The 576,716-nt window shown below is 38.7% G+C and overlaps 2 protein-coding genes across 3 annotated transcripts; both read left to right on the plus strand.

Annotated features, from left to right (window-relative positions):
- The first annotated feature begins 37,745 nt into the window (after positions 1-37,745).
- LOC145981492 (uncharacterized) lies at positions 37,746-38,309 on the plus strand. Its single transcript, XM_083114736.1, has one exon. The coding sequence runs from the start codon at positions 37,746-37,748 to the stop codon at positions 38,307-38,309; it is 564 nt and encodes a 187-aa protein (XP_082970862.1).
- Positions 38,310-190,373: 152,064 nt separating this feature from the next.
- On the plus strand, positions 190,374-442,462 carry LOC145984381 (uncharacterized). 2 transcript variants are annotated; one of them, XM_083118042.1, is made up of 4 exons: positions 190,374-190,619; positions 328,819-329,851; positions 362,755-362,875; positions 440,691-442,462. In XM_083118042.1, the coding sequence occupies exons 2-4, from the start codon at positions 328,880-328,882 to the stop codon at positions 440,771-440,773; spliced, it is 1,176 nt and encodes a 391-aa protein (XP_082974168.1). In that variant the 5' UTR covers positions 190,374-190,619; positions 328,819-328,879; the 3' UTR covers positions 440,774-442,462. The 2 variants fall into 2 exon arrangements, with proteins under 2 accessions (XP_082974168.1, XP_082974169.1); XM_083118043.1 differs by lacking the exon at positions 362,755-362,875.
- The last annotated feature ends 134,254 nt before the right edge of the window (positions 442,463-576,716 follow it).

Below are 576,716 nucleotides of genomic sequence, written 5' to 3' on the forward strand. Positions count from 1 at the left end.
TTTTAAGAGTATGATATTGTTTAATAACGGCAATAAGATTCCTCTACACTAAATTTCAAGTTTAAAGTGGTTAAAGTATAATAATGTAGGAACCTAGATGCCTGGATGGGGGGCAAGAATGACCACACCTCCCCCTTAGAAATCGAATGTCAACCTAAAAAGTGTATATTTCACATGTACAATTGGATTTCAGTCACAGTAATTTACATTAATGCGATAGTTTCAAATTCAAGTGGTGTTTTTTTAGGGGGCAACATTATTATCGGGGTAATATGCCCCATGGAAAAATGTCCCTCTGTGGTAAAAATCTGGGGACATCCACGATTAGGGATGGCATTTGCTCCCTGTGTGCATGCCTATGCAAGCGTCAGACCAAACTCTCTCTGGGGCACTTTTGTGTCATCCCTGACCTTTCAAGCAAATACTGTGAGTTTGTATCACATGGATTAGAAAGACCAACTCTACAATGAGATCTTTCATTTTTTTAAACCTCTGAACACACTGGATTGTGCTCCAAGGTGACAGCAGCATGAACTTTTGCCACGTGGCTAATTTCATGGCCGTGCATTTGGTTAATAAATATTTTCAGACAGTCAGAAGTGGGAGAGTAGAAGTTGACTTTATTTTTATTAAACTGTAGGTTCACCTTCATGACAATTTTTTGTCTTGGTGGTGCAACCAAGTGTTGTAAAGTTGTAGATGATGCTAACTGCAAGAAACTGACATTATTAGAGACTAACTTTGCAGTCTTCTGATTTCAGGTTAACACATGAATAGGCAAAGAATTAGTGTGGTTTGAAACGTGTGTGTGTGTGTGTGTGATATTTTCCAGCATGAGTAGACTGTGCATAAGAGTCCACCTGCATCACGTCTAAAGTCTAAGAGGGTTTAGCTTTAGGGGATCGTAGATAGGCTATGACAGACTTTGGCCACCCGCTTGTTAAGCGAGAGGAATGTTCTAAGAGAAAGGGGGTAGCCCTGAGGAGCTACGTCTACACTCAAACTGCTAGGGGACTAGCCCCGTGAGATAAGAACACACGGACATCTATTTAAAAACACTACCTTTGACTGAACAGGCAGAGTGAGGAAAGACTTAAGGAATGTTTGTTTACCTGTAGCGCCATTGGAAATTCTCTTCCTTGGAGGTCCTTGTTTCGATGTGGTCCTACCCTGTAACAAATTGCAACTAGGGAGCTTAACTAGGTTTCTCCCAAAACTGCCCTAACGTAAATGCGATTTCTAAATGATCACTTATTGAACGTAATTCTCTCCTCTTCCTTTAACTTTGATTATTTAAGAGCTCAATTATTACGACTTAACTTCTATGTGAAACAGATAGCAATTCAGGAGCTTACTAGCAATTATTACATTCGCTGAAAATATAAAGGCAACTAAGAAAGAGATTTTCTCACGTGACCTATTTAAATTAAATTCGAACTATCTGTCGTTAAGACAGTTGACTCGATTGCGTCCTTTGGCAACGGCGATTCTGAGGAAAAATGCTGATTTCCCGATTTTCATATTGTACTGGCCTTAATGCAATGTCAGCAGAGTTTTTCCTTCACTGAAGGTCACTGGTGTGAGTAGCTTTTAAGAAGCTCTCTTCCAATGCTTCAGCTGGACCCTTTTTATACCCTATTAGCTTATTTATTTATGATGCCCGGGTCCTAGGTTCGACTCACGCCTACGGCATGATACGATATATTATTCTTATGTTTTAGATTCATTGAAGCAAATGGTATTTAAGCACGACACTTTTCAAATTTTTTTTTGTGTACCACATGAATGTATCAAGTTGCAGCATCCCAGTAAATAACTACAATAGAAATATAAATCTTGAGCTTTTGAATGTTAAGTATTTTGCAAAGCATTCAATGAGAATTGAAATAATGAAACAAATAGTTGTCAGAATGCCATCCCATGGATTGGGGTGACACTGTGGCTGTGCGGTTTGCAATGTCTAAATAAGAGTGCAGGTACAGAAAGACCACAGATACGATATTTTCTTGTGGTCAGCTACCCATGATATAGTGTTGCAGTTCACAAACAGAAACATATTGGAATATCTTGTGAAGGAAGAAGGAAACAACACCCACTGGGCTGCCACAAGTGCAACAAGTACAGTACTGTGTTGGTTTTTGCACCAGAGAATGAAAGGTTCATGTTATTCTCATGTAACCTTTCATTCAATTCTACAATATTTCATAAACCATAAAAATATCTCTGAAGTCGAATTTTCTAGGCTGATCTATTTTACACAATAGTACAAAAGTTCATCAGTCTTCAGTGAACACTGTTTTTTCATCTGTGCTTTTTGATGAGTGACTCCTTTGAATCTCAGCATATCTGGACTTACACCCTTTGTCTTCAATTTCTGCCTAAGTGTGTTTTGGTGGATTCCATACTTTTTCTCCGCAATGTAAAGACTTATTGGTTTAGATCTCAGTTCAGTTCAATTTAATGTTTCTTCACTGTAATTTCTGTATGGGTGGGATCCAACATGCCTATTGTACATGGATGGCATTCTTCAGCCTGTGCAAGAACACAAACTGACTTTAGAAACAGAAGCAGATTCACTGGAATGCCTTTTGTGCTGTATAGAACATGACACAAAGTCACCCGGGTATCAAAATTTGTCAACATCACCTGTGCTATCTACACACCACTTGGCACAGACTTCACATCTACAGCATGTGATTCACTACAGTTTCTGTACCTGCGAAACTTATCCTAGTCTCCCACTTCTTGCTTCATAGCACGTACATGATCAAAACTCACAATGCAGGCAATGAAAAACAGTTGTTTGTTGTGTGCAGCAAAGCAGCTGAAAGTTCAGATTTGCACATGCTGATTGCTGCACATGTCAGGCACACACTGACGTGTTCATCAACAGAATGAACAGTATTAGCATGGAATTTGAGAATCGGAAGAACATACCATCTGTCACAAAGTCTGTCACTCGCAAAGTCACTCCAGTTCACGTTATGTATTTTGAATCGACTGTGATGTCTTTCATAAGTGTGTTTATAATTTCTTATTTATTCTTTGTTGTCTTTCCTTCAATCCAAGTTTCCAGTTTTTCGTAAGGAAAAAGACAGTAGCTTATATTGTTTATAAGATTATTCCTCAGGGATGTGTGTATATTTTGACACATATTGTGTTATTAAAGTTGTATTATTTCTATCAAGCTTGTGCTTTCTTTTTTAATTATAATGCTAAGAAAATGCAGCTTTATAGATCTCACTTGTCACTTTCTTTTTATGTGGTGTGTATATTCTTGATTAAAGTGCAATGTCATACATAGTAGGATGTATTTTTAGTGCAGCTGCTTAAAAAATAGTAGTCTTCCAATGAATGAGTGATTCTATTTCACAGTTATTATAGGTAACATCATTTCCAAGATAATGAAAAGTTTTAAGGTATTCAATTTTTTGTTTCAACTTCTAGTCACATCATGAAGTTCTAATAGCTGGGCGTAATAAAAGTAGTTGGAAGCATATTGTCAGTATGTCTTGTGCATTTGTTTTTAATTTGATGAATAAGTATAAATATTTTGTTGCATTTCTTACAATCCTGTGTATAGGTTGAATTGAGTAATGTACATGCTTATATATATATATATATATATATATATATATAATGATAATTTTATTCTGTTTATACTAGAATTTAGTAGACATAAGTGGACATAATTGGATATATTTTAATGACAGTCAACAATTGAATATGATAGATTATGTACTTGTATATTTTTACAATGGGACAAATTGATAATATTTTAATTTTAACATGTTTAACGTTTTTAGAGTTAAGATTATTATGCATTTCGTTATCATTATTGTGAGAGAAAGTCAGAAAGTAAGGTTTCTAACACATTACTGTCAAAGAGATATTTCTGCATTCGAAACAGGTACATTTTTATACTATTTTCCCCACATAGTTTCCATCTCTGTGAAAACACAGTCATTTTTTTTTCATGACAGTTTTGATATCGTCAGAAATGACACAGTTGCTGAATCATAACATTCAGATAATAAGTGCTGCAAGTTCTAAAAAAAAATCAATTGGTGCAGACTTTTGACCATAAGATGTAATACTAAAACAACATCTGTCTTGGCCATCCTCCAATAGTTGTCCCAGCCACCTGCTAAAAGTTGGTTGCATCAATCAAATGGTCAAACTAGAGTCACATTTTCCCTCATATCTGTGCAACTGTATTCAACTGTGTAGTTAATTTAGAGAGAACTCTGTGTAGAACTATTCTTATCTGTAGTTAATATGAGGGATATAAAAGAAATACTGTTGACAGAACCACAGTTAAGCTTTTAGAATAACAACATGTTGCTCTCCTGTATATATATATATGTACATAGTATTAGGGATGAAATGCCTTCATCGGATCATGAAGCAAACAAGGCATAGTAAATTTACTGACAATGTTACCAATGAGATATTTATATAAAGAGTCTATTGCTTGTTGCTACTTGTGAAAGTTATAAAATATAACACTTTTTGATTGTTATGATGAAACAAAAAGAACAACATAAAACTGACAGAACTTTCCTTAAGATATTCAATGGAAATTATGTCTAGCAGACTGAGAATAGAAAGAAAAATTGTGTTAGAGACTTCTGGCCTGAGGAAAGTTATATCACTGGCAGTGTAAACCAATGGTCATAGCTTCACATACTGTTCTAGTAACAATATTTCCAGTACTCAACCAATTTCAAATTTAAAAAGCACGATTTTTTTTTATTATTTATTATTTATAATGTTAAGTGTTCCAGCATGTTTCCTTAATTAAAATTGCATAATGAACTGCTTATGTTCAAGCTGTGTAAGAACCACATTCTTTCTGCAAGACTGAATACAGTACTGCCACGTATTTTGAATATCTTGCAATGTGTTAAATATTTTTTCCTCAAGAATGCAGTTCTTATATTGTGCCAATTCTGTACAAATTCATTTTTATGCTGAGATGGGTTAGTTGAAAGAGTTGTTAAAATCCACTTCATGCTCAGATAGGCTATTCTGCACTGGACCTAAAGTTTAAAGAGGGTTCAATTAAATTTAACTTTGTTTTATGCACAGATAGGCTAATTGGGATGATTTAAAGTTTAAAGTGGGATCCAAGCCACCATGTGCCTGCACTTGGTATCGAACCCGAGACCCCTTGATTACAAGGAGATGATGCCCTGTTTAAAGAGGGATTCAAACCACTGTGCAATGTGCCTCCACTGGGGGCCCTTGATTGTAGAGGAGGCCCATGGGCGAGTCAAAACTGAACCTCCAGTTTAAAGTGGAATGTTAAACCACTGCACAGTGCCTCCACCAGGAAACTAACTCAGGAGCTCTTAATTAGCAGGGAACAGTATTAGCCACTGTATTATTGGGGATGCCCAAATTGGTTATCAGGATTTGGATTATTTTATCAGTCAAAATGTTCATATTGACCCATCCATAACATATAGACAGTGTACTTCTATATATAAAGTTCATGTCTTTCCCCCCCACTTGATTTCTTTGTTTCCTTCTGTTAACTTGTTATCTTTGTACACTGCATGCTGAATTCAGGATGTAGATTTGATGCCAAATATTTCTACAATATTTGCTACTAGTAACAAGTGGATAGTTAGCAGTGCCAAGATGCATCATTTCAGCATTGACTTCAGCAACTTTTGTAGAACATCTATGGTTGTTTAGCCAAAATTTTATATTCTGAGCAAAATTTTAATCACAGTTTTTGAGATGCACAAATAGGCTAATTGGGATTGGGCCTACAATTTAAAGTGGGATCCCAATCACTATGGGGCCTCCCGATGGCGCAGTGGTAGCGTCGTCGCCTTGTAATCAAGGGGTCCCGGGTTCGATACCCGGTGGAGGCACAAGTGGTTCGGATCCCACTTTAAACTGTAGGTCCAGTCCCGATTAGCCTTACTGTGCATAAAGTGGACTTAAAACACCAAATCAACCAACCCAATCACTATGTGCCACCACTGGGTATTGAACCCAGGCCTCCTTGATTACAAGGTAATGATGTTACCATTATATCATCGGGAGGCACCACAGTAATTGAATACTTCAGTGAGAAAGTAGAAAAGTAAAAGATCGCTTATTTTCTGTTTTGGAACACAAAATTGGAAGTTTCTGTTATTTGTGTTAAATGGTATCAGCTATTAAAATCGTGATACAAGGTAAGTGGAATGAGTATACCACTTTACATTAATTTATAATGATGTTCTGTCTGTAATTTTACTTGTGTATTTTGTAATTCGTGAGACGTAAGAATAAAAGCACTAAATGGATTTTTTTTTGTATTTTAATTTTAACTGTAGTTTTATGCAAATTGTGTGCGTGTGTGTTTTTGAGGAAGTACTAGGCTTCCGCATGTGCTTTGGAGAGTTAATAATTATTGTCTTCAGAATTGACAATATATTTCAAAATCATAAAAACATGGCATTTTAACCAGGAAGAAAGCTTTGAGTTTTTAGTTTCATTTTAAGTCCACTTTATGCACAGATATGCTAATTGGGACTGAACGTACAGTTTAAAGTGGGATCTGAAACACTATGTGCAGAAGACTTTGAAATGAAACGTGTGGTTACTGAAACTTGGCTTCTATGTAGGGGCTACAATTGTAGTGGAATTTTTCGATGCTAGCCATTTGGAATAGCATGTTCTGCTTCACTCCACCCACTCACTTTCTCCTGTTTTCTTCAGTTATGTAAGACCTTGCTCCAGAGATTCCTAGGATAGAGTATAGTTACTTCATGAGAGGAGCAAACTACAGTGTGCAAACACATCCCAAGCACTAGGAAGCATAGTTGATTTGAAGGTACCGAGAGATCCTCTCCTTTACTACCACTGCAATGACATTTTTAAGGTTGTGTTATAAGTAGACCTCGGATTTTAGATTTTTTACGTATTTTTTTCTTTTACGGGTATGTAAGAAATAATAAGTTATGTCAGCGTTTCATTAAAAAATGCAACGAAGTTTTATAGTGCCTAAGAAAACATATTTTGCTTGTTAGAACCTATTTTAGGTTTATGGGCCTAAATCAAGCCTTTTTTTAGATTTTTATATATTTTTTAAGGTTTTACAGGATTTTTATGTCACACAGAGGCATTTTTTTTGTTTGGTCATGAAAAAATTCAATGACGAACGTCTTTGAAATGTACTCTCTGTCGATTTCCCTTCCTCCAGGGTGATTTTCCAAAGCTCTTAACAAAGCAAAATGTCTGGTGCCACTGTTACCTGTATGATCCAAAGTGGTCTGATCTGTGTGGTCTTACTTTCACGTCACTTCGTTGCTTTGTGGCATTCACGCCTTGCAAACTAACATTTCAGCATTGAAGTTTACACCAATGACTAGGTTTTTGTTGAAAGATTATTTTCAGCATATAAGATGATCCTCACAGACAAAATTGCTGAGTTTGACTGTGGATAACATAAAAAAAGAAAAAATGTTGTCAAACTATATGGCAAATAGTGGATTTTAATAGCAAATTTCCAATGGTAAGTTCTGTCATCGCTGTAAGGTTAGGCAACACACACAACATTATGCAAGATAGTGCGTATTTCAGGATATTCACTGCCGGTGACTACACCTAATCAGCATTTTTAGTTCTAAGTAGACCTCGGATTTTTATGTTCTAAAAAGTGTGCTTTTAGGTTCCTAAAATAGGCTCTAAAAATCCCAAAATACACTGGTCAAAAAAATTAGAGGAGCAAGCAAGAAATCCCAAAACCAAAGTTGGTAAGTCAAAAGTAGCAATGTATTTTGATTAGGTGAGTGTGTCCTCAACCAGTACAATGTACATGTCTATTGAGTCATTAGCACAACAGAGTTCTAGGGGTGATTTCTGCAAGGTACTGCACAAAATCAGGAGAACAGCACGGTGATATGACAACAGAAATGGACAGATACGCAACAGATCCATACCTCTAATAAGGCATGTGGTCGCCATGAACTGCTATGACAGCTGCACATCTGTTTTGCATGGAACCAATAAGGTTATCAACGACAGCCTGCGGGATATTCACCCATTCCTCCAGAAGGGCCATTTCCAACTGTTGCAGAGTTGTAGGCGGTGCTGGCCGAGCAGCAATGCATCTTCCGAGTGTGTCCCACACATGTTGAATGGGATTCAAGTCTAGGGAGGATGCTGGCCATACCATTCGTTCGATACCCTCATCCCGTAGCATGGCGTCAACCAGACGTGCTCGGTGAGGTCGGGCATTATCGTCCACAAAAATGAAACGATCACCGATATCTGCAGCCATTGGGACAACATGAGGCCTGAGGATCTCATCCCGGTACCGTAAGGCTGTCAAAGTACCGTTCCGGATAATGTGCAGGGGGGTACGTCGACCAACACTGATCCTTGCCCATACCATTAAGCCACCACCACCATACTGAGACACTTCGCGCACATGTGCGGGATAATTGGGAGTGCCACGTTCCCTCCAGATGAGAATGCGTCGATTATCTGACTGGAAACTGAAACGCGACTCATCCGCGAAGAGAACTGAACTCCACTCTCCATGTCCCCACTCACGATGTTCCACAGCCCACTGTCTGCAGGGCCCTATGGTGTTGGGCATTCAGAGGGACACACACCATTTGTCTTCTTGCATAAAGACCCCTTTCCTGCAGGCGATTTCGTACAGTTTGGCCCGAGACTCTTTGTCCTGTTGCCAAAACAAGGCCGCGTTGCAAGTCAGTTGCAGTTTGCTGCCTATTCCTGCGAGCCGACAATGCTAAGTACCGGTCTTCCCTAACTGTTGTTGACCGTGGGCGACCTTGCCCAGGCCTCCTTCGTACTGTACCTGTCTGTTGAAATCGTGTCCACAACCTGGAAATGACACTGCGTGACACACCAAGGGCTGCAGCCACCTCACGTTGTGTTTGCCCTGCTTCCATCCTCTCAATGGCTCTCCATGTGCTAGATTCCCCTAAATCGTGTTGTTCTGCCATCGTTCCTATTCAACACTACTCAACTGAATCCCACCTGCACTTATGGTCTGCCAGCACCACACAACCAGTGTTCCCAAGTGACCTCGTGATTGCTCCTCATATCACAAATTCTGCCACGTGCCTTATGGTGTCACTAGAGAGCTCTTCATGCTGATGATTCATCACAGATGAATTGTACTGGTTGAGGACACACTCACTTCATCAACATACATTGCTACTTTCGACTTTACAACTTTGGTTTTGCGATTTCTTACTTGCTCCCCTAATTGTTTTGACCAGTGTAGGTTCTAAAAATCCTAAAATAGGTTCTAAAAATCTTAAATTAGGCACGAGAAATCCTGAAGTAGGTTTCAAAAGAAACTTAAAATGCTTCAAAATTGCTGAAAAATAGTGATTTGGTACATGTTCAAAAACAAAATTTGAAAAGAACCATAAGAAATTTTAATATCTATACGTAACAACCAAATATTAATTTTCTAAACAAATTTTAATATGCATAAATATTTTCAAAATTATTCACAAATTATTGTAATCCTAGATTTGTGTTGTTAGCAAAAGTTACTTGTTGATCTGAAGAATGAATTGAGTATGATTTGCTGCACAATACTAGGGTGGCTAGTCACTGGGAATTTCGGAAATTGTCCGTGGTTTATTGTCTCCAGGAATTCTGCGTGAATTTTTCTGCATAGACGTGAAAATTTGCAACTTTTATTAATCCAAGTCTCATTGAATTTATACATATTTATAAATGGCCCGACACATTTCACAGTTTAGCTTTTATTTTTATCGAAGAAGGAAAGGAAAAGAAAGCTGCGTTTCAAACATGTTAGTCATTAATTTTTTTTGGTATCAAACCGAGCAAATACCTCTGTGTGACATAAAAATACTGAAAAACCTTAATATATATATAAAAACCTAAAAAAAAAGGTTTGATTTAGGTGCATAAACCTAAAATAGGTTGTAACAAGCAAAATAGGTTATTTTAGGCACTTCATCAGTTGATTCGTTTTTTAATGAAATGCTGACGTAACTTGTTATTTCTTATTTACCTGCAAAGGGAAAAAATAGGTTAAAAACCTAAAATCAGAAGTCTAGTTATAAGTCACAAGGTTAATGAACTTGCAAACATGGTAAACCTCTGTTGGCTTGTAGAGTAGGTTAAATATATAAAGAAGAAGGGAACGAGACAATGGATCAACAACAATATAAATGTGTTATGTCGAATTCTTAATAGCCGGCCCCTATGGTGGACTGGTTAGCACATCGTGCTACGATGCCAGGGGTCCCAGGTTCAAATCCTGGCCTGAGCATGGATGCTTGTAAGGGTCCATTCATCATATCATCCCCATCTTCACAAATTAGCCAAAAGTGGCACAAGAAGCAAAGTAAAATAAAGCAAATCAATCGAATTCTTAATAAAAAATACAATAAAATTAATTATTTGAATGGGTAGTATGTAGTGACAAATTGCTTTCTGTAAACTAGTTTTTTTTTTCTGTGGAAAATATTTAAATGATGTTTAAATTTAATCATTTCATGTTGTCACCAGTTTATTCCTGCTGCTGTTGTCCATTATTGGTCAACGTTTTCCCTTTGCTTTTTAGAGCTGACAGCACTTTACCCACATTCATGGCTGTCAAAAATAATAAATGAAGTAAAGATGAGGAACCTTCCCCAGGAAAAATGATTGTCAGCTTAAATTATGTGTTACACATAATTTCACAGTCACAGTCATTTGCGTTAATTACAAACAAAACTAGTACAAATTGCTGTAGGAACATGATAACTAAAAACAGAATCAGGGTCTTCACTATTTAGGAGAAATAGAATACCTTGCTTGTCCCCCTCTAGAGAAATTTCTGCAGAAGTCTGCGGCTGTAACCAGGGCCGGCGTCCTAAGTAAAACATCAAGCTATAAAATAATAAATAAAATAAATAATGTTACAGTATTGAACAAACGGGTATCTCTACCACATCAAAACTTTAAAAAATGCGACACTAAATTACAATTTCCTTATACGTCCTATCTCAAATGTAACAACCTAACAAGTATTAGGAAAGAAATGCCTTGAAGACTTGGGCTCATATTTTTACCATTGAAGGCCTATGATATGATTGGATTTTTTTTTAAAAAAAATACATGTAATGTTATTTTTCGTATGGTCTCCTTTGGTGCACTGTTCTGTTTTATGACAGCCTAAATACTTTCAGTTCATCTTCTAAATCAGTAGGGTAAATATATTTGGAGCCTTCATGTGTTAATATACAGGCAAGTTTTGTACACTTTTGAGACAAAAGATCAGATGCATGGGCGTCGCCAAAAATTTTTATAGGGGCGGTCAGGCCATTGATAAAACTTGAATAGTAGAAATAACAATAATAATTATTATTATTATCATTGTCTTGATTATTATGATATAATACCTATTATAAACCAATGAAAATGAACCCACTTTTTTCCAAATTTGTTAGTATTATATCGTTGGGGAGACTTCTAATCGATCCACCGAATTAGTGAAAATCGGCGGCGGCGCCAGGATTAATCATCTAGGGGTACTGAGGGTGTGCGGAAAGAAATTTAGGGGGTCCGATGCTAAAATAAAGAAAACATGAGACACGCATGCAAGCTTTCAGAACCGGGGGAGCAAGGTGCCAAAACGGGAGGGGTTGCCTTAACCCACTTGCCCTCCCCCTGGACGTCCATGATGATATGTATTAAGTCTTACTCTCCAAGAAAGTGGTCGTACAGTGTAAACATTCAGATAAACGTTGCAGTCTTATTGAACTACATATGTATTGAAATACAAAATGAAATTACCCTTGCATTTAAAAATACAATTTTTGAACCTTTTCAATGTAACCAATGCAGGTACAAAATACATAGTACATGGAATGAGCGTGCTCACGAAGGAAAGAGGGGCAATCCCCACCCTAATCATGGACATTTGCAGATTTTTTCCACAGAGGGGTAAGCAAGGTTATTTTCGGAGAGGTAAGTAAACTAGGCATATTACCCCGATAATAGTGATGCTCCTTAATAAAACACCACTTGAATTTGTAATTATTGTGTTTCTGCATTCCCATTATAATAATTAATGTAAATTACTGTGACTGAAATCAAATTACACGTCAGAAATATGTACTTTTACGTTGACATTCGTTTTCTAAAGGAAAGGTGTGGCTGTCCTTGCCCCCTTACTAAGCTAGTGTTGCCCACGAGACGAGACTTTGGCCTGTCTCGTCTCGTGGAAGTCTCGTGGAAATGCTGTCTCGTCTCGAAAATATTCGTTTGTCTCGGGACACATGATCAATCTCGTCTCGTCTCGAATTTTTAAAAGCCTGTCCCGTCTCGTCCCGTGGGCAACACTACTTACAGCCCCTATATTATTATGCTTTCTCCTAGAAATTGAGTGTAGAGAAATCTTATCGTCGTTATTAAACGATATTTTGCTCTTAAAGAAAGTGAAGCATTTTCAATCTGATAAAAGTTCAAAGGAACTAGGGGGGAGGGGTTCATTATTTCCTATGAAATTGAAGTACTATACTTCGTGGGTCGCCACACACGCCCCTGTTTCATACCCATCGGTACAATAAAATAGTGAGATGAAATGATGTTTTCTTACCCAACTGAACTTTCATAAAGACTCGCCCTCACCCCCTTCCCTAATCAGAGTGTCTGCGCACGCCTATGGTACATAGTAAGTACATAATATGTACCTTCCGTCTGCTACTTCAGGACAAAACGCGAAGAGCACAGCAAGTTCGCCTTCGTTAAAATCCCTTCTGCCGCACTATCCCAGACCCCAACAACGAACTGTAAAATTTATTCGTGAACACTGGGCCTCTTCTTACAGTTTTTGAAAAATCCTGAAATGGTTCGTTTACCAGACATGTTACGAGGAACAAACACACAGAACATATTAACAAGAAAACTACTCTTCACGTTACAACTTGCATTAAATAATTTCCTGAGACCAACTTGGTGATACCTTGAAAGCAGCTGCAATTTTTGCTCCAGTGTGAGGAAGAACACGAAGGTTTATACATAATGCAAAAAAGAAAAAGAAAAAGGAAACAAGATAACTCACATTAAGCTATACGCAATTATCGAAAACCACAAACAGACCACTTGAAGAAACAAAAGAAGAAAAAATCATAACAAAAATGCTGACCAAAGAAGAAAAAACGGCCGCTGATTTTTAGAGGGGCTTCCGCTAGTACAGGAAAGTATGTATATCGTATCGGCATCTCTTTCAGTACTTGCCTGTTGAAATCACTTTTTGAAATCACCATAATTAACCCACTAAAATTTAACAGAAATGCATAATTTTTGGTAATACCTTTTGCCTTGTGATGTGTTTATCTCCCTTATTGTTAAATTATTTGTTGTACACTACAAAATAAAAAAAACAATGCCTAATATCGGATAGGAATTTAACATTATATATAATATATATATATTAACATTATATTTGAAATAAAATTACATCTCGTGATAGAAGCAACCTATTATTTACTTTCAAACTAGTGTCAGATTGCTCTTGACATGTTTTGTGCCGCAATTTGGGATTGGGGAATGTCAATTTGACCAATTTGATATCAGATATTTGGCAGGCCTCCCTATCCGATATTAGGCCGAACGCGACCTCTAGTGTTGTCCACGGGACGAGACGGGACAGTCTTTTAAAAATTCGAGACGAGACGAGATTGACCATGTGTCATGAGACAAACGAATATTTTCGAGACGAGACAGCATTTCCACGAGACTCCCACGAGACGAGACAGGCCAAAGTCTCGTCTCGTGGCCAACACTAGCGACCTCGTGGGAAATGTAACCTTAATATCAACAAAGACATTTACCCGAATAGGACTAGCATAACAACATACTCTAATATTCCATCTTTCTACGAAATATAAGTAAGCTATAATTTCTCCTTACCTTCAATGTGAAAACCTTTGATCATGAAATGCTTCCAAAAACTCAGAAACTGAAAATTTCTGTTTTCGTCGATCGTGCACGCGCAGTGTGCTTAACAGCGTTCCCACTCACAATGAAATATTGGCGGCAATCGACGAACGTAGTTCAGTGAATTGTTGCATATGGCAGCACCCACGAGCCGAGAAATGATGGTATCCGATATTGGGCGGGTATCCGATATTATGGCATACTTCAAGTACATACTTGAAGTATGGTTTTGACGGAAGTGACGTCACCTAGTACAGTTCGAAAGCGCCAAGAACAGAAGCAATCAAGTACGCAGCTTCAGCACAGATGCTTGGTGACTAGGTCGCGTGATATCCACACTCGTTGTTCATTTGTTTTGAATCGCGGAGAGAAAACCAGCGACACGGGTTAAATATGCGTTATGGGTCAGCAAGTTGTTGGTTAAAGTTCTTGTAATGTGTGGAAATGTATGTGTACGAACATTTGAAAATGCTATGTGATTTCTATGGTTATAAAAAAGTCTTTAAAACGCGAGGGAAACAACGTGTCCTCAGATCTATCTACTGATCGCATTTGGCGCTGCAGTCGAAGTGCAATTCGAAAGACTTTCACTTCCAGTCCACGACTTGAAGACCGCACTCCAAGACCATACTCTGAGGATGCTCGCTTCAAGTACGGTCTTGCATCTTTTGGACACGGCCACTATCTTCCTCCCCACCAGTTTTGGTACCTTACCCCCCTGTTTTTGGAACCCAGTCGCCGCCACCGACTACGTAACTGGAATTTTTCATCACTTCTTCTTAATTCCAAGTGCTCTTATATATTTGCAAGAAATCTAACAGCATCTATCACATCGAGATTAATGTTAGATATTTGCTCACTACATTTATGTGGAGTAAAATTGAGCCTATTTCGAACAAGTTTTATCAGTAATATTATAACTTCCAAGTTTTCAATAGGCTTATTTTTTCTTCTTTTCCAATTTTGCCGCTCTGGGTGGCGGCACGGTTCGCCCCCCCCTTTCCGCCGGCCCTGGCTGTAACCTTATTAATACCTAGCATTTCAAGCCACTTGTTTATATACTTTGCCCGGGAACCACTGGAGCAAGAGAACGAAATCAAATCAAGCCCTCTGTGCAAGTTGGACTCGAGAATGCTCTACCAATGAACGCGTGAGAGGGGAAATGAGTGCATGGAAGGGAAAACGCGGTTGCAGCTACCAGCCTTTTGCAGCAGAGTGCGCCGATTTACCCCGCCCACTCGTTTTCTCCCTTTCTCTACTGCTATGCGTGGCCTTGCTCCACATGTTCCAGAGAGAGTGAACCAGCTGTTCGCTTCCTCCCATTCTCTACCGTTATGCGCGATCTTGCTCCACAGATTCCCGGGACAGAGTATGAGCGATTTTTAATTGAGTTGAAACCAGGAGCCACGTGTTACATATGACCTTGGTACTACAAAATCACGTTTTCCTCGTTAATCTAGCGGCGGAAATTAGCGACGCGAAATAATTGTCCTCCGACGTAAGCTCAAGAAGAAAGGTTGGGACTTGCTTGGGTTTCCATTCTGTGGAAGCCACTTTTGTTAACTCTGCTACTAAATTTTGTGGTTACCTCCTGAAAGCTTGATCTGATTATGGTTGACGGCACTCTCTCCATTAAGGTCGATGGACATTTTTGGTTCTGCGAATATTTCGCCTCAGTTGACGCAGCAGTCAGACCCGGTAGCTTTCCTCTGTAATTAAAACGCCTGGCCAGACAAAGAGATGATCAGCCAGAACATAAAAAATGTTAGTTCGCTGTAGGGAACCGCTCTCTAAAAGCATTTTGAAACCTCTACTGTTAATGCACCCAGGTGAGAAAGGAAAAAAGAAAGCATTGGGTGTGCACACGTGCGTGTAGATGTGTGAATGTATTTCAGTGGGTGTGTAAAACGGACGTTGGAACGTTTCCAAAGAGGGGAGGGAAAGGATTTCAAGGATTGATCATTAACACAACTTTTCCAAACCTAGTATATCCTTTTTTGTTTCATATGTTATGTGTATGATGGGGGAAGGAACGATTTCCTACTGGATCCTATTGCAGTAGTTCGGTTCGACTCACTGTCCTGATTAACGTACCCGAGCATATATTGTGTTAAATCAATATTTTCAGAGAAAAACTTTGAGCGCATTGGCCTAACTTGTTCATATATCTGATTGATTTGGTTTATTTTACTTCGCTTTTCTGCCACTTTTGGCTAATTTGCGAAGATGGGGATGAGTGATGAAATTGATGAATTGACACGCGCAAACATCCATGCCCAGGCCAGGATTCGAACCCGGGACCCCTGGCGTCGTAGTGCGATGCGCTAACCAATCTTTCACGAGGGCCGGTTCCATATATTTCGTCCATCAATTCAGAGACTGCCGTGCATAACCTGGCCATGGACGGCCGGGAGAAGAGGCAATGGGGGACCACGACCTCCCCGGAAAATGAATATCAACCTAAAGTATATATTTCACCCATATAATTTCATTTCAGTCACAATAATTTATGTTAATTATTATAAGGGCGTTGCAGGAACATAGTAACTTCGAACTGAAGGAGTTCTTTTTAGGAGGTAACGCTTTGGGGGGTATACTTCCTTTGCCCCCCCTACTGGAAAAAATCCTTGCTTGCCCCTCCCTGGAAAAAAAATATGCGGACGCCATGCACCTACTGGAAATCTATGGAGCGAGCGAACAAAAACAAGTCTCTGCACAGTCTCTAGGGTTACCAGATCACTACAAGGGAAAAGTATGACATAATGTTCCAAAATGTAGGACTTTCAAGTCAAAATGTAGGACAAAAACATTCACAATAAGTAATACACATTTCCAGAACAAGAAAGTAATTTCAAATTTATGCTTTTCAGATTTTCAAAAATATGATTTCTTAATAAATTCTTAAATGCAAAATTTCCAAACTTGTTATTAATACTACACAATATACACTTCTTACTACTTGTTTTAACTGACACTTCTCAGAGGAGCCAATTTTTATCAACATTTCAGATTGTCAAAATATATTTATGAGACTGAACAGTCAAACTCTTTGAAATTATACTGAACCCCAGTACAAACCTTTTTACAGACTTTTTGAAATAAATATTTCTCTCATGACTCCGTTGTGCTGATGGTAATGAAAGTACTCTCTCATTATGACCTTAATGGCAAACAAATATTCAGCAATTACCGTTACTTGAAATTGTTCCAGAAGTTTCATCTAGGGTAGTTTTTAGTTTAATAACTTTGTTCTCTATACCGTCTGCTTTGCAATCAAAATATTGAATAAGAATGGGAAACGCCTTGTTCCATGTGTATAAATCCCAAGGCAAGATATTTTACTCAGGCATTGAACAGTGACATCATCAGAATGTGGCCCCAAAACTTTGTTCATTAATTGCTTCTGTTCTTGTTCTAGCTGAAACCTTTATTTTCTTTTTGGGCAATGACTGAATAAAAATGAATTTCACTCTTGAGTTTGGGATTGCAGTCAATAGACTTGCATGATTTCTCTTTGACTGAAACACGTATTTTCCTAATTAATATTATGTGATGCTCAAAATGTAGGACATTTATGATATTTTTCAAATTCCTCCCGGACGCCGGACATAAGGCAAAAATGTAGGACATGTCCGGGAAAAACCGGACGTCTGGTAACCCTACTTTCTCCCCTTCCATTCCGTTACGCGCGGCCTCGTTCCACAGATTCCAGAGACAGACATTCGTCGCAAGTCGAGTGCCATAACATGCTCTCCAGTGGGAACGGGTCGCGTAACAATGAGCTGTAACAAAATCAATTCAGTGCTCGTCTCGGAAGCCGATGGCCCCAGAAGCATCTCAAGATGCTTCCTGGCAACGTTCAGGAAGACTGTGGCTCGACTTGAGGATAAAGCGGAGGTCAGAAGTACATTCGAGCAACAAAGATAGCTGGAATCGAACAGGTCGAACAGGCCCTTGCTGCTCTGTGCTCTGTTCGGGGAAATTCTAGGCAATCTAAACGTACCGTAACAAGACCATGAAGTAACTCTTCCTTTCATGTCCCCACCCTTCTCCACCTGCACTTTGTGTGGTTGGGTCTCGCTTATCGCACACCGTATTGAGCACCTTCGTCAGACGTCAGCGCGGATTGCTTTCGTTGTTAGGTTAGTCATAGGTATTTCTCGTCAAATTCTTGCCCATTCTGATGGACCACTTTTTCATTTAAGAAAATGAAGTTGACTCCAAGATGGCGGCCATTTTGGTAACATGACGTATATGGTTTTCCTCCATCACCTACATCATGTTTCAGACATTGGATTGGTGTGTGTTAACCAGTTTGTTTTTAGGGGTGTTTCATACTTTTGGCCCATCCTGTGTGTGTGTGTGTGTGTACATATATACATACATTATATATATATATATATATATATATATATATATATTAATTTATTTATTTATTCAAATTTGCCCGCACAAACACACTGGCCTATCTATATCCCTGGCTAAAGCTAAAAATCAACCCTTCTAATGAATATAAAGTATGGTGCTTTAAAAACAACAACAGAAAAAACATATGTTTCCTCTCTCTCTAAAACGTTAATGGTTTATCCGCGGTTATATCTGACCTGGAATCTGTTCTAACTTCGAGTTTATTGCTTTTATTTAGTTGGTTCGATTTATTTTACTTCGCTTTTCTGTCACTTTTGGCTAATCGAGAATATGTGGATGAGCGATGATATGATTAAATTGATGATGGAACACTCACAAAGAACATCCAGGACCCCTGGCGTTGTAGCGTACCGTGCTAATCACTCCGCCACAGAGGTCGGCTAACCTAGAGTTCAATTGTTTAATATGAACAATACACAAGAACCAAGTTGGCCGGTATGGCGTTCTGGGATCGAATCCTAGTTCTAATACTTTTGTTTTTTTCTTTAATCATTCTAACTTATGTCAAGCAAGGAAAATGCATCCCCACGCACCCACTTGAGTTGCTACACTCTGTCCCGGATATCTCTGGAGCAAGCGACCGAGAACAAGTCTCTGCGCAAGTAGTGACGCGAGACGGCTCCACCAATGAACACGTGAGAGGGAACGGGATTGCGCGAAGGGGGAAAGCGGCTGCAATTACGAGCCTTCGCAGCAGAGTGTACTTCTTCGCTCTACCCACTCCTTCGCTACCTCTTTGCGCGGTCTTGCTCCACAGATTCCGGGGCTAGAGTATAGTAATAAAGTTAAACATCAACATGTACGCAAAAACAGTCTTGACAGTTCGGAAGGGCCATCACCCCCATCCCGCTTGCGTCCGCACCTGAACTAACGGTCATAATTGATCTGCTGACACAGATTTTTTGATGGACCTTAGCACGTGTTAATGAACACACGTCTGTTGCATTGTGAGTGCCCTGGCGGTCAGCGTTGCAGTTCCCAGGGCAGTCAATAGGCCCCTGAATAATGGCAGTGCAATCGAGGCAATTTGTACCCGCGTCGTCTTTGATGCTGTAATTCATTGGAAATTCGATTAGCACATCGTGTACAAAACCTCTATTGACGGACGGTGAATATTTTTGAAGGTATTGCAAGGGAAATGAGATTTGACAGAAGAAAATTGAATGAGTTTGGTAGTTAATTAGATTGTGTAATTTAGGCTGTTTTTTCTTTTAATGTTGGACTTTTCGATACGTTGGAAAATATTATCTGCAGAATATTTTACGTGCATTCAATATGCAGCGTTTTCCAAATCCATAAGGTGCATGTTGCAAGCATAATGAAACAGATTGTTGCGTATGTGTTAGTGTGCTAGTTAACAATCGATATTGTAAGATCGAATGGGATATCTCGATAGCAATTGTAGTAACACGACAGAATTGGAATTAAAAACCTACTAGAAACTATTATGATTTACTGATCCCTTTTTCTGCGTAACAATAATAGTCGATACCACGACTCAGAAAAAAAAACATTTAAAAGAATGGTGGACAGAAAAAATTAACCAAGCAGTCTATCAGATTAGCGTAGACGAAGTTATACAAGTTATACTCGTATTAATTTGTTCACTTTACAGTAAGAGTGATCTATCGATACTTATGACTAAATTAAGGGGTTTCGGGTTCGATTCTAGGTGGAGGCATGGTGTACAGTGATTCAGATCCGGCCTCCGTAGCGTAGTGGTTAGCACATAGCGCTACGATTCCAGGGGTCCCGGGTTCGAATTCCGGTCTGAGAATGCATGTTCTTGTGAGTGTCCCTTCATCAACTTCATCATCATTTTCGCGATTGGCCAGAGAGTGGCAGGAAGGCGAAGTAAAATAACCAAATCAATCAATCAATCAATCAGATCCCACATTAAACTGTAGGCCTAGTCCCGATCAGCATATTTCAGCTTGCAGTGGACTTAAAACACACTTTGATTTTTTGTTCTACATGTCTTGTGTCCTAATTAGAAGTTAGTAATTAGTTATTAAGTATAGAAACAGATATCTGGTTTCGAATCATTCGATTTTTCCATGCTACTAGAGAGCATATAAAGAGATAATTTGTTAGCAATTCTAAAACGAGCTCACCAAGGAAATGCCAGAAAATTTTAATCTAAAAATTTATTGAGAAATACGATGCAGTCTTTTTTTGTTTGTCAGATTTCAAACCTTGATACCTACGAAGGATTCTATCTTTGACTAATTTGGCAGCGACATATCGAATTAGGGATAGTTGAATGATCTAAGCGTTTTAAGACCTGTTTACATATATTATATACCAACCTTTGTGAAATTCCTTGACGCACGCTGGAAATCACAATTACAAAACAAAATGCAATTCTGTGACAAGTACGTGAATTTTTACCGATACAAGAAAAGTGGGATATGTTTTTATTTTATCTTGCACGTAATGTCCGGCTTAAAAGTCTTTATTAGTTATTAGCAATTGTTTAGATGCGACATTCATCCACACATTATTATAATCGATCGATGATTTCAGAAAGCACCCGAGTCACATTTTCTACGAAATTGAGTTATGCATAGAATGTGAATCTCTGGATATATGCCATGGGTGTCGCCAGAAATTTTTGTGCGAGTGATCAAGCCGTTGACAAAAATTTAAAAGTAAAAAATAATAATATACTACTATTATTATATTTTGTTATTAACTTTTACATACATTCATGAAAAAAAATAATTGAAAGTTATAGGAAAACTTTCATCATAAAGTTGTGTGACCTATTTGTTGCAATTTTGAAAAACCATGGAAACATTTCTTCCTTTGATTATATAATAAAATATGAAATTGTGACTTGTGTCCTTCATTTTACACTCAACGCAGTCGAACGCATTTTTCTTTAGTTACTCCATTGGAATACCAATTAATTGAACTTTACTTCTGTTGTAAATTTAAAAAAAAAAACTTCTTTCGCCTTTTGTAGTTTGAAATAAACGATGCCAATTTCCAAGTGGTGTCGACTGACTGGTGCGATCTGGCCTTCCAAACCCGATGGTATATGCATCTTTCTGGTAGGAGGAACCCGCAATTACGGATATTTAAAGTTACAAGCACGGGAGTGAAGGATGTGTTGAGTGTAGAAATGGCCGGAGTCCAGGACTGTGGTCCTTCCTGCGATCAACAGCTGGCTCCATGTCCTGCTCTTCTCCATACGAAGTCATCATTCATTTTTTCTCTAACTGGGAGCTTTGTGTCAGAAAAATAAGTTCGAGAAGAACAGTACGAGTTTTATCGCTGTCTTGATGGCCGAGCACGTTAAGTGGTCGATACGCGATCTTGCCACCCTAAGTTCTGGATTCGAATCCCTAAGGTCATGGGTGTTTCTTTGTGAGTGTTCCCAGTCATCAATTTCACCTCATCATCATTCATTCTCTTCGTCACGATTAGCCTAAGCCACGTAAAATATGAGAAATGTCAAAATAGAGAACGGGTTTACAATACGTACGACTATATTGCAATCATAGTGTGTTGATTTCATGCTACAGTAAGTGCAAATAATGGCGACGATCATTGTAAGGTAAGGCAAAGTTTCCTGTGCATATAACATCATGCCATGAATACACATTAGGGGATGTGGGGGTAGGGCTCCACACATTCTTGATCTTGGCTACTTTGTAGGTTATATGATCAGCACCATGCTTGACGATCATTGTAAAAGAAAAAAAGTCTGAAGACTAGTTTGCCTATGAAAGTGAAAAGGTAGAGTTGTTACTGCATACAATTATATCGCTGGCTTAATAATAAATTTGGAATAAATGAATAGTTTATTATTACTTTACAATAATTATTATTTGATTATTATTATTTCTACTATTAAATTTTAAGCCAACGATCTGATTCCCCGTACAAAGATTTTTGGCGACGTCCACGGTTCAGATGTTGCAAATTTTCAGCTTTGTATTCGATAGGAGTGAAAGTGGATGCCCTCAGATTTGAAACCATTCTTCAGTAGAACGAGATATGGCGAGAAAGAAATCAGGAAAGCTTCATTCACGAGCAGTGTTCAAAAATCGATATGACGTGTTGCACATTCAGTTATTCACTGTCACGCCATCATTCATGAACGGATGAGCTTGCTGGCATTCAAGATCAAACTTCTGCACACGAAACCAAACGACCTTCGGCATAGAGAAGTATTTGCTTGCATAGTGCTTTTGACTGAGCAACTTTTCATCTGAGCGGAAGATCAACAGGCTTAACTGGCACATGTAGGGCCCGTCGATGTTCCCACGTCCCCTCTATGGCATGTTAAGCGTTAATGATTGACTGGGTGTAATGAAGCCTTGGCCTCTTTTTTGTCCTCTCGAAGCTGCATTATCATGAGCGACGTTCTTCTAATCTCTCCTAATGAAGCACAGGCGCCTCTCTCATTTGTATGGTCTCCCAGGTAGCCTGATTTCACTCCGGTTGCTTTTTATTAGGAGAATTGCCATGAAACAAGAAGAGTTTGAAATGTTCACTTTCATGTGTCATTGATAGGGAAATTACGAACATGTTTCAAACCAATTGGCAAAGAAAGCATGTGAGATCGGATATTTCGTAGATCACATGTGCCGACAATTACATTGGCAATTCATATTTCGAGCTCTTGCGTTAGACCCGGTTAGCCTCGGTTCATAAACGTACTTAACAATACAAAATACTGAGCTATAATGCTGAATGCATGGAAAACTTTGGAAGAAAATCTATCCTGTCCAAGAAATAAATCATCTTTCTCTTCAAATATAGTGTATTTAAACATGTTTACAACCTAGAAAACTAAAAATTCCTGCATTTATGTTGAGAAAATACTTGTCAGCTCCGTATAATGGAAATTCTGTATTGCTATCTGATAAAATCAAATCGAATATTTGATTTAATTTTTGTTATTTAGCATCGTTGTTCTGCCGCTTTTTGCTAATCGCGACGATGAGGATGAGTGATATGATGAAACCAATGAAGGCACACTCACAAAATCACCCATGACGAAGCCGGGATTCGAACCCGGGACATGTGGCATTGTAGCACGTTGTGATAACCATTCCGCCACGGAGGTCAGCAGAAAAAATAAAATAAACTGAATTCTTAATTGTAGCAGAACAAACTTTAAGGATAATTTTCACAGCGTAAACTTTTAAATATGATGAATGGCATTTAGAATATATACGATTTTGAAAGAAGAAAATAAAGAGGAAATTGAATTTCGGTGCATAGGAGATAATATATAAGTTACCTCTGTTTACTGTAATTCGAAACAATATTATTACTTACGATTTTCTGCCATCTAATTTCATAAAGGCAATGAGAAAATAAGAGTGTCAATGGTTTACTTATATCGCGGCCTTGTAAATAAGTTTAAGGGATTCAAAATTTGAAACTCGCATTTGCCACACTCTGGAAACAGGTGTTCATTGTTTGACCCAGCAGGATCTGCGAAAAAATATCACAAACTCTAATCCTGATGTATTTGATTCGCTAACAGTAGGGGAGAACAAAAGAAATATATTTCTGTTTCTGTTGACGTCACTTTTTTACCTCTTGGGCTGACAAACTGATCAGGGCTCGACCCTGGAACATCGGACCCCGTAGTACGTTACGCTGACCACTCACAGACGCCGGCAAAATAACAAAAATATCAATACGCATACATTCACATCTCTTGCCAATTTCATATAAAAGAACTTCCATGCAAAGGCCTAAATTTGAACCTGGCCCTCTGGTTTCGTAACGTGCTGTGATAACCACTCCGCCACGGAGGTTGGATATATTTTTAGAGGAATAAGTAAGGAAGATGGATCAAGGGAGAAGAAGACAATAAAGTCCTTAAGCAACTCGTTTAATTCTGCCAAAACTGATCGAAAACTCGTATTTTTTTTAGCCATTAATGGCCTCCATCCTTCCAGCAACGCTTCTGGTCGAGTTTTTACATCGAGGGTTTTTGAAACAGTGAGGAATCATTTTAATTTTGATCGGCAAGGCCCACAGTCCGTGCGGGATAGTATTTGCTAAGGCAGAACCTATCAGCAAATCTACATTCATCCTTTAACCAAATGCTGCACAATTTTTTAAAAATCGTACGTGTAGGTGTGTGCATAATTATAAAATTTAAGAATAGATGATCCAGTACTGTCCAATACGAACGGGTCATCTTAAATATAAATTTAATCGGATACTTGTATACATCATAGCAGTATTGTATTTTAATTTGCATATGCTTTGTGAGTCAAGCGTAGAGTAGCCACAAGCTGAACTTCGCCCGCGCTACAAATAAAGAATGTACAATTTTAAACCACCTACAGGAAGCATTTTTTGTATTTGTTGAAGGTACAGTACCACTATGACCTTTGTTTGAAAAGCATCACGAATATACTCTTAGGATGTGTGGTTACAAGTTTATGAATATGAAGAAATCATTAATTGGTCCATTGTTTCGTTATCAAGTCAAACATAACACACTTAGCGTCGCTTTTCTGCCACTTTTGGCTAATCGCGAAGATGAGGACGATATGATGAAATTCATGAAGGGGCACTCACCATGAACACCCATGCCCAGGTCGGGATTCGAACCCAGGATCTCTGGTGTTATTGCGCGGTATGCTAACCACTCCGCCGCGGAGGTGGGCCATGTGCACGAAGGCAGGAACTACTTAACAAATAAAAAGCAGAACGTGACGCGATCGAAGTGACCTCCAAACTTTTGGAAACATTTATTCTTTTGTAATTATTATTTTTAAATCAGACAATACCATCTGGATTCGAAGTACCTACTTAGTTGTAAGGTAAACTACATAGCATCGGTACATACAGTGAACTTAAAATTTTAACGCAAGCTTCTTGTGCAGGTGAAAATCAAATACAGCAAAGGCTGAAACGCCTCACGCGTATGCAACCGAAACAACTCTAGAGTTCTACAGGTTGCCTAACGGCCAGGATTGACGATTCTGTGAGCACATTTAATGAAAAATCTCTCTCGACCTATTCAGACACACTCCTTACTTCCTACGCATTACCTGACGGGTTTCCCCGATGGCCCATCGCTTAGTAATCAACGGGTCCCTGATTCAATACTTGGTGGAGGCACATAGCAGTTCGGATCTCACTTTAAACTGTAGGTCCAGTCCCGATTAGACTATCTACACACAAAATAGACTTAAACGTCATATATTTCTACTGATGAAAGACTAAATCGGTTAGAATATTTAGGGAGGGGTGAGGAGGGGAAGAAAGCTCTGTGCATTTCGCGCCAAAACTGCAGACGTCGTAATAAATTAAGACAACAAATCAGGCATCATAGCTGCTACAGCTTGCCGAACCACCCTTTGACAGAGACACTGACAGCTACATGTGCATGGTTGGTCTTCCCCCAGCTGAAAAGAGAATGACTCGACGTTTGTGCGTAGTGGATGAGCTGTTTCAACTGTTCTGTTAGTCTCCTGCGTACTGATTGTAGCAGGTAAATTTGCGATTTGAAGAACAGTGCTGAATGTATACGAACACTGAGGTTAACATAGTAAAAACAAGTAGGCACACCATCGTATGAAGAATCCCTGCTCCGGCTACCACACGAGGCACATCATTAAGAGCGTTCAAGTGGCATCGGCTCCAGGGACTGGAGCAGCAAACAAATTCATCAAACACCGTGACATTTTTAATTGAAGCACGATTTTTCATCACACGCTTCCCATTTTACAGGAATATATTTAATATTTCTGTGTATATTGAATCAACAAATTCCAAGTTTACAGATGGTTTGTCAAATTTATTGTATAATTATATTTCTTTTAAACTCCCCTTCTAAAATATGCTTCCGCGTTTCAATCAAGTACCCGAAGAAAAGTTGCAAGTAAACCGAGAAGTGTCGCAATTCTAATCAAAATAACTACAATTGTTATTCGACTTTCAATTTCTCTTTGGTGTTAGATAATTGTTTTTCTATATTTTTCCGTCATTGCAATTTTCGCTTTTAATTTTTTTAAAAAATTCTTAAACAACTGGAAAAGATATTAAAAATATGTCACAGGTAATTCAGAGGAGTCAGGATAACTTACTAACTACGGATATTTACTTATTAAAGACGGCCTCCGTGGCGGATTAATGAACACAGCGCGCTACGATGCCAGGGGTCCCGAGTTTGAATTCAGGCCTGGGCATGGGTGTTCTTTGTACCCATCCTCATATTCGGGATTAGCCAAAAATGGCAGAAAATAAAAGTAAAATAATCAAAATCAACCAATCAATCATTACTCGTAAAGGTTTCAGAGTCAGATTCCTTGTGCACTGTTTCTAAATCACGTCATAAATGTATTAAGTAAGATTTAATTACCTGGTTCAGACCCAATGTTCTAAAGTACTTAAAATCGCAAGGCAATAGTTTAGTTTGCTGACTGGTAAAATATTATGTACAAATTTACACACCCTAAAAATCTACTTCCCCAAATGAAATCACAAGTACGCTGTTAAGTGGGCCAACGGCGGGGAGGGGGGAGGCACTTGCCCTCCGAGATATCTGATAAAAATTCATGTAATTGGAATGGTGAAATTTTAGCGATATTTTATTACAAAGGATATTGTTACATTAGAATCATGTTAACTGCCGTAACTAGAGGTGTGCAGGACGAAAAAAAATGATCGGGATGGAATTGGCAAGGAAATATTAATAATTCTGACGTTCGGGACTGAAAAAAATCTCCATTTCCCGATCAGGCCGGAAAATATTTGGGGCGGGAAATTTTCGAAAAATGATGCGGTTTAAATCTCTAGTTGTACACACTATTTCCTCTTCAAGTGATTGTTTTTGCACTTCTTGAATAAAAACTGTTAATTTCGAGTAATTTCAGACACTTATAGTGCAGAAAATATCAAGAATTAGTCTCTTTTAAATAAGATATGTTGGAATTTATCTGCTGTTCGGGATTACGAAAAGTCGGAATCTGACCTCAATAATTCACACCCCGTCATTTTCAATTATACTTATTTTTACAGTAGCCTTTGGCATATAAAGACATGGATCAGTGGTACCATGAAGGACAGTAGATTAAGTGGTATCTTATTGATATCTGTGCTTTGTGAAAAAGTACAAGAATACAATGAACTGTTCATCAACAAAGTGATAGATGTTTATGGAAAGGAAGTAAGGCGGATCCAGTTTCTATATATATAGCAAACTGGAGTCTGAACATGTATACAGCGCCAAAGCATTTTAAATTCAAATTGAATTTTATGATTTGTGATTTAATAATAATAATATCATAGCAATAATAATAACAAAAACAACAACAATAGAAGTTTTTATGACTGAAGTATATGAAATCTTACTATGCCCCCCTGAGGGAAAAAATCCTGCAGGCGGCCTTAGGCATCCCCCAAAGAAGGAAGTTTAATTCGTACAGTGCTGTAGCGTATTACAGTACATGGTTCCTATCGGATGTTCCCAGTAAATACATCAAATAACCTTCGATACTTAAAAGTAGTGCACGTTTGGTGTACTCTATGACCTCTCTCTTATGAAATATAATGTGATACTTATTTGAGGTACAATCCCGGCCTGGGCATGTTCTTTGTGAGTGTCCCTTCATGACTTCCATCACTCATCCTCATCTTCGCTATTAGACAGAAGTGGCAGAAAAGCCATGTAAAAAAACAAAAACAAATCAATCAATTATTTGAGGTGCAGAGGAACTTTGAAGACACTGGACTGTTTCCAGACATGTTACTATTACATTCAAAGTTGTGAATGCGAGAAACAAATGATATTGCCTTTATAATGCCTTGTATTTACTTGATCAGAAAAAGTATGTACAAATATTACAGGCAAACTGTACTGGTGACATCTGACACAAACCAATAATAATTGGAGAAGACATTTGGGAAACGATATAAAAGACTACAATGTAAAAAGATGAAAATAAATAGGAAAAAAATGCAACGATTATGAGCTATTGAGAGCTAGGTCAAAATAAACTTTTATATTTTATAAATTATAAACAAGAATTTCAAGTCTCAAATCGAAAGTCTGCCTCATGCTAAGGATTGTTTAGAAGGAAGCAACCTAAGCTGTGGGTTGGTTTGTGATCGGCGTGCGTGGACTCTGCAGCGGCATTTCAGGCACGGAATCATGTCTTTCTTCTGAACTGTATCATATAAGAAGCAAAAAGAAATGCGCTCTTCATTGGTCTAGAGAATGCCTTTTGTCTTTTATATATTTCCTCTTTTCTCTCTCATAAGACAGTTCGAGTCGACGTTTGTATGGACAGATAGTAATGAGAATCCCCTTGTGTGCTCTTCCTCGCCTTTTTTGCTCTATTGTTTGTCTTGGACTTGTTGCCAGGCTCTGCAAAAGGGGAATCTATAGAACAGTCGTTGCAAAGGCTTCCTTATCTTATCAGTTGGGTTACAAAATATTCATCCTTAGCACTGTCCTTTGTAGTTGGTGGTGTCTACATTGGTTTTCCTCAATTTTGAGTTGTAGAGGCTGGACAGCTACAGACGGCAGTGGTGATCTTGTTACGATTTTCGAAATAGCTGTGAATATTTCCAGCAGTAATTTGTTGACCTGACGTACCCTTTGATGTGTCCCCCAAGAGGGAAAACATATAAAACACATTGTTTAGTATGTTTTGAAACAACCAGAATGAATCGAGTTGTTTTACAGAGTATACAACCTAGTTAAGGGAAATACAAACAATGAATCAATCCAGTGAGGACAATCTATTTATTGATTTAATTTATTTTACTTCGCTTTTGTGCCACTGTTGGCTAATTGCGAAGATTGGGATGAGTGATGAAATTGATGAATGGACACTCACAAACACCTATGCTGGGATTCGAACACTGGAGCGTATTTACAAACCCTATAGTGCTGCCGTACTAGAGGTATATAACGCTTTCTTATTGGCTGTGTGCACCGGAAGTGTTTATGTTCTGTGTCCATTGTTCCTTGCTTCTTCATTTACAGCAAAAGTATGGAAAAATAAGCCTTGTGATTATATAGTAATAAAGTTTGTAAACAGATTGTCGAAATTATGTTAAGAAATATACGTTTATATAATTAAATATGATGTTTAAAATGCTATACGTTGGATATACATAATTTTCTCAAGTCATTGGTAGTTTCAATGTTTGCACTGATGTGACTTTAAATAGAAAAATCATTCACTTCAAGAAGAGTTCTGATTTCTGTCTTCTAAAACATTAATTTACATAATTTTGCTAAAAATATGAACCTTAGTGTAAATGGGTTTCTTATCTAGTTGGGATGGATATCTGAAATTTACACTGTTAATTTGAACCCTGCCATCTAGCGTTAACTTGAAGGAACGCTGCATCAACTTCCGGAATAGCAGCCAATCAGTAGCCAAATATCGTTGGAGGTTCTGCAGTACTATAGGGTTTGTAAATACGCAACCCGGGACCCCTGGCGTCGTAGCGCGATGTGCTAACCACTCCTCCACGGGAGCCGGCGATGCTTAGAATGGCTCTAATGCCTCAACCTTCCTTGCCTCTTACAAACCCTCACGGTACACAAAGGTTGAGGTACCATTAAAATTGTGTATAATGTTAGACAGCATAAATCGCAGTTATTTCCGTAGTGAAAGAATATGTGTGCCATTTTCTTTCCATCTGATTTATACATGGATGCATATTTATAAAACAGTAAGTTATGCCAAATAACAGAATGAAATAGCCACCGTACTTACTACACAAACCATCTTTAGGTGTATAAAGGTCGGCTATTATACCAGGAACCTCCCGAATGCAAGTCTCTAGTAAATCATTCAATTAATTTGTTTGGTGATAATTGATAATTCGTAAATTTTAAAGGTTCCTTAAAAATTGTGGTACGGTTTTCTTCGATATTTATACAGCAAGGAAAACCCAATCTGGTTCTGATGCAAGGAGAGGAAAACTTAATTTTAAAATTCTACAGAAAGCTTCTTGTCGTTCCCTACAACACATTGCTCAAACTTGTCGATACTAGTAACAGGTGCAGCTTTCAAAAAAGCCAAATTGCGACGTCAAGGGGAGGTGGGGGAACCATTTTTATTTTTCGCGTTGCGGAGGAAAGAGCGAGTGAATGAGTTCTAAACTGGGGGTAACAGAGTGGAGGAACCTTGGCGCAAACGCCATACGCGCCTAGATTCGAGAGATCGATAACGCAGGGGTTGTAACTTCGTCTCTTCATAGAACAAAAGTGGTTGGTATACAAACAAGTTTCCCTTTCGATGCAAGCTTGCCTGATGTTGTTAATGAGTACAGTAACAAGAGAATTCAGAACAAAAATTATGCACATTATTATACATGCGCAAAAGTAAAATTGCTTATCTTGCAAAACCATACTATTTTATTTGCTTCCGGTACAATATTAAATGGATTACGTTTGCCTTATAACTTCGAAAGTTGAATCGTTTTTTTAGGTTAATTCCTACTGCTGGGCAAATTACCACAACTAAACATAGTAATTTGCACATATGTAATTATTGTAAATCTGAACGAGATCAACAGTGAAACTGCCTAATTATTTGAGAACGGTGGATCGAATTGCACCGAATCTGCATTTCTTTATTACTCTTTGATCTAATTGTAAGTAACAAATTCTAGAGACATTTTTTTGGGACCGACTTAGAATCTGGCTGGAGGGAAGCAATATGGACATTTTTCTAATTTTTTTTTTCGAAGTTTCTTGGAAGTGTAAATTGCTTCCTTTTAACCCTTTCAAAAAGAGAGAAAGAAAAAAAACGCCACTACCCACTCCAATTCCAAGCGACTTCTGTCTTGGGTTTCAAGTTCATTCACGAAAGAAGCTGCCGTTGAATCAAACTTCAAGACCATTCACGAAGGGAGCAGCGCCATTAAGCCTGGGACCGGCAGTTTTCATTCAGCTGGGAGGAGGCGGGAAGTTTGCCAATACTCTCTCCTCTTCTAACTCTCTAGCCCTGTTCCATTTAACCATGAATGGGAGCTGGGCAACGCCCATAAGGAAAGGATCAGAGCCCATATTCCACGAAATTTACAACGAAGTGTTCAGCCCACTGCTCTCGCTCTGTAACGAGAAAAATGCAGCCTGCTTCTTTTATTTTTCGGTTTTTTATTACTGGAAGCCATCTTTCGCCCATGTGGATGGGGATTTTTCACCTTGGTGAATTTCAGGTTCGATACACAACCACACAAACCCGAAACACTGAAGTTCGGAGTAGACTATCTTGCAGTAAAATAACATATAAGATCTAACCAATGCCGGAGAGAAGTTTCATTATTACTACTGATATCCTTCCATTTGTGCTGTTCTCTACAAGTGTTCTATATATTCGTTGCATGTATTTGGAAAGGATCATGAGACTTCTCATCTATTCCAGATAAATTACTAGCAAGCAATTTGCAATTTGTCTGCTTTACGTCGCTTTTGAACTTATCTACGTTAAGAGGGGCTGAATATGAATGATAACATGTATGAAGGTTCATTTTTAAGGAGGACCCCCGAAAAATGTCCTCCTCCACCCGCATACATTCTTAGGTATGCGTTATTGTCCCGGTGCCTTAAATCATACCGGAACGTGTGATACGCGAAAATGTTTACCGGATTCCCCCGTTCATCTTTGTTCTTTATCCTTAATTTGTAATTTCCATTTTTTTACATGATGGTATGATTTAATATCATACCAGAACAAGAACCAATTATTCTGTACCTAGAATAATAATTGGTTTACACAGAAAAGTGTGAGTTATTCTTGGTTACATTGTAACCGTGGCTAAAGCTTGGGTGTGTTAGGTCTACAATTATTAATCTTTAGATCTTAAAGTTAGAGAGAAAAAATTAGTAAAAGAAAGTTTAATTGAGTAGAGTGTACATATTAATATAAAAGTTATTATGTTAAGGGTTCAAGGTTGACAAAGATACTAATTGGATGTTGTAGGAAGTTTATAAGCCTCTATTAGTTGTTAATTTATAACTATTAAAAGTTGTTCATCACCATGAATTTGTAAAGGGCTAGTAAAAAGTCTAGAGATTAGTAAATACGAGACGAATAAAGGGAAAAGAAAGGAAGAAGTTGTCTTACTTGTATCTCAGTAGGAGAAGTGGGTACTGGAGGACATCAGTACGAGAAGGACCTCCTGGAGGCCAGAGAAGAAGCAAATAGAATGAAACCTCCGTGATTTATCAAGGATTTGAACCTACGATCCCTGGCTTCGTTGTGCAGCTAAGGTAACGTGACACGTGATGAGCACTAGGAAGCAATGTGAGGGGGTTAATTTGTTTGTGTATCAATGGCAAGTTTAACCTTCATCTATTGAAGTTGAATTAGGTTATTTTACGTCGCTTTTCTTCCACTTTTAGCTAATCACGACTATGAGGATGTTGCGTTTCGTTTGAATATGTAGTCGAAATATTGGTATCTTTCAACATCACCCCCTCACTGGTACAAGTATGCACTGCTTGGGCAAGCTTATTGCCAATAAGAATCTACAAACAATCTGAATAAATAACAAAATGAAGCAAAAACATCTTATTTTTATTATTTTCCTTATTTGGCGTCGCTTTTCTGCCACTTTTGGCTAAGCTCGGCGATCAAGATAAGTGATGATATAATGAAATTGATGAAGGGACACTTACAAAGAACACCCATGCCTGGTTTCGAATCCGGTGCTCCTGGCTTTGTAGCACGCTGTTAACCACTCCGCCACGCCCCTCTCCACCTTATCTATAATCGTGAGTACAATATTTTTAGAAAGGCAATTTATTCGGACAGCCGGAACGTTGAAGGGATTGAGGATACCACAGAAGATATGGGTTTCCGGGGGTGGTTAGCACAGCGTGCTGCGACGCCAGGGGTCCCGGGTTCGAATCCTGGTCTGGGCATGGGTGTCCCTTCAGCAACTGCATTATATCATCACTCATCTTCATGTAGATTCTTATTGGCAATAAGCTTGCCCATAGCAGTACATACTTGTAACAACAGTGAGAGGATGATGTTGAAATATACTAATATTTCGACTACATATTCGGACGAAACGCAACAATATCTCCATTGTTGGGTCCAAAACATAGCCACATCTTTACCTCCCTTCCCCATATAAATAAAATTCATCCCATCGAAAATGGACGGAACATGACATGACACCTCGGATAATTTACGTGTTAATAAAGGCCTCTTTAAACCTTTTTCGTAATATTTGATGATTGTTCCAACGAATGCAACTGCCAGATAATGTGAAAAGACATGCTTACGGCTGAGATGTAGCCTACGATTGAGGAAAATAGCTTCGTTACTATTCCGCAGACCACTGAGTCACGCCAGAGAGTAGGGCGAAACAATCTCTCATGAGGGAAGGGATCAGAGATGACAAGTTTCCTCGCCTTCAGGACAGATCGCTTGCCCCATTAGTCTTCCCCGGCAGATGCAGGAATGGGAGAAGCGAAAGAATGCTGGAGGTTGCTGAAATGCAAGGGTGTCGACGCATTTGGAAGGAATGTGAAGCTTCTCTCTTTTACACGTTCTGAATAAAATTCTGGACATTTTCAAACGTATTTCCTGAAAACGAAATATAAAATAATATCATATTACAGGGGCTACTAATCTGTTAGTTAGGTCAACAATCCAAACCTCATAATTTTAAACATAATGTAATGGATTATAAATAAAAAATAAATTATGTGTAACAGTAAACAAAATTTATGAAGAGACAGCGAAGCCACTTTTCTAATACATCTTGATAAGTTTGTTTTACTTTTGTTCTTGTTAATCAATTCGTTCTCCCGATGCAAGTTAAATGATAACTAAAACGCTTTAATTCACGTAATCATTTTTTGATAGAAGAAAAGAGTCATGTGTTTCCACAACATCCAAGTATATCAAAGTTCATTTAAAACTAAATTGATGCTGATAAAAGCCAATCGGAACCCATCAATGACAATTTCATGGCGATAGAGAGATTTTAAAATTCAGAAATTTGTATTTTAAAAAATCATTAAGAAAACTGAAACAAGTTTACAATCGACATGAAATTAATTTCAGTCATTACTGCATATAAACTGTTTTGAATACACAATGATTAAATTTCACAATGAAAAATGTTTTTAAAAAAACAAATTTTACTTTTTTTCGAAGTAATTTCCAAATTTTAGGCTGATAGTTCAGACTGAAGACATAATAATTTACAGTTATTATACAAACTTGAACTTGATACACATACTACCCTTAGTCTTTGCTATAAAGTTGCCTATTTTACACCCCAATCTGATGTATATCAGGGTGGCTACAAACAAGCAGAAATGAAATTCCATGACTTTTCCAGGTTTTCCAGGACAAAATTTAAATTTTTCCCTGACAATTACAAACTAAACTAAATCGATGCTTTTGCAAATGAAAATAATAAACTCATACAGATCCAGGTATGGATTTGTTAAGTACAAATATTATCTTCTATGAAATTGACTTTATTTCTCTATTCTCTATGATCTGAATTCGAACTGCAAAATAGTGAATTTGGAAAATTATTACAATTCACAAGCTAGGGAAGTATTACGGAATTTTATCATACGCAGTAAGTTTAAAATAAAGTACTTGATTATTTTTAAAGTTCGACTAAATGAGATTAGAGTGAAGAGTGATTGATTAAGAAATACATTTTGTAATTTATCAATCTCCTTAGCCATTCTTGGTATTATATGTTGATATTCCCACTTAGGTTTGAAACATCTGCTTGCAAGAACCATGAGTGCGGACTCATTTTTCGATGCATAAAGCTACTTCTCTTCTCTGTAAAGCAAACAACTTAACTTTTACATATAAGTGAAACAATTGAATTGTACAAAAGAAAGTGTCATATTTCCTTACATTATCAATGGGATTTCTGCTTCAGTACAGTATATCCAAGTGAAGTACTGTGAAGCTGACAACATGCATTATACCATTATTGCTGACGAAAAGGTATGTAGGTATTAGAAATTTAACGCAAGCAATTTATAGATTTGCATTTATACATAGGTACCCGAGTTAGCTAATCAAACGTTAAAACAGGAACACACTGTTAATAACAGCTTGTGAAAGTTCATATACGAGGGGCGTCCTGAAAAAAGCTCCAATGGTGCCTGTTCGCAACACTAGTTCCCGGAGAGCGACACACACATGCGGGCAGGAAGAAGTGGCATGTAGCTGTAATCTGGTACAGTCGCAATGCAGCTGTTTTAGGACAGTTCTAAGCCCCGCGACAGGTTAAGTTTGCAGCAAATTTTAGCATATATAGACCCAAACGTGCGCGCAGAATATAGTTCCGCTGCAATACTGTTGATTTTCTCACAGTCTGTGATATGAACAGTTCGGCGGTTGAGGCAAGACTGGCACTGGAGATGCTGAGCGCAGTTCTTGCGTGGATTAATACATAAAACCCACTCCCTGTACAGCCCTGGCCTTGCATGTACCGACTTTCATCTCTTTCTTCAACTGAAGACGTTTCTGGCAGGACAAGGATTTGACAGCTTCACTGCGGTAGAGATAGTTCCAGTCTTTGCTGTCACACACAGATGCCATGGGGATACAAAATACAGTGTCATGCTACGACAAATGCCAGAATAACGGTGGTGATTATGCCGAAAATTAGGTTAGGACTCACTGTAAATAAATTACTACTGATATTCTTGTTTTATTTATGCCTAATCGGTAGGGAACTTGATTTGTTATTTTTTATTGAAATTGGTGTATTTTTTTTATTTCTTATTTTTTATTATTCGGTGTTATTTTTCCAAAAATTCACAATTCCATTTTAGCGCATTTTCTGGCAAATACCTGGAATTATACCTTCATGGTGTTTTTAAACTACTGTATCAAATTGTAGGTCACATGGCCTATGACTCTTCGTGAGAGTTTGATATCTTGGAAGTTATTTTGGGAAAGTTACTTTCCAAACGGGGTCGAGGGGCGACCCAGGGTAAGGTGAACATATAACCTCTCCCTTGCAAAGACCGCAGTGCGTGTTCGATGAACACATCCTTCTCGAGGTGACCCTGATTTTGCTAAACACTGTGGATCTAGACTGGGAAGTCGATAAAAATCCCTGAAGAGGGGCAGCAGCCTCTTCAGTACTGGCCTCGAGTCGATGAGGACATCAGTCCAAAGGAGTCTAGAACCAGACAGTTACAGGCGGAGTTGGAGCAACAGAATGGCTGTGACACTGCGAGGGAGTAAACCCTCCAAACTGGCAGGCCGGAAAGCCATAAGAAGGCAGCCCCTTCATTCGGCTAGACTCACCGTAGGGCTAATAACCCACGTGGCATAGAAATTAATTTTATTCAGAGAAGACATAAGGTAGATGCCGGACAGATCAAGGCAAGAAAAGGAAAATTATTATTGGAACATGGAATATAACCTCTCTCACAGGAAAAGAATGTGAGATAATAGAAGAAATGGATAAATACAAGATTAAAATCTTAGGCATAAGCGAGACCAAAAAGGAAAGGATCAGGAGAGATGCTGATGAATAAGGGATATACGTGTAGGTATAATATTTGAAGAAGAATGTACAAAGAAAATAGTAAATTGTGAACCAATTATATCAAAAATATTAAGAGTAGATATGGAAATGGAGGAGAAGATATCATTTATTCAGATCTATGCACCTACAGAGGATGCAAATGAATGTGAAAAAGATATTTTCTATGTCAACCTACAGGATACCATGAATAAGGCTAAGGACTTTGCTAAGCATGTGATAATCATGGGAGACTGGAATGCCAGAATTTGAAATGAATCAGAGAAGGGGAATGAGTGTATGGGAAAGCATACAGCAGAAACAGTGAAAAATAGCAATGGAGAAAGAATGACTGAATATTGTATAGACAATAATTTACTTATAGTAGATACATTTTTCCACATAAAACAATACATAAAATAACATTTGTATCAGAAAGGAGAAGAGAAAGAAGTGCAATAGGTTATTTCACTTACACAGAAAATACAAGGTATGCAATACAAAATGTCAGAGTGTACAGAAGTGCAGTACTAAGCACCGAGCATAAATTACTAATAATGAAAACAAGATTTCAGGAACCTAAACAAATACAAAAAGCAAAGTACACAAAAATTAAAATAGGAAAACTAAGGACAGAATGCAAGCAAAAGGAATTTAAAAGGCAAGTGAAGGAAGAGTTGAACAAAAGGGAGAGAGAGCTAAGTATCCAGAACCAAGATAAAGAAGAATTAGAAGAAAGATGGAATATTCTAAAAAGAGTATTGATTAAAACAGCTACAGAAGTTTGTGGCTTAACAACTGTAGGAGATCAAAAGAAAAGATCAAGATGGTGGAATAACTTGGTTAAATATATCGTTAAAAGGAAGAAACAAGCATGGAAGAGGTACATGGAAAATAAAACAGAGGAGCAATGGTATGAGTATGTTCAGAGGAGAAATGAAGCAAAAGAAGCAGTCCGACAAGCAAAGAAAGAATCATGGGAAGAGTTTGGGTTAGAAATAGAGAAAAAGTTTCAAGGGAATAGTCGAAAGTTCTGGCAGACAGTAGAAGCAATGAAAGGAAAATATGGGAAGAGAAAAAGAAACATAGAAGGTGAATCAGGAAAGATCCAAACAGAAACTGAAGATATATTGAAGACATGGAGTAAGTATTACAAAAACACAGTTAGAGATGAAAATGGGAAGGTGAATGAAGAAGATGCAATAGAGAGTGTAAATGTAGAAGAGGATGGAAGAGATGAAATAAAAATGCAACATGTGGAGGATGCAATAAAGAGAGTGAAATTAGGAAAAGCAGCAGGAGCAGACGGAGTATACCCAGAACTAATAAAGATGGGAGGAAAGAAAGTTGTAGAATGGTTGTGGAAGATTTGTAATGAAGCATGGAAGAGAATTAAAATACCCAAAGATTGGGAAAGAAACATGATCATCACCAATCCACATAAAGGGTAGCACTGTAAAATGTGAAAACTATAGAGCAATCTGTCTATCTTCAGTAGCTCTAAAAATATACACAAGAATCTTAGGAAGAAGACTAAGAGATGAAGTATAGGAGGAGTTAGAAGAAGAACAAGCAGCTTCCAAAAGAGGAACACAAACGCAAGATCACATTTTCACGCTACGACAAGCCATAGATAAATTTCTTAGCAGAGAAAAAGAACTGTTTGTAGCCTTCCTGGATTTAAAGGCAGCCTTTGATACAGTACCACGACAGCAACTATAGTCAGCGTTACAGAAAATAGGAGTCTCAGAAAAAATAGTAAGAAGAATACAAAGTGTCTACAAGACAGTTAAAGGAATAGTGAGAATAGGAGGCGAGAAATCAAAAGAATTTAAAATTAACAAAGGAGTTAAACAAGGAGATAGCCTCAGCCCCTTACTATTTATAATACTAATGGATCAAGAACACGAACACGAAAATGTAAGGTTGGAAATAGGAAACTGAAACCAGTTTATGTACAATCACTTCTGTATGCTGATGACATAGCATTAATAACATCAACAAAACAGGAACTACAAAATACAGTAATAGAATTGGCCAGCCCAATACAAGATAGAGAAATGATAGTTAACCCAAAGAAGAGTAAAGTAATGCATATATCAAAGCATGGAAATGAAAAGAGATTGGAAATAAAATGGCAAGGAGAACAGCTAGAACAAGTGAATACATATGAATATTTGGGAACAATAATAACAGCCGATGGAAAAGTAGAAGAAGAAAGCAGGGTTCAAAAAACAAATAAAATATATTACCAAATAAGTAATACAATAGTAGGAAAAAAGGAGGTACAAGAAAATACTAAATTAAGGATTTACAAAACCATAATTATACCAACAATGCTGTATGGCATAGAAAGCTTAACGCTCCAAAATAAGCATAAAAGTAGATTAACAGCAACAGAGATGAAATACCTCAGAAGAGTCGTAGGAAAAACCAGACGAGATAGAATCAGGAACACTAAAATCAGGGAACAGCTACAAGTAGAATCAATTGAAGAGATAATAGAGAGAAGAACACTGGGCTGGTATGGTCATGTCATGAGAATGGGAGAAGAAAGAATACCGAAACAAGTAATGGAACCAAGACCAGAAGGAAGGAGAGAAACAGGAAGACCTCGGATAGAATGGGAGCAATACCTGTCAGAGATGGTTACTAAAAGAGGAAAGGCACTAATGGAAGTTAAGAGAATGGCACAACATAGGAAGAGTTTTAGCAGATGGCTGAAGGACCCCGACGCCTAACAGCACGAAGGGGAAGAAGAAGTAAGTAAGTATTTTCCATACCCCCCTTTTAATTTTAAGGTAAGAGTTCTAGATAATGGAATTTTCCCCGTACATACTGAAGGCTGCATAATGACCATAAGTAGCGACGCACCCAAACATTTTAAATCAATCAATCTCACGTGACAGATACCGATATATTATGGCACAAAAAGTGGCATTTTTTTTTGACTTGTTAGTGTTACGTTTCCCAAAATTCGCGTTTTTGTTTTAGAACATTTATCTGCCAAATATACCAAAACTCATACTTCCATAGTGCTTTTAAACTATTATCTTCAATTGTAGGTCACATGGTCTACGTATTTTCATGACAGTTTGACATGTTGGAACAGATTTTTGAGGAAGTAAAAGTAAAGTGCTCCCCTGTGCTTTGCACCAAGCTATGAAGGCGTCTAGGGGGTGTGGAGTTAGGATCCCACACTTTTTTGAACACGGCCAACGGTGGGGGGATGTGATCAGCACTACTCTCCTGGCTGCCTTTACCCCCCAACGTTTCCTCCAGGTACCCTCTTGATACGACGCTGGGTGGGTGCCGGAGCAGTTTGAACGGGTGGAAAATATCCCGGTTCTCCCCCGCCAGGGATCGACCCCGGGTCTCTCGCATGGTAGTCAGACGCCCTAATGACTGAGCTCCATTATTTCTCGCGCGACAAATACTGAAGATACGGCTCCGTTGTGACGGTAGATACGCACTCGATCTCCTGTTAGAACCCTGCCACTTTGCTCTGTGATGCAAATTGTTTTGAAAGAAGTTGAAAAAATCGTGGAAAATACATGATTTAAAGTGGCTGTCGGAAGTATTCCATGTATAACAAGCATTATAATTTACTCTTGTAAAATGTGAAAACTTGCACGTTTTATGTACACAAATATGGCACATTTTGTTTCTTTAAGCCTAGAAAATACAAGACTGTTGGATTTCACTGAATTTTTCGTTGTTTTAGGACATTCTTTTAAAAACATTAAAATGCTGACCAAGGCAAAATTTATAGTATAAAAATATAACATAAAAAACGTAACGCCTCCACCCTCTAACAGGGTCTGTTAGATCTGTTAGAGGGTGGAAATGTTACGCTTTTAGTGTATATATTTTACACTATAAATTTTGCGTTGGTCAGCATTTTAATGTTTTATTAACAGAGAAACAAGGCTTAACAGTGTTGACATTTTTAAAAAAAATCGCTAGAAACGCACACAATTCGCATTATTATTATTATTATTATTATTATTATTATTATTATGCCAAATTCGCGTTATTTCGATATTTCAAACGGGCGAGAAATGTGTCCAGACATCACTGCACATTCACAAACACAACTTTGCAGCAATTAACATTTTTCACGGTTTTCACGTTTGCGAAAAATCAAGGTCCCTACTAATTGCAACTTACTTTCTGGGCACCCCTCGTATAAATCAGTAGATGAAAAGTGAAAATTTAGCAGGGCTGGCAGAGAAAAGTCAATTCTTGAAGAAAGTTATATGCATTTATGATTGAATGATTCGAGTTAATATAATATTAAAATATTTACGTATTTGTTATTAGTATTTTATTTCATAATATTGGACAATAACTTCACTCAGTGAGAGATTAATGACCATATCTCACGAGTTTAAACAGACAGGTCAGAGGGTGGCGTTTTGCAATACTAGTGATGCGTGAAAGAATGTGAAAAAGAAGGCAAAATAAATAGCCTATGGAAACAGCTGGAAAAGAATGGCTATGAGAAGCATGATAGACTGGACATAAACAGGAGAAGTAAGAAAACGGGCAGGGGAGAATTGGAAGAGAAAGAAAAAGAGGAGAGAAGGTTTGGAATAAGGAGTATGGGAAAGACCACAGAAAAGATATGCAAAGTGCTTAGGAAAGCGGGAATTAAAACTTACAGGAAGGGAGGGACAAGCATCTTAGGAATAGCGAAGAATGCAAGAAAGAAAAAGGAGAACAGAGAAGAGGAAGAGGAGGGGATTATCTACGAAGTGAAATGTAAAGAATGTCGGAGTGTGTACATAGGAGAAACGAAAAAAGGCTGAAAGACAGGTTTAAACAACATAGGGATGATGTACGACTTAAGAGAGAGAGAAATGCAATATTTAAACACACGAGAGAAACAGGACATGACATAGAGTGGGATGAGGCTAAGCAGATAGGAAGGGAGAAGAGAATGCTAGTGAGAAAATGGAAGGAAGCCAAGGAAATAGAGAAGAAAGGTGAAGAAGACATAATGAACTGGAATGGGGGACTGAAGTTTAACAAAGAATGGAAGAAGGTGTTAGAAAGAGTGGAAAGGACAAGAGAGAAAGAGGAGAGGAGAAGGGAAAAAATGAAGGAAAAAGAGCGTGAGATAAAAAGTCCAACCACATTCTATATGAATATATATATATATATATATATATATATATATATATATATATATATATATATTCAACCTTTTAGGTGAAAGTACAGTTGGCAAGTGAAAGCCACCTGCTAGAAAGTTCCTAACAAGTTCCTAACAACTTTCTAATAGTCTGGAGGGAGTAATGTTTGTGTATATATAATGCCCTTTTTGTGTATCTTGTTACTTTTGTACTTGATACAGAGTCTGATGAAGACCTTGCTAGAAGGTTGAAACGTTACGTTTAGTTTATGTTTTTAATAAAATAAATTACTGCCTTGGTGAGGATATTTAGTTTTTAGTAACGGTTTATGTAACAGTCAGCGAAGCCTGGTGACCCCCCTCCTACAATTAGCTGGATTTATAGTGAATACCTTTCAACTAGAAGCATCATCTGAAGAAAAAACAAACAAAAAAAACTGCATTGTGAACTTAATCCAAGGTAAGTACCTGTGATAACATGGTAAGGAGATGATTCAAAACTGAAGGGGAATATTTGTATTCACCCACATTTTCCTAAGCCATTTCAATTTTCGGAATCAGCCGCTATTTTTATTCTGCGCACCTCCTCAGAGCTTTTCCCCCTCATCAGCAGTCTTTCTGCCAACCCTCTACCCTCCACGTGCCGGGAACAACTGATCCATTTCCACCCTATCCGTCACCGAAGTAATTGGAACTTTCCAGCGAGGATGAATGGAGGTGAGTTAAGGAAGTTTAGGAAGGTATGTCACGTGAGTCGAACATACGTCAATGTTTCTCTCAGTTCAACAGCTCAGAGACTATTCAGAAATCTATTCGGTTGAAGCGTAACCAACAAATAGAACACAGCATAAATTCCTAAAATTTGTCCCAAGTCAATAGGTCACACTGAAAATGTTTCTCAGAGGAAAATATTAAATTTTTCACAGAGAGAGTAAATATAACTGTTCTCGGAGTGGGTTTTGCATTTTTGTTGCATTTCTATTTGTAGATCATTGTGTCCAGACGAGACATTTCTGAAAAATGCTTGTAAGTGTGTTGTAGGAGCAGGTACAAATACTTAACAGTTAAGCATTTTTTTACATTTCCTGAAACTTGATCTCATGAGTGCAATTGTTCGCGATATCATTTTGCCACGAAAATTCATTTAAGTTAAACAAAAAATATTTTCTGAAGTAAATCATCTTGATGTTTTTTATTGATTGATTGAGTTGGTGTTTTAAGTCCACTTTATGCACAGTAACCTTGAAGTTTTTGACGTCATATAGATTTTGTCATTAGTAAAGTGTACTATAAATGTATGAATCAAGGCAGCATGATATATGTATGTGTGTGTGTGTATATATATATATATATATATATATATATATATATATATATATATATATAGCGAGGTACCCAAGAATAAATAGAGACCACCCCAATGGCGGAATGGTAACATGTCGCCTTGAAATCAAGGGGTTCCGGGTTCAATAATACCCTGTGGAGAAAGATATTTGTCCGAATCCCACTTTAACCGTAAGGATAGTCCTGATTGGCCTTTCTATGCATAAATTTGATTGAGAAACCGAACTGAAAACAAACAAACGTACATCAGGAAATGGATAATTAGCAGCGGCCTGCCTAGGAATTTTGTAAGGGAGATATGATTGGAAAGAGAACGTTAGGTTTTCTTTTTTATAGTAGCCAGTTCTCTTGTATATTTTACCATCATTACGTGCACTTGGCATTCCTTTTTAAAGACCAAAAGGGAGGGGGTTATGATCCCCACCACCCACTCCTTGGGCATCACGGTTTTTTGTGATTTTTTTAAAAAGAAACCATTAAAATACATATAGAGAACCCCCAACTGTTCGATCATGTATGTAAAATACAGAAACAGGCGACATGAAAATTTTTATTGCTGGTAAGATAGTAAGAAGCTCCAATAATTGAGGAGATTTAGGAAAATTTCACTTTCGAATACCAAACTGTTAATGCTTTAATTTCTATCAGTCCAAACTATGTTACCGCATCAAAACAATTTTAGTAATTGTTGAGGTTTGACGTTCATTCGTGCAGCTTCCTAAATGGCCGACGGTACTGAGCGATTTCCTTACGATAGTTCCAGACTACGAGGTTCGAGTTCTGGTGTGGGACTGTGAGTGTCCTTTCATGAATTTCATGTAGTCACCATTTCATCCTCATCGCCGCGATTACCCAAATGTAGCAAAAAAATGGTGTTATGTAAGAGAAATTAATAGATTTTTATGTCACGTGCGTTACGATACAAACATTACATGGCCACGTAAGAGATACGTGGCATGCAAACACATGGATGACTTTCCGTTTTGCCTAATCCCGTTTCGCCTAATGGTTTATCAACATAGATAATCAAATTTAACAGATGTCCACCATTTTTTACGAAATGGCATTCCAGCCACCTCTAATTCGTATTTCGTAAAAGGATATATTTTAAATGAGGGAAATTCCTGGTAAGTAACATTGGGGATATTTTGTTATGACGACATTTTAAAATTTCTATATTTTTATCAATATAATTCTTAAATTTATGTTTGACATATACATGAATGAATAAGTTTCAAAACCAGTTAAAGGAACCCAGTTTTCCCTAACATATCACAAATGTTCACTTCTGCTTATAACCTACACAGCTCTTTTAAAATTGATTTTCAATCCCACATCTGAAGTTTCTAGGTTCACGCATTGAATAATACGCGTATCCCTGTACGAGACAAATATGTCGTACTAGAAACACAACATAGCATTGAGAAACTGCATGATTTTTAATCACCTCTGCGGGTACACAAAAAAATATAGACTGGTTACTTAATGTTGACAATGTTCGCTTTTCCACCTCTTTATTCTTGGGTACAATATTCGAATCTTGGACTCCTATGTTAGTAATGTACGTTCACCTCAATAATGACACCTTAAATTATTTTTGTAATAGTTATTGCTAAAAGCAAGAAAAACAATAACTTGCACAGAAGAGCCTAGTCCGATACAATGCGGAGGCGATAAATTTACCTTTGCTTTTATGTTTTATGATCTCTAGCCAAATCTGCTCATAAGTACAAAGCATAAGTATAAATATGTTATTAATACTTAAGTAAAACATATGTTCCAACAGAAGTCGTAAGATATTATTGTGTGTCAAGCACACACAAATTTAACAATAATATTGAGAGAAAGGATTATTACAATAGTATCATTACAAAATATTTTATTTATATTCCCTATCATTGATCAGAATGTTGTTCATTTAAACATATTTACCTTTAAAATGCATTAGGTGAAACGCGAATTTCCGTTTCAAGACAATATAATATTTTACCATATTCCTATCAGTAAAGTAGCCTAGAACTTTGGGCGAAACTTGCCTGGAAATCCTACCCCACCCCACCCTCGAATAAAAATGCTCCAACATATTTGTCATTCATGGTACTAGAAACCACAAAGCAAATTACTATATACTTAAAAATACATAACAAGAATTTTCGACAGATTTTGATTGATTGATATGCTTAATTTTACTTCGCTTTTCTGTCACTTTTGGCTAATCGCGAAGATGAGGATGAATGGTGATAAAATAAATGGATGAAAGGACAATCACAAACTCAAAAGGACAGCACACGACACGAGCCCAACGGAGGATTATACCGGCCATGCGTCCAGACGCCAGAGCCTTGTTAGTCATGCAGTCCAGGGTGTACTAAGTGGAAGAAAGGTTGACATTTGTGTGTCTTCGAAAAGGGTCACCCGAACTTTCAACAGATAAGAGATAATATCTTATGGAATAAAATGTTAAAATGCATTCTTAATCGCGTCTCTTTTCTGCAAACAATTTAACAAATAAAAATTGATCCCCAGATTTTTCCCTTGTTGCACCCACTAATCACGATGAACACAATAGCTTGTCAAATGGTAACTGAAGTGCGAAAAAGCTTTGTATTATGTGCATGAATAATTAATGAATAGCTAGACGTGTTGAATATGTAAGTACCTTTCGCCATTGGATTCATCAGGCGGTAATGATTGGTGTTGGAGGGGATTTGATTAATGAAGTCTTGGTTGCTGAACCAGGTTATTGAGCATGACTGGTGGAATCCTCTCAGATGGAAACTGCCACATTATCTATGCTTTAGCGGCCTGTCGGATAAAATAAATCAAGTACAAATTTGTTCATCAATACAGCGAATGGTTAGATATAATCTTCTAAAACGTTAAATTAAATCGTTCTTACTTACTTTTTTAGTGCTATTATGATATCAAGTGCTGAGATGATATCTGCGAGATGATATCAAATGAAGACATCTTGTTTACAATATAACGATATTACTCAGACTGCCCATAGCCTAAAATATTATTAAATTTCGTGGTAAGAAGCTTCGTTGAGTGATTTATCCGTTTACACACAGGTTAAAGTGGGATCCCTCCGATTACAAGGCGATGACGTTACAATGCCACTATGCCATGTCAGTTGCTAGTAAATTGATCTCCATATAATTCTGCATGTGAGGGATTAAGATTAAGAGCCTATTTCCCCAAGCATCTCAGCGACCAGCTCCTGTGTAGGTACACGTCAATTATGTCAACTACATATTAAAAACAAATTGAAGAACAAAAAATATAATCCTTCTCATATCGAAATTTTTCATCCAGGCACCGTTAATAACCACCTCATCCTTGTCTCGTCTTTTTCTTTTCAGTTTCTTTTGCACCTCTTAGCTTAATCGCAACGATGAGCGATGAATGAATGATGAGACAGACACAAAATACATTCATGCCCTAACCAGGGTTGAACCTGGTACTACCTCTGGCTTCGTAACTCGTTACGATGACCACCCCACCGTGGAGGTCGCCATCAAAGTTCCCAGATTCGAATCCCGGCTTATAAGTGGATTTTTCTTTAGCGTCCCTTCATCTATTTCATCTGATCACTCAATTCTCATCGATGATATCAGCCAAAAGTGGCAGAAAAGCGAAACTAAATAACAAAATTACAAAAAATAGAAAGCCAGCACCTTGTTCTTGTGAATCAAGTTTCAATGCTATTATATTCTCAAAAGCGCATAAATAATAAACTCTGTGGTGGGTATTTGCTATCTGGCATCTTGTTTTCATGTCAGAGGCTGAGGACAACGTTATGGCCACATTGAATTAAACTTCATTCATTCATTGATTGAATTGGTGTTTTAAGTCCACTTTATGCACAGTAAGGCTAATCGTGACTTGGCCTACAGTTTAAAGTGGGATCCGAACCACTATGTGGTTCACCAGGTATCGAACCCGCGACCCCTTGATTACAAGGCAATGACGTTAGCACTGCGCCATCGGGGAGGCCCTTAAACTTCATTCACTTTTTAACAAGTAACTCCGAATTTCTAATACAGTTACAAACTTAGAAATTCATTTCTGTTTCAGAATTTATAATTAGTAGCTGCACAAATATAGTTCACCGGTATAAAAAATATATTTTTCTATTATTGAACTTTTGAACTGCTATTTGAACAACGAGTATCAGTTTCAACATTCATATACATTTCACTTTTCCGTAGAAATATTATTAACATTCATATGATCAATATTAATCAAAGAGAGAATATTTATTAAAGAAAAATTATGAAACTAAAATGAATAGCATTCCTTGTATTTCATACAACAGTGTCATTTGATTTGTTATTCAGAAAGTGCGTGTTGTTAATACATCTGGCTTTTATTGATGTATCCATCAAGCGACGAACATTCTCCTAAATTAGAACAGACAGTCTATGCTTTCATTTATTTGCTTTGAGGGATTAAAAATAACACATGGAATTTGAAAAAATGTGGTTTGCATTGTGCACAAATGAATGATATGCTTAAAGTATTAAATACGAGTACGATGAGATTTTTCACCATGGCTACAAAAGTAAAAATTACATCTATATCCTGTCCCAACTATCTTTGGACCAAGGCCACGCATAGTGTCAAACAAGCGGGGGGAATCTAGTGGCCAGAACGAAGCAGTACACGCTGCTCGAAGGCTGGTAACTGCAGTCGCTTCCCCCTCCACGCAAACCCGCTCCCTCTCACGTGTTCATTGGTGGAGCCGTTTCGCGCCACTACTTGCGCAGAGACTTGTTTCCGTTCGCCTGCTCCAGAGATAGATGGGACGGAGTATAGCCTGCTCATCTTCTATACCCTGTCCCAGCAAAAAGTACGTGACAGAAAGATCCATGTGCAGTAGGGTGTATCGAAAAAAACTTTTTTTCGAAATGTTAAGGTGGCTAGTGCGGAAAAGTGGCCATTTGTGACCAAAAACACGTCTGATTTTTTTCAGATTTTTTGGAGGTCGTTTACGCATCGACCTTGAAGTTTTGATAGTGATTTGGTTATGCAACACGCACAACAATTTCACAAAAATGTCATTATTTGGCTATTTCATGTGTTTTTTCTGCATTATAGTCGTTTATTGTTTTGTTTATGGCAAATATGTTACATTCGTGCCTTAGGGGTGGTTTCCTATGCTGTTTACGTATGCTTTTGGTAAAAAATTGTCAATTTGAGGCTAAAAACTCCATATTTTTCTATTGATGGTTTCCAATTGGTTTCGACTGTGTTTTATTCGAAAGTTTTCCGATATAAAAGACTAAATAAAATATTTTGGCTTTCTAATTGCTAACAGTTTCTCAATTACTGTCCAGCGCTTCGCTTATTTTCATAACTTATTATGATTTGAAAATAACCCAGAGCTCACCACGAGGAGGGGCTGGACTGCGAGCTCCACCCACCCAAATGATGTTGGCAAACATAATTTTACTAAGGGGCAGGCCAAGATTTTCTTCTAGTTTTCTCCTTGAACTTTATAGTTACTTTTTGTTCGAAATGTCGGCATATGTTCTCTAGATTCCAATTTCGCTTTGATGTAACCATCACGTGCACTGGCACCGAAAACTGAAGAAGCAGCCTCTGTGATAATTTTCACAAGTCCTTTCTCCTTGTGTGTGGCAGGGGAAGTCTTGAATTTCCGCTATATTTTTGTTCTTAATGTAGTCATCTACTTCTTCATTTGTAATATTATTGGCCAACGTAGGCTCGTGGAGGGAGCATGAAGCCCAATCAACCATGTGATAGTATTGGTCTGCATTAAAATTGATGGTTGGTAAAACAAAAGTGCGAATTCTTTTGCCTTTTTTCAATCCTCTTGCTTTCTTAATTCTTTGCCAACCAAAACTTCTTATTTCTGGGATTTTGTCGGTTATTAAAGCCAGCAGGAGATTTTCAGGATGGGCCAAGAATGCGTTTTGTTGAATGACCCTATTAATCAGATCTCTCGAAGCGAAGCGCTGGACAGTAATTGAGAAACTGTTAGCAATTACAAAGCCAAAATATTTTATTTAGTCTTTTATATCGGAAAACCTTCGAATAAAACACAGTCGAAACCAATTGGAAACCATCAATAGAAAAATATGGAGTTTTTAGCCTCAAATTGACAATTTTTTACCAAAAGCATACGTAAACAGCATAGGAAACCACCCCTAAGGCACGAATGTAACATATTTGCCATAAACAAAACAATAAATGACCATAATGCAGAAAAAAAAACACATGAAATAGCCAAATAATGACATTTTTGTGAAATTGTTGTGCGTGTTGCATAACCAAATCACTATCAAAACTTCAAGGTCGATGCGCGCCACCTAAACGACCTCCAAAAAATCTGAAAAAAATCAGACGTGTTTTTGGTCACAAATGGCCACTTTTCCGCACTAGCCACCTTAACATTTCGAAAAAAAGTTTTTTTCGATACACCCTAATGTGCAGATAAGAATCACAGCCACGTCTCCGCAAATCAAGAAGGTGGAATTATCCCCTTAGGAATTCGCCCCTTCGATTTTACGTACAGATGCTGTCGGTGCGAAACAACCCAGCGTAACCCGATGGGAAGGGGTCAGACAGCAGCCTAATTTTAAATCTCTTCTTTTCCATCTGCAACTACGGATGCAATGACTCCTCTCCGAACCGAAAAGGGGGGGGGGGGCAGATGAAGCTTGAGCCTTCTAGGTAAAAAGTTGAAGGTGGGAAAGAATTCGAGACGACGCGGTGGTCTAGTCGGTAGGGTTCGATTCCCGTGGTGGGTGACCTAAGGTCGTAATTTTCCGGCCTTGTCCCGGCATAAAGCGGTTCCGGGGCTCATCCAGCCTCAAATGAATGTTGTTACCTCTCTCTGAGGTGTAAAACTAAGCCATCAGCCCTGAACATGACGGTTGAAACAAACAGTAAACTTTTAATAAATCTAAATGGCAAAGAAATGGAAGTTCCTCCCTTGGTTATTGCACCTCTACCCACAAGTGCTATCAGTATTGCCTGATGTGAAGAAGCCACAGAGGAGGGGCAAGATTGTATTTTTGCTCCCCCTCCCCCCAGTCACGCCCTAAGAAATGAGACTATATCAATTTCAACTTATCTTGGTTGTGAAGAATATTTGGAAAAATATTTTTGCACTAGATTTGCGAACGTGTACTCAAGTTTCCGTTAACAGCAAGAAGCACGTGACATCGCAGTCAGGTCTCCGCAAAATCAAGTATCCCCTTAGGAATTCGCTGCTTCTGTTTCCAGCTTTGCTTTGAAGCCTCCCGTATTTTGTACATACAAGTGCGCTCACATATAACAATACACCGGGGAGGGGTACAGAGGACAGCTTAACTTTAAATCTTCCGGTGCACTTTCCGAACACTCCTTATGGACAGGCCTCTTGCTGTCAAAAAGGTTATCAGCCATGAGAAAAGGTGAACCTTGTAAGTTCTTGGAATTTCAAGTCTAGGCCCCCTTCCCTTTCCAAATTTAGACTTGGTCAGACGACACAGTCATTGTTCAGAGTAGAATAACTACAGAAGGCGTGTTTCGGCATTTACTCTGCAAATTGTAGTGATGAGTTTGGATTTCCTTCCGCACCAAGCGATATAACTGAATATATAGTTTATATACATTTAAATCATTTGGAGAAAGTAGACAGACTGCAATATCGCGTCACTGCACTGCAATTAGTCGCCTGATATAGAATCAAGAGACTGATAAGTTTTACTTCTCTCCTTACGCTTTCTTTACTAATTTATATTTTCTATGCGAAAGGACAGAAAAATACGCTACTAGAGACAGACAAGTATCGTCCCGATACACCATCAGTTCTCTGCCATTTCGAGTTTTAACGGTGCGAGCTTTGGAGTGTATGAACCATCTCCTCCCGTGGGAAGGGAGGAACGTTTATTTCTTGGCCACTTAGATTTATTAAAAGTTTACTGTATGTTTTTAAACGTTGTGTTCAGGGCTGATGGCTTAGTTTTAGACCTCAGAGAAAGGTAACACCGTTCATTCTTATGTTCGCAAGTGATTTATTTTTACGTTGGAGGTTAGTTTTAGGTGGCAAGGTCGAGGCATGATGGATATTTCAGACTTCTCGGAGAGGGGGGAAGTGAGGAGGATAGCCCCTCTCGCCTTCAGTCTTAATTTCTACTATCAAATCTGAAACATCTAAGAAGGACCATTGATCTGAAAAGACATGTAAAATTCAGACTGATTTCATTCAAATGAAATACCAGGTATCTAGCTGCTATGATAATTACAAATCAAAGTATCTAATTTTAAAGCTGTTGGCGTAGCGTGGCGACTTGCCCCATATTGACACCTCGGCTCTCTCCAACCACGCACTATATTTGAAAGCCTAGAAATGCTCTAAAATTACTGATAGATTCATTTCTTAATCTTAATCTCTGAATAGCAGTCTGGGATTTGAAAATATCAGTAAAAGGTAAAAGAATCGTTTTTGTAAGCAATTTCAGAAGCATAAATGTTTTATACAGGGTGCATCATAAGTAATCGTTTGGATTAAACTGGAGAGGGAGGAAAACGACGTAAAAATATACACAAATACAGAATAGAGCAAACTGACACAGTTGAAAGTACACGATAATAGAAGCAAAAAAGTCTCAGTAAACATGGGTCTGCAAACAAGCCGTTTTCGAGATAATTGCGAATGTGTGGTTACAAGCCGCCACCGACTTCATTGTTTGTAAACGTCGTCCTAGTTGGTAAAATGCTAATAATATAGTTAAAAAAGTCATTGGAGATCTCATTGCTTTTATTGAACATTCTACTTACTTGAATAAGGAATACAGTATACGTTAGTATGTTACATGTTACAATTACTGTACACTCGTACCTGTTAAAGGAGGTGTTCATTCAAACTGTCGTCCTTGCATCTGGATGCAATACTGTACGCGATTCCGCACTGAATTTCGAATTCTTTCGAACACCCCCGGTTCAATTCGGAATTGATCACAAGCATGTACAATTCTCTGATCCAGTTCTTCAACCGTGTCAACGGGAGTGTTGTACACTACGCTTTTGAGGTGACCCCAGACACAAAAAACCAAAGGATGTAGATCCGGTGATCTTGGAGGCCACGGTACAGGCCCGCCTCGGCCTATCCATCTTTGATCATATCTGTGTGTTAGATGTCGTCTCACAGTAGCAGGAAAATGTGCCGGTGCTCCATCATGCATGTAACACATACTCTGACGTGGCTTAAGGGGTAAAGCACTCTGTGTTTACAAAATGCAATCAGTGACGGCTTCTAACCACACATTCGCAATTATCTCGAAAACGGCTCGTTTGCAGACCCATATTTACTGAGACTTTATTGCTTCCATTATCGTGTACTTTCAACTGTGTCAGTTTGCGCTATTCTGTATTTGTGTATATTTTTACGTCGTTTTCCTCCCTCTCCAGTTTAATCCAAACGATAAGAATTTTGTTTACATTTGTATTTATTTTGCATTCCTTGTGCAAGTTGTACGCTATACGCACTACATATATTTTATTATACATACTATAACTTTCTCTGGCAGGGATGCTTATAAAAATACACCGGTTTTTTCAGTGTATCTGCAAGACTTTAACAATGCTTGCAACATTTCAAAAACTTCTTTTTTTGCATCCTCTGGGGGTAAAAAGAAGTTTACATAAAATGTCTCAGGACATTATAAGTTATATAATGTTATATATGAATAATTTGGAGTATTTTATATCATTAATTCTAATGTGCGGTGATGAGTTTTGGACTCAGTAACTAGCCCTTGTTATTTTACTGGAACTATACAAGTATCGGTATCGGCAAATGGTGGTATCGGCTCAGCCCTAATATATATATATATATATATATATATATATATATATATACATACATACAGTAGTGGTATTAATTCTGGACACTTTATGTAAAACGTTATTTTTTAAAATCTCGAATATAAAAATATAAAAACTATATTCTGTATAGAAATATTAAACAAGTTTAAATGACTTTTTGATATCGGAAGACATGGATCGTTCTTTCAGCCACGTTGAGATCATCATCATTCATCCAAACCGCTATGTTAGAACAAATCATGAATATGAAACTCAGTTATTTCTAGTTGCCTTCGTTGCCAAACGCGTTAAGGGGTCAACCCAATATTGATTTTTTTAGTGAATTTTTAAGTCCACTTTATTCACAGAAAGGCTAACTGAGACTGGACCCATAGTTCAAAATGGGAGCCGAACCACTATGCACCTCCACCAGTTATCGTACCGGGACCCATTGATTAGAAGACGACGACGTTACCACTATGCCATCGGGAAGGCCCGTCGACCCAATATCTCACTACCGAAGGTTCCAGATTGCTTCGCTCCGCTCACTGTTATTCTCTCCCTTCTCTACCGTCATGCGCGGCGTTGCTCCACAGACTCATGGGGTGGAGTATAGTTTGCTAAAAGCAGCACAACACGTGCAAGTTCGATTCCTGTGGGGACACAAGGTTCCGAGGTTCGAATCCCACGTTTATCAAAATGGATCTTGATACAAACTTCGTGGAAGTTTATCATTAACTAGCGACATTCCCTTGCCAGAGCTCAAGCACAGTAAGCAGATTCCGAGATTGAAGTGGGAGCAAGGTTCAAGATATTGCTAAGGCACACTTAATAAGAACGGCACTCCATCTTCACTGTCACGACTTCCGCCAGCGTTAGCTATCATGTTATGCAAATATTGCAGACACCAGTGTCGGAACCTCCACCTGCCTGGTCTCAGACGGAGGGTAAACGACAGTCGAGGCACGGCTGGAAATATGGATTTGTTGAGTGGATGCCGCCGCTGTTATCATGCCGACGGCAACGTCGAAGGAAATCCGCCCAACCCTTCAATAATTCGAACCCGATGCTCACTTCATAAATGTAACGATGTGCGATGACCTAGGAAACAGTGGGCAGATTTTGTTTCCAAACTCGACCCACGCAGGGGCCGGGATCCACGCCTTCCCAGCTGTTCATGACGTCACTGCTGTCACCGCGAAAAGTGAATCTCCATCGAAAAGTTTGGAACAACTTGACGCAGGGATATCGAACTTCCCGAGAAAACAATATATCACGATGTAGGATAGCGGTGTGCAGTGTGCGACGAAGAACGCTGCAGCTCTTTATAATATCTCGGAAACCATTATCTACAGCCAGTTTTTGGAAGTCACTTGCTACACTGAATGGCAGGTAAAGTTACTTTGCCAAAAAGAAAAACAGTTACTCGTTTTGGAATGTAAGTTAGTTACTGTTACCAAACCATTACTTTAAAGGGTAACTGCCAGGGACGTAGACACATAATCCCCCTCCCCGTAGACCCAATTATCCCCAGTAATAAGGATACATTTTTATCCCTGCGAGGGATGATTTAGTCCTCCCCCAAAAAACAATATAATAGTCACATTTGTAACAAAAATGTAAACGTTCTCATGAAATAAGTAAATTTTTTGCCGTCAATTGTGCGAAATGTTAGTTCAGTAAGTAATTTCTACTTTGTTGCTGATGGAACTTACGGATACACGATTTGCAGAAGTCTTTCAGAGAGTCCTCCACAATACCGAAGAAATTAGTATTATCTGTAGCTAAATTTATAACACTAAACTCTACTTTCGTCTTCTCTACGCAAAGATTCGTTTGACAGGACTTAATCTTGAAATTGGTTGTTGCACCCTAGAGTTTATTTCATTTTACAGTTACTGAAGTCACTGTGGTCAGGTCGGCTGTTGATTTCCATGGCTAAGACAGGATATTTGTGTTTGAACGTGATGAAAAAATGAAGGGTAAAGTATGAATTGACCAGAAGGACGTGAAGCGGATACAATTTAGAAACACAATATATGTACAAGGGACAGTCAAATTAATTTGTTTTCGTATTTTATCTAGTAGATTTCTGCATGTAGAATTGCACAAGTTTGCTGCATTTTAGTATATATCCATTGCTGATCCACACATATTTTTAAGTCTTGAGTTAGTGCCTGTATATCTCAAGAAGAAGAATCTTTGGGAGGCACGCGCAGTCACTTATGATTATGAGTCATTGCGGAGGTCATTCCACCCATCTGCCTGCGAACTGAAGCCATTGTCGTACTTTTCCCTCCATTCGTAAACTTGCTGGCGTGGTAATCATGCATAGAGATATTGAATTTTCATTTGGCAAGATAATAAGATAATTTATGTACGTTTTAGGCTTCCAGAGGGAAATAAACCATTGCTTTTCACTGACGTAAGTGTGTGAAGGATGTTCCATCTTTAAAAATGACTAAAATGGTGTTGTGAATCTCACTTGATGTGTGTTACACCATTGAGGTGTATTGTAAATAATAATTGATTTGATTGATTGATTTGTTGTTTTAAGTCCACTTTATGTACAGGAAGGCTAATCGGGACTGGACCTACAGTTTAAAGTGGGATCCAAACCACTGTGCCATGTGCCTACACCGGGTACCGAAAAATAACAATTGATGCCTGATGTAAATTTGACCTGTATATAGTCTGTCATGTAATTTTTATCTGACTTTTAAGGATTTCATTTGATATATATATAGCTAATAAATCGGTAGGACAACTGACTATCACGTGGTTCAAACACAAACACTCAGACAAGTGCAGGAGCACATTGCAGATAAAACAAAACTCACTGGGTCCCCATTTACATATAAGACAACAAATAGTGAAATCCAAAGACTGGCCCCAAAGGCACAACACGCATACATTGTCAGAGATGAGCACAATTTGGTCCCAATTCCAACTGCATACTCAACATACCATGTGAAGGCTCCGGACATACGTGGGGGGAGAGAATAGACGAACACAAGACACACACACACATAGGAAGGTCTAAAGTAGCATGAAATGAATACCCAAGAATATAAGAGAAATAATCAGATTGGAAACAAAAGAAATTCAATCCTGCAGAATTCCCAGTACTTTTCAAGAAATTAAAACAGCAACTTATTATACATGCAGAAAAAAACTTACAGAATCCTGAGCGCTTTGGTACAATAGTGGTTAAGACACTTAATCAATGGTAATTCACAAACAAGTCTGTTGTAGGTTTGTTCCTCATTTGAAATGGAATTTGTTCATCCGAAGAAATAGGAGGTGCACTTTCGAAAAGTAATTTTAGAATATGGCAAACTGATTGATAATCCCCTATTAACACTGCAGGCTAATAAAAAAACAATTATCACGAACATTAAGACAAATAACCGAATTCTAATACTGCGCTACATAACATAAAACTTGATTATTTTTTTAAAAAATGAGCCACAATTATCTAACTCCTTTATTCATTCCAGAGACCCTGTGCTTACTCGCGTGGGTAGCCTTCAACCGTAGGAGTTGACTAGAGATCCACTCAGTCATAAAACCACAAACAAATGAACGTCGATAATGCGTAGGTGGGATGGAAAGGCTCTAGAAATTTGTATAAATCGCGCGGTTACTATCTGTTGCATTTAACGAGAAAATGAGCTTTCGGTGGGCAGTTTATTGATCTCGGGATGCCGCCAGCAAGATGATTTCGTATGATACCGATATACATACAAATGCCTTCTTTGTGAATTTCCTTGTAATTTAGGTCCTCTGTTGTAAGTATTATGTTTACCACATATAAGAAGCCTATCTTATGTGGTACTTTTCAGACAAGCATCGGAATAAACTGATTTTAAACATTTTGAAAAGATCGTGTAGACCAGTGTTTCTCAACCTTCGTGAGCCCGCGGACCGGTAAATTCGTCTCTTAAAAGTCGATGCCCCTATCCCAAGAATTTTACTCGTAAGTAGCTTTCTATTTTTTAAAACTTTATACGTTAATTAATATGTACACTTGAAATTTAATAATAATAAATACATTATGGCCTAACCATAGATAGCATTAGTTTTATTGTGTCTAAGCTTGTTGACAAATATAAAATTAAGTTTAAATTATGGTTGACAACCACTGGGTCTAATAGAATATTTTTGTTTTCCCTGACCAATATCATTAATAATTTGGCAAGTGCCGATTTTTATTGGCATGCTCCATTTCGGACACCGGAAAATTTAAATGAATCAGAATATTTTCACATCAATATATTTTTAAATAAAAATTTCTGCGCAAACAAAAATTGGCCATGGTGCCCGTCCGTCACCTCCAAATTTGGAGACGGAAAGAAACGCGCACCCCGGTTGGATTCTTTTATCCATCACCGCTACTGTCGCGAAAGCATTATTGTTATCGCAGTGAAAACCCGTGGACATTTCACTCAATTCAGGTATGTTGCATGTGGAAACATGTGCATATATTTTGAAACTTTTTTTTTATATAACTTGTTCTTTGATCTTTGTTATTTAGCGTCGATTATTTTGCCACTTTTGGCTAATCGCGACGATGAGGTTGACTGACGATATGATGAAATTGATGAGGAGAGACAAAGAACACCCTTGCCCAGGCCGGAATTCGCTCTGAGCTAACCACTCTGCCACGGAGGACTCTTGGTGTTATAACAAAGTTCACTGCAACTGTTTTACGGACTGCTGTTCTCTTCTCAACACAATCCTTGTTTTGTTTTCCTGTCAACAGTAACGAAGAATAGTGTTTCTTTGTTTCGAGAGGTTGCGGATTCTACACTCGTACACATTCGTAAAGAACTTTTCGCGCCGTTCTCTTCCCGAAAATTCGTGGAAACCCGAAGGACGAATTCCAGCTGACTTCGCCAAGGCTACAGCGCAATAATAGGAATCCAAACTGTCACAATATTTTCTCGAGACGCTGCGCTTAAACTCCAGGAATGTTTTTCATTCACCCTCCGAAACGAGATAAGCGAAAACACCGCGAGAAAAATTATTTAACGCAGCTCTTTTTCCGAAACATTTGCACTACTAAGATCTTCCATTTATGAAAACCGAAACACATAAAATTAGATTATCATTTTCATTCTAAATAGAAGCTGACAAATATATTAAGCAATCATGTTTTTTTTAGAGGAATCGTAAACTTTGTAATTTACTGTTAAAGTAAGTGGTGGATGGTACTAGAATTCTTTCCATTGGAAGTTGAAAGGAATTCTGTAGGAATTTTGCAGGGAGAGCAAGCAGATACCCCCCCCCACAAGAAAATATTCCCACCTCGGCTAAAATATGCTTCACTTTAAAATTTTTCAGTTACTGCAACAAACCCGAACCACTATTAACTGTAATTATCAATCCCCTGGGGTATAGGCGGTGACCCTTTTCGAAGACACACAAATGTCAACCTCACTTCCTCGTCGTACACCGTGGACTGCAATTGCAGACTAACGAGGCTCTGGCGTCTGGATCCATAGCCAGTATAATCCTCTATAAACTTTGTTGTGTGTTGTGTGTTGTCCATGTGTGTTTGTGATGGTCTTGATGGTTATGACGCTGTGAATTGATGAAACTGATCATATGATTCAAGGTACAGCTCGGGAGTTGAACTAAGGAAACAGAGGGCCTCCCCAATCGTGCAGTGGTAACGTCTTGGCCTTGTAACCAAGGGATTCCGGGTGAACGTAGGTCCGGTCACGATTAGCCTATCTGTGCACAAAATGGGCTTACAGCATACTTCAAACTTCAGTAGAGATATCCAGAGTCGACCATTAAAAGCACTCGGACACCGAAGCGGCATTTATCATTGAAAGTACAAAAATTGTACGCATCAAATGTGAATTTTCGCCTGACATTCGTATCCCTCCTCTCTTTCCGTACTTTGCTTCCGTGTGGGTAAAGTAAAAAAACAAACATATTTATTTTTCCTTAAGTCGCCTTGTAATCTAGGGGTCCCGGGTTCGATACCCGGTGGTGGCACATGGTGGTTCGGGTCCAACTTTAGACTGTAGGTCCAGTCCCAATTAGCCTTAATGTGCATAAAGTGGACTTAAAACACCAAATCAATCAACAATCATTATGTTTCGTTAAATCGAGCGATGGTTTTTAATTTTGTAAAGCCAACCATAACCATAAGCCTTTTCTACTCTTACGGCGGGCACCCTATATGCTGGCAAGGGAAGTGGGCAACGGGGATTACGCTGCAAACCAACCAGACAACAACGGTGGCGCCGAGAGTTACAAGGTCGTGGAGGGGAAGTGCAGCGGGCACCTCATTCTACAGGCTGCTGCGTTTCTTATCGCGCTCGATTGGTCGCTTCCCCGCTCCCCACTTCCCTTGCCAGCTGATAGGGCGCCCGTCGTAAGACTGGAAAATACCTTTTTATATGACAATTATACCACATTCGCGAATCACAAACTTACTGAGTATAATAGGGAAATATTGAAAACTTCCAAAAGTATCCACAAATTTCTCTGAATGAATTCTAATACAGCTTTGGGAATTGAACGAATTCCGTACCACAAAAATAACAAGGTTCACTCAAACCAGCATTAAAAAAATCAGTTTCTTATGTAAGGTTAGCTTGCACCCTATACGACACTGAAATAAACCTTAATTTCTGACAAAGCAAAAGAAAATGCAATCTTCCGTTCTAGAGTTTTGCATATCTTATCAAGTCAAAGCATTTCTTGCCTCATTTGTAGAAGAATTTCATGGAAACGGGTGTCGTTAACAGATAAATAATTACAAGCTCCTGCATATTTGCGCGACTTAAGCCTTTGCCGGAGCCCAAGTTCGTGCTTAGAATAGGCGCTTCACGATTAGAAGGGAATCTCCATTAAAGCCTCTTTCTTGGGCTAAGCACGAAGAGAGTTCTTCCAAGCGATATAGCCACAACTAAATACAAATACTAATTTATGCGCGGATGCGAGTTTTGGTTAAGAGTAACTGCTCTAAGAGGATTAGCACGTAACATTATGCCTTTTGGAAAATAACCTGAGTGTTTGCGTATCTTATTTGTGCAGAGAGTAACCGAAAAGTTAGGATGAACCAACCAACCAACAAACCCGATCCCCAACTCCTGTTTCTTACGGAGAGTCCTTGCGTAGAAGTTTCTACGCGTACACATTTTTTGACCCTTGTAGAATTTTCGAATGTTACCATACCTTCAATTTAACTGTACTCTGTCCCGCATATCTCTGGAGCAAGCGAACGAAAACAAGTCTCTGCGCAAGTAGTGACGCAAGATGGTTCCACCAATGAACACGTGAGGGGGAACGGTATTGCTTGGAGGGGGCAAACCGACTGCAGTTACCAGCCTTCGCAGCAACGTGTACTGCTTCGCTCTGCCTACTCGATTTCCCTCCTTCACTGCCGCTATGCGTGGCCTTGCTCCACAGATTCCGGGGATAGAGTATAAAGCTTGACGCCAACTGAGATGCGGAGAAACGTGGCAACAGAAAGCAACAGAGCTTCCGTTGTCTGCTTCTATTGAAATCAAATGGTGTTACGCCCACTTCAGGGAAACGCGCGGAACCGAAGCCGGAATTTCCGTGCCAGAAGTCTGCAGGTTATCTTAAAAGTTATCGCCCACTGAGACGCCGGAAACGGGTCTGTTGCGTTTCTGTATCTGAAACGATACAGAAACGATTGTCAATGATCCCGCGTGAAGAGCTCCAACCACTCCATCACGGAGACCAGCTCCTTGTGTTTGTGTGTGCCTGTTTTAAAAATAGAACACATCTTGGTGATAAGTGACGAGAAAGTTATCTCGAGATATCGAGCAGATATATTCCACCTTGACCCAGAACTCATATGACCGATATCCTGGGAAAATATCTTGAATCTTACAGCAATCATTCACATTATGGTTAATTAATAATAGTTTCTTATTTAAGTTTGCTACGTCCCCGGCTAGGAGTATGAGCACTTTTCTACACCCAGGGCTTGCTGGGTTTAAGTAATAGTCTTAATATCGCATAATTAACAATTTATTAACAGCAATAGCTTTACTAGCAACTAATTAACAACACACGTGACTCCACACGTTTAAAAGACACTTCCACGAAGATACTTAGTTTACACAAACCTTACAGAGGCCAATCTTTTAATTACAGTAAATTCCAGCTCTGCTATTTCCAACAGATTATAAGCCATAAAATAGTCACAATATTATCACAGATTAATAAGATCGCTTACTTCCTATCTCTCCTTTGTAATCTGTGCGTATACCAAACCGGACATATGGAGCCACCCTACGGCTGTTTCGAAACGTAAAGCGTTGTCATAGCAACCTCTCCGCCAATCATATCTTACTCTTGGCAGTGACAGTTGAATGCGTCTCAGCGCAATGATCCGCTCACCCCACCCTTCCATTCCTGCTTTTATTTTCTGCTAATAATTCGGGACATATCTCGTAAGGTCGAATTAATTATTTTATATAAGTGCATAAAAATGTTCTACAAGGATAAATACCATTGTTCAGTTAATGCACGTTACGTTTGAATGATTTCTACATCTAAGTTACGAGATATACAGAATAAGTAGCCCAGAAGCACAACATACGAAAATAATTTCAAATTCCTGAAATTCCAGCACGTAAATCATTCCGTTGTGCATGAAAAATGGTCCGTGTATTATCTGTGGTAATAAGTATTTTTATTTCGTATTCTCCCTATTATGCGTTGCTTTTCTGACATTTTTGGCAAATCGCGATTTTATCTTGTGTAAACTCTACGGCGATTACTTTGTTCGTAGATCAATGCTTTTTACCCCTCCCTCGTCGGTGTTTATTTAGCGTCTCGTTTTTCCAATATTACGCTAATCGCCACGATGCCATGAAAAATTGATGACACAAAGAAAACTCTAACAGGGATTCGAATCCAGGACCCCTGCATTAACTGAACAATGGTATTTATCCTTGTAGAACATTTTTATGAACTTAAATAAAATAATACTACGACCTTACGAGATATGTCCGAATTATTAGCAGAAAATAAAAGCAGGAATGGAAGGGTGGGGTGAGCGGATCATTGCGCTACCCAAAGTGTTCTAAAGGGTACTCGAGCCATGTTGCAACATTTCCCAAATTGTCTCTTTCTCTTCACAACAATTGCTGCACAGTTTAACATGGGTGACAATCTGCAGGATACAGCACACTTAATATCAGAAACTGTTTCTGGTGCCGTCACTGATTGTCTAGTATTATAGGGGGATCGGCTGTAATTTTCTCCCTTGTGTACCATATTCAATCGCAAGATGTAGACACTTCTGATTTGCCAACGTAGAAAATTCCATTCATCTGTCTATGGCCTCGTAAAACGAAAGACAAATGCATTCACTTTCTCTGCAATTGATATCAGTGGAGTACCCTGAGGGGGGGGGGGGGGAGATTTGATGCCGAAAATGCCAGGGAAACAAAAGACAGGATTCGAAGGTTTTGTCTCAGGAAATAAGAATAAAACATAAAACGTATTATTAAAAACTACTGATGAAACATTAGCGCTATTAATCTAACGAAACCATTACAATTAGGCTGGGGGCTTGTAGGTATGAAATATACTGAAATAAAAGATATGTACATATAGCTAGTACTTGTTTTCCAAACTTAAAATGTGTATTAACTGGACTTTCATCACACAGTTTTTTCTTATGGGTTTGAGTCCACCTGGGTTCAGTCTCTGGGTCTTCAGCCTGTGTATAGGACTGTTGGCAACCCACCATCCTGAGGAAATTGGGGACCTACAATTGAGTAGCGTAACCCAGTCTGGGAAATCTCCTATAACAGCTGAGGGTTCGATGTGCTGACCCCACGTCACCCCATTACTGGTTGAAGATATCCACACCTCTAGGTAGGGTTGTGGGAGGCAGACTGGCAGTCATGAGATAAGGCAAGGCCCTTCCAGGGCTGTAGAGCAGTGGATATCAACCTTTTTCAGTCGGGGACCCACCTTGAAGGATATTACACTTCATGGGACCCATGAGATGGACACCAGCGGAATTACTTTGTAGGGGTGTGAACCCAGTTTATAATCATGTATTTGCTCTTTATCAACAACACGTCCTGAATTTAAATTGTTAAAACAATATATCTAAGTAATTTAATGTAATAGGTTTTTAAGACCCAGTTAAAGTTTCGAGCCCAACTTCCGAACCCACCAAAAGTCCCCTCAGGACCCAGGAGTTGGTCGCACCCTATAGGCTGAGAAACTATTCTGTAGAACCATGGCTTATGTTATGCTGTAGATGAAAGTAAATATTTTACACTACAGTTAATTTCTATCACAACTTACATTCAGTGTTCTGTAGATGAAATAGTATTTTGGACAATACGACATAGAAACTAGTTCAGTGCCATCTGCCATGAGAGAATAGAATAAAATAATAGTTATGAGTGACACAGCTCATTGGGGAAGTTATCAAACAGAATAATTTCTGGAATAAAATTGTAATTGTTTTAATTCTATCAGTCTATTTCTCTGTAAAAACTACTATGATGGTGATAATGAATAGTTATAGGAAAATAGAGTAAGAAAAGGTCACACCTTACACAAGTTAACCTAGAATGCCTATATAGCAACCACCCCATCTCGAAGTTGTACCTATATGGAGACGCATAGTGGTTCGGATCCCACTTTAGACTGTAGTTCCAGTCCCGAGTGGCCTTACTGTGAATAAAGTTGACTTAAAACACCAAATCAATCAATCAATCGAAGTTGTATAAAATTTCACTTTTCTGGTTTGCATGAGAGTAATTTCAACCCATTTCTAAAAACGTGTGAATGTTTGTAAGATATATTATTAACTAATCACTGCATGCTTTTTCATTTTAGTATTTGTCAAAAATCCCTAATTTTTAATCTAGAATGGGAGTAGGAGTATGTCATACATACATGTTCGAAGTTTCTTACTGGAACCACTCTACATATTGACTACAATTTCATCATATGGCATTACATATATTTCATAGTTACACAAAAATCTGGACTCGAAATATGAATGTCTTAGAATAAAAAACAAAGCAGTCATTGAGTATGTAGGATCAAGCTAGATAAGCACACTCCCAGCCCCCACTCCTAAACACACACACAATGGAATTAAAAATACACCACTGAAAGATCTTATCCTGCACAGATATGTATTTTATATATTCATATACTTAATACAGTACTGAAGATGATACAATCCATGCATTCAGAATAAATATTGCACATGAATTTTTTAAAGCTAATTATAAAACAAAAGAAATTTGCAAATTTCCAGCTGATGACAAAGAAACCAACAGTATTTTTTGCAATTTAGAGAGATTTCACACCAAAGTGACATGTGACATATGCCACTTGGAAATGAACCAATGAACAGCAACATTTCACTCATAGTGAATGCCATATTGACAAAATCCCTGCTACTTCTAAATAATGTCACACATGTTTCTAGTCAGTCTAAAAGAAAGTGAACATAAAGAGTTAATAAATAATCATTCTTTCAAGCTTCACACTATCAGGTCGATCATTGGTGCATGTTTCTCATATCATACCTTCCATCAAGAAGTAAATTTAACTTGGCCTCGTATTGAACATAGGTGTCTCACTCATGATGATTTGCTGCAAGGGCTAGACCATCCAATGTGTCATGTCTAAATGTTAAGTGATTGGCTTATTCCTACCTAATGTGTAGATTATACTTTCCTGAAACTTTTGATCTTACCAATTATTGACCAGGTTGGGAAATAATGAAAGCACTTTAAGAAATGTCATTACCTTTTTGAAAAGAGCTGGGCTCTTATACTGTCTGAGGAAGTTCGTAGTTTTGTGTATATTGTTTGCAAGTCTTTATAACATTTCACTTTCAACCTTTCTCAAGGGGCTCTTCACACCCATTTTTTAACTCAGGTATGGGTTCGATACCCAGTGGAAACCCATAGTGTTTCGGATCCCACTTTAAACTGTAGTTTCAACCAAATTAGCCTTTCTGTGCATAAAGTAGACCTAAGAGAACAGTTCAAACTCACGTGAGGATATTAGATAAGAGGATTCTTCCTCACATACATTGAATGGCCCAATATGGTCATTATGCCTACAAGTCCCAAAATTTATTTCAAGCATCTTACTTCCAATTACACATATAAATTATATTGTTAGCATTAAACATATGGAATATAAAGTAAAAGACTATAAGAAATCCTTAAAACCCTACATCAAATAATTTCCACTGTATTGAATATTATCATAATATTGTTAATGCAATTCCATTAGACAAACCATTGTGTCATACTGATAGGTTTCTTGGTCGGACCCTCACTACGGTGACATGTTATACTTCACCAAGAATGAATTTACATGTTGAAATACTCCAGAAGAAGAGAACAGTTTCAGAGTAAGTACATTACTCTTAATGATTTAATACTCATACTGTGGAAATGTAAAACATTATAGTCTATTGCTAATAACAAATGTAAGGGAAAATAAACAAACACGTTGTTATTCAGGTGTATATATATATTTATTGAATCACTAGTAATTAATATATTTTGCATAATCTCTTTGAGGTCCTACAGACTTTCACTGGAATACAAGTTACTGAAATTATTAAAGCATCATTAACACACTCAACAAACATTTCCATAGTAGGTTCACATATGTACAGTCTCAAACAGAAAAATATGTGCATTTTATTTCCTTTAATCAAACTTTTCAAATATTTTACAGGACTGTTTAGCTGAAAATCATATCTTTTTCATCCATCCTGCTTGGAATATTTAGTGAAACATTAAATACATTTGTTTCTAACATCCTCAAGCAATGTATCGTGTTGTCAGGTGTTATGTACTTTAAGCAAAATTTATCTCTAAAGCATATATTTTTTTAATGCAGAAAAGGGAAAATACAATTTCTTATGCATGAGCCACATAACTGATGACAATGTTATTCCATAAGAAATGCAATATACTTACTTGGTTCTACATCTGGGTATGCATCATGCACTAACTTATTTCTATTAGAATTCATAAACATTTTCTCTGAAAAATTGTCTCCACAAACTCTGTAACTTTTGTATGTTTTGTGCCTCAAGTCCTTTCGCCATATTTTCTCCAACTATATCTCAGCTCTACGAGAAAAATAAAAGACGAAAAATTATTTTAGAAACATATAACTATACAAGACAAAGCATTCTGCATTTTATGTCACTCAAAAAAGATAAATTCCAAGATGCAAGAGTTGTTAGTGAGCTAAGGTCAAAGCGTGTCAACACAAAGAAAAGTTACTGAAAATGAATATGCATTAGATCACTATCTGTATCTGTTGAATAAAGTAGTGTCAAATGTATAAGGGTCCATTCTATGATAGCTCCTTCAACAATTGCGCAAAATCTTATGAGCTTGTCACCATTCAATTGATTTATTTTTACTCAATTTTCACATTATTTCTCATCGTAACTACTTCTTATGGCACCATACAGTGTGTGGTAATGCAAATAAAAAATATTATTGATATTGCACTAAACTTCCTAACATATGAAGCAAAGTTTTACCACATTATCTTTTAGAGAGAGTCCCTGAAGCTTACTGCCTAACCTACAACTGGCTAACAATGCAATTTTTGTCATTAAATGGATCATGGAATCAAGAAAAATGTTATGACACAACATATTTCTGAAGAAGATACCAGGACAGGAAATATGTCAACAAATCAAAATCACCCATACCATCTAGTAGATCAAAGCCAATGACCAACAACAAGAGCTATTACAGCAATAATATAACTACAGGTATAATTAGATGATTCCATCAACAAAATATATTATTATTAATAATAGGAGTAACATCAATAATTCTGTAGGGTTGGATTAAAGCACATAGATTAAAATGCGATTTGAAACACAAAATCTTCCTCCCGTGGCACCAGTGAGAAAGGATTTTTCTTTACAGTAACACATGTGTAAATGTTCGTAAAATATTTTGCATATATTGCACATGTAGGTTAGTTACACTCATTTCGTTTCCAAAACTAGTGATTACTTATGATTTGGTTCAATGTATGCTTTCGTAGTTAGGTTAGGCAGGCCAGGTTTGGTTCTCTTAACATTATAAATAAATTACCTAAATTCATTTTACTAAGGTTCCGATTTACTTCTACATTAATTCCCACTAGTCTACGGTACTTACAGTCCCTTGTCAATGGAAAATACATTGTCCTTGGGAAGCGTGCAAGCTTACGTAAGGTAATTTTTAAGTTGTTTTTTCAACATAAATATTTTTTTAAAAAAAATCCAAAGAGTGCTAATTACTTTAAGAAAGGTTCAAATTTCGTGTGACAATGATTGCTAAAATTCTACGATAATTAGTCTTCCTGCTAAGAGATTTTTTTTAAAAAAATCATAGAACGATAGGAACCGTGACCTTAGGTTTCATTGCTTTAATATTTACACGCTTTTTTCATCTCCTGTACATGTTGACAAAGTTTTAAATGCTAGAAGAAATAAACTTCATGCAGAAGCGAATAGGAGCGCGATAACTTGCAACTTTCTGCATTATAACATGCACAAATGAGCTTTTCCGAACTTCAAACAAACTTCAAGTCATTCCTACTATTCTCATTGGCTTCCTATCCTCCTGTGTAACTTATAAATAACATTAAGTTACAAAATCGAACCTTTAATCTTTCAGACGTTTTTTTTAACACATGTCCTTTTATTTAAATGAAGCAAAATACAGAATACTAAGACATGCTAGGAATTATTCGCCGTGGAAACTAACTTTATGGAAATTATTTTTACATAAAGAACGAACAGAATTCATAAATAACTAACCTTTCAGGATATGACAGGACACACAGCTCTGGATTCCTCTTCTGACAGTTTTTACAATAAAAATCTGCACAATAAGCCATTGTTTTTATTTTTTGTTCTTCTACATCCTTATTAAAATAGTTAGTGTACGTCCATGACAGATCATATGGAACGATGTTACGTCATGTAGAACTAGTGACTTTAAAAATACGATTTTTCTTATACATGTTTAAGAAGGGAAAGGCATTTAATAAAATACAAAATCACGTACAAGTGATCATCATTGATTAATAGATACATAAACTAAATTTTTAATGAGAAAATTAGGATTTAACATCGATGGTGGTGCCGTCTGGTAGCTGGTTAATTCATGCACGAACAAATGAATTCCGAAATTAACCTTGTTCGGATTTTTGCACCAGTGCGGGAGGCCTGATATTATCACAAAAGGACTTGCAATAACACAAACTTAAACTTACATTCATGTCATTTTTCCTTTGTTTTATAACTTCACCCCAAGGAAGAAAAAAAATCTCTAACTTTTCCCATCGTTACCAACTCGCTTAATTTTGCGGAGTTGCCAACCTCGCACATAAAATTATCATATGACCATAAACGCCCTCCTATACGAGTGATAACACTAGAAATCTACTTTGACCATACATGCAGTGTTATACAATGAACGAATAACATTTGGTTAAATGAACATAAACAGAACTAATAAGTATTTTGCTACGACAAAACTTGGGTCGTTGCAAGTTATGATTTATACATGAGACCAAGGTTTCAATCCTGCAGCGTGTCCCGAATTTTCTAAGCCAGTGGTTCCCAAAGTGGCTGGCGTCGTGGCGGCGTCGTGGCTGGCTTACAGGGGCGCAGCGAAATGTTCCAATATTTTCACTGAAATTACACTTACTTGTTAGTCTACACATGGTTTTAGAATTTGACCACCGCTAATTTGCTTATGTATTACTTTTTATGCATAAAATATTTCTGAATTTGAATTGTGTGTTTATTTTTTAACTAAAGCAACCTAACCACACTAACTGAGCGTTCCAAGTGTTAGATAGGCCTACTATCTGACTGGGCGGAGCGGAAAAATCTTGAAACACTAAGGGCGCAGTGGAACGAAAGAGTTTGGGAAACCCTGCTCTAAGCTATTTTTGTACAGTCACGGACACATCTGGGTTGTAACAATACAGTTTGCTTTCAATGGGATCATTACAATCCAGACGTGTCCGTGACTGTACTGGTCGTACTGTGATGAGTATGTGCTACAATACGAGAAGTGACACGCATTAGTTTTCTATTCAGAAAGTTATATTTTTGAGAAACATTTGTATACACAGGACTGACGGTATCCGTGGAAAAAATAGTACAGCAAAGATCACAAGTAAACGTCCATGTAGTTCATCCGTATTTACGCCACTAATGGATTATTGTTATTTAACAAGAGATGAATAGGAGCGGAGCTTTAGTCGTCTTTAATTACATCGAGTAACTTTTCCATCTGCCTTAATTGGAATAGAAACTTAAAAGAAGACACCTGGGAACATGAAGATACGAGTCCACGGAGATCGAATGAAAATTAGTGTCCCTTGCTCTTCCCTCGGAATCTCCAGGGAATATGCAGGTGCAAGAACAAAACGTTATTAAGGTTTATGTTTACTCATCTCCTAAGGCCGTAATGAAACAATTACAAAGTAGTCAACTACGTAGGAGGAAGCACGAGGGGGAAAAAAAAGCAATTTCGTGTATGAAGTCCCTTGATGCGTAGCTCCGACTGTGAGCCGACAGGTTAGTGACCTGTCCCCCCACATACGTAGAGGAAGTGTACCAATGTGGGCCACATTTTATTTTTGACGCATATCACGGAAACCATGAAGGCAAAATAAACGGTACTAAAGCCTGAAATAGTATCTTATGTACTTATTTAGTATGTGTCCTCCCATAGAGAGAAAGAAATGGCTTCATTGTGAAAATCCTATTTTTTCGAAGAGATGCAATTTTAAAGATTGGGTAAAAACGTTCCTAAAGTGGGCCCCCTTATATTTAGAACAATTAAAAGCAGCAACAGCATAAATTATAGTGATATGAGCTTAAATACGATACATGAAAGGCTGTGGAATAAAATAAAACTTTTTCTGAAATGTTAAACAGACAGTATTACAAGCTTTCTTCAAGATCATCGCTTTCTTTCCTATAGAAACTATAGCCATCTTATCTTGATTCCAACGTTCTTAGTATTTCTCCTGCTCTCGTCATATCTATTCTCTTGGAATATGTGCCAGAATTCCATGATTAGAATGTGGACCAAAACACATTCTGTGCTTGTTACACAACACAAGGGTCCCACTTTAGGACCACTAGGGGTTATTCTTTTATGATAAATATTTCTCACGTATTGCCATCCATTACTTACAAATTGCATACAATGATAGCTACTATACTTAGGACTTAGGATTAAGTATGTAGGAGAGTTGACGCATTTGCCTCTCAGATGACCGAAGTACAGCAATTGAACGTGGGAGTAATAAGACTTTCCACTTGTTCAAAATCACTCACGAGCTGATTGGAGAACAACAGATGCAGTAATCAACATGGGCGCAAGCACTGCATACGACAATAACGTAAACTACCAGCTCCATGTATTCCCACCAGGCTACGGCATCATCAAGATCAGAAATGCGGGGGGTCCGCTTTAAGGACGGGGCCTGCATTTGGTACACTTCCTCTATAAGAAACAAATGCATTTACAAAAAATAGAACTGTCATCAGTAAGGTTTTCCTTTGCACAATCCATCTAAATTGTGGAGGACTGTTTTGAACGGGTTTGATATCCCACTTTTAGGCTAATATATATTATCACAAGTTGTGTTTTGTATTTTATGTTGCTCTTAGAATATATCCAGGATGAAGATTAATTACAAAGAAGAGAAAAATTGTACAAACACAACGAGACCCTATTCAGTGACAAATTGTCACTATCAACCTCACTTTACAAAGGATGCAATGCAACACACTTAATGGATGGGAAATAAATGGTTGTATTCAATTGAAAAGTGCAAGTGCTTTTCACAAACAATTTTTACTATTGTGCAAAATAACTTACTTTCTTGTATGGCATCATATTATGACGGTAAGATTTATGACTAACGTGGGTGCAAGAAATCTCTAGTTTATATTTTTTCTACATATGTGAGGTATTAATGAATAAGGTGAAAATGTGTGCAGCTCACTTTCCTTACTACATATTTCTGTAAAAATTCTATCCATTCTGTCAGTGCCCTCCTTTCACATAACGATTAACCTAGGTGCCTTCATATAAAGTGAATATATTGTATAGAATACGAAAGTAGAGAAATTTCTCTCACACACTGTACCTTATCTATTATACTGACGGGACACAAAATTGCGAGCCCAAGGCCATGCGTAGCCAGGGCGCGGTTGCCATGTTGGGTTGAAGCTCTTCCCATTGGATTGCAATATTTTACATTTACATTATTATTTTGTACTTGGTGCTTTTTATACTTTACATTCTTGAAACTAAAAAAAAGAACGACAAATTCCTAACGAATGAATAAAACATTTAAAGTACAGAGGACAACATAAACACGCCGACACAATTTAAGTATCTAACTTGTGGGAACTATCAGATTCATTAAAAGGAAGGAAGCTCGTGCACAAGCGATTTCTCCTCTTTCATCAATGACTCTCGTCTGCCGTTGCACTTCCTATATCTAAACCCCCACACTGCAGAATTCGTAACACGGATTATTTCAACCTCGAAAGTTTAATTTACTGCTAAATCAAGTCTAACTTTTTCAGCACTTAAGACATTCTCCACGATTATAAAAACTAAAAACAGACCTATTCACAACTTCCTTATCCAATTCATTTAAGCCGACTATATCCTTCTCTCTTTTGTAGTGTATCCGTGATGTATGGAAGCGGTCTTCATTTCCTTCAGCATTATCTATGGCCCTTTAAATGCTTTGTACAGTAGTTCTGCCCACGCCACATGAATCTCCAGTCAGCTTTTGAATTTGTTTGAAATTAACAGTATTTTCCATTTTTAGATTATCAGGTAACGTTTGAAAAAAATATATACACGTGTGCAATAATACACTTACTATATTTATTGAGGTTGTGCCCATCGAATGGTTTCCCTCGTTACTGTGGTGTACGAGGAATATTCTCATTGTCATTAGTGTCACTCATGGTAATAATAATAGCCCACTTTGTCGAATCACTGACATCAAAAAACTGCACCCAATTGTGTTGAGACGAAGCTAGAAACGTGACAACGCCACCGGGCGAGGGGCGAAGGTGGGAGCAGGGAGATTGTTGACCTTGAAGCTCGTAATTTCATGTCCCTCAGTATAGTGTAGATTTTGTCGTGCAAAACTCGGGAGATAAGGACTAGGCTCCAAAACTTCGTCATACTGCTTAAATAACTCAAATATAATATAAAAATATTGAATTATGTTTAATTTAACAGAGAGGAAACAAAGTTAAAATATACAAAACTGTAATTTTGCCTGTAGTATTATATGGATGTGAAACTTGGTCACTTACATTAAAATTGGAGCATAATTTAAGAGTATTTAAAAATAAAATCCTTAGAAAAATATTTGGAGTCAAAACGGATAAGGAGACAGGCGAGTGGAAAGGGTTACGTAATTTAGAACTGCATAATTTGTATTCATGTCAAGATATTATTAGAAAAATTAAATCAAGAAGACTAAGGTGGGCAGACCATGTGGCATGAATGGGAGAGGAAAGAAGAGTTTACATGTTTACATGTTTCCTGATGATAAGAGACCTGTAGGAAGGCCAAGATGAAGATGGAGAGAGAACGTTGAGATGGATCTAAAGGAAATCAGCAAGGATGGAAAAGAGTATATAGATCTTGCTCAGGATAGGGACAGATGGAAGACTCATGTTGCTGCAGCGAGCTAGAGGCGGCTCGAGAATTAGTTAGTTAGTTAACTAACTAACTAACTAATACCTCTGTTATCTAACTAGATAACAGAGGTGTTTTCATAACTTTAATGTATATAGAAGTACTGCAATACCTCAATATATACAGCCATTCACTCTTCATACATGTGAAGATTTTTTTAAAGAATGATCTTGTAATCAGGGCGTACCATGCTATATTTTCAGTTAGGGTTCAATAGTTTTTATCCTACTTAAAATCACAGGTTCAGTTTTAAATTTAATCGATGCATATAATGTAATTTAATATAAATCTTGCAGAAGTTTAAATTTGACAATCAGTAATGCTATTACAATTTACATGCAGAAAATGTTGCTTAAATAATTTAAAATAAAAAATAAAGATATTGAATTGTGTTTAATTTAACAGAGAGGTTTTCAAAACGTATGGAAATATGTAAAGGATAAAGTATTGTCTTTGTAATAGAAAGAAGTTTACTGGTAATTACGAGCAAAGTATGTTGGACTTATTTTACATAATGTTTTACTTCTCTCAGTTTATCACGACATGAAATGAAAGAAAAATAAATGCAATGAAATTCCCAACCTACCTAGGATTCGAACGTAGGTTCCCTGGCTTCGTAGCGTAGTCATTCTCTACAATGGCTAAGAGCAAACTGCGGGAAAGATAATTAATAATTATGTCGTGGGTTTTTTGAAATTAACTAATTTGTAAAGACTGAATCAATCGCCTACTGTTGAGAAAATGATCAGATACGTAGGCTTCACAACGTTACTAACACATTGACGTGGCTTTCCAAACGGCGCGTTTGTTTTCCATGACGCTTCATTCATGATCGCATTCCCCAATAAAGTTTATGAAGTTATTAATAGCTGACCTCACAAGTTTCTCGGCTCTCTCAGTTCGTTCACGGCTCGAACGCGAAAAGTTGATCTTGAAAGGACCATTTCTTTTCTTCTTCCTTTCGGTTTGTTCTGTTTCTGAGTTGATGTATGTGAACAGAGGTTCTGCTTGACATTGAGCCGTGTGTCTGATTTACTGCCTCTCTGCCCACATACTAGTGACCAGCGGGTGGAGGGGGCAGAGCGGAGTTTGGCTTAGTTGCTAGCTGTCAGCCGCAAGCGAACGCCAGATGTTGGTGAAGGAAGCGGGCTGGCATCCACTCCCAAGTCCGTGCAATAAGCAAGGGGTTTATCTTCCCTAAACAGGCTCTGCTTATGTCACAATTAAACTTTCCTCTCGACTCCCTCGAAATCAATAAATCGATAGAGTCGGGGGAAGGGATGTGGGGAGATGGAAGCAGGTTAGAGAAACAGGAGGCAAGAACCCTCTACGGAAGTCCTTGGAAAAGCAACGTGTCTGCGGTCGTGACAATTCCGTGGAAATATTTTCCGACCTAGTGACTACGTCTTGGTTCGCTGAAAAGCTCTTTCCCTTCCAAGATTTAGCACCCACGACACCGTAATCTCACCGCAGCCTCGGGCTTTTTCTCCCTTATCCTCTCTCTCTCTGCTCTCGTTGGGTACATCTTGAAATTTGCAAAGAAAGTTGCAGGGAGAAGATATTCGTGGAAATTACTTCTATTTGTTGAAAGTGACAGTGGTTCTCTATCTCGATTTCGATTTCAGGATGATGAAAGAGAGGTTCAAAAATGAAAAGAAAATGAAGAACTGCCGAAAGAAGCAGTTTGCAAAGTTGGTTAATTGAAAATTAAATACTCAATTATTTGTCTCCGGAATTGAACTTTGTAACTTCCAAGGAAATAAGTTAAATATATTTCAAGTAAATTCTTGACATTGAAAGTAACCTTGAGTAATCTGTATTTGCTGCAATGTTGATATGCATTAATGGTAAGTGATGGTAATCGCTGTATTTTCCAATATGCGTTACTGTGTCAATAGAATACATGAAAATAGTTGCCCTATGCATTATCCAATGATATCTTGAGTAGGTGGATCGAATACTTGGGCAGGATAATAAGGTTAACGTATAAATTCCCAATTTGAAGAATCTAAATGATACTGTATCATCAAAGACTGCTAAGGTTACATTAAATTAGAGTAAATTATGTTCATTATTGTCACCAATAATTACGTGCTGACCCCACGTCACCCCATTACCGGTTGAAGATCTCCACACCTCTAGGTAGGATTGTGGGAGGGAGACTGGCAGTCGGGAGATCGGGCTTCAAGGGCTATCGAGCCACGGGTTATTATTATTTCTTATTTTCACTTCGATCAATGCTTCAGTTCTTGACAGACAATAGTTTCAGCAACTAATAGTAATCATCATATTTGTCCATTCTCTGTCTCTCTCTCTCTCTCTCTCTCTCTCTCTCTCACACACACACACACACCCACACACACACACGTGTTCGTGAGAAAATGCTTGGAGGAAAACAAACTTATTATTACCTTATCACACACGCACAAAGAAACAGTAAGCTCTGGTGCGTATATGGAAATTAAGATTTATTCTAACCAAAAGAAAAACATAAAGTTGGATTATACCGAAAGTGAAGTATTCACACTCTTATCGCGTCGTTCCCTCTCGAACAGAGTGAGTGGAAACGTAAATGAAGCAAAATATAAAGTGTAGATTCATTATAAATGAAAAAGTACGAATTTACTTTTTATGGAGGAGAATACACTTTCATAAAGCATATTACTGTTTGCAATATGAAATTATTTAACTTATATTTAAGATGCCTAATAAAAGGTAAAGTGTTCCCCTGTGCATAGCACCACGCCATGATACTTTCCTATTATTATCGTTCATTTCAGAAATGTATAATGTGTTCGTAGCATTCCTGAAATTAGGCCTAACTGTATATGCAACACACCACACCAACACCTTGTGGAAATTGGGTTGTCTAGTATACAATGTCGTTGTCCGAAGACTTCTAGTTACAGCTACAGAAAATTTTAAAAAAAATAATTTGGAAACAAACCACAACTTATGTAAAATCACTTTTACATTTCATTCCCTGGTAATTGATGAAAAATGTAGTCAAATGTAATCACACTATTGCATAATAACTATTTTCGCTTCTCAGAATGTCACGTTGTGTAAGGTCTAGGAGAAATGTACAAGAACAAGAGAAAGTAAGGGGAATATTTTAGAGTGACACATGTAACTAGAACCTACCTTACCATGTAACCAAAACATGGTCAGAATTTCCTAACTATCCGGTAAATGATATCTACATCTAGATGCAGCTACACTTACCTGAAAAAGACAAAAAATATACTATATACAAATTAGACAAATTTTGTATAGTTTTGATCTCATTTTACAATATCGTTATTTCTACAACAATTTCTATGAAATCAGTCATAAGGACAGAAACACCATTAATATAAACTGACTAAACATATAGAAAGAGCAAAATAATATTAAGGGCAAAATATTTCCTTAATTGCTACTTTTAATCACATTTCTATACTAATAATGATACGAATTGCACGCTTTGATCGAGGAAAACTGTTCGACATTGAATATCGTACTGATATGGTAGATCGGAGGAAATCGGGTCACTTTTCCAAAAACAATTGTTTATCTTGGTGAAAATTATATTTTATTGTACAAACAATAGAGTCAAAACAGAAAGCAGACTTTGAAGTATCCAAACAACATATAACACACAACTTTAAATAATTTCTAACCCATTATAACACTGGAATCTGATCTAGTTCTCTGTTTATTATCCTGCTTCCTCCATTTCTTAACGTAGAATAAAATTACTTGGAAAAATACATTTTTACGCAGTTCACAAAATATTTATTTCACACTTTTCAACATAATGATTTTCTCATGTTGGCAACATTGCAGGTAGGGGTCTCTACATTAACTAGGACGACAGGGGTTGAAGTTAGTTTTTTTAAAAAAAATCAATGTAGTAATAAAATATTTTCATCTAAAACAATATTTCGTGTTAAAATGGACTGATAAAAATCTTAAAACACTTGGACAACCACCTACCCTCTTACCATGGGTCAAAACTAACACATACTCTACAGTTCTCGTGGACAAGTGATACACTAATATATTTAAGACGAAAAATATGAAGAAAAAATCTGTAGTGAAAAAATGAATGACCAAATTTACTCCGCTAAAAGGTACCCGAATTACCCCCAAATTACATTGTCAACAAATGCAGTCAATATGTACCGATTCCGTACAAGAGAGACAGATCTATACAATAATCCTATTTTCTTATGTTTACATAAAGATAATAATTCGTTGAACTTTACATATTAATGTAACAAGTGCATTAAAAAGCTTAAGTTTGAACATATAAAACTTACAGATGCTCGTTTTCACAAGCTGTTATAGAATGGCACCAACAAGAAAGACAGACCAACCTCAACTGACGCTCTTCCTGGGATCTTAGCATGTAGTGTTCATTTCTCTAGAGGGGCTGTGAGCCTAATGTTGAAACTGGAATGAATTATTTCCGTTTGGTCTGCCAGGTATAAGCGCGTAAATTCAAAACGACCCGAATTCCCCCGTGATTCTATTTCCCCTAGTCTACCCTAGTCTTAAATTATGCTACCATATCTAAATTTCTACAAACTCCAAGTATGAATTGAAGTGGTCGGGATAAGATAGTGTCAAGCCACATTGATTTTCATGACGCATTTGAAAACATTTCAATGAAATGACGTGAACGTCTGTTACAGGTATTATCAGGATATATTTAATTTTTCGAGTAGCGGGAAGAAAATTTCTGAGTGTAAACGCAGATTTGTGGATGTGTTATTTTCAAGTGTGTTTCTTATATGTACGAACATGTGGCTTGGAACTTACTAGTCCCGTCCTCTTCAATTTTTAATATATGCATTTGCATTATTTATATTTCGGATTCTTTATACGCGGTTAAAAATCCGACTCCTACAGAAGGATTGTAACTTCGAAGGTGACAGCAGTGCGGATAATAATGAAATGATTCAGTTTCCTGGTTTCAGTTATATATTACAATGATTTAGCTACAAGGTCTTGTGTCAAAGATAGTCAATAATACACATGCAAACACATTGCAATATTCTACGTTGAATAGCTAAAAACACCTCCATCGATTTTGCTAGTTTTTGTATATTTTGAGCTTCTACATTCTATTAAAATTGGGTGATGGCGTTTCCTTATATAAAGTAGGAAATGTATTTTTCAAATTACATGCAGCCGTTCATTCTGAAGCGACATTTGGTGCGTGCAAATTTACAAATAACGTCCAAGTAAATCCAACCCCATTTCACCCACTTAATTCGCTATTGTATGATCACTGTCAAGGATATGTCCACAAGCAAAGATATTGCAGTTGCTTACGAGTTTTATTTTCATAAATGTTAAATAATTAATTCATCAGTAGTTTTCCATATCCTCCAAACACCCATAAAATTTTCTAGAATCCACTCTGCGATATATCCACACATCCCCTAACCACCCCTAATTTTTTCACATCTCCCTAAATCTGCATTACAATAGGACAATTTACTGTCATTTTTGACTCAAAATTTACCGTTCCATTCATCTAGAAAAATGAGCGCAACCCTAAATTAAAAATTCTGAATAACCCTATGCCCCTCCCTCATAATTTACCGTGTAAAACCTTATTCAAATATATAAAAGCTGTTTGTTGAAAGCAAGTAAACAACTTTGGGCAAAATAAATAATCTTATTAACTATACAATTGCAAATATGTAACTTCTGAAAAAAAATCCATTCTACTAGTGATTCTCTTGTCTGGCACTACATAATCATCCTGAATGTATTATCAATGCAACTTTTACCATAGGTTATATTGGAAACTATAGGTTAAAATATTCCTGTCTTGCATGGGTTTCAAGTAGTGATCTATTTCAGTCTGCATACTGAACATTCCTGATAGCTTATAGTTTGTTATGTAATCGCTTCTAGGATTCTCTTTGTGGAGCGACATTCTTATTACTATTGAAAGCCCAGAGCTGGTTAGATTATAGGCAATATACAATGGGCCTTACAAACTTTTGAAGTGTTTTTCTGAAGTTGACTGTGATCCATTTTTCGCTGAACTTTTAGATTTTTTCTCCATGTAATTGCGTATGGAACACATAACAAACCAATTTGAACTCCATGGTATAGTTTGGTTCCATAACATGCCTTTGAAATGTTGGTCATAAATTTAGGACTATGTTCTTCAGTAAAGGACAACTTAGGTTCGGAAACGCTTCATTACGGAGGTAATAGGAGTGGGGAGAAGCTGTCTGAAGGGACAAATGCGCAATAGCGAGAAAACGAGAGGATAAAGGAATGTCGAGAGAGCCTAATGCGAAGATATTTGAATGCACGGAAGCCAGAGATGAGAACAGAAGTTAGGAAGAAGAAATGATAAGGAGCATCCACACGAGATGAGAGGAAACCCTCGGAAATGGAGGCTATAAAACAGAGAACCCCGCCATAAAAGAGAAAAAAATCTTTATATCAGCATACATCACTGTAGTCTTCGTATACGATTTCCTTCCCACTATGCTCTTTCCGCGTCCGTATAGTTCCATTCTCTATAGTACGCAGTCTTCCTTTCAGACAGACATCTGTGTCGGTGTAAGAACGCATTTTTGGAAAGTTGTTCTTATTTAAGTGCATATTCACTGTACTTTGCTGCATTGAAAGTAGTATTGAAACAATGAATTAGCGATCAAGACGGTAAGAATACACCAACGGCTCAGTGAAGAAAACATCAAAGAATCGTGTGAAAACAATATGAGAAATGGAAGTGCAAGAGCGGGATGTAACTTGGATATAGATTTATGGAGTAAATTTAGAAGATACGTTTAGAGGTTAAATGCGGATGAGAAAGGACGAAATGTTTCGGAAATGTGAAATATGAAGTTTAGAGCTTCAAATATCTTCTTTTGCTCACCTTTAGGTTACGAGGGCCCAACTGTAAATCGTTCAACGTGCTTCTACGGGGATGGAAGTTGAGTGTAAGGCCTGATTCATAGCGTAAAGAAGACAAAGTGATCACTGGGCGCCGGGTCCTGCTCTCGAGGCAGGGAGAGAAGTGCTGCCAGAGGCGCTGGGGTAGATAGAGGATGGTATTTTCCGTGTGTTTGCAATGGAGCAAGTCAGTTTGTTGCGTTAAATATATATATTTTTCTTTGCTTGAATCATTTTAATTTATTTGGGCTTAGATTTTTCAGCGTTTGGGAATGTGTTGCCAATATTTACTTCATGGAATCATGGCGAAGAGCGCGCTTAGATATTTGTATTTTCTTAGTGTTTCAGTGTCTACCTCTTTAGGCTAGCCATGAAGATGATCAGCTGAATTTGATGAATAAGCCTCAGAAAGGAACACCCTTGCCCAGACCGGGACCCGAATCCGGAACCTTGGTCGGTGCTGCCGTTGAATCGATTACTCAACGAGCTTGGCGCTAGAGTATTGATGTGAAGCGTGGTTATCTGTCCTCCTCTTCCCTCCACCCCCCGCAAATAAAACTTCTGGCCCCTTGTGAAAAAATCGAGACTACTATGACATATACAACATGATGAAATTGATGAAAGGACACTCACAAAGAACACTCATGTCCAGGCCGGGATTCGAACCAAGGACCCTTGGTGTCGAAGCGGGCTCTGATAACCACTCCGCCACAGAGGTCAGCGAATATCTCTGATAAATCACTAGAAGATGAAATTGGAAACATTATATTTTACATCAACGCAGTAACACAGCCCGGATTCTTTCTTGAAAGAAGGGGAAAAAGCAGCGGACAAATATTTGTATCTTGTGCTTGATACAATTTCTATAAACAATTAAAGGGTTTTCCAATAAGAATGATATGATTTTGAAATGAACTGGCAACTATGCTTCAAATGTTATAACTGTCACTAGTTGTCATTTGTGTTTAGTATACTGTGATGATTCATAAATACACGCTTCAAGAACGTTTGGTTATTATCCAAAAATGTTATGAAAATAGACGTTCTATTGAACTTGAAAGGGATCATAATTTTGGGCGAAAAATTATCTTCAGATGAAGCTCATTTCTGGTTAAGTGGTTATGTTAACAAACAAAATTGTCGTTTTTGGTGTGAAAACAATCCACAAGAGATTCACGAGAAACCCTTTCATCCGCAAAAGGTCACTGTATGGTGTGGTTTATGGCATGGTGGCATCATCGGACCATTTTTTTTCCAAAACGAGCAAGGAGATGCAGTTACAGTGACTGGTGAGCGGTACCGATTGATGTTAACAGACTTTTTGTGGCCAAATTTAGATGAAATTGATTTGGAGGACATGTGGTTCCAACAAGATGGTGCCACATGTCACACTACTAATGCCACTATCAACGTATTGCAAGAACAGTTTGGTGAAAGGATAATTTCAAGAAGAAATGCAACTGTTAGTTGGCCTCCAAGAAGTTGTGATTTAACTCCTTTAGATTGCTTTTTGTGGGGTTATTTGAAATCTATAGTCTAAGCAAACAGACCACGAACCCTTGATGCATTAAGATTGAACATCGAACGCTGCATTCGTGACATTTGGCCCGAGTTATTGCACAAAGTCATCGAAAATTGGGTTCATCGAATTCACTCGTGTGCACGAAGTCGAGGTGGACACTTAATTGATGGGTTATTCAAAACATAATGTAATAAACTATGCTTCAAAATAATATAAAAAGTTTGGTTGTATCTGAAATAGTTTTTATTTTATTTCATTGTAAAACCATATCGTTCTTATTGGAAAACCCTATACATATATACAGGGTTTCTATAAATTAGTTATACAAAAGTAACCGTTAATTGTGAAGAAAGTGTATGTGTAACAGAAATGGTTTATACATCAATGAATACAGCATATCTTCAAGTTTATTGTCACATGTGTTAGTTTCAGACGCCGCCACTGGAGGCGTGAGCGTTTGTTTATCTTACACAAGTACCGACTTGGATTGGTCGTGGTGGAACGATTCCGTGGCCACCTCGTTCGCCTGATTGACCCCATGGATTTCTCTATCTGGGGTTACATTAAAGAACGTGTGTTTGTTATCCCTCTTCCCAGCAACGTCGACGAGGTGGCCCCAAACAACCCCATTAACTGCGACAGACCAAGATTCAACAGAAAGTCACTAACATGTGCTGACTAATGCTAATAGTGACTAATATATTCAAGCAAACTTACCATCAGTCCTAGGGGTTGAACTGGAGCTCCAGATTGTCAGTGTTGTCCCAGCGTCAAATTGGAATCTACTTTCTTGAGAGGTATGTAATAACGTGGCGATGGGACTCTATTCACTTACCACGTGTCACTCAATGAAAAATCAATTGGAAGGTTTTGACCCTCAAAAGGTTGTTGCCACACAGACACAGTTTACTTTAAATGTTACTGGACCTCCATATTATAAATCATAATTTTAACGATGCCATTTATATTCGATAGACAATTGAACGCACAGTTCTTAGACATTTTAAAAAGGTAGATCACAAATCATAACACTCACAACGAAGGACCTGGATATTTCTGTTGTTTTTTTTAAAAAAAAAGTGGTGTTATTTTTTTCCGAAATTCGCGTTTACACTTTAGCAAACTTTTCTGCCAAATATACATAAAATTAAACGTTGATTTCGTTTTTAAACTCTCCCCTAGGGTGGCTAAGTTTAGTGACAAGACTTATACGTTTGTCTCTCCCACAAAAACCTTGTAAACAGGAAAAATAAGAGTCATTAACTCTCCATGAGGCCTTCATTCTTTCTTTCCTTTCTCAGGAACTTATGTGTTAACTAGGGACCTAGATTTTTCGGTGCTATTGTCTTTTCAAGATTTTTATTTATTTTTTCACTTTGGTATTATTATTTTTTAATTCGAGTTTTTATTTTATCACAATTTTCTGCAAGATATACATAAATTTAAACATTCATTGTGCCTTTAAATTAATATTTTAATTTGTAGGTCACATGGACTATGCCTCTACCTGACAGTTTCATATATTGGAAATAAGTTTTGAAGATGTTGTTAGGTTTGACTTCCACTTTTCACTAATCGCGAAGATGAGGATGGGTGATGATGATATGATGAGATTAAATTGATGAAGGGACGCTCACGAAGAACACACATGCCCAGGCCGGGATTCGAACCCGCGACCCCCCGGCGTTGTAGCGCGCTGTGCTAACCACTCTGCCACGGTGGTCGGCCATTGAGGAAGTTGCATTCCATTATACCTCGCGTGACAAATACCGATGTCACAGCTCCCGTGTTACGGTAGGTGAGCACTCGAACCCTGCCGACTTTGCTGGATGTCGCAAAACGTTCCGGTATCCAGTACCGAAATCGGGTGAAACATCCATTTACACGTGGTTTCATGTAGCTTTCAGAATTATTCCTTGTACAACACACACAACAGTTTATTTGGGATAAAATTTTGGAAAACGTGCACGTTATGCATTCGTAAATATGGTACATTTTTATTTTGTAAGCCTGAAACACAAGCACGTTCGATTCTCGTGGTATTTTCAGTTTCTTTAAGCACAATGTTTTTAAATTGGTGAAAATGCCACAATTCGCGTTTTTAGTCAAATTCGCGTTATTTCGTGATTTCAAATGCATAAAGAATGTGTTTACAATTTGTAACTGCACATACAAAAAAACTCAAAATGCTGACCAAGGCAGTAATTTATTTTATAATAAAACAAACTAAACCTAACGTTTCAATCTTCTAGTAAGGTCTTCTTCAGACTCTGCATTTGTACTTGGTGCAGAGTCTGAAGAAAACCTTGCTAGAAGATTGAAACGTTAGGTTTAGTTTATGTTTTATAATAAAATAAATTACTGCCTTGGTCAGCATTTTGAGTTTTTCATATCATGGAAACAAGGCTGAATGGTGTTATAATTGCACATACAAAAACACTTTTTTGCAACAATTAACATTTTTCGGTGTTATCGCGTTTGCGAAAAATCAAGGTCTCTACTCATAACACACTAGTAATATCCATTGTCGCGATTAGCTAAATTAGTATCGAAGGCGACGTAAGAAACAAAATAGTAATTTTGTTACTTGTAGGCGATCTGAGCTTTATGTTTATTTCAGATAATGTCACATTCTGTTCAAAGAATACGATATGCTCTCACTAAGGTTAGAAAATATTCTTTGTTGTACATATCTAAGCAGAAAGCTAGTCGAAGTTCTGCAGAGTTTGCCATCTGTGCCGTGGCAGAACACGTGTACAAAATAGAGCAATCACACTTTCTTTTCCGTACGCTATGGTCGGATTGATTTTATTCTCCAATTACTGTTAACATAATAGATGTGCCCTACCAGTCATAGATAAAAAAGAAGATAAAGCCAGATCGCCAAAAGACGAAAGAGCGCCCACTCGACCACAAAGAAAGCTTAAACTAAAGAAACAAAATGAGTGAAGACACTACAATGTGCATCTTCTCTCCCCCCTCTTTCTCCCTCTCCCTCGCACACACACGCACATTATATATAAGTTAGAAATTCCGTCAGTATACGTGGATATTCGGTTAGTATTTTACAAAAACGAAAAAGCTTCTTTACATCAAATATTATCTCAGGTAAATGGTAAACACAAAATGAACAGGGGACATTACTGCCAAAATCTCAATGAAGTTTCCAAAGCAAGAAAACGTTTAGAAATGTGTAGGGATTTATTTACTTTCTTCTATTCAGCGAAATCTGAAAGTCAAAGGGTGCTCAGGTGGCTGAGGTAATTGAAAGCTTATGTAACAGTTACGGTACAAGGATATATCGAGTTCACTTGAATTTTATGAGCTTATCCCATTGATTGATTGACAGTTCTGGAAAATTGAACGGAGAATTCAACTAAGAAGTAAACCGATAACAAAAGACTTGAATCCCTTCTTCAATTTTCAAGTCTTGTTTAGCTCAATAAAGGAGACAGTTCTTATTGATTTCATTGTACCTCATATCCATCGGGTCTGTACTGTTTCCCTGCTTTACCTTCGATAAAATGAAAGAAAGGAAATTATTGCAAGTTGGAAACATAATTATTGCAGGGTAACGAGGCACTGAATAATTCTCTAAAGATAAGTTTTAAAAATCTCAGTTTTTTAAAAAAATATTTCCACTTCGGTTATTTTACGTGCGTCTCTACTTCTTGAGTTAATCGTGACGATAAGGGTGAATGATGAACTGATGAAATAGATGATGGGACGAACAAAATGATTCAAACCTAGGATTTCTTGCATCGTAGCTCTCTGTGCTAACCATCCACCACGGAGGCTAGATATTTTGATTAAGGAGAACTGCACAAGGTTTTACCTCTGTTAAAGGGTGTGTTTTCAGATTAATGGAGGGTGAAAGTAGTCTAAGCAATAGCGCAACTCAGCATAATTTTAATACCACATATTTCTTTCGCATATATTTTCTTCACTTTAGATTCCACATTCTTTTGCATCGCGACCATCCAAGGATTTCTAATATCTTAAAGATGCCCTAAGAGAGTTCGGGACCGACATCTTACCTTTGCCAACAGTTTTTCCCAATATCGGATCACCTTGCGGCAAGCAAGCGGATAATTTCGCTTTATTTTCTACGTCAGGAATGTGTGTGACATTCCTTTCAGATTCCACACCTACTCACGGGTGCCTTGGAATGCAGAGCCGCTGTCTTCAATCCCTTCCTTGAAATGTCAAACGTCTGAAATAACCTCTGCCATTTAGGGGCTCCACACCGTAAGAAAATTGTCCTAAGTAAACAGCGGTTGTCGGCGGCGTCAAGAATCTATTCCCATGAAGAAAAAAAGAATGGGTTATTGATCTAAGGAATTGCAATCACTTTTTTTTCTAATTTAGTTGAAGAAAGTGGAAGCTCTTCTTCATTTGGTCCTTATCAATGTTCTGTTTCCCTTCAGTAATTCTACACAGAGTTCAAACCAATGCTCGAAGTGGGGGCTGGTGAGACGCTGGTGGATGCTTTCCTCCAAGTTAAGGAAATTTTCATAATGCAATATCCCAGCTAGGATGATTTCCATAACACCCCCACCTATTGCATTGTCTCCATGCTGATCCGTACAAGCATCCACCACCTGCCCCCAAACTTCATCAAGCATCCCCCAGCTAGGAATTTCCAATTACGAGCACTGGTTCAAACACTGCAATAAGAATTTCAAAACCGTATTTGTACTTAGCGTTGCTTTTCTCCAATTTTGGCTAATCGTGACAAGGATGAATAAAATTAATAAAGGAACACTCACAAATAGCAGCCATATCCGGGCCAGGACTCGAACCCAAGAACTTCGGAGGCGAGATAGAAAATCGACCACTTAACGTGTTCGGCCACCGAGCTGGCAATTTCAAAACCAGATACAAAGTTCCTAATCTAAATCATTTCGCAGATCCAACAACCCCCTAACACTTGCCCCACAAATTTCCCCTCAACACCCCCTCTAAACCCGATTCATAAATTTTCTCATGTAACCCACTTCGAAAACGCTACTCGTTGTTTGGAAGTTGCTTTGGTCTTCCATAGTAGAGTTTTACAAGCGATAAGACATTGTAAACTAATCTTCTTGGTATTAATACTGTATTCTATATTTTACATACCTGCGTGCAGCGGTAAGCGATAAAACTTGTTATAAATCACGATTTTTCTTGTTTCATTAATTATTATTATTATTATTATTATTGAGCACTTTCATATTGTATAATCAATATTGAGTAATTCTTAGTGTCATACTGCCACTTATGGGGAAACAGCTTTGATTGGAACAAAAATTAGAACAATAAAACATGGTATTTAGTGGAAAGTGTTGAGGAGCAATAAAATATAAATCGTGTCGTTACTAGTGATCTGAAAGTTTGTTTTGTGTTTTGTGAGCCAAATCCATTTCAAAATCCCTCTGCGCTTTTGACAGGCAATTGGATATTGATGACTGGAAAGAGTAGACATTCAAATAGTATTGCTGTTACCACATAATGATCTCTCTTTGTGGGGTGAATTCAATTCCATGCGCAACCATTACTGATGCCTATACGTTAGAGATACCACGGGATCTTCAGAAATGAATCCTTGTACTAACCTCAAGTTGGATGTTGGCATTCGAAATTAAGTGCACTGTACGGGAAAGTAACGAATAGAGTTGACTTCAGTTGTAGACGTATTCATCCTAGTACTTTTGAGTGAGTATAGCTGAAAAAAAAGCCTTCAATGGTGCAAGCTAGCTTGGTGAACGTAAATCAGCCTCGACTTACATAGTCTGGATATCTGGACCTATAGTTAGGGACGTGAAGTTTTCGTTTTAACGATAACACCGAAAAATTGAGGAATGCAAAATAAAGTGTTTAAAATGTATTTTTGTAGGTTAAGGAGGCAAGTTTTCGGTGTTTCGGAATCGCGAAATAACGCGAATTATGTTATTTTCCAGAATAACACCGAATTTTGCACTTTAACGCGAAAAACGGTGCGAAATATGCAATATGTATACACTGGGGACGTGCTTCTTCTGTTCAAAGAGAGTTTACCTGAAGTGTTATGTTTTATTATTATTATTATTATTATTATTATTTCTAGCCTAACTGGTGAGAGTTGCATTCAGAAGAGATTGTCACGCTTCATTTATTGCAGTTTGGCTTGACCTCGTCCTGATATAAAACTTACTGCACCTTCCCAGAAGGAAATTATCGTAAGACATTGTTGTGTTGTGGGAGAGGGGGTGAGTGTATGTGTCTATGTACACAAAATGGTATTTTGGGGTCGCAGAAGGATTTTTTGACATTGTTAGCGAAGACAAGGAGTACGTGGTAGTACTTTGAACTGTGGAAGCCTTTGCTAAAGTAAAAATTTCATTGGAGTCCATGGAAAAAACTGCAATCTATCTGTTTAGAAGAGTGTTTTAAATACACAATTGTATAGGAAGTGTTGTGAGCGAATACTGTGAACAGTTACTATGATATGCGGAAAACCATCAATATTATTGTAAGCTGAAAAGTGATTTTTTTTTTAAAAAATGAAAATTTTATTCTGTGAGAGTGGAAGGTTTATATAACCTTAAGCCGATAAGGTGAAATAGTTTTCCAAATGAAAGAAATTTTGGTCATTTCTTACAAACGTAAGCCTTAAATTATTTTTTTGTCAATAAAACTAAAATTTGTCTCAATTTCCCAGAACTAAAGTAATGTGAAAATCTTAAGCAAAGATGGAACAGTATAAACGCAATAAAAAATAACACGATTTTAAATTAATAACACCGAAATTTGCACTAAACCACGAATAATAACACCGAATTGCAGTAAAAAATAACATCGAAATATGGGAAAAAAATAAAACGGAAACTTCACGTCCCTACCTATAGTTGACTGAATCATTGTCGCGATTACTCAAAAGTAGCCGAAAAGCGACGCAAAATGAGAAAATTACAAAAAAATTGTGACTTAGTTACCAGATCAATGTACATTAAAAAAATTTAAAATGTTAAAATTCTTATTAGCTGCCATCTTCATGAGTGTTGCAAGAATACATGGCGAAAAACGGTATGGAGTTCACTGCTTTCTTAGCAATTAAAAATACTTAGAAACTAAAAAGTTTCTTTTTCCTTAAACAGTGAGAAACGTAAAATTAAATAACACATAACGTCAAGTCATAAGTTAGTTGGTTATACACCAGAACGTGGTTTCCAAAGAATATCACAAAGGCGATGAAGACTTGCTCATGAAAACACAAATCCATAAAACATTGAAGATGATGTAAGACTATGCCTCTCTGCTGTATTACCAACCACGGTAATACATAATAATAAAGCCTGTAGGTTAAATTCATGTAAACAATAATTAAATCTCACCTCAAAAGCTTACAACTTGACAAACCTTCATAGTTGAAAACGAATCAACACAACAACTTATTAAGACATAACATTCGTATGTTCCATAATTCAACTTCTACACTCTCGACATTAAACAAATGACAAAGAGACAGACTCAACTTCGACGCTACGAGTACCCGTGTAGCTGCATTTAGTTAACCTAAATTTGCCTCCCAAATAAAATAAAATCGACAACTCGAAATATATTTTATTTTAAAATATAGATTTCAGCCATGTAAGACAAGACCGTTATGTATACTTATCTACTCATGCCAATATGAGCGAAAAGATACATAGGCACGCATGCATCACAGTTTACTTCATTATGTATTTTCATCAATCATCTCTCTGCATCAGATTATACTCTATCCCGAGAATCTCTGGAGCAAGGTCGCGCATAACGGCAGAGAAGGGGAGAAAGCGAGTGAACGGAGCGAAACAGAACGCGCTTCTTCAAACGGCTGGTAGCTGCAGTCGTTCCCCCCGTCCACGCAATCCGTTCACTCTCAAGCGTTTATTGTTTGACCATTCTCGAGTCACTACTTGCATAGAGAATTGTTTCCTTTCGCTCGCTCCAGAGATTTCAGGGACAGAGTATAACTCAAGGGATAAAACACGACGTGAGATAACGAAAATGGAAATAGAGTGGAATAGTAAGGAAGGGCGGGGGGGGGGGGACGCACGACGGTTCAATTTTTAAAACCACAGAAGACAAATGTTTGCAAATTGTATGTGCTGAAGCCATTGTCAGCTTTTGAACCAATAAACTAAGAACATGAATACAACAAATTAGGACACCAGAAATGTCGGAATTCTGTTTACAAGATAGGAATTTGCTCGCAGTTTTCATGATAGAAAAAAAAGTGATAAACTGTGATCGTGACAGCTTCGAAAATCAAGGACTTAAATTTCATATTTGTCTGAAATGGATGTTGAAAGATGGAAAGGAAAGAAATTCAATCTGTTTTTTGTGTGTTCTGCGACATTTACGGAAGAACCACGTGTTTAGTGATGACTTATGAACGCAATTCAGAGTACGAAAACGTGTGCATAGAATGGTTTTGCTGCGGAAGATAATTTCATGTACCATAAAATAAATTAGAGAGACTTGCAAAGAACGTTTCTTCACAGGAGGAATTTGTGTGCTATTTCCTAATTTTGTAACCGGACGGTGTGGGATGAAGGAAAGACGAACTTTTCTTTCCTTTGAGTGGCACGCCGTGGAATTTGCCACTTTGCAGTTAAGAGAGGGCTCATAGAAAAGAGGGCGACTTTTGTGGAAAATCAATTCCAGAAACCATTGTTGTTTCCAGGTTACCCCAGGTTACAAGGTTCGCTACTTGATACCTCGTCTTGATTGCATTTCCTTGAGTTTCAGATAAACACTTCCTTCCGAGAATAGACGAGGGAATGGAGTTCCATTTCTTTTGTAATCGTACAAATAGTTATAGGCCTATCACGCTTAGCCGTTATAAGCTACTGTTTATCGATCCTGCTTCCATAACAATAATTAGAATTAATGTAAAATCAAACTATGTTGCTAAGAAACTAGAGTGGCTTGAGAAATTCTTTACTCTTTATCAGCGGTGACAAGGACTGAGAAGTGGCATTATTTTATGTACTCCGGCAAGTGATATTATATATCATATTTGTATCAATATTTGATATTACGGAAAGAGAATGAACCCTCAAACAGATAAGTAACAGGATAGAGGACGAACATGCAGTGATATATTGGTTTGTGGTTGGCAAAAAATATTGTTCTAACGCAACATGACTATACTCTGTCCCGGCTATCTCTGCCGCAAGCAAACGGAAACAAGTCTATGCGCAAGTAGTGACGCGAGACGGCTACACCAATGAACACATAATGGCGAATGGGATTGCGTGGAGGGGGTAAAGCGACTGCAGTTACCAGCCTTCTCAGCAGCGTGTACTGCTTCGCTCTTCCCATTCGATTTGCCCCCTTCTCTGCCGCAATACGCGGTCTTGCTCCAGAGATATCCGGAGCAGAGTATAGTGGGATGATATCTAGTTTATCTTATTTTCCGGTACAAAGGGAGTTAGTTGGGTTGAATTACGAAAAAGTACCGTAATCTAAATAAGATCTAACAAAAGATTTCTCAATGTTGTTGTTACCCAATTGATGTTGGGTAACACAAACACGACACAAAGTCTACAAAATTATGGCCACCGAGTGTGGGTTAAAACTTAGTGAATTTCAGTGTCATGATTTGTTTAAACACGAAATGGAACTGTGAACTACGTGGTGATCTGAGTCGAGACTGTGAAACAATTTGGGTGGAACTTAATATTCAGAAAGGTAAAAAGCATCTTCTTGATGCCTACTACCAGCCGCACAAAAACTCTCCCCTGCATATCCTTGAAGCTTGCAGGGATTCGGTGTTGGCAGCCACGAAGTGTGGAAATGTCCTGTTGGGTGGTGACTTCAATCTTTCAATTGACTGGGAAAATCCAACCACAGGAAGTGCAAATTGCTCAAATGACAAATGGTTTATCGACACTTTCATACACGGTATAGGGTTGAAGCACGTATATTTAGACAGCCCCCCACCTTCTCCGATTTGCACCAAAATGGTGCCAAACGTTAGTGCATCGTTTGTGCACGAATGTGCACGCAAAAATTTCGTTTGTGCACAAACGGAAAACACCAAAATTAGCAAGTCAATTTGGGGGGGCTGTCTAAATGCCAGCCCCCCCACCGTCTCTGATTTTCACTAAAATGGTGCCAAACGTTAGTGCATCGTTTGTGCACGAATGTGCACGCAAAAATTTCGTTTGTGCACAAGGGGAAATCCGAGATATTAACACCTTAACTTTTGGGGTCAGCCCCCCCACCTTCTCCGATTTGCACCAAAATGGTGCCAAACGTTAGTGCATCGTTTGTGCACGAATGTGCACGCAAAAATTTCGTTTGTGCACAACGGGAAATCCGAGATATTAACACCTTAACTTTTGGGGTCAGCCCCCCCACCTTCTCCGATTTTCACTAAAATGGTGCCAAACGTTAGTGCATCGTTTGTGCACGAATGTGCACGCAAACATTTCGTTTGTGCACAAGGGGAAATCCGAGATATTAACACCTTAACTTTTGGGGTCAGCCCCCCCACCTTCTCCGATTTTCACTAAAATGGTGCCAAACGTTAGTGCATCGTTTGTGCACGAATGTGCACGCAAAAATTTCGTTTGTGCACAAGGGGAAATCCGAGATATTAACACCTTAACTTTTGGGGTCAGCCCCCCCACCTTCTCCGATTTTCACTAAAATGGTGCCAAACGTTAGTGCATCGTTTGTGCACGAATGTGCACGCAAAAATTTCGTTTGTGCACAACGGGAAATCCGAGATATTAACACCTTAACTTTTGGGGTCAGCCCCCCCACCTTCTCCGATTTTCACTAAAATGGTGCCAAACGTTAGTGCATCGTTTGTGCACGAATGTGCACGCAAAAATTTCGTTTGTGCACAAGGGGAAATCCGAGATATTAACACCTTAACTTTTGGGGTCAGCCCCCCCACCTTCTCCGATTTTCACTAAAATGGTGCCAAACGTTAGTGCATCGTTTGTGCACGAATGTGCACGCAAAAATTTCGTTTGTGCACAAGGGGAAATCCGAGATATTAACACCTTAACTTTTGGGGTCAGCCCCCCCACCTTCTCCGATTTTCACTAAAATGGTGCCAAACGTTAGTGCATCGTTTGTGCACGAATGTGCACGCAAAAATTTCGTTTGTGCACAAGGGGAAATCCGAGATATTAACACCTTAACTTTTGGGGTCAGCCCCCCCACCTTCTCCGATTTTCACTAAAATGGTGCCAAACGTTAGTGCATCGTTTGTGCACGAATGTGCACGCAAAAATTTCGTTTGTGCACAAGGGGAAATCCGAGATTTTAACACCTTAACTTTTGGGGTCAGCCCCCCCACCTTCTCCGATTTTCACTAAAATGGTGCCAAACGTTAGTGCATCGTTTGTGCACGAATGTGCACGCAAAAATTTCGTTTGTGCACAAGGGGAAATCCGAGATATTAACACCTTAACTTTTGGGGTCAGCCCCCCCACCTTCTCCGATTTTCACTAAAATGGTGCCAAACGTTAGTGCATCGTTTGTGCACGAATGTGCACGCAAAAATTTCGTTTGTGCACAACGGGAAATCCGATATATTAACACCTTAACTTTTGGGGTCAGCCCCCCCACCTTCTCCGATTTTCACTAAAATGGTGCCAAACGTTAGTGCATCGTTTGTGCACGAATGTGCACGCAAAAATTTCGTTTGTGCACAAGGGGAAATCCGAGATATTAACACCTTAACTTTTGGGGTCAGCCCCCCCACCTTCTCCGATTTTCACTAAAATGGTGCCAAACGTTAGTGCATCGTTTGTGCACGAATGTGCACGCAAAAATTTCGTTTGTGCACAAGGGGAAATCCGAGATATTAACACCTTAACTTTTGGGGTCAGCCCCCCCACCTTCTCCGATTTTCACTAAAATGGTGCCAAACGTTAGTGCATCGTTTGTGCACGAATGTGCACGCAAAAATTTCGTTTGTGCACAACGGGAAATCCGAGATATTAACACCTTAACTTTTGGGGTCAGCCCCCCCACCTTCTCCGATTTTCACTAAAATGGTGCCAAACGTTAGTGCATCGTTTGTGCACGAATGTGCACGCAAACATTTCGTTTGTGCACAAGGGGAAATCCGAAATATTAACACCTTAACTTTTGGGGTCAGCCCCCCCACCTTCTCCGATTTTCACTAAAATGGTGCCAAACGTTAGTGCATCGTTTGTGCACGAATGTGCACGCAAAAATTTCGTTTGTGCACAAGGGGAAATCCGAGATATTAACACCTTAACTTTTGGGGTCAGCCCCCCCCACCTTCTCCGATTTTCACTAAAATGGTGCCAAACGTTAGTGCATCGTTTGTGCACAAATGTGCACGCAAAAATTTCGTTTGTGCACAAGGGGAAATCCGAGATATTAACACCTTAACTTTTGGGGTCAGCCCCCCCACCTTCTCCGATTTTCACTAAAATGGTGCCAAACGTTAGTGCATCGTTTGTGCACGAATGTGCACGCAAAAATTTCGTTTGTGCACAAGGGGAAATCCGAGATTTTAACACCTTAACTTTTGGGGTCAGCCCCCCCACCTTCTCCGATTTTCACTAAAATGGTGCCAAACGTTAGTGCATCGTTTGTGCACGAATGTGCACGCAAAAACTTCGTTTGTGCACAAGGGGATATCCGAGATATTAACACCTTAACTTTTGGGGTCAGCTCCTTCACCTTTGTGTTTGTGGGGGCGAGGGATGAATGACTTATTTGAATTCCTCCTGGTTAATATTCTTTATTCTACCAAGCTAAAGGTCCCGGGTTCGATCCCCGGTCGGTTCAAATCTCGAAACGTTTCTAACGTTGGAAGCCGCCCCGGCGACCACCCAGCATCGAATGACTTAGGTACCAGGGGAAAACCCTGGGGGTATAGCGGTCAGGGGCGTGATGCTGATCACATCATCCCTAGTCACTACCGGTCAAGAAAGTGAGGTGTTTCCCCCACACCCCCTATAGCTACGCCTTCATGGCGTGGTGCTAAGCACAAGGCGGCACTTTACCTTTTTTTCTTCTTTTTAATATTCTTTATAACTGTGATTTGTAAGTTAACCTATATTGTTTATTTGTTCTATGCGACCTGTTTTGCAGCTACAGGGGACGAATGAAACGGTTGTCGATGTAAGGTGAGCTCAGACCGAGTAAAAAGATAATTTATGTAAGATAGTGTCGATCACTTTGTCTTAGAGCCACTTGATTTTCTTTTGCGCATTATTTTAATAATTTGCAAAGTAGATGAAAGGAAAATCTTGTTCCTTTTGCTCCTGAAGCAGCTGTGTCGTAAGACACCTGTATGCCTAATAACTCCACACCACGGTATCAGTTCTTGATACACACGGTGATTCAAAAGTCCGGTGCAGAAAGCGAAAAATGTAAGGACGGAAAACGTGTCGTTCGGAAATATATTGTTTTCAGTCTAAAGCAGTGGCGGCGATTAGGGGGTTGAGGGGTGCAATTGACTTCCGCCACATTTTGCCACCTTTGCCCCCGCACTGTGCTAAACCTTATCTAAAAAGGGAAATATACTGTCTTTGCCCCCCAGTTTTGTCATCTTGTATCCCGGTTTTGGAATCCAGTCTCCACCACTCGTCTAAAGTGATTGAATTTTCAACTTTGGTTCACCGTGGAGGTTGTATATTTGTACGAGTTTTAATGGAAGCAGAAAATGCCATGTTGCCACATGCTTCGTTCGAAATACCGTGCATCGTCGCAGTAGCGTACTGGATAAATTAAGAATTGGTGACGATTATTATGGGCAAAGTTAAAAATTAAACAACGTGATTACTTGAACTGTTACACGCGCAGATCCTCCACCCCTCCTCCCTGCACCACCGCTATTAGAAAAGGTGGAGTGTGTTTCATGTTGTAATTTTACGAATGCCTGTGGCGTCAACTTTTAGTTTTGCATGACGTCGTATGTCTTTCTCTGCGATTAAGCAGACACTTATGGAGTCAGCCATTTATCACGGGTGTACCCATATTATCACTTGTGCGTGTTTAGTCTTTTCTAGCGTACGAGGGAAGTGGAGGGGGATGCACGTGTCACATGTTTATTTCTCACTTTTTACAGTGCCTGTGCTTATTGTCAATAATTATTAATTTAGCCAGTACAGTATATTGCAATAAATATGATATTCTGGACAAAGCACATGGCAAAAAAGTGAAATAAAAGTAAAGTGCCCCCTCCTGTGTTTTTCACGACGCCGTGAAGACGTATAGGGGGTGTGGATCACGGTCGAACGTGATCAATGTGTTGGTCACTATGGATCATACTGAATTCTCTCCTTAGAATAGCTATTTAGTTATATGATGATTACGCCAGGAGAAGACTTACTTCAAGAGATCAACAGCTGTGAATTGCCAAGTTCTTGTTTATAGCATATAAACTGAAGATAGAGAAACAAGGATAGAAACTTGCATATTTTCATTTTCTTGATGCATATAATTTTTTTTTATTTTGAACTAAATTCTTCAGAAATAGTAATCAATAAAAAGTTTTAATGTAAATTATAAGTGTATTGTATTTACAAATTAAATCTGGTATATAAAAATATGAATCAAGTAGTTAAGGAAAATGTGCTAATTGAAACATAGGCACATATTATGTATAAAACACAATTCAATATTACAATTTTAAGTTAATTGAACATTTATTATTGTTGTTAAAGACGAATAAAATTTATTACATTGATGCAGTGAATTTCTCGTTTTTTGTTAGTGTATCTCATTAAGAAATCTTTCATATCATTCTTCCAGTCATCATCATTATAAAATTATTTCATATTATACTTGCAGTTTGCAAACTAAGTAATGTCAATATATCACACAAGATTTGATATATTTTTTTTTATAACAGCATACGCATATACCTGTGAGTAGATGAAATATTTATGCTACTAAACAAGTAGAAGAATTCTAGGATTATCAGTTTCATCTAGAGTGATCTAGCATGCTAACTGATATGAGTACAGGTTCAATCAAGCAGGAAAATGTATTACTTGCAGGAAGTATGGATATGTAGGTGTACACATGGATAGACGTCATTATTGAAATTGATTTTTCATATTTTTTCCGTAAAGGAAAAAATGATTTAGTGTATTTTACTTCTCTCTTAAGACACTTTCGGCTAATAGAAGGGGATGAGTGATGATATGATGAAACTGATAAATGGACACTCCCAAAAGCCCATGCCCAAGCCAGGATTCGAACCGTAGACCCCTGTAGTCTATCCATGTTCTAACCACTCCAACACTGGGCCCGGCGTAAGAGAAAATATATCGTGGTACAGTGTACCAAGAATATAACCGTGCAAATTGTCCATAACCATCTTCATTAATTTTTATCTTATATCTTATGTGATTTTAAGCAATGAATTATTGTGTGTGCTCGTGCAGAAGTTGTCAACAGTTTGTTTGGACTTTTTTTTAAACATCTTGAAGCTCTTATTGCCTCGAATAAATTGCACCAAAATGGTGATGGACAATTTTCACGGTAATACATATGAATTCCATTGCACATGTATTCCATATCGCACACATGAGATAGAATAGATGTACGCAAATTCACAAACGATGCACGAACGTTTGGCACCATTTTGGTGAAAATCGGAGAAGGTGGGAGGCTGACCCCAAAAGTTAAGGTGTTAATATCTCGGATTTCCCCTTGTGAACAAACGAAATTTTTGCGTGCACATTCGTGCACAAACGATGCACTAACGTTTGGCACCATTTTAGTGAAAATCGGAGAAGGTGGGGGGCTGACCCCAAAAGTTAAGGTGTTAATATCTCGGATTTCCCGTTGTGCACAAACGAAATTTTTGCGTGCACATTCGTGCACAAACGATGCACTAACGTTTGGCACCATTTTAGTGAAAATCGGAGAAGGTGGGGGGGCTGACCCCAAAAGTTAAGGTGTTAATATCTCGGATTTCCCGTTGTGCACAAACGAAATTTTTGCGTGCACATTCGTGCACAAACGATGCGCTAACGTTTGGCACCATTTTGGTGCAAATCGGAGAAGGTGGGGGGGGCTGACCCCAAAAGTTAAGGTGTTAATATCTCGGATTTCCCCTTGTGCACAAACGAAATTTTTGCGTGCACATTCGTGCACAAACGATGCACTAACGTTTGGCATCATTTTGGTGAAAATCGGAGAAGGTGGGTGGGCTGACCTCAAAAGTTAAGGTGTTAATATCTCGGATTTCCCGTTGTGCACAAACGAAATTTTTGCGTGCACATTCGTGCACAAACGATGCACTAACGTTTGGCACTATTTTGGTGAAAATCGGAGAAGGTGGGGGGGCTGACCCCAAAAGTTAAGGTGTTAATATCTCGGATTTCCCCTTGTGCACAAACGAAATTTTTGCGTGCACATTCGTGCACAAACGATGCACTAACGTTTGGCACCATTTTAGTGAAAATCGGAGAAGGTGGGGGGGCTGACCCCAAAAGTTAAGGTGTTAATATCTCGGATTTCCCGTTGTGCACAAACGAAATTTTTGCGTGCACATTCGTGCACAAACGATGCACTAACGTTTGGCACCATTTTAGTGAAAATCAGAGACGGTGGGGGGGCTGGCATTTAGACAGCCCCCCCAAATTGACTTGCTAATATTGGTGTTTTCCGTTTGTGCACAAACGAAATTTTTGCGTGCACATTCGTGCACAAACGATGCACTAACGTTTGGCACCATTTTGGTGCAAATCGGAGAAGGTGGGGGGGCTGTCTAAATATACGTGGTTGACGCAACATAACATGCACAAAACACGAGGATGTGAAAGTAATTTGGATTATGTGCTGGCAACACTGTGTGAAATGGAGATAACTCCACAAAGGAACTTGCTACCCTCAGACCATGCCTCTCTCGACGTCGCTGTGCACCTCCCGTTCGCTGAGAAGGTCAAAAACCTCCACCACCAGAACGGACCGCGCCGTCTGTGGCGAAAAGCCCGCTGGAATGAAATTCGCCGAGCACTAGATGCCTACCCCTGGTTTCTGCTGGAACAGGAAGAGATCAACGACGCCGTGGAGATGTTTGTGAAAGTTCTGCATGCTGCAATAAATGACTTTCTTCCCACCAAGAAAGCGCGCTCTGCGAAATACCCGATTTGGTTTGATAGTGAACTAATTCTTATTTTGAAAAACAAAAAAACAAGCTTGGAGCTTGTGGAAACAGTACCCCAATGAACACACTTATAAAACATTCTGTGATATTCGGAGGCACTCAAAAAACCTATTCAAAAGTAAGTATATTGATTATGTAAATAATTTAACATCAGAGTGTATGACTGACCCAAAGAAGTTCTTTTCGATAGTTAATTCAAGAAAGCAGAACCCGCGGGTGCCGATGGAAATTGTGCATAATTCTACCAACGCTGTAGGAGATGAGAGAGCGCAACTTTTTAATGTGTTTTTGCATGAAAATTCCTCCCCAGAGACAATTTCTGAACCTTTTCCTATAGTCAAGTCTGCCAGTTCACACACTCTCTATTGGATTAAAATCTCCCCTGAAGAAGTAAAATCTCTCCTCTCCTCTTTGCCGTTGCGCCGGTCCTTAGCCCCAGATGGAATCTCGACAATTTTTCTTCGTAAAACTGCTGGCTCCTTGGCTCACCCTCTGTGCCTCTTACTTAATAAGTGTTTTTCTACAGGTGTGTTTCCCGACTTGTTCAAACGTGCCAATATTGTACCTATCTACAAATCTGGAGACAAAAATTCCACAAATTCGTATAGACTGATCTCTCTTTTATCACCTCTCTCCATTATCTGTGAGAAAATAATCAAGGACAGGTTGCTAAAGTTTACATCTCGCCTTATAAATACTGCTCAGCATGGTTTCCTTCCAGGCAGCTCTTGCTTGACCAATCTATCGGTATTACTTTCACATGCTACCCAGTATATCTCAAATAATTCCCAGCTTTACGTTATATATTTGGACATTTCAAAAGCCTTCGATAAAATAAATCATAATCTCCTTCTTCATAAATTACAATCCAGATTTAACATCCATGGGAAATTTCTATCCTTACTACAAGACTATCTGAGTGCACGAGAGCAGCGTGTTATCCTTCCTGGCACCTCTTCCAGCTTTCTTCCTGTTTTGTCTGGAGTTCCCCAAGCGAGCGTCTTAGGCGCACTTTTGTTTCTTCTTTACATGTATGATCTCCCCGACAGACTGTCCTCTCTCCTATAAATATACTTCGGTTTGCCGATGACTGTAAACTCTTCACAGAAATCTCATCAGAACACGATGCTTTAATCTTACAGCAAGCTCTTACAGAACTACTTTTGTGGTGTCGCCAGTGGAAACTTCAATTGAATCCTAAGAAATGTTCCTGCCTAACCATTTCCCTAAAAAGGAACAAACTCTATTCTGGTTATTATCTTGAAAACAATCCCATCAAAAAAGTTTCCTCTCAAAACGATCTCGGAGTTAAAATCGACGAAAAACTAAACTTTAATGAGCATATTACGAACACTACTAAAAGAGCAATGCGTCTTCTTGGTCTTCTGTACAAATTCACTAAAATCCAAAACCAATCATCCATCAGCATATTTTACAAATCTCTTATCTCCCCCATTCTTAAATACTGCTCTCCTATCTCGACCATGGCTTCATAAACAAATCCTTGCCGGATTGATTCTGTCCTCAACTTTTTCCTCGCGATTGATCGCCACAGAATACCTTCTCTGAGGCACCTTCACAAAACAGATATTATGTCTGTCTTCAATATCCAACCACCACACACTCGTCGCGAATTAGCAGACATGAAATGTTTAAACAAAATCATGAATGGTAAAATTAAATGCGAATTTCTGCTCAACAAATTTCATCTACGCGTCCCCACACGGCCAACCCACAAAGTTAAGCTCTTTCACAATCCCACCACAAGATTCTCCCTTCTACAGCGGTCTCTTTTCTACAGGCTTCCTCACTCATATAATAACTTGCCTCCAAATGTGGACATATTCTTGCCAGAACAAAGTTTTAGAAAATTATTAACGATGTATGTATAATTTTGATTTGTTTTCAGTGCCATCTTGTACTCTATTTTGTTGTTGTTACTGTTATTTTCCTGCTGTTACTGTTTCAGTGTAAAATGGTCATTCAGTACTGTATCTGAAAGTTTAGGTAAAATAAATAAATAAATAAAATGGCCCTTGAAAACCAGGAAGTCTCCATAATTTCCATATTATTAGGTGTAGAACAATAATTTGAGATCCTAACCTAGGGTTTGAATGGGTCAAGGAATTCAATAACGCAAATGAAAGTTTAGCTTACAGAATGTGTTAATTCAGGATGACAGCTAAAACATAGAAACAATTTGCTACTCTGCAATTATCGTTATATAATAGTAATTTTGACATTTTGTCAGTATTACTTTTTTACTTTTTATTTCAGGTTTGGAAGAAGGAAGTTTTGATCTCAGCCCATGAAAGATTCCATTCTGCAAAGATGCAAAGATAATTATGCAGATGGAGATGACGTAGATCACGTTTGCCAGAAAGATAATGATGTGAAGACAGCTAGTGTTGGGCGATATATCGTCCAGACGATATATCGCGATATTGAAAAAAATATCGTCCAGCTAATATCAACTAGACGATATATCGTCACGATATTTGGCGATATATATCGTGTTGGCGATATATCGTCACGATATTTGGCGATATATATCGTGTTGGCGATATATCGGTACGATATTTGGCGATATATATCGTGGAGACGATGTATCGCTGATATCACGATACGGAAAAATATTGTATCGTATCGTCTGTGACGATATTTTCTTGACGATATATCGCGATATTAAATTTCCGATATCGTCCATCCAAAGACACGGCAAGTGTTCGGAGAAGTGATAGCAGTGCCGTGACGGCTTCATCTGAGAACGATATTTAAGTGAACGTGACGTGGAGAGAAAGAAATGGAAAAAAGAACTGGCTCCATCAAGAGTGTACGTATTGGTTCCTTCAACGGCAAATTTGATTTCCTTTTGTATGGGATCTCTTGGAGATTTGGGCTACAGTTATATCAAAACAGACGCGTTTGCCAGGAATGCCTTGGAGTGCTGTGAAATTTGCTCAGATGAGTGGATACGTGGTGTGAAAGGGCGGATCGATTTCTGCTGTGGAGATCTTCACCCTGCTGACTGCGGTGTCAATTTCCGAAATGGGTACTCTATTTACCCCTGCAATTATGAAGGGGAAGTGAAAGAATGACGAGAAATTCTGGATGTCCTAAAGATGCAGATCAGGAGCAGGCATTCTTCAAGACGTGTTTACATCTGGAGATGAATGATTAGAAATAGTTGACGATGTCATATTTCCAGGACAAATGAAGGATTATTTTAAAAATCATAACTATTCGCTTTCCTGCGACAATTATTAACTAAATACAAAACTCTGAGAACAATACGGAGACTGCCAGGGCTAGGATTCGAACCCGGGACCCCTGGAGTCGTAGTTCGCTGTGCTAACCACTCCTCCATGGAGGCCGACGCTGTGCAATATGTATCCACCGATAATCACACCAAGAACCCTTTCAAGGTTTTCCAGGTGACAGCCACAAAGCTATCAAGGAAGACCAGTATTACTAATCACTGTGTTAAATGATGATAATGTATATTGAAAGTTAGGAATCTAGATTTAAAACAATCCATCCGACATAATATCACATTTTCGTATTCTCGTGTTATCTTTGGATACTAGTTGATCTTCTTGCGCTTACCCCACATAGTCGTTATATCAGTTCATCCTAAATGTTACTGTTAATCTAGCAGTATAAATATACGAGCTTGGTTCGATTTTCGATATTGCATATTATGTCCCTGTACAGCCCTCCGGTTGACTAAGATATATTACACATTCACAATTAGAATCTGTGCTCCGAACAGGATTTAAATTGGCAATAATATCCGCTTTGAAGTTCAGAAGCCCCACGCAATATTCCCTATAGTTTAATTTGGAAGTACCTCTAGGCGCAGGCTTTTCTGAGAGTGCTTCCCGCACAGACTCTTCGCTGATCGCAGAATTGCCCCAGTCACGGTAAAATCCGACGAAAAACTATCGTTACACCCTTCCAAACCAAAGTACTTGTTGCAAAAAGCACAAAAGCACAACTAATAGGTTATCAAAAGTCAAGGAACTTGCGATTGAACTTGTCAAATGCATGTTAAAGTATGCACATTAAAAAAAAAAACTTCTGGTTTGAACGCAAGGGCATGGGTGTTCTTGTGGGTGTCCGTTCATAAATTTCATCATATCGTCACTCATCCTCATCGTTGCGATTAGCCAAAAAGTTGCAGTAAACCGACGTTAAATAACAAAAATCATATCACAAGTCAGGAAATGTCTTCTCATAATAGTGTTCACAGAATCACTGTGAGCTTACAGCTTCTATTCAGTCACTGATTTTAATTCTATCAGTCATGCTTGGGTTTTTCGCATTTCAAACAATGCTTCATATACCTTAAAGTAGCTTCACGTAGTTCAGATCCAATCTTCCCTATCTAAAAGAGTAACTATATTATATTTGTTTAATCAATAACAGTGGCCTAGGCTCGGTTGATGATGTGGTCTCATTACATTTCAACAGTAAACAGTGTTTCGACTATTTATTTATTTATTTATTTATTTATTTAATAGAAGATTCCAAATACAGCGTTAGCCATTTTACATTGGAACGATTTTATAGAACATGAGGACAAAATAATAACATAATACAACAAAAATAATAACATACAAAAAATTACATGTGGTTACGAGACTTACATACTTTTAGTTACCTTTCTTCTAGCCAATTTATACGTAAAGTTAACTTTAATATGGCGTTCAGGTCTGTCAAAATTCACTTTGAAATCAGAAAAGAAAAAAAAATTCAATACACGGAACAGGTCATATGTTAAAAGCTTCATAGCAATAAGAACTGTAATTATAATATCAACATGATTTTAAAATTTCAAATTTCAAAATCCATTTCCTCGTGTTTACCTGAAATAACTACACTTGTTGTAAAATTAAAAATTCTACAAAAAGGTTTTAATATCAAGTAACTAATTTAATTTGATTTGATTTGCTTTATTTTACTTCGCCTTTTGTGCCACTTTTGGCTAATTTGCGAAGATGGGGATGAGTGATTTTATGATGAAATTGATGAATGGACACTCACAAACATCCATGCCCAGGCCAGGATTCGAACCCGGAACCCCTGACGTGGTAGCGCGAATTAACTAACTGATAATTGTACAGTTAATTATGACAGTTCTCATTTCTTGAGAAAATTATAACGAGCATTTTCAAAATATGATAGCAACTTTCCCGAAAACACCTTTCATCAGAAAACAACACGTATACCCTGTCCCAGTTTTCTTTGGAGCAAGGCCGCACATTGCGCCAGAGAAGGGGAAGAAATCGAGTGGGCAGAGCGAAGCAGTGCACGCTGTTCGAAGGCTGGTAACTGCAATCGCTTTTCTCTCTCCACACAATCCCGTTCCTCTCACGTGCTCATTGGTGGAGTCGTCTCGCGTCATCATTTGCGCAGAGACTTGTTTTCGTTCGCTTGCTCCAGAGATAGCCGGGACAGAGTATAGTCATGTTGCCTTAGAATAATATTTATATTTCATGATAATGGAAAAAGCCAGCATAGCCTATCCATCGTTTTAGTTCTTCGTATAGTTTTGACAGATAATCGAAGTACAAACTTCTGACAAACAGATCAGATAATGATCGATATTCATGCAGATCGATCTACACAATGTCTTACAGAGTTAGATGTATTTTCACCTCTGACCAAGTAGGCAAACAAGATCCTTCTTAAAGTACGTTTTCAATCTATTCTTAACATTATACAGGACTATATCTTACACAGGTTGAGACTCAATGCGTCTTAAATGAAGGCGTTGAATCATTACCCTGCCAACGTTAATGCAGAAATACATACATTCCTAAATGTACGCTCCTTATTTAAATCATTTAGAAAATAGGGTAGAAACAGTTTTCAAGTTCTATTTCAGATCGAACTAAAACATATCCTAATATCATTCGGGAGGCGAATCAAATTAATTCGGATACGCGATTAATAGGACTTGAGCCAGGCAAGTTATCGGTACTACTCGGGGGGGGGGGGGGGCGGGTTCTAATATGATTTTTTTGGTAAGGTCATGGAGTGTGTTCCATCATCATACAGCTTTCAGTCCGTAGAAACTTGGCTGAGGAACATCGCAATTGGGGCCACAACGAATGGGATTGAGCGCTGTTTTCCGGTTCAGCCTCCAGCCTTACAACTGACGTACCTTATCTGGAGGGAATGTGGAACACGATATAACCCTGCTTTTGTGCAAGAAACATTCTAAAATGGAAGTGGTGGACTGATGGTGTGGCCTGAAATCAAAATTGTGGGGCGTACGGACATCCACGTCATCGAAAATTGTAGTTCGACGGCCCTTAGATATGAGGACGAGAACCTGAGATCTCTTGGCATACCGTGCGCAGATGCAATAGGTAATCGTTTCCTGATAATGCTCGTCCTCACAGCGTTCTGTTAGTGCACAACGTGCCCGAGAACGAGGGAATAGAGAGCATGGAGTGGCCAGCGTGATTACTGGACTTAAATCCCACAGAGAATGTCTGGGATGCACTTGGCAGACGCATTCTAGGTAGGATGTCACCTCCCTCAACTCTTCCAGAGCTCAAATTCCCGAAAGTGAAGAGTTTCGAGGAATCCTCCAAGCTCTCATCGATCACCTCATCCAGCCCATGCCACACAGATGTGCAGCGGTGTTGGCCGTTCGTTATCGCACACCATACTAGGGGTGAATTACTGCTGTGACCCTGTCCGTTTCTGAGCTGTTGTATTGATACATACATTGCTCTATAGTGACGCACATCATGTGAGCATTGGTTCAAGTGACTGTAGGGTCTTTCTGTTACCTGTACAAATCCATACTCAACTATATCTCCTCTCTGAATGTTCTTTCAGTAGCACAAACATCGGCCGTATATGGTTTTCGTCTAGTTCTTTCTGTTCCTCTTTTGATCCAAGAAGAAGGCAGTGGATAGTAATGGCAGGTCAATTATCAGACAAGGCACTATTTGGTCGAATTATTGTGCCAGCACAGAATCGGAATCTTCAAATGGGCTTTCTCTTAGAACCATTATCATTGTCATTATTCAATTCAATTCAATTTTCCTTTATTAAAGGGCGAGGTTCAGCCTGCGGCTGTTCTACCTCCTAACCCCAATGGATACATATACATACTAAATACATTCTACCTACTAAATGTTTGTACAATAACAAACAAAGAAGAAAGAGAGAAACATAAAGAAGACACAAAAAGAACAAATACAAAATTGAGAACAAAGGCTCGTCTACACACAAAAAAAATAATAAAAAGATTGAAAACAAATACACAAGGATACACAAATTAATTGACACAATTGTGCTTGGTGTGATATGGTTAAGAATAATACAAATTAATATTAATGTTGTGTAAAAAAAAACATAAATGTTCTTAATATGCGAGAAAGGACAAAATATTGTTAAGGGTTGGCAACATGTAAGGGGAAAAGTGAACAAGCAAAATGAAGATGAAAATACTTGTTATTAAGAAGTTGGTTCAGATATGCGAGCTATTATTCGTGAGTGCTGGAACACAGATATTGTTCATTTAACAATAGAGTTTATAGTTTGTCTTTGAATTTGTTGCGATTAGTGAGGGACGTCATGGAAGGAGGAAGTTCATTCCACGCTCTTGAAGCTGAATACGTAAATGATGATTCGAAAAGCACTAGTGTGTGCTTTGGAAGTTCAAGTTTCGATTTTCCCCTTGTTTTGTAATCATGTATTTCCCTACTAAATTTTAATTTCCGGAATAGGTTTATAGGTGTTTTGGTTTGTAAAAGATTATGAATAAAACAACACAGATGTAATTTTCGGCGTCTGGTCATGTTCAACATTTTGTTTGCGTTTAGGGTTGGGAGGATATGATCGTATTTTCTTATATGGTACACGAAACGGAAACCTGAATTTTGGACTTTCTGGATTTTGGTTTTGTTTCGAACGGATAGATTTGGTCCGAAAATTACGTCCCAGTAGTCCAGTAAAGGAAAAATAAGTGATTGGACTAGTCTCATTTTAATCTCGGTTTTTAGGCATTCTTTAAAGCTGTACAGCGATCTTAGCACGGCGTAAGGTTTTTAAATTTGTTCTCGTACATGAATATCCCAGTTAAGGTGTTCATCGAAAATGACGCCTAGATTTTTCACATTTGTTGAATAAGGGATTATAGATGTGTCTAGTTTGATACATATCTCGTTAGGATTTATCAGAGAGAGACTATTTCGGGAACAAATAAGAGAGAAAGTTGATTTTCGTGGGTTTATTTTTAGACCGTTACTTTTACACCAGGTATTTATGTTGGATAAATCATCATTGAGCAAAGCTAAGGCTGCATCTGGCGATTTCGGTGGAAAAGGAATTTGTAGTTGAGTGTCATCTGCGTAAAAATGAACTTTACTGTCATTGATTACGGTAGGTAAGTCGGCTGTAAAAATGGTATAGAGGAGAGGGGCTAGAATGGATCCCTGTGGGACACCAGTTTCCAATGGCAGGGTGCGAGAAAGAGGGGGCGTGGCAGCGATTATGAATACTCTCTGTTGTCTGTTGTTCAGATACGATCTAAATCATTGGAGAGCGGGAGGTGAAAAATTGTAGTATTTTAATTTGCTCAAGAGCAGGTCATGATGGACACTGTTAGAGACATACTTGCAGAAAAATGTTATCCCCCCTGAGGAAATATCTGGAAATTTAGCACGGCGATTGATGGTATGGCTCATATTCAGAGAGTAAATGAAGAGGAGTCAAACTTTCGTGAGGTCTATCTGCCTTGTCCATTGCTTTGCGGAAGGAAATAGGAGTCCAAGAATCGACGACTGTTTGATACGTACAATGAGCCGTCTGTAAAGTACACCGAAAGAACAAACACGTGGGAAGAACTCGAGCATTAGTCACAGAGCATCTCATCTTCCCAGACTGTCAGAAAGTGAAGGAAATTTCTAAGTCACGTAAGGAATAAAACAACTCTAATTGCATTTCTTGTTAACGAATGTAGGAAACCAGAGCATTTTGTAAGTCTTTTGAATAAAACACTTCGCCAACTGTGGATATAAATTATGCAAAATCACATCTCAAGCTAGTCCCAAAGTGCTCAATCTCAATAGTAAACATAAAAAAGATATGGTAATTTGTTGGTGAATACTGTCGCTGCTAATGAGAGGCTCAGATGACGCAGATGTGTGTATTATGTGTTTCAGATTCCATGAAAGAATCATTGTTAAATTGTTTCTGAAATATAGTACCAAAATACACATGATGGTCCTTGGCATTAAGAAAATAGCTTCAATTCTTATAAAAAATGTTTGTTGAGATATGATAAGTCTCCATATGCATTTGCAGGAAAAGGAAAAGTAAGTGCATTGAAAATCCTTCCTGCCAACAGACAAACACAGGAAATATGTTCGCAGCCTCGGAGATCAATGGGATGGATCTCAATGAAAAAGTAATTGGCAAATTGTAGTTCTCGTTCTTACTGTATGCTCCAAAATCTTCCGTACATTATGTGAATGACATGGCAAAGAAGGGTGAGATAGACATTTATCAACTTGCACCTTGGAGGAACTGTCTCAAGAAACATGCTGAACGTGCGATTATAAAGCCGCTATAAGCAAGAGATGTCTTCTGAATGATCCATGTGCATCTAGTCCACGTGGGAGAAGGTGGACATTGAAAAAACACGATGGAGCAGAGCAGCTGGTAGTGGATTGGATGTAGTGGCAGCCAGCACCTCAAACTGTGTTAGATCTACTACCTTGCAACTCCATTAGAAACTGCCTCACTGATGATGCTGTGGCAGCGTCATCGCCTTGTAATCAAGGGGTCCCAGGTTCAATACCCCGTGGGGGGCACCTAGTGGTTCGGACCCCACTTTAAACTATAGATCCAGTCCCAGTTAGCCTTACTGTGCATAAAGTGGACTTGAAACACCAAATCAATCAACCAACCAATCCATTAGAAACTACAAACTGCGTCTTCTGGCTCAATAAGATCAGGTGCACTGACAAGTGCAGACTACCCACATGTGAAACTCAGTAAGTGATGACACCTATTCAGAAGATGATGATGATGAATGTAAATAAGAAAATTTTGTTTATGTTAAATTATAACATACATGCGTATTTAAAATTTAGCCACTATTATTATTGAAAATTGTAAGTAAAACTTATGACTTTCATCTATGTCAGTATATAAGCAATATAATAAAGTTTTATTATTATTGCACTGATTATATTAATATTATTAAACTTAATAATATAAAATTATTATAAAGTAATATTGAATTTAATAAGTCTGTTGAAATTAAATTTATTTATCCAAATATTGCGATGAATTTATATGCTATATATAAAAAATATGAAAAAACATTATTTTTCGGCTATTGTTACTAATTCAATAATATTAGATAAAAAGCAAAGAGTTATGACATGCTATCACACATTTTCCACCTCCAGGTATCCAGACCTTGCAAAAAAATCATATGAGAATCCGTCCCCTCGAGTGGTACCGATCACCTAAATTTGAGGTCCTGGATCATGGACTATAAGAGTGCAACTGGAATTCACGCAAGACGTTCTTACTTACTCCAAACCAGAGAAGGCAAAACTCAAACTTTTCTTGCAAAGTATTCCGTTTACTCTACTTCACAATCAGTCTTGGGACGAAGCATTTCGGGGTTTTGGTTCGAAGTAACAATCCATACCAGACGAGAGTTGAATTCAAGTGTGGTCCTTCGATTCAAGTGGTATTGGTAAAACTGCCAATGCGCTGTGCGCTGCGATAATGTGAATGCACAGCAGGAGATATCAGCTGATTTACTCAAAACAAAACGCAGGTTGTTTGAGTCCAGAAATGAAATGTTATAAAACCAGAAATGCAGGGTTGCCACTTCGAACTTTAGTTTGAAGCCAAAACATGAAATTCAGCACAAATTACTGTGTGTTAACAAGTGAAATTTTATTAGATAAACAGAAATGAAATGTTGCTAATTTAACTAAAAATGAGCCTCCCCGATGGCATAGCGGTAACGTCGTCGCCTTGTAATGAAAAGGTCCCGGGTTCGATACCCGGTGGTGGCACATAGTGGTTCGCCATATCACGTATATCCAGATGAGCGAAGCGATGGATCCCACATTAAACTGTAGATCCAGTCTCGATTTGCCTGTCTGTGCATAAAGTGAACTTCAACGTCAAACGAATAGCCTGAAGAGAGAATCTACGACAAATAAAATAAAAAACAGACCTTTCTCTTCTTTGAAACGGCAATGGACTTTTTGCTTCCGACGATGAGACTATGATGTCCTCTCTCTTTTTTGGTTAAGTTCTCAGTGGCAAGAGAAAAAAGATTCTGATATGTTACTGCCTTCGAAAAAATAGTACACAATTTTTCACTTCGGAACATATCTATTATCGTTTTCACGACACAAAGTGTGTTTTTAATTTAATTTATACTCAGATGAACTATACTGCTTTCATTTCCAAACTGCGCTTCAAGGTCACGGCATTGTCTTCCCACACAGTCGCCTGTTCCCCTCCAAACACAACCAACACACGCCTTCTGCCCGTTCATTGGGTGCTGCACGGGGAATGCATAGGACTAGGAGTGAGGAAGAGGGAAGCGCGGAGCTGTCCTGCATGTCTTCGGATGTTACATTCCTTTATACAGTGTTGTTTTGTGACAAATGACATCTTTTTAGATACTTTTGTCATTGTTACGAAACTAAGCAAAATGCGAAGGACTACCTACATTTAGTATATCATCGTTTTATTTGTAGCTTGGATCACTGCCTCGAACACTGTAAACGCAACGCTTATCAACTGTGTTTACAACACACTCTGAAACGCTTGCCGGAATCATGGCAGCGGGCGTGATTTCGCGCAATGAATTGTGGGGGAAGTTGTTAGCTGAATATCATTCATTGATGTAAGAGGCCTCCCCGATGGCGCAGTGGTAGCGTCGTCGCCTTGTAATCAAGGGGTCCCGGGTTCGATTCCCGGTGGAGGCACATAGTGGTTCGGATCCCACTTTAAACTGTAGGTCCAGTCCCGATTAGCCTTACTGTGCATAAAGTGGACTTAAAACAACAAATCAATCGAATCCAATCAATCAATCAATTCATTGATGTAACAAGGGATGGACTTTTTTTATCGCAGCAGAAACTAGTAGATTATTGATGGTTCTGGTTCACTTTAAGTCCTAAATCATCAAAAATTTACAAGCAACTTAAGTGTCATGAAGTAACTATAAAAGTAACTGTTGAAACATTACTTCTATCAGTCAAAAGTAACTGTTACATTTACAGCTACTTCATTTTAAAAGTAACTATGTAGTTACAGGTACATTTCTTTAAAAAAAAAGTAAACTGAGTTACTTCCAAACACTGGTTCTCGGTATTGATTTCAGGTTCAAAAGACAAGAAAAGGAACAGAAGAAATCGATGAAATCAGTGACTCTAAATACACACACTGAACAGTATGCGTTCAATAGGGGATGTCATAATTAAGGTTGCATGTGGTGTGACCTAATTCCAATTGGCAACACTGAAGAAATTTCCGGGAAGGTTGGAAGTCATGACTTATTACACCACTTTGGAATGGCTGCACTTTCCTCCACCTTACCTTTTTTCCTTAATGGAGAGGAGGGAATGGTGTAAGAAAGGGTTATTGTACGTCCAGGAACAATCTGTTAGTCGATAGTGAAAAGCACTGATGTCGGTCACCTGCAAGTAAGTACAGAACCGTAATTAAACAGGGACGACCATGTAGTCGAGACAGATAAGTAGAAAACCCTGGTAAGTGCAGACAAACTGATTTGTTCGAACCGGTTCATTTTCCATTCTACTACAATGAAAACCGAACCAAACGCACTGGGTTACATTCCACGAAGATCACCAGTTCATTGTTTCACACCCTGTCCCTGTAATCTCTTGAGCAAGCAAACTAAAGAAAACTAGTTCTCTGCGCAAGTAGGACTGGAGAATGAACGAGTGAGAAGGGAAACGAGTGAATGGAGGGTAAATGCGGCTGCAGCTACCAACCATTTGCAGCAGCGCGCACTGATTTGAACCGCTTCTCTACCGTTATGCGCGGGCTTGCTCCATAGATCCACGAGACAGAGGGTATATCAAAACTCCTTTGCTCACTTCCGCGAGGGGAAAAAAAGTTCTGCATCTGCAATCCTGGGTCGCTTCACTCCAACAGAAACTTCGGAATTAATTTAGTGTTTCGGTTCGGTTACAGTCTTCGTTCCTGGTTGGAAGAAAACAAAATGTTGTACCTCGGGAGAGTTACACCATTGTCCAAGAATAGAGCTACAGAAGCTGCGGATACCTGTGTTGTTTGAGAGACTCAAACTGCTTGTTAACAGCTCCTGTGCAAAGAGCATCTTTATCTTGTACATTTTCATTCATCTCAAGCCGTGCTGTGTGTACACTTCTCATTTACGTGCTCCGATAGATTCTGGGAATGTTGTTTAGAAGTTTCAGATGTTCCAAGGCAGGGAAAAGTGCCACGTTAGCTACAAAGTAGGGAACTCAACTACGCAAGCCAGAAATCGAACCACATTCCTCTCAGCGATTCACCTTGTAACCGCAACGCTGAAACTTCAATGTGACAACAGCTCCTCTGTGTGGAAATGCACCTGAAACGCAACGCTAGCCGTCGTAACTATCTGAAACTAACAAAATATCTTTTTGAGAGAATGAAAGCATACCTTTGACTGCACAGCAAAGCAATCGAAATTCCGGTTTCTTCATTTCTCCAAATAATTTCCAGAGGAAATAGTAACGGCACATATTCTTAATACACTGAATCATCTCTAGCGTGTAGGAGTACTGTACTATTTGCTATTTTTGGCTATCTTATGTTTCTTATCTACCTCAATAAGTTCATCAAGACGACGAGGAAGAATAACAAACTCATGGAATATGATGAATAAACGGTGACATATAAATACCATACACAATTATCCCTTGTGCCCTGATTTCCATTTTTCATAGAATTTGAGTGTTGCTATAATCGCATTGCTAAACGCACAAGAACAGAAGAGAATCGTGGATTTTTAACTACGTGGCAATTGACCCTCAATTTTGTAGTCAAGCAGTCTCGAGTTCAATACAAGCTGGGAAACACATCGGCTCGTCGCATGATACATTAATCTCTAGGTCCGCTTCCAAATAGCTTATTTCTGCATACATCGTAACATTTTCAGCACAAGATTGAACTGAAAACTTTCTTATAAAATCCTGTAGTGAATTTAAGAGGCGCAACACCTATTTTCTAATCAGATATGTAAAGCAAATTAAAATGATTCTCAAAGGAATGAGGTAATAACATTATTAGCAGTTTTAAACTAATTCAAGCAGTGGATGAAAATAATACAAGCAAAAGAACTTTAGAGTAGCAAAATAGCCAAAACGAGTTCTATTTACAAATTGTAACAGCAGACCTAAGATTATTTTTATGCCAATGCTCATGCCTCTGAAATTATCGGGTGTCGTTGACTTCTTGGAACTTTTCATCTGCAAGATGGAATCAAATTATGAACGTCATTGATGTTTTGCATTACCAGGACACGAAGCTTTATTAGATTATCCGAATGAAATTAGGACGCTTGTTCGATTAAAAACAACGGGCAACGGAAAGCTCCAATCAATATAAATTTGAATTTGAGTTTTCTTCCGGACATCTCTCCCCCACTCCCTCTCTTTCTCCGCGTGACAGAAAAATATCCGTTCAAGATAGAACTTCTATGTTAACACACTTGCAATTCTTTTCAGTCTCCTTAACTTAATAACACTACACAAGAAGATTTCCACTACCAGATCGGCAACTTATACGGCCCAGTTGAAGATTGTGACGAATACGTTGCTGTGAATAGGGTACTAAAAACTGGCACACTCTTCTTCGTTATCATGTTAGATTCTAATTATCGTCAAAGTTCTCATATAGCCTGTAAAAATATGTGAAGTCAAACATCGACGTGAAAAGCTGTAACGAGTGCACTCACGGTCCCCGAAATGACGTGTCATTCATACCCCCGCACGGGGCCAAACGTCGTTATGAGTACGGGAAACCGGTCGTGACTCTTACGGTCCAGGTTTTCAAGTTCGGTACTGAGACGGCCGTTTATTGTCGTACTATTGCGAGGCGGAGATAAATACTTTGAAATGTTACCCTGTTTTGTTTACCTTTGATATGTAAATTCGAACAATCATAACACACTAATAGCATAATATCCGATACCTGAAAAACGTCAAATAACACTGACGAACTGTAAAAAGTGAATATATATTGTAACAACAAAAAATATTGCAATCAGCAACTGTTTACATAGCCTCCTCAATCTCTCACTCATTCACTCTATCTCTCTTTCACACATCTAAGGTATTTTTTAAATGTGAAGTATAGATACAAATCATGGGTCTCATTAACATATCATTTCTTTTTAGTTTTTAAACCTTTATGTGAATTTATGGCATTTGTCTGCCAGCTCCTGTGCTCTTTTAAATTAACTTAAGTGCCAGCCCTCGGAAAGCGGTTAACTAAGACAATTGGGTCGGCGTGGTTAAATCTTTCGTTCGAATGAACGTATGCATCCAGTCGTAAGCACGACATTTAACAAGTTTCTCGGACGGGGGTAATACACATAAGCCTCTCTCGTCCAATGAGAACAACTACTCAATTACATAGTGATGCAAAAACTTAATTGGCTCCAGCTGCCGGAATACACTAATCAATCGTCGGCGCGAGCAAAAATTACCTTAAAAACCACTATGCAACAAATAATACTATTTCACGCACACGACCTTGCAATATAAATTTCGCTTTCCACAATTAAAAAGGACTCATCAGTCATGTATTGACAAATTAAATGGCGCGACGGGGCGGTCGGTTACACAAAAATGGAGCACACATTGACAATTTACACTAACAATTAAAGTAATGGAATAGAGCTTCTAACCCTGAATGCGGACAATTAAATTAAAACATCTGGACATGAAATGACCCTTTTTTATATAACAATACCAAAATATTATCAGACACGGAATTTAGGTTCGGGGTTCCTGAGTCACTTTGCAAATAAGTGAGACTTCGCATTAACATTCCGGTGTTGATACTAACAATGCACGTTTACATGGACATAGGCCATCTGAAGAATACTCTACCGGACTCTGCTACATTGCGTGGTCATTCATCTCTCCTGGACGCGGGACTTGCACACGATTCCTTTGTGGCGAAATTGTTCTCCGAGGTCGATCGCGACGAAGGATGATTGCGACGATATGGTGTACTTGCGCCTCCTTAGTACTTCGGGCGTTCCTCTTGTCACTAGCGTCGGGTGTACGTGGTCACGCGCCGGTCCGGAATCTCTCTAGTGTCGGGCATCAATTGAACGTCGATCTAGAATCATCTCTCTCTGGTAACGGGCTTGGGTTGGATGTCGATCTGGAGTCGTCCTTCTCTCTCTCTCTCTCTCTCTCTCTCTCTCTCTCTCTCTCTTTTAACGGGCTTATGTTGGAACGTCGATCTGGAGTCGTCATTCTCTCTCTCTCTCTGGTAACGGGCTTCGGTAGGAACGTCCTTCGGGCTTTGGGCAGTGTTTGGCTTTGGTGTCGTTTTTGGCGTTGGCTGGTTAGCTTCATCGGAAGATGGCGAGGCATCGTTGTGGTGTCAGGGAAGTCGACTGACTCCCTTCTCTATCTCCTTTAGCCGCCCATTATTATGTAGTCCACGCTTGGCAAAAACAAATCACCGCGTAATGCTTCACCAAAATAAGGCGCACACTGGTAACTCTCTATCTGCAATTCGCTCACAGTACGTAAGAAAACGAAGTCCACGGACACAAAACAACAATCACGCGAGAGTGTAGCGCGGAGATGCTCTCTCTATGAAATCCGGGTAAAAACTGCGTCTGGAATCGTAGTACTCTTGTTTCTATATCACTTTCGAATTCGTCCGTTGAGAAGCACGCTAAAGTGGCTTGGCTTCGGTTTCCGAGGAGATGGAAATGACCTCAGTCCATTGTCTTGAAACGCGGTCACCAGCGCGTCCTCGATCCTTGCAGGCTTGGGCTCCAGCTGATTTTCCTGGTCATCCGTGAAAAATGGGTCCGCCCACCCGCTATGACTTCTAGCCCAGTCCCGACGAAAATAATCCTTCCTTTTCTCCGTGTTGGTGCAAATATGTCATTTTCTAAGCTGTCACTCAGGAAAAACCCGTCTCCCAACTCCCGAAGTCTGGCTTGGATACAAATTTATCCACAAAATAAATCAAACCTCACACTTTTATATTTGAACATAAAATGAATCGATAAAAAAAAAAATTATATCGAACTACGTTTCCCATGTCACTAGATACCGTAACAAAGCTATTGTTTTCTCTGTAATTTGTTACTTGAAAACATTTCAACCATAATTATGTAGAAAATCATCATAACCGATGTTCCCAAGAATGGTAGATAACTTAGAAGATTTCCTTTTACAAGGTGGCGCAAAAGTCATCACCTGATTTTCTTAAGTAGGTTTTGTTTTTTTGTGTTAAACTTTTATTGATACTTATAAGTTTTATGTCCTCAATTTTAAAGATAACATCCAATAAATGACCACCATTCGAATTGATGCAAATTTGGGCTCTTTTTTATTGCGTTTTCCACGGTGTTGGACATCTTCGGGGAAATGTTTTCAATTTCATGCTGAATATTGTACTTTAGTTGCTGATGACTTTTGCGCCACCCTTTACATACCTACATATTTTTATTGACCTTTCGCATTGCTAATTTCAACCTGCAATAACTAATTACGAAGCATTATGTACAAAATTGCGTTCCAAAATAAACAGAATGGTGAGGGAGTGGAATGAATTTACTTGTTGACAAAAGAATAAGCCACTGATTTGATTTGATTTGAATTTAAAATTGTGGGTGCGTCAGTACACAGGCTATTTTGCGCCCGTCACATTATACGGGGTCGAGCCCCTTATCGTTACACAAAACAACTGTAACGTTGCAGAACTAAAATCATAAAATATTAAAATCTTCTGACTTTCGTTAAAAGCTGAGTCTGTAAAGGAGCACTCAGCACAAATAATGACAAACACAGGACAACACAAACAAAATTATACTGGTCATGGGGCCAGTCACCAAAGCCTCGTTAGTCTGCAGTCCAGGGTGTACTACGTGGAAGTGAGGTTGACTATTGGGTGCACTACGTGGAAGGAGCACCTCTAATAAGCCACTGAACAAAGCGCCTAATGAGAAAAGATGTATTGATCCAATACCCAAGGCCTAAGAGTGACCCAATATACAGGGTTATCAGTAAATGCGGAATTGGTTCAAAATTCCAATTTAGAACAACGTTCAGCAGCAAGAAAACTAAGAAGCATACTCTCAAACACAAAGCCAGAATTCCAAACAAGTCCGTAAACACTACACGTAAAACATACCTTGAGAATGTGGACGAGCGTATAAAGAAGAATCTGTACGCCTCTAGAGAAGACGCTAGATGAACACAAGAAACTTACACGAGAAAGGTAGAAACATAGCGTCATACATAGCAGAACACGCACGAAACAAGACAAAGAATCAAATCGGAAACTGACAAAAATCAAAGAAGTAGCCTTCGTAGGCTGGAAAAACCCCATAAGCCATTCCAGTGCAAAATTCAAGCAAAACTGTCCCTCCCCGTTCTCAGGAATAAATATTTGAACTTAAATGTTAGTAAAATGTGGTATGGAATTTTGGGAGACGCCGTGGAATGGTTGGTTAGGCCACAGGTCCGTCGTAGATTCGATTCCTGTCATTGGCAAAAGCACAACGAGGTGCATTTTCGAAACGTAGTGACGGTATATCTGGTAAATAGAAAGACAGGTAATGGAAAATGTTAAAATTTTAATAGCCGGCATCCGTGGAGGAGTGGTTATAACAGCGCGCTACGTTGCCAGGGGTCACGGGTTCGAATTCCAGGCTGGGCATCGGTGCTCTTTGTGAGTGTTCCTTCATCGATATAAATATATCACCCATCTTCATGTTCGCGATTAGTGAAAAGTGGAAGAAAAGCGAAGTAAAATAAACCAAATCAATCAATCAAATTTCAATACTTTTAGTTTGCACAATAGCAAAACCAGAATGCTTTGTAGTTGATTATACGTGAGTTAAGTCATAAATCATGGCAACTATTTTTTCTCTCGCGAACAGGGGACAACTCGAAAAATCTAAGATATATGTTTGTTTGAAAGTGTATGGAATGTACCTTCGAATGAAGCCACTAGATGAAGTCTGGATGCAGGAGACTCTCGTAGGGAAGAGGCAGAACACAGGACATTGGACAGCAGTGTTTCATTATGGCATGAACAACACGTAGACAAGACTACACTGTTCAACAACCTTCAAAGTATTGACCAAGGTTATTCACTTGTGTTTTATTATGGCATGCACACCCAGTGCTTCCCGCGCATTTCTGCCGCGGGGAACTGCTATTTTAACTTAAGAACATTACGCCTGCTTCATGACCTCCATTTTCGAACGCAGTCACTCACCGACTGAACTTGGGTGCGTGCTTACTACTCCACCTTTGTTCACATACAACATCTAGTGGCTTCTTTCGAAAGTACATTCCATACACTTTCAATCGTATATCTTAGATTTTTCGTGTTGTCCCCTGTTCGCGAGAAAAAGAATAGTTGCCATGACTTATGACTTAACCCACGTATATTAAAAACAGCAGAGAAAGAATAAAATACGAACGAAACAGGTTGGAAGGAACAAGAACGAAAAGGATTCGGCAAAACATAAAATTAAAATTGAGTAATATACTAACGGAGGAACTACAAAAATGAACACAGATTAGATAATAAACATGAAAAAATAAAGCCGAAAAATATTAGGACAGAGAGAAGGTGGAGAAAGCGAGAGAAACAAGGATTAATTGATTGATTGATTTAGTTTATTTTACTTCGCGGTGGCATCCCCAGTCATTCACCATTTTCTCAACTTTTACACATCAATATTTACAATATTCTCAGTTTTTCTCTGTCTTCGTAGCGCGCTGCGCTGACCACTTTTTTTTCTTAATAAAAGGAATACCCCTACGCGGTGGTATCCCCCATCATTCACACTTTTTCAACTTTTACACTTTTCAATTTTTACAGTGTTCTCAGTTTTTCACGTTTGGACAAACACAAATACCCATGCCTTACTGCCTTACCCGGGACTCGAACCCGGAACCCCTGGCGTTGCAGCGCGCTGTGCTAACCACTCCGCCACGGAGGCCGACACCACTCGGCCACAGGGTCCGGCGAGAGAAACAAGGAGAATGAGCAAATATAAAAGAAGCGAAGCACGGTAAGAAGATATGGCCTTTGACAAATGTTTGCTTGTATATCACTTACATGCTCAGATTAACTAATTCTAATGATATCTGTAAGAACCCTGAAAACATGTCCAGTATACAATTAGATTGTGTCCAAGAATATACAGGGTATCTCCATATTCTCAATGTTAACATCTTTCTTCTTCTAAAGAACATTTCAACGATCAAAATAACACCACTCATAGATTCTTGGTGAAAGTAGGAGCACGGTAATCATCTTTTACTCACAAACTGAGTATTCCTTTAAGTTTGTTTAATTGTCAAAACGGGAAATACCCCTATATTATAGTCAATTGCTCTTGCAATCCCATTAGCATGGTTGCATATAGGCCAGGGGTTTAGGGTAAACTGAAGAATACAGTTTACATTGTATTACTTCACTAATAAATCAGTACATTTGAAAAAAATACCGCTGTGGAATGGCAGAAGTAAAGTTAATATTAAGTCAGTTTGTGTTGTAGGATAATCGGAACTGTGAAAGCACAGTTCAAAGAGGGATCCAAACCATGTATATATGCTCCCACAGAGAATCGAACCCGTAATACCTTGATTATGATACGACATGCGATGCATGCTTGATCGTGTTAACCGTCAGGGTCTCAGAAATTAGTGAAGATATGAAGACGAAATTTGGAGAACTGGCTATGGCAGTTGCACAATTGAATATCACACGCGATTAATGAAACTGACAGAATTGTTTAAAATATAACATCAGTTTTGTCATGTGTGTGTATGCCCATTTGTCGTTCCGGGTTAAAAATGAAATCCTACTTATTGTATTGAGTACAGATGCAAAGACAAAAAATTCTTGAACTGAAAAAAGTACTATGGTCCAACTTAATGACGTATGCCTTGATCAATCTGTCTTTCCAACAGATTCAAATAAGCTGAAACATTTACATCATGACACTCATCTACATCTCAGAAACTAGAAAGAACCTTCCCTGATAATGCAGTGGTTACGCTGTTGCCGTGCAATCATGGGGTCCTGGTTTCGATTCCCGGTGTTTTACTTATAAAATTGCACCATATTAGAGAATGTTCACGGATGCAATATGTTCATCTTCATCATAGCAACAGGGAGATGAGCATTTACGACAGTTGCTGTGAATGCGGTCCCATACGAAAACAAGAAGTGCTATGAGTGACATGTTTTCGCTAAGGAATCACCAGCAGTGGTTGGGGGAATCCAACAAAGTGTGATGCCACAGAGTCGTGCAATGAAATATTGGAACGGAGCACATGTTGCTTACAAACATAGACTTGACGTTTAATCATGGTCTACAAGAGAACAGTGTGATTTTCATCTTCCTGAACGTATGGAGAAGCATATTGTAGGTTTCATAGAAAGCGAGAGAGCTAGCAGGTAGGGAGTGGGCGTGCTCCTGTGACAGAGAGAGAGAGAGAGAGAGAGAGAGAGAGAGAGAGAGAGAGAGAGAGATACAAAGACTTTACTTCCGTATCTATATGCATTCTGCTTGGTTTTGACACTGTTAATCTGAACGAGTAAGATAATTAGGTTCTACAATGATTTAGAAGAAATGGGTGGTAATTTAAGGAGATTGGAGGCAATTCTCCCTGTAAATTCTTTAATACCCCCAATTGTTGAAAATGTTTATCCCCGGGAAAGTTATTTTGGTAGAGCGGAAACTACAAAGTACTGATAGAAATTAATATATTATTTTCCAGCACTGTTGTATCACAATTCGTGGCGAACACAGATGTAGTAGCATCAAGCTCAATTCCATTCTTGGAATTGTCCAAACAAGTAGTAGAAGTCAAGGAAATCATCCCCCTTTATCTGTCCAAGGGCATTGCCGATGAAATGTCACCCCAATTGCAACTCTCCCCAGTATGAGCAGTGTACGTGTATTGCAATAATTATTTAATATTAAAAAGAAATCAACAAATGTCACTTCACATAAGACTGTTTCCATCATTTTACTAAAATCATCATAGTAACCAGTAACAAGACAAAAGAACATCAAGTTTCTGCAACGGAATTTTATTCGTTCTTTACGTATTATACAGTCTCTACCAAAGGTTTAAGACCACCTTGTCATGTGTTTTTCAGACAAACAGAAAAAGTACAAATGCGAGTGCTTTTCTTGAAATAAACACTTTATATTGGAATTATTATGTAATGTTATTGAAAGGTACATCAAGATCAAGAAAGTGTAAGGGTATATTAATGCACTTATAACTAATAGATGCAACTAAAGGTACAATTTGTAAAATCATTAAATCTGAACTTTGAAAATATACTTGGAAACAAACATTTCTCCTGAAATTAGATGAATGAATGAATTAATTAAAATGATTGGGTGCGTCGGCACTTAATGCCATTTTGCACCCTTCAATATAATCTGGGAAATATCCCCTTACCTAAAATTCTAACTTGGATTAAAACAAGGAGTGTAAAAAGCCCCTTGGGAAATATTAAAAGTGCAAGGTTGTAAAAAGACCTACACCAGACAAACACAACACATTAAGGGGGTTCTAAAGCCATGCTAAAGCATAGACCCAAATTTCTACGGGTAACCGTACAACTAATATAGATTCGATAAGGAAGAAATTTTCCGATATAAAAGATTGTTTTATTCACTAGAACATGTGAACCTTATAATTCTGTTACGATTGAAGGGATTTAAGTAAATAACAGAAAATATAAGGTCTCCGTCATGTTCAAACTGCTCCGTACAGATGGCGCTGAAGTGGTAGTTTTGTTAATACCGGTGCATTTTCTTTCTTTTATGACTAGTATGGAAGATTTCGTGGTGAAACAAAGATCACATGTTCTTCCCGCAAGCATCGGAAATACTATGTGAAAAAATGAAAACATTTCGTACCTTCAGAGAGTAGTGCCTATCATTAAAACTTTTGAAGTGGCGTTTCGTCGCAATATACTCCGTGGTGCAGATTTTAGCCAACACTGTTGCCGATATTTCACGCCGTGTTTTCTAACGATATGATCAATACAAGTGCGTCGAAATCGTGAAAGTTGAACCAAGTTACCAGAGAATAACGAATACAGTACATGTTGGAAGAAGGAAACATCGGAAAAAACTGAAAGGTAAGTCTTGTATTTAAATGCTTGTTGCTTAATCCATCAAAAATAAAACGTTTGCAATATGCAAGAGTGATGCACAATGTATGATTTATTTATATGTTGAGGAAATACCTTGCGATATAATTTCTGTGAGAATATCGCTTCAACCTTTACAACGCAGCACGCATTTTTCCTTACAAACGAAGATCATAATTCTTTGCAATTGTAAAATCAGAAGAGAATGTTATATTAAATTAGGCATAATGCAGATACGTATTACAGTTTTGTGATTATTACTAGAGCATGAAATACCTTGATATAGATTATATTCTGGCGTTAAATCGATATTGCACAAAATGCTCTACTATCGTTCTTGGGAGATTATTTTCGTATTTCACTGGTGCTATTCAAATGTACGTACATCGGAATTTGTATTACAAATCAGTCGTTCATTATAGTTTTACTTTGCCCTTGTACAAGGTTGGAACGAGTTGTTTCTGACCTGTTTTGAACAAGATTTTTCTCTTTTATGTTTTGAAACTTGAACACAGTTCATAAAGCTCGCAAATGTTAAATGCAATAAGTAGGTTAAGCTGTTAGGTTGAATTGGAATAGATTTATTGTGAGATCCCCGAATTTTGTGCAAGTTCTGGACAACGTTCTGTTATCTTCTTTCACAGAATCAGGTCAGAAAACCGGTTTTGTAAGCTGTATAAAACATTTGGTTTTCTCGTTCTTTCATAATTTTGAACGCCTTGTAATGGTAGCGCAACATTTCCAATAAGTTCAAGCTTTATGTATTTAAAGTGTAAAAGTACACCCTAACAGCTAAAAGAGTAAAGTCCTAACAGTCTACCAAACAATAGTTTTCGTGTTTACTGAGAATTTACAAATTAGTATAGATTAGTAAATATTAGAAGTTCACATATTTTACAAGTGCAAGGCCAATTATTTATTTGTGGTTTAGATTGAGTGATTTTCAGAGAAATCATAATTTGTCCAGATTATGTTACGAATATTTGATTTAATAACCTACTGAAGTCAAAGTCCTATTCATAGGCGTACGCACGGGGCAGCAAACGGGAGCTCACGGACGTTCACAGATTATTTCCACATAGGGACAAGTAAGATATTTTTCCGTGGGGCATATTACACCTATAATAGTGCTGCCCCCTCAAAAACACCACTTGAATTTGAAATTATCGATATTTGCGTCCCTCCATTACATACGTAATAATTAATGTAAATTACTATGACTGAAATCAAATTATACGTGTGAAATATATACTTTTAGGTAGATATTCGTTTTCGAAGAGGGAGGTGTGGTAATCCTTGCCCCCCCTTCTAGACGTGCCATGCCCCTACATTATTATACTTTCAACTAGAAATTTAGTGTAGAGGAATCTTATGACTTATTAAACAATATTGGTTACAGTGGCGCAACCACAAGGGGGTAGAGGGGCATTGCTTATCACAACCTTGGACGGAAATCAATTCTAGGAGGGCAAACATTGAATTAAGATAAATTAAAACTAGCAGAAATTAAGAGTAGCAGGACAATAGGATACTCAAAATGGAATTAGTTTTCACGTCTTTCTATCATCATTTTTTCCAGACGGCCAGGAGCACTTGTAGGGTGGCACAGAGGGGCAATTGCCCCCTCGACTTCAAATTTTATATACAAACAAAAATACATTTCGTAAAATTTTCTTGCTCGGTTCGCTCGCAATATCTGCTTTTCTTACAGTCTTGTCAAGTTCATAGTCATAGCTAGGGGACGGCGGGAGTTGTTCCTGGACGCTGAACAATCTGAATGAGAAAAATTGTAAAAGAGAACGCCATGGCGTCCCGTGATTTTTTTTCAGTTTTCAGTTTGCAAAAATTTGGATCGTGAAATCTTCTTGCTTGCTTCGCTCGCAATTTATTTTCTGTAGTGCATTGTAAATTAACAGACACAGTGTAAGAACAATTAAGTACTTCAGACAGTAGCTCCTGTAACAGCTTGGTTTGGAGGAAAAGGAGCGCGCATATTTCAGAGACAATTTATAACATTTTTGCTATTGGTTTGTTATGGGGCTGATGAATTGATTATGTAATGTATATAAATAATATGTCATATACACACACACACACATATACCCATCAAAGCAATAGAACTAAAACAGTGAGATAAAGTGAAGTTATTCCAGACTAAACTTTCAAGGCTTTTGCCCCCCCCCCTAATCAGAGGGTCTGCGCACGCCTATGGTCATATTTAACATGCACTGTAAAGATAGATCTGAGTCACTGAAGTGAGCTGATACCGTGAATCAAACCTTTCATAATTCTGTTATAAAAGGACCACTTCGTTAACCATTATGGTGCAGTTTAGATCAGTTATATTCACATCCACTTACACAACATCTCTAATTTGTCTGTGGTTGTAACAATGTAATGAAAATTATTTTTTTCATCTTTGTTAAGTTCATAGTCTCATACACCATATTAACAATATTTTTATTTGCTCCTTTTGCAGATGAACATTTGAGAATCTATTTGATGTGTCTTCTAAGAATACCTTGAAATTTGTAAAAAGGTCAACAGATTTGACTAACAATGGCAACCCAATACCGTTGAAGTTTGTGGATATGCTTGTATGAAATAAAAATCGTCTGTGTGGATTGTTTGAACTGTACACAATTTGCACATACATGGTTGGATGGTGGTGGTTTACAAGATATCAAGAGTCCAAAATATACTCAAGAAATGATGTTGCAAGACTTCTTAATATCTGGTTGCAAGTAGTCAGCAATTGGAAACGGTATATTTGAGAAACTGAAAATAATGGGAATGGTATAATTTGTTTGTCTTGTCTGTCAAGTTATAGCACACATTCCTTGAAATTTTTGCTAGTTCCAATTTTGAAGGGTATTTGCCCAAAATCTTAGGATATTCATTGCTTTCTGAATGGAATGATGATTTCAAAACAGCGAAAAGCATACGCATCTATGAGAGAACCACATAATGTTGCAGGATGGGCAAGAAGGAGAATGTTAATGTGAATTTATACGTATATCCCGAATATGTAGTTTTAGTAGTTCCTTCATGCAATGATTTTTGAATGATTGGAATTTTCTTCTAATGGTAATTATTACCATATTGTATCTTAGAAAACTTCTTTCACAATTCTTATCTGAGTAATGCTGAACTCTAAGATATCGACAGTGTTTGGAAAGTTACTTTTCAAAAGTAATTCAAAGTTAATCACTTGAGAAATTAATTCAGTTATAATTACTGTAGCTTTAAAACGTATTAACTTAGTTACTATTACAATTACTTTATTCTAGATTAGTTATATCTTGTAAGACATGGTTCAGAACATGAAATGCAAGTGCACTATTAATTTCATCACAGATGACCACCAACAACTTAGCATTAAGTTCATATATAATTGACGCCTAAAAGTGGTAAACGTTGTAAGTGGCAAAAGCGAAAGTGTTGGGAAATCGCATCGTTCCGCACGTCAGCCCTTAAGAACGTGCACACTAGTGACCTCTTTTCACGCCCATTGAAGTACTTAGAGGGCTACCAGCCACATTTTACATTTACCACATTATAAAGCATGGCACATTTCACAGTTTAACGTGGAAAACGGTGTTTGAATTATTGTGGCACTTACAGCGTTTACCAATTTTAGTCTTCAATTATAACTGCTGGTGTCCGTGTTGGAGTGGTTAGAACAGCGCGTTACGACGCTAGGTGTCTCTGGTTCGAATCCCGGCATGGGTATGCTTTGTATGTGATCCTTCATAAGTTTCATCATTTATCACTCGTTCTCATCTTCGCGATTAGACAAAAATGGCAGAAAAGCGTAGTAAAATACACTAAATCAACCAATCACATAATTATAACTAAGTTAATATATTTTATATGTAAATACAGAGGTAATATAATCCACATCTTTTACTTAAAGATGAAAAAATAATATTTTATTGTATTTTTGTTGAGCAAACAATATATTATTCAGAATTACTGTTGAACTGTGGTATACCAATGAGGATTGTTGGAAATTATTCTAATTAAAATACACTTGGAATAGATACATTCTGGTTCTTGGCAATAAATAAGATTGTTCTCATGGTCTCACGATTTCAATAATCACTAATTCATCCATTCTTTCAGGCGAGGATATGGTTCAACAAATTGCAAAAATGGAACAGAAGAAAATTCCTTTCTATCCAAAAAAAATAGTAATTGTACACTTCTGTTCACATCAATTGGTACATACTTCAACTGTTCGACCCTATAAAGAGTGACACTTTATGTGAACAGGAGTGTACAACTAACTTCGAAGTTAGTTACTAGTTAGGTGGGAAAATAACTGAATTTCAGGTACTAATTTCATAAAGTAAGTAGTTTACAGTTAATGTTACTCGAAAATGTTACTGTTACTTCCAAAGACAGCTGCAGAACAAACCAGTATAATTCGTGAAGAACTGTGAAACCGGACTTTGGACATTGTGCGGAGGCAACTTGTGTAAAATTGTACTTAAGTATTTTGAAACGAACAAACACTTGCTGCTCGTTTACCTTTATTCCCGGTTTTCAAATAAAGGCCTCCCCGATGGCGTAGTGGTAAAGTCGTCGCCTTGTAGCTACTCAAGAGGTTCGATACATGGTGGAGGCGCATTGCACAGTGGTTCGGATCCCACTTTAAACGGTAGGTCCAGTCCTGATTAGCCTTTCTGTGCGTAAACATGACTTAAAACATCAATTTAAGTTTTTCAAATAAATAATTTTCTTAAAATATAGTAATTTCAGATTTAATTTCCATTGTAACACTGTTAAGTCTTGTTTTCATGTCATTAAAATGTTGACGAAGGAAAGCTTTTATAGTATAAAAAAAATATACAAAAAAAGTAACGTTTCCACCCTCTAACAGGATCTTCTTCAGACGAATATTCACAATTGACAATAAGCAAAGATTATTTGGTCTTATCGTCATCCTGAGAAAATGGAACACTTTTTTGTATCAATTGTAATTCTGCAAGAAAAATACATTAGGAAACTGAAATTTACGGCCTTGTGGAAAAATTAACATTAATACTTTTAAGCATTTTTCAACAATGTTTATAATTGAAAAAATTGAAAATGTGTTTTATCTTTAATTTCATTTTACTAATACAGGGTGCAGAAAATAATATCTTGCGAATGGTATTTCAACAATGAAAGCACGGTGCGTTGCGTTGCGTTCTACCCAAGAATATTTTGAACGGTCGCTCCATACACAAGAAAAGTACTTCGCTGGAGCAAGCGAACGATAGCAAGTCTCTGCGCAAGTAGTGACGCGAGACGGCTCTACCAATGAACACGTGAGAGGGAACGGGATTGCGCGGAACGGCGGAAAGCTGCTGTAGTTACCAGCTTTCGCAGCATCGTGTACTGCTTCGCTCTGCCCACTCGATCCCCTTCTCTGCCGCTATGTGCAGCCTTGCTGCAGCAGAGATAGTTGGGACAGAGTATAAAGTCTCCAATCAAAAGTAGAAAGTACTGTCATACAAAATGAAGTGTATAGTCAACGCAGGCACGTATCCAGAAATTCCTTTCGGGGCGAGGGGGGACAATATATTTTTAAGTGGTATAGATAGAACCTCACAGGTGTATATTTAAGGCCAGTGGTGCCCTTTTGGTGGCAAAGCGGGGAGGGAGGGGGGGGGGCAAGGAAAGTTTACTTTCTCTTGGTAGACAAGGCCTAGCATTAAGAGGCCATAGTGCGGAGGCAAAAAAATGGGGAACAACTGTCCCCTAAATAGTAGCCACCGTTTAAGGCTGCCATTTTTATCACGTGTTTGTCCGTTTCTTCTCATCAGGCATCAAAACATATTTGGTGTCTTTGAGTGTCTTCACGAAGCTGTTACACAATGGATGGACAATCCACTCGACGATGCGAGATTCAAACTGTGGGCTGTGAACTGGATGCACACAGTTCTCGAATATTTCTCCCCGATTCGAGCCTGAACACCACTAATGTGTCTTGTCTTCCCATGTATGCAGCTCTTATCAAAGCTGAAACCCACCAAATTGTTCATATTCAGGCCTAAGCACTCGCAAGTGTTCAAATTGTCCGTCACAGATTCCGCAGTCTTGTCATATATCGGCACGAAACAAAGGAAGTATTCTCGAACACAGCTGGATCGAGAAACAATTAATGCACAGTGAAAACCCTTCCGTTCCCAACACATCTAATGTTTTGACTTCCAATATGATAAAATGCTCACTCATTTATCTCCAGTGACGTGATGGGGGTCATAACCCTCCATTGACTCAGTATTTCTAAAAAAAAAAAAAAAAAAATGAATGTCAAAGGCAGAGAAATATGGCAAAATGAAGACTGACTACCGAGAAAAAGTATACGTAACACTCCCCCCCCCCATCTCTTCGAAAATCCTGGGTATGCCAGTAGAGCAACGGCACGACATGCCAGAGACCCTGGTTCGGGTCCTGGCAGAGCCTGAAAATTCCGCTAAAATATCTACATATGCAACATCTTCCTGCTTTCTCTTCTCGACATTCATATAATTTTCGGCTCTCCCATTGTAGTGGTTAAGTTTTTGAGTGTGGGTCGAACCCAGTTGGCTTAAATAAAAGTCATTTTTATCCCATCAAAGTCTCGGACTGCAGACACGAAATTTGGCCCGGGCACAAATAAAATTACAGTTGATCTGTGCAACTTATTTATGTCTTAATAAACCGCCCCAATATCCGGTACTCCTGAAATATTCACTTTAGACCTTCGATCTCTTCGGCTCATGCCCCAAACTAGCACTACACTGAGGCTCCTAGAGTTCCACAGACGTCAATATTTGCAACTTTGGACACGAACTAGAAGTAGACTTCGGTAGTTTACGGGAAATTGTCTCACTAGTCCTCTTCATTTTCGAATTACTAAAAGGTTCTGTTGTACTGATCAACCGGGAAATTGAAGCCGGGTATTTACGTCTTCATTATATTCTAGAATGTTCCGCAGGTAAAACGTTTCGTTAATATTACCAGTGGTTCGACTCCATCTCTTATTTAAGAACGTTTCCTTTCCCGCTTTCCAAAGAATAAATAATACAAAGAATCGTCCTACTCGTGGCACGCTTTGTTGTGCAGCTTCCAAATGATGACAAATCTTTACACAATGATCGCGCTCGCTGCGACAACAACAATGAAAACGCAAGAATAGTTTACGTGCAATATTGTCAATAAAAGGGTTATAGAACATTATCCGTCTTGCCTCGATAATTACTCTCCTTAAATTATTGTCACATTATTCAAGAAGCCAAAAAACTAATTTATCCAGTGTAAACTGATAAGATTTCCTGCGGAGGCTCGACCACCTGATCTCCAACTTGGATACGTGCTATGATCAATAATATGGTTATGGAACATTCTCTACCTTGCCCCGATAATTATTTCTCTCCTTAAATTATCGTCGCATCTTTCAAGAAACCAAAAACCTAATTTTATGTAGTGTAAACTGAAAGATTTCCCTTGGAAGGGGCTCGACCCCCTTGATCTCCATCTTGGTTACATGCTATTATCAATAACAGGGTTATAGAACATTATCTGTCTTGCCTAGATAATTATTACTCTCCTTAAATTATCGTCACATTATTCAAGAAGCCAAAAACCTACTTTATCTAGTGTAAACTGAAACATTTCCTGGGGGATCGACTCCCCTTATCCCCACATTGGACACGTGCTATCAATTACAGGGTTGTAGAAAAATTTACCTTGCCTCGATAATTATTTCTCTCCTTAAATTTTCGTCACATTATTTTATTTCACACACACAAGAAACCAAAAAGCCTCATTTTATCTTTTGTAAAACGAAAACTTTCGGGGGGGCTCTAGCCCCCTGAGCCCCCCTTGGATACGTGCCGGAGTCAACGCAGCATTTGCTTCAAACTTATTCACAAAATTTTTCAATTATTTCAATTACTGTCCTCACTTGGTCAGTTTCGTGTTTGAATTAACTACACTTATTATTGTATTTTCTTCTCTGCGTTCGGAATATTAAAATAAATACTGAACATAAAACAACGAATTTTATATTAATATTTAACTACACTCATTATTGCATTTTCTTCTCTGCGTTCTAAATATTAAAACAAATACTTAATATGAAACAACGGATTTTATATTAATATTTCGACTATTACTACCCTCCACTGATGATATATTGCTTATTTCTGTATGAAGAACATATAACTAAAATCTCATGATTATCAATTTCCCTGATTTACTACTTTTTTTTTAATTCACTAACTCACCTTTAACCAATATGGCGTCATCTCACATCGAGTACCCTAATCGACCTACCTGTATGTATATACCTTGGTTTATTTACGCGGAGATCTGGCAACATGGCCCTCGGTTGCCATGGCAAATGGTGCTGCCATCTGTTATCGAAAAATTACCACAAAATTGCCTTTAGTACGGCCTTAAAAAAGTCAGAAACAAACTAAAAGCCTCCTCACAGACGGTGGAAGAGACCAGCTCTTCTCAAAAACCTAAAAACATTTGATAAAATATTGCTGCCATCACCCAACAGGGATGACAAACAGCCGGAGGTAAGCAAAATCGACACATTCAACGCAAATGTGTCGAATGCTTAAAACAACATTACAAACAAGACACAACGGAGGGTCCAGCCCTTGCAGTAAGTGACCATGCGTTAGACGGCTGTGTTCTATACGCAGGCAGGTGAGAATGAATAACTTCTTCTCGCAGAGAGGGACGGGACGAAGAACGCCAAGCACCTACGGTGGGCTTAATAGCGTGAAGCTTGTTCCCCGTTTCCGTATCCCACTCGGCCTGGCAAGTTTCAAGTACGGAACAACGGAACACATTCTGCAGGTCGCTAGCTGGCAAAAGATGGACGAGAACGTCGCCATCTGCATCAGCAGACTTGGCGGCAGCATCAGCCGTTTCGTTCTCCTGAATGCCCACGTGGCTAGGGACCAAACAGAAGTGTACATCGGCACTGGCAGATAAGGACACAAGCCGTCTGAATATGCGTTGCGCTACCGGATGCCGGGAATACGGCAAACACGCTGGTCGAAGCACTGCACACAATAACTTTCTTCAGACCATTGGCGTCTGCAAAGTCCAGTGTCTTAAGAATGGCATACAACTCTGCCGTATAGATGGAACAGGCAGGATGTAGTGAGTAACTGGAACTTTGAGTGTCTAGGACGAAGGCGCAACCAACTGATTCGACTGTCTTGCATCCATCCATATACAACACATTAAAATTGGGGTGCTTCGCACGAAGTTCTGAAAACCGTTGCTGGTATACAACCATTGGTGTTTCTGCCTTTGGAAGGGCTGTCAGAGAAAAATCGATGGAAGGTGCAGGAAATTCCTAGGTCGGGAGAGGCGGAATGAGTGGAGAGACGCCAGGAAGATCACTGTCGACACCAAGTGCTGGCCGGATCTCGTCTGCATGAACACCAAATGGTCTAGTGGCTCTAGGGTGGAGCCGATACCTTGCCAGCCTACGCTCGTCTGAAAATGTATGATATGAAGAATGTGAGGGCATCGAGCGAAGATGGAGGAAGTAGTTCACTACCAGCCGCTGTCTTCACAGAGACAGCGACGGCTCAGATGCCTCTACATACAAGCTGGCGACCGAACTGCTGAAAATAGATGAATGATGAATAAGTTTCAAGCACATTTGCACACGTTTTCTCATGCGCCGTGCCAAGGAGACGTTTGGGGTGAGGAGCTCCTGGACCTCCGATGACCGGATTATCATCTAGGGCAGCCACAGCAGGACAAGCATCAACACGGCTCGAGAGTTCGAATCTTTCCTACAGCGCTAAGGTGAAGAAGTAAACCGCAACGACGGAAGAGAAACAAGAGATAACGAAGGACATTTCATAAATCGCCACCAAATGTACTGCGTCTCTTAGTTTATGTACTGTGTTTACTTCTGTGTGTTATTTTATGTTTTCGTACTTAAGTGTGTGTGTGTGTGTGTGTGTGTGCGTGTGTTTCCATCGTAGTTCAAGTGTTTGTGTCGAGTGTGTGTGCGTTCATGTCAAATCTCTGCAAGTGTTAAAAGTAACATGCGGGTGTTCTCCAGTTTATTTTGGTCATCCACTTCAATACATGCAGCAAGAGAATATCCTGGTTTCAGTACTGGTAAGTCCAATAATATATCTTATTTTCTCTCCCGGACCAGCCTAGTTGTTTTTGTAACTATGGCAACACTAAGCCCAACCACGGCCTATTTTCGGCAGCTATGCCAAATGGAAGTCGAGTCCAGCGATAGCCGAACATCTAAGGGCATTCCATGCAGCGAACGTCAACTGTCAAAGTCTTTTGTTCCACTACGACGAATTCCAAACTATTTTTGACCCTCCTTCTTTCGATGCAATTCTTGTGTCGGAGAGCTGGCTTGTTTCATCGATCCCAGATCACCTGTCAGCATGTATGGATACAGGCTTTAACGTTGCGACAGGATAAACAAAAGAGGCGGAGGCTGTGCAATATATGTAAAATAAAACATTCCCGTTAAAATCCTCTCTCGTTCGCAAGGAGAATACTCGAGTAGTTCGGAATATTTGATCCTTGAGCTAAATGTAAGCAACCAAAAAATCCTCCTCAGCGGAGTGTATCGACCCCTGAAAACTGACTTTGAGAATTTCGAAAAGGAAATATCTAATTTTTTACCGATATACGAACATTGTATTATCCTGGGTGACGTAAACTTCGACCTCTTGACTTCCAAACCGGAAGTACGGAATTACAATTATCGTCTCTCAACCTATCAGCTTGTCCGTTAAAAGACACACATCGTTCCTATCAAAGCGAAACGCTTATTGACCATATATTTTCAACCAACCCGCTAAAAATTCTAAATTTCGGACAATTTCCAGGCATATCGAAGCACGATCTTATTTTTCTGTCCTATTCTCTGAAAATGTATAAATATAAACCAAAATTAATCTCATTCAGAGATTTGAAACGGCTTGATATTCAAGCCCTGAATATTGATGCAGGAAACATGCCTTGACACCTCGTGTTCTCTATTCAAACAGTTCATGAAAAAGTGAATCTCATAAACTCCCTCATTTACAACAAGCACGCGCCCATGAAAAGAAAAAAGAGTTTCGAGACCTCCCAGCCCGTGGATCACCCCCGAGATTCTGCAGCTGATGTCCCGCAGGGATGCAGCTTACAGGCGGTATAAGTCCGCACTCAAAGCAAACCTGCAATCAGTGCATGATTTTTTCGAAGAATACCGCATTCTTCGAAATCGGTGCACGCAGGAAATACGAAAGAGAAAGTTTTCCTTTGCGGGACAACTATTAAACTACAGATCGCAGATGAAATCGCTGTGGAATAAACTTAAAATATTCGGCGTTGGGAAAAAATATGATAGTAATGAAATTGTTGGCATCTCCACAGATGAACTAAATGGCCACTTCCAAAACTTATCAGGTATAAATCCTGAAATTAAGAAACGTACAATCGACTCCATAAGTGTTCATAAGAGCAACAACAAAAATACTTTCGATTTCTCTTTTATATCTCATGCAAAGGTCCAAACTACAATTAATAATATCAAATCCAATGCAACCGGAGCAGATGAAATTTCTATTAACATGTTAAAATATATCGCTACCCACATCTCACCCGCAATTGCAGATATTTTCAACACATCCCTGTACAGTGGCACATTCCCAAGCATTTGCAAACTCGCTTACATACGCCCTCTGGCTAAAATCACCAACCCAGTAAGCGCTGAAGATCTTCGACCGATCAGTATTCTTCCCACTTTGTCAAAAGTATTTGAAAACATCGTTCACGAGCACATTTTTAACTATGTGCAATCGAAAAAATTGTTAAACCCCTTCCAGTCCGGTTTCCGCCCAAAATACAGCACCAGCACAGCGCCCATTAAAGTGGTGGATGATGTAAGGTCGGCGATGGATAAGAGATATCTGACAATGCTAGTTCTCCTCGATTACAGCAAAGTATTCCAAACCGTAGACCACGATACGATCCTACTGGCAAACTTATCATTTTATTTTAACTTTTCCCAACCCGCTGTTGACTGGACTCGAACATATTGAGCAGGCAGACAGCAATGCACATTCGTTTCTGGCAATAAGTCGTCGTGGCTGCCGACGAATTGCGGTGTACCCCAAGGTAGCGTTCTGTCACCGCTGCTGTTCTCCATGTACGTAAATGATATATCTGGAACCTTTCAATCAACAAATTACCATCTATACGCTGATGACGTCCAATGTTATTTGTCGTTCCCTAAAACAAGCATTAAGGTAAAGTGCCCGAAATCCGTCCCCTGCCCTAAATTCGTACCCCTCTTTAACTTCCATGGAAAGTGCTGCCATTTTGCGAGAGCAACAGGAAAATCTTCAGAACCATTCGGTTGCGTACTGGCAGTGATGTAGTTGCTTCTTTCTGCTCATTCACGCTTTAATTTTTCAAAAATAGTTTGTCTGAAAGCTTGCTACAGTGTGAAATCAACTTGAAACAGTTATATTGACGCCTCGCTCTAAGTTTTTCATCATTTAGTGATTAATAATTATAGATTAGTACTTGAATATTTCGTTCCAGTTGTCACAGCCATGTAGCTGTAGTCGTTTGGTCAGGAGCAGTCGTCATTGTTGTTATAACTGGAGTCCTAAATCCGTCCCCTTTGAGATTCTCAAATCCGTCCCGGGGACGGATTTAGGACCCACATTATGTATCTATCTTGTGATATATTTTATTGTTTTCCTGACCAATTAGACTAGTTTCGATTGATGCATGATCACTTGTCGACCTTTTTATAATGTGTTTAACACTTGTATGCGTTATTTATTAAAAGAAAATTAATGCTAATTAATAAAAAGTATATATTGAACTTAAAGTTCTATGAAGAAGGTGGCGCCAGGAAGGGGGGGGGGTCCGAGGGGGCACGTGCATTCCTGCTCACTCAACAGACAAGCTACAGCCTTTGGATGTAGCATTTATGTTTCCTCTGAAAACTCTACACGCAAAGGCTATAGAGCAATGGTTGGTCTCTAACCAAACAAAATTGTGAGGAAGCTACAAGTATCCAGTTTGTTCTGTAAGGCGTACCTTCGTGCTGCTATTCTTGAAACTGCCGTCAACGGATTTAGGAAAACTGGAATCCATCCGTTTGATCCCGATGTCTTCTAAGAGCATGACTTCATAGCCAGATTACTCGAAGAGCCAAAGGTGTCTGACAATTGAGGGGATTATGACAACCAGAATGCTCCAGCTCCACCTCAAGTGCTCAGTTCAAGATACATTCAGGAAGTTCCAGTAATCCAGCTTTCCACATCTTCTAGAGCCGGGACCTAATTCTTCGTAACAGGAAGTCCACATACGATGTCTCTAAAAGCCTCCATGAAAAAGAAACAAATGGCGGAAGAGCGTCAGAAGAAACAGTCCCAATCAAAGGCCAAGAAACGTCTCATCATTGAAGATAAAGATCAGCTTGGAACATCATCGACGAAACCTCCCAAAAAGAAAACAAAGAAATATGACTCAAGTTCAAGCGACTCTGAGGATGAAACACAAGTTCCACTGGTGTCCACCGATGATGAGGATAGTTCAAGTGATGAAGAAGTGTTATGTCCTATTGTGGAAAGTGTGGAGACAAGCGAGGAGAGAAATGGGCAAAGTTTTCGAAATATTTCCAGTGGTGCCACGAGATGTGTTCATCTTCAACAAATGTCAAAACCTTTGTTTGCGATTTTTGTCTGAATGGGTAAAAAGATGTAACTTAAGTAGTTTCAAATATATATTCGTTTGTCAAAGGGACACATGATCAATCTCGTCTCGTCTCGAATTTTTAAAAGCCTGTCTCGTCTCGTCCCGTGGGCAACACTAAACTTAAGCAAATTTCCCATAAAATAAATGAGTAGATAAGAACTGGAAAGGGGGAACGGAATTTGGACATCTTTTTTGAAAAATCAAAATTTGCGTTCCTTTGATTATTTACTCTTTTTGGTTAAGATAGAATTATTTAGTAGAATCAGACCAGCAGCACTAGTAGGTATGGAGTTGAGTTGCTTCAATCAGTTGTTGAATTATTTTTAACTTTAAACACATTTTCAGAATTGAAGATTTGGCTTAGGGGGACGGTATTTGGGCACTTTACCCTAATAAGGCCATAACATCCCTAAACGCTGATATTATGAACGTCTGCAAGTGGTCTCAGGCAAACGGTCTGCGAGTAAATGCTGAGAAAACGAAATGTATTTCAATTGGCTCACGTCAGCTCATTTCCACAACAGAGAAGTCCTCTATCCCTGACATTCTTGTCGACGGAAAACCCATTTCATTGTCGCTTTCGGTCAAAGACCTGGGAGTCGTTGTGGACGAAAATCTCACTTGGAGTGACCATGTGAAGGCCATATGCAAAATATCCTACGCAGCATTACACTCGCTGTACCGAATTAAAAACATTTTACCACAAGAGGTAAAGAAAACACTCGTTGAGTCTTTAGTTCTGTCCCAAACAGACTACTGTGACTTGACGTATATTGATCTCAACGGTGAACTAGCAAGACGTCTACAGCGAATACAAAATACATGCGTGCGCTATATTTATAATATCAAATATTTTGACCACCGCCGCCGCTTCCACGCTCTTACAGCGCTCTACAAAATAGTAAACTCACGAGACCCCTCCTGCCTAATTTCTCGATTTCAACCCCTAAGCACAGCACACACTTTTGCCACCCGTTCGCGAGACAACTCTCTGCTGACCATCCCCTCCCACAAGACAACGTTTTATGGAAATTCCTTCACGGTCACTGCCAGCAGAGCGTAGAACGACCTCCCCAATGACATAAGAAACTCTTCTTCTCTCGGCCAATTCAAATCAAAATTAAGAAATCATCTTCTGGAGTCAACTTACCAGTACTGAAATGAAAACAGGGAAATAAAATTAAACCTTCGTGTAAACTTGCAGGACCAACACCCACTGACGTTTTCTGTAATTTGAGTATGTTTGTTATGTGTGTGTTTATGTTTTACGTGTATTTTTTTTACTTTTCTTAGTGTGTATGTATTTTTAGATTTTTATTTTTTGTTTTTCTTGCGTGTTTTTCTTTTATTTTTTCTTGTATTTTTTTTGGTATCTTAATGTTCTTAGTTTTTATACATTTCTTTTTGGTATTTTAATGTTTTTAGTTTTTATATATTTCACAAACAGCTATAAAAATCAATTTATAAAATGTAAAGTAGAGATGGTTAAGTGGAAGAAAAGGCTTGTGCCTTAACTTCGCCATCCAAAACAAGAATTAAACAAATAAATAAATTTCTGGCATTCTTGGGGCGTAATCTCATTCCATACTTTGGAGATCTGTTCACGAAGTTCCTGGACATTCCTTGGCTGGCGTCTAGTTACACGAAGACCAATGGTATTCCATAGGTTTTCTATAGGATTGAGATCCGGACTTCGTGCTGGCCTAGGCAACAATGGGATTTCCCTCGCTTGAATAAAGGCAATGCGGCTGCTGACGTGTGGTAAGTCGCGTTGTCCTGCTGGAAGACGAAGTACCCGTTGTGGAGCTTCTGGGCGGACAGGAGCATGTAATCTTTCATTGTTTCATGTATTCTCGTGAATCCATGGAGCCAGGAATGAATCTCAAAATCCCTGTCCCTGCAGGAGACATGCATCCCCAGATCATGACTGATTGACACCCACCCTGAACAGATTGCACGAGACATTAGGGGAGAAGTTTCTCGGTTGCTGTCCTCCGAACTCTCATTTTCGGTAGCTGTACAGCACGAATCTCGAGTCATCACTGAAAAGGACCTTATCCCAATGTTCCATGGACCAGTTTATTTTATTTTTCCACCACTTCACACGATTTCCCTTATGTACATTGTTGAGCAATGGCTTTTTGAGAGGAGCGTAAGACGCAAGTCCACATTCCCCCAGACGACGCGAAATGGTTATCTTTGAGACCATTTTATTAGTGGAATATTCAAATTCCCTCATTATCGCTGGAAGAGGGGCTTTACGGTTATTCTTTGCCCCTCTCGCGATAATCCGGTCCTCGCGTACAGACGTTACCCTGGGGCGGCCGCAGCGTGGTTTATCAACCACTGTACCTTGCTGCTTGAATTTGTTTATTGTGTTCGCCACGCAGGTTTTACTCACATTCAATGCGACTGCAATTTCTCTATGAGACCTATTCCATCTGTACATACCAATTATTTGCCATTTCACGGCCACGGGCACAGATTTTTTCCCCCATGTTCACGTAGCTTGCGATTCAAACAGCCTGTTTATTATCAAGCGTAAGGAAAACAGGTTTGGACTTGCACAATGCTGCGCCATCTATTGACACATATTTCAACTAATGACTGATAAAATTTGTTCACTCCAGCGCAGTCGCTGAGGAAGATATTGTTATCTGAAAACCTCTCCGTTTTCGTTGTATTATTTTTAATTTGCAAATTTTAGAAAAAAATATAAAACGAGAATTTTTTCTTTATTTTTTTGTGCCAGAACCTTCGTTCATGTTCCACAATACTGGAAAAAAATTCAGTACTGTCATAACGACGTCGGTTACGTGTATACACATTCATCTGTACCTACTTCAAAATGCTGGATTTTTCAGTTAACAAATTTGATTTTCCACTTTCGTATCTCAAGAACTACAAGATGTATACCAATATTTTTCCGCAATATATGCCTCACACATTATATTACTTCCATACAATTTCACTCCATATTTGTACCAAAAACTTAAGGTCAGGATTCATTTATATGAAAATAGTTGGTGGTCTAAAACTTTTGGTAGGGACTGTGTACTTGAGTTTGGTGCTAAGTCCACTATATACACAGAAAGGCTAATCGGGATTGAACCTACAGTATAAAGTGGGATCCAAACTACTATGTGCCTCCACCGGATATCGAACCCGGGACCCTTTGATTACAAGGCGATGATGTTGCCTTTACGAATTATACAAATGAGAAACTAACAATATATAATTGCAAAATGCATTCAATTAGAGCGCAATGAATGTAAAAATTGTAAATTAGTTGTCACGTGGCTCGGGTCTTTTGATCAGCACAGAGCGTTTATATTTGCAAATTTGCATGAGTGGAAGGTAAACATAAAACGAAGCCGTCATGTGCGTTGCTCGATTTCTTTGTGAAGCGCCAGAGCGTTAGCTTTAAAATAGCGAGTGATTTAAGTTCGAGAGACTGAAATTTCTAGAACCCGCCTTCAAAACGATTGAAATGCGATGAAGTGAGTGAGAACCAAAGGAACAACTCTCAACAGGAACATACATCAATTGAAAAAGGCAGTGGTAGCGAAGCACATGGTTGGTGGTTGCCTAAGCCGTGGACAATTTAACAAACTGAAAATTACGTGGTATGGCTTGATGTGTCTAGTGATAGAATTCGTTTCGTATATAAAGGATGTAGTGAGGTAAAGCTGCTAGTAATACATTCAGGAGAAAACATGAGAACTGACGATGTATTAATTGTTGGTGTTTCTGCTGAAAAGCTATATATATTATATATAAATAAAAAAAGGCTTAAATGATAAATTTTTTGATCGTCGTAACATTTCACCTAAAATGTTTAGAATTGCTAGAAGTGGATGTTACTGCTTGTGTCATTTACATGTAGAGTCACGGACACTGCCGGGTTGTAATGAATACATTGACTTTCAATGGATTCGTTACAAGCCGGCAGTGTCCGTGACTGTACATTATGCTCACATGGGCCTCCCCAATAGCGCAGTAGTATCGTCGTTGCCTTGTAATCAAGGGTTCCCGGGTTCGATACCCGGTGAAGACACATAGTGGTTCGGATCCCACTTGAAACTATAGGTCCAGTCCCGATTAGACTTGCTGTGCATGAAGTGAACTTATGCTGTGCATGAAGTGGACTTAGAATGCCAAATCAATCAACCAACCAACTATACTCACACAAGCTAATCGGGACAATGTTTACACTTTATACTCTATTACCAGGGATTGAACACTCGACACCCTTGATTACAAAGCAACAACCTTTCGGGGTACACCTTCGGCGCCATCTGAAAATTAGGTTCATGCATTTCTTGGCATGTTTCATCTTGGATGCACGCGCATATACTCCACACACACACACAGACACACACACACACACTTACACGTGTTAGGTTAGCATACACCAATAAAAAGCGTGAAAGGTCTATTACCCTCTCCATCTTCCACCTCGCCACGGGGCGATTAGACTAATGTTTTCAACGGACACGTCAAAATTTATACTGAGTCATCTAACCACGGATTTCTTCAAGGTCAACGCCAGCCTCCGTGGCGGAGTGGTTAGCACATCGCACTATGACGCAGGGGTCCCGGGTTCGAATCCCGGCCTGTGCATGAATGTTTGAGTGCATATCACTCATCCACATCTTCGCAAATTAGCCAAAAGTGGCACAAAAGGCTAAGTAAAATAAAGCAAATTAAAATAACAAAAATATCAAAGTTCAACGGAGTTCAATTACACCGGATGTGTCAGATTTCTGCTGAGTTGTAGATTTATAGTGCGGCTTTTCTACACAGTAAAATTGTTTTAAATAAAACGTGCATGATTGTGTACGTCAGATTTGCCTACGACGGCATTTGTTCTTTTTCATCGATCTGGGTGAACTATACTCTGTCCCGGGAATCTCTGGAGCAAGCGAACTAAAACAAGTCTATGCGCAAGTATTAACTCGAGAGGGATCGGCCATTGAACGCGTGAGAGGGAAAGTGAGTGCATGGAGGGTAAAACGCGGCTGCAGCTACCAGCAGTTTGCAACAGCGCTTGCTGCTTTTTCCACCTACTCATTTTCTCCCCTTCCGTGCCCAGCCTTGCTCCACAGATTCCAGAGACAGACTATAGGTAGCAAGTCATGAGCGAGAGAGATCTGAAATTCACTGCTCCGAGGGCTTGGCAAACTCTGCATTGATGAAGATCACAGGAGAAGAAAATTGAATCGGAATAGCAACAAGATACGGAGCTGTGAATTTGCAAGGTAGGAAAAAGGGAGCAGAGAAACTTCCGCAGGATAAGTTTGTCACAGAGTTTGTTTTGATTTATTGTACGAGTCACAAATTCGAAATCGCTGAGAGTGATGTTGTACGAAGCACGCTAGTTGTTCTTTAACTGCATTCGTTTATAGATTCCTTTTTTTATTATTTTTATTTTATACAAAGCACTAAAAACCAGCGGGAAGTGATAGCCGGAAATACTTCAACGGTGTTAATGGTTATCTTAAACTGCACTTTCATGAAATGTGAGTTTGGAAATGGTACACACACACACACTTACACAATACATATATACTGAAAAGTGCATGTTGAATGAAAAACGTTCGTTCAAGAATCGGAGACCGGAGTAGTTATCACAGCGCGCTACGACACGAGAGGTCTTGGGAGCGAATACCGGCCTTGGCATGGGTGTTCATTGTGATTCTCCTTTCATCAATTTCATATCATTTCTCATCCTCATCGTCGTGATTAGCCAAAAGTGGCAGAAAAGCGAAGCTAGATAACAAAAATCAAGAATCGGGGGCTCAGCAGACCCATGTAAAGCTGCTTCTTTTTGTTTGAACTTTCCATTGTCAAAGATGCTGTTGATGCCCTCAAATTGTTGCTCCTTTTTCTTAATTGACACCAAGAAAGTTTAAGAGCCACCTCAGGATACATTTCATATGCGGCCGATCCCCGTGGCTGAGTGGTCATCTCAGCGCGCTACGTCTCCAAGCGTTCCGGGATCGAATCTTGTCCTCAGCATGGGTGTTCATTGTGTGTCCTTTGTAACCGTACATATTACCACAAATATATATTATTACTAATTATGTTAAGTAGGTATATGGATATTTATATTATTTATTTAAGATGCATATTGCTCATATCCCCGTTTAAGGAAACTACTTCTCGTGGGAACTAAGCAGATTCTTGTCTCCCAGCTCTGACCTAAATTCCACATCTTCCTTCCAAAAGGGTGAATCTTCTGCCCGCCATCTCCCACCTTTTCAGAACAATAGTAGTGGCTATTCCGGCCCAAACTTTCATCACCACCTACCGTGCTGGGCGACAGCCGCTTGGTGTTTTTCAGCCAAAATAGATCCCTCTTCTCAGATAACGTTCATCAGGTTGGGTATGTCGGTAGCCGATAGTTTCTTGAACCTTGGCCTGCATGACCCCGTGGTTCAAAAGGAAAGGGCCAATCAGAACTTGCCCCTTTATGTGGAAGTTTTAGGAAGAATGGAAGCCCGCGAGAGGAGAGAACAACAGTTTTGGGGACAGTAAAGAACAGGACAGTTCTAGCCAAGTGTTCGTAGAGACCGGTTAATTGGAAGTGCTTTACAGGACAGTTCTAGCCAAGTGTTCGTAGAGACCGGTTAATTGGAAGTGCTTTACAGGACAGTGCTGGACAAGGGTTGGTAGAGAAAAGTTCAGTGGAAGAGTTCGGGCGCGAAAGTTCATTGGATGTGCTTTACAAGACTTTGTGCATAACAGTTCGCAGTGCATTAGTTCAGTGCAGCAGTACTCGTACGCTAAGGGATGCTGAGTGTGATCTAAGTTTCTCGCAAGAGACAATTTGTTTGGAATATTGTTACGTCGCCTGAGTGATATTCGAGTTGCCCGGAGGGACTCAATGTGCATTTGAAGTGTTACGCAAATGACTCATCCTGCGATTAGGCCAGACGCGGAAGCAGCAGTTCTCTGAACTACAAGTTGCGACTGTGGGACAAGCCAGTGTGACGGGTTCGCGTCCCGGCTACCGTACGGAAGTGTGCGGGGAACTTTTCCGGTATACCAGGTTAGAGTCCCGCCAGCGGGCACCGCAGGTAAGCGGAGCAGAACTATATGTGCGCCGTACCCAAAGAGGAGCAGCGAGCAGTGTAAATAAATGTAAATAAAATGTATATAGTGTATACGACGTCTCTCCATAAGAGCCCCTTGATTCTTTCACCGAGATCTGCGGGATTTTGTTGTGTTTTGGTCCCTGCAAACTGATTGGGCCCCGTTGGTGAGAATTATTGTATGTCAGCAATCTTCTCACTCGGCGTGGTCTGGCTACATTGTGGCTTCCAACGGCGAGACGGCAACAATTTGCGTGGCGTCTCGGCTTGGTCGCTTACACCTTTCATCAATGTCATCACATCGTCACCTAACTTCATCGTGATGATTAGCCAAAAGTGGCAGAAATGCGACGTAAAATAACCTAATTCAATCAATCAACAATTCATAACCTGAAACATTTTCAATGTTTTGTTACCATTACCATTACAAGCTTAGATTTGTGTGTGTGCACATGCATCTTTGCTGTGTATTGAATCATCATCTCAGTCTGCCGTTACAATATCCTTCCAACTTGAAATTTCATAAATACCACAGTAGAGAATAGAATACTGCATTGGACCATTTTCGCTCGCTCAAACTCGATCGAATCTCCCACGCTCGAGCGAGATTCGCTCGAATATATAGACCATCAAATATCATTTCAATGTGACAACAATCATACAAATATATGTGTAAAATTCGTGCTGGTAGTTTCAGCCCATACTCATCTATTCATTTTCATATATTGCTATGTATTGGTAAGATAGACTAAATTACATTTTAACATGGAGATGATGACTATGTTCACTTCAGTTTCAATTCCACTGCATCTTTGACTTCACGAAGTACATTTGAAGGCCCACTACCACAGACAAATTACGGTTGTACGTGAACTACTGGGCTTGGAGCGTATACCGATGGTTTGCATGTTCGAGCGTTATTCGCTCGAGCGAAGAAAACAGTCGATTACGTAAGCCATTTAGCGTCATCCGTGCGAACTATTAGACGATCGAGCAAAAAAGCCTCGATGCAGCACTCTAGTAGAGAACTTACTAATTGGACTGGTGTTGAATTGTAATTGCTTCTTTAAGTAAAACATGATCGTAAAGCACTTCCATTTGATGTAGCAGAAAACTGTTATTGATTTCCAAGTTTGTTTTCAAATCATTAGCAAATCATCGATTTATAGTCACAATAGCAGACATATTATTAACACTTATTAAAATCAAATGTTATCTCACATCACGCATTTCACAACAAACCTTGTACAAAGGAAAATAGAGCTACCAAATGTCTTACGAAGCAGACCCTACACATCGTCCCCCTGTGCATAGAACTTGCATCGCAAATTACAAATCACCTCCAAACACAATATTCAACACATTCCTTTGCGACATATTCAATTTGTCTTGTTTACTATAAATGGCAAGCATTTGTAAGCGGAGCTTCAGGATTAATTAATTTGAAATGGAAATCTTAGTCTTCTCTGTTAAAGAGATGAGTAGAAGAGACAAGCATTCGTATTCTGGAACAAGTTCTAAGCTCTGTATTACTTGAGACGCGGGTTTCTTGTCCCTCACTCAGGAGACAAGGACGAGCATATTTTTTTCCTATAGCTCACATATTTCTAAAGAAAGTAAACAGAGCGACAATATATTTTTTAATACAACCACGCCGCTAAAAAAAATAAAAAAATAAAGAAAATTACAAAGTTTTTATTGAATATGTAAGCTCCTTTTCTTCTCTTATTTATTTGACTTTTAATCTGGTTTAAATACAACCTTGCATACAATTATTTTTGAATTCAAATTCACGAGAGAATAATAATAATAAATTACTTTAATAAGTATGAAGCAGGATTTAACATTTTTGCTCCTGCTTAGATTAATCGCAACGACAAGGATGAATGGCAAATTGATTAAACAGAATCAACAAATGAAACGTCTTTGACTTATTTAGGATTCGAACCTAGAGCCCCTGGTCTCTGCCTTAAAGTTAATCATGGAAGATCGGCTAACTTTGTTATTTTTTAAAAGTACACGCTAAGCTCAAATAGGCTAATCTGCATTGGAACTTCAGTTTAAAGTTTAAAGTTTTATTATTAGAGCCCGGAAGTTCAGGCATTTATTTTCGTTAAAATAGGCAGGCAAAAAGGCATTTATAATGTGGTAAATAGGCACTAAAAATGAAAAAAGGCAAAAAAAAACGAAAAAAAGGCACATTTAGAAGTCGCTTACTTTCATCTATAATTTCTGGCAAAATGTTAAAATCTACATTGGGAAGAGCATTTCAATTTTCTCCGTCTTGATTGCACATAACTCCAAGGTGCTTTTTAAGTTCTCAACATTCATTGATAGTCGGCTGTCAGAGAGAATGTTTTTCATAATAGAAAATGATATTTCTACTTCGATAGAAGTTATTGAAGCATACATATAACAAGCTAATGTAGCTGGACTCATTTTGGTAACAGCATTTTCACCTTTTAGAATATCACAAATTGTTTTCAATTGTTTCAAGTCCTCATTTGCACTCACTACCCGTTCGCACTTTTCCGCAACAGCTGACCCCTTTTCTCCTGGCACTTCCATCATCTGCTGCATAGATTCCTCGAAGATTTTCATGGATGCTATAATTGTAATTGTCTCTGGCAATGCACCATAATGTGCAAAACTAAACTTGAATAGCACAGGAGTGTTTTCACTTCACGAATTGAAGCCGCTTCATTTTCTGGAAAAGCATCGATCACCTCACTGATTTTTTGAAGGTTGTTAGCATAATATATAGCTGCTGATATCCAGGTTCCCTATCTCGTCAAGACTGGTTGCTGAGGTAAACTAAGCTCAATCGCAACTTCGTGAAATTTTCTGGTTCGAGAGGGAGATTTCAGAAATATTTTCTTTGTGTTCGAAATCAACCTGTCCACTTCAGCAGTCAATCATGCACAAGAAATGTTAACCGAAAGGCAATATCCTGACTCAGCATGAAATACTTTTTTCTCACACTTTTCTCCTTCAGCAATGTTGAAACATGCGTGAGTTCAATATTACTTAAATAAGGCGAAAATTATTCACATAATAAACGGAAGAAAAATAAATGCCAACAACGATTTTTGGGAGAAAAATAATTTATATATTTTTTTAAAAAAAATGTCAAATTTCATTGAAAAAGGCAAAAAAAGGCATTATAATTAAAAATAGGCAGTGGGGTCCCAAATAGGCAAAATAGGCAAAATGAAAAGGCTTCCAAAACATTCGAAACAACATAAGAAACGTATATCCGGAAAAAAAATTATCAATATATGCAGTAGATAAAAATAGGCATTTTGCCAAACTTCCGGGCTCTATTTATTATTAATTGGCAGCAATTCAAGTATGCCATCGGGAGACAATAAGCTAGCTTTCAAAATAATTTATGATAGAAATAATTATCTACAACCTTAGTGACAATGAAGTTCGACCAGTCACAAATATAGGAGTGCGTTGTGAAAGAAGGAGAACACATGCATATGCTGAACATATTTTATTCAGCAGGCTACATGGAACAAAGGAAAACATACGTTTCCGCTGCAACGCAGCAATGTATGGTGTGCCCACAAAATAAAACATTTTCGTCCATCTACATGTGACATTGAAGTTCGACCACTGTTAGAGGGGATCCTGTTTACCATGGTGTGACGCCGCCCCGTCGGCGAATAACTGTGGCAATGCGTCGGGGCATGCTGGGGTCGAGTCGTTTAAGGTATTCCACATCGATGCGGTGCCATTCCTCCTGCAGGCAGGCGATAAGAGCAGCCACTGTCGTGGGTCCCCTCTGTTGCACACGTCGCTTAAGAACACGCCACACATTCTCAATGGGCGAGAGGTCGGGACTCGATGGTGGCCATGGCAGAGTTCGCACGTGATGGCGAGTCAACCATTCTCTTGTCAGCCGCGCTGCATGAGGCCTGGCATTATCGTGTTGAAAGTTGAGACGCCGCCTGTGGAACAGGTGCCTTCGCGCTGTGGGAAGATGCCGCTCCAGTATGCATGTATAGGCGTGTGCATTCGCAATGCCCTCACAGACGTGTAGTGGGCCAACCCCAGATGCCGTCATGCATCCCCATACCATCACTGACGCAGGTTTCCGTACCCGACGTGCATAACATTTTGCTTCATTCTGTTCCTCCTTCCGACAAATGACTGTTTGCCGTATTTTCCCGTACACAACATTGAAAATGGATTCGTCCGTTCACAAAACCCTGTTCCACTGCCGCAATGTCCATCCCCGGTACATTCGTGCCCACCGTAGTCGATTGCCTTTGTTCAACATGGAAAGGAAGGGTTTACGTTTCGCCTTGTACACTCGGTAACCGCATCGCTGTAGGTAACGGCGAATGGTTCTGGTTGACACTTCAATGTGAAAGCGTTCTCGAGTCCACAGAAACATGATTGTTGGTCTGGATATAGCGCCTAAATATCCGTAGTTCACGCACGCTCAGCAGGCATTTTCGACCGGGGGCCTTACCTGGCTCTGTAGTACCCGTATTTTGGTGGTGTTTGATGATGCAGTGGACGGTTGACTTGGGTAAGTTCAGTTGGCGCCCTATTTCCCGTTCACTGAGTCCATCCCGTTGCAACTCCACCACTCTTCTCCTCACGGTGTTGTCAATAGGTTTGCCCCTGGCCATGGTGATGATGCACTGCGGTTCCTCGGAGCACAGCACGCGCTTATATACGGCTGACTCCCTTATCGTGTCCGTGACGTCATGCTTCCGTCGAATGCGCCACTATCTGGAATTTTGCCGTATGGGTCTGGTGCCTGGTCGAAGTTCAATGTCACGCGTATAGTTCCCCGTTTTCGTTCTTTACGTGACCTTGGGTGCAACATGCTGGAATAACGATTCTTGCCTGCTCACACGCCTCCTCTTACACACATGCGTCACTTCTGCGGGTCACCCATTCCACCGCCTATGCCTCTGTGCTTTTAATCACGTATTCCTTTCTGGTCGAACTTCATTGTCACCAAGGTTGTAATAATTTGGAGAATAAAGTTTCCCGTTAAATTAAGTTGGACAATGTTGATGGATTTTGTACTAGAATATGGTTTACTTCTTTACTTGAATACAGGATTGCAATTAATTTACATAAAAACTGTAAAGACCGTAAATATCAACTGAAAACAGAACCTCAAATTTATAATTAATAGGTGAAGAAATACAAGGAAATTTACAAGTTTTACAATATAATTCACAAAATTATCACAAGATCAATAGTTGCATGTTAGAATTGGTGCAATGTACTTCAGAGAAAGAGAAGATAATAAATTTTTAGAGAAGATCAAGATTAACGTTTATATGATTATTAGTGTAAGCCCATGGTTAATTTGCCCTACAGTTAATCATGGAAGATCGGCTAACTTTTTTTAATTTTTTAAAGTATTATCCATATCAGCTAACTGTAGACCAGACGAACGAGAACAAGTCTCTGCGCAAGTAGTGACGCGAGACGGCTCCACCAATAAACAGTGAGAGAAACAGGATTGTGTAATGGGCGACGGGAATTTTCCCGAATTCCTCGCCATTTCCTCCAGCGTTGCAAACTTTTGAAAAGGATAATACCGAACGCACATGGCAAACGGACCGTATTTTTGTCTCCAGTTCCGTACGATTGGTTTAAGAACTTTTTAGGGAAATCTTACGGATAAAACTGCAACAGCTAATTTTCACAAGCCGTGCATTTACCGTACGGACTAAGGTCGGGACCGTACATCCGTACATGTACGGTCAGGACCGTACGGTTGGCAACGCTGCGCTTTCACCACTCGATTTTCCTCCTCCTCCTCTGCCGATATGCGCGGCCCTGCTCTACAGTTAGCTGGTACAGGGTTTACACGCTAAGCTCAAATAGGCTAGGCGTACCATTAGCAAAAATACATTTGTTCACCTGAAGAGGACAGAAGAGAGCCGCAGTGGTCTAGTGGGTAGAGCGTCTGACCACGCGTGAGACCCGGGTACGATTCCCGGTGTGGATTATATAAGGTCGAGTTTTTCCGGCTTTGTTCTTGCATAACACCGCTCTGGGGCTCACCCAGCCTCAAGTCAATGGGTATTGGGGCAACCCTGGGAGGTAAAGGTGGCCGGAGCGTCACCTCCAAAATGGCAAGAGATCGAGAATGTGTGGAATATATTGCGTAGATTTGTTTGTTCTCAAAGGCGGTAAGTGAATTGATGGAAACAGTTATATTTGTGGACTGATTTGCAGTCACGAAATGGCATTAATTTGGAAGGAAAAGAAAAGAAAAGTAAAATAAAATAAATAAATAAATAGCATGTGTAACACAAGAAGAAACATCGCAATATAATTCCGGACATCAGGTGCTGGATTGTGTAGGAGTTTATTTATCTATGTTATTAGAATATAAATAGTGGCTCCAGCGCCCACTCAGCGTCGTATAAAATGGGTACCTGGAGGAAACTCGGGAGGGGGGTAAAGGCGGCAAGGGGCGTGGTGCTGATCACATCACCCCCACCTTCGGCCGTGATCAAGACAGTCTGGGGGGCGGCATTAACCCCACAGCCCTATACGTCTTCATGGCGTAGTGCAAAGCACAGGGGAGCACTTTACCTTTCTTTTATCCTGAGAGATATTTTATACCGAGGCGACAAACCACAAGTGTCGCTTGGAAGCGAGCAGTCGGTAATCAATGCAGCCTTTCAAACCGTAGGGACACAAGCTCTGACTGCACAGTTTCCTCAAGGAGATTTTAGACCAAAGCGTCACGTGTCAAACGATACAGGGATTTCACACCAAAGCGACACGGGTCCTTCGGTCCAAGGCAGCTTTCGGACCGAAGCGACACGCGACACATGTTTGCTTGGAAACGAGCAACGTTTTAGACCGTAGAGGCATAACGGGCAGCTGAGGCAAGCGTTCTGTTGGTGAAATTCTCAAGCGACAAGTGTCGCGTGCTCATTGTCGCTTCGGTGCGCAATCTCCCTAAAGAAAGACATCATCGTATCGCGCATGCGCGAACAACAAACCACAGCAACACGTAACAAGCTGAGGAATTGGCCCAGTTTGAGCGACACGCAAGCGACAATGTGACACGTGCGGCTTATCGCTTGGTTTGGTTTGAGTTGGTGTTTTAAGTCCACTTTATGCACAGTAAGGCTAATCGGGACTGGACCTACAGTTTAAAGTGGGATCCGAACCACTTGTGCCTCCACCGGGTATCGAACCCGGGACCCCTCGATTACAAGGTAATGACGCTACCACTGCGCCATGGGGGAGGCTGTGCGGCTTATCGCGTCGCCTAGATCTGTTGTTCTCACAATTAGCAGCAAACGCTTGCTAATAGACTGAACTGAAGGCATCAACTCGCTTGTCACTTCGTTGGGAACTCCCCGTGTGGGGCGTCGCTTCGGTCTTGAGTACCCTTCCTTTGAGAAGCTTTTCGACTGAAGTAACAAGCAGCACGCAAATACGACACATGAACGTGTGCTGAACGTGTCGCTTGCTGAACGGTTTGCTGTTTGGACCCTCATGCGCAATGAATGCTATTTTACAGTCTGGAAGTGTCTGTGCCACGAGTCACATCAGTGTGAACATCCCGTATCGCTTGTCCCATTGGTCTGAAAATTTCCTTACACTCATGTTGATGGCACTAAGCGAGTTGTGTGTTTTTTTTTGTCGTTTCATGCAATCATCAGTTATCATCATCGCCGCGATTAGTTTCAAGCGAAAGAAAAGCGACAGTAAATATAAAAAATACAAATGCTTCAGTGTCTCCTTCTTTAAAAGAAGTGATGATGATGAACCTAATTCATACACAAAAATTTAGAGTTACCAAGAGCATTCCATTTACTTCCATTAAAAGCAGACGAATACCACGTAGCAGTGCCGACACCAGCGCCTCTAGCGGATCATAAGTCAGAGGAACCGCCAGAGAGCGCAGAACCGTCCCGTTTTCCACACTACCTACGTATTCAAGGCGCTGTAACCAGGATGACAATGGTGTGGCGACTGACACTTGCTCGCGTATTAAGTCCGACATGCAGAGAAAACCCGATTTTGCGATTTGGTGCTGCTTTCCCGCACACGGCTGCTAACCTCGTGTGGATGTCCGAACCATCCACTCCTTCCCTCCAAAGAAACCACACGGCCCATTGTTAGCCATGATTATCTACTTCCGTGTTTTCTCTGTTTGTCCACAAACGAACTTGCACACCTGCACGAATGAAGCAGCAACGTCAGCTGGTGGTAATATGTGACAATACAGCCTACCTTCAAAATACACCGGGCAGACATTTCAAACTTCTACGTTTCCGAAGTTATTGGGGGGAGTGCCAATCATTTGTGAACGACCTAAATAAAATTCTCCGTCTCTAACATAGAGGTGACATGGTTCACACCGGGCTCCGAAGCAATTGATAGAATGTACAGTAATCGATAAGCTGGGCACATTCTCTCCGGGAATCTCTGGAGCGAGCGAAAGCAGACTCCAGAGTGCTCGACCATTAAACTCGTGAGAGGGAAATGAGTGTATCTACCAGCCGTTTGCAGCAGCGCGTACTGTTTTGCTCCGCCAACTCGCTTTCTCCACTTCTCTTCCGTTATGAGCGGCCTTGCTCCACAGATTACAGAGAACAGTATAGGTTATCGTATCGTCATCTCAGTAATCGTGATTGATTCTTATCCGACTCTAACAATGTGAATCCATGTATGTTCAAAGATATGTGACGAAATTACACGTAACTATTGTGGGATAACGATATTATGGGATGATTTTCTGTTGGTCGTATTAAAAAATATATTTTCTGCTTTCCTGTCGGCTGAGTTTCAATTCAAAAGACGGATTAACAATTAGGGCAGATGTATCTTTGAACTTGACTCTACATACAATCACGAGTAAAAGAATGTTGCAACTAACGATCCACACAATCCTGAATTTCTCTAATCTCACATCTAGAGCTTACAATCTCTGAAGAAGCATCATTATTAACATATTTTTTCACTAATTTTATGATAAAGAAATGAAATGTTGCAAGTTTGGGAAGTTTAGATTCCGATTGCACAAAGAAACAAAAGTTTAATTTTGGAAAGACTGACTCATTGTGGAAAGTTGGAGATGCAGATATTACCTCAGATCAGTTTATATACTATGAAAGGAGATATAATGTATGAAGTTTCCCATAAATGAGACGCAGTAGAAGTCGTGTTCGTCTTTATGGTTTCGAGAAGGAAATCTGCAGCCACAGTTACAAGGAAAAGGAGATAAGAGATGGAACTTGCATTCAGTGAGAAACTGTGCGCCGTTTTGACAAGAGTCGACAAGTTGCCTGGGAATACGTGTTCGTGAACTTAGCTCTCGACGTTTCGAAGTGAAAAGGTGGGCCCTGAGTTTGCGGGAGCTTCAGGAGAAACAGAGTGAGAAGTACAAACCTGGAAGAGGCAGGAGACGTAGTTAAATAAATCGAGCAGTTGTGAATTTACTTTCACGTTTTGACAACTTGCCAACTTAGAAGAAAAGAAGAAAGCCATTCATCCGCAGACAAAAGCAAAGATGATTGAAGATGGCAACTTGACAGAAGAGGAAGTGAAGTTAACTCGTGACATTATGCAATTACAATGCAGTATTGAAGAATATACAGTAGCTTGCTTTACCCATTTTAGAGGATTCAATATATTATCAAAGGGTAAATGTTATCTTTAATTAGATGTGCCTCTTCATGACATTGAATATATAATAGGGTATTACATCTCTCAAACACACTAGGGCAACCCTAAACCTGAATATTGAGTACGCAGAACCATCAGCATATATCCAGAGAAACAATCAGATCTTGACCAGCCTTGCACATTTCTCCAGGCCCATCTCAACACTGTTCATCCCGTTTTGTCTTGGAATTCCTACAGGTTCTCTATCATCAGGTTTCCAAATAAAGATGCTGTAAAAGTTTTCCTATTCCCAATCCGAGCCCTTTTGATTAAATTATATTATTCTAATGACATAATTTCTTGTACGAGTTATTCTATTACAAATCATTAAAGGAAATCACATTGTAATTTCTAACGTTTCACGTATGTTGCTTTTTCATCTCTTTAAGTTACATGAAATTGATGAAGGGCAAGCACAAAGAACACCCTTGTCCAGGTTGGGACTCGAACCCAGAGCCTTTGGTGGAGAGACCATGAGTGTAGCATTCAACTCTCCCGGCTACCGAGGCGGCGTTTTCGATGCAATTACATTCTATTTAGCGATATAAATAAGCATCGAGTGATGTGGAGAATAAAGTTCCCCATTAAATCAAGCTGGATAACGTTATCAAATTTAGTATGATAATAATGTCAGAATTTGACACAACATACTAGTAATTAATCCTCAAGCAATAAGTTTGTAAACTCATCTATGTACCTAAAAATATAGCAGAAAATTAATGAGAAGAGAAATCTTTCTGGTCTAATATTCACTTTAAAATGGTTCACTAAGATGCTTCAGGTTGGAAGATATCGACAATGATATTAATGATCATCTCACAACGAAAGCAAGCCTCATTAATCCAAACAATGTGCTGCTGCAAAGAACCAACTTTCTATACGGAACGCTGTAATTAATTATGCGTGACAACTTGTGATTTCTAGATATTTTGGGTTAGTTGACTAATCTATTAGCGAAGAAAATTACGTTAATACATATGAGGGGATGAGTGCTGAAGAGTTCGAATTTCTATTCACGTCCGCATAATTGAAGACATTTCGCGTTTTTCAGGATAATATTTGTCAAAGACAAGAGTTGGTTTTGTTCTAACAAATCCAGCTGCTCATTCATGGCATTTTAAACTGCGAGAAATTGTAAGCGTCTATCATTAATTTACATTACGATCTTATGACTCCTATAACGTATCTGCCATTAGTCTACAAATCAATCGCTTTATTAGGGTCACATTGATTTCATTAATCTGCACCAATACCAAGAAATTAAATATAAACGTTTCTTCATTGATATTAGCAAAGAATGGCACGTGGTTTCTTAGAATTATAATTTTTTTTAAAAAAAATATAATAAACTCAAATCAAATTTTCGAAATGCTCTTTGAAACTCTTTAAATTGCAGAAGCATTTGGAACACCTCTTTAACAAGTTAATTATATCATTGAAGTATAAAATGTTGAAGGATTGAGAGACAGAGAGAGAGGATATTATCGTTTTTATATTAAATAAAATTTTAATTGATTGATTTGCTTAATGTTACTTCGCTTCTTGTGCCACTTTTGGCTAATTTGTGAAGATGAGGATGAGTGATGATGTGATGAAATTGATGAATGGATAATCCCAAACATCCATGACCAGGCTAGGATTTGAACCCGGGAAAATAAAATTGTAACTAAAATAAAAAAGAAACATCATGAAACTCTAATTTTTGACAAACATGCATACAAGCATAGGAAATTTTTTATATATGTGATGAAGATGAACAAATGAATATGTAGCCGACAATTTTTACACTTTCGTTTACAAAAAGTGAGTTAGACTCTGTTGGTGGAAATATGTAGTGCAAATGTAGTGGTAATCAATTTCCATCATTTCCAAGCCGACAGATATTCTAAACCAGAAAAAAAATCAATACAAATTTTACACTGGTTATTCTCTACTTTGTCCTGATAGTAATTTCCAACTATTAACATTTGAGATTTTGTTATACCCATTCAAATATAATTTCTATTTGTATTTGTGCTCTGCTTCCCGTAATAGTTGAAATTTCTTCTGCTTTAGATTTCCTTCTTATCTGCAAATAAGCGTAAAATTAATACAGTTAAATTCTGCTTCCAGCTCGTATCATAACTACGTTTGAAATTTCACCCTAAAAAGTTTTTAATTCAATCAAGAAACATACCTGCAGTTTTGACGTAATTTCATTTTTTACTTTTCTTAAAGGAGAAATGATATTGAATTCAACTAAATTTGAAATTCGGTCAAAAAGGTCGAAATATCTTCCTTAATTTTCCAATTTTACAGTTGAGTTGGTACCGATTAGATTTAGAAGGCTGGTCTTTCAGATTGAGAACAGAAACCGCAAGCAAGTTTGGCCCATTTCTCCTCCGCCGTAGTTCTATTCTATCATTTTGCAAGAAATTGATTTGCTGGTCTGGCATTGTTTCTATTCTCTGCGGGGTAATTTGTTCTGCAAATATGAAATATTCTGAAGGTAGTTGGAAGTTTAATAAACAAGTAAAACACCCATGTATTTGTCATATGTAGATATGTTAACAGAATTGTGGCTTAAATGATTACTCTAACGAAAGATGAAACCAAAATCAGGTGTCAAATTTTACGTTTGGTTTAATAAATACATCAACAGATTTCCTAACTTCAATTTATTGATACATTTGAGAGAGAGAGAAAGGAAGGAAGATTTCCAACTTTGCTTTACTCCTAATTTTTTTTTTTTACTATAGGATCGGTAAAGAATTTGTTTTTTAAAGAATTATGACCAAGGAAGCCCAGAAGTATCGAAAAAGGGCAATGTAAAACACAGAAAATGCCTAATGATAGGGATTGATTGATTGATTTAGTTTATTTTACTTCGCGTTTTGTGCCTCTTGACTAATTTGCGAAGATTGGGATGAGTAATGAAATGAGAAAATTGATGAATGGACATTTACAAACAACCAAGCCTGAGCGGGATTCGAACCCGGGACCTTTGGTTCGCAGCGCGATGTGCCACTTTTTTTTTTAAACAAACTTTTATTTTATCAACATATATACAAAATAGATCTGCTTTCTTACATAAATTCTGTTAAAAGAATTGTATAGAATCTTTAACATAGTAAGTAATATAGTAAGAGTCCCATTTTCGCTATCTGATACAAGATTTTTGGCGTAAACATGCAGTTGTACCTGTCAAACAAATATAAGTTTCTTCATATATTAAATACCTGTTTACACTTTCACACCACAAGTATACAATTATTGTTGTCTAAACAACACTGAGGTAGTTTCCAAAATACTCATACATTTTTGGATATTGTAACATTTTCCATCTGGTTCTTTTTAAATACTGTGTGAACAAAATGCTATTGCTCTCATACTTTTTACAAAATACATAATAAATATATTGTATTAGCTATTAACCAAATTACTGCATTGTTTTTCTTTTCTGGAAAATATTTGAAATCTGGTCTTGTACACATCGACGGTTGAAAGTACTGGGGTGCTGTTCGACATATTTGTCCTAGATATGTCGTTAGGCATTTCCAAATTCCCTGTACTCCATTACATGTTACTATTCTATGTTCAGTGGTGTCTATCTCTCCACATATGTGGCATTTATTAGTTGTTAGTCTATTGATATTATGTAAGCGTTCATTAGTTGGTATAATATCATGTATTACATTGTACCAAACACTATACACTGATGTATCCAGAAATTTCTTATTTAAATTTTTCCAAATATTTTGCCATCTGTTATTGGGAAAATGTTTTTCAATGCGGTGAGTCGGTATCGGCAACTGTTTGTGAAACAGTGTATATAAGTATTGAGAGAGATTTACGTCTTCACCTTTTGGCGGAAGCCCCACATAACTGAATTCTTGCATCAAACTTTGGAGATATAACGGTCCTTTTTCAATCTGCGTAGATCTGGCGGATTTTGGTGTGGAAATTCCTGTGTCCATAACTGTATCCATAATGATGTAATGGAGTCTTCAATGCCGTAAAGCGTATAGGATCTTGCCAGGAATAGGGATTTGAATTTGATCTCAATATTTGTGAGCTCCAATCCTCCTTTTAGTTTCATTTGCCATAGATTTGATAGTGGTATTCGAAAAAAATGTCCATACCACATACATCAACCAATTGCTGAATTCATTATTCTGAGGTATTTTTGATTGATTGGGATCACTTGGGCCGTATAGTTTAATTTACTAAACATATATGTTTGAAAAAACCACACCCGTTGTATCATGTTCAACTGTCTGCTGCGCATTTGATAACATTGTATGCGAATGTCTCTCGCTATCTTTTGCCAATTGGATTCTAACATTTGTTCCTCGTCCCTGTGAAAAATTATTCCTAATATTTTAATTTCCTGTACATATGGTATCCCTATATCTGGATATTTTTGAGCCCATGTGCCAAAGGGTAGCGCCTTTGATTTTTCCATATTTATTTTGGCCCCACTAGCACGGCAGTATATATGTATCGCTGCCATCATTTTTTGCATTTGCTCGTTTGTGGTGATACAAGCAGATAGATCATGTGCGAAAGCAAACACTTGGTTTTCTTTAAAGGCGTGTATCTCGTCGGCAGTAGTTTTCCTGGTATATTGCAGCAAAGGATCCAGGGTTAAAGCAAACAAGATCATACTTAGTGGACATCCTTGCCGAATTGATCTTGTTATATTTATAGGGGACGACAGGAATCCATTGACCATTATCCGAGATGTTGCCTGTTGATAGAAACCTTTCAAAATATGAATAAATTTATCACTGAATCCATATGCCTTTAGCACCTCAAACAGGTAGTCATGCGACACTAAATCAAATGCTTTTTTTAAAATCAAAAGCAAGCACACATGCATCAAGTTTCTGCACCATATAATAGGATATCAGATCGCGAATCACTCCAACTGCACTGAATATGTTATGCTTTTTACCAATGCATGCATGTTTGTTTCTCGCTGAATATCCGTGGTAAAATTAACTTTAACCTATTTGCTAAGATCTTTGCCATTAATTTATAGTCACAATTTAGTAATGTTATTGGTCTGTAGTCATCTACTTGTTTTGCGTGTGATTTTTTCGGTATCAATATGATGATGCCTTCATTTTGTAAAACTTTTCCATTTTTAAAGGCATCTTGTATGATTTTGATTAGTTCATATTTTATAATCTCAAAAACATGCAAATAAAACTTGTAACCAATACCATCTTTTCCTGGTGCTCCTTTAAGGTTGCATGTTCGTAACGCTTCATATACTTCTTCTATTGTTACTTCAGTATCTAAAAGTTGTCTATCCTCTTCTTTCAAACCATTGTTTAGCGATTTCAGTATTGTCTCTATTTCTTCTGATTCCCCCTCCCCGGTCTGATAAAGCTCCCCATAATAGTCATAAAATGTCCGCATGATTCCTGGCTGACTCACATGCGATTCTCCACATGAATCCACAAGATTGTTGATCATGCGTGTTTTTCGTTGTTTTTGCATCTGTACATAGTGATACATCGAAGTTCTTTCATCTTGAATTAAATTCTTGGAATTGGATGCCTTCCATTTGTTGCCTCTGGAGTGTTAAGATTTTGGATTTATACTGCTGTATGGCTTGATAATTTTTGGTGACATCTCTCCCTTGACATGCCTCGTGTAAACACTGGTAATAAAAGTTGATCAATCCGTTTCTGTCTTTTGCATTTTCTTTTCCATACCAGCAGAAAAAAGTTTTTAATTCTGGTTTTACATATCGAACCCACCAGTCATTATGATTACTGTAATACTTTTGTTGTTTACACCATTCGACCCATTTTTGTGCAAATATTTCATTTATATGTGGAAGCTCTAATAACTGTATATTTAGCTTCCAATATGAAGGACCCCTGACTAGTTTTGTTTCTTCCAGGTTTATTGCCATTTTTACTGCCATATGATCAGTAAAGGGCGCTGGCAATGCGTCTATGGATGTTATATTTTTTATTTGATCTGTATTTGTATATAACCTATCGATTCTCGATCCAGATTTATTATTAAAATATGTAAATATTATATCCTGTCTCTTCTGTAACCAAATATCTTTCAAATGCAATTCTTCACTTAATGTAGCAAGGGCTGGACTCTTTTGATAAGCTCCTAAACAATCGCTGGGATTTAATACCTGATTAAAATCACCCCCAAGTATTATTTTAGATTCATTTAAGGGTAGCAAATATAAAATGTCCTGATTATAAAATTGTTCACGTGACTGTCTATTTTGATTGCCTGATGGGGCATAAATATTCACAAAAGTATAGTTGGTACTTTGAAAGCTATGCCTCTCCCATCTACTAACTTTTTTACATTATTAATGGTTAGGCCGTTTCTAACAAGTGTTGCTGTCCCACGGCTATTGATACCAATATTAACTATGGCTTCGTAACCATATATTGATAGAAAGTTACACATACAAACTTCCTGCAAAAGCAATACGTCTATGGAGTGTACCCGTACAAATTCTTCTAACATTTTACATTTTACAGGCGAAAAGATTCCATTCATATTAATTGTACATATTCTAGTGGTATATACCATTAATAAATGAATAATGTAGCACACAATTAATATTACTTTCCGATCGTCCCTCATAACTTTGAAAAAAAATTATACAAATAACAAATGAAATATCAAATTAAATTTCCCTTTTTAGGGTTTACTTCTTCTGTTCATTACTCTATTCATACCTCCTACCTCTCTCACTGATCTCCTCTTCGCTACTGTGTTCTCGCTATCTTTCGAAGTATTCTTCGTCCGTTTTTTTGCACCCATCTGCTGAGACTTTTTCCATTTTGACACTGAAGTGGCACTTTCGTCACTTTCTTCTTCTGTATTAAATTCACTTTCCAGCTCACAGTCTTTCGAAGGTCCCTTGTCCTTTGCCGCTGGGATGGGAGGAAGATCAACTGAATTTCCTTCGTCCTGCATCTGGGCATCCTGCATTTCTTCACTTCCTTTTTCGTCTTGTTTGTCTAGGTGGGAAGTTCCCGGTTGTTTTATGTCCATCGATAAGATTTTCTGGTTGCGTTCTTCCTTTGTAGTCGCCATATTTACCGGTGGTAACATTTCCACCGAGCGGATGTCACTTGGCACACTCAATATCCCCTTATCTTTCTTTTGTTCTTTTATCACCTTTTGTATACCTTCCGACTTGTTTTGATGATTATCTGGTTGGAACTGATTGTTCACGTTCGAGGAACTCCCCTTTTCCACTATTATATCACTATAATTTTTCTCTCGGTTTTTATTCACACGAAGTGTTGTTATCTGACGACTATCACATTGCCAGCTATCGTGTCCTTCTTTTCCACACGCCCTGCACGTTCTCGGCTGTCCGTCGTATATCACATGGCACTGATGAGATTTTACTGTAATGAACGACGGAATCGGTTTTTTTAGTTCCATTTTCACTATTCTCACCCCGTTGCAAACTTGATATTTAAAGTTTTCTGACCACGTTTCTTTGTCTATACATTCCAACTTCCCAAATTCCGTCATTTTTTCTTTCACACAGTCATCATCTAATTCTAGTGGTAAGATAAAACACTCTTACCGCTTTTCTTTTCCTCCCCGCATCACTCAAAAGCACTTTTACAGTTTCACCATTATCATAACAAAAGTTTGTTTCCGGACCACATTTCTCTAATATTCGCGTCATTATTGCTTCTCTGATACATTTTACAAAAACACATCGAAAATGCGTAGGTATTTGTATTCCCAAGATCTCATCTACGTGGAGTTGAAATTGTCCATGTATAAAGTCATGAATTTCTCGCGCCGACGGCCTCGGTGCCCCGAACGGAAAACGTATCTGGATGGTATTTTGTCTAATGATATTCATCTTTTTACTATTCTAAAGTACTTTTCCAATTCTACTTACTCGCCAGCCAACTGTACCAAACGCCACAAGCAACACGCACACGGCACTCCCGCTCGTTGTTTCCTGAAGGCAACTTTTCACTGACCTTCACGGAGCAACTAGTTTTCGCGTCCGCTCTCTCTGAAGGCTTCCACAGAACTCCAACCAACTAACACCACTCGGCCACAGGGTCCGGCCTTGATGATAGGGAAAACAACAATTGAAACAAGGTTCCTGAACCCAATATGGCCTATTTGCTGTTTCCAAGCAGTTACATGGTTAATTCAACAGATGATGGTAGTATGTTATTTAGACTCCGAATGACGTGATTGAACCTGTTGACTGTACCTATAGTACAGTAACTTGAGGACAATGAAGCGAAATAACTGGATCTCGTGATTGTGTTCTACATGATCTAATATTGCATATGGAAGTTATAACTTACTACATCTTCCAAGTGACAGGTGTTTATATCTCTAGTACATACGATATCTCAAAATTTGTACTTGACAACAATGTACTTAGTTTAGACTATAATGTAAAGTACTGTTTATAACTAAGGAAAAAATAACACTATGTAAGGTAGCCTCAATATGGCCTATACAAAAATATATAGTGAAGGACATGCGCAAATGTGACATTTGTTAGTCTTTTGTTCGCGTAGAGTATGTGAGACTCACTTAGGATGATAATGAACCTTTCATTTGCCCAGACTGGGATGTGTAATCCATATTCTTCTGGCAACAAATTGTGACATGTCACTCCCTTGTTTATTGGTTTATGCAAATATCTTATGTCATTATGTAAATAAAATTTAAGTACATCAATATACTTATTTACTTATAAAAACAACATTCTGGCACTTTTCTTAAAATTTCTTTTGCATATTTTGATGTGAAAGAATAAAATATACAGGGTGTCTCGTAAGTTCGTTTACAACGCTTGGGAGATAATTGTACGAGTGAAAATAAGGTGGAAAGTTCATGTAACGAAATTCCGGAAACGGCTTTGTTGCCGACTTATTGACGTTTGAAAACGTTGGAAAATGATTTTCCGAAGTGAATAATGGCAAGACGGTTGGAGAGAAGTCGTCGGTGTTGGGCGGTCCACTAAGACATTGGGCACGCTCTTGTCAAAAAATCACGCGGCAATGTTGTGCAATGTCGGCGCAAGGGATTTCCCAAAGGACGCGAACGAAGATGTTGACGGGAGTGGGGTGGGTGTGCGTTCTGCGTGAGCTGGTATCGGCGAAAATTGACATGTGTTGAATGGCACCAAAAAGAGCACACAGTATGCTTAATGGAGATGTGAAGGGAACCTCATCACAGACGGTTTTCAAAGTGTCCACCATGTACTTCCAAGCAGAGGCGACAACGGCGAATCAAGGATTGTCTAGTGCGACCCAACAATCCCGGCGTTTCTGGTATCGATGCTGCTGCAGCTACATTGATACGGGCAACGAGTTCCTCGGCTGCCACGACAGGTGTTTCGTAAACGAGGTGTTTCATCTCTCCCCAGAGGAAGAAATCCAGGGGCGTAATATCAGGCGATCGAAGCGGTCATGGCACAGGCCCTCCCCTGCCAATGCACTGGTTGTGGAATACGGTATTGAGGAAATGGCGCACATTCCGATCGAAATGTGGGGGTGCACCGTCATGTTGAAACCACAGTCTTTGTCTCAGTGCCAAGGGCACGTCCTCTAGTAGTTCAGGCAAAACCTCACTGAGAAATACTTGATAAGTGGGTCCACATAGGCGAACAGGGAGAATGTACGGTCCAATCAAATGGTCATGCAGTATCACGCACCACACATTCACTGCAAATCTGTGCTGATGATGTGCCACTAGCAGTGTATGTGAATTTTCATGTTCCCACACATGACTGTTTTTACTATTTAACACACCAATTTTCGTGAAGATAGCCTCATCAGTCCATATTGAGGTATTCTGAAAATTGGGGATAGTTTCAATTTGATGAACAAACCATTGGCAAAAGTCCTCACGTGGGTCAAAGTCCCGAGATAAAAGATCTTGCACTTTCTTCAATTTGTACGGGTGCATCCCCTCTTCTGCAGGACTCGCCACACATTCACATGGGAGGTGTTTCGTTCGTGGGCTAGTGCGCGCGTACTGGTGCCTGGATGATCCATCACGGCAGTTAGCACATCTTCCACAAACCGTCGTGTTCGCACACTTCGCGGTCGTCCAACTTCTAGACGAGGTGGCAATACTGATCCTGTTTCCTGAAATAAGGTGTGCGATGGTAACACCCTATTTGGAAAACGTGCCCCATACAGACGCCTTGTAGCACGGCTATTACCTCCAGCCTCCCCATAAATCAGATTCATGTCCGCCAGCTCTTGGACGTGTATGCAGCCATCCCTTACACCGGGCTACAAGTGTTTATGGCCGTTAACACTAGTACACTTCACAGAACACGATAGGCTGTGGCTAAGAATTAACACGTAACACTGCTAGGTCAAATGTTTGCCCAACACTACTGTCCATGAACCTCACGTCTTTCCATTCAACCGTGAACGTTTAACAACCTGCTGCTGGCACAGCACCTGAAGCACGAATGGCACAGACACGTGCGCTCCTTCATGAGGAAACCTACACTGTTGGCGCCCCTAGCGGGAAATGTGTTACTTAACGTCAGATCACACGGACGCCCATCTGCCCTTCAGGGTATGCAACCTATGACAGTTCATTGTTCTCGTTTATACGTCATGGTGCCCTTCGCTCAGGAAATTTTCTTTGTTTTTTGGTGCCATTCAACACATGCCAATTTTCGTCGATACCAGCTCACGCAGAACGCACGCCCACCCCACTCCCGTCAACATCTTCGTTCGCGTCCTTTGGGGAATCCCTTGCGCCGACATTGCACAACATTGCCGCGTGATTTTTTGACAAGAGCGTGCCTAATTTCTTAGTGGACCGCCCAACACCGACGACTTTTCTCCACCCGTTTTGCCATTATTCACTTCGGAAAATCATTTTCCAACGTTTTCAAACGTCAATAAGTCGGCAACAAAGCCGTTTCCGGAATTTCGTTACATGAACTTTTCACCTTATTTTCACTCGTACAATCACCTCCCAAGCGTTGTAAACGAACTTACGAAACACCCTGTATAAGTAGGCTATATTGGGTACATATGTACCCAATATGGCCTAAACGTAACTTTTTAATACAATCTTCCCTGCACCTATGTTATTATTTAGAATTGGCTCCAATTTTCAGTAAACGTTCAGAAATGTTCCCCCTTTTTAATCTTGCAATTAGTTTTATCTTTCTGGCTTTGTATACCAATCGCAAACCTTAGGTAGGCCATATTGGGTTCAGCTACATTAGGTTATTATACAAGTTGTTTGAAGCCTGTACATCACAAATTTGTTGTTTGTTCGCTAGTATGCAAAAATTGATATACTTTATTCCACGATATGCCAGTGTTTGCTAGCTTTGATCAGTTCATCAAATTTTATGTGATATACATACACTGTTTACTCACAGGGTGGTAGTGGCAGTGTATCTGTGTATGCTTATATTTGGAATGCCTTTCAGTCCAGCAGTTTTATGCCCCGATGCTTATAATCTGTCCCAGGAGACTGTGGATCAAGGGATCGAAAACAATTCCTCTGCGCAAGTGTTGACTGGACCAATGAATGTGTGAGAGGGAAATGCATGGAGAGGGCAACGCGGCTGCAGCTACCAACCTTTTGCAGCAGCGCGCACTGCTTTGCTCCGCTAACTTGCTTTCTCCCCTTCTCTACCGTTACGCATGGAGTTGCTCCACAAACTCTTGGGACAGGCTGTAGTGTCAAGGACCCCGCATACTGAGACGCGGGAAAACACGGACAAATCCGGCAACAGAACTTCTGTGGTCTGCTTCTATTGAAATCAAATGGTGTAACGCTTACTAAAGGGGAACGTGCGGAACTGAAGCATGGAATTTCCGGCTAGAAGTTGAAACGCCCCGGGTTCAACCTGCACACACACACACACACACACCCTCGGCACAACGTTGCAGTTGCGGATTCTCAGAATAGTACTTGACTGCAACGTACCGGGTTCGTCGTTGTGACGGGGAACATTATTCAGTTTTACCCATGATGTTAGCTCTTTTCTAGCCAGAGATATGATGTTCTTATACACTCAGGGTTCGGGTATATATATATAATGAAAGTTAGCGTCGACGTAATCAGTTTATTACATTGGGGTGTAATAAGATATCCGCACAAAACAAAGTCACAATATCTCCTGATAAGATTTCACTGCACTTTTGTCGTTCGTGAAGTTCCAGGTTCGAATCTCCTCTGCAGATGTCTTGAAGAGGGAGGAGAGGGACCATTCAATTTTTCTCCAGTGGGGAATAAGGGATCTTATTTTTCTTTTAGGGTATTGGGTCGCCTCTGTGCTGACTTGGGGACAATAGGACATTAATTAAACGACTCAAGGAACATTTAAATCTGCTTTCCTAGTAAAGAGTAATATCAACAAAGCAACGGAAATTTACTATAAGCTTACAAAGGATAATGCTTAGTTAAACTTTATTTACTTTAATTAATTACTTGAATAATGCTAAGCTGAAGGCAGTAATAAAACACTGCTCATTTTTCCCTTAATGAAAAATTAACTAACGATGAACATCACCCTTCGTATAATCTACCTGGTAGGCCAAGAAATATTGCTATCGCTCGTATAATCTACCACAGTAGGCCAAAAGGTGACGTCATTTCTGCATCGACTGTTGTGAAATGTATAATCTGCTAGTAGGCCAAACAATACGGATACCCTTCTTATAATCTACTAGTAGGCCGTCTCCCAACAGTAAATATGTCCACGTGCTAAACCGTAACCCAATACAATGCGTATAATCTACCTGTAGGCCGTACAAGGAGTACGTTTCCGTTCTACAGGCAGTCCACACTGTAGGAGGTTGAGCTTGAAACAATGCGTATATTCTACCCGGTAGGCCGAGAAATATTGCTGCCTCTCGTATAATCTACCAGAGTAGGCCACACTGTAAGAAGCCCTCTTGTATCCCTAAGCACCCTTGTGCTTGCAATGCTGGGCTATTTGCGGGAGCAGAGCTCGACCATGAGTCGCCGAAGAGTCAACACAGAACTAACTGGCCGGGGCAGCGTCGCTGCTTATATACAATTCCGAGCGCAGCGCCAGCGCCTCTAGTGGATTCTCGTGAACTACGAGAGCGCTGCTTAACATGAGGTGCCATCTATACAGATTAACAATGAACTATTAGAAACAATAACGCTCCCTAGTGAGATATGGTAGAACTACGTTCTCTACCAAGCATAGCAGTGAAATCCTATGCAGAAGCGATAACAAAAATAGATAAGATTACACAATGCTATTCAACAATGACAATAAAAAGAACAAATGCGTAACTTTGTAGCGATCTAGCGGGATCGTTGCAAAGTCTGCAGGTTATCTTGAGGGTTACGACCCACTCAGACGCCGGAAGTGAAACTGTTCCGTTCTGTTGCCGCACTTCCGACATCTCAGTGAGCGTCAAACTTTAAAGTGCACCAAATGTTATTTCTGTAACTTCAGTTGTTTACGAGATATCGATGTAGACTTGAATCTTGCGAAAACATTTCTTCATTTCACACTTGAACCGACTACTACGAACCTGGACTCAGAGTTAGATCTACAGTAAAAATAATACTTCTGCTAAGTAACTTTAACTATTTAAACAAAATATTTTATTGAATGCTGCAAGTTCATCTTTACAATAACCACTTTCTTGCAGCCACTCTACGAATACATTTCTGTTGACCATAATTTTCATTCGCTCACTTCTAAATGCCTAAATTCTGATCCACATGTCATCGTACTCTTTACAATGGCACTGAAAATGTTTTGCGTTTTCTTTGTTGACAATACTACAACACATCATTCATTGGCGGATTTAGCGTGAGGGACACGGGGGCATGTAACCCTCCCACAAGGGAAGACTAAGTATTACAAAAAGGACTGACAGAATTACATTAAGAAAATGGCCAATAAATATTTTTCTAGATAGTAAAGTAATGAAGCAGAGTTTAGCACAAATACATAAATAGGGACTAAATTTATGGGATAGTTATGTTGGATATCGAATCCGGAACTTGCTGGTTGCAAGGCAATAACGCTTACTGATGGACAGATAGCGAGAGCATTTTAGGTCAAATATTTCCCATGTTTGTGACAGTTTTCTCTGAAGGAATGAATTCTCAAGCTTCTCTCCTTCTTTCTGTTATCATTGTTACTAACGTAGAACTACTTCTATTTCATAAATCTAGTGATGCTATCACCTTATAATCAAAGTGTCCTGGGTTTGTTTCCTGATGGAGGTACGTTGTACAGTGGATCGGATTGGAAATTAAAGATGGAGTCCCGATTTCTTTAGCTGAACAAAATTTGGACCTAGAACGAACCCTTGTAATTGTATTTGTGTGAATATATTGTTGAACTGCCTAACTGGCAGTACGGGGATATAGAGGTAGACACACTGGCTTTAATTTCTAACCCAATATTTATTACGACACCCAAACCATACGGGCCCGAATATGGACAGGAAGAAGACACCTCTCACTTCCATGACGCCACTCTCTCTCCCTGGCACCACCTTCTTCCAACGTTCCCCAAACGCAACTCCCCATCAGCCACGACTTCCTCCCGGCCAATGTCTCCCAGTTTCCATTACTCAGCAATGACATTGCTCGATCAGAAGTCGCACCTGCATTCCTATTTCAAAATCTCCTTCTCTGTCCACAATATATATTTTTAATATATCGAAAAATCTGCACATTTTATTTCCAGTGTTGCATCTTATATGTTTACAGCATATTCTGTTCCCTTCCCAGGAAAAAATCTAGATCCGCCCACGACACCATCTAACTACTTAATTTTGATATTGCTGCCCAACACTATTTCATCTTCCTCTCAATGAACTTTATTTACATATTCTGGATAACATCGTCACGATTCCCTTTTCCATTTTCTACTCCTATTTTTTTTTTTTTCACTCTCATCCACTTTGTTGTCTTAAAGTTTATCTTCACATATTCTTCTTTCAATGCTCTTGATTGATAGTTTGAAATGAAAAATTTGGATGCGTCAACACTTTGGCTTCTTGCTTCCGCCACATTATAGGGGGTCAGGTCCCTTACCATAACTAAAATTAACATGTGTCTCCGAGAGCTAAAATCTCGTTACCTAAGCTAAAAGGCAGAGGCTTTAATGAGGCGCTCACTACATATAAGGACAAAACAGGACAACACAGGGTTCTACAGAGGAAGATGATTATACTGACTGTAGGGCAAGACGCCAGATCCTCGTTGGCCTGCAGCATTGCAGTTACCGGGGTGTACTGCATAAAAGTGAAGTTGAATTTTGGGTACCTTCTACGAATGCTCTTGGCATATTCTGTTGTAGTTATCACTGATCATCAATCATATATATATTTTTAAAGCTTTTCGTAGATATATCCTCCACAAAACCTGTGATAAACAGCCTTGCCTTAGTATTTTTGGAACGTCGAATTCATGTTTTACTATCTTGTCTATTTTCATTCTTTCAACGATTCTTCATGCAACTACATTATTGCATAAATTATATTTCTACTTATATTTGTTTCTCTTAGGCTCTCCTATAATGATAAACTATTGAATAAGTCTCCTAAATCAACAAATAGTAAATGTAGTGGTTGACCGAAATATACTTCTTCTATTAATTGCCCTAAACGGTCTGCTCTAAAATTTGCCTGTTGTTCTATCCCTTTCTCAAAATATTATTGTTCCAGGAAATATTTTAATATTTTTCCATATAACAGATTGTATGTCCTAGTTATTGTAATTCCTCCGTAGTATATAATTCATGTATTTCCTTTTACTGTATTTCTCTCTTCGATATATATAATAGAAAAAACATGTTTATAATCTCACTCTCCAACCATATGAAATTCCTTCCTTGTTCAAATATCTCTAAAAATAGATTCCAGCAGTTTATATATTTTCCCTTCCATGTTTGAGAGGTTCCGCTGGTATTCCACTCCAGAAGCTTTCCTCTTTTTTCAGTCTTTATTGCCTTCTTTACCACTTCCAACTTTTTAAGTCAGTGATATTTTCTCTGGGGTTTCTTTCCTTTATTCCTCCAATTTCCTTTCTCAATGAGGTCTCTCGTATAATAATGCCAGGTTAAAATTCTCACACTTTTCATTGCGTTGCTTTAGTTTTCTCGAAAGCAAACATGAGTGGTGGTAGACAAGTGCATTCATTTTCAGTTGGAAAATAAAACAAATACGAAAATGACAGGATGGTGTTTTGCAACAACGTTCAATTGGGATATATTTGTTTTTCTTATTTTACGTCGCTATTTGCCTCTTTTGGCTAATCAGGACGATGAAGATGAATGATGATTAAATTGATGAATAAACACCCACAAAGAAAAACACTCATACGCCAATACTCGAAATTGGGAACGTCCGACCCTGGAAGGGACAGGTTCCAAAATTCTTAAATAATCCGAGTGAAGAATCCATCTACTTACTTACATTATATTTTAAAAATATACATCCAGGAGAGCTCTATACAATCCCCTCATACAGTTCGATAGTGTTCATGTAGGCACTAGAAAACACAGAACAAGTGGATTTTATTTTGCACTTAACGTATAACAACAATGACTGAGTAATTAGTAGTGATAAGATTTTCAAACTATGTATGAAGTTAACCAAGTTACAATTCGTGAAAATGAATGGCAATAGAACATATAATGTTAAATAATTTCGATGGAAAGTGAAGAGACAATTACACACTACAGATACGTTCCAAAAACACACTTCTTCGAGCACTTTGACCACATGACGAACTTGACATTGCCAAGAGTCGCTCGATATTTTTTGTCAGTTTCTTCTTCTTCATTGGAATAAATTTCTTGAGCGCATAATGCGCATGGAATTGTATGGACGTTAAAGAATTCCTTGATTTGGTATGATTCTGCACAAAAGTTTATTTTCGAATAGCAATGGCAAGTCTATCTGAGAATCAATGTCAAACGGAAAAACCAAGCCAATTAAGCCGTGAAAGAGAAGAAAGACTAAGTGAATTCTGCAAACAAACGAACTTTCTAAATACTTTGTTCAAGAACCAAGAGCAGAAGGTACACATGATTGATTCCAGGAGACACAGAAATATACTAAATAGAGTATATGGCACGTATGTACATGGCGAGTATGTGATAGGTGAATAAGGTGTGTGCTCCGATGAAATTCTATTTTTAATACTACAACAGGCAACTGAAGACTATATATTGCTGAGACTTGTTATGTAAGTATACTAAGTTTATTGACATTTACTTAAAAGTCAATATAAGTGCATATTCAATGAGCTAGGAACGTAAAACTTGATTTTTTTCGTTGAACTGTTTTGATAAACAAACATTCACTTGTTATCAGTGTTGCCAATTCATTTGCATCGGAGTTCACAGACTATCACCTCCTTGTGCTTTAGTGGGTGCTCAGTTACTGTCCATATAGACATTTACTGTGCTGTGTGTTTGTTCTAATAATACGTAAAGAATGAGCAATTGTGGTGAGTGTAATAAACCAGTTCCTCGGAATGATGTTAACGCCAAAATAGCATGTACTGACTGTTCCAAGCTATGGCATATTAAATGTGTGAACATTAATGAAACCGATCTGGAGTTTTATAAATCTGAAAATCGACCATGGAGGTGTAAATCATGCAACTCTAAAAAAAGACGATCTATGCATTCTGAAGAACCTTTAGTAGAAGGTGTTCCCTCTTTGCAAAACATTTTCGATTCCGTGAAAGAGTTAAAGGAAGAACTTATTAATGTTAAAAAAACAACTAAGGAGACGGAAATTGAACTTGGTAAATCATTAGAAATGTTACATGTAAAAATGGATGATAATTCTAGTCTAATAAAATCCCAGTCGGACAAAATCAATGCCTGCCTCGCCCACATCGAAGAACTGAAAAAGGAGAATACCGAGTTGAAACAAGAATTAAAAAACACTAAAGTTCAACTTGATGAATTGGAACAATATAGCAGAAGGAATGCATTGGAAATTATTGGTATTCCAGGAAAATCTAACGAAAATGTTTATCAAACTGTTATGGATGTTGGTAGGGCTCTTGATTTGGAAATTAAAGAGGAAATGATAGACGTATGTCATAGGCTTAAGAATTCTAGCAATCATAATTCTCCGGGTATAATTGTAAAGTTTGTAAGAAGAGTGGATAAGGATAAAATGATTGAAAAACGCAAGGTAAAAAGAAATTTAAATACAAATCATCTGGGGTTTACGAATAATCAGCCAATATATATTAATCATAGCCTTACTCCATATAGAAAAACTATTTTCGGCCAAGCTAGGAAATTACAAAGAGAAAAAAACTATGCCTATCTTTGGATTGATAATTCTGGTTCTATTCGTTTAAGAAAGACCCCAAATGACAGGCAAGTTTTTGTAATAAAAACTGAAACAGATATACAAAATATTATGTAATCATGGTGAGTTGAGTCATGGATTATAATGAATCACATAATGAATTGAATTTATACTATCAAAATGTAAGAGGTATTAATACTAAGCTTAATGATGTATATCTAAGTATTCTAAATGAAAACTATGATGTAATTGTTTTTACAGAAACTTGGCTTTCCAATGTTATTAACAACTGTGAATTTATTGATACTCGCTATGCTGTATTTAGGCAAGATCGGTTACATAGAAGAGGTGGTGGCGCATTAATTGCAGTAAAGAGTACTCTGAGGACCAAGAACATTGAAATAACTATAGAAAATATTCAGATTGTTTGTGTTAAGATAATAACTAATGTTTCTTCCATTATAGTGGTTACAGTTTATTTTCCACCTAATACTAAATTACAAATTTACAATATGTTTTTTACCAGAATGGAAGAGCTATGTAATATACATTCTTGTGGTTTGATTATTGTAGGAGATTTTAATATTCCAGAAATTGTAGATTCTAATTACGACTTAGAAAATGGTTGTCCTCTTTCCTTAACATTATTTAGATTTTTAAGTTTACTGGAATTACAAAGTATAAATAATGTAAAAAATAACAACGGAAAAACGTTGGATTTGGTACTGACCAACTTGTCTAACAATGTCGTGGTTAATCATAACTCCTTCCCTCTTCTAAGCTCTGATGCTCATCATCCTCCCTTATTACTTCAAGTCCACCGCTTTTATGACAAAACTATTCATAATGTTAAGTCAAGTTCTATTTATACATATGATTACCGTAATGCCGATTTTTTCAATATATATAGAAATCTTAATCAAACTGATTGGCATCCTTTAACATTATTTAAGAATCCCAACGTAGCATTGGACTACTTTTATGAAATTTTAGATAAAATTATTGATAATAATGTACCCATAAGGAAGCGTAATAAGAGAAAATCGTACCCGCCTTGGTTTACACTGGATATTATAAGATTACTTAAATATAAAGAGTATTATAGACATAGACGTAAATTGTCAGAATATAACCAGAAGAAATTTGTTGAATTACGCAGAAAATCAAAATCTATGATAACCAAAGCTTACAAGATTTACATAAAGAATTCTGAAGAATCCATAAAAAATAATCCTAGGTCTTTTTGGAGTTATATTAAAGGTAAAAAGAAATCAACTAATAATCAGTGTAGTTTAACCTATAATGGAGTATCACTTGACAATAACAAAGATATAGCTAATGGTTTTGCGCAATTCTTTAAGAGCGTTTTTAATGATTCTATTCCAACTTACTCAATTCCCAGTGAAGTACCTATGATAGTAAATCAACCATTAGTATTAGATAGTATTACTGAATCTGAATGTAAAACTTCTATTAGAAAATTGAAATCGAAGAAAGCTAGTGGTCCAGATAGTATACCCGTTTACATATTTAAAGGATGTACTGATTGCTTATTGTTTCCTCTATGCACCATATTTAATCTGATTATAACCACCCAAATTTTCCCCGATAGGTGGAAAATAAGTAAAGTAACTCCTATACCAAAATCTGGTAACGCCAAGGAAATCATCAATTATAGGCCTATATCTTTAATTTCAACACCAGCAAAAATTTTTGAACACATTTTATATAATAGAATTTGTTATCATGTTAAACCGTATATAACTCACCATCAGCATGGTTTTATATCCAAAAGATCAACCTTAACTAATCTTATCTCATTTACCCAATTTTTGGCAGACTCATTTAACAATGGTTACTCTGTTGATACTATTTATACAGATTTTGCTAAAGCTTTTGATAAGTTAGATCATGATATATTAATATATAAGTTAGCAAATTTCGGTTTTTCGTTTCCATTATTAAAATTAATAGCATCGTATTTAAAAAATAGGAAATTCTATGTCACCTACAATTTTGAATCATCCCCTTTATATAATGTTACATCTGGTGTTCCGCAAGGCTCAAACTTGGGTCCCTTACTTTTTATAATATTTATTAATGATTTATCCTCTGTTATAAAAAATTCTAATTATCTGCTATATGCTGATGACCTAAAAATATTTAAATCCATTACAAATATAAGTGATTTAGCGCAATTACAGAAAGATATAAACAATTGCTTTCAGTGGAGTGTCACCAATAGGTTAGATTTTAATATAAGTAAATGCAGAACTATTACGTTTAGCAGACATAACTTATCTTATACTCATAACTATACTATGAATGGAATAGTTTTAAATAGAGTTAAACTTATAAAGGATTTGGGACTTTTACTCGACTCAAGGCTTACTTACAGAGAGCACGTACAAACATTAGTATCGGATGCATTTAGAATTTTAGGCTTTATATTTAGAACTACCAGAGAAATTAATAATATTCAAGCTATTGCTTCAATATACAATTCGATATTAAGAAGTAAGTTAGAGTATGTTAGTGTCATCTGGGATCCTTATTTTCAATGCTACCGTGATTTAATTGAAAATGTTCAGAATAAGTTCGTAAGATATTTATATTACAAAAAATTTAAAAGATCTTCATATTTAGAAAGAATATCCTATAATACTATTTTATCTGAATTTGGGTTCTCTTCATTACAATCAAGAAGAGAACTAGCCAAACATATTTTACTTTATAAATTTATAAATAACTTAATTGATGCTCAAGATTGTCTTCAGTTGATAGGATTCACAATTAAACCTAGAACGTTGCGTTCTTATTTGCCATTTTCTTTGGTTAATTCTAAAAATATTGTACATCAGAATTCAGTAATGGTTCAAATATGTAAAGCTCATAATGTACTAATACAAAATAATGTTAATATTGATTTTGCTATGTCCTACGAGAGATATTTATCTGTTATTAAACAATTTATTCATAATTAGTATTTTGTCTAAAAAATTGTAATTTTATATTTTTAGTTATTTTATCAATGCTAAATATAATTTTATAATACAATATAATATAACACAAACTGAAAATAGGCATTAATATCATTTAATTATTTGTGTATATGCAATTGGTTTATGTGTTTGTATATGTTAATATTTGTGTTTATGTATATGTTAATATTATGTTTATGTATATGGATATTATGTACCATAGTTTATTTACTTGTAAGCCCCCGTTGTAAGTGGAGCAATAGCTCTGTTATGGGGAGTATGTATAAATAAAAAATAAATAAATTATAGTAGTAGGAACCAGATCAAGTATTGTGAAATGTAGATGCTGACAGCAATCATGACTTAGTAATGACAAAAACGCACGAGATTTTAAAGGGTAAAGAGAACAAAGTGTGTGAAATCGAAAGAAGCTTAAGAAGAATAAAACCTTTTCTGCAGTGAAGGGAAAAGTGAACAAAGACAGGGAAGGGATTCGGATTTAAAATAATGAAACTAAATTAAGAAAAGAGTAATAACCACCACAAGGAAATTATTTAGAACGGAGGAGAGATGTAAAGGTATATACAAAATCATCAGTCCACAGAAGAAAATTGGATGGAAGTGTAAATGTAATGATATTGAACAGAAACTGGCACAGGGTAAAATAGATGTAGTATACAAAATGGTAAAGAACAATTGTAACGGGTCAATGATCAAGGGGAATAGTACCGAGGATAGAAAGGGCCCGTGCTGAAAGAAAGTGAGTAGAAAGCAGCCAGATGGAAATAACACTTGGAGGAATTTCGGAAGTTGAAATGCTATGAAACTACTGCGTAGGTAAATATTTCAGGGGTAGGAGAGAGATCCATAAATGAATTGTATTAAACAACATGTGAACTGTATGACATAGACGATGTACCTAAGGAATTCACTGATATTATATTAGTAACAATACTAAAGAAATCAGATGCACAAAATGTAAGGGCCATCGTACTACCAGTCTAACATCCCATGCTTCAAAAATATTATCAACCATTGTATGTGAAAGAATGGAATAAACAGTAGAAGAAATGTTATCAGGATTTAATTGAAGGTAGGATGATAAAAGACGAGGAAACTTTCATAACATCTGTAGAGCTCGAATAAAAAGAAAAACTTTGACAACTTAAATTGGAACAATGGTACGAATATAGAAGAGAAACAGGACTTTTAAGGACAGAAGCATTATTTACATCTTATTTAGACCTAGAAAGCGATAATCAAAGTGGATGAATGGGAAACGAAGCGGCAATAAAGAAATGTGATGTCTGTTACCACTGATTTTCAATTTATGCATTGAGAAAGCAATGAATGTAAACTCCGTACCAGCTAACTGTAGACCAGGCGAACGATAACAAGTCTCTGCTCAAGTATAGTGGCGCGAGCGGCTCCACCAATGAACAGTGAGAGAAACGGGATTGTGAAATGGGCGACGGGAGTTTTCCCGATTTCCACCTTCGCTATGCAGCGTTGCAAACTTTTGAAAAGGATAATACCAAACGTACATGGCAAACGGACCGTATTTTTGTCTCCAGCTCCGTACGATTGGTTTAAGAATTTCTTAGAGAAGTATTAGGGATAAAACTGCAAGAGCAAATTTTGACAAGCTGTGCATTTAGCGTACGGACTAAGGTTTTGGCCGTACGTCCGTACATGTACGGTCAGGACCGTACGGTTGGCAACGCTGCGCTTTCACCACTCGATTTTCCTCCTCTGCCGATATGCGCGGTCCTGCTCTACAGCTAGCTGGGACAGGGTATAGTAAAAGAGTTAAGTTCAAGAAAAAGGCAGGCATGACTATGCTCAGATTTGTAGATGATACTCGTTAGTGTGGGTGAAGCAGTTAATAACAGAATAATAAAACGAAATGGAATAAGTTCTTCAGAGCGGTTACAAAATGCAAATAAATGCAAAGTAAGTAATGATTATAATAGTCTGAAAGGAATCTCATCCTCTAAGAACAATCATAGGACAGAATACAATCGATGAAGTGAAAAAAAAATATTGCTATCTTGGGAATACAATAACGAATGATGTAAGATGAAGGAACTAGATTACAAGTAGGAGAAGACGGGCAAAGAAGAGATTTACCACTCGCTACATAGAGGAATATGTTCCACAATATGGATGCCGAATCTGGACAGTGGATGAAGCTAAAAGGACAAGACAAATTCGTCATGATGTGGTGGTACAGGAGATGGATGCTGCATATCAAATGGGTAGACAAAGTAACAAACGGGTATGTCTTGAGAGGCGAACATGACAAGAGATGGATGTGGAAATGGATCGCCCAAAGAACATTCATAGCCATACCCTGAGATAAGAAGGATAACGAAAACACTAGCTGAAGGAAGAATAGAAGTTTGGAAGGCTCAGGATTCAGAATATGAAGAAATCGCTAATTATTTGAATTCCGAAAGCTACAGGAAAATTAAAGCATTAAAGGAAGGCAGAAATAATTTGAGAACTTTAACAAGTAACAGAAACATAGTTATGACACGCAGACACACACACACACAAACTGACGTTTCACACGAGCCATGTTTGTTGGAAAATCAAAATACATCATGACGCCAATCACTTGTCGAAAATTGTTTATAGCTCTCTTCATAGATTTGTAAATTTCAGAAATAAAATCCACACTAGCTTGCGATTATAATTTGTATATGTTCCTGTACGGTGTTGCCATATTATTTAAAGCATTAAAAATCTCACTGGTTAAGGGTTTAGATTGAAAAGAAAACTTTGTGTGAATATCAATTTTACGTTATGCATTTTGGATATTTTTAAGTCTCTTTCAATCTTATACATCTAGATTTGCTCGCAACGATGACGGATGAAGGGAAAAGCACAATGAAAGGCTCATGTCTAACCCAGGGTTTGCGCTCGTAGCTCTGGCTTCGTAGCATGAAAGCCTCCTGTTATTACGTAAAGTAGAAGTTTATCAAAATTTGATATCCACTTATGCTCAGATAGGCTACTCAGGACTGCAACTACAGGTTAAAGTGGGATCCAAACCACTCTGCAATGAGCCTTTTACGAGATTGAACCCGGGAGCCCTTGGTGACAAGTCGACAGCGTTACCAGTAGGCCTGTTGTTATCGGATTTTTTTTACCTTTTGAATCCGTTTTGAAGAAAGAAGTACAAAAAATTTGAGGAAGCTCATTTATTTTCTTCTACCTAGGTATAGAAATGTATATTCCAGGTTCACATAATAAGCACGAGATATGCTTAAAATATAAGTTGGATATCCTTCATTCCACCTTTCTTTATCCGTTCTCCCCCACTTTTGTTAACGGGATGGAAATCCCACATTCACCCAGACGTTCATTTTGCCCTCCCCTATTCTGTCAGCGGTCGTTAGAATCCAATGCCAATCTGTACGCCACTTCGTTAATCCCGTTGGATTAGAAACATGGCAACCTTCGTGATTGGCAGAAGCAACGAAATAAATTACACCGAATCCAATTTTCTTTTAAATCTCCTTCACCACAAAGCCTATAGAAGCTTCATCCATTGTTAAAGATACCTGAGGGAATTCATAGTGTGTGTGTGTCTGTGTGCGTTCTCCAGTTTTCAAGCATGGAAGACTTATCGAATCTTAACAGGTTGCTCCATCGATTAAATGTTCACTGCTATGAAAACAATGACGAACATGAAATTTCGCCAGTGGTCTGATACTTCTCGGCGTGTTAAAAGTCTATAATTAACTTTATAACATGTGGTCCCTAATTTCACTATTCGCTGTTTACAGTTTTGCGGGCCTTCCCGATGGCGTAGTGGTAACGTCGTCGCCTTGAAATTGTGACTGACCCAAAGATGTTCGTTTATTACATTTATTAAGTTTTGTTTAATTTTGTGCTTAATACACACGATGATATATCTATGTTATCAATTTCTGTTTTGTTATATTTTGGAAAACGTTGTTGCATTAATATGATGTATAATTAATTATAATCACATTCTTCATAATGTAAAATTACGATGTATACATTACTATATTATTTTTGACCATAGCAACGAAAAAGAAAAAAACACAGTAGATCAATAGGTGATAAAATATATGGACATTTTAAATAGTGACGTCCGAGTTTCATTGAAGTTATCAAAATCCTAATTGCTATTTGGTAAAGTGAATACTAGGATGCTTCGTTGAAGTTCAAGTAAAAGGATTGCTTCAAAATCAAGGGATCCCGGTTCTGTACCCGGCGGAGGCTCACAGTGGTTCGGATCCCAGTTTAAACTGTAGATCCAGTCCGGCATAATGTGGACTTAAAACAATAACTGAAACACACTTTCGCAAATCTTTTTGAATTTCATTTTATGTACAAAGAGCCTAATAGGGGCTTATCATACAATTTCAAGAGGATTCAAGTCATGTTATCATGTGTCCCGACGGAAATCAGAAACTCTTTGATTACAGGACAAAAGGTTTATAGTTATTTACAGTTCCAATATTTCTCCAACGAAAACTACTTCTTTTCAAACGCAATTTCCAGATCCGAAAATTTATAAACTGAAATGGTCTCTATACCCTGTCCCAACTATTTCTGGAGCAAGGTCGTGCGTAGCGTCCGAGAAGGGGAGGAAATCGAGTGGGCAGAGTGAAGCAGTACACGCTGATGCGAAGACTGGTAAGTACAGTCGCTTCCCTCTCCACGCTATCCTGTTAGCTCTCATGGTGGAGCCATCTCGCGTCACTACTTGCGCAGAGACTTGTTTTCGCTCGCCTGCTTCACATATAGTGGGACAGGGTATAGTTCACATCTTACAGACAAGTTCCTTGTCTGCAACCGATAGATGGTTTTATTGCCTACATTGCAACGTCTCATCAAAGTTACATCGAAACTCGGTGTCGTGGTTCGCATTGTTGTAATTCACACTACGAAGCAAACAACGCAATTGCCAAGTTGGAAGATTCGTTGGTAGAATACCTAATATCAGGAAGATTGTCTCTAGAGGCGTACCAAGTACGAACTCAAGGTATTGGCAATTTAACCAACATGCTCAGTTGCCAAGAAATGGTTTAATGGAGAGGAACAGAATATAATTAAAATCCAGTCATCACGTTCATGTACTTTGGGTACATACGTTCATCGTTTTTCGTTGTAATTCCTTCTTGCGCTCAATTACAAGTATCGAGTAAATTTCGGCTCATGTTCGTTTAAAACGAAGTCCCTCTGTCATATACTTTCGGCTTTGGAACTTAACACTAGAAGCATTAGATGAGGCAGCGAATGTGCATGTTATATATAGACATTTGCTCAACACATTTGTTAACTTTCTTAAATACAGGAACGTAGTAATATGTTTCCTCACTCACGGAGAACATTTTAAGCCATCAATAAGCATATCTTAGAAGTGAACAAGGTTGTTTACTTTCACCTGCCCGTGTCAACTCGCGTCTATCTCCAGTGTTACCAGACCTAGAAAGGTAAAATGTGATTTAAAGAAGAAATATTCATCAATCTCCGAGAAGAGGTCTCAACCTTCGGGCCAAACCTTTGGTCGTCTCCTAGAGAAGGATTAAATACCAGGAAATCTACTAGGAAAACCATAAAACAAAAAAAATAAGCTACAATTACTTGTCTAGCCGGGAGTAGTAAAACCAGATGACCAGTAGAAGTACATGAAAGCGTAATTTAAGCTGAGATTATACAGAACAATCGAAGTAAGAATATTAATTAGACTTGGCCAAATAATACCTAATAACTCATTTCCTTATGAAAGGGGATCATAATTTGGTTTCTTTTGAACCACTTTCTACCAACTCTTACCACAATAATGTCTAGGAATACATAGATTATCCGCTATGAATTTATGTTACCAGTAACAGTTACTTTTTCAAGTAATAGTAACTAACACAATTACTTTTTAAGAGGAGTAACTGTAAGTCAATTACTTCGCTCAAGTAACTAGTATGGAAATAGTTACTTGGAATAAAATTATCTTAAGCCAGATTTTTGCAATGTCTTGAATGATTTGATGGCCTGAAAATATGAGTGAGCTGAGGATTATTAGAATTGTGAGGAAAATGTTATACTTTTATAGCCACCTATATTGTGCCCCAAAGTATATTTATTTTATAACATCTAGCAGTTGATCCAACAATCATCCTGGACACACCACAGCTTCTTTGTTCAAAAATAATTAATGAATTTATGATTTGTTAAAACAAAAAAATAAAATGTTAATCTTCATTTTCAAGTACAAAGGTTTCCTTCAAATTTTATTGCACCTATCTATTATTATATAGGGAAATTCCGGGAGAGATGGACCAGAGGGTGAGATGGACCAGTTCGTTATTTCTGAAACTAACTGCTAGAATGCACCTGTGGCAATGTTGCCTGATAATGACGGATATTATAGACACGCTGCGTTGTTTTTGTGTTCATTGAGCAAATATTTTAGCCAATATGCCGTCTAAATTGTAATCAGGTTGGTCAAAGTCTTTTCACTATTAACATGGAATGGTATTACGCACGTTATCTGATAATATTTTTGAACCAGGGTCTCATACAAAGTTAAAAGGATGTCATTATTCTGTTTCTTAGTGCTGCTGGCACCAACGACGCCATCCTAGCTGCCTAACCCATCTCTCCCGGACATTCGGGAGAGTTGGAACACGTCGTCACGGGAGAGATGGACCATTTGGTACATGTGTATGAAGTAAGATTTCGGCAAATTATTGATAATTGTATGTTTAAGAATGGTACTTCGGTAATCCAGTCCATCTAAGGTGTTTTCTTTATAAGAGTACCGTAATCGGCTTATATAGGATGCATGTGCGTCTGTGTATGTAATGCACAGACGGAATCAAATTAAATGTACTTCCTTTTTCCTACCAACTCAAAAGCGAATTGGAAACTCTTCATTACTCCTGTATAGATAAGAAAGTGGGGGAGGGCAGTAGCAGACAAGGCCATCACGCAAACTTATTTCCGGCAAGCTTTCTGTTGGAGTCTTGGCAGTTTGTGGAAGGATTTTGTGTTCTGCCTCCTCCCCCCGCCTCTGCCTCTCTCTCTCTCTCTCTCTCTCTCTCGATTGAAAAAACAGGGTGCGACGATTATGCGATGAAATACGGTAATATATAACGATAAAGCTTTATTTGAAGATGATGATAATAATAATAACCCGTGGCGCAACAGTCCGTGAGGGCCAGGTCCTACCTACCAACTGCCGGCCTCACTTCCACCTGCCGAAGTGGGAATTATGGGGTGACGTGTGGTCAACAAGACAAGCCTTCAGTCTTTGTAGGTTTCCGTGGCCGCCTCACGCTACTCATTTGTAGCTCCCCAATTTCCTCAAGACGGTGGATGGCCACCGGCCCCATACACAGGACGAAATCTCAGGACCAGGTGTTCCGGGTTCGAATCCCGGCCTGGGCATGGATGTTTGCGAGTGTCTATTCTTCAATTTCATCATATAACCACTCATCCCCATCTTCGCAAATTAGCCAAAAGTGGCACAAAAAGCGAAGTAAAATAAAAGCAAATCAATCAATCAATTGTTAGGGCAGAACCATATATCACACAATACAGGTGAAATTGTTGTTGGTTGACGTGAATTGTTAATATGCCTAAACTCTTAAAATACTCTTATATCAGGTTTTCTGTTGCAATTATTATTTCAATTTTGAGGGCCTCCATGACGAAGTGCTTTGCATACTGCTCTATGAAACCGGAAACCCTATGATCGATTGATTGATTGATTTGCTTTATTTTAATTCGCTTCTTGTGCAACTTTTGGCTAAACGCGACGATAAGGATGATTGATGAAATAATGAAATTAATGAAGGGACACTCACAATGAACACCGAATGAACACAATGGCAAGGCCGGTGTTTAAGCAAGCTGTGCTAACCACTCTACCACGGAGGCCGAAATCCTTTTTAATGTATAGGAGAAATTGCTTTGACATCGAACTAAGAACAGTTAATATGCGTCACCTTGGAGTTATTATATTTTAAATCTCGAACAATCAATTGAGATTTATTCTTCACCATTCTTTTGCCTACATGAAAACTTCCACACAATAAAATTAATTACACTAAGGACAACAGCGTTAGAGTCTAGGCCTATGCTTTAAAGAATGATTAAGCACACGATGATGACTGAAAATAATTCACATGATTATAGTGATGCATTACATCAGTGAAACAAATTTTCGGTCATGAAGAAAAATTGTAAAACGCAGGGACACAATAACCGATTGATTGATTTATTTTATTTCGCTTTTCTTCCACTTTTGGGTAATCACAAAGATAAGGATGAAAGGTGTGTTAAGATGAAATTTGTGAAAGGACAACTACAAACGTAAATGGATAGGACACAGTACAAACCCCACAGACCATTATACTGACCTTATGTCTAGACGCCAGATCCTCGTTTGTGTGCAAAATGCACTCCATGGTCACAATGACGTAAGCATTCGTAGAATTGATTTGTATATCATTCTTTCTTTTTCAGAAAAACGCGAGCTAAACTATTGACCATTATGTGATATGTTCATTACTTCTCAGGAACACTCGCGGCCTTCAACCAGTTCTATCCTTAAACAAAATAGCGGGTTAGGATGTTAACAGATACTTCCAAGACAATATCCAAAGAATACTGTCACATACGCAGAATGTAAAACATTTTTATTTTCTCGTTTCTACTACATACCTGGGGAGTAAAGACGGCTGGAGCGTGGTGCTGATCATATGACCTCCAAAATGTCCGAACTCGAGAATATGCGGCGCCCTACTGCCACAACCCCTAAATGTGGCTTCATGGCACGGTTCTATACGGACGACGAACTTCACCTTACCTTTACTACTATACTAACTACTCATGCCAGGAATTTTTGTATTTTTGATCCTTCATTATGTCTCCATTGCTAACCTGGTTCATATCCAGTCATGACAGCAATTAGTCGTTGCAATAAAAATACGTCAAACTTAAAATGAAACAGGTGTGTGTGCGCGCGCTCTCTCTCTCTCTCTCTCTTAAGGAGAGAGAGAAAGGCGGGGGGGGGGGACACAAAATCCTTCCACAAACTGCCAAGACTCCAACAGAAAGCTTGCCGGAAACAAGTTTGCATGATGGCCTTGTCTGCTACTGCCCTTCCCCACTTTCTTATCTATACAGGAGTAATGAAGAATTTCCAATTTGCTTCTGAGTGGGTAGGATAAGGGAAGTACATTTCATTTGATCCCTTCTGTACGTGTTTGTTTCTGTGTGCTTAATTACGGGAGGGGGCGTGGGTGGGCAGTTGTCCCCTCACTTTGCAACTTTTACCCCCTCACTATGCTAAACCTTATCTACGAAGGAAAAATAAACTGTCCTTGCCCCTCCCCCAGTTTTGGAACCCAATCGCCTGTGTGTGTTTGTGTATTTATGCAACTACTGGCACTGAAGACTGGATTCGATATATTACGTGTTCGTGTTCCCGTTGGCTACATGAGAACTGCAAAAAATATGATCCCAAATGTGACTTGTGTACGGAGAACGGATCTAAAACTTACAAACTAAAATAATTAACATTTACAGAAAATTGTGATCTGATATTTTATTTTGTCACAAAGATTTATTTTACATGGAAGAAACCTCAAATATACTGTACTGATAATATAGCTTTTAAAACTAAAGTATTGTTCTTTTCCTGCCCTCACTTTTCCGAGTCCCATCTCTCCCATACAGTATGGTCCATCTAACTCGGGGTAATATGGGATAGATGAATCACTGGCATATTTTTTTCTTTATTTTTTTAAAAATATGCTTCTGTTCCTTTCACATTTATATTATTATTTATCGTTAGCATACTAACTAACTAACTCTCTAGCCTTCTTAAACCCGAAAGTTCATGGCTGCAGCAACACAGGCCTTCCATCTGTCCCTATCTTGAGCAAAATCTATATACTCTTTTCCATCTCTACCGATTTCCTTTAGGTCCATCTCAACGTTGTCCCTCCATCTTCGTCTTGGCCTTCCTATAGGTCTCTTACCATCAGGTTTCCCAACAAGAATCCCGTGAACTCCTCTTTCCTCTCCCATTCGTGCCACATGGCCTGCCCACCTAAGTCTTCTTGATTTAATTATTCTAATAATATCTGGACATGAATACAAATTATGTAGTTCTAAATTATGTAACCTTCTCCACTCACCTGTCTCCTCATCCCTTTTAGGTCCAAATATTTTCTTAAGGATCTTATTTTCAAATACTCTCAATTTGTGTTCTTCTTTCAATGTAAGGGACCAAGTTTCACACCCATATAATACTACAGGCAAAATTACTGTTTTGTATATTTTAACTTTTAGTTTCTTAGATATTAAACGAGAAGACAAAAGTTTATGAAGAGAGAAGTAACATGCATTTCCTGAATTAAACCTACTTTTTATTTCCTCTTTAATATAATTTTCATTTGTTAATATTACTCCTAAGTATTTGAATTTGGAAACTGGTTCAAACGAGTTGTTATCAATAATTAGATTTTGATTATTACCTAACACTTGGTTTCGGCCTGTAAGCATATATTTAGTTTTCTCTTTGTTAACTTCCAAACCTATCTCTTTAGTAGTTTTGAAAAATATTTTAGCATTATTCTTAAATTGTATTTATATCATCCCCCAGTAAGTCTACATCATCTGCATATGCTAACAACTGAGTCACACCATTTAATTTTAGTCCTTCTTTAGTTTCTTTTACCTTCCTAACAGCATATTCTAAGGCAAAATTAAAGAGCAATGGAGATAATGCATCTCCTTGTTTTAACCCATCATGAATTGTAAATTTGTCAGACATATTAATACCCACACGAATTTTACTTTCTGTTTCACTGGTGCATACTTTTATCATACTAACAAGCTTCTTAGGTATTCCAAACTCTACTAATATATTATATAATTTATCTCTCTTGACCGAATCATATGCTTTTTTGAAATCAATGAATAGCTGATGGACATTTTGATTATATTCCCACTTTTTTTCAAGTGTCTGTCTGATGTGAAAAATTTGATCTGTAGTTGATCTGTTACGTTTAAATCCACATTGATAATCACCTATAATTTCACTAGCTTATGGGGTTAGTCTTGTTAAAATAATGTTAGATAATATTTTATATGTTGTTGAGAGTAGAGAAATTCCACGGTAATTATTGAAGTTCATTTTATCACCTTTTTTTAAACACAGGAACAATTATGGATTCTTTCCACTGTTGAGGAATTTCTTCTTTATTCCATATTAAACAAATTAATTTATGAATTTGACATATTAATGAATTTCCACCATATTTAATTAACTCAGCTGGTATTAAATCAATGCCAGGTGCTTTGTTATTCTTTAGCCTTTTAATAGCATCTTTGACATCAGTCAAGTTAGGTTCTGGAACTAAAGGTTCTGCTGTGTGCACTTCATTTACTTCTGATTATCTCCTACATGAACATTTAAAAGGTCATTAAAGTAGTTATTTCATCTATTTAGGATATCGCTTGGGTCAGCTAGAAAATCACCGTCTTTATGTTTTATCAAGTTTACTTTATGTTGCCACCCCTTTCTAAATTCATCGTTAGCATATGCCGCCAAAATACTATGATTAAATTATCTCACCAGTATTAACAAAATTATAGCAATTCTTAAAAAGGGATCCATGTCTCCCGGACTTACCCTATTTAAAAATATAAGGTTAATTATAATTATTATTTAATTAAAATTAATGTTACTTTTTTATGTTCATGAGTTGGAGAAAACAATCTACTTGAAATCCAGGCATGAAACTTTCTATACGAGTTATGTCTTATCTAAAGAACAGTAATGTAGATACATTTTTTTAAGTAGCAGGATCTGTAACAGATACTTTCTGAGGTGAGCATCTACAACTATAACTCTGTTACTTTTAAAAACTAACACACAGAAACTGCACGATACTGAAGGGATCTTTTTTCCTTTTACAAAAATGGTTTCAGGATCTAAGAAAAGTGATTGATGATTGAAAATTAATGCCTTTGTGTCTTCGACTGAGAAAATAAAACCTTATCGCTCTCCATACACAGAGCACCGTAAACATTCAACTGACACATGCAATTACGTTGAAAACAAATTCCGAAATTTTGTTCACGCTATTCTATTACAATTAAAAAAAGTTAACAATACGTATGCTTAAAGATAACAGCAGAGAATAGGATTAGTAGGGACACAAATTTATGGTAAATAAAAACTGAGGAGAGCGGTAAATAAAATGATAGATCAGCGGTATATACCAGCGGTGGAAAAAAAATTGGCACACTTTTTCATCATGAGAGGAAACAACATACAAACAACATAGAGCTATAAATTGAGAAACTACTTCAGTTTTATATACTGTACACATACACAAGTACTTAGCTGTCCAACCAAAATGAAAACATCAACATAAAATCACTTCATTTCTAAATTGCATATCTCAAGTGATTTATTCATTGTATGAATTTAAAGAATATCCTTGCTGTCCAACAAATAAAATAATCACTACTGTACGTACACAAACACATGTTGAAAATCACATGATGATAAACAAAATTCATTCATGACTGAATACAAATGACACCATTGTTTCCCTTGATGACAGACTAATCTTATCGCTGCTACAGCTAGCACGTTCAATGAAACTGGAAGTTGAGTAGAAATTCGGGGAAAGAACGGAATGCAGCTTGACAGGGAGCGAAAATTTCGAACTGAGATTATGTGCATGGGAAATCCCAATTTGCAGTGTCTTCCTGATGTGATCGAAGATAAAACGTTTTTCAGGTTCAAGTGGTAGGAAACTTTAGGCAAACGTTTCGTTACAAATCTACAGTTTTCGCGCACAACCTCAATTGCCGGTTTTTGCGTGTTTTCTACTTAATTTGATGATATTTCACGGTTATTTCGCGAAAAAGCGTTCATTTCGTGGAAAAGCACACATTTCGCATTACTTCGCGAATAAAACCCATGCATATTTCATCATTGGGGGTGTAGTTACGTGCAGAATATTCAAAATTGCATCTTTTTTTCACATTTCGCGATTTCGCGCATCGCGAAAATTCAATGTCCCTAAGGATTAGACACAGATCATATCGTCTTAACAGTTCCTCTGTGAAAAAAATATGTTAAGTAGTTTGACAATACAACATATTTACTTACACACTACTTTTTCTGAACGTCTTTATCAGAATGATATTTAGGCACACGGTTGTCTTTCTTGTACTAGTAAGTCAAGTCGTGGTCAATTTGGTATGATAAAGTTGTTTTCATGTTATTCACAGAAAGTGGAGGAAGCAATATGTTTCCTTGTTGTTTACACCGTTAGTTACGTATCTGAGATAACAAGTTGCAAGTTTCTCAGGAATAATATAGTGTTCCGTACGCTTTCTTCCTTTATTTTGCAAATGGTTCCTGGAACATATTTTCTTATTCATTCCATCATGATTAATATATGGCAATAATTCTTGGAAAATTCGAAGGGTCATGTTTCATCCCATCTGTCGTTTCGTACGAATAAACATCTCTCTCTTGCCAAATGAATTACATCTTGTTTTTAATAAGTTTTAAGCCAGCCTCCGGTAGGAAGTGGTCAGCGTAACGTGCTACGAAGCCAAAGGCTCCAGGTTCGACCCCCGGTCATGACACCTATCATTTTGTTTGTAGAAAAGCGACAAATAACCAATGTATAAAGAAATAGTTTTATAAGTTTTTATGGTCCAAAGGATGGTGTGCGTCTGATGAAATGATTATTACTGGCGTGTCAGTATGATTTCGCTAGTGGAACGTTTTCTGAAAATTTTATCTTAACATCACCACTCATTGTTTTTCTTTTGGTCTTACTTTCTGCATCAATTTTACACAGATAAAGCAAATTCTTTAGTACAATAGATATTGCATTTTGTTTTATGCCCACTTGGTACACAGATTGGCTAACCGAGACTGGACCTACAGCTTAAAATGGAATCAGAACCACTATGTGCCCTCACCGGGTTAATACAATAGAGAATCTTCATGAGAAGCATTTCTTCACTTGAATGCATTTGAATGAAAATAAATCTGTGAATTTACAGGTCATAATAGCCAATTCAATTCATTTTGTTTTGTTTAATTTCATTTGTCGTAGTAGTTATAATGGATGTTACTGAAGCCAAAGAAACCATATTGAAATTCTGTTACTGAAGAAAACGATCCTCTTCTTAAAAGGTCTTTACACCTGTACAATCACGGACATTTCTGGATTCTAATGATCCCATGGAAAGTAAATAGTATCGTTGCAACCCAGGAGTGTCCATAACTGTACACATCGATAGTGTATGCAACGTGAAACATCTAACAGCTAAATAAGATGGAAATCACAGGATGAAAGAATACAACTGATTCATTTTGTTAAAACTTTCCTTCTGAACAAAATGATTTAATATTTTTGTTATCGAAAATAAAATGGATTGAACAAAATGACGAACAACTCATAAAATAAGATAAAGAATAAATGAGTATGGTAAATTACATTAAAACTATTTAAAAACCTACTAACATTGAGGGAAAATGTTGAAACTAGTGAACAATTTGTATGACATTGCTTCTAGCACTCTGGAGAATTTTGGGACTACAAACACTTATATTTCTTTTATTTACGTTACTTTTCCACCTTCTTAGGTTAATTGTAACGAAGAGAATAGGCGATGAAATATTTGATTTGATTTATTAATTAGTGTTGCTTTTCTGCCACTTTTGGTATCGTGACGATGAGGTTGAGTGATGTGATGAAATTCATGAAGGGACACTCGTGAAGAACACCCATGCCCAGGATGAGATTCGAACCCGGGCCACCTGGCGTCGTAGTGCGATGTGTTAACCACTCTGCCATGGAGGTCGGCCCAACGAAATATGTAAATCCCTTATCTGGATTCGAATTTCGAACCCACGTCTTCACAGGGAGTTATCGTAATCACGACACATCGGATCAACGAAGATCGATTTGACACCATTGCGATCAGTAAATATTATTTATTCAAATTTTGCATAATAATGTACGAATTGTAAAACATACGGAATGTATGAATTACTTGTTTCATGAAGGGAATTAGAATTTCTAATTCGGAATATTTCATAGAATAAGCAAGAAATTAAAGCTCTATATTTCATTGTTGAACTCCTCTCTGCCAGCAACGTTTGCCGCTGCGTTTGGCCGCTACATCGTGGGGAGAGAGAAATCTGGCCAAATTCCAAATTTCGAAGTTACTTGTATCGGTTATTGACAGTCACAACCGTAAACAGAGGCTACAGGTTGTTAACCTCTGACCCAGTATCTGTTGTCAATATGTGCCATCACCTCCCTTTTCTCAGCTAAGAGGCGAAATAAAAATGCTGCTCATTTTTAGGTATCTCTCTCACAATGCCACTACAAGGAGGGTAATATAATAATGTGCATAGAAAATACAAACATTCCAGGTCACACTATGAAAGAATCCATTCTTGTGTACAGTAATGCTTTTAATCAAATTTACGCCGTTCTTCATGTCGGAGTGGTCAGCTACGAAGATAGAGATCTCAGGTTCGAACCCTGGTTAAAGCATGGCGGTATCATTGTTTGTCACCATCATCATCACGATTAACTCAATAGGAAGGAACTAGAAATGAATCAATTTTATGTACAAAGATCAATCAATAGTTTTAATGACTTCCAAGGTACTTCCAGATTACAAGGCAGTAAAAAACCACGAGGGCTTCCCCGATGGTAACATGGTCACCTTGTAATCTATACCTGGTGGAGGTACATAGCGGTTCGGATCCCATTTTAAGCTGTAGGTCCATTCCTGGTTAGCCTACATTGCATAAAGTACACAAACAAGAAACGCAATGAAAAACCACGAGAAATCAAATATTCCACGTAGCACACTGAATGTACCGAAACAGGGGATCATAAAGTGGGACGAGATGCAGCGTGGAATTTCAATATTGAACTGGCCCAGTCAGCCAAAAGCCAACCCATCTTTCAGAGAGCCACCATCAGAAGACTTTCAGAGAACTCTGAAGCCTTCCTTCACTGGACCAGAATCCTTGCGGATGAAACAGAGTTTCGGGATTCAGTTATAACTTTCCCATCTACTATCTCCTTCCCGCACACACCGTTTGTCGCATGCGTTAATAAAGAGTGTCTGCAGGCATCTTTAAAAACCACATCAGAGTTACCGTACCATGCCAACTCCGCCGGAGCTTACAGGATCGAGAAGCTTTTGGGTTCAAATCTGGTTCGTGATCCAGGCCGAAGCTGTGAATGAAAACCGGCACGTGTTCACAGGCATGGGTGGGGGTGTGGGGGCTCTCGCCTCCATTCGAGCCTGCAAGTTCCATTCTAAAACTCGGCTCTCCCCCGCACACCCCGCTTCTTGAATTATCATCTGCCATGAACATATCGGCCGCGTAGCGTACGTCATTGGTTTCCGGGCCGGGCCAAGCGGCGAGGGATCGATGACTCAGCTCTGCATCTCGCCATTCGCGGTCCGGAGCTGAACGTGGGTGGAGAAGGGAAGGGCTTCCCCGCACCTAGGTCTTGGCGAGCCAATCGCTACGCGAGGTCCTTCTAGTTTTCCACTTGATCGGCCCCATATAAGAGTTTTAGACTATAGTCGGTTATGATTCCTTCTCGGCCAGCGTGTGGGCGCTCTAGGAGTCCAGAGAGTTGGAGGGTTGTGATCGCGGATCGAGGATGAACTGTCAGACAGAGAAGTAAGACTGCTGCAGAGAACATCACCATCACCATACTACCACCAACACCACTTACCAACAACAACTACCATTACTACAACTAACAACAACACCACTATCACTACATCTACCATCACAGATTCAAGGTAAGGACCACATTACACATTGTAGACAATTTTCTCATTGCCATACCTAATATATATATATATATATTTTCAAATAGTGGCGTGGAAATTGGCGTTAGTCAAACCCGCTTTAGTACCAGAGTTGTATAGTAGAGTAATGTGTCCGTATTTAGATTGTAGTAGTAGTACCCACAGACCTGTCATAATACATTGTACTGCTAAAAGACGAAATAACTTGAACTAAAGTTCATCATCACATGAACTGACATTATAAAAGTTGTGAAAGATTTTGTCAATGGGCCTTTCAGAACGTATGCGAACAGTTCTTTTTCTGTTTCTTTTGTGCGCGTCAATCTTCCTTCCACGAAACTTGGTAGTTGTTTATGTAAAGTTTTTATTTCGCTTTTATATATTATATATATATTATTGATTTGATGTTCCCGAGTGATTGTCTCTCTCTTTCCAAGACGATTTCGCTCCACTCCAGCATCGAAAGAGAAAGTCCAAAGCTCGTATCGTGGTCTGTTCCGAGCATCCCTCTCCATTGAACGTTTCAAATCAAGGCGCGTCCCTGGATGTAAACAGGGAATAATTTTCTACTTTCTTATGACAACAATTGTTGACGCACAGAGTTTAAGAAACAAGCGCCTAGGTTTATGCTTTGGCTGAATTGTACATGGGTTTATCTCCGAGCTTAAGAATTTTATCTGAGGCACACCAAATGCCTTTATGCGAAGATTATTTAGAGAAAAAGGCCACTGCCAGGTTCTACGAGATTATAGTGCCAAAAATAGTACACACTGTACATCCTACGTTGTGTAACCATCTCCCAATTTCCAAATAACCAACCATTCACGATTTTTCCACAAGTTTCGAAACAAGTTGGAAAGTAAGATTCCAGCTCTTTCATTAACAAACAGCACACGTGAGTATTTTATTGCAACCAATTATATTCGAAGTAATATCTGGCATTTTTATATTAAGATTTGATGTGTTGTACCTTATTAATTGCTATTGTAGGTTAATGTTCAAAATTCAGTGCCTCATTAACAAAGTACATGTGTAAAAACATTATGATGAACCCTAGATCGCTTTCTTCTAAACATTCGAATTATTATTGTGCGCGCTGTGCAGAAAATATCAAAGACTTTTCTGAAGTAGGATTCAGTTGTAATCGAAAATCTTACTGTATGTCGTACCGAAGTTTGAATTTCATAACACACACATTTTTAGGTAGTCAAATTCAGTGTGTTTTGTTTACAGTAGAAATATTTCAGATGTTCCTACTTGGGTGAAATTTACTCTATATTTGTAAACGCAGACCAACGCAAGATTCGGAATTTTTCTAACGTACCGCATCATGCGTTCTATTGACGACACGCACCAATATGCCGTGAAATTTTTGAAGAAAAAGCACTGTGATCTTACTATTAAGTTAACAGCTAACAGGAATGGAAATTAGGTTTAAAGTGGGATCAGAACCACTACGTGTCTCAACCAGGAGCCCTCGATTACAAGGAAGCGATATTACCACTATGCTATTTGAGAAAATCTCCACTGTTATTATAAGTCCAATCGTGTATTATTAATATTAATTCGTGTAATATGCTAATGGAACAACAGCGTATACGAAAAAAATATATAAATTGTAAAGTGTTAAGTAAAAGGAAAGTGTTCCGAGCCTTTATGAAGTGAACCAATGAGGTAATTGCATCAAATAATGGAAACAAAACTTCCAAAAAAGTGCCAATCAAGTTTATAAAATCAGACTCACGTTGATCTGAAAATATTTATTTGCATAAACAATTGTTTCACAATAAGGTTTCATGTAAAAAAAATACAAACTCATAAACATTTTAAAACTTGATTTCTTGAATAAGGTTATTGTTTAGTTTTAACCAGAGGCAAATAGAGATTCATTAATCTTAAATTTAACCTTTAGATGTTTAGATATAGAATGCGATTATATGAACAAGAACAGAAAGTATCTGAACACTGTTAGTATTTTACTGCTATCTGAGAGATCAAGAAGTAGACGAGAGCTCTGAAATGTGCAAAGTTAAGACGTTTACTGTATCAGTATTCAATTTCCATTTTCCGACTGTTCTTTGATAGAAGGAAATGGTTTCCATTTGAATTAAATAAATATTTTTTGAGCAAAGACTGGGCTGTATTTGCATGTCTAAGTGCCAACTGCATGCTCACCACATTGCACAACATGTAGGGTAAATCGAACAACATAAATGTACTTTAGTGGGTAATATAATTCATGGGCAATGATAAATCATAGCAGAATTTGATTATTTTTTAAGCTGCATTTGAAAATATAGGCATAGAATACTATATTATATATCTCACCATATAATCTTTGTTAAGGGCACTTTAGAACAGGGTTAGCTAACTAAGTGAGTGAAATGCTACGTGCTATTCAACAATATTTGGAACTTTACTTTTAAAATATAACTGAGTTACAATTACTTTGACCATTTAGTAACTAGTTTACAGTTACATTTGAGAAAGTAACTATGTTACCCTTAATGAAAAAATAAAGTTACTAAGTTATTTACAATTACTTTATTCTAGATAACATATAACTCGTAAAATGAATTGGAAGCCAGCTATTCTTTTTCTACCGATGACAAAAGTGCTAAAACTTTCATTAAATTATAATTTACCTCATATATAAATTTAAAAAGGAGAGATTAAAAGAATTCAAACGAAACAGCAGTACTTAAAAATGTAGATTACCGTGTCTTTTTTTTTAAGACTATAATTGAGTAAATTCTGGGTGTTCTGAAATAAACACACCTGCGGTAGCGATTTTGGCGATAAAACGTTTCTCACAATTCTAATAATCAACTAGCTCATTCTTTCAGATGAACATTTGGTTTACGATAGTGCAGGAATCTGGATGGAGGAACTTTCTTTTCATGTGAGAACGAAAAGAAAATTTTCTGTTAATAACAACTATATTTTCTTGAGAAGAGTAACAGAGTTATAGTTACTAACTTGACATTAGACTTTCAAACTGTTATGATATATTCATAAATGGTGCACAAACAGTGGAGGATTAATTTTAAGAGAACAACCCAAACTGATGTGCACCGGGCCACGAGCCAATTGAATCAGGCACTGATTTATAATGTTTAAAAACAAATATTGAAGAAAAATTAACAAAGCGAATTACATAAAATGTAATCAGATATTCGATTCATTACTATTGCTAATCTCTCCATCGAAGTTCCCGGGTTCGAATTCCGGCCTGGGCAGGGGTGTTCTTCGTTGAGTGTCGCTTCATCAATTTCTTCTTATCATTCATCCTCATCGTCGTGGTTAGTCAAAAGTGGAAGAAATGCGACGCTAAATAATTGATTGATTTGCTTTATTTTACTTCGCATTTTGTGCCACTTTTGGCTAATTTGCGAAGATGGGGACGAGTGATGATATGATGAAATTGATGAATAGACACTCGCAAACATCCATGCCCAGGCCAGGATTCGAACCCGACGCTAAATAAACATATAAATATAAATATTGATTACTATCACTTAGTTGCAAGCTAAAGGCGTTTTGCCACTGCTCATTTCTTGGGAAAAAAAGAGAATTGCGTGAGATTATTTTTTTCCACCATGTATGAATTTTGAAAATATGCTTTTTAGATTGAGGAAAGGTCAAAGACAAATATTGATTTTGAATCTTTCTTGGAAGCCTCATTTAGAGCGTTCGCGATCCTTGCATTGGAGGAAGGAAATCCGGTATTTAATTTTCCGGTGAGGGTAATTTCTGGAATTCCTACATCGGAATAGATCAATCTCTGAGCTCTGAAATTCGATGTTCGAGAGAAAAAAAGTTCATCCAATTATTGTTTGGCAGTGCTTCTTGTGTAAAGAAATACCATTGTCACATTTTAACATACTCGAAATAATTTGGCAAAACTAATCAGTACAATTAGTATGCCTGGTGCTACATTTGAAATTCGTTGTACTCAGCAGTAAAGAATAAGGAAAATTTTCGAACAGTTGAAGATAATAAATAAGACTCTCTCTGCAGAAAAAATGCCAATTCCCATGATTTCGATTACCTGTAAAAATATAAATATCACACGAAAAGTTCTCGGTACGACAAATCCATTTCTCCTAGTTTAGAAAGGATGAAATATGCGCTCACTGAAAATTCGCTCAAATGGAATGTTGCAAAATTTCCGCTCAGCTTCCTGGAGGAAAGAACCGCACCTCCATATGACTCACCGCTGAGAGCAATGCACCCCTTCGCCACCAACTATTTATTTCATTTCAGGTGTGACTTTTGTGTGGTGCACTATGGAGATTCTTACAACTACTAAGGGCAAGCCTCGCGCGAACTATGAAGGCTACGTGTACCGGTAATACAAGAGTACTTGATTGATTGATTTGGTGTTTTAAGTTCACTTTATGCACAGTAAGGCTAATCGGGACTGGACCTACAGTTTAAAGTGAGATCCGAACCACTATGTGCCTCCACCGGGAAGAGTACAGCAAACGGCCTTACCACTTGGTGATGTGTCCGGGAGCAATCGAAGAAGTGGTTCTTTGCTTGAAGAAAGAAGCGGAAAATTCAAGCTTCGTGTACATGAGATCACAGTTAAATTTTGAGGGAAAGATAATGTAAAATGCATATCAAAAGCTAGAATCGAGAACACAGGCAACATTAGATCGTGTCTCAGAGCGATATCAATCTTACAGATGCTGCAGTAAACTCGATACACCGATGATATGACAAAGCTTTCTAGCAAGAAAATAATGACGAAGTTTTTATACACATATTTTAAAAACGCCTAAATAGTTGAAAGATATTTCAATTATTTAGCCAGTCCACAGCCTGGAAAAAGTGTGATGGGTATCAAATATTAAATAAATATCATACATGAATATTTGATTTTTTTTAGGGTGGGGAGGGTCAGTAATGGTTCTTGGAAGTGTGAGCGGATATTTCGCGACACCTTAGAAAGAGCCGTACCGTAAGATAAAGTTTCTCATTTCCAAATAAAATAAAAATCTAACCATGTAACTATTTATCCAAAACATATATATGGTAATTTTGTAAATTATTTTTCAAATTATATTAAATGAGGTGCAGAGACGAGTAAAAATTGTTACTATGGAATGCTTTGTGGTGTCAGTATAAACGTTGCGCTCAAAATTTTGTTGGAACTAGGTTTAAATATAAATTTTGGTTTATTCTATACCAACAGTTCAACAAAACCATTCCAATACTAATGATTACTTGTACATTAATAATTTGTTTCATAAAAAAATGTTATTTACACGAAACTGAAGATAGTAAGAAATATTCCTCTGAACGGTATGTACGGTGTAGTGCCTATTTCAGAATTTCAGTAAAATTCATTTTTTATTGCTTTTTCTTGCTGTTTACAACATTTTTAATATTTAATTCCAGTTCATAAAACATGGAAGAGTTTTACAAAATCAACATGAATGTTCTATTGCTTTTAATTTTGTTGATTTAATTACACGCGAACCTCTCTCCACACAATAGTTTTCTTCCAATTTCTCAAAAAATGAAATAATTTACAATTTGGTTCATAGAGAGCTTTGGTTGTGAATTTCATCTGGAAAATTCGGAAAAACAAAAAAACATCGAGAAAAGTAATGTTGAGGGGCGATCCAACTTATCACATGGGATCAATTTATATTTCTATATTTTTCTTACCGAAAAGTTTCGTGAAATGAAATGTTTTTTTCTTTATTTTGTTCGTACATTTTAGTATTCTACTGTTATATACTATTATGTGAATTTATAATTGATCACAAAATTATAAATGAGATATGATTAAGGTGTGAAAATTTTGAAAGCATTTGTAAATTTGTTTCTTTTCGTATTTATTTGGCTAACCTATACCTTTCATTACAAGCATGATGTTTCAAAGGTATTCAAGGAGTTCATTCTGATTTTGTTATAGTAGTCAAGATTATCTTTGTATTTCAAAATGACAGAAGATAGGAGTTTTAGTTTTTTGAATTAGATTTCAATATTGAAAGCCTGAGCATTCTTTTATTTACATTTACAATCAGTGGTTTACAAATATTGTTTCCCATTATATGCAAGGGTTAGTAAATTCTTTGTTTGTGTTTTGGTTCGCGCATGCATGCTTGTTTGTTTATTTAAGCCCACCCACCCACCTAAGTATGGCTTTTAACCGCAACTTAAGATCTTGGCGAAACTTGAGAAAATGTTCTAGTTTGGAGATTAAGTCACTTGAGCCTTGGAGGAACTCAAAGAGAATAGCATCTGACGTATGTACGATATTCCCACTAGAGAATTCCATAGAAACTCTCGAGAATGTCACAAGCCTCTGTGAAAGCAAGGTACTAAAACAGGCAGTAATTTAGCTGTGATGCTGCCATTTCGGGTACATTAAATACGCCCACGCACATTACATTGTCAGATCCTGCTAAGCCCTTACTACTCGCAAAGCTTAAACTTCTTTCGTATTAATTTTAGATGCTGATCTTCAAATTGCTTGTTCAGACGTTGAGGATTTCTCCAAAATGTATCAAGCGCGAACTCTACATATTTTTTTCTGTTTTCTACCTATAAATACGTTCGTAACAGCTACACCATTTTAACGGGTATAATGGCAAAATGACCCGTGGAGATGTGGAGGTACTACACTCGTCCTCGGGAAAATGCGGAGCAAGGACGCGCACAACAGTATAAAAGGGGAGAAAGCGAGTTGGCGGAACAAAGCCGTGCGCGCTGCTGCGAACTGCTGGTAGCTGTAGCCGCGTTGCCCTCTCCCTTCCAAGTAACCACTTTCTTTTTCGCGCGTTCATTGGTCGAGCCCTCTAGAGTCGCAACTTGCGCAGAGACTTGTTTTCGTTCGCTTGCTCCAGAGATTCCCGGGACAGATGTAGATTTTTCCTCGTTATCGTTCTATATAGAATACCAGCTCTGAGACTCCTACTCCAGAGCCACCTTCTTGAAAACTCGCACACCAATACCCCGGGAATATCGTAGATATATTCGAGATATGAAAATACAAAATCATTACACGAACTTTTTATCTGTGTGTGGACGTAACACACGGAACTACAGAGCATTCCGTTACATTCGCTACGAGACTCGGCGGCAAGCGGCCCGGCGCTGACCGCAGGGCCGCTTGCCGCCGAGTCTCGTAGCGAATGTCAGGGAATGCTCTGTAAAACACTTTCCACAGTGCAACTTTCAGGCTTTCATATAACGTTCTTTATTCCATGGGCTAACGAATCAGTTCGGCAACATCTCAAATGAAATATATATCTTCAGAACTTGTTCATATTTTCTCACCAACCTACAATATTGTGCGTAAGAAGTAAAATTGTGGACTGAACTCTGTTCAATCTTGGTACTTCTTTTTGTTTAAGACTATATAGTATACTGTTTTAGTATTTCTCCCCGGTTTAAAATAGCTTCTGCTGTACTGGAAATTTCCTTACATAAATAAATAGACTAGGTGGTGTGATCAGCACCGGTAGCCTTTATTCTCCGGGTCCACTCAAGTTACTTATCATGAACGTCGACTGGAAGATCTCTGATGGACGTCACCCACAACGGGAATGGAACTCAAGTCTCCCTTAAGGCAGTCAGGACACTCTACGGGCTGGACTACTTCGGTTTTTAAACTTGCGCACACATAAAACTTCAAATACGACAAAACTTCCTCTAGAATCCCTTTATCGTGTGTATATACGTAGAACAAAAATATTAAATCTATCTGTATTAAATCCGGAACACTTACAGTAGGCTAAGAAGTAGGCCATGAAATAATAATTAAAAACCGATATTGTTGTTCTTCATATTTTTTTTTAGCAATTACTGACCTCTCCGAAAAGGTAGTGATTAATCCTACTTCTCTGAAATTTCGAGGATAGCGGTTCGATTCAGAGGAAGGGGCATTTCAGTGATACGGATACAAGTAACGTGCTTGTTAATAAGTTGGCTTAAATTTTACTTTGTTGGCAATTGATTGGTAACGAATTACATATTTCATAGGGATGGGGTAGATTTACCGGTACTCTATAGATACGATAAAGTTGCTGATAATTTAACCTTCTGATATTTACCGGTCGTATATAAGAAACCGGTATATGAGTAAAAACAATCTGCGATTTTGATATCTATTCTCTCTTTACAACGGCACGATTCCGATATGCTGGTTTAGAAAGAAAGTTTTCAATTATACCTATTGTTTCTTGCTCTAATGTAGTAGGCTACCAATTGCAGTTACCTGATTTTACATTAATATCGAGGCCTCTTCACAATCTTTATGGAATATTTGGAATTTCATATCGGATCGGTGGAATATCGGTAATGAATGAATGAATTAGGTTATTTTATGTCGCTTTTCTGCAACTTTCGGTTAATCGCGACGATGAGGATGAATGGTGATACACGATATGGATGAAAGGACAACGACAAACACATGAACGACGCAACATAATTCCTGCAGATGATTATCCCGATTGCAGGTCTAGGCGCCAGAGCCTCGTTAGTCTGCAAAATGCAATCCAGGGTGTATTACGTGGAAGAAAGGTTGACATTTGAGTGTCTTTAGAAAGGGTCACCCTTTACACTCCGCATATTGTTTGTCGGTATTGGCAAAAATTCATATCGGATCCATCCCTACTATTCCAACTACAGTCTCGAACGAAGAACCGAATGAAAATTATTTCGTTAATCGAAACTACATTGAATACATTTACAAATTAAACAATGAAGAGTTAGTTGATTTTTTATACACGCGATTCAATTTGGCGTGCAAAATAAATAGCCTCTGTGGCTAACCGCACGCTTTGTAAAACTCTCCTCTATTCAAATACAGATAAGAGAGCGCCCTGCTGGGGGACCAGTTTCAACAGTGGGAATGGGAAACCCTAAAGCATAACTGGAAGACGAGATGTACCAGCATGTCCCTTTTATGCGGAGGAGGAAAATTAAACTCAGCTGTTTCGCAGAACGAAAAATTTACAATTGGAGGATGTGCGGAAACCACAAAGAGAATTACGGAAGAGACGGCGACGTTTAACGCAAGGATCATGATACGCGTTTAAACGATAAAGTTGGTTCAATTTCCCCACAGGATCCTTTCTGACGTGGAAAAAATTCACGATAAAGGTACGGACGGAGTTTTTAACTTCTTTTTCGTAATTTAATGTTAACTTCGTGATTCGAATAGTGGGGAGGTGCACGAGTCGAAACGGAAATGTTGGTATCCGAGTTGTTTAGAAGTTCCACAAGGTAACGGTAGCTGAAGTGCTAAATTAGAAATTATTAAAATTATCCCCTTCTCTGATTAAACTTACAATTTCACAAATACACAAAATGTATTAGTTTCAGCAATAAATAATACTACTTATAAAACAGGCATTCAAAATAAACATCGATAATCCTTTGCGAAATATGAAACTGCTATTGGTACCTACTCAGTTTGACTGAAGATACAGGAACATTTTTCTAAAATTGCCTCTGTAAACTGGCTCTAAATCCACTCAGAGCCCCATGATACTAATACGTTGACAATGAAGTTGGCTTGAGCGCAACATTGATCATACCATGTGCATATAATATATGGCCCATGAATGTAAAATATCTGCTGATGTCGTTAGGATTAGAATGTCTCTGTGAATTGGCAAGATTGCTCGATTCAACATCTAAAAGTCGAAATGAATTTATATTTATTTCGTTTGTTGGGGATTATGTACGAGTCAAATTCGGCTTTTATGAAGTCCGAAAATTCATATAGCTTTATATAGCCGAACTGGTTTGTATATTTTTAATGCACAATTCTAGGATACACGCACGCAATAATCACCAGCATGAGTGATGCTTAGATTTGCATAAAGAGGATGTATTTCACACAGTCAATATTATTTTAGTAATCATTAATCGGTAGTGTGATATATTTTATCGTTAAATCTGAAGGAATGATATATATAAGGTATGTGTAGATGCAAGGTTCAGATTGATTTATTGTATCAAACTGTCCAGTTTTTGTTGACTTCTACCACTATCAAGTCATTATGCAGTGATTCTGGTGTTCATAAAGACCCGAGGTCTTGCAAACTTACATAAAGAATATTCACTGCTTAGATGCTTAACTACTGTTCAAACTGTTCAAGCTAGATTCATGCTCGTTTAGCATTGATGGTACAGAAGTTCTGGGTCTTTCATAAATTTCATGTAATCATCATACATGCTTAGTGTGTGATTTGCCACTTCAACACGCTGATAAAATACGACGTCGTGTTGAAGTTTCGGTGGAGTGTTTGTCTTTTATTTATTTGAGGCCATTTTTTGCCTCTCTAGGTGAACTGTTACCGCTGGAAATGCATAAGTGTATAAGCACAAAGATACACCTGTACCTTAACTGTGATTTGAAGTCAGAACCTCTGTCTTTGCAGTGTAAGAGAACTAAGACCTTTTGGTTGCTGTAGAAGATTTTTAGTCCAGAGGTTAACAATAAGGAAATGCGGGAACCTCCATAAACAAACGCATTAAAAATATGACACGTGCATTTTGTACTTAAGTTGACTGCTTCACCACTTGATTACTTTAGATGATGAGAATGATGGAGTCCTCAGTGCCAGAGCAAGTTAAGTGGTCGATTCACTATATCACCTAATACATTTCTGACTGATTAAGGTCTCGATCTGGGAATTTCATTTTATCTAATCGTCATTACGATAGCCAAAATTTCATCTAATTTGATTACGCAGGAGAGATAGTCATTACTTGTCCTGTATTCTATTCCAAATATCTCGTTTAACTTTATGTAAGAGTGAGAAAACCAAAAATATCCCATATGTTTTTCGTAAGGTTCGACATTTGTAACGCGGTGCACATTCTGCATTTCAACCTCCTTAATTCAGATACTTAAAATGTTTTTGAAATATTGGAATGAACGAAATATACCGTAAATGAAGCAAGATAAAAAGGAACGATACCTATTATTGTTATATTTAGCGTGTTTTTCATTCCCAGAAAGAACGCAAGTGAAACACTATCAGTAAGTTTTCTTTTCGGGATTTTCTTTAGATCTTTTATTCCCGAAACATTTTTGACAAATGCCTCTTTGGTTTCAGATTATATAATTATCAACTTTGATGCTCAATTTATAATTTGGAACAGATTTCTTAAGACTCAATATTTATAGTTTTCCTTTACTTCTACGTGTTCTGTTCCCACAATATCGTCACAAGTCAACTGAAATAATGAATCGAGCTCACTTACGTGAGCTGCGTGGTTTAGAAAAGCGATATAATGGAAATACGAGCAAAACATACGATGGGAGCTATTCTTTTTAAAATTAAGTAACAATCATGGCAGAAGTTTCAGACTTGTTTTATGTACAGTGCAATTACTAGGTGGTGTAAAAGGTTTCCGGTTCAGTTTTACCACAGACAAACCTGATATTTTGGTAGCCACCATTCCCCTCAAACTAGTGCCATTGAAAATTGATTCAACGGTTTAAGCAATCCTCCTATAGTTGAAACGCCTTCTGAAAGACAATTGCCTTCATGTTGTTCAGACAAAGAACTGACAAATTTCCGTTCTTGTAGCTTGGTCTTTGTCAAAATTCGAAAAATTTTGTTTCAAGTCAATTTTATGTATGGATAGATTAACCGGGACTGAACGTAAAGTTTCAAGTGCCATTTGAACCAATATGTGCCTCCACCGTGAATTGAACCCGGGATCCCTTCTTTCTCATTTCCAGTCTATATTCTGTATAACATGTAAAGATCAGAGATGCCCAAATCAAGAGACAGGCAAACAATGTTCTTTCGGAGAAGCTGTTGCACCATGATATTCATGTGAGCTGCTACATTGACACGGAGGATAATTGAGGTTCTGTGGTCCACAACTCTTGGCGCCTGAGTCTTGCACAGTTAAACAGACGCTTCAGTATGCCAATATGGTCGTTGGCATTGATTGCTTGCCCCTGTGGAACGAATACCTGTATAACAGTTCCCTCGTGGTCGTCAAACAGAATCAACTTTGCCTCAGGCATAACGCCTTTTCTCGCGGCGTGGATGCAATTACTTTTCCGAGGGTTCCTTGGAGACTCAGTCTTGCGTTTTAACTAAAACACGGTCAACAATGACTGCTGAAACAATTTGGGTTCATGGCATAAATCTGACAAGGAATTTGATGCAACCATTTTTTAAAGTTTCTCGTACATTTTTGGTGGCGACAAAATGGTGCACCTCAACTCAGAGTCAAAATTGGGTTGAGATCGGTGTTGTGGGTCGGCCAGGTACGTTTTTTAGCACCATGCTATTCTTCCGTGTCTTTAAATCACGATGCCATGCGGGATATTTTGTGCCAATGAAAACTACGCTACTGTTACAAGTAAGGATCCCTTCCAAATTGGCCTAGTGCGGGAAGAACGGAACTGTCAATAATGTCTTGTTAACCATTGGTTCCCATAAGCAGGAACACAGAATATAATTGGTCTAGCCCAAACATGAAAAAACACTGTAGATAAAGATGCTTCCGATGTAATATGTCAGATCAGTTTCGGCAATAGCAGAACTTCGGTGGTGAGATTGTAAGTCGAGCTCGGTTGCCGAGCAATATATATGACTGAATTGCCCACTGACTCTATATGTGTGAACAATGACGAGCGGACAAAGCAAGGACAGAAGCAGCGTTAGTGCACTCTCCGTGCTATGGTTTCACTCAGCTAACGTGCAAATGTAAGAGCAACGCACAGAACCCTCTTCCCAGCTAGCTGAACATAGATCAAAGACTCCTCCATTCCACAACCACATCACCCAAAGCCCATTTGCTGGACAACTTCAAACTCTGCAAAATCAATGTCATCATTTCCTCCGCACAAAGATAGCCTTTCCACCCTCGCAAGCACCAGCTTTGTAGAACAGCTGCACCTCTGCTAATTAAGCGACCGACGTGTTGCAGTTGTAGGTGGTTTGCTGGGGCATACTTTTTCCTCTCATATTTTGCGGGTATTGCCGTGTCCGCAGTGAAAGTGGTTAACTAGATGAAAGAAGAAAAAAAAGATAAGCTGCTTCTAATGAGTTGGGTTCCTAGCTCTCTAATGGTTCAACGCTTTGATTCCTACCCGGTAAGAAAGGGTGAAGTAAAAATAATACAAATGGGTAAAAAACAGAAGTTTTAGGTCAGAGGAAGATATATCTCTGGAACTAATTAGAGAAAGTCACAAGCGAGAGGCGAATGTCGTAAGCACAGTTCTAAAGGTTTTTGCACTTTTTCTGCATATATATATATATATATATATATTTGTTCGCACATGTGATCATTTTTGCATCTTGTATTTCCTTTATTTTGCGTCGTTTTATGCCACTCTTGGATAGTTGCGACGATGAGGATGAAATTGAAGGGACACTCACATGCCGAATCCGGAAATTTTGGTGAAGAGATCTTGAATCGAGGCGACCATTTATTGTTTATTAAAATGTAATATAAACAGAAATATAATGGAGAAAGAACAATGCTGTAATCAAGAATTACATTATTCTACAATCCCTTACCGATAATTTATTTTATTTTATTTTAACAAACTTCATACTAGAGTGAAGAATCCTTCAAAGCTAACTCCAGCCGTTAATTTCTTCATAATTATCATACCATCCTACCCAACTTACAATTTCCTTGCAGTAAACATATTTCGGACACGATAGTGTAGAACTTGTCTTTCGATGCCCCTATATCTTCTGATGAGTACGAAAAATTCCATGAAGTATGAAAAAGTTGGTAGCAATTCACAGAGTAGAAGCTAATTTTGGGAAAAAAGAAATAAATTATTCGTTTAGTTTTGTATTTTTCTTATTTATGGTTGTTTAATCTCTAATTTAATCGTGAGGATGTACAGGGTTATCTGTTTGGGTATGGATAAAATAAAATGGATGTGAATTTTTTTTTGGTCAAATGTAATTACCTGAAATATTGTGTACAAAAGACTGAAAGGTGGGAGTTTTTATTTGTATACACTACTAAAAATTTGATACAGTTTTCAGTTTTCTACATGGCCTCCATGTCAATTCATTCAACGTCTGGTCTAACATCTCTGGGGCGATTCTGTCAAAAGCCTGTGTGAGTTTCTCTGTACACTTCAAATATATTGTGAGTGCTTTCACAATTCTAATATACATACAAATATGACAGAATAGATACTAGCATATGATTGATTGATTTGCTTTATTTTACTTCGCTTTTGTGCCACTTTTGGCTAATTTTCGAAGATGGAGATGAATAATGGTGTGATGAAATTTATGAATGGACACTCACAAACATCCAAGCCCAGGCCAGGATTCGATCGCGGGACCCCTGGCGTCGTAGCGCGATGTGCTAACCACTCCACCACGGGTGCGGGCAGATACTAGCATATGAACGTACATCCAATTTTTACCACTATATCAAACAGTAAAGGAACAAAATGGAAATTAGCTCGATACGGTGCAAATTATGGAAGGACACGTTAACACACACGTTCAATTGGTGCGGCGCCAAGCCTGCCAGCAATTTGAATAATTTACAACAATTGCCTCAGCCGCCGAAATGAAGAGAGTGGTTTAGTTGTTCATGGGTGGAACATTTCACTTAAAAATTAATTGGTTTCAAATAAAAATGGGAAAATACTACGAAGTGATTTTCTTGATTAACAATTCACAACCATAGGATGCCATAATTTCTGGATATTGTTTTACATAAAATATTTACTTTCCTGAAACCAAACTGAAAGTTAAATAAATTTCAATAACAATTTAAAATTATCCATCACGACATACAAATACATCACATTCTAATTATTTTGTAATAATAATAATCATGTATTTCAGTTCATTGTATTGAATATATTTTATAAAGAAATATAATGCACTTTCTGGATATCTATCATTCCCTGTGCATTCTCAAAGAAAGGTAATTATAATTTATACTTCACTTTTATTTTCATTTGAAGTTTATTTCAGTAAAATCGTAGTTGATGTACTGAAGTATGTACGGCATGACTTCAGCTTGCTCTGACCTCAGTTTTCCTGTGGAGACCAAAAGAAAAGAAGTCTTCTGATGAAAGGCGTTTGCCGGAATGCTTGGCATAGATACAGAAAACAACAATCAATGGTTACCATAGCCACCGACGAACAATTGGTACCCGATAAAAGAAGATGCTAGATTGGAGATGCGAATTTCTTCACATTAGTGACGCAGGGGTGTAACTAAGGAATATATCGACAATGCTTCATTTTGAAAATTCTGCTTTAGTATGATAATCAATCCTCGATATATCTTTATTAGTATATCTATGTAGTGTGAATTCTTCCAGTTGAATTTCGTATGCAAAGTTTCAAAATAAGTCCATTAGAATCGGTGTGGAACTCTTTTCAATTTTTTAATTGATTTGATTGATTGATTTGGTTTATTTTACTTCGATTTTCTTACTCTTGTGGTAGCGAAGATGGATATTAGTGATAATATGATGAAATTGATGAATGGACACTCGCAAACACCCATGTCCAGGCCGGCATTCGAACCCGGGACCCCTTGCGTCCTAGCGCGACGTAATAATCATTCCGCCACGGAGAGTGGCATTTCATTTTTTTTTAAATAATTAATTCTTTACCTAATTATTTTTATCTATATTAGAATACATAAGGTATTCGGTAATATCATAGATGTATTGAGCATGTCACACATTCAAAAATGAAACTTCTGGGTTCGAATCCCAACCTGGACATTGGCGTTCTTTGTGATATTCCCTTCATCAGTTTCACCACATCTCTCATCTAAATCTTCGCGATTAGCCAAAAGTGGCAGAAAAGCGAAGTAAAATAAATAAATCACTCAAAATTGAAACTAATCGGAAGCTAAGTAAAGATATGAAACGAACGCTACAAATTTGTTACAGTGAAAGATAGATTTCAAAGAATGAGTACTTGATAAATTGTTTCTAGTGCATTTGCAATTAAAAACACGGACTATTCTCCATGCTTGCACAGAAAACAAATACATTTGCTGTAAAAAGTTTGTAAAATAAATACTGTTTAATTAGTCAAATTACTTTCAATTGTAACAGATATTTCTGTTCAACGTCCTTAATGGTTTTAATTTCTTTTGCACAAATTAAATTACAGTCCGATTTAGTGCAGGTCTTACATGTCAAAACAGGTAGCGAGTTTGTAAAGTTTTATATTCTGTAGCTTAGAATTTCTGAGAATGTTATAATGCCGTAGGTTCATGTTCATTGCATGAGGTCACGGTCATCATTTGTGGAGATAAACTTAATCACTCATAAACGGAAGTTCTTCCTTATACGAGTTATTTCATGAGCTCACAAAAATAAATACCTATACGTAATTTTACACTTTTGAAACAATCTTGAAACCGATTAATAAGTTGTTCTTCTAGCCCTATGTATTTTCTTTGACCTATCGGCCAAAAAAAAATGTCGAAACTATGATTCGTTGCGTTCACAGTATAACGTTGAAATATAAAAGCAAAATGTATCACCGCGAAATCCAGAACGGTAACATAACGTGAGAATTAGCCGAAATTAGTGATAATTGCTTCAACACTATTACTATTACTGGTATAAAGATTTTTAATAATTTGAACATTCTCTGCAGTGAACGTAATCATTATAATTTTAAATCTCAACCAATAGGAAATTAGAAAATATATATATATATATATATATAAAACCATGTTATCGTTATGTGCATTCTCTCCATTGGTAGAATCTACAAGAAAGTATTACGTATATATAAGTTATTTGCTAATCAGAAAAAAATATACAATTCAGTGGTAGAATAGGAACAGCGATTGAGACTTGAAATAATGAGAGTGAATTGATAACATATTAACGAAATGTGTGTGATGTTCGACGAGTCTCTAGAGATGCGAATGTCGGAATTCCATTATGGTGAAACTCGGGGCTACGGATATCGAATTTCTCTGTTGATTAGCAAAGCAGGACATGTTCAGCAACGATTAAATTCCAATTCTGCGATCCTCCTGGCATTTCCACTGACCTACTCAGTTTGTGTTGTTCTTGCTACATCCGTGCGTGTTATGTACCGTGTAAGCAAATCTTCTGTAGTTTATTCAAAGAGCATTTGGCCTGCGAAGGCAAACCAACTGGGTTCAAGCTCAATTTCGCAATGCACGGATTACACACATAACCCATTCCCGTTAATTTACCTGCGATTTCCCTCCAGGAATGGAATTTTAAATTCGAAGATACTCGCACCATTCCATCGGAAAATTTCGAAACCCCTATGCAGCTGGAGAATTCGTTCTTGCGTTTGATGTTTTTTTAATGTACATGAAGCTATAGGCTTTTAAGGATATTATTTCAAAAACGTTACTGAAAGTGATAGTCAATCGAACACCTTATTTAATGAGTCCTCATAAATATATTGTGCTTGATTTTACTGCCCCATTCATATTCATCTTGTGCATTATAAAACATTACTATATTGTTAACATTTGGATAACACGATTTTAAAGTATTATGAAGATGATTGTATTTATATTTTATTTGTCTCGAGTTGATTTTCTCGTCGTCTTCTTGAAATCAAGGGATCCCGTGTTCGATACGCGGTGATAGCACATAGTGGTTTGGATCACCCTTTAAACTGAGGGTCCAGTCCCGATTAGCCTATATTGATTTATTTTATTTTACTTCGCTTTTCTGCAACTTTTGGCTAATCGCGAAGATAAGGATGAGAAATGATTATCATGAAATTGATAAAGAGACAAACAACACCCATTCATAGGCTGAGATTCGAACCTGCAACCCTTGACGTTTTAGCGTGCTGTGATAACCATTGCGCCACTGAAACCGTCGTGTAGCCTATCTGTGCATAAAAATTAAATAAAAACAAACATACTTATATCGATTTGCTATGCCGGCCTCCGTGGCGGAGTGGTTAGCACAGCGCGCTACAACGCCAGGGGTCCTGGGTTCGAATCCCGGCCTGCGCATGGATGTTTGCGAGTGTCAATTTCATCATATCATCTTCACGATTAGCCAGAAGTGGCAGAAAAGCGAAGTAAAAAAAATAATAAAAAAATCAATCGATCGATCGATCGATCGATTTGCTATGCCATTTTAGCTAATTGTGACAATGAGGATAAACTATCAGTAGATGAAATTGACGGACACTAGCATTTCCACACCGGAGTTTGAACTTGAAACCTCGGAGAGACAGAGTCGTGATTTCAACGTGCTATGTCACTAAGGCTGCGGGCCTACTATGAAAAACAAATGTGTAACATTAATGTTAATTCTAAAAATTCAATATTTAAAAGTTACATTAACTTAAAGTGTTTGTTTTAAGTCAACTTTTACACAAGATAGAGCAATCAGAACCACTGTGTTCCTCCACCGGGGACCCATCAAGTACGCCGGACATTATTAATCTAAATTGCACCACTGGAATCGTTTATTTAAACATGGCATTCAGATAAATTATTAATGTTAATGCTGTACCCTTTTACTCAGTTCGAATGGTCGACTCTCCGTATCGACACCATAGATTCGGGATTCGAGTTCCAGTCTGAGCATGGATGCTTCTTTGTGCGTTCCTTCATCAGTTTCATGTAATCACTATTCATTGTCTTCGTTGCGACAGCCGTGTGTCAGGAAAGCGACATAAAATAAGATATTTTTTTTAAAAATATATATTTTATTCAGGGTTCTTAAGAATTACGTTTCACGTGAAGATAAAGGGCGGCTTAATTAACCTATATGTATGTATAGAGTACGCCTTAATAGAACAATAAAAACAAATCAACTTTATACCTTATTGAATAATTGAAACGTTTGTTAATAAGTACGATTCGGATGAAGAATCGAAATTTGCTCAAATTTGCAGTAAATTGGCATCGAATTTTCTGTAGACAAATGAGACTGGTGAAGATGCAAATATTTTCGCAGGCATCACAAGAAGGGATTTTTGCAATCCCCAACAATTTCTTCTTAATCATTTAGTAATTTGTGTCACCATTAGGATGATGCCTCACTGTCTTAGCCTTTCGTGATTGTGCCATTGGTAGTCACGGCTCCGTGCAATACGACACTTGGTGTTGATTTACAACCTTCCTTGGTATTGTATAATGCTATCAACATGAATAGCTACCCATCAAAGCAAGCGATGCAGTGTGCCCATTAGATAACCAGGCATGGAATAGCAAACCTGCCTCCTTGTTTGTGAATCTATTGTAGCATATCTGCGTACAATAACATGCTATGCTCATTGAGCACAGTGGGAAATATGGTTACGAAAGCAAATTTCTCATTGTTACAATGGTTTTGACTTCGTAATGCTTTCTATCTGAATATATACCTGACAAGTGAACAAAATTAAAATTTGTATTCCAAAACTTAAAGATTGCACCTGAAAAAAGTAATCAAAGGTGGATCTACACTTTATAATGACAACCGAACTACTAAAATTTGCCTGCACTAGTAATCGAACCCACATCCTCTATTATTACAACTTTGCATTTTTCTTATCTCACGTCGTATTTCACACCAATTTTGAAACGGGACAATGAACATGAATAGTGATTAGATGAATTTATGCTCTGTCCCGGTTCTCCCTGGAGCAAGGCCGCGCATAGCGGCCGAGAAGGGGGGAAACGAGTGCGCAGAGCGAAGCAGTAAACGCTGCTGCGAAGGCTGGTAACTGCAGTCGCTTCCCCCTCCACGCAATCCCATTCCCTCTCACGTGTTCATTGGTGGAGCTGTCTCGCGTCACTACTTGCGCAGAGACTTGTTTTCGGTCGCTTGCTCTAGAGATAGCCGGGACAGAGTATAGGGATAGAATCAAAGAACTCAAAACCAGAGCTATCGTTATTGGAACTAGATGTCGAAGACTCGACCAAGGAGACTCCTTATTTGTAAAAATGTAACAATTCAAATATGACAAGACCTTATCCTCTACGATATTGGGAATACAACCTTCGAAATTATACTAGATGACAAAGATGTTTTGCTTATTTTTCAGGTTTTTTTTTTAAATGGATTAATTTAGATTATTATATATTTAGATAGGAGTGAATTTATTTCTGGAAAAGAAATTATAGAAACATGAGGTTTCAAAATCGAGGAAAGAAGTCATGTTATTTTTGTTCATTCGTCAGAGAATCTCACATTAATTATGCTGTGGCTGCTGCCATTCGATGTAGTCTTATGCAATTCGACAGGATTAATATGTGGACAGAAAATAAGGAAATAAGTTTGAAGCAGAGCCCAAACAATCGGTTGCCTGATATCTGTTCGTTGGATTGGGAACATCAGAAAATAATACCAGGCTGTGTTCATCAACTATACTACGCGTCGTTGAGTTAAACCTGCGTTGACAAGAGATCACGTTCTGATTTAGCTTGCTTAGTCAGCTGTAACACCAGGTGTTCGGTTTGAAACTTCATATTTTAAAAATATTATTCTCAACTTCACCACTTTTAACGAGTAGCCTATGTAGCAAGAAATACCCTGAACATCGGAAAGATGCAGTACCACGTTCTTAAGTCTTGTTTTAATCTTATTTATAGGACTATGTTTGTCATATTCTACGCATTACAATTTTTAGCTACATATTCCTTTGAGTTTCAATTTATAGTATACGGAGTTGATCAAATATGTCTTCCTGTTTAAGTTTATTTCCTGTTTTTTTCTTGTGAATATAATTAAAACTTTTTCAGATGTTGAACTGTCTTTTTTCACAGGTAATAATTGTGCAGCAAAGGACAAAATGTCATGTTTCTCGCTGCATGTTATGAAAGTTACAAGTGCAGCGAAGGTTCTCGTTTGATAAAGAGTCTTTGTGTTGATTAATTGGAAAATTCTGTAAGTTATATAGCGAATACAAAAGCTGAAAATAAGCACGATTTAAAAACTAGCATCATAATGTTAAGTACGCCTTGTTTCTGAAACGTGAATTATGGGGGAAATAAGACCAAAAATTAAGGACAGGAATTTGTGGATAAATAATACCAGAAAATTCAGGTCCTTATTTTAGATAAAATCACTGAAAGGAAATTTGATGGTAAACAGAAGATAAGGGTAAAGCTTAAAGCCAAATGAGACACAGGAGAAATGCGGCAGCAGAACGCAAGAGACGCATTTCCGGCGTCTCGGTGGGCGATAACTTTTAAGATAACTTGCAGACTTCTGGCACGGAAATTCCGCGCCTTTCCCTGTAGTGGGCGTTACACCATTTGATCTCAATAGAAGCAGACAACAAAAATTCTGTTGCCGCGTCTCTCCGCGGGCATTAAGCTTGAAGTACCTTCATACTTTCTTTTTCAATTTCATTCTCTACTGGATTGTATTGATCTGTATTGTCAATGGGTACGAATAACCCTTCTCAAAACAAAAAAAAGGTGCAAACAATTGATTGATTGATTGAATTGCTTTATTTTACTTCGCTTCTTGTGCCACTTTTGGCTAATTTGCGAAGATGAGGATGAGTGATGATATGATGAAATTGATGAATGTTCACTCACAAACATCTGTGCCCAGGCCGGGATTCGAACTCGGGACCCCTGGCGTCGTAGCGCGATGTGCTAACCACTCTGCCACGGCGGTTGGCAGGTGCAAACAAAACATACTTCCTATCACAGAGCTAAAAATAAAATCTCATTTTACTACTAGTTGTGGTTGTACAGAATCGATAAAGGCAGTTCTTTACTTTCCAACATATAAGCATATTTTCGTTGAACTTTCTATTACACGTTGCTACAAATAAAATTGTTATCGTAGATTACTTTTTTTTGTTTTATCGTAACTTAGGAGGGAGCACAGTTATCTTGTACATTATTTTTATTTCATACAAAGTCAAGGCATCTGAGGTGACCGAACACGTTGAGTTGTCGACTCGTGAACTTATTGTTGTCCTACATGTCAAGTGTTGTAAGGTGATACCCAATATTAAGTTTTTCTTTTCATTGGAAAATGGCAAAGTAATTGAACACCTGAAATATTCCATAAATATTCAAATTTCAAAGCAGGCTATGTATGCTATTTCTTATTTTTTCTGATATTATTTTCATTACTTTTATTAGTAAAACAAAATGTATATTCAACACTACAAATTGCTTCTATCTGCTGATGTTTTGATTTGATTTGATTTGGTGTTTTAAGTCCACTTTATGCAGAGTAAGGCTAATCGGGACTGGATCCAAACCACTTGTGCCTCCACCAGGTATCGAACCCAGGACCCCTTGATTACAAGGTGACGACGCTACCACTGTACTATCTGCTGATGTGAATAAATAAATAAATATTATGTGAGTGTATCTATTCACTTTTCAAGTTCGAATTCAGTTTTGCTCAAATTTATATACTTTCATGTTAATGAGTCTTTTGCACTATAGAATCGTACTCCATTTATAACAAAGCCAAGAAAGACTGAAGATGAATGAAATGAAACTGAATTGAGATGAATTAATGATATCGCTTAATACAGCATTTCCTACAAAAACAAATCAATTTCCCCCATTGATGATTCAATATTTTTCATATTTACCTTGCACATAAAAGATGCTACTCAATCCCCTTGACAAAAAGGGGCCATGCGAACTGTGGTCGCAGGCGGTCTCTGTTAGTGATTCTTTTAGCGACCAGGTTCAGTGCCGGAGTAGTTAGCGTACGGTGCTATGACGCTATACAGTATCCAGGGAATCTCTGGAGCAAAGTCGCGCATAACGGTAGAGAAGTGGAAGAGAAAAGGAGAGAAAGTGAGTGGGCAGAGCCAAAGCAGTACACGCTGATGCAAACAGCTGATAGCTGCAGTTTCTTTTTCCACTACACGCAATCCTGTTGTTCCCTTGCACGTGTTGATCGGTCGAGTCGTCTCGAGTCACTACTTGAGCAGAGGCTTGCTTTCGATCGCTTCCCAGGTAACGCATGAGTGAGTTAGTCCCATCATCAGTTACATGAAATTTTCATTCATTGTTATCATCGCGATTGAAATGCAGAGGTAGAAAAGACTAAGATCGAAAAAAATTCAAAAATTTATTTTCATCTTTTATATTATTCTCCTGTCTCACATAAGTGCGTAAATGAATTAAAAAGATTGCCTGTGGCAGTGTATATACAATTCAAATTGTACTATGAATTTTGCCTAATAATTATTCGTATGAACGTGCCCATAAAGTTTACAGCAAGTAGTACCTTCAGAGTCGGTTGGCCACGAGTGCGTTATCCCTATACTCTATCCCGGACATCTCTGGAGAAAGGCAGCGCATAACGGTAGAGAAGGGGAGTAAGCGAGTGGGCGGAGCGATGCAGTACACGCTACTGCAAAGGCTGGTAGTCTTTCCCCTCCACGCAATCCCGTTCCCTCGCAGGTGTTCTTTGGTGAAGCCCTCTCGAGTCGCTACTTGCGCAGAGACTTTCTTTCGTTCGCTCGCTTCAGAGATTTCCGGGACAGAGTATACGTGGGAGTTACAATTGAAACATATGTTGTTACTTTATTGAATTTCTGTATCGGCTTTATCAAGACTCGACGAGACCGAGACAAGAAACGAGTGTTTTAGATTTGAACGAGAAGAAAACGATAAAATTTTGTAAAAGAAAGTGATGGAACCGAGATGAGAACTAAGTGTGCAGAGATGGAGTGAGACGAGATGTTTAGAAACCGAGAAGGAGCCAGGAATTTGAGACTCGAGATTAAATCGAAACGAGACGAACTTCCTCGTTCGCTCCTCTTTCTCCCTATTTTTCTGTGCATAAGCAAGTTAATGAGTAAAAGAAGTGAAACCACGCAGATACCGATTAATCGCAAAAGAGGAAAGTTTACTTTTTCGAGCGAAGTAAGTTATTACGGCAGAAAGAAAAACGGGCGTTTCTTAGAACGAACAGTAATTGCGGAGTGTATTCTCCGATATTCTTAATGGTCAAGAGAAACAACATACCTGAAATTGTTAATCATTTCCGGTTCCCTAGAGAAGAACAGAGGCTGCCTTCAGGTAGAACAGCAAAAAAAAGCAAGGCAATTTAAAATGAATTTCCGCTTCGTAGAAACACAACCGTAAATTTTCCATTACGCCATGCTTACCTTGAAGAAAGACTTGATTGGAAGTCGCAAAGTCTCCAACTTACACCGTTACACGGCGGTGTTGTGTTAAAAGGGGAAATAGAAACCATCTGGCATATGGTAAATCAAGTTCAAGCCAACATAATGATCGGATAGATTAGTTGCCACAGGGCCTACACACTGTCTCGGGTCTGTGGACCAAGGCCGCGCATAGCCATAGAGAAGAGGAGCAAGCGAGTGGGCAGAGCAAAGCAGTGTACACTGCTGCAAACGGCTGGTAGCTGAAGCCGCGTTCAGCCCTCCATCCACTCACTTTCCCTCCCACTCATTCATTGGGCTCCTCTCGAGTCACTACTTGCGCAGAGACTTTGGTTCGTTGGCTTGCTCCAGAGATTCCTTAGACAGAATGAACAGTTTAAAGTAGAGACTAAACCAAAGTGTACTGTGCCACCATCTACTTGATTAGAAAACGATAGCCTTAGCTACTACGCTATCGTAGAGGTCCGGGCACGTGGTGTCCACAATAATATTTCAAATCCAGAAGTGGATTTACGCACAAATTAAGATTAGTACTTTAATTTATACTTGAATAATTTCTGGATTAATCTAAGGAGATTAGTAAATTGTAGAAAACAGCTCTAGAGTTCTTCAACATTTTGGTATTGTTCTAGTGCTGTAGCATATGAAATTTGATCAGCAGAACGCAATTTGATAGGCTTACAGAATAAACTGCAGTTTAGTTCAAACTAGAGTTGAAGGAGCACTTCATAACGTAATTCCAACTTTAATAAAATCAGGTTAAGCATAGAGTACGCATTAATTTGCCCTTAATTAGTACTGCCCATTGCACTGATGTAAACCATTAGCAAAAATTCATTATGCTACTGGAAGTACTACATTCACCTGGGATGTTACGGTTTAATATATCCAGTATGTGAAGTCCTTGCCCCATTGCATTAGCCCTGCAAGCGTATAAAAAAGATGATATAAATTCAAACCAAATTCAGTATATTTTATTATATATACTATACAATGTCTATGACCTATGCGTTCTTGAATGAAATTATCACCACAGACAAAGGATATGAAACCGTGTGACTTGTCAAGGCAAAAACGTTCGTGTTTCATTCCAATAGCATTGATTCAGTATGCAACGAAAGGAACTACAGAAAGCAATGGATGTTGAAATTAAAAATCTTCCTCTGTCTAGAGTAGCTATAGCAGGAAGTATCTTTCGTTCAATGAATTAAGCACAAGTGAAGACAGGCGTTGAACGGTCTAACCGTTCTCTCAGGTGATGAAAATGTGTTCTGGAAACTCCCCCTGCTGCTCTCAAACGAAAGTTGGCGACGCATAAAGCCACAGTTCGCTGGCTACCCTCATTTGCTGAAAGTGGTTCAACTGCTTGAACCAGGCGGAGGAACAAGATCGCTCCCCAGTTCCCTGCTTTGGACTAAGATGAGATAATGTTCCTTAAACAAGGAGGAAAGTGACAAAGTCGATGCTGCAAAGGGGAAGCTATCAACGCCAGGATCATAATAAACCAATTTAGAAGTTCCTAATGCAAAGGTATCAAATCGCAAGATCCAATTCAAATTGCAAGCAACCGGCCATAGTTTGAAAATCAGCATAACAAAATTATAATATTTACCATCTTCTCAAATGGATCATCATGATGGTCACCGCGAGCTATCTTATCTAATGCATAGGTTTATGCTGTGGCATACGTTAGAAGAATTATCACCAAATCGTCTTACTTTACACTATCATGTTTGGACCTAATTTATGTTTATACCATACATAGTAAAGTTTTAGATTTGTCAGCATAAACTTAAGAAAGCTCTGGTAAATTTTGTTTTACGACTACTTTTATGAGTAGAGACTTTCGTTGGCCACAGTGGAATAAAAATCAAGAAATTTGTGCCCCATTGGGAATCGAAGCACAAAGAAATTCTGAACAAACTACCAACTTTTAGCTTCATATAACGCTGTCTGCATAGAAACAAAGTGAAAGATCGGGTTCTCACGCTAGCCTTATCAAGTACCTAAAATTTTTACTTAATTTCGCAACGTTTTATGACATGTTCACAACAATCTTTAGTATTTCTTACTTTGCAGATGAATTCCAATGCCTAACAACCAACAGCAACTAACATAAGTGAAAAAATCTCCCAAAATTTCATGTTAAGATACTTCTCTGCAAATCACATCTTGATTTCAGCACAAACAGCTATTGGCTGTCGCCATTATACGGATTGTAGAAATTGTCTCTGTCTCTAAGTTCTCTCCATCTACATGGAAGATTTGAGTCACTGTGTAAAACGCATTTTCAAAACTTGCATTGTACGTCTATCTTTTCTTCTGGTATTGTAAGGATGTGCCTTAGTGAGAATGCAGACAGGTTTTGGTGATTTTGTATCTATTCCACGACCGTTTCCTCAAATGTAACCAATTTCTATCCATCCTTCGCTTCTCTTCAAACTGCTTTCATTTACCCTCCTTCGAACATTAGGTAGCCTAGACTACAAAGACGGATCACGAAGTGGAAAAGCGAATAAATGGCAGCTCTTTTTGTCATTTCGCCTTCGTTGCCTAAGGAAGGTATGACATAACGAAACTTTGTGCATTGGAGCGTGAGTATTGACTTTCTTCTGTTTAAAGGAAGAAGCCAGCTCATTCTTGTTCTATTGTGATTTTCAAGCTGAAATATCTCTCAGACAAAGCAATATTTAGTACTCTTATGCGATACTTTCCCATCTTTGTATTACGATTTCCTTACTACTTTGTCTCATAATATTGCATTCCTTAATTTATTAGCCCGCTGTCGCACTATGCGTTTCTACAGCTGCTGCTATGAGGGATCCGGTTTGACCGGAGGACCTGAACAAATTGCAACTTTTCGCACTAAAAAGGGCAACGGGAGAAGAACTTGGCATTTTCTAATCCACATTGTATTGTTTAATTTGAATTAACGTATTGTTAACATTAAGTAGGGATGTGCCGAAGCCGATTACAGATGTGTAAAAATCGGCAGAAATTGACATATCGGCATCGGCAAAAATCCGATATTTAAACCAGTACAGATTATACTAGAGTTTTACCTTCTAATAAGTTTTATATTTTAGTTTTGTAAGATTTATTGAAAATTAGGTTATGATTCATCATTATTGCATAGTTTTTTGTAATAAAATTATTACAAACTCTCATTCAGAGGATCAATCTAACTCAAAATCGGAAATAAAACAGTACATTGCTAAACCAGGATCTGCTGTTGTATTGGAAATTCAAAAGTCAGTATTCAAACCTGAAGCAAGTGGTGAGAAAATACTTGGGCATACCTGCTGCATCAGTATTCAGTGATTGAGTGTTCAGTGTTGCTGAACAGATTTGCGATAAGAGAAGAAGTAGGTTACTTCCTGAAGTGCTTCCAAAACTCGTGTTTCTGAAGTTGAATCTGGCAGCAGTAAATTTCCAACATTAAGAACAGGAATTCATTTTGCATTTAAAAGAACTGCTTGTATACTAATGTAAAATCTCTTGAGAATCCATGTTCTTCTTAAAGGTTCACATAACCACCTTTTGTAGAAGCAAATGTACATTCGCATCTCTTGAGAATATATATGTATATACATATGATATGTAATACAAATGTACATCAAATTTATTTTTGTCATGCTGAAAATAACATCCCATTTCTGTTTAATAATCTTATGTATCGGAATCGGTTAAATATCGGCATCGGTATCGGTTCCAAAAATGATCGGTGAGTACATCGGCATAGGTAAATTTTCAGCTTCGTCACATCCCTAACATTAAGTGAATAATATATTACATAGACAAACAAAAGTTAATAGATTTACATTTTTAATCTACCATTTCTCTCTCTAACTAACTCGAAAGCCAGCCAATTCCTCCAGGTTCCCTTGTCACACTACTCAGTATGATGCAGTGATGCCCGGTGGGTGCGGCAACACCTCAGATATGAGACTATCATAATTTAAAACTGTGTAATGATACCTTCCAGTTAAACTAAACCGGTATAGATGCAGGGTTATACTCTATCCCCAGAATCTGTGGAGCAAGGCCGCGCCTAGCGACAGATTTGATTTGTTGTTTTAAGTCCACCTTATGCATAGAAAGGCTAATCGGGACTGGATCTACAGTTTAAAGTGGAATCCGAAACAATTGTGCCTCCACTGGGCCTAGAGACAGAGAAGGGTGCGAAATCGAGTTGGCAGAGCGAAGCAGTACACTCTGCTGCGAAGGCTGGTAACTGAAGTCGTTTCCCCCCTCCACGCAATCCCGTTCCCTCTCACGTGTACAATGGTGGAGCCCTCTAGAGTTGCGCAGATACTTTTTTTTCGATCGCTTGCTTCAGAGATATAGAAATGCATAATGTGACTACAGGCTTATGTAGAATTTCTAAAAATTATTTGGTATGGAGAAAGCTACATTTTATTCTCAATCTCGGTTTGTGATTGTTACTTGCACCCTTCGATTTTTTTCCATTTTGTTCTGTAGGGCGAAGATCATTTTTAAAGTAGTACACTCCGTCAGATATGAAGAACATATGATATGATAAATTATCAAACTTCCACATTCATAAAAAAATAAATATTTCGAGGCATGTAACAAACAAAAAGAAGCATATAGTTGTTCGTGCACTTGAAATGTAGACGCTATTGTTTTGGGATAAGTTTTATCAATGCCTTTTTGCTTCTTAAACTTTTAAAGTACGTGTATACATGGCATTTTTAGCAAACAGAAAGTATTATGGGTGTGTGCATAGCTTAACGTTAACGCTCTTACACTTTATACCTCCTTCAGCATTATTTGAATAATTAGGGAGTATTATCTTGATATAAGTTGTAGAAAGCGACGTAGAGGAACCAAAAGAGAAAATGGAGAAGCAGCTTGATCTAGAACACAAGAAAAAGGCGACGAAGAAGTTAGAGGATTCTCACTTGAAATTCTTGATGGACCTTGGCACCCCAGAGGGTTGTTGAACTCCGAAGTTTATTTTTGGTAAAATACTTCAGTCTTAATCCCACTTCTTGTAACGAAACAAAAATGGCTTGCTTCTCCCTTATCTGAGCTCAGAGTTCTAGTTGAATGCGTGACTAACTGTAGTTCTCAGTGTTAAGTATGACATTTGTAAATGATCTTTCTTATACGTAAAGTTATATTTGAATTAAATGTGTTGGCTATTAATATGTATAATTTTATGGATTATTGGCGAAAATAGGTTAACGGTTTAGCCGGCTCGGTGGCCGAGTGCCACCAAAGTTTCCAGGCTCGAGTCCCGGCCTAAACATGGACGTTCTTTGCGAGGGCCCCTGCAATTTCATCTCATTATCGGTAATCCTCATCGTCGCGATTAGCCAAAAGTGACAGAAAAGCGACGTAAAATAACAAAAATACAAATAAAAACAGGTTAAGGGTTGATTGAATTATTTAGTTCATTTTACTTCCCTTTTCTGCCACTGTTTGCTAATCGCGAAGGTGAAGGGATGAAGGGACAATCGCAAACACATAGAGACGACACAACACGAGCCCCACGGAGGATTTACTGGCTGTGAGTCCGGACGCCAGAGCCTCGATAGTCTGCAAATGCATGCCAGGGAGGTTGACACTTGGGTGTGTGTCAACCCAAGACGTTAAGGGTTCAGACTGTTCTGATTGCCATGGAGACTATAATGGGATGATTTGAAGTATTAAAGGTAGGCGACATTGTACGCAATACTATGTGGGGACTCCAGTGAGGACGTCCAAACCGACACAATTTCCTCGGTAGGCTAGATCTTACTTGTCTCCTCCAAAAAAAGGTACAGGAAATGTTATTTCCCTTGGTGAGAGCAGAGGCTAGTCGCAACACTCAACCGGTCAATCTCCTCCTGTCAAGTCCCATTACAGGACAGAAAGCGACACGCTCATTGGCGATGAAACCAGAAAAGAGGTACATCAATGCATTCGATGCTTTATTGAGCCTAGTAACCTCCAGGTTGAACCTTTTATGTCACTGTTCTTAGGACAAAGTTGTTGAATTTCAGGAAATGGCTTTGCATTTCTGTTAATAATAAAATATTTGGAATAATCATCATTAATTAGAATCTGAGTGCTTAAAGAAAAGAAAACTATTATCTAGAGCGCATCATATTTAGAAATTCCTTTGTATCAGATGCCAATACTGATAAAGATAGTTATCTTGACAGAGCGGACGTTAAGCACTAAAGTGCCTATATTTCACAACATTATTAGACATATTTTCAATAATATATCAACGCACAGTACAGCAAAACGTACAATCGAAGTAACGACATGGAAAAAGCAAAGTATGGTGTGTCTTCAATTTTGAGAATTCACAGTGGACCTTCATTTTTTAACGCTCTGTGTAATGCACTAGCAGAATAGGAATTCATTTGTTGGTGTTTTTTCCTCGCATCTATTTCATCCATTCGTTATCGTCACTTTTAACAGAGGAAAGTAGAAATTCGATGAAAAAGTTACTACAATAAAAATATCTAACGTCATTTTCCTTACAAGTCATTCGATTACCACGACTAAATTGAAACATAAAATAGTCCAAGAAATTGAGATCAAGTGAGAAAACTACGCGACTGATACAAGAATCCACAACCTCATGATTGATTTGCCATTGCCGATACGCATTAAACTGCCAACACACACATGAGCGTATGCATGTATAATCTAATGCCAGTAACAGGACGGACGGACTTCGAGGTACAGAGAATGTTTTACCCCTTTAGGGAGACACACTCTTTTACATTGTTGATCTCCTTTGAGAAAATAAGATTCTCATATTTTTTTATGAATGCCTTACTTTATTTTCCTTGATGATTTTGCTGGGAGCAGTCTAAGACTTTTAATTAATTCCACCAGAATGAAAATTCTAAATTATGATCCTGAGCCAGTTTTTAACAAGTTATAACCTAGGCTTCCTTATTTACATGACGTTTCCTGATACTTGTTCAAAACTGCCTTTTCATAACGAGACAAAAGTATTATTATACAAGGAATTATTCGTGAAATTCGTTTGCTAAAAAGGTAAAGTTCCCTGTGTATATAGCGCCGTGCCATGAAGGTACATTTAGGGGATGTGGGGGTAACATTCTCGTTCTCGGAGATGATGTGAGCAGCACCACGCCCCGGCCGCCTTTACCCCCCAGTGTTGTCCCCAGGCACCCACTGATTTGAGGCACGGTGAGCCCCAGGTCCGCTATATGCGAGGACAAGACCGGAAAAATTCCGACCATGGAATCCGACCCCGGGAATCGAACCCGGGTCTCCGCATGACAGTCAGACGCCCCTCTGACTACACCAACGTTAATACTTTTTTTTATTTAGAGATCGATTGAATGTGCTGGTACATTTCAGTGGTCCGGATTCTACATATACCTACAGAACAAGTCTTTATTTGGCTGTATGCATAACTGGAATATTTTTTTTAACTTTGGGTTATGTAAGCAGAAAGGCTTTCATAGTGGAAATACATTCTGTTTAACTTCAGCTTGTAAAGCCTTTAGTAGGATTATCCTGCGAGTACTGTATTGTACCTTTCTTGCTTTTTTTTTATGGAGAGTACTATTTATTCAGAAAATAGAACGTAATAAGATTCCGTTTCCACTCTTTAGCCCCTAGGGAAGATGGAACTTTACTTTACTTTCAGTCAAAGAGGAGCTATCCATACACAGTACTCTTCAGAAATAGTGAAGGCATGATGGGTAGCACCATTAAGAGAAGGGACGAAAGGGTTCACAGCTTTGGTTACGGTTTACAGAAGGATATGATGTAGACACAGAACAGCTGAACTCGGCTCGGCACCTCGGGGCAATGTCGTCGATCAATTCGATGAAGCTGGTCCTGGAACTGAAAGCTTTGATTCTCGGCAACAGTGGTGCCACCTGTTGACAGTTAGCAGCGGCTGGAAAATGACAACCCAGTGTCCTCTAGAGGTTATCCAAAGGGCTGTAAACACAATTCCATCTACGAGAGTGCGCGTCTAGGAACGGATTGTCCCCTCAATCTCTGTGGTGGAAACTTCTTCGAATGGCTTAGCGAAAGCCTGAAGTGTGGTAAGCAAACAGCTGGGGCAGGAAGAAGCCAGGAGGCGAGAGCTTCTTACAGTCGAAAAGGGACTTGACTGGTCTATGCAATTTCTTCTGTCATACAAGGTTCCAGGGAAAGTTTACATGTTGGGCATCTGTAACATTCTCTCGTTTATATAAAACAGTGTTGCCGAGGAATGGTTAGTGTAACGCGTTACGAAGCAACCTATATCCTGTCCCATTTATGTCTGGAGCAAAGCAGCGCATAGCGGCAGAGAAGAGGGTGGATCAAGCGGGCAGAGCGAAGCAGTACACGCTGCTGCGAAGGCTGGTAACTGCAGTTCCTTTCCTCTCCTCCATGCAATACCGTTCTCTCTCACGAATTAATTGGTGGAGCCGCCTCGCGTCACTAGTTGCGCAGAGACTTGTTTTCGTTCGCTTACTCCAGAGATAGCCAGGACAGGGTATAGATTCGATTCCTGGGTAAGGTATATTGCCTTGTGAATATTCCTTCACCATTATCGCCTCGTTAAAAAAATATATTGCTACATAAAGGAAAACCTGGAAAAGTTTATACTCTATCTTGGGAATCTCTGGAGCAAGGTCGCGCATTACGGAAGAGAAGGAGAGAAAAAGAATGGGCGGAGCGAAGCAGTACATGCTGCTGCAAAGTGCATGCTATTTCTCCTCCACGCAATCCCGTTCCCTCTCACGTGTTCATTGGTCGAGCCGTATAGAGTCACTACTTCCGCAGGCATTTGTTTTCGTTCGGGCCAGTACGCGTTGCTAATAACGGTTGATAGCTGTAGCCGCGTTTACCCATCCACGCACTTACTTCCTCTCTCAAGCGTTCATTTGTGTATTTCCCTCTCGAGACCTGGTTCCGTAGAGGACTTGTTTTCGTTCGCTTGCTCCAGAGATTCCCTGGACAGAGTGTAGTGACAAACATTGGGCGGGTGGTTGAAGCGATCGTAACTACACGACAATCGCACTACTTTCATTTGAATACGGTATAGATAATTCGTGCAGACTTTACGATACGCACTTTTTGTACTTTAATTTTGCCGACGTTGAATGATAGATTGATAAAAGAGAAGTTGATCCTCGTTGCCCAGGTGACCGAATTGCTGGCCACACACGGTGCCAGGTTCGAGTCCTGGCACAGTATTTATTTGCGTGTCTCTCTTAATCCATGAAATCTGATCATCCCGGCATGGGCATGGGTGTTAATAATATTTATCCCTTCATCAATTTCATTTAATCATCAGTCATCCTCATCGTCGCGATTAGCTTATTGAGACAGAAAACAGACATAAGGCAAGAAAAATATAAAACTTGATCCCTGAGGTGTGGTATACTAAATCTTGCACAACAAGTACCGCTAGGATACAAAAAGTAAATGGAATATCACATTCATTGCTACGCCACACTTCTTGACGGAGTGGTTAACGTAGCGGGTCCTCGATTCCAATTTTTGGTAAAGCATGGGCGTTTCATTTTTTCTCCCTCAATCTATCATTCACCCTCCTCTTTCGCAGCGTTAAGACACAAATATACATCGTTAAAGAACAAAAGTTTGCGCGACCGTTCCATTAGATTCCTTAGCATGCGGAAAGTAATTCTTTGCGTGATAATGAGAGAAAACGTAGAAACTCCCAGCATTGTTGCTGGAACCTTATTGTTCCAAATTAAAAGAACTTCTCCCTTTCTTGAGGGACGAAAACGGCGAGTCTTTCCTTCCCTTAGTTCTATCGATTTGCCTTGCAGCTAGTTTCAGCTGTGTCAGGTTCCCCATTGTCACTCGCCAGCGTCTTGGCGTTGCATAGCAAACCTCCCTTGGCCTTCGGGAGCAGGCAAAGATTCCTTGGAAGACGCGGCAGAATTTCGAACACCACAGACGCTACAAATTCCATCGCTGGAAGTTGCCTTGTGGAATTCGCTGCCATGTGAACTCTCCTTTAATTATAAACCAAACGGTAAGGCGTAGTCGATAATAGATTTTTAATTAATTATAGATTACCGGGAGAGGGAAATTCGATATATATTGAGAATACGACGCCAGGGGTCCCGGGTTTGAATCCTCGCTCTGGTATGCGTGTTCTTTGTGAGAGTCTCTTCATCAATTTCATCATCATCACGATTAGCCAAAAGTGGCAGAGAAGTGGCGGTAAATATGTAACATAAAAAATGAGAGAACCACCGAAAGATACCCAACCTTCACACGCATACATTCAGCGGTATGTGCTTATCGCCCTGATGCCTTTAAATTGTGGTTCGCCCGTTCTTTTGCGACATTCAATGGAATCGTTACAACCCAGAAGTTTCCGTGACTGTACGTACAATAACTTCAAATACAATATACTCATTCTCTGCTGGAAACGTATCAACACTGTGCCAGCTCAAGAATCTAAGAACCCATTGAGTGAGAATTAGACAGAGACAATGAGTCAAACTTCCAAATACAGGGTGAGGCAGTCAAACGGGAAGATTTAAAAAAAAAATCACAAAAAATAGAGAGAGCAAATATTATTTATTTTTTGAACATGAATGTACTGTACATGAATGGAAATTACTAGTGTACCTGAAAAATATTCATTTTTTGAATATGGTGTCAGTAAGATGGCGTCCTTGGTTTTGCACACATTGTTGGAGTCTCAGAGTAAATCCGCCCATGATGTTGCGTAGCATCTCCAACGGAATGTTGTGGATCTCTTGCCGAATTCGCTCCTTCAAATCATCCCTGGTTCTTGGAGGGTTGTGCTTGAATACTTTGGATTTGAGGTAACCCCAAAGGAAAAAGTCAGGAGCCGCCAAGTCGGGTGAACGGGCACATCCATAGACACTCTGGCAGTATGGCTAGTTGCACCATCTTGCTGGAAGAATGTTTCTTCATCTGGGTCATAGCCATCGAGGGCAGGCAGGAAAAAGGTTACCAACATGTCAGCATAACGTCCAGCGTTTACCGCCACCGTGTTCATTTTCGAAAAAGTAGAGGCCGAATATCCACACTGTTACTTTTTCTGAATGGAGAGGCGTTTCATGGGAGTGTGTGGATTAATTTCGGATCGGCGGATTTACTCCGAGACTCCGATAATGTGTGCAACACCTAGGACGCCATTTTACTGACACCATATTAAAAAAAAATGAACATTTCTCAGGTACACTAGTAATTTCAACTCATGTAGAGTACATTCATGTTCAAAAATTAACTAATATTCGCTCTCTCTATTTTTTGTGATTTTTTTTAAATCTTCAAGTTTGACTGCCTCGCCTTATACATACTGATTGATTGATTCAGACCAAAGAGTCACCATCAAATTCATTCTTGGATACTTAATTGTACATAGAGTGGAGAAACGCACGCATGTACATAGGCGCTCCGAAAGAGTCTTTTAGTGTTCATAGAAAGTCTCGATCAGGGCCTGCTTGTTACATTCGCCATGGGTATCTCTGGAACAATAGCAGAGAGAGTATGGATTTTATGTTCTTGACAAAAGGGTCTTGACAAGAGCCCATTGCCAGTTGAAATTCTAACAGTAGCAATATGAGAGAGAGGGGACGGGAGGGAGATATACTATACTCATAATTAGAAAGATCTCTACTTGTGCTCCTCATGCGTTTCGAAACAGATTAATACATTGCGAATTCCTAACTAAAAAGTCGCTTGCGCTGCCCACTCTTCTAACTTCGTTTTTTGTTCAAAATTTGCAAGAAATATTTATCCAGTGGCTAATGCATTCAGCGTGGCTACTTATTTGAGTACTTACGCAACAATATAAGAACAATCGAAAATCAGCAACTTCCTTCCAATGCTATTTTTATTCTAGATGGAATCAATTAATCAATAGTAGCCAGATTCAAAGGATAATGAAAATTGAGTCTTTACTAATTTTTGAGCTTAGAAAATTACATTTAAATATATTTTTATGGTGTGCGATGAACAGCAGATATCTATTTGTATTAAGTTTAATATATCGTGGCAGTCAACAAGAAAATTAGTAGTACAATCTTCTTTAATATTAAATACTCTCTCTCCTCCTCCCGTTTCTCTTGATTTTTTAATAGACACAATGAAGTCAGAGCCTCATTCCACAATTCCATTCCTTCAATGTCTTGACCTTGACTGACCTCTTCCTTCAATCACAGAAAAATATCTAAAAGTATACATAGATAAACAGAAAGAACAGTACCTATTCAATGAAAAGTTCTTCTTGGATTTCGTCCTCTGTATCCCCCTTTTTACAGCAGAAGAATCATGGGTTTCATGTTGGTTTTACGATCATTGATTTCCAGACAGTGAAAGACAATTTGATTCGCTTTGCAAAGGAGAAAGAAGGAACTTGTTTTCCAAGAGTTTATTAGAAATTAACATTACATACGTTTTCAAACATATGCATTTGCATTATTTTCTTACATTTTACGTTGCTATTTATATCTTTACGTTAATAGCGACCACGATATGGACGATGACTTGGTAAAATTGATGAATGGGTAAACATTTTCTCAGGTCGGGATTCGCGCCCAGAACCTAGAGTAGCAGCCAATTATAATCAGACTAATCTATGCCTGTGTGTATAGATATTCCTGTATTCTGATTTTTATTTGTTTTTAAAGGAATGCGGGGGTTGTCCTATCTGACCGTGATTATCATACTATCGTTTTAAACTGGTAGATGTGGTATATTCAAATAATTTAGTAGCTCTGTGTAATTCATACGATGCAATCATTTTAACGTTTTGTAAAATGTATCAGATGTTTTAACTTTCACTGAAAAAGTTAAAGACTAATTACAGGAAGTAATAAAAAAATCTGCTTAAAAACAATCGAATAATGTGAGTCTAACTGCATCTTGGAAAAAAGTGCTCTATAAAGAAGCGAATTGAGTCAATACTAAGAGAGGCGTGTGTGCTTACCTCCACGTAACCTGAGGCAGGCGTATCATTCTAAAGAATGATGGGGATCAGAACCAGTCACCCCTAATGGGTAATGTAGCTTATTCATCATTCATCCTCAATGATGAGAGCACTCGTCATTGACATGACAAGTCAAATGCTTGGCAGTGCAAAGGCACAACTGAAACTAAATAGCTTAACAACTAGAAAAGACAATGGTCACTCATTCGGTTTTGTGAACCTTCAAACCTGAATCATGGCTGGGTTAGGATAATTACTTGTCTATCTGAAGACTGATGATTAATTCAAAATAACGTCGAATGAAATAAAACTAAGACCTCTCAAGGCTTCGTTAGGTTAGAAGTTTGCTTTCTCTATGAGTGGGAATCAGAAGGTTTAACCCTTAGTTCGCCGCCGTAACACATATGTTACAAAAAAAGTATGTCCCTTGTAGCCGCTGTAACACATATGTTACAAACAGCTTTAGATACAATTATCGAGGGTTTGCCACACTTATATTTGTATATTGAGGTTGAAACACTGACAGTTCGTTCGGGAACATGTTTTGCAATCGTGTTTCGAAAATTTCAAATTCCCCCCACCCCTCCTTTCTCGGAATATGTCACGTGTTTGGGCTCACCCAAACACGTGTTCGCTCTTCAGTTGACAGACACAATAAATGCTTGGTATTTACGATGCTGTTTTCCTCCAAGCTTCCAACGCTGTGATTTAGTACTGATAAGGCACACATTCTTCTTTGTGTTTAGACCTGGTGATCCAGCTGAAGTAGTGGCGGGGGGAGGGGGTAGGGCAAGGGGAGAGGGGATTGGATGAGGTTTGCCGGTGTCAGCTTTCTGTCGCCTCTATGTTAGAAATGCAATGAAGCTTGACGATAGCCAGAGGCCAGAAGCATGAGTCTAAAGTGTGCGTCTATCCAGAAGTATAGACAAAACAAACGATTGCAAAGGCTCCCTTCCCTCCTCTGTTAGGACTAACAAAGGCATCACCATAAACAGTTCGTGTCATATAACAGCTCATCGATTTCCCTAAGGCACAATCGTTTCCTTCCGGACATATTTCCACAAAGAGCCGAGTCAACTGGGAAGAAAGATTCACAGTAGCTACACAAGATGCAAGTGCAAACGAAAAAAAGCAAAAGTTTGGGTTTTCTCCCCAAAGTACCTGGAGAAGAGGGGTCAAAGTCCACATTTTTATGATTTTTTCATTGAAATTCCGGGGATGCAGCCCCCGCCCATAACCCCCCCCCCCATGGTAGGGGCATTCAAATTTTACATGGTTGCATGCACTGATGTTCTGCCGGCAAATGAAAAGTTATCCGAAGTAGATTGGTCCCATTGTGTCAGTTATAACAATTTTATGAATAATATGCAAATTGGCTAAGATTCGCTCGAGTTTTACGTTTTGCCTTATTATTCAAATTGTATTGCACCCACAAACATGAATCAAGTTTCATTCTGTTGCGGAAGGTCCATTCTTTAAAAAAAAAGCAAAAGTTCCGGTTTTCTCCCCAAAGTAGCTGGAGAAGAGGGGGCAAACTCCACATTTTTATGATTTTTTCATTGAAATTCGGGGGATGCAGCCCCCGCCCGTAAGCCCCCCGCGGTTGGGGCATCCAAATTTTACATGGTTGCATGCACTTATGTTCTGCCTGCAAAACAAAAGTTATCCGAAGTAGATTGGTCCCATAGTGTCAGTTATAACAATTTTATGAATAATATGCAAATTGGCTAAAATTCGCTAGAGTTTTACGTTTTGCCTATTATTCAAATTGTATTGCACCCACGAACATGAATCAAGTTTCATTCTGTTGCGGAAGGTTCATTCTTTGAAAAAAAGCAAAAGTTCCGGTTTTCTCCCCAAAGTAGCTTGAGAAGAGGGGGCAAACTCCACATTTTTATGTTTTTTTCAGTGAAATTCGGGGGATGCAGCCCCCGCCCGTAACCTCCCCCCCCCCGCGGTTGGGGCATCCAAATTTTACATGGTTGCATACACCGATGTATTGCCTGCAAAACAAAAGTTATCTGAAGTAGATTGGTCCCATAGTGCCAGAGTTATTACGATTTTTCTCCATTATGTATACGAATTCAAATTTCCCGCTCAAAGCCTCGGCGACACTGGGCTTACTTTCGTCAGACCGCATGGCGTACTAAGGGTTAAAATAACTGAACAAACAAATATAAGATAAACTAGTTAGGGCAAAATAATAATAATGATAATGATCATCTCTGTATCTTCAATTTCTGTCCTATGATTTCATAGTTTCCTTCAAATCGTGTATCAGAATTATACGTTAAAAAAATTAGAACAAATTATTGCTTTCTTCGAACTTGTTCATGTTGCGTTCTCATTAATGGATTTATAATTGCTTTTTACGAGTGCTTAAAAGCCAAATCAAACCCACCAAATTTAAAATGCGTTCAGCACCAGCACCCGTGTATTTCAAAGACATTCAAGCACCCTTGTTTTACTGGAACAAAGTGAAAGCGTTTACCTCTTTTTGTTATGGCGTTCTATTGTAGGAAGCTGTGTTTTTGCTCTGAAAAGTTTGCTCAATTCTTTTCGACTCACTGGTTCATAATGAAGTTTGGCACGAACAGATTGCTTTGTGTCAGCCCTCGGTAGCTCCGAATATACCTTTGTTTCCGTTTAGCAAATACCACCCTGGGTGCAGCTCACATTCAATATTAACCTTCCCGTCATGAAAAGGACAAAGTTTGCTTATGTATCACTAATCATCAGCGACACTGAAAAAGAAGCACACACACGCGTGCCAGCAATTAGTGTTTGGTATGAGCCTTTTTGTAGCAATGGGGATTTATCCTTTGTCTGTGGAAAACCCTCACGAGAGGAAACCTAACTAACTTCGAAGAATTTTGATTAAAGCATTAAAGGACATTTGTATTTTGTTATTTTACGTTATGTTTCTGTCACTCTTAGCTACTCGCGACGAGGAGGATAAGTGATGAGTGGCAAAGTTAGGATTCGAATCCGGGAACTTCAGTGGCGAGATCGAAAGTTGACCACTCAACGCGCTAGGCCACCGAGCAGGCTAAAACATTTAGAACTTTCGAATTGAGGTGAGGCATTGATTGATTGAATTAGGTTATTTTAAGTTGCTTTTCTGCCACTTTTGGCTAGACGCGGCGATGAGGATGAGTGATGATATGGTGAAATTGATGAAGAGACACTCACAAAGAACTCCCTTGCCCAGGCCGGGATTCGAACCTGGGTCCTCTGGCTGCGTAGGGTGCTGTGATAACCACTGCGTCACGTAGGTCGGCAGCGAGGTATCTTATGTCACATATTGGGTATTGCAAGACTTCCTCATGTTCTTCTCCACATGGAGATCCCAACTGGGGAAGGAGCGTTTGCGATAGGGCTAAATCCAAGCGAGGTAGTTCATGTCAACTTGCTGACATATATTCAATCAGATATTTTGATTCCAGATCACTTACCCTCCAAGCCTCCAATCACCTAGTAGCTGACGTCATCTCAGCCCAAAGCCTATCGTTCACACTCGCATATTAGTTCTGTCACTTTAACCACGTCATTTTACCTGGCTATGCATGTGCGAACGGTCAGACATCTTCTTGTCAACTGAACACAGGACCCTACACTGTTCCCACCAGACGACAATGATGTCAAAATGATTACCAGCACGGTCCTGGGGAAGTCCTATACCCTCTCGTGTGAACTCAGCACACCGAAAACCAGGGAAGACAAACGAATAACACCACACGTTTGGGACAGCTACTATACTATGTCTCGAGAATCTCTGGAGCGAGCGAACGAAAACAAGTCTCTGCGCAAGTGGTGACTCGAGAGGGCTCGATCAATGAACTCGTGAGTGCAGCTATCAAACATTTGTAGCACCGTGCACTGCTTTGCTCCGCCCACACGCTTCTTCTCTTCCCCACCGTTATGCGCGGCCGTGCTTCACAGATTCCTGGGACAGAGTGTTCTTGGGTGTGCGTCCTCCAAATGTTTCTTCTTCAATTTCTGTTATTTGTCGTCGCTTTTCTGGCTCTCATGTTTAATCGCAACACTCTAGTGTTGAATTTGTTGCAAATTCGCTGTGCTGTCGTGAGGTAACCCTGTGTATGTATGATGTATGTATGTATATATATATATATATATATATATATATAATTTCTATCTCTATTACAGAAATATATATAATTGTATTCACTATGTATCATTCATATGGGCTCTGTAATTAGGTATGTACCTGTTCAGTTCAATAAATGAATGATGAATTGATGGAATAGACGGTGGGGCAAACACATTTATATGTCCGTGAATTACTCAGATTTCGAAACGGAGACCTCTGGCTACGCTGACAAATTTTTACTTGTTGGGATCATAAGTTAATCTCATGTCGAGTTCGGATTAGGCTATCGAAGTGTAAATTTGCTCATTTACGAAATAAATTTAAAAAACACACCATCGAATATGTTCAGATTATAATTATCTGATTGTTAATGACAATTGTTCTGTATTATCATGCAATGTTCATTGACCATTATCCACTGTATAGTTATTTAAACTATACTTATTCTAATACTATGTTTCGAGAGAGCGCCCCTTCTCTCGTCTTCAGGTGAAATTTATTTTGTTGCTAGTGGAAATCAAATTTACGACAGACCTGTGATAGTAGCATAAATGGAGCACAAATTAGTACAGAATATTGGAAGGTGGCGTGGAGAAGTTGGTTAGACCACAGGCTCTGTAGTAAAATCGCAGGTCTGTCAATGAGTATTATTGACAAATACCCATGGACAGCACACGACACAAATCCCTGAAAAGAGAATGCTGGCTGAGAATCCAGACGCCAGAGACTCGTTAGTCTGCAAAATGCTGTCCAGGGTGTACTGCGTGGAAGAGAGGAGTTGCAACAGTGAATATGAGGGACGAACCGTTGGAATAGATGACTCGACAAACACAAAGCCTTATCCAGAATTCGAATCTCGGAATCCTGCCTTCGCAATGCGTTGCACTATAAACACTATGTCGCAGAAGGAGACAGAGCGAAGAAAACTCATAACAGTCTGTTTGAACCGAGTTTCGAAAGTCTAAGCTCTACAAACAATCCAACATGAAAATTGTGCTGCATTTGGAACTTTACACGTTGCATAAGTTGTTGAGCGAAGAGCAGATTTTTTTTTAACCAAACTGGAAATTGGGTTCCACTCTTCATCCGTTAAGCTCTGAATGAAGTGTTTTGTTGTTCAGGCGAGGGAAAGGAGAGAGAGAGAGAGAGAGAGAGAGAGAGAGAGAGAGAGAGAGAGAGAGAGAGAGAGAGAGAGAGAGAGAGAGAGATAGTAGCTACGAGGGAAAGAAGAGGATGAGAATGTAGCCTAGAAGGGTGAGGAAGAAATACTGTCAGAGGTAAAACAATAAACGATCCGCGAAAAGAAGAGCACGCGAACAATAAGTTAGAAAATGTCACGTTGCTAGGATGAGAAAATAAAGGCTTGAGGGGGATGGGGGAGGGAATCACTGAAGGAACGCAGGGATTATTCTCTCTCTGGCGGAACTTCCTCACCCCCTCCGGCTCCCCCCATCGTCACGGACTTCGCAGAAATCCTTCTTCTCTCGAGTGAAGAAAACCATGCAAAAGAGAGTATTCCATTGGAAGTGAGGAAAGAATGGACGGCTTTCCGGTGTACGTACACTTTGCTGCTTGATGCCGTTCTTCTTCCCGACTCGAACGTGTTTCGAGGAAGTAGTTAAGGGGTCTCGCACGTCGAAGAAGCAGATACGCGTTTCTTGGAAGCACGGTGCGTGTTATACAACGTTAAAACACGCAGAAACAAATCAAAGTGTTCACATTGATGAAGCGTAGCGACACATGAACACTTATAGGAAGCACGTACAGTAGCTGTTACTGTATCAAGTGTTCGAGTCTTCAATAGACCGAACGGTTTGCAAAACTAAACCTATAAAATTTCTCAACTGATCAACACATCTGCAGCGGAGCTTCTGTGATTATTAGGAAAAGGAAAAATTAAAAATGGACTCACAATATCAACTTCGAACCTTGTAATGTGGACATAGGCGTTACTTTTTGCTTGCCATTCGTCTATTTCATGCCCATCACCGCGAACAACCTAAGACAGAAGAAACAAACAATAAAGATAACCTAGGAGTTTTTTCCCGGGAGTCTGTGGGGCAAGGCCGCGCATGTCTGTAGAGAAGGTGAGACTGCAAGTTGGCGGAGCCAAGCGGATGGTTGGTAGCCGCACTCACTTCCCCTCTCACGAGTTCATTGGCCGAGACCTCACGGAGTCACTACTTGAGCAGAGACTTGTTTTCGTTCGCTCGCTCCAGAGATTCCCGGGATATAGTGTATCTTGTAATTAGAACATTTCTGAACAACCGCATCTTCACAGCATCAGCTTCAATAAAGTGAAACTCTAGTGCAATTCAGCGCGGACCAAGAGATTTGATGGCTCGTTGTTACGAGGTGAAACTCGGGCTACTGCAGCTATTTGCTGCGGCATGATTCATTGCCGAGAGCGACTCCAGCGTGAATGGAGGGCAAGCACACAAACATAACACATTCCTGCTCTCAATATTCGGTTGGGTCCGTTTATGTCACGCTCGGAGGCTTGTGTCAGCTGCACTCCCCGGCTCAGTCAACCCCGGGAGAACAAGTGCGGTGGACATTAATGGATGCCATCCCTAGCCATTAATTGGAAGGGACGCAAAAATGTTTGCAGAACCGAAGCTGAAAGTCAATCTCGTTAGTAGCGTGCTGAATAGAGACTTTCCTGCCTGTTTCCTTACACGCACACACGCACACTTCGCAGTCCCTAATCTGACTGTCGCTTGAAACTGGAAACTGAGGCAAGGCATGTCCCAATATCGTCTAGACCAGTCTCGAAAGTCCTCCCCTTCCCTCCCTCCCCCATACGCCATCAACCCCACTCGCAGGCCCATTAATCAATATCCATTTTAATAACGCCCCGCTTTGCATCAAATTACTTAAGCTTTTTCACTCACGTTCACCTCTCCACACATAATACGTGATTTATCGCGTATTTTGCAAATTCTTTATTAAAAGTCTTATTAGAGGAGACAATTCACGAGGGAGGGGTGAATAATGGTATTAGGCAGAACAGCTTAAGGGAAAATGAGGGATGAAGGAAGTCGTACAGTTTCCGAAAGACCAATAGTTACTTAAGGCTGAAAAGGTTTTTGCAAATTGAGGCACATTCGCTGCAAAGCTTCATAATACTTATCCTAGTATTTCAAGGCTTATATTGTATGTATATCCAACCTTTTCCATAGCTTAGCGATTAAGTTTATAACTTGGTAATCCCGTTTCCAATTTCCCTTGGAAATTCAATTGTTTTACTTGTGCTTTGAGTGAAACTGCCTGTGCCTATCATCTTTGTGCATAAAGTGAAATCAGAATAACTTTTTCATCAACCTTAGATAGACCGAAGAGCATGGAAGAAACGTGACACTAGGTGTATGAAAAATGAAATATATTCACATATGTGTTAATGATCACTAAATATTTATATTCAGTTTCTTGTTTGAAACAGTTCAATCATTGGGGTCCATTACAGATTACACACAGCTTGATACATTTTCATGCCATAGTTGTTGAAAAAGATTCCTGCGTGGAATCTAGTTTTTCAAACACAGTATGGTGAAGAAAAGAGACACCATAAAACTCGAAGAAAAGACAGATTGTAAACAGTGAAAGAGATTTTCTGTATCACCTTTAATCGAAAAGGAGGAAACATGTATTCTTTGAGCTATCTGTGAAGAGGCCATCTGTAACAGGAAAGTTCTTTCGATGTCCCGGTGTCATCTGTCAATTTCACCAGCACCTGCAGGGAAACCCTTGTTGAAGAAATAAAAAGTGGAAAAAGTTCCTGTCTCACTTGCCAAAACATATTAGCTCCTGGGCAAAGTGGGTATATTGCAAAAACCTTAATTTATCGTTACAGCAACAAGTTTAAGAGTAAACGTTCTAAAGGTGTGGGAAAAAAAGCGTGATTTTCATTTTTCCATGCTGAAACAAGACGAGAGTTGCGACTTGACGCTTTGATCATCTACTGTAATTTTTTGCACATTGACAATTAATTCACCCGTGAAGTTTTTAATAAAAGTGGATATTAGATACTGTTCGCTCGTTAATGCTCTAATCTGCATAAATTTAATTAAAATGAATGAAGCTTTAATCGGAAGTCACATCTTCCTATTCATTGCTACGACTGGCGACTCTTGGACGTTCCGGTGCATTGGCAAGTGAGAATTCCACAGATGACGTCTCTCTGTCCATGTTGCGACGGATTGCGAATTATGGGAAGATTGTTTCATCCTTCAGTTCTTCGAATCTAACTTGTATACTTTACTTCACTGCACTGTGTCCCAGATATCTCTGGAGCAAGGTAGCGCAGGGGGAAATCAAGTTGGCAGAGCAAAGCAGTACACTCTGCTGTGAAGGCTGGTAATGGCAGTCGCTTCTCCCCCTCCACGCAATACCATTCCTTCTCATGTGTTCATTGGTGAAGCCGTCTCGCGTCACTACTTGCGCAGACACTTGTTTCCGTTCGCTCGCTCCAGAGATTCCCGGGACAGAGTATATACATCTCTCTATCCTTCTCTACTCTAGCCGGCCTCCGTGGCGGAGTGGTTAGCACATCGCGCTACGACGCCAGGGGTCCCGGGTTCGAATCCCGGCCTGGGTATGGATGTTTGTGCGGGCCCATTTATCAATTTCATCATATCTCATCCCGATCTTCGCAAATTAGCCAAAAGTGGTACAAAAAGCGAAGTAAAATAAAGCAAATCAATCAATCAATCTACTCTACCTCTCTTAAACAATAGACGATAAACTAAAACTCCTCTACCGTGATTTGGAATTGTAGCTTTCCCGGCGACTATAAGTATTCACACGTTATAAACCGGGTTAATTCGACGTTAACGTCCAACGACGTGAGCGTATACATTGATTGCTCTATTCCTCCCAAAATAACAGCTACGAATAGATAAGCAAATGTAGAAAGATTGGACTGAAACTTGATGCATACACAAGAGTCACCAAAATCTTGGATATGCGCACAATATTGTCCACATTGAATTAGCTACGACAAAAAGGTTCCAACAGAATGGATTCGCAGATAGTTAAATGGGGGGATTTTGACACACGCAGCACACCCACACTCGCAAATAGAAAATTGAAAAATAGATTTCTTATTTTATATTTTGATATCAAAGATGTTCCGGAGAGGTTGGACACACCTCGGTATGCCCTTGAATTGTATGTACATTTTAGATATATTTCATACTGTCTTGAAAAAGTGCGTTGCAGGATATAAAATGCACATTGTAACCAAGTGAGGATTTTGTTGTACGAAATTCATGATTTATACATCTCCTTTAGATTTCATATTTTCTGGGTAAGATGCAGGAGAATATCGTATCGTGCCCAAGGTATTTGGTAAGAAGTATAAAGTCTTAGCATAGCAGGAAGCAGAGAAAGGAATGCGGAATAAGCAATTAGGCAAACGTTAGGTGAGTGACTTGGGAGACGGGTATGGAATGAGTGTTGGAATTGTAATTATATTTGGTGTGTAAAGGATGGCATTAATTAGAATTTGGGTAATTTATAGTAAGAGTAAATGTTATGACTGAATCGGTACTCCTTTTCAAATTCCATTTCCTAAAATATAACAACCCTCAACTACAAGATTTTTCATACTTGTAATATTTACAAGTACTACTTTCTTAAAATAAGGGTGACTTAGAGGCGCCCTTGTCTCAACAAAACCTCTACACACAGACACATATAAAGTTCTCTCACATACAACATTACACTAACGATCAGGAGGAAATGCCTGTTCGGTATATCATGCAAATTTCCTTTCCAAAACCTACCTGAATTTCCTCACAGATAATTCAAATTTTAACGGTGAAATGAACATTTTAACAATATTATGAATCCATGTTGAAAGTTCTCAGTTCAGCTTTTTCACAGATGTCAACGTCCAGAGATGGTCACTAGCTGAAACCTTAGAGAAATAAGAAATCAACACGATTTACACCTGAAGGACGCAGAGAAATTATTTTGATCTACGAACTTTCTTAAGAATTTCTCAAGATTTTCCTTTCTGAGATTTTTTCTTTTAATTTTTCGACACGTGGAAACATGAATTACAATTAGACCTTTCATCAGTTTTAATTACGCAGTTCAGCGAAATCAGTTGATAAGCACCAAATCGTTTAACACGGATCTCCTTCATTATATTCTAATTAACTCTTACTGAAGTCAAGTAGTAGTGAGACCTGATATTCAACGCTGATAATACATACATCGATTTGAAGGAATATTTACATACAAGTAAATACTTCACATTCACAATTCGACGATATGCAGTTCTCTACTGTACGTTTTTCATCAATGGCAATATTTGTAGCTGCAAAGTTAATGCATCAAAGTGAAAAACATTTTTCACGGCCACAAGGAACTAATATATACATATATACGTGGTTTGGTTCAAGAAGAAACTTCATTGATATACCCAGAGACTATTAAATGCTGTTAACAAGACTAAAATTATGGTGTTTTACTTGAACTCTTTGTAGGAATCAGGATCACTCTAGGATTAATTTATGCACAAAAAATATTAGTGATTTCATATATCGAACACTATTATATTCTTATTTTCAAATACATAAATTCATGAACATATATTATTACTCAAGGACAGTTACTGATACAGTGTATATTATTTTGATTAACTTCAAGTTTTCTAATTAAATATTTACTGTGATAATTGACATATATTATAAATAAAAACGACAGCGATATTTACATGATACACTAAAGTAAGAGACGGTGAAATTTACATCGACAATATGACATATGTGTGCAAGTGTAACTCGGATGAGTATTACAAACATTGCTGATTTTGTAAATATTAACTTCAAAATATTTAATAGTGTTGTGCAGTGTCAGTGTTTATAGGATTGATTACATACTGCATTGTTAGTGTGTTACTGTGCCATAAACCTTTTAACTAGGTCAATACTGATGGAACAATGACCTTATAATTGTGTCACGTCGTGTGTGTTTACATATTTTATGCAAGGACAATCATAACGTTAACGTGTGTGACGTAAGACTCTCAATCATTGCATACATGAGTCAGCATAACAAACTCACATGTCAGTGTTCACCTTTAATACGCTGACAAGTATTGTTTATTTATTTTGTTTATTTATTGTTTATTTTTCTCCATTCCTTTTCCTTTTTCAAGAACTATATTACTCCAATTACATATTTTCGGTTACGGCATGTTAATTCTATAATTTTGGAACTATATTTTATAATAAAGAAATCTCTCCATATAAAGGATCGATATGGAATACAATTTTAAATCCTTCATCTTTAAGTGAAAATCAAAAGATTTTCTTTACGGGGTAGAGGAGCGAATCGTACCCAAGGTATTGGGTAAGAAGTATAAAGTCTTAGCATAGCAGGAAGCAGAGAAAGGAATGCGGAATAAGCAATTAGACAAACGTTAGGTGAGTGACTTGGGAGACGGGTATGGAATGAGTGTTGCGATTGTCAGTTGTCAGGGGGTGTGATCAGTTGGCGAGAATACGAGAGAGAGTAAGGTCTGTGGTTTGTGAGATTGAAGCAAAGTGGAAAACGATTATTGGACGATGGTGTGTGATTGAATCGATGTCTGACAGTGAGGTCAAGACAAGTGACATTTGAGAGGACAAGTATAGGAATAATCTTCATCTATTTGTAAGGCAAGTAATATCCTTTTCTAAACCAATCCATATCGGTTCAGTCATGAAGAGTATAAAACCCAAATCTAACCTAAGTTAATTTCTATCGCCATTCCTTTAAATGTAACCTCTTGCATTTATCACATTTAGGCCAAGCGAGTGATAACCATCGAAAGATGAATGAGGAATAGCTACATCACCCAATACAATCTAGAGGTTCTTGGTTCAATCCCAAACGCAGCATGGGAATTGCGTTACGCTATGCTCTATCCCGGGAATATCTGGAGCGAGCGAATGAAAACAAGTCTCGACAAGTAGTAACTCGAGAGTCCTCGTCTAATGAACGCCTGCGGCTGCAGCAGCGTGCACTGGTTTGCTCCGCTTCCTTTCTCTGCAGTTATGTGCGGCTTGCTCCACAGATTCCCGGGACAGAGTATATATCTCGTAGCAAAGTGAGAAGCATGCAACTTGAAAAAAATGACTGTTTTTACCATACTTCAATTTAAGCAGTCTTAAATTGTTGTATTGGTGTTGGAGCCACAAAGTGCACAATTACTTTGAAAACAGACTTTGTCGAATAAAATTACTTTATAAAAGTTTTGGCTTCACATTCGCGCCGCCAAACTGGAAACTTTGTGAACGCACTTGGTAAAAACGGGCGCTAAGTACTTAATGCAGGTTATCTTATCACACCAAAGCAGGAAGTTATGAAGGGTTTATCCATCCGTTGGCATTTTAGTTCAGACATGTGCTACCATGCAAAATAAAATTTGGACATTTGCGTAAAAATGCAAAGCGATAGCCGTCGGCTCGTAGCAGAATCGCCGTGTCTAATTCGAAAAGCGCGAGGTTGAGAAGGAAAAATGTATAAACAGAAGGCAAATTGGCAAATACTCCGCTTTATATGCAAGTCCTAAACATCAAAACTGAATGGGGGAGGATTCGGATGCTTTCACTTTCGGACTTAAATCGTTGATGTGAGAGAGCTACAGGGATGAATCCACATTATTACGCACCGATTCCATCCATTCATTTCGAGGGCCGGAAGAAGTGCCATAGAATGCCAACTACGGGTTCTGAGATAAATGTTGATTTGCACTGACAGTTCTGCGGGGATAACAAAAGAGTGCGTCCCACCGATCTTTTGTAGCTGGATCCATATATCAAACCAAGTCAGATTCAGCGCTCGTAGGCGTGGTTCTTCTCCCACGTGGTTTATTACGTTGTCTCTTCAAACAAGCAGGGACATTAAACGGGTTGTTTTCATCGCAATTACATGCATCAATTGCTACACCATGTGCGAGTGTAACGACTTGAAAGCAAGATACTAACTGCAATTGTTCGTTTTGGCTGGCGAAAGAGATATGTACCTGCAGCAATAGACAGCAACAATGAAGCGCGACGTTCTCAAAAAATACTGACACCTATACCGAAGACACAGATTACTTCCTTGTTTCATCACAGGAATAATATCTATATAATAAACGACGTCATTTCTAGGACATACTACTCCCCCGACACATTAGCAGAATTTGTTCTCTCAGGACCCTAAACATGAATATACATTTCAACGAGAAAAAAAAATACCCGTTTCCCAGTTTCAGCATTTTGAAAATTTCAAGGTTTTGAAAAACGAGTTATGTTTGCCACCAATTATCTCTGTTTCTAAATGAGATACAGACCTCGGGGAAGATCCATTTTGTAGCTCTTAGAACCACATATTTTTTTTACCAGGGTCAAACAGCTATCGAAAATGTTCAAAATTAGAACACATTTTTAAGAAAGATGACAGATTTTCTTTATTTCTTTATATTTCCTAGCTACATCCTGTATCGCGAATCTATAGAGCAAGGCTGCGTATAACGGTAAAGAAGGGGAGAAAGTGAATGGGCGGAGTGAAGATGTGCGTGCTGCTGCAAACGGCTGGTGGAGTTTGCACCAACTTCCCCTCTCGTACGTTCATTGGTCGAACCCCCTCGAGCCACTACTTGCGCAGACTTGTTTTCGATCGCTTGGTCCAGAGATTCCCGGGACAGAGTATAGATACCTCCTCAATACATTGTCAGATTTAGGTAAACGTAATTTGTGGGGGGAATGAACTGCTTGAAAATACTTTTTCACGAACAGAGATTTTATCGCTGTCTACTGCGCATTAGAATAAGTGGATTATTTCTCGAATTTTTTAAAACAAAATAGGACTAAAACGTTGTATTATGTGATAATTTTGCCATAAAAATATGGAGCGCTCAAAATGATTTTTTTTTACCGTGATACGATAAATTCTTTCGCTTCTATCGGAAAATGCTCTGATTATATATTTTCTGGTTTACTGAAATAAAAAGAGTTGCTGTTTGTTTTGAGTTGGTGTTTTAAGTCCACTTTATGCACAGTAAAGCTTATCGGGACTGGACCTACAGTTTAAAGTGGGATCCGAACTACTTGTGCCTCCACCGGGTATCGAACCCGGGACCCCTCGATTACAAGGCAATGACGCTACCACTGCGCCATGGGGGAGGCTGAAATAAAAAGAAAGTGAGAGAATAAGTAGGGGGTGAGAAGGGGCGGAAACACCTTCTGCACATAGAAAAGTTAATGCATCAGATGAAACAAAAACAATGCATAAAGTGTGTAGCTCAGACCAAATGTTTAAGTGCATCATAGATAAAGATACATGAAAGTGCACCAAAAACGCATCAATTGATGCAATAAAGTACACAGAAAGAAATACTAACTTGCATCATATGATACACTTTGGCGTTACCTAGATACAATAAAATGCATCAAACTGTAAAACCGATTCTTGGTAAGGGCCAAAAAACACACCTTAGTGCATCAGTCGATGCATTTCTGGTCCATCAGGTATATTTGATGCATTTAGTTTTCTAAACCCTGTCCCAGCTAATTGTATAGCAGGGCCGCGCATAGCGGTACAGGAGGAGGAAGGAAATCGAGTGGTGAAAGCGAAGCGTTGCCAACCGCACGGTCCAGACCTTAGTACGTACGCTAAATGTACGGCTTATCAAAATTTGCACATGCTGTTTTATACCTAATATTTCCCTAAGAAATTCTTAAACCAAGCGTATGGACCTGGAGGCAAAAATACGGCCCGTTTGTCATGTGCGTACGGTATTGTCGCTTTCAAAAGTTTGCAACGCTTACAGAGAGAAGATGGGAAATCGGGTAACTCCCGTCGCCTATTACGCAATCCCGTTTCTCTCACTGTTCATTGGTGGAGCCGTCTCGCGCCACTACTTGCGCAGAGACTTGTTCTCGTTCGCCTGGTCTACAGTTAGCTGGTACACGGTATATGTGTGTGGTTCAAATCGAAATTCCCTACCGGATTAAATCCGAAGGACGGTAGTCAAAGAGCATACGTCACACTTTTATCCTGCCTGTGATACTTGCCGACAGAGTAGGCTATGATTAACAAAATGTTCTCATTGTTGCATGGGACTATCGCACAAGTTCAAACAATGCAACATGAAGCATTTGGCGAATGTGGGAAAGTTTGCGAAATAAAGACATCCAGCTTAGAATTTCCAAGAACTTGACAGTTTCTTTCTTTTTTTCTTTTTTAAAAAAAAGGTAAATCGAAAATTCTTGGGAGTGTTCAGATTTATGGTGAAGACGACGTACGTTATAGCAGAAGAGAAGGAACTGTGTAAGCACGGGAGAAACACTTAGGTTAAGTGGTTTGTTTGTCTTTCGATGTGCACGGAACTTCGCAGCTGCTTTGTTTTCGACAAGTTCGGAAGCGACTTGTAGTACGATATCATACCGGCACCTCGAAGCTATTTTCTTTCCTTTGAAGAGGAAGAGATTCGCAACCTAGTCCGGAAGGTTACGCACGTGCCTTCGTGGCAAACTCTGGGACGCTCTTTCTAAACAAAAGAGAACGTTCCATGATACTTTCGTGAAAGAACGAGAGAAATGAAAAAAAGTTTCGAATACTCTGAAAAAACGTGAATGAAGTAATGATGGTCCAAGACCGTCAATTTCCGTTGCTCTCCAACTGAAAAAAAGGGGGAAAAGGAGCAAGACTTTTATAAGTGTATTAAAACTGCAGAGGTCGCGCGGAAAAAAAACTGTCGTCGCGCGTAAAACTATTGTGGTCCATACAATATTATAGTTTTTACCCTCTATTTGTCAAAAATTCTCTGGTTTTTACATAAGTTATTTCACTCAACACATAACAGGAGGGAGGAAATTCTAAATCTAGTGCATTACATTTGGACATGATGAAACCAAACAAAAATTCATAGCTATCTTAGAATCTTACTTTTGTTATTTTCTTCCCCCCCAAAAAAAAAATTGCAAAAAGGTTTTTGGGGTACACACCTCGGCCGGTTCAAATCCGGGAACTTTTCTAACGTTGGAAGCAGCTCCGGCGCCCACCCAGCGTCGAATAACATGGGTACCTGGGGAAACCTGGGGGGGTAAAGGCGGTCAGGGGCGTGGTGTTGATCACATCACCCCCCCACTCACGACCGGATCAAGAAAGTGTGGGGCGTTACCCCCACACCCCCTATACGCCTTCATGGCGTGGTGCTAAGCACAGGGGAGCACTTTACTTTACATACAATATAGAAATCCTACGAATACGAAAACGCTCACGTCAGTGATCGCGCGGATCACTATTGTGATCCACTGAATGTGAGCTCTAATAACAAGTCAGCAATGGACATACTTCAAACATCTCAAAGAACATAGTTCCTGGACTGTTCCAGGAATGTACAGTGGGAGCCAAGGTCAAGAGTGTTGCCAATCATGTACACTCTGTCTCGGGAATCTGTGGAGCAAGGTCGCATGTAACGGTAGGAAAGGGAAGAAAGCGAATTGGCGAGCAATGTAGTGCGCACTGCTGCAAACGGTTTGTAGCTGCATCCGCGTTCTCTCCTAAATGCACTCACTTTACCAAACGCGTTCATTGGTCGAGTCCTCTCGAGTCCTACTTGCACAGAGAATTTGTTTTCGTTCGCTTGCTCCAGAGATTTCCGGGACAGAGTATAATTGAACCACCGGGCTCCAAATTAAATGGCTCTGGATTTTTGAGAGCATACAATGTAAATTATTTCGGAACATTACATTTTTAATCACGTGAAATGAAACGCTTGTCTTCCGAATAGCGTTTCTCCCGACCGTTTTCACGTTGACAGCAACCCATATAATTGCCGTTTCAACTTTGATTTGTGGATCTTAATTTAATTTATTTATTGCTCACGTTACTGCCGTGTTGTGTACATTGTTGACAACGTTACGCAAAACAACTGATTTTGAAGGCCACGCGTTAATTCTCTCACTAATTTGTTTCAAGGATTGGTAACATTAATCATATAAATATGTGTCTGGACAGACGTTTTCGTTAGATGTATTCGAGTCATGCGTTTCTACACATTCTCGATCACAACTGTAGGTGCAAATGGCATGCTTAGAATGGCGCTTCGAGTGCATTTACATCGTGGAACTCAACTGATAGAATTGCGAAAATGTAGTCGAATGTTCTATATTTAGAACACTTTTGGATATATTAAACAAAGTTGACAATGCTAAAGCCACCTTGGTATTCGAGCAAGTTAAGTGATCGACTCGGGATCTCGCCACGGAAGGTCTCTGGTTCGAATCCTAGCCCGAACATGGGAATTTGTTTGCGAGTGTTCCTTCATCAATTTGAGTTTGAGTTTGTGTTTTAAGTCCACTTTATGCACAGTAAGGCTAATCGGGACTGGGCCTACAATTTAAAGTGGGATCCGAACCACTATGTGCCTCCACCGTGTATCGAACCCGGGCTTCATCAATTTCATCTACTTATCATTCATCCTAGTTTTCGAAATTAGCCAAAAACGGAAGAAAATAAAAATGCATAATATGCTCTCATTTGAAAATAATTTTAAATCGAAAACATGAATATCCAACACAATATCCGTTGATATACTGTTTTCATGTACGTCTCATCTTTCTCCCAAGTTTTCCGTCACTTTTAGCTATTCGCAACGATAAATATGAATGAAAAGTTGAATCCGATGAAGGAACACTAATAAATAAATAATTCTGAAGCCGGGGCACGAATCCAGAATCTTCGGTAACGAGATTATGTATAGACACTTCAGTGCACATGCCCAAATTGAAATTTAATACCGTTGCGTTTCTTTATGCATATCACCCATGTAATGTCCGTGATACTTCATAAGATTTACTGAGAGATCAATCAAAAACTATGGCAAATATCTGCACCTATACTCTGGCTCGGGTATCTCTGGAGCAAGCGAACGGAAACAAGTCTCTGCGCAAGTAGTGACGCGACACGGCTCCACCAATGAACACGTGAGAGGGAACGCGATTGCGTGGAAGGGGGAAGCGACTGCAGTTATCAGCCTCCGCAACAGCGTGTACTGCTTCTCTCTGCTCACTCGATTTCACTTTCTCTACCGTTATGCGCGGCCTTGCTCTACAGATTGCGGGGATAGAGTGTAATATTAGACTTTAGCGTACCAGAGGTATAAATAGCATTTTTAAACAAATGTCATCCTTTACCTCTTCAGCGACCCCTCTTGTTCCTGCTAATTAATTGGTCAGGTACCTCGAGTGCAAAATGATGGATGTTTCCCCGGTGAGATCTCTACAAGACTGGAAGACTGAACTTCAGCTGTTATCAACAATCCTTGAAATTGCTTCTCCATTGCATTAACCGTCCTGGGCACGAGCTTGATGTCCATCAAAGTGAATTGGGGTTCCATTTTCCCTCGGTGAGCTAATTTGTATAAGTGAAAGATTCTGCTTAGCTGCTCCGAGCTAATTCCCTACTTGTAACTTCGAAATTACTTCAGCTGCCTCTTTGAGATTCCTCTTCCCGTCTTTCACGCTCGCGTCTGCCAGCTCAGTTTCATATTAAACTCTTCGCAGATATTGGGAAAATTGCAAACCTTGAGAGAAACTTGGAATTTTACGAAACAGAAGAGCCTCCCTGATGGCGTAATGGAACTCCTTGTAATCGAGGGTTCCTGGGTACTATCTACCGGTGAAGGAACATTGCACAGTGGTTCGGATCGCACATTAAACTGTAGGTTAGCCTGCCTATCTGGGCATAATGTGGACTTAAAGCAATAATTCAATCAATCAATCAATTAATTGTTCGCTTGCTCCAGAGATTCCCGGGATAGATTATATCATACTCTGTCCCTGGAAACTGTGGAGCAAGGCCGCGCATAACGGTAGAGAAGGGGAGAAAGCGAGTGGGCGTTCATTTGTCGAGCGCTCTCGAGTCACTATTTGCACAGTAAGTTGTTTCATTTTGCTTGCTACTGAGATTCCCGCGATAGCGTACACAAATGTTGTCTGCAACAATGTAATATTATATTGTATTCATAAAAACGAGCGCCTACTCATTTCTCGAGATTTTAAAGCACTTACTCCATTTCATATGAATAAAGAGTTTAAACATCTACTCCTTCAATGAGTACCCGTTCCAGCGGTGAGCATGTGCTCACGCTATAGAACGAAATGTTATAAAACTGAGCAGATGCTTACAAATACACGGAATTTAAAGTGTGTGCATATGTACGCATATCTACAGGCCATAAGTATTTTGATGTATCCAGGAGAAGTCACTAGGGTGGAAAGGGAAGTAGCTATATGCTCATGGGCACCTCCTCATTGTTTTATTATGGAAAGAAGTGAAAATTTAATACACATAATATTAAAGCCCAAGAAAGTTCGTACAGTTGATAGGACTTTGAAATATGATCAATTTATTTCTCCCTATGACATAGGCCATGGGTACATTGATTGTCCGGACGAAGTTCTCGTTCTTTATGTTTACGAGAAACTTTATACAAGTTTCTGTAAATATAATATCAGTGAAAGAAATATTCTCCATATTAATTTCATGCTGCATAAACTTCATATTATTTTCTAGAAATATGCAATGATTCTTTAATGAAAATACGCTTATGAAAATACTCTTGGATACATCTTGGGGCCTTGATGGCACTGACAATCTCTATTCTAAATGTTCTGGGCGAGTCCCGTTTACTACGATGAGTTCCGATGCTTGTGTGTGCTTACATATTTTATCATATCATTTATCTTTGTCGTATCAATGAACGTAAAGAGAAATTAAATAACCAAAATACAATACATACAAACTGGATCTAATACACAAGATTTGATTTTCAATAATAAGAAATAACTAACTAACTAACTCTCTAGACTTCTTAAACCGGAAGGTTCATGGCTGCAGCAACACAGGCCTTCCATCTGTCCCTATTTTGAGCAAGATCTATATACCCCTTTCCATACCTACCGATTTCCTTTAGGTCCATCTTACCGTTGTCCCTCCATCTTCGCCTTGGCCTTCCTACAGGTCTCTTACCATCAGGTTTCCCAACAAGAATCCTGTAAACTCCTCTTTCCTCTCCCATTCGTGCCACATGGTCTGCCTACCTAAGTCTTCTTGATTTAATTATTCTAATACTCTCAATTTATGTTCCTCTTTCAATGTAAGGGACCACGTTTCACACCCATATAATAATACAGGCAAAATTACTGTTTTGTATATTTTAACTTTTAGTTTCTTAGATATTAAGCGAGAACACAAACGTTTATGAAGAGAAAAGTAACACGCATTTCCTGAATTAAGCCTACTTTTTATTTCCTTTTTTATTTGGAAACTGGTTCAAACGAGTTGTTATCAATAATTAGATTTTGATTATTACCTAACACTTGGTTTCGGCCTGTAAGCATATATTTAGTTTTATCTTTGTTAACTTCCTAACCTATCTCTTTAGTAGTTTTGAAAAATATTTTAGCATTATTCTTAATTGTATTTATATCATCCCCTAATAAGTCTACATGATCTGCATATGCTAACAATTGAGTCACACCATTTAATTTTAGTCCTTCGTTAGTTCCTTTTACCTTCCTAACAGCATATTCTAAGGCAAAATTAAAGAGCAATGGAGATAATGCATCTCCTTGTTCTAATCCATCATGAATTGTAAATTTGCCAGACACCTTAATACCCACACGAATTTTAATTTCTGTTTCACTGGTGCATACTTATATCATACTAACAAGCTTCTTAGGTATTCCAAACTCAACTAAAATATTATATAATTTCTCTCTTTTGACCGAATCATATGCTTTTTTGAAATCAATGAATAGCTGATGGACGTTTTGATTATATTCTCACTTTTTTCAAGTGTCTGTCTAATGTGAAAAATTTGATCTGTAGTTGATCTGTTACGTTTAAATCCACATTGATAATCACCTATAATTTCATTAGCATATGGGGTTAGTCTTGTTAAAAGAATGTTAGATAATATTTTGTATGTTGTTGAGAGTAGAGAAATTCCACGGTAATTATTGCAGTTCATTTTATCACCTTTTTTAAACACAGGAACAATTATGGATTCTTTCCACTGTTGAGGTATTTCTTCTTTATTCCATATTAAACAAATTAATTTATGAATTTGACATATTAATGAATTTCCACCATATTTAATTAACTCAGCTGGTATTAAATAATAAGAAATAAACATACGTTAATAATTCGTGTTTCAAAATTTGCTTTCCTTGCTAATATCTGCAAACGTGATAATTATACTTGTATAATTTAACTAGTTTCTTAAAGCAAATAATATGCATGGATTTCATCAGCTGCAGAAATTGAAAACAAGGGAGTTAGTTTGTTTTATATTAAAAACAAGATTACCAACAATATATTTAAAAACATTTGAAACTAATGATACTTGACATTATTAACGTGAATTTATATTCATTCTTAAAATGTGTCCAGTTGTACACAACTTTTGCTGTCATATATTGAACAATCCTTTTTTCATAATACAGTATATGTGATTAACCTACTTAAAATTACCTAATCAAACTCGAGATGGAAAGACTGTGTTGAATATCATGTAATGCAGTCTCAAGTTATGATCTAAGAGTCTAGCAGTAAACATAACTTCTCCTGAATGTGGATGTATTGATTAATGTCTTTACGACACTTGCAAACTGCACCTTGCCTCGTCAACGAGGGAGATTTTCGGAACTGTGAATTCCATTGGCTCCGAGGAACGTAAAAGCCATCGTAAAGCATGCCTCGGATTGCTTGTGTGGTTCAATCAGCCCTTTTCCTAAAGACTGGTATTGATGCGAAACGAGCAAGAAGTTTCTTAGATTCCTACAGGCAGACAAAAGGCTCTGGCATTATGCCACATCTGTTGCATAAGTTGTTCCGCCCATGCCTTCCCAGATGCGGAACAGGCTGGCTTTCAGAATGGCTGCATAGATCAACTGCTTACTCGACTCCAAAAGTTGGTGTACGACGCTACGTTCAGTGTTGCCGACGATCTCTGAATGAAATGGAATTAATCTTGGAAATAACGCAGGCAAGGGGAACCACATTATTTATAGTTTCACCACGGAGTAGTTTAAATTATCCTTTTTTAAACAATGAATCTAGTAATAATCTCGCAAAGATACTGCAGAACTACGCATATAACACAATTCCAAAATCATGGTTCTCTTCCAGATCAATTTAAACTCAACTGTAATAAAATAATTATGCATTTTTCCGTCGAAAAAGCTTTATGTTGACTCAATACTTGAGAGTTTTCAGACGGCTATAGATATTATATATCATATTATTAATGATGTTCTTTAATATGTTTGTCGAGGGCCTTGGACGACAAACTATTTGTTAAATCACCGAAGAACTAAACTGCATAGAAAACAAAATACATTATTCATAATTATATTCGTTACGATAATATAGTAGCCTACTCAGCGTTGTAATAAACAGGTCTCGGGTTTGAGCCCCGGTGGAGGCACAGTTCGGATTCCACTGTAAACTGTAGGTGTAGTCCCGATTAGTCCATCTGAGCATGACATGGACTGAAACTTTAAGAAATATAATTTCTTATTACAATTTAGAAAAAAACTTAAAATTTATGACTTCATGAGAAAAATATTTTTAAGTTACGATGTTTGTTTGCCACGTTTCTATACTAAACAAGCTTAAATCTTAAGTCTTAAATTATACTGAACAAACTTCAGACTACGTAGTGTTTTTTGACAAACTATTTCAAGTATTCAAATATGATAAATGGTATTTGAATTTTACTTAGTTATTTACCGTAGCTATTCTTCTACTTTTGGCTAATCGCCACGATGAGAATGAGTGATGAAGTTGATGAAAGGATGCTGAGCAAGAACACCAATGCCCAGATGAAGACTCGAACCTGGGAACTTTGGTGGATCGTAAATTCGCGCACTTACTGTGCTCGGACTCAGAGCTGAAGAATCTGTTAAATAAATACCGTTCTTAGAACAGATACGATTAACTTATTATCATATATTCAAAAAAATAATGTTCTCATAGCGGAAATTCTAATCAAGGAATAGTTCAGATGTTTATTCGTTTGTAACATGTTAGAAATTTCAAGACATCGGAAACGTACACATTCCCAGGATAGTGGAAATATTTCATTTTCAGTTTATGCCATTTTAAAAAGTTTAGAAGCCTAGGGCGCATGTTTTTCGAATGATAGGATGCTATTTCCGAAGAGCAAATGACAATTATTTTTTTTCGAAAGGAAATGATTTCCGCAAGCACATCCCAAATTCTTTTCACCGTTCTCTGCAGCTAATGGAGATTGGTCTCTGTCCTCTTATTCCCAAAGTTACAAAAAGGTTACACGTTCATATAACAATGACGTCATAACGATTCGCTTTCCAGAAGTCTCTCGCTGACTATTAACTCCGCGACTACTGTCAACCGATTGGCAATACGATGTGGATGAATTCTTTCGAACTGAGAGCTTATCGTTGAGTTCTTTCAGTATTTGAAGGGAAAAATTACAATTAGGTTTATATTACTCTGATGTCAAGCAAAATATGTTATGTATGAATAGTTTCTTCTAATATGTCATGTACAGTTACGGACACTTCTGCGTTCTAAAGACCCTATTAGTTTTAATAGGGCTCTTCACAAGTGTCCTTGACTTTACCTGTGTCCATCTTTTGATTGGAGGATTCTAATTCATAAAAATAATAGCTGGCCCAAGTGACGGAGTGGTTAACACATCGCGCTACGACGCCAGGGGTCCTGGGTTGGAATCCTGGCCTGAGCATGGGTCGGAGTATCTATTCATCAATTTCATCACATCATCACTCATCCCGATCTTCGCAAATTAGCCAAAAGTGGAACAAAAAGCGAAGTAAAATAAAGTCAATGAATGAATCAATCAATCTAATTCATAAAGGTAAAGTGCTCCCCTGTGCTTAGCACTACGCCATGAAGGCGTATAGGGGGTGTGGGGGTAACGCCCCACACTTTCTGGATCCGGTCGTGAGTGGGGGTGATGTAATCAGCATCACGCCCCTGACCGCCTTTACCCCCCAGGGTTTCCCCCAGGTACCCATGTCATTCGCCGCTTCCAACGTTAGAAAAGTTCCCGGATATGAACCGGCCGTGGATCGAACCCGGGACCTTTAGCATGGTAGTCAGACGCGTTACCGACTGAGCCACCGAGGCCACATCAATCTAATTCATAATAATTAATTCTAGTAATTAGTTAATAATATAATAATTAATTCTAATTCTAAAAAAGGACGTGTTGAAATTCACTTTATATGAAAGACTGAGTGAAACTAAACGTGGTCTGAAACATCGAAAGCAGAGTTTTGTGTAAGTATTTGGGGGAAAAATGTTCTACCTACATCTTAACCTCTGTGTATTGTGACTCCACAGGAGATCGAAAACTAATTATTACAAGGCGACAACGTTACTAATACGCCATCATGTAGTTTTCTTGTATTTACCGTCGCTTTTCTGCCACTTCTGGCTAATCCTGACGATGAGGATGAGTGATGGTATACTGAAATTGATGAAGGAACACTCACAGACCAACGCCGGGTTTTAGTTCGGGAACTTCGGAGAAGAGATCGAAAGTCTAGCACTTAACGTGCTCGGCCAAAAAGACGGTTCGAGGACGTACTGCGGATTTATATGCAGTAAAAATGTGCTAAATGTGTAAATACATATTTCGTTATTTTCACCAAAATATGGAGTTAAATATGGGCTTAAAATTGTAAAACCTTACCTTTTTTAATAAATAAGACACTATACGAGCTACATAAAATACAGTACACTTACTTCGACATTAATTGTAAAACAATACAAAAGATGAATTCTGTTCGCGCATATGTAGTCTCGCCTTCAAAGTGTACTTAAATTGTCGATCGCTTGATTTATTCACTTATTTCTCACATTCTGCGTGCCTTCACAGGACGCCATTGTACGATAATGGTGCCCTGTGCTTTCTTGATTCCTCTACTTTAGATCTATACTTTGTCCTGGGAATATATGGAGCGAGAGAACGAGTAAGTAGCGACTCGAGCAGGTTAGACAAATTAACAAGTGCGAGTGAACGGGATTACACGGAGGGAGAAAAGCAACTACAGCTGCAATCTGTTTGCAGCTGCGTGTACTGCTTCGCTCCGACGCCACTCGCTTTCTCCCCTTCTCTACCGTTATGCAAGGCCTTGCTCCACAAATTCCGGAGTATAATTGTGCGATTTTTGCACACGAACATGTTTTACATATTACGTGTTGTACATACGTATAGCCGCGGAAACTTCTGTGTTGTAACAATTCCATTAACTTTCAATGGATTCGTTACATCCAAAAAGTGCCCGTGACCCGTACCATAAACGATACTGTCATATCCGAAATATTACAATGTCTCTCTTAAATTACATATACACGTGTATATGTAATTGGTATGTATCTTCCTTAGGCGTGCACCCTATGTTTTTGTAGAGATAATTTTTATGATCATTTATGCAACAAGAGTAACCCAGTTTGCCGACATCCGTGTCGGAGTGGTTAACACAGCGAACCACAACGCCAGGGGTCCCGGGATCGAATCCCGGTCTGAACATAGTACTTCTTTGTTATTTTTCCTTCATCAATTTCATCATATCCTCACACCTCGGATTACACTTTAAACTGAAAGTTCAATCCCGATTAGCTTTACTGTGCATAAAGTGGACTTTAAACACCAACTCAATCAATCAAGTATCATCTTATGATGATTTCTTTAGCCTTTAGAAGAGAGGTATTAGGAGGCAGAGAAAGGGTTGTTAAGAGTTTAGAGATTTAAGTGGTTTGTTTCCGTTATTTATCTTTGCTTGCATGCGTGTCCTTCTTTTTGGATTAAATTAAGCGTATGATGTATTAAACACTTCAAGTTGAATGAAATTACGCTCTCCTTGATGTAAGTCTGTGTAGTGATACACAAAAACAAACATGGAGTCACCACAACTGCACATATGGTGGAGAACATTTCCTGATATTGGAACAAAGCATAATGTGAATGGTATTTCTTTACGTTTTAAATACTATTTCAATCCATTTACATCTAAGTAACATATCGTATGAGTTACAGTATACTTCAAAATAGTTTGAAGTGTGTAGAAAATATCACACTTACTTTCGTATCGTACCCAAGGTATTGGGTAAGAAGGGACAAGTCATCTGTCACTCTTAGCATAGCAGGAAATAGAGAAAGCAATGCCGAATAAGTAATCAGGCAAAGGTTAGGTTATTCACTTGAGAGGCAGGCGTATGTGAAATGAGCGTTGGGAACGTGAGGGAGCGAGGACAGTTGACAGTTGGCGAGGATACGAGACAGAGAAAAGATCGCGAATGGTGAGAGAGAATGGAAGTGGGGAACGATTATTGGACAATAGTGCATGAACTGCGTAGATTCTGACAGGGAGGTCAGACATGTGACAATTCTTAGGACAAGTTTGGAAATAACCTTCATCTGATTGTGTGACAAGTAATATCCTTTCTAAACCAATCCATATCGGTTCAGTCATGGAGATTACAGAAATCCAATTATTGTACATGTGAATTATTTTGCCATTCCTTTAAATGCAACTTCTCGCATAGGCCAAGCAATTGATAACCATCTGAAATATGAATGACAAATAAGTATATCACCCAACACAATCTAAAGGTCTCTAGTTCTAATTCTTCACAATGTGAAGAGCAAAGAAATATGTTCAATTTGTTGTTGCTAATTCGAAAATAGAACTAGTGAGAGTTCTTCCCATTTAGCCTACAAACTATGCCACGTCATTGAATTCGGATCAATAAACTAAAATATAATGTACAATTATTCAAAGCAGTAAGTATGTGTGTCAAATCTAAATTTCTTCTCAGCTATTTTTCCTAGTCTCTTGTTGCTTATACACAAATCATTGTTGACTATAAGTTTTATGTACTTTATAATATTTATTTAATAAAATCCTACATACAGAAATGCGTGTGATATCTGATGATCGAAATTCGCGTGTCCAATTTGTTCTGAATTCATGTCAACTACATACATTGTACACGCTTGGGAAAAAAAACTATGCATGTAAAGTGGGTCTTGTATCGTGACGCTGATCAGACAATCATAGTTCGCAGCCAAGGTCGTGAATGTTTGTGTAAACGTATTACCACGATATCTCCAACGTGCCTTAAGCTCAGAAAATATGTCTTCATAAAATGTAAAGTGGATGTTTATGAGCATGAGGTATTAATCAGAAATGCATCTGTAGAATGCATTGAACTATTCCCTTACTGTATGTAAACATTGTAGTTAGCACAGCGCGCTATGATGCCAGGGGTTCCAGGGTCGAATCCCAGCATGGGTGTTCATTGTGAGTGTCCCTTTATAGACGTCATTATATAATCACTACTCATCGTCGCGATTGTATAAAATTGGTAGGAAAGCGACGCTAAATAACAAAAATTAAAATTAAATGAAAAATTAAAATACTTCATCATTTATCTCCCTTCGTATAAGTGGTGCATAGTATGAAAGTGCCCACTTCAGTTGGGTTGGAGTTGGTTCTTGGGATCCAATGCAGAGGTTATCGATTCGAATCCATGCTAAAAGTGTGTGGGTGTGTCATCGCCTCTTCTCAGGGTCTGTCGTTCCTAGCCGGGCAGTAGAAGCATTTCAAGTTTAATAAAAGCGTCAAACATACAGTTTTGTCCACGGAAAAGAAGACATCGAATCCTCCCACACGATCCCTTGTCCATTCATAAGCTGGCAGAGAAAATTTTATTAAATTTATCATCAATTTGATTTGTTGCTGCAGGAAAATAATGGGGAAATTAAATGAAACATTCTTTCTTCGAAGAATGGAGAAGATAAATTTATAGGCTGGAGCAAGCAAGGGACTCTTTACTCTGCTGTAACTCTTCTTTGTACGCGGCTTGAAAATCCCATTTATAGCCAACGAAATCAGGTCTTCATTTTTCCGCACGAAGTACATCGGAACTTCCGGGAATACATTTTTCAAATGCATCTTGCGGTGTCGTTTGAAGCTCCGGAATGCTGTGAAACTCGGTAGTGGTCGCCTCATCCCCGCGCCTCAGTTTAGTTCGATTGCGCATCGTGAGCTTCCTGCGTGGGCGGAGAGATTTGTAGAATAAGAATTTCCTCCAGCTCTTTAAAAACCTTAAAGGGATCGAACCGAAGTCCTTCTGCTCTGAAAATGTAACGATCCAAATGGCGTTCAGGGCTCAAGGAAAGACAAAGGCAGCATTTTCCATACAGTAGCATTACTTACCATGCTCAAAATGTATAACTTACTTGGGTACTAATGAATTCTTGGCAAAATCTGCACGAAACAAATAGGGATATTCCCATAGACGACAACTTCATTGCGGAATCCATCATTTTTTAATATTTTTTTTATCACATCCAGACCGTCATCGCGTTCTGAAAACACTTTTTTGGATTTTTATCTTAAGATGTATTTATATGTGGCGTCACTTTTCTACCTTTCTAATTTAATCGTGACGATAAATTGTGATTTTTGTTACAGGCAAGGGCAAAGCACAATGAGACGCGTGTGATTTACCCAGAATTCGCACCTAGGAGTACTGGTTACATATCGCAATAGTCAACCGTTTCGTTACGAAGGTTGGAACCTTTTGGAATTTGAAAATTATAATCGTAAATATAATTTTTTGATCGTTAATATAAAAATAGTATATTCTTGGATAATATTTTACCAAATTTTAGTCAACTTAGCAAATAGTGATCCGTCAAAATCTCGAATATACAAAACATCTTCATTAAAAGAAGAAATAAAAACAGAACCTGTAAGTCACTGTGTGTGTACTTAGTTTTTTTAAGTCTCATTTGAGTTATTCGTACATACAACAAAGAAAATGACACAATAGTGTCGACAAACATACCTGGCTGAAGTTGGTAACGCATTCATCAATGTTACCGGCCTTATTAATACGTTTCTACTATAAAAATTGATTCAATTTACGTGAATTGATTGATTTTATTTAATTATAACTAACATTCTCACGATTTTGCAACGGAAGGTTCCGGATTTGAGTCCTGGCTTGGCGAGATTCCCTTCATCAATTATGTCTATTCATCATTCAACCTGATCGTCGCGATTAGCATAAAGTGGTAGAAAAGTGACGCAAAATAATAAAAATATAAATAACAAATATTATGCGGAAACACAGAAGATATCGCAAAACATTTCCTAATACAAGAATGTCCCGAAATGTCAGAATATTTTAAATGGATCAAGTACGACAATAGCATAGTGGCTACAGTGAAAGAGATCCCACACTAAGATGTGCTAACCACTCTGCCACGTAGGCCGGCACGAGGTGCATGCTACAATAGGTCTTGAATAATTAATACAATTAAAGTTTTGAGATTTTAAGTCCATTTTATGCATAGATGGACTAATAGGGACTAGACCTACAGTTTAGAGTGAGGTCCTAACCACTATGTGCTTCCACCGGGTATATAACCCGAGACCCCTTGATTAAAAGGCGACGAAGTTACCATTACGCCATTGGGGAGACCTAAGTAATGCAATTAATATTATATAAGTTAAAAGTGTTGAATTCTTAAATAGATTCCAGATGTAAAAGCCTTCGAGTAACATTAAAGGAGCACTGGCTATGGCTTTCTCAAGCGTACGAACTTTAAACGATATATATGAATTAGATAGAAATCTTAATTTGAAAAGCCCCCATTAAACTGCCGAAGTGTAGGCGTGCAATGTAGACTTTAATATGTTTTTTTGATCTTTTGCATCATCCTCTGAGTCGCTAATACATTTTTATTCAATCTCCTCGTTGGTATCCCGTTTACATCATCTTCTGTTTTTGTCTCGAGGAAGCTTCCTCAGAATCTTATCAAAGCTTCATCAACATCGTCTGCCAGAAAGAAAAGAAGCGTAAGAGATTTTTTCTTCCTATTGTCGAAATCTTTCTTAAGCTCTTTGAGTTCTTGCAGGGGAAAGGAATTTGGACATCTTCTGTATAACTAAAGTAACACAAAAGTAGGAAAGGAACAAAGAAAAACAATTACGTTTGATCTGGTGCAGTACAAGAAACAGTGAAAGAGTAGTCGTGTAGGGGGCGATGTACGCTTTTGTTTAAGCTTGTGGATACTTGAGAATACTTGTCTGTATCTGTGTGTGCGGGGAATAAACCTTAAAATACGTGGTGCAGTTTGGTTTGTTATAAAGTCACTAATCAGGACTGGACTACAGTTTAAAGTGGGATGCGAACTGTGTTGTGAAGAAGTTCTGGATATGATGTCATAATAAATAATGATAAGGATGAAAAAACAAAAACTGAGTAACTAGATTTCATTTTTGTAATTTAGTGTCACTTTTATACCACTTTCGGATAATCGCGACGATGAGTAGTGATTATATAATGACGTCTATAAAGAGACACTCACAATGAACACCCATGCTGGGATTCGACCCGGGGACCCCTGGCATCATAGCGCGCTGTGCTAACTACAATGTTTACATACAGTAAGGGAATAGTTCAATGCATTCTACAGATGCATTTCTGATTAATACCTCATGCTCATAAACATCCACTTTACATTTTATGAAGACATATTTTCTGAACTTAAGGCACGTTGGAGATATCGTGGTAATACGTTTACACAAACATTCACGACCTTGGCTGCGAACTATGATTGTCTGATCAGCGTCACGATACAAGACCCACTTTACATGCATAGTTTTTTTTCCCAAGCGTGTACAATGTATGTAGTTGGGATGAATTCAGAACAAATTGGACACGCGAATTTCGATCATCAGATATCACACGCATTTCTGTATGTAGGATTTTATTAAATAAATATTATAAAGTACATAAAACTTATAGTCAACAATGATTTGTGTATAAGCAACAAGAGACTAGGAAAAATAGCTGAGAAGAAATTTAGATTTGACACACATACTTACTGCTTCGAATAATTGTACATTATATTTTAGTTTATTGATCCGAATTCAATGAAGTGACATAGTTTGTAGGCTAAATGGGAAGAACTCTCACGAGTTTCATTTTCGAATTAGCAACGACAATTTGAACATATTTCTTTGCTCTTCACATTGTGAAGAATTATAAAAGTAAGTGTGATATTTTCTACACACTTCAAATTATTTTGAAGTATACTGTAACTCATACGATATGTTACTTAGATGTAAATGGATTGAAATAGTATTTAAAACGTAAAGAGCCCGACCCTGTGGCCGAGCGGTTAGCACATCGCGCTGCGACGCTAAGGGTCCCGGGTTCGAATCCCGGTCGGGCTTGGTTGTTTGTGAATGTCCATTCATCAATTTCATCCTTTCATCACTCATCCTCATCTTCGCAAATTAGCCAAGAGGCACAAAACGCGAAGTAAAATAAACTAAATCAATCAATCAATCAATCAATCAAAACGTAAAGAAATACCATTCACATTATGCTTTGTTCCAATATCAGGAAATGTTCTCCACCATATGTGCAGTTGTGGTGACTCCATGTTGTTTTTTTTTGTATCACTACACAGGCTTAGAGCGTAATTTCATTCAACTTGAAGTGTTTAATACATCATACGCTTAATTTAATCCAAAAAGAATGCAAGTAAGTAACACGCATGCAAGTAAAGATACATAACGAAAACCAACCCCTTAAATCTCCCTCTAAACTCTAACAACCCTTTCTCTGACTCCTAAGACCTCTCTTCTAAAGGCTCAAGGAATCTTCATAAGATGATAATCTATTGATTGATTGAGTTGGTGTTTAAACTCTACTTTATGCAAAGTAAGGCTAATCGGGACTGAACCTACAGTTTAAAGTGGGATCCGAACCACTATGTGACTCCCCCGGGTATCGAACCCGGGATAAGATGATACTTAACAGCAAGGATGTTAAGAATAGAAAGGAGAATTTGGAAAGTAGAAAAGCCCAAATACAAACAAACAAAACATTTTCATGAAGATAAAGACCATTGTTGTATCAACCGACATTAAAGACAACGATGATGATATATTTTTTTCAGTTCGAATGTGCGGTTCGAGGACATCCACCCAGCTCCGCGCTTCCCTCGTCCTCACTCCCACTCCTATGCATTCCCCGTGCAGCACCCAATGAACAGGCAGAAGGCGTGTGTTGGTTGCGTTTGGAGGGGAACAGGCGACTGCGTGGGGAGACGATGCCGTGACCTTGAAGTGCAGTTTGGAAATGAAAGCAGTATAGTAGTAATAGCAGTGATGACTGTTGCAAAGAGCGCAACAAATACTAATATCTCACAAGAGAAAAATATGACTGGATTACGTGTGACATGAGCAAAGAGTAGCTCCATGAAGACTGTACATTTTTTTCAGAATTGTGATATTGACAGGACTTAAACTGCCCATAAAAAGGGTAAAAAGATTAATTAATTTGGTAAAGTGTAGTCGAGAGCTTCATAATAAGTTTTCACAAATCGATAGAAGCATTTTTTTAGAGTTATGTTTTTTTTTCATTAAATATGAATTGCAGTTTTCTTTCAGAACGTCCTTGCACATCTAACGACAAAAATGTCATTTTGTAGCTCTTATCTATTATCATTATCTTTCTTTAACATGACCTTATTTAGTGGGATTTTATTTATTATACTCTATCCCGGGAATCTCTGGAGTTAGGACGTGGTTAATGGTAGAGAAAGCGAGTCGGTAGAGTGCTGCTGCAAACAGCTGGTAGCTGCAATCGCTCCCCCTCCCTTCCACGCAATCTCATTCCCTCTCACGTGTTCATTGGTTGAGCCCTTTCTTGTTTTCGTTCGCTTGCTCCAGAGATTCCCGAGATAGAGTATAGAATAAATATGGAATTTTTAAATTTTGTTTTAGAGATATACATTTTTACGCAAACGAAAAGTGGATCACATCTGTGCTCACGTTACAGCGCTAGATTCGATATTCACTAGAGAAATTAATTGCAATCGTTAACAGTTGAACTTCTCTTCGCGGTTTAAAATGTTGGTTTGAGGTAGTACAAAAGATTCCGATTCTGATAGAGCTTCCCTCACATAAAAGGTGATTTTCACAACTTATTGAATCAGCACCTTTTTAACGGTGGTATGGTTTTCAATTACAAATAAATAATACACTGTGCTCTTCTTAAGTGACTATTTTTCCTCCTCTACCTGTTGCTTGCCTTGTTTTTCCATCTTCCTTTATGCTGCAAGATACATACACCTTACGCCTCCAGTCGATTTCTTGCTTGAGTTATCTTCTTTCTGGTGGTATCAATGCTGGCAAGCATCCAACGAGACTCTCCCTTCCATTCTCCTATTGCTGAAAGTCCAAGATTTACAAGGATTTCCCGCAGATTCAGCAAAAAATACAGGATGTAACAGGACACGCAATAAATATGCGTACAAATATATGTGAAGTGTTAGTTTCTTAATATTGTGACAAACACTTCTCTTGACAATACTTTAAATTAAAGAATGTTTCTCTCAAGAAACAATTTTTCTTCTGCCGTCCTGAAATTTACGCATGAGACGGTTTCACCAATTTTCTATAACAGGTAATCAGTGGCATTGGAACGGTACAGGGGTCCTTTATACCTGATCACTCTTGCTCAAAATTTACTTTCCATTTTATATTTCTGTTTCAATTGTCAAAAAGATGTAATTGTGGAATTTTTACTACGCCCACGAAAATTACATAAATTAAAACTTTTCATATTTCGTCATTATAAGCTGAATTCAATATATTATCCCCATCTTATGCATGTATTGAATATGTCAATTTTATCAGGTAAATTATTTGCAGATACTTTTATAATTCTACAAAGCGAAATATATTTTTAATTTGGAATAATGAAAATGTTGATTGTAAGATTCAACATTGTACCCCTTTCTTTATGGTCTAGGATAGGTGTCACTAAGTAAGCCTTTAAATTCGTTAAAAACAATTTCTAGGTCTCACCGATGTTGTAGTGGTAACGTTGTCTCCTCATAATCAAGGGGTCCCGGGTTTCAAATCAATTGAAGGCACACAGTTCGGATTTGACTTTAAACTGTAGGTCCAGTCCCAATCTGTGCATAAAGTAGACTAAAAACTAAAACAATTTTTCTGTCCCCAAAATAAAAAACGTGCGCTACTGCAGGTAATATATAATATACACACACAACGTCATAATGACAAATTAGTGTGTATTTGAAACTTATATTACAAAATATTCTCAGGCGAAACTGTAAGGTATCGAAAATATAATTTCAGCGTTCAAATAATCTCCATAAATATGAAATTAAAGCTTATGTGGAACTATCTTGTTGCACAATAACAAAAATATGAGAAAAATAAAATGATATAAGGTAATCCATGAGTCACATCGTGGTCACCGATAGCATAACGAGCTCATCTTCGCTACACCATGCTATACGCAAACAAGCCGCCCAAAGAGGCCACATATCTATCTAATGGATCATTTCCCTGAGCTGGGGGCGCCAAGTGGGAAGGAGAGATGAGAAATTATCATCACTTGTTTCAGCGTCTGCAGAAGACGTCGTCAAAGAGAAAAGCGTATCTGTCACTGCTCGAGAGAAAGTGCGTCAGGAGCAGAATCCTTTCTTCAGAGAGTGTCTTTAGATTAAATGTTTTTGCCGAGGTTTTAGTGCACGGAGGGAGATAGAGGGTGCAGGGTTGGACCGCGTCAAAATTTGACAAATTCCACAGGACACTGCCGAGTTATGGCAATTTCCATATCAATAATATAATTCCATTCATTTATGTCTAAAGTAATCGAAATATCTAGGTTCGAGTCCCATCCTGAGCATTCTGATCTAATCTAATCATCAGTCATCCTCCTCGTCGTCGTAATTGGTGAAAAGTGGCACAAAGAGCGAAGCAATAATATTTGATTTTTTAAAAAACGTTTTACCTAACGTCGCTTTTCTTCCAATTTTGGGTAATCGCAAGAACGAGTATGAGTGACAAAGATGAAATTGATGAAGGAACACTCACAAAGTACACTCATTCGGGATTCGAACCAAGGATACCCCCGGCTTTGTGGCGCGCTGTGTTAACCACTCCGCCACGGAGATCGTCAGGAAGCGCAATAAGAAAAATGCATTTACTATAAATACATATCTTAAGAAAACGTTGCTTTATTAAATTCACCACATATAATCAGTGTACAGGTTGGCACAGCGGCACAAATGGTTGTAATTCAGCAAGAATGTCTCCATCATTGTGTACCCATACAGGCTTGTAATCCTCTTTACACAGAAAATGACCGGGTTGCATTCAATGCGAGGATGTAACCAGATTAATTTTTGAAATGTTCAGATCCATTGTCATACTCCAACCCTATCGGGCCCACATTGTGTCAATCATGATTGGGAACATGTTATGTCCTTGTTCCCTTACATGTAGGTAATTGTGATACGTATATTTGTATTATGTTATTTTTCGCCGATTTTCTTCCAGTCTTTTTTAATCGCGACGAAGAAGATGAGTAATAATTAGATAAAATTGATGAAAGGATACTCACAAGGAACACCGATCACAGGAACTTTGGTAGCGAGATGAAAAGTCGACCACACAACTCGTTCGGCCACCGAGCAGATTGTTTATTTATATATATTATATAGAGCATTCCCTGACATTCGCTACGAGACTCGGCGGCAAGAGGCCCGGCGTCAGCGCTTGTCTTTCCCGGTGAACGGGGTCCACGACAGTCGCACGCTACAGTCTGTTTGTTTTTTTTCGCTCTCCCTGCCTTCGCTCTTTTTCCCTTTCTGTTGACGTTGCAGACTGACGCCAGTATAATCCTCCCTCGGAAGTTTTGTTGTGTCGTGCCCGTGTGTTGAAGATTGTGGCTTAATATGGCACCACAAAAGTTTACATTACAACAAAGGATTTCGAGTGTTACTTCGGAAAGAGGAATTGTGGAGAAGTGCGAGGACGTTTTGTAACAAAATTTCCTGGTGTTCGCGTTCCACATAGGATCACCATATTAAACCTCGTAAAACAGGTTCAACAAATTGATAAAAAGTGGTCCTATACATGTCATGTCATTTGCCCATCTGTGACACATCAGAGCATAATTTCTGATTATAGAAAGTATTGTAACAGGGTCAGTTCTGAATAAAAGTGGAAAGAAAAACCCACGTGTACTTACTGAGGTAAAACTCGATGAGATATGACAAAGGTTAGAACAGTCTCCTCGGAAATCTATCCGCCGCCTCTCACAAGAAACGGTGTTTCAAAAACCACAGCATTTAGAGCCGCTAAAATTCTTAAATCTAAAAAAATATAGTATACAAAGACAATCCGCACACCATCCGTCAGTTAAAAGAGAGTATTGTACGAGAAATCGGGAGAATTACAGTAGACGAACTTGCACGTGTAAATGCCAATTTCCTTCGGAGATGCCAGGTATGTGTTGCAGCAGAGGGATATCATTTTCAACACCTTCTGCAGTCAAGGCTAGTACACAATATGAAAACTGTAATTTTAATAGCGGACTTTAGCTACTGTCGCGGACCCCGTTCACCGGGAAAGACAAGCTCTGACGCCGGGCCGCTTGCCACTGAGTCTCGTAGCGAATGTCAGGAAATACTCTGTATATATATATATATATATATATATATATATATATATATATATCACTTTGTGATAGTACAAATTGATATAAAAAGTGGTTCTATACATGTCATATCATTTTCCCATCTGTGACACATCACAGCATAATTTCTGATTATGTAAAGTATTGCAAAATTTAATTATATTTCATTTATTTACGTCACCTTTCAACATTTAAGGCCAATCGCAACGGAGAGAATGAACGATGAATTGACGTAATGTATGAAAGAACAGATCCGGCGTTATTTAGCATATAGTAGAGACAAAATTTAATTTATATTAACATGCACTTTAGACAAGTAGGGAACCAAGGTACTGCATTTACAGTCGGAAAATCACATGTAAGATGGCGGTTTGACAAATTTGTAGTGAATCTCGTCTTTGTTCTTTCGTTGTAACCATTTTATTTTATTTTATTTTTTTTATTTTCTTCTCTTTTTATGATTTTGTTATGTACACTAGGTAAATATCAACGGGGTTCGGTGGGAGAACAGCCACAGGCTGAACCTCGCCCTTTAATAAAGAAAATTTGAATTTGAATTTGAATTTTGCATTTTATATTCTTGAATTTTTAATGAATTTTTACAATTCTACTAAACCTCGTGTATCCGCTATTGGAACGCAACAAATAAAATAGATGGATAATTACGAACTAAATTAAGGCAAGTAAAAAGTCATCCATGATATTCAATGATTCAAACTCTCAAATCTTAGTTCAGTAAATTATCAATTAAAACGTAACATAAATTAACCAGATTAGTGCAGTTTGTCAAGCCAAGATTAGATCTGCTTGTATACCTGAACATTAATACTCCAGAAACTCCTAGATACGTTGCAGATATGAAATTGCTATACAAGATCATAAATGGAAACTTAAGATGCAGCATCCCACTCCACGAACTCTCACTCAGAGTGCCTAGACATAAAACACGGAGCAAGGAAACTTTCCACACTACAACTCCCAGGCTCTCACTCATACAACGTTCACTATTCCATAGGCTACCGAATCAGTTCAATATCATCTCAAACCAAATAGATATATTCACTTCATATTCATTTTTGTCACCAACATAGAAAAAATTGTACATAAGTAAATCTTTTGTGAAACTGATCTGTTTATCTTGGTACTGTTTTTGCTTGTTTATCTTTGTTTATTTTTTGTTATCCTTTTTGTGTGTTTTTAATCTTAGTCTATTGTTTTACTGTTGTTTCTTTCTGGTTTAAAATGGCTTCTGCTGTACTGGAAATTTCAATAAATAAATGACCAATTAGATTTTAACATGAAAAATGTTTTACCAAGTACAAAGTATATCATGGAAATTATAATCCCAAATGAAAAACATATATGCTTTCCATTGATCGTTTCATTAACAAAATGTAACTTACAACAGGCCTTAAGCGTATTTTATAGAAAAGGATTATTTTCAGAGATTTCGAAAAAAAAAAAAACTGACATAAACATGAGGCATTCAAAAAATTTGAAAATTTACCTTTCAAAATTTGGGGATAAGCTCTGAAAAAACTTAATTATTAATTATAATATTGTTTGAACTTTGATTCAAGAGTTGGTTTTACACATTAAAATTCGAAATAATTCTACTATCAAAATAGATGTTTTCACATACATTACAATATATACATTACAATATATATATATATATATATATATATATATATATATATATATATATATATATATATATCCTCGTTAGACTCAAAATCAGAGACTTAGTAGCCCATATAGTGAGTCCAACACACGTCAGTGAGTCTGCTGTAAACGTTTGTGGAATATCAGTGTCACATTATGAGATTCAAGAGGGCTATGGCGATTATTATGTTCATCACGTTTTTATTGCTCTTGTTCGGTGATTAGTATGTTCTAGATCTTTTAAATTTTTCAAATACGCTTCAAATTATTATTTCGTAAAAGTTTTTATTTGTTTTAGTTATTTGTAATATGCTGTTTATGCTGAAAACCAATTTCAGGTGGACCAGTTACTGAAAATTTAAAGATAAAAAATGAAATGGTGGTTTTTGCTGAATTCCTGGAGGCGGGGAGTTCTGACTTTTGTTTGGAGCATCAGGTTATATATTCGAAGAAAGTGACGTTTAGATGGGTTTTGCTCTGTCAGGTCGTGTGATAGATGATGGGAAGGTTAATTACGGAATTCTGCTTCTCCTGCAGGGCACCAAGAGAACCGCGAACTCGGAACAAAGTAAATGCGACATCAGTTTGGGAGATATTATGAAAATAGGCTCAAAAACGGCATGCAAGAAAAATAAACTTTTCAGCGTCGTATTTCACCCGTGTTTCGATCTATCTATACTATGGAATTCTTTTTCTCTCGGTGCTTTATTTGAAACCCTTCAAAAATTATGTTAATGAAGAGGAAATTTCCCATATCGACACTCATCTCTAGCGTAAATTATCATTAATATTATTCACCAGAGCTGATAGCCAACACATTTCTATTAGCAGTTTTAATCTCTGTTGGCAGTTTATTAAATATTTCTAAATGAACAAAAAGTATCAAATTATGATAAAGAAATTTAAAAAGTCAACAATTGCAGACTATAAAGCAATGAAAATAATATCTAAACTTTACAAATACTGATAAGTATAACACCATTAAGCCTTGTTTCCATGATTATGAAAAACTAAATATACTGACCAAGGCAGTAATTTATTTTATTAAAAACATAAACTAAACGTAACGTTTAAACCTTCTAGCAAGGTCTTCTTTAGTTTAGTTTATGTTTTTAATAAAATAAATTACTGCCTTGGTCAGCATATTTAGTTTCTGATAAGTATACTTAACATCAAGAAGCCGTAGAAAACATGTCACTATTTTAACGACAACGACATTTTCAATCTTGAGAACATTGCTGGAAAAATTCCCACCCAAAATCTTCACCGCCTTTTTAAAATTAAAACTATTTTCATATTTTTATTTTCATATTTTTCATTATTCACTTCCACTCTTTAATTTTCAACATGACAAACACAAATATCCATGCCTTACTCAGGATTCGAACCTGTGGCCCCTGCATCGCAACGTTGCGCTGACCACTGCGCCACGGAGGTCAAATATCGACTGTATTATCGCGGTAAGTGCAGAATCTACTTGATTTTAAGTATTATATTGAATCTATTTTAGAATTACTCAGCATTTCCTGGAAAATATTACTGTGCACCGTCAGATAATGTTACATGCATTCAGAACGTGAAGAAAAAGAAAAGACAAGAGAAAGTTGTTCTAATTGTTGGGAGAAAAAACAAATAAGGTCGAAATAGTTTTAAAACAACCTGCCTGGTTCAAGAACAAATTCTAAAATCTCATTATTGGATATAGTAAAATATTGAATCAAGGACAAGCTATTAAGAAAATGTAACGCAGCAATTCCTTTAATTCACATACTTCCTTATTTACAGTGAAATATTATTACATGCATACACATACACATACCTCTCAAACAATTTAATGATGTGTAACAAATATTCCGGAGAAGTTACGTCCATTGAAGGTCAGGATTATGTGCATATTTGGACCGACCTTTGCACGGACTGGACTGGATTAGAAATTGCTTGGACTAGTCCTCCTTCTCCTTATTTAACATGTACATTGAAGTCAATCTTGTAAAGTGTAACTCTTCGTATTAAACGACATTTTTAAAAGTTACATGCTAATAAAGGTGACTTATAAATAATTCCTAAAATGCAAAAATTATTAACATTTTCGCCCACCGATCAAGCTCCCTACCGCAATTTTATTGGTATATGTTGCACATTGTGTGCGTGTGTGTGCAGAAATTAGGTGTCTTGAGCGAAGTAAATCTAGGCACCACCATACCCATACTGAAAGGTTTCAACTATATTAAATGTAATAAATAAATATCGGAGCTTTCTTGATAATTCCTTCAAACGTTTGCTTCCTGGGACATACCAAACCTACCAAATTATATCAGGCCTCTGTTTACATTTGTGTGTGAGAGAGAGAATGAGAGTAGAATAAGATATTTTGTTATATCCATTATCAATAAGTATCAATTCCAGTGCTTGTATCATAGTGCATCAATATCAATATCCCTTATGCTTGAGAAAAACTGATTCAGAAATATTGATCAATAAATAACTAAGTGTGAAATAATTACGTTGAATATAAATTTTTGTTCCGTTTATTATAGCATTAAAGCAGGTTTTCATTCAAATTAATGTTTATGTTTATTGGATCTTTTTCTGTTATTACAATTTTTTTGAAAATTTTATGAATGCCTTACTATATTAAAATGATAGTAATGAATAATTAAATTATAATATTATTTAACAAATAATTTGATTTATTTAACCAAGCAGCATAAATTCTCGATATCCACAAATTATATATGCACGCACGTTATTTCCCTCCTTTCATGGTTTCGCCTAGAAGAATAGCTACGATGTACTACAATACATAAGTATGCTCTGTCCCGGGAATCTGTGGAGCAAGGCCGCACATAACGGTAGAGAAAGGAAGAAAGCAAGTTGGCGGAACGAAGCAGTACGCGCTGCTGCTAACAGCTGGAAGCTGCAGCTGCATTTTCCTTGTCACGCGTTCAATGGTCGAGCCCTTTCGAGTCAGTACTTGCGCAGAGACTTGTTTTCGTTCACTTGCTCCAGAGATAGTATATATATGTTGTTGTTAAATCATAAGTAAACAAATTCGAAAGTTGTTGAAATAATATTTGCGATACTGAACATTAGCTTTATGCACGTTATGAACTTGCAATATTTAATTGACCCAAATGTCGCAAATATTCTCTCTTAAAATTTGAATGTGGTGGAAAATAAATCTAAGAAAACTACAGGATTAATGTGAAGTTTTGAGCTTCATATATTAAAGGAACAGAATGTTTTTCAATAGGTTTGATTGATTTCCAACATCGACCAATTATTTATTGATTAAAAATACTGAAAATTGTAAGATATAAATTGCCTGTAGTGAAGCTACGTTCTTTGTGATTGCAGTTTAAATTACGTGATTTATTACTAAATATAATATCTAATTTAAGAACGAAAGATAAACGAACATGATAGGATATCAGCTTTATTTTTGTCTGTATTACGAAGCGTATTGGTGGCATTTCCAACGAAGCGGGAATTGATTTCAATTTATTGAATTGGAGATCTTCCAAATGGAGGGAATGAAGATAATTGGGTTTCTTCCTGTGTCAATTTTGCCATTGCAAAAAAGAACGGGCGGTGACTTAAAGTTGTACTACTGTTATGTTAAATGAAGATGAAGATTATGAAATTTAACTCATCAGTTACAGAAAATTAGTGGGTTCTCGAATCTGTCATCAAATGTGTGCAAATAAACCGAAATTAACATTTACATAGTCTGCCTTTTTTATCTTTTTGTGTGAATTCGCGCCAAGTGCGTCACATTAAAGAATTGTAAGTTTGACATTTTTAAATATTTTTTTTTTATTCGACGCTTATATGATTGCATTCTGTAGTTCTGCATTCTTTTAGGTATGTTTTTTCCTTCATGATCAATACGTGTCGACGTAATTTGACCTGATTTATAATAACAAACTACGTATTTATATCAACGTGTCTTAGCACATCGACTGAATTTATTGGAGCTATAATTAGAGCCAATATGATATGCATAAATATTGTCATACTGTACGCAAGCTATACAGTAGTAACGCATCCTAAAATTAATCTTGGCTTTCTAGAATAAAGGAATTTTGAATAGAATCAGAAGATATTATCCTCAAATGTTCAATCTATGGTGAGGTGAGAACGATTTAGCGCCAAAATGACGATAAATTTGGCTTTTACCAAAACAGAATAGATTGCTGTGCATAAAGTTATTGTAATTTGAATGAAATGTGTGATGAATGTAAAAAATACAATCACATCAGAACATTCTTGACTTCTCGTGATTTGAACTCATAACAGTTGGTTTCGAAGAATATTGGACCTTTCTGAATCCTGTGGTTGATTATTCTGATTGAAGATTTCCCACGTCTTTCCTCAGTGCCCCAAGAAAAACTTTAACTATACTGTTTCTTTCCTCCTATCGTTCTCTCACCTCCACTGGCGACGTACCGAATTGCTCAGAAAAGCTACGTTAATGGTATGGGCAGGTAAAGTTCCGTGCTCCTGGTTGATTCACTGATTAGGTTTGTTTTACTTCGTTTTTGTGCTACTTTTGGCTAATCGCGAAGATGAGGATGAATGCTGATATGATAAAGGGACACTCACAAAGAACGCCGATGCTCAAGCCTGGATTCGAACCCGGGAAACCTGGCATCATAGCACGCTGTGCTAACCACTCCTGTGCTCCTTGTACTATGCCATGAAGGTACATAGGGGCTGTGGATGTATGACCCTACACTTTTTTGGAGCTGATGTAATCGGCACCATGGTCCAGGTTGCATCCAGATACACATTCATTACTGAAGGCTGGATGAACCACAGAGATACGTTTTATGCATGGAAAAAGTTGTAAAATTACCACTTTATATCACCCACCCCTGAATATAAACTCTGCTCCCCTGCGTGGCATTCAGACGCTCTACCGACTGAACCACCGCGGGTCCGACGTTAATGAAACCTAGAAAAAAAAAAACTATGGCTATCCGTGACAATCAACAATGTTGTATAGAAAAACTATCGTTAATAATTTCGATCACATGTATGCAATTTTTATTCTAGACAAGCCACAGTTTTGCAAAATTATTGCACTGCACCACCATGTGGTTTTCAATGTTCTCCGTGGTGAAGTTCTTTCAGTAGTCCGTGAGTAGGCGCTTGTACAGTCACGGGCACTTCTGGGTTGTAACAATCTCATTAACTTTCAATGTGATCGTTTCAACCCAGAGTGTCCACGGAGAACCTTCTCTCTACGCCGCAGAAAGATATTGGTGGAAACTTCATAAATGCAATTGCTCCCGATTCCCAAGGCAGGTTTGGGGCTTCCCGAGACATAGGGCTAACGTCGACGCACATAGTGGTTCAGATCCCATTTTAAGAGTGTACTGTAAAAACTCAACCTCAAAACTCAAACGGCAGGCAAGTTCGCAATGGTCTTCTCTCTTTTATGAACAGCCTCTATACAAGGACAGTTGTAGTTTCCGGCACAAATCCTCCCCTTTCACCTAAAAGTTGTGACGAAGGAGGAAATAGGCAACATGATTGATCACTTGCAGGGATACCTTTCCTACACGTTACAGCAGGCACTCGATGGAGGCGCTCTTACACTGTTGGAGGTCGGGAATAATGCCGGCCTGAATGATTTTGTAGGTAGGATTCAGTCCCAAAACAGCTCGCGTTTGTGATTGGTATGCTACACCTGGAAAGTACAGCGTTTAACAATGGAGAACGACTCTTCCAGTCAGTTTGCTCCACATTTTTCCAAGGTCTCAAGGTTCAATGGTCTCAAACGTTTGTGGTGGAAATTAACGGTTGATCTTAATAAAAGTTATTTTTAAAATTAAGCTAATTGTTTAAAAGTAGTTTTTCAAATCAAAATAGGGCTTTTAGGCATTGATAGTTAATTTAGGTATTTATAGGAATGTATATGTAGTTCATTTTGGTATTTTTAGGTCCTATAGAATTTCAGTAGAGGGGTGCTGTATACATAAAACACAAAGATCTCTAAAGAGCATACGTCTAGGATATGGCACAATAAATAGGTATGGACCTAGAAATCAGTTCCCTAGTAATGATTACACTGAAAGTCAATAGGTTTGTTACAAGCCAGAAGTGTCCGTGACTGTACATCAGACACACGACGGATAATTCAGAATACTGGAAGAGTGTGCGAAATACATTGCCCCCAGAAATTGAACTGTCCCAACGATTTAGTTTCACAGTGAAAGTGATAACGGAGTTCATGCATGATTGAATCCAAGCTAAATTGCTTTCGGAAACACGTGCCAAGTCTTGTTACTTTTAGATCAAAGGTCGCCTGCCTTTGTTAAAAGAAAAGAGGAAGAATTCACGTCAAGAAGATTTTCCACTTCGCTTTTTCTTGGTTTCGAACAAAACATTATGCATGTTGAACGAGATCCGCACATCCCTTGAAGATTTCCTTTTGCTCTTCTTTTGTCCGAGAGAATTTTTTATACGCGGAAGAAAATCTACACATGAGCGTCTTTTCCTTCCCGTCTTCAGTTGCGCTTGAGGGAGAACACCAATATCTTCACCCCCACACTCAAGGCATAACCTCTCACTCAGCATATTCAATCTTTCTACAAATCTATTCTCTACTTTCCATCTTTCTCCAAAGTTTCACCTTAAAGTTTCAAGCAGACGTATCTTCTTCTCTTACTTTGCTCGATCTTCCTTTTAAGAAACTTTTGCAGTTTCTCCTCGCAGAATTTTCCTGCTGGTTTACGGTAATTTCTCAGCTTCGGCAATAGAGAGTGACGAACTTACAAAGTAAACATGTACCCTGTGGATTGTACTGTCACGGACACAGTCATTCTGTGTTGTTTGATTGATTTAGTTTATTTTACTTCGCATTTCTACCTCTTTTGGCTAGTTGTGAAGATGAGGATGTGTGATGATATGATGAAATTCATGAAGGTACATACAAAGAACACCTATGCCCAGGCCTTCCGGGATTCGAACCTGGGACCCATGGCGCCGTACTAGCGCGATGTGCACTTCTGGGTTGTAATAATCTCATTGATTTTTAGTGGAATCGTTGCAACCCGGAAGTGTCCGTGACTGTACAATCAGGAAATTAAATATTATGGAATCATCAGAACTCAGACTAGATACCTTGCGACTTAATTCCCTGACTGGTAGACAATAATAACAATTAACGGGTTACATACCACGAAAGTTTGTCTTTCAGCACATGAGGATAATGATTGTAGGAATTTCAACGCATTTTTCAATAATGGAGTAAAGTACACAAATATGAAATTCCATTCTTGTTTGGCAAAAAATTTGCTCTGATATGTACGGAGACATGTTAGGTGTAATGTGGTACATATCTTGTTTAGAAAAGGATATAAACTTAACCGAAAAGTAAACAAAAGTAAAAAAAAGGACAAATGTGTACATTTGGGAAAGGGTCGACAAATATGGAATACCTGGTACTATACTACACAAAAAATAAAATATAAGACCTAAATGTTATCTTTGTACACCAAAATAAGGAGAAATATATTAACAAAGTAATGCATTTTTGGAACATGACAATCTGGCCAAATATGCCGTTTTAAATAGCAATGAGGAACATAACAGCAGAAACTGTATCAACAGCCAAGATGTATTTAATGAGACATGAAACTATTTGCGGAAATCACAAAGATACACTCCGCCTGAAAATCCTGCACATTCGTCGTGTCTCCATTCTTGACATAAGCACAATGGACCCACTGCTCACCTTGATGATACCGTTCCATATTTATCGCCCCTTCGGTATTCCATATTTGTCGCTCGACCATGTTGGCTTTGTCTTCCCCGCAGCAGCCACCATTCCTCGAAACATAATTCAACACCTTCACCTATTGATAGTTCCAAATGTGCACATTTCAATACCAACGTAACACATTCACGGCATACACACACACACTGAATTATTTGCGACTACATACATACCTGCAAAACTTTTTCCACAGCTACAAACAGTTTTTCTTGTGCATATACCAGCAAACACGTCCAAGTTCCACCAAAGTACGGCTACAAAGATGTGGTTTATCAGCTTTCCGCCAAATGTCGACACATATTAACTTGATACGTCAGTATTCGATATTTATCACCCTGTTCCATATTTGTCTACTTTTCTCAACAAAAAAAAGAAGAAAAAATTCTCTTCACTGTTTGCATTTTTTGTTTAAAGTACACTTTATGTACAGATATGCTAATCGAGACTGGAACTATAGTTTAAAATGGGATCCGAACCACTGCGGAATGTGCCTCCGCAGGTCTCTTCAGACCTTACCGTTCCATAAGAGAACATACAGGGTGCGGAGGAACGACTTCACCCATTGTCGATCTCGGTTGGAGCGCAGATGGCATGATTAAGCAGAGAAACCGAATGAGCTCCGCAAGCAGTAACCAAGGAACATCACTGCACTTATTAAGCACACAATTAAAATTCCACGTCGTAAATTTTGCTTTCAACATGCTTATCTTTATAATACTTTTCGAATTCAAGTTTCTACAATTTTTCAAGCGCTCGAAAATATTCACAATCTGAATGTCATTGTCTCAGGAACCTGCTGATCGGTAGAGAAGGGGGGAAATTGAGTGGGTGGAGCGAAGCAGTACGCGCTGCTGCTAAGGGCTGATAGCTGCAGTCGCATTTTCTTCTTCATGCACTCACATCCCCTCTCACGCGTTCATTGATCGAACCCTCTCGAGTCACTGCATGCGCAGAGGACTCGTTTCTGTTCGCTTGCTCCACAGACTCCTGGGACAGAGTATAGATGATATTCGAATAATATCTACTACAGATCTATCGTGGATGGCTGCGTCCTCGTATCGCTCAGTTATAATAAAAGAAAAACAAAACCTTTTCCGATTGGAAATTTTTTCTGTTATATTGTCATTTTACGTTGCTTTTCAGCAACTCTGGGTTAATTGCGGCGGCAAGCAGCATGAACAATTAACTTTTGAAGTATATGATAAAGTAAATATGCGAAGCTAATGGGAAGTCGAATCCAAGATATTTGGTTTGATAACCATTTGCTTGACGTATCCTCGTTAAATTCAAGTCCTGCGCAAAATGCACACTGTTCACTTTTGGGATAGAGTTTTTTCTCGTAGTAGAAGTTATTGTCGAGTCAACATCGTGGCGTTTTCCAGATCAAGAATATCTTCCTTTTGATGGATTTCAAAACATGACGGATAGATCTACAAACAGATGAAAGATACCTATTTTCTCCAGTTTCCATCATTCATGAGAACTATTGAGTCCGCATTGCTTTGGGTTTGAACTACCATCTGGGCACAGTTTCTTCTTCTCTAGTGCGGCCATCTTGATCAAAGAACACGAAGCCGTAGCCATATTTTCCATCGGTATAGAAATGGAGATGAAGAGCATTTCTTTCTTTCCGTGTAGTCTATCCCGTTGCTCTTCTTTTGACGAGTACATTTTAGGGAGGAAACCGAGATTTAGACGCAAGCCGATATGAATGCTTGGAATGAAAGTCGTTCTATACTCCAAGAGGAAATCTCAATAAAAATTGACCTGATAACATCGGGGAAAAGTTTTGAGAACTCTAAGTACTAATATCAAAAGCGTTCAGTTGAACGGGAATATCAGAATTCATCTATTTGAACATTTGTTAAGATAAACTTTCGCTTTGGTTTTGATTCGCAAAGATTTATCAAGCCCACATAGAAGTTTCATCTGATTATAGAATTTTGCAAACGTCCAATATCCTATTTAAATACCGCGTCCCAGATATCTCTGGAGCAAAGTCGCGCATAGCGACAGAGAAGTGGGGGAAATCGAGTGGGCATAGCGAAGCAGTACGCGCTGTTGGGAAGGCTGGTAACTGCAGTCGCTCCCCCTTCCCCCATCTCCACGCAATTCCGTTCCTCTCACGTGTTCATTGGTGGAGCTGTCTCGCGTCACTACTTGCGCAGAGACTTGTTTTCGTTCGCCTGCTCCAGAGATAATTAGAACAGAGTGTAGAGTAGTGGTGTGCCTAAAGATGACGTGTTGAAAGAATTAGTTAATAATGTAATCATTGAATTGCAATCGATTTCTCAAGACCAGAAGATATGAAATTCAAAGGTATTGCAAGTTTCCATTGCTCATTTAACCTATGAAAATAACGTGTCTTCATACTACAGTAACTTAAAGATGAAAATGCATTTAGATGTTGTGTTTTGTTTTACAGCAGGAAACAATCACCGTACAGAAAACTAAATGCATCATATTTATTTGATACACCAAAAACGCATCAGTTGATGCAGTAAAGTGTGATTTTTGGCAGTTGGCAAGAATCAGGGCATTTTTTAATATAATTTGCAAAGGTAATACTAAAGTGCATCATATGATGAAAGTGAGTGTTTCTTTCTATGTTCAGCAGTACAGTTTTTTTATGCACATTTCTGCATCTTTCTCGGTGATGCATTTAAACATTTGATCTGAGCTACAGACTTTATGCATTTTTTTGTTTCAACTGATGCATTTACTTTTGCATGTGTAGGATTAAAGCAGAAAGTAATGCAAGAGCAGTGACTTTTAATGAGATCAGATTGACTGTATTTAGTCATGTTACCTTTTTAATCACAGCCGAAAGCGCATTTCATAGTTCGGGCTCTGTGACGTTTTTTAAAAAAATAATATAGTAAGACTAGAACTTTCATGTTCTTATTTGGGAATGAATCTGTAACATTTGATGTAAAATTTAATTTGCACTTATTAGGTTCAAATTGATTTGAAAACATCACCACTACGTCCCTCATGACTTTTTTAAAAGTCTACTTTATATACAGAAACTAATCAAGAGTAGATATGAGGTAGGATTCACGGAAATTTGTCGACCAATAATTGAATTACAGATCCCTTGGCGACAATATTAACAATCTGATTTAATTTACCCAAATTTAGCAAATATTCTCTTAAATTTGATTGTGGTTGAAAATAAATCTAAGGAAATTATAGAATTATTGTGGACTCAAGATGAATGATGAGATGAAATTGATGAATATACACTCGCAAAGAGCACTCATACTTAGGCCATGACTCGAACTCGTAATCTTCGGTGGCGGGATCGTGAGTCGACCACTCGACACCTTTGGTCACAGAGGTTTGTTCTGGCAATCAGGAATACGAAAATTTAGTAACAGTGCGGATACCTTGATATCGTTTAAAAAGCAATATTATATAGCTTAAATAGTAAAAATAGTGATTATGTAGTTCGCCCACAGTGTGATGTAAACAATTATTTAAGAAAGAAATGAACATAAACACTATCTGCTGGAAGAACAAAGTCAATGTAAACAAAGACACGTGACTTGGTTATTCGAATGGCAGCTGTGGTATCATCCTTTTCAAAAGTTTGCAACGCTGAGGAGGAAATCGGTAACTCCCGTCGCCTATTACACAATCCCGTTCCTCTCACTGTTCATTGGTGGAGCCGTCTCGCGTCACTACTTGCGCAGAGACTTGTTCTCGTTCGCCTGGTCTACATTTAGCTGATACGGAGTTTACCTACAAGTTTCTTGTAGTCAATTGCAGAATGGTGTTCTCCTTTAATCCACAAAGCTCCATACTTTTCGGTAGGGAAATCTTTTATGATTTGACCATTACGGACAGGATTCATTTTTCAATTGTATTACATAGTTAACAAATGGTATACTATATGCTTTCAATTAAATTTTGTTTGAAGGGGATGAAAACATCCCTGGCAGGGAAAAAATAATTTTCTTTTGCCGGGATATTTTTTTCCACTATTCATGGAAAAAATAACGCCATACCTAAAGAAATTATTTCTTAGAAGTCACGTGGTTCTATTTACAATAAGTTCGTTCTTGCAGTGGGCGGAGAATATAAGGTTTGGTACTCGCGAAATCGGTTTAGAATATTTTTATTTTTATTTTTACAGCAACGTATTTGCAAAGCTCAGTAGTACGTGAACTTGCCTAGACAGTTCCTAAGATAGAACAACTTTGCCTAGAATAAATCGCAGAACGCTGCAACTTACAGCTGACGAGATCAAACAGAGAGAAGAAAAACAGGCGCCCGCCCCTCGACCCTTGGCGAAATTACTTTTCTATCCCCATTGTATGCACACTAAGCTTCAGAAGAGTCTTGCAATGGTTATTGATTACGGGCTTTAATCGGAATACTCTCCCGTTCTCTACGACCCCTGTGTCTCCCTTTCCCTCGATATCCCTCCCTCATTCCTCAAGCCTCACTCCAAATTAAGGCGGCGAGCCTGTCAACTTTTGTACGGGAGCCGCAGATTGATTCAAAGACTGCCCCCCGCCGCCAGGAGGCTCTGGGAACGCGGTGGTATAAAAGTGCTATAAAGGCTCTTATTGCCCGTGCGGCTATCTTTCATACAGTCGCTATCCCTGGTAATTGCAACCCCCTGGCAAACGCCCCCCGTGTTACGCTTGCGATCGCTTTCCTGAACGGAGGGATAGAGGAATATGAACAAATCAATATCCAGTAGCGTGATTTATTACTTTCTTTTTTCCAATCTTGAGTGTAAGCCCAATCTTATTTCATAGTTAAGATGCGAGTCATTTGTTCCTCTGTTTCCTAGCGCAAGTCCCACGTTGACTTTTATTTCAGGGAACGCTCTGGTTTTCGACAACGTAATGGCTTGTCCCCTACCACCTTTCCGTTGTTTTGTGAAATATGCCGACACGCTGCTTTCCGGACAGCTTGTTAGTTGTATCGCAGGCAACATCATAACGAAGCGGCGATATTAATAAAACATCAGGATGGGGGTGTTCTTTCGATAATGACTGGTCTGGGGAGGGGATGAAATATTGACCACTGAAGCTGAAGCCGGTTCCCCCACCCAATGAATCAGCCAACAAGTTGCACGCGGGCATTAGGTAGAAATCGGTGCAAATGTAAGTAATTAAATTCATATTAGGCCTCGTCATATGCACGCACTGCAGGAAGTAGTCATAGAAAATTCAGCCATATGTTATAAAATTTGGTAAATTGATTATTGTGGTGTGAGGGAAAAGTTTGCTACCTTATGGGACATATATTACCCCTGACGTATTTTCATGGTTCTCAATCATTGAGTTAAATTTAATGTTAATGTCCGAATAAATTAATACTCCTGAAAATTTGACGTATCCTTATTTAGTCAAAATATACACTCTATCGAAAGTAAAATATATGAAATATATCTATACAGAGAATGGGTATATATTTTCACGAAATTGAAAACGTGTGTAAACTCAAACCCCTGCACTTGCTCGCCGAGTTTGCATGTGCTGTTTATGCATATGAAGAGATAGACCATTTCATGACTCGAACCCGCAACCTATCGACCTCCCACCTGGCATGCTTTGTCTTACCTTTGTCTTTTGTCATCCTGGTAAACGGCTAGTTAGGAAAAATATTGAAAAGTATGTTCATAATCGTGTAAGTACGTGGTGTGATCAAAATAAGAATCCAGACCTTGTGTATTAACTTTTAATTATTTTCACAGTTTTTTTTCTCCGACACCTATGCACATATGCCACTTATTGAAGCATATTTTGAAGGAACCATTAAGAGTGATTTTTTTAGGTGTTCCGTCGCATTTGTTTTAATTGTCATAATCGCGTTGTCGAATCTTAATATGGTAACAATATTCATTTGAGGAAATGACCAAATGTCGTAGGAACACACGTCGGGAAAGTGACTAATGAATCATAGACATGCTCTGACTAGCAAAATTATCTGGACGTAGTGAACTCTGTGCGATATCACTTGCTGGATAGTGGGAAACAATCTTTGCAGACACATAGCTTGTTCGTATTTTCAGTACAATCTTTGGAATGGCATGTCGATTCCAAGCAGTCACGTAAACGACAGAATCTTCATTTCTGCTCGTTCACGGACGCCGACGCTGTGAATCGCTGTCAAAAGTTCATGCACGACTCGTGGATTTATCACCAAAATCAGTTTTCATCGCCTCAAAATGTTACGCAGCCGTTTCACCCACTTTTTACGCAAAGTTGTATGCACATTCTGTTACTCTTCTTCCTCCATTCTGAAAGTGGAATGGAATGAAACGCAGGGCAAGTACACGTGTCTGCTCAGCAGTTGCTGGGCGGTGACCCATAACACCGTTCTTATGTAAGGAGGAGTGTTGAAATCTTAGGATCGAAATTAGGGAGTTGTAGAAACAAGTCTCGTCACTTTTTGATCACACCTCGTAGTGTCGCAAAAAGAGATAATGAATTAAGTACACAAATTTCTCCGTAATTCGTAATATAGACACAATGAAGAACCCCCCCCCAAAAAAATTACTACGTGAAGAAGACCTGTATTGTAGCGATAACATCCTGGCCTGTTGCGAATCTCGGCGCTTGCACCCGACAAAAAGTAAACGTTGTGCCACTTGAATGAACGTCAGTTGTTGTGGCCACACTTCAATATACTCTATCTAGAAAACCTTTGGAGCAAGGACGCGCATAACGGAAGAGAAGAGGAGGGAGTGGGCGGACCAAAGCAGTGCGCGCTGCTGCAAACAGCTGGTATCTGCAGCCGCGTTTTCCCCTCCATCCAATCACGTCCCGTCTTATACGTTCACGCGTTTATTGGTCGAGCCCTCTCGAGTCCAACTTGCGCAGAGGACTTGTTTTATCTTGCTCCAGAGATTCTTGGGACAGAGTGTAATCTCTAAGTACCTGATCAAGATTTTGTGTCAGTATGTTTCCTGTAACTTACAGACAGCCTTAGAGTAGAAGACTGAAGCAAGTAATGCTAAAGTTTATATCAACCTGTATGTGAAAATATCTAGTTTGTTATTAATTCTAGATACCAACGGATCACAAACATACCTAATCAAATATTTCACCGTTCTTCACTTTACAGTCTGTGTTTTCCGTTATTTATTTGGTGCTCTTTCTTCTCACTACTTCTTCTCTCCTCGTCTAATCTCTCTTTCTTCTCACCTCTACTTTTCCTCTTCTCCTTTCGCTTTCTCTGTCTCCTCTTCTTTGTCACCTTTCGTTTCCTCTCACCTCTTATCCTTTCTGTAGACTCATCAGCGATGAATACTAGAAAACCTATTTTTTATCTTTCAGAAAGAATTTTGTCATTTGCGATGTAATAGTGATATTTTTATAATTTTATACAATAATACTTGTTTTTATTTATGTCGCGTATTTCATAAATATCTATTGTGCATGTGGCAACCCTGAAGTTGAGAACTCAACACGCAACCCACCAATGCCTTGTGTAAATTGGGTTGCCTAGTTTAAAATGTTGTTGTCCTAAAACCTTTGAGAGACACTGTACAATCGATCTCGTTTGTTGATTAATGAATGAATATGCAGTTGAAAACATATCCATCATTTTTGTGGAGGTCGTCTCCGGGATGACCCACGTGTTCATGCAGTTGCGCGGTTAGCAGGCATTTTGGTATATTATTGAAAGAAACACTCGCAAACTATAATGTATAGTATATATATATATATATACGCGGTGGCTCAGTTGGTAACGCGTCTGACTACCATGCTAAAGGTCCCGGGTTCGATCCCCGGCCGGTTCAAATCCGGGAACTTTTCTAACGATGGAAGCGGCCCCGGCGTCCACCCAGCGTCGAATAACATGGGTACCTGGGGGAAAACCTGGGGGGTAAAGGCGGTCAGGGGCGTGATGCTGATCACATCACCCCCACTCACGACCGGATCAAGAAAGTGTGGGGCGTTACCCCCACACCCCCTATACGCCTTCATGGCGTGGTGCTATGCACAGGGGAACCCTTTACCTTTATATATATACGCTTATACTCACTGTATTCAGGAATTAAACAACATTTTAACATGAGCATTTTTTTTTGCATTGAATTAATTAACTTTGTTTCTTAAAAATAATGAAATTGATTTGCAATAAGTTCGAAACATTAGCATAACGTCATTTTCCGAAGTACCTTAAGTTTTTGCTCTATTGTCCAGTGCTTTTGATCTAAATAAAATATAATTTAATCTTATTTTTCCAACACCATTGTTAATTTAATTGTACTATTTAATTTTATCTACCGTACATCTCATGCTCTACCCACGCCCCTCTTGCTTTTACATCAGAAGCTGGTTTTTGACAGTTACGCTTCCACAACCTTTCACTTGGTTTGCCCCTGTCAAACTCCGAAAGGACTGATATTTAACGTATGTAATCGAAATATATGTAAAGTCTGAAAACATTTATGCGTAGGTAAATATCTGCTCTTCATATTGTTAATTTCATATGGACATTCAAAACAGATCAACAAAAGAGTATTGATGGGTAACATGAAGCAACAGACAAAGCAACAATCAATTCCACCCTGTATCTGGGTTCACAATTACCGAAAATTGATATCCTTTTTATTGAATCCTTTTGAAGAGAACAGTGATAGAATTGTATGCTTATTGTATTGTTTGGCAAGAGATACACGCTGGTCAGTGACAACTGATTAGGAATTCTAGAACGTTTCTGCTTTTAGTGGAATATCACCAGGAAATAGGAGACGTACTTGTGTACTATCGAAAATAGACAATGAGAATTGTACCAAGAAAAAAGTAGAATATAACACAAATAATTTGACGAAACAACTCAACTTCTTGGAAAGGAAGATTTCTAAAGCCAAGGAGAATTCTCGACTTCTCTGGTCAATTCAGTAATAAGCGGATTACTCGATACAAGGAGTTCCCGCAATTAGTTCACTTTCACAAGTGGAATAAGTATTACAAAACTGGATCCGCTCACTGTATAGTGTAAGCTGATTAAAGGCTGAAATATGTTATTCAAAACTCAGGTTAATACATAAGAAGTTGGGTTCTTGATTACACGAATTACATAACATAATATAGTGATGACAATGCCAGCAGTTAAAAAGATTCTTTAATTAGTTACTTAAGAGCTCGCACATAGAGATGCAGGAGTTAATTAATTCGAATAACTAACTAACTAACTAACTCTCTAGCCTTCTTAAACCCGAAGGTTCATGGCTGCAGCAACACAGGCCTTCCATGTTTCCCTATTTTGAGCAAGTTCTATATACTCTTTTCCATCCCTACCGATTTCCCTTAGGTCCATCTCAACGTTGTCCCTCCATCTTCGTCTTGGCCTTCCTACAGGTCTCTTACCATCAGGTTTCCCAACAAGAATCCTGTAAACTCCTCGTTCCTCTCCCATTCGTGCCACATGGCCTGCCCACCTAAGTCTTCTTGATTTAATTATTCTAATAATATCTGGACATGAATACAAATTATGTAGTTCTAAATTATGTAACCTTCTCCACTCACCTGTCTCCTCATCCCTTTTAGGTCCAAATATTTTCCTAAGGATCTTATTTTCAAATACTCTCAATTTATGTTCCTCTTTCAATGTAAGGGACCAAGTTTCACATGCATATAATACTACAGGCAAAATTACTGTTTTGTATATTTTAACTTTCAGTTTCTTAGATATTAAACGAGAAGACAAAAGTTTATGAAGAGAGAAGTAACATGCATTTCCTGAATTAAGCCTACTTTTTATTTCCTCTTTAATATAATTTTCATTTGTTAATATTACTCCTAAGTATTTGAATTTGGAAACTGGTTCAAACGAGTTGTTATCAATAATTAGATTTTGATTATTACCTAACACTTGGTTTCGGCCTGTAAGCATATATTTAGTTTTCTCTTTGTTAACTTCCAAACCTATCTCTTTAGCAGTTTTGAAAAATATTTTAGCATTATTCTTAATTGTATTCACATCATCCCCCAGTAAGTCTACATCATCTTAATTAATTCGAATAAAGAAAATGTAAATAGCATTTAAAAATAAAATATATAACGGAGGTAGAAAACACGTCAGAACAATTTTGTTAAGTACTTTCTTAGGAGAACACAAGTTATATCATGAAAACTGACTTTCGTAGATAGTTTCAACGAATTCATTTACATAGATTACGCAGATATTCACACATATGTACGAAAATGTCATAGGGAAAACAGAGCCGTAGTGATGTCCCGGGAGCTGAAGAAAAAGCGCGCGAAAATAGTCTCTTCTAGATAAGGATCTGTTTTTGTATTTACGTATCGTTAATTAACAAAAATCCTATTCATCATGAACAGGTCAATTGTGGTTAGCTAACGGAAATTTACCTTCAATGTAAATCGACCGCGGGACCATTCATTTCATTGTTCTGGGCTTAATCTGGGGGTCAAAGAAAGCCGGAGTGTGGTGCTGATCAGGTGCCTGCAGTCTAGTATCACTCCTTGCTTTCGTTTTGAAGCCAGTGGGTGGAGATTAAGTTTGTCTGCGTAAGATGGGCGCATCTACTTCAACCAATGACTTCAACAGACAGAAGAACATTGCATCGGCTGCTGCAAGCGCACGCGGCTGGAAGGAGCATGGAAGTAGGCTCCAACTACAAACCAAAACTCGAGGTTTACTTTACCGGTAAATACTACAAAACAAACTATAACTGGCGTTATTTGCTTATGGAATATTATTCCTTCAGGTTTCCTGTCGCTTCTGTTAGTACAGCCGTGCGTTGAGCAGGCACCATTGCTTCCTAAATCTTATTCAAAAGTACATAAAATTACATGCTTTCTTACGGAGTCTTCGAATGTTTTGGTCTAACTTCTCCGGTTCTGTCACGTGACCCGGCTTCAGGAAAAGCGCTCTAGGCTTACTCCTTCCCCTTCATACCTCCATGGTGCTGATCACAAATGTGAACCTCTGGTCCACCTCTCTACATTTTGCAGACTAACGAGGCTTTGGCGTTTTGACTCTATACTTTGTCCCGCGAATTTCTGGAGCAGGCGAGCACACTACTCTGTGCAAGTAGTGACTCCAGAGGGCTCGACCAGTGAACTCGTGAGAGGGAATGAGATTGCGTGGAGGAGAAAGAGCGACTGCAGCAGTTACTAGCCTTTTCATCAGAATGTACTGCTACGCTGCGCTCACTCGCTTTCTCCCCTACTCTACCTTTATGCGAGACCTTGCTCCATAGATTTCCGGGATAGAGTATATCTGTGAGGCTCGTGTTGTGCACTGTCTATTTGTCCTTTCACCAATTAAATCGTCCTCAACCTCATCTTCGCGCTTAGCTAAAAGTGGCAGAAAAGCGAAGTAAATTACAACAAATCAATCAAATCAAATCCGTGGACGCGTAATTATTTCATCAATTCAACATTCGTCCTCGTCATCGCGATTAACCTAAAAGGTGGAAAAACAAAGCAAAATAATCGGAAAAGGAATTACGAAAAGAAGCACCGGTTGAGGAATTCAATTACATTTTATACACTATTCAGCTCAACTTTCAGCAAAGGCAACACTTTTATTGGATGACATAGATAATACTAATGCAAGCCAACACCCTCGATTTAGTTGCACTACACTTTGTAGTGCTTCCGATTTCTTCTCATTTGAATATCATTGGAGGAAGAATGAAGCTATTCCAATAGGTAAGTGCTGGGCCAATTACAAGATTCCTATGGGTGCTTGCAGCTCTTCTCGCCTGCAATGAGAACTCTCAAGAGGCGAAAATGTTTGCTTATTTCGTGTCGCCTATCTCTTTAGCTCCCTTGCACGCTAAGCTCTTTTATTTCAGAAATTAGGTTGCGAAAATCTAATTCAGAATACTGCTCTTTAAGTATGTTTATTACGTGGGGTGTAAATAAAGTAGTGACAACACCGTGCATGTGCTATCAGGCAGTGAGCAATGTCAGTTTTGGCCCATGTCGGTACAGCGAGTGCTATGTTGTATATACGACGTTGAAATGAACACCATTTTCTGTACTGCTCTAAAACATGTTTACAAAGGTAGAACATTGATTGTGGATCAAAATCCAGGTTGCCTGTGGAAAAAATGCACGATAATATCAGCAAGACTTGCACGAAGCCTGTAGCAACACTGCAAAGTCGTATCTGATGGTTGTATAATGGGTAAGTCCATTTATTTAGGAGGTTGCGATGCGTCCGTGAGAACAACCTCAACATGAGGAAAATTGCATCATGCTGGGTTCCCGATATTGTCACCATTGTGCAACCATCAGGTAAGGCTAGTTATTGTTGCTTCAGGCTTCATGCAAGTTTTGATCACATTCTTGTGCATTTTTGCCATGATCAAGTCTGGATTTTGATCCACAATCACTGATCTACCTTTGTAAACATGTTTTAGAGCACTACAGAAAATGGTGTTCATTTCAACCTCCTACATACACAACAGCACTTGCTGCACCGACCACTTTTGACACTCCACACATCAGCATGGCTCCAAACTGACATTGCTCACTGCTGCCTGAGAGCACATGCACGGTGTCATTACCTTACCACTACTTTATTTACAACCCACGTATATCGAGCATCCAAAGAGGTTTTCACACGGAAGTGACGATGACAAGTAAGAAGTGACACACGACACGGAGATTTCACACCAAAGACACAAGCGACAACCTGGATAGAACAATAAGTATGAACACAAGATTAGTCCTAATACCGGTTGGTTTTGTCCTGTTCTGGGAATCTCTGGAGCAAGCAATCGAAAACAAGTCTTTGAGCAAGTAGTGACTCAAGAGGGTTCGACCAATGAACACACGATGAGGGGAAAACGCAGCTGCAGCTAACCAGCTTTACAGCAGCTCGCACTTATTTCCTCCGCCCACTAGCTTTCTCTCCTTCTATGCAATTACGCGCTGCCTTACTCCACAGATTCCCCAGACAGAGTGTAGTGTCTCCAAGCGGTGACTTCTTCAAACCTCACCATTTTAAATAATTTTTTTTCAACGGTAACCAAGAAGTTGATATGAAGCCGTAGTTTTATTCGTAATGACGACAAAAGGGAATTCTCTCTTATGATAAAGTACAATATTTTCAAATGATTATTACATATTAACGTCTGACTCCAGGAATTCTCCCCGTGAATATCCTTACGTAAGCTGCTCTGGAGTTTACTCATCTTCCCATGAATGGGAGGCAAATTAGGAAGACAGAGGCGACCGGAGTGTGGTGCTGATAACAACTACAGTTGTATACTGTGTGACAGAGATCGAGAATATGGGAACTCACACATGGCCAGCTTGAATGTTTTCCTCCCAGGCGCTGTGCAAATAAAGAGCTTTTACTCCGCGATAGTGTTGTGGCAACATCGTCACCTTGTAATCAAAGGGTCCCGGGTTCGATATCCGGTGTGGTTAGGATCCCACTTTAAACTGTAGGCGCAGTCCCGATTAGCCTTCCTGCGTATAAAGTGAACTAAAAACGCGAACTCAAAGAGCATGTACTAGAAAAGTCATTGGCAGCGGCTGCAACCTTTTTTCTTTCTTTCGGCATGCATCTGCTTCCACCATCTTTATGCATCGATGGAGCTTCCCTCCACAAAGAAGGGTAATCGTACACTCCCTCGAATGAAACACGATCCCCCACGTGGCTCTTCGTTTGGGATGGGGAGACAGATGATGTCCTTCATGCAAACTGCACATGCTGCTCCCTGCGCACCGATTTCATGCATGCCTCACTTTGAACCTCTGCATGTCTCCCGGCATTTTCACGCGCACGAGAAGTTACACAGGTTTCACACCTTAATGAAGGAGTTTCCCTTTAACAGGGAAGTTGAATGCTACCGCCCCAAATACGCAACTTACGCTCTCCCGGATATAGAACATTTGTTATGCAAGAAGGGCTACCAAGTTATCGAAATGAATCTCTTCCATCTCTGACAATGATGACAGCTGCTACGAGGCGCCTTCTGTAGTAGCTGATAGAGGATTTTGATCATCCACAGCGAAGGAAATATGCATGTCCCGTTCAAAGACGTATTTTCATAAGAATATAAATCGTTTGCACTGGAAATGCGATACGGATATATATGCGTTTGTTGACAGTTCCAGAGAGGAAGAAAAGTTTTCCGAGCACTTTTTTTTGCCGTAGCGAGCAGGTTAACGGAGGAATTAAACTTTCTCGGTACAAATCATTCGGTTACATTAATTATAATCAATGCTTTTTTTTCTGACGGTACGCAACGGTAAGTCGTACCGGCACCTTTTTATAGGTGAGAATAAAATTTCATTGCAACGAAAGAAATGTGTGTGTGTTTAAACGCATGAACATACCACAATATTTTGAATAATTCTTATGGTGGAGACAATAACAAACCAACACAACAATAATAACAAACCAACTTGAAGAGTACCGGAACCTTTATTTCCAGAAAAAGGCACCGGTTATAATTATATAATTAAAATACATTAATTGCGTAAATTCTGGAAATATTTTTGAGTTTTATTTTTGTTATTTTAGCTCGCTTTATGGCACATTTGGCCAATCGCAAAATGGGGATGAGTGTCGATTATAGGTCTTTTAAGTTCTTACGGCGGGCGTTTTAGAAGCTTACAAGGAAAGTGGGGAGAGGGGGAATTTGCCGCAGACCAACCAGACAACAACTGTGGCGCCGAGAGATACGACGTGGCGGAAATAAGTATTACGTGAACCTAGTTCTACAGGTGCTGCGTTTCTTATCGCTCTGGATTGGTCGCTTCCCCGCTCCCCACTTCCTTTGCCAGCTTCTATAGCGCCCGCCGTAAGAACTGAAAAGACCTATAGATGAAGTTGATGAAGGGACACAGTCAAGAAACACCAATGCCCAAGCTGGGATTCGAACGCAGGAACTTCGGTGGCGAGATCGAAAGTCGACCACTTAAGGCGGTCGCCACCGATCCTGCTAAATCCAGGAAGTGGAAATGGCTTTTAGATATTTTAGGCGGTTCTGATAAACCGGTCCGGTCTGTTGCGAGAGGGCGTGGGGAGGAGGGAAACGACTGCTGTCACCAGCCTTCGAGCAGCGTGTACTGCTTCGCTCTGCCCACTCGATTCCTCCCCCGCCCCCCTTGCTCCACAGATTCCGGGGATAGAGTATACTATCTTAAAAATGCTGGCCTCTTCCTTAAACATCCTGCATACCAAATTCTGAACTCGAGTAAGACAATCCTAAACACAGTACAGATATGTATGTTATTCACAATTGTTTATACTCCGTACGAGGTGTGTGGAGCAAGGCCGCGCACAACGGTAGAAAAGGGGAGAAAGCGAGATGGCGGATTAAAGGAGTGCGCGCTGCGCTGCAGCCGCGTTTTCCCCCTCCATGCACTCACTTCCCCTCTCACGCGTTCATTGATCGAGCTCTCTGGAGTCCCTACTTGCGTAGAGAACTTGTTTTCGTTCACTTGCTCCACAGACTCCTCGGACATCATACGCTGGCTATTAGCCATTACGAAAGCGTTTGTACAGTCACGGACACTGCCGGATTGTAATGAATACATTGACTTTCAATGGAAACGTTACAACCCGACAGTGTCCGTGACTGTACTACCTACAACTCACACTACGAGCCAGTGAGTGCAAATGCGTATTTAGACAAATCATCCAGTTTTTGTTTTACATTTGAAACAGAACTCGCTCGTTCTTCATTTCTTCGTATCTCAGGCACTGACAAATATAAGTACCAACCTGACAGGGGCGCAGACTTCAAATAAAATTTGCAGGAGAAAAAAGATGGACGTAAACAATATTATGCACATTTTCCCCTTGAGGAATTTGGAGGGAGGCGTAGATTCTTTCCCCCCTAAGAGTCTGTTCTGCGCACCCTGACAGAAAACCTGAGATACGCACCAGAAATGAATGAGAGGAAGTATACATGTTGTAACAAGATATTAGCTTTTCCTAGAACACAATTATTGCTGGAAATGTCCACACAATCAACGCAATCAATATCTCAGAAGAGATGTACGTATGTTACTGATGTAGTAACAGTAAACATTATATTGCCAGTTGATATGAAATAACAACAAATAACAGACAAAATGGCATTATTCTGAATCAGTTTGTCGAGACTACTGTTGCTCGATGAATATTGACATCAGAAAAAATTACCGTTATTCTTTCAGAAGCACATGACGTCCTGTTTGTTTTAACTCTTTCAGAACATTTCTCGACAAAAGTTAGTGTTCCATTCTTCCTCGGCAACTTAAAGTAAAGTGCTCCCCTGTGCTTTGCCCCATGCCATGAAGGCGTATAGGGGGTGTGGAGTATGGAGCCTCACACTTTTTTGATCACGGCCGAAGTGGGGCACCACGCCCCTGGCTGCCTTTACCCCCCGAGTTTCCTCCAGGTACCCACTTTATACGACGCTGGGTGGGCGCCGGAGCCGCTTGAGCAACTGGTAAAGAATCCCTGTTCTTACCCGCCGGAATCGGTTCAGTACAGAATAAGCAACTTGGTATAGACAATCCTCACGTCCAACAGACAAATGCATTAAAATGTTAGTTGCAAATACAAAATATACCAAAATGTATATCTTATACTCTATCTCGGGGATCTCTGAAGCAACTTACTTTCCATGAACGCCCAAAACAAGAGAAAATTCTGAACGCAGATGTGGTATTTTCAGATTTTTTCCTCCAGGAAAATCATTTTTTTTATTTAAACAAGAATCGCATCACTTCGAGACGTATGGCATGTCAGATTATTACTTGAAGCTTCCGGAACCATTCGTCAGACCTCAGCAATCGCACTATCTAATCCCCTCCTGCGATTGTGTTGTGGAATGACGCACTCCTCATTTTGTATAGGTAGATCGATACCCTTCATTGTTAACGCCAAAGCTTTGTTTCGTACAGCTGTGCTCGAGTAAATCAACAGGTCTGTTCTTGCCTGGAAGGGAGTCGACGAATACAGATTCTGTATTCTACTTATGCAAAAGAAACTTCCATTTTATGAAACAGGAAGCGAATTTCTAGGTTTCCAGTTCCGAATTAAATATTTCTATACCCCGTCCCAGCTAACTGTGGAGCAGGGCCGCGTATAGCGGCAGAGGAGGAGGAGGGAAATCGAGTGGTGAAAGCGCAGCGTTGCCAACGTACGGTCCAGACCTTAGTACGTACGCTAAATGTACGGCTTATCAAAATTTGCACTAACCCTAATATTTCCCTAAGAAATGCTTAAACCAATCGTACGGACCTGGAGACAAAAATACGGTCCGTTTGCCATGTACGTACGGTATTGTCGCTTTCAAAAGTTTGCAACGCTTACAGAGAGAAGAAGGGAAATCGGGTAACTCCCGTCGCCTATTACGCAATCCCGTTTCTCTCACTGTTCATTGGTGGAGCCGTCTCGCGTCACTACTTGCACAGACACTTGTTCTCGTTCGCCTGGTCTACAGTTAGCTAGTACAGGGTATATAGATTTCTAGGTGACGTGATGCAAACCAATGTTCTTGGGATATCCGAGCGTTTCCTTCCAACGTTTCGAACGCATACATTGCTCTCATCAACTGGGACTTCTGAAACTGAAACTTCTTTCTGGTTTGAATTGTTGTAAAACCTACCAGTTCTAGTTGCCATTCTTTATGTATTTCAAAGTCGTCGTTCCCCCCAAGTTTATTCACCAATTAACACGACATCTTGTTTTACCAACATACATGTTAACGACTGAATGAGGTCATCAATTATTGTTACCAAGAATGAGAAGGACACCGTATTATACTATCTTGATGGCTCTTATGCCTCCAGATTTATGTGTATTTCTGGAGACCATCAATTTCTGATTTTTAGTTTCTTTTGTCACTACAAAATAAATTCCCTTTTCAACTCAGAGAACAAAACAACACTTTTCTAGTCATGATATATATTTTTCTATCTATTCTTTCAAATATATTTTCGAAAAAAATAATGCACTGGTCATATCAGATTTTTCACAACGAGATTTTATCAGTCAATAAACATCACCACAGCGTCAGAAATGCTTAGAGAAATAGTAGACCCGATGTATTTTTTTTCGCAAACTTCGCAAAAATTAAATTCATGTATTGATTTCACAAATAAGGATAAAATTAAGTAAATCGATTGACATGAATTACTCTTTAAGGAGGCTAGTTTGATGGGCAACTCCGTTGAACGGAGCTCATTTTCACAAATTAAATTTGTCTATGTCAACTCTTGTTTAACTTAGGCAAATATTATGTGGACCTAAGACTTGCAAAGATGAGAACATTTTTTTACAACTCGTTATACTTGCCAGTTTATTCCAACATTTAAAGATTTTGATTGAGTGTGTGCAATTATCGCAGCAGTCTGCTGTATGCAGCTGAGACATCTTTCTCTCTACCACCAGCATCAACTATCTAATATTGATTGTGCCCGCATTATCGTGCACCATGTTCAATTCAACAATCGATAATTTAGGAATTGCAATTAGAGCTACATGAAGTACCAGAATTTATACTCGCTCCTCCGTTTTTATTTTGGAGAACAGATCCTAGGACGAATTAATTACTGCAGATTGAAATTTAATATTATTATTACTTATTAGTTCAGCACAGGATACATCTCCCAATTATGTTGAACATAATATACTATGCATACAACTCGGTGGAGGCACAAGTTGTTCGGATACCACTTTAAACTGTAGGTTCAGTCCCAATTAGCCTTACTGTGCATAAAGTGGACTTAAAACAACAAATCAATCAATCAAGTATGCATACAGAGAAATAAAATAACATATAAATGAACATCTATGTACACAATATTTACACTAATTTATGCACTTGTTGATGAGAGTATTCTTTTTCTTCGGTGCACTAAATGAATCTGTGAGTATGTCAAATTCTACAGTTTTAATAGTTCGTTCACTGTGTCCTGCATTCGCACTGCAGGTGAAAACCTATGCACGTTGACTCTTGATCTCTCTGTGTAGAATAGTTTTCGTTGTCTTGCACTGTTGCGGCCCGCATTAAAGGTTATAGTTTGTAATAGATCGGAACACTGACAGTCATGTTTAATCAATTTCTGTAGGAAAATGACGTCACTGACAACCCTTCTGTTAAATAAAGTATCCAATGCAATATAAAACAATATAGCCAATTCAAAATTTTAGATTTCTTACAATATTTTTCGCAGTGGAAATTCATATCATTCAGTCCCTTCCCCTTTTCAATAATACATTTCTTGATGTGAAGTTTGAAATAGCTGCAGCGAAACCTCTGTTCCACGTAGTACACCCTGGACTGCATATTGCAGACTAACGAGATTCTAGCGTTTGGGCCCACAGTTAGTATAATCCCCTCGTGTTCTGTCGTCCATGTGTGTTTGTGTTTGCCCCTTCATCAATCTTATCACAATTCATACCAATAATCGCGATTAGCCAAAAGCGAAGAAAAATGAACTAAATCAACCAATCAAATTTCACAGCGAGCCTGATCATACAGACACGAACCAATCTTAACATTTAGTCAAAAAAGTCAAGAGCTAATGTGGAAATTTATTAAAATAGTTTCGATTCATATAATTTCCATTTCAGACATAAATGATGGGAATAATTCTCTTAGCCGATCTCCGTGGCGGAGTGGTTAACACAGCGCGCTACGACACGAGGGTTCCCTTGTTCGAATCCCGCCATGGTTGTTCTATGCGAGTGTCCATTCATCAATTTCAGCATATCATCATTCATCCTCATTTATTCATTTCGGCTTTGTATACATGGCGAAGTTAAGACTACAACTCCTTTTCTTCCACTTAACCATCAATTCAGATATAATCTAACATCTATTTACTAATATAATTTAAAAAAAACAAATACAGGTTTACAAACACACACACGGACACAAGTTCACACTTTCACATATAAACAAAGGCAGTACAGTCGAGATTAGCCAAAAATAGGAGAAAAGCAACGCTAAATAACACAAATCAAGTCAAATCTACTTCTATCAGAATACAATATGCGAACGAGAATCTTCTTGCTGAAGTTCTTAATCTTGTCGTTCAAAATCTTGGCGAATAGAAACCATTTTCCACCACTATCGCCAAAAGCTACGACTACAGTAATGTGTTGTCCGTCACGTTCTGGATCTCAAGATACATACTGTCAAAAACAGGACAGTAATTGAGTAATCAAATGAAGGAGATTTCAATAATGACATTAATTTGAAACTCTGTAGTTGCCTGTTAGGACATGAGCTGTGGAGGCTTATTGCGAGACACTTCCTATATCCCAATTAAATTCTAGAGTGGATGATTAGGCATCCATCTACATCGTTAAAACCTTAACTGCCTAGTAGGGATTTCTGTATAAGAAGATTAACGTCTGTTCAATTAACGTGTGTTGCTTCATAATGAGCTGTTCCCATGAAACATTGGACTAATGATGAGGAATCTGTTCAACAGGTAACAAAAATGTAATTAAGCCATTATTCAATTTATGGCCATAGAGATAGCGATTCCCTTGAACACAATGTTACTTTATTATGGTGTGAACGTACCTGAAAGTAATACACATTGAAATAGAACGTACTTATGGTAGTTGGAAACTCTCGGAAATTCCTTCATCTACACTCTGTCTCTGAAATCTGTGAAGCAAGGCCGTGCGTAACAGCAGAGAAGGGGAGAAAGGGAGTGGGTGGAGAAAAAGCTCTGGGGCTGCAAACGGCTAGTGCAACAGCCACGTTTCCCCCTCCAAACACTTTCGCGTTCATTGGTCGAGCCCTCTCAAGTTCTACTAGGGCAGATGACTTGTTTTAGTTCACTTGCTCCAGAGATTCCCGATACCGTGTGTACGTATATGTGGAATCCAGAAAGATCAGTGGAAACTACCCCGATTTTAGCGTCACGAGGGGCTCACAGATGGCGTAGTGGTAGTAAGCGAGTGAACCGAGCAAAAGCAGTGGGCGCTGCTGCAAACGGCTGGTAGCTGCAGCCGCATTTTCCTCTTCATGCAATCACTTCCAATCTCACGCGCTTATTGGTCGAGCCCTCTTGAGTCACTACTTGCTCAGAGACTTGTTTCTGCCCGCATCCCGGGATAGAGGCTGAGAGATTGATTGAATTAGGTTATTTTACGTCGCTTTTCTGTCACTTTTGGCTAATCACGAAGATGAGGATGAGGGATGATATGATGCAATTGATGAAGGAACAATCACAAAGAACGTTCCTGTCCAGAATGTAATTCGAACCCGGGACCCATGGGTTCGTAGCGCGCTGTGATGACCAAGAGGCTAAGAGAGACCCAAAGCCACTTTAAGCAGGGACGTTGCCAAGAAAATTCCCACCTCAAATCACCAACACAGGGAATGTAACCCAGGTTTCCCGCGTGCAAGTCGGATTGGACAACCGCAGCTCAATGCAGCATGAATTACTTTCAAATCTGGCAACACATTTGCCGTAAGACTTGCTTCAATTTCAGATTTTTTATCTTCCACAAATTTAAAGTCGTATTACTAACAATTGGCGATATATCAAGGTGGTTTTTACGAAACTTTTCTTCGTTAATACGATCGTTGACTTAAGTTTCCAGGTGCTTGTGAATTAAAAGTTAAAAACCCAATCAACTTCCCAATCAAAGAACTTCATGTTTCTCTAAACCTAGGATGGTAGTATTGTTTGTGTGTGGGATATTTTCATCCTAATAACCATGAGATACAATTGATGTTATTTTTGGTTCATCATTATGGAAAATCTTAGTAAGGTTGTTGGGGAATGAGATATATTTTGGGTGTCTTCATTTCCTCCTTTTTGTGTTCTTCCTATTGTATGTCTTCTTCCCAGAAGCAGGTAATGTAGATGAAAAGTCTAACTTAGATCTCGATTCACATACTTGAGTTCAGCACGTCAACAGATTTTTCAAGATTTTATTTCTGTTAGAAATCCATGGATTGCGTTTCCAAGATGTAAATTTCCGCTTCACCTCTCATTGGAGCATGTGCGTCTTTTTCCTCCTTATACAGTTCGCTTGGCTTCACATTCCGTGGAATCAGCAATGTACTGGGATTCTGAAGCTCGTGACGTCAAATGTGTTGCTTAGCAGTGAGTGGGTGGGTGGCACATTAGCAACATTTAACTAATAAATTCAGTTTCAAACAACGCGTGGGCGACGAAATAAATATGAATGAAAATGCATAATATTTGGAACTCAAATTGTTGAACCCAGAGAGTATTATGAAGTTTTACAAGGTCAAAGAAACAAAATTCGTATCAAAATTTCCACAGGTCAACAAATGTAAATGCCGAAAATCATTACAGTATACACAATGTGGTCGCTTACCTTCTTGCAATGTCAGACGTGTGAAACAGTTATACAACTTTGGACAGTATGTCATGCCTACACACGCAGCTCTAACAGAAAAACTAAACGAGGAACAGGGTTGAATTCTTCTAGTTTTAGTACACAGCAGATTACATATATCCTACTTCACACAAAATACCATGTGTGTGTGGTAAGTGGTAGTAGATCAAGGTGATGCTTTATTGAACCACCCTTGTTGGCATATCAACAGAACTACATCGTGGAATGCGAATCTTTTAGTTTGGCCCCTAATTATGCAGCAGATGTGGGCTAACTGAAAACCTACGTTAATATTTCACAACACAATAACAAAAGAAGTACATTTAAACCCTTCTCTTTATTTCTTTAAAAGTGCAACCCATAAATACACTTTACTGTGGTAGTAAAGTGCATAAAATGCATATAATCAGGAAGAATATTGTCCCAATTTCATCCTATTTTCATATATTGTTTCTAACATGGTATGCTTTTTGTTTGCTTAGTTTTTGTATCCTCAGTATTTTCATTTTTGGATTTCTTATGCATTGGAATTGCTTGCATATAGGTCAGAAAAAACACCCATTAGTGTGTGGTTATATGGAAGGCATATGCATTAAGCCAGGTTAAGGAGTAAGGTTTTGAAAGAAATTGTAATGCGTGAACACACGAGCATTATATTATATATGGTACTCAGTGACTGCAATTGGGTTCCAAAACCGAGGGGGGGGGAGGCAAAGTGCAAAACTGGGGGAGGGCAAAGACAGTATATTTCCCTTTGTAGATAAGGTTTAGAATAGAACGAGGACAAAAGTGGCGAAAATTTAGGGGGGCAACTGCCCCCCCTCGCCCTCCCTAATCGCCGCCACTGATGGTACTGGTAAAAGGCATCATTCCGAGCTCGTTGCACCGTACCATGAAGGGATGTGGAGGTAGGGCTTCACATATTAACGATTTCGGGCATTGGACAGCTGATGTGATCAGTATCACGCTTCGGCCTCCTCTACCTCCCACTGTGCGCATCCCAGAGCCGATTCATGCAGGACCAATGTTGGAAAACATCCAACCTGAGATAATCGACCCCGGGACTCCCGCGCGGCAGTCAGACGTCCTACCCACTGAACCACCACGGCTCATATTTCATAGATATATATTCAGGGTGTTCGGCAAAAGGCACATCAATCACAATCTTCTATTTTCTGTTGCTTTCACACTGAATCAATTGTAGAAAATATTAGAAGTGTAATCTTATATTGCGCATGCGTAAAGATTCGAAACATTGATGATCCAACATTTATATCATGTTTGTAATGTTTGCTATTACAAGAATAAATAAAAACATGTCTGCTGTAAAATTGCATCTCTTGACTCGAGTGCTTTTCCCCCCAAACAGCCTAGATATATTCATTTGCCGTTAAAATGAAAATTTTAACGTTATGCCTAAAATGGAAGTTTGATGAACTTCTTTTTTTTTGTCCCTGCAGGCGGAGATGTTACTTCTGCGTATTCTGCCACTCTTATTGAACCCGCGAAGGAAACTTCCATCATTCATCATTCTTGTCACAAGTTCAATTTTCCAAGAGGGCCCAAAATGTCAGTGTTTAAGGTGATTTTCGGTACGGTTCAGTTGCCATGTAAACACGTACGGTGATAAATATGAAAAAGGTTAGATTGATGATAGAGTGAGATTTGTAGAGCGGTATTTACGGAGGAGATTATGATCTCTGCTCGTTGGTTTTTAGATGTTGTTGTTGGAAAGCTCTTCGCCCCGTTACAGTGATGAACGGTGAACGTTCATTTTCCATCAAGGAGCACAGAGCATTTATGCAAACTTCTCGTTAAATTTACTACTTATTTTTCTTTTCGGAGTATTCCTAAAATACAGTAAGATGAACTAATTTGATGAGACATGTAAATGAAATAGCTATACTTTATTTCTTTATTAGATACTACGAAATAATTGCACATTTAGGTTTCTGTATCCGATCATATTAGTGTGAATATACACACCTCTGTATGCACGTGTATGTTGGGGGTGCTATGTAACGCGAGTGCGACGTGGCTCCCAAGATAATCGAACCCGAGACCCCTTGATTGCAAGACGACAGCGTTTTCACTATGCCATCGGAGAGCCCCAAGAATTGTTGTTAAAATTTACACTAGTGTTGTAAAGGTAAAGCTCCCCGTGCATATAGCACCGTGCCATGAAGGCACATTTAGGGGGTTGGGGAGTAGGAACCAAAAAAAAATTCTAGATCTCGGCCATTTTTGGAGGTAATGTGATCAGCACCACGCTCCGGCCGCTGGTTTGCCCACGGTACTTATTGATTTGAGGCTGGGTGAGCCCCAGAGCCGCTTTATGCGGGGACAAGGCCGGAAAAATTCCAACCTTATATCACCCACTCCGGGAATCGAACCCGCGTGGAAGTCAGACGCCTTACCGATTAGACCACCGAGGCAAATCACTAATTGTAGTCTCTGCAAAGCTTCAAACCAAAAACTTGATTTCCTTTTCCTGAATGAAACAATAAATTGAAGTTTCTTCATGCGTTTAACAAAATGATTTGGTTTCCACCAAAAGCGTTAAGAGCATATTTTAGATCGAGGCATTCAAAATCACATGAGAACAGAAATAATAGAAATGCACGTGAAATTTAAACAATTGTACCATTGCTATTAGAGGCTGAACGGGCGGTTTAACACGTTGACACAGCCTCAACGACTTCCTACGACGTTAATTAGAGTCGCTATTTTCGCCAGCCTCGCGCTGGATTTCTGTGTGTTTTAATTTTCTGCTCTGGTGGAATCCCTGACATGATATGCTTTGGGAACATTCTCGCAGTATGGCAAGGGTACAAAGTGTTATTTTGTAAAGCGAATTCACTTTCAGGAGAGACATTTATGCATTCCTATGAATTTAAACGTAATAATATAGCGGCTGTTATTTTGCGCCGCTTTTCTACTTCTATAGGTTACTCGCATCGGTGAGGATGAACTGTGAGCTGATGAAAGATTAGGAACAAAAAATGCCTCACCCTTGGTTCGGACCTGGTACCATGGCCGTCGGCAAGGGGGCGGGGTCGAACCGGTCGTTCGACCCCCCCCTGGAAATTTCCATGCACATTTTTTTTCAATTTATGGCAATTTATAAACGAAGCACTTTATTTCACCTCATTTTGCGTCATTGTTTAAAAATGGTCTTGAGATATCGAATTTCGTACGAAACTTTCATAATTTGCAACACTGAAACTCTGTTAATTTGTAACTTTTACACGTTCCAAAGCTTCTCATACTACTGCGTTTGCTGCTGCTGCTACTGCTACTAATGTTAGAAGTAACTATTATGTAAACTTGGTTGTAATAAGTACAATATTTTTCATATAATAAACTTAAACTAAAACTAAACTAAAACTGCTACTACTACTACTACTAGTAGTAATAATAATAATAATAATAATTTAAAATACCTATAATGCAATAATTTTAAAAGTGACCCCCCCCCCTTGACATACTTCTGCATATGTCACTGGTCTTTTATCACAATATTTTTGAGGGGAGGGGGTGTCCTCGACATCTTCGATTCGACTTTCCCCTGGCGACGCCCATGCCTGGTACCCATTGCTTCGTAGTGTACCACGCTACTACTAGGTCAAGAAGACCGGCATATCGGTGGGTGCACGGTCCATGAGCATGTTATTGATATCTGAACAGTTGGAAGGCCCAAATTGTGGTTAATATCCTAATTTACACAATTAATTAATAATTTCAATGTTGACTAATTATAATGGTTACCAAGAACAAAGAGTGAATTAAGTTTGCTTTTAGAGTTTGCAGTTTTAAAAATACTATTAAAATTATGTATCATAGCAAAACTTTGTTCTAAGAAATCCAACGGAGTGTAAAAGCGGGCAGATCATAGCACTGTTTATCATATGTCCACTTTGATTATGGAGTCGTTCTCATCTGATTCATCTTTTCAAGACTTACAATACACTTTCAGTGCAGATTTTGTACACATTATATGGAGGGAAGTGTACGTACCAAAAGTTTTCAAAAAGTTTATTTTTACAGTGTAGAGATTGAGAATGAGTTGAGATCTACTCCTACAACCTTCTGTGTCACGGATCACGTGCCTCTGGAAAAGAGGAATTCGAAAAACACAATTTTTTTCATCCAAGGGGAGCGGATGTAGTTTTTCTTTGTAAGGATCTTTGAACATTTTCATTTGTCAAGATTTGGAGATTCGAAAGCAATTTCAAACAATACAATGCAATGCCCAAACAACTTTGTTTATCAGAATGTATATTAAAGCTTACTTTATGTCCAATTTAATCACAGATACGGTAGGTTAAAAACAACTGGTGTACAGTTTGAACTGAGATTTAATCCAGACAAACTCGTAATTTATTAATTACTATGCAATAAGGTCACAATGCTTTCACTTGCTTTTCATGCGGGAGAAGGCCGGAAAAATTCGTACCTTAGTTCACCCACGCCGGGAATCGAACCCAGGTCTCTCCCCGTGGCAGTGAGACGCTCTACCGATTAGATTACCGTGGCTCAAAAAGTTTTCATGCGGTTGTAATTCCGTTAAATATGGATTTCCGGACATATTTTAGAGGCTCTTTTGTTATTGTCCGCAGTTCCGAATCCATTCCAACTGACTAATGATCTCGTCAGGGAAGACTCCACGTTCGAACCCCAACTATATTATATATATATATATATATATATATATATATATATGTGTGTGTGTGTGTGTGTGTGTGTGTGTGTGTGTGTGTATGTATGTCTGTCCGTCCCTGGGTGCGTGGATAAAACAATCGCCATTGTAAACGAAATTGTATATTGAAATATACACTCGTAAAATACCAGATTCGTCTAAATGGAATCTATCTGCTTCTGAAGTTTGGAATTTGCTTTCCTATGCTATATGAAGCCTCTTCGCGCTCTGAAGCCATCTCAATACGACAAAAGAAAGACGTGCCCAGAGCCAGATTAGATGAGCATGGGAAGTTTACAACTTCAATGGAAGATTTACATGAAAAAAACCCTCTTAGCTAGGAAGTGCTTAGTGGTTGAAACTGTTTCTGAAGAAAACTTAGTTGGAGTTGAGGAACTGCCTCGAGACAAATGCTCCAATAAGCCCGCCTCCAGAGTCCTGGGGACTTCAGTGAATGGTACACAATATCTGAGTTCTTACTTTCTTCGCATTGAAATCAGCTGTCAAACCGCAATAAAAAGGGATGCAAATACTGGTTTCAGGTCACGAACACTTTAATGAACTTGTACCCTAAAAAAAATATATTTTCGTTTTAGTTTCCGGAAAAGCATAGCAACGGAATTCATTTTGATATCCATAATCTCATTCAGTTCTTTGGTATGCTTTATCCTTGGAAGAAAATAGGGCGAATAGGAAATAAAAATGTAACTAGAAACTCTTCATATCGAGGTTCTCAAGTCTCATTAATAGAATGTACTGTGACTAATAATCCAAGTTCGTTTACAGTCCACTTTATGCTCAGACAGGCTAATCGGGACTGGACCTACAGTTAGTGGGAACAGTGTCTCCACTGAGGATCGATCTTCCTTGAGGTACAAGGGAACGGCGATACAACTATTCCACCGCAAAGGTCTTCGGTGGCGCGAGTGTGTTAAGAAATTGACTCAAGATATCTCTACCAAAGTTTCCAGGTTCGAGTCCTGGCCTGCTCACGAGAACTCCTTCGTCAATTTCATAGAAATCATCATCGCGATTAGTCAAGAGTGGAAGAAATGCAACGTAAAATATAAGAATTTGCAATTACAAAATACAAGAATTGGCAGAGTTTGAAGCCACAATTCTTTCTTATATATTTTCCTGCCTTCTGGAATCGTGTATCCCCATCAAATTTAAAACCGAGCTCCCTTCCCAGTTTCAGTTCGGTGAACTGTAGATGAGGCATTCGATGGGAGGATCCAAAAGGGGGAATGAAGATATCAAAGGATTTAGCAAGACTAATAATACCCACAACCCCCCTACGCAAGGGATCGGACTGGAGGATACGTATCTTCACATTCTTTCCCTCTTCCCGCATCCACTACAATTATCCGATTCGCCCCTTCGCCACCCTATCAAGGGGGTTGAAGGTTTCATTGTTTTCCTCTAACGAGCCTTCTATCCGGACGAAAGCCTTTTTTGATGCCTTTCGCATGATTTACGTTGACTTGACTACGCTATTTTTGATTACTCATTTTTCTGGTTTCAACTCAATGCACGATAAAATTGTTTCTCAACTCAGATGCACTTCTTTGCAAGATTTACAATATCCAAATTAACAAAACTGCAGACCCCTGTAGACTTAATTGCATGTAGAATAGTGCAAATAGGCTTATCCCTACGATGAGGCGATAGTTTGTAAAAGAAAAGTTTGAAGAAAATATCAATGAGCTTTGTGGTCTCTCAAAAACAATTACGTAATTCCAACCAAATAGATGAGTTATTTCCTGTCATCTTATGCTTCAATATTTCCCTAAAGTAACATTCAAATACGATGAATGTAGAAAAATGCAAATCTCACAAAAAACTGGTTACAAACTTTACACATATATTTGGTCATTCTAGTTTTTGGACTTTTAACGACTGTTATTTTTTAAAAGATATTTACCTACGTTTCGGAGGCTGAATCTGCCTCCGTCTTCAGGGTAGCGTGTAGTCTGTTAGATCATATAAATGGTTGCCTTGGAGGATTATTCTTGGTGGCCAAGGCTCCACCGCGTCCTTCGGTCACAAGGACCTCTATATACATAAAGTTGCAAGGTAGGATTTGGTGTGTTATAATAGTATATTGCATGAAGGGGCATAGTGGCCGTGGAGGTACATTGTTGATCTCGGCAATAGCTCAGGTGACGTGATAAGCACCACACTGCGGTCAACTTCTCCATTCCCCCCTCTCTCAAGGTTGATCACAAGCTGAAACTGGTTGGATCTAGATCCACTTTATGCAAGAATATTTACGGATCCCTCCTCTTCTTATGACCATCCAACTTGGAATCAAACTTTGTTCTACCGTGTAACCGCCCGACGCCTTATCGACTGAATTACCTGGTCTATTTTTGGTCTTAGAATATTTTTTGAATTGAATTGTTGTTTTAAATTCACTTTATGCACAGAAATGCTAATCGATACTGGACCTACAGTTTAAAGTGCGATCCGAACCACGATGTTTCCCATCGTGTATCGAACCCGGTACCCCTTGATTACAAGGTGACGACGTTACCACTACGCCATCAGGGAGACTTGTTTGAATTGTTTTAATTTTCACATGAATGAAACAAAGACAGTAAAATCACAGCAAGTGAATTAAATAATGTGAAATCAGGGTTTCCAAGTTTTTTAAAAGTACTTTAAATCTTGAATCGGCAACACTTTAATCGACATTTTATGTCAATGTATTTAGTGATGCACTGTAAATTCTCGTGAAGTAACCATTCTTCCGTTACAAAAACAAATTTACCATTTTTTTTTATTTTTGGTTCTGCATAGCTACGTCACAACTTACAGACGCGTATATGTTTATAAATGATATTGTCTCCAAACTTTAGACGTTACTTTCTTTAAACAGAGGGTTTCGCCGCAAGTATCGTGTTGGCGCTATATTCTGACGTATGTGTACAATAGTAGTTGTTTTTTTCGATTTTCTTTTCGTTAGAAATTACTAATTATCGCAATAATTGAAAGTTATTTTTCTTTCAGTAAGAGCAGGAATAATTCCTAAAATACCAGTTCTATGAATTAGTATCTCAAAAGAAAACTTGTTCTTTCCTTTTGTTTTGTCATTCAGTTTTCTTTTTTATGGCCTCATTGTACCTTCGACGTCCACACTTCCGTTCATCTGTAAGTTTTCTTAATGAAAGGAGTTGAAGATTAATGAACACGATGGAAGATCAATAACGAACACTGATAGTTTTCATTCATCCTACCGGATATGATTTGTTCCGACCGGATTGAAGCTCGTATTGTTTCAAAATAGCCCTTTGATAATGACAAATTTCTGGACCTGCAATTAGCATCGATTCTCCGTGTGTAGCCTGTGCCAAAAATAGTCTGCTTAATGGCATCCTGAACAATTCCTGTGATGTTTAATTTCTGTACAACTTACGAACGAGCCAATAAAACATCACAATTTTCGTATGAGCCATGTACGTACCAGGCTGTGCGAAACTCAAATATTTCGCGGAAGACATCACTGAAGCTGTCTTTCAATAGTAAGGTCCATGGCTCACAGGGGTGCCCATCCCCCCCAAGGCCTATGACGCACTCCCCCCAAAAAAGGTACAACATTCGCCCCCCCCCCCGCCTTATGCCGAATTATTAACTTTATTTTCCTTCGCATTTCTACTACTTTTGGCTAATCGCCAAGACTGATATGAGTGATGATATGATAAAATTGATGAATGGAAACTCGCAAACACCCATACCCAGGCCGGATTCCAACCCGGGACCCCTGGCGTCCTAACCACTCCGCCACGGAGGCCGGCACCATGAGTGAAAAGTTACGACAAATAAAAGCATGAACGAATGATAGAAAGCCCACCATATTGAAATATTAACGAAAAATATACCATAAACAAGTGATGCGATTAAGTATTTCACTGTTCGTTACAGTTTACGCGCGTTGGCAAACGTGCCTCCCTGATGGCGTAGTGGTAACGCTCTCGCCTTGTAATCAAGGGCTCCCTGGTTGCATCCTGGGCGGAGGCACATTGTCCAGAGACTTGGATCCGATCTTAAAACTGTAGGTCTAGTCTCGATTAGCCTACCCGAGCCTTAAAGTGTACTTAAACAAGCGTTGACAAACAAAAACAGCCCACACACACAAGCTTTCTATATTTCTTTGTACTAAGTGAAATATCAAATCTCATATTACTCATCGCTGTGATTAGCTTCCACAGCAGTAAAATATGAAAATAGCAAACAAATGGAACACATTTCAAAAACAAAAACACATCAAAATACTTTGTCTTTTATTTTTTTTATTTTCCCATGCAACCGATCTTTGGAATTCGATGCCAGTACCGCATAAATCAATAATAAATTAAATTCTCTTGCTGGCCTTTTCTGTTCTGCGATGAAAGAAGAAAGTAATTTGGAGATCCAATAAACATAGGAAGCAATTCGAAAAAGAAAAAAATATTTCCTCCCTACCAATACTTGAGCAGCTTGCTTCAAGGGGTTAGTGAATTTTTAATATAACTCGTAGGTAGAATGGACGAGGTTTCAGGAATAGTTTTGATTCAAAACTTGTAGGGAAATTAAAAATATCTTAAACTTATACTTTTGTCAGAAATAACAAATACTATATAGTTTGATGATAATGGCTTCTATCTATTCCTTAACCTAAATTAATCAGCCTCATTAGTTGAAGTTAAAGAATCTTACAATTATTGCTCTAATCCATTTACTTTCTTCGTCAAAGTAACTTGGCCTTGTTAACATGTGATTGCACCAAAGGTTCGACAAAAATTCTGCAAATACACTCATGCTGATAAATTAAGGATAATGCTCAATCTTGTACAAAGAAATATTTGATGTGCACGTTGCAGCTTGAAATGATGTCTGGGTACTGTACCAAAGAACCTGTGTTGACTATGACCTTGATCCAGTGTGTGGTGGTGCTATAAGCAGACCAATGACGCACAGGAGCAAAACTGCTGACCAGAGTACAGTGCCGATAGGAAGTGTGCAGTTGTGTTCGGTTGTGCTAATGGTAAGTGTGCGTGATATATGGCTCAACGAACACATATTGATGATGTAATGAGGGGAAGGATACTTGGGTGGCTAGAGGCGGGCCAAAGACAGCAGGTCGTGTCACAGGTGCTCCATGTGCCACAAAGTGTCATCTTACGATTATGGCAACGATTCCAACAGACTGGAAACGTGTCTCGGCGCTACAGCAGTGGGCGTCCACAGTGTACAACACCACGAGAAGACAGGTATCTCACCGTAAGTGCCCAGAGACACAGACGGAGTACTGCCGGGAACCTTGCTCGAGACCTTACAGCTGCCACTGGAACAGTTGTTTCCAGACACACTGTGTACAGACGACTCAACAGGCACGGTTTATTCGCCCGGAGGCCTGGAATTTACATTCCACTGTCACATTGTCACAGAGTAGCCCGGAACAACTGGTGTAGAGAACACAGGACATCGACAATGGAAGAATGGTCTCAGGTACTCTTGACTGACGAGTCCAGGTATAGTCTCAACAATGATTCTCGTCGTGTAACCATCTGGCATGAACCAGGAACCAGATACCGACCCGGTAACATCGTCGAAAGGGACCAGTATGGAGGTGGTGATGTCATGGTGTGGGGTGGCATTATCCTGGGTTCACGTACACCCTTGCATATCTTCGACAGAGGTACCGTAACAGATCAGGTGTACCGGGATGTTATTCTGCAAGACTACGTTCGTCTTTTCAGAGGTGCAGTCGGTCCTACGTTCCTCCTGATGGATGACAATGCCAAGCCACACCAAGCTGCTATTGTGGAGGAGTACCTTGAAACAGAAGACATCATACGAATGGAGCGGCCTGCCTATTCCCCCGACCTCAACCCAATCAAAAATGCTTGGGATGCTCTAGGCCGACGTGTTGCCGCACGTCTTCCACCTCCTCGGACTTTTCAGGAGCTCCGACAGGCGCTGATGCAAGAATGGGAGGCCATACCCCAACAGCTGTTCGACAACCTCCTCCAGAGTATGCCTAACAGTTGTACTGCATGTGTCAATATGCATGGGCATCACATTCCATACTGAAACCTGTGCACATGCTCAAAGAACTGTGGAACAACAATTTACACTCTCCCTTGGTTTGTATCATATGTGCGCTCTTTGGTTTTTCACACGTTTTCTGCAATATACAGGGTTAAACAGGGTATGTGGATATCTTTCTTGTGTGTTCAACATGTGTCTGTGCTACCAGAACTCGTTTGTTCCAGTTCTGTATCGTGGGGCACCAAAACCTCTATTATCCTTAATTTGTGAGCATGAGTGTATTTCGTTGATACATGCTAATTCAATATAAACAAAATAATAGCTAGTCTCAGTATCTCTACGCACATTCTTGTTTTCATTGTAAAGGCATATTTAAAAATGTGTTTTCTCGACCAAACAAGTATTTTGTCGTAGCTTTTCCGCTAGTTTTGACTAGTTGCGACAATATGTATGATACTGTTTATATTAAATTGATGAATGGATAATAACAAAGAAATGTCCATTCTCCTAGACCTTCGACCGCTCAATGTGTTAATTTATATAAAAAAATTTGCATATAAAGTGCATATTTTAAAAAGAAACGTAGATAGGTGTAGGGCCTCGGCAAATAATGTACACGAAACCTATAACTAAAAATTCTCGCATAAATTCCAAAGTGTCTAATTACATTGTTCTAAACACACGTGGCTCATATTGTAATAATATAATAAATAGCATGATATGTAATAAACAATCTGTTCTAAAATATAAGTCCCTGTCTCTGCAGCCATCAGCACCAATTCGACCCTTATTGACTTGAGCGTTTCAAAGGAATAAATAAAATGAAAATAATTATAATACTGATCTGATCATCGCAATGCATTAAAAGAACGCTTCAAGTGACATCAAAAGTAAAGTTTCTTATTCTGAATGCCAAATCAAGATGAACTATGGGATATTTCAACTTGATTTCAACTTTTACTTTATTCAGTTAATTGAATTCTGTATTGAACTTTCTTACACTTCTTTTAATATTGTCATTATTATTATTGTTGTTATTATCATAATAATAATAATAAATATTTGAGGCAAGAAGAACAGCAACTCGTGACACAGCATCTATAGAATTTAATTTCTTACATGCACAGTGTACTAAAGATAAAGGCGATGAAAATTTTACAAGCTTTTTTCACAATATGAAAATTATTATATTTTGTTTAATTAACATGACTTCTTTACCTCCTTTTGTTAATCGCGATGATGAGGATGAATGGTTAGGTGGATTAATAATGCCTTGTCCAAGATTCGAAATCTCTGGTGTCGATACGCCTAGGGGAATGGCTAGAAATTAAAGTATATTTATTGTTGCAAAGTAATAGAGGACAAATAAAATTATTGCAACTACAAGCTGGGCATATATTGAAGAAAATCCTCTGGGCTCCTCCTCTAGAAGTCCAGTCACGTTCTGTGTTAAGTGAATCCTGCTCGTGTCCACCAGTGCTGCTGTGGTCGAAAGTGAGATAATCGCACAGGTGTTAACGTCCTCTATAGGGGCGACTCACCCTGCACGTGTGAGCATCGGTGTGAAATAGAGCAGATGTTAGCCGAGGGTGAGGAAGGAAGGCGAAAACGGGAAAATCATCGCATGAACAGTTGCGCCTTGATGAACTCTCTGGATTATGAAAACAAAAGGCGGTTGAGTGAAAGAGGCAATCGAATAGAGAGATCAGAAAAGCAACAACGTCATCAATAAACGAAATGTAATTAGAGAATAGAAAAATGTAAGCTAAATGGTTTGATTCTTCTCTTTGTCTTATTTGTTTCAACTATCTGTTGCACGGTTAACCGGGAACATGTGGCTTACTGCATGACAGATGAAATATCCCAGTTTTCAAACTCAGATACCAGACAGAAGAAAATAACTGATTTGTTTGAAGTAACATTTTTCGTAATGAATGGTAGCCTTAACGAAATCAGTTAATTTGAATAAATTATTTGGCATGTCCAAACAAATATGCACGATTATTAAAAAAAGACAGCTTGTAGTAGCGGTGAACTGTTGCATGTAGGCTACGTTTTATGTACGTGTAAGTAAGGATATGTTTGGTCACTAGATCCTCCTTTTGGTTATTCCAAACGAATATGCTTACCAGTAGCGTACACAGAATTTTATTTTGGAGGGGCTGAATCTGGAATCTAATATATGAACGTTCCTTAACATTTTCAGATACAGATTAATTTGTCCACACTTATTCCCAATATGTGTGTGTGTTCTATGCTCTAGAAAGTCAGATAATAGTGATGATGGTACTCAATACGCGAATTGTTATTGATTTGGTAGTTTTTCGAAGATAAGTATATTCCTATGAATTCTCTACTTTCCGGGAACTTTTCTAACGTTGGAAGCGGCCCCGGCGCCCACCCAGCGTCGAATAACATGGGTACCTGGGGGAAACCCTGGGGGGTAAAGGCGGTCAGGGGCGTGGTGCTGATCACATCACCCCTACTCACGACCGGATCAAGAAAGTGTGGGGCGTTACCCCCACACCCCCTATACGCCTTCATGGCGTGGTGCTAAGCACAGGGGAACACTTTACCTTTTTTTTTTTTACCTTTTACCCCTTGTCTTGAACGGTTATGCAGTCAGTTTCGCACTCTGGTACTATTTCAATATGACCAAAGAACAGCTTGTGCATTTAATTTCCAAACAAGTTCGTACGAAGTGTTAAAAGAAATATTGACACGTTGAAAAATTATCGTAAATATACCTTACTTTTAATTTAAATTGTTTAAGTCCACTTTGTGTTCAAATAATCTACACTCTGTCTCGGCATAACGATAGAGGAAGGGAGAAAGCGACTGCACGGGGAAAATCAGTGCGCGCTGCTGCAAACGTCTGGTAGCTGCGGCCGTGTATTCACCTCCATGCACTAGCTACTCTCACGTGTTCATTAGTCGAGCCCTCTAGAGTCATTACTTGCGCAGTGGACTTGTTTTCGTTCGCTTGCTCTAGAGATTCCCGAGGCAGGGTGTAATCGAGGCTGGCCTTACAGTTTAAAATGAGAACTGTAACCTGTAAAATCAACATTTGGGAAGAAAATATATTTATTGTTGTGTAACGTCAGCTTTATATTTGGTTAATTAATATTAGCTTTTCAACAGTTACGTTAATGAGAATTGATTGACCATAAGCAATGAAAGCTTAACCCAAATCATTCCTGCCTTTATCTGTCAAAACCAAAGCTTCGTAGCGGAAATTGATTCCTAAGTAACGCAGGTAAGCAGTGCGATTCTCATAATTGAGATTATTTGATCCTACCTTAAACTAACGATGGTAAACAACATTATCGGTGCATTGCCCTCTTCAGTAAATGAAACACAGAAACCACAACTCAGCAATCTCTCGCCGATATCGAAAAGGTTCAAACAACAATTTTTTTAAAAAATAAGCTATCAGATTGCATTTTATTCAAAGTCGATGTAATATTTTTTTCACTTTATTTTTTTTAAATTTTCCTATGAAAGTCGACCAACTTGAGGTTTCCATGGCAATTATAAACTTCATATTATGGGGGGCGAGGATTATATCCCATGCTTCTAATTGGAAGAATCTTTAATTAATATCAAAATTCAACTTTACAAATGGAGGTTTCGGAGCTTTAGCAACTATAACTACCTACAGAGACTGAAAATATGGAAAAATAAATATTAAGCTGTCAAGAGCGTTCTTCAAAAACAATCCTGCTAATCAGTTTTAATAGGATTACTGTAAAATTAGAAAGGAATAAGGAAAAGATAGAATTAAAAGAACTGATCAAATTTAAACATTTCCAAGTGGTTGAAATCAGAAAAGCTACTATCATGTGTAAAACATTCAAAACCAAAACAAATTGTTATCACTATGTAGCCAGGAAAACATTTCAAAAATGATTGTGAAATATTTGTGCCAATTTGTCAATTACTTTTAGAACAATTTTAAGGTACGTATTTAAAAAAATAATGGATAATAGAAGGTTTTTCAGGTTTAAAGCGCGAGTTCGTTTTCATTAATGTAATGCTGTTGTCAAAATTCTAAAACTGAAGGAAGCCTTTGAAAGGTATCGGGTATTTTATATCACTCTCTCCATAGAAAAGTGATCAAATGCTCCAAGTTAGAAACTCTTTCTATTTCTGTAAAAGTTCAGGAGAATGGCAACCATATTATATATGTAGTGTAATTAGTCAAGAATTATAAAAATGAACTACAAAGAAATGATTTTAGATTTTCTAAAATAAAATATCTTTGCGAAGAACAAAGTAGATTTTGCTTGCTCGTGTATTATGTTTTTGTGGATAAGAGCAGCATTAAAAAGAAAGAGGTCAGTTTTTGTTTCATATCATAGTAATTGTCATAAATTGATTGTTAAAAATCAGCTGTATAATACGGAACAATATTTTATGTCATGCCATAAAAATAGTTTAGAATACGGCGAGAAGCAAAAAAAATAAATGGGCAAGAACAACTTGGTGTTCTGAAAAAGCAAGCCAACGATAAACATTCTTCTGCATGGCGTCATCTTATTTTGCTACTTACTTCTGTTCAAGATGTCCAGGCGAGAGACATTTTTAAAGGTGTCAATTTTTTTTTTCGAAACTCCTTTCACATTTCCCCCTTCTCATCGCGCTCCGTAGCAACAGGAGGCTATACAAATCTATGACACTCACTTCATATCTTTCGCCCCATTCTTTTCACATCGTGACAGCTGAGCTGGAAAGACATATTACGGCGAAATGGCGTGTCATTGTGTGCCCATGATGATCAATAATTTGCTTTTGTGGACCTCAGATGGCATTAGGAGTTAGTACAGTCATGTTCAAAAAATTTGTCGCATGGATTTTTTCTAAGTCCAACGTCTTACGAAATTATGTTGGTCTGTTTGTGTCTAATATAACAATATTCCAACTTTTTGTGAGGAGTGTATAAGTCGGTTTGATATATGAAATCTTCCTTCATCGAAAATCACGAATTCTTTGAAAATTCTAATTTCAGGTCAAAACTAACTTTAGGTTAGTATAAATCTAAGAAGATTGTGAAAGTAGCTATTATTAGAACATATAATTAATCTCCGCTATTCGGTTACTCTAGCATCTTTAGTGAATGAACATCGAGGGAAGGTACAGTCATGTTCAAAAAATTTGTCGCATGGATTTTTTCTAAGTCCAACGTCTTACGAAATTATGTTGGTAGCTCTGAAACAAGGAAGTGTTGTGAAATATACGATCCTCCAATCAGAGTGAAGTTCGATTCTGAGGAGCAGGAGGCGTGACTCACGGTCTTGTCCACAGGAAGTTCAACCAATGCAGCATTTCCAAATATGAGATAACGTCCCCATTGGTTAAATATTGTTTCAATAATGCGAATCGGCAGAAAGATTGCGCAAAAGTTTACTTTGTCGTTTTAATACTTTTAATCGTTTCAAATTAGTATTAAATTGTCCCAATTATAGTTCAAGAGCTTAATATAATGTATTCATGTATGTGTTTGTTAATCATATATCACTCATTAGAACAATTTTCACATTGTTTTCACTACATTTACGATAAAATAGTGGTTTGGGTGTAATAACAGTTTTCATTAATTAATTTAGAGATGCATTTTTATTTGTTGAGTTAATGATTAGGTTAATTCGTTATTTCTCGCAAAAAGAGGGAACCACAGCTGAAAGAAAATACACAACTTGTATTTTTTAGGTCAAGAGTAGTGTTGCCCACGAGACGAGACTTTGGCCTGTCTCGTCTCGTGGAAATGCTGTGAAATGCTGTCTCGTCTCGAAAATATTGGTTTGTCAAAGGGACACATGATCAATCTCGTCTCGTCTCGAATTTTTAAAAGCCTGTCCCGTCTCGTCCCGTGGGCAACACTAGTCAAGAGTTCGTTTTAACATCACTTTTTGCACACATAGGCTAATCACGACTCGGGATACATTTAAATTGGAATCTGAAACATTATGGGGCCTGACTGGAACTCGGAAAAGGACACACCGATTACAAGACGTCGATACATTACCACTTGGTCTGGCGAACGCCAATAATAATGAGGGGTTGTGGGAGTGGGAGAGGGGTGACGGAAAGTAGAAAATAAATAGTATTTTTGGGGGTATTTAATGTTATATTTATACACATACAAACCTAAGAAAATATTTATTTTGATACATGTGTTGGGGGGTGGGAAAGGGGGAAAAGAGAGGGACGGAAAGATATTGGGAGAGATGGGACGAAGAGGTGATTGTGGAAAATGTTTTATTTGACGTTCAGTAATAAAAACAATCAAATCAATGATGATTATCTTATAAATACCATATTTAATGTAAATTTGTTTTAAAAATGGGGGCGGAGAGCTGTTTGTTTTACGTTCAGTGAAGGATAACAAGTGGAGACACATAGTGGTTCGTATCTCACTTTAAACTGTAGGTCCAGGCCCCATTAGCCTATCTGTGTATAACGTGGATTTAGAATTCAGTAGAAAATAACGTCGATCTAGTATTTTGGATTTTAGATGCGTTGAGACCACTAAAATTTCCAATTCTTATAAGAAGAAACCTGTCCTCATATTACCATTTTGAAAGAGATAGAGTTAATTCTATAATCTTACGTTGTTACTTTCAAAGAAGACTAATTCAAATAGTAACAATGGGAAAGCTTACGAAAAGTTTTTGCCACCGTGCGGATTTGAACCTACGACCATTAGAGTGACAACCCAGTGCGATAACCACTACCCCACGAGTTCGTTCCTTCTTACGGCATGATTATGAGTTAAGACCAATTCGTTCAATATGCATTAGAAATATAATCCCCACCCGCCTCTTTATAAACAACACACCCAAACGCTCCTTTGTAGCAAATGAAATAAAGGTGGTATGAATGTCACAAAACATTTAAGCAAAATCTACTATATTTGCGACGCAATCGTTTTACATGGAGAGGCTACAGCTTCGAGAATTGAGGTTGTGGTTTGACAAAATTGTAGGATACCCCATATCGATAAGCCAAGGCTCTAGTGTGCACTAGATTGGTTCATTTGTAGTGACGTGCTCAGGAATTTGTAAAGAGGTATGTGAATATAAAAATGTGTTAATGTAAATTTTTTAAACAGTGAACTCATAATTTAATATCTCTATGTCCATCTCATTATCCTACTTAGGAACTAATTAGCATTGCAGGAGTCATACTGAAAAGAAATCTCACGTGACAATGACGAGAAATTAGATTTACGGAAGGAATAGTTTTCATATTTTAAAACCTTGAAGGGCCATGGGCTATCTCCCGACTGTCAGTCTCCCTTCCACAATCCTACCTACAGTTATCTTCAACTGGCAACGAGGTGACGTTGGTCAGCACGTCGAACCCTCAGCCGTTATAGAAGATATCTGAAACCAGGTTACACCAGTCACTCGTAGCTCCCCAATTTCCTCACGATGGTGGGTTGCCACCGGTCCTATACAGATAACAGGCCGTGAACCCAGGACGACTCGAATCCATGCCGTCCCGCTGCAGTCGGAATCCAAAGCACAGAGTCTTAGACCACACCGTTACAGAGGAGGAGAGTTTTCATATTTTGTTTCTTATAAATGTCGACAATACATTAAATATATTACGCACCAAAAATTAGTGTAAAAAAATAGCCGGTTCTATAAGAGATTCGAACCTTCGATCTTCACTCAACTAGGCCGCTATTTTTAACAATTTCCCATTTTCTCACTCAATAACCTTCGTTCAACGTTTGTCTTAAGAGTCGTTAGCAATCTTGTAAACCGGGCCTCCCCATGGCGCAGTGGTAGCGTCATTGCCTTGTAATCAAGGGGTCCCGGGTTCGATACCCGGTGGAGGCACAAGTGGTTCGGATCCCACTTTAAACTGTAGGTCCAGTCCCGATTAGCCTTACTGTGCATAAAGTGGACTTAAAACATCAAACCAAACCAAAACCAAATCTTGTAAACCTTATTAACCTATCTGCTGTCTATCACAAATGTATTTCACAACCTGGAGTAGATTTTGATGTCTGCAATTTAGAACTTGACTTTCGTGGTAAGTAATTCTCTACCGTCTACTATAATAAATAAATCAAAGTCTACATATCTCATATTTTGTAAATGCGAAATGTCATTGTTAAATGTTGCAAGCTATTTCTTATTCCACCGTTAGTTCCAGATTTAGCCACAGCAGTCTGGAAACCAGCGTGAAACGTGTTTCCCACACTTCCAAGGTCAGGTGAACCCTTATCAGTTGTATTGGATGCCTGTGAACATGTTACTTCATACGTCATGGTACTGTGGTGGATTTCTTCCCCTTCCCCTTTTACCTTGAACGGAAGTTATCCCCGACTGGGCACGACGAATCAATCACAGAAAAGCAGACTGTCTAGTAAATTGCATGCCATGTATTATTTTGAGCTCCTAGGTTTTGGAAAGTGAAATAAAAAAAGTATGTAACATTAATTCATAATGCTTGACTTCTTTGGGTATTATTTCATGACTCTTTTCTACTTACTCCAATGAAACTTTTGTCTACTGTTTTCAGTAGATCAATAGGTGTTTTGAAACATCTATGTTAAGATATTTTAAATTTGAATTACAATTTGAGTGCCTGAAAACTTAGGGTATTTTACACCCGTCACGCTATACGGGGTCCAGCCCCTTATCATGACAAAAATAAAAGCGTGTCTGAAAACTAAAATATCCTTACCTGGGTTAAAAGCTTAGCCTGTAAAGCGACAGACAGTCAGCACAAACAACGACAACACACACGCAGTCCTACAAAGATTATACTAACAGTAGGTCCAGTCACCAGAGCCTCGTTAGTCTGCAAAATGCAGTTCAGGGTGTACTACATGGAAGTGAGGTTGGTTTAAATTTTAAATAGATATAAAAACAAATTGTTAGTGAGGAGGAATAAAAAGTTATATTTACAGCTAACATGCTGAGCTAAACACACTACAAGGGTGTAAGGGATGACCTTCCACGAAGTATGTACACCCAATTGTTGCTTCCACATAGTACACCCTGGACTTCAGTTTGCAGACGAACGAGGTTCTGGCGACTGGCTCCATGGCCAGTATAATTTTCTGTGTTGTCCTGTGTTTGGTCCTTGTGGGTGCTGAGTGCCTCTTTACAGCCTCAGCTTTTAACCGAATTCAGAATATTTTAATATTTTAGTTACAACACGACGTTACAGTTATGTTATTTTAGTTCTGGTAAGGGGCTGGACCCCGTATAAAGTGACAGATGCAAAATAGCCTAAGTGCTGACGCACCCAAAATTTTGAATTCAAATTGAAATTCAAACACACTACATGCAATATTACATGTGGTACTGAAGAGAATATTTCACTTGTAGTTCCTCAACTGTAATTACACATTAGGCCTACTGAAATTGTTCAGTAGGAAATCATTGATTTTGAGTAGATTTCCGAGAGACACAGTAGAGTACTGCAATTGATAACAGAACGACGATGAGAATGAAACAGAGGTAAAAACAATGATAATGAAATGCAGAAGCGACCTGGAGCAAACAGGAACGTAGAATGTCTGGCAGCGAGACGCAAGAGTTGATCAAGCGATTGTAGCATCAAATTTAGCTTAGAGCTCATAATTGATATTTCTACATGAGCTCAACATACAAGTTACATACAATGAGAGAATTGAATTGAGTTTACATCTCACGTGATATGAGTCGAAACTATTGTTGCAATTTGAACTGTGAAGTGAATAAATATTCAATTCGATTAACTAGTGAATGATGATGTGCTGAGATTTTGTAACGAGATGTGCCAAATGGCTGACAGTATAATAACTTATGGACACATTGATTTAATATATTTGAACAATCTTATAACGTACGATTTTGCATGAAATTTTATTACTTGAATCTACATCACTTCATTGCAAAGGCTACAAGGCATTTTATGGTGTGTAAAATTCTGTGTTCGATTCACCGTTCGGTTAACTCTGCGATTTTTATTTCTTATTAAACCGAAAAATTATTTATTGCATTTTACTTATTACGAAAATTCGTATATTATTTGCTTTGCGAAATGTAGAGAATATATTGTTTTTCAAGCTTTTTACAAGAATACAACTATGCATGGTGAACAAAAAATAATGTAATATAAATACTATTCACAAAAGGATGTCAATAGTATTTATTTGTTTTGTTTCTTGATAATTTTCCCTAAAATAAAAATGTATAACTTTCGCTGTACGTGACATTTCGTCGAATAGGACACATGGATCATTTTTATGCAAATCCTAGTAAAATGATGAGAAATTCAAAAACATATTCTGAAAAATTATTTTCAAAAATAACATTGAAAAATCATTAGAAAGGAGTGTTATTTTTTAAAATATAACAGTTGGGCTGAAAAGTTCGTAGGCTGACTCATAGATGGCGTTACTAGAATTAAATCCATGTGATTTTTACTTAGTACTAACCTTCAAAAGATACGTGTATAAATTTCACAGCTGCCGGATAATTAGTTCGTGAGATATAGCATTGTGAGTGAAGCAGCTTTTGTTATTGTGAAAAAATGGATAAAAAAGAATTTCGTGTGTTAATAAAGCATTGCTTTTTGGCGAAAAAAAATACTGTTGAAGCCAAGGCTTGGCTTGATAAACATTATTCGGACTCTGCACCAGGAAAATCAACCGTTGAGAAGTGGTTTGCTAAATTTAAACGAGGCGAAATGAGCATCGAAGACGATGCACGCAGTGGACGCCCCAAAGAGGCTGTTATCGACGAAAACATCAAAAAAGTCCACAAAATAATTTTAAATGATCGTAAAGTGAAGTTGATCGAGATAGCTGAGATTATTACATAGCGTTGTTGGAGCGTTTAAAGGATGAAATCACGAAAAAACGGCCCCATTTGAAGAAGAAAAAAGTGCTGTTTCATCAAGACAATGCACCGTGTCACAAATCAATGAAAACGATGGCAAAATTATATGAATTAGACTACGAATTGCTTCCCCATCCATCATATTCTCCAGATCTGGCCCCCAGTGACTTTTTCCTGTTTGCAGACCTTAAAAGAATGCTCGCTGGAAAGAAATTTAGCACTGATGAAGAGGTAATCGCCGAAACTGAGGCCTATTTTGAGGCTAAAGAGAAATCGTACTATAAAAATGGCATCGAAAAATTGTATGACCCCTATAATCGTTGTATCGCCCTCAAAGGCAACTATATTGAATAATAAAATCGAATTTTGTCAAAAAATATTTTTTACTATGTTAGCCTACGAACTTTTCAGCCCAACTGTTATATATAACATTTTTATTTATTTCAATTATTAATTAAATACAATACTTAGTTGCTATATATAATAATAATAGGGGTAATCGAACAGAAGTCAAACTTATAATCTTCGGCGTGTAATACTGACAGCCTATCACCGAACCACTTTAGCATCATAAAATAAATTGAAGTTTTTTTCTCGGAAATTACTGGCTAGTGCACGCTGGAACCTTGCCATACGAATATCTACCCTACCACTACAAGAAGCCACGTCACAACCTCAATTCTCGAAGCTGTAGCCTCTCCATGTAAAACGATTGCGTCGCAAATATAGTAGATTTTGCTTAAATGTTTTGTGACATTCATACCACCTTTATTTCATTTGCTACAAAGGAGCGTTTGGGTGTGTTGTTTATAAAGAGGCGGGTGGGGATTATATTTCTAATGCATATTGAACGAATTGGTCTTAACTCATAATCATGCCGTAAGAAGGAACGAACTCGTGGGGTAGTGGTTATCGCACTGGGTTGTCACTCTAATGGTCGTAGGTTCAAATCCGCACGGTGGCAAAAACTTTTCGTAAGCTTTCCCATTGTTACTATTTGAATTAGTCTTCTTTGAAAGTAACAACGTAAGATTATAGAATTAACTCTATCTCTTTCAAAATGGTAATATGAGGACAGGTTTCTTCTTATAAGAATTGGAAATTTTAGTGGTCTCAACGCATCTAAAATCCAAAATACTAGATCGACGTTATTTTCTACTGAATTCTAAATCCACGTTATACACAGATAGGCTAATGGGGCCTGGACCTACAGTTTAAAGTGAGATACGAACCACTATGTGTCTCCACTTGTTATCCTTCACTGAACGTAAAACAAACAGCTCTCCGCCCCCATTTTTAAAACAAATTTACATTAAATATGGTATTTATAAGATAATCATCATTGATTTGATTGTTTTTATTACTGAACGTCAAATAAAACATTTTCCACAATCACCTCTTCGTCCCATCTCTCCCAATATCTTTCCGTCCCTCTCTTTTCCCCCTTTCCCACCCCCCAACACATGTATCAAAATAAATATTTTCTTAGGTTTGTATGTGTATAAATATAACATTAAATACCCCCAAAAATACTATTTATTTTCTACTTTCCGTCACCCATCTCCCACTCCCACAACCCCTCATTATTATTGGCGTTCGCCAGACCAAGTGGTAATGTATCGACGTCTTGTAATCGGTGTGTCCTTTTCCGAGTTCCAGTCAGACCGCATAATGTTTCAGATTCCAATTTAAATGTCTCCCGAGTCGTGATTAGCCTATGTGTGCAAAAAGTGATGTTAAAACGAACTCTTGACCTAAATAATACAAGTTGTGTATTTTCTTTCAGCTGTGGTTCCCTCTTTTTGCGAGAAATAACGAATTAACCTAATCATTAACTCAACAAATAAAAACGCATCTCTAAATTAATTAATGAAAACTGTTATTACACCCAAACCACTATTTTATCGTAAATGTAAATGAAATGTCATCTCACATAGTGAAAACAATGTGAAAATTGTTCTAATGAGTGATATATGATTGTCAAACACATACATGAATACATTATATTAAGCTCTTGAACTATAATTGGGACAATTTAATACTAATTTGAAACGATTAAAAGTATTAAAACGACAAAGTAAACTTTTGCGCAATCTTTCTGCCGATTCGCATTATTGAAACAATATTTAACCAATGGGGACGTTATCTCATATTTGGAAATGCTGCATTGGTTGAACTTCCTGTGGACAAGACCGTGAGTCACGCCTCCTGCTCCTCAGAATCGAACTTCACTCTGATTGGAGGATCGTATATTTCACAACACTTCCTTGTTTCAGAGCTACCAACATAATTTCGTAAGACGTTGGACTTAGAAAAAATCCATGCGACAAATTTTTTGAACATGACTGTACCTTCCCTCGATGTTCATTCACTAAAGATGCTAGAGTAACCGAATAGCGGAGATTAATTATATGTTCTAATAATAGCTACTTTCACAATCTTCTTAGATTTATACTAACCTAAAGTTAGTTTTGACCTGAAATTAGAATTTTCAAAGAATTCGTGATTTTCGATGAAGGAAGATTTCATATATCAAACCGACTTATACACTCCTCACAAAAAGTTGGAATATTGTTATATTAGACACAAAAAGTTTGCAATATTGTTGTATTAGGCAATAGGTGATAGGCAAGGTGGCATATGTCGGCGAACGTCCAGCAGAAAGACAGATACCACGTGGTGTTGAATTCGAAGGCCTTGCCTAATATAACAATATTCCAAACTTTTTGTGAGGAGATCCACTATTTGCCCCAATGGTAATACATACCTTAGAAATGATGTTGCCGATTCATTTTTGCCTCTCTCTTTAGTTACAATATGTGAGATTATTCAAACTCTTAAATCAGCGAAAATATTGTAAAGTTTATTAGAAAAATACACACACTCATGCACTGCATGATCTCTCGTCCTAGGCTGAAACAATCGCCAGATAATCTCTAGCTCATTAAATTTCTCCTTTAAGACGTGACTAAATAGTATAATATTTGGGAAAAATTTATTTAATAAATTATAGTTTGTCACTCATTAAAAAAATCAGATCAAGGTTTCCTTTTTTAGGGGTCAACACTTAGCAGCATTTTCTCAAACTTGTTGAAAATATTAACTCTCGTTTAACTTCAGCTATCTAGGTACATTGATGCGATACATATAATACAGGAAGTTTCCGTTTGTATCGTGCGATATCGTTAAGGAAAAGTTCTAATATATTCATTAATTTTCTAAGAAAATCATCCGAATTTTGGAAACTTGAAAGTAACACGTGATGTTATGACTTTCAGTTCTATTCACTCCAGAAAGGGTAAATATCAAGAGCAAGTTCAGTGGGAAGTCAATTTTTTCAACAAATCGCGTTCTTACATTTTATAAATATATTTTATTCTTCCTAGTTGTCTATCTCGCAAATAAACCACTAATGCCTAATCTGACGGTTGGCAGGGCGCGCTGAGGAATCAGGTGTCACGGCTTCAAATTAGCGGGTTAAGGATGTTGTATCTTGCTCCAGATCCCCAGTAATAGTGAGTGCATCCCCCTTGTCGCGTTTAACTTTAAACTAACGGTTACTGGAAGAGTCGTTGTTACTTACAAGTTAGTAGTAACGACATTTGCTTCTTGTTGTTTTACATCTCTCACCGTATCGAACATTTCTTTTACCTATGAGGTCAATGGAGGATTCACTGATTAGAAGATATCTCAATGTTTGAAGATAAAAAAAGTTGTTTATTTGAAAAGGCTGCGGTTTATCTTCTATTACTTTATAATTGTTGTAACTTTTCTGCTTCTTGAGATTAATTGAGACGATGAACTGATGAAATATATGTTGGGGGAGGAACACACCCATGCCTTACTCAGGATTCGAACCTGATACCCTGCCGGAGCCGGTTGTAGCTTCCATTGTGATGATTGAATCTAAAGGTTAGTATGCAATCCTAGAAGTGCCCAATTCACTATGTTATGTGGATAATTTTGTGTAGTAATGGAAGGTGAAATGTAACAGGCTAAGAGGTTTGTTCGGAATTACCGACAAATAGTTTCTCGTAACCACATATTTGTTTACGTGGGCGACAAACAAACTATTATTCACCAGAACTAAATTGTTATAGTAATCGTGCACATTTGCTTAGAGTTACCAAAAAAATAGTCAAAATTACCAAATTTTCTGTTTCCTGTTACTAAAAAAGCTTAAACAAACGTGCATTGTTAATTCATTTTTTTTTCTCTATGTGTTATTTTATGGCTATTGTATTTGGCAAGGAGCTGTATCTGGCTGTTCGTGGCGCATATAAAAGAAACATTATTGCTGACCTCCGTGGCGGGGTGATTAGCACAGCGCGCTACGACGCCTGTGGTCCTGGGTTCGAATCCCTGCCTGGATATGGGTGTTATTTGTGTGTGTCCATTCATCATATCACCACTCATCCTCATCTTTGCCACTAACTAAAAGTGGCAGGAAAGCGAAGTAAAATAAAACCAAATCAATCAATAAATAAAACCATTATTGTTAAAAATAGACAGAAAGAGAGGGGGAAGGGAAAGAGCGACAGAGAGAAAGAGAGAGAAGACTGAAAGGAAGGAGTGGAGATGAAGAGAGAGAGAGAGAGAGAGAGAGAGAGAGAGAGAGAGAGAGAGAGAGAGAAGAGAACAGACAACTTCTATATCAGACTACCGAAGTCGTGCTTTAATGTTCTTACCGGGAAGGAAACACTGTTCATAAATCTTTGCAACAAGTTTGCCAAAAGCCATTTAAGACTTACAGACTCCCAGTCTAGTGGGAATTTCCTGTAAGTGCATCCGCGCACTGTACAGGGGCTAATACTTTAAATGCACCCTGCAGGTACAGTATGCTGTTCTTGCTCTGTGGGGAGGGGAACGGCACTAATCGATAAGGTCTCTGGAGTGGCTGAGAGGAGTAGCCTGATTCGTAAACAACCCCTGCAGAGAAAGGGAAGTGGTGCGTCATTTAGGTTTCATTGAACTGTCGAGATAGCAGCAGGAAGCCCAACTATGTGCACAGCAGCTAAAAAAGAGAGGAAAAAGTATATATCAGCTTTCTCCTTGAGCTACGGTAGAGGGTGGTGATGTTGGGGTCGAAGCGTTCTTTTGACGTGGAAAGAGCAATCTCATCCCTGTGACATGCGCGCACGCGCACTCTGCCAAAAAATACATCAACATCTTGTGACTAGGCAGATGAAGATGTCAATAGTATTTTATATCACGTTTCAGTCAGACTGATTGATTGAATTTGATATTATGGGCAGTTCAGCACATGATACGGGGATGTGCCCCTCAACTAAAATAAAATTGAGGACAGACCTCTAACAAGAAAAGAAAATATCTCCATTAAATACTTCCTTAGTCAATTTTAAAACTAATTCATTCATTCATTCATTGTTTAAGACGATTTAAAAATATGCTGTCGGTTAGTACTAAAATGCACTTACATATTAAAAGCTGAGGCTGTAAAGGGTTACCCAGTACACAGAAGGACAACACAGCTATACTGGCCGTAGGTCCAGTCACCAGAGCATCGCTGGCCTGCAAGACAGCAGTTACCGGGGTGTACTACGTGGAAAGGAGATTGACTTTTGGGTGTCTAGAAGATCGCCCCTTGCACTCCATGTTTCAGTCAGTTCTTCAAACTTTTACAATACTAATAGAGGAAGACTGTAATTTAGAAATTGCAATGAATATTTCTTTCATTGTCCTAGCTGGTGGTTTAAGTCAACTTTATGCTTAGATAGGCTACTCGGGACTGGAGCTAGAATATATAATGGGGTCTGAACCACTGTCCCATTTTCCTCTACGGGGATCGAACCCGGGACGCTTTGATTGCAACGTGATAGCGTTTCACTCAACACTACTGATAATTCATTTTCTAGTCACGATTTTTCTTCTGAGACTAGTTTATTGTAATGAAGAGAATTATCCTTTTTAAAACATATGCAACTGAGCTTGGGAAAACGTAACAGCAATCAAGAAAATTGAACGATTGGTTTCGGGTTCGTAATGTATATGAAAATTTAAAAAGGTAAAAAGGTAAAGGTAAGGTGTTCCCCTGTGCATAGCACCACGCCATGAAGGCGTATAGGGGGTGTGGGGGTAACGCCCCACACTTTCTTGATCCGGTCGTGAGTGAGGGTGATGTGATCAGCATCACGCCCCTGACCGCCTTTACCCCCCAGGGTTTCCCCCAGGTACCCATGTTATTCGACGCTGGGTTGGCGCCGGGGCCGCTTCCACCGTTAGAAAAGTTCCCGGATTTGAACCGGCCGGGGATCGAACCCGGGACCTTGAGCATGGTAGTCAGACGCGTTACCGACTGAGCCACCATCTTTTCGAAATGTGTTTGCAGGAATATTAATACACGTTTCTTTGAACATTAAGTTTGGAAAGTCGTTCTTGTAATAAAGGCTTCCCTTTTATGCCAGATCATTAGTACTGATTCATCATTGAGCACTTTCATTGTTCAAAGTAAGTTACAAGCACCCAACCTAATAATACAAACAATAGCAAAATATGCTTTCGTGCAATTCTTGTATCGAACGAGTATAGGGTATCGTCAGCTCAAAACCTAGCAGGCTTTGCCTTGGTTTTCCACAGCCACTCCAGGTGAATGTGGATAGGTACTCTTCCAAAAGACCATGGAAACTTCGTCCGATTTTCCAGGTTCTTCTATTACCCTATCGCCGATTATGGTACAGATACAGACACTTCTGGACAGATACGGACACAATATCATTGACTTACAACGGGATCGTTGCAACTCAGAAGTGTTCATGACTGTACAGACAATCGACGTCAATTCAATTAACTTTTCAAGCTCGATGTTGTTGCATTTGGGAACAATATGCATGTTGAATAATATCATAACGTTCCTTCTGTTTTAAATTGATTAGCATTGTGAAGTAATGGAGTGTGGATTCGAATCTCTGATAAGGCATGGATTATTGCGCTGTAACCCCCCCCCCCCTTCATTGTCATATCAGCGAATCTCATCCATGTTTAAGTTTGGAACTCCACGATGTGGTAGTGGTAACGTTTTCGGCTTGTAATCAAGTAGTCCCGGGTTCGATACCCGGTGGAGGCACAGAGGTTCGGATCATAGAGTGTAATTCAAAATGAATAGTGCAACTTTACACAGTTATTATGACGTTACTATTTATGATAGAAAATTAGGCAAGGCATCAATATAAAGAAGAACTCTGGAAGTTTTACTCACATTACAAAGATTCAACATGGGAACCATGTGAAACGTGGAAAAGGTCCATACGATAATCAAGTACTTGCTATGCACGAGGCGGCAAGTCGTTGTCAACGATTTCGAAGGCACTAACAATTCGCAGTTGTAACTTTGGCAAATCTTTCGGAAGGGTGAAACATATGCATTACTACCAAAATGCATACGGAAATGTCTTTGCACCATTGTGATCGAATCAGTTCTCGATAGCTCCAACACACAGTACGCCTTCTACTGGTCATTAGCCATTTTGCTACACTGGCGATCCTGGTGGAGCATCGGCTAAGCAGAATAAGCGCGCTAAGTGGGAATAAAACGTCCAGAGTTTTTCTTTATATTGATGCCTTGTCTGATTTTCTAGCATAAATACTAAAGTCATAATAGCTGTGTAAAGTTGCACCATTCATTTTGAATTACCCTGTATTTAAACTCTAGGTACAGTCGCGATTAGCCTATGTGTGCGTAAAGTGGGCTAAAAAAAACTCAAACCCATGCTTTAAGTTCTCATCAGCAGAGCGAAGAGAACAATAAAAAATATTGATGAAAATGTGACTGCAGCAACCGCTATTGAACATTTTTGTAATTCGGAGACAATCTACTTTGTGTAACATCAGTAACGCGCGAGAATGCAAGTTCCATCTTTCTCCGAGCTCTTGTCAAGAAAACTCCCAGCGACTAGAGAGAGAAAAAGATATTTTGTTTCAGTGAATGGTGGTGAGAAATGTCCTCACGGGCAACCCACATCGTTGAGCACCCCTTCTCCCCGCCCCCAGGTTTTTCCTGCACGAGACATGACTTATGACTTTTCCAGGAAATGAAGCTGAACCACATACACGGAAATGCTCATGTTGTAAAAGAAACAAAAGAATGACGCACCCATTACAGGTCATCAACAACTTATGGTATCGATTGAAATGTTGTTGTTGGTTAACGTACACACAATCCGGTTGTTAAAAATAATAAAAAAACAACATTAATTTACTTCCTGTTTCTACACCCAAGTAACGACTTCTTTATGATACATGTGCATGTGCCGTTAGCTCCATGGGGAGAAAATGTTCTCTTGCACAAAGGGGTCGAACTAAGAATGTATCTTTTATATATGTGACCGATCAATATATTGAGCTCTTCAGAACTGTGGTATCGGGTTTCCCTGTCACGTAGTAGGCAATGAAAGAACTTCATCAGCCAACACGTAGAAGGAAATCAACCCTTCAGACCTCTTTCAAATTTCGCCACCTGCGCTGAGTTGTTGACAAAGGGTGCGTTCTATTTGCTTTGCTGTTTAAATTGTTTCGTAGACAATGCAATATGGAGCGAACAGAGGGGCAGTTTGCATTGGAAATGAATCTTTGCGAAGGAAAACGCTGGGAACACATGCGAAAAGGTACACTGAAGTATCCTCGAAAAAAATGTAAGAAGCAGAATTATTTTATATCTTGGCGCAATGTTTCTTGCTTCACAGCATCTTCCTTTATCTTCTTCTATATTTAGACAATACATTATTTGAAGCAATAGGAAACTTGCGTGGGTATATTTGCGAGGACGTTTATTCTGTAAATCTATGAATTCAGAACCATTCCTGTATGTGCATATCACGGATGACAGAAAAATAAAGAGCCAGAGGCCTCCGTGGAGTAGTGGTTAGCGTAACATGCTACGAAGACAGAGGTCCCGAGTCCTAACCCTGGATCATTCTTTCTTTTCCCACCATCTATTTCACCAGTTCATCATTTATCCTCGTCGGCACGAATAACCCAAGATGTAGAAAAGCCACACACAATAACCGAACTAGAAAGAGTGAAAAAAGGTAATAGTAGAATGCTCCACGACAGAGCTTTTACCCATATTTCCTTTTAAAAACGCAAAACACATGAAAATATGACAAGAAACGATCCCCCTCCCATTTGCACCTGCACCTGCAAAAAATATGGCCTGCCCATATCCTCATTCTGAAGTTCTTGCGTAGAAACGTAGAAACATTTTTTTGTATAGATTACAGATATCCGAAATCTGTACAGGTGAATCCTTGAAATACACGTATTTCATTACTCAAATTCGATGACAATCGGGGCCTCCTCCATGGCGCAGTGGTAGCGTCATTGCCTTGTAATCAAGGGGTCTCGGGTTGGATACCCCGTGGAGGCACACAGGGTTCGGATCCTACTTTAAACTGCAGGTCCAGTCCCGATTAGCGTATTTGTATCTAAAAAAACTCAAAAGCTTGTGTGCAGAACGTCGTTCTATGGAGTCTATAAAATTCAACTATGGATTGGTCGTATGAACGAAGATTCTAAGAGAAGATGCTGTTCCTCGAGACAACCTTTTCTCTGTATTTGAGTCCTCTGATAAAATTAGACTATGCTGACAAGCGTGCTTCAACTTTTATCCACAATTGTCTCATAACACTGCATCTTAATTTAATTAATCTGACAGTGAATCGGTACTACTAATATGGTTCATTTTTGTAAGTATTTTATATTCTTCTCACTAAAATCACACAGAGAAAAATGAGAATTATTCTTCCCAGAGTTTAATTAGCTTACACGCAAGGAGGTAAAATTCAAATATCGCTTATTCACTCCGCTTCCTTAATTAGTCGGAGAGGATTTAATGGAGGCCATTAGCAAGCAACCGCGCTTAAAAACTAATTTTCCTGAGTTTAAGAGAAATTAATAATTAAGCAAAATTATAGTCTCGGAGAACATTTACATGTATATTAATCCCTTCAAACCAAATACCCGTGCATGCTACGTTATCCATAATACGAAAGATATTGATTATAGATTCCACGAATATAGAGTGTAATAGATCAGCGTAGATTTCGCCAAAAATGTTCTTGCTCGCATCACTCGCAATATATCATTGTTCTCTCTAATGCATTGTAAATTACCAGAAAGAGAAATAAGACTTGTCTTAATTGATTTTGTTTTAAATGCATGAACAATTGTTTTGAGGAAAGGGAGCGTGCACATTTGAGAGACAATTTATGTCATTTTTGCTGTTGGTTTATTGTGAGATGGCTGAATTCGATGTGTAATGTATTTAAATAATATATGTTGTATATAATATGTATTAAAGAAATTTTGAATACGTACACAATTTAGTGTCCATGTCGCTCCATGTTGCATATATGTGAAACATATATCGTGCATGAAAGTTATACATGTTAATGTAAAAAATAATTACATTTGGAATGTAATTATCAAGCATTTTCTGTCTTTCAAAAATTGTTTGTGTGCTGTTTAATGTTTAATGTGAAATTTAACGTGTTGAAAAAATAATTCAAATCGTTTGTACGAACACAAATGCTTTAGCAACAACGTCTACCACCTTTTTGTATAATTTACGAGGGTAATAACGTATTTGATACTAGTACTACCACTACTACTACTACTAATAATAATAATAATGTTGATCCCGGGTTCGAATCCCGGCTTGGGCATGGATGTTTCTGAGTGTCCATTCATCAATTTTCATCATATCATCACTCATCCCCATCTTCGCAAATTAGCCAAACGTGGCACAAGAAGCGAAGTAAAATAAAGCATATCAATAATAATAATAATATTATAATAACATTATTATTATTATTAGCATTATTATTATTATTAGCATTATTATTATTATTATTTCTATTGGTACGTTTATCCTGGTACTTGCCCCCACAGACAAAAATTCGTGGTTGCGCCTCTGTACAGATTAGATACTGTACCTATGTATTTCTAAAGAAAATGTGATGATATATAATGTGTTATGTACAGGGTGCTTCAAAAAAGGTAACTGAACATGGTTTGCGTGCTGAGTTTGTCACCTTTTGTTAAACACCCTGTATCATTAAGTAGCATTTAAATTTTATTTCAATATTTTAATAATTGCTGTTATTTTCTTACAGATCGACATTCGAGGGACACGTTTAGAGCTAACCGTGGCATAGCTGCTGCTTTGAGTTCGGTATGCGTGTCTGCCTATTCAGCAGTTTGGTGATCTACGCATGCATCTTCTTGCCCGGACTAGCAGCGAAGCCAGGAAAAGAATACCGGAAACTCGGTGCCGAATATGTTCCAGCCGGCAGCGGACGACAAGGGCTCGGAGAGCCGAGTTGCGAAGAACTCCGTGCCATGTGGCGTTTCTCGAAGAGGCAATCCAGAGCAGCCGAAATTACAAACGAGATCCCTCAGTACCGGGACCCATTCGTGTACAACGTGTGGGAACCTTACGTTCGTTCGGCTGGCGGCATCAGGGGTAGAGGACGCGGTCGGAACCAGAGACCGGTTTACGGAAGAATAGTTCATTCTCCGCCGCCCTCGAGAAACCGAGAAAATGCCGGTCCGATAAGATATCGTCCGTTCGAAGAGGTTGCTCGACTGATCGGAACTTCCAGGCGCGAAAGTGGCGGTTACCTCAGATCTGCGGGACGAAAAGCGTTCAGGTCATCGGGAGGTCCGATGCTGGAGCCCCCGCCCCAGACCGGCAGCTTCCAAAGGTTGAAAGAGATCCTCCAGGAAGAGAGAGCTCGAGAAATGAGGGATCGGCTGGCCGAGGAAGCCATGCGACAGGAACAGGAGGTAGAACAGGCGGCCGCCAAGTTCGGCAGGATAGTTCATGCCCCGCCGCCGCCCCCCAAACCCGATTCCGCTTTCGAGTCAATTCGCTATGGCCGTTACGGCGGTGGCTACGAAGAGCCGAGCCACAAAGGAATTCTCGCTTTCCCCGACGTTCTAGCTCCCGCATCCAGTGTGGACGAAATGGGCGTTTTCGAGGAGCCCACTGACGAAAGCTACATGGACTCCAGGAAAGATTTAGATTATCCGGATTATTCAAACGCCGGCAGCGGACGCATTAACAAACACAAGTCCTTTCCAAAGCATAAAGGAAGGAAGGCAGGCCATTGGCGGGACAGTTCGTATACGGCTTCCGTTAGACCAGTAAGTACAAATATATTTTTTCATTGTATTCATTGGTGTTAGTAACTAATATTTCACGAGCATACTTAAATGTCTATTTTGAGGATTCCGATTCCTCCCAAATGTTATACAGAATGTGATATTATAACGACATGCTAATTGGTACAAGTACAACCAAGAAACACTATCATTTACCTGGGGTTGAATTACAATAAACATTAAACTATTCACTGGCACATTACAAGATTCTTGCATTCGAAACTCTTTTGCTTCACTTATCTATAAAAATATGTACCACACTGAATTGTTGGATCAATTTAAATGCCAATTACATGGTTTGGGTTAGTATTTTTTCCAATTACAAACCACACAAAAACGTTTTGAAGGAAATACTAGAAATAATTTCTTAGACATTGATCTGTTTAGCCGTTGACATATAACCTCTCACTTGTTCGTGGTCTCTTGCAAAATTCTCAGAATAAGATTACACGTTTTTTTTTTTTTGTTCATTGAAATTGTTAGGTCTGTGTGTATGTGTATGGAGAAATGGCTGTAACAAATCTGAAATAACCAAGAATCATAAACCACACAAATTTTATTTACAAATTAATTTCCAACCTAAACAGATTAAATAAGAATATATGCCTTATTGTTTTCACGAAATAATGCAATTAGTAATTTTGCTCAACACTATGCCATTAAGACTTATGAGAAAATAAGGGAAAGGTCTATATTACTCTATCTTGACTGTAATTGGAGACAACGTCCAGTTTCTTTATCGCTTCCCCTATCCTGCAATAATTTTACTGGAAGCAGAGCAACTTACTTTCGGGAACCGCGGGTGAGAAATGAACAAGTTTCATCCTTATTTTAGATACGATGGGTACATTCTGACAATGATATCTGAAACTATCCGGAAGGAAAAATTGAAATTATATTTGCGTGAGAACGTAAACATTTCACAATGCTGCTGAAAATATATAGTTTTTCGTATTTATTTTACGAATGCTTGGAATATAACGAAATAATATCTTCAAGCATCGTATTTTTCCAATCAATAGACCAGAGTATTTCTCTCGATAGCTATCGTCATTACAGGACTGGATAGATTTTTAGGATTTTAACTTGACAAATGAAAAGAAAAGCCACAGAGCAACAAATACACTGGTTTTGGAATACAACTTTATAAATAAAGTAGACGGATGTAAGTTCTGCCCACACTCCATTTACTAGAGATTCATAATATACAAAGTAGGAAAATTCATGTAGGGATTGATTAACAAGGCTCGAAACTACCTGTGTTCAAAACTTGATTTGTTACTAGTTTTCAGTTTATGTCGAGATTATATTCATGGTAGAATTTTAGTTTCTCTCCACATCAAACCAAAAACATCAAAAGCAAGTATGGCTTCGTTTGAGTTATTTATCATACATTACATCGTGTAAATTTACTTTCAAGCCTATTTCATGCCCAGAGGCCTAAAATTGCTGTTTAAAGTGCAAACCAAATCACTGGCTTGTGACTTCGGCCTTATGCATGGCGTATTGATGTTGCTGGCTTATTATAATCAAGAGGCCCGTGATCGATCCCCGGTGGAGGCACATTGCAGTGGTAGGTCTAGTCGCGGCCTATCTTGACATAAAGTGGACTTAAAAACAACCACTGACAATCGGGACCGACAATTTAATTACAAACCAGCCATTATCACTTAGTTATTGAGAAAGTTAAAGGATCTTACTCCTAATATTAAAATTTTGTGTCGCTAAGTCGGCCTTTTACCACGATCGGATGGCCAGTAGTTTATTCGTAGATTATGTGTAATTTAGTCATACGTTATCATTATATTACTCTTGTAAAGTTTGCGCACTAAATGCTTTATAATATCGCCGTCAAAGTTTGGAAAGATAACGATCCAACAACCTTGACGTAGCATTTCTTAACTTCCAGTGGCAACCTATCATTTCCAGATATTCTCGATTGAACTCCGGGGTTGATTTCCATTCTTAAAGAAATATTGTAGTGTTTCGGCTCCACTTAAAATTCTAGGCTGTTCGGGAAAAAAACACTTAAGTAAAAGAAAATGAAACTTTACAGCAGACACTTTTTATGTTTATTCTTTTAAAAGCAAACGTTACATACACGTTGAATCAGCACTGTTTAGAATCTTTACACGTGTCCCATATAAAATTATATTATTTTATTTGATTGATTGATTGAGGTGCTTTATTTTATTTCGCTTCTTGTGCCTCGTTTATTATATTTTATTTAATTGACGCAATGTGACTTAGATGAAAGCAAGAGAAAATTGCAGTTTGTGACTTAGTGCCTTTTCCCGAAAACACTAGAATTATAGGTCTGTATAAAACCTCTATTCCTTCCTCATTACAGTGAGGCAATTGTCCTTTGCACATTTTGTAAAAACAAAATTTCCTCTGGTTCTAATGGCCCAAATATTTCATCTGTAATTATATAATTTATTTCATTATATCAAATTGAGAGAGATTATTGAGAGATTCATGCTCTTGGTCACGTAAGTGGCGTCAAGTAGTACTCGTATATCTATCTGACAAAAAAACAACTAAACTCAAACAAAGAAATTAACTATGGTAATGTGATCCTCAGATTTTATATCATAATAAAAGCCTTCAAGATTCATGGAACACGTTTACCAATAATCTTAAATATAATTTGTGGTATATAAAAACAATAACTCGTTCTGCTCATGCTATGTATTCCAAGAAATTAATTTCAACGCTAACGATTAAAAATCACATTTCACACATATTAATCACCTTTAAAGCAAGCGTGGCCTCCCCGATGGCGCAGTGGTAGCGTCGTCGCCTTTTAACCAAGGGGTCCCGGGTTCGATACCCAGTGGAGGCACAAGTGGTTCGGATCCCACTTTAAACTGTAGGTCCAGTCCCGATTAGCCTTACTGTGCATAAAGTGGACTTAAAACACCAAATTAATCAATAATTAATCAATAATTTAAAGCAAGCGTGAAGAATAATTTCTCTGCGAATACCAGAATTTGAATAAAATATTCGAAATACTACTAGAAAATAGATCATATAATTAGTTTAATACAATACTTCAACACACAAGCGAAGTTTACATGTTTAACGACTATCTTAACAGATTGACTATATCTAATTCACAATAAAAATAGTTGTTAAGTCAATTGAATACCGGTACATTAGAGAACAGCATATTTCCACCTTTGTTATAAAAAGGTTTTAATTTTAAAAACTTTTAAAGAGATAACTTTAGTCTATGGTAGAGAAAGTGGATATGAACGAAGTACACAAAGACACGCCCGAATCTCTTAAACCAATTTTATGTGTAGTTCATGGAACTTGTACTTCTGAGGGGCTTACGTTACATGGGATTTTTCAGTTTATGTCTTTTGGTAATGGAGATTGCAGTCTTTTCTTTCTGCGCTTAATCCTTCACCGGCTCTTAAATTTGTCACCAATATACGCGGGAGTGTTCCGAATCGTGGACAGGAATAAGTTGGGCCACATTCTTTAGTTCATTGCAAAGGATGACCTTTGTGTAAAGACTAACATCACAGAGCACACAAAGTTATTACCCTTTGCACAAATGTATATAAATTCATTAAATTTTCGGAAGTAAATAGAATTCAATTTACTGAACTTATATTTATTTGTCAAGGTCCTTCGTTGTGAACTTGTAACTTGTGATTATGCTACAAAGCGTTCTTACAATATATGCATGTTTTTGCATGTGGGTCCACGGAAATTTATTAAAAAGCATAGAATCTTGTGCGTTACCAAAAGTAGGCATATGTATCAAGCAAAATGTGTTGAATACAGTAACTGTGTACGATTTTAAGTATACTTTCCAAATATATTTTTCGTATCACATGAGTACAATAAGCATAATTTATACATGTTCCGACTCTACACGTATGTGCCAATAATGGCAGTATTTTCGAGATACAGTGTTCAAACTAAATAGTGTTATTGTCTTTATAGCAGATATGATAGGTGAGTTTTCCGTTTGAATTTAAGAGTAGAAACATGAATTTGAAAGTTATTTTTTAAACAGATTTGGAGAAAGTTCAAGTACAAATATAGTGCAAGTTTTGAAGTGTTTTCTTAAAAATTACAAAGAAACAAATTAAGTATTTATGAAAAAATGCTCTATTCACAAGCAAGCGGAAATTTCCACTTTTTTGAACTTTCAATTTTATGTCTCTACTCTCTACTCCATCTTTCAAGTTTATCCAATTTATTTTAATATGTCTAAGGACAACACTGGAATATATTTAGTTGAATTATGAATATAATGATTAAATTTGGCTTTCATTAGCTATTCAGTATATAGAAACACACAGTCAAATCATGACTAATTATATAGACATGAATATATTACCATACCTTTCTAGAGAATTGCTGTAAAACATCACATTGTTTCTAACATTTAATTTGAGAACATGGAATCAGTATATGGACGGGTTAAAGTTACAGTGGTGTAAGTCACTTTCTTAAAAAGAAAAATAAGTCTGACTCACAGCACTTTGCTGATCAACACAATAGCTGTTTCCTTTATCTCTAGACCTTAAACTGTCATCTGTTGACAGTTGAATGAATCTCTAATTTACTTCATGTTCTCTGTTAGCAGATTGACTTATAAAGATATGGTTTCTGTGTCCAAGTCATTTTTTAAAAAACTGACTTACACCACTGTAACTTTAACCTGTCCATATCATAGCAACTTTGTAGTACACCTTAAACCACTCTCGTTTTCGTTCCTTTCGCTGGGTAAATAGCGTCGATGACGATGAATAGTGAACACTATCCACATAACCAATCACTGTGGTGTTGTGGTTAATGTAAGGCATGGAGATTTCTACATGCATGTTAGCTATTTCTTCACTTCATCTCTCACAGTTCATCTTCCATCATCTTCATTCTCGAACTTCATCTTTCATATTTATAGTAACTATAGGGGACCTCGTATACCTACACGTTTATATTCATTCTTTAAACAGGCATCTTTCGATATCACCAACAAAGTTTCCGGCCTGAGCATGGGTGTTGTTTGCAAGTTTTTCTTCATCAATTTCATGTAATCAGCACTCATCTTCATCTTCGAGATAAGACAAAAGTAGCCAAAGAGCGTACTAAAAAATAAGAAAACATACGTCAAACATCACTCCAGTGTGAATGCTTTCATCTTTTTCTGAGTGTTCTAAGAGAGAATAGCTCCAGGAAGCGCACAGATTTTACTTCAGTATGTCAGCGCCTTTACCGCAGAAAACACAGACGCTCCTTATCTGAAATTTTCATTCAACTACGGTAACAAAGTGCCATGGAAACAACAATAAATAAATGTTGGAGAAACACAGAAATTTCTGGTTTAGCAAATAATCCTATTATCGGTGTTCGTTCACACTTAATCGAAGGTGATGGAAACGTCTGTTGAAGAGACGATGTTCAATTTAGTTACACATACTACATATGGGCATATTTTTCCCCACTCCAAATTATCTATCTCCCTTGCTATTCATCGGTGTCAGACTAAGGAGGAGATTTGCAAGACCATTCGCGAAAAAAGCAGTATATTCTCGCAACTTTCATTGGGCTGTATCGTTTGTAGCAGGCATTTATATGGGAAATGCGGTGCGCCAATAAATGCTTTCATTAACGTTGTATCTCATGCGTAAACCATGGATGCTGAAAGTGGCGCTTAAAAAGGATTGAAGAAGCCTATTGACGGAAATAAAATCGGCTTTACGATGTAGGTTACCGGATTATCATTGGCTTGCACGGGCCAATCGTACGGCTTGTTAAATCTTCGTCTGCATTCCTTCATGATAGCAGTTTTTAAGCTCGCAATTTTTTCTTAATAGTGTTACTGATAAATTGCTGCGAGACTGGCAATTTACGTGGTCGATAACGTTCCGCTATGAAAAACTTCTCCTATTTAGTCTTCATCATCAAAACCTGTATTAGTGTGGTGGAAACAATTTGCACAGGAAATCGTGATCCACATTGAATCTTTAGCAATTTGCATTCAATGCTATAAAAATTGGCAAGTATTCATTACATTGATTTTTCATTCAGTATTGTCACAAACGATCGAATGTGTCATTTAGCGGTTAAATATAAAGAAACTTCCTGACTTTAAGAGAGAAATGTCATGAATTGCTTGCATTTTATGGAGAAACGATTACCAATAAATTAGAAAAAAATTAGTGACTTTTCCTTTCCCAAATTAACTTGATATACACTTTAAAACACATGTAACCGAGTTACCACCCAAAGTGGTGACAACATGAAACTAATTTTGGTGTTAATGCGGAATTGGTGTTGTTTAGCGTTATCTTTGGTGTCTTGTTACACCATTTGCTGACAAACCACACAAAGTATAGAACTTTATACACTCGACTAGGTATTGTGTTACACCAATTAGGGTGTTACACCACTTTTAGTGGTAACTCAGTTGTATATTTTTTTAGAGTGTATAATATAAGGATAATGGATCTTAAAAGCCAAACATAGCAAATTTTAATCGAAATTTTATTTCATAAAAACTAATAAAATTAAGGCAGAGATTTTGGTGTTCTGGCACGACCGGAGACCATATGTGGGCTGGGCATCACTTGCATATTTGGATGTAGGTCTACTCTTCCACGTGGCAGTTTTACGGTGAATCTACCAAGTTTCGTATGATACAAAAGCAACTCGAAAATTAAATAAAGAAACACAAGGATTTGAACTAAAATTTGAAAGTTGTTTCGTGCGGATAAATACTACATTCTATCTAAACAGAAAAGGTTCGAACTGTTTGTAGTGATATGGTTTGCTGTATCAATGTAAAAAAAATAACTTAGTTGACTTGAATGTTTACGGTTTTTGTGCTTCCTGTTTTTAAAACATGCACACTCGAGACTGACTTTCAGTTTCAGCACACACGCGAGAAATTTCTGATTGCAAGATAACGTGGAAAATGATGCAATGAGACGTTTTCTAACAGGACATTAAGTTTTATATTTAATATTCACGGCTATAATTTACCATTTTAATACGTGTCTGACGTAAGTAAAACACGCCACTAAACGTGGGTATTCAATGTCATCGTATTTCTCTTTTAGTTTGGTTCTTGGTATTTCTACCATAAGTATGGGTTTAATTTGTCAATTTCCTTTCTTCACTTGCAGCTATTTACTATTTATATCCAACGTCGTGGTTAGCCATAGTTGCGAAAAAATCGACGCCAAAAAACCTTCAAAATGCGAAAAAAACACTTATTTTTTGTCAGAGCCGAAGATTTGTTCTATCAACTTCCAACAATGCTATTATGGCACTTCATTCACGATTTTTATGTTCCTTTCTGTTCTCGTTATGACACAAATTATTTATGTATACAAAAATGTGTACATAACGTAAGAAAGTTAAAAAGGTAAAGCTGAATGAATACATAAAATATTGTAAAGCTGAATATTAGTTTCATATTTTGCCAAATTTTTTCATCAATTTTGGAGTTCAGACTAGACTAGAGTTGCTACTTTAACTACTTAACTGTTTTCAGTTCTAAATTATTGATCGATTATCGAATACCTTTTAATGAGGGTGATGGAGAAGTTATTTTACTATCTAATTCTGAATCAACACAGGCAATTTGATTTAAAATTTAGTAAAAAGGTGATTTGTACCTGAACTTTGCTGTTTCATTTCCGTTTGAAACCCAGTGGAAGAAAAAATGTATTGAAAAGAGCTTTTCAATACATCTTAAATGCAAACTTACTGATGTTCATAAGCCCGACCCTGTGGCCGAGTGGTTAGCACATCGCGCTGCGACGCCAAGGGTCCCGGGTTCGAATCCCGGTCGGGCTTGGTTGTTTGTGAATGTCCATTCATCAATTTCATCATTTCATCACTCATCCCCATCTTCGCAAATTAGCCTAGAGGCACAAAACGCGAAGTAAAATAAACTAAATCAATCAATCAAATCAATCAATGATGTTCATAAGTTTTCATTTCCCTCCACTGACTCGATTCAGGAGTTACCCTACCCCATTAAGCAACATACAAACAAGGAAATTGCAATCAATATCCGTAGCCTGCTCCGAACTCTATTGTTTATATAATGAAAGGAATGTCATTTATGATGTAGAAATTTAATGCCTGGATCTTCAACAATGCCTTCTGACTCCATTGATTGTTATCTATCGAATTAAACATTCGCTCCAGAGATTGGATAAAATTGTTATTGCATTGCTTGTTGCCATTTGATTTTTTACAGCAGCAAACCGATACGGTCCATCGAACGTACTTCGGCAATCATTAAACATTTTAAAATCCCATCAAACAAATCATGTAATCTCGAAGTTCCTATGGAATCTCTCTCGAATGGAAAATAACCCCAAATTGAAAGTAAACAGAAAAAAAATCGTGTTTAAAATTTTGCCTTCCTTTCAGAATACGTTCTGAATGATAAATATTAAATATACCAATGGAAATTTGAAATCAGATAAACCGCCAAAATATTTTCAATTATCAACTGTCATCATACTTTGCTGAAAAGCACGTTCGTGCTTTTACTGTAATTGCCTAATACAAGTTACTAAATCACAATCATTCCTATATTTTCGTGAAATGAAGTGGGCCTGTTTATAGATGCTAAAAGTGTTTCAGATTTCAGGACTAAAACGAAAGCTCCCTATGTTGCCAAGTCATATGTTGATCTAAGTATCGCATAACATTGTCAAAATTTAACACTTTTATTTACATAATCAATATTTGTATTAAGGAATTTGTTTAAAAATTAATTCCTGTAAATATAATTAAGTAATTTCATACAAAAATTTTCCTTAGCCGAACATTAAGCGTATATCTTGGAAACATAAAATTCAAGGAATTTTCATATGCTAACTATTATTCAATTAAACATATATTGATACAATAAAAACCTTAAAAACCAACAAAAAATAATAATTTAAAGAAATCGGAAGAAATGTCCTTCAAGCCCAATAATTTTATAAAGTATATGCTAGCTGCTACTTGTTGCTTTCGTTAATCAACGGCGATTAATTTGATTGATTGATTGATTGATTTGATTTATTTTACTTCGCTTTTCTGCGATCGATAAACTAAATCAACAAATAGCAGAGAAACTATGAAACGAATATTTCGTGACATGAAGTTGGAGTGTATAATACCTTCTGTTTCGATATGGGTGGAACTTTTATTCAGATTTAATTTCAGTCTATCAAGTAAGTTTCCCTATTTAAAAAATCGTACTTTTCTGATGTCCTTATACACCCAACGGCAAAAGTATAATAGGCGAATTTGTCCATCAACATTTTCATTGAGCCTGTTTTCTACAATGTGATGGATCATGAATTGAAATAATAACATCAATAAGAAAACAAGTGCTACACATCAATGACATTCCATTCCTTAATACAGAATGTATAATAAAAAAGAATGAAAATAGTGATGCACAATTTACCTATTATCATCTTTGCTGAGCAGAAAATTTAAAAAAACTAAAAATCTAAAATATTACTTATGTTGAGGTAATCTAATTTGTAATATTTACAGGATATCATCAGTTTATTACATTTTCCAATACAAAGTATTTTACAATTTCCTGTTAGATATTATTAGAATATTTTAGTTCATTTTTATATTTTCTAGCATACTCATTTTATTAATAAAGTGCTTTAACAGCATGAGTTTGTGCATAGTTTCAGTAATGTAGGTAAATATAAAAGTCTAACATATGCTCCCCGTATACTGTTGTCCATCTTTCTGCAGCATTTCTCCCCTGGGATACAAATATTTTACCCCAGAGGAGCGATGCCAATATTCTCAAAGGGAAATTCCCTTTAGCTCTTTATAAATACCACCAAGTACACATGCATGTGTAATTAGGGCGTTTGTATTAAAACGAAATACATGTAGAAGTAATAAGTTAATGAAAGCAGTAAAAAAAAAAAAATGTCGGTAGGACGAAAGCAACCCACTTGCAAAGGGAATATGACTCGAATAAAAAGATATTCGCTTCACAAATACCCGAAAGGGTTTCAGAAAATGTACCGAATAGCGGTTCTCAAACAATTCCACTTTGGGTCCTGTCAGCAGAATGCTTCTCTCGCTCAACTGGCTCCAAGCAATGCTTCACTTGAGCACACATCGCCTTTTGCTTTGATCATTGCACACGCTTCAACATACTCCATATCTGCAGGGGGACACACCACCTCCAGCACACACGCACACAAACACACCATCACACACACCTTCTCTCACATCTCCCGGCGTTTTATGTGCTGGAGAAGCATCTGAACTTGCCAAATTGCAGTCAATATGTGAGGCAGCTATTCTTGACATTTTTCAAAGTGGCTTAGTATGTGGGTGCCAGTCGAAATATGTTAAATCATTTTTCACCATTAACTTTCTAAAGCGAACCTTTATGTAGTGTTTATGAAATTGATGCACGTATATATAAATACAGGGTGTTTCTTAAGTTCGTTTACAACGCTTGGGAGGTGATTGTACGAGTGAAAATAAGGTGGAAAGTTCATGTAACGAAATTCCGGAAACTGCTTTTTTGCCGAGTTATTGACGTTTGAAAACGTGGGAAAATGATTTTCCGAAGTGAATAATGGCAAAACGGGTGGAGAGAAGTCGTCGGTGTTGGGCGGTCTACTAAGAAATTGGGTACGTTCTTGTCAAAAAATCACGCGGCAATGTTGTGCAATGTCGCCGCAAGGGATTCCCCAAAGGACGAGAACGAAGATGTTGACGGGAGTGGGGTGGGTGTGCGTTCTGCGTGAGCTGGTATTGACGAAAATTGGCATGTGTTGAATGGCACCAAAAAAACAAAGAAAATTTCCTGAGCAAAGGGCACCATGATGTAAAACCGAAAAAAATGAACTGTCATAGGTTGCATAACCTAAAGGGCAGATGGGTGTCCGTGTGATCTGACGTTAAATACCACATTTCCCGCTAGGGGCGCCAACAGTGTAGGTTTCCTCATGAAGGAGTGCACGTGTCTGTGCCATTCGTGCTTCAGGTGCTGTGCCAGCAGCAGTTTGTTAAACATTCACGGTTGAATGGAAAGACGTGAGGTTTTTGGACAGTAGTGTTGGGCAAACATTTGACCTAGCAGTGTTACGTGTTAATTCTTAGTCACTGCCCATCGTGTTCTGTGAAGTGTACTAGTGATAACGGCCATAAACACTTGTAGCCCGGTGTAAGGGATGGCTGCATACACGTCCCAAGAGCTGGCAGACATGCATCTGATTTATGGGGAGGCTGGAGGTAATAGCCGTGCTGCAAGGCATCTGTATGGGGCACGTTTTCCAAATAGGGTGTTACCATCGCACACCTTATTTCTAACTGTAGACACTCGACTTCGGGAAACAGGATCAGTGTTGCAACCTCGTCGACAAGTTGGACGACCGCGAAGTGTGCGAACACGACGGTTTGTGGTAGATGTGCTAACTGAAGTGATGGATCATCCAGGCACCAGTACGCGCGCACTAGCCCACGAACGAAACACCTCCCATGTGAATGTGTGGCGAGTCCTGGCAGAAGAGGGGATGCACCCGTACAAATTGAAGAAAGTGCAAGACCTTTTACCTCGGGACTTCGGCCCACGTGAGGACTTTTGCCAATGGTTTGTTCATCAAATTGAAACTATCCCCAATTTTCAGAATACGGTACTATGGACTGATGAGGCTATCTTAACGAAAACTGGTGTGTTCAATAGTAAAAAAAAGTCATGTGTGGGAACATGAAAATCCACATGCACTGCTAGTGGCACATCATCAACACAGATTTGCACTGAATGTGTGGTGCGGGATACTGCATGACCATTTGATTGGACAGTACATTCTCACTGTTCGCCTATGTGGACCCACTTATCAAGTATTTCTCAGTGAGGTTTTGCCTGAACTACTAGAGGACGTGCCCTTGGCACTGAGACAAAGACTGTGGTTTCAACATGACGGTGCACCCCCACATTTCGATCGGAATGTGCGCCATTTCCTCAATACCGTATTCCACAACCAGTGCATTGGCAGAGGAGGGCCTGTGCCATGGCCACCTCGATCGCCTGATATTACGCCGCTGGATTTCTTCCTCTGGGGAGAGATGAAACGCCTCGTTTACGAAACACCTGTCGTGGCAGCCGAGGAGCTTGTTGCCCGTATCAATGTAGCTGCAGCATCGATAGCAGAAACGCCGGGGTTGTTGGGTCGCACTAGACAATCCTTGATTCGCCGTTGTCGCCTCTGCTTGGAAGTACATGGTGGATACTTTGAAAACCGTCTGTGATGAGGTTCCCTTCACATCTCCATTAAGCATACTGTGTGCCATTCAGGGTATTTAACCTATGACAGTTCATTTTTTTCGTTTTTACGTCATGGTGCCCTTTGCTCAGGAAATTTTCTTTGTTTTTTGGTGCCATTCAACACATGCCAATTTTCGTCGATACCAGCTCACGCAGAACGCACACCCACCCCACTCCCGTCAACATCTTCGTTCTCGTCCTTTGGGGAATCCCTTGCGCCGACATTGCACAACATTGCCGCGTGATTGTTTGACAAGAGCGTACCCAATTTCTTAGTGAACGCCCAGCACCGACGACTTCTCTCCACCCGTTTTGCCATTATTCACTTCGGAAAATCATTTTCCCACGTTTCTAAACGTCAATAACTCGGCAACAAAGCCGTTTCCGGAATTTCGTTACATGAACTTTCCACCTTATTTTCACTCGTACAATCACCCCCCTAGCGTTGTAAACGAACTTACGAAACACCCTGTATGTACTTATATTAATAAATACATAGCGTTGTTTAACAGATGAAAGAACCATGGAGCACTGTTGTGGCAATTTGAATAGTCCCTTATAACAATTATTTGCATATTATTATTGCTTGTGTGATAGTCTACTTATTGAAATCACTGATCTACATATACACCCATATTACAGACGCGTACTCATCTACTAAGCGTATGCAAGATATTTAACACTTTCATGTTGGAAAATTCTTTCCCACAGTGAAGCATGAAACAAAGTCTTTCGTGACATAAATTTATAACTTTAGAAATTATAAACTTTAAATAATTTCTCTTAAATAGATCACATTACATTTACTGAAGATTTAATTACTAAGTGACGGTTATTACCATAGCATTTCAAAACTATTCTGTTGATCTTCAGTTTGATATTTTTAATGTTCTGTATTATTTGTACTATCCTTGGCCACATTAGTGTAAGGGAGTGTAAAGAGTATGGCAAACATTATTTTCTATCTACAGAATTACAAAACAAGTCTCGCAACATATCTTTTTCAAATGTGACACCACTGATAAAGTGCATCTCATCATAGTGCGTTCAAAAAACAGTTTGTGACTACTGTACAGTAGTTTACTAAATCTACTTGATTTAAAAGAATAGAATATTCTCAAAGCAAAATTTTCGGCGAAAATCAAAATTTTTACATGTCGATTTATATTTTTACAAGGTTCAGGACGAAATAAAATTAATATTTTTGCTTTAATTTTGTTGGTAGGTAACCATGTTATTCCAAACGATATTGTTAATGAAAATCTATTTCGCCATGTAACATGAAATTGGAACAGTAGCTAGTTTCTCAAAAATACGTTCCAATATGGACACAGAATCTGGTGTTGGCTCAGAATAAAGACTGAATTGTCGAACTGATGGATCTAGCTAATGTTCATGATCAACAATATTAAAATACCGGAAGGCGTTCCTTCACACATGATACAAATTACAAAATAATGTTGAAGTTAGGGGAGCTCCCCATGAAGTATTATTGTATGCTGTCGCCTTGAAATCAAAGGGTTCCGGATTCAATCATCGTAGGAGGTAAATACTACAGATTTCACTGTAAACTGCAGGTCCAGTCATGATTACCCTATCTGACAATAAAGAGAACTCTGAAACAAGAATCCCTCGTGGGTCTAGAAAGCCGTTTAGAGCTTTGCGTTGCAAAGGGGCAAAGATACTCTCGAATACTCTAATCGGAGCTATACCTACATTTCGAATTAGGATCCGAACTACTGTGCGTTGTGTTTCCACTGGTAATCTAACCCGGGAAGCATTAATTACAAAGCGATCTACGCCATCGGAGAGACCTGCGAGTAAATCGTTCTTTAAGGCGCCGCAGACTGGTGCTAAAGAAACCGATCGCCTCGTAAAAATGGATTCCCGGGTTTGACTCTCACTTGACAAGTGCTGATTACACTTTAAAGTGTGGATCATGTCCTGGTTGCTCATCTGTGCGTCAAGTGGAATCAAAGCAAGTATTCATACCAATTAAAAAGTTCATTTTATGCTTTAATACTAGAGGTATTCTATTTGAAAGTGCCCCTGAACCTCAATTTTTAAAATTAAATGCAATGCTGTAACTTTATCCTATCTTGTGATTGAACAACCTAAATTTGTCTTTTGGAAAAAATTTAAGGATTATACATAATTAAGTTAGAAAGTAGAAGGTATTTCACAAATTATTCGCTTATTTTAACTTTTTGATTACTTGTATTTTCTATTGTGTCACACCCTTGACACAATGGGGTGTAAGGGGCGGCCTTCTTCTAAGGCGCCCAAAAGTCAACCTCACTTCCACGTAGTGCACCCTGGACTAAAGACTAACGAGGCTCTGGCGACTGGCATTATGACCAGTATAATTTTGTTTGTGTTGTCCCGTTTTTTGTCCTTGTGTGTGCTGAGTGCCCGTTTACAGCCTCAGCTTTTAACAGAAGTCAGAACATTTTAAGATTTTTAGTGATGCAACGTTAGAGTTGTTATTTGTAATGATAAGGGGCTGGTCCCCATATAATGTGACGGGAGCAAAATAGCCTAAGTGCTGACGCTCCCAAAATTTTAAATTCAAATTCAAATTCAAAACACCCTTGACACCAAAAAAACAATTAATTTCTCCTATAACTGTTACATTTCCTTCTCAACTCCACTAGAATATTCAAAGTTCTTTACCTTATATAATTTATTTTTCATCATTAGACAATTCACATAAATGAAAATAAGTTTCATATTAAGTTCGTCTGTCCCACCCACGACACAAAATTGTTCAGTTATAGCTACAAATCTGGGAAAGTATTTTAAGGTTAGTTACGTTTAATCAACAGTGTTAAGTTTCATATTTCATTGCACAGAAACTGTAAGAAGAATGTTGCTTAACTATCAGTAGAATAGTTAATTTAATATAAAAAATGTAGTAGGCGTGTCCCACCAGTGACAATGGAATAATGCCCCAGTTTACAAAACAGAGTCGGTTATTTGAAAACATGCGTTTTATCGTGGACGAGGTAAGTTGTGAAATGCAGGTTGGTGTTCTGTGAGAGTTTTCTAATCTGGAACTTACATTGCAAGATTAATTGTCTACTTTGCTCCTAGAGTGTCTCATCAGTTACACTTAGTGCAGAATATATTGAAGGAAGAACACATTTCGGAGCGAAATTCTATCCACCATAGAATCTCCTCTACAACATCCTCTTCCGTACTTAATTTCTTACTTGTAACTTAACTTCTGTCGAAACGACAAATTTATGATGAGCAGCCAGGTGCACTTCGCTCTGTGTAATCCCAGTGCGTCTCAAAAGTAAGCCATATTTCCAAAAATTCACATCAAAGGAGCATCAATCACAAACCTGCTTTGCGCTCATTGTGCCCTTGCAACCCACTGCTTGCGTAATTAATCACGTGACCAGCCACGCTTTAATGCTCTGACGCTCGCTGACAGGAAAGTCTACAGTCATTTTATTCGAGATCACGTTCGGAACACATTTCATGAAGTCAACTCTCCGAAAGCTTCTCATTATATCTGGCAGTCAGTTTTCCATCACTTTCCGAAGGACAGGATTAACTTGTCTAACTTAGGTGGGGGCGATTCAATGTGGCTTGTTGACAATGAACCGCTTTACATGAAAATAAACTCTCAAACTTCCTGTGCTGGTGTTTGCAACACAAAATGTAACGTGTAATTGCACAAATGCTTTAATTCGTACAAAAGTACGTTCTTCATGTGCAACATACTGCTTTCTATATCTGGAGCGGGCGAACGAAAGCAAGTCTCTGGCAACTAGTGACGCGAGACGGAACGGTATTGCGTGAAGCGGGGGGAGCAACTGCAGCTACCAGTCTTCGATCAGCGTGTACTGCTTTGCTCTGGCCACTAGAATTTCCCCGCTTCTCTAATGCTATGCGCGGCCTTGCTCCAGAGATAGTTGGGATAGAGTATAATCGGGAAGGCGCGATGGGAGCACATAACGGTTAAGATCCCTAAACTGTAGGTCCAGTTCTGATTAACCGAACTGAACACAACACGGACTTAATAAATGAAATTTTGACTACCCTGAAGTTTGTATATGGTACACAGTTTCAAAAACCATGACGAGGATATCTATTAGTCTGAAACATTTGAAATTTTAGTTTTAGAAGTTACAAAATTATTTTTGTACATTTTACACTGGAAAGTGCCCTTAGGCCGCCCCTGTAGAAATATACTTGAGTAAAGTTATGGGATGGTTATTATGAATGTCTGTTAATTTAGTAGTGTATCCGAGTCTTCACATATTAAAAACTAGAACCTCGTAATTTTGCATACCACTATTACAAATAATCACTTCGTATATTTTATCTTATTTAAAGTTGCTTTTCTGCCACTTTTCACTTATGAGGACGACAAGGTGAATGATTAGTCCTGGGAATCTCTGGAGCAAACCAACAAAGCAAGTCCTCTGAGCAAGTAGTGACTCGAGAGGGCTCGACCAATGAGAGGGGAAGTGAGTGCATGGAGGGGAGTAACGAGACTACAACTACCAGAAGTTTGCAGTAGTGTGCACTGTCTTGCTCCGCCAACTCGCTTCCTCCCCTTCTCTACCACAGATTCCCGAGTCGGAGAGTAGATTAAATTAATGAAAGATGCCTACAAAGAACTTCCATCCCCCTGCCTGGTTTCGTGAGGCAATCACTGAACGCCCTCGGGCACGAAGGCGGGTAGAATGGCAAAAATGAAACATGTGAGTTTCAATGACGTCATCAAAATACGTATTATTGGATGGAGACGCCATTACTGCTAGGTAAAAGAGGCGACCTAACATTGGAGCGGTGGAGATTTAGACGCAACGTCTTGTTGTGCAATAATCGCTCGCTCAAATAGAAGATCTGCTTATTAAATTGCCTGAAAATACGCTCTTTCTGCGTACAAACGATTATCAAAACTGGATGTACGAGGACTCAAGAATTGTTGACAAGAATGCAGCGTAACGACCTTGATGATACAAACAAAAAATACCGAGTTTTTCTGAACGTTTTATCTGTTAAATAAAATTATCGTGCATTTCTCTGCGAGTCATAATGTGTTCAAAAATGTTAACGGGATTTCATTATGTATATATCGAAACGCTAATATCCTTTATTTCATAAGGCAAGAAGTTGTTCTTTTTACGACGAACTTAATGTAAATTAATGTTTGAAGAATAGTAAATTAATATACTCTGTACCAGATATCTCTGGAGCAAGTGAACGAAAACAAGTATCTGCGAAAGTAGTGACGCGAGACGGCTCCACCAATTAACACGTGAGAGGGCATGGGATTACGTGGAGGGGGAATCGACTGCAGTTATCAGCCCTCGCATCAGCGTGTTCTGCTTCGCTCTGCCCACTCGATCCCCCTTCCCTACTCTGCCGCCATGCGCGGCCTTGCTCCAGAGGAGATAGACGGCACAGAGTATAGTAACAATAATAAATAACTAAGAAGCATTAGCAAGTGTAATACATCTCGTATTTCAACATTTAGCGAAATATTTAGATCCTTTTTTATTTCTTAGCCTCGAGTTCATACGGTTCAACATAACGTCACCGCCTCTGTTTCTGTCGATTGCGCTAAGAAAAAATAGTAGTACTATTTCCAGACGATGCAATATCGTTTGGATTACACTCGACGTTCCCGCTATCGCGCATGCAACTAAAACGACTGTGCAAATTGCGCTAAAACAAAGCTCTGCAAACGTATTGCACGCGTACATATTTTCCTACTCTTTGTTTACATGTCGGCTAACGAAAATTACTGCGCCGCGTGCTATGACGTCACTTGAAACTCACCAATATGTAGACCTATTAGATGTTCACAGACCCTGCATAGATATATTTTACCTTTCCGGATATTAGAATAAGGACAACTGTTTGGTAAACACCAGAAAAGATATATTTTTCACAATATAACAGTTCTCCATGTAGAATACTGCTATTTACTTTTCCTAGCTTTTCTACATAGCAATGCAAAGAAATGTGATAGAAGAACGTGAACGAATAGTACAGGAGCTTGTTTTGATTGATTTGCTTTATTTTACTTCGCTTTGTGTGCCACTTTGGCTAATTTGCGAAGATGGGGATGAGTGATATGATGAAATTGATGAATGGACACTCACAAATATGCATGCCCAGGCCGGGATTCGAACCCGGTATCCCTGTCGTCGTAGCGCGATGTGCTACTCCGCCACAGGGGCCGGCAATACCGAAGATGAGAATGAATGGTGATGAAATTGATTAAAAAGGCGATCACGAACACACATTGACAGGACACAACACAAGATCCGCAGAGGATTATACTGACTGAGTCCGGAAGTCAAGAGCCTCGTTAGCCTGCAAAATGCAGTCTAGGGTGTACCACGTGGAAGACAGGTTGACATTTTGGTCACCCCTTACGTCTTCTACAGCAGCTTTTGTAGTAAAATACGATATATTATGTGACAAGAAGTTTCCAAGAATACGATCAACAAAGTTTGGTCATTTTAATCCACTTCATGCGCAAATAGTAAAATCGGGATTGGTCTTTCGTGAAAGTGTACTTCCACTAGGAACTCAACTTGAATCCTTTGATTACAAGACGTGAAAATTATACAGAACTGCCATTCCTGCCTCTTCTGTGGATCGCCTTCAGAATTCTGTCAGACCGGGGCGACCCCGTGTGTGCGAAGCTTCAGCCGTGTCCCAAACAACAATATTCTTGATGAACGTACAGTCACCTGCAATAAAAATAGGACACTCAGATCCTGAAATACTCGCTTCGCTGTAAGGCGTTATGTGTGTTGCCTAACTCTATGGCTGTAGTAGAAGTTTGCTATTGAAAATTTGCTATTAAAATCTTTTTATCGCCGTATAGTTAGGCAACACACATAACGCCTTACAGCAAAGCGAATATTTCAGGATCTGGTGTAACTTTTATTGCCGGTGATTGTACTTACCAAATGCTAACTGAACAGATTTGATAGAAAGTGGTACTTAGATACCCTTTACATCGGAGGTTGCCATGGTTTACTCATAGTTGAGAGATGCAGGAAGGAGTATATATACATCTGTCATCGCATTAATGGAAGAGCCTACGAAGATAATTTTGTGTTGCTTCCTTGTGAGCAGTCATGCGGCAGAATCGCTTTTCACGGTTCATTAACCTCAAGATTTATTTGGCGTAGTGCGTGCAGAGGTAAGCCTTTCCCCAATACAGAATTTCCTTTTATATTAAAGATCTCAAGTTCATTGTTGTTTTCAATGCAAGAACTTCTTGAATCTATCAGTTTATGGGAATCAGTATTACAGTTATCCTGGAAAATCTTGCTGAGGAGATTCAGAGTTGCATCAGTATGAAAACACATTCCATGTTGAGAAACCGCAAGATGTTTTGCATGATTATGTTTTGTTACCCTACTTTCCGCACCTTGATTGTAGCCTTACAATTTACACACGTGTAATGATGCTAAAGTTAAATCCGGTAAAATTTCACTTATGGCATTTCGTGAACAAATTTTGAAGTGACCCATTCTACTAATAACTTTTTTGCGTACCATGTTCTTTCAAAGCAAACCATAAAATCTATCAGGCACTATGTTCACTATAACCTTGAGTAGGCAGCTGCAGCCACGCTTTCTCCTCAATGCAATCCCTTTCCCTCTCATTCGTTTAATGGTCGAGCCCTCTAGAGTCACTACTTGCGCAGAGAACTTGTTTTCGTTCCCTTGCTCCACAGACTCCTAGGACAGAGTGTAGATCAAATTATTCTTTATAAGAAGACAGACGGATGGGAATTTATCTTGTGTTAAACGTGTATTTGCTAGACCTTAAACTTCAGAAAATTCTAGATTTTCACATGTACTAGTTTAAGAGACATTTATATAACTTTATACTGATTGTTATATCTTGCAGTCAGCTAGATAGCTTGATACAGTAAATTTATAACTATATTCAGAAACTATTTTGTTTTTGACCCCTGTGCTAACCACTCCGCCACGCAGGTTGACATGGTGGGGATGAAATCAGCATGAAGACACCCCTGATTCGAATCCCGGCCTGTGTATGTTCTGTGTGTGTTCTTTGTGAGTGTCCCTTCATCATCACTTATTCTCATCTTCGCCAATAGCCAAAAAGTGGCAGAAAAGTGAAGTAAAATAAATCAATCAATCAATCGAAAGCATAAAGACGGGATGTTGCCAGAATTTCCCCTCAAGATTGGTGTCAACGCTTGCATCGTGTAGCCAGTATTCACGAGCTACAAAAAAAGTCACGAGCTACTGGTAGCTCGGGATCAAACAATCTCTGATCTAGACTTTCATTTTACACTCGGTCTCCAGTATTTTTGGAGCCAAGGCCTCGCATAATAAGAGAGAAAGGGAGGAAGCGAGTTGGCGGAGCAAAGCAGTGAGAACCTGTAAACGGCTGGTAGCTGCAGCTGCATTTTCCTTTTCATGCACTCACTTCTCCTCTCATGCTTTCATTGGTCGAGCCCTCTCGAGTCACTACTTGCGCAGATAATAGTTTTCGTTTGCTTGCTTGAGAGATTCCCGGGACAAAGTATAAAGCTTAACGCACACTGAGACGCGGAGAAACGCGGCAACAGACGCGTTTCCGGTCTTTCAGTGGGCGATAACCTTTAAGATAACCTGTAGACTTCTGGCACGGACCTCGATTCCACGCGTTTCCCTGTAGTGGGCGTTATACCATTTGATTTCAAAAGAAGCAGACAACAGAAGTGCTGTTGCTGCGTTTCTCTGCGCCTCAGTGGGCGTCAAGCTTAATTGTTCTTACTTATACTCTGTCCCGGAAATCTCTGGAGCGAGCGATCGGAAGCAAGTCTCCGCGCAAGTAGTGACTCGAGAGGGCCCGACCAATGAACACGTACGAGGGAGCGGGATTGCGTGGGGGGAGCTACTGGAGTTACCAGCCTTTGCAGCAGCGTGTACAGCTTCGCTCCGCCCACTCGCTTTCCTCCCTTCTCGACCTTTATGCGCGACCTTGCTCCAGAGATTCCCGGGATAGAGTATAACATCAGCTGTGATAGTGCAAAGTACCCAAGGAGGTTCGCTGATTTGTGCATACTACGAGTATAATGAAAGAACCATGTCAGACTTCCAAGTACAAAAAGAAGACTCTCCTCACATCAATGCCACCGCTCTTGGATTGTTTGTTCTCCTGGAAATGTTTACTTTTTAAAGGAGAAATTTCTTCCTGAGGATCGCATACTCACAGCACGTGGGCATGGCGATTCTTTGTTCCCGAATGTCCGTTGCATAGTACGAGTGCGAGGCCACAACCCACTCAAAATGATTACTTTGTCCTGATTCGATTGTGCTGGCTGCATCCAACAGCCAGAACCATGTTGTGTGAGGGCTGCCGATCACTTCCAACGCCCACGCCCCCGTCCGAACAATTCCTCCCTCTTCCGCGTCCGTGGCGGTTGACATGGCGGATGACGAGTTCGCAGCATCGGACAAGGGAAAGCCTCGTTGTTCCATATCGTTGACACCAGCGTGCATCGCAATTACGCAGTTATATGATTACGTGGTCCAACTCAATGAGCTAAATGCAGTACATGTTTTGTGTTAGAGTTTCACATTTCAACCATTGGCCATTTATTAACTACAATCAAGGCATTCAGTAACAAACGCTACAAGCACAGGGGCTGCTCTAGATAAAATTTTCACACGGGCGAGGTGGATTTTTGGCGCTCCCACATCTTTCTGCCTTGGGTCCTCCTAGTTTCTAGCTTCGTCCAACAAAAACATGACCATGTTTTAATTATGCAAAATAATAGACATTTTTTAAAGTTGTTGCTGAAATTTTAAAATACTTTAAGCGTTACTGTTAAAGAAAAAGTATATTGTATGTGCGTTTATGTAATACCTACTTAATGATATCAAAATAACAGTAATCTCTAAGCTTAAATTGCTGCATGATTTTGCAACATACTTATTATGATATGCAGCAGCAACTTCAATGAATTCCTGTAAACATAAATCCAACTCGTTTTGAAACAAATAGCCAAGCACCCGGTGAAGGCACATACTGGTTCGGATTTCACGTTAAACTGTAGGTCCAGTCCCAATTAACAGTTCTGTGCATGAAGTGAAGTTGAAAATAAACTCGAACAAATAGTAGTCAGAAACAAGGCTTTGGCGCTAATCAAGGGGGACGCCTCCGTTTGGTGCCCCCACGAGGACGACGACCCGGGCAGTCCGGCCCTTAGGCCGCCCCTGTAGAAATACACTTGAGTAAAGTTACGGGATGGTTAATATGAATGTCTGGGTGGAATGAATGGATTCTAAGTAAATGAAACCTTGGTGCAAGAAATTCACTTGCTCCACAGAGTAGTGTATCAGAGTCTTCACATATTAAAAACTAGAACCTCGTAATTTTGCATACCACTATTACAAATAATTTTACACATTAGGCTCACTTTCATTATTAACAGTTCTCTCCGAGTACTGAACATACATTATTTTTTAAAAAATATCATTAATATGTTTGAGTGAAATTCCAGTTTAGAATGGTAGAAAAATTATCAAAGCTTTGTGAACGTTTCTGTGTTCTAGATCCACTTAATGCTCAGAGGGTAATCATGACTGAACCTACAGTTAAAAATGGGATCCGAACAACTGTGCAATACGTTTCCACATGAAATCGAACCCGGAACCCCTTAATAACTAGACGACAGCGTTATCATGAACGACTGTGTTCATGTTTTGTTGAAGATTGTTTTAGTTATAAAATTCTTGTCCATCTTATTCAAGTCAATAGTCTAAATTCGGAGTGCTTTGGTACTTGCACCGTATAATTACTCTTCGGTTTCAAATGACTTTGTAGGTAAAGTTAACGGAAAATTGTCGTCTTTGCATCCATCCATGCCATAAGGCGTATGGGGGATATGGAGGAAAGGCTACACACATTCTGGATCTCAACCGTAGTAGTAGTGTCCGAACCATGTCCTAGTGGGCTCGATGTCCATCAATTTAGTGATAGATTCACGATATCTCCACGGAAGCTTTGAAGTTCGAGTCCTGGACTAGGCACGGGTGTTTCTTTGCTAGCTTACGCTTGTCGATTTCATCTCGTATTCATTCACCCTTGACGCAAAATAAGAAAGCTGCATGCGACACCTTTATATCCCCCCGCAAGGGCTGCTCTCAGGTACCCAGATGTCAGAGTAGGTGAGCTCCGTGGCTGATTATACAGGGACATCGAAGGGGGAATTCGAACCTGAAAACACCCTTGCCGGGAATCAAACTCGAGAGTTCTGCAAGCCAGTGAGGCATTTACCTACCGGTAGAATCATCGCGAATCATACATAGTCAATTTCGTTTATGTTAGTGTAAAAATATAGTTATTATTTTCCTTCTGCATTACACAATTACATTGTATAATCATTTTCTGTTCACATGGTAGGCCTCATTAAATTCTCGCGTGCATGCACACTCCATAAACTGTAAATCAATATCAGGTCCCATGCGTTTATCAACAATAGAATTGACAAGTAGTTTGATCCCATAATACAGCGTAATTGTTGTTAGGAGATAATCGACAATTGCAAAATACACACTTTTGACAGGCTGTCTTATTCACTTCACTTCACCATTGTGTTTTATGAATCAGATTAGTCAAATGTATTTACGATGCCTGTATAAGGTCTTTATTATGTTTTGGTGTCAGGGTTCATAATCTCATTTATGCATTCAATGAGCACCGTCATGTGTGGAATTATTTACTTTTATGTACTTTAACAATTCCTACGCCATGGTGATAAATACAACTAATATTTGGACACAAAAATCAACAAAATATTACTATAATTAATAGATGAGTACTAATTAATCATGCTACATCAACGACCTTATTTAATTGTTGTTTCATTTCTGGGACTCGGAAATCTCGAACCTACTTGAAAAAAAAAATGATCGCAGTAAGGCACAACATGCTTATAAATGGACTGTTTAGTATCCAAAAGCTAGCTGCTGTGGCAACTAAAGCTCTGTACGTTTGTCAGCAGTTTGTATGGAAATGTTTCTATACCCTCTCCCAGCTAACGCTGGAGCAAGGCTGCGCATAGCGCCAGAGAAGGGGAGGAAATCGAGTGTGCAGAGCGAAGTAGCACACGCCGCTGCAAAGGCTGGTAACTGCAGTCGCCCCCCTACCCCTCCGCGCAATACCCTTCCCTCTCACGTGTTCATTGGTGAAGCAGTCTTGCGTCACTACTCGCGCAGATACTTGTTTTCGTTTGCCTGCTCCAGAGATAGTTGGGACAGGGTATAGTTCATAGTTATGAACGAAGCTTCTACAATAATGTTACGTATATTCACTACTCTAATCGGATAGCGTTTCAGTGTTTTTCATGTAATGTCAAAACGTAGATATCTATGCAAGATAAAACCACCATAACTAGAGGTGGATTGAGTATTTAGTGACAATATATATGAAAATATCCTAGTAATGTAGAAAGACGAATGATAAATCTGTGCACGACAAATAATTGACCTTGTGGACTAAAAAAACATTCATCTAACACTAGCTAAATAAAAGTTTAACTATCAAGAAGTAATGCAAGTTTAGTTCTTCTGTAAAAATTGCTCGATACTATACACTATCCCTGGAATCTCTGGAGGAAGGCCGCGCATAACGGTAGAGAAGGGAAGAAAGCGAGTGGGCGGAGCTCAACAGTAGGCTGGTAGAATTTTCCTCTTCATGCACTCACTTCCCCTCTCAACGTTCATTGGTTGAGCCCTCTAGAGTCATTACTTGCGCGGAGACTGGTTTTCGTTCGCTCGCTCCAGAGATTCCAGGGACAGAATATAAAAAAGGGATGTTGCATTTTCATTTTTCACATGTACAAATTATACTAAAGATACCTCTTACAGCAAACACAGACCAGTACCTCATGACCTATTTTTATTTCCGCAATGCAATCATGTTTGTTTGGGATTTTGGAATCGGTAAAAATCTGCGATTGAAGTTGAAAAAGAAAGTACATCAATCATGAGTGTGTGTTCTGCTTTAATTCTGCCCTTTTTGCTGGATTTTAATGTTTGCTTCCAGTCAAAGGGCATCTGATAACTAATGTTTACTTATGACTTATGATATATTTATACATAAAACTGTTTAACGAACTGTCAAAGCCCAAAAACATCCTAATATACACAATGTTTAATGCTGTGTTCACAAAAGTTCGATTACTTCTATACGAATATATTCTCATGTAGTCTCAACTATAATTTTCATGTAGAGAGATAAGTTATAATATAATCTTATTAACTGTCTCCATTGGAAAGGTCGCTGCCTGGTTTCCTTTCTAAAAAGAACCCTACCCCCTGAAGATGATAAGCCGTGGCATAATTTAAAGATTTGCACCCAAAATACAGGTGGCATAATTAAGTGGCGCTAACAACGTGGAGCCTGACACGAATAGACGTTGCAACAGAGAAGCATGAAAATAAAGGAAAGATAGCAATGTTAACGTTTCAAAAACAATTTTCACATTAATTAATAAACATTCATACTAAAATATTGAAAACAACATTCGATCATTCAAATGAAATTGTCTAAATTTGTTGAAGAAATACATTTGAAAACGAAAATTACACAATTACAAATGAAAATGGACAGGTATTACTTGAAATAATTTGTTTCAATTTTGCATGTATACATCAAGTAAAATGAACTGATATATATAATGTGATCCAAACTCAATTTTCGTATGGTACACCAGTGTTGTGCTTCCATTAGTGGTATTTTATTCGAGCATGCTGACTAGTCTATTCATAATTTCGTCATCATAGGTTCCAGGTTCAAGTCCAACTATGGGTGTGGATCATCAAATTGATTTAATCATCATTCATAATGATCATCAGGATTAGTCTAATGAAACAGAAAAAGGGTGTAAAATAAGAACTGTGCTAAGCACTGTTCTCTAATAATAGAAAAATAAACATTAATGGCCTGTAGTGTTTATAAAATTCTCCTACCATCTAACATGTTGCTGGATGTGCATAGTGGTTTGAATCTCACTTTAAACTGTAGATACAGTCTTGATTAGCCTACCCGTGCATAAAGTGGATTAAACACAAACTCTAAACATGTTACCCTGCATTTTGATAATTTATTAATATATCGAAAATAATTTCTATTGCATCGTTAGGAGCAGTGGGGTATGAAGGAGGTTTGGTCAATCAATCATTCCTTGAAATATATATATATATATATATATATATATATATATATTCTACCACCACTGCGGTATCTCGGCACACTACTGATTAGAAGTAATATGGAATTGTTGATTGATTGATTGATTTAGTTTATTTTACTTCGCGCTTTGTGCCTCTTGGCTAATTTGCGAAGATGGGGATGAGTGATGAAATTGATGAAATTGATGAATGGACATTCACAAACAACCAAGCCCTAGCGGGATTCGAACCCGGGACCCTTGGCGTCGCAGTGCGAAGTGCTAACCACTCTGCCACAGGGTCCGGCAATATGGAATTGTTGTAGTGAAATTTTCACTAACACTTTTAAGAAATGAACATTCATTATCTTCCATTTCCAGTGATACTTCAATTTCTTTCTATTTAAATATTTATTTAAATGCTCAATTATTTCCTCCTCTAAGATTCTGTGGGCGATGAAATGAATGGCAATGCAATTACATGTCATTATTAGGTATGCCTTAACGATGAATTGAACCCAAACCGATACGCTAAACATTAGACTACAGATATCCAATATACATACTTTACGTTGAACACTGGCTCAATTTCATATCTAAATGTAAATGTGTACGGGCGCCTCATAATCAGCTTATCCTATAGCGTAATTACAGAAATTAACTTTCATTGTGTTAGCTGTAATGTAACGTCTACAGTGCAATGTAAGTAGGCATTTAATATTACACTTTTTATCCTTTTTGTTTTGTGGTCTGAGTGCTTATCCCCGAACATTGATGTAGCGCGTACTTTTGTGGCCCTTCATCCTGCAGGTAAAATAGAACATATCGTCGTTTGTTATTCCAACGATGATGTGTGTATGTTTATATATGCACTGAAGCCTCCTTCGTCCATGGTTTTTATATCGATCGGCATATATCGTGGAATCCTATAAACTAAATGCTTAATTCAAAATCGCGATTTTTGAGATATGCCTTTTTGTTATGGTCATAGCGTTTGTTTCTTCCTGGATTTCATTTAATCATTATTCATCCTCCAAGGCTAACCTATTTATTGACTTAACCTGTTTCTTGCAGTCTACATTTGAAATAAATATATTTCGCTCTTTTGTGTTTATTGTTTGTTTATCTTCCATTCTTGTCAAGCCCCACTAATTCTCTCCCCCCCCATGCTCTGTATTGTTAACCTTTAAATTTTTGTTGTTCGTACAAAGCATTTTTAAATGGATATTGTTTGTTACCTATATTCTACATTGAACCTCATATTAGTGTAATTATTGAGGAATGTTTTACAATCAGTCTAAATTCACTCACTATTTACTATTTTTTTATATTTAATGTGGGGCGTCAAGCTCATGACAACAACACTGTGCAGATATGAATACGCCAACATTATGGCTTTCAATGTAAGCCCCACTACAAGTTATAAATTATTAATATAATTCATCTAATATCTCGGACATTGGTTCTGCAGTAGTCCTTATGAAATAGCCTGAGCTTAACTCTTGCCTACATAAAAAGTCTAAACCAGAGATTTAGAGATAACTTTGCATTAGCTGCCATGAGCACACATGTTAATATTTTGTCCACCTTGTGCCAAGATTTCTGGCGACACAACTGATCCTGGAAGTAAATCAAATGCACAGACCTCCTATATACCTATATAGATGTTATGCTTTTTCAAGAATTTCCTCTAATATCTCATTCTCGATTCAATCAAAAACAAGAGTTACAATTGATTTTCCTATTGGTTTCTAAACTGGCCATATTTCACCACAGGATCCGAATAAGTTCCAGCAAGCACCTTTTTAATTGAAGTATCCAATTTCGTAATTTAAAGTTATACTCAGAGGGAAAAAGTTGTTTGGGAAAACCAAATATTTGTTTAAATTACAGTATTTTAGTAATCGTGTACATTTGTTTCGAGTTACCAAATATTTGGTTCAAAATTAACAAATTTATTAAAGGAATCGTCTCTGTCTGTGCTACGATTCTTCCACGCAGGTAAAACAGCGATAGCGAAAAATCAGGCGAGGCCAGCCCGGCTCGGTTGCTCAGTGGTTAGAGAATTGGCACGGTATGCCAGAGACCTGGGTTTGAGTCCTGGTCGAGCCTGCATTTTTGGCTGGAAATTTCTACGTAAACAGCTTCTTGTTTGTAATATTTCTAGTAAATGTAAGATGTGTTTTCATTTAATCCTAAGTTTTCGGCTTCCCTGGTAACTCCCTGCAAAATTAGCCAGTTATGTTTTTGTCAAACACACAGCCAAGAACGTCTAATAACTTCAAGACAAAGTATTTGGTTGGATGCCCCACGGAAACCTCTGCGGATTCCGATACTCAAAACTAGAATGCGTTATGAAACACGAGATTATCCAAGCAACGGTAAAAGCACTCGGAACATTCTCCTTTCTGGTTGCAGTACCTATTACTTTCACCTGTTACGTTGAAGCCTAGTTCAAACTTTCAGGATATGAAGATCAGCCGTTTTTTGTATAGTTACTATGACGGTAGTGATTAAGGTATACGAAAGAGCTCTTTCATATTTAAATTTTGAACTTTTTAACAATGTACCCTCGCGTGCAGACGGTGAAGTGGATTTAGCTTACTTGAATATTGTCAGATTTTGAAACAACGATGCACTATAAACTTCTGTGTGTTCTTTATTTTGTAGTTTACTCGCGTTCTTAGATTACATCAATTTTAGTCATGTTCGTTTCATTCCATGAAAGTAAGCACTTAATCCAACAGTATAATTATTTCAATCCAATTAATTTCAACAGCTTATCGTCGACATTTATTCCAGAAGACCACATCGCGCTACGACGCCAGGGGTCCTTGGTTCGAATCCTGACCTGGGCATGGATGTTTGTGAGTGTCTATTCATCAATTTCATCATATCATCACTCATCCCCATCTTCGCAAATTAGCCAAAAGTGGCACAAAAAGCGAAGTAACATAAAGCAAATCAATAAACAATTATTCCAGAAGATTACTTACAAGAATCATTTTGTGACATATTTCGTTAACTAAGTAGGAGTGGTTATTTTTTATCCTATACAGCGGAGGCGCTGCTAGAATGATTCTGACTGCTACATAAAATATTACATTTGTTCTATTGCCAACGTCTAGGAGAATCCCAAGAAGTTAGCATGAGAGATAGCAATATCTTATACTTGCATGTAAAAAAAAACTTTGTGAATTAGTGCTGTATTTTGTAAGTGATAACTCCCTATTCCCGATCAGGTAATATGTTATTTATCACATCCAAACGCTCTAAAATGTTATGGTTAACACATAAAAAGGAACGATAACTCCGAACTTTGATAGCTGTCAATATAAAAATGGCGGCCGATAAAGGGAAACACGAAATCTGGAATTAATATTAAATCCTTCGTTGAAGAAGAGTCGATTTTACCATTAAATGCTTACAATCACAAACCATTCGTTTTGGTTCATGCATACATTTTAGGTTCTACGAGAAAATGTAGAAAAGCTACTGATATGATACAGCAACTTGAATTCAAGATAGGATTCCAACTTTACGAAGTTACATTCCATTTGAAAACTTATATGTCTATTGACAAAATCATTCGTGAAGGCACAAGTCGAAGCACGGGACAGGCCTCCATTCCATTGAAATCATACAAAGTTTTGCACTTCACAATTTGTAAAGCCATGTTAAATGCCAGGTATATTTATTTATAAGCGATAAGAAGAAAACAGTTTTTATATTAGTTTAACCCTTAGTAAAGTCAGTTCTGTATTTTTATTTAAAGGTAACTAAGTTTCTGAATAAATCCAATGTACTTTCTTCGAGTGCAAACAGGAAAAAATAGGCTACATGTTTTTAATTTTAATATCCTTTTCAACTAATGTTTAGTAAGTCTATGACATCAATATTTGTTTCGTTGATATTCAAAATATTATTTCTTCTATTGAAAACACAATCTATTTTAAAAAGTTAGCAATTACAGTTGAACAAACTTCTCTCACAACATCAAGCATCAACAACATAATATTTGTGAAGTTTGTTCGTGCATCGACATTCTAGTCAATTTAAAATGTACAGTATCAGCATGCCAGTCATCAGTTTGACTGCATAAATTAAATGATGAGAACACACTCGTAAGAATTAAAACTCTAATATAAAAACATGATCTGTATACCTAGTGTGGTATTTGAAAACGTTCCTCCGGAGTACGGAATTGCAGAAGCATCGGATTTGATTGATTGATTGATTTGGTGTTTTAAGTCAACTTTATGCACAGAAAGGCTAATCCGGATTGGATCTACAGTTTAAAGTGGGATCCGAACCACTATGTGCCTCCACCGGGCATCGAACCAGAAGCATCGGAATATATATACCTATACATATGCATACATTTATACATACATAGTTTTCTCTCGGATACCAAACATTAACAAGCAGAAGGGGAGATTTAGTCATGAGACAAGGCGATAATTGATTGATTGATTTGGTGTTTTAAGTCCACTTTATGCACAGTAAGGCTAATCGGGACTGGACCTACAGTTTAAAGTGGGATACGAACCACTATGTGCCTCCAACAAGGCGATAATTCCTCTCAATATTCCAATCAAATACCACACTGAGTATACCCCACATCTCACAAAAAGTTCCATAATGCACTATATCTTCTTCGTTGATCTCATCCTACATTTAAATAAACGCCTTGCTTCAAAATGAACACATACGAACAATGTAACCGCTTCCCTAAAATTTCCGTTCATTGTAATATTGTTGTTATAAAGGAATGGGTGTGCTGCTTCCTGAAAATAATTTTAACGAATTCTTAACTCCATATTAGTATTCTCTGGGAGAACTCATTTGTATGACCGTAGCGGAAGAGAAAGATTTTGTAAACAACAGTCATTCCTGCAATCTTGATAACACTTACCTGTTGTGCAATGGATGAAAGTTTCAAATTAATCTCCAATGACAACCCAATTACTCATATGAGCAAGGCAGTTGTAATTTTTTACATTAAAGTTACCTGTATAATTGTTTTGAAAAATAGATAGATTAAAACAACTCAAAGTCAAATTGAACCTCAAAAATACAACTCAACATTTATCTGTGAAAACTAGAGTGTTTCTTTTTGTTTGTGATATTTGCTGTTCAACCAGGGTAACCATAAATTGCCATTTATGTTAGATGTGGCAAAACGAACTTAACCGTGAAGTGTAAGCAATTTGTGTCAATCAATCTCAATAAAATTCTTTTTTTTTTCGTTCCATCGTTCAAGTGCCTAGTGTTGTTCCATTATGATAACGGTATCCTAAAATGTTTGGATAAGTTGTCTTGATATTCGTACACGTTTTACAGAAACGTTTTGAACTATACTAAAATGATGCATACCAATATTTATTTTTACAAATTAAAGTAGAATAAAGATAGATGTTATTAACGACCAGTCAGTGGATCGAATATCATCTGGAGATAGACTATCGGCATTATATTTTAAGTAATAAGCTTTAACACGTTTGGCATATCCAAATGATTCTTTAGGAATAATATTTTCAATGACATATTTATTACAAATAGTGAACGAATCCGGTTTCATTCAAGCAAGAGTTATTTTATTATTTTGATATTGTGTTAAATATTTATCATGATACAAAGTATATAAGTACTATCTGATTTTCGGCTGGTAAAATCTATAAATATAAAAGGTCTGAAATTTAAAATTTAGCGTGCTTCTGCTCCAGAAAACGTTTACCCAAACATTGTAGAATAATAATAATTTAAATACACACACACACACAGGCAGAGAAAGAGAGAAGAAAAGAAACAAGCAACTTGCTAAGAAATATTACACTACAGCATGTAGTTCTCGCATACACAAAAGTTCGTGATAGGTTTGTATATTAAGAATAACAAACAAATAAAATTATTGTGGTCCAATGAAAATACAATTAGATTATTTTTCTTCCATATGTGGAGAAATCACGTAGCTGTGATGTTAAAAGATAATCCTACGTCGCACGATTATTTTAAGATGCAGTGAACTTTTATAGATATACTTCTAGTTTCAGATGTAACGTAATGTTTCTTGTATTTTATACATTAGCTTGTTAAGTTAAATGGTTTTATAGCACTGTATTGATAGAATTCATTTACCGTCAGTGTGTAAATAAGATAAAATTATATATTTTGTTGTATATTTGATTTGTTGATATTTCCTAAAATATTTTCTAAACATGATAATATCAATTCCACTTTATTAAACTTCATAATAAATATAAAATATCTCCTCGTGTCCCTATTTTAAGGGTTCATAAACATATCTTATTTTTTAAAAATAACTTTTAAAGAAATATTAAACATTTTCAGATAACCAAAACTACCATATTAAGTAAGGCTGATTTTCAACGGTGGTACTTTACTTTACAGCAAAATTGCATGGAGATAGAAAACCGGAAGTGCGTCACCAGCGCTGATTGCGCTTGCCAGGGATTAGGCCTGTATAGATGTTCTCTGGGGCGATGTCAATCGTTGCCCTTATCTGAAACAGGTGAGGCAGTTATGAACATTAAAATGGCTCCAAAGTAGCTTGGCAGATGAGGTGAGTCATTAGGCTGTGACAACGAGAGCCAACTTTCTGCATTTTAAAATTCTATGTTCAAAATTTTTACAAAAGAAAAAAGAAAATATATTTTAACGCAAATCATTAACATAGCGACTGATAAATTTAAGAATATAGCTGGTTGTTTTATATAAAAATATTGTTTACTTGTAACAGTCAATTACAATTAGGGATGAAACAACAAACCAATTCTGCGAAGTTACTTTCATTGTGCAAATTAGTGTTGTGTTGATAAGAATCTTGAATGGTTTCATAACTGTTATATTATTTTCTAAAATTCCCACTCTGATATTTACTCTATAAAATTTCGTTAGGCGATTGAATTTATTATTTTTTCCGAAATAATCAAATATTACAGTGTTAAAAATTTAAGATAAATTCCATCTCTCTTGATAAACCTTACAGCTATATTGCATGTGAAACATTCTCCTATTAAATGATACATCGTTTAAACAAATTCAACGTTTAATTTTGGATAAGGTTCAAAGTAAACAAGCACACGCGAAACTATACTGATGTACAGAAAAGACTGCTCAACTATCCATCATGTGAGAGATTGGTATATCACTGTGGTAAATTGTAGTACATTATAAACTGAATACACATTCAAATTATATAAATCAAGCAGATTAAATGATTGCTACGTTGGTAATTGACAGATATTAGTTTCGTTAGTCTGTGTACTGATTGCGCATAGTAAAGGAGAAAATTATCATTTTTGTATACAATTGGTTAATAGGAATTTCGAGTTTTCTAAATTTTAAATCCTTTAAAAAAAAAACGTAACCAAAATATTTTCCTATAAATTTGTATATTCTACACTTGTTGTTATTGATTTTCTTGCATTTTCATTTTATCCGCAATATTTTTCATCCCATTAAATTTTTCGGGGTGTTTTGCGTTAATTTTTTTGCACAACAAACATGTTTAATGTGCATTACATTGTAAGAGCACATTTTAGTCAAGCTCAAACCAAACACGTCAAATTCAAGGAAGAACCAGTTTTTCTTTCATGGGTTAATTTTTTTGTTACTCATGCGAATAATCTATACTAACAATGGGCGTCGCAATTTTATTGTCGTGTGCGACATTCGACTTCAAAGTAGTTATTCCACTTTATGAAATACTGGACTGCCTCTGTTTTTTCATTTAATATTTTTATTTCCTTTTTGAGAAACTTTATGCTTGAGTTGTGCATTCAAGGACTCTTAAAGATTTGAAATCGTTGCCTTCCTGTCCCAGTCTTTCCCCCTTTTCGTTAAATTGCGCAAATGCAGCTCCATGAGCTATGGGAAGAAACTGCGATTGTGACAACTTTTATTATTCCTTGTAAATGACTCGGGGGTCGGACTCCAAGGATTACGTTCTCCTCCTTCCTTTAAGACTTCAAGCTCAGAAGAAACAACAAGAATTAGCTAACAAAAAGAGTTTTTTTCTTTCTTGTTTTCTTCCACTTCTAAGTTCGCAATGAACAAGTCGAAAAGTTAAAACTACGAGACTGAAAGTTTCCAGTTGTGATTCTTACTTGAGAATGAACCCCTTGGTCTTTATCCAAAGAACAGCAATGCATTTTGGGGAGGAGGGGCACACGTTTATTAAATACGGAAATTTGTTTCCATCATACGAGGAATAAACGAAAGTTTCACACCCCACTGTGTGTGGGTGGGTGTGTGTTTATATATATATATATACCCACACCCACACATATGTGAATATATGTGTGTGTGTGTGTGTGTTTATAATAACAAACTAACAAACTATTTTTCAATGAAATTCTAGTGATACTAGTACAGTTCAAATTACGAAAAGATCAAACATCCACAAACTACTAATAACCTACTGAATTGAAATATATTTAAATTAAATTAGTCAACTTGATATCCGAGCGCACCCAGTGGTTGAGTCAAAGTTTGTTTTACGTTCACTTTATTCGCAAATGAGTTGATATCGATCCGTACCAATGAAATGCGGTCCCACCAAGAATCTAACCCTGGATCCCTTGATTACAATATTATACCAGTTACCTACTACAAAGATGTCAGGGATTCTGTACCACAGGAAAATTATTATGGCTGCATTGCTAAACATTTGCATTGTATTATATTATGTAGCAATACCAACTTTAATACTAACCCCTTAAGAGTGTCACCTAAAGTACATAAAACCCTTTCAAAGTAGCTGTATTAAAAGCCCTTCAAATGATGAGGATTATTCGGGGCTTTGAAACCAGAAAGTTGGGAAATGGATGGACTTTACTTGAAAATTACGAGTGTGCAATAAACTGAATTTTATGTCCAATCCATTCGCAACTTCCGGAGAAACAGCTGTACGGTGCTTGCCACCTAGCTTTTTATGAAACTCAAAAACTTGTAAGTACTTTCTTTCTCTCTTCGACATAGCAGCAGTCCTTCGCGTGGAGTTTAAAACATAACTCGGGTACTCGTCAACGTGTGCTATCTTTGCTTTCTCTTACAATTGGAATATAATAAGGCAATAGCCTTTTAAAAGTATTGAATTATTTTCGGAAAAGGCCGAGCATTCGACTGATTCTTTCATGTGCAAGAAACGTTAAATAGCAGTAATTTGAGCTTGCAATAAGCACCTTGTGTTCAAATCCAATCTTTGATCAATTCACAGAAAATTTCACCCTTACCATGCAAAGCTCCCGCCAAGCCGAATGGTTAGCGCCCTCGCCTTTTATGCGGTAGTTCAAGGTTCGATCCCTGAAGGAGCTCCAAGATTTTGCTATTGGCCTAGCACCGCGAGAACAGTTGGGAAGCTACTCGAAAGCAATAGTAGCGGACTCCGGTTCCAAAAGCTGGATTTTTATTTTTGATTTGATTTGGTGTTTTAAGTCCACTTTATGCACAGTAAGGTTAATCGGGACTGGACCTACAGTTTAAAGTGGGATCCAAACCACTTGTGGCACCACCAGGTATCGAACTTGGGACCCCTTACCAAAAGCTGGAAAACAGAGGCGATGGAATATATGCGCTGATCACATCACCCTGCGAAAGGTTGCTTGGCAGATCTTAGCCCTCAAAAGGGTCCTTGCGCCTCGGAGTTTAATAAGATCACCACACGAGGCATTACAAAGACATCCAGAGATTGGTGCTAATCACACCATAACCATGCATGCTCAAGAACAATTAATTATATGGTGATGCATGTTCGTGCTATACAGGCAAATCGTGCTACACAAAGCTTGATGGAAATTGTCCAAAGAGGACCGCGAACCATTTACGTGGACGTCTGCTGGGAATCTAACCCGGAGTCCCTTTATTCCAAGGCGATAGGTTTAACTCACTATCCTCGAGGCCCTCTCCGTATTTGGACAATTTAAAAACATATCTTAAATATGAGTGACGATTTGTTTTGTTTGGAAATTTGCTTTAAGTCTACTTTATTCTCGCATAGGCAAAATAGGACTGGACCCATAGTTTAAAGTGGGACCCGAACCGCTTTGTAATGTGCATTCACCGAGAATCGAACAAGAAAACCCTTGATTACAAGCCGACTACGTCATCAGGGAGATCCGAATTTTCATTAATTGTTTTAAATAGTAACTAAACACAGTATAAAGTAGACATATCTTGCCAAATTATAATATGTAAAAAAAATATTAATAGAAAATATTAACAATTCTTGTGGCCTGAAGCAGGGCAGGACTGGGACTGCCGAGAGAGCGGTTATCAGTTTATCTCAACATGGGGCCCCAAAAATTGTTCACAGGAATACAGTAAAGTACAGTATAGGCTGAATTGGGATATGTATTTTATGAGAAATTCAAGAGATTGTTATTACCAATAGATATAACAAAAGGACAAATGTCAGGTTGTTTCACCAAAGTTTAAACGTGCAGCAACAGAAAGAAAACGTTTATTCACCACTGTTATATCTGTAACCGATTGTAAGCAGTAGGAAAAAAAAGGCGCGGAATGTTTGTTTTCGGAAGGGCATTGAGAGGGCGCACCGGGATTTTGCCTGGTATCCCGATGAGTCAGTCCGCCCCTGGCCGGAAGTGATTATTTCTATATTATTTAGATAGGCTGTTTTTCTTTACTTGTATCCATTACTTAAACTTTTGCAGTTCGCTGAATACAGGTGCTAACGGGATTTCCGCACCAGGCAGATACTGTTTCAACTTTGCTGCACCATAGCAACGGTGGCTTTTCGCAAATAATCCATAGCCCCATTGTTCATAATTGTTCTCTCCAGCATTGCTAATCGCATCTAGGGCGAGTATGTAGGCGCTCGCTCCCCTGTCCATCGCTGGTTGCTTGTCCGACGCTACCAACAGATTTTGCGGATCACGTCACATAAGTTCCGCATCCGGCCACGTTCCAGTCCTTAACACCCACCTGCTGCTTGAATAGGAAGATATTATGGCTATCTAATCCTGCGAGATCCGCTGCTTACGGTTAGTTCAAATGAAACATAACTCTTCCTCATTCACACACACACGCACATACAGGCACGCTTAAAATCCATGCTTTATCTGCTATACTCTATTCCCTGGATCTGTGGAGCAAAGCCGTGCATAGCGGCAGAGAAGGGGGAAATCGAGAGGGCAGAGCGAAGCAGTACACGCTGCTGCGAAGGCTGGTAACCGCAGTCGCTTCCCCTCCACGCATTCCCTTTCCCTCTTACGTGTTCATTGGTAGAGCCGTCTCGCATCGCTATTTGAGCAGATACTTGTTCTTGTTCGCTTGCTCCAGAGAAAACCGGGATTGTACGCGGTACAATCTCGTTGGTTCCATCTTTTTCAGCACTTCATTTATGGTGTGACCAACGAAGAATGAGATGACCTATACTCTATCCCTTGAAACTCTGGAGCAAGCGAACGAAAACAAGTCTCTGTGCAAGTAGTGACTCAAGAGGGTTCGACCAATGAAAGCGTGGCGGGGGATGTCAGTGCATGAAGAAGAAAATGCGGTTGCAGCTACCAGCTCTCAGCAGCAGTGCATACTGCTTCCACTCGCTTTCTCCTCATCTCTACCATTATGCGCTGTATTTCTCCACAGATTCCCTGGATAGAGTATAGAATCATGAAACTTTCCTGCTATCCCACACATTCACCTCGAAATTCAATACACTTCGCAGTTCGCACATCAAGTTTCTTTAACCCTTACAATAATAATTATTTCTCTAGTCTTACAAAAAAAATACTGTCTTTCAAAACATACTATATACATAAGTGGCGATCGTTAATAGGTAATACACCCAGAAAACTGCATTCTTTCAGGCTAACAAGACTTATACTCTGTCCCGGGTATATCTGGAGCAAGCAAACTAGAGCAAGTCCCTGCGCGAGACTGCTCCACCAATGAACACGTGAGAGGGAACGGGATTACGTGGATGGGGGAATGCGACTGCAGTTACCAACCTTTGTAGCAGTGTGTTGTAGAATCACTACTGCTTCGCTCTGACCACTCGGTCCCTCCCCCTTCTCTACCGCTATGCGCGACATTGCTCCACAGATTCCGAGGATATAGTATAGATTTTTATTTTTGTTACTTTAGCGTCACTTTTGGCTAATCGCGAAGATAAGAATGAGTGACAATATGATGACATTGATGAAGGGACACTCCCAAAACAACCATTCCGGGAATCGAATTCAGGACCATTGGCTTCGTAGGGCGCTGTCCTAACTCCTCGGCCACGGAGGTCGGCAACAAGACATTGGTGCTTCGACGTATATCCAGTGGGGTTGTGTGTTATTCTGTGTCTCTTCAATATATGTACTGAGTGCCTCTATAAGCCTTGGCTTATAGAAAGGCGTATGTTGTAAACAGCCTTAGAGCTAACACACCCGTACAATTCTTAATGATCAAATTAAAATCAAATGTAGCAATATTTTTACTAATCTTTACTGCATATTCAGCAATGTCAAATTTTCTATAAAAAAAATGAAAGTATGGAGAAGATTGTATAAATAATTTACGGCCATTAACCACTGTTGCCTTTGTTTCCGGTTCCTATTAGTCTCCTCATTGTATGTCGATTTGCAAGAGGTTTATGAATAGGTTACACACTGCGTTATCTGGAAGCAACAAAGCCGGTCGAAGTTGTGGCTGGATTTTAGTAGTGTGCTGCTTTGATAATTGATTGGCTTTAGCTAAATGCACCATGGTGTTGCGCTGATAAACACACAACATCGGCAGAACGAGAGCTGTGTGGGAACAAGGATTTCGAAGGGATTCAAATCGAAATCAGATTCACAAAATTTCAGAAAATACTCGGATACGTGGACATCCCACAAGACTGCGAGTATAGTTTCACTTCATTTTTTTTGTTTTTGTTGTTTTGTTTTGGTTATTTCACGTGGCTTTCTGCGCGTCTAGATTAATCGCAACGATGAGTATGAATTAATGAAAGAGATAGTGGATAATTCGGTGCCTTACCCAGGATAACTTCAACCCCCTTCAAGTGATGGCACCAGAAAAAAAAGAGTAGAGGGGGGATAATTTCAAAATTAACCTCAAATTTTGACTAAGCATTTATTTATCTAGTTCCTCTTGTTTGCCGGGAAAGTAGGAGGGAGGGGGCATACTCTAACCATCCTGCCACAGAGTTAATTCCGTTTAATTGCATATTACTTACGTATATATATATATATATATATATAGGTATAGATATATATATATATATATATAAATATTTATATACACTTACAAATTATGGCCGGACCCTGTGACCAAGTCGTCAAGCGCCCCGGGTTCGAATTCCGCTCGGGCTTGGTTGTTTGTGAATGTCCATTCATCAATTTCATCACTCATCCCCATCTTCGCAAATTAGCCAAGAGGCACAAAACGCGAAGTAAAGTAAACTAAATCAATCAATCAAACTTACAAATTATGATTTCAATAATAATACAAAAGTTTGTTAGCACAGATAAGTTAACAGGGACCGGGCCTACAGTTTTAAGCGGGATGCGAACCACTGAAATGTGCCCCACCCGGAAACAAATTTGAAAACTCTTGATTACAAGGTCACAGAGATAATCACTGCACAAACGCCGAACCGGGAAAGGTAATAATTAACGTTGCATCTTACTGCGCAAAAAAAAATAAATCCAGATGAGATTGATAGTAGCTTCAAAACGGGATTTTAGAGAAATAGTGACGCAAAAATAGAAGATTAGTTCAGTGATAGACAAAAATGCGCATTAGGTCTTCATTACAAACTGATAAAAATTCATCTGGGAATTAAACGTTTCGACTGCCATTCTGCGCATAAATATTAAACAAGTAATTAATTACAAATTTTTACATATTTCCTGTACAATGAAATGATAAAAGGTTCCACTCATTTAATCTAACTCCTTCAGAAAGCAAACAACAGCCTCTTTAACTACATTAACTTCCTCTGATTGAAGTTTGTTCAGACAATGGCAATTTATTCTCAAACAACTCTATTTGTATGTAAAAGTGAAGGTCGCCTTGAACTTCTGAATACCGGCAAGTTATCCCATACAGCACACTGAGTCTGATCTATACCAGTTATACAGGGTGTTCTGAAAGTAAATCAACTTTATGTTGTTGTTTTTTATTTTGTTACTTAGCGTTGCTTTTCTACCACTATTGGCTAATTGCGTTTAGGAATTATTTAATGTGTGCAACACTCAAACTATTTTTCAATTAGTAAGTAAAATGTTGAGAATGAAAACATCCCAGCAGCAGAAATAACATACCTTAAATTTGCATTCAATATCAAGGGTTCTAAACTATCAAAATTCAAAATGAGTGTTTTTCGGTGCCCAATTCTTCAGCTACTCACCATTTTCTTAAAAAAAAATTTACCCCACAGTAGCTTCTCATATAACTTGTCCGATATTAATTCTTCGTTGATGATGCTGGTTCCTCGTGTTAACACCATAAATCAGGAGCGAATATCTCAATAAGACCATCAGATCAAAAGGCAATATAACAGATAAAATAGCCAATCGCTGGGAACTACGGGAGGTCATTAGCTCCGTGCTGACAATGAAACCCCGACAACAGTTACGAGGGAAGAAATCTCCTTGTAACGGCGGCTAATTCAGAGACCAGCTGTTCGGAGGCAAGATCAATGTTTCTCTCTTTCTTGGTCTGTTTCTCTCTCTAAGTGTCAATAAGGCTGGAATCAGACAAATCAGAAAAACTAGTCTCTTCTGAACGGGAAATGACACAAATGAAAAGAGACATCATCGCCAAGGTACAGCAGAAAAAAGTTTTCTTATTTCAATAGTACCAAAGTAAAGAAGGGACTAAGATAAAACTTATATACTCTATCATCGAAATCTGTGGAGCAGGGCCGCCCATAGCGGCAGACATAGGGGGGAAATCGAGTGGGCAGAACGAAGCAGTACACGCTATTTCATATTCGCTTGCCCTCCTCCCTTAACGGAATGCAGTTTCCTCTCTCGTGTTCATTGGAAGAGCCGCCTCGCGCCACAACTTGCTTGCTCCAGAGATAAGCGAGACACTTCTTTCGCCATCTACATTGAAATAGTTTGTTCTTTCCTGGAAATTTAACACAGTTCAAGAACTGCATTCCTTCAAATATTTCTCTCCATTTTTACATAGCGCTTAATCACCAGTTTTCAACTCCTCATTTCTGAACTTATTAACCGATTTCAAATGCGTTGCAGGTAATATTTACTCTACTCTCTTGTCTCGGAAATCTGTGGAGCAAGGCCGCGCATAACGTTAGAAAAGGGGAGAAAGCTAGTTGGGAAGCAAAGCAGTGCACGCTGCTGCAATCTGTTAATGGCTGCAGCCGCGTTTTCTCCTCCGTGCACATACTTCCCCTCTTACGCGTTTATTGGTCGAGTCTTCTCGAGTAACTATTTGAGCAGACACATGTTTTCGTTAGTCTGCTCCACAGATTCCCGGGACAAAGTGTAATCAACTATTTTTAAGCTGTACGATTGGATCTATTCTCGTCCAATGGTTATCGTAACGAGTACTGGATCCTGGGAAACACGTGCAGGTGTTCTGTCGATGATCCAAAAATAGATATGATTTATTGCTTACTACTTGGTTTGCTACTTTCTTTCTTTCACATTCCTTGATAACTTGGTCTCGATTAATCTCTGGGTAAAAGAGCTTCGAAAGAAGCTTTGCAAACTTTTCTAACATTGTTGAAAAGAAGATTCTACCCTGAAGATGAGAGTGACGTTAGCTCTCGAAAGCTTGGAATCTTTTCCACAACTCACCTGGTCGACAGCCCGAGAGAATCTTTTTATCATTCGTGGAGAGGAAAGCTTCAAGACTTGCTCTTTCTAACATTATTGACATTACTTTACAGTAAAGTTCGAAAGCATGTGAATCTAAAATTGCCCTCTTCATGTGCATATTAATTTGTTTTGGGCAATGTGGGGTTCAAGAATGAAAACTAGAACCATGCAAGTTCATACATGCAACATGGATTGATTGGATTGATTTGATGTTTTAAGTCCACTTTATGTACAGAAAGGCTAATCGGGACTGGACCTACAGTTAAAGTGGGATCCGAACCACTATGTGCCTCCACAGGGTATCGAACCCTTGATTACAAGGCAACGACGCAACCACTGCCCCATCTGGGAGGCAAACATGCAACAAGAAAAGTAATTGAAATTAGTGATGGCGCATTTACATTTGCCTACACTCTGTCCCGTGAATCTCCGAAGCGAGCGAACAAAATCAAATCTCTTCGCACTTGAGAGGGCTCGACTAGTGAACACGCGAGAGGGGAAGTGAGTGCAGCTACCAGCCATTTGCAGCAGCGCGCACTGCTTTGCTCTGCCAGCTCGTTATCTTCCCTTCTCTTCCGTTATGCACGCCTTGCTCCACAGATTCCCGAGACAGAGTACAGAAAAATAATACAAATTGAGTTCAACTGTTGTACAACTATATTGTACAGATTACCAAAATCAGCTTTACACTCAGAAAAATTCTAAGCTCTGACTCCGTGAGGGATGGAGGAGGCTTTAAGATTCAAGTTTACGTGATATACGAGGCGTATTCCTAAAGTAAGTACCGTTTGCAAATATTGCCGCTCTAGCGATGCAGTCGCGACCGTGTGAGTTCTCGCTGACGTCCTTCATCCTTTAGTTAGCCACAGGCACCCGTGGGAGCAGGTCATGCTTTTCTGAAGGTTTGAATTTTTCAAGAAAATCAATCGGCCCGCCGACTGTGAAGTCCGGTCTGTGATTTGTTTCCTCAAGGCAAGAATGGTTGAATTCTTGCCTAGAGGACAGACCACCAACAAAGATGCCTGCTGTGACACATTAATCCGGCTGCGTCGTGCAATTCGAAACAAAAGACGCGGAATGCTTAGCGAAGGCATTGTGTTGCTTCACGACAATGCTCGTCCGCATACAGCCCAACAAACTCAAAATTTCATCACGTCATTCGGCTGGGAATAATTTGTTCATCCGCAAACAGCCGTAACTTGACACCAAGTGACTACCATCTCTTTCTTCATCTGAAGAAGAAGTTTCTTGCTGGTCAGCGTTTCGACGAGGATGACGACGACGAAGCAGCAGTGCATGGATGGTTTTCGTCACAGGCGGGAACATTCTATGATGATGGGATACAAAAACTAGTGGCACGCTACCACAAATGCTTGAACAATGGTGGAAACTACGTAGAAAAGTAGTTTAAGGTCTGTAGAATGCAATGCAAATAAAAAAGGTACGAAACTATTTTACTTTATTTTTTTCACCATTTCAGTACTTACTTTATGAATACGCCTCGTATAAATGAACTGCACGTCACAATATATGCTCGGACATACGTGTGTTGATTTGCAATGTCCTTTTAAAAGAATCATCTCTTCATGGAGAGGGAGAGAGTTAACCTGAAAAACGTTTTTGTATCCCTCTCATGATTTAAATTGTAAATGTCAACGGAAAAGACTTCGGACGTTGCAAACATAGCCACGGGAAACATTTTTCAAGTAGCCTGAACTCAATGGGATACGAGGAATTTAATATGCAATGCGTGTCGTGTTTGAAAATGGGATTCATTTTTATAGAACACATTAGTGTCACTGTGTGACGCACAATAGAACGCAGGAAGCCACAGTGAATGTTCATCTTCCAGGACGTCTGTACAGGAGAGGTTTTTCTCCTTTCTTTCCATTTTTTTTTACTAGCCAGAGGCTTTGTGGTATGAGCCGTGACATAGGCAAAGGGCTTAGGCGATCTTCTTCGTTGCCTCCATCACCATCCCGTCGCGGTTTCACAGAATGGCAAATATAGATTTTTCTTATGCTGTTCTGCATCCTCTGTTGTTCTGGGCAAAAATATTACCCCTTTTATTCGGGATGTGCAAGTTCGAGAACAAAGAACCGCTGTAACAAAATCTCGTAGTCTGTAGTGGACCCTAAATCAAATGAGAGGACTGGCCTCCTTCCTTACTACAGTCGGATAATTTAATATTTGAAAAGTTGGGGGGGGGGGAACTTCCATATTCTACTATTTCATGCGTGTAGAAAAAAGAATTTGCACTTCGTTCCAGATCTTCGGCAGTCATATTTTAAAAGTTGAATGTAGAAACGAACTTAAGTTTTATTTCTGTACCATTTAATCGCCGTTCAATAATTTCACGATTTTGCCAACGTATTTCATTATCTAATCATAATTTTGGAAGATTAATGGCAATTATTAATATTTATACGCAGCTTAATTAATAAATTAATCGGATAAATTTAGAGTTATCTTAGCTCAAGTGAATCATAACACCACACGCACACGTAGTAATATTTCTTCTACGTAGTACACCATGGACTGCTTTCAAGTATTATCAATGTGTGTGTGTGTGTGTATACTATATATATACACACACAGGGTGATTATAAAGTCTCGATCCATTTTTTAGAAAAAAAGGCTTGAGATTAAAACAAATCTATTTAGTGAACTTCCTAGTACTTGGTAACACATAATTAAGATTGAAGGGGAAAATAACGGATATATAAGTGGTATACAGAAGAAAATCCATCAAAGTGTCACCTGAGCGTACTTCCACACGAGCACTTTGCATGTCTGCACATGAATCTCAATGTCTCCCCGTTTCACCAAACACATTTGCCGGTGTCATGTTGAGCACAACTTGCTGGATACACTTACGTAGGTGTTGAAGAGGGGTAATTACATCTTCCTCCTCCACTGTCTGTAACAGTTCTGCATACATGCTTTCACGACCAGCATAGTCCTCCGTGTCTAACTTGTGCACTATATGAAGGTGGTTACACAGTTTTTTAGGGAGTAATGGAGTATCTTCCACACAGTCGGTTGTGATAACAACCTGCTTAAACTTCTTGGCTTCTGATGATGGTATCTTCTACCCGTTGCTCGGTTTCGGCTGTTACGCTGAGCCTTCAAGAACGTTTAGCATCGTGTGCAGTACCTATTCGCTTGAATTTTTCAACCAGTAGCCTGATATTAGCCCTGGTTGGGGCAGGTTTGTGGAATTTCCTTTCGAACGTTTTTTGAAGCTTAATCCCCGCAAACGTTCACACACCTCAGCTATTCTCTCTTCAGTAGTGAGCATCTTTCATATCACCGATATGAAAGAAACTATATTGGTTCGAAGCAGGCATTGTTCTATGCTAATTGGCGTCTTTATTTCAATTCATTGTCATCACACTGTGCAATTCAGACCGAATAAAATGGCGGTGGACAATTCGCCTACTGTTTCTTTTGCCGTTGGGTGTACAAAAATGAATCGAAACTTTATAATCACCCTATATGGGGATATTCCCAAACACAGAGGTATTTGGTGCCTACGCCTAGCGTCAGACACACACAATGCCTGAAGCTCCTAGCGTCGTCACTATTCTGCAAGACATCGAAGCCAGCGGACAAAGATCGTTTTCTTCTGCTTTGCTTGTAAATTATGTGCTGTATTTACTTCCTCTGTGCCCGTGCGGTCTAAGGCGGCTGCGGGACGGCATGGGTTCGATCCCGGGTTCAGTCTCCGGGAATTTTTCGGCCTGTGTATAGGGCCGGTGGCAACCCACCATCGTGAGGATATTGGGGAGCTCCGAGCTCCTACAACGGCTGGGGGTTTGTCGGGCCGACCATCTGTCCCCCTAATCTGGCTGCAGATCTCCAGGCTCCCCTGGTGGTCCGCGTGGGAGGGAGGCCAGCAGTCAGTAGATAAGCCAGGGCCCAATATTGGGCTGTAGCGCTATAGAGTTTTTATTTACTTCGAGATAAATGGAGAATGTTATATTGCATAGCCTATTATGTTTTTTTATATCTTGTAGATTGCACATTTATTTAGGCAATTTTCAAACACACTGGAATACTCCTATATTAAATACAGCACGTGAGGTGATAAAGAAAACAACGCGCAGAAAGGGGTATTGGCGAACAGGTGTTGGCATTACCCTAGCATGTTAGCTCATAATTTAAAATCAACTTGTTTTATACAAATACAAGAAACAAATCACAATCATCTTGTGTCTACATTAGGCTTCAGCTCTTGAAAAGGAAAACTTTGCTCAAATGACATAAAGAAATAAATAATGATGAGACCTGACCACCTTCACTGCCTTCCTGCAGTGAAAATTTGATCGAAGAGTTTTCTGAAGATACTTAAAAAACAGGGCCAATATTCCTTATTTTTGACTTGATTTGACTTTATGGTAACTATTTTTTACAAAGGTTATGGTGAACCCGAAGTTTCGCATTACTCGGAAAATTCCGGGCAATGCCGAACACGACAGATGTGCCTTTTTCTTAGTTTGTTGTGCAAAACAAATAGTTTGGAAACATTGTTACCGATTTGATTTTGAAGAGAGGGTATTAAGTTTTCCTTAGAATATAAGCAGTGTCTAAAATATTTTCAATTAATTTCATATTTCACCATGAAAGCTTCAGTGCTCGACAATGCCCCGGTTTCCCCTACATGAGAAATGGGAACTAGTTTTAGAAAATATAAAGCAACCATTATAATATTCCTTCCTCGAATCATGAAATGGAAAGTAAGTCTACTATAATGCCACTTTCGTCTCTTCGGAAGCACGTTTCACCACTTACTACCGAAATGCAATTTTATCTAGGAAGACGCAAGAAGGAAATATATAATTTTCTTTTTGTCTTTCCAGAGCCATTTTTCAAGCTTTGAGAATTTCACGCTGTCTTGTCTTAATAACTGTGTGAAGTTTGCTCTCCGGGAAAACAGGCGTAATCTTGTAAGACTATGACGCGAGCGTCTATAAATGCCGGCAGTTGGGAACCCTTTATGCACGTTCCATCTCGAGTGAAGCCTTAAACGGAAACTCGGAGAAGAGTTACCTTCAAAGACATCGTGTATAATATATGACGAAGAAAATACATTTCCTTAATTATTGTTCAACACTTTCCTCAACTTTCGTTGCAAATATTAATCCAAACGATAATCACCAGTTCGAGTTCTTCGTAAAGTTCAAACAAAATGGTATGGTAGATTTGAATATGTAGGAATATTCTATATTACTTTTCTATACATTAGCATTTAATGGTAGCGATATACATGTAATAGGAATCGTTATTTTAGTCACTATATGTTCTAGGATTTACAAAGAAAAAAATATTTGGATATCTCGCAGAATTCTTAATTACTTACATCAAGCACTATCCATAATATATAAAAATGAATTATGTGCGTACCAATACCACGTTTCAAATGATTAGTGAAAATTATAATTTTACTAAAAGTGCTCGTCTAATAGAATTGTGCACTTTGGAGAACTCTCCTTCAAAACTCAAATAGTCGAGCGGTTGAAAGGGGCAAGCAACATGAATTAGCATGCAAAAAGTTGTTTCGAAAACCACCAATACTTAGTTGGTGATGGTAAGACTCAGTTTCCACTGTATCTTTTATCAAATGAGCCAATTTGATGGATACATCAAAGGTTTTCTTGGAATGTGTTTTAATGACAGACTTTCCACAATAGATGAAGAGCCACGTGATGAACTGATGGATGTAGTCGCGATCAGATTAATTACATCATGTAAATAAAAACTATGGTATTAGCCCACTTGTAGTAAAGAGTCTGCGCAACTAGTGACTCCAAAGGGGTCGACCAATGAACTCGTGAGAGGGAAAATGAGTGCAGCTACCAGCACTGCTGTTCTCCTCCAACTCGCTTTCTCCCCTTCTCTTCAGTTATGCGAGACCTTGCACCACAGATTCCAGAGATAGAATATAGATTCAAATTTCTGGTAGGACACGGGTACTTGTATCTGCACAGTCAACTTTTTCAATATTAATCTTCGAAGTTCCGATATCATTAGAGATAGAAACCAAACCAAATTAGAATTAGAAATTGAGTATAATTAAGTATAATGTGTTGAGAATATACAGTTGTGCGTGCACTAGTTTTGCACTGCACTGAACGGTATTGCAGAATCTGGAAATCATAGTCGCCAAGAAAACCTAGATCACAATCCCGTTTGACCAAACAATATTATCAACAATTTAGAACTAACGTAATTAATCTGATTATATAGCATCACACACACAACATGACAAAGTCACTGTGGTAACATTATGTAGGTTGAATATCTCACTAGTGTGTATTTCATCCTATACCGCATCCATTAACAATTGAGTTTCGCCTATGACACACAACAAAAAGGGACAGGTTAATAGCATGCCTAGCATACCACATAGCACTTGCTGCCTTTCGCCCATCTCCCTTGCGGGGAATCCAATAACCGCAACGTAAACCTCAGTCATTGTGGCACCCTCCAGTGTTGCCCACAAGCGTCACTTGACAGCGGACATCTCTGGAGACCCAAGCCTAATTCACTGCGTGGACTCATCTATCAAAAGGCTGATCTCTTCACCAACAGTGAACATGCCATAGCTTCAGAACCACCGATGTTTGTAATATCTTAAGCAAAAAGCTGATCTAAAATATTAATTATAGTAACATTACAAGAAGGATGCAAAATTATTCTTTCTTGAACCCATTAAAAGGTTCACTATAAGAGTAAATAAACATACAAACGAGTTGAAACCGTAATGTAAAATGTCTCATCCCCTTTTCCTTCGAGATATGCCTTTTTCAAAGTTTGTTGAAAGTGCATTTTATGCTGGTATAGGCTGATCAGGACTAAGTAGATTAGAGATTAGAGATTAGATTAGAGACTGTGCAATGCGGATCGAACCCCGGACCCCCTGATTACAAAGAGATAGCTGAGCATCATACTTATTACGTTTCACTGCTTATCAAGCTTTCCAATAACCTAAATTATTTAAGCAAATATTACTAATCAAGGATTTGTAATGCCCCATATTTTCGTTTATGCTAAGATTTATTTGAAAAATTTGTTACTTTATAACGAACCCTATTTGACAGATCGTAACAATATTGGGACTATGAGATAATACATTTTAAGCGTATTTTGCTATTATAAAAATGAAAGAGCGGTTCTTTTGACATGTTTCACCCTAGAACCATACCCCGGGCAACTTTCTTACCGTTATAATAAAGGATAGGTTTTATTTTACCCTGAGGGAATAATTTTCTGAACTGATCCAACTACTTAAGCTTCCCCGATGGCGCAGTGGTAGCGTCATCGCCTTGTAATTAAGGCATCCGGGTTCGATAGCCGGTGGAGGCACTTTAAACTGTAAGTCCACTCCCGATTAGCCTTCCTGTGCATAAATTGGACTTAAAAACAACAGTTCGTGATCCAACTACTTGCATTCTTGCCTTTATATTTTTATTTTGAGCTTTTTTACAAGTAAGTCCATGTAAAATAAAAATTAATTTGTTTACAGAACTAGAATATGACACTGATTTGTTATCTCGTTTACGTGTATAAGCATTTTCAATGCAAGGAAACTTTTTAAAATTAACGTTAACGTCTTATAGAGAATAGAGGAAAACTATTCACCTAGTTGTTGACGAGTAAGCTCATTTTGTGAGTCGTGGCGATTGCAGGCTCAAAGAAATTGTCTTTTCGAAGGAAAAGCTTCTCGCAGTTTGTCGCTATTGATGTCGTGTTTGTAGGTATTCAGAACGTCTATTCGCGACAAACAGATAAAGACAAGAATGTCGTCTGGGGATATGAAGATGGTTATCTTAGAAGCTCCAAGTCGTGACCAAATGGTTCTCTGGAAGACCATAGAAGTCACAATCTGATTGAATGAACAAGGAATAAGTTTCAGAGTTAAGATATGCACTGAAAATTGAATTGCGCAGTTTGTAGCGAAGACAAGAGTATCTGTTTATGAAATGAATTGATTATGTGAGTTGATCACATATTTCTTCTCTGATTTCTTACTTAACGTTGAAAACTAACAGTTCGCCGAGGTCATTTTAATCACAAGAGCGCTATCAATTTCCAGTGAACATATGACCATTCTAAGCATCCAATGAGGACGTACAGTCGTATGCACAAGTATTGCTCGGAAAATTGTCAATGATTATATATACTCCATGCGGTGTGAGCATCCCTTCTGCACATTGCACCTCAGGACCAGCAAGCAACAGAGCAGAAGATAAAAAAAAAGTCTGCGGGGAAGGTGCCTTCCTTTTCACGGAACATCCTCATGTTTCTTCTGCTATAATTACTGGGCCACACTGCACTGTTACTCACGAATCGGATGAGAGTTTTCGCTTTGCAGGAACGCAACCGACGAAGCCTCCTACCTCTCTCGCTCACTCCTTTCTACTTCGCTTGTACCGTGCCTCTGTCTGCAGTCCAGACGTGCATACGAATGAATGAATGAATGAATGTTTTGGCTTATTTTACTTCGCTGTTCTGCCATTTTTGGCTAATCGCGAAGATGGGAATGATGAAATTGATGAAGTGAGACTCACAAAGAACAACCATGCTCAGACCTGGATTCGAACCCGGGACCTCCGGTGTCGTAGTACGATGTGCTAACCTCTCCGCCACGGAGGCCGGCACGTTCATACGAGAGTACTCTTCCACAAATACGGCGGGTTGCCCGGAACCGATCTAAATTTATACTTGAGATATTCCAAGTAGCTAAATTGATTGATTGATTGATTTTGTGTTCCAAGTCCACTTCACGCACGGTAACGCTAATCAGGACTGAACCTACAGTATAAAGTGGGATCCGAACCACTGTGTGCCTCCACCGGGTATCGAGCTCCGGATCCCTTGATTACAAGGAGATAACGTTACCACTACGCCATCGGGGAGGTACCCACAAAATCGTTCATTTATCTTGTGCTTTAAGGATTGTGTCTTAGCGAATGTTTGAGAGGTAAAAATAAAAGCATTGCCTTGCTCGGATCGCATTTTCATTCGATCATGAATATTCCACCCCCTTGTTTTCTTGTACTAATTGACTCATTAATATTCCCCATCTTCAGCTTCGAGAGAGAGGGGAAAAAACCTCCGCCGTTACAAATATTCCTTTAGTAGCCGAGCTTTAATTCGAAACGTTGACAGTTCGTACGGAATAAGGAGTTACTCCCCGGCGCTTGCTCTAATGAGAGCGACAAGAGAACCCGGACTACTGAACCTCTTTGGAAATTAATGTCGCTTCCGATGGTAGCACACGACAATCCCCCGCTTGGATCCAGGGAATATTGTTTAACGAAGTAATGAAGTGGGGGGTAAAGGACGATTATCTGTGCGGCAGGGTTCCAAATCGCCCCTGGAGAGATCTTCCCTTCATCACACAGCCCTTCCACCCATGATTCTATTGGATTCCGCCCTCGCCTCTAACCGACTTCTTGCTAGAGATAAAAAAAAAGAACAAAGACTTTTCTTGCCTAAAGCAACATGTACTGAAGATTGAACTCCAAGCAATAATCGCATATTTTGCCTGTTCGAGCATGAACAACGAAGATTGGCAGCGGTAGCTGGTGTAAATATGCAAACCCTTTAGCGGAAAGACCACCTAAAAGCACAATTTCGCAAGTTTATCTTTATTATCTTGGGAGGTTGAGGATGAACGTAGCTTGTTCGGTATTTGTTTAACGTACTCGGTCCATAAACACACATTCAAAAGACCTATGACGTACCCTAGATATGAACAGACTTGTCAGTAGAGAGAAGTGCGGGTATTGTAATATAGGTTGGGTAATGTGGAAAACTACCATTCTGGCTCTGGTAAGGTGTGATATCTGGTGGAAATGTTATAAACTGCTGCACCAGCTGAATGGAAGTTGTGATGGGAGCTGGCAACAAAAGGCATCGTCGTTTCTGCAGGGTAAAAACTGATTTTACAAGGAGCGCACATATGAGAAGGCACATAGCTTGCATCTCATTAACGTAACTTGTGGAATGGGTGTGTTACATAATAAGTGTCCGTAGACAAGGAAAACTTTAAATATTAAACGATAAGTTCACCGCACAGATTCCGTGAAACAAGTTTAGAAATATGTTCTCAAAATAGCAGGCGGTGGGTTAAAGTGGAACGAACACCTGGAGGCAGGGCAAAGTGGAATAGTATTCAACTTTACCCGCTTCTCTGAAAGTGGTGAATTAGACCATATAGTAGAAGCGATCAGTGAAATTTCTGGAAGCTGTTTTGAAAATAAAACTGATTCGACTCTTGAGACACATACCATATTTTCGTACCTCCACCGAAAGAACGAAGTCAATGGAAACAAAAACACGTGGCTGGAGAGAAGTTGTTTTCCTATTGGTTAATTCAGAATCCCGTTCATGCACAGCATCAATAGAATTTCTCACAAGCCATGTCATTTATTTACTCAGTGTGGGATAAACTTTTCACGTTCGTTATTTGTGATCCACGAAGTGCCCAAAACGGATGATACGACAAATTTGAAAATGTCCGTGTAAGAAAGATTCGTGCAGTAAAAAGACTTTTGCGTTTAACAAATAAGAGCTAATCACAAAGGTACACGTACGAGAAGTGTTTACAATCTGTGACGGTTTTTCCAATACAGGGATTGTGGTGATCTGTATGTTCACGTACGCATCTGGAATCGTGAAACTGGGTAATAATATTTACTCAACTGTGCAACGAACGGGAATACTGATGAACTGTGAAGATTTTATTGTTTAGATGAACACACTCAATAATCATTTGTAATATAATTAAGCATTGTTTCCATATTAAAAAACACTAAGTTGCTGACCAAGGTAGTTTATAAAGATATAAAAACACTTAACATGTAACGTTTCAACCCTGTATCAGGGTCTTCCTCAGATGAAGATTTTTTTTAGTTTAGTTCTTCGTCTGAGAAAGACCCTGATACAAGGTTGAAACGTTACATGTTAAGCGTTTATATATCTTAATAAACTGCCTTGGTCAGCAACTTAGTGTTTTTTCAATAATCATAAACAAAAATTCAAAGTGGTCCTTTCTAAATTCGTTAATTGAGATCAAATTACATGGTAATTCAAAACAAATCCCACCAGTTTAAATAGTATTTGAATATCTATTAGTTACAGGAAAAACATGATTTTCCTAGAGTTAATATAATCTGTAAGGAAGTACAGATTGTTGTGGAAAATAGATAAGTTAAGATGTTCTCTTACATTTAAAAAAACGAAACCTTATTTGAAAAAGCATGCTTTCTTAATTTTAACGACAACTTCTTACACTGATTCGTCTTGAGCGATTTGCACTCCAAAATGAAAGCCTTTACATAAAAATTCCTAAAAAAATTGCAAGGAGAGTTAATACATTGAACTTTGCAGAAAGACAGATTTTATTTACATATCATATTTTGCCGTATTTAAATGTTCCTTAATTTATAATGGAATAGATTATATTATTCTTTAAACGTGTTCTCGATTCTTACATAGTGGATTTCTCTCTTGTTTAGTCAAAGATCATCTGAATTAAGGTTTCGGTAAACTCTCAACGGAGAGGTCTTGTCTGTTGCTTTGATTGATATTGTGTCAATGATCTGTAGCTTGTATGTATCCGTTGAACATTAGTGATTCTAAAAAGTTCTTGGCATTGATTTATAACATGAAATATTGTACTCCACAGGCAAACAACAACAAACTACGGTTTCGCAGTATAAAGCTATCCTAAAACCGTTCGTGCCCAATTCCATAGCTATTGAAACCTAGCATGCAACACACAAGTCACCAATGGAAATGTGTTCGACAAAGTGGCTGAAACAAGCTTAGAACTAAAACTGCAATCTTACATGATCATAGATAAATTTGACAGGTTTTTTTTTAAGTTGATTGCGATGATGAAATGATGATTAGATGATATTGATGGGACACTCACTAAGGCCAAGACTCGAGCCTGGAAGCTTCGGTAGAGATATAGTCAGTCCACTACTCAACACGCTCTTCCACTTAGGCGGCTATTATAAAATTATATATCAGATAGCTTTAAAAGAAAGTCCTTCTCCGCCTATTACGTTCGTACAGCCAACGGCAATGATTAATAATGGGCGATTTGTCCATTGCTATTTTCATTATTTTTTCTACATCCTGTGTTGCTTAAGGAATTAAATTCCTTAGATGCTGTCCTCTACTATTGACTTTGTGCGTATTTCAATTCATGATCATCACATTGTGGAAAATAGAGTAAATGAAAATGGTGATAGATAATTCGCTTACTATTACTTTTGCTGTTGGGTGTACAAATGCAAAATGATCTAAAAGTTCCCACCGACATGCCCACTGATTTTGTTCAAATTTGGCCTGTATTAGCATTAAGGATTTGAACAAAGTTTCCCAAAATGTTAAATTCCTAGCTGCACTGCTTGGTGAGATTGATCCTCTTATCCAAAGGGAATCAGTCACTTTGCGCACAACGAAGAAAATGATGCTTTCTCAAGTGCTGAAAAAAAAAACACGCTACATTAGAGAGCTAATAACTTGTGGTCTCATAAAACTTTTCTGCCGATTTATAAATTAACATTTTAAATTTTGAAATATAATTTAGATTGATTGATTGATTTGGTTTATTTTTTATCTATCTGTCATTTTTGGCTAATCGCGAAGATGAGGATGAAGTGATGATATGATGAAATTGATGAAGGGGCATTCGCAAAGAACACCCATGTCCGGACCGGGATTCGAATCCGGGACCTCTGGCGTCGTAGCACGCTGTGCACAGAGGTCGGTAAAATATAATTTAGAGAAGAGAACAAATAACGAAGTTGCTCGTACTATGATTATAGCGTACCATTTCTTGTTCGATGTTCAGTCCTGAATAGCATGATTACGAAATAACAATTATTGACGCCTTAGTACATGTGCGAGTTGAGTGGTCGACTCGCAACCTTGCCACTGAAGCTTCCGGATCATACCAACTGTGTGGAGCAATTTTATCCGATCATCATTCATCCTTATCGTCGCGATTAGCCAAAAGTGGAACAAAAGCGAAGCTACGTACGAAAAATTATGTTAATCCGCTTTTTCAGCAAAAATGACATTGTCGACTCAAGATCTCACCGTCTAATGTTCCTGTTTGGACTCCCGACCTGGACGTGGATATTTCTTTGTGAATTCTTTGAATTTCATATAATCGTTCATCCTCGTCGTTACGACTATTCTAATGAGGAAGAAAAGCTACCGTAAAATAATAATTCTAAAAATACAAATTATATACACAGGACACACATACCATACGAGACAAAGTCATACTTTCCGCCACGTGATTTTTTCCAGTCTTTTGATCTTGGATGACAGAGCTAGAGGTAAAATCCTGGCCTCCTCTGAGGGTCAAAAATCCCTTAATGAATGAGCTTTTGACCTGATGAGAATTTTTATGGCGTGGCTACATTCATCACGACTTTCATATAACAGAGTACAGCCACATCTGTAATTTCACGTGACTAACTGGATTACTAGAACCGAGGTCTGAATCACCGTATATCAACATGAATTAGCATGATTGCAGACATATTTACTCAGTCCAAGTTCTTATGCGTAATTGGCTTGCTCTTTCTTTTTAGCTTTCACTACATCAAATGTTCATAATATTAAACTTTAATTTTGGAAATTTAACTAATAAGTCTCGACACGAACCTGAATATGTAATTGTTTAAATTTTAGGGCAGACCTTGAGATTCTTTAAGAAGGAGACAGGATTTTATTTACACTAGATAACATGTTAGGCAAATGTAAAGTTCCGTGTCTGATATCGCAGATGTGTTATTGTGAAACAATCATTTTATTGTGTTCTCAAATCAGTTATGAAACTTAGAAATTTTCTACGCAAAAAACAACGTAAAAAATTCATAGTCTGCATTCAAAAATATTTAGCAACGTTTGTTTCGAAATGGCTAAATGGGAACCCTTGATTACAAGGCGACAGCTTTAATCACTACAATCTCTGACACTGTTGAAAAATAGGACGTTCAGCGTCAACATATAAAAAAAATCAAAATGCAATTATTGTGTAATATTAATTCTGTTTTACATGTAATTAATATTTATTTATGAAGATAACGTTGCTAGAATGTCAATCAGTAAACTTGTAATACTCCTTCCTAGGCATGTCTCTTATAAATAAATCTATAGAAGTCCTTGTTATACTAACATATTACAAACTTCAAAATCTAGAATCAAAGTTATTTACAAATATACTCGTGTAATTTAATAGTTATATCACTAGCACAACATACAAAGGTTAAGTTCTAAATTCTCGCCATTAAACATTCTAGGTTCAAGTTCTGTCCTGGGCATAGGTGTTCATTCATTTAGCTATTTCAGCTAGTCAGAATTCACCCTCACCGTGGTTATTACCCAAAAGAGTCGTTGAATAGCGAAATAGAAATACAAAACTGCCAGGAATTTGTTTAATGTGATGAAACGTGAATCCAACGCCTCCTATTCGTTCATCTACCTCCTACCACATGAACAACACCACGAACCCATGTAGCAATGTTTGCGTGTATGACATGAAATCAATGCGGGATTTTGGGAACTGCGTTAAATTCCAAATGAGAACGTACAGTCGGAGAAAGAATTACCTGGGCCACGGGACCTAGAATTTCGTAACGTCTTAAAGCCTGTTGTTTATGCAACCCAAATAACAAATTATTCGCTTAAGTTTGTCTGGTGGATCTGAGTTCTCGGGAAGGATTGAGCATTTATAGCATGAGTCACATGACTCATGCCCCAGCAACAACAAACAACAGCTGGGTGCTACGTGGCCTCAAGAAGAACATTTCAGCAACTGGTTTCGTAACAAGATCTACTCGTAAGGAAATATTTTTCGAGTGATACTAGTCATCGTCAAGAAGGTTCACTGAAATGATGGTTCTCATCACAGGCCACATGCTAATTGCTTAAGTCCAGTTTATGCACTGGACCTGCAGATTAAAGTGGGATCCGAACCAAATGTTCCTCTATCTGGTATTGAATTCGGAAGCCTTTGATTACATGCCGAAGACGTTAGCACTACTCCATCGGAGAGGCAATGGAACGCCTTGAGAAAGAGATGAGTGAAACCATATTTGGCGTAAATTTTAAAAATAAGACAATATTTTGTGGTCACAGTTTCGAACCGTGGGAGAGGCATATATATTTTTTGTCTCATCGTCCATTTCACGAGTTTATAATTCTTCCTCAGTAACACGATTAATACGAGTGGTAGAAGATAAGCGAAGTAAAATAACTGAAACAGAAATAAAAGGAAAAAGCGAAACAAATTTTATCCATAATATTCTGCAGTCACTTCAGTCGTGTTCAAGGAATGCTACCTTTAAAGAGAGCCGTGGTCTCTAACTTGTCTTTTCTCCTTATTTTGTGCTCTCGATTCCCTCTGTCACGATTGGTCTAAAACTAATTAATGCGACGTTAATTAAACAATCCAAACAACGAAACAAGGCACAATCAACTGCTCACCATTCCATTTTTTTTCGAATCGGAAAACAATTGAGATGCAGTAAAATGAAGCAAGGTGAAGTAATAAACTGGGAATTTGGTACGGTATAGAATTAAATCGGTGAAGATGTTCAATTTGATTGGATTTTTGTTATTCAGTGTCGCTATTCTTTCACTTTTGGCAAATAGCGACGATGAAGATGAGTAATGAGTGATGATATGATGACATTGATTAACGGGCACTCACCAATAACACCCATGGCCAGGCCGAGATTCTAACCAGGGGCCCATGCTGTCGTAGCGCGCTGTGCTAACCACTCCGCCACGGAGGTCGGTGAGGAGTGGACATTATACCATATTTTGTGTGCGCAATTGGGATCAATCAATGGAATGACTAGGCATATTATATTATTAATATATTCATATCATAATATCACGTCATATTATTCGGCACGAAGTAACATCAGACATATTCAATCTTGCATTATTGCCTTTCAACTATTTCTTCGACTTCAGGTTAATAACATCAATAAGATAAATTATGAAACAAATGATAATGAATGTGGGATATTGATAGTTATTTCGAATTACCTGACACAAGCAACATTAAGCAGACTCGGTGGGCAAGCTCATTAAGTGGTCGACCTTCGATCTCGTCCCCAAAGTTCCCGGATTTGAGTATAGTCCTTGTCACAGGTGTTTGAGTATTTCGTCATTAATTTCATGTAATGGTCACTCGTCCGCGACTAGGAAGAAAAGTGATGTTACGTAACAAAACTAATAAAAATAAACATGATCGAAGAGTATTTATTTCATCTCTCACGAAATTCGATTTCTATATTTAACTAGCCGAGACCGAGAACGGGAGAGCAATTTTCAATTCGAGAACCCGAGAGACTGAGACACTGTAAAGTCTTGTTTCTTTCTTGACATCTCCCTAATTGAGTTGTTGTTCTGTTCGTTATTGGCTTTCTATTGGCAATTGTCATTATTCTTCCCCTGTAGGTAAACCATTTCGACGATTTATGACGAAATAAAGCAGATAAAAGGGCAAGAAAAAGAAAGTCATGCCTGCCCGGGACTTCAACCCAGAACCTTACGTAACGAGATTTGAAATTTTGGAGAAGGCATCTGTGTTTCGCTTGGCTTTCTCTTTCCTCAACTTCTGTTATTTTATCATGCACGTATAATTAAAATGGATCTGAGAAAATACGTTGCGATCCATAATTGTGTTGGTTAGATGCTATAAATGTGAACTCCAACATGGAATAAATTATTCCCTTTTGTATGTGGTTGAACATGAAATTTTCTTACACTGTGACAATTTCTTTTTTAGTTTTTCTGCACAGATATGCTAATCTGGACTGGACCTTCAGTTTAAAATGGCATACGAACTACTACGTGCATCCGCCGTGTATCGAACCCGGGATCCCTTGATTATAAGGTGACGACGTTATCATTACGCCATCGAGGAGGCCCCGTGAGAAAATATTATTCACTCGATCTATACAATAATTTATTTAAACATTTACATTTTCGTTTTCTTCTTTCTTTTTTGTTAACTACTCTTCTAAGACTCTTTTTTTGTCTTGGAATTTCTTCTTGTTTCAGAAAAAAAAATAATACATGCAGGCTGTATCCTCCCCCGTGCAAATAGATAGAAAGGTCACTCTCGAGAACTAATTTATAAATAACGTAACCATTAGGAAACAATTCGAACGTTAACTGATATAACTGCAGATGAAACAATACTTACAGACGCTAACGAAATATCTATTCTTGTATAAGCTCACAGGCAACAGGTATCAGGTGAGTCATTCACTCTTGCTAACTACGAGCGAAGGTCACTGAACCAAAGGTTGGCAAACAGGCCTCTGCTCTACGAAACTAGGGTTAGCAGACGAGGCCCGTGTTCCTGTTATCAACGACGTAACGAAATAAGTAGGAACACAGCTTTCATATCAAACTAGACGTGTGTTTTGGTCCCGTCATTGCGTGTAGAACACTTTCTCGTCGTGGCCTTGAAGGCCTACGTAAAGGCTTCTCTGCAAGAAAGATTCTTCAAGTTTCGTATTCTTCTTCATTTCAGAACGCGTGCTGTATCGTCGATTTAATCCAATCTAGCCGTTCTAGGTTTTAGGTTCTGTTTCTGTTCGGTAATTTCACATTGTCTTCCTGCTTATGTTATTCGCGACGAAGCTTCTGGTTTCGATAATCTGGACAATAACGGGATTGTGTTGGTTGGTTGATTTGGTGTCTTAAGTCCACTTTATGCACAGTAAGACTAATCGGGAATGCACCTACAGTTTAAAGTGGTATCCGAACCACTATGTGCCTACACATTACTTTGCTGTAAGATGTAGGAAGTGCTACATTTTCAGTGTGTGGAATTAAGATTTATTTCTGATACGAAGAATCTGAGAATGGAGTAGTGAGAAAAGTATCACCTCACATGTTTGAATTATAGCCCCCCCCCCCCCACACACACACACAGGATATCGGCCGTGGTTTTTATAACGAAATATAACATGGATGAATTGTGTCAAGAAAAACTGGAGCCTATTCACATCCCTACGGAACTTGGAAGAAAGTCCACGTAGAAATTAGAAAGTTCTGTTCCGACAAAATCGGGACGTATAGTAAATGAAAAAGCAAAGTGCTACCTTGTGCTTTGCACCAAGCCATGAAGGCGTGTAGGGGGTGCGGAGTTAGGGTCCCACACTTTCTTGTTACGACTGAAGGTGGGGATAATGTGATTAGCACCACGCCCCTGGCCGCCTTTACCCCCCCCTTCCAAGTTTCCTACAGGTACCCACTTTATACGACGCTGGGTGGGCGCCGGAGCCACTTGAACAGGTGGACAAAATTCCAATTATCCCCAGTCGGGGATCGAACTCAGATCTCTCGCATGGTAATCAAACTCCATAACGACCGAGCTACCGCGGCACATATAGTATAGTAGCCTTTGTAATTAAGGCAAGAATTATTTTAGCGTTTCGTTCAACGGTTTTAGGGGAATCATTTTCGGACATAGGCTATAACTCTTGTCGGTTCTGCGACCTGGCTTGAGAAAAGGCGATTTTATGACGAACAACATTCCATCTGACAAGTCACGTGACTTTCCTACATTTCCTGTGTCTGTTGGCTTTTGCATGAAAGACGAGTTGCTCCTTGAGACAGACAGCATCACCCGATCACCTAAAGGTGCAATGTGTGTTGCCTACCTTTCCGGCATTATTTACTGCCATTAAAGTCTTATAGGGAAGAACTTTTTTCCACCACTGTACATACATACTAACCTTATATGGTTCGTAGAGAGATTGTGTGGTGCTATTGTGAGCTACTTTTATTCTGATATATACTGTATTAGGGCCTCCTCTTGGTCAAGACCCATCGTGTACCTTGAAAGTTCACGAGAATATTTATTAATCAAATTTCGATCTAATGTTTCCGTTAAACATGCAGATTTAAATTAAGTTTCAGTCTAATGATTTCACATTGATTTGATCTTTGCTGTGGAACGTTATTTCTTGCAGTTGTATGTTCTGAGTGGAAGTAAGGAATAGTAATGTAGACCTAAAATGTATGTACGAAACGATATATGTAATTATTTAACGTCACTTTTATACTCCTTAGAGTTAAGCTCATACACTGGCAGCTCATACAAATGAAAGGACAAACATAATGAAACATAATGATTGATTGATTCATTCATTCATTGATTTGGTGTTTTTAAGTCCACTTTATGCACAGTAAGGCTGATCGGGACTGGATATACAGTTTAAAGTGGGATCCGAACCACTATGCGCATCCACCGGGTATAAACATAATGAAACGTCCCTGGTCGAAAATAAAACCCAACGTTCGGGGAAGGTTATCGTGAGTTGCCGATGGATATCATATATCAACGATTCCAAGTTTTTCGCTTGATGGCTAACACAAGTTTAACTTTTAGAGGACAAATATAGACCGAAGGAGTTTCATTTCATAAATAAACATTAAGGATGTAAAGTTTTGCTTACTGTTGGGCAACAACACTACGCAAAACCGGTACCATATCCTGTAGATTACTCTGTAACCTACAGGACTGAACTTGTATTTATTTTTGAACCAAATAAAAGCACAAGGAAAAAAATGGGGAACCAATATTCCGCGGAAAAGTCATTCTGGTCTTTTTAGACACTAGAACAATAGAGCATACCCTCGAATATATGCGGGTGGAGGTGGGCATCTTCCGGAGTTTTACCTTTTACTGTTGGGAAATTGGGATTACCAAATTAGTTCATAAACTATTTGCGGTTCCTTCTATGCAATTTTATTTAGTAACGTTTTCATTACAATCATCTCCCTGTAAACTCCAATGACCAGCGTTATGCACCATGTAAGGTTAGTACATACGTTCTCATTTGGCATTTAAAACGCATTCCCAAACGTTCCACATCGATTTTATGTCATACACGGATCCATTGATGTAGGGGTGCGTGGTGAGGTTCATATGGTGGGAGGTGGATTCAATAAACGCAATTCCTTGCCGGTTTGTTCAATTAATCTGAAATACATTTAACGTAGTTTGCAACGTAATGTACATTATGCTCTCTAATACTCATATTTCATAGTGATTAGAACATAAGTGTTCGTGGCAAAGTCATTTTCTTTTCAATTAAATGTATTTATTTATTTATTTATTTATTTCCTTCAACAGAGAAATTATCTCCTTTTACAGAAGGTAGCCAATAAAAATACAAATAAAAATACAAATACAAAAACAAGAGAAACACTTAATATAATACAGTGAGACATAACACAGGTAGAACACATACACAAATGTAATGTAATATAAATTACTAAACTATACTATAGAATCATATAACACCCAATTAGCAATTTAGAAGCGCTTCACCCAAAACATTACAGAACAAGACCAAAAAAAAAAAAAAAAACATGTAATTTTTATTCATATGCAGTGATATATATATAAGTATAACACTAAATCTTATAGTTTATGTTGTAAACACTTGTCTTAATATTTTTTTGTACTCATTGATTGAGATACTAAAATCAAGATTAGATTGCAATATAGGTATTTTGTTGTACGCAAAGGACATTCTAAATAATGGCGAATTCTTGAATCTTTCTGTTTTAGGAATATCATAAGACATCAATTGCCGCAGCCTTAAGCCACATTTCTTTGCATTGAAACATATCTTTTGGAGAAAAGTAGGGTTATCTATGATGCCAGTCATTGTTTTGTACAGAAATATTTGTTGTGTTATTTCCCTTCTATTAATAAGACTTTCATAATTAAACTCATTAAGTAGGTCATTGTACGATAAGTTATTATAGTATGATGGTACATTATACTTTTTGTACAACCTTGTGAACTATTATTTTTTTGTGATGTTAGCAGACCCTTGCAAAGCTATCATTTGTGCATTGCACAGTGTTATGAAGGATTATAGGAAGTGCGGGGTGGGCCTCCCCGATGGCGCAGTGGTAGCGTCGTCGCCTTGTAATCAAGGGGTCCCGGGTTCGATACCCGGTGGAGGCACATAGTGGTTCGGATCCCACTTTAAACTGTAGGTCCAGTCCCGATTAGCCTTACTGTGCATAAAGTGGACTTAAAACACCAACTCAAATAGGAAGTGTGGGGCAAAGTAGGAACCAATGATCCCTCAAAGAATAAATAAAACAAACAAAAAAGTATTATGGCAGCACACATTCTCGGTTTCGGCCATGTTAGAGACGCGATTAGCAAACAGTCCTGTTTTATTAGCAACCCCCTCCCTCCTTCTCAGAATTGCTGTATGGTCCCCTTTGAATGGAGGCTGTGAGAGCACCAGACATTTTCGTGCAAATTCTTACGGCATGGAAATCAGACCACCGTGGTTTTCCAACTTGCCTTCCTTATCTCTTTAAAGTTCACTGCTTGTTTCGTCATTTATAATGAAATTTGATATTTTTATATTTAAAAGTTAATATAAGTAATTTAAAGTGTAGGCCTAATTCTTTGAGTTTCAAGAAGTCATTTAAATCTTGTACTTTGTTTTAAGGGAACAGAAACAAGTGAATAAGAGATCTGAAATCCAGATAGTTGACGAGAAAACGTAAGCAGATAATTTAAAGATCATAATCAGTGTATCTTCACCCTACCGACATGTTAATGTTCTTTCTACAATAATGAAGAACAAATGAAAATCAGCATGCAATACTGTTTGTAATAAGATTTAAACAGAGCCACGCCGGAAATTAAACATTTATACAGTATGGAGGATTTCGTGGTGTTAATCTGTGGAGCAAGGTCGCACGTAACATTACAAGGGGAGGCGTGTGGACGGAACGAAGCATTGCGTGCTGCTGCAAACAGCTGGTATACTCTGTCCCAGCCGGTCAAGTAGTGACTCGAGAGGGCTCTCTCGACCAATGAACGCTCGAGAAGGAAAGGTGGGGCATGAAGAGGGAAACGAGCCTGCAGCTACCAACCGTTTGCAGCAGCGCGCACTGCTTTGCTTTGTCCACTAGCTTTCTCTCCTTCTCTACCGTTATGCGCGGCCCTGCTCCATACTTTACTGGGACAGAGTATAGATGCAGCCCTGCTTTCCACTTCATGCACTCACTTTCCCTCTCACGTGTTCGTGGGGGGGAATAGCGACTGCAGCTACCAACCGTTTGCAGCAGCGCGCACTGCTTTGCTTTGTCCACTAGCTTTCTCTCCTTCTCTACCGTTATGCGCGGCCCTGCTCCATACTTTACTGGGACAGAGTATAGATGCAGCCCCGCTTTCCACTTCATGCACTCACTTTCCCTCTCACGTGTTCGTGGGGGGAATAGCGACTGCAGCTACCAACCGTTTGCAGCAGCGCGCACTGCTTTGCTTTGTCCACTAGCTTTCATTCCTTCTCTACCGTTATGCGCGGCCCTGCTCCATACTTTACTGGGACAGAGTATAGATGCAGCCCCGCTTTCCACTTCATGCACTCACTTTCCCTCTCGCGTGTTCGTGGGGGGGAATAGCGACTGCCGCTACCAACCGTTTGCAGCAGCGCGCACTGCTTTGCTTTGTCCACTAGCTTTCTTTCCTTCTCTACCGTTATGCGCGGCCCTGCTCCATACTTTACTGGGACAGAGTATAGATGCAGCCCCGCTTTCCATTTCATGCACTCACTTTCCCTCTCACGTGTTCGTGGGGGGGAATAGCGACTGCAGCTACCAACCGTTTGCAGCAGCGTGTACTGCTTCGCTCCGCCGACTCGCTGCCTCACCCCTTCTCTGCCTTTTTGCGCTGTCTTGTTCCAGAGATTCCAGGGATAAGTGTAATATATCGTTACTGAAGACATTACGAGCGGCATGTGTATTCGTGTTCTATCTCAAGGTCGATGTACAGGGTCAACGAAGTAAGTCTGTTTTATACAGCGTATTTTGATATACTTGTAAGTTGAATTGTATCTTCTGCAAATATGGTGTATAAAGAAACTAACTGCCGGAGTACTGATTGAGGTGAGTGTACACTTCGCAACATCTTATTTGACCGCCCTGAAAAATTTCAAAGTCCGGAATTCGTAAATTTAGCAGCATAGTGCTTCAGAGCCTATAACGGTCAAATATTGAGTGACAAGTAATTAATCTAATTGCCCGTTAGTAGGAATTAATTGCAATTGGTAATATTAATATCCGTCGCGAATACAGGTGTCTAGCGAACTGTCTTAGCCAGCACTAGCTTGCTCAACCACCGTTTTTCGCCCGAATTCGGATTTACATGCATTCTTATGGGAATAACAAGAAAAATGCAACTTCTAAACCAATGGACCGAATTGGATGAGATTTCAACCAGCGGAAGAACACATCATGAAAGTACTGATTCCAAGATTTGAGCCTAATCAGAACAGAAATACGGGAGTTATGAATTATTAAAGATTCATCGCTGAATTGAAAGGAAGACGGAACCCTACTGAGTTGGCCTCTCTGAACGTGTCGAATACAAAAGAGGAAGAGTTAGCCTAATCTCTGCGCGAGGGGCTGCTACCAGGGGTTAAGGACCGGAGTGAGCATTGACCAGGATAGGAGGACAACGGTCAAAGCACCAGAAACAATAAACAAGCACCTGATCATAGAGGGTAGCGCGTCACTACGTTCAAATCTGGAATAAAAGGGATGATTTGGAGTAGAGAGACACAGTTTTGCCTAGAATCGCCACCGGAGTGTGAGCTGCGCGCGACCAAGCTGCGAGCCGCAATCAGACTCGTGGTCTGGACTTGTTTTCCTCGAGTGAGTGTTTCAGAGCCATGGAGTAGAGCAGAATAGAACCAGGGGGTCATTCTCCCCCTCGCCGTCAACGCATCCGTGCACATACGTGTGGTTATGTGAGAATAACGCCAGACACGTCCACCTGTGTCAATCGTCCGAAACAACGTCCAAAGTAGTGAAAGTTAATAACATCTGATATCCATGTGAAACCGCGAATGGCTCATCGCGTATGTTCGTCTCATCGCCCAAGTCACGTATCTGTACTTACGAGTGACCGCGAAGAACTGACCTATTAATGCGCAAGTTGTCGTATGGAGTCGACAGTGGGCGTGTACCGTCCTGGACGTCCCTGCGAAGTGAACGAGTGAAGCCAGGATCCGATGATGCCAGATGGAGCTGCCGACTGATCCACTTTCGCCAACCAGGATAACCGCGAGGTGCAACGATGGAGTGTGGGGGCCTTCCAAAACTGTAGGACCACTTTCACCCAACCCAGGTCAGAGGGAATGCAGCGAAGGTAAGATCCAACCATGTGCGTGTGTGAGAAAGATGACGACTATCTACCGCGAATCTGCGTGAATCAAATCATTGCTTAACTTAAATCAGTGCTATGGCATCCCTAGGCATCGGTATTCCGACGGACAAACAATGTTAAAGATCAGAGTTAATGTTAACGGCAAACAATAGTTCATTGAATATATTTATACCTTCAGAAAAGATAGAAGGGGTTCGCACAAGGAACAATTATTCACTTTATACTTAAAATCCTAAACGGTAAATTGTAAAAGGCAATGTAGCCAAGACATAGCAAGAGTATGGTCAAAGTAGTAATTAATCTAACCTTTGTAATTGTCATATTGTCGCAATATGCCATAGAATGAGAGAATGAATGTGAGATCGAGTGAAAGAGGGCAAGATGTAATGTCTATTTATCTGTGCTTTAATATATGTGTATATTCAGAAACACCGTAGTATTATGTAACGTCATTTCAGGTATTCAAAATCAAATCCTCCTAGGTTTATTCTCGGTAACTCCGACTGTTAGGCACTTATCCTGACCGTATTATAATTCATGTGATGTTTAATTCGCCCAGCAGGTGAGGCGAAAGATTCTTAGTTGTTGCGTTGCTAAGCTCAGCTCAGTTGAGTTAGTTGAGTTAATTAGTTATTTATTAAATTAGCAGCCCGTAACAAGCCAACTTTGCAACATTTCTTCTTCCTGAATGAAAACGCTCGTGATTTTTTTTTCATTCTTTCACATTCCATAAAGTAAAGATACCCTAAAGCAGTAATAAAATATATGAGTAGACAAAAAAATGTTAAGTAGAAATACGAATGTTGAAAATATTTCAAGATTCTTCGTTCTGAATTTGAAAATAGGAAAATGTATGTGCATTGTGAAACACTGAACAGGTTCTCATCCACCTGGAAAGAATTGCGGTCAAATTTGAATGCAAGAATGCAAATTTATGATGATTTTATGCGAAGTGTTTAGTAAAGATACCTTGCACAACACCAAACGATTCTGCAAAGTGTGTCTTTTCCTTGGTTCTTGGCGAAAAATGGTTCGAAACTCCGGCACAATGTTGCTTCAACTGAGATTAATGTGTTTTACAGAGCTTTCCGTTAGCAATCTCCTGGAGTAGTTGGTTAGATAACAGCACTTTCGTTTTCGTCAAGATCGAAACATCGTAGGTTCAAATCCCACCCTTTCTTATTATTTTTCAAATCCCACCCTTTCCTTATTATTTTATCCTTTTTATTTACCGAGTACGAAGTGTTCTAATAACGTAATATAATATTATGTGATATTACTGTAAATATTTATGCGATGCATGCTCAGTGGCGGTTGGGTTTCAAAACTGATGAGGTAAGGTGGGGGAGGGGGGAGGGCAAGGAGAGTTTCTTTCCCTTGGTAGATAATGTTTAGCATAGTGCTGGGTCATCTGCCCCTCCACACTCCATAATCGTCGCCACTGTGCATGCCTCAAGTAATGCTTCTACGAATGTTTTTAATCTTTCAGTGATTGGCAGGATTTTAGGAAATACTTTTCCTTTCATTCAGCTGTTAACACATATTAAGAACTTACATGTCAACTTTCTGCAAATGCTGGACATAAATCGCATAAATATCAACGGAAATATCCAAAAAACGTAGATAAGCATTCTCGTCCAAAGCCGTTTACTTCCCGAAAAAGTTGACTTAAACACCAAATCAACCAATTCATCTCCTTTCAGAGTGGGCCTTCTATGATACTGTAGTCGGCCAGCATCCGAAAATACAGTTCTGCTTTGCGTATACCAGAGTGTAATTGCATTTAATATTGTGTGACTAATTTTACTTTAAAACTACAGATTAAAGCGATAATAGTGTCCAGAAAAAGAACCTCAAAGTAGATCTTCACACAAAGTATTTTAATCCATTGCCAAACATTTCAGTTAAGAATAATATTATGCTTTTCCATTGACCGTATTTTCGATACATGGTGAATTTGCTAAAAGGAAATCTAAATATGTAAGTTTTACTAGCAAATGCATTTAAAATGCACGAAACAACAGGGGAGGAGAAAAATAAACTCAAAAATAAATAAAAATGCAACAAAAACTGTTAAAAATACTGACAAATAAACTAAAAGCAAAAAAAAAAAAAAAAAAAAAGTGTAATATAGAAAGTGTTTTTCGGCTCTAACTGAAGGGAAACGGACATGATATCAGGTTTAGCATTGTTTTTAGGGGTCAGAAAAAAAGTTGATTTTTCATCAACTTCCGGAACCTAATTAGTAATTATGACCATTGAAAAAGTTGGAGGTAGCTTACTTAAAATTTTCTTGCTGAGGGATCGTATCGTCCCATATCTCCACTTCATAATGCAGAAAAACATCAAGTTCATATTTCGAAAATGACTTGGAGTTTTCCACCACGAAAATATGTTTTTCATAGTTTGAAGTTCGTTAGTATTATCTTTCAAGGTTTCCATTGTTTTAATTTCACACATATTTTATATTTCATACGTTCCTCTCTCTATTCATACAGTCTTTGGAAAAAAGCTGAAGTTTCTTGGCAACCGGGTCTGGTTCAAATGACTCCTTTTCGCTCTCCTGTTTCTACTTTAAACAAACAACAAAATACTTCGTAACTAAACGATTGCTTGTTCAAAACACGGAATTTTTACACAATTTACAAAATATGACAAAACGCCAATAGACATGTTCATCATTTTTCCCTTTCAGCGTTTCTCGATTTTATCTGAATTCGTTTCCTCATGAAAATTGCCATGAGGAAATTATAGATATGACATTATGTGTGAATTGGTTTCTTCAAACTGGTAGCAAATTTTAACATGAGCTATCTGGAGAAAAGGTAGCATGCTTGATTCTTACGAGGGAGGTCGTAGGTTAGATTCTCCACCTAGGCAAGATTTTTTTCAGGAGTATATCGTTGGGTGTAAACTTTATCCACCGTGCTAAGAAGTTAACTTACATTGGTCTCTGTATTTCACGAGAGGAAAGGAAATAGTAAGAGAAAGTTATTTCGATGATAGGAGGAAGTCACATGCCACGTGGAATGAGCAGAATCAAGTTACATAGAGCTAATTCTGTAATGGTGGTTTCGAATATTGCAAAGTTAGTGCGGAAAGTTTGTTATATCTGATACTCGTACTTTCTGTGCAAGGAAGACAAAGATTTTAGATACAAAGCAGTGAGAAATTAACGATCATTATGAGGTTTTGAATTTTGTTTGTCACTCACTATATAAATACTTATTAGTAGTTGACAACGGACATAAAATTACCAATCTTAGCAATTTGAACTCATTAAACGCTCTCCTTCGTTACAGTACTGCACTACATCACTACTTAATATAACTGTATATCTTTTTTTAGTATATCGAAATCAAATAATCAGTCAGTGAAGAACAAACAATACATAACTTAAATAACATTACATTTTGCATCCTGAATACATATATGTGATTTGTGAATTAATCATGATGTGTGTGTTAACACAACATATGAACAATAACTAAAAAGAAAAGTTTTAACTTTAAATCCTGGAAATCTCCAACTTCTAAGGGGAAATATGCGCAGAAGGGACGTCCCTCAAGTGTGCATCGGATTCATTTTTTAAATATTCTAATATCAACGGTATCTGTTCAGCAAACAAAAAAAAACAAAGAAAGAAAGAGGAGAGGGTGGGATTTGAACCCGCGACCTTTCACGCTTGATGAAAAATAAGGATAGCAGCTCTTAACCAACTGCTCTAACTTAACTTAATGAAGTATACCCTTCAAAACATGTTGACGTTTATGAAGACTCCCACCTTCCTGTGTTTCAAGCACATTTTCTCGACAAGTCGTGAAAAATATATGTTTTTGAGAACTGTTCGATATTATGCAAGGTATTGTAAATAAAATGTAGCATAAACTCCTCACAAATTTGCTTCTTTCTGCACAAACTTGATGGCAATTTCCTCCAGGTGGAGAAAACCTCTATTCAGTGTTTCAAACCCAAAATTTCAAGTCGAGCAAGCAGAATCGTAAATATCCTTCAAGGTTATTTTTCCAATTTATTATTTCTGTTTGATTGTGTATTATAATAGCGATTTATAGTTTCTAAGTTCATGGAAAGTGTTAAATTGAAAACCTATCACCGCAGCGTTTTTCGTCTAGTGGAAGGACCTACTCAAAGTTGGCTACTCTCACCTGGAGCTGAAGTGCAATGTTGCTAAGTTTACGTTTTCGGGACTTAGAATTCTTTCGGGGCGGTCAAATAAGATGTTGCGAAGTGTACATCACATTGTCCGCACTATGATGTCTTCTGAATAGTGCATTTTTGTTTAGAACGAAACCTCAAATTGGCAAAACCTTGACATACAAAAGATTCAGAGTTCTATACAAAATCATGTAGCTTCCACTAGATCATAATATTAAACGCTATCATTGGATAGTCAGTGGCTCTGCTTGGATTCTGTGAGCATCCAAATAGACAAAGTTTACACCCAGAGCAAGGTTCATACGTCTATCGCTTTTTGTATAATAGTTACCTACGTTCAAAATCTCGGTTGCGTGACTTTTTGGACACCCTGTATTTGTAGGCACCAGGGCCGGGTGGAAGCGGCTTCCTTCCGGGGGTTCCCCCCTTTAAAGTTCCTTTGTACAAATATATGCACGGAGAGGCACTTCCATCTGAACATTTTCCTTGCATTTGGGGGATGAAATGGAGTCCACACGTGCACGTGCATGTACTCTCCCGAACAATGAATAAATCTTGAGAATGATTAAAACTCGCCACGTCCTCACCAAACGTTGCGAACTAAGGGAACTATTTTTCACATTGATTTCTCCCCCATTTCTCCTCAGTCTTGCATCATAACTTTTGAAATGCTTCTCCAGCTTGAAAGCTTTTTACTGCGAGAGGAAAAAAGAGAAAAACCTGGAAGCAAGCTGGAAAGAGCTTTGCGGGAAAGTCAGTGACGCTAATCCTGACGTCATTTCTTAAATTGTCTTTACTGAAGACAGTAGTTAGTCCCCACGGAATTTCGACAACTTTTTGAATGCAAAGTTTATTTGAGCATATTTTACTATCACAAGAAAACAAACTTCGGAGAGTACATGTGATGCTGATAGAATGTTGGAGCAAAATGAAATTTATAAATTAATAATAATTTATTTAAATACATAAACTAAATTATCGATTGATTGATTTGGTGTTTTAAGTCCACTTGATGCATAGTAAGGCTAATCGGGACTGGACATACAGTTTAAAGTGGCATTCAAACCACTATGTGCCTCCACCGGGTATCGAACCCGGGACCCCTTGATTACAAGGCGACGACGCTACCATTGCGCCATCGGGGAGGCCCTTATAGTAAATTATTAAAATATTTTGTCCGTGTTACGATGTGGAAACTATCGACAATTCTATTTCCTTTACAATTTTTCAAACCTTATAGATAAAATATAACAAATAAATGAATGGATTATTTTTCTTATTTCTATTATCAAAAAGATTGCATTAAAAACAATTCAATTCTAAATAAAAATCTCTCTTAATGAAATATATTTTAAAACGAGTAAAGATCTGCAAGTAGCAAACAACCTAACGATTCCTTGAAGGAAAGTTAAATTGCCAAAGCTAATTTTCAAAATAAGGTACTGTAAATATCGGTAAGTGGGAAGAACAGGAAATTCTTACTGCGCCATAAATTAAAAATTCACTTGGAAATTCACTTTGTTATTTTATGCTCTTTGAAATGTCACAAAGATCATGATAATGTAGCTCGTCATGAACTTTGTAAATAAAAATACACAATAATAAAACTTCGGTTACAGAGATGCTACAAATAACGGTGTAGTTATTTTGGAATTTGATGCTTTGGGAACAACGTTTTTTGGGTTATATTCTTTCCTTTGGAATTTCACAGAATGACAATTTATGCGTTAAAACTGCAACATTAAAAAAAACATAATAGCACCACACTAGATAATTTCTAGGCTGTTCTGGAAAAGCACTTCAGTCAAAAAATGCAATTTTTCAGCCGACAGTTACTTATATGTATTCTTTTAATATCAGATCTTACAGACATATACATGTTGGATCATCACTATTTAGAATATCTGCAGACGCCAAAATAAAATTTTACCTATTTATAATATTTTATTTAATTGATTAAGTGAGACTTAAATGAAATCTAGTTTGTGACTTATGTGTCTTTTCCCGAACACCCTAGATTTATTCTCATATTGTTTCGACACAAGAGCAATATTGAGAAAATGTTTTCATTAACTCAAATTTTCACTCTCCATCGTACAAGATTTGCTCATCTTGACGAAAATTTAGTTTCCAAGTCTATATAAATCGAAGTTCAAAGTACATTTAATTTTTTTTACTTTACTTTAAAGATGCACAACATTTCAGCGTGACACTGCAGAACACAATGAAGAATAACATTTTCCTTGCTGCAGTAAAGTTTGATAAACCTTCACGGCCAGTTGTGAAACGGAATGCTAATCTGTTGAACCAGTCGCCAAGCAATTAAGCCTTGCAGATAAACTTGAGAGGTATGCGGGAGATGAGGGCAATTCCGGCTGTGGGAAGTGGAGAATGCCACCACACAAATTCATTGGTGTGGTTGAAGCAACTCTGGCTACAGGAAACAAAATGTGCAACAAAGGTAGCTTCGACAAACAAAGAATCTAGAAAGCCTCTCGCGTAAAGCGTACCTAAAAGAAGCATGTTAATTTCACTTGTCTCGCACAGAGGAAAAAAGCGTATTTGTACTCGTAATTTCTCTTGTGTGGGGTAGACGTCTGTAATTCCCATTACTTTCGCGAAGAATGTGGGTTTTTTAGTAAATTTAATCACGTTGATTGAGCATGTTGTTAGGATAATAGGATTGAGACGTACTTAAATGGTAACATCCGACAAGAAAATCACTCTGTTAAATTATCTTGAATTACCTTTCCTTCTAAAAGTGACATACATTTTAAAATGTAACCTGACACCTAGCAAACCAATCCCACTGACCCGGATACGTTTTATTTCTGTTACTTTTTTCTCGTTTGTTATTTTACGTCGGTTGTTAAACGCGAAGATAAGAATGACTGGTGTACCGATCAAGTAGATACCTTGCTGGGAGGGAAACATAGTACAATGAGCTAACTCAGTCACAGAGACCGATTTTTTCCATTTACACAATAAGCATAAAATAATAATTCACATTTAAAAAAGTGTTTCTCTCAACATGTACTTGTCTTTATTTTATGATACTGACAATTAACAGAGATAGAAAATTGAAGTAAAAATGTACGTAAAAAACGTAACAATAAAAAACAAGATTGTTTCCTTCTATGTATAAACCACTAATAAACAGCAGTACATTTTACTCGAACTAGGACGAAAATGTAAGCTTAAATTCAATTCCTAACATTGAGTAAATTACGGAAATAGCAATTGTTCTTGTAATGAATTGAAGTAAACATTCAACATGCCTATGAAATAATTGGCAAGTCTTAAATTACCATTCCATACAAGTAAAAACGTTTAAAAATCGCTTGTCTGAGACAAACTGAGGTACAGCATATTTAAGGAAATCTCAAACATGAAAATAATGTATATTTTTTCCCCCGCAAGATGGCTTTAAAATTTTTCAAGAGTTATTTTCATAATGAATATGCTGGAAATCCCTTCCAGTGCTCCATGTTTTTATGTCATCTAGACTCTAGAGAATCCACAATCTCTTATTACACTTGTTGCGTACATGCCATTTGCATTCATTCATGAAGATTATCTTCCTGGTTCAGGAGTTAGCGTTGAGTTTGCATAAACCAAAAGGTCGAATTCCAAATAAAGCATGGATATTGACATTTACAATGAATTTACTTAAGCAAAAACATCGAATCAATCAATACTGAAAATTAAACAACTAAACTATCTTGTGTATTTCACTAAAGTACTCGTTAGGAAGTCTGCATCTTATTCATTGTGATTCTTTTTACTCATAAGTTTGCGCTGTTTCACTATAATTATAATATATTTCTATTTTTAAATATTTTTAAATATAAACTTTATTGCAAGTATCGTGAAAGGATAGATATAAAAAATAAAATTAAAACTTGTAACAGTGGATGAGAATCTACAATTGAGAAATCCCGGTGTTATCATCTCTTAAAATTTTCTGTTTTCATGTTGAGAGAGAAAGTTACAAACTTCCACATTTTTTCCAATTCTGATTGTAGGAGTATAATGAATCCCTTCGTTTGCACCATAACATTTTGTACTCTAGAAATATTGTCAAGGAAGACGTACATAACAAAAAAAAATAACGATCTCCAAAGGAGTTCTCATTGTATGGCATAATTTGAAAAATCGAGTTGCTAAGGTGACGACATATTGAATTACTTCCTCAGTGTGAGTGTGGGGAGGTCATTAAGTACTTGGCGGAACCAGTTCTCTCAACCTTTACTTTCAGGCGTTTGTGGGAGGAATGAAAAAAGGTAGCGTAGGTTTCAAAGGCTTGTTTGCAAACGTTGTAGTGTCCACGCACAAAGTAAGAAATTACCGTGCGCAGTTTCTTTATTAGATTATTTAGTATTACGTACTGCTTACGCCTTAACTTCTACAACGTTGGCCACTAGCGTGACATGTGCTACCAATCTACCAATACCCAGGTAGGGTCTCGAGCACACAATTGAATATGTGTGTTTTTTGAAGTTCTATTTGTTCTATAACAAATAATCGCATGTCAGTGTTAGAATAAGCAAATATAAATTTTATTGTTGTGCATTTCCTGTGCATGTATTTTGAATGTATAATTTTCGTAACATATAATTATGCATGCATGTGTGTAAGCGCGCGTTCGTGTACATTTCGCTAGAAGATTGCAATTCAATTCCCTGTAACGTAAATCTCAAACTACCGGTACTTAAATGTATAACTACAATACAGGGAATGCCTATCTGTTTCTGATACATTTCTTAGCATTAACTTACGCAGTAGAAATGATTTGAATTTCAACTTAATATGCATCACACGTTAGCTCACAAAATTCACCTCATCTTTCTATGTACAAGATGGAAGAACTTGAGATTTTTTGTTTTAAGTCCACTTTATGCAGAGATAGGCTAATCGAGACTTTACGTACTCTGTGTCTCGAACCCGGGACCTCTTGATTACAAGGTGACGACGATAGAACTACGTACAGGATGCAAAATTAGAAATAACTGGAAGTTTTGAAGTGAGAAACGCTAAATTTTATACGAGTTTTTTTAAAAAAAAATTTATCCATATTTACATTCAAGGGACGCTTAATCCCAGGAGATAACATCAAAGATTATACAAGGTTAAGATCAAAGTTCGGAAACAAGTTAAAGTGAAAGCTGATGCTCCTTATTTTCCGCATATTACATTATGAAGGAACTTCAGAGTTCGCGACGGAAGAGAGAGAAGAAACTCGCAAACTTTTAAAGTGATGTTATATGTATATCAGTTTAGATAAAACTTTGCTATGGGGTAAAATTATCTCAAGAAATAAGAGTGTCCTGTTACTATGGATGAAAATGAAAGGGCACCCCCTCCTCCAACACGCATACGAAGATTGATTGATTGATTTGCTTTATTTTACTTCGCTTTTTGTGCCACATTTGTCTAATTTGCGAAGATGGGGATGAGTGATGAGATGATGAAATTGATGAATGGACACTCACAAACACCAATGCCCAAGCCAGGATTCGAACCCGGGACTCCTGCCGACACATACGAAGTTAATCGATTTACAGTTTATAGGAACCATGCATAAGTCACCAAAGATTTTCATTGGTTTAGGGGCATTCATATCCCGTAGTTGAGCCTATAAGCAAACGGCGATTCTAATACATGATGATCGCAAAACGAAAGAGAAATCACAATCAGAATCCAAGCCCACTATACTCAATCCCGGATTGCGTGGAGGGGGGAAAGCGACTGCACTTACTAGCCTTCCCAGCAGCGTGTACTGCCTCGCTCTGTTCACTCGATTTCCCCCCTTTCTCTGCCGCTATGAGCGACTTTGCTCCAGAGATACCTAAGACAGGGTATAGGTCTAAGAAATTGAAATTTTGCGACCAAAAACTCATGCTGAAAATTGGCGCAACGGTTATGGTTTCCCATGTGGAAAAACAATAGAAGAAAGCACGATACAATGCATCAAGTCCAAAAAATGTGTACACAATTTGTGTTCTGGATTCTCAAACAAAGAACTGAGTTTCTACATTTGCGATGTGTGTACTAAATAAACTACAGTTCAATGTTTACAGATATATTCCAGCTTCAAAAGTTACCTAAACTCTGTACCAGCTAATTGTAGACCAGGCGAACGAGAACAAGTCTCTGCGCAAGTAGTGACGCGAGACGGCTCCACCAATGAACAGTGAGAGAAACGGGATTGTGTAATGGGCGACGGGAGTTACCCGATTTTCTATGCAGCGTTGCAAACTTTTGAAAAGGATGATACCGAACGCACATGGCAAACGGACCGTATTTTTGTCTCCAGGTCCGTACGATTGGTTTAAGAATTTCTTAGAGAAGTATTAGGGATACAACTGCAAGAGCAAGTTTTGACAAGCCGTGCATTTAGCGTACGGACTAAGGTCTGGACCGTACGTCCGTACATGTACGGTCAGGATCGTACGGTTGGCAACGCTGCGCTTTCACCACTCGATTTGCTCCTCCTCCTCTGCCGATATGTGTGGCCCTGCTCTACAGTTAGCTGGGACAGGGTATAGGCATTTTGATTGAGAATATATTACTTGCCACTCACTCACATTTTTCTTTTCTTATACTCTTGATCAGACTTTATTTTCTAGTCATTGAAACATGTTATTTCGCAATATTTTAAATAGCGGTGCAATTTCGGCTCCCTGTGGTGCGATTGAAAAGATTAGTTGTCAAAATCGCACTATTTCCAAGGGATTTAATTATTTTTTTGGAACTTTCAATTCAAATAAAATTTTCCCAAAAATATGAAGAAAGGTAAAACATTACTTTACAAGCTGGTATATCAGTAACTTAAATTAGGTCACTAATTTTTCAGCCACATAATTATTTGGAAAGTCGTGCGATTTAGGCAACTCTCCCTTATATGTGTATGTACATATGAATTACATACCATCATGTATGGTGTATCTCGGTATGTAAATTTATTAGGAACACTTAAACCTATACCCAAATGTATCACGAAAATTTTATGATTGTTCAGTTGCGTTATAACTAGGTAATTAACTTAAAGACAACTTTTAAAATAATATATTGCGCTCGTTTTAAGAAACAAGTAAATGAGTTTTGTAAAAAAAAAAAAAAAAACGAGACTAAAACCAAGGTCTCTAGCTCACCGTGGTATTGAGCAAGGAACTCAACTACAGAGTCAGACTGAACTTCGATCTTTTATCTGCGTGGAATTGTCAATCTGCGAACCTATTTTTTTAATCGTTGGCGTGCTTATATAGAAAGCCGATTTAAAAAAATGAACCAATCTTCACGCTAGCCTCGGACTGTACGTGACGTAACAAGATATCAGGAATATCTGCACTGAACGTTAATGGTACTCGTGAAAGGAGAAGATGGCTAGATATAGCTATAAAAGGACGGGATTTCTCACACAGTTACAACCAGAATGTAACATCACACTACAAATTAATTGCAGAAGATTACCAGATATAGTATATAGTATAGTATAGTACAACCGAATTGAAAAGCCAACACGTTGAAATCTAGATTTTTTATATTCTCAACCTGGACAAAAAAAGAAAGAAAACAGATGAATCGTTGAGAATATACATATTACCTCCTACTACGTAATAGTTTTAGGAATATACGATTACGAATATTTGATTATTCTCATCTGAATATCTTGCATGAGACTTTTAATAACTTTTCGACTAAATCTTTGAGTCACTTTTTTTTTATTAAACTAACAATTTATAACTAAGCAGATGTGTATAGCAAAAAATAGTGAATATATTTGCTCATGTCACTTCATAAGACTGTTTCCTCTTGTTAACATTTCAATCCTAATTGTATCCATTTAATTACATTCAACTTTGAAACGGAAACCCAATTTGCAAAGCAGGGTATCCAAGTCGTCGCTAGAAGCTACTTCAATGTACTTACCATTCGGGAAATGAAGTGGAGATGTAGAAAGATCCATTCCCCAGTGTTTGTATATCTTCGACATCATCTTGAGAAGACTGAAAGAGAATGATAGAGATGAGAAGGATCAATATGATTTTTCTGAAATGATAAAGTGCCAACCCTTTCTTCTAAAAAAAAATAAGGGGGTAATGTGTGTTCTATCGATTGCTGTGCAAGGAGGAAAACAGTTGATTTTGATTGACAACACGAAATTATATTTTTAACTACTGCATTAACCGTTTTCATGTAAAAAAAAATCCAATTTCCTATTGCACTATGACACTATGGGGATTGGTGGGAGAGAGAACTCCCATTCTTAGCAGCCCAGATTGTCTACTAAAGAACATCACGATCATGAAGATATGGTAAAAAATAGTACAGACTACTTAATACGAAGCCATCCCTTTCCCTTACGAAAGTCTTGAGAATGCCAATGAATGACACTATTTTCAGCTGACTGTTAGCAACTTAGATTTCATACATTTTTCTCTGTCCCATACATATAAAGAAAGTGAAGGTACTTGCGGTACACTTTAACGATTCATTACTTTATCAACTCATTTACCTAACTTCATGTAGTCAAGTATTGTCCTACGCATATCTAAAGTAACGAAACAAATAATAATTGCAAAACGAATATAATTTTTTCAAATATGCCTTTCTCCTCTATATTTCCTACCATATTATGTTGAAGATTGCAGTACATCGATTGCATATATCGTAATTATAGTAAACCATAATTACAAGACTTCCTGGTATCAACTTATATGCAAATTATCAATTACAATTTAAACTTGCTTAGGTTTTTATTATCTTTTCTTCTTATGGATACAAAGTTTAAATATAGCTACATGAATTACATACATATAAGAAGAAAGTATGTATGTTTAATGTTACATGATAAAATATCCGTTAGTTGATTAACTTTAATAATAACGATAATTCACGATTTCATTGATTTACGGGACATTTACCCTGTCCAGGAATCTGTGAAGCAAGGCCGCGCATAGCGGCAGAGAAGGGGAGGATGAGGTGATCGAGTGGGCAGAGCGATGCAGTACACGCTGCTGCGAATGCTGGCAACTGCAGTCGTTTTCCTCCCCTTCACTCAATACCGTTCCGTCTCGCGTGTTCATCGGAGGAGCCGTCTCGCGTCACTATTTGAGCAGACACTTGTTTTTGTTCGCTTGCTCCAGAGATAACCGCGCATATTGGTAGAGAAGGGGAGAAAGCGAGAGGGCTGACTAAAGCGGTGCTCGTTACTGCAAACGGCTGGTAGCTGCAGCCGCGTTTTGCCCTCCTTACATTCACTTCCCCTCACTCATTTATTGATCGAGCCCTCTTGGCTTGGGCACAGACTTGTTTGATTTCGCTTCTTCCAGCGATTTCCGGGACAGGGTGTAGCTGCTGCAGCGTTTCTTTTTCCTCCAAGCACTCACATCCCCTATGATGCGTTCATTGGTCGAGCCCTCTCGAGTCACTAGCTGCGCAAAGGACTTGTCCGCTTCCTCCACAGCCTTCTAGGATGTAGTATAGTCGATATGATATTGGCGCACACTCACACACAATTGTGATATTAACTAATGGACAAAATTTGGTCATCTTTCAGTGAATGAAAAATCTATTTTAATATGTTTTCTTTTTGGAATTTTAATAGTATTTAAGAATTAACACCCCTTTAGAGAATGAACATATTAGTGGGTGTCCATATATTCCGTGGACAAAAGAGATAAACGTGTTCCTGGAATCAAACTTTTTGGGGTTGAGGAGGAGGAAGAAGGGTTTCCTGGAAATCGATTGGAGCTTTCAACAGGCTCTGTCAACAGATTATAAAAGTGGAACTCCACTGACGCGTTTAATTGCCCTCCCACGCCCATGAACCTTTCGTTCCCTTCCTTCCCCTATTTTAATATTGATGTGATATTCGGATATGTATTTGAAAAGACCAATCAATGCATTTCGCAGCAATGTGCAATTATTTATTTTTCTGGACTGATGGCTGCTTCGTAAATTAAATATCGCTACGATAGTCTCAAATTGACTTCCCTTGTCAACTGATCTCTTCCAGCCACCGTGGCAGAGTGGGTAGCGTAGCGCTCTATACTCTTGTCTCATTCTAAACATAGAATGCGACATCTAATAACAAAAAATGGAAGTACAAAATTCATTTACGCTCCGTCTCAGATATCTCTGGAGCAAGTCTCTGCGCAAGTATTGACGCGAGACGGCTCCACAAATGAACACGGGAGAGGAACGGGATTGCGTGGAGGGGGAAAGCGACTGCAGTTACCAGCCTTCCAAGCAGCGTGTACTGCTTCGCTCTAGCCACTCGATTTCCACCCTTCTCTGCCGCTCCAGAGATAGATGGGACAGGGTATACGTTAAGTCTATTTTGATTTGTTATGTTTCAGTACTGATTCGAAGTAATATCGCGTGAGCACAAACATCAAACGTACTGTTTACTTTACAAACAAGCGAAGTTTTTTCAAAGTCTACTGTATGCACAGACAGGCTAACCGGGACTGCAACAACGCAAATCCTTGCACGAAGTTTCATTTAAGTTTACTTTAAGATAAGCTAATCGGGAATAGACCTACAGTTTAAACTAGGTTCTGGACCACTTTGGAATGTGCTTTCGCCGGCAATCTAACCATGCTAGTTAACAGCTTGCAGAGAGGTTCATACATAAGGCTCTTACAAACAATATAGTTCTGGAGCATACCTAAAACTATTTTCTTTCAGATCCACATACGATGCTCATATGAATATATTTGATCAGAGGGGATTTTGAATTTTGAAGACAATGCAGATTCTGCAGTACTCCACTCGTCTATTTCTTCGCCTCTTACACCCTTTCCCAGCTACCTCTGGAGTGGGCGACGAAAACAAGTCTCTGCGCAAGTAGTGACGCGAGACGGCTCCCACCAATGAACATGCGAGAGGGAACGGTATTGAGTGAAGGGGGAAAGCGACTACAGTTACCAGCCTTACGCCAGAGGTGCCCATCCCCCCCAAGGCCAATGGCGAAATCCCCCACCAAATCATGTCATGTGTCCCCCCCCCAAATTATATGTATTATTCGAGCACTCAAACCATATAGTAATCCCAGAAAGTAAAGCTCAGGGCGATAATACAATGCGTTTTTTCTTTCAAAGAACTCACCCCCCACCCTCCGTTTTCTTGGGGTAAATATAATTATTTTAGTAACCCAACAATAATTACGTGGACTTTATCTTCAGTGCAAATTTAACTTGTTAAAGTAAAATTTTCCTGTGACCAGAAGTTAGAAATGCGGATTCGATATATTTTTGTTCCAAATGATGCACCTGCTTTAAATTAAGCAGTATAACAACACTAAGCATTATATTTTAAGAAGTGATGTTATTAATGAATATCGAGAACATCGATTATGTCTTGTAATGCACCTATAGTATAAAACTTCACATTCACCTCAGTAAAGCGCCAAACAAACACGAATTCTTGCAACGCACTAATGAGCGAAACGAGCAAGAACATTTTTACATCCATCTCTTTGCAGACTTTCAAGAATATTAATTTAATGGGTTTTCAATACTTTCTTAGTATTCCAAGATAATTAGTCTTTTCCAGCTTCTCTTTTGGCACGTTCGGAGTCGAAACGTCGCTAAATACAGTCTCCAAAATTTAATGTTCGAACTCTCTCTCCACTACAGAAATCCCTTGACAACCTAAGATTTAACACTTTGTCAAAAGCTTCCTATCTCCCCCTTTAAATTTAATACTCAATCCTACCACCATAATTTCCAAGTCAATTTTAGACTTACTGTTGATATTGAAGAGTGGATATTGCTTCCTCCAAAAAATTAGTTCTCAGTCTCCACACAAGAATTTCCGCAACAGTCTAAAACAATAGTAATACCACATTTGTCTGTGGTAATACACAAGAATTAGATACCCCCTCAATTTAATGCTCAATTCCCCTCTAACTAAATTACCCGTCATAATCTAAGACCTAGAGTTGGATACTGTGCCCCCCCCCAAAGTTTAATTCGGAATCCCCCCAAAACCCACGTGTAAAATAAGGCCTAATATTTTGGAGGTGAATATTTCTCCCACCCCCTCCCTTCGATAATACCCTTAAACACTTTCTTTTCTTCATCTAATGGATTAAATATGGTGCATTTAAGGTGTAAAAGTTTTACATGTATTTTGGAAAAATATATAAATGTTGAATTTTATATTATTTGAAGGAAAAAATCCCCCCAAAATTCTCGACGGCGCAGCCTGCGCCATAATCCCCCCCCCCCCCTCTGTGGTCACCTCTGCCTTACGCTGCCTCGCTTTGGTCACTAAGATTCCTCCCGCTTCTCTGACGCTATGTACGGCCTTGCTCCAGAGTTAGCTGGGACTGAGGATAGGTCCAATTTTTTATGGTGATATCATTTTCAAAATTATTTACTTACAATAGAAAAATATTTTTGTATTTAAATTTAAATAAGAATTGCGGTTTCTGTAATTAGTGAAAATGAAAATTTAGTATAGCCAGAGGTGCTTCGGAAGACAAGTCCTCTACACAAGAAGGATCCAAGAGAGCTTGACCAATGAACGTGTGAGAGGGGGAGTGAGTGCATTGAGGGGAAAACGCGGCTGCAGCTAAGACACACATTCCCAAGACAGAGTGCATTTAGATTACGCTGATTGTAAAGATGAATGGTTATTAGGTGCCCATGCCCTTGTCGATACCTGAACCTACACTCTATCTCAGGAATCTCTGGGGCAAGGGAGCGTAAACAAGTCTCTGTGCAAGCAGCGCGGCCAATGAAAGCGTGAGAGGAGAAGTGAGTGCATGAGGAGGTAAATACGGCTGCAGCTACCAGCTGTTAGCAGCAGCGCGTACTGCTTTCTCCCTTTCTCTATCGTTATGCGAGGCCTTGCTCCACAGATTCCCGAGAGAGTATAGATCATCGAAGCTGTGAGCCGAACACCTGACGTGCTCCTCCACAGAGACGGTTTTCAGAATATGTTGCGTAGATAAAATGTGGTACTATTTCAAGCTTCCCCTATCTCCTGCATAAGTGTCGAAGTATTTACCATTACTCATCTTTCATCCTTTTCGACGGAACGTCAACATCTCTTAATGGGTTATCCCCATTTATCTTACTCTGTTAAGAGACGGGAACGAAACGCCATTATTCCCATCACATTGACAACAGAAGGAAGCTGTTATCCACGCTCAATCTAAATAAAGTAGCCGCTTTCTCCAGTCCATGCTCTAGTTTTTGCATGGCAAAACAAGCACATAGCAAATAGCAGTATACATTGATGACAAAAAAGGTGTTCTACATTTAAAAGCGAAAGTCACTTTATTCCCGCGTTTCTGTCCCTTCGCGCATGATTTACAACTATTAGTCCGATGATATCTTACAGCACCCTAAATGTTCCGAATAGTCCTTAATGCCATCCCTGGATTGAAATCAAGGTGTCTCAGGTTCGGTACCCGGTGGAGGCACACAGTGGTTCGGATCACACTTTGAACTGTCAGTTCAGTCCTGATTAGGAACAAAAACTGAACCTCATCCCCAGCGCTCGATAAACCGACCAGGACACATAATAATAAAAATAAATTTTCTATGAAAAGTTTTACATAATCTTTGCTGACTTCAATAGAATAAATTTAAAATTACTGTGAAGTCATAATTTTTAACATTTCATATAAGAATATATTATTCTTACATTTATGTTATTTAACATTAGTTTCATTTGTGAACAACCGCTGACTTATTGGTAATTTATTTCATAGAAATAATACCGTCGTGTATTCTTAGGTCTAGCATGTCGAACGAATCTCTATCACCTTTTTGGTCAATCCCCACCCTTCGACTTGTGACGTCACAAATATTACAGTGTATTAATGCTAAGAGCCTTAAACCTAACGTGTCGAACCTAACAGCGAATGCATTTGACCCTGATGTGAGAACACGAAGGGCGGGTCTTGACCAAAAAGGTGATTGAATTTCGTACGATCACTTAAACCCTGTATTCTTTGCCGGTCGTCCTTTGGAAGCCATGATGGTGAAGTAGGACGAAAAATAAATAAATTCATGTGAAGATGTGCGAATGTAGACGTGCATGTGAAATGCCTTTGCTCACGTATTTGGGCAAATCAGTCCACATAGCTTTCTTTCCACTGGATAAATTTGTAATAATTATGAATATATCGCGCGAGTACATCAAACGTTTGATATGGCCGAATGGAAATACGCGTCCAGTGCGTCCATTCCCGCGTATTCCGGCAAATTCATTTATCATTATTCCTGAGCGGTGAAATGAGCTCATAATAATTCTCCATACCCTGTTCCGGTTATCTCTGGAGCAGGCGAAAGAAAACAAGTCTCTGCGCAAGTAGTGACGCGAGACGGTTCCACCAATGAACACGCGAGGGGGAGCAGGATTGCATGAGGGGGAGGCTGCAATTACCAGCCCTCGCAGCAGCGTGTACTGCTTCGCTCTGCCCACTCGATTTCCTCCCCTTCTCTGACGATATGCGCGACCTTGCTCCAGAGATTGATGGGACAGAGTATAAGATATATTCATTCAATGTGAGAAATGTGCACGGGTTGACCATGTGCTCATGGTTGACTTTCATGTCTTGTGCACTAAACCGGCAAATGACAATTAATATCATGCGCAATTTATTTTCTCGTAGTAAATGTGAATTTTACCTATATTTGGCTCCTATTTAATTTTAGTAGCTTTTTATCTCCTGTCATATCCCACAGCATAGTATTTTATAGTATGTACGGTATATCTTGATATTTTATATCGAAAATACTGAGGACCAGAAGTGGCAGTGGCTATGTACAGTCACAGGCAATAAAAATAGGACACATAGACCCTGAAATAAAGTGAATTTTAATAGCAAATTTTCAATGGCAACCGCCGTACAGTTAGGTAACACATATACTGCTCTGCAGTGAAGATAGTATTTCAGTATCTAGGTGTCAATTTTTATTGCAGGTGACAAGTTGATTTCATAATAATCATATGAAATCAACATTGTCACCTGCAATAAAAATTGACACCTAGATCACTGAAATCTATCTTCACTGCTGAGCAGTATATGTGTTTACTAACTGTACGCGCGGTTGCCATTGAATTTGCTATTAACACACCTTCACTTTATTTCAGGAATATCTGGAGCAAGCGAACGAATGAACTCGTGAGAGAGGATACGAGTGCATGGAGGGGAATTCGCGGCTGCAGCTACCAGCCGTTTGCAGCAGCGCGCACTGCTTTGCATTTACAGTTACCCTTAAATATTCAAAGCTGCAACTTCCTTTTGAGAAGTTGATTTATGCTTACGATTCTGGCAAATTTGCTCATATTGATCAACTGTTTCTCAGTGTGTGCGTTTGCCCCATTTCATATTTATTACATTGTACTGCATGTTATTTTCATGTCCTTCTACAAAACATTACTCCCATAATGAGTTTTTTCTTATATGCTCGATAATGACAAGAATATTCCTAAAAATAGTACAACAGTTTATGGATTTTTCCATCATTGCGTTGGACATATTGTATTTTAGAATGACGTCTTGCTTCAGATTGTTTACACGTGGCGTGATTTTCCTCCTACTCTTGAAAAGCATTATTTTTTCAAAGCTTCTGCACCACAATCGCTATTTTTCGTAATCCGACCACTAACTATATTCATAAACGCTACAGATTTTATTTCTGATATTTTGCTAGTCGTTTCAATTTTATTAGTCTGTACTAATGATGTAAAGATAAATGGAAAATTGCTGCTTTCATATTTAATATTTCATGCAGGCAAGACGAAGAAACACCTCGCCCAGTTGTCTCATCAAATTTACAATAGGTAAGAGTTACGGAATGTTCAAGCAGAAATGTAATTAGTAAACGCTTCGATTTCTAGGTTAGTTTTGTTCTTTGGAATGTTTTTAAAATGTCGAGTTAATTCCGTATAAACCTTATCAAAGAAAGTAAGATTTAAAAGTTAGCGTATGTGTATTTCACAATAACAGAATTTTGATTTTTCGAGTAAATCCACTCCATTTTGAGGGAAGAGAATATTATCAGAAATAACTAGAATAAATTATGTATCCCAAGCATTCACTGTTCCGAATTAAATTTCACCAAATTGTCATTTTTTATACTTATTAGTAGTTCTCAGTTGCCAAAACATCTAGCTCTTTATTAATAGAACCAATATCTAAATTACATTAATATTTATTGTGATGTCTTCGTCTTCTTGTACAAGGATTTAACATGAGAATGACGAAACGACAAATCTTGCAGAGTTAGTCTTATTTTCGGAGCCTTCTCTCATTACACATTCTTAGCGCAAACGACAACAAATTCTTAAACCGTGGAGTATTTCTTGACAATGTTCATTGTTTATTTATTGATTTGCTTTATTTTACTTCGCTTCTTGTGCCACTTTTGGCTAATTTGCGAAGATGGGGATGAGTGAAGATATGATGAACGGACACTTATAAACATCCATGCCCAGGCCAGGATTCGAACCCGGGACCTCTGGCGTCGTAGATTTCTTGACAATAATTTGGGCACGTACTCCTAAACTCTGTTCCGGTTATCTCTGGAGCAAGACCGCGCATAGAGGCAGAGAAGGGGATTAAAATGAAGGGGCAGAGCGAAGAAGTACACGCTGTTGGGAAGAATGCTAACTACAGTCGCTTTCCCCCTCCACGCAATCCCATCCCCTCTCACGTTTTCATTGATGGACCCGTCTTGCGTCACTACGTCCGCAGAGACTTGTTTTGTTAGCTTGCTCCAGAGATAGTTACGACAGGGTATAGTTTCAGTATAAGCACGTGTGTTGCAACAATGTCTTGTAATAAAGATGGAACGGTAGTTGCCTCGCGATCAGGTTTCGACTTGTTTTCGTCTCTTGCTCCAGAGATTCCCGGGACAGAGTATGGATATATCGGGAGCACAAAATGTTGTTTGGCTTGCTCCATCCTATTCCGAAGCCTTCGCGTACACCGCTCCGTTTCTTTGCTAAGATAGAAACAGCCCTTTTCAAAATCAGGTAAAGTTTTCCAAGGATTTATGGCCGAGAAAGGTTTCACGACAGAAACATTTCATCATCACGAAGCACTCAATGACACGAAGCTATAGGTAATATTTTTGAAGTAATACTAGTTACTCCCCCCATTCAATTTTCTGATTAAAATCGGGGGGAGGAAGTAGCATCCCCCTTCTGCCCCCGTTCCCTCCCCCGCGGGCCGAGACACAATGATCTCCGGGAAAACTCGATTCTTCCCGGCAGCAAAATGCAAGTTTTGCGGTGTGGTTGGTTTTGATCGATGTGGTGGCATTTTTCTGTCCGTCCATTCATGCCTGGCTGTGACTGGCTGTGTGGGGCTGGGGACCCCCCGCAATGATGGTTCCTTCCGAGCGTGGGTGGAAGGCTGAGACGTAGTCGCCCGCCACAAGTCAATGCGATGGAGCTGGAAGTTTCTCTGAATAAGTGGTGCCAACTAAGATGCCGAAATGTTTCGCTCACAATGTTTGTCATGAAATTATTTGTTCTTAAAGTAATACGCGAGTAATTTTCAATCCTACTTTACTCATTGTTGTAATGTCTAAAAATGATGAGAGGCAAGCCTTAAGTGGCGGAGGAAATACAATTAGTGAAGTCCTGCCCTTCGAGCAAGTTCTAGTTTTCTTTTCTTTTTTAAAAAAAGACACACCACGACCACTAACTTTTGCGATTATATTATTCTTACTAATATCTTAGGCACGCCACAGTTGATCAGCGTTAAAACATATTCGTAAGCATTGAAAACTAATTTGAAAACATTTGTGTTTCTACTTGCTCGTTAAATTCACAATTTTAAAGTTACGAATACAACAAAAAGCATTTGAATATATCTGACTAGATAAAATTGATGAAGACACACTATTATAAGAGTGACCGAGTAGTCGCTCCAGAGTAAATGGGGTTCCCATAGAGGTTTTTCAAATAATAGAGTTACAATTAAGTTATTAACATATGACAAAACCATACGAACATATCACCTCTTAATTAAAATAGCTATTTAAATACCGCCTTAGTAGACCTCCCCTGAGTATAATAATAAAATATATAAACTATAATCAGCACTTAAAAAGGACAGAATACAATTTTCTATCATATGCATCAATCTAAATCTTCAGTCGTATGTGATATTCAGAACAAGTTAATAATTAATACTCCTAATCTTTGAAACAGTGATTCGCCTCAGTATTATATTCACTATAATTTTAAAACTTTCAGTAGTTTTAAACGATTGAAAAACGTGGATTAAGGAGTATTATTCGAATCAACGTTCTAACTCCTAATTATTACTCTGAACAAAAAATAATCTTGAGGGTTGGGATTATTCAAATATAAAGTAATGGACAATTTTTGAAACAATGTTGTAAATGAAATCAACCTTTTTAAAACTTAACAACTGGTTGTTTGAGTTCCCTCAATAATTTTGCTATTCTGTGTGTCCTTCATATATTTATTTTCATTGTTCATTAAATCTGGTGGAGGCACATTGCACAGTTGTTCGGATCTCACTTTAAACTGTAGGTTCAGTCCCGACTAGCCTATCTGTGCATAAAGTGGACTTAAAACAACAATTCAATACAATTCATTGTTCTTCAAAACACTTTTTATTTTAATTGTCATACATGATTTATTCATACTGAACTTTTATGAACTATTTCATGGAATTGCATGTTTTGGGGATGAAATGTGCAAGCAACCTTGATTATTATTAAGAGTCTGAAAAGATGATTTACATCCAAATAAACGCCTTCCCCATTTCCCACTCCCAAAACTTGATTTTGTGCATACTTAAGACACGATCATCTGAATTTGTACTGCATTAGCAATGTTGATGATAATTTCACGGAGTCCTACTTCTTAGAAATATTAAATATGATTATTTCCACTAGTTTGAATATATACTAAGTTCTTGACGAGACTTGTTCGAAGGAAAGGGACAATATCTACGCAAAGACAATCTACAGCAGATTTTGTGCTACGTCATGTTTGTTCTTTCGTCCATTTTAGTAAACATTACTCATCCTTATCGTAGCGATTTACAAAAGAGGTAGAGAAATCGGCGTCAAATAACAAAATTCGAACTTACATAGAAGTAAACTGGGATACAAATGAATAAGCACACCCCATGCTCGGAATATCAGTCACGAAGTATTGCAAATAGATGAAAAATGTTCAAAGTTTAAGTCTCCTTCATGCTAAAGTCCAGACCTACCTACACGCGAAAGCCCAATTCTAATTACCTTACATACATCGAAACTTGGTGTTTTCTTTGAGAATGTAATATCGATGTCTGGGTACCTCGCTGGTGTTATAAATTAGTTGCGTTGTTGTACACGATTCCATGACAATCATATTGCAGACAAATACAAAATAGAAGTTAATTCATCGGCTGTGCACACTGTACAAATTTAAAAGAATCAGGTGCAACGCAAAGAAAATATGTTGCTTTGACTTCATCCTACACTTAATTAGGCCTGCAGGAAAACACAGAGGCCAAACGTACAGAAGCTCAAAGTAATATCATAAAACACACACACAAACGCAATTTATCTTGCAGGAAATAATTCACACATGAAGGTTGCCAATGTTTTAGAATTATCTTCGTCATCATCATCCTTAGCAAGAATTATTAGCAAAAAAAATATTGACTTTTATTTCGCTTCTTTGCTACTTTTGGCTCAACCTGAAGATGAGGATGAGTGATCATATGATGAAATTGGGATACTCACAAAGAACACGCATGTCTAGGCAGGGATTCGAACCCGGGACCCATGGCGTTAATTGTACAGAAGGATTAACGTTAAGTTTCTTTACACACGCGCGCACACACTAACACATATAAAGGTAAAGCTATCCCTGCATATCTGAAGAAGTGAAGGTAGGGAAGCAGACATTCACCATCTCTGGTATTTGCAGAGGTGATGTGATCAGCACCACGTTGCGTCCGCGTTTACCCACGAGAGTTCGATCTCCTGTTACCCATTTATTAAAGGCTTGATGAACTCTAGAGCCGCTTTATGCTAGGGCATTGCTAGACAAATTCCCACTTTAGTAATCCCCGCGGCAGTCAGACCAATGGACCACAGCGTCCCCCCGTTACCCCTCTCATATATACAATAAGAAACTAGAGAAGAAAATACAAACGAAGAACAATTCTAGAATTATTTTTTACTTTCTTTTGAAACTTCGTTCAAAGCTTTGCTAAAGAAAAAAATACAAATTTCTGAAAAAAGTAATTATTGTAATTTTGACCACATTGAAAGCAAGGTGCTACTTCTAAAGACAGAGTAAAACACTCCTATTCTATTTATGTGCATGTTAACTAGTTTCTATTCCTACAAAAAGTTGATATTACGTTTGGTTAGTTTCATTGTTGTTGATATGGAAATAATATTTATTGATGCGGTTGAAACTACGATGCAAATAAATTAGTTTTATTGAATTTTACTTAAAAAGGTACGTAATAAAATCATAGAGAATTTCCCGATGAAGCTTGCAAGTTTCAAAATGCTTTCGTTTCGTCATCTGAGCTAAGTAAAATTCTTGCAAAGTGTGTAAACCGTAATCGTATTTTCTCATTTTGTATTCTTATTATGAAGATACGCCCACAAAGGGAACACTTGTGAATACACCTTGGACCCTAAAACTCCGAACCACTATACTCTGTCCCGGGAATCTGTGGAGCGAGCGAACGAAAGCATGTCTCTACGCAAGTATGACTCGAGAGGGTTCGATCAATGAACACACGCAAGGGAACGGGATTGCTTAGAGGGGGAAAGCGACCGCGGCTACCAGCCTTTGCAGCAGCGTACACTGCTTCGCTCCGCCCACTCGATTTCTCCCCTTCTCTACAGTTATGCGTAGCCTTGCTCCAGAGATTCCCGGGATATAGTTCGCGAATCGACCACCCAGTGTTCTGCAGTACTGACATGTTGACGCAAGTATTGGAAAATGTCACCAGCACATTTCTCGTAACGTATCAGTTTTCCTCAAGATTCCTTCCAAGGTTGGCAACGATGACAGCATGAGTTGAGAGAGGGGGATGGTTTTGAAATGAATGGGAGAGCTCTCCCCCGTTTCCTCCACCCCGCCTATGAAATTAGATGTGCTTTCTTCAAGTTCTTCATTTCACCGAGGGAGTCCCCAACACTGTCATATCGAGTGAAATCGCGACGTGCTGCGTAAGGCGAAAATCTACCCTCCTTCTTCCAACTTCTCCTCCTTCCGGTTTTCCGCAACGACCCCCGTTGCGAATGGGAGAAGAGGTGATGTGCAAACATTCTACCCATGATGCTCCGCTGACGGTCAAAGGTAATGGCTGAAGAGGGGCAACCCATCTCCGTGCTCGTTTACATTATGACCGGAACTAAAGGAAACCTTTAGGGGTCTTGGCTGCTTGCTGATTTAATTAGGAAGTGGGGGGTCCTTACGATCAATCTGCTAGCACTTGGATGCGTGACTGCGACTAAATTACTATTATTTAATGCCGCTTTTCTTACACGTAAGGGGCCGGGTATAGTGAAGCAGAGTTGTTGGAGAATACTCAAGATCGCCACAGCTTGAGGCAAAGACAAACCTCTACATAGGAAAAGAACACTGCCTGACATAAATTTTTTCGAGTTTTAAGTAGCAGTAGTCGAGTCATAAAAATTACTTCTACCCTGTCCCACCTAACTCTGGAGCAAGGCCACGCATAGCGTCAGAGAAGGGGAGGAAATCTAGTGCGCAGAGCGAAGTAGCACACGCCGATGTGAGGGCTGGTAACTGCAGTCGCTCCCCCCTCCATGCAATACTACCCTTCCCTCTCACGTGTCCATTGGTGAAGCCGTCTCGCGTCACTACTTTGCATATACTTGTTTTCGTTTGTTTTCTCCAGAGTTTCCAGGGACAAAGTGTAGTTTTCATTCAAATTCATATTTTGGAGACAGGAAAATTTTAAGTTAATTACGTGTAATTTCGCTACAAAATGTACAGCATGTCCAGCAACCGTAGAAATATATTTACAGGAGATTTCATTTAACATGATACATATCGTCATCTTTGATACAGCTCTGAGAATTGCAACAAAAACTTGTCATGATTTGTATGGTGTAGTATAGTTACCGTAACACAAAGAATTGAATTTTGGGATCGAGTTCCGGAAAAAGGACATTGAAGATATAAATACAAAAATTTTCATCTCTCTAAATTAAAAAAAAAATCATTAAAATGCGTTGTGTTTTGAATAATATTTCTCAAAATCGATTATGAATTATGCGCTCATATTCATTGGGTTATACGAGTAGCGAGTGATAGATAGTTGATCTTCAAACTCTTGTTTCGTTTCCGTTTAAAGTGCAAACTGGACTCGGAAAATCTAGACAATGTACCCACTTGGTAATTGCCTAGCATTGTATGCATGGCATAAAATGAGAAAACACAACTTCTGAAGCTCCTATGTGTATCATCACTGCGTAAAGTTCAAACTGATTGATTGATTTTTGTATTAGGGGCATATGAGCACATGGGCTATTTTGTCTGCCACACACTATGGGAAAAAACATCCGTAAGTAAAACAGAACCGAATACAGGTCCCCACCAAGAAAATAAAATGCGTCATTTAATAGCTCGTCACTTAATTTTTAAAACTGATACAATCTTAGATTCCTTAACAATTGTTATTGAGTTGGTGTTTAAGTCCACTTTATGCACAGTATGGCTAATCGGGACTGGACCTACAGTTTAAAGTGGGATCCGAACCACTTGTGCCTCCACCGGGTATCGAACCCGGGACCCCTTGATTACAAGGCAACGACGCTACCACTGCGCCATGGGGGAGGCCCAGATTCCTTAATAAGAATTAAACTGTACGGTCTTTTAGGATAAAATCTCCATACCCTAGGTAAAAGCCGAGGCTGTGAAGGGACAAACACAGAACAACAAAACCCCGTGAAGGGTCGTGGGTCCAGGCGCCAGAGACTCGCTGGCCTGCAAGACAGCAGTTACCGGGATGCACAATGTGGAAACTGACTTCTGGGTGCTTTACCTTACACCCCGTAAAACTCAAACTGCTCAAGCGTTTTCAAATAGAGTGCAAAATCGGTTGAATCTTGTAGCAATGTAATGAAGTGTACATAAAAGTTAACCCTTATGAAAAAATACGCAAGATGCTACCACAACTCTTGATTACACATCGTAAAAGTTTAGCTCCCAATTACTCCGCCATCGTTATCCCAATGTGCAGTGCAGTAGATAGAAGAGGAAAGAGGATTACTTCCCCAATCTTCATGACGGATCTTAGGACTTCTTTACCTCGTAAGTGTTTCCACCGACTTCCCCGGATCTCTTTCTTCTCCACCATTAACGCCTCTCTACCCAGGCCTCGGTTCTTTCGGTGATTTTCCGCATCCTTCTTGGTCAGCTCAATCCTATCCAAAGAACAACTCGTGGAGTTGTGTTATAAATAAATTTTGACTTGCACACAAAGACTGACTTCCTGGCAAAATCTATTTCCTAATCCAAGAAAATCGAATCCAGAGGTCCCAGATTCGAATCCTGGTATCATCGCTTGTCTCATCATCAGTTCCATCTGATCATCATTCATACTTATGAATCATAAGTATGTAGTATGTAGTTGTAGTGTGGAGCGCACTTTTCTTCATACAAGGATATACTAACTGATAAACGGAAAAAATTCACTCTAACCAATTTAGAGAGATATGTAGTAGTGCACTGCAATTTACATAAATTCAAAACTACTTAACGATTTTCGTTATATTGTGTTTAACAACTGGAAATAGTAAATTCAATTTAATACAAGATTTTGCAACCTTACTTGACATGGAAGCTGTTGTTACTTCGTCTTTACCTTCAATGGTCACTATGTGTGTGTAGTACTTTAAAAAATAAATGTATTTCGAGGATTTTTTTGTGCCTATATTTTTCCTATAGTGCATAATTTGCATATTTGAGTGCATATTTTACTTGTTTTTAGTGCATAGATGCATGCATATTTTCCACTTTTTTAGTGCATATTGATCCGCACTTTACTTATGATTAACCCAAGAGGTAGAAGAGCAACGTAAAATAACAAAAATAGAGAACAAGAACTTACTGGGAGATTCAACTTTAATTAATTTTGGAAGTTTGTCTCTCCAACTTAACTCTGATTAGAGTGCATATTTCGGCACCAGAACTATAATGTCCTACTTTCCTTGTAAGTAATCTCTCTCTAGTGAACGAGATACTTTTGATGAAACGTTTGGCATGTAAAGTTAGCAGCCTACAATACAGTGGCTCCGTCATACTCTTGGTGGGACAAAAGGCGACTGCAAAGTACCTAAACGGGGGATCGAGCCCAAGACCCCTTTGATAGTGTCAGCACTACGCCATCACAGATACCTTCAATCTGCATACATGTAGTTGTAATCCTCGAATGATTGATTTGTTACAACGTTTCATTTGATGATGAAAGGTGATACGATGAAATTGGTGAAAGGACAAACACAACCTCACATGGACAGGACACAACGTGAGCACCATAGAGGAGTATACTGGCTGTGAGTCCACACACCAGAGCCTTATTAGTAACACTCTCGACTGGCATTTTGCAGGCTAACAAGGCTCTGGTGTCTGGACTTGCAGCCAGTACACTCACTTATTTAGATTACAACTAAGGGGTGAAAGGGGATGAAACCTGTGGACTCACCACTTGCGCAAATAATTGTTTTCGTTCACTCGCTCTAGATTTGCAATATTTTTCTTCGCTTTTGTGTAACTTTTGGCTAATTTGCGAAGATAGGGATGAGTGATGATATGACGAAATTGATGAATGGACACTCACAAACATCCATGCCCAGGCCGGGATCCGAAGCGCGATGTGCGAGCCACTCCGCCACGGGGGCCGGCGCACCCGGGATAGAGCGTAGCATTCCAAAATATGGATGAGGCTTTGTTTGCCGCATGAGACGTTTTGCCAATTTCCGAAAACAAAACCATGAACATCTATACTCTGTCTCCGGAATCTGTGGAGCAAGGCCGCGCATAACGAAAGAGAAGGGGTGTAAGCGAGTTGGCCGCGCAAAGCAGTGTACGCTGCTGCAAATGCCTGGTAGCTGTACTCACTTACCCTCTCAAGTTCTGGGCGAGCACCCTGGAGTCGCCACTTGCGCAGAGACTCGTTTCCTTTCGTTCCATCCAGAGATTCCCGGGACAGGGTGTAGAGTGGGATGCATTAGTATTACCAAGCAAATTGCCCGTCACCATGTTTATTCTCTTTGTTTCACGCAATGAGAGCTTCAAGAATTGAAACAAAACGCCAAACAAGCTGCGTACAACTTCTGCACTAGCATACTTAATAATCCATTCCTTAAAAACATGAAGTATGCAAAAGAAAATTAATGACAATATTCATTGACAATTTACCGAACAATATTTGTGCATCCAACTGTACGTGAAGAGAGGTTGACATCTGGGTGTTTTCAGAGTCACTCCCCTACAGCGGCTTAGTTTCAATCTATACTCTGTCCACTGAATCTGTTGAGCAAGGCCGCGCATAGCGGCAGAGAAGGTGGGGGGGGGGATCGAGTGGGCAGAGCGAAGCAGTAGAGTGCAATACACATATCTTCTCCGTTGCGCAGATCCCAATTTTCGTTTCGTCTCCCTCTCTCTCAGCATCACGTGTTCTACCCTGCTCGCCAACCTTCGCCATTGTTGCCAAATTGTTGCCTTGGCAGAAGCGTGTACTGCTTCGCTCTGCCCACTCGATCCCCCCTTCTTTGCTGCTATGCGCGGCCTTGCTCCAAAGATTCCGGGGATAAAGTATAAATTAGCAATACGATGATTTGAATTAAAATTTGTGGGTGCGTCAGCACTGAGGCTATTTTGCACCCGTCACACTATACGGGGTCCAACCCCTTATCATAAAAATAAAAGCGTGTCTGAAAACTAAAGTTTCCTTACCTTGGTTAAAAGCTGAGGCTAAAAAGGGCGCTCAGCACAAATAAGGACAAAACACAGGACGACACAGAATTATACTGGCCATGGTGCCAGTCGCCAGAGCCTCGTTAGTCTGCAGTCCAGGGTGTACTACGTGGAAGTGAGGTTAACTATTGGGTGCACTACGTGGAAGGAGCACCCCTTACACCCCAGCAATACGATGATGAACGCGTCCATGTTGAACATTGCAAGAGAAGGGTAAATCTACCTTCTCTATTCAGTCTCTAGAGTAGAGTGATTTTTATTTGCGTGGAATGAACTTTTGCCTGTTTGGATCTTTCAGAGTTCCGACAGGAGAAAATTGATAGACGTGGGAAAGAGCCATAGTCCGAAGTCCTTGAGAGGGATTGAACAACATCCACATATTCATCTCCAAACAGGGGGCAACTTGTTGTCGGAGCGACGGATTAGCCGGCTTCCTCTGCCCAGCTTCGTTGCTCTTCCGACGAAAAGAACACAAGGTTTTTCCCTCCCCCTTCTTCCATCTTCCTCCCCAAATCTGATCCATGGTGAAAAACGACGGAGTTGAAATCCAGCCGCCGTCCGCGTGGCTGAACTGGAAGCAACTGAAGTAGTGAATTTCCGCTTACAGAAACTTCGAGCCGTAAATACAGAACGATGCCCTCCTCGCAGATATAAAACGAAGAGAACTTCATGAACTTTCTACCTGGTAAACATTTTCCTTCTGTGGAGTTTATCATTTCAAAGGGCATCGTTTTGAAAGCGTTATTTGAATACTTCGTCCAAACAGTAGAGTGATACTATTCACACCTTGAAGTTACAATGCCCTGTTAACCCCGGCATTGCTTTGAAACCAAAAATAACAGTTTGTCATCTACTTGAAGGCTGGTTATCGATATTTGTCCTATATATTTTAGGCTTTGTATAATAAAGATATCGCGAGGATATTTTTTTTAATGTATGTCAATGTAACTGTTAATGTGCAATTCAAATTTAACGAACTTAATCATACCAATGGGATGTTGAAACACTACAGGACTTTTCATCTACACACACACAAATTATTTGTACGTATATTACACATTTTGTTTGAAATATTTAGTTTTATAATAACCTGAAATGTTCATGAATTTCACTAATAAAGACTCAGTTCAGTTTCTAATTTCACATTTTTGCAAATTTCAATTCATTCTATATATTTGTGGTGATTTTTACATAAAATTACATATTTTGGATTTTATCATTATAGTATGCATATTGTTCTTTTAGCGTCACTTTTGGCTAATCGCGACGATGAGGATGAGTGATGATATAATCAAATTGATGAAGGGGCACTCGCACCCATATCCACGCCTGGATTTGAATCCGGGATCTTTGTTGGCGAGATCGAAAGTCGACCATTTAACGCGATCGGGCACAGTTCCGGTGACCGATACTTGCGTAATATGCTTAAGCCTCTGTGTTAGAAAAATGTGACGTAGAAACTGGTATCGTGCCAGAAAGGTGTGGAATTAAAATATTTTAAAATGAGTGTGGGTACTAACACAATGAAATGTGCATTATTCGAACTCAGGACGTCTTGCATTTAGGCAAACGCTTCATCGCACAAATTGTCTAAAATTGAAGTCTAAAACTGGTAAACGCTGTAAGTGCCACAATAATTCAAACACCGTTTTCCACGTTAAACTGTGAAATGTGCCATGCTTTATAATGTGGTAAACGTGAAAAGTGGCTGGTAGCCCTCTAAGTAGTTCAAAGGGCGTGTAAAGAGGTCACTAGTGTGAACGTTCTTACGGGCTGATGTGCAAAACGATGCGATTTCCCAACACTTTAGCTTTTGGCACTTACAACGTTTACAACTTTTAGTCCTCAATTCCCACTATTTTGCACAAAGATAAGCAATGAAACGTCATTTTTGTTTATCTGCACAGATGTTTGAAATGTTTGTAAACATACACAAGATACTAATTACTACTTGCTTGCATTCATTTGGTGCTTATTAAATAAAAGTTCATTTTATAAAGATGTAGAATGTTAGTGGAAACAGCAAATATTTTTTTCGGAATTCTTTATACGTACGTAGGTATTTAACATGTTTCTACCAGATTTCATTACATATTTATGTGCATATTTTATAAGTTATTGTGACAAACATCCTGGCTGTTTATGCTTTAATTCCGTTATTTCACAAAATCATACTTGAATATTTTACAATCAATTAACGTACTCTTTACTGACCTGAGAGAGCTGGGTATATTGTCAGTGGCCTGCCTAAACATAGAAACCACTTCATTTGCTATCGTGGACGACGTCTCTTGCTATCTGTTAATACGCACTAATGAATTGGAAACCACAAAACCTGGAGATTTTTGCATCACACAAAGTTATCAAGACTGCTAAACACACTCAAGTACTAATTAAATCGGGACCTTACGTAACGTGGCATCTGTGCATACATGCACAGATTAACTTATATATGAAGAGTTTAATAATCGTCTAATTACATATACTCACACAGGGTGTGTTACTTATAGTAACAGGTTCTTATTTTCGAAACTAGTAATAAAAATGCATAAACTGTGCACAAATGTGAAGGTGTTACTTTTAACAAGAAGTCTTTGTTTTCTGACAACAAAGTTTTCACACATACATTTTGTAATGTGCTCCGTTATTTTTAGTGTTTATCCCGGACACGAAACGGCATTAATGCATGTGGCATCCCTATTTTAAAACAGTAGCAAGCTATGATATTGTGCTGTTCGATTTAGTGGATTCCAAATTTCAGTGATGTGAAACTTCCTCAAAAGAATACAAGGTGACATGGAACATGACGATTATTTGTGGAACCCTCAAACATGTACTATGTTGACGATTCCTATGAGAAAAAAAAATCGCTATACACAAAATATTTCATATAAAATAATTGTCTTAAAAAAATTGAAGCACAGAAGGACTTGGACGTTACATTCTCAAGAGGATCTTGCATTTTCTTTGTGCATGTTATGTTTCGTCTATGAATTTTCGGAAATTAATAACTTCTCACTTCTCAGCATAATTTACACATTGTTATTTATTTTAAAATTAAATACTGTTTTCCATTGTAGTCCATGGCATGACCATCATACTATGCTAGCCTAAGCTCTATCCTAAATTTCTTCTAAAATTGTGCGCCACTGAATTCCATTCCATCTCAAATTCCTATTGAAAGTTGTCAGTGGGCACGCACTATACCAGAGTTGTAACTAGAGATTTCTACGTCTGGAGCGAGATTAGATTCGAAGGTCCAGTGCAACGAATTTACCCACCCCCTCCCTTTTCCTGTGTGGGACAAATTTTGCTGTTGTCCTAGTTTACACTCTTGTTTTAACATTCGTGCACAAATAGAAAATCCAGGTCCTGTTAGAAATATACAGCAAAATGATAGCAATGTGAATCTACAACAATGCTAACTTGTCTCTTAACTGTACCAAAGTAAATACAAAATTGCAATGTGAAAAAAATAATTGAAATATGCACTTCTTCTCTTCCATATAGGGTAATTTACAATGCCTTACTATGCAGTATATTAACTGCAATTATTACAGCGTACACAGAATCGTTAATATAATAGTATATAAAATGATGCATGAACTTTAATAGAACAGCAAGGCGTTCGTCGAAGGGTGAACGTGGTGTTCAACCGAATTATTTTTTCGTTGCAAATCATGTAGACAAAGTTATGTAATCCTTTGTTTGTTTAGATACCCTTTGAAGTGTTGGAGTTTGATATTCGTCTGTTGGATACGAAGCGTGGCGTTTAGTTATCGCCAGAATGTTTCTTTGTAAAGTGAGCGCGGTGCACACCCTCCACAGACTGTGTTGCAATTCTTGAACGTTTATTTCTCTCAAATTATTTTGTTATTATTGACTATTTTGTTATTTTATATTTATTACATTAGAAAATACACCATAAATCTCAACTTAGGCAAGTACTAGTTAATATTTCAGTTAAAAACTGAGTCAGATGATTGTAAGTTTCTCAATATCTAAGGTGTTGATAAGTTTGAAGTCACCAATATATTGTGGAGACATCCAAGAAGATAAAGGAATTTTGCACGAAAGATTGACAAGCGTTGAATTGGATATTCATGACTTACGATGTGTTGCTTGAGATAATCAGGAATGTAATAATGTTGAAACAGAAAAAGAAAGCAACGCATTATGTGTGGATGAGTGTGGTCACCCCTAACCAACGGCGTTATACAATAGAGCTGTAGGAACTGAAGGTTAATCAATACTGACAATACCCTATAATGAATACCTTTAGAATCACTTCATCTGTGAATTGTGATGCAAACATGCATTTGTGGCTTAGATGAAATATCCGGGGCTTGACCGAAATGTTTACTCGTGAATAGCATAAAAGGGGGGAGACGGTACATGCCTAGTAAGAGTAGTTCCCCTCCCCTCCCAGACGGTACCAGAGACTGAACATAAGCTAAACACAAGAAAAACAGAACAAAAATGACAGAGCAAAATGGAAACCTCACCAATAAATACAAACCGATGCAAACACGTTATGTATATCCACCACTCGGCAGACAAGAGGCTGCCAACAGAAGACGAAGCAGATCAAACAGACAACCAGAAAAAAGGCACAAGGATTAAATTAAACGAGCATGAATGGTTAAACAGAACACAAACAATAGGACAGTATCTACAGACGATGAAGACTCAGACGCAGACTAAAATACCGCAAATAAACAAATAAATGACTTCCGACGTACACATCGGAAGTCAGCCTTCATTTTCTGTAACCACCAGGAATGAATGGGAAGCTTCTGGTATACAGAAAGCCACCATATCCAGGAACTCACCAGGCAGATATAAAAGACATGACCATATTTCAAAATCAGATCTCAGTGACTATTTAATCTTTAGAACCCGTAAATAAAGGTGCTGACTAGCAGTCCCTCGGATTGCTGGATTTCAATAACATGACATACTCCTTCAGGTAATAAATATGTCAATAAAATTAGAAGAATGAAACAAGGAAATTATGTAACAAACTACTAGGCAAATGACGCCCTAGTATATCTATTAAAACACTAGGTCATACGCGGTACAAGTTTGTGCGGGTGGTGGCGGGTTCGCACAAATAAAAGTCTTCCTCCGTCGGCATTCGGGCACTATTATCAACGTTATGCCGATGCTGAAAGAAGTGTCGTGGCTATGACAAAGAAATCACACACTCTACGACACACATCTGCCTTGTTCTGAAACCACTTACCCGACAGAAAGTGGTCCAGTGGCGAAAATCAGTTGGGTTTGGTGAATACGAAGGCTGTGGATGGCATTCACACCCTAACTTGTGTCATGTTAGCTGCGTTATTTGTGATACTTGGGCACGAGCGTTGTCATACAAAACAAGGACAAATGTCTGTTCACCGATGGTGAAGCTGTAGGACGCAGTGCGGCACAATAATGGTCCGAATGGTTTTACTCTGAGGAATACATGATGAATGATGCCAGCTGCAGACCATCACACAAGCAGAAACACCTCTTGAGGATGGAGGAGTGGCTGTGGCAGTACCCTGGAGGATCGGCAGTATCCAAACATTGGGCTGACTGACAACAATTGTCGAACCAGGCCGGCTTTTCTCTACTGGTGACAACTCGATGCAAAATCCATTCCCGATTATTCTTCAGCATGTGATAGGTGTACACTTGGTTCACTATACTCTGTCTCGGGAATCTGTGGAGCAAGACCGAGCATAACGGCAGAGAAGAGGAGAAAGCGAGTGGGTCGAGCAAAGCAGTACGCGCTGCTCCATACGGTTGGTAGCTGCAACCGCATTCTTCCCTCCATGCGCTCACTTCTCCTCCCACGCCTTCCATTTGTTGAACCCTCTCGAGCCACTACTTGCGAAGATAATTGTTTTTGTTCACTTGCTCCAGGGATTCCCGAGACAGAGTGTAGAGTCAGGTAATGGAGCGCCCACGTTTCCAATTTTTCGACTTTGGCTATTGCTGCCAGGTTCCAAACCATAGTGCGCATGCAGCGTTACTGCTATCGGACGGGCATTTTGGCAGTGGTCACCTACGGTATGCTTCAGAAGCTCATCTGAAAGTGCTTAGAGGATATTCACGTGGTTGAATATCCAACGATGTGTTATCTCTTCTACGTTTCGCGAACCAACGACGAATGGGGTGTTCACGAGCCGTTAAGTTCTTCGAACATTGTATTAACGTTTTACGCCACAGCGCGAGCACTACGAACTCAGTCGTGGAGTGTCTATAGTTCATTCCAACCGACCGCTACTATGCAAAAGCGCACCTTACGATTGAATGGTTATCACTCACTTTTCTGCAAAGTGCTTGACGGCATACCCATGGTATGTGTAAGATTCCCTTGAGCCTTCAATGGTTTTACCCAACGGGTCGTGAAAAAGGACATTTGAAACACGCCGACCAAATATTTCCCGATTTTGGCTGTTTCCAATTTCGAAACCCTCCTGCATAAATTGTAATGGTCATTACTCGGTACCTTGCTTTTACATTCATGAACAACTGGCATACATTACCTTTTCTTAGAAAAATGAATATAAACTTTATGTGAATATTAGAGGAACGACTCTATTGCAAGTGAAATAGCAAAAAAATTCTTGGATCATTTCTCAAACTGATAGTAATTTTGGTGCCCTATGAGTTCCTAAAAAGATTACTCTTGCAAACTTTTTTCGATTCTTGCTCGATCGGTGTCCCCTATGCTCTGAGTGAGATGCCCTCCTATACAATCTCATATAAATGTATGTTAGAACTTTCGTTCTAACGATATATACGTTACAAAAATATTTTCATAAATATTCTTCGTACATCTAAAAAATGAAAAATATTGCTTAAATTACATGTTTACATGAAATTGAGAGAAAAGAGGATGACTTTATAAAGTACTCGTAATAACGGGTATAAAAGTAATTACGGCATTTTATTTTATGTGGAAATTTTAGACTTGTAAAAAACGAATATACGCTTTTAAGTGAGCTCCTCTCCATGGAAAAATCCTCCATGCAGAGATATATCTATCCCTACCGGCTGGCATGCATGAAAACACACACAAAGGCACCTCCGCCGAATTGCGGTTCTAATTAAGATCTAAACGGCGGGGAAGAAAGGGGTAAGGGTCCGCAGACCTCTTTATAAATATTGGAACAGTTTTCATCCATGAGCTAATGGCGAACATTTTACTCCAACGTTCAAAATGTCTAACTTTCATTACTTATCTTTATCTAAAGTTCTAGTGTTGAATTTAATTGTTGTTTTAAGTCCACTTTATGCACAGAAAGGCTAATAAGACTGGACCTAGAGTTTAAAGTAGGATCCGAACCACTATGTGCCTCCACAAATTTGTAGTGTTGAGGATGGCTTAACAGCGGTAGTAAAGGTGCAGGTAGAGTTGTGCGAATATTCTCGCCGAGTCGATTCTTCTCCAGCAGAGATGTTTTCTGTTGCAACTGACTATCTGATCTTGTTCTCGTGCTAGACTGCTGAGCGGTCGCTGCAACTGACTCTCTGATCTTGTTCTAGTGCTAGACTGCTGAGTGGTCGCTGCAACTAACTCTCTGATCTTGTTCTAGTGCTAGACTGCTGAGCGGTCGCTGCAACTGATTCTCTGATCTTGTTCTAGTGCTAGACTGCTGAGCGGTCGTTGCAACTGACTCTCTGATCTTGTTCTAGTGCTAGACTGCTGAGCGGTCGCTGCAACTGACTCTCTGATCTTGTTCTAGTGCTAGACTGCTGAGCTGTCGCTGCAACTAACTCTCTGATCTTGTTCTAGTGCTAGACTGCTGAGCGGTCGCTGCAACTAACTCTCTGATCTTGTTCTCGTGCTAGACTGCTGAGCGGTCGCTGCAACTAACTCTCTGATCTTGTTCTAGTGCTAGACTGCTGAGCGGTCGCTGCAACTAACTCTCTGATCTTGTTCTAGTGCTAGACTGCTGAGCGGTCGCTGCAACTAACTCTCTGATCTTGTTCTAGTGCTAGACTGCTGAGCGGTCGCTGCAACTAACTCTCTGATCTTGTTCTAGTGCTAGACTGCTGAGCGGTCGCTGCAACTAACTCTCTGATCTTGTTCTAGTGCTAGACTGCTGAGCGGTCGCTGCAACTGACTCTCTGATCTTGTTCTAGTGCTAGACTGCTGAGCGGTCGCTGCAACTGACTCTCTGATCTTGTTCTAGTGCTAGACTGCTGAGGGGTCGCTGCAACTGACTCTCTGATCTTGTTCTAGTGCTAGACTGCTGAGCGGTCGCTGCAACTAACTCTCTGATCTTGTTCTAGTGCTAGACTGCTGAGCGGTCGCTGCAACTGACTCTCTGATCTTGTTCTAGTGCTAGACTGCTGAGCGGTCGCTGCAACTGACTCTCTGATCTTGTTCTAGTGCTAGACTGCTGAGCGGTCGCTGCAACTAACTCTCTGATCTTGTTCTAGTGCTAGACTGCTGAGCGGTCGCTGCAACTAACTCTCTGATCTTGTTCTAGTGCTAGACTGCTGAGCGGTCGCTGCAACTAACTCTCTGATCTTGTTCTAGTGCTAGACTGCTGAGCGGTCGCTGCAACTAACTCTCTGATCTTGTTCTAGTGCTAGACTGCTGAGCGGTCGCTGCAACTAACTCTCTGATCTTGTTCTAGTGCTAGACTGCTGAGCGGTCGCTGCAACTAACTCTCTGATCTTGTTCTAGTGCTAGACTGCTGAGCGGTCGCTGCAACTAACTCTCTGATCTTGTTCTAGTGCTAGACTGCTGAGCGGTCGCTGCAACTGACTCTCTGATCTTGTTCTAGTGCTAGACTGCTGAGCGGTCGCTGCAACTAACTCTCTGATCTTGTTCTAGTGCTAGACTGCTGAGCGGTCGCTGCAACTAACTCTCTAATCTTGTTCTAGTGCTAGACTGCTGAGCGGTCGCTGCAACTGACTCTCTGATCTTGTTCTAGTGCTAGACTGCTGAGCGGTCGCTGCAACTGACTCTCTTATCTTGTTCTAGTGCTAGACTGCTGAGCGGTCGCTGCAACTGACTCTCTGATCTTGTTCTAGTGCTAGACTGCTGAGCGGTCGCTGCAACTGACTCTCTGATCTTGTTCTAGTGCTAGACTGCTGAGCGGTCGCTGCAACTAACTCTCTGATCTTGTTCTAGTGCTAGACTGCTGAGCGGTCGCTGCAACTAACTCTCTGATCTTGTTCTCGTGCTAGACTGCTGAGCGGTCACTGCAACTAACTCTCTGATCTTGTTCTAGTGCTATAATTCTGAGCGATCACGATGCCATCGCATCTGACACACTTTGGACAAAATGGACGTGGGTTCGTGCCATGATCAGGCAGGCTGCACTTGCCACAGATGGTAGTGGTGTTTTTGCAAGAGAGCAGTGTGTCAAAATTTTGACACTTAAAGCACCTCGGAGAATTGGGAATATATGGATGGACATTCAGACTGTAGTAAGCCCTAATTCTATTCGCCTGAGTTTTCAGACAGGAAGTTAAAATGAGCGAAGGGATGCCTTCATCTTTATCCTATGTACTGCCGTAATATGCTTGTCTGAATGTTCCTGCAGAATTTCTTCCAAGTGGGGTATGATATCTTTACAACTGTTCAGCTGTCGGTGGGGCTCAACCTGAACAGGTAAGTTTCAGAAGTTTGGACGTCTGGCGATCTGTGGTTTGATGAGTCCCATTGCGTAACATTTTGATTTCAGGAATATCAGCGATGTAATCAAGCGGTTTCTTGATCATTGACGGTGATAGGTTCTTTAAAGTACCAGGTCTATTAGCAATAGTGACACATGTATCATATCTACCATTAGTTCTTTCCACTGTACTAACTACAAGATATTGCTAGGCATAAGTTCCGTTAATTACCTGTTCCATACAAGTTGGGGTCAGTGGCTTCGAACGCTATGACATATTTACAGTTCATTTTCAGGGAGCCCGCAAATGTCATGATTGTATTGCAGTTAACATTTCGACATTCATTACATATTGGTAATATTTTACAAGATAATAATTTTTAGGTCAACATGCAGCGTGGCTGGAAGACATTTCAAGGGTGACTCGAGCGAACTTAAGAAATACAACAGCCTCCATTCAACTATCTCTGCGGAAGCAAAAATGACATTATTTCGAACAGTTTCTGATATTTTTTTTGGCTCGGATGAGAAAGTCACACTCGCTTATTGGCACTAATGTTGCTATCTTGTCATAAAAGGGAAACGTCCGCGAAACTTTTCTCAGTCATTTATCGGCTTTAGTTGTCTTCTCTCTTCCTTCATGAGATAAAGAACATATTTCCGAATTGCAGGCAGCGCAGAAGGAAAAGGGAAGGAAAGAAAACGAAGGGGAAAAAATCGTGGCGTGCTTTGCTTGATTTCTCTCATGATGGTTCAGGAAGTTGTCTTCGCCTGCACTCTCACCCTAGACGCCTTGGGACCGGATTGAAAGGGATTTTTACTCCCTCGCCATGGTTGGTGGGAGGTGAAAAATAGCCCGCTCTTGTATTGCAGGAGAGGAAATAGAATCTTCTCCTTCAGCTGTGGTAATATCTCCCTTCTCGGCTCTACTTTCCATTCGTTACTGCTATCTCGATGGAAACGCTTTCACCTTGCTAATAAAGCTAATAAAGAAGAGAGGCAATGCGATGTGAGGAACGGGGGGAAATGGGGGGAGGGCGGGTTCCGCGGAATTAAAATGCGATATTCTGAAGCGGATTCGTGGAAACAAGAACAATTTTGTCTTCGCAATAGAAGCTAATATGACTCCTTCAGTGAAAGTGGAATTTTTATCAAAACTAATCTTTGTGAGTAACTATGAAGAAAATACAAGTAGATTTGTGTACCTCATTCTACATTTCGAAATTAAATTTGTCTTTAATGGGGCTTAATTACAAGGTACACCCAATGGCATTCGGGGAAATGTAATACTACCCAGAAATCCACAGTCGGTGGGATGGGAAGTTCCACGTGTTCGAACTTCAAAACATTATGGAGCAGTTTTGGTTACATATATGTCTATGTATGTAGGGATGTGCTAATTTCACAATAGAAATATTAAATTTGATTACGCAAAATAATCAATTTTATTAATTTAATGAATGTCGATTGTATTCTTTTGGTCAATTGCAATGGGGAGATGGTACGAAGGATTGAAAGAAACAAACAAAAAAAAAAAAAAAGAAAGAAAGAAACATCTACCATGGTCTTCTTTCAAGGTGTCGTCCAGGAATTTGCCTGGATCTCAGGCAGGAACTTTTCCAACTGTGTCCCTGCATTAGTGGTTCCGTGATTCAGCAATACTCTCATCAATGGGTTCTTGAAGAACATTTTTTCAGTACTCGAAGATTTTCTGTCCTTTCGAACCCTCAGGTTCCCATGAGTTAACGAGATATGATTTCTGGAGATTTCAAGCTTTCAAGATCTAACAGTATTCTCTTCCTCAGGGACGGAGGTGAACTTCGTGAAGTTGAGAGTGACGGTAGCTCTCGAAAGCTTGGTATCTTCTCCAGAAATTACCCAAGTAGTGACGCGAGACGGCTCCACTAATGACCACGTGACAGGAACGGGTTGCGTGGAGGGGAGATAGCGACTGCAGTTACCAGCCTTCACAGCAGCGTGTACTGCTTCGCTCTGCCCACTCGATTTCCCCCACTTCTCTGACGCTATGCGCGGCCTTGCTCCAGAGATAGAAGGGACAGGGTATACGTCGTTTTGCTGCTAACATTCTTGCAAAGTAAGATCTCGTTCAAACTTCAATTTCTCTTATAAACTTCACCAATAACTCCACAGATATAAAACTCTGGATAAACTTATTACTAGGCATTTAAGTGAATCTCTGTTACTCTAAGCGTAACCTAAAGATATAAACTTAAAATAGTGAGCATCTCGCAACATAATTGGCTGTATGTTGACAAATTTTACCCATTTAAACATATTATCACGGTTAATTAAGCAGTCCATTACTCGGCATACAATAACTCAATAAGGAAATAAATAGATAAATACAAGCTACCTTTCTGTGGTTCTACACACTGTTCCGGGAATCTCTGGAGCAAGTGAACGTAAACAAGTCCCTGCGTAGGTGGGATTCGAGAGACTCGACGAAAGAACGCGTGAGAGAAGTGAGAGCATGAAGGGGGAAACCGCGGCTGCAGCTACTAGCCGTTGGCAGCACAGCGCACTGCTTTGCTCCGCGCACTTGCTTTCTCCCCTTCACTACCTTGCTCTGCAGATTCTTGAGACAGAGTGTAATTCTCAAACGTTTCGTAAGAACCTAAAAAGATAACACTTCCACTAACGTGTGTCAATTAAAAAATTGGATACATGCGCAACAACAGTTGGTTGTCATTGCACGTTGCAAGTAAAATGAAACATTGAAATACATAAGTGTATCTTACGCCACTAGTTTCATTGGACCACAAACATACAGCTAGATTTTATATTTGATTTTACAATTTCTAAAAATCTTTATTTCATGATAAAGTTTTGAACTGGTTTGGTATTGGAACAAGATTTGATCATAACTTGAATGAATGATGCCATACGCCATCGATATAGGACGTACTGGTAACTTCATCTTAGACGTTCTAGATGAAGGAATTTCACTTAACTTCCAGAAGGGTGTCATCGCCTGTGTGCAGAAGTTGGAACCTGTTTGATTACGTAAAATCAATGATCCGGAGGAATTCCGGAGTTTAAAGAGGCTCGCAGCAGTCCTCGAAACTCACTGTTGCATACCTTCATTAAGAGAAGACGTCGAAGAGTAAGAATCCAAAGTTACAGCACGGTTATCTTTCGTTCATTTCTAGGATGTATCGTGGAATGTCCAGTATAATCATAAACATTTGTTTCAAACAATTCATTTGCTTGCTTACATACTCTGTCCCGGGAATCTCTGGAGCAAGCGAACGAAAACAAGTCGCTGCTCAAGTAGCAACTTGAGCGGGCTCGACCATGGAACTCGTGATAGGGGAAGCGAGTGCAGCTACCAGCTGTTTGCAGCAGCTGCTTTGCTCCGCCAACTTTCTTCCTCTTCTTCTCTTTCGTTATGTGCGGCCTTGCTCCGCAGATTTCAGAGACAGATAGCCACTAATTCATCGTTATGCATTCACATTTATCCTACTAAATACTGCAATTTCAAATATGGTTTCCTTCAATGTCATGGGATAAGTTTAATTATCCTGGTTTATTTACATTTTTATCTTGCTTGCCGGTTGCATTAACTACATTAAAAAAAAACTTTGCAGTGTAGAGTGTGCTATTTTTAACAGCAAGATCATGATTCACGAGAGAATTTTTGTATTTTTACTTTCTTGTTTCACATCGTTCTTCTATCTCATTGGGCTAATGGCGATAACTGAATAATAATGAGGATAAAAATAATGAAGGCACGAAGTATAAAATGTACCACTACATAAACGGCTAATCTCTTAACTTGCCCTTGTTCGCCGAGATCTGGTAATTAGGTGATAACTTTTATATTTATAAATTATGCAAAATTCGTAAAACTTTCTAGTGCAAAAATTCCCAATTTCGAACGTAGATTCGAAATTGCAATAAAACGGTAGATGTTCCATTTTTAAAAATACAATTCTGTTCTGGGATGACAACACTGTTGGTCGTGTGACCACGAATATGTTTCTTCCCTGTCTCCCTGTAATTGTTACAATCCCTGCAAAAACAGAAAAGGGATTATCGATATGTTTTTAAATAATTTAGTGGCCCATTTCAGATGAATCAATCTCCGTATATGTATGTCCAGGGTGTGAGTCTGTAACTTTGTAAGAGGCTAAAAATTTTAAAACTGATAAATACTTGCATAAACTATCAGTTTAGAGGTATCTCCCCAGAGCAGGACCTCACATATGTTCAAAATACTTCTTTAACTCGCCGTATTTTTTTTGGGGGGGGGGGGCAAGCAGATGTGGATAGTTTATTCAATTTATTTTCCGTTTCAGAAGTACATGTATTATCATTTTACAAATACACCCTGTGTACGTACACACAGGCACGGTTCGTATTTTGGCTTGTGAATGAAGATGGACATTCTGCAATTTTCAAACAGCATTAATGCTTCTTTATTTCTTGTCTTTACAGAAAATGATCGGTTCGGAGCGTGGCATTCTTCTCCGTTAGAACCTTCTAAGCTTGGAGTGTGGCACCGCCGGCGAAGATTATGAAAGGCAACGGCGGAAATGGACCCATTAGGCACATTCTGGTGTGCTTCTCTTTTAGTGTTGCTGTCTCAATCATGAAAGTGAGAATGTATTTTTTTCTGTGACTATATTTAATTCAGTATCAAAATACTCTTCCATTCAAATTCAAATTTTATGTCCTAAACGGAATGAAAAGAGTTGTGATGAGCCGTATTGTCGTACTATGTTTTTACGTAGCTTTTGTTTTATGAAAGCGTTTAGAGTGTAAGAGTTGTATTGACTGAAATGTAAGTAATTTTCTTTCAGAAATTATTTTGTGTAAAATCTTTGAGATATTATTCTGAATATCCATATAAATAAAAATTATTTTTAATATCAAGTTCTGATAGAATTTGGATAGAGGGAAGGGTGTATGATAACTTCTGCTTGAGCTCTGATCCTTTCTACTAATTGATTGATGGTTTTAAAGTTGTGAATTGTTCTTATAGTCATATACAATGTTTGGGATTTTACACTATTTGCTCTAAAATATGTTGATAACAGCTATAAGCTGAATTATATCGAATACGTTGATAATGTTCCTTGTTTTGTATTTGTGTTCTGACCTTGTAGAGAGTTCATAGAACCATTCTTTGGAATTTATTGTTGAACCTTGTAGGAGACCTATGTTATTTTAGAAAGTGGAAAAACATATCTGTGAGAAAAAATGACAATATTTTCACATATCTCGCAGATAGGGGCTTTATAAACAGTTCGATCATTTTACAGTAGAAATGTTTCAAATTCTCATAATATTGACATATGACAATACATTCAGCTACAAAGTTTCTTAAGTACTGATCTTCAGGAAGACAGTTAATTGTAGTGAGAAAATTTTTTAACCCTTTTATCCTAATTTTGTATAACACAAACACGACAATATTCTACAAACTCCGTATTATTTACAGATGTAATAATTCCTATACTAAGGAACATTACATCGAATATGACAATAAGTGTGATTCAGTGTGTTAAAAATTGCCTGCATTTCCTTAAACGATACTTTGTTTTACACTGAGACAGAGATTTGTACGCATTGAATCTAATGTTTCTACTTAGTATTTTTATGGTAATACCTCTGTATTAAAAGCTAAACGACGCCATTATGCCAATAGGCTACATCGAGACAATAATGACATTTCTTCCAAACTTTTACATATCTGTATACACATCACATGTCATGTGAGCTTAGAAATCAAATACGTGGATAAGTTTGATCACATATGTATCGCTTGATTTTGTCTGACGTTATGATAAAAAAAAGGACTCGTTCTCAATCATTGTAACATATCTTAGTGCATATCCGAATCTTATGTGTTATCTGTTGTTAACATACGAATCCATGTCAAACAGGAAAAACAGCTTAAACGCCTTTGTTATAATCCTTTACAAAATTATTTGTTTGAAATCAGGTTAAAAGGTTTAAATAGAGACGATTATGAACGTAAATATTCAGCTTGTATTTTTCAGTAATTGTTGTTGAGTTAAAATTGTCAAACAGGTATATACAAATTGACAATCAACAGAGAGTACTTATTTATAGTAATGAATAAGTAATTAAATAATTTGTTTCCATATATAGCTGAAACAACACCAAAATTTTAGTTAATAAATTTTAAAAATATTTTAAAATTACAAACCAGTTTTGTTGTTGTGTTATTTGTATTGTATAAGTTGTTAGCACAATTGTAGAACTGTAGCTAATTCTATTTATGTACAGCAGTTCGATGAGTCAATAAAAGGAATCCTACGTACTATGTGTATTTTTATCAAATTCCAATCATATCTATATGTGTATGTGTGAGAAAGTTTTTTATGTGTGTGTACTTGCATGTCAAAGATACATTTTCGTTTTCTCCGGAAATGGTAAATCATAAAAGTCAAATGAGTAACCCGAAAGATAAAGAAAATGGCTTACATTTTTTACATGACTAATATTGTAAATCTTGCTTTGATGCTAATTAACTTTCCAATTTCAAACTAATTTCTACTTTTGAAAATAATTTCACGATAGATAATTACAGAAAAACAAACTAACACGATTAATGCTTTATCCATAATATCTTCAAACGCAATGAAACTTATATTTTCACTTTCTTTGTCACATACTTGAAAAGATACCGTTGCCTATAAAAAAGATAATCGGATTTGGTATTAAAATGTTTCCCAAGTTCAAAACGTAATTTTAGACCATTCTTGGCAATGTTAAGAAATTTAATTCACGCCGATTGATACTCTCAGTTTAAACATAAGCAAAGCTCAAAAAGTTCAATTGTTTATCGTTGTTTCACATGCATTGAAAAACGTTCACCGTTGTCCACAAATATATCATGAAAGTTATTCAACACCCAAATCTATAGTTTCAGAATATATATGTTTTTTTTTTTTTTTATGCTTCTTTGCATAGTTTGCTCTTAATATTACTATTGCCTGTCATTAAAAGAAGAACACAATGTGGATTATTCCGGATGCAATAAGAAACTGTCTGTAAACAATGTGGACGTACTACCGGGTGTACCGTAAGTCTGGAACTATGGGTATTGTTCATATTACCTTTTCTCTGTTACATGTAAACCATGGCACTGACTAAAGAGGAGCAAATTCAAGATATTTTGCTGATGGGGACTTTGAACACATTATTTAACTGTGTTGTACAATATTAAGTTCCTAACATGAATCTGTTTTGTTCTTGTCCTATGGTTCCAGACTTATGGGACACCCGGTATATAATTTCCTTGTATCTGCATAAAAATTCTAAGTTGGAAAATGTATTATTCTTAGCAGAGCATGTCAAATCAAAATTATATCAAGTAAGAGGATGAATTATTATTTTTCCAATTATTTACAAAAGGCAAACACTTTACAGGAGTAAGGTTGCAGAGAAGATAGAGAACTACTCTGTATCAGGAATTTATGGAGCAAGGCGGCGCATAACGGTAGAGAAGGGGAGAAATCGAGTGGACGGAACCAAGTAGTGCAGCCGAGTGTAAATCTCCATGCACTCACTTCCCCTCTCGCGCACTCATTGGTTGAGCTCTCTCGAGTCCTGGTTGTGCAGAGAACTACACTCTGTTTCGGGAATCTCGGGAGCGAGAGAAAGAAACAAGTCTCCGCGCAAGGAGTGACTCGAAAGGGCTCGACCAATGAACTCGGGAGATGAAAAGTAAGTGCAGCTACCAGCCCTTAGCAGCAGCCTTCCCCCCCCCCTTCTCTTCAGTAAGCGCGGCCTTGTTCCACAGATTCCAGAGAGAGATTATATAGTTTTCGTTTGCTTACTCCAGAGATTCCCTGGGTAGAGTGTAGCAGAACTGTAGCTCATATCAATCAAGATTGCCATCACAATTGGAACAGGATTTGTCCAAAATACCAAAGAGGATGTTATCCATCACTTCAGAGAAACCCCGCCCCCCCCAAACACACACAATTCTCTAGATCCCTCCACAATAACACAATAGGCCACAACAGTAGAATACGCAGCACTATCACAATCATATCATTTCTTACAAGTAACAATCTTTTAATACATATTTTATGTTTTGACATCCTATGAACGTGGGAATGGTTGCCCTTGGAAAAGTTCTCAGATACAGTGGACTTTTTAAATTCGAACTCCAAGGGAACACGAAAATGGTACGATTATCTAAAATTCTAATTAACAAAAACATCACATCATTAAAGATAGTTTCAAGCGGAATAAATTTCTGTCCGAATTATCTCTACTCTATCCAGGGAATCTGTGGAGCAAGGCAACACATGAAAGGCAGGGGAGTGGAGAAAGCGAGTGCGTGGAGTGAAGCAGTACACGCTGCTGGAGAGGCTGGTAACTTCAATCGCTCCTCCCCCTCCACTCACTCGCACGCGTTCATTGGTCGAGTCCTCCGAGGTCATTACTTGCCTTCGTTCGCTCGCTCCATAGATTCCCAGGACAGAGTATATAATCTGTGCCGGGAATCTGTAGAGCAAGGTCGCGTATATCGGTAGAGAAGGAGAGACTTCGAATTGGCGGAGCAAAACAGTGCGCGCTTCTGAAAACGGCTGGTAGCCGCACTCACGTCCCACTCTCACGAGTTCATTGGCCGAGTCCTCTCGAGTCACAGAAATATTTATTTTTGTTCGCTCGATCCAGAGATTCCTTGGACAGAGTGTAGTTATAGTACTTCGAATTATCCAAGTTCGAATTAAAGAGAGTCCACTGTAGTTTCTGTAATTAAACAGTATAATCATAGCTTCTTTCATTTATAGAAGCAAAAATAAACCCAAAACATGCCGAACCGTGTACGCGTAAGAACAATTATGCAGTACTATTAAATTGGAAAAATATTCCATCAATGCAAAAAGAATACACAAATTCGGCCATAGTGCGACTAAGTGAATCTTATTCCGAATTGGTGTAATATTTTCCCACCAATTAGGACAAATTACAATCTCAATATACAATATTGGGTAGAGGTTTTCTAAATCTGAATAAAGCAAACTTATCGCTAGGGGACAGTACGATCTCGCCCCAGGTTTGGATCTTCACCAAAATGGAACTTCTCTAAGGATGAAAGAATTAAAACCATAAATTTAATCATTCAGCAATTATAATGACATAAAATGGCATTATAATTAAAATCATATTAGGTTAAATTAAGGCTAGAGGGCCTCCCCGATTGCGCAGTGGTAGCGTCATTGCCTTGCAATCAAGGGGTTCCGGGTTCGAACCCGGTTAAAGCACATAGTGGTTTGGATCCAACTTCAAACTGTAGGTCCAGTCCCGATTAGCCTTACTGTGCATAAAGTGGACTTAAAACACAAATCAATCAATCAATCAATCAAATTTAGGCTAGAAAACATTCAAATTTAGCATAACTAATATACATTTGTATCACATAGAATTACTGGACACATTTACTCTATGCTAGCACCATTAATTACGCATTAATAGAAAATAAATATTTTCCTAATAAACAATAAATATCATCCGATAATAATTGGGAAAAACACTCCAATTGCCTCAGCAACACAAAAATTGCCGAAACCTACGATTCTAAAAGAAACATCCGAAATTTATGATTCACAAAATAAATCTCGAAATTTGTGATTCGCAAGTCAACAAGACTAAATTTTGAACATAGGAGACCACCAATTCAAATAGTACAAAGACAATTCGGGTCACTAAACTAAAGCAACTCTAGAAGCACAGGAAAAATTTACATGAAACAAATTCGTATATTGATATTTTAATTTAAAAACCTTCATATTTTGGTTACAAGTATTTCGATAAAAAGGAATGAAACGGATTATATAATTATAGCTCAGCCATGCGATAACAGTCGGAAATGATGTTTCTTGACAGCAAGGTATCTTGAAGGTTTAAGAATAATATATGAAAGAAAATAAGATAAGAATATGAGGGGCATGTCCAGGGACAGGATGTTCTCCAAGATTATTGGAATGTCGAACTTTTTGCCATCACTTGCCTCACTTGATGTAAAGGTTCCACCCCGAGAGCCGAATCGGAATTGGCAGGTGCTGGAATTTGTGGATCTAAGCATACAAACATATCTGAGAAGATCGGAACGGAAAATCGAGTTAATTCTAGTTTTGGAAGATTTAGTGTGATAACGGGAACGGTCACTCGTTCAGGTACGTATCTAGTTATGTAATATCATCCGCCATGGTTGGACGTCAGAGAAAATTACAAACAAGAATTCTCTCGCATTTATTCCACCATTTTACATTCGCCTACAACTGATACCGGTATGTGATGGCGTACTCATGATCAAAAGCACAAGGATACAAGAGGAAATTTAGTCATCATCTCAAGTTGAAATTTGATAATTCATCATCCCCCACACAGAACCTTACGTATTACTTAACGGCTCATTTCGTCAACTTGTAATCAAGGGGTCCCAGGTTCGATACCCGGTAGGGGAACAATTGGTTCGGATTCCACTTTAAACTGTAGATCCAGTCCCGATTAGCCTTCCTTTGCATAAAGTGGACTTAAAATCCAAACTCAAACTTAACTGCTCATTTCATTCAAATTTACAACTCAAATACCCTTTGAAAGGGACTTGATGTAATGAACAGGCCATGCAGAATTACACTCGTTCTGCTTTCCCATACATCTACTGGAACTAGGATGATTCACAACGAATGCACTATTATAAACAATCATACTGCTGGTCTTCTGATCAAGTTCTTAATGAAGTCTCTGAACTTGTATTTCTCAAAGTAATACTTTGGTGTATTACTTCCAATATACTGAATTGTAAAACAATACTATGGTCAAGTGGGGATACAACGGAGGTGTTGGCATGACAAAATTAAATTCCTAATCCGTATATTTTTACGGTTTACTCCTGTCCCTGTAATAGAGTCCCGTAAAAATTTTAGTTATGATTTGTCTAACCAATGGAACCTAGTAGAATACATGTAGGAGAGTCAGAAAAACTTGGGTAGACATCACCATATTCTGGACCGGGTGAATTAGACGCCATTTTCCAAAATGGCCGACAGCGACAATATTTTGCTTTTATTTCCGCTCCTGAAACCGTTAAAGTCATACTTTTGGTGTCTAAATACATGTTTTGAAGGGTGAGGAATCGAATAAAATGGTTCCTGAAGTTGTCTGATTGTTATTTATTTCAGAAAATCTGTTAAAATGAACAAAAACTGACTACAATTATTTGAAAACGTATATATACACAACATAAAGGATTTGAAGAAAAATATAATAAAATAAAGCACACATTAAAAAAATTATATACCAATAAAACACACATGATAATTATGAAAACTCTGAACTTAAATGTTTTTTTTTACAAGTTATTGCAACAATCTGCATAATAATATGATAATTTCTTATTTTTCTCCCACACTATCTATTACATTCTTCGCCGCATTTCCAATACTCATTACATGGTAAATATTTCATACGACATTTACATCTCCTAGTAGCACATGCTTTACAAGTACACTTTATTAGTAGGCTACCTCAGAAGGCATTTCATGAAGGCAGATATCAGGCTTTAGTACGCCATTTGCATCTTTGCACCATCCATAATCGGTTGGTTGCAGGGTTCTATCAGGAAAGTAGCTTCGTGAAAGTTTTAAGCATTCCTGCAGAACAGAAAAACTTCTTCTCAAATGTCCATTTCTTATTCAGAAAGATGAGGGTCGTAGCTCAGATATGTGGTTCTGTTTGTGTAATGAATAACGAAGCTCATCAAATGTTTTATACTTTGAGGATGGATGTAAAACTTGAACAAGATATTCCTCTGCTTTATCAGGTGCTTCTTCAGACAGAGTATTTTCTTCTGCAAATCCAATTAGTAATGTTTCTGGTGATACTTTCAGTGAAGATGGCTTTGTTCCTATCTTGCTTGTAACATCACTACCTGTAATGATGAGTGCCTTAATTAAAGTTCTGCAAAGCGTAACTCCCACTTTTCTCCCCAGCGTGTGTAGAGGCACATAACGCACTTTGTCACCCACTCCACTCCCACTTCCAATCCTTTCGTGAATAGATATCGAAGGACGAGAACAACTACATCAGTGTCATTAGATAATACTATGAGGTATGTTATGCCTGACTGAACAGTATGGAATATATGGAGTATCATTCTGGAATCTCCTTCTTCAACAAAGGTCTGAAGCAGTAGCATAGCTACGTTTCCTGGGGACCACCTGCAACTAAAATATTTGGGACCCCTGCAGAAAATTGAAGTACCTTAAAACCAATAAGTTGCTGACCAAGGCAGTTTATTAAGATAAAAACACTTAACACGTAACGTTTCGACCCTGTATCAGGGTCTTCCTCAGACGAAGAACTAAACTAAAATGATGAAATATACTACACACAGAAAGATTACATACACATAGCAGGGTCACAAGCCACACAACAACAAATCAAGTTGACAGTCCTTATCTAGGAAGATTTCTCCAAAGGAATTAAGCATATCACCTCCTGACAGTTGTTGACTAATGGGTCTACTACACTGACAGGTGATTGGCAGGTTAAGATTAGCAAGAGTCTAGAACCACCTGCTTACCACTCCCCCACCCTTCCTGCCTTTTCGGTTATGGATGAATACCTCCTCCTCTGGTCTTCTTCTTTTCTCTTCTTTCTTCCTTCTTCATACTTCTTATTTCTTCATTCCTTTTCTTCATCCTTTCAACTTTCTCTAACACACTCTTCCATTCCTTATTTATCTTGAGTCCTCCATTCCAATTCATGATGTCTTCTCCTTTCTTTTCTATTTCTTTGGCCTCCTTCCATTTTCTCACTAGTTCTCTCTTCTCTTTTCCTATTCGCCTAGCCGAATCCCATTCAACTTCATGTCCTGTTTCTCTAGTGTGTTTGAATATAGCATTCCTGTCTCTCTTCAATCTCACATCATCCATGTGTTGCTTTAACCTGTCTTTAAGTCTCTTCTTCGTTTCCCCTATATATATACACTTTCACATCCTCTGCACTTCACCTCGTAGATAACCCCTTCCTCTTCTTCCTCTCTCTTTTTTTCCTTCTTCTTGCTGGCTATACTTAAAATAGTGCGTCCTCCCTTCCTGTAAGTTCTTATACCTACTTTCCTCAGCACTTTGCATATCTTCTCTGTGGCATCGCCCATACTTCTTATACCAAACCATCTCTCTTTTTCTTTTTCTTCCTTCTCTTCCAGTCCTCTCTCTTTTATCTCTTTCTTTCTTCTGTTGATGTTGTGTCTGTCTTTCTTTTCATAGCCATTCTCTTCTAGTTGTTCCCACAGGTTATTAATCTTGGTTTCTTCTTCCCCCCCCCCTTTCTCTGTGCATATCTTCTTTATTCGGTCTTCCATATTCCTTATAAAATTACGTTTAGTTCCATCACCCACATCACTTCTTTTGTGGCAGAACACTCCTGCCGAACACTTCTTTTGATACCATGTAGCCACAATCCCCATTCCTCTCTTCTTTTTCATCTCAATATCCAAGAAATTTAATGTTCCTTCCTGTTCCGTTTCGAGCTCAAGGAATATCCCTGCTTTCTCATCTTCTACATCTTTAACAAGCTTACTCAGCTGCCTTTTTGTTCCCTTCCATATCCCAAAACAATCATCCACATATCTACAAAACAGACTTAACTTATCTCCTCCTATCACTATCACTTCCTTCTCCCATTCATGCATAACTAATTCCGCCAGCACAGGGCTCAAGCAAGAGCCAATATTCAGACCTTCAATAATCTTGATGATTTTACTCCCCACTCTGCTGTAGCCATTGTCCCAAATGGTTTCCAGCTCTTGTACCACTTTCTCACTATCCCATAGTAGAATGACAGCACTTCGTTCCTACGCGTCAGCAAAAATTTGATGCGGCTGGTGTTATGTTACATCCGGTTGTAGCGGGCCACGAGCGGTTTTATTGTTGAGTCAGCAGAACGTGTCTGATCACGTTGAAGACATCGGAAGCGGTGGGGGGAGGGGGGTCAATGGATTTGTCATGTTGTTTCTTGATGTATGCTAACCTAACACGTGCGTATGTTTGTGTGTGTGTGTGTGTGTGTGTGGAGGAAATGCGCGCGCAACCATTGCGTATGATTCAAAGACATGAAGAAATGATTTAAAGATGGCGCCGAAGGTGCTTTACCCCGAAAGCTTAGCGGCTAAGGTTATTGCTCTGTAAAACAAGAGGCGTCGAGGGTTCGATTCCTGGTAGAGTCAATATTGATTGATTGATAGATTGAGTTAGTTTTTTTTTAAGTCCGTTTTATGCACGGCAAAACTAATCAGGATTGGAGCTACAGTTGAAAAGTGGTAATTCGGACCACTATGTGCCTCCACCGAGTATCGAACCTGGGACCCCTTGATTACAAGGCGACGATGTCAATATTGAATGGTCTCGATTAGCCTGTGTGTAAATAAAGGCAACACAATGGTTGAGTTCGAAAATCGAGTTGGGTTAGTGGTTAATGTTGTCACCTGGCAATGAAGAGGTCGCGGGTTCGATTCTCTAGGTAGTTAAATTAGACCAATTGTTTAATCCCGCCATTATAGGTCGCGATTAGTCCATCTGTGCATAAATAGTGATTGAATAAAATCAATATGGCGGCCTTGGGTTAGTGGTTAATGTTGTCGCCTGGTAATGAAGAGGTCGCGGGTTCGATTCTCTAGGTAGTTAAATGAGGCCAATTGTTTTGTCCCGCCATTATAGGTCCCGATTAGTCCATCTGTGCATAAATAGTATTTGAATAAAATCAATATGGCGGCCGCGTTTTGTGTTTAGCGGCGGCGGCGCGGCGCGGGGCGGAGCGGAGCGGGGCGGCGCGGCGCGGGCGCGGGGGGGGGGTGTTTTTTTATTCCGCGAGATGTTTCAACCAAGTGGTTGAGGGTTCGATTCCCAAAATTGGATATTCAATTGTATTTGTTTAAAAGTTCCGATTAGCTTTTTGTGCACAAAGAGAAAATGAACTAATTGGAAATAGGATGTTTATGCTGTAATGAAAAGGTCCCCGGGTTCGATTCACAATGTCAAATTGGCAGATAATGATGTTGTTTAAAAAAAAAAAAGAAGTGTGTTGAGTCCCCATTAGTATTTAGGCAGGAACAGATATTAAAAATCAAAACAAAATGCCTTTTGATTACAACGCAAAGACTTTACCGCTAATGTATAAAGATAAATTAGAATCTGTTGTTTTGCCGTGTGGGGCCCCAGTACCGATTAGCTTAAATGCATAAAGAGTAGGTAAAATAAGCAAGATGGCCGTCACTATTGTTTTGTGATCAAAGAGGAGTCACAGGTTCGATTCAATCAAAGGAGGCAAGATTCTATGTTTCAATTCCATGTAAAAGTCTAAAGTTATGTTTCGATTAACCTCAATGCATAAAGAGGAATTAAACAAAAACAAGCAAAATGGCGACAGATGTGATAAAAGAAAAATTGAATTAGTTTTTTATAGTGACAAGAAAAAATAGCGAATCATTGTTAGAAATAGAATGAAAATAAAGATACTTGCCTTTGCGTGTCCAGCGCTGTGCAGAAAAGCTCTCATGCTTTATCTCCGACAAGTCCACAATACACATTTTTTTTATTGTATAGTTAATTATTAATGTTGTTATTAACACAGATTCTTACCAGTGTGAAGAAAAGCTCTCATGCTTTATCTCCGACAAATCCACAATACACACTTTTTCATTATAGAGTTAATTATTAATGTTGTTATTAACACCGAGTTTTACCAGTGTGAAGAAAAGCTCTCATGCTTTATCTTCGACAAGTCCACAATACACACTTTTTCATTATATAGTTAATTATTAATGTTGTTATTAACGATTGTTACCAGTAAAAATATAAACCATGAGGATTTTTAAAGGGGTGATAAGTGAAAAAAAGCCAAGACATATATTTTATCCCTGTTTATTACCAATATTTACAAAATTCAAAAGAGCCGCACACACACACACATACATATGTAAAATGTTTATATTGTGTCACCAGTTTATCAGCATGTTATTTAACAAGTTTTTATTCTTCAAGTTTGTTCACTCACCCACATAAGGAATTGTGTCACTATCATATCCATTTTCTGCTGCAACCATTGAATTAAAATGTTTCACTATTTTTTCCACAAGCATGTTCTCGCAAAAAACAAACACTTCTTTGGAAAGTCTTTTTCCGTCGATGTTTTGTATAGACAAAGGCTCAGGTTTTGTACATCCATGTAGATGGGAAAGCACAAACTTCTCCTTATTACATGCATGGACAGGGGAAATATCTGTGCAACCGAAACATTGTTCGCGAAGGTCGAGAATGCAAGATTCCACACAGTTTCCAAAATATGATTTCAGATACGGCGACACTGTTTCACACATAACTTTCGCATGCTCGATGCACACAAATATCTTCATAAAGTTCCGCCACGAACTTTCTGCGATGAACACAATCTCCAGGGAACCGTAAGCTGGTTTCTTCCTTATAATGATCTGACGGCGATTGTACAGTGTGGTTATCAGCAATTCATGTTGCTCACTTAGTGGGTAGGAAACACGAGGCTGCTCACCTGGAATAGCGATGTAATTGTCGATTACTGGAAACAATTCCTGAAGAGCGTGCCACTCCTGCAACTGTAGTTCAACACCGGCCGCCCCGCTTCTGTGTAGCCTGACCACAGGTTGGAAATCCAGATGAGAGGAAAGTCCGATTGAGATAACTTTTGTTTTCGAAGCATTCAAATAGTAGACGTGATCAAATAATATCGACTGGCGTATAAGACTAGTTACTTGTTTTTGTTCTTCAGGTAAATGCTGATCGCTCTCTTTCTGAAGAACCCCCTTGAAATTAGTGTACGGTTGAAATCTTTTTTTTCAGCGGCATCGAAATAGAGGATTCCATGACTAAGAACTGCGAGATACTGCATGTCGCAGCGTGCAGGTATACATTTGAAGAAATGCGTGGGTGTGTTTTTGAGACGCATGCGCGCGTAGCAAACCAAGCATGTGCTGGACAAAAAAGGTGGAGGGGGCGGGGCATTACAAAGATCAATGGTGAGAGAAAAATCAGCAGAATATCATAAACGTCATATTGAGGAAATATTGGATAACAAATATTAATTAATTTAATTAAAGCATCAACCGCATTGTCGATCTGAAATTAGGTTTATAGACAGGGGGCAAAATGGAAAATATCGACGATGTTCTAGTATTGGATTGTTTCTGTATTTCCATCGGTATAATCCTCCACCACATTTGAAGCATACTGTTTTATCCTCTCTTTTGAATGTAAAATAATCCTGCTTCGGACAGAGCTTCTACAAACGGGAATTCTTTTGATTGCCAGTTTCTGAAAGAGGACAATCTAGCATTGAAAGATCCCATCTCTGGATATTGCGTCATTGTTCTGTAAAGACACAAAACAAGATAAATATTATAAGTAAGCTGTTGTAAACTGTAACGCTACAAAATTATTAATATACTATTAGGACTATATGTAACTTGTATAAAATTTCAAACAGTATTTACTGTCAATATTTTCTAGTATACGTACCGAGTATTATAAATTTAATTTACGAGTCAGCAAATATGTTGTTATAATATTGTCGTTTTTTATCGGTACTGGGAATAAAATTTGAAATTTATGCATGGGTTTACCAGAGGCTCTATGGAATAAATACAGAAAACAGTAATGCCCACAGTACACAGACCCGTAACTTTGTATCTGATGAGTGTTGTAAGTATAGAATTTAGAGTTATTTTCCAAAAATCGCAAATGGTTATGCACATGTGGAGGTTTTCCGTAACTATCAAAAAATTCCCCCCGGGAGTTACTGTCTATGTAAATTGCTACCCAGTGCTTCCCGGGGCTATCTTTGGGATCTGTATTTACAATCAACGCTGCTGGTAGTTCCACATGTACAGGTAATTCATTAGCTGCGAAAACCCCAACATGATGATTGTCAAAGGCTCTATTTGATATTAACCCGTGAAGCAAATTTAAAGTCGACAGCATTGCTGGACACTAAATAGTAATATTGTGCAACTCACCTTTTTATACTTCAAAGTAGACGGTACACGTCACAGTAGATTCCAGAACCAATTTGATCTGGGCCACCAAGCTGTTTATCGTTGTTGAAACAATGGAGAGCTATGTAACACAACGCTGATGCTCGGAATATGTAGGCGGGGTTTACAAACGCGCATGCGTACAATGCTATCTGGCATTTGTTGTGCTGTTGTAAAATGAATTTTGTATTATAAGAAAATTGTCTGTATGTGTGTGTGTGTGTATACATATATATACAGACACACACGCATATTTATTTATTGATGAAGTGTATATATATATATATATATATATATATATATATAATACAATACAATATAATATATATATATGTAATTTGAAGATACAACATATCAGTAAAATCTAACAACTAGAAAAATATTCATAACATTCGACTTTTATATTATATGTAATTTAAAACATTCTTCACAGTTTGAAAAATGGAGTGCTTGTGGAAACACCCGTTCTCTGCAATATTGGCTGGTCCATCAGGATGTGGAAAGACATATTTTGTGAAGCATTTTCTCCAGTGTTTACCCCAAATGGTAAATGTAAAATTCAACAATATTTTGGTGTGCTACGGGGAATGGCAATCTGCATACAATGATTTCCCTGGTTTTGTACAATTTCGGGAAGGAATGCCTGATATTGACCAATTTGTGCCAAATTCTGGACCTCATCTTATTATTATCGATGATCAGATGAGGGAATGCGATCAAAGAGTCACAGATTTATTTACAAAAGGGTGTCATCATCGTGATATTAGTCTTTTCTTTATCACTCAAAATCTATTCCATCAGGGAAAAGGGAATAGGGATATATCTTTAAATAGTCATTATATTGTATGCTTCAAAAATCCAAGAGACAGAGCCCAAATTAATTATTTATCTAGACAAGTATACCCGGAGAATCCAAATTTTATAAAAGATGCATATTACAATGCCACCGCTGAACCCCATGGATATTTGCTGTTTGATCTGAAGCAGAACACTCCGGAAGAAGTACGTTTTCGGTCGCGGATATTTCCCGACGATGATATCAATTATGTATATATTCCTACAAAAAAAGCAAGCATAATCACTAGTCGTTTATTCTGTCATCATGGCTCCAAGAGTGAAACACGCTAAAGTGCTCCAAGTTTTGTCGGATGCGAAACCGGCTCTTCGCACAGCGATATTACAAGCTGCTGATTCTTCCTTAGTTAATTCAATCTGTGAGTGTTGTTACAATGTTCTAAAAGGGAATGTTCCTCTTTCAACACCTCAGAAAACAAGATTGAGCCGGTACAAGAAGGTGATACGTAATCTTTCTGCCAAAGAACACTCTACAAAGCAGAAGAAACAGATACTAGTGCAACACGGAGGATTTCTACCTGCGTTATTAGCCCCTTTAATAGGAGGTGTGTGAAAAAAAAATCTGAACATGGAGCATGCCAAAAAAATGGTTATAATACCTCAAGAATTTATGGATAACATGAGACATCCTGTTATGTCTGCACCGTCTACATCCTTATCGCAATTGGATCAGGATATGCAAGTAATTTTGAATCTCAAAGGTCTTTCGGATGATGAAAAGTGGAATCGTTACAGTATTGTGCTCCAAAAATTTCTGTCTATTACTCGAAAACAAAGAGAACCTGTGTCGCTACCGATTACAGAATCTACTGAGAAGTTGACTGATATGAAAGAAGAAATTCTAGCTGCTACACCTAGCATGTATCGTAGAAAAGCCGAACTGTTGTATGAACGTCTTTTACATAATAGTAATATTGATTGGGATAAATATGGGGCAGTTTTTATTAACAATCATAAAATTGAAGGCTCAAATATTGTCGATCTAGTATCGGATATAATTCGACCACGAAAAACAAGCAATCCTGTTGGGTGGCAACTATTCAATAGAGCTCTGGCGTTATCTAATATTCCTCAAGAATATATTGGAAACCCCCGGAGACAGGAGTTTATTCAACAGATTGTTTTTGGCAACCCCGGACGCCATGTTCCGCTGTCCGGAGCTAACCAAGAAGAGGCACAAGAATTAACAGAAGCAGAAGAAGAAGAAGAAGAAGAAAAGCAACCAATTTCTTTTGTATCATCATTTCCAGGGCACAAACGTAAACGTACTGTTCCAGTTTGGTCAAGATACAAACCATGAGCGAAAAAATATTAGAGAATATCTGGTACAATCCATCTCATCCAGCATCCTATTCTACAGCTTCAACACTATGGAAAGCTGAAAAAAAATCCATACCATTGTCAACAATCAAACATTGGTTGACAAAGCAAACTGCATACACTTTGCATAGACCTGTAAAGCGTCGATTTCCGAGAAACTTTTATTTTGTGCATAATATCGATGACCAATGGCAGGCTGACTTGAATGACATGCAGAGTTTGCGGAATCACAACAAAGGGTACAGATATATACTCACAGTTATCGATATTTTTAGCAGGCATGCTTGGGCTGTCCCTGTAAAAAATAAAACTGGTGTATGTATAAAAAAGGCTTTCCAGCAAATTTTCAAACAAAGCAAAAGAAAACCTTTGAAATTACAAACTGACAAAGGCCGTGAGTTTACCAACAGTATTGTGCAGGAATATCTCAAAAAACAAAATGTAATTTATTTTACAACAAAGAATCCTGATATTAAAGCTAGTATTGTTGAAAGATTCAACAGAACTTTAAAGGAACGCATGTGGAAGTATTTTACTAAGCAAAGAACCAGCTGTTATGTTAATGTACTCCCAAAGCTTTTGAAAGCTTATAATCATAAAATTCACTCGAGTATTAAAATGGCACCAGCAGATGTTACTCCTGAGAAGGTTTTGAAAGTATGGCACAATATGTATGACAAAAAACTCAAATCTGATTCATCTCCACTATTGTCATTGAAGATGCCATTCAAAATAGGAGATACAGTGAGAATAACAAAAACAAAAAAACGCTTTGACAAAGGTTACATGGAAAATTGGACAAGAGAAATATTTGTGGTGGAACGTATTTTGAAAAGAAATCCTCAAGTGTATGAATTAAAAGATCTACAAGGACATAAAATCGATGGAACATTTTATACGGAAGAGTTGCAATTGGTCCGCTTACCGGATATGCATGAAATTGATAAAATCCTTGCGACCAAAGGTTAAGGAGCCAGTAAAAAGTTGTTAGTTCATTGGAAAGGTTACTCCAGATTATTTGACAGTTGGATTAGCGCATCGTTTTTGGAGTCAAAAAAAGAGAGAGAGAGGCATAAATTTTTGTAGGTATTCTCATCAGTGGTACAAATAACCTTCATAACACATCATGAGAAAAGCAAACGCTTTCTACCTTACTTTGCCTAGTAACAGTTCCATGAAATATTTCCCAAGTAATACTCTAACTAATTACACCACAAAGCTTCAGAACCGTGTGGAGTTGGACACCAACAAATGGGAGATGGCATTGGTAGAAGTGCATTATCCTTATTCAATACTAAACATTACAAGATTTAACAACTATATTCAATATAAATCTATGGATGATGTCAAATGGAACGAACTTCGAATATCCGAAGGCTATTACGCATCTGTAAACAGCATTGTTGCAGAAATCAATAAATATTCTGAAACATTAAATTTTAGTCTCCGAAATCATCCTGCGTACAAACATGTGACTGTTGATATATCTACCAAGCAGAGAAACATAAATGTACGATTGTCACCTCAACTGGCACGGATATTAGGTTTTAAACCGACCGATGATCTATCAGAAGTAAAAATTGGACGCTCGCCTCCAAATGTTGTGAGAGAAATTCCTTCCCAGATGTATATTTACACAGATATTGCGGAATCACATATGGTGGGAGATGCTGTCGCCCCTCTATTACGTATTATAAACATTAATCCTATGGAACATACTTTTGGAAGTGATGGTGTGCAAATTTTCGATTCACCACATTACATCCCAGTGCAGAAACATAATTTCGAACAAATAGAAATTGACTTAAGGGATAGCACTGGTGCACACATCCCATTCTCCTTCGGACTAGTGTGTTTGAAACTTCATTTTAGACGTTGTGGTGAAAAGCTCTGATTATGAATGACCCATATTTTCAATACTACCATCAACAAGCTGGATCTGGTGTGGGTAACATATATTACGGTGCTGCCTATCAAAAAGGACATGGCATTGGAAGTTTTCTTGGAGGACTTTTTCGGTCAGCTTTGCCTCTTATCAAAAAAGGAGCGAAAGCTGTAGGGAAAGAAATGTTAAAAACAGGGGTAAATGTGTTAGGTGATGTTGTAGACAAAACACCCCTAAAACAGTCACTACAATCCAGAATTTCGGATGCCAGATCAAATCTTAAAAGAAAAGCTGAAACAAAGCTAAAGGAAATGATTGGTTCAGGTTATCAGGGGCATAAACATTTCAAAAGGAATCACTCTGCTTCGGGACAGCGAACTGGAAGGATCGCTCAGAGAAAGAAGAGATCCAGTGCCAATACAAACACCAAGAAAACAACCAAACGCAACCGTAAGAAAATTCAAATAACATCAGATATTTTTGATTAGATATGGCGCTAATTAGGGAGAAATCATGTGAGTGTTTTAAAAGTGAATTGGATATTTTCTCGGTAAAACCTACTCAGACAAGCATCTTAGAACACCACACCATCGGATACAAACCTGTTAGTTCTCTGGCAGATAATGCCCCCACCGAGTTTGTAATACCTCGACATGGTGATGATTATATGGATTTAGCACACACAATGTTGAATATAGATGCCAGAATTGTAAAAGCGAATGGTCAGTTATTGCTACCCACAGATAAAACAATTGGACCTGTCAATGATTTTCTCAATGCAATGTTCAGCGAAGTACAAATCTACTTAAATAACAAACTCATCTCGTTTCCATCTCACATGCACCCATACAGGTCTTATTTTGAAAAAGCACTGAACTATGACATATCTGCAAAATCATCTCATCTCCAAAGTGCATTGTGGTACAAAGATACAGCAGGAGCTTTTGATAACGTTTCGGAAGACAACAAAGGCTTTACAAAACGTAACCAACTAACAAAACAGAGTAAAACATTTGATATGTTTGGTTACTTGCATTCTGATATTTTCAATCAAGAGAAATTTTTGATCAATGGAGTGGAAATGCGAATAAAACTGATTCCTTCGAAAAACACTTTCTGCTTGATGGGATTAGATGACAGTGAAGGCAAAGTGGAAATTCTGGATGCTACACTATATGTGAGAAAAGTATCGGTCAGTTCATCCATCAAACTTAGTCACAATCGCATATTGCAAAAACATACAGCAAATTACCCTCTAACAAGAGTACAACTTAAAGCTGTAACTATTCCAAAAGATATTGTTTCAAAAACAATTGACAATGTGATACTTGGACGTCTTCCGAAACGATTAGTTGTGGGGTTTGTTACCAACGATGCATTCAACGGCACTCTGTCTACAAACCCATTCAATTTTCAACATTTCAATTACAACTTCTTTACTTTATATGTTGAAGGAGTCCAAATTCCCGGCAAATCACTTCAACCAGACTTTGAAAACAACAAGTACACAACAGCATATCACACATTATTCTCTGGAACAGGGATACACTATATGGATGAAGGAAACAATATATCGCGTGAGGAATACCCCCAGGGATACGCATTACTTGTTTTCGATATAACACCAGACGCAGCTGCAAGTGCCATATCCCACTGGAGTCTTCAACGGCAAGGGGCTGTTAGCTTTGAAGTCCACTTCAAATCGGCTTTGGAATCTACTGTGACTTGTGTTATCTACTCTGAATTTGACGCTCTCATGGAAATTAATAATCAAAGAGATATTCATCTGGATTAATTGTATAACAAGGTGAGTTGCACAATATTACTATTTAGTGTCCAGCAATGCTGTCGACTTTAAATTTGCTTCACGGGTTAATATCAAATAGAGCCTTTGACAATCATCATGTTGGGGTTTTCGCAGCTAATGAATTACCTGTACATGTGGAACTACCAGCAGCGTTGATTGTAAATACAGATCCCAAAGATAGCCCCGGGAAGCACTGGGTAGCAATTTACATAGACAGTAACTCCCGGGGGGAATTTTTTGATAGTTACGGAAAACCTCCACATGTGCATAACCATTTGCGATTTTTGGAAAATAACTCTAAATTCTATACTTACAACACTCATCAGATACAAAGTTACGGGTCTGTGTACTGTGGGCATTACTGTTTTCTGTATTTATTCCATAGAGCCTCTGGTAAACCCATGCATAAATTTCAAATTTTATTCCCAGTACCGATAAAAAACGACAATATTATAACAACATATTTGCTGACTCGTAAATTAAATTTATAATACTCGGTACGTATACTAGAAAATATTGACAGTAAATACTGTTTGAAATTTTATACAAGTTACATATAGTCCTAATAGTATATTAATAATTTTGTAGCGTTACAGTTTACAACAGCTTACTTATAATATTTATCTTGTTTTGTGTCTTTACAGAACAATGACGCAATATCCAGAGATGGGATCTTTCAATGCTAGATTGTCCTCTTTCAGAAACTGGCAATCAAAAGAATTCCCGTTTGTAGAAGCTCTGTCCGAAGCAGGATTATTTTACATTCAAAAGAGAGGATAAAACAGTATGCTTCAAATGTGGTGGAGGATTATACCGATGGAAATACAGAAACAATCCAATACTAGAACATCGTCGATATTTTCCATTTTGCCCCCTGTCTATAAACCTAATTTCAGATCGACAATGCGGTTGATGCTTTAATTAAATTAATTAATATTTGTTATCCAATATTTCCTCAATATGACGTTTATGATATTCTGCTGATTTTTCTCTCACCATTGATCTTTGTAATGCCCCGCCCCCTCCACCTTTTTTGTCCAGCACATGCTTGGTTTGCTACGCGCGCATGCGTCTCAAAAACACACCCACGCATTTCTTCAAATGTATACCTGCACGCTGCGACATGCAGTATCTCGCAGTTCTTAGTCATGGAATCCTCTATTTCGATGCCGCTGAAAAAAAAGATTTCAACCGTACACTAATTTCAAGGGGGTTCTTCAGAAAGAGAGCGATCAGCATTTACCTGAAGAACAAAAACAAGTAACTAGTCTTATACGCCAGTCGATATTATTTGATCACGTCTACTATTTGAATGCTTCGAAAACAAAAGTTATCTCAATCGGACTTTCCTCTCATCTGGATTTCCAACCTGTGGTCAGGCTACACAGAAGCGGGGCGGCCGGTGTTGAACTACAGTTGCAGGAGTGGCACGCTCTTCAGGAATTGTTTCCAGTAATCGACAATTACATCGCTATTCCAGGTGAGCAGCCTCGTGTTTCCTACCCACTAAGTGAGCAACATGAATTGCTGATAACCACACTGTACAATCGCCGTCAGATCATTATAAGGAAGAAACCAGCTTACGGTTCCCTGGAGATTGTGTTCATCGCAGAAAGTTCGTGGCGGAACTTTATGAAGATATTTGTGTGCATCGAGCATGCGAAAGTTATGTGTGAAACAGTGTCGCCGTATCTGAAATCATATTTTGGAAACTGTGTGGAATCTTGCATTCTCGACCTTCGCGAACAATGTTTCGGTTGCACAGATATTTCCCCTGTCCATGCATGTAATAAGGAGAAGTTTGTGCTTTCCCATCTACATGGATGTACAAAACCTGAGCCTTTGTCTATACAAAACATCGACGGAAAAAGACTTTCCAAAGAAGTGTTTGTTTTTTGCGAGAACATGCTTGTGGAAAAAATAGTGAAACATTTTAATTCAATGGTTGCAGCAGAAAATGGATATGATAGTGACACAATTCCTTATGTGGGTGAGTGAACAAACTTGAAGAATAAAAACTTGTTAAATAACATGCTGATAAACTGGTGACACAATATAAACATTTTACATATGTATGTGTGTGTGTGTGCGGCTCTTTTGAATTTTGTAAATATTGGTAATAAACAGGGATAAAATATATGTCTTGGCTTTTTTTCACTTATCACCCCTTTAAAAATCCTCATGGTTTATATTTTTACTGGTAACAATCGTTAATAACAACATTAATAATTAACTATATAATGAAAAAGTGTGTATTGTGGACTTGTCGAAGATAAAGCATGAGAGCTTTTCTTCACACTGGTAAAACTCGGTGTTAATAACAACATTAATAATTAACTCTATAATGAAAAAGTGTGTATTGTGGATTTGTCGGAGATAAAGCATGAGAGCTTTTCTTCACACTGGTAAGAATCTGTGTTAATAACAACATTAATAATTAACTATACAATAAAAAAAATGTGTATTGTGGACTTGTCGGAGATAAAGCATGAGAGCTTTTCTGCACAGCGCTGGACACGCAAAGGCAAGTATCTTTATTTTCATTCTATTTCTAACAATGATTCGCTATTTTTTCTTGTCACTATAAAAAACTAATTCAATTTTTCTTTTATCACATCTGTCGCCATTTTGCTTGTTTTTGTTTAATTCCTCTTTATGCATTGAGGTTAATCGAAACATAACTTTAGACTTTTACATGGAATTGAAACATAGAATCTTGCCTCCTTTGATTGAATCGAACCTGTGACTCCTCTTTGATCACAAAACAATAGTGACGGCCATCTTGCTTATTTTACCTACTCTTTATGCATTTAAGCTAATCGGTACTGGGGCCCCACACGGCAAAACAACAGATTCTAATTTATCTTTATACATTAGCGGTAAAGTCTTTGCGTTGTAATCAAAAGGCATTTTGTTTTGATTTTTAATATCTGTTCCTGCCTAAATACTAATGGGGACTCAACACACTTCTTTTTTTTTTTTAAACAACATCATTATCTGCCAATTTGACATTGTGAATCGAACCCGGGGACCTTTTCATTACAGCATAAACATCCTATTTCCAATTAGTTCATTTTCTCTTTGTGCACAAAAAGCTAATCGGAACTTTTAAACAAATACAATTGAATATCCAATTTTGGGAATCGAACCCTCAACCACTTGGTTGAAACATCTCGCGGAATAAAAAAACACCCCCCCCCCGCGCCCGCGCCGCGCCGCCCCGCTCCGCTCCGCCCCGCGCCGCGCCGCCGCCGCTAAACACAAAACGCGGCCGCCATATTGATTTTATTCAAATACTATTTATGCACAGATGGACTAATCGGGACCTATAATGGCGGGACAAAACAATTGGCCTCATTTAACTACCTAGAGAATCGAACCCGCGACCTCTTCATTACCAGGCGACAACATTAACCACTAACCCAAGGCCGCCATATTGATTTTATTCAATCACTATTTATGCACAGATGGACTAATCGCGACCTATAATGGCGGGATTAAACAATTGGTCTAATTTAACTACCTAGAGAATCGAACCCGCGACCTCTTCATTGCCAGGTGACAACATTAACCACTAACCCAACTCGATTTTCGAACTCAACCATTGTGTTGCCTTTATTTACACACAGGCTAATCGAGACCATTCAATATTGACATCGTCGCCTTGTAATCAAGGGGTCCCAGGTTCGATACTCGGTGGAGGCACATAGTGGTCCGAATTACCACTTTTCAACTGTAGCTCCAATCCTGATTAGTTTTGCCGTGCATAAAACGGACTTAAAAAAAAACTAACTCAATCTATCAATCAATCAATATTGACTCTACCAGGAATCGAACCCTCGACGCCTCTTGTTTTACAGAGCAATAACCTTAGCCGCTAAGCTTTCGGGGTAAAGCACCTTCGGCGCCATCTTTAAATCATTTCTTCATGTCTTTGAATCATACGCAATGGTTGCGCGCGCATTTCCTCCACACACACACACACACACACACAAACATACGCACGTGTTAGGTTAGCATACATCAAGAAACAACATGACAAATCCATTGACCCCCCTCCCCCCACCGCTTCCGATGTCTTCAACGTGATCAGACACGTTCTGCTGACTCAACAATAAAACCGCTCGTGGCCCGCTACAACCGGATGTAACATAACACCAGCCGCATCAAATTTTTGCTGACGCGTAGGAACGAAGTGCTGTCATTCTACTATGGGATAGTGAGAAAGTGGTACAAGAGCTGGAAACCATTTGGGACAATGGCTACAGCAGAGTGGGGAGTAAAATCATCAAGATTATTGAAGGTCTGAATATTGGCTCTTGCTTGAGCCCTGTGCTGGCGGAATTAGTTATGCATGAATGGGAGAAGGAAGTGATAGTGATAGGAGGAGATAAGTTAAGTCTGTTTTGTAGATATGTGGATGATTGTTTTGGGATATGGAAGGGAACAAAAAGGCAGCTGAGTAAGCTTGTTAAAGATGTAGAAGATGAGAAAGCAGGGATATTCCTTGAGCTCGAAACGGAACAGGAAGGAACATTAAATTTCTTGGATATTGAGATGAAAAAGAAGAGAGGAATGGGGATTGTGGCTACATGGTATCAAAAGAAGTGTTCGGCAGGAGTGTTCTGCCACAAAAGAAGTGATGTGGGTGATGGAACTAAACGTAATTTTATAAGGAATATGGAAGACCGAATAAAGAAGATATGCACAGAGAAAGGGGGGGGAAGAAGAAACCAAGATTAATAACCTGTGGGAACAACTAGAAGAGAATGGCTATGAAAAGAAAGACAGACACAACATCAACAGAAGAAAGAAAGAGATAAAAGAGAGAGGACTGGAAGAGAAGGAAGAAAAAGAAAAAGAGAGATGGTTTGGTATAAGAAGTATGGGCGATGCCACAGAGAAGATATGCAAAGTGCTGAGGAAAGTAGGTATAAGAACTTACAGGAAGGGAGGACGCACTATTTTAAGTATAGCCAGCAAGAAGAAGGAAAAAAAGAGAGAGGAAGAAGAGGAAGGGGTTATCTACGAGGTGAAGTGCAGAGGATGTGAAAGTGTATATATATAGGGGAAACGAAGAAGAGACTTAAAGACAGGTTAAAGCAACACATGGATGATGTGAGATTGAAGAGAGACAGGAATGCTATATTCAAACACACTAGAGAAACAGGACATGAAGTTGAATGGGATTCGGCTAGGCGAATAGGAAAAGAGAAGAGAGAACTAGTGAGAAAATGGAAGGAGGCCAAAGAAATAGAAAAGAAAGGAGAAGACATCATGAATTGGAATGGAGGACTCAAGATAAATAAGGAATGGAAGAGTGTGTTAGAGAAAGTTGAAAGGATGAAGAAAAGGAATAAAGAAATAAGAAGTATGAAGAAGGAAGAAAGAAGAGAAAAGAAGAAGACCAGAGGAGGAGGTATTCATCCATAACCGAAAAGGCAGGAAGGGTGGGGGAGTGGTAAGCAGGTGGTTCTAGACTCTTGCTAATCTTAACCTGCCAATCACCTGTCAGTGTAGTAGACCCATTAGTCAACAACTGTCAGGAGGTGATATGCTTAATTCCTTTGGAGAAATCTTCCTAGATAAGGACTGTCAACTTGATTTGTTGTTGTGTGGCTTGTGACCCTGCTATGTGTATGTAATCTTTCTGTGTGTAGTATATTTCATCATTTTAGTTTAGTTCTTCGTCTGAGGAAGACCCTGATACAGGGTCGAAACGTTACGTGTTAAGTGTTTTTATCTTAATAAACTGCCTTGGTCAGCAACTTATTGGTTTTAATATGGAAACAAGGCTTAATTATATTACAATTGAAGTACCTTGTCACACTATAGTTAAAAATATCTAAATTAATCTGAGACACGTAAAAGGTATGAACAATGTGGGAAATTTGTCTCAGTTCTTATTTGAATATGAAAAGGCTTTGAAAAGTTGGTGAGATGGGAAGTTACATTTTAAATACAACACATAAAACTAATATTAGTGGTATAAGTTTATGAATTACCAAGTTTTATTAATTATTGTGTCGCAGTGGCGGCGATTGGGTTCCAAAACTTTGGGCGAAGGGCAGTTTACTCTTCCTTGGTAGCTAAGGTTTAGCACAGTGCGGAGGCAAAAGTGGCAAAAAATGGGGGGGCAACTGCCCCCCTAATCGCCGATACTCATTGTGCGGCAATAAAAAACAAACTGGTCGAGCAACTGTAGACAATTTATACTCTAAAGATTCTGACAAGCGGTATTTCTATAAAGGTGGGAAATGAGGGATTTCTTTCCTATTTGAGGCGATCAGCAAGCATTTCTGAGGGCCCACAGGTTAAGTTGCCAGGGCTCCTCTGATTGAGCCAGTACGCGCCTGCTTTTTTATCGCAGACATCGTCTTATGATATGTTACTGGGAACCCACTCGACCACATCCCCCATAAAAAAATAAAACAGTCTAAGTTTCTTGTCATGCCCATTGACTCGTACAATACAATAACTCTGTTGATACGTATTCTAAGTTCACCGACAAGAAAAAATAGATCGGGTGTTTCTATTTAGTGCCCATATCAGTGAATTTTGAGTTCTAATTTTGTCATTGTTGACGTGCATTTTGTCTATTTCGTATTTCTTTTTTTTAAATAACCGACACTATCTGTTGGATTTGTGAAATTATATAAAACTTCAGGAGCTTAGAGAGACCAATGCGCCCCCCCCCCCCCGCATCGCATCGGGGGGCCACTGGTCTGAAGGTCAGAGCAAGTTTGAAGTTCCTAACTATGAAGACATCTCTGGTATCATTGTCTCCTGTGATGGTTCCACTTATCACTGTAGTGAAGTTAGTCGTTTTTGCATGTTCAATAAAACCGGTAGCAGCGGACAATTGAAGCAACTGTTTGTTTTTACTTGAAGACCAGAACCTGTCCATCTGTATATGAATTAGTGTGTCCCATTCGATTGTCATAATTTCAATTGGATCAGCAGGTCTCCGTCTTTCTCTTTCACCTTCCTTTAGTGACTGCTCGATGTAGCTGTCAAATACAAAATCCACTCGTTAGTTCCGTGGTATTGAGTTGCATTAGTCCAGACTTTATCAAATATACTTTTAAAAGTTCCCATACACTTAGTTCTGAGTTGGCGAATTTGTGACATAAAATCAACTACGACAGCAGTATTCATGATTTCACATTCTTGACATGGTAAATCCTTTCATATGTAGTGACTTCGTTGATCTGAGATATCCTTGATTTGACTGGCAGTTTTGTTGGATCTGGACAAACAAATTGAAAAAACAAGATTTTCTGAAATAAATAACAATCAGACAACTTCAGGAACCATTTTATTCGATTCCTCACCCTTCAAAACATATACTTAGACACCAAAATTATGACTTTAACGGTTTCAAGAGCGGAAATAAAAGCAAAATATTGTCGCTATCGGCCATTTTGTAAAATGGCTTCTAAAACACCCGGTCCAGAATATGGTGATGTCTACCCAAGTTTTTCTGACTCTCCTACATGTATTCTACTAGGTTCCATTGGTTAGACAAATCATAACTAAAATTTTTACGGGACTCTATTACAGGGACTGGATTAGTTCCCTGGTCACTGGGAAAGCCAGTCGCAGACGCATTACTACTTATGCATTTCACAACTGGGGCATTATAGCATTCCAAAATATGTATGAGGTTTTGTTTGCCGCATAGGACGTTTTTCCAACTTTCGAAAACAAATCCATTAACATCTATACCCTGTCTCCGGAATCTGTGAAGCAAGGCGGCGCATAACGGAAGAGAAGGGGAGAAATCGAGTGGGCGTAGCAAAGCAGTGCGCGCTGCTGAAAACGGTTGGTAGCTGCACTCACTTCCACTCTCACGATTTCTTTGGTCGATCCCTCTCTATACCCTGTCCCAGATATCTCTGGAGCAAGGCCGCGCATAGCGTCAGAGAAGGGGAGAAAATTGAGTGGGCAGAGCGAAGCACTACACGCTGTTGCGAAGACTCGTAACTGCAGTCGCTTTCCCCACCTCCACGCAATCCAGTTCCCTCTCACGTGTTCATTGGTGGAGACGTCTCACGTCCCTACTTGCGCAGAGACTTGTTTTCGTTCGCCTCCTCCAGAGATACGTGGGACAGGGTATAGTCACTACTTGCTATATTTTTTGTTTGCTCGCTCCATAGATTCCAGGGACAAGAGTATAAGAGGGCTTCCATACCAAAGTGAAAGATACAGGATAAACAGCATCCATAGAGAAAAGTACATGCATCACCTGAAAAAAATAATGTGTAAAGTCTGCAGGTCAGACTAAATGTTTAAGTGCATCATCGAAACTGCACAGAAAATGCATCAATTGATGCATTAAAGTAAAGCTCGACATAGAATGAAATACTCACTTGCATCATGTGATTAATTTCAACGTTACCTTCACGAACAAAAAATGCATCAAACTATAAGCCTGATTCTTGGCAATGGCCAAAAATGCACTTTAGTGCATCAAGTAGAGCTGATGCATTTATTTTTTTGTGTGTAGGCTACTCTGGTGTGAAAGGTTGTATTTGTTTCTGAAGGTTCCTTTTTAAATGGCATGCCACTTGCAGAGCGTAACTTTGCATATATGCACGAATCCGCCACAGGGGCGTAACGAGACTAAGTGGGCCCCCCAGTTACTGCTTTTATATATTATTATAGTGGCTGGATCTACCAGTAAAAAATGCGTAATTTTAGCTCATGGGGTGTAACTTAATTCTCTTTATTGTGATTAAGGATGTGCTTTGAGTTGGTGTTTTAAGTCTACTTTATGCACAGTAAGGATAATCGGGACTGGATCTACAGTTTATAGTGGGATCCGAACCACTTGTGCCTCCACCGGGTATCTAACCCGGGACCCCTTGATTACAAGGCGACGACGCTACCACTGCGCCATCGGGGAGGCCTAAGGATGTGTTTTTTTATATAAATGCTAGAGATGAATAGTACAAAATAACTAATAAAATTAATACTGTGAAATACATTCTTTACTCATTAACAAATTAAGATTAACGATTACGATTTACGCCAAAGCATCGACTGTTAGACTTGATGTCTTTGGCTTTGTCATTTTCAGTTGAAGTCAGACCACTAAGACGTTCCTGACTCATAGTACTGAGTAAATAGGTTCTTATAATTTTGAGTTTAGAAAACGATCTCTCTGTCTTCGCTACTGTGAGAGGAACTGTAAGTTTCACAGCGGCAATAAAGATGAGACATTTAGATACTGAACTACTGGCTTCCCTGCAATGTGTGTTGCTTAAATCTACGGCGATAGCAGAACTTCGTATTATTAAAAAGTTGCTATTAAAGTCGGCTGATCGACGTGGAATTGCGCAACACACACAACGCATTGCAGGGTAGCCAGTATCACCACCCTCGATTACTCGAAGGACACACTTCCGCACGAAATCGAGGCTGATGTAACCAAGCAGTAGAAACGTCTCAGAGAGTGCCGTATGCTCCTCGAGGACGATCATTATAAATTATGATCTTACAATTACTACCAGCATTTCTTTCAATTAAACAGAAAATTATTTTCATATTGTCAGGTATTAACAAACTTTGCAAAATCTATGAAATATAACAAAGTTCCTTTAAACCATTCTACAGAGTTCAATTATACAATTACATACTTTAACCTTAATGCATAAACAAACCTGTAACATCATCAATTTCAACAGTTTTACCAATTATACCTAACGAACTCAATAACAATAAATTTACGGCGTGTGTGAACGTTCAATAACTATGAGATGTGAGTGACACTAACATAAATTTGCCCCTTATTTACCAAAAGACCCACCCATTACCTGAAGTGTATTCGAACTGTGTAGACTGGACTCACCAAGTACTTCTTTACCCTCCCACACCCGAATCGAGCCCCGGCTAAACGAAAAACCACGATTAAGGTCTCAAGACAGCCAACCGTGATTGCAGCAACACACACGCTTCCTTAACGCACTACTGTAAGGTGCGGGTCCTTCAGGCGAACACTCCTGGATATCGAGAGCAAATGAAAAAGGAAGCTTTTCTTTTCTTTTTCCTTACATTCGATGACCTGTAATAAGGAGCAAGTCAATACGCTTGCCATACTTGAGAGCGATACCGATGCCCGCGCCGTGATATGAAATTATCAGGTGTGTGAATGCGTGAGCATGATGCGTTGTGAGTGCGCGAGGGGGTGGGGTAGGGGGGTCAGAGAGACACGCACTCGTTGATCGAAATTTAAGACATGCATGTCAAACTCTTGATCCTCACTGCTGACTTATGTAGCGGAGTGGTAAGCAGAGCACATTACGTCGCCAGGGACCCGGGTTCGATTCCCGGCCGCCTGGGAATGGGTGTTCTTTAATAGTGTCCCATCATCAATTTCACCATATCGTTACTCATCCTCATCTTCGTGATTAGCCAAAAGTGGCAGAAAAGCGAAGAAAATAAACAAAAGCAATCAAACAATCAGTCTTTTCTCATACGTAGCACCAAAAAAGTCTCGACATGAACCCCTCCCGCTTATTCTTAAACATAACTCAGGCCTTCTAATGGCTGTAAATATATTTTTAAAAACAGAAAAAGATAGCACGAATGATTTCCGATTACGTGCATTTCATGACGAAAAAATTGTAAAACGTTTATCAAGCAATTAACATGCAGGCCTCCCCGATGTTGTACTGGTAATGTCGTCTCTTGTAAACTAGGGGTTCGGTTTCGATGCCCGATGGAGGCACATAGTAATTCGGATCCCACTTTAACCTGTAGGTCCAATCACGATTAGTCTGTTAGCATAAGAAGTAGGCTTAAACAACATCCAAACAAACCGATTTAGCTGCTTTAATTATTAAAATTAATATGTGGCGAAATTTGCAATTATTAAGCACATATTAAAATTTGATATAAATAAAGTAACACTAATAATGGATTAGAATGCAACACAACGTAAATAACTCATTTTGATTTGACTTTTTTTTAGCGTAAAATAAACCAAGTCAATCAGTCATTACCTTCTTATATTTCTGAAAAAAAAAGAAAAAAAAAGAACCTAAAATTTCCAACAGTCCTCCGTAGCCGTGCGGTCTAAGGCGCTGTGCTGTGCTGTGCTTTGGACGCCGACTGCGGGACGGTATGGGTTCAGTCTCTGGGTTTTCGGCCTATGTAGGACCGGTGGCAACCCACCATTGGTGAAGAAATTGGGGAGTTACGAGCGAGTAACGTAACCCGGTCTGGGAAATCTCTTATAACGGCTGAGGGTTCGACGTGCTGACCCCACGTCACCCCATTACCGGTTGAAGATCTCCACACCTCTAGGTAGGATTGTGGAAGGGAGACTGGCAGTCGAGAGAGAGGACAAGGCCCTTCCAGAGCTGTAAAGCCATGGGTTATGTTAAAATTCCCAACATTTTTTAAAATTAGTTTTCAGTTTGATTTGTTTTGAAGATATATTCATGCCTGTTCAAAGTTCTAACCTGGCACCTCTGTCCTCGTAGCGCATTATCCTTACCACTCCGAAGGCCGACAAATATATTCGTATTAATTTCATTAGGCGAAATGACTTCCGTCCGTAGAACATCATGTAACTAGTGAAGAACTCTTAACATGTGCAAAACGATGTCCAAATTACAAGCAAAGAAATGCGCTCGTGTAGAGGATAAATTTTTCTGCCCAAAGCAAAGCACTTCGATCACATACAAACCTGTAAAATATTCCCCCCTCCCACCCCCAAATTGCAGGATAAAGCCATACATTTGGGTTAATGATCTCCGGCCATATGTGAGCTTAACTACTAATTTATTTTTTCTATAGCAATTCAAGGAAGCAATGGTATTTACACTCCCCTGTCTCTTACAACCAAACAGACAAGAAACCCTGGTAACATGTTGAAAATGTTGAAATATACACGTAAGATGTAACTAATATTTAGGAATATATTAAATAGGACTCTCCCCACAAAATATTCGCCCCCTCTATGACTCGCCCGATACGCCTCTCTCTCTTTAATATACTAATGACCATACCAGAATTAACTTCACAGATTGCAGTTTCACGGATATTGCTAATTATTATTTTACCGTATATATTTAAAATTTGCACCGACACACAATACTACTATTTCTCCTGGACCATGCTTTGAGATGTCTTCTATCTCTCCAGAAACTGGCATTTTTCTTATTTAACGTCGCTTCTCTCTGTCACTCTTGCTCAGTCGCAAGGATGAAAATGAACAATTGTTGGGTGAGATTTGTGAAAGGGCACTCCCAATGGACACACACATGTCCAAGCCGAGACTCGAACCCGGAACCTTCGACGACGAGATCGTGAAGAGACAAATGTTTTTGTTATTTTATACGTCGCTTTCTATCTCCCATGTTAATCTCGAGCTGAGAAAGGATGAATTGATGAAATGACGAAAGGACAAAATCATTCATGACTGACCAGAATTCGAACCTGGGACCTCTGGCTTCACAACGCATTACGTTGTCCATTTGTTTTCAGATGTCTTGATTTGGCTCTAATTCCCCTACAATAGTTGTAATAGTGGCAACATATTTTATGTAACACGTCAAATGCTGTTTTCGAACTGACACTAACTCATCTAAGAGATTACGTTTGTGTGTGTGAACGCACATGCACTTAAAAACACCAGGCAGACACATTTGTCACTATCACATAGAAATCCTATATCCCACAGATAGACGTAGATTCATAACCGTGTTGCATTTGTAAAGCCGCGCCTCTTTTCCTAGTAATGTGACATTACAGTGAAATGATCCTGTAGTATACTGTAGATCAGTCGCAATTCTGCATGAAGTTGTTTTCAGGTTAAAAAACTGGTGTTATATATTATGTATTGTTGCCGGCGCGTATGAATAAAATCAGAACACATTCACAGGTGGGCACACGCAAAACGACATTTATATATGTGAACATATCTGCAACCGCATCACTAATGAATTTGTATTTTTGGTTACATAGAGTCATTTTTCTACCACTTCCGGCTAACGCAAGGATCAGGTGATAATCAGGATGGATAATAATTAGATGAAATTGACGAAGGGACCTTTACAAAAAACATCCATGCTCAGACCGTGAATCGAACCCGGGAGCTTCGGTGGCAAGATCGATAATCGACTACGTAATGCCTTCGGCTATCGGAGGTGAGTCCATGGTTCTCAGTGAATATCAGCAAATGTAAACACCCCTTCCTCCTGTTGGCGGTGTCGATCGTGATCATTCAAGGTCTTGTTTACATCGTGTTCAAGCGATAAGCAGGTTGCCGGTGTGGGTGGAAAGGAGGCCTCGGACATGTTTTCTTACTAGCCAGGACTGCATTGCGTAGCACGGCATTATCAGATTAGATGCCGGTGTTCTTTCTGAGGTGCCTGCCTGTATGTGTACGGCGTTCTACCCAGAACTCAAGTGGACGAGACTTGTCGCTCTTGAACCCTCGAGTTCGCATCCGGTAGCACCAATCAGAGCACGCCTGACGTCAATTTATTATATCTGACTGTAGAGTTCGCTAGTAACAGATAAATACTCTTTAAGGCCACTTAATTACAGCATGGAGTGGTCTTACCAGTATTTCAGGATCTAAGTGTCCCATTTCTATTGCCGATGCTGTATGTGAAACAAGCCATAAACATATCGGCATAACTGGAAGTCAATGAAATGTGAAAGAACTTGCTGATCTTGTGATACAACACATTATTCATGTGCTTTATCTTGTGTTTTCGGTCATGGAAACCTACAACAACGACTGGGGGTCCGTCGTCCTGACCACCCGTCACCCTGTAACTGGTTGGATGTTCGCACGCCTCTGCTGAGGCATGTGGGAGTGCGGCCGGCAGCCAGTAGGTAGGCCTTGGCCCTAACGGGCTGTTGAACCACAGGCAAAAAGGTTAATTTATCTTGTGTTTATGAAAGAAGTAGTTCTGATAATATTTGTGACTGAAATAAAGGTTTGGAAATGTTTTTGCAATTCTTCAGGTTCTTTGCAAAGCTCAGTGTCTATAGATCTTGACAAAAAGAAGATTGTATCACTTTTCATGTGTCTCCAACTGCATTCTTGCCTTAAAAACCATTGTCCAAATATTTTCATCATTTCAGCAAGTGATTCAAATGATCCCCGAAGCTCAGTCATTTCTATGACTTAGAATTGACATTCATCTGCTCCAAGACATAACATTAAACAGCCAATAATAAAATGAAACTGAAAAAATAAATTTTGCCCTCAAGGCCAATAGTCCTACTTCTTTATTTGACTTACTGCTTGTTAATACTATGCAAGAAAAACTTTCAAAACCTTAAAAAGCCTCGTTTTTAAGAGCATACACAACTTCTTATCTTTTTCCCTGTCTTGTTGAATTAAGTGATTTCTTGCTCAATATTTTAACTCTTGCCATACCAGAATACTGTTACCAAAAAAATATAAATAATAATAATAATAACGCCACTACAATCTGCCTGTAGCGGGCAGCGGGTCTAACAAAAACATAAGTCATGAAATCCTATTACAGCCTTATGGCCTTTTGGGGCCCCTTTACCTCGGGGGCCCCCGGTTTTCCCAGCCTAGTTACGCCGCTGACCCATTACCCTAACGGTGAGCTCCTCTTTATGAGATTCCTAGTCACTTCAATAGAACCGAATGATAAAATGGCTCTAATCCACGCGCAAAACAGCAAATCGAAGGTCGTACCGTGAAAATAGATATTTAAGAAATACCAAAAGTAACATCCGAAAAGTGCAAGACTGCATTTGAAGCGAACATACTTCGAAAATGTTTGCGCAGTTCACTCTCGAAGTCTTCGACTGGAAGCAAAAATGTTTCGAATTACACTTCGACTACAGCACCTAATGCGGTCAGTACACAAAAATATTGGATGCGATTATCATTAGAAGGCCAAACTACGCCGAGGGGACAATACAGACAAGGGAGGAAAACATTCACAACTGGGGTTGGGAAGTGAAGAATCTCTTATACAATAATGGAATGGTTTGGGTATGGGAAGAGGGAGGAAGGGGGCATTTCAAGAGAAAACCAAATCAGAGACAGATTACTGGACATAGACAGACAAGAAATAAAAGCAGGCTGCCAAACGAAGTCCTCAAATAGGGAACATTAAAAGTAAGAGAATAAAGGAAAGCGAAATATATTAATGTTGTGGGGGAAAAAAGGAAAGAGGCGCGCTGGCATGGTTCAGACTAGGGGGATGGAAACAATTAAGGAAGAGAAACGAAGAAGGGGAAACGATATGTTCTATGTGCGATGGAGAGGAGACGAACTTCCCTTCTACACGTGACCTAAGGGACAAGTTTTTAAAAAATTTAACATCGAGGGAGGTGATAGAAGTGGTAAACGATAGAATAAAGACAAAAGAAGCGGGACAACAAGGGGGGAAATACCTATGGGAAGTAAGAGAACGGCGGGGGAAAACTATTAGAGAAGACAGCGAAATTAGTGATCATGCTCAAACCGAGCCATCTTTATAGCGTAACATAAAGTGTGAACATCCCTTATCACATAAAGAAGAGGGGAGAATGGAAGTGTGAAAGGCAGCCCGAGAAATAGTGCAAGGGAGGAGTTTGTGTGGGAAGTGAAAGATTGGAATAGAGGTATATAGAGACTGGACACCAAAGGAACGAAACACATAACTTTATTTGATTGCTAAACTATACTTATTATGTATAATTTTCTTATTTTCTAATATCTGATCAACTACTAAGAGTATCTGTATATTAACATAAAGAGGGTACAATATTAATACATGACTGTAACTAAAGAGTAAGTGTGTGTAAAGAATAAATTATGTAGTGCGTACAGCTCGCACAAGGAAAATACAAATAAAATATTACATAAAACTAAGAACACGTTGTTTTGCACGCGTTATAAACACTTGTTTTTCACCATAGAAATCACAGAGCATTTTCAAAAGTTATTTTCTATCATTTCCACACAATAGAAGAACTACAACCAACAACAGACAGACTTTCGGCTTCTACGATTTCAAACAAGTGAATAACGCGCACGCGAGGATAGTAAACAAGTCTGCTTTGTCGAGTCCTGCATGCTATGGACTCGAATCCTTGTTTGGCGCTTTTGAACTGTACTAGGTGACGTCACTTCTGACAAGACCGTACTTCAAGCCCAAATGTTGCATTGTAACCAGCTTAAAACAAGTCGAGAATTATATGGGAGATTGCATCCCATTTCGACTAATGGCTGTTCATCACACCTGACAGGTGTCCACCATTTTAGGCGAAATGGGATATTCCTTTTCGCCTAATCCTATTTCTCATAAACCGGTCGGAAGGGATATATTGCAAGTTAGGGAAATTTTGAAGGCGTTTGACTTAAACATCAAACAATTCGGAACATGTGCCGATGTAATTACGAACGGCCACATGAGCCAAATAGTCAGGTGTTACTCTTAAAAAGGGTGATTGTCATTGTCACACATTCCAGCAGCCAGGATCGTTTGTCGTATTTTCTATAAAATAAAATTTACTATCTTTTAGTAAGCATTCAAACCTAATTGGCTGGACCTGGTGTGTGATATCAAGGAGAGCTAACGGTCCTTGTTGAGAGAGAGTTAAATCTTGCTCATTTGGAATATTTCCATTTCAACTAGTTTAGGCGAAAGGTCATATCCAGTTTCGCCTAATATGACGGCCAGGTCATAAATCACATATTCTTGTGCTGATAAGCAACTAGGCGTAACGGGACTACACGATATCAAAGTATGAAAGAAAACTGTAGTGGAATTTCAGCATATTTATGGGGATAAGGAAAGATAACAAACTGAGTGTACGAATACTGTATGTGCCTCATCTCTACGTCAATTTGAAGAAATCAATGATTTTCTCCTATATGTATTTTTTTGTCGGAAACAATTTGCACAAGTCCAAAAATAACTGCTAGAAAACTATTTCAAATTGAAAATTCTAAGTGTAGGAATACTTCTTTACTCACTGTATGAACACTCCGTTTCGGGAAACTGTGTAGCAAAGTCACGCATAACGGTAAAGAAGGAGAAAAAGTGAGTGGGCGGATCAAAGCAGTGCGCGCTGCTGTAAAGGCAGGTACACGCGTTCAATGGTCAAGTCCTACTTGCGCAGCGGACTTGTTTCCGTCGCATGCTCCAGAGATTTCTAGGACAGAGTGTAATCGTGTAGAAGTCATTAATGAAATATTTGATATTCTTAATGATTTTTCAGATGTGTTCCACAGAGTATTCACATCATTACCAGCAGATTCGTTTTAAATCTATGATAGGATAAGTAGTGAGCGTTTCTTTATTTTTATATTTCTGTCTCGTTTTTTCATTTATTTTCATTTTCCTTTGTACAATTTTGATACATATTGGCAAAGTTGAGATTACAGCCAAGCTAAGAAATTTGAAGGAATACTCTATTACATTATGATATTTTTTCACAACATAACTCGTCCTCTATTTCTATATTCAATTCATTTACTGCCGGCAACCGTGAAGGAGTGGTTAGCACATCGCGCTACGACGCCAGAGGTCCTGGGTTCGAATGCTGGCCTGGGCATGGATATTTGTGAGTGTCCATTCATCAATTTCATCATATCATCACTCATCCCCATCTTCGCAAATTAGCCAAAAATGGCATAAAGAGCGAAGTAAAATAAAGCAAATCAATCAATCAATTCATTTACTGGTTCTTATTTACTTAATTTGTATTCTCAAATTGTAGAGAATAAAGTTTTACACACTTTCGTTTCTTAGTCATTTAATGGGTTATACAAGTTAGGATTTAACCGCATTACAGTTTAACGTTTTAGATATTCAATACAATAGTCCCACTAAACTTAGAAGTCCCTGGTTTTTAGAAATATACTCTATGCTCACAAGCAAAATTGGCACCTTCTTGTTCAGATTTTGAAATTGTCTCCTTTCCAGAACTTATTGCAAATTTTTGCTTTAAATAAACAGTATGCAATAACATGTGAAAAATAATTATCATGGCATAAAACTCACACACATCACATTCAGTAAGTTAACCCAAAGAATGAATCTTGTAGGAACTTCAAGCATCTGAGAATCTTGTAGAAACGGAGATACACCGCTTTTACATTCTGCCCCAGCTATCTCTGGAGCAGACGAACGAAAACAAGTCTCTGCGCAAGTAGTGACGCGAGACGGGGTATAATAACTAGGATCGACAAAAGACAATATTTGTTTTTTGGCCACTTTGTAGTTAAATATGCTAAGGACAAAACTTTGTCTAAAGTGGGATCCGAACCACTGCTCAATGTTGCCCCACTTGCAATCGAAAACGGGACACGCTGAATATAAGGCGAAAGCGATAGGCATAAAATATAAGAAAGGTCAATATAGTGGCCATCTACCTTAGGTTTACTAAATGCCCCTATTCGAATGCATTTCTATTAACTTGAACAGCCATCATACAAAATATCAGCTTTCTTCACTCTTGCCTGGAGAATCTGTGGAGCAAGGCTGCAGTTACCAGCCGATTGTAGCAGGGTGCAGTGCTTTGCTCCGCCCACTCGTCTACTCCCCTTCTCCACCGTTATGTACGGCCTTGCTCCACAGATTCCAAAGACAGGAAAATTTGTGTAAATCGAAAGTACTCTAATCAGATTTATTCCGATTACCATAGTCATAGATCAAAATTTAAGTAAGCTTTCTAGCCTTTCATCTACTTTCAGTTTTATTATAAATGTCCTCCTTCGGAAATTTTGATTGATTGATTGATTGAGTTGGTTTTTTAAGTCCACTTTACGCACAGTAAGGCTAATCGGGACTGGACCTACAGTTTAAAGTGAGGTCCGAATTACTATGTGCCTGCACCGGGTATCGAGCCCGGGACCCCTTGATTACAAGACGGCGACGCTACCACTGCGCCATCGGGGAGGACTCTCCTTCGGAAGTATTCATATTAACTTTAATATGCATCATATCAAATCGTAACATACCCGCTCAGTCTATGAATAATGACCCTGACAGAACTTGCTCTTGCAAAATGTAGAATAAGAGTTTACACAGGAAATGGCAAGGGCGCGGACCTTTACAGGGAGTCAGGAGAGGTCAAGGAGAGGAGACAAAAGCAGGTGGAAAAGGTAGAACGTGGTCCTTTTACTGGGAATCGTCAAAGGAGCAAGAGCTGGGTCGACTGATCTATTTGTAAACCGAGCAGGGTAAGTCAGTGTTTGCCCTAAACTGCCATTCTCATTACACAGTCAAGTGTTTAAACTCTAAACATGCCTGGTTTATTTTAATGTTAAGCTAGGTGTTCGTACCTGGCCCGTTCAGGGCCGTCTCTACCATCGAAAGTTACAATTGGGGGCCTGGGCTTCATCCTTTGACAAGATCCCCCGCGTTCCAAGGTTGGAACGCTACGAAATATCAGTTTTATAGATTGAAAAATAAAGTACAATTTAAGACTAAAATTTTCCTATTTGGATTTGTTCAAATTAACTTTGTCTCTGGAATCTGTGGAGCAAGGCAGCGCATAAAGGAAGACGGGGGGGGGGGGGGCAGCGAATTCGTGGAGCAAAGCTTTCCGCCCTGCTGCAAATAACAGGTAGCTGCACTCGGTTCCCCTCTCACGAGTTCATTGGTCGAGCCCTCTCAAGTTAGTACTTGCGCAGAGACTTGTTTCCGTTCGCTCGCTCCAGAGATTCCCGGGACAGAGTATCGATGGGTATTTTTTACAAAAAAAATTGCTTTTCAGCTTATGTTGCAATTACAAATTTCCGAATTCCACGATCTTCACACTTGGCTATGTTTACAAAATTATTCTCGAGAATTAAAATCAGCAAGATGTGAGAAAATTCTGTTGTTCAAATTTACTTCTCTAAGAGAAGATATAGCTTCATTCACACGTTTATTGCAGAGAGCAAAGAATAAATTTAATTTACTGCTGGTGGGTATTTCAGCTCCCCTAGCAGTTAAAATGTCCAGCGCACAAGCATTCATTCACAGCCTCCAGAGCGGGATTCTAATTCACAGCCATTCCATTCTCCAGCATATACTACATTTAATGAAGCTGCTGTGGCCGCTGGCATTTCTCTCAGGAGTGGCTCGTCTTCTCTTTTTCAATTTGGCTCATTGTGGTTCTGAATGAGGGTGAATGACCACGCAATTAATTACAGGACAAATGCAAAGTTACTGCCTTTTGATTCCGACTCTTGACAGTTAAATAGATCCTGTGCTGCCAGAGAACCGTTCACCTAAAGGAGAAAGTTGCCAATATTGTACCGGTGTAACATTTCGCAGAGAAGTTTAATAGCTTTGGTATAGTCGACATTAAGTTTGGGGCAACTCGTGTGCACTTGTGGAAGCTGCCGAGCGCTCTGTGCACCGCGAGTTTCGCGCCTGCGTAACGCACCTCAAGGTTTCCTCTCTCCCAGAGTTGCCAGTTTGTGTGTGTATTATCGGTGCTTATATGTTATTTTTGTGTTAATGGAATGATGTGTGGATTTCGCGTATATTGCTTAAAAATACTATAATATATACAATTTTATCGGAAATATCATTATTCTTTGGTTTTACCAATCTAATAATTTGAAATCTTTGACGAAACCTGTAGAACCTTAATTTCTTAGTTATCCCTCTCCCAGAGTAGACCTCATCGTGTCAATTCTAGATTATAGCCTCAGCGTGTGCAGAACAGGACAGAGGGTCAAAAACAGCGTGAGAGATTAAACTTCCAATTTTGTAACAGTTTTCAGCATATTTTAGCATTACAGACTTTTGAAACACCATTTATCTTACAAAACTAAATTAATAAATCAATGTAATCCACTTCTTATTGCTATTTGACCCCGCATGACGAAAGAGAAAGCGAGTTGACGGGGGAAAGGAGTGCTCGCTGCTGCAAACTGATGGTAGCTGCACTCACGAGTTCATTGGTCGAGCCCTCTCCAGTCACTATTTGAGCAGACACTTTTTCTCGTTGTCGTTCACTCGCTCCACAGATTCCAGGGACAGAGTATAGTATCGTGTGAGACATGCCCTGCCCAGCGGCATAGTGCGGTGGTGCCAAATGTAACAAATGTCGAAAGTAAAACTTCAAGGAAAAATTGCGATATATGATTTTTCACGCGAATGTATGGTCAGTACTTGGGCACATGTTGCTTACGTCTCTTGAAAAAAATCGAGACTACACTCTGTTGCAGCTATATCTGGAGCAAGTAGTGACGAGAGACGGCTCCACCAATCAACGGGATTGCGTGAAGGAGGGGGCAACTCCCTTTACCAGCCTTCCCATCAGCGTGTACTGCTTCTCTCTGCCCACTCGATTTCCCCCCCTTTTCTGCCGCTGTGTGCGGCCTTCTCCACAGATAGTTGGGACAGGGTGTAATTGTGTTGCTAAGAATATATTCCACTGTACTCTGTCCCGAGAATCTCTGGAGCAAGCGAACGGAGACCAGTCTCTGCGCAAGTAATGACTCGAGACAGCTCGAATAATGAACACGTGTAAGGGAACTGGATTGCGTGGGAAAAGCAACTGCTGGTACCAGCTGTTTGCATCAGCGTATACTGCTTCGCTAAACTCACTGGCTTTCTCCCCTTCTCTACTGTTATGCGCGGCCTTGGTCCAGAGATTCCCGAGACAGAGTATAAAATGTCATGTTTTCACTTCTTTCGATTTAGGACCCTGCGGTTATTCCTTATCCCCTTTTCTTCCCCGAAATTACCATTCTGGAAAATGACTCTGGCTGGGATCATTAACCAATTTCTACAATTTCCTGTCGGGAGCACAACAGCAATTTGAAGCATTTCAAAATATTTCAATCTACAAGGCTTTATAGTGTAGAAAACATGGTGTGAATCACTTTTCATGTCATAAGAACTCAAAGAACTCCACAACTTTTGAAACCCTGTATTATGTGCCTTATTTCCAATTATGACCATTAGGAAAAAGCTTTTGTGGAGAATCTCATCGAATGAGGAGAAAAAATTTAACACTCTCCTCTACCAAATAGGGAAGAGTACAAAATGTATTCATTAGGACCACTTTTTGTAGCAAAGAATCTGTGATTTGCGGAAGCAATTAAAGCTTGGGGAAATGGCTTCATTGAGTAAAGCAAAACGGAAATACCAATCTGGTACCCAGTAAGTGGAATCCAGGAATGTTCTGGAGTCATTACTATCAAGCGAACTAAAAAAAAAAAAAACATTTTTCTTCGACAAAGTTCAATACCGTAGAAGTACCTGACGCTTTGGAAATAGGGATTTTATGAAGAGGTACCAGATGTGGTAATTAATGTCTCAATCGAAAACTTAATTGAAGGCAAAGAGGTCTTTTGACGATATTTCATCTAAAACATAAATATTTCCATATTAATCAGAAGGAATTATCTCTAACTTACTACAATATGCTAGTTTTGTTAGATTTTCTCCACTGAACTTCTCCATATATCGCTACAAAGGAAAGAGTAAATTTAACGTTCGGTCTGTAAAGCCATTTTCAAATCAATCTGAAGTACATATAGAGTTAGATGGAGCAAGACTGCGCAGTTTTTGTTCATTATGTTTTTGTTTTTTTTGAAGTTATGAACCTATAGTAACATACGGAAAAAGTTACACAGAATGCACTATCCTTTGCCAGCATACAGTAAATTACCGAAAGCCCAGTAAACAATAATTCAGCAGAAAACGAACGAAAAGCATGACCATGCAAACGCGCAGTCTTACCACGTTCAGGTAAGAATGCGCATCGTACTAACACTTTCTAAACAGAGTCACATTCGTATGAAGGTTCTATTAAAATGATCACAAATCAATAAAGAAAGTTCCTCTTTCATATGAGAAGCATTTGTCTTGCCATCCTCACATGTGGTACAGTGAATCGAGTTATCTGGTGGGGGATCGCTAACGCAAATCAGAAATTAAGGTTTCTGTTTCGTACGAGGTGAAGTTTTCGTGCCACCATTCATCACATGTGGCACACTGAATCCAATCCTCGACTGAAAGTTGCTGTACTTCTGATCACAACCAGGGTTGTACTCTTTCTTTTTGACGTTGCCAGCTTGATACATCTTCTTCAGCAAGGATGTTCGTTTTCATCATCATACCAATAGCAGATGGCGGTACCCCATCAAGTAGTTCTGCTTTCATTCTCTCCCGTGGAATAGATGAATGCAGGAGGAATGAAACTTCCTGACGCGCTCATACGATATACAGCAGTGATGGTTTGTCCACTAACAACTTTCTTAACCGATCCTTTCCCCTTCACACTTATTAGGCCAGTCGACAAGGGATGATTTTGAGGTCCAATAAGGAAAAAAATTAGGGAAAGCTTGAACAAATTTTATTATCTTCAAAAAAGGGTTCTTGACAACATACTAATTTTGTACCCCTCTACCACCCCGGATTTGGCCGCCATCTTGGAAAAATGGCGCTCAAAATCAGTTGTTTGCAAATATCTCGCTTGGAAAGCATTTCACAGCAAAAGAAAATGACAAAAATTAATCTACATAAAATTCTCTACAAAAAATGTTCTGTGCATTTTTCTTCTAGGAAGCACCATTATGACGCTAGAGAATCGAGTATTTTCACCTTTTTTCCCGCTCCATTGCGAAAGAGCGAAACTCAAGAGAACGCTATTGCACGGCAGCTTGAAGCCTTATTTCTTAATAAAATGTTTATTATAAATGTTCTAAGGACTCTTCTTGAAAATGTATTCTCAAGTGGTAATATATGTATATTAATTAAAACATAATTTTGTAATATTTAACATAAAACAAATAAACATAATGTCTGTATTTCTGCTACTGTTAGAAACCAAAACATCGCTTGTCTTCTACCAGCAAGAATTCTTGTAACTGAATGTGGAATAGATCATCAGAATTGACGTGAGCTTGCAGATCGAAGCAAAAGCGACAGACCACAATTTACACAGGGATTTCAAAGCTAAGTGATGACACGGTCCCCTTTAGTCTTATCATTCACAGTGTATGCGCGCACAACTGACGAGGTGCTACAAAGCACTCTATCGAGAACAAGGCCCAGTTGGAGTGACACGTGCAGCTTGCCGTGTCGCGTCAGTTCGAAAAGTTGCATTTATTTCTTAAGATTGGTTTCCAAGAGACATGTGCTGCTTCCATCTGAAAGCTCCGTTCATCTTCTATACTCTGTCCCAGGAATCTCTGGAGCGAGCGAACAAAGACAAGGGTCTGCACAAGTAGTAACTCGAGAAGACAGTAACTCGACCAATGAATACGTGAGAGCGAATATAATTGCATGGTGGAGGGAAAACGACTGCAGCTACTAACCGCTTACAGGAGCCTTGTTCCATAGATTCCCGGGACAGACTATAGTAGAGGAAGGGAGCTTTCAGACGGAAGCGGCACGTGTGTCTTCGAAACCAATCAAAAGAAGTGCAACAGTGTCAGATTTTGAACACGTTATTGAACACTTTAGCCCAATTTTTCTACAGCTAGAAGTCCCCTTGCGCAATCTTTAAGGCGTTTACAGGGTATAATGCGAAGAATCTGGCGGTACAGCATCTTTGTCTCTCAGTGAGTGGTACAAAGAGAATCATTAAGAGAAGGCTTCTTGGTTGTCCACATCCCTACCTTATCAGATATAACTGGTATGGGGCAAGTTTGTACTTAAAGTTTTCTCTGAATTGGTCTTGTGATTCTTTAGTAAAATAATTTATTAAATGAAAACTCTTGATCGGCTGGATACAACACATCTGATTTTCACTTCAGAAGTGACCGCTCCAGTGATTAACTCTCTTATTTTGTTCAAACTTGACATTTGCCAAATTTTACTAACGATACTCAACATTGAAGACATTCCAACATCATAAGCATCAGATGGATTGGTTTTCTTAATCCCTGTTACTTCCGTAATCATTGACTTTGTCATCAAAATCAGGGAATGGTGGGTGAGATGAGAATCACTGACAAAAGATGGATTGAGTTTGAGTTTTAAGTCCACTTTACGCACAGTAAGGCTAATCAGGACTGAACCGACAGTTTAAAGTGGGATCCGAACAAATATGTGCCTCCATCGGGTATCGAACCTGGGACCCCTTCATTACAAGGAGACGACGTTATCACTGCGCCATCAGGGAGGCCTCACTGACAAAAGAACTGAAAGTCTTGCTTATCCCTTGATATACGAGACTTTCGTGCATCGACATGCTGCTCATCTATTTTATCTGGAAACTAATGAGCATGCCAAAAAATCCACTTAGCATTGACTCTGGTCACTCCTCTGTCATCCCCCACAACTCTTAATGGAGCGCCGGGTTCGATGCCCGGTGGAGGCACATACTGGTTCGGATCCCACTTTAAACTGTAGGTCCAGTCCCGATTACCTTACTGTGCATAAAGTGGACTCAAAACACCAACTCAACAACAACTCTTAATGGAGCGCATTAAGGCTCAGTTGTTATATCTGACCAGAACTTTTCTGATCATTTTATTATGGTTTGAATTGTTGTTTTAAGTTCACTTTACGCACAGTAATGTTAATCGGGACTGGTTCCACAGTTTAAAGTGGGATCCGAACTACTGTGCAATGTGTCTCCAACGGGTATCGAACCCGGGACCCGTTGATTACAATGGCGTTTTATTGTGAAACAACCTTTTTGGACAAAGTCAACATGCTCCTTTGGAGTTATCTTCTCTTTCAGACCAAACATATTATCTCCTGCACACAGCTGACATAAATAACTGCATGCAATGATAAAAGCAATTGAACTCATAAATGACATCCTGTAAGAAAGAACAAATGTAATAAGTACAGTTTTATAGAAGTGCTACAAAAAATCATGGAAAAGACGTTTTCGTGAGTTCCGCGCTTTCAAAACTGAGCGGGGGAAAAAAAAAATTCTCGCTCAGCTAGCACACAAACGGCGCATCCTAGAATAAAAATGCACGGAACATGTTTTGTAGAGAATTTTATGTAGATTATGTTTTGTCATAACCTCTTTTGCTATAAAATACTTTTCAAGCGAGATATTTGCAAAAAACTGATTTTGGGGCGCCATTTTTCCAAGATGGCGGCCAAATCCGGGCTGGTAGACGAGTGCAAAATTAGTATGTTGTTAAAAATCCTTTTTTGAAGATAGTAAAATTTGTACCAGCTTTCCCTAAATTTTTTCCTTATTGGACCCCCTTATTGACTGGCCTATATCACCTTCGGAGGTTTCGAAGGAACTGTGCTGATACCAGATTCATCCATACTAAATACACGGCATGGTTGAAATTTATATCTATCCAATAATTACTGCAGATTTGTAAAATATCTCTTCACCTGGAATTTATTGCGCAGTCTTGCCCCGCGCTGCAATCTGGAACAAAGCACGTGATGCTGTCGAGCCATTGCACAATGCAATGAAAACAAATACACAGGCGGACTCTGCATTAACCCAGCTGCCTCTATGAATCATCATCGTGTTATTCTCTACATTTACAGTGAAGAAATTCTAAAAAGAACTTAGTATCAAAATAAATAGTAAACACCTTAAAATTCTTCTCGCTTTCCTCTCTCAGCACAACGAACTACCAACATGTCTTCACTAACATCCACGGCTAGTTGCCATCTTGGCGAAGTGACGGTGGAACAGTGGTGCCAATCGTGTATGATTTTTACCTGAAAAAAACTGTTCGCAATCTTACCCGACGCGCAGTATTACCCTTCTCTACTCTACTCTACATGCATAAAAAAGAAATATACCGATTTCATAGTACTAAACGTAATATATTTTGGTACAGTCATGTTCAAAAAATCTGTCGCATGGATTTTTTCTAAGTCCAACGTCTTACGAAATTATGTTGGTAGCTCTGAAACAAGGAAGTGTTGTGAAATATACGATCCTCCAATCAGAGTGAAGTTCGATTCGGATGAGCAGGAGGCGTGACTCACGGTCTTGTCCACAGGAAGTTCAACCAATGCAGCATTTCCAAATATGAGATAACGTCCCCATTGGTTAAATATTGTTTCAATAATGCGAATCGGCAGAAAGATTGCGCAAAAGTTTACTTTGTCGTTTTAATGCCTTTAATCGTTTCAAATTAGTATTACATTGTTCCAATTATAGTTCATGAGCTTAATATAATGTATTCATGTATGTGTTTGACAATCATATATCACTCATTATTCTAATGAATAATTTTCACATTGTTTTCACTACGTGAGATGACATTTCATTTACATTTACGATAAAATAGTGGTTTGGGTGTAATAACAGTTTTCATTAATTAATTTAGAGATGCATTTTTATTTGTTGAGTTAATGATTAGGTTAATTCGTTATTTCTCGCGAAAAGAGGGAACCACAGCTGAAAGAAAATACACAACTTGTATTATTGAGGTCAACATCACTTTTTGCACACATAGGCTAATCACGACTCGGGATACATTTAAATTGGAATCTGAAACATTATGCGACCTGACTGGAACTCGGAAAAGGGCACACTGATTACAAGACGTCGATACATTACCACTTGGTCTGGCGAACGCCAATAATAATGAGGGGTTGTGGGAGTGGGAGAGGGGTGACGGAAAGTAGAAAATAAATAGTATTTTTGGGGGTATTTAATGTTATATTTATACACACACAAACCTAAGAAAATATTTATTTTGATACATGTGTGTGGGGGGGGAGGGGGAAAAGAGAGGGACAGAAAGATATTGGGAGAGATGGGACAAAGAGGTGATTGTGAAAATGTTTTATTTGACGTTCAGTAATAAAAACAATCAAATCAATGATGATTATCTTATAAATACCATCTTTAATGTAAATTTGTTTTAAAAATGGGGGCGGGGAGCTGTTTGTTTTACGTTCAGTGCAGGATAACAAGTGGAGACACATAGTGGTTCGTATCTCACTTTGAACTGTAGGTCCAGGCCCCATTAGCCTATCTGTGTATAACGTGGATTTAGAATTCAGTAGAAAATAACGTCCATCTAGTATTTTGGATTTTAGATGCGTTGAGACCACTAAAATTTCTAATTCTTATAATAAGAAACCTGTCCTCATATTACCATTCTGAAAGAGAGAGAGTTAATTGTATAGTCTTTCGTTGTTAGTTTCAAAGAAGACTAATTCAAATAGTAACAATGGGAACGAATAAAGCTTACGAAAAGTTTTTGCCACCGTGGGGATTTGAACCTACGACCATTAGAGTGACAACCCAGTGCGATAACCACTATCCCACGAGTTCGTTCCTTCTTACGGCATGATTATGAGTTAAGACCAATTCGTTCAATATGCATTAGAAATATAATCCCCACCCGCCTCTTTATAAACAACACACCCAAACGCTCCTTTGTAGCAAATGAAATAAAGGTGGTATGAATGTCATAAAACATTTAAGCAAAATCTACTATATTTACAACGCAATCCTTTTACATGGAGAGGCTACAGGTTCGAAAATTGAGGTTGTGACGTGGCTTCTTGTAGTGGTAGGGTAGATATTCGTAGGGCAAGGTTCCAGCGTGCACTAGCCAGTAATTTCCGAGAAAAAAACTTCGATTTTTTTATGATGGTAAATTGGTTCGGTGATAGGCTATCAGTATTACACGCCGAAGATTATAGGTTTGACTTCTGTTCGATTACCCCTATTGTTATTATATATAGCAACTAAGTATTGTATTTAAGTAATAATTTAAAGAAATAAAAATGTTATATATATTTTTTTAAAAAAATAACACTCGTTTCTAATGATTTTTCAATGTTATTTTTGAAAAGAATTTTTCAGAATATGTTTTTGAATTTCTCATTATTTTACTAGGATTTGCATAAAATGATCCATGTGTCATATTCGACGAAATGTCATGTACAGCGAAAGTTATACATTTTTATTTTAGGGAAAATTATCAAGAAACAAAACAAATAAATACTATTGACATCCTCTTGTGAATAGTATTTATTTTACATTATTTTTTGTTCACCATGCATAGTTGTATTCTTGTAAAAATCCTGAAAAACAATATATTCTCTACATTTCGCAAAGCAAATAATATACGAATTTTCGTAATAAGTAAAATGCAATAAATAATTTTTCGGTTTAATAAGAAATAAAAATCGCAGAGTTAACCGAACCGTGAATCGAACACAGAATTTTACAACCCATAAAATACCTTGTAGCCTTTGCAATGAAGTGATGTAGATTCAAGTAATAAAATTTCATGCAAAATCGCACGTTATAAGATTGTTCAAATATATTAAATCAATGTGTCCATAAGTTTTTCTACTGTCAGCCATTTGGCACATCTCGTTACAAAATCTCAGCACATCACCATTCACTAGTTAATCGAATTGAATATTGATTCACTTAACAGTTCAATGTGCAACAATAGTTTCGACTCATATCACGTGAGATGTAAACTCAATTCAATTCTCTCATTGTATGTAACTTGTATATTGAGCTCATCTAGAAATATCAAATATGATCTCTAAGCTAAATTTGACGCTACAATCGCTTGATCAACTCTTGCGTCTCGCTGCCAGACATTCTACGTTCCTGTTTGCTCCAGGTCGCTTCTGCATTTCATTATCATTGTTTTTACCTCTGTTTCATTCTCATCGTCGTTATAAACCTACGTAATTTCTACTGCTTACAGTAGACAGAATCTACTGTTATCAATTGTAGTACTCTACTGTGTCTCTCGGAAATCTACTCAAAATCAATGATTTCCTACTGAACACTTTCAGTAAGCCTAATATGTAATTACAGTTGAGGAACTACAAGTGAAATATTCTCTTCAGTACTACATGTAATATTGCATGTAGTGTGTTTGAATTTGAATTCAAAATTTTGTGTGCGTCAGCACTTAGGCTATTTTGCACCTGTCACTTTATATGGGGTCCAGCCCCTTACCAGAACTAAAATAACATAACTGTAACGTCGTGTTGTAACTAACATAGTAAAATATTCTGAATTCGGTTAAAAGCTGAGGCTGTAAAGGGGCACTCAGCACCCACAAGGACCAAACACAGGACAACACATAAAATTATACTGGCCATGGGGCCAGTCGCCAGAACCTCGTTCGTCTGCAAACTGAAGTCCAGGGTGTACTACGTGGAAGCAACAATTGGGTGTACATACTTCGTGGAAGGCCATCCCTTACACCCTTGTAGGGTGTTTAGCTCAGCATGTTAGCTGTAAATATAACTTTTTATTCCTCCTCACTAACAATTTGTTTTTATATCTATTTAAAATTTAAACCAACCTCACTTCCATATAGTACACCCTGAACTGCATTTTGCAGACTAACGAGGCTCTGGTGACTGGACTTACTGTTAGTATAATCTTTGTAGGACTGCGTGTGTGTTGTCCTTGTTTGTGCTGACTGTCTGTCGCTTTACAGGCTCAGCTTTTAACTCAGGTAAGGATTTATTTTAGTTTTCAGACACGCTTTTATTTTTGTCATGATAAGGGGCTGGACCCCGTATAGCGTGACGGGTGTAAAATACCCTAAGTTTTCAGGCACACAAATTGTAATTCAAATTTAAAAAATCTTAACATAGATGTTTCAAAACACCTATTGATCTACTGAAACCAGTACAGTAGAGAAACTGCAAGTGAAATTAATTTATTCAGTAAAGTGTATAATATGTTAAGTTAATATTTTTGCTGTAAATATTAATTTCATACCCCTTATTATTTTTTGTATTTATATCTTTTTGAAAATCTGAACACAGTAGATGTTTCAAAACACCTATTGATCTACTGAAAACAGTAGACAAAAGTTTCATTGGAGTAAGTAGAAAAGAGTCATGAAATAATACCCAAAGAAGTCAACCATTATGAATTAATGTTACATACTTTCTTTTATTTCACTTTCCAAAACCTAGGAGCTCGAAATAATACATGGCATGCGATTTACTAGACAGTCTGCTTTTCTGTGATTGATTCGTCGTGCCCAGTCGGGGATTACTTCCGTTCAAGGTAAAAGGGGAAGGGGAAGAAATCCACCACAGTACCATGACGTATGAAGTGACATGTTCACAGGCATCCAATACAACTGATAAGGGTTCACCTGACCTTGGAAGTGTGGGAAACACGTTTCACGCTGGTTTCCAGAATGCTATGGCTAAATCTGGAACTAACGGTGGAATAAGAAATAGTTTGTAACATTTAACAATGACATTTCGCATTTACAAAATATGAGATATGTAGACTTTGATTTATTTATTATAGTAGACGGTAGAGAATTACTTACCACGAAAGCCAAGTTCTAAATTGCAGACATCAAAATCTACTCCAGGCTGTAAAATACATTTGTGATAGACAGCAGATAGGTTAATAAGGTTTACAAGATTGCTAACGACTCTTAAGACAACGTTCAACGAAGGTTATTGAGTGAGAAAATGGGAAATTGTTAAAAATAGCGGCCTAGTTGAGTGAAGGTCGAAGGTTCGAATCTCTTATAGAACCGGCTATTTTTTTACACTAATTTTTGGTGCATAATATATTTAATGTATTGTCGACATTTATAAGAAACAAAATATGAAAACTCTCCTCCTCCGTAACGGTGCGGTCTAAGACTCTGTGCTTTGGACTCCGACTGCAGCGGGACGGCATGGATTCGAGTCGTCCTGGGTTCTCGGCCTGTTATCTGTATAGGACCGGTGGCAACCCACCATCGTGAGGAAATTGGGGATCTACGAGTGACTGGTGTAACCTGGTTTCAGATATCTTCTATAACGGCTGAGGGTTCGACGTGCTGACCAACGTCACCTCGTTGCTAGTTGAAGATAACTCTAGGTAGGATTGTGGAAGGGAGACTGACAGTCGGGAGATAGCCCATGGCCCTTCGAGGTTTCAAAATATGAAAACTATTCCTTCCGTAAATATAATTTCTCGTCATTGTCACGTAAGATTTCTTTTCAGTATGACTCCTGCAATACTAATTAGTTCCTAAGTAGGATAATGAGATGGACAGAGAGGTATTAAATTATGAGTTCACTGTTTAAAAAATAAGCATTAACACATTTTTATATTCACATACCTCTTTACAAATTCCTGAGCACGTCACTACAAATGAACCAATCTAGTGCACACTAGAGCCTTGGCTTATCGATACCTATGGGGTATCCTACAATTACAGTCAAACCACAAAATCAATTCTCGAAGCCGTAGCCTCTCCATGTAAAAGGATTGCGTTGTAAATATAGTAGATTTTGCTTAAATGTTTTATGACATTCATACCACCTTTATTTCATTTGCTACAAAGGAGCGTTTGGGTGTGTTGTTTATAAAGAGGCGGGTGGGGATTATATTTCTAATGCATATTGAACGAATTGGTCTTAACTCATAATCATGCCGTAAGAAGGAACGAACTCGTGGGATAGTGGTTATCGCACTGGGTTGTCACTCTAATGGTCGTAGGTTCAAATCCCCACGGTGGCAAAAACTTTTCGTAAGCTTTATTCGTTCCCATTGTTACTATTTGAATTAGTCTTCTTTGAAACTAACAACGAAAGACTATACAATTAACTCTCTCTCTTTCAGAATGGTAATATGAGGACAGGTTTCTTATTATAAGAATTAGAAATTTTAGTGGTCTCAACGCATCTAAAATCCAAAATACTAGATGGACGTTATTTTCTACTGAATTCTAAATCCACGTTATACACAGATAGGCTAATGGGGCCTGGACCTACAGTTCAAAGTGAGATACGAACCACTATGTGTCTCCACTTGTTATCCTGCACTGAACGTAAAACAAACAGCTCCCCGCCCCCATTTTTAAAACAAATTTACATTAAAGATGGTATTTATAAGATAATCATCATTGATTTGATTGTTTTTATTACTGAACGTCAAATAAAACATTTTCACAATCACCTCTTTGTCCCATCTCTCCCAATATCTTTCTGTCCCTCTCTTTTCCCCCTCCCCCCCCACACACATGTATCAAAATAAATATTTTCTTAGGTTTGTGTGTGTATAAATATAACATTAAATACCCCCAAAAATACTATTTATTTTCTACTTTCCGTCACCCCTCTCCCACTCCCACAACCCCTCATTATTATTGGCGTTCGCCAGACCAAGTGGTAATGTATCGACGTCTTGTAATCAGTGTGCCCTTTTCCGAGTTCCAGTCAGGTCGCATAATGTTTCAGATTCCAATTTAAATGTATCCCGAGTCGTGATTAGCCTATGTGTGCAAAAAGTGATGTTGACCTCAATAATACAAGTTGTGTATTTTCTTTCAGCTGTGGTTCCCTCTTTTCGCGAGAAATAACGAATTAACCTAATCATTAACTCAACAAATAAAAATGCATCTCTAAATTAATTAATGAAAACTGTTATTACACCCAAACCACTATTTTATCGTAAATGTAAATGAAATGTCATCTCACGTAGTGAAAACAATGTGAAAATTATTCATTAGAATAATGAGTGATATATGATTGTCAAACACATACATGAATACATTATATTAAGCTCATGAACTATAATTGGAACAATGTAATACTAATTTGAAACGATTAAAGGCATTAAAACGACAAAGTAAACTTTTGCGCAATCTTTCTGCCGATTCGCATTATTGAAACAATATTTAACCAATGGGGACGTTATCTCATATTTGGAAATGCTGCATTGGTTGAACTTCCTGTGGACAAGACCGTGAGTCACGCCTCCTGCTCATCCGAATCGAACTTCACTCTGATTGGAGGATCGTATATTTCACAACACTTCCTTGTTTCAGAGCTACCAACATACTTTCGTAAGACGTTGGACTTAGAAAAAATCCATGCGACAGATTTTTTGAACATGACTGTACATCCTTGAAACACGTTTTCAAGCTACGTTTAAATAAAACTTATTTTTCTTCTGTTCCGAACTCAGTTTTCAATCCCTCGAAACACTCAAGAGAAGACTGAACTTTCAACTTATATCCGGAGCAATCTTACGCACTGACTGGTCGTAATAGCATCGATCCTTCCGCAACATGCGGCTTTGGATTCCATTTTCACAAACTGCCCACGGTTTCCTAACAGCTTTTCTGTGTTTACCAGCGATACATGAAACTAACTGAAACTTCCATTAGTTAAATGTTTTAGTACCCTGTCAACAGTAAGAGCCCATAGATAAAATAAAGCCGTAAAACGTCGATAAAATGTGTTTCAGATTTCTGATAGTGACAGATTTCTGTGTACGTAAATATTGCGAATCCTTAAAAAATACAATTTTGCAAAAATACATAAAAAGAAACTAAATATTCTAACACGCACATAATATTTGGAGAAAAGTTGTTACCGCAAAAGAATATACCAGAAAATAAACTTTTAAGAACTTATTTTTTAAAAGTAAGTTATTGTTACAGTTTTTTTAAATTGTTTACTCCGAATAATCCAACCTACTTGAGTCTCCAATACATTTACAAATGCTGGGGATACATGATATTAACAGGGAAATGGTATGGTTTGTTGCCTCGTAGATGAAATTCATATCTACTACATGCGATATATTATGCATTAAATTGTAGCTGCTTTAGAGTACAAGATGTGTAGGTCCTCAAAGGTTGAATGCATGTAAAATAAAGTCAAACACATGGATATTTACAATATTAAAGGATGAAATGCATCAAGACATTAATTAGAATGACAAAACATTGTGTAAGCCAAACAAGACAATGGTAAGCTTTGATTTATCATATTCCCTCTGAAAAACATATTATTTGTTTAGTCCAGTTTCAACATATTTCGAAACAATATTGCAAGAAACTTTCAAATCAGTGAAGATGATATTTGGAATAGCCACCTTGAAGAAATGAAAGTGGAATATATTTGTGAATCTGACAGTTAAAATTGGAAATGCACAAAGGATTGAAAATATGAGAAATAGTCCGTACGTCAAACTTTAATTTCAGAAGATATTGTCGTAGTGTCTCCGGCCATGTTTTTCAAATGTTTTGAACGATCGAATGAAGAAAATATGCACTGACTTGAAGATTAACTTCTTGATTACTTCAGTATCTTTTGGAAACTATAACGTCTTAAATATCCGCAACCCAGTGTAAGAGAAAATCGTTAACTCTCTTTACCACACTAACGGAATTGCTCTGAAGTGTTGTATGTTTTGTATATCCCCATTTACACTGATGAAAAATTGGAAAATGGTTGGTACTGGTGTCGTCCGATGTGTGGCAGTAACATCCATTACAGTCACACATGTAACGACGTTTGCCTGCGGTAACTGACCCCAGAGCAGGCTATTCTGCCACTTTTGGCTACTCGCAAAGATGAAGATGAATGGTGATAAGATAACAATCACAAGCAAACATCGACAGAACACAAGTCTTACAGGCGATTATTCTGGCTCTGAGTACAGACGCCAGAGCCTCGTTAGTCTGCTGTAAAATGCAGTCCAAGGTATTCTACATTTGGGTACTTACGGGAATGTCCAATCCCTTATACGCCTCATTGTTTATGATTCTTAACACACAACATGCTCATTCAGATTTGTGCGACATCAATTGCGAACTTTCAACTTACGCTCTAAAGACCAGAACCTTAATAAATAACTCAATAACATTTCATTAACAAATATTTTACCCCTTTCTTCCAATTCCTTTCAACAGCGCGGATTATTTTCGTCTATACTCTGCTTCTGGAATATGTGGATCAAGACTGCGTATAATGAAAGAAAAGGGAAGAAAGTAAGTTGCTGAGAAAAACTGTGCACGCTGTTGCCAACTGCTGGTACCTGCACTCACTTCTCCTCTCACGAGTTCATTGGTCGAGCCCTCTGGAATCACTACCGTACTTGAGCGGTAGCTCGCTCTAGAGATTCCCGGGACAGAGTATATGAAATACAAGGTTCGCCCATAAAAAACCGAACTTTTTTTAGGAAAGAAAACAAGTAATTACCTTCAAATGACTTGATCACCTTCAAAATAATCACCAGAGGAGGCAATACACTTTGACCAGCGTTTGTACAGGTCTTGGAAATATTGTTTATAGTCATTGACAGTAAGTGTTCGCAAAATACGCGTAACATTTAATTTAATGTTTGCGACGTCTTCAAATCTTCGCCCTTTCATAGCCATCTTAAGCTTGGGGAAAAGGAAACAATCAGCGGTAGATAAGTCCGGAGAATATGGAGGGTGATTGATCACTGTCACTGAATGCTTAGCAAGGTATTATTGTACAGACAATGCGGTATGAGGCCGAGCATTATCGTGTAACAGAAACCATTGGCCAGAATCGCAGAGGTCCTTCCTAACCGGCTTCATCCTATTCCTGAGTGAACCAAGCACTTCCTTGTAATACCACTGATTGATTGATTGGTTTTCAGGGACAAATTCATGGTCTATCACCTCTCACCAGTGCACGAACTTTCTCCACATTGTCGTCATTCCTTGACGTTGAAGGGCGTCCTGATCTTGGTTCATCCTCGACACTTTCACGTCCACCTTTGAAACGATTGTACCAGTCATACACCTGGTTTTTGATAATGCTGCATCACCATACACTGCCCGTATCATCTGTAACGTTTCGGTAAACTATTTACCCAATTTGTTACAAAACTTTATGCTGTAACGTTGTTCCATCTTGGTGCGCGTATTTTGTACGCCACCTGCACACGAACTGCATCTGACGCACGCTTGCCCCGATACCGACTGCCCAAGGAATATAGCCGACTGCCTGTAACAGGTTGAAACATGCACTGACGGGAAGTTTAGATATAGCTATTTGCAGTGTTGCCAGAATACGGTACTTTTTTTTTGACAGTTCTGTTTCTTTATGGGCGGACCTTGTATTATTTCCCCGCTTCGGAATGAGAAAATAAGCCATAAAGTCTATTGCACGCACACAAACTGAAGCAAGAAATTGATTAGGTTATTGAGCGATTCGAAAAGAAGAAATGCGCCTTGGGATTGTGTACGTACAAGTTAAACCAAAGGGTTGACTGGGATTCTATCTACTCTTGTAATCATCAGCTTAATTTTCTATTATATTCCCTCCAGAATTGTTACGGTAGTAATTATTTGAATTTTTCTTGTACAACATACAGCGAGGTATACAAGTAAGAAGTGGTCGGCAGTTCACTTTACCGAAAGTCTTTTCGTATTTTGACTTTTCTATATTGCAAGATTAAGATAAACTATAAACTAGGAATTATATATTTCAAAAGTACAATGCATAGAATGGGATGTTACAGAAACATTGTAAAAGATCTTCGAACAAAACAATTTTTGACTTCACGGGCACGGCTTAAGAAAAGTTTACCAAGAACTTTCTGTTAGTCTGGAGCATCCAATTTCTTCAAAAGTAAGGCTTTGATCAGTGAAGCGAATTTTATAACCATGGAAGTAGTAAACCTTGAGGAAAATATATTCTCTCAACTAGAAATGCTCTTAATGGAAAGTGCATGATAATCTGTGGAATAGTCTTGGCTCATTTCAATATCTGCTCATTGATATCATACAAATGTTTTCCGAAATTTCTTGGCATTTGAGAAAGGGGTTTGTTTTTATTCGACGATTCACTGACAGAAGTTTTTCTATTCTTTTCACAAGAGATTAGCTTCTACGAGCAGGTACTAGATGGAATCATATAGTCTCTCAAATTTTTCCCTTGTGAATATGGTAAAAAAAAGAAGTTTCACTAGGACGGAAGAAGAAAAACAATCTCTTTGGTCCCCCCAAAAAATATTTTTGATCAATGCAATAAAAATTGCCAGTGAAACTCTGAAACCAGAACAACATTCTGAATTTTCCGGAAATCATAGGAGCCTAAATATTCATTTGGTCACAGATTTCTGTTCAAAATGTTGGCCTTAAGCTTATCGTATTTTTACAAAATTAAAAAAACAAATGTTAAATTCGACTTTCTAACATTTTAAATACAAAAAACTATTATCTAACTGACATTGTTGGTTGGTTAATTTGGTCTTGGAAGTCCACTTTATGCACAGTAAGGCTAATCGGCACTGGACCTACAGTTAAAGTGGGATCCGAACCACTATGTGCTTCCACAGGTTATCGAACCCGGGACCCCTTGATTACAATGCGACAACGCTACCACTGCGCCATCGTGGAGGCCTAACTCCGACATTGTGTTTTGAAAATTGAACTATTTGTTTCTTGTAAATTTAGAGATGCAGCAGGGGCATATTATGAACCATAACGAAGGGGATGGCTTATCAACCCTCACAATCGGCAATTTAGTTATTCCAAGTTATAATTAGAATTTGTTGCGTTTGTTGCGTAGAATCCCAGAAATATCTACAAATAAATTCTCATGAATTTATTACATACCACTTTCAATATATATTAATTTATTCATAAACGTGGAAAATATATTCTCCTTACAATGAGTGACTGTGGCAAGTTGTAATTTATATAATTTGTAGAGGTTCGTGCAGCCTAGAAGTAAAAATCTCACAATTACACGCTCGTATTTTGTGACAATTAAGAAAACGAAGTAGAAAATTTTGACCAAAAATTACCTGAAAAGCTACCTTCAGCTATTAATAGTTATTTCCTGTGGTTTTGTGCAAGCAAGAATGCATAAATACGTTATCCCTTTACAATCCAAGCTGATATGCGATTTCCCCTTGAACAGAGGCATAATTAAAAATAATTTGGGCGAAATAAATTTATCACCCCCTTGCGAAGTACTGTGCAATGCGCGAAAATTAACGTTTTTCAGAAACCGCAGAGAAAATGTTATTTAACAGGAGAAAGTGGTAACACGCTTAAAGGCATGCTTTCCATTTATCTTAGAGGGTACTTGGTAGAATGCTTGAGTCTCAGCTTCCGGCTGTTTTCAGTGAATTAGAAGTCGTGGGTTCAAATCCAAACCTCACCGTTTTTTTTACATTAAAGATACTTGGAATCATGACTTCAATCAATACCTTGTCCCAGTTATCTGTGGAGCAGGCAAATGAAAACAAGTCTGTGCGCAAATAGTGACGCGAGACGGCTCCACCAATGAACACGTGAGGGGGAAAGAGATTGCGTGTAGAGGGGGAAAGCGACTGCAGTTTCCAGCCTTCACAGCAGCGTGTACTGCTTCGCTCTGCCCACTTGATTTCCTCCTCTTCTCTGACGCTATGCGCGGCCTTGCTCCAGAGATAACTGAGACAGGATATAGTTGAATTCTTCCCAATGGCGTAGTGGTAACGTCGCCTTGTAATAATAGTTTCCAGATTTGATACGACTTTAACTGTAGGTCCAGTCCCGAATAGCCTAACTTTGCATTAAGTGAACATGAAACGAACTCCAACTCAGTCGAAATCACTGAGATCAGCAAGCTCTGAGAACACTGAATCATCCTCAACATTGCAAGGGGTTAAAATTAATGTTAAAGTCTACCAAGAAACAATTTTCGCCGCATGCTACGCCTGGGAAGTTATTACTTTGTGAATGTCAGGGACTATGATTCGGTGCCCACGCGCATCTGTTTGAGCTGGATTTGTAGGTGGACTTGCCTTCAACTTCAGTTCACTCCGTCACAAATAGAAAAGGTCCGATGCTCAGAGTAATTAAACGTAAGAACCAATTAAGCGTAGGAAGGAAGAGCCAGGGGGAGCAGAGGGGGAAATCCAGTCAAATCAAACTGGTGAAAGCTTGAATGGCGGAAATTTGGACCTGTGCTTGTTTACTCACGGCTAATGAGAGTCAAGAGTTATCAGATGCCCAATCGGTAGGTGTTTGATTCCGAATCTTCCAGCGACCTACTATATTCAGTTTGAAACAGTACTATTTATATCCTTAGGTCTATTTATATCCCCTACTATTCAGCACATACGCTGGGTGCTTTAATGAAACTCAAAATGAAAAGAAGAGGAAGTATTTTATTTCAGTAAATTTTGGCGTGAAATGCGCTACTGTTTGCTGTTGCTCTTGGACATGCAGACAGTTGCGATTGCCACATAGCAATGTTTGGAAGTAATTGCACTCTGTCCCGGGAGTCTCTGGAGCAAGCTAACGAAAACATGTCATCTGTTCAAGTATACTATGTCCCGGGTATCTCTGGAGCAAGCGAACGAAAACAAGTCTCTGCGCAAGTAGTGACTCGAGAGGGCTCCACCAATGAACGTATGAAAAGGGAAGTGAGTGCATGAGGAGGAAATTGCGCTTGCAGATACCACTCTTAGCAGCAGTTGTAATGCTTTGCTCCGCCCACTCACTTTCTGCCCTTTTTACCCTTATGCGCGGCTTTGTTCCAGAGGTCCCGGAACAGACACACTGTCCTTGAAATCTCTGGAGCGAGCGAACGAAAACAAGTCACTTCCCAAGTAGTGACTCGAGAGGATTCGACCAATGAACTCTTGAGAGGGGAAGTGAGTGCAGCTACCAGCCGTTTGCAGCAGCGTGCACTGCTTTGCTCCGCGAAGTCGCTTTCTCTCCTTCACTTCCGTTATGCGCGACCTTGCTCCACAGATTCCAGAGACAGAGTATAGTAAGCGTGTTTTCATATATATTACTTTTATTACTTTTTCAAGGTATAGATAAAACGTTCAAAAACAAAACTTGTTTTGGGAAGCATGACATTATAATGAAACGCAAATTGGATTAAAGAGAGTTCGATTTATGAAGGATATTTCTACCATCCACGTAATCTATTCGAAAGCATTGAAATCTTAGAAGGCAGTAAAGTCTACCAGAGCGAATTCAGTTTGTAAGTAGCATCAAGTAAGGAAACAGAATGTCATTCCTCGCGTTCTTGAACTGACTGTTTCCATGGACGCGGGAAGAGTATGCTCGCTGTCCGCGTAATATTAGATTACGATGTTGATCTCATTGCGTCATACAAGGAGCTTTCCATCAAACAAATTTTCTACCATTCCCTCTATTTTTTTCCTACAAACTGTTGGGAATACATAAGAAGAACCCGCAATTTATAGAAGTTTATGCAATTTTAGAAGTATTTCAGAATATTTATTACTTTAATTCAATTCCAAAATGACCTTCGCAAATATAAGTTAAAAATCAAAACCGTCATTTCTCTCTACTCTTCCACCTTGTTCATCACTAAACTTACTATACTCTATCCCCGGAATCTGTGGAGCAAGGCCGCGCATAGTGGCAGAGAAGGGGAAAATCGAGTGGGTAGAGCTTAGCAGTACACGCTGCTGCGAAGACTTAACTGCAGTCGTTTTCCCCCTCCATGCAATCCCGTTCCCTCTCACGTGTTCATTGGCGTAGCGCAGATAATTGTTTTCGTTCGCTTGCTCCAGAGATAGCCGAGACGGGCAAGAAATACGCCATAAGAGAACTAAAATTCATTTAAGCAATTTTTAATAGTTTTCCCAAAATCACGAATGTGTAAATTTTTACTTTTTTCACCTAAGTGCAGTTTTTTTATTATTTGTTGTTGATATATTTCTATGCTAACTTACATGACCAAATAAACAGTCATAAGCAGGTACATATTTATCCATAACAACATTTATCCAAATGTAAAACGTGCTTTTCCACACACAGGACTTTGAATATTAAAATGTTTTCATCTCAATATAAGATTTAGCACATTCGTGGTCTTCTCATTGGCTTGACGATATTATAACAGTCATGCTATGCAATTGAAAACAACTTAAGTAGCCATTTAATCGCCTACAAGGAGATTAAATACTAGACTCACTTTTAAAAGGGCCTGTGTAAGCTTAAAGTGAAAGTTTTTTCCGGCCATAAAACACAGTACAAGCTTATATTTTCTCTTTAAAGACCCTGTAGTGTCTTTACAACCTGTTCTGAGTAGTATTAAAGTTGTACCAGAATGGTGTTACAGCTGCAATGGCTACTTTTTAAGACCAGGTGTCACGGACGTCTGATTAACTTCTTTGTTGGTCGTATAACTTTGTCCCCAGTATTCTGTCTGCAGAGTTTCACTGCCCGTTCTTGAATCTTTCATTTGATGGCCGTTATCTCTGGTTTCCGGGTCCTGTTAAACTAAAATTGCAGTGGCGGTTCCTGCCCTTACAAATTGTGGCTCTGTTACTACACTCTGTCCCATCTATTTCTGGAGCAGGTGAACGAAAATAAGTCTCTGCGCAAGTAGTGACGCGAGACAGCTCCACCAATGAACACGTGAGAGGAACGGAATTGCGTGGAGGGGGAAGCGACAGCAGTTAACAGCCTTCCCAGCAGCGTGAACTGCTTCGCTTTGCCCATTCGATCTCCCCCTTCTCTGCCGCTATGCGCGGCTTTGCTCCAGAGATAGCGGGAACAGGGTATACATTTTGACGGAAGGACCAAGGCTGTTACAACTTTTGGGTAAGAACATGAAAGGAGTCGTTGATGACTTCTTAATTATGCGTACCATATAAATATCGATGTGTGTATTGGTTAACAAAAACCTAAGACCTAAATCTTTTGCACAGTCACGTGAGGTAACAATCAACACTGGTATTCGACATAGATGCCGATTCCTTCAGACATTTGGCGGAGCCCAAAGCAAGCAAAGCGTAAAGACCGATTTCTTTCAGTTTGCTGGAGGTAGGGGGGGGGGGACGAGCAAGTTTTTTTTTCTTTTAATGAATCCGAAGTAGAGACCTAAGGACATACACACTTGAGTTAACCTTAGAAACTTTCTAATTACAATTACTAGCTCTGACAACAATAATATACCTATCAAGGTACAGGGTGTTTCAATAAAAAGATAACAAAGTATCCAAGACACACCTTGTTCAATTATTGAAACACCTTGTACACTCCTGTTCACATAAAGTGGCACACCTTATAGAGTTGAACAGTTGAAGAATGTGCAACTTTATCTGAACAGAAGTGTACATAGAACTTTATGAGCTGGACAAAAAATCTCTACATTGTAATTACATAATTATGTAACATAATATTTTATCTGCAACTTCTGATTGAGAATTTGATTGAACTGTTTATATACTGTTCTTTTTCCCACAATCCTTTATGGGAGTTTAATATATTTGCACATGCTCAGACATATGCGCACAAACATTTTTTAGCGTTGGTTACGCATTGTATAAGTAACACTAGCCACAGCAATGCAGTATGAACTAGCACACATATGTTTACAGGCACAACGTGTAAGTAAAAAATGTACTAATCCTGATTAAACAAAATAGTCACATTTTGCAAAACAATGTATTTTCAACTTCTCCTCGATTTTTACGAAAGGAAACAACATTCAATGAAATATTTCATGGTCTCTTTAGTATTAATATTATCCAGTTTCTCCTTGTGTACGTGACACAGTGCCAGAAGTTAAGACGCTTTGGCTCATCGTACTTTGTAAATTGTTCATAGCATCCCCTCAAGAACTAACAACTTTCAGTCTCGCAAGAAAAATATAGCGTAAAAGCAACAGTGGGTATTTGTTACTAGGATATCTTAGGCTATAGCCTGGGGGCCGCAAGTCCACGGGATCACACAAAAATGATAAGCTGAAGAGGCGGAAGTGACAAAAGAACATCGATTATTGAAAGTCCTTAAATTTGTAATAATAGCAAAATAAATCAGCATGTCAAGTCATTTTACTTGCTTTTCCATGAGAAAGGTAGAATGAAGGGTTTCTTGCGTTTAAATAACTTATTTTTTCAGTACTGCATTTTAACCGATACAAGTCAATTTTTTTACTCAAATGTGTCTGTATTTTAAAGTTTAAAAGTGTTATTAATACAGAGCATGCAATTAATGGAAGTAATGATAATGTCGGCAGGGCCCAAAACAAAGGATAGTATAGGGGCCTAAATTTTATAAATCCCCTCCTGGATAGCTGCCCTAACTGTGACCATGTGTACTGATCGGAAAATGGAATATCTATAGCGTATCGTTTATAGACTTTCTCCGAACTAAATAAGGATAATATCATAAATTTAAAACATATATCATTCGTTATTTATTTATTTTACCGTCCTAGTTCGATAATACGTAATGTTCCATCAAATTGTCATCTTACTGGTAGTGTTGCCCACGAGACGAGACATGTGCCGTCTCGTCTCGTGTCTCGTCTCGTTTTCGAGACGAGACACGAGACAGGACAAGCTTTTTAAAATTCGAGACGGGACGAGACGGCTCCTGAAAAGTCTCGTCTCGAAAGTCTCGAAAAAATATAAACAAAATAACTAATGAATTGCAAATATTTATTGGTTCGGAATAAAGCATTTGCTTTGGAAACCCAAAACAGCTTCTATTACAGGAATAGAGATCTGTAAGATTCCCTCTCGAAAAATCCTAATTCGTCACACGTTGTCCCTAACGAATTTGCCCAGACTTTCGCCTCGTGTCCCTGTATCTTCCTACTGAAATTTCCTCAGAATACCTTAAATCTGGCAACTATCTGCTACCCCAAGAGCTCTCTTCCATTCATCCTTGCGTAAAAAACGATCCGGAGGTAGTCACTGCCATTGTTTTCTACGGCCCTGTTCCAGCCATACTGGCGACAATCGTCATAAAATTTCTCGCCCAAACAGACCCTTCCTTCATTTGCGACCCTCTTCTCAAAATCCACAGCAGCCTCGATTGCTGGTTGCAAACTTCAAAGATTTCGCACTAAAAACCTAGGTAAAGGTAAAGTTCCAAGTGCATATAACACAGCAACATGCGAAAACAACAAGTGTCGCTTGGAAATGAACCCACAGTAATAAATGCAACCTTCCGAACGGAAGCGACTAGACCAGCAAGCGGCACGTGTTGCTTTGTCGCTTGCGTGTCGTTCGGACTGGGCCGTTTTTAATAGCTTGCATTGTGTCGCCTCTGTCTGTTGGTAGTGAATTCACAGTGAAAGCTTGCTTATAGACTAACGGAGATTTCACATCGAAGCAACACGCGACCCGTAACACGTGTCGCTTCAGGATTTCACCAATCGAACGCAGGTTTGTGCTGCCTGCCATGCTCCTACGCTGTGAAACGTTGCTGTTGATTGGCTCGTTCCAAAGCAACATGTGTCGCGTGTCGTCTGTCGCTCCGGTCTGAAATGTCCCTAAAGGAGCGTGTCGCTCGTTGCTTTGGTGTGAAAACCCTGTGTCGCCTGTCGCTTCAACCTGAAAGCTATCTTGTGGAAATTTCACACCGAAACGACAAGCGACACGTATAATTCACACCCAAGTGACACGTATAATTCACACACAAGCGACAAGCGACACAATCCTCTTCAGTCTGAAGGAAAACATTCACTCCGCATCCGTGAACAACGGACCGAGGCTACAAGAGACACGTGCAGCTTTTCGTGTGTTTTCTATTCGAAATGTTGCATTGACTACTGAAAGTTCGCTTCCAAGCGACTCGTGTCGCTTGTAACTTTGATGTGAAGAAACCTTGCTTACAGCAAACTCTTCGAACCGAATCTGCACGTCTCGCTTGTCGCTTGCTTGTTGTTCTGCTTAGGCCGTTTTCTGGATACCGTATAGACAGTATAGTCGCGAGGGTTGTTATCCGCGCATGCGCGATGAATGCTTGCTTATAAACTGAAGTGTCTATGTCGTTCGTTGCTTCAGTGTGATACATCCGTGTCGCTTGTCACATTGAACAAGTCACAGGAGAGAAGCGACAAGCAACATGTTTCGCTTGGATACGAACCCTCAGTAAACGTAACCTTCCGAACCGAAGCACCACGTGTCTCTTGTCGCTTGCGTGTGGCTCAAATTGGGTCGTTTTCATAATATCGAGCGTAGAATCGCCTCGATCTATTGGTACTGCCAGTGCGGTGAATACTTTTATCATAGACGGAACGGAAGGGGATCCTGTCGCTTGTAACTTCAGTGTAAACCCCCGTGTGGCTTGTCGCCTGTCGCGTGTTCCTTCTGTCTGAAAGCTCCCTGCGAGGGAGCTAGAAAAGCAAGGCAGATTCTATACATTATCTAGCTATTGATAAACAACAAACTTTATTTGATATACTCATGTTCTTATGATTAAGGAATCATATTTATTCTCACTATAACTACAGTGAGCAAAGTGATTACAGGTTTAACCAATTTTCGAGAATAATATTTGTGATGTCTCCCAGTTATAACTTTTGTTGGCATAATATCCTGGTTTACTTTCACGAGACGAGACAGAACCCTTCGAGACGAGACACGAGACGAGACAAACGAATATTTTCGAGACGAGATACGAAACGAGACAGCATTTTCACGAGACGAAACGAGACAGACCAAAGTCTCGTCTCGTCTCGTCTCGTGGGCAACACTACTTACTGGTATTTCCACAAAATACTTTAGTTCTCTGAGATAAGGACAGGATTAGGCTACTTTAATGCAGTTTGCAGGCGCGAAACCATGCTCCTTGTAGTTATTATAATCCCCATCACAGGCACGTACTGTAGAACTATATTTCGGGATGATCCGAGCCAAGTGTTTTAAGTGATAATAATAAACATTATAATTAATAGGTTGACGAGATCTAATAAGCCAATTAAGTTTTATATAACAGTTTGCAAACCAAGTTACTACTAACATTTTTGTATTTCTTCTTGAAATAGTCATAGTGTGTTCCACTTTTCTCCTTTTCCCTTCTCCTTTCTCATCTCTGAGCTCAACAGCATCCACCCATCATAATTCACTGCTATGTACTGAACAAAGACTATAAATTCGTTTTCTCATTCCTTTCTTTTGTCTCTTTCGAATGCAAGTGATGGCCAAAACATTCCGAATTTTGGCGCCTTAGAAGTGAGGTAACCGATACATCAACAGACGCCGACAATGGAAGTTAAAAGTAGCTTACATTCGTGTGGAAAACCTACTTATTTTGCGATGGACTGACTCGCTCAAGAACACGAGGGCTACAGTATTCCCATGCTTCTTTCTCTATTCTTATTCTTAAGGCGTTTTCCTTAATTAACTGTGAATTTGGAAAAAGAAATGAGAAGAGTAAAACGCCCATTCCAGAGCAGAATCATGCGTAATTTCACACAGAGTCCTCAAATAATTTATAAAATTATGAATGAAATCGTGTTCAAAGTTATAGTAGTTAATATGGGGGGGCATGCCCCCCCCCCGTTTCGGCGCCCCTGGTATTCGAGCACGTTCGTGTACACTCCATCCCGGGAATCTCTGGAGCCAGCGAACGAAAACAAGTATCTGCATAAGTAGAGACTTGAGGGGGCTCGACCAATGAACTCGTGAGAGGGGAAGTGAATGCAGCTACCAGCAGTTTACAGCAGTGAGAACTGCTTTGTTCCGCTAACTCGCTTTCTCCCCTTTCTTAATTATGCACGGACTTGCTCCACACATTTCCTCATCTAACTTACTTGGTGCTGCATACATAGCTATTAAAATATTGTGTTACTATAATCATTGTTAATATGTAATCTACCTTCTAACCTCTTACGGATTTAGACACCTCAGTAATAATTTCCTTGAATTTTAAATCCACTTTATGCACAGATAGGCTAATCGGGAATGGACAGAATTTAAAGTGGGATCCGATCCGAACCACTACGAACCCGGGACCCCTTGATTACAAGACAAATTACGTTACACTACATCATCAGGGAGGCCGCCTCGGCAATAAAGAGCCATACGAATACAATAGTCTTATTAGTTATTAGTTACCATTCTTCCAGAGACAAACCACGAGAAAGCAAACGAATAATTGCCTAAGGACTGTTCTGTGAAATCATCTCTGCTCGCACTGCATGTCTTATCGAAGAGAGGGGAGCGAAGCGTGGGAAGTGACTTGTTGCTTGCATCTGCTTCAACCGACAGAGAATATCTTAGAGAACTCAATCGTTATTGACTTTTTGAGCAAAAAATATACGGAATACGGTAGGTAAAAAACAAAAAAGGAGCTTAAGTTGAATGCTCAATTTATCCTATCACTTCAGTTGAAAAGTTTCCTCGATGAAGAATGTTGTCAATGATATTCCAGGATACTGCATTCAACAAACTTATTCTGCTAATACTATGCTTTAAATCAAATTTAAACAATTGAACGAAAATTATAATAGAAATTAAAAGTACACTAATATTTTATTTTCACAACTTCCTATTCACGACGATGAGGATGAATGATGATTAGAAGAAATTGATGAATAGACCAACCCAAACCGGTTGGAGGCGAGAACGTGAGTCGAGTTTTGATTTTTTAAAGTCCACTTTATACACAGATAGGCTAATCGAGACTGGACCTACAGTTTAAACTGGGGATCCGAACCAATATGTCTTGTACCTCCAGTGAGTCGAGCCGTCAACGCGAGCAGACAGTGAGTTTAATCTGAGATACGTAAGAATAGGACCTAAATTTATTGAGATGGGCACTGAGGGTGATTCAGTATATTCCTCTATCTACAAGAGGGGAGTAGGAGGGTCCTCCAAAGGGAAGAAAAAATGGTTTTGAAAAGGGGAACCAAAATGAAGAAAATCAGATACAGAGATGAAATATTTGAGAAACTTTGAATCTATGGCAAATCCGACATAGCTAATCAATTTACTCTTTACACACACATCCACGCGCATGCACACAAAAAAATTCCAGGACTGAGTATACATTTCAGAATTTATACTGTCCCCAGAATTTCTGGAGCAAGCAAACGGAAACAAGTCTCTTCGCAAGTAGTGACTCGAGAGAGCTCGACCAATTAATTCGAGGGAGGGGAAGTGAGTGCATGGAGCGGGAAACGCGACTGCAGCTATCACCTGTTTGCAGCAGCGCGCACTGGTTTGTTCCGCCCACTCGCTTTCTCCAATTATCTGCCGTTTTGTGCGGCCTTGACCCACAGATTCTCGAGACAGGGTGTAGTAGGTGTTGAGAAGTAAAAAAAGTGTATTTTGGACAATCATAATATTGCAAGAGAAATTCGAAACTATGAAGAAGTTTCTTTACTAAATTAATTGCGTTAATAAAATTCAGTTTGCTTTATTGGAAAAATAAAGTGACGTTATTTGTCATGCAAAATGTGTGCGACATTCGCTCCAAAATTAGAATTGCAGAATAAGTTCGCAACAATATAGTATTAGCATATTATAAGTTAAATAGAATAAGCGTTTCTGCGATCGATAAGCTCTGCGCTTCTTATTACGGAGGAAGTTAATAAATTAACCATGAAATCTGATCGAATTTTGTCAACAATCTCGTGTTTGTGTGCTAGATAATAATATCTGTTATTAACTACAAACCTAGTTGAGATTAGGAAAAAGCAACTTACCAGTCTGAAAAAGGTTGTCAGGAGCAAAATATAAATCGACGTCATTCTTCATATCTCTGTATCTAAAGCCTGTTTTTTCCTTGCACACTTTTTTCCTCATTTGTCTCTTTCCTTGCTGCGTTTGTCGTGAGCTCAAGAGGCTTTCTTATCGGGTGGTCCATCCTTTTCGTTAGGTTTGCCTTCTTTGTCTGTTGCTAGGTCACATGAAGAATGTTCTCTTTAGTGGTGTGATTCGCTGGAATCTTGACCGAAATAACACATCAAAAGAAAATCCAACTTCTGAGGGAAAAGACGAGGAAACCAACAGATAGGAAGCTGCTAATCTCTCTGTTTATCAACTAATTTGGATCCTCGGACGACGACAAACTACAAGTTGAAAGTTTTTGCTCGAGTTGACTGTGCTGCAAAACCATTCATCAAATTTCCAGAGGATGGATATCGTAAGTGCGCACAATTCCGTGTATGGGTGGATCATGATTTTCGTGTGTGAAAACTCGCAGAGATGAGTTTGGCGATGGTGTTTACTTACAGAAAGATTAAACATTGCTTTTCACCTTTCACATGGCATGGGAGAGGTGGGTCGAACCGGCCCGTCGACACCCTCCCTGCAAATTGACATCGTTCGTTTCGAGTTACAAGAAAGCCGAAAGCTTGCAATTTTTATTGTTAATAATATAATGTTCAGTTATCATTCGAACAGAATAACCAAAGTAAAAGAACTGCGTTAGATCAAAACAAGAGAGTGTGAAATACAGGAACTAGGTTATGTTTTCATATTCTACCATTTCAAGCAAAGACTAAATAGTTTACCAGTTTTCAAAATTCAAAAGATTATTCAAGCCTTATGTGAGAGATCACACAAGAAACTTTATGGCTAAGATTGTTCCCTATTTTTTTCCTGAACGACGTGTGTAAAAGTTACTAGCAAAATAGAATAACTATGTATTTCAATACACTAAATGTATGAAATGTAAAATAATTAGAAACAGATGTGCTAGGTCATTTGGTGGATCGAGTAGAATAATATAATGATAACAATAATAGTAATAATAAATTTGGAATAAATAGATTTATTTTTATTAGTTTATAATAGTATTGTATAATAACTTAAAACAGTAATAATAATTGTTATTTCTACTGTTCAAGTTTTATCAACTTTGTCGAAGGTAACAGCCAGATGAGAGGCTCGAGTGCCCAGATGAACTACATAATGAAGTTGCCTTCACGTTTTACTGTACACGTGACCGTACTGGTGATGTTTACATATAACAACTTGTAATCGTTGCATACAATGAGATCACTTTCTCGTTTCTAGCCGAATATCAATGCAATTTTGGTAAATTTCGATTACTTTGAAAATTAAAAATTCAAGCGTCAATCTGGGCAGTGTTAACAGTGGAATCATGAAGGTCGGCTTGATATGATATTTGACTGCCACGTGGGAGAAATGGGTTCGATTCCCGAGGTGGAGATCAAGTAGGAATAGTCCCGTAGATGTCATAAGTGGTTGGTTCTCAAAAATTGGTACCTACGGATGACCAGCGGTAATGGCAGCGAGAGCATGGTGCTGATTCCCTTGTCGATATCGAGAATGTGCAGATTCCTATCTCAAGCCGTTTATGGCACAGTGAACTGCACAGGGAGAATTTTGCGTTTTATTTTTCAATTTTTGTTGTAGGCAAACGATTAAAAGGTACAATTGAATGAAGTTGAAAACATAATAACGAAAAGTACTTGCAACTAGTTTTTTTTAAAGGTTCTTGCATGGTGTGAAAGGATGAACCTTTCCGGAAGGTACCCAAATGACAATCTCTCTTCCACGTAGTTCACCTTAGTAATTTCACATTTGCAAACTAAATAATAAGGCTGTGGCGTTTGAACCACAGCGGGTGTGGGGTTTGATTCCCGAGAATCTCTAGAGCATTCAAACGAAAAGAAGTCTCAGCTCAAATAGGGACTCGAGAGAGCTCGACCCAGTAGCGTACGCAGGATTTTATCAAGGGGGGTTATTTCTAATACTTTCTCCAATTTCACATTACCATCGTTTTATTATACTTTAATTAAATAATAATCACTCATAATTAATCAATAAGGCTTATAATTAATGAATTTGTTGAATTACTACTAATAATACCACTACTAGTAGTAGAGATCTACTTAAATATAGTATTTATGAAAGCAATAGAACGAAATTACTTTCTGATCATTCGATTTTTAACAAATTCTGGGAGCATTTTTTTTGTTTCTTTGTTACAAAGTAATTGTTTAGTCAACGAGACATTTTAAGTGTGAAGAAAATCCATAAAAACAAGATAATATATTAAAATAATTTGAAATAAAGTATGGAACTCGTCCAAGGAGCTGCGGTGGTGTGGTCAGTAGGGCGTCCGACATCCATGCGGGAGATTCGGGTTCGATTACTGGAATTGGTTGGAGTTTTTCCGGCTTTGTCCCCGCATAAATGTCTCCGATAATTCACATCTGGTTTGTCTCGCTGTTCTTACCAACAAAACATTTTACAATAGTTAAGCTTATTGTCGTTTGAATAATTGTATAGTCAACGAGGTGAGACATTTTAATGAGACATATTCAGAAATTCAAACGTGCCTGCCGTGGTAAACAATGAGAAGGCTGACTGGCGACTGTATTCTTGTCAGCCTAGACTTTGTCTATACATTAGCTGCTTAGAACGAACCAAGAACTTTCTTTAGTTAATTCTCATTGTTCACACACAAAAGATACATGTTCATTGAACATTTTTGCAGCTGAGATACAAAACTACTTTTTTTCTATTTTAAATCATAGTTGCCTTCATATTTTATTTTCAAGAATTCGTGTTTATTTCATCTCTACTTCATTCAACCTTATCGTCATGATTAGTCGTGTCAAAAATGCCATGCAAAATTAAATACCAAATACAAGAAAACCCCACATCTTCCAGTTTCTTAACCTTCCTATGTTATGGCACTTTTTCAGCATACTAGATGAAACATTAACGATTTTCTAACTCATAATCGCGATGAAAGAAGACACGAACATCCGTACAGCGGAAGTTCGAGGGATACCCTGTCCCAAATATCTCTGGCGCAAGGTCGCGCATAGCGTCAGAGAAGGAGAGGAAATCGAGGGGGCAGAGCGAAGCAGTACACGCTGCTGCAAAGGCTGGTAACTGCAGTCGCTTCCCCCTCCATGCATTCCCGTTCCCTCTCACGTGTTCATTGGTGAAGCCGTCTCGCGTCACAATTTGTCTTCGTTCGCCTGCTCCAGAGATAGATGGGATAGGGTATAGAACCTGTTTCCCATTGTGTTCCACGACCAGAGGTGGTCATTTTCGTTCAACCTCCCTCACCCTCACCCTCACGGCTCGGCTTCGCCCTCACCCTCACACGCCCTCACCCTCACGATTTGCCTATCGCCCTCACCCTCACACGCCCTCACCCTCACGGCTCGGCTTCGCCCTCACCCTCACACGCCCTCACCCTCATAATTTGCGTTTCGCCCTCACCCTCACACACCCTCACCCTCACGACTCACCAGTCGCCCTCACCCTCACACGCCCTCACCCTCACGATTTGCCTTTCGCCCTCACCCTCACAGGCCCTCACCCTCACGACTCACCAGTCGCCCTCACCCTCACACGCCCTCACCCTCACAGCTCGGCTTCGCCCTCACCCTCACACGCCCTCACCCTCACGATTTGCCTTTCGCCCTCACCCTCACACGCCCTCACCCTCACGACTCGCCTTTCGCCCTCACCCTCACACGCCCTCACCCTCACGACTTGCCTCTCGTCCTCACCCTCACACGCCCTCACCCTCACGGCTCACAAGTCGCCCTCACCCTCACACGCCCTCACCCTCACGATTTGCCTTTCGCCCTCGCCCTCACACGCCCTCACCCTCACAACTCTCCTTTCGCCCTCACCCTCACACGCCCTCACCCTCACGGATCGATCTCGCCCTCACCCTCACACACCCTCACCCTCACAAGTCTTCGGAGGGTGAGGGTGAGGGTGAGGGTGAGGTCTCCCCTCATGAGGGTTGCCCTCCGTAGAGAGTTAGCGATGTTTGAAGAAATGACTGGTTCCTTTACCACGTGCATTTCATACATTGAAATGACACGAAATTGTTAACTCATTCACGTGAAGGAAGTTAATAATAATGATAATAATAATAAATTTTCTTTATTAAGCAATAAGGTTTAACAATGAGTATCATTTTGGACTAAGATTGTTTGAGTTATATATTGCATAATTAATTTACATCAAGTATAATTATTATTTTTAATATATTTATTATTTTAACTATACGCTGTCACAAAAATCGTGTCATATACAGTATTGTGGGTGGGCCACTGACAGTAGCGTTCACTTTATAAACACCTTATCAATGGAAGATGCAACTGCTCCGTCTTTATTTCTTGTTGTTTATCACACTATAACAATGATAATATACAAGCATCTGAGTTGTATCAATTCATTCTCTGCCCAGAGATGTTGGACTCGATCTCACTACGTCACAATTACCGGAATTCCATAGATGAGAAAGACTTGCCCCGCAGGCGTTCAAAGCCCCTACCCCCACCCTCTTGTCTGCAAGGACAGTTTGGATTTGGAAAACTACATTCCATTCACTGATCTTCTTGGAAACCGTGATGGAAATCTGCACCGCGAACAGGAGTATTTAGAGTAGCTTGAAGTCAGCTTGGAAATGGAAATATGTTCACTAAATAGAAGGTAGAAGCTTTAAAAGGGGGAAATATATTGACGAGGCATAAATTTCGTGGTTATGAAGACAGAACAATCAAAGTACAATAGTACTGTGCTACAATTTTGAATATGTCAGTCAATTTCAAAAATTATTTTTCATTGATTCGTGAATCGCTGATTGTATCGTGTCGTGGTTAAATAAACTTTCCTTTGTCAAACAGACTAGTGCCCACGCTGTCGTTTTGACAGTGGCGCAACTACAGGGGAGCAGGGAGGCATTGCCCCCCAAACCTTCGACGGAAGTCAATTCTAAGGGGGCAAACGTTGACGGCCAAGGGCATTTCCAGGGGGCACATAGGAGCAATTGCCCCCCCATTGATTTCAAATATTGTGCAAATAAAAATACATTTCGTAAAATTTTCTTGCACGCTTCGCTCGCACTGTCTGGTTTTCTCAATCTCGTCAAGTTCAGAGCCGTAGTTAGGGGGCGGCGGGAGTCGGCCATGGACGCTGAGCGATCTAAATTTTTAAAAAAAGCTATAAAAGAGAGAATGCCATTGCGCCCCGTGAAATTATTTGCGTCATATTAAATCAATATTCTTTTCAGTTTGGAAAAATTGGATCTAAAAATTTTCATATACGCTTTTCTCGCAATACAATTGTTTTCTGTAATGTAATATATTTAGGCAATATACATCTGTTGTACATATATGTATTGAATAAATTTTGAATTTGTACACAATTTAGTGGCAGCATGTTGCATATGTATTTTCTTATTTTATGTCGCTCCATGTTGCATATGTGTTCAACATATGATGTACATGAAAGTTATACATGTCATGTGTACGAAAAGAATTATAATCAGAATGCATTTATCGTGCATTTTCTGCCATTCAAAAATACAGTTTGTGTGATTGTTTTCCATTATTAGCTAATGTGAAATTGAACGTGTTGAAAAGATATTTCAAATAGTTTGACCAAGCAAATACTTTAGCACCGACTTCTACCCCCTTTTTGCGTAATTTAAGAGGATGATAACGTTTTTGATGCTGCTGCTACTACTACTGCTACTACTACTACTACTACTACTACTAATAATAATAATAATGTCATTTTTTACTACTACTACAACTATTGGTACTTTTACCCTGGTACTTGCCCCCCCCCCCCCACCGACAAAATTCGTTGTTGCACCTCTGCGTTTTGGAATCCAAGGATTCCACTTCTAGCTGGTGGACAATTTAGTACTTCTCCCATTGTAATTGTAGGTGCAGTAGATATTAGGTTATTTGAGCATAAAGTTTACGTCTAACAAACTACATCCCTTGATAACGAATATAAAATATTACTACCTTGTTGATGGGCAATGTACATTGCTTCTTTTTCTTCTTATTTTGAACCGCCCCCTGATGCGGAGTGGTTAGCACATCGCGTTACGACGCAAGGGGTCCCGGGTTCGACTGTCGGCTTGTGCATGGATGTTTGTGAGTCACCATTCATTAATTTCATCATATCATCTCATCACGCATCCCATCTTCATAATTAGCCAAAATTGGCACAAAAGCGGAGTACAATAAAGCAAATCAATCAATCAATCAATTCGTATTTTGGTTTCTTCACGTTCCAATTATACTTCTCTAGAATAGCAACGATAAAGATACATGAATAAGGAATAGGCGAGGGAACACAAAGAAAAACCCATATCTGGGCACATGAAACTTTTCATTTCATTTTCTCTCCCCAAAAAACTATTTCACTTCATTTTTTTTTTCGGAAGAAATCCGTCATAATACATGGTCAGTGTTTCGATTAATAAATAATCACATGCGTTTAACAGAGTGGGTTATAGCAAAGATACTACGAATATCATATGCTACTGCTGCCTACACCCCATGTAATTCGTCTCGATTTTAAGAGAACACAACGTTGCAATTACCAAACATTTAGTTTAGTTTATTTTCCGTCAAGAAAATTTGTTGATTGAACCTCTACCAGGTAAATGGAAATCTGATCGTAATGATATGAATGCTGTTCTTTTAACGAATGTGGTTACAGTAACGTCATTGTCAATAGGGGAAACAGTCGAGTACTCGCTTGCTCCTACCTGTTTGCATATGAGGCATCGATACTGAATGGGAATTATTAAATTATTTCTTTCCCTTTCTCAATTCCTTTGCCTCTGTCTACATATCTATACATAATGTGAACACTGAGAAATATTTGACGGCATATATTTCACAAGACCTGGGTAGTATGAGGGGATAGCAACAACAAGTAAATTAAAAAAGAGGAACATAGATAAGAAGAGGAATAAAAAGGACTGATGTGGGGTGAGAGGGCAATATGTTAAGAGAAACAAGTATGTTGTAAAAGAATGCATGCAAATACACACACACACACACACACACACACACACACACACACACACACACACATATATATATATATATATATATATATATATATATATATATATATATATATATAAGAAATGTAACTGATACTATAATTGAGTATAATTGAGGAAATATTTAATTAATTAATTGTCAAGTGCCAAAAAAAACAATAGGAAAGTTAAAGAAATATACGATTGCCATGCAGACACTGCGCTGTTTTGTTTCACAATGTCGAAAACATTGGCAGACTACTTTTAGAGTTCTATCTTTATTCATCACATCAATCAACAACTTCTAATATTTTTTACGCTTGCCAGATCTTATCCACGACATCTGACAAAAACCGAATTTTTCGTACCCTTGGTTTGCGACATAGTGGATACATATGTTCTTTAAAACTAAACTTGGTACTGTAAGACACACCAGGATCCGATATTTTTTATCCTCTTGTTACTTTGCTTTCCTACCGTTTGACAGTGAAAGTTTTTATGTTTTATGTATGCGTCAGGTATTTGGCCTCGAAACCACTGGAATATTGCTAAGTTCTCATTTTTATTTAAAACACAATCGATTTGTGATAAAATTACATTACTTGATTATTAAGGGATAAATGTTGAGAAATATGCATGTGTGAAGACAATACAATAAAATTGGTAGTTATCATTCCATGGACATAATTGAAGGGAAATTGGAAAGATCAAACTCCACTTTTCAGTTTTTAAACCGAGCCCGGAAAACAGTACATATTAATGTGTACGTGTATAATGTCTAACAATGAGGGTGCAAATTGAAAAGCACTAAAAGCCCTCAAATAGGCAGACAAATGGGCACAAAAATAAATAAAAAATAAGCACTTCAAAAAACACCCTAAAATCAAAAGACAGATTAATATTTATTTCCCACATGGGAAAAATATATGTAATTTTATGGCACAGGTCTCGGGTTGGAATCCTGGCCTGGATATGTGTTCTTTGTGAGTGTCCCTTCTTCAGTTTTAAAGTATTATCACTAGGGTGCGGATTTTTGCTTATTTGCCTTCTTTATTCCTTTGCAGAAAAACATAGGCTTTAATGTTTAAAGTTCGTTTCATGGTGTTTATAGTCCGAAAACGCATTTAGTGCGTATAAATGCCTATTTTGAGGGTTAGTGTCTATTTTGCTTAATCGTGCCTAAACATGCCTATTCTGCCTTTTTTGATAACTTCAGCTTGTTTTATGCGTCTTTGGCTTTCCCTACATTGAAGGTTAGCCATTGGTTACATTGAACTAACTGAAACATGGTATTCGCCAAATTTGAACCCACTACTTCTTTTTTTTTCCACCTGAAATTCTCTAGTGTCAACCAGTACTCATCTTCTTTGTTGAGCGTGTGATAGGAGATAGGCAGTTACGTGTGGAGATATCGTGTTCATATGTTTGAAAATGCCAAAGCACAAGGCAGCCAGAAGTGTATTAATCAAAAATGGATTGATGCAGAAGGTTGTTTTACGGTTGAAAACTTGATTTTTGTTATTTAGCGCCGCTTTTCTCCACGTTTGGCTAATCGCATCGATGAGGATGAGTGATATGATGAAACTGATGAAGAGACACTCAGAAGCAGTGGCGTGCACAAGGGGGGCTTGATGGGGGTTATAACCCCCTTTCGCAAAGTATTCCTAAAAAAAAGAACGTCAAAGGTAGGAAAATATGACAAAATGAGGGCTGACTACCAAGAAAAAATATACATAACCTCTCCCTTTCGAAAATCCTGGGCACGACACTGCTCACAAGGAACACCCATGCACAGGCCGGGATTCCAACCCGGGACCCCTGAGTTGTAGCCTTGTTGTACTAACAACTCCGCCACGGAGGTCGTCCCCACACGGAAAAGTAATTTTCTGTCAAGCTTGTATGAAGCAGACATCTTTAACTGTTAAATTACTTCCAAATAAACAATTTCTTTCACATGGGAAATATCACATGTACCTAGGTACTACATATGTATAGTTTTATGTATTGCACTTGTTCAAAACTCTGAGCTGCTCACGCATAAATTCCCACTCCTCAGAAAAGATTTTTCTACCTCTCGCGTTGTTTGGGAACAAGGATAAATGGTGAACAATGCACACTGTGACGAGCCTTCAGCTTACATTACCTCAGTTCTAAATGTAACAATACTATGTTATGTGACAAACTTCGTTTAGTGGCTTTGTGTTGAATATGGAGAATTACACTAATAGCGTGTCTTGGCGCTAGTTGCGAGGATGCCATCCGCTCGCATGCCGACTCACTTCGAGCACTGACACTAAGTCAAACGATATTATTTATTCTAAAATGTTATGCGCATACACAGATGAACAGCTCATCTACTCGTGCAAAAAGTGCAAGTAAAATACATTCAAATAAATAAATTAACCAGGTTGTGTTATCCTAGCTTTCATGCAAATGATCATTTCATTCAAACTATTGTCAATTCTTTGTGAAATATATGTGCGCAATTAGTACAGTGGGTAACAGAAATTCATTTCTCCGGAGAAATTTTAATCGGAACATCCTTTAAAATATTTTTTGTTAAAATGGTGCAAATCCTTTTTTTCATCACTTCAGAACAATTATTCACGTAACAATCGTTAGCTCAAGTTATTTCTGCGAGAATTACTTTAACTGACGATTCTCTGAAATTTGTGAATTGTTAGCACACTTTTATATGTAAACTGGAATGCTAATACAGTATGCATGTGCATTGGAAGTAAAAAATGCCTATTTTAATGTATTTTTATTTTAGTTGCCTATTTTAGAGTCCTTTTAAGTGCCTATTTGCATCATTTTGGTGCCTATTGCCTGCCTATTTCAGAGGTTTTTAGTTGCTATAAATCCGTACCCTAATCATCACACATCCTCATCTTCGAGACCATCCAAGAAAATTTAAGTAAAATAAACAAAATCAATCAATGGAAATTCGTACATTAGGCTAAAACTTAATGAAGAAGTTTTCAGGTTTAGTTCTGCTCCGTCCAGTGTGTCCGATATTGAGCTACATGTGCAAGTTATACTTTTTGTAAATATATCTGCAAAAATATACCATTATATTAAATTTTAATTTCAAACTGTGAAATGCGAGAAATTTCTCAATTTTCAAGTAAAATCATAATAATTGTATTTGCCACTTTTATTCTCACCATTTTTATCGTTGCCATTTTATCCGCTTGCCATTTTCAATTTGCCACTTTTTCCGTTGCCACTATTACCTTTGCCATTTTTACGTAAATTCCACCAGTTTCCCAGTTGCCCAATTGTTTCCAAGTTATGAAAAAAAAATGCACCCTTAAAATAAATTGTGGATGTTCCCAATAAAATGTATCTGAAGAAATGAACTTGGGTTACTCATTGCGCTGATTGCGCACATTACACCAATACGTGAGTTGTTAATTTGTATGGCATTACATTTTAGAATAAATAGCATCGTTGACTTATGCAACACAAAGGCACTACACTAAGTTTTTCACATAACTTAGCATTGTTTCATTCAAAACTGAGGCAATGTAAGAGGGTTCATCTCGGTGTGCATTGTTCACCATTTATTCTTGTTTCCAAATAACGCGATAGGTAGAAAAACATTTTCAGAGGAGCCTAAAATCACGTACAGAGAACCTGAGTTTTGAACAAGGATATTTTGTAAAACTATATAGGTATGTGTATGTGGGATAGAATATTTATTTGTATAGTAATTTAACACAAGCTTGACAGAAAATTACTTTTCTGTCAGTGGGGCCGATATCCGTGGGGAAGTGGATAGCACAGCAAGGGTTCCAGGTTCGAATCCTGGCCTGGGCATGGATGTTCTTTGCGAGTGTTCCTTCATAAATGTCATCATGTCTTCCCTCATCCGAATCCTCGCGATTAGCCAAAAGTGGAAGAAAAGCGATGCTGAATAACAAAAATCAAATTTTCCGTCGGTGGTTAAACAAACTTTTGCAGAAATCCATTTTTAAATCAATACACATCTGGCAGTCTTGTGCTTTTGGCATTTTCAAAAATATGAACATGATATCTCCACAGATAACTGTCTACTTCCTTTCACACACACGCACAACAAAGCAAATGGGTACGGATTGACTGCTACAAGATTTCAGGTGGAAAAAAGAAAGGGTAGTTAGGCGGTAGGTGTCGTTATGTCCACGGTGATGACTGATGAGTCACCAACAGGTTGTCCAGTTTGCTTACCTCGATTGAGGCTTTGTCAGTTCAACGTCAACGAAGGCTTACATTCAACATAGGGAAATCAAAGGCGCATAACAAAGCTGAAATAAGCAAAAATGGCAGAATAGGCATTTTAGGCATGATTAAGCAAAATAGGCACTCACCTAATAGGCATTTATAGGCAATATAAAAATGCGTTTTTGGACTAGAAACACCATGAAACGAAATAAAAATATTAAAGCCTATGTTTTACTACGAAAGAATGAAAAAGGCAAATACGTAAAAAATCCGCAAGCTATTGATATGTAAACATCTAAGTTGTGGGATCACTTCATCCTCTGCACAAATATGTTGAACTTGATCTCACTACGTGACAATTACTAGAATTCCATGGAAAAGGAAAACTTGCCCCGCAGGTGTTCAAAACCCCTACCTCCACCCCATCCTTTGTTGTAAGAGGGACAGATTCGATTTGAAGAAAGGCATTCATTCTTGGAAACCATGATGGTAATCTCACAGAAGGAACAGGAACATTTACTATAGCTTGGTGAATGAAGAGTTTTGAAGACAGAGTGGACATGGAAATATAATGTACTGGGTGGAAGTTTTTGAAAAGAGAAAATGAATGAGACAGAACAACAATCAAAGTACAAGTACAATAGTACTGTGTTATAATTTTAAATATGTCAGTCAATTTCTACAATTATTTTCCATGGTTAATTGTATCGTGGGGTTCCCTATGGTTAACTCCCATATAATGTAGTACCCACGCTTTCGCTTTGAAATCCAAGGATCTCGGGAATCCACTACTAGCAGACACACAATTTGCTTACCCCACTGGCGTACGCGGAGGAGGGGGAATGGGAATAAGGGGCTACAACCCCTCCCCGAAATTTCTTGACAATAAGAAAATCTAAAGAAGTTGGGAAAACTTCCCTTTAAATTACCCTCCAGCAACAATTTTTTTCTTTGAGTTACTTCTGAAACGAAAGTTTAAAATAATTATTGGAGCTCCTATGTCATGAAAAAGGAAATACAACAGCGAGGCAATGGCGGCGATTAGAGGGCGAGGGGGCAATTGCAACCCAAATTTTCTTGATATCAAACCAGAATTGCCAATAATGTTATTAATATCTTGATTACTATTTGTATTCTAATTTAAATAAATAGTGCGCTTTCATGTGCTAACGAATGCCTAAAAGATAGTACAATTTTGTTGCTGAAAAATATTTTTTTGATTTGTGGCGATTTTATCATGATATCAAGCCAGAATCGCCACAATAAACTCATTAATATCTTGATTAATATTTGTGTGCTTATAAAAATACATAGTGTGCATTCATGTGCTAACTATGTGCAAACGTTTGAGATATAATTTCATAATTTATTAATATGTGGCGATTTCCACTTGACATACTTTTTTCGACCGCCTCACCACTCACCATCACCAGTTCCAGGTAGAAACGAAACGGCCTTGTCATTGTGAAGGACTTTTAATTCAATGGAAGCGTCACACTGTAAATTGTTCGCATGAACCATTCATAATGCGCAGCTCTTCTTAAAATCGTGTGCAATGGCATGCGAACTTCTCTCCCTAGACATTTCTTTGATCTCGATGCGTTACCGATGCGCTAAACAAATTTTAATACATTTTTCTAACACCTCGAAAAGGAGCAAATTGGTACAAGAATTCAGTCATAACCTTTTACTGGTTAAAGATACGTCGAAAAAACCTTCACCATTGCATTTCTCGTGAAATTCTAGCCTGATTTGATATATCATATCACCCCCTTCCCATTTAAAATTCTGAAGTTGAATTCAAGATGGCTGACATCAAGATGGCCGTCGACCACACGGGTGGCGTCAATGTGGTTCCTTCTTGGCCTGATAACGATTGGTCATCACCATTTCCATGTTGCGCGCTGCAGTGGCCTTGTACCGGGGGTGTTAAGTGATTTTTTGAGCCACCCTGTACAATTAAATTCAACACATTTTTGTACTTAATACATCATTTGTATTTATTCTTTTACAAACAAAATACAGTTCCACCAGAAGGGAATTTTGCAGCACATTTTACTTGCCCTATTTGAGAAATGTTACACCTTTATGCCCATTCGGTTAACCTGCTCATTGTCTCTCCTACTAAATAATATAATTCTAATAATTTGGATAATGGCCTCTCTTGGCTCACCAGAACATGTGCACTTAGAAGATCAAAATCAAATCTTTCTTATTCTATAATTTGATGCACATACACAGATAAACAGGTCATATAATCGTACAAAAATAAAATAATGCAAATGCTTTCAATTAATCAGGTTATGTTATCTTAGCTTTCATGCAAATGAGAATATGATTAAAATTATAATCCATTGTCAATGAAACATTTGTGCGCAATTAGCGCAATAGGTAACACTAGTTCATTTCTTCCCAGAAATGTTAATTGGAACACCATTTAAAATATTTTTTTTTTTTGGTTAAAAGGATGCAAATTGCTTTTCATCCCTTTTTGTGCGTACAATTGAACACAAAATTGCATGTAGTCCAGTTTCGCCTAATCCCCTTTGCCTAACTGCTTATCGGCACAGTACGCGTATAATGTGATTTATGAAATTTAACGGTCTCTCCACAGGCCGAAATGCCTGTTTTTTCCTGCTGCATTTATTGAAAAAAATTGTCTTAATATATGTACATTTAGAAACTTTTTCGTTTTACCTACTTTATACCCTACTGCCTATAGCTTTACTTTTTACGCCTGTTTTTTTAATTTTCAATGACATTTTTAGAATGTGTTTTTATAAAATTGTACATAACTTAGTTTTCTTTCAAAAACATTATTTATTAGCACATGACGATGTTGCCAGTTGCCAGAAACAATTACAAAGCTGGGAAAAAGAGATGAAACTCTTATCCATTAAAGTCTTGGAGGAATCGGTGCAGCTACTAATTGAAGTGTCAGGAGAAAACGTTAGCTGTTGCAGAAAAGTGCAAAGGTGTAATGAGTAAAAATGTAGAACTGGAAAACTTGAAAACGATTTGTGATATTCTTAAACGAGAAAAAACATTTTATTCACGATATGAATCCAGTTCTTACAATAGCCTATTTCATGGGTGGTCAAATGAGATCATTCTCGTTATGAAAATCATTCTTTCTGACAGACGGCTATCAATGAATGTTCAAGAAAGCAAAAAACATAAAAATACTAGTGGTTGTGTGTAATCAAGGCAACAAATGAAAGTAAATATGTTGTTTACTAGTTGATTTTAAAATGAATTATAGAGATAAATTATTTGGAACTTTCCCACTTTATTTTTGTTTATTGTGCCTATTTTTTAATTTGGTGCCTATTTTCCACATTATAAATGCCTTTTTGTCTGCCTATTCTAACCAAAATAAATGCCCGAACTCCGGTGCAAGTTATGAAAGTCATTCTTAGTTATCCTTGATATCACACACCTGGTTAGGTTAGATAAAACAAGAACAAGCAGAACATTAAGCGTCAATGAAGCAGCTTAGAGTTTCTAATGAGACTAAAGTCAGAGATTGAAGGGGGTCGAGTGGAGGATTGTTTTTGCCTACTAAAAGATCGACCAAGAAATGGAGTCCTATTTTCCTTTATCTTATAGAAAATATAACAAACACCCCCGGCTGCTGGATTGTGTGACAATGCTCCTTTTTCGGAGCAACACCTGACTATTTGGCATGGGCATATGTTGGAAATTGTTTGGTGTTTACTTGGATCAAAATTTCCCTCATTCCCCCTTCCGACCGGTTTAGGCGGTTAGGCGAAATGGGATGCCATCTGAAATTGGGGTATTTGTTCAAATTGGCCAAATGGTTAGTGCAAGTTCTTTATATCAGAATTACTTTAATTCACAATTCCCTGCGAAGATGAATTATAATTAATACCAGTGGCGTGTCCAGGATTTTCGCAGTAATTTCTATCATTTACTGCCTTTCACTTTTTTAAAGTAATACTGGAGCAAAGCGTAGGGGTTATGAACCCCACCGATCCCCTCTTGGCACGCCACTGATTAATACATTTCTGGCTGTCATATCCCTTGTCATTTTGAAACACATGATACCTCCTCATACAACCACATTTTTTCACAGGCTCAACAAAGCAAATGAGTACTGATTGATTCCCACAAATCTTTCAGGGGAAAAAAAGAAGGGGAGAGCTGGCGTCGTTACGTCCACATATATGATGAGTCACTAACAGGTTGTCCAGTTTGCTTACCCCGATTGAGGCTTTCAGGCAGTTCAACGTCAACGAACGCTTACATTCAACATAGGGAAAGCCAAAGGCGCATAACAAAGCTGAAATAAGCAAAAATGGCAGAATAGGCATTTTAGGGACGATTAAGCAAAATAGGCACTCACCTAATAGGCATTTATAGGCAATATAAAAATGCGTTTTTGGACTAGAAACACAATGAAACGAATTAAAAATATTAAAGCCTATTTCTTACTAGACCCGGTGGAGGAGGCACATTGTAGTTCGGATCCAACTTTAAACAAGAGGTGGTCATTTTCGTTCAATCTCCCTCACCTTCATGCCTCGCCCTCACACGCCCTCACCCTCACGGCTCGCCCTCACCCTCACATGCCCTCACGACTCGCCTTTCACCCTCACGGATTTTCCTTGCCCTCGCCCTCACCCTCACACGCCCTCACCCTCACAACTCGCCTTTCGCCCTCACACACCCTCACCCTCACGACTCGACTTCATCCTCACCCTCACACGCCCTCACCCTCACGGATTGACATGGCCCTCACCCTCACACGCCCTCACCCTCACGACTCGCCTTTCGCCCTCACCCTCACATGCCCTCACCCTCACGACTCGACTTCGCCCTCACCCTCACACGCCCTCACCCTCACGACTAGCCTTTCGCCCTCACCCTCACGCACCCTCACCCTCACGGACTGACATGGCCCTCACCCTCACACGCCCTCACCCTCACGACTCACAGGTCGCCCTCACCCTCACACGCCCTCACCCTCACGATTTGCCTTTCGCCCTCACACTCACACGCCCTCACCCTCACGACTCACCAGTCGCCCTCACCCTCACACGCCCTCACCCTCACGACTCACCAGTCGCCCTCACCCTCACACGCCCTCACCCTCACGGCTCGGCTTCGCCCTCACCCTCACACGCCCTCACCCTCCCGACTCACCAGTCGCCCTCACCCTCACACGCCCTCACCCTCACGGATCGATCTCGTCCTCACCCTCACACGCCCTCACCCTCACGGCTCGGCTTCGCCCTCACCCTCACACGCCCTCACCCTCACGGGTCGATCTCGCCCTCACCCTCACACACCCTCACCCTCACAAGTCTTCGGAGGGTGAGGGTGAGGGTGAGGTCTGCCCTCATGAGGGTCGCCCTCCGGAGGGTGACCACCTCTGTCCACGACAACTAGACCCCATTACTCTACAAAATTCGTCATCGAACTTATCTTGATTGAAAAGCTTGCTTTAATTGATTGATTCATTATTGATTTGGTGTTTTAAGTCCACTTTATGCACTGTAAGGCTAATCGGGACTGGTCCTACAGTTTAAAGTGGGATCCGACCACTATGTGCCTCCACCGGGTATCGAACCCAGGAGCCCTAGATTACAAGGTGACGACGCTACCACTGCACCATCGGGGAGGCAAAAGCTTGCTTTTAAGTTCACTTCATTCTCACAGATTAATCGGGACGAAACCTACACTACTTTAATATAAGAATCGCAATTCTGCGTGTACAAACCAGGAATCGAACCCGGAGCTCCTTGATTACAAGACATCGAGAAGTCCCTACTTGATGGAACTCTAAGAGCAAGATTACGAAATGCCTACGCCCATAGTTTCTGCAAACGAAGCTTTCATGAAATGTGACACTCATTTGGAATTTCTCCTTTAACTGCTGATGGTAGCATACTACCCTTCCGATTTGATTCCAGTTTTTCTCGATGTTCTTAGAATATTGAAGTGGTAGTTTACAGGCGAATAATTTCGACCCAAGCACGAAAGAGGCGCTAGATGTTCGATCAATGCAAAGCAGAAGCCTACAGTCCTGACATCTACTAGGAAGAAGGAAAAATACCAGACTGCAGACAGAAGCTTCCTTCCGACTTCCTATTTCGAAAGTATTTTTGTGCTCAGAACTGCATAAATCAGAAGCAAAGCGCTGAAAAAAGAATTTTCCTATACATGAACGAAACAGATTTCCACTGAACCGTTTTTCAGGAAGGAAATGTTGGATGGTATTCAGTCTTCAAGGTTTCCTTCACAAAGTTCACCCTGCTCAGATGAAAATAGGAAGATTATTGTATTTTTGCTGAATTAAACCTGTAACCAACTAAGCATAATTTTATTGAACCATTTCCTTTCGCAACTTTATCTATATCCCCCCCCCCCAGCAGGGAAAGAATATTCATGTGGTCTCAGTATTTTATTTCTTATTTAGCGTCGCTTTTCTTCCACTGTTTGCTTATCGCAACTTCAAGGATGAAACTGATGAAGGCGCTCACATCGCTTATATATACTCTGTCTCTGGAATCTTTGGAGCAAGGCCGCTCATAACGGTAGTAAGGGAGTTGGCGGAGCAAAGCAGTTCTAAATGCTGCAGCTGCATTCACTTCCCCTGTCACGAGTTCATTGGTCGGGTCCTCTTCGAGTCACTAGTTGTGCAGAGACTTGTTTTCGTATATGTGCTATGAGGATTGTAGGCATATTAGGCAAGTACAAACTGCATATGGATCGGACACTACCGTTTCAAAGAAAGTCACTGAACTACCGCACTGAAGGTTTTGAAATATTATTCACGAATATTCATGTAGCAATATCTTCTCACTTCTACTTATATCTGGCTGAGATCTGCAGGAACTAGTATTTCAGTTCAAATAAGTATATTTTGAAGTGTGGTATAAAATGGTAAAATATCTTTCTCATTCGTAACTGTTATCTCGACCACTATTAACCACATACAAATTCACATTTTACACATGAATTGTCAAAATATTTCCCCATTCTATGTGAATAGAGGATTCACAAATGACGTGGCCTTATCTAAAGGTAGTGTCTCGATATTTAGAGAAATCCAGAAGAAAAAACGAGAAACCTAAGAACAAGGATTCAACCTTCCAACATCCTGATTACTCTGCTATACTATGTTCTTGGAATCTGTGGAGCAAGAGCATCTGTAGAGAAGGGAAGACTGCGAGTTGGCGGAGCGAAGCAGTGAGCGCTTCTGCAAGTAACCGCACTCACTTCCCCTCTTACGACTTTATTGGCCGAGACCTCACGAGTCTCTACTTGCGCTCAGACTTGTTTTCGCTCGCTCGCTCCAGAGATTCCCGGGATACAATGTAAGTTGTTAATGAAATTTCACATGTGTTGATAAATATATTGCTATCACTAACACATTGAAAATTGCTTTTAAAGATGCGTTACACTAATAATCAAAGGAAATATATTTGAATTAAAAATAAGTTTTATTCTTTCAAAAATTAAGATTTTTCCACTACTGTTCTAGAAAATTTAAATTCAAGAGATTATAGCTATTATACTCAGTTTTATTTAGGCCCTGAATCCATGGGCATTTGACATTTTCAGCAAGTGTAATGCATTTTCAGTTTCCTTCCTCTTTTAAGACATTGTGCGGAGGTTGTGTGTATACAAAGACGTTTATTTGAGAACGTCTGCAGAAAGAGCATTGCAAAACACACGAGATCGCGAACACGGAACCAATATCGAGAGTTACTTCATATGGCTACGCAGGGGCTTGAAGAGTAAATAAAAAGGACCTTTGACATTGAAATTCTTTCAATCCCCTCCAGCATACTTATGAGTTAAGACCCGGAAACAGGAAGAACGGAATATTTGTTGCTGTTGACATGGAACGTTTGCTGAATTGCAGAATGGAGTGATATTCATTCCATGGCCAATCTTTTACCCAATGTATTGATCTCGGTAGTCAGCACATTTTCAGAAAGTGAAGATTGACCTTTTGTGTCCATTTACTCGAGAAAAAGTTGGAGGAAAGTTCTTGTTATCGGGGTTTCCTTAGAAGCCAATGAACAGAAACGGACATTGATTTTGTCGCATGGTTGATTAGTAACGACTATGGTTCATAGAAACACAACAAACAAACGAAGCCGAGAAAATCTTTCTGCAGAAACAGTGCAGCTACAATGAAGAAGAGTGTTTTTTGTTTTATCTTCGTGATACTGGGGTTATCAGCTTGTAAGTAGCTTTCTTCAAAATTTTGCACAAGAGAATTCTTCTGTAATCTTTTCATGCCATTACTCGAGAACATTTGTGAATCTGGGAAGAAAAATCGTTATGATTCTCGTAGTTCTACTTTAACATGTGTAAATGTACAACTGCCATAAATGTATGTAAATATACACGTATCTAATATTACAAATTATAATCTATGATTTGGCTACTTTGACGCATGGTAAAACAAAGATGCTGTTGATTTAGAAGTCTAGAGAAGAGAAAATATTGCCTTTTGTTTCCTGTTTAACCCAGATTCCTTGATTATGGAATGAGGTTTCTAATTCATATAATACAAAACATTTAGACTGTAACCGAAATATTTATGGGAGATCAGGTGAATAGCTTGAATTCAGGAGGTTGCAGATCCAACGTTGGTAATACTATGCTCGACCAATGAAAGTGTGATCAGATGAAACTGTTCACCGCAATGCGACCATGTGCCTTTATGACTGATGCGATGCACAGTGGGATGCATTAGTATTACCAAGCAAAGTGTCCACTACAATGTATTTATCTTTGTTTAACGCAATGGGAGCTTCGTAGGATGCAAGAGGACAATTTCCCGAGGAAATTCATTCCACTGCACAGGGTGTAGCTTCACCTTACGTAGTAAAATCTGAAATCATTACTATGATACGAACCAACGGGTGTGCATTGGGTCCGGAAGGTATCGTGGCGTTCATTGAAAACAGTACTCCGTAAGAAAAGTACTTCGTGTAAAATTTGCTTGAAGTTAAGGTATATGTCGAACGAATTGCCATTCGACAATCTGTTGCTAATTATTTTTTTAAGTCAAATGTGTCTATTCTCAAAAGACACAGAAATGGAAATAAGTTTCTGAACGTCCATTCCATAACGGTCGTCTATACTTGAAGATCTCTAAAAACCCTTCAAGGAAAATAATGTTTAATCTTGAAGTAATATATCAGTGGTAGCCTGCATGTGACGTTTGGTCTCAGTTGCGTGGTTCCCAACATACTCCTCAATGCAGCTTTCTTTGTTATATATTTTTTAAAATTAGAAGCACTAACACTCCTATTTTACGTAACAGCTCACTTGGTAATAACAAAGGTCCTACATACACCAATCTCTTCATTTTTGTATTGATTGCAGATTTGGCCCATTCAAATTCCGTAAAGAAAGATTTGGATCCTTTAACAAGCGAAGACGACCAGCCCAAAATATTGGATGATGGCATAACATCAGAGCACATCAGAAAAAGGAGGCAGGTGTGTATATTTTATAGAGTGACACAAATTTATTTAACTTTAAATGTTAACGGTATAATGTGCCTACGATATTATGAATATTTCTTGTAGAGTTAAGATGTCAGTTTGCTAGATTTTTATGGATTTGTTTTATTTTACTTTACTTTTCTGTCACTTTGGCTAATCGCGAAGATGAGGATGAAAGGTGATAAGATGAAATTGATGAAAAGACAACCACAAACATACATGGACAGGACACAAAAGGAGCCCCAGAGAGGATTGCAATTGCATGAGTTCAGACGCCAGAACCTCGTTAGCCTGCAGGAATGGAATGCAGTCCAATGTGTACTAAGTGGAAGAGATGATGACATTTGAGTGTCTTCAAAAAAGGGCCCCCCCTCACATCCCATATGTCAAACTGCGTCCTATGTGATAACTAGATCTCGGATTTTATGTTTTTAACCTATTTTTTCCTTTTCAGATAAATAATAAGTTATATCGGCGTTTCATAAAAAAACGAAACAACTGATTAAGTTTTATAGTGCCTAAAATAACATATTTTGCTTGTTAGGACCTATTTTAGGTTTATGTGCCTAAATTAAACCTTTTTTTTTTTAGGTTTTTATATTTTTTTAGGTTTTACTGGATTTTTATATCTCGCAGAGATATTTATTAGGTTTGGTGGCGAACTAATTCAATGACTGGCGTGTTTAAAACATGTTTTCTGTCGATTTCCCTCCCTCCAAACATATGATGTTTATCAAAAGCTTTAAACAAAACAAAAATGTCTGACGTCACTGTTACCTGGAGACAGTGGCGGCGAAAGGGACAGTTCCCTCCTACTTTTTACCCCTGCACTATAGACTCTTAATGCTAAGCCTTGCCTACTAAGATAAAGTAAACTGTCCTTACCCCCCTCCCTCCCCATTCTCAGATTTGGAACTCAATCGTCTCTACTGCCTGCACAGTTCCTAGTGCAAACTTCTGATCTGTGTGGCCTTGCTCACTTTCGCGTCAGTTTGGTCCTTTTTGGCGTTCACGCCTTGTGAAGTAATATTTCAGCATTCAAATTAGCACTACTGACTACGTTTCTGTTGAAAGATAATGATCCTCACAGACAAAAGGTGGAGTTTGAGTGTGGATAACGCAAAAAGATGCATGGTGGTCACTGGGACCATGATAAAATTCAAGTATAATTCCTGGTTTTCAAGGTTAACTTTCCAAAAATTCAAGGATACGAGCAGATGTTTTCGATACTCCAACCAGAGCGTATAGAAGAGAAAGTGTGTGCACTTAGTTTTCTTCCCGTAAGCCAAGTGAATAGAGCGGTGGCCCACCGAAACACTGGCAGCACCTTCGCTTGCGAGCGTCTTCTATTTGCAGTGCGGCCGCGCTTTACGTAGAGCGTTGTGTTTTGTTGTGCTAGAATAACATTGTGTACTTTTATTAATGACAACGTTGTTACGTTATTGAGTTTAGTGTCGTTAGATTTGTGATTGATCCGTTGTGACTAGTTTGTGTTGTGTTCAACGCATTATTATTGTGTTTGAGACAGCAGCGGGCGAAAACTACAAGATGCCTACGTGTTTCGTACCCGGCTGTAGATCTGGATATGGCCGCTGTTCTTCAGGCAGTAGGCATTTTTTTAGGCCACCTAAAGACAGTAATGGTCTCAAAATGGGAGAGTACCATCCCAAGAAAAGATAAAAAACTAAGTCATAATTGCTATGTGTGTGATATTTATTTTTCCACTGACCTTTTAGTGAAAGTGGATTCGTTCATAGTGGATGGCGATACAGTAGAAATTCCACGACAAAGGTGGAAATTAAAACCAGAAGCAGTTCCTCGTATATTTCCTAATCTGCCCAAATACCTCTCTAAGACAGTTAAGAAGCGAAAATCTCCCATGAAAAGGCAATTCTTGCGGACAGATGATAATAAAGTAAGTACTCGTCGCAATGTATCATTAAGCTTATCAGTAGAGGATGATTTGCTTCACACTGCGGATGCTAGCAATACAATAGCATTGCTAAAGAAAAAACTTAAGAATCAGAAACGCAATTTAATTAGAACGCAGAATAAACTAAAGGTCGCACAGGCTAAAATACATTTGTAATATAATTAAGCCTTGTTTCCATATTAAAAACACTAAGTTTAGTTCTTCGTCTGAGGAAGACCCTGATACAGGGTTGAAACGTTACCTGTTAAGTGTTTTTATCTTAATAAACTGCCTTGGTCAGCAACTTAGTGTTTTTAAAATAAATTTGCTTGGAAAAGGCGTTAAAGATGCTAAATTAAAGACAACGGTCACACAGTCAAAACAGTTCGCGTCTCTTAGCAAAAATCAAAAAATTGTAATTGATACAATCTTAAAGAAATGCCAACTGAAAAGTAAGACAGTAATGAGATACAGTTCTGAGTTTATACTGGATTCTCTTCTATTAAAAATTAAGTCCCCCAAGTGGTATAGACACTGTTTGCATTACGATTTGCTACCTTTGCCTTCTGAAACTCACTTGAGAAAATTCGTGAAGGGTCTTAAATGTCCTTACGGCGTAAATTCCCATGCCATCGACGCTATAACACATTTTTTTAGTGAAAAGAATGAGAATGAGCGTAGCGGAATGCTGATTTTTGATTAAGTTAAAGTTAGGGAAGCAATTCAGTTTAACTCGAATTCCTTAAAAATAGACGGCTTTATTGATTTTGGAAATCTTACTCCAGACGAAAGCAAGAATCAATTAGCAAATCATGCTCTAGTTTTTATGTTTGTTCCTTTTCTGTATAGTTGGATTCAACCCATAGCAGTATATGCTAGCAGGAATGCCACCCCTGGTGACATTCTCACAAAAATACTTATCCAGGTAATCATACATTTGAAAAAAGCAGGGTTCAGAATTATTGGTTTTGCATCTGACGGTAGCCAATCTAACAAAAAGTTATGGAAATGCTTAGGAATTTCCGGAAACAGAAGCAATCTTAAGTGCTCTATACCCAATCCAGCTGACTCTAGTAGAAAGCTCTGGGCATTTTCAGACGCACCACATATATTTAAATGCATAAGGAATAACTTCCATGATAAAGTGCAGGTGTACTATAATGGTGATATTGTTGATTATTCATTTTACAGAAAAGTGTATGAACATGATTCATCTACTGAACTTTCCGGTATGAAAGTTTGCTACAAAGTGACCGCTGCTCATTTGGATCCTAATTCATTCCAACGAATGAATGTAAGACTCGCAATGCAGCTATTCAGCAGATCTGTGGCTAATGGAATAAAATTTTATCGGAGTATTAATGCAGAGGGGTTAGAAGGCAGTGAAACAACGGAGAATTTCACAAGGGACCTAAACTGCCTGGTTGACGCATTAAATTCATTCACTCCTGCACAGGCACTATATAAAGGATCAGAAGCACATACAACTTTAATAAAATGGTGTCCTTAGAGATAATCGAAATTCCTTCGCTTCATAAAAAAACTCTAGAGTCCTTAAGAGTGACTTTAGAAAGTACTTTAGAAGTGTCCGAATATTTGTGGAAGAACAATTACAAGTACGTTTTGACAGGAAAATTTAATCAAGATCCCCTAGAACGCGATTTTGGTAAATTGCGGTCGTTCACTTGTGATGATCATCCCTCCACTGTAGATTTTCTGCACTTACATATGCTGCTTTCTGCACTTACATATGCTGCAATCAATTTACGTACCAGCAAAACTTGCTTTATTTTCGGGAGGAAACTGTGAATACAGGACTGAATATCCTCTGACGTCTTTTGTTAATCAAATGCGAACTCTGGCAAGATCAACCGAAAATAAAAATCTTTCGGTGAAGCAGCAAGCTGAAAATAAAATAAGGGAAAAAATTTCCATTGTTGAAGATGAAATTCAAATACCGGACTGGGAAAACAACATACCGAACTTAAATGAACAAAGTGTTGGTAAAGAATACTTGGTGTATCATTTGGCAGGATACATAGTGCGGTATATTTCCAAAGTGACGGATTGTAAACTGTGTACAACTTTTCTGCACGGGGAACCAACTAATTTACCTGCCTCACTTACTTTAATCCAAGACTATGGTTCGGGCGACGACTGTAAATACCTTACCTATGCATCGAAAAGTGTTTATGATGTGCTGTTACGAGTGGAAGAATTTGTTGCAGAAAAAAATATCATGTGCTAATAGTTTATGGGGTTATATATTTTTTTGAGTGTTTGGACAATTTAAATATAATTGCTGTAAAAACTTCGCAATTAGGATGCTGTGAAGATCATGTGCTGCGTACGCTACCTAAACTCGTATTTCACTATCTGAAATGTCGATTTTTCTTCCGCACCAAGGAGATAAGAAAGGAATTAAGTGCCTCGAAGACAGCAAAATCATCTCGGAAATTCTCCAAACTATCCAGCTGCTGAGCTCTTCTCCAAACGTAAGTAACATGCATTTTTGTTTCTTATGTAGTTAGTTATGTAAGCAACGCGAGCATCTTCCGCGCCCTCTCAAACGTCACCACTGCCATCTAGGCGGTGGACCACGGCAACTCAGGGAGTGCGCACACTATTTCTTCTATACGCTCTGCTCCAACCTTACGTATTACTGATTCTCACCCTCCCTTCCATACACAAAAATATTGACAATATAAAAGGTTTGTATGATTCCAATGTAACAAAAAATTTACCTAATCAAGATATATTATTTTGTAATAATCTTCCGTTTGTCAGATAGATTGTTCTGTAAAATACACTAACAGAATAAACGGATTGAGAAATTTTGTTTTATTTTCTGTGTAGCTTTCTTTTTTATCCTCAAAAAAATGAATGAAGTAAAAGCTAAAGTGAGAGAAACTTGCCTCAGGGCATTTATAAACATGTATAAATTTAATGGGATATGGATTTATAAAAGTTGCAATTTTTCACGTCTACGGAGAAAAAATTGAATAGAGAAAACATCCGCTTGTACCTTATTTCATGTCTTGCCAAAATTCATGGATATTTCCAGAGCCAAAAATTCACGCATTATTTCCGGTGCCAATAATTCACGTGTATTTCCCGGAATTCAAGGAATTCCAAGTAAGTAGCCACCCTGATATTGTGCAGCAAATGATACATACGTAATTGACTTTTCATATCAACAAGTAACATTTCCTAACAGCACAAATGCAGTATTATAATAATTTGTAAATAATTTTGAAAATGATATAAAGAAATGAAAATTTGTTTAGAAAATTAATATTTTTTTATTACGGTTCTTGTGAAATTTTGTTTTTAACGATTGTATCTAATCAGTATTTTTCGGGAATTTTGTACCAAATTAAGTCGTTTTGCAACGTATTTCAGGATTTTTCGAGCCTAATTTAAGGTTTTTAGAACATAATTCAAGGTTTTTAGAACCTATTTTCGGATTTTTAGAACCTATTTTCGGATTTTTAGAGCCTATTTCAGGAACCTATAAGCACACTTTTTAGAACCTGAAATCCGAGGTCTAGTGATAACATGGTCGTGTGGGCTGCGAATAGTGTGGGCTGGCATAGTTAGGAGATATTTTACACCGAAGTAGCATGCTACATTCGACATTTCACGTGGCATGTCGCTCGAATAGCAACGTCAAGAACAAATGCAATATTTTACACTAGAGTGGCTTCCCACGCTAAATTTACATGTTTTTGAATGTTTTTTTCTTTTTTAGGTGACATTCAACGCAACACAGTGTGAAACCTCCCCCATGTGCGAAGGATAATTTTAGTACCACCGTCCATATGAACTTCACGGGAAATCGTTTAGTTAGCAATCAGTAGGAAATTTACAAAATATTTCATTGTTCGTCAAATCATCCGACCAGCGGGAAAAGTTGGTGGGCGTGGGTTAAAATCCACTGAATTCAATGACATTATTTAATAGTGGTGTATTATCCGTAAGACCAGTTCAAATTCCATGCTCATCTCCGCGATTAACGCAGCGGGAAAGAAAAAGTAAAATAGCAATAATACAGCGTGTCCCGCTTATACGTATAATAAAAGAAAAAATCACAACTTTTTTATTTACCAATATTTTTTGTCCAAACTTTATACAAACATGTAACAACTCAGAATTTTTTTAAAAAAATCAAGAAAACTAGCGCACTTCCACATGTGAACAGTTAGTGGCACGGCAAATGTCAAACCGGTTGTCAGCCTCAAGTCACACGTTTTGAAGCATGTGCGGCGTAATGTTGCTTGCAACCACAATTCTTTCACGCAAGTCTTCCAAAATCTCTAACCGGTGTACTGTAAATTTTGTCCTTAACACACCCCCAAAACAAAAAATTACAAACAGTGAGGTCTGGCGACCGTGGGGGCCATTCAGTAAAATTCGAACCTCTTCCTATCCATTTTCCATTGAAATGCTCGTCCAGGAAGTCTCGAACGAAATTTGAGAAATGAACCGGTTTCGCGTAACTGTTTTTCCCATTTCTTTATTGAAATGTACGATGAAACTACTTCTTTAGCACGCAAAAAATAACGTGCACGAAATCGTCTCGGCACAAGTGTCACAGACTTCACTTCAGACAACGTTAAAACGCAAAGCACCTTTTCTTGTGGCGACCACATGACGAATGGCTACGGAGAAACTGATAATATCAGTTTTCAAGACATTCTGGATACTGCGCATGCGCAACTACCACTGATTGTGTTGCTAAAAAAAATTCTGAGTCATTCTTTAAAATGAAACAACAATCACATCATTCTGATTTGTTTAGAAGTTATGAAATTTTCTTTTATTATACGTATAAGAGGGACACGCTGTAGAAATAGTTACGTATTGTATAACACATAGATAAACAAAAGTATGTTTGAGGGTATGGGTTTGTATGTACAATTAATTAAATGATGAGGTTTCAATCACATAACATTACTTAAATTAACCCTGCTGGTTTGAGTTGCTGCTTTAAGTCCACTTTGTGCACAGTAAGGCTAATCAGGACTGGACCTATAGTTTAAAATGGGATTCGAACCACTTATGCCTCCACCGAGTATCGAACCCGGGACCTCTTGATTACAAGGCAATGACGCTACCACTGCGGCATCGGGGAGGCCCTAAAAAAATTAACTCTGCATCACAGCAGATTGTAAACACTAATCACTTCATAAAGATAATTTTCAAAAATATTAATAATGTTCTAGTAAGTTATTTTTAGCAGCTCAAATTACAAGGCATTTCAAGAATTAAAATATTTCTTTCAAATTTCATTTCAGGCTGCTGGTTCAGATCCGAAGCCTAAATTCGACATCGTCCAAGACGACACAGACCCCAGCGTTGTATATGGCGACAGGATTAACTACAACTTGACTGTTACCCTACCAAAAATTGAACCAAATCAGCCTATGGACCTTCTCGTAGAACTATTCACTTTAAATCCCGAAAATAGGACAAGTACCTTTGGTCTTTGTGCTTCAAGAATAGCAAGCATAGATCCTAGCATTAATTCCAATGTTAGTGACTTAAGCACACTGCAACCTGAATTGAAGATTAATTTTCGGTATGACAACCTGGTAAGTTTTGTTTTGTATTTAAAAGGATGGGAGTAACTACAGGCCTGTTGAGTCCCGATCGGTAGAAACCGGAAATACGTCATTCCTCCTCCTTGGTGCTACGATATTGTCATGTTTATGAAACAATAGAAGCTTTCGTTGCATGGTGAAGGGAAGCTGATGGAAAGTGAGGAGTACGTAGAAATGATTACAGTCTGTCCCGGGAATCTTTGGAGCAAGAAAACGAAACCAAGTCTGTGCGCAAGTAGTGACTCGAGAGGGCTCGACCAATGAACTCGTGAGAGGGGAAAAGGGTGCAGCTACCAGCAGTTAGTAGCAGCGCGAACTGCTTTGCTCCGCCAGCTCGCTTTCTCCCCTTCTCTTCCGTTATGCGCGATCTTGCTTCACAGACAAAAGCCGGAATTCTTCCTTGACAATTCAAACCAATATGAATAGACAATGTAAGAAGGCCAGGCACGTACCCAGATGAGGGAGGCGGATCTGAAAATGTGGAGAAAAGATCCCAAATATGGTTGGGGTATTAGATATGACCACCAACGCTGTGGTGGTAGTCTTGCAAGCAGACGTACAATTGTAGAATTGCGAAAGTATTATTTCCATTAAATTCTCAGAAGTATTCCGTTATGTGCGGCCTTGATCCACAGATTCCAGAGACAGATTGTATGGTTATTGTAATGCAATTGCCACTATTTAGTAGCATACTGCTGTGAACTGACAATATATCTCATCCCTTCAGATCGACAGAGCAATCTTCAACTTTGGAGCGTTGGATACAAGCGGAAAAGATGGTTTGAGCATTCTGATCAGCTTCAGCGCAGTTGCTGTGAGAACAGATTTACCTTTGGATGCAACATATTACGTTAGTGTGGGAGCTGAATTTTCAAATGGAAAATACATATGGATATCTCAGTCTGAATTCACATTGTCGTCACCTGCGGTAAGTGCCATTTTTCCAGTGAATTAATTCTCTACACGTTTGCAAACTGTAACGTTCACCTTAAGTTTTCTTTAAGAATATAACTGGACATAATTCGTTGCGTGAAGGATATTGTTTGACATGGTCTTTCGTAGTTCTTATGTCATGTAAATTTTTCTGAAGGTTAGTAATCAGGACCGTCAAGGGAGTGCGCAGGGAAGGGAAAGAGGGGCCATCGTGTCTCTCTGGATTTTAAAATTGTCGTTCGTAAGTAGGGCTTGGAACGGGTGTATTTTGCGAGTTTACCTCTCTACCATGGACTTTAAGCTCCGCTGATTCTTCACCACGGCTACCTCACCAAAATATTCGTGCCTTACCCAAAGTTCGAACATAGAGTTACACGGTCAGAAAATGTTGATTCCAGTTTTGTTGTTCTGAAGGTGTTTCTTATGTATAAATATTAGTTAACAAAAACCACAAACATTTGTTTCAATTTATAATTATAACTTCTCATGTTGGAAGCATACTATTACTATTCTTAATACAATAAGCGGCTAATAGGCAAACTGGTGACAGTTATTTTCGTTCTCTTTCCTTCTAGATTGTGTTTTTTCAAGAAATTGAATTATTACGGCTAGATCAGGGGCTACTTATTTCTTACTTCAGTTCTTAAGCTTGACATTGTGGAAAACAGTGAAAATGGTGGTGCGCAGCTTGCCTGCTATTATCTTAGCGGTTGAGTTCACCTTTTGAACAGTTACGATATCTTAGGGAAAGAGACTATCGATTCTTTTGTTATTTATGACCCACTAGATACGACGGGAAGCTTTTACTCAAATTCATAGACCCCGTTATTTTAAAGTGGAGCATAAGTCATATGTGCTGTCCGGAAGAAACTTGGTCCACAGTTCATTAATTCGCTTAAGTGCAGTCTGTAGTGATTTTAAGTAATCCTTAATCTTATGCTTTTCAGTCGGATGATCTTACTTTCGACGTGGAGGAGAAGTATCCACCATCGGTGAAGAGGAAGGAAATTGCACAGCTGGAATTTGATGTGAAACTTAAGAATCCTTCCGCTCCCCTTAATATGACAGTCTATGCGATGCAAAATATAGAGGTTTGTGTTTTGATTGATTTGCTTTATTTTACTTCGCTTTTTGTGCCACTTTTGGCTAATTTGCAAAGATGGAAATGAGTGATGACATAATGAAATTGATGAATGGACATTCACGAACATCCATGCCCAGGCCGAGATTCGAACCCGGGACTCCTGGCGTCGTACCGCGATGTGCTAAGCACTCCGCCACGGGGGCCGGCTGAGGATTGTGTTTCGCGAAAAAATAGCATTATTTGTTGTCGATCTACGAACACCAAGGTTCGAATCCTCGCATGAGTGTCCTTTGAGTGCCCCTGCATGACTTACATGCAATCATTCTTGCTCACTGTCGTGTTTACACTCTGTCCCGGGAATCTCTGGAGCAAGCGAACGAAAACAAGTCTGTGCGCAAGTAGAGGGGCTCGACCAAAGAACGCGAGAGAGAAGTGAGTACATGGAGGGGAAAGCGCGGCTGCGGCTACCCGCAGTTTGCAGCAGCGCGTTCTGCTTTGCTCCGCTCACTCGCTTTCTCTCCTCTACAGTTATGCGCGCCTTGATCTACAGATTCCAGAGACAGAGTGAAAGCATAAGTGGTAGAAATGTAAGTAGGTACACTAATTGTATGCGTTTCGCATAGCCTACTAGGTTATTAATTGTGCAACATAAATCTATTCCATTTCTTCTTAGAATATGTGAGTGAGTTTTGGTTTTTAGTGCACTTTATGCACAGTAAGTAGGGGCGTAGCGAGACTCAGGGGTTCCCAGGGCAGACTACGCAAGTGGGGCCCCTTGTGACTGCAATTATAGTGGTTTGATCTACGAATACAAAAAATGCGTAATTTTATCATATGGGGTGTAAGAAAATATAATTCTCTTTATTATGATTAAGGATGTGTTTCTTTTTTATGCTAGAGACAAATACTACAAAATAATTAATAATATAGTTACTGTGAAATACATTCTTTACTCATTAATAAATTGAGATTAATGATTAGTTACTATGCTTACATTATACATTAAAATTTGCGCCAAAGCATCGATTACTTTGTTAAACTTGTTTCTTTGGCTCTCATTTTCAGTTGAAAGTAAAGCCAGACCACTAAGAAGTTCCTGACTCATAGTACTGCGTAAATAGGTTTCTGTGCCTTTGCTACTGTGAGAGGACAGTATAAGGTAGAGTCACCGAAAATAAAAATTGGACACCTATATCCTGAAATACTGGCTTCCCTGCAAGGAGTTATATATGTTGCCTAACTCTACGTCGATAGCAGAACTTCTAAAATTTGCAATTAAAGCTGAAAACCGTAAAATTGGGCAACACAAATAACGCATTGGGGAAACCAGGATATCAGGATTTCGGTGTCCCAGTTTTACTGTCGGTGACTGTACAAGAAACAAGCCGTGCGCACATCAATAGAACTGGAAGTCAATGAACTATGTTGTCACAAGGAGACGAGGACTAAAATAAAAGTTTTGAAATGTGTTTGCAATGTTTTCAGGTTCTTTTCGAAGCTCAGTGTCTATCGTTCTTGACAAAAAGAAGGTTGTATCACTTTATGTGTGTCTACAACTTCTTTCACGCCTTTAAAACGATTGTCCACTTGTGAGGAACTTGTACCCATCATCGGGTAAAATATTGATACGTTGTACCAGTTCTCTGGATTGGCAAGGCTTTTGACATATTTTCATTATTTCAACAAGTTATTGAAATGATCCCCGTAGCTCAGTCATTTCTAAGAGAGCGTTCCGTAAGATGATACATGCAGCCATATCAAGATAGTCTGCTAATAATGATATTCATTTGCTCCAAGACTTTACATTGAACAGTCAATAATAAAATAAAATAAAAACCCTTCCTATCCTATCTTCCAAGGTTTTGAGAGTTGGGTTCGGCTTATTTCCTGTTCAACATTTTAACTCCTGCCATCGCAGAATACCGTTACCAAAAAATTATAGACATTCTGAACTGTTACAAGAAAACAGGGCTCTTCCAGTTACCTTCTGCAGCATTAAGAACCAAATTCAAATTATGATTAATGCAATTTTGAAGTTCAAGTTGTTAGATTCTTTTTTGTACGTACGCCGATTTTCAGGTCAGCTTTCCAATCCTTCCTTAATTGTGTTAAAACCTCCGTAACTTTACTCTGTTTGTATTCTTTGCTTAGCATAGCGATGAAATCGTGACATAATTTCTGCAGACGTGCATCTATTCGAAACCAGCTTTTGGGCCTATACACGTCACTATAATCTAACTGCAGCGGGCCAGTCTAATAAAAACACAAAATCAGGAAAATTCATTACAGTCATCCGGGCTTTCGGGACTCCTATACCTCGGGGGCCCCGGAGCACCCAGCCTAGTTACGCCCCTGAGTAAGGCTAATCGGGACTAAACCTACAGTTTAAAGCAGGGTTTTTAAAGGTCCAGGAACTCATTAATTCTATTGGGTGCTATTGGGTTCCGTTGCAGGACCGGAACATTTTTTCTCGCACAATTTAAATTCGGTCCAAGTTGAATATTGTTTCATTGAAAAAAGGTTCCTGGACCGTATTTAAATTGAGCCGGAAAAAAGGTTCCTGGACCGAATTGAAATACTTTACAGATAAAAAGGTTATTTACGGTCCAGAACCTATTTACGCTTGCTGATTTTCTCTCCTGGACCGGAATTGAATTTATTTGAAATTCCTGGACCTTTAACAACCCTGGTTTAAAGTGGGATCCAAACCACTTGTGCTTCAACAGGGGTATCGAACCCGGAGCCCCTTGATTACAAGGCTGCTCTTAGAATATGTATTCGTTGTTCTAAATTGTAAGGAAGTTACCAAATGAAATATCGCCATATTCAGGTAAACTCTTGAAAATCATTGTGTATTCATAATTTCTTTGTAACATTATCAATAAAATATGTTTATATTGAAAGCACGTATAAACGTTCCCAATACTCCCAGCTGAATTCTTGTTACATTTACAGGATGCTATATCAATTGGAGGTATGGGTATAATTAACATGGGATCCAACTTCCCCTGTATGCTACAACCGTACAAGTACTACCCGACGGAATATTCTTACAGCAGACTTGGCTTGTCACGCACTAGAGGAACATTTCGCATTCCAGTATACATGAAGGAAAAAGGTAAACATACTATGCTGTGTCTGTGTTCAAAAGTGAGAGAGCAGGTTTGAGGCCTAACCAAGAATCATAGCAAAACAGCAGAATGGTAATATAATGAATACAATAATTGTAGTTGGAACTTGTTAATGACTTTTGAAGCTTTTTCACTAAGTTTTCCTTTATGAATTATTAATAACAAAAATAATGCTTGTGCTTTTCTAGCAACTAGATACTGTAAACTAAGAATATTTACTTTTTAATTAATATGATATGTACATTTTCTTGAGAACTCTTTCACTACAGTAAAATGTTTGCAGCATTTATATAATGGTCAAAAATACATTTAACGTCACCCTGACTTAACTCTGCACTTCACTCCCTGAATATGAGAGTGACGTTAGAGTGCGCGTCAAATCTCCTGCATATGGCCTTGAACGGCTGAACAGCACCAGCGAATCACAGACGTGCGGCGTTGCATAGTTCCGTGACAAGGCGTTTCGCTCAACCACGCTCTCTCTTTTCCGTGTGAGATTTCGACATGGCACCGCTGCAGTGCGCTGCTATTCGCTATCGCCATATGCAGGAGATTTGACGCGCACTCTAGCTCTCGAAAGCTCGGAAGCCTTTCCGGAAATCACCTGGCTGATTGCGCGAGAAAACCTCTTCAATATTCGCCGCCAGGCAAGCTTCAAGAATTATTGTGGTCAAAAAATTTTGCATATTGCAAGTTTTTCATATTCTGCATCACTGACGCCACAAATCTCCATACCTTCGAAGAGCACACATCAACCGAAGGCCAATTCAACACACAAAAGAGCAGGTACATGTCTGTGGCCGGGTTTTGAAGCATGTTTCACGTTTTAACCTCGTGATTCACCCACCAATTGTCTCGCAGTTCGTGAGAAGGGGGGGTATAAAGCACTGGACGTCTCAAGGAAGGTTGTAATGGTTGTCATGGTGTAAGTTTACATTTTAGAAATGCCACGAAACACACTTTCGGCAGTAGATAGAATCAGAATAGTGACTCTACTACAGGAAGGTATGAAGCAAGTGGACGTAGCACATCGGGTAGGCTGTAATCAAAGTGACGTTTCTAGAGTGTGGAAGAAATTCCAGGAGACCCATTCAATAGCAGATAGGCTCAGAGAAGGAAGACCACTCAAAACAACGGCTGCACAAGACAGGCATATCCGTATTTCTGCGGGCAGACGTCCTACGTCCACAGCAACCCAACTCCAGAAGGAGCTCCGTGGGGCCTCAAGGAGCATGGTGTCCACCCAAACTGTGCGAAACCGACTGCACGATATAGGGATTCATGCCCGTCGACCTTTGAAGGTTCCCCGACTCACTGCACGACATAGGGCACTACGCGTAAGATGGGCTAGACAACATGATAACTGGACCCGGGAACAGTGGTCACAAACACTGTTTACAGATGAAGTACGATGAAGCACCACTATGACAACACTATACGTGTCTGGAGAGCAAATGGGCAGCGTTACAATGAATCGTTCATGGTGGAACGCTTCCAGCAACAGGGTGGTTCGGCACTGTTCTGGGCAGGAATCATGTTGGGTCGTCGAAAGCCATTAGTTCACATAGAGGGTACTATGGATGCACAGACATACGAGGACAGTGTTCTTCGACCCGTCGTTAGGGCATTTGCGCAGGATGTTGGTGCAGGATTCACGTTGGTGGACGATAATGCCCGTCCTCACCGTGCCCGTTCAGTGGATCTTTTCCTTCGAAGGCATGCAATCCGTCGGATGAACTGGCCAGTAGTCTCCCCCGATATGAATTGTATCGAACATGCCTGGCACCTTCTGAAACGTGCCATTGCAAACCGCCTTCACCCACCACAAACCCTACGTGATCTGATACACGCTGCCATTCAGGAATGGGACAATCTTCCACAACATTCTTTGGATAACCTGGTTTTCAGCATGCCCCGTCGTGTTTGAGAATGTCTACGTGTTCGTGGAGGCCACACACGTTACTGACTAGTCGGTGAGGTGTTTCTGATAGGTTTACTCACCTTGGTAATTGGTGATCTTTTTTGTTGCATCTTTCTTTGGTTAGGAAAACAACTTTGTTTCTTTGGTTATATCTTTCAGAATTTTATTTAACTATGTTTTTGTGTTTTGTACTTTCATTGCCCCAGTCGGAGGTATCGACATGTGTGGTTTCTGTGATGCACAAATAAAAAATTTTGTTATATGCAAAACGTTTTTTAACCAGTATATATTACCATCGTCGATAAATGAATGAAGGAGGTATTGTACTCAAGATCTCGCCTCCGAATGATGTACAGTCGAGTTCATAACAGGGAACTATTCCTTTATCTATACCCTGTCCCAACTATCTCTAGAGCAAGGCCGCGCATAGTGGCAGAGAAAAGGGGGGATCGAGTGGGCAGAGCGAAGCAGTGCACGTCTCGCGTCACTACTTGCACAGAGACTTGTTTTCTTTCGCCTGCTCAAAGACACTAGCTGGAACAGAGTGTATTTAATCTCATTAGGTTGTGACGCGACGTAGATTACCAAAAGGTACAAATGTATGATTGATACAGTACAAGTTACTAAAAAATCATCACAGTATATATTTTACATAAGTAGGGAGAAAAAGACAGTTCACGGTCAGAAAGTGGCGCTTTTTTTGCAACCTTAACGGAAAATATCGTAAGGCAAACGCGAAAGTGGCGCGCTCGTGTACTTTTCTTAGTCTAACTTAACCTAAAGCAAGGAGCTGGCAACCTTGCTTTAGGCTTGCCTTATGTAGTTCCAGTGCATAAAGCAATGTTGGCAACCTACTGGGCTCTTGCCATAGCCTTTTACGATGGGGGTTTCTAGAATAAAAAAAAAAGTTGGGAGTTGGCCCACCCTCTTTGACTTAGGACCACCAAACTTGGTATAAATCGACAAAGGTAGCAATATTTTTTAATTTTTACTATTTTTATTTATCTATAACCGTTCTCGAGATATGGTCCACTGACGAAATTTCGGGGTGGGTCATATTAATCGTAGCGCGCTCAAACTTGGTATGGGTATTCTCTACTACCATAAAATGCTTCTTTGAAGTCAATATCGCAGTCTGTTTTGCTCTATCTCTTACCGTTTACGAGATATTCAGTATTTTTTATTGAGGAAACCTAGGGTGGGGGGTAAATTTGGTTCTATGACGACCTATACCAATTTTGGTAGAGGAAGACAGAGGACACCGAGACGATGTTAACGCAAGAAACCCCACGTCCATCCGTTCGAAAGTTACGAAGTCTAGACTTAGGACCACCAAACGTGGTATACGTAATCTACATTACCTAAATCGACAAGGGGCCATCTAGCAATACCCCTTAAGGTATTGCCATTTTTGCTCTATCTCTTACCGTTTTCGAGATATTTGACATTTTAAAGTTTTTTTATTGAAAATTTTCGTAGGAGGACAGTGGGCGCCATCTGTTAGTAAACAAAGGAACTATCTCGAGCTGGGTGGCGCTGTCAGCACCATCTATGAGAAAACTAGGTGTTTTGGTGGGTATAAAAGGACAAATAGGATCTAACCTGGTATGTTGATTGTGTGTTAGGGAATATTGTAAGTGGTATTGTCTTATATTAGAGCGCTCTTTTGATAATTAACTTATAACTGCACACAGGCTGCCGTAATTAACATAAAATATCCCGCCCCTGTTTCTTCTAGCTTGTGCAATGTCAGTTTGGGTAGGATCATAGGGCGAAATGTGATTCTCCTATGATAATATCTGGCTGACTATAGCATATGCGATTACGAAGGATACATGGCTGCGCATGTGACTTCTAGGATCAAGCCTATGAAATTGGGGTCCTAGTAAGTTGAAGCAAATGGCAGGGATATTTTGCAAAAATTTTCCTTAACATTTTTTATTGTAGTTGAGTTTTTGTGAGATTGATTGAAGAGTAGTTATTTTTCTTGTAGTGGGGTGTCTATTTGTGCAACACTCAGTACCTAATTGTACAATACTCTGTACCTAATTGTACTGCACTTTATACCTAATTGTACAACATTTTGTACCTAATTGTACAACAGTACGTGTGGATTCGACATCTAAAAAATCATACATCAGCATATCTACATATATAAATAAACACCCCCCAAAAATTATTTTATGTATACGGATAAAAGTAGTCAAACTACTTTCGGAGGTATGCGCTTATGCCCTGGTACCTGAAAATTAACCCAGGGCGTCAGTTCCGTGAATTTTTTACGGATTCCCCCGCTTTTCTTTGATTCATCCGTGATATCAATTTTTTTTATTACAATAATTCACTGTGACATTGGCAAGAATGTCCCAGTGTGAAGAACCAAATTTGTTCGGTTTTCCTGAACAAAGTTGGTTTCACATCATTCTACAAGGTAAGAAGATTAAGATAAATGTTAGAAGTAGTAGGAAGTAAATAAGTGTTAGTGTTTAACATTAATATTATTTATGATCACAGATACTAAATTACATAAGTGTGTAGTTGGGTGGGTAATGTTTTCTTAGGATAAGTTTTATTGTGTGTGTGTTGTGTGCATTAGTGTTGATGGATGAGATGAGGAATAGACGTTAACACGATTCTATGAATGTTAAGCAGGGTCTATGTTCTAGCATGTTATGTTTGAGATAGTGAGAGTATTATTGGCTTTGAGATGTACGTATTAATAGTAGGAAGAGATATGAAAGAACGAGTGGTACCTGATGCAAGGAGACTTGCGGGAGACCAGCAAGAGTTGGTCGGACTGGGATGAACATCGGTACGACGGTTGGTAGAGTCCAGCGCAGATAATTCTGCCGTGCGATGCGCGAAACAACTAAAGAAGCAGTGTTGCTAATGGAGCAGATAGAAAAATCGCTGCAGTGCGCCGATGCACAGCTGTTACGTACAACAATAAAATTAGAGAATTCAGATCTATCTAACGTTGAGTTTTAAACGTCATGCATTATACCAGGACTAGGATTAATATGTACTAACAAGTGGCTTTGTATGTAGCTACATACATATGGACTAAAAATTCGCAAAATATGAACTAACACATAAGTAAAATTACCAAAAATGCTGCAAAGAAGACTTCTTCATACGATTCCTTATTTGAGTGATTTCAAACAAAATAAAAAAATATATATATTATTTTTCATTGCATTAATGCACTGGTGGCGTTCTAACTTTTCACTCCCAAAACCCGTATACACTGGTATGGAACTGCAACGGCAGATAATAACATGCCAACGTGTTAAACCGCTACAATTGCACCATAACACTCCTCCTGAAGCAGTATTATTATTTCCTCTCTGAGATCGGCGACAGTCGGTTGCCTTTGTTGTACATTTACAAAGGATGCCGGCTTCCACAACAATAACAAGTACATATACTGCCACTAGACGATAAGCTGCGCGGCTTTTTCTTTTGTTATGAATCAGGGCCGGCGCTAGTCATTTTGCCTCCCTGGGAGGTGGCGGCAGATGCCGCTCTATTTCGACCCCCCCCCCCCGGTCATTACGCAGCAACGGAAAATTGAAAATCAATATAATCCTAACTAAAACATCAAAATATAAAGTAAATAATGAGACTTCTTATGCTATTTCAATACTATTCAGCGCAAAAGAATATCTCGCTCGATCACAGTTTTCAATAGGCTTATTTTTTTCTTCTCTTCAAATTTTGCCGCTCTGGGCGATGGGACGGTTCGCCCTCCCCTTCCGCCGGCCCTGCTATGAACTTGGTCACCCATCAAAGCATGGCAATTTTAACACAGAAAACAATATGTATAGCATTAAGCAGCAAAAATGACAGCCTCCTCTATGCAATTTCTACAAGAACACGTGCCGGAGCCAGAGTTGAAATGATGTTGGAGCCACATAATTTATTTATTTTGAATAATTCCAAAATTATGAAATATGAACAATTTGTTGCTGCTGTTCGCTGCTCTCTTGCCAAAATGCTTTATTGGGATGCTAACACCATGACTGGCTTCCTCCTTCATGAACTCGTGCACGTTGCTTAGAATTTCCCGAGCTAGGCTATGCAAGGTTTTTTTATTTCAACTTCGACAGAACTGGAGGCATTATGGAATTTAACGTTCATTAGCAAACACACACTTTTACATACACACACGCAATACACGCACACAACGTCAAACCGGTCAAATACTTAGTATAAAATAAAAATATGGTGCTTCCAATCCAACAAAACTCACCGCCACTTTACCTGCCTTTTCCCCTTCCGTGACAGAAATAGTGCTTCATTATTACAGTTGGCAACACTAGTTACTAGCTAGCCAATGAACATGCACTGCATAAAAGAAGCAAGCACTACGCCGTGCTATATTGCCACATTAGCGTCCCTACCGAACGGTGGGAACCGCGAGCTGGAGCGCTATTAAATTGTTTTCAATAATGTTTGCGCGAGTGTGTCCAGGAATGGAATGACAATGTGGCAACAATAGCGAAGGTTTTCGTGCAGGGTAGAACACATGATGCTAAGAGAGAGGGAGACGAAACGAAAATTCGTTTCTACGCAACGGCAAATTTACGTGTGTGGCACTCTACCCGGGACATGATCAAGAAGGAGAGGGAGATTTCCTGGGAAGTATCGGGTACATTAGTACGTTCGGTAGTGGAAATATAGAGAATTGTCAAGAATCAGTGAGAGAAGTTTGCAGTGTGTTTGGTAACGAGAATAAAGAAGGGGGTGTAAGATTACAGTTTAAGGAAGAAACGAAAAAGAAAAATCTGGGTTAAATTCGGTTTGTTCCTGGGTCGAGTCCTTGCAGTGTTATCCTTTGCCTTTCTCCGGGGAGGCGTAACCTTTTTTCGTTTTGGCGTATCACTGTCTTGTGTATTAGTGTCTCCTTCTTGATGTTCCTGTGGGAGGTTCTGCTTCATTATCCTCTTGGTGATCTTAGTCCTAAGGAGGGATGTCCTGTTGTTGAGTTGGTCGAAGGTGGATTCTTTGTGATCTTCTGGGGGGTATATTACATTCCGGAGGTAGGGGTTGAAAGGGGAGGTGAGTGATGCCGAATTTGAAGAGGGAATGTTTAGTCGTTTAGTAGATTTGCCTTACATGGTGATATTTTCTGTTTGATTTTTAAAAATTGTATACACAGTAGTTGAGTTTTTGTGAGATTGATTAAAGAGTAGTTATTTTTCTTGTAGTGGGGTGTCTATTTGTGCAACACTCAGTACCTAATTGTACAATACTATGTACCTAATTGTACTGCACTTTATACCTAATTGTACAACATTTCGTACCTAATTGTACAACAGTACGTGTGGATTCGACATCTAAAAAATTATACATCAGCATATCTACATAAATAAATAAACACCCCCCAAAAATATGCGTCCTACGAAGATTTGTATTACATGTAAAAAAAATATTTCCAGTGATCATTATGCACGACATAGTCGTACCTGTGTACCTGGCAAACATTTAACAGCAACCGAATTGTGTCCTAAGTGTAACAAACACTTTACAATTGCATATGTCAAAAAGCATATTACTAATTGCAAGGGAACTGGAGACCCTGTGCTGCAACCATCGACCTCGGTCAAAAGGAAGGCTGAAGCAGATTTTTTTTTAACATATTACCATCTGCCGAACGCGTCAAGTCGGCAACAAAAGCAAGCCGGTTTGCTTTTGATCATATATTAGAGGATTTTGATTTTACCTCAGATAGCTTATGCGATGTACGTAGCTTCCTAGAGAGTGTGCGACCCAAGATAATTTCTATCTTAAGTGATGTACTGGATTTAAACTCGACTAAATTTTATGCATCGCTGGGATGCCAATACAAAAAATCATCTGATGAGAAATACAGCTTTCACCATAATACCAAGGCAAAAATATTGCACTTGGCAGATGTTGCCAACCTCGAGAGTATCTACGACAAATTCTTGGAGGAGCTGGTTGCCAAACAGGAAGAACATCAGGCTGAAGGCTCGGGTGGTTCGTTGTGTGGTACTCCGCATAAACTTAAATTGAGCCTTAACAAGTTTGTTCCACTGCCGGCAATAATTGCAGTCAAGAAGGCTGTTCTAAACATCCAGAATAGCGATTCAAAATGTTTTCTTTGGTCGGTGCTGGCAGCGCTGCATCGTATCCACTGGAAAGATAATCCGCGTCGTGTTACCCACTACACACCCTACGAATCAAAATTAGAAAATGCGATGGCTGGGATTACCTACCCAGTTCAGTTGTCGGACATAAACAAATTCGAGACCCGTGCACACAACTTACTAAACTGCAACTAGCTATCAATGTTTACGGCCTTACTAAGAACACGAATATTGTATACCCAATTCGAGTGAGCAACATGGAAGATGAAGCTGTACAAGAAATCAATTTGTTACTTATCAAGAACGAGACTTGCCATCATTACACGCTTATTCGCTCTCTCTCACGGTTAGTCTCAGGTCAAAAAAGCAAGCATGATGGTTGTATAGAAGTCTGTCCCAGGTGCTTGTCCACGTTCGATAATCAAAAACCATAATATTACCAACGCATTCAAGGTCCCAACATTGCTGCCCAGAAGCTTGCACACCACATGCGCTATTGTAACGACAACAGGCCTGGGGTTGCAGTCTTACCCGAGCCTGGTACTGTGGAGCAATTTCGGGCGCATAGTGCTATGGGAGAGCACCCTGCTATTATTATTGCAGATTTAGAGGCCTTCCTTGAACCGCTGTCCACCTGTAAACACAACCCAGAAGTTTATTCTACCACGCCTTGTAAAATTCACAAGATCTCCAGTTTTGCCTATGTTGTGGTGCGACGAAATCAAATAATTGCCCCTGTGCGATATGTATATCGCGGCCCAGATGCAGCCAAACATTTTCTGGAGAGGATGATTGTAGAAGTGAACGAGATACGAGAAGTATTGTTAGACCTATAGCTATGCGAGACTTAACTCCCGACGAAAAGCGTAAACACGAAGAGGCTACACACGTTCCAGTTTGTAACGAAAAATTTATTGATAGTAGGAAAAAAAAAAAAGAAAGTTCGACACCACGATCATTTCACCGGAAGCTATATTGATTCTTGGTGTAACGGGTGCAACCTGAAAGCTAAGGACCCGCACTTCGTCCCCGTATTCTTCCATAACGGCTCCGGGTACGATTTTCACCATCTTATCAGGCATCTCGGATACGACGATGCGCGCATTAATATTATAGCACAAAATGAGGAGCACTACATTGCCATCTCTAAATGGGTGCAAGGCATAGAACTTTGGTTTCTCGATTCCCTGAGGTTTTTCCAGGCAGGCCTCGATGCTCTTGCTGGGATGCTCAACAACAATCAACTAATTATTACCTCAGCCAATTTCCCGAACTTGGATGCTAGTCTCTTCAGGTGTAAGGGGGTCTACCCCTACGAGTATGTCAGCGACCCTTCCAAGTTCGAGGAGAAGTCGTTGCCTCCCCAGGTTAAGTTTCACAGCCGGCTGCGAGGTTCGGGCATCAGCGATGAAGAATATCAGCATGCTCAGTCCATGTGGCTCAAGCTGGCTTGTCGAAATTTTGGAGAATACCACGATGCCTACTTAAAACTTGATGTAACACTCCTCGCAGACGTCTTTCAAGCGTTTCGCGCAAATGCAATGCAAATCTACAAGCTGGACCCTGCATACTTCTACGGTCTTCCCGGGCTGGCATGATCGGCCATGCTCCTTCTAACAAAAGTCAAGCTCGAGCTTATTTCCAATGTGGACATGATGCTTTTTGTGGAAAACCTTGTTCGGGGTGGCATGGTCCAGGTGTCACAACGGTACGCTCGCGCCAACAACCAACACATGTCGACCGGGTACGACCCTTCTCAACCATCCAGCTAACATTATGTACACGGATGCTAATAATCTTTACGGGCACTCCATGGTGCAAAAACTTCCATTTGGAGGATTTGAGTGGGCTGATCCTTCCAAATTCGACGTAGAAGGTTTCGACGACTCGGAACGAGGCTTCTTTGTCGAGGTGGACCTCGAGTTTTCCGAGAAACTGCAGGATGTGTTCTGCGACCTCCCACCAGCATCGGAATTCAAGTGTCCACCTGCGTCGAAGCAGAAAAAACTCATCATGGATTTCGAACCCAAAAAGCGTTACGGGTTGCACTACCGAAATCTTCGGTGGTTGATGCAACGAGGGGTCACGATTACAGCAATTCACCGAATCCTCACTTTCAACCATTCAAATTGGTTGAAGCCATACATCGACCACAATACTAAACATCGTACTGCTGCTACCTCGGAACTTGATCGCAAATTTTTTAAGGACACGAATAATATAATATTTGGTAAAACAATGGAAAACACGCGAAATCGTGAAGACATAAGGTTGCTTACTAGCGTCGACCGTTGTCGCAAACTTGTTGCAAGCCCACTGTTTAAATCTCGAACAATCTACAACGAACAGCTTGCTTTGGTACACATAAATCATGGCGAGGTAAAGCTCAACAAACCAGTCTATGTTGGTGCTACAGTGTTAGAGTTAAGCAAGCTGCAAATGTTCGAGATATATTATGATATACTACGCTTGCACTATGGTAACAACATCAACCTTCTCTACACAGATATGGACAGTCTGGTATATCACGCCCACACTGCTAACGCATATAAAGATATCACCACGATTCCAGCCCTCGTTAACTTGTTCAACACGTCGAACTATCCCCAACCAAATCGATATGAAATTCTGGCTCGAAACAAAAAAGGACCTGGCAAACTAAAGGATGAAAAAGATGGGGATATTATATTAGAGTTTGCTGGTCTTCGTGCCAAAGCATAAGCAATTCAAGCTGAGAGTTCTGTGACCAAAAAAGCTAAAGGCATAGGCAAGCAGGTTGTTCAGAGAAAACTCAAGTTTGAAGACTACGTCGAGTGCCTCGAAACCAAAAAGTCAATTCTGCGAAAAGAGTATCGCATCCAGAGTGTTAAACATATACTTACAACCAACACCGTCAGGAAAATTGCTGTGGATGCACGAGACGAGAAGAGATGTGTTCTCAAATGTGGGATTCATACCCTGCCGTGGGGTCACTATCGCCTGAAAACAGGTAAAACTTGCTCTGTGTGCCCAAAATAAAAAAAATGGATTTACTAGTGTTTTTTTTTGCCCTCGAATGCAAAACGAGGGGGTGGAGGTGGGATATTAATCAAAATATTAATTTCACAGTTTTTTTGTGTTTTTTTTGTAATACATACTATATATTCAATCAACAGAATTTTTTGTTAACCTACACAAAAGAATACAAAAAATTAACAATGTCTGCAAATATATAGTATGTATATTTTTTAACGGAACTAACTCCCGCCGTGTCCTACGGGACGAAAATTTGGGGGCATGTGCAGGGCCAAAGGGGAAGTTCCTTTGCGCGCTCAAGCATGACTTTTTTTTATTTCTTGTTATTTCCTATGCATATTTAAAACTGCTCTGTCACTCGCTCGTTCCTGACATCATACACAAAAGTTTTCTCTGCAATAAGGATGACGCTGCACAGTGTGTCCGCAGGCAGAGCATCGTGGAACTCGCACACAATCTTGATGTTGGTGCGATCGTTATCAACTACCTGCTTTCTTTTAGATGTGTTGATGACGAACATGGGTCTGAGGGCTATAAACTCGTTTGGATTGTAGTACACATCCACGTTACCCGAAGTCACTCGTTTGTAAGCTGTGTATGCCTCGTACAGTTTCAGGTAGTCCTCTTCTGCGATGTTTAGGTTGTAGTTCTCACGTGGGAAAACTTCGTTCCTACCATTTTTGAGGTAGATGTTCTTGATCTTGCAGTTGTCGAACTGGCTGGAATCTTTTTCTTGGTTATTGTCCCTTCCTGTCTGGAAGAGTACGGCTGCAAACTCGGGCGTGCCGTACCGAATGTTGTTGAATTGCGTGGTTACGTCAAATTCGAAATGATTGCCGGAAGCAGGTTTTTGCACACACTGGTAGCCGTAAAACTGAATGGACACTTGAGGATTCTTCACGATGTACTTGAGAGCATAGTTTGATTCGTATTCTACCACTGGCACGCGCAGCTCCATGGACCTTACAAGACACTTGGCAGCGTCGGGTAGTGTGTTGGGAAGCGAGGTAGTCCCGTCCGAGCCCAAAGTGCTGTAGCGCATCAGTGCGTCGTTGTCGTTGGCAGCTCTGCGAAAGTGACGCGCAAACCACCCTTCCACATGATCTCCGTGTAGTCGGAGAAGAAGCCAGGAAGCAGGCGCATGGGAAACAGTACTGTGTGACTTTGAGTTTTGATTTTTGTACCTGCTTCGAATCCCCCTGCCTGGTAGTATGCTGCATCGGTCTTATAGAGTTTCAGTGTTCCCACAGCTGTAGAGGTAATCCCGGGGTAGTCAACCCTATCGATGACGGTGCCATGCTTTCTAACTTCCACCTGCGAGAATAGGTACGGCACAAAATTATCTACAAGTCTTAAATTTGCATTGGCAAGAAATGCTTCGCTGTTGTCTCTCTTCACTACATCAAACTTGACGTACAAATCAGCTCTGTGAGGGTGAATGAACCCATCCCCGACGTCCACATCAAACTCAATCTCTCGGTTCGGTTCGTTGAGGTTGGCAAACGTGCGACGGTTGGGAGGGAAGGACTGTAATTCGTAACTTTCGATTTGTTCCATGATGGTTATTTATATGTTAATCTCCACGACAGCAGTGGTCGTGGCTCCGGAAAAATTTAACACCTCACCCTTCTCGTTTGTCACTGCTAATTCTATGTTGTCTATGCGATTACGAGATACAGGAAAATATATCGGTGAGGAGGGTGTGTAGATGATTGGCTCCATGAACTCCGAACTTGGTTTGAACGTGGCAATGATCCCAGTCTGCTTGTGGCTACCCGGGATGCCGTCCGAAGATTTGGTGATCATGCCTTCCGCTACGTTGCAGTAGACGTTCAGTCTCTCGATGGCTAGAAATTTAGGAATGTTGGTACCGATGTGCTTGATGCCAGGTTCGAGCTTGGCATTGTTTTCGAATCCCAGGAGCTCTCTGGCGGTACCCAGGTTCACGGTTTCCGTTGCAGACACAATTTCAACTCTGTGAGTGACTGAATTTTGAGAAAGTAGCACACCTCTCGGCAAGTGAGCCTGCAAGGTAGACAGGTTGTACTGACCAGGGGTGATGCTGATTTTGTCGTTGCCGACTTTGATTGTGTTGTTATGCACCGTCACATTGGGTATCAGGTACATGCTGTAGAATGCACGAAGAGCAATTGATTTACGATAGATGATGTCGTCGTGCAACACGAGTTTTAAGACCGAAGTATCGCTGGTGAGATGGAATACTCCCATAGTGCTTCAGGTGCCACAACGCTTTTTGAAAATCCTCGATCATAGGGTTATTTATTTGAGACAGAAACACAAGCATTGATATGCAGTATGACCGCAGTTCACTTCGTCGAAACCTTGCATGCGTTCGTCGTTGTAGCAGAGACTCGAAGCACCGAGGTACTTTACCAACCCAGCAGGTGGCACACCGCCGAATGAATCGAAAACAAATGCTTTGTTGTTGCTGGTTTTCAAGTAGCAAATCCAATGTGTACCTGGATTTTCGTAACTGTCCAGGTTAACCACACCACACTCTTTTTTCTTCACAACAGAGGGTAGAGAATCGGACATGAAAACACCCCTGAAGTGCTTGATTCCCAACGGCTCGATCAGAGCATCAATATCGAGGTTGGACAGCGGCTCTTCTTTTTTTTAATTTGTTCAAAGCTTTGAGCTTCCTGCCCTCTCCTTTCCCCTTCTTTTCCATTGTCAGGTTGTGGCGTTTTTGCTCTTCCAACTCGGCCTTGTTCTTCTTTGCATCGATGACGGTTTTGGCGATAGCGGCACTTCCGCCGGCCAAGCTACCCACAGCACCCAGAGCAGCCAGGATGGCCGGGATGGTGAATATGAAACCTCCGGTCTTTTTTTCTTGCTTTCGCGAATGTTGCAACCTCTTCAACTGAGGGATGCTGAGCAGCAATTTCATTCCGTGTCCTTTGACCAAGCAAGAATGTTTCTTCTCGCGCTGTTTCTTGGTGAGTAACCCATCGAGCGCACCCAGAGTTTTCAGATTCGAATAAGGTATTTGGTATACTACACCCTTGGGCTTCATTTTGACGATATGTTATTTATATATTGTGTGAGCTTGAATATTTTTACAGAGCAGTTCGGGTAGGTTGTTATTTATAGACCCCACCCCAATTTTTGTTTTGTGTTCATGGCGATGGTCGTACCTAATGCAGCGACCCGTTCACCCAGCGAGGCGTCTCTGCTGACGAGTCTCCCGAAAGCTGCGTGCTCTAACTTTCTGTCAGCATCATGACGTACATCGAGATCGGTATTAGTATTGTAGGCAATATCGTGATCCTTGCATGCAGCATCCAGGGGATTCACACCCTTGTCGTCTCTCTCCAGTCGCTGATTAAGTTTGGTACCCGGACCGCAGTACTGGTAACCTGGTAGGTGCATAGTAGTGTGATTTGTGATACAACCAGGACGAGAAATGATGAACCCCCCTCAGGAAGATTTGCCTACACTTAAAACAAGCTCAACATGCCTATATGAGCTTTTTGCTCAAGTGTGGAACCCTGTCTAATCCAAGATTTTTGTAAAAATGCCCTCGGGAATTTCCCGTGAAATGATGACCCCCTCAGATTGATTTGCCTACACTTATAAAAGGCACTTCTGTGAGATTGTTGTCCATAAATTTGTTAAAAATATGCCCCTCTTGATATTTTTTGGACACACTTAAAACTAAGCCAAGATGCTCATAAAACCCACATCCACCCACACCCACACATATTTACATCCGGTTTAAGTTCAATTGGACACCAGGCTCAACTCATATATCTAATACTAGGACAATGCAATATGCAGAGGCCCTCTAGAATTGCTCTGTGACTCTCTCATTTCTTACATCATAAACATATGATTTTTCCCCTATAAGAATAACACTACATATGGTGTCATCAGGGAGTGTATCGTGGAATTCACAGATAATTTTAATGTTTGTCCTGTCATTAACCACAACTTGTTTCCTTTTTGAAGTGTTGATGACAAACATGGGTCTCTGTGCTTTGAATTCATCTGGTGTGTAATACATGTCAGTATTGCCAGTAGTGACCCTTTTGTATGCTGTAAATGCTTCATATAATTTAAGAAAATCATCCTTGGACATGTCTAAATTATAATTTTCTCTGGGGAACACCTCATTTCTGCCATTTTTAAGATATATGTTTTTGATGTTGCAGTTATCAAATTTACTTGAATTTTTTTCCTGATTATTGTGTCTTCCAGTCTGAAACAGTACCACCATAAAATCCGGCATGCCATATTGTATACTGGAGAATGAATTTGTAGCATCAAACTCATAATAGGTACCAGTTGCAGGCTTCTGTACACATTGATATGTATAAAATTGTAAAGGTAATTGTGGATTTTTTTATTATATCTGCTTTGTATTTAAGAGCATAACTGGCTTCATATTCAACAACTGGGATTCTTAGCTCCATAGTCTGAATAATGCACTTCCCCTCATCAGGTAGGGTATTAGGCATAGCTTCCCCTGTAGAGTTTAATGTACTGTACCTCATCAAAGCATTATTATCATTGGCAGCTCTTCTAAATGTGATTCTTAAACCACCCTTCCACATAATATCTTTGTAATCTGAGAAGAATCCTGGCAACAGGCGCATTGGGAACAGCACTGTGTGGCTCTTAGATATAATTTTATCACCAGCCTCAAATCCACCTATTTTGTAGTAAGAAGCCTCGGTTTTGGATAATTTTAGTGTGGCCAAAGCTGTGGAGGTAATGCCGGGATAATCCACTCTGTTTATAACAACACCATGCTTTCTGATCTCAATTTCAGAGAACAGATGCGGCACAAAATTGTCCACCAATCTTATGTTTGAATTTGCCGGATAATCGGTACCATCGAGCTTTACAACATCAAATTTGATGTATAGATCTGCTCTGTGGGGTGTATAAAGCCATCCCCTACATCAAGATCAACCTCAATTTCTGTGTTGGGTTGATTTAAATTTGCAAATGTCCTCCTATTTGGGGGGAATGATTGTAGCTCATAACTCTCAATATTTTCCATTTTTTTTCTTGTATGTATTTTTATTGAAATATTAATTTCCATGATAGCAGTTGTTGTGGCTCCAGCAAAATCAACTAATTCTTCTTTTTCATTAGTGACCATCAACTCAATATAATCTATTCTATTATGACACACAGGAAAATATAATGTTGGGGATGGATTGTAGATGATGGGCTCCATAAATTCAGAGTTAGGTTTGAATGTTGCAATGATGCCAGTTTGTTTGTGAGTGCCTATGCCATTTGATTTGGTGATCATACCCTCGGCCACATTACAGTGAATATTTAGAGTCTCTATGGCTAAGAATTTAGGTATATTCATAGCAGTGTGTTTGATGGCTGGTTCAAGTTTTGTGTTGTTCTCAAATCCTAACAGTTCTCCTATAGTACCCAAATCCACTGTTTCTGTGGCAGATGCAATCTCTACTCTGTGAGTGACAGAATTTTGACTTAACACTATACCTCTGGGTAACTGAGCATTCAGAGTGGACAGATTATATTGCCCTGGGGTGATGACAATTTTTTGATCCCCTACTGCAATTTTGTTGTTGTGGTGTGTAATATTAGGGATCAAGTACATGCCATAAAATGCTCTGAGAGCTATTGTTTTGGGATACACTATGTCATCATGTAATTTGAGTTTCAATATTGAATTTTGGCTGCTGAGATGGAATACCCCCATGATGTTTCAGATACCACAAGGCTTTTTGAAAATCTTCAATTGATGGTTTATTTATTTGAGACATATATCTAAGAACAGATAAACACAAATGTCCACAATTAACATCTTTGAAGTTTTGAACACGGGCATTATTGTAATAAAGATTAGCTGATTTTAGATATTGTACTAAATTTTCAGGTGGAACACCTCCAAATGAATCAAACACAAATGCCTCATTGTTTAAATATTTAAGATAACAAATCCAGTGAGTGGCCTGATTTTTGTACTTATCCAAATTAACAATGCCACACTCTTTGTTGAGTGGTTGTTCTGGTAAAGAATCAGACATGTACACACCTCTAAAATTTTTGATACCCTGTGGCTTGATTAAAGCTTCAATATCTTGGTTTGTAAGCGGCTCTTGTTTTTTTTAAACTTATTCATGGCTCTCTTAACACCTTTGCCTTGTTTCTCCATGGCCAGGTTATGGCGCTTCAATTCATCTAATTCTGCCCTATTTTTCTTGGCATCTATTACTGTTTTTGCTATGGCAGCTGATCCACCAGCCAAGCTCCCAACAGCCCCAAGTGCTGCTAAGATGGCCGGGATAGTAAATATGAAACCCCCTGTATGCAATTTTTTCCTAGATTGTTATAATTTTTTTAATTGGGGGGTACTAAGCAACAATTTCATACCATGACCCTTTGCAAGACAAGAGCTTTTTTTCTTGCGCTGCTTTTTGGTTAAAAGGCTATCAATAGTTTTAAGAGATTTAAGACCTGCATAAGGTATTTGATACATAACACCCTTGGCCTTCATTCTAGGTTTATTATATACATATTTACAGCCCCCACCCCAGTTTTTGTTTGGTGTTCATAGCTATGGTGGTTCCCAATGCTGCTATTTTTTCACTTAAAGAAGCATCTTTGCTTACAAATCTACCAAATGCAGCCTCTTCTAATTTCTTGTCTGCAACATGTCTCTTGTCAAGATCAGAATGTGTGTTGTATGCTATGTCATGGTCTCTACAAGCAGCATCTAGGGGATTAACACCGGGATCACCTCTGTTTAATCTATGGTCCAATTTTGTGCCTGGACCACAATACTGATAGCCTGGAATGTGTAGTTCAAATGGCAGCTTGTTTATAATGTCATTAACCAGCCCCCGACCCTCAGAAATATTCCAAAATTTAGGTGGTAGAGTATTAATAATTTTTATAAGATATCCAATCCCCTTAGTGTCATTCACTATAAAATTAGACAATTTTGTGCTTATCATGTCCATAATTCCAACCTTTTCATTGTAAAAATTGTGGTTGCCAGCATTTTCCTCCCCAGCTATCACCAATAACCTATCTACAAGTTTCCTGACATCATCAACCCACACAAATTCTTTAGGCAGGGTGTTGTATTGTTTGATTCCACTGCCAGTCTTGATCTGTGACCATATGGGTTTGATTAAATTGTTGTATTTTGCTCCACTGCTAGACTTGACTCTTTTTTGTGTGGGATCATTGTTCTGGTATAGAGCATCTGATTTTATTAATATTTCTTTGTAATGCTCATAATCTTGATCTGTATAACTGCCAGGTCTCTTCCTAGTCATCAGTTCCCACAATCCAGGTGTTCCGAGATACTTAACAAAACCACCTTTTTCTCCAAGATGAGATTCTGAATATACAATTATATCATCTCTCATAAATGTTACTCTGAAATTGCCAATTCTATGTATGATGCTACCATCAAGCTCTGTGTCAGCATATAAGCCAAAGACCTCATCTTTGTTGTCTTTAGGTGTGCTTAAATATTTTTCAGCAAGAAGACCCAATTCAATAGGATCCTGAGTAGCTTCAATTCTTCTAGGAGCAACAGGACTAGGTGTATGAATACTAGAAAGTGGGGTGATTGGATAATCTAATATGTTCCTTGCACCTACAGGTACAAGCTCTGTGATCAAATTTTGATCTTGCTCTGTAACAGTTTTGATATTTTTACCTAATTCACTAATAGCATCAATTATAGGCTGTTCTGTTTGTTTGTGTTGTTCATAAATTCCTCGGTTCTCTGATTTCCATCCCTTAAATCTTTTACAAGATAATCTCTTAATTTAAGATCATCAATAATTGGCCTTTTCATGGTTATTTATATATGTTTCTATGTCTAGAAAATTGTTAATTTTATTTCTGTATTTGCCACTATTGGGTTTTCTTGTCATATCAATTGTGACAAACCCATAACTGTCTTGATTCCAGCACCTACTGCAAAACTTGGAAAAATCATTGTAGCTCAAGTCCCCACCTACATATTCATCATGTATGTGTTTGAGGTTGATATGATCTTGATGAAACACACATATAAAATTGCTGTTGTCTCGGATCAGCTGCTTCGGTATTTTAGAAAAAGTCTGTGCCAGGTAGAAGCAATCAATGTTTTTGTGTCGGCCCTGTGTAAAAAAATTTCTAACCTTGTTTTGATTATCCAGTATAATGTCATCAAACACAACAACAGAGTTACCAAGACATTCATGGAGTGGCTTAACATCTGGTTCAAAAGTGGCTATATCCAATCCATCATATAGCTTCATCAGCTGCTGATATTTTAATTGTTCCAAGCTCTTAGAGAAAACATACAAGTGCCTGTTTTTCCAGTCTAACCAGTTGGGTGCCAATAAAAAATTATCAATCATTAGTGTAGTTTTACCACAAGACGATGGCCCGACAATAAGACATCTAATATTATCAGGCAGCAACTTGCCATTTCTCTTAATCTGCTGTTCAGGTTCTGGCAGCCTTTTTATAACATCCCAGGTGCTCATATTATCACTTTGTCTGCATCGATCCAGCTGTGTTCTGGAAGTCCTAGCATTTGACAAATAACTTGTTGCTTTTTCTGCGGATGATTTTTTCTATGAGATATGTGTCAGGCTGTTTAGTTTTGCTGAGTTCTTCTTCATAGAACCGGCCTTTGAGAATTTCTCCTCGGTGGTCTTTTATTATATATGTGTTAAGGGTCCCAGGTTTAACTTCAACTACTGTAAATAATTCAGTGCTCCAGTTTCTTGTAAAGCCTCTTTTGAATAAGTGCTTATATTTGCTGATTCTTACTTGATCACCCACCTTGTATTTGGCTTTTCTTGTTGTTGGCTGGTATCTAGGATAATAAACAGTCCTGATCAATTTTTGCTCATCAGATGAAGTTACTTCAGAGGGTTTCATGTTGATTGTGGAATGAACCGAGTTGTTATATTTATGTAGAAGTTCTGGAAGAATATTAAGCCATTTATAATTACCTTGAAGTGTAAATTGTTTATACATAAGATTTTTTAGGGTTTTGTTGAATCTCTCTACAATTGAGGCCTTGAGATCACTGTAACTCGAATAATGTTGTATTGACTGGCTTTTAATAAATTGTTGGAACACAGAATTATAAAATTCTTTGCCATTATCTGTTTGCAAATAGCGCGGTGATCTTCCACTCTGATTGATGATTGTCCTGAAGGCTTCTGTAACACATTTTCCAGTCTTGGATTTGAGTGGTACAGCCCAGGCAAATTTTGAAAATGTATCTATGACAGTGAGTAGATACTTGTAGCCCTTGTTGATTTTGTCTAAGTTTTTCAGCTGTCCACTTGCCATCTCAATCAAGTCGCTCTGCCATAAATCATCTATGCCTTTTGTGACTACTGGCAGTCTCTTATAATTATGTCTGGCTTGTTTGTGTAATTCATCAACAATAATTTGTCTAGACATAATATGTAAACAAGAATATTGCAACTATAGGGTGTTCAGCAGCTGATACTACAGGATTTTCTAAATACAGTTTGTCTCCTATTTGTATTTTAAATTCCAGAGAGCCATCATCTTCAACATAGGCTGTTTCTAATGTATTGGGGTCTGTAAAATCCTCTAACTCTACACTGGTGATTTTTGTTTTGTTATCAGCATTTGTTATTGATAAAGTAGGGTAGTGGTGTGCCTGTGGTTGAAGCCAATATTTGATCTTGATTGGTCTCAGTGTGCCCCCAACAAAAAACTGGTAATAAAATTGTGCAGGGGACAGCATATATATTTTGCCACCTGGTGTAAATGGTGAATCATATTCTTTGTTGGGGATGCTGTACAATTCAAGAATTACTGTATGTTTTGGATTCTCAATTATGCCGGTTATTTCTTTTTCTGCTGTAAGCAATCTACTTGTTACAGATTCAAGGTGCTCATTGATGGTTCTAACAACATCATCATGGCCTGGCTTGATTTTTATGTCCACAACAAGTTTCTTGTATTGTTGCACAATCTCTTGTAGCTGGGTGGCAAAAACAGACAGAGCATTTGCTTGATTGGATTCCATGGTCCCTAGCTGTTGCTTGATATTAGCTACAATTTGTTGCAAATTTTCAATAACTGCCAATTTTGAATTTTGAGCAGTAAGATCATGGACCTGTCTTCTGATATCCTCAAACAGGGCATGCAGTTCATTAATATGTTGATTGGTTGGTAGAGTGGCCACTGTCTGAGTAAGTTGTTTGATCTCTGTCTGGATATTCTTGATATCTTCTGATTTCAATATGCGATTCACAGCTCTCTTAATATTTTTAAGTTCCTGTGATGTAGGCAGATTTGTTACAGTATTTTGCAAAGATTCAAGTGCCAATTTCACATTATTTAATTCAGAAGCATCAGCCACATTTTGCATAGCATTTTGGAGCAGGGCTATATCTGCCTGAGTGGTGTTGATTGTTGTAAAATTTCAAGCTTTGTTTGGATATCATCGATCAAGTGATGAAAATGAGATAGTTCAGATTCAGTGTTGAGGTTTTCAAGCTTTGTGATCTGTTCCTGGACACTGACAAGTGTGTCTACAATACCAGGCAGGCGGGATTCTTGTACATTTGTCAAATCACTTTGCACTGCTGCTATTGTACCCTCAAGATGGGTTATGGTACTTTGAATTTTTCCAAAATCTTCATGTTTCAAGTTGCAGCTTAATGTTGGCAACACTCCGAGTTATTGCACTCGAAGCATCAGAAGATGGCAAGTTGTTCATAAAATTTTCAAGTGTCTCAATTTTTTCTTTAACCTCGGCTATGGCATTGTTCAAGGGGTCCAGATTAGGTATCTGGAGTGATTGAATCTGTTCTTTTAGAGTGGAAATCACTAGATCAAAATCTTCTTGTGATTTTATGCTTTTGACAATTGTTTGGAGCTGTGTCTGGACATTATTAATCTGCTCTTCCAATTGCTGTTTCAATTGCTCAGAGTTGGTGGCCTGGGTCTTAAATTTGGCTTGAAGAGCTGCTACAGCTTCTTCTAAACTTTGAAAATTATCTAATGTGGCCAAATCAGTATATTTCTGAAGCAGCAATTTGAGTTCAGAATCAATTTTAAGAAGAGGGTCCATGCATTGTGATTGCTAATTTGTAATTTCTAGTTGAAGACTGGCATTCAGTGTGGTTTGTAAAGCTTGTAAATCACTTCTTAATTTCTTGACTCTGACATCAAGCATCAGAATCTCATCACTGTGATCTTCATGTCTTGTATGGCCAAATATATCATTAGGCATTTTTGTTTTAGTGGTTATTTATTATTGAATATCTGATTCTTAATTCTATAAAAAAGGGTATAAGCTTGTCATAGGATCCAGGGACCTCAATATATAAGCAGTCACCAGCAGAAACAGTATATACAGTGCCAGAAATCATGTTTGAGTGCTTAATTCTATAAATATTTCTCCCTATTGAAATCTTGACATTACCCTCATGGGTTGTAATAAATTGCAATTGACCACCTACAGGTAATTGGTAACGATTTAAATTATTGTTAAATATGTACAATGTTTTACCTGTTTCATCATCAACATCTGTAAGTATGCTGTTCAGATGAATAATTAACAAAGCACTTAGTTTAGATATTATATCAGAAGAGGCTTGTGGTGTTGGCAGGTCCATAATAGCCTGTTTTTTGAACCCAAATAAGTTCATAGGCATGTTTATTTATTTCAAATCATGCTCTGTGATTGGGCATTGATTACCATTTTTCAAATCACAATGACCCCATGGTAGAGTATGTATGCCACATGACAAAATACATCTCTTATCATCATGTGGGTCCAGAGCCACTTTTCTTACAAAATTGCTAGTCAACAAGTGATCCACACTCTGAATTCTATTTTCTGATGTTCTGATTGTGCTACATGATTTGAGGCAATTTTTGTAATCTTCAAATTCAAGCTCTTTGTCTACAGTCACTCTGCCAATGCCCTTGGCCTTTTTGGCAACAGCGCCACTACATGTTTCAAAACTATACATCTTGGCCCTTAACCCAGCAAATGCCACAATAACATCACCAAGTGTCTCATCTTTTAACTTGCCAGGCACCTTTTTGTTGTGGGGTTTAATTTTTGAATGTTCAGTGGTATCAAAATATTTAAACAATTCAGGCTGTGCTATATCTTGATAAACATCTTCTGTTTGAATATCAGAACAAAACTATCTGTGTCCATGTACATCAGTTTTACACGATCCTTATAAAAAGGCTTCAACATATTATAAAACAATTTTAACATGTGTAATTTGGCCAATTCCAATATCACAGCCGCTACATAAATAGGCTTATCAAACTTAATCTTTGTTTTTTTCATGTTGAAAAGTGCCATATTCTCATCATAAATTCTTCTGTAATTGAAGTTGGGCTTTGCAATCAATTTTTTGCTCAGGCTGGGGTCAGTAATTATTTTAACATCAATATGTTTTCTGACATTTTCAATTGTTTTGCCATACACTGAATTGACCATCAATTTAAACAAGGTCTTATCAAATTGGCTCATTGCAGATGTTCGAAGCTCTGTGTTTGTATCAATATATGGCTTCAACCATCTTGAGTGCCTGAACCTCAAAACTTTTCCAACTTTGGTCACTTGAACACCATGATTCATCAGGAACTGGAGGTTTTTGTAATATATGACATAATCCTGTTTTGGCTCCAGAGTCATCATCAATTTCTTCTGTTTAGAGCCAGGTGAACACTCAACCTCAGGAATTGGGGTCAGATCAGAAAATGTGTTGTGTAAATCATCAGGAATTGTCAGATCAACCTCTAAGAACAGGCCATAGTGACTGTCATCAAAATCCTGAAGATCTTCAATATTCAAATCTTCAACCCACTCAAGCCCTGCATATGGCAATTTATCCATCATAGCATAACCATAGAGGCTGTTTGCATCTACATACAGTATATAATTTGATGGCAGTGCTGGATCATAATCAGGAATATATTTGTTATTTGCTCTGGCATATCTCTGAGAGCATTGCAACATGCCCCCACTTATACATTGTTCCATAAACAGATACATATTTGATCCTGGATCAGATCCAATTGCATTTTAGTGTTTAAAAACATTGCAGACCATGCTAGGCCCGGAGCACTGTAAAAATACATTGGATCCAGCTTATAATTTTCCATGGAAGATTTTCTGAATGCCTGCAGTATATCAGCTAAGAGGGTCACATCAAGTTTTAAATATGCCTTGTGATAATCACCAAATGACTTGCATTTTAAATTGTTCCACATCAATTGGGCATGGTGATAATCTTCATCAGTGATTCCAGATCCTCTGATTTTGCTGTAAAACTCTTGTTGTGGTGGCAGAGAACACTCATCAAATTTAGAAAAATCTGTAACATAATCATATGGATATACACCCTTCCGCCTAATTAATTTCAGCTCCTGATTTGGAAACAAAGCACATGTGATTTTGAATTGATCATCAGATAATTGAGTGGCCAGTGTAGCCAGGCTAGCAGACAGAATTCTGTATGAATCAAGAAATCTTAAGTGAATAGGAACACCATTAACTTTAATTATTTTGCTAATGGCAATATATTTCTCATTATTTTCAGCTAAAATATTTAAATTCTGCTTGTCAAACCCCTCGTACCTGATCAAATGATGAAAATCATAATTGGATGCACCATGGCAAAATATAGGGACACATTTTGGTCTCTGGATCTTAATATTACAGCTATTACACAGGGCCATTAAGAATTTACCATCTGTATGAGAAAGGTGCTTCACCTTGATATTTGTATCTGAAAATTCAGAATCACATACCGGGCATTTTTCTGCATTGTTGAAATCTTCAATCTGTTCCTCTGTTAAAGGCAACATGGGTTTTGATTTTAATAAGACATTAGATGCTATGTCATGGCACTCATTTTCTATTCTATCTGCAAATTCTTTGATGGCATCTGCTCCCATGTATAAATCTTCTTTACTAACAACCCCATCCTGTACAACCACATAATAAAAACTAGAAGGTTCATGTAGCTGGTATGAAGTAATTGAAGATTCATCAGGATCTGGGCTACAGAATGCAAGAGGTTTGAGATTTGATTCAAAATCACAGACTATATATGCTGGGTGTTCCAACAAGGCCTCAAACTTTTTGAATTTGGCATTTTCACTTGGCATTGGCATCACCATATGAACAGGTTTATGGTTACCACAGTATTTCAGATGCTCAAGTAACTTGTTTTTAGCAATTTCTGCATTCACTTCCCGAACCCCATTTATTATTTTTTGACCATCAAATACAGTCAAACATCTTCTGCACAACTTGAATATTGTATTGGATTTGCCTTGTTGTTTTCTGACTAAAGCTTCAAGACTGTGTATCAGAGTGTAATGATATGTGCCATCTCCTTCAATTAAGAGCAGATCAATCGGAACAGCAGAATCATCATCAAATGTACTGATTCTGAGAGGATCTATCAAGCAATTGCCACGGCCAGTAGAACAAATAAATACATTAATAGATAATTGTTTATCATTGATATCCCGGACCTTTTTTTCAAATTTATCAATATTCTGAACAGACATTGGATATGCTAAACCCTCCATTGCTTCATCAAAATCATTTTCATGTTGTTTATAATAAGTTATTCGCTCAGGATGCCTTGAAACTGGATACAAAGCAGCTAAAATACACCACAAAAAGCATTTCTCATCATTATTTTTTATATTAACCACGGCTTGTTTGTTTTTAATATTGGCAGGTAATGGCAAATATGTAGATCCTTGTAATGGGCTGAATTCAGAAATATTAACATAGAGCTTGTGTGGAGATCCGCATAGGCTCCATCCAGACTCTTTTCCAGCAAATTCAGAGTGTTTAATATTCAATTGATCTATCAAACTGCTTATTATTTTGTCTGAATTTGCATTTGAATATACCGGTACAGTTTCTGTTATGTGGGGCTGTGTAAATTTTGTGCCATTTGGCTTCTTATATTGTGTAAACAATTTGAGGGACAGCTTATAAGAGCTATTTTGTGCATTTAGAATTGCCTGCACATCTGGTTTTATACTGTTCAAAAAATTCTTAATGTCACATCTTGGCTCTGATACAAAACGGTGATCCCTTAATTGGCCGTTAAAACTGCTATGGATGGGTTCATAGCGTGGCTGCTTTGCTGCTCTAGCATTAACAGGTGCTTCATGCTTCCTTTTCAGACCAGATGTAGATGGTTGAGGGGGCAATGTTGATGACTGTGCAGAGCAAGTACCTTTATGTTTATAAGTGAAATATTCCATGCTATATTTTCTATGGCATTTAGGGCATATTTTTGTGGGAGTTCTGCATTTGTCTGGATTACAATTCCTTTGATGCCTGGCCCAATTGGGGCTGGTTATATTCTTTTTGCATTGATTACAATATTTTTGATTTGGCATTTTTGTTGTTGTTTATTATATAAGATTTCCTGGGGTCCAAATCAAAATTCTATGCTTAATAAAAAATATCAATTGGGTTGAGCAGTGTATTTTATATATTTAGTGTGTGTGTGTGTGTGTATGTGTGTGAATATTTTTGGCTTTGGTATTTGTAAAAAATTTCTTGGGGTTCAAATCAAAACTCTATACTTAATAAACCTATGACAGGTTGTCAAAAATTCTGTCTATTAAATCAAATAGATTTGTAATTCAATTTATATAAATTTGCAATATTTTTGTGTTTAAAAAAATATGAGCAGCACTGCAACAACACACCCTTACTCTTCAACAACTCTCACAATACTGGCTGATATGCAATGCAAAATCTCTTTATATAGCCTAAACACAGACCGCATTGAAAGCATCTGAAACAATAAGCCAATCAGAATATAACACATCATCACATTATATCATAACCAACCAATCAGAAAACAACACATGTCTAATAATTTATTGCAAAACATGATGCAATATAAATAAACCAGAAATAGGCCACAAGTGGACCGGAAGTAGGCAAACCGGAAGTGGACCGGAAGTGGACCGGAAGTGGACCGGAAGTAAATATGTTGTGGGTGTGGGTGTATGTGGGTGGGTGTGGGTGTATATGGGTGGGTGTGGATGTGGGTGCGTGTGGGTGGGTGTGGGTTTTATGAGCATCTTGGCTTAGTTTTAAGTGTATCCAAAAAATATCAAGAGGGGCATATTTTTAACAAATTTATGGACAACAATCTCACAGAAGTGCCTTTTATAAGTGTAGGCAAATCAATCTGAGGGGGTCATCATTTCACGGGAAATTCCCGAGGGCATTTTTACAAAAATCTTGGATTAGACAGGGTTCCACACTTGAGCAAAAAGCTCATACAGGCATGTTGAGCTTGTTTTAAGTGTAGGCAAATCTGCCTGAGGGGGGTTCATCATTTCTCGTCCTGGTTGTATCACAAATCACACTACTGTGCATTTCGAAGGGTAGCTTGTTGATGATATCGTTCACGAGACCTCGACCCTCGGCCACGTTCCAAAATTTCGGAGGTAAGGTGTTGATGATCTTGATGAGGTACCCTATGCCTTTGTTGTCGTTCACGATGAAGGTGGCAAGCTTGGAGCTAATCATGTCCACGATGCCCACCTTCTCGTTGTGGAAATTACGGTTGCCAGCATTCTCTTCGCCTGCAATGACCAGCAAACGGTCCACGAGCTTTCTCACGTCGTCCACCCACACAAACTCCTTCGGCAGGGTGGTTTAGAGTTTGACGCCGCTGCCTGTTTTGACCAGGTTCCATATCGGCTTGATGAGATTCCTGTATTTTTCACCGCTGCTGGATTTGACGCGATTCTGCGTAGCGTCGTTGTTTTGGTACAAGGTATCCGTCATGATCAAAATTTCCTTGTAACTTTGGTAATCCTCGTCTGTGTAATCTCTTGACTGCTTTTTGGTGATGAGTTCCCACATTCCAACCGTGCCGGGATACCTGTTCCAGCTGTCCTTCTCTAGCAAATTGACTTTCACGTCGTCACCCTCGAACGTGACTTTCGATTTTCCTATCTTCCAAACCACGCCCTCGTTGAGTTCCATGGTCTGGTACAATCCGAAAACCTCGTCTTTCTCGAATTTCCCGGTGCTTAGATAATCCCTCGCCAACGGTCCCAGCTCGACTACATTTTCCGAAGAGGTGCTGCCTAGAGCCTGACGTTTCGGTGGAGGCGCAAGTTCGTAGGGGGTAGTGTGAATGCTGGATATCGGTGTTGGTATGGTATAATTTCGAGCAGTGAGTGGCACGAGCTCGTTGATCAGCTCTTTGTTTTGCTGGGTGACATTTTTGAGTTCCTTACCGAGTCCGCTGATGGCATCGATGATAGGTTGGTCCTGTTGCTTTTTCTCTTCGTAAATTCCACGATTCTCGGATTTCCAACCCTTAAACCGTTTTGTCAGGAAGTCGCGCAGCTTCAAGTTGACGTCTGCAAGTTTGCGTTTCATTTTTTTGGTATGTAGTTATTTATAATACGTCAAGACGTTTCTTGTAACGTTGCAACGTTTAGAAAATTATTAATTTTGTTTATGTATTTTCCATCATTAGGTTTCCTCGTCATGTCAATTGTGACGAAACCAAAATCATCTTGATTCCAGCATGAATAGCAAGATTTCGAAAAATCGTGGTAGCTCAAATCTCCACCCACATAGTCATCGTGAACGTGCTTGAGGTTGGTGGCATCCTGACGAAACAAACAAATAAAATTAGCATTGTCCTGAAGGAGCTGCTTGGGGATCTTGGAGAAAGTCTGTGCAAGGTAGAAGCAGTCCGTGCCCCTGTGGCTGCCCTGAGTAAAAAAATTGCGAATCTCGTTTTGGTTTTGCAGGATTACATCGTCGAAGACCACCACCGAGTTATCGCGGCAGCGGTCCAGCGATATAACTTCAGAAGCAAAAGTAGCCATGCCCAGCCCGTCGTACAGTTTCGTCAGCTGGCGGTATTTTGGTTGCTCCAAACTTTTGGAGAAAACATACAGATGCCTGTTCTTCCAGTCCAGCCAGTCGGGTGCAAGCAAGAAATTGTCCACAACCAATGTTGTCTTCCCGCAACCCGAGGGTCCGACGACGAGGCAGCGAATATTGTCAGGCAGAAGCTCGCCGTTTTTCTTAGAGAGTTCCACGGATGTATCTGGCAGTCGTCTCACCACATCCCACACACATGTCACACAATCACTTCGTCCGCGTCGATCCAGCTTGTTCCTTCGAGTCCCAGCCATTTAACCAATAGTTTTTTACCTTTCCTGCGCAGGATGTTCTCGATGAGGTAGGTGTCTTGTTTTAGAAAGTTCCTCTTCGTAGAATCGTCCTTTCAAAATTTCGTCGCGTGCATCCTTTATTAGATACGCGTACCTCGCCCCCGGCATGACTCGAACCACAGTGAAAAGTTCCGTGCTCCAATTCTTGGTGAAGCCCTTCTCGAACGTACGCTTAAATTTGCTGATCCTCACCTGGTCTCCTACTTTGTATTTCGGTTTCTTGCTCGTAAATTTATACTTTGGACAATAAACTGTAGAAATTAAACGCTGCTCGTCAGATTTGTTAACGTCAACTGGTTTCATGCGTATCGTGCGATGCAAACTGTGATTATAATCCCTTACAAGTTCCGGTAGAATGTTGACCCACTTGTAGTTTCCCTGAAGCGTGAATTGCTTCCACATGCGTGTTTTGAGAGTTCGGTTCCACTATGCTGGTTTTGATGTGACTATAGGTTGAGTAATGTTGAATATTTCGTTTTTGAATGAATTGCTGAAAGACAGAGTTGTAGAATTCTTTTCCGTTGTCTGTTTGAAGAAATCGAGGTTCACTTTCATCGAAAATAGATTTGAATGCTTCCACTACACAGGTTCCTGTTTTTGTTTTGAGGGGTAAAGCCCACGCAAATTTTGAAACTGTGTCTATAACAGTGAGAAGATACTTGTATCCCTTGTTGATTTTATGTAAATTTTTTAAGTTGCCACTGCTCATTTCCACAAGGTCAGTTTGCCACAAGTCGTCTATGCCTTTGGTCACTACCGCCAGTCGTTTGTAGTTTCGTCGTGCAGGTTTGTGCAGTTCGTTCAAAATAGCTTGCCTAGACATTGCGTGAAAATAAGAATATAGCTTGGATGGGATTTCTGGCTGCAGACATTGCCGGGTTTTCTATGTACAGCTTATCACCTATTTCTATGTCGATAATTTGAGTGGCATCTTCGGCATAGGCAGTCTCGCGAGTTTCGGGGTGGGTGAAATCAACCAACTCCACTTCTCTTATTTTAGGCTCGTCACTGATGTTCGTCACGGTCATGGTTGGGTAGTGGGTTGCGTGAGGAAAAGACCAGTATGAAACCTTGACGAACTGAAGTGTACCAGCAAGGAAAAACTGGTGATAGGCTTTGGCAGGGGTCAGCATGTAGAGTTTGGCGCCCGGATGGAAGAGCGAGGAAAATTCCCTGTTTGGAATGATGTACAGTTCGATGACAACAGTGGATTTGAGATTGTCGATGCTGGCGTTCAGGGTGTTTACATTGGTTCGAACCTCGCTCTCCACATCCTCCAATCTACCGTTCACCGATTCCAGGTGTTCCTCGATAGCACCAACAACAGTGTCGTAATCGGGCTTGATCTTCACGTCGACAACAAGTCTCTTGAATTTTTCGTTTAACTCGCACAGCTGGGTACTGAAATTAGCTATGGCAGATTCCTGGCCTGCTTCTATGCTACCAATTTGCTCTTTTACGTTGGCGATAATTTGCTGCAGGCTCTCCACAAGTGTCAACTTGGAGTTTTGAGCTGCAAGGTCGTGGACCTGGGTCCTAATTTCTGTAAACAAGGCATGTAGCTCGCCGACGTTCTGGTTGGTAGGCAAGGTGGCAACAGCATCCCGAAGCGATGCAATTTCGGTTTGGATGTTTTTAATGTCGTCCGATTTGAGTATTCGGTTCAGGGTCCTCTTCACGCTTTTTAGTTCCTGCGAAGTAGGCAGGGTGGCCACCGTGTTCTGAAGCAATTCCAGAGCTTTCTTCACAGCATCCAACTCCGATGCATTCGCAGCCGCGCTTATACCTTCCTGCAGTTGTGTTATGTCGTCCTGGGTGGGAGTGGATTTTTGAAGTGTTTTCAGCTTAGTCTGTATGTCGTCAATCAAGTGATGAAAATGAGACAACTCTGATTCGGTGTTTAGATTTTCCAGCTTGGTAATTTGTTGTTGAACACTGGCCAAAGTGTCCCTCATACCTGGCAGTTTGGATTCAAGTGCCTCGTGAACATTCGCTAGATCATTTTTGATGACGGCAAGTGCATCCTCGATGTGAGCTATGGTACCTTGCAGTTTCCCAAAGTCCTCGTAGGTCTCGAGCTGGAGCTTGATGTTGGCAACGCTGCGTGCAATACCATTCAGTTCGCTGGACGAAGGTAGATTGTTGATGAAGTCTTCCAGCGTTTGTAGTTTAGTTTGAGCGTCGATGATGGCTGCGTGCAAAGCATCCGTTTGAAGCTCTGCCTTGATACTTTCCAACGTAGGGATTTTGAAAGATTGAAACTGTTCGCGCAATTTAGCAATGCTGGCATTGATGCGATCGTAGTCATCTTGTGTTTTGATGGTTTGCAGCTCGGTTTGGATGGTGGAAGTTTGGTCCTGCAAGTGTTGCTTCAGCTGTTCCACGTCGAAGGTCTGCGTTTGCTGCAGCTTCAGAAGTTCGTTTTGGAGCTTGCCTATGCTCAGCGCCAGGTTCTCGAGGTTGTCTATTGACGCCAAGTCGGTGTATTTTTGCAACAGCGATTTGAGTTCTGCATCAATCTTGAGTACAGGATCCAGGCACTGAGACTGCAGGCTGGCTATCTCGGACTGGTGATTGGAGTTGAGCGTGGACTGCAGGGCCTGCAGGTCGCTTCTCAGCTTCTTGACCCTAACGTCGAGCATGAGAAGCTCGTCGCCGTGGTCGTCGCGTTTCGTGTGACCGAAAATGTCGTTAGGCATTGCTGCTAATATGGTTATTTATTTATTATAGGATAGGTTATTTGAAGCTCCACAAAAAGCGGGATGAGTTTGTCGTAATCACCCAGCAACTCCACGTACAAGCCATCGTCGGCAGATACATCGTACATGGTGACATTGTTCATCCTATCGTGCTTGAGGCGATAAATATTCTTGCCGAAAAAACCTTGACGTCACCTACATTCTCTGGATTGATAGTTAGCTTAAGTTTACCGCTGATTGGGAACTTGTAGAAATTTAAAATATTGTTGAAGACGTAAAATGTATTGCCAAAGTCCTCGTCGTATTTCGTCCAAATGCTGTTCAGGTGCATAATCAACAAGCCACTCAGTTTGGATAGCATGGACGGCAACAGGTCGAAGCTTGGCGTTGCAGCCTGACTCGGTGCTTCCATGACAGTCTGCTTTTTGAATCCAAACAAGTTCATAGGCATGGTTATTTTAGTTTATACTCGACAGCAAGTTGAACCTAAACTGTTATTAATATATTTGTAAAAAATCCATCTAATGTCCGAAATAAAAAATGTTAAGGAAAATTTTTGCAAAATATCCCTGCCATTTGCTTCAACTTACTAGGACCCCAATTTCATAGGCTTGATCCTAGAAATCACATGCGCAGCCATGTATCCTTCGTAATCGCATATGCTATAGTCAGCCAGATATTATCATAGGAGAATCACATTTCGCCCTATGATCCTACCCAAACTGACATTGCACAAGCTAGAAGAAACAGGGGCGGGATATTTTATGTTAATTACGGCAGCCTGTGTGCAGTTATAAGTTAATTATCAAAAGAGCGCTCTAATATAAGACAATACCACTTACAATATTCCCTAACACACAATCAACATACCAGGTTAGATCCTATTTGTCCTTTTATACCCACCAAAACACCTAGTTTTCTCATAGATGGTGCTGACAGCGCCACCCAGCTCGAGATAGTTCCTTTGTTTACTAACAGATGGCGCCCACTGTCCTCCTACGAAAATTTTCAATAAAAAAACTTAAAATGTCAAATATCTCGAAAACGGTAAGAGATAGAGCAAAAATGGCAATACCTTAAGGGGTATTGCTAGATGCCCCCTTGTCGATTTAGGTAATGTAGATTACGTATACCACGTTTGGTGGTCCTAAGTCAAGGGGTGGGCCAACTTCCAAAAATTTCTAGACTTCGTAACTTTCGAACGGATGGACGTGGGGTTTCTTGCGTTAACATCGTCTCGGTGTCCTCTGTCTTTCTCTACCAAAATTGGTATAGGTCGTCATAGAACCAAATTTACCCCCCACCCTAGGTTTCCTCAATAAAAAATACTGAATATCTCGTAAACGGTAAGAGATAGAGCAAAACAGACTGCGATATTGACTTCAAAGAAGCATTTTATGGTAGTAGAGAATACCCATACCAAGTTTGAGCGCGCTACGATTAATATGACCCACCCCGAAATTTCGTCAGTGGACCATATCTCGAGAACGGTTATAGATAAATAAAAATAGTAAAAATTAAAAAATATTGCTACCTTTGTCGATTTATACCAAGTTTGGTGGTCCTAAGTCAAAGAGGGTGGGCCAACTCCCAACTTTTTTTTTTTATTCTAGAAACCCCCATCGTAAAAGGCTATGGCAAGAGCCCAGTAGGTTGCCAACATTGCTTTATGCACTGGAACTACATAAGGCAAGCCTAAAGCAAGGTTGCCAGCTCCTTGCTTTAGGTTTAGTTAGACTAAGAAAAGTACACGAGCGCGCCACTTTCGCGTTTGCCTTACGATATTTTCCGTTAAGGTTGCAAAAAAAGCGCCACTTTCTGACCGTGAACTGTCTTTTTCTCCCTACGTACATAACATTACATATAGCTGTTTGTTTCCGGTGCGATTAGAAATTATGGTATATTTTACTGTAATTTTAAAAACGAGAATTTTCTCCTTATAGCTCAAGATTCAACTACCGTTAGCACAGTCAAACTCGGTGCTTTAGTGTATGTATCAGACCACATTCAAGAAGGTCACAATCTGACAATTGGAGTAAAGATTTCGTCGCTTGATAAG

The sequence above is a fragment of the Lepisma saccharinum genome, chromosome 2 (assembly GCF_977018435.1).
Source record: "Lepisma saccharinum chromosome 2, izLepSacc3.1, whole genome shotgun sequence".
Classification (NCBI taxonomy): domain Eukaryota; kingdom Metazoa; phylum Arthropoda; class Insecta; order Zygentoma; family Lepismatidae; genus Lepisma; species Lepisma saccharinum.

Bases quoted from the DNA above. Each gene is read 5' to 3' on its own strand.
- LOC145981492 (XM_083114736.1), top strand. From the start codon at position 37,746: ATGGAAAATAAAACAGAGGAGCAATGGTATGAGTATGTTCAGAGGAGA.
- LOC145984381 (XM_083118042.1), top strand. From the start codon at position 328,880: ATGCGTGTCTGCCTATTCAGCAGTTTGGTGATCTACGCATGCATCTTC. The intron at 329,852-362,754 runs GTAAGTACAAAT...TTTACTTTACAG, and splicing joins ATACGGCTTCCGTTAGACCA to CAAAATTGCATGGAGATAGA. The intron at 362,876-440,690 runs GTGAGGCAGTTA...TTGTCTTTACAG, and splicing joins GTTGCCCTTATCTGAAACAG to AAAATGATCGGTTCGGAGCG.